Source organism: Pseudomassariella vexata (assembly GCF_002105095.1).
Source record: "Pseudomassariella vexata strain CBS 129021 chromosome Unknown BCR38scaffold_5, whole genome shotgun sequence".
Classification (NCBI taxonomy): domain Eukaryota; kingdom Fungi; phylum Ascomycota; class Sordariomycetes; order Amphisphaeriales; family Pseudomassariaceae; genus Pseudomassariella; species Pseudomassariella vexata.
In genome coordinates this window covers 189114-658630 of record NW_024467960.1, presented here as the reverse complement: position 1 = coordinate 658630, position 469517 = coordinate 189114, and the positions used below count along the sequence as shown (strand labels likewise).

At 51.5% G+C, this 469517-nt stretch overlaps 134 protein-coding genes and 2 non-coding genes across 136 annotated transcripts; 64 read left to right on the top strand and 72 right to left on the bottom strand.

Moving 5' to 3' along the window:
- Window positions 1-4265: 4265 nt before the first annotated feature.
- Window positions 4266-5891, top strand: BCR38DRAFT_456617 (ammonium transporter; the record flags this gene model as incomplete). The annotated part of the gene is made up of 3 exons (XM_040861939.1): window positions 4266-4450; window positions 4509-5269; window positions 5326-5891. 3 exons carry the CDS (start codon window positions 4266-4268, stop codon window positions 5889-5891), a joined length of 1512 nt encoding a protein of 503 aa, XP_040716906.1.
- A 4003-nt stretch (window positions 5892-9894) lies between these two features.
- Window positions 9895-11823, bottom strand: BCR38DRAFT_340427 (uncharacterized protein; the record flags this gene model as incomplete). The annotated part of the gene is made up of 1 exon (XM_040855790.1): window positions 9895-11823. The coding sequence occupies one exon, from the start codon at window positions 11821-11823 to the stop codon at window positions 9895-9897; it is 1929 nt and encodes a 642-aa protein (XP_040716905.1).
- A 1156-nt stretch (window positions 11824-12979) lies between these two features.
- BCR38DRAFT_407931 (riboflavin synthase) lies at window positions 12980-13772 on the top strand (the record flags this gene model as incomplete). The annotated part of the gene is made up of 2 exons (XM_040858217.1): window positions 12980-13010; window positions 13096-13772. The coding sequence occupies 2 exons, from the start codon at window positions 12980-12982 to the stop codon at window positions 13770-13772; spliced, it is 708 nt and encodes a 235-aa protein (XP_040716904.1).
- A 120-nt stretch (window positions 13773-13892) lies between these two features.
- On the bottom strand, window positions 13893-15799 carry BCR38DRAFT_456614 (uncharacterized protein; the record flags this gene model as incomplete). Its single annotated transcript, XM_040861938.1, has 2 exons — window positions 13893-15137; window positions 15287-15799. 2 exons carry the CDS (start codon window positions 15797-15799, stop codon window positions 13893-13895), a joined length of 1758 nt encoding a protein of 585 aa, XP_040716903.1.
- An 840-nt stretch (window positions 15800-16639) lies between these two features.
- On the top strand, window positions 16640-18271 carry BCR38DRAFT_483605 (N-acetylglucosamine-phosphate mutase-like protein; the record flags this gene model as incomplete). Its single annotated transcript, XM_040863643.1, has 1 exon — window positions 16640-18271. The coding sequence occupies one exon, from the start codon at window positions 16640-16642 to the stop codon at window positions 18269-18271; it is 1632 nt and encodes a 543-aa protein (XP_040716902.1).
- A 4433-nt stretch (window positions 18272-22704) lies between these two features.
- On the bottom strand, window positions 22705-24093 carry BCR38DRAFT_340003 (HNRNP arginine N-methyltransferase; the record flags this gene model as incomplete). The annotated part of the gene is made up of 6 exons (XM_040855744.1): window positions 22705-23183; window positions 23253-23584; window positions 23656-23765; window positions 23840-23859; window positions 23930-23943; window positions 24011-24093. The coding sequence occupies 6 exons, from the start codon at window positions 24091-24093 to the stop codon at window positions 22705-22707; spliced, it is 1038 nt and encodes a 345-aa protein (XP_040716901.1).
- A 606-nt stretch (window positions 24094-24699) lies between these two features.
- BCR38DRAFT_169452 (PER1 protein) lies at window positions 24700-26445 on the bottom strand. Its single transcript, XM_040853842.1, has 4 exons — window positions 26215-26445; window positions 26077-26125; window positions 25243-26002; window positions 24700-25182 (listed from the first exon to the last, which is right to left on the bottom strand). The coding sequence occupies exons 1-4, from the start codon at window positions 26338-26340 to the stop codon at window positions 25125-25127; spliced, it is 993 nt and encodes a 330-aa protein (XP_040716900.1). The 5' UTR covers window positions 26341-26445; the 3' UTR covers window positions 24700-25124.
- An 894-nt stretch (window positions 26446-27339) lies between these two features.
- On the top strand, window positions 27340-28528 carry BCR38DRAFT_456627 (glycoside hydrolase superfamily; the record flags this gene model as incomplete). Its single annotated transcript, XM_040861943.1, has 2 exons — window positions 27340-28290; window positions 28349-28528. The coding sequence occupies 2 exons, from the start codon at window positions 27340-27342 to the stop codon at window positions 28526-28528; spliced, it is 1131 nt and encodes a 376-aa protein (XP_040716899.1).
- Window positions 28529-30825: 2297 nt separating this feature from the next.
- BCR38DRAFT_339676 (uncharacterized protein) lies at window positions 30826-33248 on the bottom strand (the record flags this gene model as incomplete). The annotated part of the gene is made up of 2 exons (XM_040855717.1): window positions 30826-32167; window positions 32230-33248. The coding sequence occupies 2 exons, from the start codon at window positions 33246-33248 to the stop codon at window positions 30826-30828; spliced, it is 2361 nt and encodes a 786-aa protein (XP_040716898.1).
- Window positions 33249-37141: 3893 nt separating this feature from the next.
- On the bottom strand, window positions 37142-39037 carry BCR38DRAFT_339953 (major facilitator superfamily transporter; the record flags this gene model as incomplete). Its single annotated transcript, XM_040855736.1, has 4 exons — window positions 37142-38167; window positions 38220-38489; window positions 38578-38747; window positions 38800-39037. The coding sequence occupies 4 exons, from the start codon at window positions 39035-39037 to the stop codon at window positions 37142-37144; spliced, it is 1704 nt and encodes a 567-aa protein (XP_040716897.1).
- A 1745-nt stretch (window positions 39038-40782) lies between these two features.
- Window positions 40783-42812, bottom strand: BCR38DRAFT_169368 (uncharacterized protein). Its single transcript, XM_040853841.1, has 2 exons — window positions 41352-42812; window positions 40783-41301 (listed from the first exon to the last, which is right to left on the bottom strand). Exons 1-2 carry the CDS (start codon window positions 42594-42596, stop codon window positions 41248-41250), a joined length of 1299 nt encoding a protein of 432 aa, XP_040716896.1. The 5' UTR covers window positions 42597-42812; the 3' UTR covers window positions 40783-41247.
- A 5716-nt stretch (window positions 42813-48528) lies between these two features.
- On the bottom strand, window positions 48529-49324 carry BCR38DRAFT_169282 (uncharacterized protein). The gene has a single exon (XM_040853839.1). The coding sequence runs from the start codon at window positions 49067-49069 to the stop codon at window positions 48614-48616; it is 456 nt and encodes a 151-aa protein (XP_040716895.1). The 5' UTR covers window positions 49070-49324; the 3' UTR covers window positions 48529-48613.
- Window positions 49325-51104: 1780 nt separating this feature from the next.
- On the top strand, window positions 51105-53051 carry BCR38DRAFT_338963 (uncharacterized protein; the record flags this gene model as incomplete). The annotated part of the gene is made up of 2 exons (XM_040855662.1): window positions 51105-52604; window positions 52731-53051. The coding sequence occupies 2 exons, from the start codon at window positions 51105-51107 to the stop codon at window positions 53049-53051; spliced, it is 1821 nt and encodes a 606-aa protein (XP_040716894.1).
- A 1167-nt stretch (window positions 53052-54218) lies between these two features.
- On the top strand, window positions 54219-55161 carry BCR38DRAFT_428785 (ribosomal protein S19-domain-containing protein). The gene is made up of 3 exons (XM_040859919.1): window positions 54219-54356; window positions 54420-54496; window positions 54644-55161. The coding sequence occupies exons 1-3, from the start codon at window positions 54336-54338 to the stop codon at window positions 54939-54941; spliced, it is 396 nt and encodes a 131-aa protein (XP_040716893.1). The 5' UTR covers window positions 54219-54335; the 3' UTR covers window positions 54942-55161.
- Window positions 55162-55800: 639 nt separating this feature from the next.
- Window positions 55801-56511, bottom strand: BCR38DRAFT_317382 (uncharacterized protein; the record flags this gene model as incomplete). The annotated part of the gene is made up of 3 exons (XM_040854725.1): window positions 55801-55933; window positions 56013-56254; window positions 56362-56511. Coding segments are annotated over 3 exons (525 nt in total), but the record flags the coding sequence as incomplete, so codon positions are not given.
- Window positions 56512-57161: 650 nt separating this feature from the next.
- On the top strand, window positions 57162-58448 carry BCR38DRAFT_339901 (nucleotide exchange factor SIL1; the record flags this gene model as incomplete). Its single annotated transcript, XM_040855733.1, has 1 exon — window positions 57162-58448. One exon carries the CDS (start codon window positions 57162-57164, stop codon window positions 58446-58448), a length of 1287 nt encoding a protein of 428 aa, XP_040716891.1.
- A 1417-nt stretch (window positions 58449-59865) lies between these two features.
- BCR38DRAFT_340551 (uncharacterized protein) lies at window positions 59866-62760 on the bottom strand (the record flags this gene model as incomplete). The annotated part of the gene is made up of 1 exon (XM_040855798.1): window positions 59866-62760. One exon carries the CDS (start codon window positions 62758-62760, stop codon window positions 59866-59868), a length of 2895 nt encoding a protein of 964 aa, XP_040716890.1.
- Window positions 62761-63909: 1149 nt separating this feature from the next.
- BCR38DRAFT_428779 (3-hydroxyanthranilate 3,4-dioxygenase) lies at window positions 63910-65131 on the bottom strand. Its single transcript, XM_040859918.1, has 3 exons — window positions 64745-65131; window positions 64613-64688; window positions 63910-64558 (listed from the first exon to the last, which is right to left on the bottom strand). The coding sequence occupies exons 1-3, from the start codon at window positions 64774-64776 to the stop codon at window positions 64121-64123; spliced, it is 546 nt and encodes a 181-aa protein (XP_040716889.1). The 5' UTR covers window positions 64777-65131; the 3' UTR covers window positions 63910-64120.
- Window positions 65132-65400: 269 nt separating this feature from the next.
- On the top strand, window positions 65401-66335 carry BCR38DRAFT_340039 (ctr copper transporter; the record flags this gene model as incomplete). The annotated part of the gene is made up of 4 exons (XM_040855746.1): window positions 65401-65505; window positions 65661-65841; window positions 66071-66161; window positions 66218-66335. The coding sequence occupies 4 exons, from the start codon at window positions 65401-65403 to the stop codon at window positions 66333-66335; spliced, it is 495 nt and encodes a 164-aa protein (XP_040716888.1).
- A 222-nt stretch (window positions 66336-66557) lies between these two features.
- BCR38DRAFT_456599 (uncharacterized protein) lies at window positions 66558-67859 on the bottom strand (the record flags this gene model as incomplete). Its single annotated transcript, XM_040861937.1, has 3 exons — window positions 66558-67237; window positions 67329-67545; window positions 67659-67859. The coding sequence occupies 3 exons, from the start codon at window positions 67857-67859 to the stop codon at window positions 66558-66560; spliced, it is 1098 nt and encodes a 365-aa protein (XP_040716887.1).
- A 1855-nt stretch (window positions 67860-69714) lies between these two features.
- On the top strand, window positions 69715-71905 carry BCR38DRAFT_407914 (kinase-like domain-containing protein; the record flags this gene model as incomplete). The annotated part of the gene is made up of 3 exons (XM_040858216.1): window positions 69715-69753; window positions 69828-70997; window positions 71054-71905. 3 exons carry the CDS (start codon window positions 69715-69717, stop codon window positions 71903-71905), a joined length of 2061 nt encoding a protein of 686 aa, XP_040716886.1.
- A 1820-nt stretch (window positions 71906-73725) lies between these two features.
- BCR38DRAFT_407913 (uncharacterized protein) lies at window positions 73726-77383 on the bottom strand (the record flags this gene model as incomplete). The annotated part of the gene is made up of 6 exons (XM_040858215.1): window positions 73726-75067; window positions 75121-76495; window positions 76566-76632; window positions 76685-77029; window positions 77085-77218; window positions 77320-77383. 6 exons carry the CDS (start codon window positions 77381-77383, stop codon window positions 73726-73728), a joined length of 3327 nt encoding a protein of 1108 aa, XP_040716885.1.
- Window positions 77384-79658: 2275 nt separating this feature from the next.
- Window positions 79659-83901, top strand: BCR38DRAFT_456596 (uncharacterized protein; the record flags this gene model as incomplete). The annotated part of the gene is made up of 3 exons (XM_040861936.1): window positions 79659-82289; window positions 82343-82924; window positions 82984-83901. 3 exons carry the CDS (start codon window positions 79659-79661, stop codon window positions 83899-83901), a joined length of 4131 nt encoding a protein of 1376 aa, XP_040716884.1.
- Window positions 83902-90502: 6601 nt separating this feature from the next.
- Window positions 90503-94653, top strand: BCR38DRAFT_456595 (histidine kinase; the record flags this gene model as incomplete). Its single annotated transcript, XM_040861935.1, has 5 exons — window positions 90503-91352; window positions 91404-91436; window positions 91490-92583; window positions 92655-94148; window positions 94207-94653. The coding sequence occupies 5 exons, from the start codon at window positions 90503-90505 to the stop codon at window positions 94651-94653; spliced, it is 3918 nt and encodes a 1305-aa protein (XP_040716883.1).
- Window positions 94654-97289: 2636 nt separating this feature from the next.
- On the top strand, window positions 97290-98302 carry BCR38DRAFT_168878 (uncharacterized protein). Its single transcript, XM_040853838.1, has 2 exons — window positions 97290-97520; window positions 97581-98302. The coding sequence occupies exons 1-2, from the start codon at window positions 97447-97449 to the stop codon at window positions 98203-98205; spliced, it is 699 nt and encodes a 232-aa protein (XP_040716882.1). The 5' UTR covers window positions 97290-97446; the 3' UTR covers window positions 98206-98302.
- A 3235-nt stretch (window positions 98303-101537) lies between these two features.
- On the top strand, window positions 101538-102404 carry BCR38DRAFT_338714 (high mobility group box domain-containing protein; the record flags this gene model as incomplete). The annotated part of the gene is made up of 5 exons (XM_040855638.1): window positions 101538-101653; window positions 101721-101754; window positions 101808-101987; window positions 102062-102116; window positions 102169-102404. Coding segments are annotated over 5 exons (621 nt in total), but the record flags the coding sequence as incomplete, so codon positions are not given.
- Window positions 102405-104962: 2558 nt separating this feature from the next.
- Window positions 104963-107714, bottom strand: BCR38DRAFT_339508 (barren protein; the record flags this gene model as incomplete). Its single annotated transcript, XM_040855704.1, has 4 exons — window positions 104963-105232; window positions 105293-106870; window positions 106941-107529; window positions 107623-107714. 4 exons carry the CDS (start codon window positions 107712-107714, stop codon window positions 104963-104965), a joined length of 2529 nt encoding a protein of 842 aa, XP_040716880.1.
- A 621-nt stretch (window positions 107715-108335) lies between these two features.
- BCR38DRAFT_168746 (Sodium/calcium exchanger protein-domain-containing protein) lies at window positions 108336-111803 on the top strand. Its single transcript, XM_040853837.1, has 3 exons — window positions 108336-111086; window positions 111140-111495; window positions 111591-111803. The coding sequence occupies exons 1-2, from the start codon at window positions 108454-108456 to the stop codon at window positions 111468-111470; spliced, it is 2964 nt and encodes a 987-aa protein (XP_040716879.1). The 5' UTR covers window positions 108336-108453; the 3' UTR covers window positions 111471-111495; window positions 111591-111803.
- Window positions 111804-112037: 234 nt separating this feature from the next.
- On the top strand, window positions 112038-112589 carry BCR38DRAFT_483581 (uncharacterized protein; the record flags this gene model as incomplete). The annotated part of the gene is made up of 1 exon (XM_040863642.1): window positions 112038-112589. One exon carries the CDS (start codon window positions 112038-112040, stop codon window positions 112587-112589), a length of 552 nt encoding a protein of 183 aa, XP_040716878.1.
- A 1328-nt stretch (window positions 112590-113917) lies between these two features.
- Window positions 113918-114902, top strand: BCR38DRAFT_338933 (phosphomannomutase; the record flags this gene model as incomplete). Its single annotated transcript, XM_040855661.1, has 3 exons — window positions 113918-114031; window positions 114104-114561; window positions 114650-114902. The coding sequence occupies 3 exons, from the start codon at window positions 113918-113920 to the stop codon at window positions 114900-114902; spliced, it is 825 nt and encodes a 274-aa protein (XP_040716877.1).
- A 453-nt stretch (window positions 114903-115355) lies between these two features.
- Window positions 115356-119129, bottom strand: BCR38DRAFT_456589 (uncharacterized protein; the record flags this gene model as incomplete). The annotated part of the gene is made up of 4 exons (XM_040861934.1): window positions 115356-115825; window positions 115890-116578; window positions 116633-118138; window positions 118168-119129. The coding sequence occupies 4 exons, from the start codon at window positions 119127-119129 to the stop codon at window positions 115356-115358; spliced, it is 3627 nt and encodes a 1208-aa protein (XP_040716876.1).
- Window positions 119130-121817: 2688 nt separating this feature from the next.
- On the top strand, window positions 121818-122279 carry BCR38DRAFT_338728 (HSP20-like chaperone; the record flags this gene model as incomplete). The annotated part of the gene is made up of 1 exon (XM_040855640.1): window positions 121818-122279. The coding sequence occupies one exon, from the start codon at window positions 121818-121820 to the stop codon at window positions 122277-122279; it is 462 nt and encodes a 153-aa protein (XP_040716875.1).
- Window positions 122280-122638: 359 nt separating this feature from the next.
- Window positions 122639-123026, bottom strand: BCR38DRAFT_483577 (transcription factor Pcc1-domain-containing protein; the record flags this gene model as incomplete). The annotated part of the gene is made up of 2 exons (XM_040863641.1): window positions 122639-122924; window positions 122986-123026. 2 exons carry the CDS (start codon window positions 123024-123026, stop codon window positions 122639-122641), a joined length of 327 nt encoding a protein of 108 aa, XP_040716874.1.
- A 682-nt stretch (window positions 123027-123708) lies between these two features.
- Window positions 123709-125905, top strand: BCR38DRAFT_340270 (tyrosine-protein phosphatase CDC14; the record flags this gene model as incomplete). Its single annotated transcript, XM_040855772.1, has 3 exons — window positions 123709-123760; window positions 123975-124298; window positions 124359-125905. The coding sequence occupies 3 exons, from the start codon at window positions 123709-123711 to the stop codon at window positions 125903-125905; spliced, it is 1923 nt and encodes a 640-aa protein (XP_040716873.1).
- Window positions 125906-131273: 5368 nt separating this feature from the next.
- BCR38DRAFT_340371 (Alpha/Beta hydrolase protein) lies at window positions 131274-133291 on the top strand (the record flags this gene model as incomplete). Its single annotated transcript, XM_040855785.1, has 4 exons — window positions 131274-131699; window positions 131765-132112; window positions 132175-132598; window positions 132651-133291. The coding sequence occupies 4 exons, from the start codon at window positions 131274-131276 to the stop codon at window positions 133289-133291; spliced, it is 1839 nt and encodes a 612-aa protein (XP_040716872.1).
- Window positions 133292-133685: 394 nt separating this feature from the next.
- Window positions 133686-136253, bottom strand: BCR38DRAFT_340583 (uncharacterized protein; the record flags this gene model as incomplete). The annotated part of the gene is made up of 1 exon (XM_040855801.1): window positions 133686-136253. The coding sequence occupies one exon, from the start codon at window positions 136251-136253 to the stop codon at window positions 133686-133688; it is 2568 nt and encodes an 855-aa protein (XP_040716871.1).
- Window positions 136254-137457: 1204 nt separating this feature from the next.
- BCR38DRAFT_168661 (uncharacterized protein) lies at window positions 137458-139746 on the bottom strand. Its single transcript, XM_040853836.1, has 3 exons — window positions 139563-139746; window positions 138975-139470; window positions 137458-138771 (listed from the first exon to the last, which is right to left on the bottom strand). Exons 2-3 carry the CDS (start codon window positions 139465-139467, stop codon window positions 137615-137617), a joined length of 1650 nt encoding a protein of 549 aa, XP_040716870.1. The 5' UTR covers window positions 139468-139470; window positions 139563-139746; the 3' UTR covers window positions 137458-137614.
- Window positions 139747-143376: 3630 nt separating this feature from the next.
- On the bottom strand, window positions 143377-144180 carry BCR38DRAFT_428686 (uncharacterized protein). The gene has a single exon (XM_040859917.1). It carries the CDS (start codon window positions 143804-143806, stop codon window positions 143495-143497), a length of 312 nt encoding a protein of 103 aa, XP_040716869.1. The 5' UTR covers window positions 143807-144180; the 3' UTR covers window positions 143377-143494.
- Window positions 144181-145099: 919 nt separating this feature from the next.
- Window positions 145100-145778, top strand: BCR38DRAFT_168605 (uncharacterized protein). The gene has a single exon (XM_040853835.1). It carries the CDS (start codon window positions 145227-145229, stop codon window positions 145680-145682), a length of 456 nt encoding a protein of 151 aa, XP_040716868.1. The 5' UTR covers window positions 145100-145226; the 3' UTR covers window positions 145683-145778.
- Window positions 145779-147155: 1377 nt separating this feature from the next.
- Window positions 147156-148120, top strand: BCR38DRAFT_168587 (uncharacterized protein). The gene is made up of 2 exons (XM_040853834.1): window positions 147156-147466; window positions 147537-148120. Exons 1-2 carry the CDS (start codon window positions 147393-147395, stop codon window positions 147967-147969), a joined length of 507 nt encoding a protein of 168 aa, XP_040716867.1. The 5' UTR covers window positions 147156-147392; the 3' UTR covers window positions 147970-148120.
- Window positions 148099-148763, bottom strand: BCR38DRAFT_407899 (uncharacterized protein; the record flags this gene model as incomplete). The annotated part of the gene is made up of 2 exons (XM_040858214.1): window positions 148099-148212; window positions 148344-148763. The coding sequence occupies 2 exons, from the start codon at window positions 148761-148763 to the stop codon at window positions 148099-148101; spliced, it is 534 nt and encodes a 177-aa protein (XP_040716866.1).
- A 3336-nt stretch (window positions 148764-152099) lies between these two features.
- Window positions 152100-153560, bottom strand: BCR38DRAFT_407898 (putative zinc metalloprotease; the record flags this gene model as incomplete). The annotated part of the gene is made up of 1 exon (XM_040858213.1): window positions 152100-153560. One exon carries the CDS (start codon window positions 153558-153560, stop codon window positions 152100-152102), a length of 1461 nt encoding a protein of 486 aa, XP_040716865.1.
- Window positions 153561-154299: 739 nt separating this feature from the next.
- BCR38DRAFT_168566 (uncharacterized protein) lies at window positions 154300-156773 on the bottom strand. The gene is made up of 3 exons (XM_040853833.1): window positions 155984-156773; window positions 154714-155910; window positions 154300-154662 (listed from the first exon to the last, which is right to left on the bottom strand). Exons 1-3 carry the CDS (start codon window positions 156548-156550, stop codon window positions 154471-154473), a joined length of 1956 nt encoding a protein of 651 aa, XP_040716864.1. The 5' UTR covers window positions 156551-156773; the 3' UTR covers window positions 154300-154470.
- Window positions 156774-159154: 2381 nt separating this feature from the next.
- On the bottom strand, window positions 159155-159973 carry BCR38DRAFT_428675 (uncharacterized protein). Its single transcript, XM_040859916.1, has 2 exons — window positions 159678-159973; window positions 159155-159609 (listed from the first exon to the last, which is right to left on the bottom strand). The coding sequence occupies exons 1-2, from the start codon at window positions 159889-159891 to the stop codon at window positions 159263-159265; spliced, it is 561 nt and encodes a 186-aa protein (XP_040716863.1). The 5' UTR covers window positions 159892-159973; the 3' UTR covers window positions 159155-159262.
- Window positions 159974-161249: 1276 nt separating this feature from the next.
- On the bottom strand, window positions 161250-163603 carry BCR38DRAFT_168484 (DNA helicase). Its single transcript, XM_040853832.1, has 2 exons — window positions 161653-163603; window positions 161250-161575 (listed from the first exon to the last, which is right to left on the bottom strand). Exons 1-2 carry the CDS (start codon window positions 163405-163407, stop codon window positions 161285-161287), a joined length of 2046 nt encoding a protein of 681 aa, XP_040716862.1. The 5' UTR covers window positions 163408-163603; the 3' UTR covers window positions 161250-161284.
- BCR38DRAFT_428669 (uncharacterized protein) lies at window positions 163578-165176 on the bottom strand. Its single transcript, XM_040859915.1, has 3 exons — window positions 164764-165176; window positions 164214-164565; window positions 163578-164147 (listed from the first exon to the last, which is right to left on the bottom strand). The coding sequence occupies exons 1-3, from the start codon at window positions 164932-164934 to the stop codon at window positions 163792-163794; spliced, it is 879 nt and encodes a 292-aa protein (XP_040716861.1). The 5' UTR covers window positions 164935-165176; the 3' UTR covers window positions 163578-163791.
- Window positions 165177-167621: 2445 nt separating this feature from the next.
- BCR38DRAFT_428667 (uncharacterized protein) lies at window positions 167622-168364 on the bottom strand. Its single transcript, XM_040859914.1, has 2 exons — window positions 168040-168364; window positions 167622-167990 (listed from the first exon to the last, which is right to left on the bottom strand). Exon 2 carries the CDS (start codon window positions 167919-167921, stop codon window positions 167691-167693), a length of 231 nt encoding a protein of 76 aa, XP_040716860.1. The 5' UTR covers window positions 167922-167990; window positions 168040-168364; the 3' UTR covers window positions 167622-167690.
- Window positions 168365-169161: 797 nt separating this feature from the next.
- On the top strand, window positions 169162-170784 carry BCR38DRAFT_456579 (glycoside hydrolase; the record flags this gene model as incomplete). The annotated part of the gene is made up of 1 exon (XM_040861933.1): window positions 169162-170784. The coding sequence occupies one exon, from the start codon at window positions 169162-169164 to the stop codon at window positions 170782-170784; it is 1623 nt and encodes a 540-aa protein (XP_040716859.1).
- A 672-nt stretch (window positions 170785-171456) lies between these two features.
- On the top strand, window positions 171457-172467 carry BCR38DRAFT_428665 (Shr3 amino acid permease chaperone). The gene has a single exon (XM_040859913.1). It carries the CDS (start codon window positions 171713-171715, stop codon window positions 172181-172183), a length of 471 nt encoding a protein of 156 aa, XP_040716858.1. The 5' UTR covers window positions 171457-171712; the 3' UTR covers window positions 172184-172467.
- A 368-nt stretch (window positions 172468-172835) lies between these two features.
- On the bottom strand, window positions 172836-173954 carry BCR38DRAFT_483564 (uncharacterized protein; the record flags this gene model as incomplete). The annotated part of the gene is made up of 1 exon (XM_040863640.1): window positions 172836-173954. One exon carries the CDS (start codon window positions 173952-173954, stop codon window positions 172836-172838), a length of 1119 nt encoding a protein of 372 aa, XP_040716857.1.
- A 1575-nt stretch (window positions 173955-175529) lies between these two features.
- Window positions 175530-176462, bottom strand: BCR38DRAFT_168466 (uncharacterized protein). The gene is made up of 2 exons (XM_040853831.1): window positions 175837-176462; window positions 175530-175779 (listed from the first exon to the last, which is right to left on the bottom strand). Exons 1-2 carry the CDS (start codon window positions 176179-176181, stop codon window positions 175597-175599), a joined length of 528 nt encoding a protein of 175 aa, XP_040716856.1. The 5' UTR covers window positions 176182-176462; the 3' UTR covers window positions 175530-175596.
- Window positions 176463-176738: 276 nt separating this feature from the next.
- BCR38DRAFT_339214 (transcriptional regulatory protein Pro-1) lies at window positions 176739-178821 on the bottom strand (the record flags this gene model as incomplete). Its single annotated transcript, XM_040855687.1, has 2 exons — window positions 176739-178615; window positions 178722-178821. The coding sequence occupies 2 exons, from the start codon at window positions 178819-178821 to the stop codon at window positions 176739-176741; spliced, it is 1977 nt and encodes a 658-aa protein (XP_040716855.1).
- Window positions 178822-184904: 6083 nt separating this feature from the next.
- BCR38DRAFT_168374 (uncharacterized protein) lies at window positions 184905-188051 on the top strand. The gene is made up of 3 exons (XM_040853830.1): window positions 184905-185365; window positions 185427-185642; window positions 185711-188051. The coding sequence occupies exons 1-3, from the start codon at window positions 185363-185365 to the stop codon at window positions 187982-187984; spliced, it is 2493 nt and encodes an 830-aa protein (XP_040716854.1). The 5' UTR covers window positions 184905-185362; the 3' UTR covers window positions 187985-188051.
- Window positions 188052-192460: 4409 nt separating this feature from the next.
- Window positions 192461-193364, bottom strand: BCR38DRAFT_456574 (Manganese/iron superoxide dismutase; the record flags this gene model as incomplete). The annotated part of the gene is made up of 2 exons (XM_040861932.1): window positions 192461-193137; window positions 193220-193364. 2 exons carry the CDS (start codon window positions 193362-193364, stop codon window positions 192461-192463), a joined length of 822 nt encoding a protein of 273 aa, XP_040716853.1.
- Window positions 193365-193712: 348 nt separating this feature from the next.
- On the bottom strand, window positions 193713-195288 carry BCR38DRAFT_522791 (tRNA synthetases class I-domain-containing protein). The gene is made up of 2 exons (XM_040865243.1): window positions 194248-195288; window positions 193713-194193 (listed from the first exon to the last, which is right to left on the bottom strand). Exons 1-2 carry the CDS (start codon window positions 195172-195174, stop codon window positions 193903-193905), a joined length of 1218 nt encoding a protein of 405 aa, XP_040716852.1. The 5' UTR covers window positions 195175-195288; the 3' UTR covers window positions 193713-193902.
- Window positions 195289-195354: 66 nt separating this feature from the next.
- BCR38DRAFT_168341 (uncharacterized protein) lies at window positions 195355-197431 on the bottom strand. The gene has a single exon (XM_040853829.1). The coding sequence runs from the start codon at window positions 196986-196988 to the stop codon at window positions 195843-195845; it is 1146 nt and encodes a 381-aa protein (XP_040716851.1). The 5' UTR covers window positions 196989-197431; the 3' UTR covers window positions 195355-195842.
- Window positions 197432-198152: 721 nt separating this feature from the next.
- On the top strand, window positions 198153-199346 carry BCR38DRAFT_428648 (mitochondrial carrier domain-containing protein). The gene has a single exon (XM_040859912.1). It carries the CDS (start codon window positions 198504-198506, stop codon window positions 199191-199193), a length of 690 nt encoding a protein of 229 aa, XP_040716850.1. The 5' UTR covers window positions 198153-198503; the 3' UTR covers window positions 199194-199346.
- A 320-nt stretch (window positions 199347-199666) lies between these two features.
- On the bottom strand, window positions 199667-200761 carry BCR38DRAFT_428647 (apolipo protein O-domain-containing protein). Its single transcript, XM_040859911.1, has 3 exons — window positions 200646-200761; window positions 200500-200586; window positions 199667-200419 (listed from the first exon to the last, which is right to left on the bottom strand). The coding sequence occupies exons 1-3, from the start codon at window positions 200670-200672 to the stop codon at window positions 199787-199789; spliced, it is 747 nt and encodes a 248-aa protein (XP_040716849.1). The 5' UTR covers window positions 200673-200761; the 3' UTR covers window positions 199667-199786.
- A 76-nt stretch (window positions 200762-200837) lies between these two features.
- BCR38DRAFT_428643 (mitochondrial intermediate peptidase) lies at window positions 200838-203534 on the top strand. The gene has a single exon (XM_040859910.1). It carries the CDS (start codon window positions 200978-200980, stop codon window positions 203351-203353), a length of 2376 nt encoding a protein of 791 aa, XP_040716848.1. The 5' UTR covers window positions 200838-200977; the 3' UTR covers window positions 203354-203534.
- An 860-nt stretch (window positions 203535-204394) lies between these two features.
- On the top strand, window positions 204395-204793 carry BCR38DRAFT_320667 (WSC domain-containing protein; the record flags this gene model as incomplete). Its single annotated transcript, XM_040854769.1, has 1 exon — window positions 204395-204793. A coding segment is annotated over one exon (399 nt), but the record flags the coding sequence as incomplete, so codon positions are not given.
- A 306-nt stretch (window positions 204794-205099) lies between these two features.
- BCR38DRAFT_456568 (uncharacterized protein) lies at window positions 205100-208543 on the bottom strand (the record flags this gene model as incomplete). Its single annotated transcript, XM_040861931.1, has 1 exon — window positions 205100-208543. One exon carries the CDS (start codon window positions 208541-208543, stop codon window positions 205100-205102), a length of 3444 nt encoding a protein of 1147 aa, XP_040716846.1.
- A 375-nt stretch (window positions 208544-208918) lies between these two features.
- Window positions 208919-210906, top strand: BCR38DRAFT_428640 (uncharacterized protein). The gene is made up of 2 exons (XM_040859909.1): window positions 208919-209199; window positions 209259-210906. Exons 1-2 carry the CDS (start codon window positions 209060-209062, stop codon window positions 210703-210705), a joined length of 1587 nt encoding a protein of 528 aa, XP_040716845.1. The 5' UTR covers window positions 208919-209059; the 3' UTR covers window positions 210706-210906.
- A 506-nt stretch (window positions 210907-211412) lies between these two features.
- BCR38DRAFT_168297 (Inosine/uridine-preferring nucleoside hydrolase domain-containing protein) lies at window positions 211413-212716 on the top strand. The gene is made up of 2 exons (XM_040853828.1): window positions 211413-212155; window positions 212218-212716. The coding sequence occupies exons 1-2, from the start codon at window positions 211602-211604 to the stop codon at window positions 212534-212536; spliced, it is 873 nt and encodes a 290-aa protein (XP_040716844.1). The 5' UTR covers window positions 211413-211601; the 3' UTR covers window positions 212537-212716.
- A 40-nt stretch (window positions 212717-212756) lies between these two features.
- On the bottom strand, window positions 212757-214624 carry BCR38DRAFT_483551 (benzoate 4-monooxygenase cytochrome P450; the record flags this gene model as incomplete). Its single annotated transcript, XM_040863639.1, has 6 exons — window positions 212757-212852; window positions 212927-213685; window positions 213743-213861; window positions 213940-214104; window positions 214179-214269; window positions 214328-214624. The coding sequence occupies 6 exons, from the start codon at window positions 214622-214624 to the stop codon at window positions 212757-212759; spliced, it is 1527 nt and encodes a 508-aa protein (XP_040716843.1).
- A 4705-nt stretch (window positions 214625-219329) lies between these two features.
- Window positions 219330-219926, bottom strand: BCR38DRAFT_319517 (putative RNA binding protein Pym; the record flags this gene model as incomplete). The annotated part of the gene is made up of 1 exon (XM_040854753.1): window positions 219330-219926. A coding segment is annotated over one exon (597 nt), but the record flags the coding sequence as incomplete, so codon positions are not given.
- A 297-nt stretch (window positions 219927-220223) lies between these two features.
- BCR38DRAFT_428629 (cytochrome b-c1 complex subunit 9) lies at window positions 220224-221114 on the top strand. Its single transcript, XM_040859908.1, has 5 exons — window positions 220224-220348; window positions 220409-220425; window positions 220480-220545; window positions 220598-220646; window positions 220699-221114. Exons 1-5 carry the CDS (start codon window positions 220346-220348, stop codon window positions 220750-220752), a joined length of 189 nt encoding a protein of 62 aa, XP_040716841.1. The 5' UTR covers window positions 220224-220345; the 3' UTR covers window positions 220753-221114.
- Window positions 221115-221650: 536 nt separating this feature from the next.
- On the top strand, window positions 221651-228239 carry BCR38DRAFT_340296 (uncharacterized protein; the record flags this gene model as incomplete). The annotated part of the gene is made up of 2 exons (XM_040855775.1): window positions 221651-227901; window positions 227972-228239. The coding sequence occupies 2 exons, from the start codon at window positions 221651-221653 to the stop codon at window positions 228237-228239; spliced, it is 6519 nt and encodes a 2172-aa protein (XP_040716840.1).
- Window positions 228240-228717: 478 nt separating this feature from the next.
- Window positions 228718-230623, bottom strand: BCR38DRAFT_428625 (WD40-repeat-containing domain protein). The gene is made up of 2 exons (XM_040859907.1): window positions 229418-230623; window positions 228718-229342 (listed from the first exon to the last, which is right to left on the bottom strand). Exons 1-2 carry the CDS (start codon window positions 230332-230334, stop codon window positions 228808-228810), a joined length of 1452 nt encoding a protein of 483 aa, XP_040716839.1. The 5' UTR covers window positions 230335-230623; the 3' UTR covers window positions 228718-228807.
- Window positions 230624-231527: 904 nt separating this feature from the next.
- BCR38DRAFT_312231 (DNase I-like protein) lies at window positions 231528-233151 on the top strand (the record flags this gene model as incomplete). Its single annotated transcript, XM_040854663.1, has 2 exons — window positions 231528-231941; window positions 232015-233151. Coding segments are annotated over 2 exons (1551 nt in total), but the record flags the coding sequence as incomplete, so codon positions are not given.
- A 1380-nt stretch (window positions 233152-234531) lies between these two features.
- Window positions 234532-235675, bottom strand: BCR38DRAFT_428621 (kinase-like domain-containing protein). Its single transcript, XM_040859906.1, has one exon. It carries the CDS (start codon window positions 235197-235199, stop codon window positions 234588-234590), a length of 612 nt encoding a protein of 203 aa, XP_040716837.1. The 5' UTR covers window positions 235200-235675; the 3' UTR covers window positions 234532-234587.
- Window positions 235676-237594: 1919 nt separating this feature from the next.
- BCR38DRAFT_339975 (uncharacterized protein) lies at window positions 237595-239264 on the bottom strand (the record flags this gene model as incomplete). The annotated part of the gene is made up of 4 exons (XM_040855740.1): window positions 237595-237800; window positions 237856-238507; window positions 238563-239033; window positions 239175-239264. The coding sequence occupies 4 exons, from the start codon at window positions 239262-239264 to the stop codon at window positions 237595-237597; spliced, it is 1419 nt and encodes a 472-aa protein (XP_040716836.1).
- Window positions 239265-240387: 1123 nt separating this feature from the next.
- BCR38DRAFT_456559 (ThiJ/PfpI family protein) lies at window positions 240388-241198 on the bottom strand (the record flags this gene model as incomplete). Its single annotated transcript, XM_040861930.1, has 2 exons — window positions 240388-240581; window positions 240652-241198. The coding sequence occupies 2 exons, from the start codon at window positions 241196-241198 to the stop codon at window positions 240388-240390; spliced, it is 741 nt and encodes a 246-aa protein (XP_040716835.1).
- Window positions 241199-243786: 2588 nt separating this feature from the next.
- Window positions 243787-244590, bottom strand: BCR38DRAFT_168033 (uncharacterized protein). Its single transcript, XM_040853827.1, has one exon. The coding sequence runs from the start codon at window positions 244331-244333 to the stop codon at window positions 243866-243868; it is 468 nt and encodes a 155-aa protein (XP_040716834.1). The 5' UTR covers window positions 244334-244590; the 3' UTR covers window positions 243787-243865.
- BCR38DRAFT_338574 (glycosyl transferase family group 2-domain-containing protein) lies at window positions 244348-246678 on the bottom strand (the record flags this gene model as incomplete). The annotated part of the gene is made up of 3 exons (XM_040855627.1): window positions 244348-245489; window positions 245647-245872; window positions 246100-246678. 3 exons carry the CDS (start codon window positions 246676-246678, stop codon window positions 244348-244350), a joined length of 1947 nt encoding a protein of 648 aa, XP_040716833.1.
- Window positions 246679-252089: 5411 nt separating this feature from the next.
- Window positions 252090-252922, bottom strand: BCR38DRAFT_407868 (uncharacterized protein; the record flags this gene model as incomplete). Its single annotated transcript, XM_040858212.1, has 2 exons — window positions 252090-252140; window positions 252197-252922. 2 exons carry the CDS (start codon window positions 252920-252922, stop codon window positions 252090-252092), a joined length of 777 nt encoding a protein of 258 aa, XP_040716832.1.
- A 1197-nt stretch (window positions 252923-254119) lies between these two features.
- BCR38DRAFT_339692 (hemolysin-III related-domain-containing protein) lies at window positions 254120-255604 on the top strand (the record flags this gene model as incomplete). The annotated part of the gene is made up of 1 exon (XM_040855721.1): window positions 254120-255604. The coding sequence occupies one exon, from the start codon at window positions 254120-254122 to the stop codon at window positions 255602-255604; it is 1485 nt and encodes a 494-aa protein (XP_040716831.1).
- Window positions 255605-257434: 1830 nt separating this feature from the next.
- On the bottom strand, window positions 257435-258853 carry BCR38DRAFT_483539 (putative mitotic check point protein; the record flags this gene model as incomplete). The annotated part of the gene is made up of 2 exons (XM_040863638.1): window positions 257435-257558; window positions 257610-258853. The coding sequence occupies 2 exons, from the start codon at window positions 258851-258853 to the stop codon at window positions 257435-257437; spliced, it is 1368 nt and encodes a 455-aa protein (XP_040716830.1).
- Window positions 258854-260965: 2112 nt separating this feature from the next.
- On the top strand, window positions 260966-264392 carry BCR38DRAFT_167894 (sulfate permease). The gene is made up of 3 exons (XM_040853826.1): window positions 260966-261705; window positions 261757-261902; window positions 261953-264392. Exons 1-3 carry the CDS (start codon window positions 261426-261428, stop codon window positions 264026-264028), a joined length of 2502 nt encoding a protein of 833 aa, XP_040716829.1. The 5' UTR covers window positions 260966-261425; the 3' UTR covers window positions 264029-264392.
- Window positions 264393-265264: 872 nt separating this feature from the next.
- BCR38DRAFT_340316 (uncharacterized protein) lies at window positions 265265-266569 on the bottom strand (the record flags this gene model as incomplete). Its single annotated transcript, XM_040855778.1, has 1 exon — window positions 265265-266569. The coding sequence occupies one exon, from the start codon at window positions 266567-266569 to the stop codon at window positions 265265-265267; it is 1305 nt and encodes a 434-aa protein (XP_040716828.1).
- A 3759-nt stretch (window positions 266570-270328) lies between these two features.
- On the bottom strand, window positions 270329-272035 carry BCR38DRAFT_338772 (uncharacterized protein; the record flags this gene model as incomplete). The annotated part of the gene is made up of 1 exon (XM_040855646.1): window positions 270329-272035. The coding sequence occupies one exon, from the start codon at window positions 272033-272035 to the stop codon at window positions 270329-270331; it is 1707 nt and encodes a 568-aa protein (XP_040716827.1).
- A 2612-nt stretch (window positions 272036-274647) lies between these two features.
- On the top strand, window positions 274648-275129 carry BCR38DRAFT_167797 (uncharacterized protein). Its single transcript, XM_040853825.1, has one exon. The coding sequence runs from the start codon at window positions 274691-274693 to the stop codon at window positions 275024-275026; it is 336 nt and encodes a 111-aa protein (XP_040716826.1). The 5' UTR covers window positions 274648-274690; the 3' UTR covers window positions 275027-275129.
- A 2793-nt stretch (window positions 275130-277922) lies between these two features.
- On the top strand, window positions 277923-280390 carry BCR38DRAFT_483535 (uncharacterized protein; the record flags this gene model as incomplete). Its single annotated transcript, XM_040863637.1, has 7 exons — window positions 277923-278091; window positions 278146-278726; window positions 278812-279678; window positions 279840-279882; window positions 279972-280013; window positions 280095-280208; window positions 280287-280390. The coding sequence occupies 7 exons, from the start codon at window positions 277923-277925 to the stop codon at window positions 280388-280390; spliced, it is 1920 nt and encodes a 639-aa protein (XP_040716825.1).
- Window positions 280391-282592: 2202 nt separating this feature from the next.
- Window positions 282593-283981, top strand: BCR38DRAFT_456546 (uncharacterized protein; the record flags this gene model as incomplete). The annotated part of the gene is made up of 5 exons (XM_040861928.1): window positions 282593-282836; window positions 282893-283123; window positions 283186-283253; window positions 283309-283478; window positions 283534-283981. The coding sequence occupies 5 exons, from the start codon at window positions 282593-282595 to the stop codon at window positions 283979-283981; spliced, it is 1161 nt and encodes a 386-aa protein (XP_040716824.1).
- A 386-nt stretch (window positions 283982-284367) lies between these two features.
- On the top strand, window positions 284368-284593 carry BCR38DRAFT_428576 (uncharacterized protein). Its single transcript, XM_040859905.1, has one exon. It carries the CDS (start codon window positions 284395-284397, stop codon window positions 284560-284562), a length of 168 nt encoding a protein of 55 aa, XP_040716823.1. The 5' UTR covers window positions 284368-284394; the 3' UTR covers window positions 284563-284593.
- A 3924-nt stretch (window positions 284594-288517) lies between these two features.
- BCR38DRAFT_388964 (uncharacterized protein) lies at window positions 288518-291440 on the top strand. The gene is made up of 3 exons (XM_040857538.1): window positions 288518-288712; window positions 288775-289970; window positions 290142-291440. The coding sequence occupies exons 1-3, from the start codon at window positions 288653-288655 to the stop codon at window positions 291037-291039; spliced, it is 2154 nt and encodes a 717-aa protein (XP_040716822.1). The 5' UTR covers window positions 288518-288652; the 3' UTR covers window positions 291040-291440.
- Window positions 291441-291830: 390 nt separating this feature from the next.
- On the top strand, window positions 291831-292846 carry BCR38DRAFT_428570 (uncharacterized protein). Its single transcript, XM_040859904.1, has 2 exons — window positions 291831-292124; window positions 292173-292846. The coding sequence occupies exons 1-2, from the start codon at window positions 292059-292061 to the stop codon at window positions 292452-292454; spliced, it is 348 nt and encodes a 115-aa protein (XP_040716821.1). The 5' UTR covers window positions 291831-292058; the 3' UTR covers window positions 292455-292846.
- A 5700-nt stretch (window positions 292847-298546) lies between these two features.
- Window positions 298547-300257, top strand: BCR38DRAFT_338884 (ammonium transporter MEP1; the record flags this gene model as incomplete). The annotated part of the gene is made up of 4 exons (XM_040855652.1): window positions 298547-298616; window positions 298678-299009; window positions 299088-299679; window positions 299737-300257. The coding sequence occupies 4 exons, from the start codon at window positions 298547-298549 to the stop codon at window positions 300255-300257; spliced, it is 1515 nt and encodes a 504-aa protein (XP_040716820.1).
- Window positions 300258-301257: 1000 nt separating this feature from the next.
- BCR38DRAFT_t147 lies at window positions 301258-301360 on the bottom strand. The gene has a single exon. It is a non-coding gene; the product is annotated as a tRNA-Thr (tRNA).
- A 2455-nt stretch (window positions 301361-303815) lies between these two features.
- BCR38DRAFT_167568 (tRNA synthetases class I-domain-containing protein) lies at window positions 303816-307824 on the bottom strand. The gene is made up of 3 exons (XM_040853824.1): window positions 307533-307824; window positions 304441-307471; window positions 303816-304394 (listed from the first exon to the last, which is right to left on the bottom strand). The coding sequence occupies exons 2-3, from the start codon at window positions 307337-307339 to the stop codon at window positions 303988-303990; spliced, it is 3306 nt and encodes a 1101-aa protein (XP_040716819.1). The 5' UTR covers window positions 307340-307471; window positions 307533-307824; the 3' UTR covers window positions 303816-303987.
- A 74-nt stretch (window positions 307825-307898) lies between these two features.
- On the bottom strand, window positions 307899-309871 carry BCR38DRAFT_428555 (uncharacterized protein). Its single transcript, XM_040859903.1, has one exon. It carries the CDS (start codon window positions 309495-309497, stop codon window positions 308373-308375), a length of 1125 nt encoding a protein of 374 aa, XP_040716818.1. The 5' UTR covers window positions 309498-309871; the 3' UTR covers window positions 307899-308372.
- Window positions 309872-310118: 247 nt separating this feature from the next.
- BCR38DRAFT_456552 (eburicol 14a-demethylase) lies at window positions 310119-311731 on the bottom strand (the record flags this gene model as incomplete). The annotated part of the gene is made up of 2 exons (XM_040861929.1): window positions 310119-311261; window positions 311321-311731. 2 exons carry the CDS (start codon window positions 311729-311731, stop codon window positions 310119-310121), a joined length of 1554 nt encoding a protein of 517 aa, XP_040716817.1.
- Window positions 311732-315174: 3443 nt separating this feature from the next.
- On the bottom strand, window positions 315175-316986 carry BCR38DRAFT_483528 (uncharacterized protein; the record flags this gene model as incomplete). The annotated part of the gene is made up of 1 exon (XM_040863636.1): window positions 315175-316986. One exon carries the CDS (start codon window positions 316984-316986, stop codon window positions 315175-315177), a length of 1812 nt encoding a protein of 603 aa, XP_040716816.1.
- Window positions 316987-318990: 2004 nt separating this feature from the next.
- BCR38DRAFT_428550 (uncharacterized protein) lies at window positions 318991-319613 on the top strand (the record flags this gene model as incomplete). Its single annotated transcript, XM_040859902.1, has 1 exon — window positions 318991-319613. A coding segment is annotated over exon 1 (272 nt), but the record flags the coding sequence as incomplete, so codon positions are not given.
- An 839-nt stretch (window positions 319614-320452) lies between these two features.
- Window positions 320453-323414, bottom strand: BCR38DRAFT_407854 (kinesin motor domain-containing protein; the record flags this gene model as incomplete). Its single annotated transcript, XM_040858211.1, has 2 exons — window positions 320453-322590; window positions 322649-323414. The coding sequence occupies 2 exons, from the start codon at window positions 323412-323414 to the stop codon at window positions 320453-320455; spliced, it is 2904 nt and encodes a 967-aa protein (XP_040716814.1).
- A 690-nt stretch (window positions 323415-324104) lies between these two features.
- On the bottom strand, window positions 324105-324927 carry BCR38DRAFT_167513 (uncharacterized protein). The gene has a single exon (XM_040853823.1). It carries the CDS (start codon window positions 324894-324896, stop codon window positions 324333-324335), a length of 564 nt encoding a protein of 187 aa, XP_040716813.1. The 5' UTR covers window positions 324897-324927; the 3' UTR covers window positions 324105-324332.
- Window positions 324928-327309: 2382 nt separating this feature from the next.
- Window positions 327310-328533, bottom strand: BCR38DRAFT_314878 (serine-threonine protein kinase 19-domain-containing protein; the record flags this gene model as incomplete). The annotated part of the gene is made up of 1 exon (XM_040854691.1): window positions 327310-328533. A coding segment is annotated over one exon (1224 nt), but the record flags the coding sequence as incomplete, so codon positions are not given.
- A 6562-nt stretch (window positions 328534-335095) lies between these two features.
- On the top strand, window positions 335096-336422 carry BCR38DRAFT_428524 (histidine phosphatase superfamily). The gene is made up of 4 exons (XM_040859901.1): window positions 335096-335564; window positions 335620-335628; window positions 335679-335890; window positions 335942-336422. The coding sequence occupies exons 1-4, from the start codon at window positions 335519-335521 to the stop codon at window positions 336311-336313; spliced, it is 639 nt and encodes a 212-aa protein (XP_040716811.1). The 5' UTR covers window positions 335096-335518; the 3' UTR covers window positions 336314-336422.
- A 2127-nt stretch (window positions 336423-338549) lies between these two features.
- On the top strand, window positions 338550-340916 carry BCR38DRAFT_428521 (uncharacterized protein; the record flags this gene model as incomplete). The annotated part of the gene is made up of 1 exon (XM_040859900.1): window positions 338550-340916. A coding segment is annotated over exon 1 (1621 nt), but the record flags the coding sequence as incomplete, so codon positions are not given.
- Window positions 340917-340967: 51 nt separating this feature from the next.
- Window positions 340968-342992, bottom strand: BCR38DRAFT_407850 (2-oxoglutarate and Fe(II) dioxygenase domain-containing protein 1; the record flags this gene model as incomplete). Its single annotated transcript, XM_040858210.1, has 2 exons — window positions 340968-342868; window positions 342926-342992. The coding sequence occupies 2 exons, from the start codon at window positions 342990-342992 to the stop codon at window positions 340968-340970; spliced, it is 1968 nt and encodes a 655-aa protein (XP_040716809.1).
- Window positions 342993-344063: 1071 nt separating this feature from the next.
- On the top strand, window positions 344064-345393 carry BCR38DRAFT_407849 (aminotransferase class-V; the record flags this gene model as incomplete). The annotated part of the gene is made up of 3 exons (XM_040858209.1): window positions 344064-344182; window positions 344240-345273; window positions 345329-345393. The coding sequence occupies 3 exons, from the start codon at window positions 344064-344066 to the stop codon at window positions 345391-345393; spliced, it is 1218 nt and encodes a 405-aa protein (XP_040716808.1).
- A 97-nt stretch (window positions 345394-345490) lies between these two features.
- BCR38DRAFT_428517 (ribulose-phosphate 3-epimerase) lies at window positions 345491-347088 on the bottom strand. The gene is made up of 4 exons (XM_040859899.1): window positions 346795-347088; window positions 346568-346694; window positions 346265-346510; window positions 345491-346198 (listed from the first exon to the last, which is right to left on the bottom strand). The coding sequence occupies exons 1-4, from the start codon at window positions 346908-346910 to the stop codon at window positions 345932-345934; spliced, it is 756 nt and encodes a 251-aa protein (XP_040716807.1). The 5' UTR covers window positions 346911-347088; the 3' UTR covers window positions 345491-345931.
- A 463-nt stretch (window positions 347089-347551) lies between these two features.
- Window positions 347552-351519, bottom strand: BCR38DRAFT_456534 (eukaryotic translation initiation factor 3 subunit 7-domain-containing protein; the record flags this gene model as incomplete). The annotated part of the gene is made up of 8 exons (XM_040861927.1): window positions 347552-347837; window positions 347897-349124; window positions 349377-349653; window positions 350208-350286; window positions 350340-350775; window positions 350830-350849; window positions 350908-351321; window positions 351383-351519. 8 exons carry the CDS (start codon window positions 351517-351519, stop codon window positions 347552-347554), a joined length of 2877 nt encoding a protein of 958 aa, XP_040716806.1.
- A 2123-nt stretch (window positions 351520-353642) lies between these two features.
- Window positions 353643-354603, top strand: BCR38DRAFT_338696 (acyltransferase; the record flags this gene model as incomplete). The annotated part of the gene is made up of 2 exons (XM_040855636.1): window positions 353643-354135; window positions 354188-354603. The coding sequence occupies 2 exons, from the start codon at window positions 353643-353645 to the stop codon at window positions 354601-354603; spliced, it is 909 nt and encodes a 302-aa protein (XP_040716805.1).
- Window positions 354604-358167: 3564 nt separating this feature from the next.
- BCR38DRAFT_339324 (uncharacterized protein) lies at window positions 358168-363963 on the top strand (the record flags this gene model as incomplete). Its single annotated transcript, XM_040855694.1, has 2 exons — window positions 358168-358653; window positions 358708-363963. The coding sequence occupies 2 exons, from the start codon at window positions 358168-358170 to the stop codon at window positions 363961-363963; spliced, it is 5742 nt and encodes a 1913-aa protein (XP_040716804.1).
- Window positions 363964-364892: 929 nt separating this feature from the next.
- Window positions 364893-365747, top strand: BCR38DRAFT_456531 (formyl transferase; the record flags this gene model as incomplete). The annotated part of the gene is made up of 1 exon (XM_040861926.1): window positions 364893-365747. The coding sequence occupies one exon, from the start codon at window positions 364893-364895 to the stop codon at window positions 365745-365747; it is 855 nt and encodes a 284-aa protein (XP_040716803.1).
- A 1306-nt stretch (window positions 365748-367053) lies between these two features.
- On the bottom strand, window positions 367054-368218 carry BCR38DRAFT_167214 (uncharacterized protein). Its single transcript, XM_040853822.1, has one exon. It carries the CDS (start codon window positions 368084-368086, stop codon window positions 367457-367459), a length of 630 nt encoding a protein of 209 aa, XP_040716802.1. The 5' UTR covers window positions 368087-368218; the 3' UTR covers window positions 367054-367456.
- Window positions 368219-369481: 1263 nt separating this feature from the next.
- On the bottom strand, window positions 369482-370273 carry BCR38DRAFT_428496 (uncharacterized protein; the record flags this gene model as incomplete). Its single annotated transcript, XM_040859898.1, has 2 exons — window positions 369482-369505; window positions 369677-370273. The coding sequence occupies one exon, from the start codon at window positions 370271-370273 to the stop codon at window positions 369677-369679; it is 597 nt and encodes a 198-aa protein (XP_040716801.1). The 3' UTR covers window positions 369482-369505.
- Window positions 370274-375381: 5108 nt separating this feature from the next.
- BCR38DRAFT_456530 (uncharacterized protein) lies at window positions 375382-377190 on the top strand (the record flags this gene model as incomplete). The annotated part of the gene is made up of 5 exons (XM_040861925.1): window positions 375382-375460; window positions 375511-375752; window positions 375818-376588; window positions 376642-377044; window positions 377144-377190. The coding sequence occupies 5 exons, from the start codon at window positions 375382-375384 to the stop codon at window positions 377188-377190; spliced, it is 1542 nt and encodes a 513-aa protein (XP_040716800.1).
- Window positions 377191-378112: 922 nt separating this feature from the next.
- BCR38DRAFT_428486 (endoglucanase E1) lies at window positions 378113-379969 on the top strand. The gene has a single exon (XM_040859897.1). The coding sequence runs from the start codon at window positions 378436-378438 to the stop codon at window positions 379714-379716; it is 1281 nt and encodes a 426-aa protein (XP_040716799.1). The 5' UTR covers window positions 378113-378435; the 3' UTR covers window positions 379717-379969.
- A 6272-nt stretch (window positions 379970-386241) lies between these two features.
- On the top strand, window positions 386242-387103 carry BCR38DRAFT_167096 (uncharacterized protein). The gene is made up of 4 exons (XM_040853821.1): window positions 386242-386560; window positions 386610-386739; window positions 386796-386889; window positions 386949-387103. The coding sequence occupies exons 1-4, from the start codon at window positions 386355-386357 to the stop codon at window positions 387035-387037; spliced, it is 519 nt and encodes a 172-aa protein (XP_040716798.1). The 5' UTR covers window positions 386242-386354; the 3' UTR covers window positions 387038-387103.
- Window positions 387104-387808: 705 nt separating this feature from the next.
- Window positions 387809-389086, bottom strand: BCR38DRAFT_473207 (uncharacterized protein). Its single transcript, XM_040862936.1, has 5 exons — window positions 388768-389086; window positions 388518-388721; window positions 388222-388457; window positions 388056-388177; window positions 387809-388000 (listed from the first exon to the last, which is right to left on the bottom strand). The coding sequence occupies exons 1-4, from the start codon at window positions 388918-388920 to the stop codon at window positions 388102-388104; spliced, it is 669 nt and encodes a 222-aa protein (XP_040716797.1). The 5' UTR covers window positions 388921-389086; the 3' UTR covers window positions 387809-388000; window positions 388056-388101.
- Window positions 389087-390346: 1260 nt separating this feature from the next.
- Window positions 390347-394025, top strand: BCR38DRAFT_339167 (uncharacterized protein; the record flags this gene model as incomplete). The annotated part of the gene is made up of 2 exons (XM_040855682.1): window positions 390347-390426; window positions 390503-394025. The coding sequence occupies 2 exons, from the start codon at window positions 390347-390349 to the stop codon at window positions 394023-394025; spliced, it is 3603 nt and encodes a 1200-aa protein (XP_040716796.1).
- A 936-nt stretch (window positions 394026-394961) lies between these two features.
- Window positions 394962-396044, bottom strand: BCR38DRAFT_167046 (uncharacterized protein). The gene is made up of 2 exons (XM_040853820.1): window positions 395460-396044; window positions 394962-395396 (listed from the first exon to the last, which is right to left on the bottom strand). Exons 1-2 carry the CDS (start codon window positions 395902-395904, stop codon window positions 395152-395154), a joined length of 690 nt encoding a protein of 229 aa, XP_040716795.1. The 5' UTR covers window positions 395905-396044; the 3' UTR covers window positions 394962-395151.
- Window positions 396045-396920: 876 nt separating this feature from the next.
- Window positions 396921-398474, top strand: BCR38DRAFT_340530 (TAFII55 protein conserved region-domain-containing protein; the record flags this gene model as incomplete). Its single annotated transcript, XM_040855797.1, has 1 exon — window positions 396921-398474. The coding sequence occupies one exon, from the start codon at window positions 396921-396923 to the stop codon at window positions 398472-398474; it is 1554 nt and encodes a 517-aa protein (XP_040716794.1).
- A 207-nt stretch (window positions 398475-398681) lies between these two features.
- BCR38DRAFT_167013 (mitochondrial ribosomal protein L37-domain-containing protein) lies at window positions 398682-399966 on the bottom strand. Its single transcript, XM_040853819.1, has 2 exons — window positions 399239-399966; window positions 398682-399146 (listed from the first exon to the last, which is right to left on the bottom strand). The coding sequence occupies exons 1-2, from the start codon at window positions 399639-399641 to the stop codon at window positions 398890-398892; spliced, it is 660 nt and encodes a 219-aa protein (XP_040716793.1). The 5' UTR covers window positions 399642-399966; the 3' UTR covers window positions 398682-398889.
- A 107-nt stretch (window positions 399967-400073) lies between these two features.
- BCR38DRAFT_339117 (NADH-ubiquinone oxidoreductase) lies at window positions 400074-400511 on the bottom strand (the record flags this gene model as incomplete). The annotated part of the gene is made up of 2 exons (XM_040855678.1): window positions 400074-400186; window positions 400286-400511. 2 exons carry the CDS (start codon window positions 400509-400511, stop codon window positions 400074-400076), a joined length of 339 nt encoding a protein of 112 aa, XP_040716792.1.
- A 518-nt stretch (window positions 400512-401029) lies between these two features.
- Window positions 401030-402602, top strand: BCR38DRAFT_456524 (uncharacterized protein; the record flags this gene model as incomplete). Its single annotated transcript, XM_040861923.1, has 3 exons — window positions 401030-401518; window positions 401591-402201; window positions 402254-402602. The coding sequence occupies 3 exons, from the start codon at window positions 401030-401032 to the stop codon at window positions 402600-402602; spliced, it is 1449 nt and encodes a 482-aa protein (XP_040716791.1).
- Window positions 402603-403725: 1123 nt separating this feature from the next.
- BCR38DRAFT_t146 lies at window positions 403726-403830 on the bottom strand. Its single transcript has one exon. It is a non-coding gene; the product is annotated as a tRNA-Met (tRNA).
- Window positions 403831-405119: 1289 nt separating this feature from the next.
- Window positions 405120-407076, top strand: BCR38DRAFT_464903 (uncharacterized protein). Its single transcript, XM_040862683.1, has 2 exons — window positions 405120-405423; window positions 405478-407076. Exons 1-2 carry the CDS (start codon window positions 405336-405338, stop codon window positions 406683-406685), a joined length of 1296 nt encoding a protein of 431 aa, XP_040716790.1. The 5' UTR covers window positions 405120-405335; the 3' UTR covers window positions 406686-407076.
- A 1627-nt stretch (window positions 407077-408703) lies between these two features.
- On the top strand, window positions 408704-409201 carry BCR38DRAFT_483503 (uncharacterized protein; the record flags this gene model as incomplete). Its single annotated transcript, XM_040863635.1, has 1 exon — window positions 408704-409201. One exon carries the CDS (start codon window positions 408704-408706, stop codon window positions 409199-409201), a length of 498 nt encoding a protein of 165 aa, XP_040716789.1.
- Window positions 409202-411271: 2070 nt separating this feature from the next.
- On the bottom strand, window positions 411272-414927 carry BCR38DRAFT_388888 (uncharacterized protein). The gene is made up of 2 exons (XM_040857537.1): window positions 414686-414927; window positions 411272-414549 (listed from the first exon to the last, which is right to left on the bottom strand). The coding sequence occupies exons 1-2, from the start codon at window positions 414863-414865 to the stop codon at window positions 411343-411345; spliced, it is 3387 nt and encodes a 1128-aa protein (XP_040716788.1). The 5' UTR covers window positions 414866-414927; the 3' UTR covers window positions 411272-411342.
- A 784-nt stretch (window positions 414928-415711) lies between these two features.
- On the top strand, window positions 415712-417766 carry BCR38DRAFT_327713 (TAP domain-containing protein; the record flags this gene model as incomplete). The annotated part of the gene is made up of 2 exons (XM_040854830.1): window positions 415712-416167; window positions 416357-417766. Coding segments are annotated over 2 exons (1866 nt in total), but the record flags the coding sequence as incomplete, so codon positions are not given.
- On the top strand, window positions 417676-418512 carry BCR38DRAFT_166937 (uncharacterized protein). The gene is made up of 2 exons (XM_040853818.1): window positions 417676-417775; window positions 417830-418512. The coding sequence occupies exon 2, from the start codon at window positions 417846-417848 to the stop codon at window positions 418356-418358; it is 513 nt and encodes a 170-aa protein (XP_040716786.1). The 5' UTR covers window positions 417676-417775; window positions 417830-417845; the 3' UTR covers window positions 418359-418512.
- A 1857-nt stretch (window positions 418513-420369) lies between these two features.
- BCR38DRAFT_511355 (uncharacterized protein) lies at window positions 420370-421253 on the top strand. The gene has a single exon (XM_040865033.1). It carries the CDS (start codon window positions 420389-420391, stop codon window positions 420920-420922), a length of 534 nt encoding a protein of 177 aa, XP_040716785.1. The 5' UTR covers window positions 420370-420388; the 3' UTR covers window positions 420923-421253.
- A 364-nt stretch (window positions 421254-421617) lies between these two features.
- BCR38DRAFT_340359 (uncharacterized protein) lies at window positions 421618-423801 on the top strand (the record flags this gene model as incomplete). Its single annotated transcript, XM_040855782.1, has 2 exons — window positions 421618-423003; window positions 423040-423801. The coding sequence occupies 2 exons, from the start codon at window positions 421618-421620 to the stop codon at window positions 423799-423801; spliced, it is 2148 nt and encodes a 715-aa protein (XP_040716784.1).
- A 2232-nt stretch (window positions 423802-426033) lies between these two features.
- Window positions 426034-426525, top strand: BCR38DRAFT_407827 (uncharacterized protein; the record flags this gene model as incomplete). The annotated part of the gene is made up of 1 exon (XM_040858208.1): window positions 426034-426525. One exon carries the CDS (start codon window positions 426034-426036, stop codon window positions 426523-426525), a length of 492 nt encoding a protein of 163 aa, XP_040716783.1.
- A 1692-nt stretch (window positions 426526-428217) lies between these two features.
- BCR38DRAFT_428445 (uncharacterized protein) lies at window positions 428218-431344 on the bottom strand. Its single transcript, XM_040859896.1, has 5 exons — window positions 430680-431344; window positions 430020-430610; window positions 428715-429968; window positions 428312-428659; window positions 428218-428258 (listed from the first exon to the last, which is right to left on the bottom strand). Exons 1-4 carry the CDS (start codon window positions 431172-431174, stop codon window positions 428555-428557), a joined length of 2445 nt encoding a protein of 814 aa, XP_040716782.1. The 5' UTR covers window positions 431175-431344; the 3' UTR covers window positions 428218-428258; window positions 428312-428554.
- Window positions 431345-432616: 1272 nt separating this feature from the next.
- Window positions 432617-432913, bottom strand: BCR38DRAFT_339689 (uncharacterized protein; the record flags this gene model as incomplete). Its single annotated transcript, XM_040855720.1, has 1 exon — window positions 432617-432913. A coding segment is annotated over one exon (297 nt), but the record flags the coding sequence as incomplete, so codon positions are not given.
- A 2150-nt stretch (window positions 432914-435063) lies between these two features.
- BCR38DRAFT_166832 (Uroporphyrinogen decarboxylase) lies at window positions 435064-436902 on the top strand. The gene is made up of 5 exons (XM_040853817.1): window positions 435064-435302; window positions 435359-435400; window positions 435456-435991; window positions 436044-436437; window positions 436492-436902. Exons 1-5 carry the CDS (start codon window positions 435242-435244, stop codon window positions 436563-436565), a joined length of 1107 nt encoding a protein of 368 aa, XP_040716780.1. The 5' UTR covers window positions 435064-435241; the 3' UTR covers window positions 436566-436902.
- Window positions 436903-437190: 288 nt separating this feature from the next.
- Window positions 437191-437669, bottom strand: BCR38DRAFT_338766 (uncharacterized protein; the record flags this gene model as incomplete). The annotated part of the gene is made up of 2 exons (XM_040855644.1): window positions 437191-437380; window positions 437470-437669. 2 exons carry the CDS (start codon window positions 437667-437669, stop codon window positions 437191-437193), a joined length of 390 nt encoding a protein of 129 aa, XP_040716779.1.
- Window positions 437670-439954: 2285 nt separating this feature from the next.
- BCR38DRAFT_339323 (velvet factor-domain-containing protein) lies at window positions 439955-441309 on the bottom strand (the record flags this gene model as incomplete). Its single annotated transcript, XM_040855693.1, has 3 exons — window positions 439955-440240; window positions 440321-440896; window positions 440984-441309. 3 exons carry the CDS (start codon window positions 441307-441309, stop codon window positions 439955-439957), a joined length of 1188 nt encoding a protein of 395 aa, XP_040716778.1.
- Window positions 441310-446468: 5159 nt separating this feature from the next.
- On the bottom strand, window positions 446469-452848 carry BCR38DRAFT_483492 (uncharacterized protein; the record flags this gene model as incomplete). The annotated part of the gene is made up of 3 exons (XM_040863634.1): window positions 446469-446585; window positions 446646-447776; window positions 447833-452848. The coding sequence occupies 3 exons, from the start codon at window positions 452846-452848 to the stop codon at window positions 446469-446471; spliced, it is 6264 nt and encodes a 2087-aa protein (XP_040716777.1).
- Window positions 452849-454976: 2128 nt separating this feature from the next.
- Window positions 454977-456209, top strand: BCR38DRAFT_166695 (uncharacterized protein). The gene is made up of 2 exons (XM_040853816.1): window positions 454977-455709; window positions 455761-456209. Exons 1-2 carry the CDS (start codon window positions 455272-455274, stop codon window positions 456151-456153), a joined length of 831 nt encoding a protein of 276 aa, XP_040716776.1. The 5' UTR covers window positions 454977-455271; the 3' UTR covers window positions 456154-456209.
- A 2559-nt stretch (window positions 456210-458768) lies between these two features.
- Window positions 458769-459032, top strand: BCR38DRAFT_339190 (uncharacterized protein; the record flags this gene model as incomplete). Its single annotated transcript, XM_040855683.1, has 1 exon — window positions 458769-459032. One exon carries the CDS (start codon window positions 458769-458771, stop codon window positions 459030-459032), a length of 264 nt encoding a protein of 87 aa, XP_040716775.1.
- A 115-nt stretch (window positions 459033-459147) lies between these two features.
- On the bottom strand, window positions 459148-461306 carry BCR38DRAFT_166690 (membrane bound O-acyl transferase family-domain-containing protein). The gene is made up of 2 exons (XM_040853815.1): window positions 460291-461306; window positions 459148-460234 (listed from the first exon to the last, which is right to left on the bottom strand). Exons 1-2 carry the CDS (start codon window positions 461174-461176, stop codon window positions 459264-459266), a joined length of 1857 nt encoding a protein of 618 aa, XP_040716774.1. The 5' UTR covers window positions 461177-461306; the 3' UTR covers window positions 459148-459263.
- A 1046-nt stretch (window positions 461307-462352) lies between these two features.
- On the bottom strand, window positions 462353-464454 carry BCR38DRAFT_483489 (uncharacterized protein; the record flags this gene model as incomplete). Its single annotated transcript, XM_040863633.1, has 2 exons — window positions 462353-463810; window positions 463864-464454. The coding sequence occupies 2 exons, from the start codon at window positions 464452-464454 to the stop codon at window positions 462353-462355; spliced, it is 2049 nt and encodes a 682-aa protein (XP_040716773.1).
- Between the last annotated feature and the right edge of the window lie 5063 nt (window positions 464455-469517).

The following is a 469517-nucleotide window of genomic DNA, read 5'->3' as shown; positions in this document are numbered from 1 at the left end:
AGAACACGTGAATGGTGGCCTGTGTATTGTATCAGAAATCCGCAGATCGCACCGCAGCAAGCATTTGGATAGTCGTAGATACCCCAGTTTCGTCATACTGAAATAGACCCTATTGATGGATGGGAATGCTTAGACCACTGAACCCAAGTACCGCATGGAGCAACCCTGATCTCTTCGCGAAGAACGAGGGCCGAGTGCAGCCATTTTTTATGATCTGATGTATTCGTGTTCGGTGGATTGATGTGGATGGAGGATGAAGATGGGCGTGCGCTATTATCAACTCAACGTACGAGAACACAGTGGGGTGCTATTGAAGCCGTGGCGGCTTGCTAGCAATTCTTGGAGATATTTAGGGCAGTTTTCCCGCAATGTTCAGATTCTTCTAGAGAAGAAAGACATTATGGGAAGTTTAAAATCCGAAGCTGTCACTGAAGGCTGCGTACTACCGTATGATAGAAAACAGAGGGCTGAGAGATTATTTTTAAATGTGTTCTCAGTTAGAGGGCAGGTTTGGGAACATCCTAAGATGTTTACTCCCGGGACGAAGCCAAGATACATAGTGTACTCCTTGATTATACGATACGCGCGAAAAGAGAACCTAGTCGTCTTGATAAAATTGATCAAGGGGGCGGCGGGCTGGTCTTTCACAGCAGACTTGTTCAAAGCAAGGAAGAAGATTCTCTGGATAACGATGAAATTAACTCTGTAAATAGCTCAAGAGCCTCGTATTTCAATTACCATTGAAACGCGGTTAGCTGGACAAGCTATATAATACTTGGCCGCTTCATATGACAGGAATTACCGAACGCCACCCTGAGCTCGGGTCTGTTTGGACACAGACAACTTCCTGCATTTAAGGATTCAAATGGGGCAATGCATTTGAAATCGAAGAATCGTTACGAGTTTCGTGGTTCCGAGTCTGATGATTTCGGTGTTGCCAATCGATAGTAAGCCAAAACACTCACTCATACATACTTGCCAAGGGGGGGATTAAGCGTGTGGAGCTTTGGATTAGCACGGTCATCTAGAGACTACGAAGAAACATGAAGAGGAAGTTGAGAGAACAGAATCTCAAGATGGAATAGGATTCGCAGTTCTTGCTTCTGATATAAGTCCGATGGGTTTCGGCTTGGAGGAATGGGTGTGATGGTGCGGTGTAGGACACTCGTGCAAGTGACCCTTTACGATGCGACGTTGCGAGGTCGATTGTGACTGGATGGTTCGAGATCTGCACCCGCTTGTGATTATTGTTGGAGAAAGTGGCGCCATGATAGGAGTTTTGTTGTCGTTGTTGTCTCGATTAGCCAGGTCACATTTTGGCATGCGTGCAACGGTCGTCTATCGGTTCTCCTAACACAGAAGGTCGCCTCGTATCGGCCGTCTGTTTCGGCAATGCCTAGTTGATCTGCCCGTAGTGCCGTCAATCTAATGGCGTCCCTGTATATCGATAGATGGCCGGATAGAGTTGTTGATGGTTTGACTGGCGCCGAAGCCAAGACTGCCTGCCCGTCGCCAAGTATTATTCCCCAAAGTCCAACCTGACCTTCGCCTCACAAAATAGGCATGAGCGGCACGACGTGTGGTTACACTTGCCCCACGATGGATGTGTCAACAGAGCTTTTGTATCGCGCTATCTATCCATACGAGTCTTAACGGGCAGCCGTTGACTCTGATCGTGTAAGACAGAAAACGGAGCCGGTTGACAGAAGCTCGGCTAGTATTTGACCGAAGTAGGAAAAGCTTGCATGGGACTAGCTACCCGAATGCAGGTCAGAAGTTGTGTCTCCAAAGCCTCGTGGAAGCTGTAAGACAACCCCATAGCGCTGACGATCTCAAACCTAATAGTTCCCCAGTTCCCCATCTGTAAGAGCCGCAGTACTAGTACGTGCATGCTACAAATTTGGAATAAAATGTTGCTATGTGATGGATATCTAGATACAAATATTGTACGTTGCAACTGTCGAACGGATAAGTTTGGCTGCAATGAGTCTTCAAAGAAAACCAGTATCTGCACAGCTGAGGCGCAGCATCGAGGATTCGGCATAATGAATCCTAATGTATCTCGCTTGCCGTAAATCAAGATCAACAGCGAGACTTCAATTGAGTTTGCGACTGCCGTCACGCTATTGAAACTTGAGATGACTAGGGTGGGAGATCAGCGCTAGGCGCGAGAACCAGCCGAAGAAGAATTTTCGATCAGCCTGTCAGAAGAAAAGCCCACGAAATGGTCTACGAGTGGACTGACAAATCTCTTCATTTGCAGCTTGCTCGTTAACTGCCACTGCGATAGGAGGAAAGGTTGGTAGGTCACATACTACCTTGACAGTAGCCTGCAATCTCTATGCAGGGGCAGACATGATACAACTTTCCCAACCGTAATATGTAGTGCATGCTCAACCACAGCATCCTCTTTTTCTCCTCCTCCCCGAATGGGATGCGGGCAACCGTGCAGCATATCGTGGCTTGGGCTAGGGCGCCGGGGGATCGGTACGGTGGGCGGAGGGGTTGAGGAGCAGAGCACGTTACGGATGGTTGCGATTACCTGCAGAGGCTCCCCCTCCTTGTCCGCTTCAGTTGAAACGTTCTTACATAGCGACGTGTATAGGCGGCGCTGCACTATTCTCCCCGGAAAAACACCCACACATGGCTGCTACGTAAGATACGATGCGTACCCGTGGCTCTTCCAGGCAGTTTTAGTCACATTGCGTACCACGAAACCTCAGTGGACGTTTCACAGCCATGAGTTGCCGTCCCTTAAGGTTGTGGCACGCGGGGAGATCGTCTAAGGTATCCCAGAAGGCCTCCCCCGTCATGGACAATGGGCGCCCCCCTGTAAGATACCGATCATCGTCGAAGGCCGCCCAGAATGAAACGGATGTCGGATGCCCTGCAGCTCTGCTTCCGAGGGTTGCCCAATCCTGCTGCGAAGCCGAGATACCGTCACCTGATTGCCTCACAGACTGCCGGCAATCCCGTATTGAGGCCCACCTTGACCAAAGTCAATGTCAGATTTTTCCTTTTGCTGGAGGGCCTAGAGCCTCTAATTGGAAGCAAAGTAAAGTTAAGCTGTAGTGGTGAGTTTCGGTTGCAATTGCTGTTCTGTCATGCCAATTTATGGTCTTTCTGCAACGGCCACCCAAGAAGGCAGCTCCATCCAATCAGAGGGGGGGAGATTCTTATCTTTACACAAACAAATTGCTGGTGCTGCGCCCCGGTTCTTTCGCGGTGGGAGCCAGCAGTACCCCTGTGACGATATTGACCTTCTTGCAGCTTCCATTCTCGATTGGGACTCTTGCCCAAAGCCAGCCAAGCATGACAAGGCTGCCCATCTCCGAGCAACCCCAGCAGTCTCTAGCATGACTTCAGCTGTTGGCTTTCATCCCCTGCAGTGTTTAAAAGCTTGCTACTAATTCAATCTTATCGCAACTCTGTTTCGTTCGCTGACGATAGACGATGACGAATGAACTGCCCTACACTCGGCCGGTCGCATTATGCATTGTTAATGACGACTGGACGTTTTTTTGGCTCTGCGAATTAAGATGCAGCTGTACAACCTCGGGTGCGGTGTACCATGTCGGGTCCCTGCCTGCGGCCATGCAACTTGAGGGACCGCAGAGTCAAGAACCATACAAGACGCCAACAACGATATAATCTCCTACCCAAAAGGTAAGCACGTGTGGAAGAAGACGCGGTTGCGATGTGCGCATCTGTCAGATGCTGCATCGTAAGCTACGTATTTTGCATATCGAACCCCCGACGAAGGGGGACGATCTCACTCTCTCTCAAGGTCAAGGTCTGGCTACGCCACGAGCATATCTGAATGTCCTTGGGCGCGCCCATCTGTCGTCGCTCTTTTTTTGGTCTTGAATTCTCATTGCAAGGCCAGTTTAGCAGTAGTTGCTGCTGCGTCAGTCGACAAGTCCTTCTGCTCGGCGACTAATGTGGTTGCTTCTTCTCGTAGTTGAGGAAACTCTGCCAAACTTGGGTACCCCCCCAGGGTCTATCGCCACGCGCATTAGCGCAATTTTAGCCACGCCCTGTCCCACGCTGGCCCTCTCGTCTCAAAGACCGTACTTCATGTAAGGCCATCCCACTGCAAACAGCCCTTCCCCGGCTTTGTTTCTTCTGGACGCTCTCCTGGACACCACTACCTAGTTGTTGGCTCAGACGTCCGTCGAGGCCGTACCGTCACTACCACTCGACGCTTATTCCTTGATCTTCTCTGACTTGTCGGCCCCGATTGCTGAGTCTTTTGTTCGTTCAAGATGGTTGTCATCGAAGGCGTCGACCTCGACGCTTTGCCGTATGTACAGCTGTACCCATATAATGGCACGGGAGCTAGCGGCGGGGATTCCGTCACGACGAACTTGAACATTTGGTATGAGAGTGGTGATATCGCGTGGATGATCACATCAACAGCCCTCGTGCTGCTTATGATTCCCGGTGTTGGGTCAGTACTGCCCATCCAGCTCATCCTGCGCTGAACCTTTCCACTCACATCAGTACAGCTTCTTCTACTCCGGACTCGCTCGAAGAAAATCGGCTTTATCACTCATTTGGCTCTCCGTCATGGCCACGGCCGTGACCACCTTTCAATGGTTCTTTTGGGGTTATTCTTTAACCTTTTCGCACACCGCCGGCCCCTTCATTGGTGACCTGGCCAACTTCGGCTTCAAGGGTGTTCTCGCCCAGCCCTCCGTGGGTTCATCCCGACTTCCCGATCTGCTATTTGCCGTCTACCAAGGCATGTTCTCGGCTATCACGGTGGCCCTGGCAACCGGTGCCGTTGCCGAGCGTGGTCGGATGCTCCCCTGTGTCATCTTCATGTTCGTCTGGGCCACGGTTATTTACGATCCCATTGCATGCTGGACATGGAACCCGAGCGGGTGGTCCAACAGGATGGGAGGCCTCGATTTCGCTGGAGGTACTCCCGTGCACATTTCGTCTGGCACCGCGGCACTGGCGTACTCGATGATGCTGGGAAAGAGACGTGGTCACGGAACTCACGAGCTGAACTACCGACCCCACAATGTCACGCATATTGTTATCGGTACCGTGTTCCTCTGGGTCGGCTGGTTCGGTTTCAACGCCGGTTCTGCGCTCTCGGCCAACATGCGTGCTGTCATTGCGGCGACTGTGACCAACCTGGCGGCTTGCGTTGGTGGCATCACCTGGTGTATCCTTGACTACAGATTGGAGCGCAAGTGGTCGACGGTCGGTTTCTGCTCTGGTGTCGTGGCTGGTCTGGTTGCCATCACACCCGGTTCAGGTGAGAATACGAATCTCCCGTTTTGGTTTGCTCATTATGCTTACTTGATTGTGAAGGTTACGTACCTGTTTGGGCTGCCGTCCCCTATGGGATTTTAGGAGCAGCCTTCTCCAATTATGCGACGAAGCTCAAGTTCCTTGTGCGCATTGATGATGCCCTAGATATTTTTGCCGTCCACGGAATGGGCGGACTCGTGGGAAACATCTGCACCGCTTTCTTCGCCCGGGCCGACATTGCCCACTTGGACAACATCCAAGTCATTAACGGAGGCTGGCTGAACCAGAACTGGATCCAGCTGGGTTACCAATTGGCCGACTCTTTCGCCGGGGGCTCTTACTCCTTCGTCGGTACTTGCTTCATTCTCTTCATCATGAACATGATTCCTGGCCTTCAAATACGTGCGACCGAGGACGCCGAAATTCTCGGTATCGACGACGCCGAGATTGGCGAGTTCGCATACGACTACGTCGAGTTGACCCGAGAAGTGCTCAATGACATGGATGGCGACGGACAAAGCCGTTACTCGGGTGACGCGAACCCCTTCGATCCGAGGGAAAAGAATAGCATCCCTCTGATGGATACGAGGATCTACGCTGGGCCGTCGCAATTACATGCGCAGTAGCTCTTTGTTTGATTGGATGATTGCTAGGGAGGCATCTTGCCGTTTGCTACAAATTTATAAGTTCAAGAAACTCAGCGACACCCCCGTGGGACCTCGGGGCCTTGCATATACTTCGTCGCTGGGGTTTTTATTAATCAGGTCCTGCTCGACAAGGTCAAACGGAAGGAAGTCTGCCTTGCCTTGCATTGTGTTATGCATTGGATGATTGATGGGTTGGGGTACCTTTTGGGGGTTTGCCCCATAGATGAGCGATATGTACTGGAGCTGCAGAGAGATGTGGGGGAGGAGGGGAGGGGGAAGACTGTCTCCCTCTGGGCATATATCGTACCATATCTCGATGCTGTCGAATCAGCTATGTCTGTGTCCCACAACACCACATGCGAAATCCCATGCTTGGTTTGTGTATAGTTACCCGAGCCCGCGAGTATGAATGATGTGTCGCCGAAGTACACGACCAATAGTGAAGTCTCGGAATGAGGTGGAACGAGGTTGAGATTCTCAATTTAGTCAAAATTAAACCCGACCTCCGCCGCAGGTAGTTGTCACACCCACAGCACTTGACATTTGTCACTTCAGGTCTGTCCAGAGATGAACAAAGTCGTAGACCAACTCTGACAAGCGCAAGCGTTTTGTCGGTGTACGACATATAAGCTGATGTCTGAAATCCAATGCGGCGGTAAACCAGCACTTAATTGCTAATATGGTAGGAATATTGCTAGGTCGCAAGTACATCTGTCCTTAAAGAACTAGGACGTCCCGTAAAGGGCTCTGTGTAGTGTTCTTTACCATTGTAGCTGTTTTCGGAAATATACTTTTCTTTGCTACCCAAGAGCGCAAGTGCTATTTACCATGTCTTGACGGCCTGCCCGGGCTGCCTTTGGCTCTCTCGTGTCGCCGTATTTCGTTGCGGCGCCAAATTTAAGTAAAGACATTTTATTCCCATGCCTACTATTCTTTGCCCGCGCAATGAGGGTTAACATGTATTGTGACGAAGCTGAACGGCTTTTCTCCCAGTTTCTCTCGAGTCTCAATGAATCACAGCTTTACATCTAGAAAGTCTGACCTAACTCATGGCCCCAAATCAAGAATTCGCAGCTCGAGTCATCCGAGCATGGCCAGGTGTACAGGTAAAAAAGCCACGAGAAGGCGACCGCAAAATCAACAACGCCGAGCTCGAGTCATCGTACCCGTAGAAAAGCCACGGGAAGGCGAATGCGAAACCAACGATTCGCAGCCAGCTCGAGCCATCGTCCGCCTCGCAACAGCGCCCACCCTAGCAAGCCAACGTACCTCATAGCGTGCTGGGATGAAGTCTTACACTGTTTGTGGGGTGTCTGCTTAGTCTTTCTACCAAGGAACTGCCTCCAAATTGACGAGACAGGAATGCCAGATCCATACCTTCTCCTTCAGTTATTGGATATTCTCCAACCCCCTTTCTTGCATTGGCTTCTTGATCTAGGCCTACACTCTCAGTTCCGTTCACCCAGTCAATCTCGTGCCTCTGGTTTTCATTCCTTCGAGTCGAAATGGGCGTGTGCACGGTGGACGCTGGATTCAACATATGGGGCTGTGGATATCAGCCTTAATTACGTACTTACATCTGAGCTAACAGCCGGCTGTAAGTGGACGAGTTCGATAGTGCTTCTGTAGGGTATTCCCCCGCAGCCTGACTGTAGTCTATCTCTAGCTCTCCCTCCCAGCAGTAACATTGTTTAAGTGATTTTCGGTGTGACTTTGGTCTCGACGGATTTTAACCACACCCAGAGGTAAGTAAACTATCCGCTCCTCTCGGATCCGAACCAAGCTAATGCCTAAACTAGACGTTTAAGGGCCTCGCTTCTCATGTCCCTCACTTTATACCTATTAATCGTGATATGCAGCCGATCGAGCCTAACAGAGTCTTCGGGCACCATCCCTATTACTATTCACATCGCTTTAACTCTGATATAGGAGCGGGATCGAGACAAATCCTAGGCGCGGCACGAGTTATTATGTATCCTTCTAGAGTAGAGGTAGACTATGTCCGATGAAAAGCCCTGTACATAGATGATATGAAATTCCCGCGTGCGTAATTACAGGATCACCCGCTCTATTCACAACCATTTAGAGTACCCACGACCACTAAGAGTAAGGGAGTGAACAAACCACTACTTAGGCTACGGTCTTCAGGATTATATGACTAGGAAGGAGAAAGACAAGGATGATCAAAAGATACAACATAGACACCATTCTATCGACATTCTATTTAGAAAGCGGCTCGCTTTCTATATCAGAGTTGACTAACTATAGTTTACTTGCCCAAAACGACGGAATCCCCTTAAAAGGCAGCCTGGACTGCCCCGTACGAGCCGAGGGTAGCTTGCTAATAAAGGCAAGGGATCTACACTTGCCCCGTTGTCGTGGAATTCAAGTACACTAAGGTCGGTGATACCCGAGGCTCACGGAAAGTCACAAACTTGAATACCGATTTCTCTTTGCTATTGAGAAACTAGATAGTGTATAGGCACTATCATTTCTTTCCGCTATTATAACCCTCTTCCGTGAGATTTGCTCTACGGCGTTCAACTTCCAAGTAAACCATACTAGCTGAACGTAGCTGAAAATGCGGCGACATAGTATTTAGGTCTTCCTGGAATTACTTGGTTATCGGACACCGCTTAGTTTGGCAGTTTCATGCGGGTTTCCTGTGGCTAGCGTCTTACAGGATGGGACTTCGATGCGAGCTAGAGACTATCATCTATGGTTTTGGATTGAATGTTGGGAGACTTGGTTTGATACAGGTTGGTATTTTGTTGCTTGATCTTGCCCCCAATCAGCCTTGCTCCTTCCCCTCGTTTCCACATCTCATGACATTGACGGCCTTCTGTATACCATTGGCTTCGAGCTTCGTGGCTACTTTCTAGGCAGGTAGTCTAGCGATTAGAGAAAACGCTATTCTGACTATCTGGAGGATCCTTGCGCGGCCAGGTGCTCTTCAGCAGCTGTTCTATACACCAAGTCCCGCCGTTCGTGTCCTGATACCATTTGACCGTGGACAGGCACTACCTTACCGTTTCTAGCTGCGGCGCTTTTCCCTTTTATGGCAAAGAGGATAACGTGGTTCTGAAAGAGCCTTGTCCACAGCGCAGCAATGGGGACCCAGCCCAGGAGCCAGCTAGAAACTGGCATTGAATAAAAAAATGCTTCAATGGTTACATATGGCAAGGCATTGCACAGATTCGCAGATCTAAACATCTTGTCATACTTTCACGTGGCTCTCGTGCTTTCATGTACCACCGGAATGGCTATGCATACGAGAACTTCCTAGGATAATCCAGTTCGCTTACCCTTCAGCGCCCGTCATAACGTGGCTATCATAGTATGCACATCACCGAATTCCCCCGGCCAGAGAAGGAGCCGCCATGTCCATTCCCCGAAGACTTTGCTATGATGGGCCCAGCGCCGTAACAAGCATACTTCCCAATCGGCTGGGTTCGAAATAACGAAACAGAAGGAGGAACGAAGTACCTCGACGTCGCAGCGGGTTCTTTAGCTGAGGCACTGGCCCGCTAGACACGAATCATGGTTGGTCTACGTCACACTCCACCAACTCAGTGTGCTGCCGCCCGCCATTTGAGAAGGATATTGATCGCTCGTACAGACGGAGGAGGTTTGAAACCCAACCGAGTCTATCGAGCAAGAATAGGAAATTGTCACTCATATTGTCTTGAGAAAGCGCATCCAGCGCATAAGCACGTCTGGCTATTCGGGTCTTCTTATTGCATCATACAGTACTAAGCATTGCCATTACCATGGCTAGCTACCATCTCATGATCCTCTCCCATGTAATCAACCAGCTATGGCTCCATTCATGAGCCTCTCCTACCTTGCTTCTATATAGATGCTTATAACCGTAAGTCTAACCGGGACACGGCACAATTGTTCCTCAACTGCTCGCCACCTGATACCAGAATCGTCGCAGTCACTCTCGCTCTGCAGTCGTCGAGCCGAGCCACAATCCGGCTTAGCACCATCTCTCATGCGGCTCTCGCCACGTGACGCCCAAGATCTCGAAGATCTTCTCTTCGTCTTTTCCTTCAATCAGCTGGCCCTCTGAAAGCTTGACTCGGTCGAAGCCTCTCATCACGTCCTTGTACAACCCCCTCTGGTTAAGCCGCATTCCTTTCTTGGATGCCAGCAACCGCATGGACCGGTTGAAAATATCGTTGCCGGTAAAGTAGATTACGGCAGCGCCGAATTCCGTCTCTGGGACCAAGAGGAGGTCGATTCGTCGCCAGATAGGGCGGTGCTCGTCGGTTTTGCCAGGGAAGTCACTTTGGGGCAACACACAACAACCATGCCATTTACTACCCTGACTCTTAGTCTCGCTGTGGCGAAGAGCGGCAAGGGTGCACGTAAGGAAACCATCGTCGCCCAGCTTGCGGACTAGCTTGTCGAGAAACGGGACAAGCTCGTCAGTAGAAGTTGTACCTGTCTTGGTGATGATGAAGTCAATGTCACCCGAGCTTTCCGACCCCCTTCGATAGCTACCTCCAATCAGCAACTCCACGGCTGGATCGATGGCTGCGGCTGCTCTTTTGACGCAATCGCCCAAGGCTTGTACCTCTTGGCGGGGTATTCTCGTGTTCAGATCCTCGTAGTGCTCAATCCCTACCCGCTGATTTATGGTCAAATTTGCCTGCTTTTTGAGATCCTCGATGGTCCGAAATCCCTGAGAAATCCACTTGTTTGCTTGACTCAGGCCCACGCCATAGATCTTCAAAAACTGGTCCAGGACCTCGGCCACGGAATCTTGTTGAGCATACTCTAATCTTAGCAGTCGATTCGTTGTAGCGATCTCTTCAATTTTCTGTGCCAGTCGGTGGCCAATATCGGGAAGGGGGAATGCCTCTTCGTATGTAGTGACTTTCCAATTCAGCCGACGAAGGGTCGCGATGCCTTTGCGATAAGCATTGACGCGCCAGTGGTCATTAACACGACTGTAGTAGTCGCACATGCTTTGCAGAACCTCAATGGTTCTTGCGTTGGGACTGTCAGAGTCCTTGGAACCTTCCGTGCCGCCTTTCATACACGCAAATTTGTCTTGCCATGACACGTCATTATCTGCATACTTAACCGGCTTTTTCGTGGATCGCTGCTTCTTATTTTGGCGTTCCTCGTCGGAACTGCCTGTTTCTGCCCCTCCATCGACGGTTGCCAATACCTCCTCTTCATCGTCTAGAATAAAGTCACTGAAATGATCACGAGCCAGCTTCATGTACTTGGTGAGCTCATCTTCTGGACCCGGTGGTGATGAGTTGCTGGACTGATGCTTAGCGGAGGCAGCTCGGTCATCTGGTTCAGGACTTGCCGGATTGTGCCGTTTACCCTGAAGGGATGAAGGTATGACTTGAGTTGCTCTGGGCTCTGGGCTTCTCTGTGAACCACAATTCCGCTCCGGTGTAGCGCGTGGCGGCACGTAGGCCCGTGTCAAGGGGGCGTTACGACGTGGCTTCAACTCCAGCGACTGTTCTGACGTTTGAGACTGACCAGGTAGATCAGCTGGTGTTTCTGACGTGGAAGCTTGAGGCGTGTCAGCTAAGGGGAAACCAGGCACCTTGTAGTGTGGTTGGTCTGGATTGACGAGAGCGTGGTACCCCTGACAATCGAGCGGATAGGTCTCGTTGACAATGATCTTGTCAGTAGTGCAAGCCGCCTTGGCTAAGGTGCTCTCAATGTCGGCGTACGTAAATTGTTTATCCACAATGACATGGGTGGCAGTCTCCAGGCCCCTAGTCCACGTCGCGCCATGTTCTTTAGCTTTCTTGATGCGAGCTTTTCGTACGGGATTGACATCATCGTTGGGAATATAGTAGAAATGCAAGCCCGTGAAACACCTTTGTGCTTCAGGGACTAGTTGGAACGCAGGTCCTCCCCTCTTGCGCTTTATCATCTTGTTCGCCGATGGCGAACTCTCGTTTTCACTTGAAGATCGTGGTGCTGATTGCTTTTTGCGTAGCAGAGGGTGTGTGATTTTACGCGCTGCCGCTTTGCGCGGCTGAGCGGTTTCAGGCACCGGCGTGTCTGATGCGTTATTTAGCTTCGCGGAAGCCACTTTCGACTTCGACGCCTTGGAAGCGCGTTTAGTGGGCTGAGGGGTATCGGGGATAATAACGACCTCGGTGCTCTGCGGCGTAGGCTCTAATGCAACCCTTCTGGTGTCCGCACGCGACGCCTGTATGTTGCCCGAGGAACGCGCGTTGACCGAGGCCTTTAGAAAAGACTTGCTTCTCTGTCTGCGAATCTCCTCTTCCGGATCAATACCATCATCTCCGTCGTCCTGGAGAGATTCGAGGCGTTGGAAGAAGGCGATCTTGTCCTTCAGAGGTGGCTCCATCACACCGGCACCATGATCATTGGTGCTTGCTGTTTTGAGACGAAAAGACGATGAGTCTGGGGGTGGGTCTTCCAAAAGGAACCACGGCTAGGTATCCAAATGGGACCGCGAGTTGAAGTTGCCAAAGAGTTCGGGCGTGGTTGGAGTTAGTCAAAACGATGGCGTTTGCGCGCAGAGCAATTTTGGTACAGTACACTTGAGCAGGTAATCGTGAGGAATCCACCTTCTGCTTTTGGTCGTCCTTTGGTCCTGCCCAATCACAAGGCATCTAGAACGTGGTAATTGCCTAAAATGTACTATCGCCATAAAACAATCGGGTTTCATGCCTGGCGAGGTTCGTCGTTGTTGAGACTAAGTACCTAGCTGCTTCAAGTATGACCAGTGCATGGTCCCTTGCATTAAAACATCAGATGTATATGTGCCGACCATGGACATCAGATTTTTGTTAATTCCAGTACTGCCACAATGAGCATACAAGCATCCATCCATAGTATTCAGAAAAGCCAGGATTAAGCTACATTTACAGAGTACTTAGACACGAGCCGATACCGCTGCGAATTGAGAGCTCAAGGTCCAAAGTTTCAAGATCGCGGGGCGACGCGAGCTTGGTGGCGGGACTAGGTGCGGTGTTTTTTAAATCTCAACATCATCATTGCAACATCACAACTCGATATCCCCTTCGAAAGGATCTTGTCACCGGTCCACCGTCAACATGTTCACCGGCCTGGTAGAGGAGATAGGCGGTTAGTACCTTCCTCGATCCTCCTGATTACAATGCCCCACGTTCTGCACGTCCACCATCTCTTACTAATCACCAAACCACCACAGTGGTCGCCGAGCTCAACCCTCGCGACGAAACTGGCGGCACCTCCCTAACCGTCACCCTCCCCACTTCGTCGACCCTCCTCTCCGACGCCAAGCTAGGCGACAGCATTGCCATCAACGGCGTGTGCCTAACCGCGACCTCCATCACCCCCTCCCCACCATCCTTCACCGTCGGCATCGCGCCCGAAACCCAGCGCCTAACGAACCTCGGCGTGTTGACGCAAGGCTCCAAGGTGAACCTCGAACGCGCGGTGCGGGCCGACACACGCATGGGCGGACACTTCGTGCAGGGACACGTTGACACCGTCGCCGAGATCAGCAAGATTGAGCAGGACGGCAATGCGGTGACACTGCGGTTCACGCCGCGGTCGCAGGACGTCATGCGCTATGTCGTATTCAAGGGCTTCATTGCGCTGGACGGGACGAGCTTGACGATTACGAAAGTAAACGATGAGGTGGGGTGGTGGGAGGTCATGCTGATTGCGTATACGCAGGAGAAGGTCGTGTTGGCGCAGAAGAAGATTGGGGATACGGTTAACGTCGAAGTGGACGTGCTGGCCAAATACGCTGAGAAGAGCATGGCAGGCTACATGGGCGCGCAAGGCGATGATGGGCTGAAGCCAATCGTGGAGAAGATGGTGCAGAATCTCATTGCGCAGGCGATGGGCGCACATGCTTAGGTTATCTCGTCGAAGTTTGGGTATCTATGTTGTCGTAATTTGATGTATACTCTACATATAGACCGACAGTTGTGCTGAAAGCCGACTGATGATATGGACATGTACAACTCTAGTAAGTGTTCATGCATCTCCCCATATCTCTGCAATCTTGTGGCTGAGGGCTTTTGCAACCTTTCTCCTTCCGTACAAGTTCCCCATCTCGCCAAACACTATCTCCCGCTTCTGTTTGTTGCCCTCTGCACCAGGCCCCAGCCGGTCGAAGGCCTTAACGAATTCATTCGGGGTTTTCCAGCGCTTTTGTATCTCGATGGCTGTCTCGCCAGTGACTTGTTTTGTGCACATGAGCATTTTCAGGAAGACGTCTCGGAGCGTCATCATATCAGACTTGGACGCCAGCGAAGCAAACGCGTCGTAGCTGATGTAGTGCCCAGTTTCCGGCTTCTTTTGGCGCAGATCCTCCAGCAGGGGCAGATAGTTTCGTGCCGTCAGGACTTCGGTCGGTATTACCAGCAAAGACTTGCTCTCATATTGTTTGTTCAGGAGCAACGTCATGCGGGTGAGATAACGGATGGTGTCGTCCATTTTTTGGGTTTGCTTCAGGAAATAGCCATTAACCACCTGAGTAGACGCCATGGCAGACCGCACCATCTCATCGTATCTCTCTTTGTTGGATGGATCAATTGCCATCTCTTCCACAATGTAGATGACATTCTTGACCCCGGACCTCTTGAGGCGAAACTTTTGCTCATGGAATCGCCCGTCCTTGATACTACCGATCAAGTCATCAAGCCTCTTTCTTTCGACAATCCAATCAAGGACGAGTTCATCTCCTTCGGCTCCTATTCTTCGGAGAAAATTGGGATCATGACACTTGGCCACCCACAATGCATCGCCGACCTCGAGTGGACGCACGATGGGCGTGACCCCCTTCTTTGCGAGTTCGATTTGCATGTAGTCACGGTCCGTCTTGGCTCGAACTTCTCGATTATCCAGTACCAGGTGAACCGTGAAGCTCCCGGGTGGTAGGCTCTGGGGCCGGAAACTTGGGATGGCCAGCTCGGTAGATGCTGTATTCCCATCAGGCACTACATCAGCGTATGCGAATGCCGGCGGCAGCGATGGCTCAACTTCTATGGAATGCGATCTCTCGGCTGGCATTAAATCGGATACAGCGCTCTGAGCCACCTGAGCTGCGGACCCCGACCTTCCAAGAGGGGCAAGGGGGGCAGCATCTGGGTTAAGGGTTTGCTGGATCCTGCTGGCGACTTCCCATCCCTCATCCGTCAGAGAGTACTTTCTTGTAGGCCGTCCTCGTTCATCGACCACATCTTTCTGTAGCAGAGTTTTCATGGAATTCCAGGCAGTCTGCTCATGGTCCGGTGTTAGTAAATGCTCTTCATATCCCAGCTTCGGAGGATCATGTCACGTCTCGGGACGGTAAGTGGTCGCTTTCTACGGATCGCTGAGACAGAACAAGGAAAGAAGAAGAAAGCAAAACTGCGAGAAACGCTCACGTAGAAACTGGTTGGGTCGCTAGGTGCAGTATAAGAGGCGTCGCAATGAGGCTGGGCTGCCTCAATTAGTTTATCCTTGGTCAGTCCTCCCGAGCTTCCAGCTCTAGCCAACCCCATGACCAAACCATACGCCCCTGACCGGTAAGCCGGAACATAGGGCTTGGTCTTTCGCGGTTTTTTGGCGGGCCTCGCTTCGGCATCGCCATTATCGTCGTCGTCAGGCTGGCCAGGCAATTTCAGCTTTCTTTTCAGGGGCATGGGCAAGCCATTCTCCTCGCAATGCTTCTCAAGGTTGTGGGTGAGCCGCTTGCACAAGGTCTCCCCGAAGCCCTTGAGTTGCTGCAACTGATGTGGATGCGTAAAGGTAATAGGGCAAGCCTTGAGGGCATGATAGGCACGTCTGTAAACAGTCACGCCTTTGCTATTGTGTTGCCGAGCCTGGTCCTCCCATTCCTTGAGCCATTGCAGATAGAGGGCGTTTCGGATGTGCTCCTCGGAACCCTGTGAAGGCATGATGCCGAAACTCTGCGATGCGTGACAGAGCCTCTGAAGGCAAGCCAGAAGCAATGGCAATAAAAGAACGCCAGTTTTCGAGCAAAAGGATGGAGTTTTGCCCCGTCACATACTTCGTACGGCCAAACCAAAGGCTGCAGTTGTTGTCATGACGCCGACACGCGTTCCGCGTCAAGAACAAAGCGCCAGAGCACATGACTCTGATCGGCATTCGAGCTTAAAGTACCATCCATCCCCGCTGTTGCAAGGACCAGCTGACAGGGGTCTCAATGCAAGTGGCATAACTAGGTATAGTTACTTCATATACTTCACAGCCCATGATGGAATTAATTATAATGTTCCTATATGTTGGAACAGTAGTTGAGATTAGTAAGGAATTTGGAGATGGATATGAGGATGGCATTCATCCGATCATCGGATGAACACTTGGTCGCAGGTGTCCATTGTTTTATTGCCATCACTTAAATATTCCCGTTGAATCGAGTTGGATCTATTTTTGTCGCAACGTAATAGCGGGGCAGCAGCGCTGAACAAGGAGGGGGAGGGGCATTGCAGCTGACTTCAAAGCTCAATTCTTCCCCGAGTGTACTCAGCTTCTCTCATCAACCTGCTCAGCACTGCCTTAGTATCTCAGCTTCTTCGTAATTTCTGGACGGCCGACAATTGCTGGCATTCTTTCTGCATCTCGCCTTTGGATCTCCTCCTGTTTTCCAACTTTGGTCCTTTGGTCATCTGCCACATTTTCTTTCCCACCGCTCGTCTGATCTACCTTAAGGTACACACATAAGTAAAAAGCTTACTTGCCCAATCATTCCTAGACCTTGCAGAACGTTCGACACGATGGATCGAGAGACTATCGTTGCTGCCTCGCGCAAGCACGACGTTGTGCCTCTCGAGGGAGGCAAGTACTACACGTATGGTACTGCCGGCTTCCGCATGAACTCGGATCTCCTCGACGGCATCACCTTCCGAGTCGGTCTTCTCTCTGCCCTCAGGAGCCGAAAGCTCAACGGCCAGGCCATCGGTGTCATGATAACGGCCAGCCACAACCCTGCCAAGGACAATGGTGTTAAGATTGTCGACCCCATGGGCGACATGCTGGAGCAGGAGTGGGAGGTCTTTGCAACAGGGCTCGTCAACTGCCCTTCTCACGAGGTGCTCGCCGACACCTTCTTCAAGATCGCTGAGAAGCTTAAGATAGACCTCAAGTCACCTGGAAAGATTGTGGCCGGGAGGGACACCCGTCCCTCGGGCATCACCCTTATGCAGTCGCTGATCGATGCCTCCAACGCCACCAACACCTCCATTGTCGACTTCAAGGTCCTGACCACACCCCAGCTGCACTATCTGACTCGATGCATCAACACCGAGGGAACTCCCTCCTCGTATGGCGAAGTTAGCGAAGTTGGATACTACAAGAAGCTCAACGATGCTTTCCAGCGTTGCCTGCGTGGGAAGAGGGTAACTGGATCTCTGACTGTTGACTGTGCCAATGGCGTTGGTGGTCCGAAGCTGAAGGAGTTGCTCAAGCACGTTGACTCTTCAAAGACTGGACTCGACTGCAAGGTGGTCAATGACGACGTACTCAGGCCCGAGGTCTTGAATCTCGACTGCGGTGCCGACTACGTCAAGACCAGACAAAGAGCGCCGCCCAATCCCAAGCCGCAACCTGGTGACAGATGGTGCTCTCTGGATGGTGATGCTGACCGTTTAATGTACTACTGGATCGATCCCGAGTCTGGCTTTTTCATGTTTGACGGTGACCGCATTGCCACCCTGGCAGCTTCATTCATCGCAGATCTCTTCCGCACCGCCGGTCTCGACGAGGATCTGCGCATCGGCGTTGTCCAGACGGCTTATGCCAATGGTGCAAGCACCAAGTACATCGAGAAGCACCTCCAGCTTCCCGTTGTCTGCACACCCACTGGCGTCAAGCATTTGCACCATGCAGCCTGCGCGTTCGACATCGGCGTGTACTTTGAGGCCAACGGCCACGGCACCGTTCTCTTCTCGACGGAAGCTATGCAAACCTTTGCCAAGAAGGAACCCCAGTCCCCCGCCCAGAAGGATGCTCTGGACACCCTCCGAGCTCTCGGCGATCTCATCAACCAGACCGTCGGCGATGCCATCTCCGACATGCTCATGGTGGAAGTCATCCTGGCGCATAAGGGATGGTCGCTCCGCGACTGGGCGGTGACGTACTCGGACCTGCCCAACCGACTGGTGCGCGTCGAAGTGGGCAACAAGGACCTGTTCCAGACGACTGACGCCGAGCGTAAGCTATCGCACCCGGTGGGCATCCAGGACGAAATCGACCAGTGCGTCAAGAAATACACTAATGCTCGATCGTTTGCGCGGGCCAGCGGCACTGAGAACGCCTGCCGGGTCTATGCCGAGGCGCAGTCGCGTTCCGAGGCCGACGAGCTCGCCAACAAGGTCGCTGCTATCGTCAAGAACTACGGCGGGGCGTAGGAGGCCGCGGCGCAGCACCGGGTTAATCCGTACGACATTGTCATGATGTCGCTTGGTTTTGCGACGATGCGATGACCGATTATTTGGTCGGCTAAAATTAGTTGACGTATGTGGGTAGGAGAGGGGAAAGAGTGCAGAGGCTACGAGACGACGAGGGATGGGGTGTCGGGCTCTACGAACTGAATGCGATGCATGAGGAACTACCACAAAATTCCACGGCGTTTTGATTATTTGCTTTCTTTCGCCAGGTTAAGAATCAAGAAATAAAACATGATAGATATCATCAGGTCTATTCCATATTCATCTCTACTGGAATTAATTGCATATCGATCAGTGTAACCAAGGATTACCTCCCTGTTGCACCACAGTTTGGTAACGGGTTAGACGGTCCCTTTCACCTGAAGATACATAGAAACGATGAGCGGTACCTGACTAGAGCAGTGAAGTATGGACAACTAAATGAAGTAAAAAACACAAGTCACAGTGAATGTTTTCATCCCCAGAGGCAGCACCCCCAGAGGCAGCACACCCTGGAGTAACAATACATTGCGGAAACTATCTACACGTCAAGCCTAAATAATTGAAGTATATTTACAACCTAACAACCATTTTATCTATGTCTTTTTTTACTCAAAGGCTTTTTGCCTTTTTAATACGATTATCAATATATAGTCATTTATCTGTCTATATTAGCCGTAATCACTTCTAGCGCTTATTTCTGCGTAAGAAATACTTTAAAAGTTAACACGCACCTCATGAAGATTATTCTATACCGCCTAACGGATGACTAGCTTAGATCCATTAAGTTTAGCTTGTAACTAGGCGTTAGGTTAACGTAGATCACTAGCTTAGCCGTGTTACTATCAAGTCCCTTATCTACGTTCTACGTCAAGGTCCGTAAGTAATAAGAAACGCTACTGCCTTTATTTTCAACGTCCCACAGCTTACATGTAGTATAGAATAGGATCTGATCGAGTTAATTATTATCTAACAGGTTATCTAGTGTAACGGATGCAGTACAATGTAACGAGCCTGTTGTACTACCCTGATGTATATATCATACTATGCAGAGGGAAGGAGGAAGGAGGAAGGGAAGGAATGGCGGTGAGGTAGGGTAGCGCTGATTTGTATGCTCTTAGGTAGTGGGGCGTTTGATCTGTGCTCCCCAGAGCCAGATTCCTGCGCACAGGCCAAGCCTGTCACATCTAGAACTCTAATAGTAGAGTGATTTAGAAATTATACGCTATTATAACGCTAGCTAGACTTGGTATTCTTATATTTACGGAGGGGACTTTGTTGGTAGGTTGAGAACCAACGTAGTATGGTAGTGAACGCAACGCAGTCGCCAATAGGGCGAACCGACGACGCGGCGTGATGCGAGTGCATATGGGGTGTGAATTGTTGTATTGGAAAAGGATGGCCAGGTCAGCTATTCTGGCCTGGCAGAGCTCTTTTATAGCTCTTATCTTATCTTATCTGTCTTATCTGTAGCTATAGGGTAACCCCCCATGGGGTCACGTATCACAGCGTATGTATTTAGTCCAGCCATTAGGGCACGGTTTGACATACGGGAGTACTAGTAGAGGTACCGGGGGCTTCGAGCCTACGGCGTATTTAATAATAATAATAATATATTTACGGCTCACTGTTATTCCTTAAGTATGTGCTTGAAGTTATACTTCGGTATATTAACCGCTATTTTAGTTTATCCCTGAAGTTCTGTGTTAGGCAACCTTGGTGGGCTTTGCCAAGACCACCAAGGTTACCACGTGACTTAGCCCTTCGGGACTAAGCCCAACCTTCGTGCTCCATAGGACTAGATAGAATGTCATGCTTTTACAACCTCACAAATCTTTGACCACCTTTGCGTGTAACATTCTGCCTAATACGCCACGTTAAGATATATTTATATGATTATAACCTACTGTGGGATTGAGCGCCATATGTGTGCCTGAGGTGGTGCCTGAGGTGGTGCCTAAGGCAGTGAAATCGCTTGTGTAGATAAAAAGGTCGGCACCTGCCTACCTACCTTAGATGTAACTTCTTACATAGCACTCCGAGCAGTCAATACACACATCACACTGCGCATCGAGCATCGTAACCAATACAGGATCTGTATAGAGTCATCATCTGAGGGTTGAATCCCTCACCTTGTCACGCCGTGCTAGGGGTTGCAATCCTTGCCACTACGCCACCGTACCAGATGTCTTCACCAAAAGAGACCAATACCAAAGTCAGGGACTTTGATATCTGCAACCACTTATCAATCTGTTCAAACCAGTGTAGGTCAATCACGTGACAACCGTCACAACTCCGCAGCAGGACTTAATTACTCGCACAAACCCTTACAGACTCTGTAGTGGTTTACGCAGCTAGACTATTAGAGGTTTCGTTACACCGTGCCAGCTCGGTTTTTAGAAAGTGAAGTTAGCGTAGCAATGGTAATGTTGCTCTTGCTAGAGGAGGTCGCCATAAACTCGGCCTCGGTAACACTATGCGGAAACTGTGGGATTGAGCGCCACGGTTATGCTCTAGGCCGAAGGCGGTGTAGCGGCAATTGCACTAGTGGGGTCAAAACCCTTCCTCATAGATAAAATAGCTACACAGAAGACACAACAGAGCAGATAGATAGATCAATCAACAGAGGATCTACACAGAGTCATCAATAGAGGATTGAATCCCTCAGAAACCACTATTGCACTGTTTTTCTTAAATACAAAGCTGAGAGTAATCTGTCCGCCAACGAGGCGAATACACTCGGGAATTAGCACCTAGATTGTCACAAGCCATAAAAACTTGGAGGGCCAAGTTTCTTTCTTTGTATCTAATTGTTACTGGCGTTAGGAATTGACAATTGTGCCTGGCCTCCCCTTACACAGTACCTACTGTTACATAGATAGTTGCTTCTGACTTAGCTACGCCTACCCTATATGACTAAAAACGGCTAATAACCATCTCCTTCTCTGTTTCACCCTTCTTAAGTCTAGTTTGTCTATATTATACTCGTTAAGCGGCTACATGTAGTATTGTGTTAGAAAGTTTGTTCATAGTGTGAAGTCTCTTGGAAGGTACAGGGCGGCCGCTATTGGTAGGGATTGCCTTAATGCGCTTGATAAAGCCGTTAATCCAATGTAAGGGCCAGTGGCTATCCGCGTCCTTGAGCATCTCTTGCGCAAATACGACAGTAAATCGCTCCGAGGGTGCACGCCCGTAAGCTTCCTTCTATAGTGAGGTAATCGGCCCTCTGGTGATGATTCTGAATGAATATCGTATTGACCGCTATGCCTGCTTGCGCGTTGTGCTACGTAGTACGGAGTTGAGTGGCTCTGTAAGGTGAGCTCCCGCTCTCTAAGAAAGGAAGGATGGAAGGAAGGGTCTGACTTACTATCTACACTAGCAAATATACTGCGTTCGGCCTAGGGCATAACGGTGGCGCTGAATCCCACATGTAGCATCTAATATAACAGGAAGTCTTCTAAGTTACCAGATAACCGTTGATTAACCTTCTGGGCTTGCTGTCACGAAACGCCTCTATCAGTGCGTGTGAAGAGAGTTGATGACTACAGGCCGAATTTCTTCGCGGCTGACCTAGTACTATAGCCCAATGATACAAGTTTTCGGGCTTGTTCGATGCGCCTTTTTACGTTGACCATGATAATTTCATACAGAATAGTGCTTTACCATGTGGATGTTATCAGATTCCGAGTATTGGGGGCTGTATTGGTACTACGAAGGTGCGTGAGGGACCAATCCCAAGTTGGCCCCGAGCGATCCTTAAATACTACAACCCGTGCCTGCCTGCCTCGTACCCCTCCACACCTTAGGTCACAGCTTCCCACAGTTGTCGAGAAAAGAAGCGTTGAAGGGAAAGGGGAGGAGGGCGCACCGCGTTGTTAGCAAAATCAGTGTTACGATGGGGCCCCGGGGGGTGGTCCAAACGGTTAGTCATTAGGCATATCCATATCAACAATCATAGCAGATGGAAAACAAGTCCATTCGCAGCAGCCAGCTCATAAACGCCACTGCCGACTGACCCATCAACCTCTGGATGCGAAAATGTGGTATCTCGAGGGACGTATAAGAGCTACAGTGTATCGTTTCTCGTCAGTCATCAGATCTCCTGCCCCTTTCGTCTCTAGAACCCTAAATTCCAAGTCTTCCTGACATTTAAGTCACGACTTGTCGGATCCCTCTATCAATGTGTCAAAGGCTTGACAACGAGCCCATTCCTCAGTCGTCCGTCCTCTGCCGGACCAAAACGCCACCAGTGCCCAGAATGTACTCATGTACAATAGTGTTGTGTAATGCAATCAGGACTGGCTATCCTCGAGTAACTCGGGGTCTTCCTTTCGAAAGACGAAAGCCAGGTCACTGAGATAATCCACCCCCCAGTGAATGGTCTGGAGCATGCATTGGGTCAAGACGATGGACTTCTAGCACATTTTGTAGTCCAATCGACCCTCAGCGTATCTCGTGCTGTCCTGAGTGTCGAGTAGGTATTTGATGCTGATGTCCAAGTCTCTGCGGTTCTTGTCGTTCGGACGAACCTCAAGGTTGCATTCCACCTCCTCGCCTTGCTGCACCGTCAACACATCCTTCAAGTAGAATACAGTCTGCTTCCAATGTGTATACTTGGTATGTGGCCCTGTCGAGAAGCGGATTGGCTTATGGCAGGCTGTGAAATCAATATCGAACCAGGCAACCAACGCATGTACGAAGTCATCGCGGCGGCAGGACAGCTTGAAGGGAACCGAGAAGGCGAGGTCGGCTACAGTGCACTTGTAAAGGTCGAGCGTCAGGACAGAGGCGGGGTCGGTGACAGCGGCCTTAACCTCAACTGTGTCAACCAGCGGTTCTGTCAGAGCAGTCTCCTTCAGCGGCGAGTAGTCAAAACCATAGACGTTGTCCCAAACTATTCACGTGTTGTCAGCTAAGAAGCGAGTGTGGAGATTGGCATCCATGTCCAAGACCAGCGACTTACACCCTATTTTCTCGTCCTTGTACTCGCCATCCTCAATACCGCACACGAAAATCGTTGCCTTGTCGGGGAAGATCAAACCGTCCTTGTTCAGGTACTTGTCACGGGCATACAAGACGGTGTCGAGCATGCTCTCGTACAACAAGAAGTAGCCCATCCACTCAGAGATAATGATGTCGACTTTTGGGAACGGCAGCTCAATCTCCTCCATCTTGCCCTGGATCAGAGTGATCTTGTCGCTCATGCCATTGGTTGCGACGATCTCCTTGGCCTTGAAGATGATGGTCGACATATCAACACCAATGACATGCTTAGCACCAGCCTTGACAGCAAACCTAGGTGGCGCAGGGGGCATGAGTATCCGCGAAGATGAGCAGCCTCAAGTGAGGAGAGTGTGAAAACTCACATGGAGAGGATAGCAGTTCCACATCCGACATCAAGAACAATCTTGTCCTTGAATAAGTGCTTGTTCTGAACAATGGCGTTCATGTAAGAACGCGTGCGGACTTCATCTTTCTGACAAAGGGATATGGTGTTAGCTGTGATACACGAGTTCAATCGGGGCAATTTTTTTATAGATATGTACGTACCAGCATTTCCTCGTGGATTCCTGAGTAATGAGAATTTCACGTTAGTAGAGCCATTCATCCATCATTGCAATCAGTCAATTGCGTGCTTACCATGGTGGTTGTAACTGTTTGAACCCGATAGTTAGCAAGAACGTTCCACGATCAACGCCGTGTTTACTAGGCTCAACTCACCTATTGAAGTAGTGCTGCTCGGAATGGGCCATGCTCTTGAGCGCCTGCTCGGCCTGCTCGACGTCCATCTTTTCACCAGCCATGATCGCAGATTATAGTACAATCTGCTGAGAAAATAATAGTTTCAAGTGACCGTCGAGACGTGAGGTGAACAATTAAATGGCCCGTTGTTCTCTCTTGTCGGGCATGGATTTTTTTCGTCCATTTTCGATTGAAGGGTCCAACCTTGAAATGCGCCTTCCGTGACCGCCTGGTTCCACCGATAATCGGAAAAGATTTATTCCGTGAAGTCCTGGTTCTCTGCAGCTAGGCGTGGAGGTGCTTGGTGAAACTCGCCTGAAAAAGAATACAAATTTGTTTCCAGGGGGGTACCTTGGCTCCGAAGCTCAGCTCGGGTAGCCCTTTTCGGACTGACCGGCCGAATGAACCTTGCTGTGATGACATTGGCGGGAGGATAGCTGTTTAGTACCTCCAGCTAACATGGCTATACACATTCTGACTGGTTTATAATATTACTCATGTTTTCAAATCGCTAGAGACAGCTATTTAAAGGGAAAGGAGCATAGACTGGGTATCCCAGGGGTGGGGTGCGGGGGAAGGGATAAGGCTGGACGGTCTAAAGTACGCCGGCATGAGAAGGCTCTGTAAATCACAAGTAAAATAAACTTCAGGACGGTTTTCACTAAAAGGGAACATGTATCAATCGTCAACACAACAGAAATGTTAGTAGGCCAGTTCGAAGGCAATACTCCGCGCTTTCAACTATCCATAACAAAGGTCGCTAGTAGCAAACCACACCATTTCAAGTCCAGCTCGTGTAAAGAAAAACATGAATAAAAGTGTCATTGATAGGGTATGGTAACGAAGAATATGTTGTGCTATAGGTATAGGTCATATGATCATTAGACCACTCCTAGCAACTAGCGTTTCGCCAAACCGCAACTCCCAGAGGTGCAACCTAAGAGCCATTTGTAACATGCAACCCGGGACACAAAAGGTCCTCCAAAACTGACCCGCGTCGAGGCAAACCGCAGAGCGTACTTGGAACCTGGGTCCAGTACGCCTCATAATCACTGTTGTGCCGGGCAATGATGTTTGTTTGGGATCCTATCTCTCATGATTTTAATCGAGCACTTCCAGCAATGTCATCCTGAGCATCCTTGACCAGGAAACTAAACAAAAGGGGTTAGTAGGGGGTGAGTATGTGAACGGCGAAATGTAGATGAACTCACTTGTACCACACAATAGTTGGCACAATGGTACCAAGGTGCCATAGGCTATGTGCATCCAGCGCTCCCCATATCGGGGGGAAGTCTAGCAGTTCCAGACTCATGATCATCATAAGCCAGGCCACGACGCACCCGGGCCAGATGGCCCAAGACCGGTGCGTCTCAGTGTACTTCCTCCAGCTGAAGTACGTCCATAACGCATTCTGCACCAGCCCAACGACAACATTTGCCACCATGTTGTACGAGTAGTCCCACTTCCACATCTTCAGGTATATGACGTGCATAGCGTACAAGCCACAGCAGAGCCCCGTCCACATCCTGACGATGCTCCTTCTGAGCGGCGTGGGCCGGTCGAGCCGAAACACCATAATGGGGGTGTAGTAGGTGCCGTAGAGGACGCTTGCGCCGGCGGCGAAGTAGTCGAGCTGCTCGGTGAAGATGAAGTCGCGGGTGTGGAAGATGGCGCTCGAGATCCAGGTGACAACACCGAAGTAGGCGAACAGGCAGTAGTACCGGCGCAACGGGTAGTCGGCGGGGATCTGGGCGCGCAGCTTGGCGAGCCCGTGTTGGTGCGCGACCATGTTGCCCAGGCTGAAGAGCACGCTGAAGGGCTCCTGTATGCCTAGGACCCGAGTGAAGGGCCATTTGCCGTGGAATTGGGCGATGGGTTCGTCACGGGCGAGGCGGCGCGATGTGATGATGTGTTGGCAGGTGTAGTCGCATTCTTGCGGGCAGGTCCAGAGGAGGAGGCGGTGGTGGAGAGCTGCGCACAACAGGTCGGTTAGCTCATGTTGATACAGAGAGGACTCGGTCAGCAAGAAGGCAGGTCGTGCTTACGGATACGCGTGGGATTGTTATTGGGGTCGCAATTCTCTCTGGCGCAAACCTGCAAGGGTCTCAGATCAGTCTTGGTAACCTCTCGGGCGGGCATTACAGCTCAGAACAGAGGCGCAGTTCGGCTGTTCTATATCGTACCTGGACGCATTCCCGAAACTCAGGCAGGCGGTCCCCCAGCGAGGCTTCGGCCGTTGTCAGCAAGAAGCAGAGGATGAGGATCGCAGCCAATGAAGGCGATATCCTCGTGTAGATTCGTCCTAGCATTGTGTCGGCATTAGGGGCTCGAAAGAATGAAGCTCTCGTCTGGGCAAGGTAAGAAGCTGTGAAGGGAGAGCTGGCGTCTCGGAGCTCATGGCTCGTTTCTTTGGTGCTTAGCCAACCCACGCCGTCCGGGTGTTGCAGGCTTGTAACTTTTGTCACGAACGCTGGTAAAAATAGGCTCTGATTGGTCAAGACCACTTTTCAACGGCCTGTTCATCCATCATTAGACCGTGAATACCCCGGATTTTCAACCGAAAACCGTTGCATAAACAACATAAAATGACGGCTTGCGCCACATGAGGGTCGTATGCTCATCGCAATCCCAATACTTCTATATTTGGCAGAGGTCAGTTCTGACCAGATGGCCATTGCCCATGTCACCCAGACCTTGAGTGAACCACAACTGTGAGTTGCATCTCGAACCAAACTGTAAGACGTACTTCTCCAAAGGTTACGGCCAACTCTCCGCCACGTACTAGATCCCCAAATGAGGTACTGTATGACTATGTAAAGTAGATTGCCAAGAAAGCCAAGGCGACAACCCCTGCAGCCTCGATCGATATCGGATCTATTCCAGAAAAGGACACGGACAGCTTCACTCCACGGCCTTGCAGACAATATCCTTCACAAATCTACCGAGCCTCAATGTCTCAAGCCGAACATTCAGAGATCATCCCATGGTTGAGCCAGCACAGGCAAGTTCTTGCATTTTGCGGAGATGATGGTGACATTGACCTTCATGATGGGGGCTCTCCGGTACCAGATGGGCTTGGTCTGAACGCCGGCTGCGCTCTGGCAAGTTTAACCAGCCATGATAGCGATGCTGGTCTGCAAAGTATTAATATAGCGACGAGCTATCTCTTCTACTCTCATTCCTCCTTTTTAGAGCTGTAGACTTCCCTCGTATAGTTCTTCAACATGCAGCTTTTCCTATTCTTAATGCTCGCGTCGAGTGCGCTGGCAAGAGTTGCTCAGTTCACGAACGGTACACTGGCGCCAGTGATGCGCAAAGGCTCTCTGTTGTTAGCTAATGACAGGCCGTGGAAAGCGGTCGGCCCCAATGTCTACTGGCTCGGCCTCGACGAGAACGTGGTGCCTCCCGCAGGAGAACCATATGACGCTGCGACCAAGTCGAGTTATCCCACCAAGGGCCGAATTACCGACGTAATGGCGACAGTTCAAGCTCTTGGTGGCACCATGATCAGGACACACACGCTTGGCGTCAGCGTTGGGAACCCACTCAGTGTGATGCCGAAACTGGGAGTCATCAACGAGGCTGCTTTCGAGGCCATCGATTGGGCCGTCTACCAAGCAGGCCTATTCGGCATCCGGCTGATGGTGCCCTTGGTGGATAACTACGACTACTACCACGGAGGGAAGTACACCTTCCTTCGTTGGGCCGGTCTCAGCCTGACGCAAAACCAGGACAGCAACAACCCGGCAATTCAGCAGTTCTATACCAATGCCACTATTGTAGCTTCCTTCAAGGACTATATCCAGAAGCTAGTCACGCATAAGAATCAATACAACGGGCTGACGTACGCCGAGGATCCTACCATCTTCGCCTACGAGACTGGAAACGAATTGTCAGGCCCGGTCTGGGGAGACATGAACTGCCCGGGTTCGTGGGTTGAGGACATCGTTAAGTTCGTAAAAGGTCTTGCGCCAGCAAAGCTGTTTGTCGACGGCACATATGGTATCAATAAGACACACCTGGGTATCGAGGAGGCTGACATCTTCTCGGACCACTTCTACCCTGTCGACACGACAAAGCTGCGGCAGGGCATTGCAGCCGTAGGAGGCGCGAGCAAGGCGTATTTTGCTGGCGAGTACGACTGGATAGGCGGACAAGCCGAGAATCTCGCATCCTTCTTTGATATCATCGAAAAGAGCAGTATGGCCTGTGGCGATACTTTCTGGAGCCTATTTGGTCGGAATTTGCCCAATTGCAGTGTGAGTATAGCAGCACTTTAGGATTTGGAGTCCTGCCAACATCACTTACTCTGCACAGGCCTTCGTTAACCACAATGACGGGTTGACAATGCAATATGGCAACCCAGCAAACTCGGCCCAAGTCAACAGCCGCATCCAGTTGATCCGGAAGCATGGTACAGCCATGAGCGTAGGAACCGACATTGGTGCGAACGCCACTTTACCCAGCGTTCCCTGTCCAGCTCCTTCGCCACGGTGAAGGCAGCTTTAGTTAGGCAGGCATGCGATCGACGCCATATTCGAGGGAATTGTGTGAACGTATCCCTTGGGTTATCAATCTGACTGTGTGGACCTGTCAATAAAATGTCACCCTATGTGGAATCCGCAACGTCAACTCTCCAGAACCCACTTGACCACCCAGACCTCCTTATCACCATAGATCCAATCCTCCACCCGTACCTTCAAGCAGCCATCCTGGCCAACATCCTACGTCGCATCTGCGTGCACCTTTAAATCATAAGCATCCCCCTTCAGCGTAAGCCGACCATCCGTCTCCGGATCCTTGGGTTCCATACAGGCAAAAGAAACCGGAAATTTCTCGTCCAAAACTTCCATGGCCCAAATACTGGCACCCGCGACGCTCACAGCCACACGGACAAGCTCGAGTCCAATCATCGTGTCTTTGTTATCTTGGCCTGTACCATTGTTTTAGGACAATGAAGACGTGCTGCGGCAGGCGGGATTTGAGGCGGGGATCGATGGTATGGGGGCTATGCGTCAGATTGGCAGTGACGACCCAGAGGAGCGGGCTGCGCATGTAGTTGAACTCTTAACGTTGAGCGGCGAATATGCGCACAGCCCTTTGATACCTGGTTCGTCTAGCTGGGTCATGTTGTGATAGTGTTCGTTATCATAGTGCATACAGTTTAGCCTCAGGAGGAGACAGGTTGAAGCGAAACTGAATCTATACCACGTTTACGAGTCGAAGGAACCGGCATCTTTAATGTTGATATATATATGATAGTCTTGATCAGACGTGACGCAAAACGAATAGTGCTAGGCACAAGACTTGGACCGAACGGCCAGGACCACAGATGCTTGTATATATATGGTTTATATTGTTGATTGAGTGGCAATGAACCGGGTGGTTAAAACTTCCTAGCAGGTCGAGAAGCAAAACTGGCTGCATCGTTTCGAAATCGCTACATCAATGCAGTTGAGCAGAGATATAACCGGCCATTCAGCATGTTAGTGTTAGCAGATGTCCATCCGAAACGTATGTTCATCCATCCATCCACCCACCTCGCAACCCTCCGCGATATGTCCGCACGTAGTAAATCCTGTAGAAACAATGTCAGCGAATCGTTCCTCTCTGATTAATGCATCATATCCCAACAAATTCAACCCAATAGAACAATATCAGAAACCAAAGATCTAAGCACCACACATCCCCACCTCCCCACTGCGCACGCCCATCCACCACGCGACACCGAGAGAGCGTGGCGGCATATGACGATATCACACACGCCTCCCATACGGCCGGGGCGAGCTGGATGCGCGACAATGGTTCAGCTGGAAAGGGTTTTCGAGGCCCGAGGACGGTCTCATACGGCTCTTCCTATATGTGAATATGGTTTTGAGTGACACCAGAGGTGTCGAAGGTCATCATGTGAAAATTGGGTTGGGCGGAGGATAAAATAGATTCGCACTGCCTGATACGAGAAACAAGAGACAATGAACTTACGAGGTGATTTGAAGCTAGTGATCTTCGAAATGATTATTAGCAATGACGATGGTAAACACATCCCACAGGAAGTAGGGGCCTCGAGGCCTCGAGGAGGTGTTCGACACCTTGACGACAAAATCGTGATGATCTTGGGGGAAGAAATTGCCCTAGGACTCAATTGAGGAAAAAAAACTGGAAGTGAGAGCCGGCAAGATCTGTCGGACCGACGCCAGCTGGAAATACCTCAACACCCTCCACTGAAATTCCCTTGCATGTGGTCAACTTGCAATTTTCAATCCATGGCGATAATGAGACTTCAGCAGCATCCTTGCGCTACAATCATGGTTATTCGAAGCAGCCAAAGGGTCATGGTGGCCTGTTGTTATTTGCTGGGTTGTAGTGCGAGACTGCTGACGTGGTAAAACAACTTTGACAGGCGGTGGGCAACTTCACAGAATAAAGGACGAGTTTGTTGTTCTTCAATTTTGTCATTGAGAGAGAGAGAAGTCTGCATCTCGGATCCGAAGACGTGACTATAGCCATACCCAATCCTCGAAAGTCCATTCCAGTTTGCAGCCGTGAAATTAACGTTTCAAATCATCACCTCCAGAGCGAGATTAGGAAACCATCCCATCCCCAAACTCCACAAGAGTGTATACATAAGCAGCAGCTAAAATCAGAGTTGCCATAAAAGTAGGATTGCCCTTCCAAAATTTCATTCTGAATTTGCTCTACCCCTTTCTTCCTTTTTATTTTATTATCATCGCGTCGTGAAGCATGGCAGGCTATGGAATACTTCACGCCAGTGCCTGAACCGGTTGACGAGCATCTTATGGCTGGTGTTGGTATGTGTTGTAATCACTTGTCCAATCCATGGCCTGGTTGAAGTCCATGTTGAAGTCTTGCGACGAAGGTTGAGTGAAGCCAGCCGCCGCGCTAGGTGTGACAAATAAGGGATTCTCGAATTCCGACGGCTTGTTGCCCATATCAGGAGGGAATAATAAAAAGTCATTGCCAAGTGGCTCATTGGCAGGGAATTCATCAAAGCCCTCATCAACATCTGCCATCGAAGATGGAGTGAAAAGCATCGTGTTGCCCTGGCCCACTGGGGAAATATGAGAAGCACAAGAAGCTTGGCAGACATTGGAAGTAGCGAAGTCGGTGAAAACTGGAGCTGGACACTTGCTGTAGTCAGAATTGGCGGGCGACAATTGCATGTGTGTAAGAGGCAGCTGCACATGTGCACCATAGATGTCTTCCTCAAACTGGCCGGAGACGTCGGAGAGATCTTGATACGCATTGAACTGGTGTTCCGCATCAGTGGAAGGCGTGCCATTATCCACTGGGGAATAGTCAAGGTCAAGCTGGATGTCTCCCAAAGAGGTGGGGTCAAACAGACCCGGATTGAATGGGTCGGCCGGAACGTAAGCTGGAAAATCCAGATTGTTCTCATATTCATATGTGAAAGGGGTTTCCTCCGGAGGTGTCATCATAACGTGGTTGCTGTTTTGGTCGTTGCTGTTTTGGTCGTTACTGTTCGGCGTGGGCATGTTGGGAATCATTGGAGTAGGTTTGGTCGAGCTGCCAGTTGTGCTCTCCGCCGTGGTGGGAAGCTTCCCGCTGCTCTTGTTGGTCTTCGTCCGAACGTACGTCCAACCGTGGGCCTTCTCCATGTGCTGTTTACGGTTTGAATCCCGCTTAGACTTGTACGGGCACGGTTTATAGAGACACTCAAACATTGGCGGCGCAGCCGAATGTTTGTCGTTGACGTGGCGATCCATCTCTTTCTCAGTGGGCCAACCATAATCGTGGTATTTACAGGTCGAGATGGGGCACTTCCAAGGACGAGAATGGGTCTTCTCATGCTTCGTCAGGTCGCAAGGCCGCTTGAACTCCTTGTTGCAGCCGGGTTCTTTGCACTTTTTGGGAGCAAGCTCTTCGGGTGAGGCATTCTTCTTTCGACGCGCCATCGAGCGCACGATTTCTTCTTCGTCCTCAAGCTGCTCGCTCATAGAGCGCTTGAATCGCACAGGAACACTAGTGTCTTCTTCAAGGCTCTCAACTACTTGACCAGTAGCGATGGAGATGGCCTTTCCATTCTTCTTGACGCGGACCAGCTCAGCAGGACGGCCCGTGGATGAAAGGCCGCCCATGAGTTTCACCTCGTCAGTTCTAGATATAGAGTTAACACGTAGAAGTGAGAATAGGGACGGTGGGGGGCTGGGGGGTCATACGGATCGACATCCATCTCGCCGGGTTCTTCTCCTGCAGCCTGTCTCTCCCGGGAGGCCTGAATTTGCTGGGCGTGTTGGCGGATCTGTTCGACGAGGTCAATAAAATAGCCTTGGGTGTACGGTCGATCGTGAGGTCGAGTTTGTTCCCGGTCGCTCAAGTATTCGACGGTCGCTTGAATGCAGCGGATCGATGTGAGGCAGAAGTCGAGGTACAATTCGGCGGATTTAGCCCTCTCCTTCAAGCACAACATCCGATAAGTATCTCCCCAAACACAATCATCTTTCAGAAGCTCACTTACTGGTGCCATAAAGATGAGGGTTTTCTCGAGGTCCCTGAGACAAACGATCTGGTTCTCCTGGATCCTTCTGGGACAATCAAGGACGATGGGATGGAATTCATTCAACGAAGGTTTGGCCAATAATGGTTTCAGGGTATGCTCATGGATGCGATTGACGGCGCGCTGACTGAGGCGACGTGGAGTATTCTCTGACCCGGTAACAGCAGCAGATCGAGTAATGCCAGCTGCGGCCCCAGAAGACTTGGAGGCTCTGGATGCCTTGGACGCAATCGAGGTTCCAAGTCCCGAGTCTGAATCATGGTGCCTTGAGGAGCGAGTGGGCCGCTGGCGCAGAACCCGTCTCTCCGTCGTATCCATGACTGGCGGTTCCTGGGTCATGTTGTCGTTCATCACCACCTGCTCGAGGAAGCTTTGAGGGACAGGCAAACTGTTGTCGCGGAATGGACGAGACGACGAGGTCTCGGCCTTGGTAGCGTTCAAAATGGGTTGGAGCGTCAATTCCATTCGTCGTCTACTGGCATCCACCACATCATCCAGAGTCGTCTGAGACCGTCTAGGTAGTGAGGGCACCCGGAATCCAGCAGCCTGTGGTGGACTGGAGGGTGGTGTAGTAGGAGAGTGAAAGGTAGCACCCTTCCGGAGGGTGAAGTTGGTCTTAAGGCTCAGGCCAGTGGTGCCCTCAGATCTGCCAGTCACCGGGGTTCTTCTAGGGTTGGACATCTTGGCTCCGTGTGAGTTGAGAACAGATGTGTGTGTATGGGTGTGCGCGGGTATATATGTTATATGTAGGATACTGTGTCAAGAGCCCGTACGGTTAGCACCGTCGTGCACTTGGTATCGGCCAATATGAGTCACCCTTCGAACACACCGAACCCTAAGATGGTCAAGATGACCTGAGGACTTTCGGGAATGATATCACGATTTGCCAAGCTGGCATCGGTCAATCGGCGGATCGCGGGGTAGGAAATAGAAGTATTTAGATATATGAATGGATTCTTCCTTACTTTGAGGGCAAAGGCCGGAAGAGAAGGATTCAACGTTGCCGGATGTAGCGGGTTTGCTGAAGACTCGGCTGTCCGGTTTGCTGGACGAGACTGTCGAGGTGGCCCTCGTGGATAATCAGAGGACCGGATGAGAGAAACAGTCAGACACTGGCCCGCATCGAAAACCACGGGCACGTAAGCGCGTTCCTGAGTGCAAATCGAAAGGGTGATGAGAGGGGTGAAATGTGCAAGATTGGGGGTAAGACGGGTTGGTATAGAGCCGGGGGCGACAAACAAATATCAGAAATACGGCGGGCGGTTTGGGGAGTGGTTCGCGGCGCCTTTTCACGGGGTCACGAGGGCGGGAACTCGACGAAATGGTGGCCTCAAATATTTGGCAAAATACAAAGGACTGGGGAACACCAAGGTGCAAGTTGAGGAGGATGGATGAGAGCTATGGGACGAGAGGTCGTCTTTCGCTTGTCTTTCGCTGGAGTCTTGAGCGTTGGAAATCAACTCCAGGCAGCAGCGCCAAGAAGTGCTCTTGATCCTTGCAAGCGCAGCTGAGGCTGTGCCGGGATCCTCGACAGTAGCAACACCATAGACACTGTTAGGCGGCATTACGCAGCCGTAACAGCGATTGAGTCTCACAGCATTGAAGGCCGGTCCTCTCTGAATTGCTAGTAGCAACTTCTCCCAATCACAGAGCCGCAGAAAAGAGGACCAGAGAATCAATAGTTTGCGCAAACGACGCTTCTCAACCCGAACAATTATCTTTCCTTGCCAACTTTAGAGTTCCTCCACAACAGGCTGTATCTTCACAGTGGTGGTTTGACCCCCAAATGTGGGTTCATTACGGCACAGCATAACAGGAATACCTGAGCACTACATCCGGCGCATTTCGCCGCCATTAGCTTGGGTTGGTGCCCCCAAATTGGAGGCAACGACATTTCTCACCTAGCTCACCAAAGCCAAGGTCGTCAGGGAAACACACTAAAATAGGACTTCGTATCCCAACACGTTATCATTTCCATTATTTTGCCATTTTCATTACGACAACATGGTGGTCCATTCTGTTCTTCCCGCGATGTTTCATTGTCCTGACGGAAAGAAACGCGTGGAAGGACACAGGGATATCTGGTGTTTTGAGCAGGCAGTCAGATCGGCAAGGCGTTGGGCCGAGCGCTCACCAATTCATCAGCCCATCGCAGCATAGTTTGGACCTGGCTCCGCTCCAAGGCTCCGTCCCGGGCAATCTGGAAGAACTCCGTTGGCAAGCTGGCAAGCTGGCAGTGCCGTGCCATCGAAGCATTGCGGAATGCAGCTTCAATCTTGAATTGATCACAGGGACCACCTGCATGAGGACCCGATGTCACTCAACCAGAAGCTCCTGTGCCTCTTTCCTTCACCGCCAGCCTCGATCCTTCAGAGCTTTTGCTGCAAACTATTGGGCTGAGCCACCCCAACATGATCGGAGTCGTCCTATCAGAAGAGAGCCAGTTGGAGTCATAATATGCAGGAGCACATTGTGTACTACAAAATTTCAGGTCTTTTCCCTCGTTTTGAGGTCAAATGCATTCTTTCCCATGACGTCGAGACAAAAGGCCTTGTCAGTGAGAAAGTCAGGACTCTCCTCTTCCTTGCCAGAATTATATGTATAGTCCATGTCCAGTGGCCTTCTTTTCCTGGGGACATTTCGTCAACTGCAAACGTAGTTGGCTTGGCATGGGATAACGACGGTGAAGCGCCCTCTTGCCATCTCAGAGAACACTCGCTATTTGATGGTCCTGCAGCTGTTGGCTGCAAGGATTTGCCCAACCTCAGTCACCGGCCGAGTTGTCAAATCTTGGCTACTGTAATCTAATCGCATCGCATTCGCACCCACAAATAGGGCAGAGTGGTGGATGCACGTCATGAGTCAGCGAATCGGCTGGGCACTAGAAACTCCATTGAGGCAACTCCTAGGTCTCAGATGTTGTTTGTAGCCGAGCATCCATCCAGGAATCCAATCGTTTCGTCGTCATCCCTGGACACGTGCATATTATTAGCTGTCACAACGTCCAGATCTCGAGAAGGACTGGGGAGGGAATTCTTCATCTGGACACGTATACATAACGTTGATGTCGCGTCAAGCAGCGAGCGACTGGTTGGTTGCCAATATTGTTCAGCCCTATCGGACGATCAAGCTTTCTCGACATAATCCTACCAATTGAGAAACCAAGGAACGTCGGTGCCTCTTGTCCAGACCAACGGATTTCCCGCTTTCCCACTCCTTCCCTCTTGAGTTTGACTTCTGATCTTCAAACAGTGCTTGAACTTAAAATGGATCCTGTCTACTGTTAGTCCTATCATGACAAGCCAAGTCCCTTTACTGTTACTTGGAGCATGCGTGTTTTCCCCATATCTCCTCGGGGTGACTCGTGAGGGAGTCATCGCGAGTTTCTGAGCTGCTAGCCTCTTGTCCTCGGGACGAATGTGGTTGGCCTGTTCTTGTCATGCTGTGACCTTTGGGGCGGATCATTATTGCATTGTCGATAACTGGAGAAGTGAGAAGTGGTATTTCTAACGTAGAAACCCAGACACACGGGCAACTATCTACTGAATGTCAATTTGTTCTGACCTCGTAGGTATCTGTCGTAATTGTGGAATTGGTGGCCTGAGGTCATGGTGAGGTACACCTGCGATACTTCAGTGCCCTTGTGCGGCTTGGACCCCCCCGTCCTCCCCCCACCACCCCCACCTCACCTTCGTATGTGGCCGGAGTGCCAGTATTAGTGCAATGCCACCATAATCATGTGTTTTCTAGCTTCAGTTTGCCTTTGTCCTACTCGAAATTTGAAACTCATGCACGCTCAGCGAATGCCACTTGACTCACACGGTATTCCACAGGTACATTACTGGCTAACAGATGACATCCTAGCACAGACTATCATATACTTCGGAATGTAACTAGGTTTCCAGCTGTCGGGCATTGCCACAAGTGCTCAACTGCTAAGCTCCCTCGGGATATATCATCCACGATCAAGGCGGCAACGAGCCCGACTTCTTCCCAAGGAGGGTGAACATGCATGTTGTCCCTGTCGCTCGAAGACGTTCGAATATGAACTTTTTCAGGCTCAGTAGTCGAGCTCCCCTAGGTGGGTACTTCCAAAAGTCATAGGTAGATGCAACAAGATGAACACCACAACGTGGACATCATCAGTGAGTTTGAAAGGCCATGCTCCGAATGGAAACATGAAGACGGCAGGCTTTACAATAATGTACATATCCCCGAAGACAGAGGCTGGTTTAGTCCTAGACAAGACAGGCATGATATTATGGTCGTACACAACAATACACAAAACTGTCTCTTAACACAATGTGGAACCGTGAACATGCCCGTGTGTAAAGACAACCAAGTTGAGAGTCGTCTCCATCTCTCGCATGGGAAACAATCCAACTACGCCAGATACATTCATTATACTGAGTGACGTCACCAATGCCTATAAACCGACCCTTCTGTATGACCTATATCCGCTACCCTGAGAATGCCTTGGAAATGTCAAATACCCAAGATGCCCAAACTTAGAAGACAACCTAGCTCAAGCACATTACAACAACCACCTAGCGAAAAAGGCATTAGCGAACCGATCAAGACGTCCCAAGTTCCGCTTCCCTAGCCAATGTCTTCTTCTGCGTCTTCCTCACATTCCACCCCACGTACGAGACCAAAGCCACACCTATCGACAAGCCTAGCGACAGCAGTATCAAATTGACCGGCACCGGATCTCCCCGGAACACCACATGGAACAAGAAGTCCAGCCCGCTCTGGCTGAAGTTGAACAGCCCAGATAGACATATAATCGTACCATACACGGTGCCAAAGGTGCGGAACCCAAACACCTTTGCGCTGTAGTCGCTTACCGCCGTGTAGTAGAACGGGCGGTATAGGCAGAACAGACACACGTTGAGATACGCAGCCCACATGTACGGCAGAACGCCCAAAATCCCTATAGCCGTGGCGACCGAAACCAACGTCGTGAGCACGGTGACGGTGGTGAAGTGGTCCAAAATATGTCCGATGAAGGGAATCGATATTAGTCCCCCCAATGGAAGAGCCAGGTCGAAGAAGTTGTTGACCTCGACGGCCTTGTCCCCAGAGTGGAAGATAGCTTCGTATTGGGGGCGGACAGTCGCAACAAAATAGTTGATGCGTGTCATCTGCACGACAGTGAAGAGGCAGATGAGCCAAAACCACCAGGACTTGATCTGCTGCCATGCGTTGTAATTGTGCATCACTCCCCATACGCCGCTCCTTTCGTTTTTCTTCTCCTCCCGTTGTGCCTGTTTGTCTGCCTTGGTCGATCCAATCAGCTCCTCGATCTCCTGGACGACAACTTCCCGATGTTCTTGCTGCTCTTCGCGTAGTAGTGCGGTCTGCTCGTCTAGCTGGTCATCGACAGCGTTTTCAGACGGTGCGTACGGATTGCCAAATTCGGGATCCTGGATATCCTCGATCATCTCTCCAACCGTTTTATATGACTGCGCGGGAAGAATCGTAAACTGCAGGATAAGTATCACGGCCGGGACGAGTAAATACACCAGAAAGAACTTTTGATGTCCAAAGGCGCCACCCGTGCTCTCGAAAACAACACGATATACTAAAAAAAGAGCACTCTTGTCGCCAAATTAGTATTCGTCTTGAGGGAGGATAGCAGTTCAAACATACCGAAGCGTCAAAAGCACCTGTGAGCAGGGCAAGGATAAGGCCCGAGTTCTGGGGGAAGGCATTGGAAAGCTGGAAGGAGCTGATGTAGGTAAACGGACCACCCAGCGCGAGAAAGAGGTATCCAACTAGGAAGCCGTCAAAGGGCACACGCTGCGCAAAAGACATCAACAGTGCGCCGATGGCTAAAAATATAGCGCCTAAAGACCCACACAGGCGTGGCCCGAAGTTGTCTAGAATAGCACCGATGGGTAAAGCTGCGACATTGGTAGACTACGAGGCTCGGGATGTTAGTGGGTATCCCTCAAGGGGGATGACAAGTGCTCGCTGCGCGTTTCGAAGGAAAGAAATGTCTACCTACCACAGCAGCCACAGTGAACATGAGATTCAGGTGGATTTCCACACAAGTATCCTCTCCATCACAAACATCATGATACGCCCCTTCCTTTTTGAGCACTGGCTTCAGAGCTGCATATCCAAATACCACTCCCGCAGCGAAGAAACAGTATATCACAGTCACCACCACCTGAACTAACAGATACCGTCAGTCGAAATATCATGAGTGGTGTTCAAGTAGACTTACGTATTCTCTTCCACTTGGGCACCTCAAACGCTCCCACCGATTGTCCCAGATGTGGCTGGGCATCATCTCTCGCAAAAATAGGGTCCCATGACTCGGGCAGAGGGTTGAAGCTCAACTTGCGCGCTCTGTCAGATGCCGACACCAGCGACGATAGGGAATCCCGACGGGACAGACGGCCGCCATCTTCGGAACGAATGCTCAAAAAAGTCTCCAGAGACCCGACACGATGGAGAGACATTGCCACTGATTATGATAATCATACCACTTGACTAGCAGTACGGGTGGAAGGACAGCAAGGGCGACAAACAACGGCTTCGATTCCCCAGATACTTGGCACCAAAACCCCGCCACGAACTCGACGGATGCTCCCCACGCTGTAGCCGTCAATAGATCCTAAGTCCGCCGAAACGTAATGCTGAACATCCACGACTGTGATTCGCCAATGAACGCCAGAGGATGCTCGTCCCAGTGATCTCAGATCGACGGTAGTGATGTAGCACTTGACATGCAGAAAGAGGCGTAGACCGCTGAATGTGACAGCAGCCGAGGAAGCAACCAAAAATGGGGAGTAGCTAGGACGGTGGAGTGGCTTGCTTGAGTATCAAAATTTGGGAACAAGAAGATGGGATGGTCCGAGTTGGTTCATCGTCCGTCACAACCTTCAAAAAGAGAGCAAGATTCATAAGACAAGAAGAGCTGGGAACCGAGAGCCTACCACAACAACTTCAACCCCAAACCTAATGCATCGTTACTGGCCAGATCAGCAAATTTTCACTCTGCCGACACCTGATCGATGCAATACAGGAGGAAAGAATCCGTTGACAGAAATTTTCTGACGGAAATCTGACAGAAATTTTCTGATGCTTTAAACTCGCCTGAAGCTAGTGGCCCCATGATCGTTCATATGCGGGTGTTCCGCCTGGTATTACCCCGCCTTGTTAGGTTGGTGGGATCAAGGACCTATTTGACAAATTTAGAATGAAGTAGCCGGAAAAGGCGCAATTGGCGATGCTCACTGGTCGCTTTCATGTAAGTGATGCAGCCGCTTTCGAACCAGCTGATTGACGAATTGCCTAATAGGTACTGAAGATGACGAGCTATTGCACAAACGATCCAATTGCGTTACACAGTGTTTAGGCCCTAAGAAATGATTGAACGGCGCAACGAAGAGGGAGTAGGGTAACATGGGATCAACATTCTACTGTAGTAAACCGACCCACCGTAGTTATTCCGCCTGGGTGCGCTGTTTATTCTGACGTTCGCCGCCTGTCCGGAGCACCTCTCCATTCGTACGACCTCGAGCTACCCGGAGCTCTCCGCGAACGAACGATGGTGCAGAGCAATTCGACAGACCTGACAACCTTGCATGGGTACTTGAGTACGTTCCTGGGCTGCAGTATACCCTACGAGAATTGACAAGGCTGCACACCCCTTGCCTCAAGAGAAGTTTACTACCCACGACCCAGGTGTCAGCCCTAGTTGCTGTGTGCCGGTTGGGTTGTGAACAGTGCCTGGTCATATACCTCCTTAGTTACTATAAAGTGCCAACATCACGACCGCTACTTTTACATGCATGAGATTACTAAACAGTGCACTTTTAGTGCAGCAAATCAGTGCCTCCCTCTAGCCTCCGCAGTATAGGATCGACAACCTTAAAGGATAGGAAATTCCAAAGTAGCAGCTAAGAATGTCAACACCTTACAGCAACTGTGGTTGTTCACAATCCTTATCACACGCGACCGATGTTCAGGAAACAAGCAATTGCGGCGTTCTCAGAGGACTGTGTACATTGCTATCATGGTCTGGGAGGCTAGATGGACCATGAGCAGTCCACCATTGACACTCAGCTTCGGCAACACATCATACGGCCAAAATACAAAGGAAACATGACTTTTAATTGCAGGGCATTGTATTATCATCGTATGTGGCCCCTAAACTAGCCTCCTGCTCGACTTCATCCACTCCTGGCATGGCACGTTCGGCCAGACTGGTATACGCCAACTGGTTGGTCTGCGAGTATACAAGTGCGTGCCTCTTCACTAAACGACCCGACCAAGGTATTATTTGCAAGCATCGCTCCAGGAAGCATGCTTAGGCCCGTCGAGTGGAGACTCGACCAGTCTCCGTTCTCGCCCACCCCGAACCAAGAACGGATAGAATCCAACTAGGGAACCACTGCCCTGCAACTGTCGAAAAAGAACACCACTGGTATAACAACATCGGCTTGGAATCCCAACAACCCCGGGCGACTCCACTCCTTCCACTACCGAGAGCTACTCGTTAGCGACGCCCAAATTATGCACAATAAATATTAGATTCGCTATGCCATCTCCGTGACAAGTGACCTCGTGATATGGCGTTGCAAAGAGGCAGATGGTAAGAGGTATCCACTAGAAAGCAATATAAAACCAAGACGCAATGGGAAATCAATCGTTCTCATGTAGATCTTTACGAGCTGTCCACAAATGTGAGCACAGCGTTGCCGCCCTCCGGAATGCCAATCTAGAAAAAGTTAGCTGCTGGCTGCCAAGGGATTCGTTATGGGGACCTACCGTGCAACCGGAGTCTGAGCCTTCGTACGTCCCTGACTTGAGCGAGCACGAGCCAGAGAAGTCACCGCTGATCTCGATGTCGAAATCCAAAGTGGCGACACTGGTGGGCGAGTTGGGGAAGATAGAGAGGTAAGTCGTGCCGGTTGAGTCTCTGCCGACGCCAATGATGGTCGGGGCCCAATTACCGGCCGCAAGAGGCTTGACGGGGCTAGTCCACACGCAGGCATCCTCGACCGAGATACCCTGGGGGTTGACGTAGTACTGGAAAGTGGTGGCCATGCCTTCCCATTCGTAGTAGGTTGACGAGTCGACATTGGCCAGGGTGTACGTGTTACCGGGCTGGGTGTCCAATGGAATGACCATGTTCTCGAGACCAGGGTAATCGGTACGGCAGACGGCAGCGCCCTTAGAAAGTTTGTTGACGATAGTCACGCCTCCAACACCCTCAATGCACAGCTGCTTGACCTTGGGGCGCGTAAGCTCGAGCTTGCCGTCGGCGTTGCAGTAAAGGCCTCCAATGGACTGGCCAGTAAGGCCCTGGGAGTCCTCGGGCCACTGCGACTTCATGTAGCCAGGAGGGCAAGCGTAAGAGCAGAAGCCCTTCTTCTTGCACTTGTCGCCAGTAACGCCAGAAACAATGTAGCTGATTGCGGCGTCGCCAATGGAGTAGTTGGGCGTGTACTGAAGACTAGCCCAGCCAGCAGTATCCAGCCAGTCGAGAGCATACGCGCCGTAGTCAGATGGGAAGGTGTCGCAATCAATCTCTCCGCTGGGGAATTCGGCGTCGATGCCGGTCGTGCCAGAAGAGCCGCCACTGCTCGCTTGGCTGGTGGTGGCAGGAGCAACACTGGAGGTGGTGGATGTGGTGCTGGGGACCGGGGTGGAGGATGTAGTCGACGAGGAGGTAGTAGTGGAAGTCTTCTCAATGAACTGAGCTGCATATTCGGGGGAGCTGGTGGGCGTGATCGAGGGCGCACTGGGAGCAGAGTAGGTCGGGGTGGTCTCGCCAACAACAATGTAGAGACCGTTATCCAAGCCGGCCTTTGCCTCTTCGGGAGTGACTTCCTCGTCTCCAATCTTGTAGACAGTGGCGTACGCGGGAACGTAGTCCACGACTACGTCGCCGCGCTTGTCAACGGCTGAATCTCCACGCTTCTTCTGGTGGAAGTGCCCATGGCCGTGGTTGTGCGGTTGGGCAACAGCCAGGGACGCCGCGAAGGCGAGGTTAAGGATCGTAATCTTCATCGTAATCAGATTTGACTATCAATTCGATCTAGCAGGTGAAACGTTAGCGAGCTCATTGAAAACGACGATGGCATCTTGAAGTGCGACTAGGCACGGGTGTGCAACAGTGCTACGCCCAAGATGATGCGCCAAACATTGAAATTGAAAAACCCCCCGTCTCTCATAAAAAGAATCCCTTCCCCCGAAAACCTTCCCAATATAAGTAAACAGTGAAGCCCAGTCGAATAAACGATCCTATGTCTTGGAATTGAAGAAGGCATTGTTGGTGACGACAAACATGCAAGGTGGCAACGGGAACTATCCAACATCCTGGGGGTTGTGTAGCCTTTCTTCCTTACCTTGGGTGTAGCGTACGTATTGGTCAAGTCTTGTGCTGCGTAGGATGGACGCTTAGTATGGTATGTGAGATGTTGTTTTCGTTTTGCGTGCTGGATCAAACGAGTGACTGCGCGGTTCCAAAAGAATGTGGTAGAGGTCCAATGACTCTCAGAGTTGGGTGGAAGACGACGCGATGTACGCTGTAAAGGTAGGTGAAGAAAAGGGAAGGGCAGTGCCACCGGGGGAGGAAGCGCCTCCTTTCATGAACTTTGGACCGGCAGAAGAGTGGCCGGCCAGGCCAAGTGGGCACCCCTGCAAGCCTTTCTGCAAGGTACGGGTGGGCGTCTTGCCTCTTTGGGCGCAGGGAAATTGGTATAGGACAAGAGTGGGGTCCGTCTTCCTCGCTGGCGCTTGCCTCAATGTCATTGTTCACACACCACCCTGCTCTGTTGGACTGGCCAATGTGGCCAATTGAAGCTTTACTCACGGTATTGTTGCATAGATCATTTCAATCAAGTGGCTCTCCAAGCGTTCGTGCCACGAATGGAACAAAAGTTTCCAAACATCAATGTAAATACAGCCGCAGTGATTGTCTCGGTAATGATGGCATCGCAACTGATAAACTCGAGGATTCCTCTCCAAGTCAACGGAGTCAATATCACCTAGAAGATGTCAGGGTTCTTTGAGCCTATGCGGCTCCAAGCAACAAACAAACAAGCGGCCACAGCCTGCATCGATCAAGATCGCTTTGTAACCTTTGTTCCATCTAGCTGGGAACATCAATAGCATGTCAGATCCGCCCTTTGTTGAGGAACGTCGGCTCACTCACACCATCTTGACAGGGCCATGTGCGGGCTCTTTTTGCTGGCCCCTTTCTGTTGCTATGCGCACTTGCTATTATCATAGTAACCATACAAACTGCCGCAACGCACTAACTGGAGCAAATCTTATGCCCCATTGCCCCGTCCCTGGAGATGCTGCACTGCCCTATTGTAGGCTCCACTAAACCAACTGCATCAGCTAGTATCGCATCCATGGCAAACATGGTTATCCATGGGCTAACTACAATTGCGCCGGGTGTTGAATGGTTGCCCCTTGATCAGACCGTTCACTCAACAGGTCCTAGGCTGATGGACTAGCACGGCAGACACCAAGCCGACGAACGTAGTGCGCTGTGGTCATAGTCGCAACGTTTTCTGTCAGTTTTTGAGTTAGCAACTAGATGAGAGGCGTCATGCAAGGAACACAACTTAACTCGGGCAAGGCCCGAAGGCCTGGGATGAACCGCTGCCAAAGCAAGGAACGCCAGCCATCCGGCAAATTGGCTTTTCAATGTCTTGGCGTCGGAATACAGCACAACCAGGCCGGCTGGCCGAATGCCCAAGATCTTCACTGCGGCATGCCCATTATTTAATTTGAACCCTCAGTGGCCGTCTTTGACTGGTTGGAACTTGGAATTGACAGCTTCATTTTATCAATACTAATTCCTCTCTCCTGTTACCCGAAATACTCAAGAGGGGCTGTTCGAACTTGGCTTTGTTCCTGAGATTGGTCCACCTGTCGCACGGGCGCGTATCCCCATTTGCCCAGACGCGTATTGCATCCACCCACTAAAATGCGATTCTCACGATGTTTCAAGATAATCAACGTCACCCTCATTTAAGAAGGACATTGGGTACCAAACTACGGATGGCTGAGTATGATGAAGTACAATTCAGTAGGTCTTTCCCCAAGAGCACGACTTCAGTTTGATCACTCGTGCGTGAATCATTCATCTCTACAACTGCAGCTCAATCTCATTACCCCTTCATCCAAAATGAGTCCAACGTCGTCAAGTTCGGATCAATTTGAACTGTTCGAGTTGATAGCTTCCAACTTTCACATAACTGCCTAATTCATCTCTCCAATTTTGAGTTCAATTATTGTTCAAGAATGCATCTAGCTCGCTGAATATAGATGATATTGTTGAGCCTTTACTACTCTGAGCAGTTCAGTATAAGTATTTGGATGAGAGCATGCATGCGTTGCTGTAAGCGCTTCATGGATTCCATCTTTCTACAATTTCTTACAGCCATTACTCCCGAGATCATGCCAGACATCCCAGCTACAGCGGGTAAAAGCTCTGTGGAACTCTTCTAGCGACGAACGCCCTACAGACTACAAGCTACATGCCACTTTGGCATCTTGTCTAATAGGTCAGCCGATGTGCCAGTCTGATGCAATTCGCCCACAAATACCTTGTTTTATTTTAATGACTTGGAATCTCAGCCTAAAACTAGACGAGATTCCCGTACGGTCCAGCTTGCTTTTGTGATGAGGTGAAATGTCTTCTTTCTTACCAGGGGACTGGATTCTCGTCATCGGCAATTATGTTCAGTGACTTCGAAGTCTTCCCAGCGGCCTTTGAGTTCGGCATTGAGTTTGAGATGAAACCTCAGCTTAATATGCTGGCAGAGATTGATGGCAGCGTTCGATTCGCAAGTTGCATCTACTTGAACCGGGAAATACGGCAAATGCAGGTATCATTGTCTTATGTCGAGAGCCGCTTGGCTATCCATGATTAGCATGCGTCGAAGGTGGGTGCTCCATCCAAGTTCTACTTGAATCTGTACATCACTTAGATTGTACTAGATTGCATTCGGTCACTGGCGCAACCTGCCTCTTAGAGGTGGCATATAGTCATTTCAGGTTTGTAAGCCTGATGACAATTGGAAACCACAGGCACAAGAAGAAAAGACGTTCGGCGCGAGGTTTTATGAACTCCTGTTCAGTAATGACCATTGTCCCGGACTTTGGATCGACATAACCACTCTCATGGCGATATATTTTAGTGGGAGTTTATGCACAATATCTCGATAGAATAAAAGCTTTCTTAGGGGTATCTTTATGTTATACCGTGATCATGCTCTTAACCTAGTAAGAGACCCCACCGCCACATATGCATCTTGAATTGCCCAGAAGACATGGTTATCTGTAGAAAATAAAATCCTGAGTGGTCGCCAAAGCCATCCAGAGATACATGATGTCACACACTGGGGCTGATCTGATCTCAGCTGATATAAAGCACCCAAGACAAGTATGATGACGTCTTCGTTCTCCCTCATAATTTCAGGATAGACTGTACAGAGTTACGTCTATGCCGATGTGAACCGGGGGAACAATTCCTAAATAACGCAGAGGGAGCATAGATCATTAATCTGGGCGGCAGGGGCAGTAACAGAGGCAGTCGAGCCCAGATGGCAGTGCAGCAACCCCGAATCCAGGCCGAATACACCGATTTGCACCATATTCGACTTTTGGTACCTCTCTGGGGGAAGCGGAAGGAGCGTCCTGCAGCTGCGCTAGGAAGTGGTTTTGCTAGTAACTCTGGTAGCGCCTTTTTTGACTATAACATCACCTAACGACTGGTTGTTTGAAATTATGTCTAGTGAACTAACCTACAGCACGAAATATGTATCAAAGTTATTAGGTACACTTGTGATGATCGATGCAATTGAGGTAATATTGCAACTTCTATATTTGTGTTTTCCGCCAGATGCTTAGCGGGAACGTAGGGAACATCTCTTAGCGACGTAGAATGACCTATGAGAGGTTGTGTGTCCTCTGAATCTGCTCTTTTCTTTATCTGGTTTCAATCGGCGTTGCTACCTTCGAGTTGGATGATTTATTACTATACACCTCTGAAAGGTAACAGGTCTGAGCCGCTACTCGGTTGAAATCTATGTTTCATACTTACTACATATTGTATGTATATCTTCACAAAACCTATTTCTCTCTACTCTAACTTATACTGACTTAGGAACAGGGTTTTTGAGTCTTGCTTTTCGGGTTTCGGATGATTTAGGCAATAAGAAGGACCTGGATTATGTAGGTAGTCACTCTCTGGAAAAAGAAAAGAGTAAGCGGCCAGCTGTAGTAATGAATTGTGTTCCCTTCGCCTGTTGAGACTCCAGCTATCTTTGATGACCTGCTGAGGTCTTATTCCGTTCATCGAACTTGTTGAGGTACTTTTGTTATCCAATTCGATCTGTTCAAGCCTGCTGAGGCTTTGTCCTGTTGTTCACCTGCTGCGGTTGTTCCATTCCAGAACCTGTTGAGGCCCTATTCTGTTCAAGCCTGCTGAGGCTAAGTCAACTCGTCGTATCTACTGAGGTACTTTATTAATCTGATCAGGTCAAGAAGGCTCTTGAGCTGTTATTTTTTAACCCTCTCGGATAGTAAGATCTTGTTGAGGGCTTTGTTGTCCGTTGCCATCGTCTTCACCTTAAACCTGCGGGCATACACTGCCCGTCGTCAATACAAAGATGGGAGATATATCTAGGCACGATACCTACCTAATAGTGGGAGGAAACTATAATAAGTTGGAAGTCACTCGAATCGCGTGAGTATTATATTAGTAGGGTATTCAAAACGCTCCAGATCTGTAATGTGGAAGCTGTCTGATTGAAATTCAGCGTTTGAGAGACTTGATGGAGAGTCCAGGAAAAAGCTTAACTGCAATCGCGATAGACCGTCTAGCATATAGATTAAGCCCTAACTCTTATAATAGTAAGGAATAGTCGATACAACGCCTGATCGTATTAGTACGTCCCAAGATTAGTATGTACTCATCAGTGATACTTGAGTTTTTAAGTAAGGGGTTTTTCCAGATTCAGAGGTTGCTATATTAGTAGAAGTTCATGAGATTTGCTCAATCATATATGTTGGTTTCATAACAAGGGCTTTAAGGAACCTATACTTCTATTATTGTTGACATGTCTTAGTTTGAACAAACACTGCTACTCGGATGGGTGTCTAACAGGTATCTACAGGCCGAGGCCCCTGATGATTTACCTTTCTGCGTGTTGCTATTGAATTTGCCCATGATCTCAGCAGAATATGCCGAAGGGCAAGCGCTTTCCATTAAATAAAGAGAATAGGTCCATTCGGTCGTCACTACATATTTTACGTAAACGCAAGATCGAGAAACAGAACCATTACAATACGCTCAGCAAGCTTCCAGTTGAAGTGTAAAAACGAAAAATCGTTTGATCGGCGTACGCAAGCAGCTGTCATAGGCCATTGCATTGCCGCAGCACATGCGGCCACGGAGATTCACACTGTGTGTGACATTAATCTCAAGCCACACATGAACATATCGCATTACCCAATGTCCATGAAAGAAGAGTTGAAATTGACCAAGCCTATAGATATTAGAGCATGGTTGGCTTGCCTACAACTGTGCTCATGCTGCAGAGGACCCACGTCTTCGTCTTTCACTGAAATAGAACGACGAATCCAATTAACCCTCCACAGGCTCGCCATCTACCGTAAATAAACAACAAATCCAACAGCCAACATGGCAGCCGAAGATGAATATTGGAAACCAATGGTTGCCGGCATCTGCTTCGTTCGAGGTGAACACCGCAAAGACCAGGCGGCTATTGCGTGTTTGTCACTTCAAATGCAATCGGATGGGTTCCTTCGTATCAAACCATGGCTACTAGGTTCAGTACAAGGATCTCTACACCTCCAGGATCCCGTGGGGTGAGGCTGGAGGCTGGCATTGCCCTGTTGTCAGGCCACGACAAGTACTTCTCAGTAGACTGCTAGTTTTCTAGCATGCAGGGTAGGATGCCTCAGAGCAGCGCGTTCTGTGCTGAATTATCATCCCTATAGGCCGGCTCGAAGCGGTGGCTCAGCTAATCGGGTATTCTCAGCTAGTTGGGATATAGAGTGGTGTCCCCTCGCATGGCCGAACACATAAGGCTGAGATGCCGATTCATCGGTGATTTTGCGCATGAGTGCATCGGTAACGTCTGGTAGCCCAAGGAGAGCATCCCCAGCAGGTCTCCAAAATCCCCACAGCGATCCCAGAGAAAGTCCACAATGGAGCAGGATAGATGCAGGCGACGAGAACCGTTTCGATGCCCGATCCAGACTATCCCGGCAATATTTCTGCTGATTCGGGACATGATTGACCGGGACTTGAGTTGACATGGCGGTGACAAATACATTTTGGGAAGAGTGCATCCGGATGGACAGCGGATAACTCCCCAGATAATAGGTGACGCCACTGCTATCATGCATCCAATCCCGTCAGCTAGCAAAACGCAGACGGGAGGAGCGCAACAACGCTTGTATCGAGTTAGATCCACAGGACGACCCAAAGGCATTCGTGATGGCGGGATCGAACGATGTAACGCCCTATTGGGGCTGTTCGCTTCCACGTTTCAACAGGAGAGATTCTGTCCCGAGGAACGCTTATTGATTAATCGTAGGAGCTTTACCTCCCAAGTGTGATACGGCACCTAGAGGCAACATTGGAGCAACGTCAGGTCAGAGGGCAGGGGATTGTACCCTGGTCGACCTATACCTGTCGAGGTGCTCATTGGTTGAAATCTGGTGGCTGTAACTTTGATGTCGTAGGAAGCGGTACCTCGGTAGGATGTACCCCATCTACCCTGCTCGTCCAGTCGCTCATCGAAGGCTCGTGCAGCCCATAAAGATCACCTCCAGGCTCATAAAGTCGAGTCGCGGTACCGATGGATGAAGTGACTGTTCTTGTTATTGGGGCCCCTTCTCATAAACGGGTAGATCGTTCAAGTAGAGCTCTCACATCAAGAGTGTAAGCTCATCCAGTGACGCAAGTCCCAAGATGTACGTAGTTTAATTTGTCTCCAGAATCAATAGATAGCTTGTGGATGATCAATAATACCGGATGATCGTCGTCTCGATGGCGATTTTGGTAATCCGCCAAGACCAATGCTCGAACGAAGAAACAAGCGAACTTGAGGACGTTTTGCTACAGCTGTTAGAACACTTGAAGAAGCTATACCGGGTACACGCAATGGAGGGCGTCGCTCCGTTCTCAGATTTGATCCCACGGCTTCCCCAGTTATTGTCCAGCGCATTCTGTCGATAGCAGATTCCAGCAGGAACGGCCTCTGGCCGCCAAAGGTACGAGCAGCCGAGGGCGAGATACTGGTAGAGGCGTGTGGTGATTGGCAGTTTGACACGAGGTGGCCTCCATTACAATTAGCAGTGCAGACCACGGAGCAACCAACCAGTCAAGCATTCTCTTGTCTGCCACCGCCGTCGGTGTTGTCGCATCCGAGCATTCAAGAAGCACAGCCACTATTTCAGCTCTTTGCTATCTTGTCGAACTTGTTCTGCTTCTCATAATCCATGGCGCCGTATTTCGCGGGCAACCCGGGATCCTTGAAGCCTGCGTCAATTTGGCACCAATCTTTCTCCTCTTCATAATAACTCTGCCAAGTACGTCGGCTCATATTGATATTGATGAGACACTGACTACGTCGAGACCTGATTGTCCTGACACTGCATTCACCTCTTCAGTTGGCTGCGTGTGGAGATTCCATTGCTTACATTTCACATACAGCAACTGCTGCGCCTTCCAATCCCAAGCCCGGATCGGACAATCGGCCACAGCGCGACGCCCCAACATAGTACCTAGGTACTTTGACTGCCAGCTTGAATGGGGCTGGTGACGAACCTCCAACAACACCTCGACTTCTACTTTTATCCACAGCTTCACGCAACAAGCTTTTGGCGAACCATCAAATAATAGTGGAGGACTTCCTCGATCGAGTGGCGGGTGCTACCCAGACCAAGGAAGCAAAACATCCCTTCGCCAAAGAGAACCAAAGCCCAGCTTTGGAGCCGTAACCAGTACAGGCGGTCCCTGCCACAGGGTTGTCACACTTCGCCTCCACACCTCTTCGGCCCACCCAGGGTGCCACATCTTCGACTGCACTTTTTCCTGCAACTGCGGCATTGTGCTCATCCACATTCTCATCTTCCAAGTCATTGCGGCTCAGTCGATTTCCCCATTGTCACTCACAACTTCTGCCTCATCAACCAAAATCCACCCACTTCAGCTTACTACACTTCTCTTAAGTGGATTTCTTTTTTTGTCGTCACTGTGTCACACTCCTTTCGCTGCGATTTGCACCTCGTCGGGGAAAAAAAGAATCATTGAAGCGGACTGTCGCGACACCCAATTCTATTGTTGAAAGCATCAACTCGACCAAAGCCACTCGCGGTCTGCGCCACACAGCCTCGGCGGCCTGACCTTAGCATCGTGACGATGAGCTGAGAGCTCATCATTCAGGTGTTTCTTGGGCGATATCTGGCGTTTTTATTATAGGGCCTCAATCGCGTGCCTGATTTGTGTCACGTCCCTAACTCATGGCGTCGGAACAAGGACCGGTCGCCGCCCCTCAATCATCCACCATCTCTCAAGCCTCGATCCCATCCGTCGAGTCTCTACAAGCCGACGCGACTCGCGCCACAGCTTCACTGAAGCGAGCGCGAGAGACCACTCCGACCTCGCCCACCTCTGCTATCGCAGCGCAGTTCGACCTGTCGCCGTCCAAGGCTGCGAGGCTCATTGGGGCAGCTTCACGGCACTCTCCCGCTCCCTTGACCGGCGCTGCAGCACTCGAAGACCTGCGCCGCGAAGAACAGCAATACAGGGAACAAGCATCTGCTACCACCGAGAACCCGGCGTATAAGGCGCGAGCAGAACTGATGTCTGCTGGTGCGCTCGCCATGAGCCGGCCACAAGACGCTCCAATGGGTGCCGACCCAGCAATCCTCGGTCCCCCGATTGTCTCGATTCCAACATCCACCGGAGGTGACGCCGAGGGCAAGGCAAATGTCAGTCCTCAAAGCGCAACGAGCATGGCCAGTTTAGGAAGTGGTCCTCCTCCTGTCACCAGTAGTCCCGGACCGATGGATATTGATCGCGCCGGCTATGGTCCTCAACCACCGGCGCAAATGGAGGAAAAGGGGAACGGGACCTCGCTTTCGTTTCCAGGCACCATCTTGCCTCCGAATGCAGCCTCCACGATGCCCGCCCCACCAGCTCGCGGCATGAGCCTGCCAATGACGCCGAATCAAACCACTCCCAGGTCGCCCAATTCGAAGAAGCACAAGTGCCCTTATTGCGAGACAGAATTCACTCGACACCACAATTTGAAGAGCCACTTGTTGACCCATAGTCAAGAGAAGCCATACGTCTGCCAGACATGCAATATGCGCTTCCGACGACTCCACGATCTCAAGCGACATAGCAAGCTGCACACTGGCGAGAAGCCCCATGTTTGTCCGAAGTGCGACCGCAAGTTCGCGCGGGGTGATGCCTTAGCGCGTCACAGTAAAGGACCTGGTGGATGTGTAAGCCGCCGAGGTAGTCTCGGTTTTGGTGAAGAAGACGTGGAAGGAGCCAGTCAACTCGAGGGTGACGATTCGAGTATGTCCGGTGTCGTCTACGATGGAATGAATGAGGCGGACATGACTGACGAAGACCGCCGGCGCTTGAGTCTGCCAAGCATCAAGGCTCAACACGTCCAGGGCAATCAAGCTGCGCCGGAGGGGTTTGCACAACATTCACGATCGTATCCGCCTCCGGGCGCTACTGGCCGTCTTTATCCACCAAATTCTGAACGCGGTTCAGTCAGCTCGAATGCGCCCAATGCCAGTTCCTCTATGTACTCCCAGAGTGCCATGACGGAAAGTCCAAAGCCACTGAGTCCATCTGGCCTGCAAGGTCATGACGGCAGCATTGCGCGTCAGCGCTCACCAAGCCTCACGACGCAGTTTCAGCAGCAGCATTTCGGTCGTCACCAGACAGACCGACAAACACCTCCAGGTTTGTCTCCTACCTCATCCTACCCTGAAGCGCTTGTGGCTCAACTCCTCTCAGTGCCTGGATTTGCCGCAGGCGATGCTCGCTACGCAGCCTCGGGTCAGGGAGGTTCTGCAGGGACTGCACCACCGCCACCACAGAGCACTTCTAGTGCTGCAGGTCAGCCACCCATCGTAGCAAGTTCCGGGGGTGGCCACTCGCGTACCTCCAGTGGACTTGGTCAAAATGGTGGAAGCGGTGACAGCACGAGCAACAACATATTTGCGACGGACCAGGGTATCTGGGCGTACATTCACAGCCTCGAGGAGAGCATCAGGGACCTTGGTGGACGTGTTCAAATCCTTGAGCAAACAGAAAGAAGCCAAGAAGACAAGATCACAGTCCTGGCCGCCGAAGCTGCGCATTTACGAGAACAGCTCGAGGCGAAGACAAACCCGGCCGAAGCCACCCCCACCAAGGCAGCTGATCTCGACCAGTTGCAATAGGTACGCAGCTATCTTGAGGAGTTGCCTCGAGCGCAACGGAACGCAGTAACGACTGATTGTTGAGCGAGCATCTCTAACGGTAGAGATGTGGGACGAAAGGAGGGATTACGCAAATGGTCTTACGTCATGCACGATGGTAATGGTCTTTGTGCATGTTCTTAGTGGACTGGGATTGCATCTGTTTCTTCGCTATCGTTACCTAATTTTTCTGGTGCGATTCCATTCACAGATTCCGGAAGGAAAGAGGCGTTTCGGGCGGCGGTGCTGGTGGTGTTATTCCCCACAAAAGTTGTGTTTCCAGAGATCCCCCACGCCGGCTTGCATCTCCGAGGTCTTTTGTTCTTCGGCTTTTGACAGGACGTTTTGCCCCTGGTCGTTTGAGAAAATAGAGGTCAAGGGGAAAGTGGTTGCATTAGTTGCTTTCATACCAATCGCTCTGAGTCGTCTATGTATAGTAGGCGCAGATAGAATGCCGCCTGGAAGGGCAAACGGATGCTGCTACGTGTTCGCTCTGAATGCTCAACAGAATTCCAGAATTACCACGGAAATTCTCTGTATAGTTGCATGGCCAGGGTTTAAGTTACTTGACTGCAGCTTGGACGGCTAGACGTCCAAACCGAGCTGCATGTTCCAATATTTGAGCACTTATATTATTCCAAACCAATATGAAGGCGTCGCAATGCATCGTATGATGCTAGACTGTATCAAGTATACGCATGTTGCGTACTTGAAAGTAGGTCACTTGTCCAACGGGGAGGACACATGATTCATACAGATGACAAGACAACTTTACAAGCTCATGGGTACCAGACAGCCGATACCGTCTTCGATCATATTTTTGGTTGTAACGAAGCAATGAAGTTTTCGTAGTCCAGTAAGCTGGACATTTGAATTCTCAACGCACAATCCCTTGGTGCCACATACCAAATCAAACAAACAAGTATCAAATCTGTGTAGAAAATACGGGGAAAAACGAAGTCTGAAGCAACTTTAGAATTAAAAGTACCTTAATCCTGGCCCCATAATTACCTTGCAACTTTAGAGCTTGCAGATAGAAGTCGAACTTCCCAGCTGCTCTAGTCACGTGTGGGCCACTAACGCACGGACCATAAGATGTCCCCGAATCTCTAATTTGCACGCACAACGCAGTTTTTTGCCGAGACGAAATCAGCCCCCTCCTCCGCTGAAATTCAACACCTGGAAATCAATCACCTCCCTTGAGTAATCGCCTTTCGATTCCACGCATCGAAACGCGAATTCCTTGACGAGCACTCAACCGTAACCATGGCTGACGATCCCGATTACGTACGTCCCGACTCGCCAGGGAAATGAAAGAAAGGGAGACTGGGCTGACCATTTCTATGACAGAACGCCGAGGAGGCCGCCGAGCTCAAGAAGAAGCGCCAGTTCCGCAAGTTTTCCTACCGAGGCATCGACCTTGATGCGTACGTGATATCCGGTTCATTATTCTCTGGGGGAAGCAACGTATCGCCGCCACACCAATGCGATAGGCAATGCCATGGTGTACAGCGCAAACCGGACGGCACAATTCCATGACACGGAAAATGAGGCTAACATGCGATATCCCACAGTCTTTTGGACCTTGACTCGGAGCAGCTCCGCGATGTCGTCCACGCCCGTGCCCGCCGCAGAATCAACCGTGGTCTCAAGCGCAAGCCCATGGGCCTGATCAAGAAGCTGCGAAAGGCGAAGCAGGAGGCCAAGCCAAACGAGAAGCCAGACCTTGTCAAGACACACCTGCGTGACATGATCGTTGTCCCCGAGATGATTGGCAGCGTTATCGGTATCTATTCTGGCAAGGAATTCAACCAAGTCGAAATCCGACCTGAGATGGTTGGTCACTACCTGGGAGAGTTCTCTATCTCATAGTACGTTCTTGCCCCACACGGAGCACGATCTTTCGCCAGTCCCGTACGTCATTTGCTAACAACCTCACAGCAAGCCTGTCAAGCACGGACGTCCCGGTATTGGTGCCACTCACTCTTCGCGATTCATTCCTCTCAAGTAAGCTGTGGAATAAGGCTGGGGACTTGCATTCATGGATTTGGCGAACGGAATGGATTCTGCTCGGTAGCAAGGCAAAAAAAAAAGGCCGCTATCGTGTGTCACTTGTGCTATGATATACGAATGAGATCAATGCGCACTTGCAACATAACTGCAATCACCATGGGTCCATGCCGATTTGCTGTGTGACTGTGAATTAAGGATTCTTGCAATAAGTCGAACATTGAACTTGGACTACGGTACCCCAGACTACATGCGTGGAGAATCAGACTATGTTACCAGCACTGCGGTGCTATGCTGTCTCAAACTCCAACTCGAAAATGTGTAGAAGTAATTATTGGGTTCAGATCATATATAAGCATGGCTGTGTGTCCATGTTCGACAAACATACTTTTGCATGGCTTGATCTTTGCAACGCTGAGCAACACATCTAATCAATCATGGCAACTTCTGCTGGGAAACATCTGACTGCCGTGGACATGGAGACTGATCCAGAAACCTCACCGGAAAGTTGACGCCTGAATGCGAGACGTCAGAGCCTACATTACGTCCTGCACATAAATCACAAAATCAGCATACATGCCCAAGCCAAGTAGACAAAGTGAATGTCTTCAGTCACACCCCAAAAATCCCCGTTCTATGTACTCGAATGCCCTGGTTTGATGGTATACACTCCTCACGATGATGACTCCTTCACATCAACGGCCGCCTTGGCTGCCTCGGCTGCCTTCGCCGCAAGTTTCTTCATCTTCCGTTCCTCCTCGGCGTGGAACTGTTTTCTATAGTGCTCGGTAACGTGGTCGAGGTTAGGCACGTGGCCGGCAGGCACAGCCCATGGGGAACCTTGTCCGATCAATCTGCAATCACAGAAACCCCTTTGTCAGAAATCATGTCACGTACTGCTTCCGTTCGGGGGGGGGGGAGAGTAAAACGCACTCAGGAGTTTTGAGATCAATGTAGGCGGAGTTCTGCCCGGCGTAGTTGAACAGGTGCTTGTCGTGGGCGGCCTGCTCCAGCATCTGGGTTCGTATCGTGTTGCGCGCCTCGTCCTCGGCGAAGTAGTCGAAGCCGCGCATAAAGTTCGCCAGGCTTGATGGCTCGCCATTCGCACCCGGACGGGAGATGGAGTAGCCGAGTATGGCTGCTGGGACGGCACCGGCGAAGACATAGAATGCGGTCTATGGCCAGAGCTGGGTCAGCACGCTTCTCTCCTAAGCAGCCCACTGGCTTGTTTTCAATGCCTCCTCCTAATTGGGATGGCGAGACAGCGCTGGTTAGTACTCACGCCCAATTTCTCCTCGACCTTGGGAGCTTCGTGGTGGTGATGGTCGTGGCTCTCGGATACGTATGTTCGCACGGTTCGGGGGTTCTTGACGGAGGTGGTTGGCCGCACTCGTCGCGCGGCGCAAGCCGCTCGCTGTCGGAGGGCCTGCATCCTGATTGAGGTCGGCTTGTGCTGGCAATGGGCGTTTAAGGGCTTGCGGAAGAGCTTCAAAGAGCCGCCGGGAATCTTGGACGTGGTGTTGGAATTGATGAGGCCTGAGCTTCAGCAGGCAGAAAGGCCCAATCAGAGAGGGGTTGATTACCCACTGCCGTGCTGGTAATGGGTGTTCATTCCACACTTCGAGGATATTGACTTTACGGCACTTTCACCTGCATTCAGTAACTTCTATTTCCAACAATACTTGAATCGATCTTCAATGTTGATTGTCTAATTCAGCGGTGTTCTCAGCTCATGATTTTGCCTCATCTTTCCGGTATAAGTTGAAAGCGCGGAACATCGAAAAAGTTCATGGTCTTTCCTTGGTTGCCAGGTGGTCAATGGTAAATTGGACGTGCAGAGATATAAATGTTTCGCAGTCAACTGAAGTAGTCAACAACTACCAAGTGTGCCCGATTTAACTCGCCAGATATCAACAGTCTTCATCATAGGATTGCAGCTGTGTTGTTCTTTGCAACTGGTTTCGTGGCCTGTTCATCTTTGCGAGCTGTCCTTCGCCACAGCCCCAATACAAAAATCCCACGGGGCCCGTTCTTCGAATTTCGGATTCTATACCGACCAATATCTACTTTGACACTTCCACCATGCCACATCAAAACTCCCGCGGTTTGTTGCGGGTTTTTCTTTCCGTCATTTCCTTCACTTTCGTTTTTGCATCTGTTGCGGCGGCATCGTCACCGTCCATAGCGGCAGCATCACCAGCTGCTGAAGTCGAACTCATTTGCCATACCGACAACCAAGCAGAATGCTATCCCAAGGTATTCTCTCCAACCGAGGAGTTTCAGATCATCCATCATGATCAAGACATACCCCCTGGTTTGCATGTTAGGATGAACATCTGGACAGGAGAGAAGGAAGCACGATTAAATATTCCAGGCGACGACGACCCCTCCTTAGAAGGTCTACCCGTAGAGCAGTCAGTCATGGTGGTGGAAGCAGAAGGGGTCAAAAATGAACCGTTGATGCCATCTGGCGCTCCAGCATACGAACCCGTCGGGGTGGTAAAAGAGCCCCCGCAAAAGGACCCAGGTTTTGCTGGGTCGCTCGCAAGTCTGAAGGAATTTGCGGAAACAGCACCATCAACACAGAACCACCAGCTGGACGAAGCTTTGATGGATCTGGAGGACATCTCGCACGACATATATTACGGGCAGAAGATCACCGAAGATTTAGAAGCGCTGCGGGCGCTCTTCTGCCTTCTCACCCAGCGTGACGTGGAACAGATCCAGACTCGCGGTCTGACCCAGCGCCGGGACTTTCTGGCCTCGTCGGTTCTGGCATCGGCAGCTCAGAACAACCCACCGGCACTGCGAAATATTGAGGCCGGGTGGGATTCGCTCATGAACAAACAGTGCGCTTTTCATCAACAGCCGCTGAAAGATGTCTTCTTTGATAGCTTCAAGACCATGGCGAAGCCCGGAACAGAAGAATATGCCAATGAGGCAAGCTGGGTGCGCACAACTCTCCCCGTCGTGGGTAGATTGCTGAAAAGTGACGTGTTCCGGACCCAATTCTTGGCCAATGGCGGAACGAAAAACTTTCTGCGGGTTCTCCTCAACGACGGGGCGGTGTGGGATGCGGCGCGGTCCAAGGTGGCCATGATTGTGTCAGACACCTTCTTGGACGGGGACGTGGGCGCAGAGTTGGGTGTGTGGCCCGTGGGTGCGGCCAGCGATGGCAATATTTGTGAAAACGAGGCCACCAGGCTGGATGATGGGTGCTGGGAGTATCACCTTGAGCAACTGGCCATCAAGAACGTGTGGGGAAAGGCATCAGGAAATGGTTGGAGCCAGGACCTGTTGGCCAGGTTGAAGCAAAGTAGACCGAGAGTTGCTGGCTCGGAGCCCATTCCAGAGCGGAATGAGTTATGAGGTTTGGCAAGATATTTAACCACTGCGTTTGCTCCATATACCCAATCAATTATTGTGTTTTATAGAAACATCTAGGTTGGCGGTGTCTATCGGAATCGCATCACCAGGAAAGTTCTCACGGTGGTCTTTCGATGGAACACCTCCGGGACTTGCTCTGGTCCGAACCCTAAGTACCCCTGAAGGTCGGACAAAAAAGGGAAAGAACTATCTCAAACCGAAGTACGCCGAGAAAGTAGTTCAACCCAAGAACCTACACTCCTAATCGCATGACCCTGCAGCTTGGCCGGCTCATGATCCCCGACGCTTCTTCGCCGAAGAGGAAGGTCTGTTTGCAGAAGTGGGAGGGGGAGAGGTTGCGACCAAGTTCGTTGTATATAGTTCAGGTCAGGGAAAGCAAAGGTTCCATACCCGCCAGCAGCCGCAGAACTTGGAGTGAATATACCCACCATGTCGCAGACGACGTCGGAGTGGAATGGCTGTAACGGGCATGAATAGTCAGTAGATATTCTCAGGGGTACTATGATAACATCAGCCGCCTAGCTAAAACGTAGCATATCCTGACCCCGAAAAGATTTTTCCACCTCAGTGACCGTTGAGATGAAGCGATTTTCATCTCCAATGTCTTTAGCAGGTCACGCGAGGGGTCCTTCCCACGATTGGGACCATCCTCGGGGAACCTCTTGGATTGATTGTCCCGCTGGAAGTGATGCAGCGCATCTGGCAAGGTAGTAAGGAGTAGGCTTGGTTTGGATGATAGCTGATATTCGCCTATTCCTTAGTTCACCTAGGAGCGGTGTTTCGCTCTGATCCCCCGAGAGTAGTACGACTCGACGTAGATGGGAAGCCGGTCCGTATTGATCGAAAGTGCCATCTTGGTTTGTTCTAGCTGGGTTAGAGGGGAAACGAATTGTGGAGGGAAGTGGATGCCGACGGATCTCTCAACATGCCAGATACAAATCAATACGGTCGACACCATCGAGCTTCACCCTTGTCTTCTGTATTAACCGAACCACCTTGCCCAATCGATCGGCCTTATGACGGGTTCCATGCTGCGTTCTGATTCATGTTTCTTTGACTCGGGTTTTTTTTTTGAACCGTCGAGGTAGATACTAACTCGCTCGGTCTCGGATATACAGGAGTGTTGCTACCGGTTGAACAATATATTGTTGTGTTTCACTATTAGCGAGGAGGTTGACTACATATTCAGGCACGTACTTAATAAGATACCTCGTGAATGTTGATATTAAAGCTGGTCAAACCATGCCCAACGGTGCGAAATATATACAAAAGTACGACTGGCCCTTAGCAGCCTCATAACCCTCGTAATATACGAAGATTCTGTATGTCCGTCCCGTTATAGTCATAATCCATTCTTCCTACGCTTTTATTTCCTACTCAGGCCAAGCCGACCCGTTCGTTACTCCAAAGTACCAACCGTCCTCCCCTGAAAGTTGACCCACTCGCACTTACACCCGCCGGTCCCTCCATCAATGCCCCCCAGCGACAAATCCGAGTTTGAATCCAGCCTATTGATCAACGTCCCCGCAAACCCCTTATCAACCACGATAAGCTTCACGTCCGTCCGGTCAATCTGCTGCTTCTCATCGACGCCGTAGTACCACTGCGCCTTATCATTGCGATTACCCCCGTGGAGATCCTCAGCTATGGTAACGGGGTACGGCATAGTCCCCGGCTGGTCATCGACAGTGGTCCCGTCGGTGCCGGGAATGGTTCCGTTGCCTAGGAGCTGCGTGGTGTTCTCCTTGCGGGTCCAGATCTTAACGAGGAAACGCGTCTGCGACATGGTGATGAGGAACTTGGCGTCCTTGATGGGAGAGCCGCCGTCTTCGTCAGCGGCGACCGACTTGGACTTGTCGTGCAGGTAGACGGTCTTGTCGAAGAAGGTGTAGAAACCGTAGTGCTCGGTGGGCAGGCCGCGGTCGAATAGGCGGACGGGCTGCTGCAATGGGAGCGGGTACAGCTTGGCCGGTGCGCCGGTACCATCGGGGTTGAGCGCGGGTGCGGGCAGGATGTCGGTCAGGTTCCAGTCGGATGTGCCGTTGTCCGGGGCGGAGTCGATACCATTGCCGAGACCGCGGCGGGTGACCGTGTCAGATCCGACAGTAGCGTTGTTCGAGGAGAGGAGGCTGATATAGAAGGGTGTGGGCTCGCCGGCTTTGTTGTCGGAGACGATGCCGTCGGTTGTGTTACCCAGGAAGTTCATCTCAGCAAGAGACGGCGGCGCAGGCTTGGGCGAGAAACCCGCGTCGTAGATAACTCCACGGCGAAAAATGGTTATAGCACGAGCGATTACGCGGCTTACAGCGAGACGGGCGTTCCCCACCGTCGCTGTTTGGTTACTGACGTCTGGCTGCTCGCCAGTATTGCTGACATTCCATAAAGCTCGCGTGTTGTTGTCATACTGGATTTGGAAGATGAACTCGGGCTGGTCCGCATCGTAAGGGGAATCTGGGTTCTGCTGGTCCTTAGGAAGCTTGCAGCTCCACGAGGTTTGCGCTGTGACGGTAAGACAGCCAGAGACTGACTGAGAATTATCTGGTCCAGCAACTGTCAAAACACCCGTCGGCATAGGGGGGAAATCTGTCAAGTTGAGCCAGATGGAGTGTTCTGGGCCTTGTGGCGGTGCTGATGTGCGTGTCAGAGTCACCGCCAGAACGACGGCGAGGACGATGGCGGCAACGACGCCGCAAAATACTCCCAAGTAGACTCGTCTTCTTTTTCTCCCCTCTCGACCTGAACGTCCGAAGCAGCCATTTTCTGGCATGCAGCCGCGTCCTCTCCAGAAGCCACCGACCCTCCTCGCCACGGCTTCTTCCTTCTCGTGACGTCGGCGTTGGCGTTCAACCCGGTGCCTTGTCCCAAGCGCCCCATAGAAATGGTCTCCGATGACGTGAGATCCAGCTGGGCGGTCAGAGAGTACGGCCCCTGGCACACGTCGAGGAGTCAGCGGGATCTCGGCTAGATTGATGGCCATGTTCCCCTGTGAGCTCATGGTGCCTGGCAGACCAGGCGACACTGGTCCAGGCGACGGGATCGGTCGCAGATTGGCCGCATGAGAAGGGGGGAAGACAGCAGCATACTTGACCTCGTTGACCGTCTTGGGGGGCGAGTAAGGGGGGGGCTCATCGGCTGGGACCTGGCTCTCCTCGAGCAGAATCCGTGCCTTTTCCGAGTGTGTTTCAGGCCGATCAGATTGGGAATTATGCGATGAAGAGGCATTCGCCTGCGCCATTGAAGACTGATCAGTGTTCTGTTGTCGCAAAGTGGGAGGAGTGACCACCGAAAGCCCTTGTGCTTTTGACGCTTGGTGCTTCTTCTCGTCCATTCCTTGCCACCACTCTTTGGGAGCCGATGATGAGCTCTCTCCAGTCTGTTGTTGCTTGAATGGGTTCGTCTCTCGTGTGGTTACATCTGTGACATAGATCCATTTGCCATTAGGGAGGGTTCCTTCACTCTGTGGGCCCGTGACTGCCGCAGCTTTCTGCCTGAAGGACTTGCGATTGGCCATGGGGCTACCATCCTCTTCGAAGAGCGTGCAGGGTGTTCCAACATCGTCATCGTCTGGGTCTTGGAATGCGCTTGGTTGTGACTGCTTAAACTTGAAGGTGGAGGGCAGGGCAGGGACTGGTGGCACATGACCTGACGCCACAGGAGCTCCGTACATGCTAGGCTGCGAGTATATGCTGGATGCCGGACGGCCACTTTGGTATGGAGACTCGGTTGCTTCTGTATCTGGGGACCACACCGACTGCTGTTGTGGCGGTGCCTTGTTGGCCGCCGACCGCTGTATGTAGTTTCGCATGTCGATGGGAGTTTCGACACCAGCCGTTTGGGGGCTGGATTGATGCTCTGATATATTGTCCGAAGGCAGAGCAATGCCAATGACTATTTTGCGACCTTCCGGCGAAAGATCCGATTCACGACCTCGGGTAGTCCCGTTGAATGCGCCAGTCCTTTCCTTCGTCGATTTGCCGGACGTCGACGAGCCCTCCAATGCCTTCAAGGTATCGTTGTGAACGTTGTGTGCTGTAGATTGAGGCGCTGCCCGTCGGAACTTGGACACATCCGTGTCTAACTTGATTCCAGCTTGGGCATTTTGTACCTTCTGTCGAAATCTCGATTTTGGCCGCTTGGAGGTTTGTGCGCCATCCACGTCTATCAGCAAGTCATTGTCATCTGCCGGTGCTCCTAGGGTTCCGTCTTCCTCCCAGTATTCCCAGTCCTCATGCTGAGTTGGACCATCGAAGACAGGGTCGAAAGAGTCCCCCGTGTTGGGCTTCGTCGGGTTCATCCTGAGGGTGTTTTTGTGCGCACCGCCTTGACCAGTGTGCTTGATTTGGATTATCAAAAGAAATGTAGAGTCTGCGAAGCCAGCTTCGGGTTCCTAATTACAATAGACAGGTGGACGGTTTCGAGGCGAGTTCGCCAAGCCTGCAAATGAAAGCTTTTGAGGAATGATGTTAAGGCAGCGGGAATTGTAGAAAACCCAAGGTTTTTCTACGCAAATGAATGTCGAGGAATTAAGAGTAAATTGACTCGGTATGGCCAAAGAAAGCAATTTCCATTCACGATTTCGGGTGTCAGTACCTTATGTGACAGGAGAAGAAAGAAGACTCGACAAACAATGACCAAAAGAAGTCATAGTCAACCGAACAAAACTGGGTGTGACCAACATTAAAGGCAACCGCACAATGACTGGTAGTTACAGCGTCGTTCCTCTTCGCCCACCTGAAAGACGCGAAGGCTAGGATCACGCCCACAGAGGTGTTCTCGCGTCTACCAACTCGTCGCTTAGAGGTGACAAAAAGGCTCATGAGTGGTCAAGAGCTGTGGGACACTCATGTTGTTACTGCAGTCAACAGGGCGACGCGAGGCTCTAGTTCAAGGAAATCTCGTGCGAGGAGTCGTGAAAGGTTGCAACCTAGCTTCTGGCTGGTGAGTTGTGTGTGAAATAGGCGCCGTATATGTCGGATGGACCATGACGATTGGTTGGCCCATTCATTGCCAAGCATCAACGAGGGCATGATTGGTGGTTGAGGTTCCCGTCGCGGCTGCAGAATCGGCCACTTTCGTCCGCTACTGTTTAATCGCCAGGTCCATCCTGCGGGCATCTTGTGTTCCGATGATGAATTTTACTAAGGTGATTGTGCGTACACCTCTCCAGGCACGCAGAAGGCATGCAGATTCTTAGCGGATGAGACGTCGCATTTTAAGCACTGATCAACGCATACAAGTTGTGTGTGAGAGGTCAAGTACCCATGTACTTGGACAAGGGGATTATTGCTCTTCGTAGCACTGAACGCGAGTAGAAGACCAAGTACTGTGGGGGTTGGAACACGCCGACAATCTGAATCTGCATGCCTGGAGAGGTGTGCAAGCAAGGTACCTTCGTTGACGAGGATACAGGAATGTACGGTATTTCACGATGGGGACATTGCGGTAATAGATGTAGTGATTTCATAGCGATCCGTGCACGGGGTTCCACAGAGCTAAGCCCGAGCTTCCAGACCCCTCGAGCCCTACAGCAAGGCTCCACGACTATTGAACGTATAGAGGTGCTTGGATGTTGTCATGACTTAAATGTCCAGACCAGGCCGTTACATACCTTGGAAATCACACAAGAGAGGCTCATCTCGCATTCATGCTTTTCCTCACTCCAGATTCGGATCTTTGATGGTCCCTGGCTTCGGCCTCGAATCCGCAACCTCACCGCATTTGCCACACTTCCTGTGCTCCTCACTACTCATAAACGTCTCAATAGCGGCCTTGATCTGCGTCCCCAGATCGGTGCAGTGAAACGCGGCCTCGTGGACAATTTCGTTGCAGTTCTGGCAGTACCACCGCATCTTGTCCACGCTGCCCTCGGGGCGGCGTTGCTCCAGCACGATTCCCACGGTGTCAGCAAAGCGGACGGGGTTGTGCGGCGTGTTGGCCGGGAGAAGGAACATGTCACCCTCGCGGATTACGATGTCCTTGAAGACGTTGCCTTCGTCGACTACCTTGAGCATCATGGCGCCCTGATACTGGTAGAACCACTCGGGGGTGGTGTTGATGTGGTAGTCGGTGCGGGCGTTGGGGCCGCCTACTATCTGGAGGGGACGTTAGAGACTCAGAGTGAGCAAGGCGACAGGGCAGGTAGATGCCATGGTGGTGAAGCCATCGTTGTACACGCAGTAGTTGTTCACCGGTGGCTTCAGCAGATGTTTGTTTTCTTCAAGCCTTGAGAACCGTTAGTATAATGATGTGTTTGCCAGAGTTTGTTAATCTGGTCATACCACTTCGGCAAGTTCACCGCAGGCGCCAGCATTGCGCTTGTAGTTCAGCTCCAGATGTGTCTAGTTATAGTATCTCGGCTTGACTCCCAATGAGCGGCGGCGTTGACGAGCTTGGCGCAGGCTGAGTGTAACTGACGCTGTCACGCAGGTAACTGGGGGCTGAAGTCACAGATAGACCTGAGTGTATTCGATCTCTGTGGAGACCACTTGTGGATATTAAGATAAAGGTTGGCATTAGTAATTCAGCCGATGTGTGACGAAGCATCCGCAACTATCCGCATTTCCCGCCAGCCCACTTTCAGATTGAGATAAGGGCGATAAGCAAAACCCCTGACGTATCCAAATGGGAGCTTGCAACGGTTTCCCTGGTGTTGGATCAGAACCAAGGTCTGACCGCCACCGGTTGCGAAAGCTCCAATCAGTCAGGCTCGAACGACCGTCAGCTCGGGACAAGTCACCTTCTTTCTACCACACTTTAGTACTACAATTGAGCACATTTGAGCTGATTAACAGCAAACTAAACATAGTCAGGTGGTGCATGGTGCAATTCCATTCGGAGACCTGTATACATACTTAAAGTCTTCACAGCACTTCACACCTCAAAGCCAATCATTCTGAATCGACTCTCTTTCCTAGCCAACGTACGAAGATACACAATGGATCACTCGCTCATGGATCACGGTGAAATGGGCCACGGCGACATGGGCCACGGCGATATGGGCCACGGCGGAGGCGGAATGGGCGACATGTGCAGCATGAACGTGAGTTGACATCCATCGCCTTGGTGCCATCCCATCTGAGCGCCATCAACCACCCAACGTCAAACCTTGTGCATGATTCAACGAATTCGCCCCAGCGCCTCCGAACAAGCGCCACCCCCAAACTCAACCAAACTAACGCGCCTCTGGCACGGCAGATGCTCTTTACCTGGGACTCGACGAATCTCTGCATCATTTTCCAACAATGGCACGTCCGGGGCCCCGCCTCGCTCGTCTTCTCACTGCTGGCCATCGTAGCCATCTGCGCGGGCTACGAAGCGTTGCGCGAGGCGACACGGCGGTACGAGAGCTGGAGCAGCAGACAGAACGAACTACCGAGTGAGTTCCCCTCCCTTTCCAGCGTCTTGCCACCCCCTTCCTGCTCTCCAACTTCCCCGCGCGGAGTCTGTACACAAAGCCACTTTGCCTGCCACCTACAACAGTAGCAAACAAATGAGCTCTTGGCTAAGATTGGGGGTTTGTGCGGGCTGTTGCGGTGGCGCTGAAGAAGAACAACGCGACGGCCGTCAAGTGCAAGTTACTGAGAACACGCCGCTCTTCTGGCCAGCAGGAAGTAACCAGGTCGAGGTCAGCAAGCGGGCGCATGTCGTCAAGGCGGCTTTGTATGCGGCACAGACGTTTTATGCGTTTATGATTATGTAAGTGCTGGTGTTGCTGCTACCCAGGAGTTGTAACCCCCCTGACACTGTGCAAGGCTGTTGTTTATGACGTATAACGGATGGGTTATGGTTTCTGTGGCCATTGGCACTTTTGTGGGTTATGTCATGTTTGGAACCAGGACGGGTACCGTCCGGGAGACTGCTTGTCATTGATGGTCCGGCGGCATGCGATCCGTACGATGAGTGGAAAACGAAGCGAGCGAGAAAGCAAGGTGTATTTGCAAGGTGCCAACGACATAGCCTGGCATTGAGGCGTTGGTTGGAGTTTGGCATAGATCGGAGTCGTCGGTCTGCCTACAGTATAGGTCTAAGAGCACCATAATCTAGGGCATTTGAATGCTACACCCATCTAGCTGTGCGGATGCGTCTATCCATCTACATCTTGGCATCCTTGACGTCTTCTTTAATCGCATCGAGTCCAACCTCTCGTTTCTTCTTCTCTGGTAGACGTCCTTCCTCTTCTAACCGGGCTATGATCTCCTCATCGCCGTAGTGAGAATTATGCTCGAACTCGGGCTCTTCTCCGTACGCGATCCTTGCAGTATCAACCAGCATCCTGCCTGTCAACCCCCATACTAGGAAGCGTTGCGGCACACCGTCTTCCTCCAACTCCTCCGCTAACGCCGCCTGGCCCCCTTCCCTCACCCTCGGCTTCACCACCCGCTGGTTATTCACCGGCACATGGAAATTATGCACCCGCCACGGAGAATCGTGCCAATTCGTCCACCGCCCATCGTACCAGTGTCCCTCGGCTACCGTCTCATCTTCCGTGCGCTCATCCGTTGACTTCAAAAAGTTGTGTAGTGGCGCCGAGAAAACAGCCGCCACTTCCTTTGCGTCTAACCGGGGTATCATAGCTTCGTCGACCAGTAACTCCGGCTTCCCGGGCATATTGTCGGCATGGAGAAAAGCGACACAGGGCCGAACGGAAAGCTCGGTCTTCGCTAGACTGCAGGGTAAGCTGCAGAGCGGTTCGATCCGGAAGGGCTTAGGGATCTTGGTGTCGTCCATCGGTAGCCCGATTTCTTCCCAGGCTTCGCGGCGGGCGATTTGGTCTGGCCACATTTTTCCATTAGCGATTATCTTTTGTCTTCCGTACTGGCTTGCCACATAGCGCAGATATTATAGTGCACTCAGACGACTCACAAGGACTTTCCGCCAACGAGTCCGCCTTACCGCCCGGAAACGCGGCATGGCCCGAGAAGTTCCGCAGGCTCGCCGCGCGCATGGTAATTACGACGCGCAGGTCGCCCATCCGATCCGCAAAGAGCAGGATTAGCACCGCTGCTCGCCGGCTCACGGGTAGACGGTCCCAGGTTGGGAAGGCAGGAGGGTGGTAGGCGCGCAAGCGAGCGAGGCCGGCCTTTGAGGGTATGAGTAGTCTGGTCTGGACATAGTTTCTACATGCTATTGTCTCAAGACATGTATAAAAGTGTGGTATGCAAGAACGACCGATTAGATTGTGACTATACTGACCGCCGAGACTGCATTGAGCGGGGCCATGGTCGACGCATCCCAGAAGTGAGACGCCGGGTACGAGGCGAGATCGAGGGCGAGCTCGAGGTTGTGGTCCGCGGTCAAGTCAGGTACGCTATCCGAGTGAACGAGTGCTGTTTCGGGCTCGGTGATGGGGACGTCGCTGGCAGAGATTGCAGAGGACTCGGTGGTGGAGTTCATATTTGGCGACGACGGATCCGCGCGTGTGGTAACAGCGTCAGTGCCAGTTGAGGATGAGGTAGGCTATCAGCACATTGATGTAGACTGACGTAGTATTCTAAGGATTAATAAGAGGGGACGCGGGGTACGTGCAGGGCAGATCGGCTTGTTGCGGGTATCTTAGTTCAGACTAGTATCATGTTATTATCACTAGTAGCTCGGGAGAGTATAATGCGCCCCCTACTGGTTGAACTTGGCGACAGAACATCTAGCAAGTAACATGCATATGGATTTCCTACTAGTAGCCTCGGAGGTTGAATCACTCTGTGTGCTTGGACTTGCACCTATATTATATGAAGAGTCGATATCCCAGCTCCCTCGTCGTGTATTGTCCTTACCGCTTGCTGACCATTACATATTATATAGCGCGTGGTAGTGGGTTGGTAGATTTACAGGACCTTTGTCGGGGGACACCATAGATTGCCACTATAACTGTATCTAAAGCATGCACATGATGACAGTTGCCGATCGGTTCTAATCATTATGTTAGAGAAGCAGCATCCACCACAAGCTGAATCGTTAGTGGCCATGCTGATGATCGGCATGAATTCGACAACTGGAGAAACGCTTTCTTCCAACATGAAGGCTGGAAAACCTTGGGCGTGGCTCATTTTCCACATAGAATTGACGCCCATGGCAGCTCAACTGGTCCGATGGAGGCACATATGGGGTTGTAGGGACGCCCGAGACTGGCAGCAACTATGTGCAAGGCGCAGTTGAGAAATCGAATAGGTTCAGCTTAACTGGGGTTGATCGAGAGCTGCTGCCAAGCTTGCAAGTTTCTGATTGAGGATGAGATGGACCTCGAATGATTCCTTCTTGCAACGGAGTTTGGGCATTGATTTAGGCAACCAATCAGCCGACCTCGTCTCATTCCACGATGTGGCTGGCCACAAGCCTCAGATGGCGTGTCATGAGCTGCAACTTGGTTGTTGTGAAGTTGATAATTGAGAGGCAAAGAACAGCCTCCAAAATTGTTAACGTGTGCAAGATCCAATGACTTCCCTACCCTTATGGTGAGCCGCGTCGTGACGAACAGTCGAACGCGTGATGAGTGGTTCGGTCAGACTCTGGAGTCATCGGATTCCGCACTTACATCAGCTGGCTAGCCTGCCAGGGACAGCCGCTGGGCTCAGCAGTGCACTAAGTGTACTATCATATCAGCGCAAGCGCTCACTGCCTCCACGAACAACACTTGACGATTGCTACATTGAACACGAGTTTGTCGATTGGACTCAATTGTCTTCAGACTTGAGAGAGACAAGTTTCTGGGTTCAATCAACCGTACCATCGGTGACAACCAGCCGACAGGGATGATCCCCCGACTCGCCCGCCAACGTCAACGTCATTTTCGATCGAGTTGACGGCAGTGGAGAGTCGAGCTAGGTCGAGATCTTGTGCATCTGGATTGCATTTGCTATCCATCAATTGTGGCTGTAGCTGTTGCAGTGTGCATGGGGGTTCGAGAAACCCGACAAGGTCGCCCGCCCTTGCCCACCACCAATGTTGCACGACCAGCTTTTGACTCAGCCAATCGCCTCAGACCTGCACGAGGACCGGACCAGGCCCTTTAACTTGCCTATTTCGAAGCTTTCTCACAACGGCGCCTTCACACCCCCGTTTCTGTTCCCATTCATTCAGGCACCTACCTACTACCCACATTCTACTGTTTTTGTAATCTGTTGCCGACGGCATCTGTTCGCCAATACCTTCGTATCCTGTCATTGCCGCGCCTGTAATACTGCCTTTCACAGCAGCAGTCTACTAGGCTACAACATACGACTACATTCATCTGTACCTGGTTCAGTCACGAGCCATGGCTCCTCGGGAGAAGAGCCAATTGAAGCGAGGCCGGGTATGCGCTCCCTGCTGGATTTACGGTCTAGCGAGTCAAAACCAACAATCACAACTAACCCAACCTTCCCACAGGTCTCTCCGACTACGTCCGAGGCGCTGAAGAAGCCCCGTCGATCCGAAAGACTGTCTAGGGACAGTAACGGCGACGCCCCCGAGCACCTCAAGACGCCTGTCACCAAAAACCAGCAGAAGCTTCCTTCACCAGTCACACATCTCACTGAAGACGACAGCAACGAACTCTACAAGGAAAGCACCGCTACACCCCCAGCAGGCAGACCGAGCCAGATTGCGCATCGAACACCCGAGGATACCATTTCGTCGCAAGGCCAGGGCCTATCTTCACCCCCACAAGACACACAGGCGTTCCCTTCCCAGTACGTCGACCCGAACGCTGCTCTTTCCGATGAAGTCGAAGACGAGGTCAAGGAAGGGGTTTGGGGCTACCTTTTTCCACTTGACACCAAATATGGAAGGTGCGTCGTACTGAAGCGACGGCACACTTGCCCTCTTCCCGACGCTGTCAGCGGTTCTGCTACTGTGAAACAAAAGAAGAAAGGCCGAGCTTTGGAACAGGAGGAAAGCTTCGAAGAGTCAAAGATCAAGGGCATTCCGTCCGGCGGCTATTTAATAGGTCGCCATCCGGAATGCGATGTCGTGATAGACGACCCTGTCATTTCCAATCGGCACTGTATTCTATTCATTGAAAACAAGGGCCAAGACACCGTTGCAATACTTGAAGATCTTTCCAGCAACGGCACCTTTGTCAACGAGGCCATGGTTGGACGGAACCAACGGCGAGAGCTCCGAGAGCAAGACGAGATTGCAGTCATGGATAAAGCTCGCTTCATCTTCAGATACCCGCGAAGTCGAACATCAAGTGCCTTCCTTCAACAATACACACTGCTCGAACGATTAGGCAAGGGCCATTTCGCCGAGGTGTTTCTCTGCGTGGAGAAAGCGACCGGCTCTAGGTACGCCGTCAAAATATTCACTAAACACCCTGGAATGGAAGAAAAGTCCAAAACCGATGGTTTGCAGCAGGAAATTGCCGTGTTGATGGGTGTCAGCCACCCTAATGTTCTGTGCCTGAAAGATACATTCAACGAGAAGAACGCCGTTTACCTTGTCCTTGAGCTTGCGCCCGAAGGCGAGCTATTCAACCACATCGTCATGAAGCAGAAGTTGACCGAGGAGGAATCGCGAACGCTTTTCATCCAGCTATTCCAAGGCATCAAATATTTGGTTAGTCTCCCTTCATGAACTGGGTTCACGTCGAAACGTTGCTAACTAGTGTAAAGCATGACCGGAATATTGTTCATCGAGATATCAAGCCAGAGAACATATTGGTCGTGGATAAGGAGATCCACGTGAAACTTGCCGACTTTGGTCTTGCCAAGATCATCGGGGAGGAGTCTTTCACCACCACGCTGTGTGGAACACCAAGCTACGTTGCCCCTGAAATACTGGCTGAAGGCAGGCACCGAAAATATACGAAGGCGGTCGACGTCTGGTCGCTCGGCGTTGTTCTCTATATATGCCTTTGCGGGTTTCCTCCGTTTTCTGACGAACTGTACTCTCGCGACTTCCCGTACACGCTGTCTCAACAAATCAAGAGCGGCCGATTCGACTATCCATCGCCGTACTGGGACTCCGTTGGTGATCCTGCGCTCGACTTGATCGATTCGATGCTTGTGGTCGACCCCGAGAAGAGATTCGCTATCGATCAGTGTCTCGAGCATCCCTGGATAACCCAAAAGCTCCCCGGAGTCAATGACAGCACCGACGGGCTTGTTGCTGGAATTGGAGGACTAGATGTGCACCGACGCGGTATCACGCGTGAGCGCACATTACTCTCGTCTGTCAATGAGGTACACCTAGCACGCCAATTGCCTCTGGGTCCACAGCAGGATGGCAAAGGCCCCCTCAAAGTGTACGCAAAGAACCCGAGTGTGGAAAGTGGTACAAATGTCACACGTATAGAGGCGCGGCCAGCTGATCAAAGAGATGCTCGCGAATTCATGGAGATGGGTGGTAAGGGGGATCAAGAACTCTTCGGTAACGATGGGTCGAGCTTCTACTCGAAAGCTGAAGCCGCAGCTGCCAAGGGCAAGGCAAAAGTGAAGACAAAGGGGAAGACAAGTGGAAAGTGAGAAGACTAGCTCGAGCTATCACGGTGTTTGATACGGACAAGCGGGAATGAATTGGTGGCGACGGCTCAGTCGTCAATTCAGACGGACGCAACTCGGCACGACCAACAACGAACAAACATCGATAATCATCTAGGTTTGACGCTCATTTCGATGTGGGGATACGGTTTCCCACTTAACCGGTGTTTGGGACACCACACACACTGGTTGGGGACATATTACTTAGTGGAAGCTGATTTATCTTCCATGCTTGTTTGGAACAGAGACCTTGCGAGTTCAGGCGCATTATGTGGTTCGGAAAAATAGTGTTCAGTTACGTTTGGTACGATACTGGTATATACCATATCATAATCATGAGTCTGTGCTTACAATACTCCCTTAGCCGCGTAGAACCTCGTAACCATTTAGGAGCTAGGCCTCGAGGTGTGTTGCTTACCGACGAGAATAATTCAATCGACACGACAAGCCGATAAGGTCGTGGAGAGGTCTATTGTAGTTGCATACATTCAATGATGTTCGTGCTATATTCTTCCGCACACCAAAGCGCAACGTGGTCTCTTGTAATGATGCATGCTATACGAAGCATCATGAGGCGTAAATTAGCATACCAATGTTCGGGAGGAGACGAGGGGCCACGGTCGACAAGCTCAAAATACCCTAGAATATATACACAGGGGGCTGTCTGCCTGTTTCTCCAGCCCCAAGTATGGCAGTGCATGGTGAGCCGTAAGTTTGGATCACAGATGATCATGAATTGCTTGGGTAAATGAATGATGTCATCTAGTTCCACCTCTTGACGCATCCATATGAGTTAGAGATATTCTGGCACCGATGAATTAAATATATCTGTACGTTGCTCTTACAAAGAACCAAGCACTCATTCAGAATCTTTGACTGCGTGTGCTGGCCACTTCACTTATTGAGTTGAAATGCGGCATGCTTTGTTATGTCTGAACGACTGTTGGGATTCGTTACTAATCCAACAACTGCTTATCCTCGCATCATACAATGATTACGATTACTATCCTATTTCATACACTTGTTCAATCCTTCCTTCTTTCCTTTCTCCTTGCTCTTATGGCATGCCCCAATTGCGAGCTACTAAAACCCTGGTATCAATGACCAAGACGCAAGCTTGTCCCACGCCCTGCAGTGACGGAGCAACAATATAGCTTAAAGCCAGCCAGCCCCCACCGTGTCAATATAATCCTGAAGCCTAACAGTCTCTTGTACAAATCGATCGCCGCCAACTGTTTGATGCGCATCCCGAATGCCATATATGGACGCATCGCTCGCTCTTGCTAGTCGACACCGGTCCGCCCAAAACCAGCAATATCAAAATACCCCTTAATCCAGATAGTGCACACCGGAAAGCAAGGATAATGTCAACCATAGCCGCCCGCCTCTTCAATCAGAAACTCGCTTTCTCATCATGTCATGGGTCGAATGTCATCAGATAAATCCTCAATCATGCACGGGGACACAGGAGCTGATACAATGCCATCCTTCGAACAGGGGATACGCAGGCAGAAGGCGGCACTAAATGTTGACGAACAAGACTGGTAGGGTATCGAGAAAGATGAGAATTGCAACCGTCGTCTCTATCGCTCGGAAGGAGATGAAGAACGTGAACACGTGGTGGTTGACCTGTGTCGCCGAGGAATAGGCCATCTGCCCAGTGATGATGAAACTTCGGATGGCGTGCCACCAATGCTGGACTTTCGCCGGCGCACCAGCCAACTTTTCGACGGGGGTGATAGTTCAGACGACGATGCCGGTGAAATTGAGTATGGTGAAGGTAAAGTAGTCGTATACCGTCGTCTCTATCGTTCAGGTATCGGCGACTTGGCCAATCGACCCCCGGCGCTGATGCGTTTCTGTAAACGGTCCTTATCACGTTGCAGCCGCTCGCTCGGGCTGGGGCTCAAGTTTGCTGGTAATGATGAGCCGATCGCTTCTATCGCGGCAGTGCGGCCCCTTTTGTGGTCAATATACTGCTGAGCACTGAGGCTCAGCGGAAAGGCTGGCATGGACATAGGCACTTCTGCACCATTCTGTATCAACATCTCCGCGATGGGGAACGGTATTGACCGAACATCAGACTCAGGGCGTCCGCTTGATGGTGTCGCTGTTGGCGACGGCGGTGCAGGGTCTGCAGCCGCTAGGGCGAGAAAGACCGGGTGAGTGCCTCTAGATCTATCGGGTACATTGGGGTTGGCTTTCAGGGCCAAGGCATATATAACTTGCTGGATCTCATTGCGTTTGATGGCCGCAAGAAGTGTATCATCCGCAGTGGGATACCTCGACAGTGTCGCGGATATTGGCTCCACGTAGGCCCTGTCCACATACTTGGCCGTGATGAATCTTAGCCGTTGTTCTCGAGTGGCTTGCGGGCTTGGCTTCAGATTTGTATCCAGCCTTGCCTCCCAGACCATATTGGAGACACGGTTTCCAACAAGTAGCAACAGCTCGATAATATCGGGAGTGAAGGATGTGATGTCTAGGGTGAGAGATCGGACCTTGCTGATGTGCGTTCCCAGCGAACGATGGATTCCGCTGCATTCGATGCAAAGAATGATGGCTAGGTTGATCGAGACCCACTCGACCTTGGAACCCGATCCGCAGTCGGCACACCAGCAATTGCCCTGGTCGTTTTCGCGAAGCATCTGCAATAGCTTGTCCGGGCTATCATCGTACGTACCGCTCGGTGTCCGCTGAGAAGCGACAGGCCGCGCCCCGACCGTCGTGCGGCGGGATGGAACGGCAGCAGTGGAACCGCTGTGCGGCACGTGAGAAAGACCGTGGCCGTGGTTCAGCGAACTGCTCTTGCCCGTCAACACGGACCCAATATCTCGCTTGAAACCTGATGAATCGCCCGTTGAGGATGACGCTGTCGACGGCGCGTCCTTGAGACCACGCCCCTCAACAGCACTCTGTAGGGCGTTGTTGATGGAGATAATCCAACTGTTCATATCTTCATCCGAGGTCGCCTGATATACACGCTTGTAATATGGCGTGATGACTTCGAAGCAGAATCGTCGTTCGGCGTTTCGAGCTTCACGGACGGAAGCCATACGCAGATCAATAGGATCCATGTGAAGGTCAAGCTTCTGCTTCCAATTGCTGTACTCGGACAACTTTCCTTGGTCAAGTACAACCCAGAACCTGAATCGGTCAATATGTTTGTCCTTGGTTCATGATACCACAGCGAAACTCACTTGTGCCAGCCCTGCTGCTTGGTCAGCGCCCGAGGATCAACGTGGCTGCCAGGCCGGTTGAGAGCCCAGAGAAGTCCTTCCTTGCGGTGCGTCGAGGTCTTCTCTGCGATGGTCATTTGAGTCAAGTCCCTTTCCTCCAGATCTCTTATTCCTCTGAATTTGTTGTTTTGAGCTGGGCTAGTGGCCGCCGACAGACTACCGGGTGACCGCGACAGATCGGTAGCCCCCGGAGCCACTGGTCCCGAGTTGCCCGTGTTTGTGACTTTCAGCTGCGAGCCGGTGCTGTCAGCACGACCAAGCTCCGAGTCCGAGTTCATCGGATTCCCGTTCGTCGTGGTGGTGGTGGTGGGCACGGCGCTGACGTTGGTCGTCGTCGAGGTCGCCGTCTCTGGCTCATTATACTGCAAATTGCTCTTCTCTAATACACGCCTCTTCTCCTCTCGTTCGCGTCGTTGATATTGGAAGTCCTTGTCGGCTTCCTGCACCTCGTTGGAGAGAGCCTCGAGTTGCGGTAGCAACCCGTCAATCTTCTTGGCTGTTGTCAAGAAGCTCCGGGCCTGGGCATCGGCATATTTTGTCAGGTGTGACAGAACCTCTTGTTCCTTGCGACCCCCATGCAGGTCCTGCATAAAGGACGAATAATCGAAGCGTTTCAGCTCAAAATTTCGGCGCTTCGTCTGGTATTTGGTGTCACTGTCGGCAAGTTTCTTCGTCTTGACCGAGTCCTGCCGTTGGCCTAAATAGCGTGAAACATAGGCGTAGTAGTCCTTGCTCTCCTCCTCAAAGTCCCTCCTTTTGCTCTCAGCTTGCTTTATGTCATATGTGTATAACTTGCTGATAGGATCGATGATTATCTTTTGCAGGTTTGTCGTGTTCTGCCTCTCGTACGTGAGTATTTCCCGCGCAATTCTATCGAAATAGTGCTCCAACGCAGGCCGAACCGCATTCGCGTTGGTGGAAGATGCGTCTCGTAGCGAGTCTATGAAACCCACAAAAGCATCATTTGATTCGATTTGAGCAGCATGGGCCTGCTCAGCCTTTTTCAAAACCCTTTTCATCTGCGACCTCAAGTTGCCCGTCTTTTGTTCTAGTGCTTTGATTGTGGCTCTGAAAACGGGCCCGTCGTCGCTGACCGTCATGTCGTCCCCCGGCCGTGGGCAAGCGATATCAACTTTGACAGCGTCACGCGAGGCGTTGGATTGGGCAGGCCCACCCCATGTTGGATCTTGTTGAAGGTTGAGGGGAGAGCCAGGCTCGTCTTGTTCACTGATACGGGAATCTACCGATTGAGAGGAGGCGACGCGAATCTTAGGCGGTACAGCCAGCTGAAAAACGGGAGAAGGCGAACTCGGATGGCTTGGAAAATAAGAGGTGTCTTTCCATGCAGTCAGTGCCTTATCCAAGCCGGGCTTCTAGAGCTCCAGTCATCAAGAGGGAATACTTACTTGCAACCCAGAATGAGAAGCTGGCGAGCGTGTCCAGCCTGTGGGCCCTCTGGTCGTACTCGACAAACTATGTCAACGTCAGTCGCGGTGTCGCGCCTTGTACTTCCCGATTGACCTACGCTGCATGCATTCCTCCAGCCGCCCCCTCGATCCTCCAAGCCCTTCGGTGGTTTCCATTTCCATGACCATTCGAAAGACACCGATGAGCTTCCTCCTGTGGTATAGTCGCCTACTAGCTGCACGTTGGCGTTCTTGTGTAGATTCGGATCCGCATGAAATTCCCGAGTAACTAGGTTCTCAACTTCCCTGCTTGTCGAAGCGTAGACATATGTGAGGCCATTGATGCTGGTATCGGATGCACCGCCGGTATTCTCGTGACGAATGACAAAAGTAAAAGTAAATACGATCTCGTCCTCGTTGTTTAATTTGAGGAGGAAGTTGGGTGTGGCAGAAGGCTCATTGTCCTGAGAAGCGGTTCTCGTCAGCCAAAGGCATTACAACGCAACGGATCCTACAAACCTGAATGAAGTCTACGGGGCCAGTGTCGCCTAAGGTTCGCGTCGCAATAGCTCGAGTAGCAGGGAACGAGTTCGGGACGACGGTAATAGATGAGCGCTTGCGAGGATTGGATATGATGACGGAGGATATGGACACTGAGAAGATGGGTCAGCCTGGTTGCGCGCATTTCCCTTGTTGTCGCATTCCCTTGCGACAAAACATCCGGGCGACAGAAAGAATGGAGGGAAACACCAACATCGATTCTGGTCCCTCAGATAGATGGGGGCGCCATCCTCTGGTCTGCTGCTCACGATGCCCATGGTTACAGCGGCTGCTGGGCCAGGGAGACGGCCGGGGGCAGAAGTGCAGTTTCGCAGTCGTGGTCGCGATTAAGCTGAGGCCGACTGGCCGATGCTATGGATAGAATGTGATGTGATATGAGAAGTTGTGACGTTGCGTTAGAGATGTTGACATCTAATCTAGATGTTATGCAGTCCGTGGAGTCGCCAGCCAATCTACCTGGCGATGGGGAGTGGATGCGTTTTTGGCGGGGTACCCTACGAAGTGTCCAATCCTAATGCAGCGCGGGACACGTAAAGGTATTATGAGGTAAGAAGCGACGTTAGAGGACTGACAATGGAGCTGCCACATGCAAGTTTTGCAAGTACTTTTTGGCTGGCTGATGTCTCGCACGCGAGCCGCACAGTCAGAGCCACGCTGGTTGACGCAGCGAGGAACGCGCCTCGAGTTGGAGGTGAATTTTTTTTGGTCCTTCTCCATGTACTGACGCCAACGGTTGTGCGCAACGGGCGCCGAGCGCAAGGCTGAGCCAACTGGTGATTAGTGGATAAGATTATGTACACAAAGTTGAGTTGATCTGATCTAGCAGGTAAAGGTACTTATGATGGGGGCAAAAGAAGTTGCGGTAGCGGACGGTTGTCTCTGAGTCTGTTCCAATGCAAGGGTCCACTTGGACCATTTATAGCTTCGATTTGAGTGCCTAGGCTGTAAAGCACCAGATACGTTGACAATGCGACATGGGAGACGCAATGTCCAGGCTGAAGAATATCAGAGACGACGAGCCTGGCTGACGCGCAAATCATGGTCACGCTGCATGCTGGACGTTTGCCAACTGACTACAAGGCCGACGCAGATGACTTCTGCCAGTTACAACATGGGTACCTTCAACAACTGCGGGAGCACAGCACTGACGCACTTTTGTTTTCAGAGGTCGGCATGGATGCCACGGGGAGCTTAGACATTTCCAGCCGAGCCGTCTCGACTGGAATGGACAACCGATGAGGCGTATTGACTGACGCATGAGGTAGCACAGGTACCTCTTTACTTGGAATCGGATCCCATCTCGCCTGACTGCATTAGGAGCTTGTCTGTCTCATTATCTAGATACGAATACTGTCTCAAAAGCGAAGGACAGCTGGTTCCTTGCCAACTGAACGAAGAAATAAACGGCGCACTCAGTTAGGATCATCTAGATTAGAATAAGAACTACCCCATATCATTACGCCCTTGCTATACTGGAATATCGAGTTATCCTATTTTCTTACACCTCTAGTGCGCCGTTTATTCTGTCGCCTCCTTGCTTGCGGAGCCCAGGGCCGTATCAAACTACTCGTACCTACAACACTTCGTACCAGTAAGAAAGCAGCGAACTCCCGGGGTCATGGGTATGCGATCCCTCATCTTCGAAGGCCGCAAATAGATCACTGTGGTCCCTGGCTCGTTCCAGCATGCGCTGAAAATACCCACTTCCGGCACATTGATAAGGGAGGGGTAACAGGAAGCAGCAGCCATGGCAGCTGTACCACAAATAGAGAGCGGCCAACGACTTTGTTCCAACCGAATTCGACGGAGCATGCATCGCAGCGGCTCTGTGCCCTCGTGCACTCGTAAGGTTGTGTCTCTGTAAATCGATTTTGTATTAATGGACTCGGGGGGTAATATGTGATTACATTACCATGGTGATTGCGCCGCATATTGTGTCGATTAGTCGCCAGAGTTTCCTCACTAGCCTTGCACATGAAGCCGATTTGTCGGTGATGCAGATTCTACTAGTTCCGTACACGGGTGCATTAGTTGTAATAGACTTGTGTCAGTGCGAGCAGCATTGAATCTCGTAATCGACGACTACGTTGAAATTCTTACTATCTCTCTTTTCACCCTGATAAAAAAAATGTCTAACCTGGAGACTTGACTTGCTGTAGCACAACCAGCGCAACCTCGAAATCTTTCCAAGTGGTGAGGTGCACTCAAAATCCACGTCGCTCGTGTCTGTCCCTACCCGACAAGGATAGTTATTTAACACAGGCACATTGGGCAACAACCGTCGCACGCCCCTCCGTTCCACTTGGTGTCTGATGACGTCTCGTTAAAATCAACCTCTAGCCTCACACTTGCAGCAGCAGCAACTGTAGAACCCCTGACGGGCCAAAACACAGGAATTCGAATCTTTTGCGACGTCAGCCACACCAGCCTTCTTCTCTTGACTTCCCTTGAGCTTGCAATGCTGCACATTTGAGGCGACAGTTGCAAGAGTTGCTGCCAACCGAGCCAGCGTCGTTTGACCCTTTCGGCACCATGTCGTCGGCTTCGAGGAAGTCGCTATTGCAACAACCACTCAACCGCCGTCTCGACAGCGTCCAAAAAGTCGAACGACGAGGACGCGCCAGCTCCAGCGCACGCCAGCTCAATGTGAGCCATGACGATGCTTACACGTACGCCCTACGGGTTGCCTACTTGCACTACCTACTCCAGCCCAAAGCGAAGAGAAAACAGTTCGTCCCCGCGCCGAAGCCTCCCACCAGAGCCTACACCTCCCGGGCTGTGGTTCTGTTCAACGAGTTCATCCCTGGAAACTCCACGGGGAATGTCAAACTTCCTCATGGATTCCGTGGTCCTCTTGAGAAGCGCATGACGGGCGTTCTCATGGGCACGGAGAGACTGCCCGGCTATACCGACTCAGCAGTCAGGCGCACCTTTGGCGAAGCGTACACCGCTTTCACCTCTGCCGCGTTTCGAAAAAGCATAGACAAGGATCGGAAGATTGAGCCGCTACTCATGATCTTCTTTTCGGCTGCAGAGAAAGCATGCAAGGCCACCGCCGCCGACCGCCCGGGCGATGAATCATGGAGACTCCTCATTGACAGACACGTTGCCATGTTTGTGAGGCTCTTGAGCAATATCTTGCAAGGCATGGGCAGCGATAGAGACAAACCTGAGCTCATGAGCCGACTTAGGACCCTGGAAAACAAACTTCTAACCAACGACCAAAATCTATTCGTCGACACAGGCCAGAGCGACGGCACGCACATTGAAGTTGTGGTGCCGCTAAGTTACGATGTCAAAGACATGCACATGGTTCAAGTCGTTGCGAGGATTTTTGGCTTGTCCAATTCCGACGTCCAAAGCCACATCGACGCCCAACGTCCCAACTGGACTGAGGAAGCTGCTCTGAAGGATCTCAAGTCTTACCAACATCGGTTGAACTCCAACTTGAGTGGCGCACTGCGCAGCCAAGACTTCGACATCGAAGAGGCATACCAAGATTGGAAAAAAGCTGAAGGTCCCTACCTTTCACAGATGATATTGGATATCCTGACAGCCAAACCGGAGCTGGCTAAAACGTCATCAGGCTCCCAACCAGGTTTGGACAAACCGTTGCCAACTAGTCCAACCAGCGGATATGGAGAAGACCAAGCATACTCCGACTTGAGCAGGGCGCTTGCAAGTCCCGATTCCGGCCTTGGTCTTGATCATTCCCTGAGCTTCGGGTCAATGTCACTTGATGATACGAGCAGTATCAGAAGCGTGGATGAGGCGCATTACACCTTCATTCCGCCGGACCCCAGAGCATTCTTGAAGACTATAGTGAAATATGCTATGGAATTCGATGCAATGCACGGGGACGTCACCGAAGAAGTTGGCCCATTCTCCAAATCAACGAATGAGTTGTTGACGGAGCTTTGCGTCTATTGGCGCATCCCCCAGTTCACGCGCCTTGTCATTTGCCTAGAAGTAGCTTCTGGCAGGTTTCTTGACACGCTTTTCACCGTCCTCGACCTTGATACCGTCTTCGATTTAGTCAAAATACCCCCGCCAGAGAACAAGAAGCCGCCGCGCATCTATTTGTACAACGAAAGTCTGGGTACGATAGACCGAAGTCAGTGGACGGTCCATGATTTTGCCGTGTACCAGCAAACACTCAATGCTCTGCACGATGCCTTATTGCGGGAGTTGTACGATACGTTCATGCATTGTTACGAGCCCAAGCCACCCTCGGTTGGTCCAGTACTCCATGTGCTCCAAAATCAAATCTACGCCGATCCCAACTTTGCGAGGAAAGAGCAAGACATGGAGAGTTACAAGGCAGCTATGCGCGATGGCCTCAAAGCCCAGGCTGAAATTGCTTACCGTGGCTACTTGAAAGCCGAGATTCCCGAAAGCCAGGAGGACTGGGATTTCAACCACGTTGTACAGCTGGGTAAATCGGTCGTCAAGCTGTGTGAAAGGATCAAGAAACGTTACAGGTCTAACCCAGAAGTCATGGGTGTAAACCCGCTTACAATTCTTGTGGAAACCATGTTCCCCAGCTTCGAGGACGATGCCCATGTAATTGTGAAGAGAATTATTGAAGTTGCGAAAGAGCGAGGTGAGGAGTTCGGTTCTCAGGATGGATTCGATCTGTACAAAGAGCTCGTGGAGATCCGACGTATTCACAGATCTTCACTGCCTGACACGCCGTTCACATTCGACATTGAAGAGTTGCTTATAAACTTTGTGTGGCGATGGATTGAGAATGCGGAAGCTTTCACGGACAATCTTGTCGAAAACGCCATCAAACAAGATCAGTTCCAAGTCCGTTCTCTTGGGGAAGGTCATATCACGTTGGATTCTGAGCGTCACAGTTTCTCCATCATCGACATTTTCAAAAGCTTCAACCAGACTGCAGACCAGATCTTTCAACTTGAGTGGGACAACGACGTGCACCATGCGCGCTTCATGACTACCCTGGCCAAGGTCTTTGCAAACGGTATTGCTAAATATTGCGAGATCGTGGATACCAGGTTCGTTAAGGAAATGGACACTCCTCGAATGAATCAAGAGGAGGCAGTCACTACCACTCAGACGACCCAGGGCAAGTTCATGAAATATGCGAAGGACGCTTGGAACACCAAAGAGAAAGTGGAGCCATTTCAGTTCTACTCCGAGGTAAGTCGCCGCAGTTCTTCCACATTGTCAACGGTCTGCTAACAATCCTGCAGTCTTTAGTCAAGCTGAACAATATCGAATACGCTATGCAAGAACTAGATAAACTTGAGAGATCAATGAATGTGGATGCGTGCGCCGCTGTTCTGGACAAGGCGGAGGGTCCCAAGAAGCAACTCAAGCGACCTACGAAGTATGTCTTCACCATCAAAATCGTCGAAGCTGAAGACTTGAAGGCGTGCGATCCCAATGGTACCAGCGATCCATATGTTGTGCTGGGCGACGAATATCAGAAGCGTCTAGCGAAGACGAGGGTGATTATGAGAAATCTCAACCCCAGATGGGACGAGTCGGTGGATATTACTGTAACTAGTCCTATCAACGTTGTCGCAACGATTTGGGACTATGACACTTTTGGTGATCATGACTTCGTGGGGAGGACCTCGCTGAAACTTGATCCTAAACACTTCAGCGACTACCTCCCAAGGGAATTCTGGTTGGACCTTGATACTCAGGGAACGCTTCTACTGCGAGTCAGCATGGAGGGTGAGCGAGACGACATCCAATTCTTCTTCGGCAAGGCCTTCAGGCACCTTAAAAGGACGGAGCGCGACATGGTCCGTAAGATTACTGACAAGGTAAGTCATAGCCCCGGGATACGGGTGAATTGTATGCAGTCGGCTAACACCAATCCAAGCTCACATCGCACATCAACGCATCACTGTCCCAGGAAGCCCTACGAAGCTTGCTTGGCCGTGGGATCTTGCAATCGGCCCAAATCCTTTGGAAGCGTCAATCCAAGGTGCCGGCGCTTACAGACGTTGAAATTGAGAACGCCTTGCATTCGCTCTTCGCTTATTTTAATGACAACTTTGCCATTATGAAGCAGACGCTAACAGAAGCCACCATGCAAGCTGTTATGACGCGTCTGTGGAAGGAAGTCCTCATGGCCATTGAATCCCTCGTTGTGCCTCCTCTTTCCGACAAACCATCTAGTCAAAAGCCTCTTACCGAGCGTGAACTCGAAGTCGTCTACAAGTGGCTCGGAATGCTCTTTGATTTCTTCAACGCAAGGGATGAAGATGGTGAAGTTTTGGGTGTGCCAGCCGAAGTTCTCAAGTCGCCTAAGTATCACGAGCTCGCATCACTCAACTTCTTCTACTTCGAGTCTACCGAACAGCTGATCCACACATCGGAGCGCATGGCAGCCGCGACAGCTCAGCGCGCTCAGCAGGCCATGACTACCCAGCTCTCCTCGGGCCAGAACCGCCTGTCGGCGCCGGCCTCTTTTGGCGGTTTCAGTGGTGCCGCTGCCGGGCCGTCGTTTGCCAGCATGGGTACCATCCGCCGCGGCAAGAGCATCATGATGAGTCGCAATCTGGGCACGATGCGCCGCGCAAAAGAAGAAAAGCGCAAGGAGGCCCAGGCCGACCCCAACGACGATATGATATTGCGAATCCTGCGCATGCGGTCTGATGCCGCCGACTACCTGAAGTTCAGGCACCGTCAAAAGGAACGCCAGGCTGCTCATGCCGCTGCTGCTATGATAGTAAAGCAGAGTGCCAGTCAGGGCTGGAACGGTGGCGTTGGTCGTGGCGGCGTGCCAAGGAGGTGAACAGGGCAGAAGTCGTCTGATGAGCCCAGTGCTTGTTTTGGGAGCTTGACAAGCCAACGGTGCGGCCAGCCGTGAGTAAAGCGTGCGACGCCCCTGGATGTGTGTTTGAGCGAAAGCGGGAAGGGAACATCAGCGATACTGTTCACTCTGTCCACATGTGGAGTTGCAACGTGAAAGTCTTTTTTTTTTTACGATTTTGGTACATAGGAGGCGGGCGTTGGATCGTTGTTTACGACTGTCGATACCCTCACCGAGTAAGTTGTGGAGGTTTCCTTCGGGAACAATACGTCTCGACTGAGAACGCTAGAGATTCTAGGGCCAGCGACTTTATGAACTACTTGAACACCAAGAGAATGTTAGGGATGGTGTCTTCTACTTAACAGGGCGGACTTGAGGTTTAGCTCCTGATACTGCTGCTGGAGTTCACGTGGGGGTGGGCTGATGGTGTGTACTCGCAAGGAGAGACCTGGTTGAGACCTGGTTAAGCACGAGTCAACTCGCAGACAGCGGATGAAGCCTGTTCGGCGCCTAGGTGATGTAGAGTGTGTGCCTGGAGTCAGGGGACGGGCCCGCAATACAGGTGTGCTTGGTCATCAATATGTGCTGTACAATACATGAAGAAAAACCTCACGCGATTGACATTTCGGTAACTAGTTGAGCTTCCAGGGACTCTTATTCACATCTTACCTTTTAATCACGTGGCTATGCCATGGACTACAGACCAGACCGGCACTAGCGCAGCTTGAAGGCCATACTTTAACACCTATTCCAGTCCAAGCCATGCCATGTGGATGGATGGTGACTATGTCCCACTTTTGAGCTTGACAGCAACCTAAAACTTCGTAGGGCAGACGTACATTGGAAGAAGTTAGGCCTCGGGGAATGATCGACTTCGTTAGTGATGTCATTATCGCCAGACAGATACGTAGTGCGAATGTTGCTAGTCATGAGGATAGACCGACACCATCCCGTGCCCCTTCAGTTGAGTTCGTGATAGGGCAGAATGGAGACACGTCAAACTTTGTCATACAGGGGTTGCCTGCCAACCGGTGTCTTCAATACACAGCAGTCGGTATTGCTGTATCGCTAGTTGTTTAATTAAGCCCTTCCGACCGGCAGGGTACACTATGGAGAAGGAGGCCCGGGGCTCCGAGTGGATGAGTGAGGAAAAGGAGGTCCCGGCTGCCCTCCTCGACCACTGGAGGAAGAGATGGCTCACCGGAGCAGAGCATCACGATCGCCAGCGACGCGCTATCGCTGAGGAACCGGAGGGCCCTTCGATGCAGATACCGAAAGGGGGCAAGTATTTCGGCCTGAACCGACTGGAGGCGTCTACGCTGTGCCAGATCAGGACGGAAAAAATAGGACTAGCAGCCTTCTTATTCAAGACAGGGGCTTTTGGCGTGTACTCGCCGCTATGCCGCTGTGGCGATGCCCCTGAGACGGCAGAGCACGTAATCCTCTTTTGCGGGCTGTTGGAAGGACCGAGGGAACGATTACGGGCCGCTATCGCACCACGACCACTATACTCTCGCAGAGACCTCGCAACGGCAACAGGAGAACCAGTAGTTAGTGGGACTATTGTAAGATGGCTGCTAGGGACGGGTCGGACAGCTTCAAGGCCCAGATAGCATCGATCTTCTCAGGGGGGACTTTGTTGGTAGGTTGAGAACCAACGTAGTATGGTAGTGAACGCAACGCAGTCGCCAATAGGGCGAACCGACGACGCAGCGTATGTATTTAGTCCAGCCATTAGGGCACGGTTTGACATACGGGAGTACTAGTAGAGGTACCGGGGGCTTCGAGCCTACGGCGTATTTAATAATAATAATTAAGCCCTAGGTTTTCTGGGAGTAGTTCACCGCAGTTCAGACGCTACAGCGATATACAGTTTCGAGGTTGAACTTCAGGCCTGCCAGTTTGGGTTGGCCTGTCGAGGGTGGTCTACTTCAATTGCCCGCATATGCACCGACGAATACTATGTAACTGTCGGTACTCTCGGAGTAGACACAGCCCCCCATGATGGTATTGGCATAAATCAGCCTTATGCTAAGTTCTTGCCAAGTTCAGTTCTGCAAAATCTTTTGATGACTCTTGAGTAACATCATACGAGGTGGTCAACACATGGTAATGTTCAAATTCGGCCAGAACCACTCGCGAAGACGCAGCGGAAATTTTTCACCAATCAAACTAACCAGATCTTTCTTCAGTGACTTGCGTGATAGCCGCGGGGGGTAGCCTAGACAATCCGCGGTGTGAAGGCCGGTATGGAAACGCAAGTCGTGATTGGCTGGCGCCCCCGAAGACCATCCTGGTATATCAAGTTGATCACATGAATATCCCGCCGATTACTCACTACATGCGGCATGGCACAATGTCGATTCCCTGGCTGATGGGTGGACCATTACAGCCTGAAACAAACAAGGCGAGGGAGGACTGGCTAGCTGCGTGCGGCGTGCTATGAGAGGCCGGATCGATTTGGCCACACGTTACTGCCCGCCGACGGTAGTATTCGTAAAACGTACATCACGTCGTATCAACTGACAAGGTGGGTGCAAAGAATCTGGGCCACTCACTCGTTACGTGGTTGCGGGCGGCGAGCTTGTATGGTCTTCCGAGTCCGCTCCGAGCGGATAGCGGGTCCTGTGCTGCGGGAGTGCGGAGCCATGGGAGGCTTGGCGAGATGATGGACTAGTGGGCGGTCTGTTGTGCTGACCGTCCACCGGTCTTCTCGTGGCGAGCCAGATTGTAAAATGAGCAGAAGTGGGCCCAGAGTCGAGGCCTCCCTTCACCGCGATTCAGCTTCGTGGTTTGAAGCAGAGCCTCCTCATTTTCCTAAACAGCCTAGGATGACGGGCCATGATTTCATAGTGGTTAGAATGAACCGTGGGGCCTTCGAGGAAGCTATGGCAGGCCGTTGAATTTTACTTCGTGGAGAACTTGTTCCGTTTCGAGCCATGACCTTGAAAGATTCCGAGTCGACGGTGCCCAGACTCGAAACGCTAGCGCGTAGGCTGTTCATTTCAGTCGAAGATCTGCACGTACGTGAGTATTAGAGTTTGTCATCCATCTCCCTAAGTCCTATATGGATTCAGTGGCTTCGATCCGCGGCATTGGAGGCCTGCGGGAGCATTGATACTCTGCTCGGCAGGTGCCGCACGAGATGACTAGTAAGGAGAATATCTGGATTAAAGGGTCGAGATTTGCAGATCCAGCGGGTAGCATGTATTACCAGCCAGCGGACGGTGCGTGCTGCCCCGCCAAAAGGTTGGACAACTTTTTAGACTTTTAGGGGTCCAATGGGGCCTCTGGGTATTAACGATTGTGGGCATGCTGTGTGGGCTAGGCCGTCAGGCGATAACACGACAAAATCGGAGATGACTCCTATACGACAACAAGACGAGCCAAGCAGACTTTGTGGGCCCTTGATAGACATAGAGAGCGGGCGTAGAGATACGTCCAAAGCCTTCGATCTTTGGGCTTTCGAGGGCAGTCGATAGGACTGTCCACCGGAGCATTCTCCTTCAGTTTGCTCTGACGTAGTTTCTGACAGATCTGGCAATGCTGGAAGCCAAGGAACCAAGACACCTTAGTAGTTTGATAACATATTATGAAACGCAACGATATACTTGATGGCGGTTGGCCGCCGAAGACTGTTTCCAAACCCCTATAGCATGACGTTATAAATAGAGCAGCTCTGACGTCAGAGGCGCGCTGCGGGGCGGAGACTATTTAAAAGTAGACTGCCTTATTGAATGAAGATGGCCTGGCGCGCCAGAACCATCCCGAGGAGGAGCCTGAGAGTTGGTGTGGAATGACACGATGTACCGAGATGAAGCTGACGATGGCCGCATCTGATTACGCGCCAAAATGAGTCGTTGATCCTGTCGATCTGTGTTGGTTTACGACATTCGATATTGGTGTAGGATCATAGTTTGAAAGCAATGGGAGTTTGCCACTTGAGAGATTTGGTCCTCTCTAGCCTGTTCCCCCTTATGGTCCATCCATCCACACCATATTTGGGAGCGTTGGGTTTTGCAATCCGCTAACATGACTTCCGGCAAAGCGGCAAGCTCGTCGTTTGAGGCGCCATTCTATTCAATTGTGCGATTGCGGTGGACCAAGTCTCGTGAGATCCCGCAAGTTCACTGCCATATTCTCTTTGGTACTATTTTCAAGTTGCTATGTCCCATCTTGCCCATGATTTAAACCCCTTTTCGGCAATGCAACGGGCGCAGGATTGAAATGATCAAGACCTGTGCTTCTGACAACTGACCTGAATCTGTTCTTCCCAGGATGCCGATCGTACCGGGGGGGACGGGGGGAGGGGGGAGCTCTGCAGTACTTTCATCCTGCAAATCATTTCCCTTACCGCAGATGGCGGCAGGGATCCGAACAGGCCAACTCTAGAACCTGCATCAGATTGACAATAATTAGGTAGAACAATGTCATATCTGGTGAATGAATGGGCGACATGTTCGAGTCAGCAGTACACAAACATGTACGGCAATTGTTGTTCGGGTGCCTGATGATATTGCAGGATGGTATTGATAACTACACACAGCAGCAGTAAGTTTTGAATACCGCAAGTCATCCAAAGTTCAGGCCAGAAACGCAGAGTTGCGCCGAGTCGCTCGTCATTCGTCGTAGAAATTACACACCAACGTCACGTTTGACAAGAACATACATGTAAGGCATGATTTCGAGAAGACGAGGTACGAGACAATAGCTGAAGTGGCACTGGCTAGAGTTGAGAAAAGATAATGAATTGCCATTCTTTTGGGCATGACCATAATGGTCATATCACATCCAATGTGCGGGTGACACTCGCGATCGTCTTTCACGTTTCCCAAGCACAAAGCACGCACACACCAGCAAGATGCATGGGAACATGGTGCTTAACAACCATACGACGAGTATCGGGTTCTGACTACTACGGTACGGTCGTGCAGGGCCCGCAGAGCTTTCGTCAGCTGGGACTGAATAGCGTAGCAACCGATACGCTATGTGCTAGGCGTTCGTGAGGACAGGCAGTGTCCTTGCAGCCACTGGTGGACGTTGGAGCAACCTGAGTAATGGTGCCTCAGCCAAACTATGTCGTCCGATCTGATGCTCAGCAGCGTATAATCTTCTGTTACGCCGCGAGTCACTGCGAGTTACGACGAAGGATAGTGAAGCGCTTGCCATTTCAGACAGGACTACTTTTCAGAAGGCCGCTCAACCGCCTTGCAAATTCAGCTTCGCACGCATCCAGATCTACACTGCATCGGACACGAGTCGTCTGAGGAAAAAGTTACCTACTCGAATGCAGTTGTGGAGGTGTGCCTGGTAATGAAGTACTCAGCTGATCCTTTTCATTACACAACGGTGGGAAATGTCTGCGAACGGTGGCATTGCATTCAATTGATGGCCAAATACAGCGTTAGATGTTAACAGAGGACCAATACCATCAATTTCTGATAGCTCAGTTGCTTGCACCGTGACAAAGCAGGCAGGGCCCGCACTTCAAATCCGACTTGTTAGGACCCGTCTCGTCGACTCTTCAGATGTCGTCTGTTCTTTTCATTCCGCAGCACAGCATTTACTAACAATCAGAAGAACCCAGTTGCGACTTCCAAAATTGTCCACTATGACTGATGTCGGAGCGACCAGACCCCAACTGCACCTGCATACTTTGACGGTCCTGAACTAAACGCATCAGCTAATTGACTTTTTGGCTCATAGCGCAATATCGAATTGGATGCCAGCTCCCTCGCTTTGGGGCTGCTGCACCTAGGAAACGACATTAATTAAAATAAATAACCACAACGCTCGACTGGGAGAAAAAAGTCCAGGTGCCACTGGATTTCTAGCGTGCGTGCTTTCAAAGTGGACGTGGAGGGGTTATCCCAGCATCCTAGTGGCCCGAATCTAACCCCCTGGGCTTGACGATCCCGCGACAGCCCAATCTCGACCTCTCAGCATTGCCCATCCAGGCTCTGCGTCCCCTACCGTACTGTCTTGCCTTATCTTCGCCCACCCTCGGTGTTCACTGGTTGTCGCTTTGGTCAGAGTAGTTACCAGGAGCTTTCACAAGGGTTCCGCTAGCAACACGACGGCCGCCCAAAGTGAATCCTACGCCCTCAGGCTGGCTCTAGCCTCCACTTTCCCTTACCACTATCACTCCTGAGAAGGCTTGATAATTTTCAACTATCATCTTCATCGCTTTTCGCGCCTCGAACACTCCTCCCCTCATTCGCCCTCGTTCACCCTCGTTCGAGCATCGAATTCTGACATCTCGCGCGGCATCAACTCCATCCGGTGCCGGCGAGTCCTCGTCTCGTTCTCGGCCAAGTTTTGCTGGTCTGTACACCACACGACGTCGTCTTCTGCGAAGCGGATATGAACCGACGTCCCGCAATACAGGCCAACCACCTTGGACAGCTAGTACTGCACGACAATATCGAAGTCCTCTTTTACTCAATGAGACGATAACTATACCGAGCCCGACAAAAGTCTTTACTGGCTTCATTCACTCCTTTTTTCAATTACAACCACAAATCGTCACCCAATCACAGCCTCGCAGTCCTGCGATCATACCCGACCTCGTGACATGAGAGGTATGGCCGACGAATCGGCGGCTTTTGCCGCCGCTGCTGCTATAGTCAAGTCTATAGGCACCGAACCAAAGACTGCGAGCCCCAGTCCCCCCGGCGTTGGGTCCCCCTTCAAGCTCCCAGGTCGAGATAGCGCAGCCAAGGAATCACTGGAACGAGAACTATCGGCACTCGCCGCCCGAGTCCAACGTCTCGAGGCGAAAGCTAGCATAGCGAATGGCCCCATATTTCCGGATACGCCGAACGAGACCGTCGAGTCTTTGTTTGGCGATGAGTCCGCGTCCCCCACTATGAATGGCAGGTCAGGCCTCCGATCGAAGCTCGCGCCCATTACCAGCGTTCGGAACGCTTGCGTCGACGATCGTACCATCAAGACTATTCCCTTGACAGACGAGGCGTTGGAAGGCCTCCGTGAACATATCGACGACCAGTCCAAATTGCTCGACAACCAACGCCAGGAGCTTTCCAACGTCAACGAACAACTCGTGCAGCAGAAGAACCTGCAGGAGAAGGCTCTCCGATTACTGGAAGAGGAACGTGTTGCGGCTCTGGAGAGGGAACTATGGAAACATCAGAAGGCCAACGAGGCCTTCCAGAAGGCTCTGCGCGAGATCGGAGCAATCGTCACTGCAGTGGCTCGCGGCGACCTGAGCAAGAGAGTGCGGTTGAACGAAGTCGAAATGGATCCGGAAATCACTACTTTCAAGCGGACTATCAACACCATGATGGATCAGCTGATGGTCTTCTCAAGCGAAGTGTCTCGTGTGGCTCGCGAGGTCGGCACCGACGGCATACTTGGTGGCCAAGCTACAATCGACGGAGTTGACGGCACATGGAAAGAACTGACTGACAATGGCAAGTTGGCCCCTTTCGTTTTCCCATGCTGTGTTACTAATACTCCCATAGTGAACGTGATGGCGCAGAACCTCACTGATCAAGGTAAGTGGTATAATCTGGCCCCCGCCTACAACCAAGGGACTAAAACGTTGTAGTCCGCGAAATTGCATCGGTTACCACTGCCGTCGCTCATGGCGACCTGACCCAGAAGATCGAACGACCTGCCAATGGAGAAATTTTACAACTTCAACAAACTATCAATACCATGGTGGACCAATTACGAACCTTTGCAGCTGAAGTTACTCGCGTCGCTCGTGATGTAGGGACGGAAGGTATGCTCGGCGGGCAAGCCGATGTCATGGGTGTGCAGGGCATGTGGAACGAGCTGACTATCAACGTCAACGCTATGGCCAACAATCTCACGACTCAAGTGCGAGACATAGCTAAGGTCACAACGGCTGTCGCCAAAGGCGACCTTACACAGAAAGTTCAAGCCGAATGTAGGGGCGAGATCTTCGAACTGAAGTCGACCATCAACTCCATGGTGGGCCAACTCCAGCAATTTGCATCCGAGGTCACCAAGATTGCCAGAGAAGTCGGCACAGAAGGGCGCCTAGGTGGCCAAGCTACTGTTAATGACGTGCAAGGCACCTGGCGCGATCTCACCGACAACGTCAACGGCATGGCCATGAACTTGACGACCCAAGTCCGTGAAATCTCCAAGGTGACGACGGCTGTAGCCCGCGGCGACCTCAGTAAGAAAATCGCCGTCGAGGTCAAGGGCGAAATCTTGGAACTTAAAAACACCATCAATTCCATGGTTGACCGACTTAGCACCTTCGCATTCGAAGTTAGTAAAGTCGCCAGAGAAGTTGGGACCGACGGAACCCTCGGCGGCCAAGCTCGAGTGGACGACGTGGAAGGGAAATGGAAGGACCTCACCGAAAACGTCAATACGATGGCGTCAAATTTGACGTCCCAAGTTCGGGGGATCTCAACCGTCACACAAGCAATCGCCGACGGAGATATGAGCCAAAAGATCGGAGTTGTAGCCAAGGGCGAAGTGGCGGTGCTCAAAGAAACCATAAACAACATGGTTGATCGTCTGTCAGTTTTCTGTAATGAAGTGCAACGAGTAGCCAGGGATGTGGGCGTCGACGGCAAGATGGGTGGCCAAGCTGATGTTGGGGGCCTCAAGGGCAGGTGGAAGGAGATTACAGCGGATGTGAACACCATGGCGACAAACTTGGTAAGCTTACAACATCTCCAGATGTTCGATACCCATCAGTTGAGCAATGAGCTAATCTCCTGCCTGCCAAGACCACTCAAGTGCGAGCATTCGGCGATATCACTAATGCTGCTACCGACGGAAACTTCACCAAAGTGGTCGACGTTGAAGCCTCGGGCGAAATGGACGAACTTAAACGCAAGATCAATCAAATGGTGTATAACCTACGGGACAGTATCCAGCGAAACACGCAAGCACGAGAGGCTGCCGAACAAGCAAACAAGACGAAGTCCGAATTCTTGGCCAACATGTCCCACGAGATTCGAACCCCCATGAACGGTATCATCGGAATGACACAGCTGACACTGGATACCGATCTCACTCAATACCAGCGAGAAATGCTAAATATCGTGAACAACTTGGCCAACAGTCTGTTGATTATTATCGACGATATATTGGATTTGTCCAAGATTGAGGCCAAGAGGATGGTCATTGAAGAGATTCCGTACACATTGCGTGGAACTGTTTTCAATGCCCTCAAAACCCTAGCTGTCAAGGCTAACGAGAAGTTCCTCGATCTTACATACCGTGTTGACAGCTCGGTTCCCGATTACGTTGTGGGAGACTCCTTCCGACTTCGACAGATTATCCTGAATCTGGTTGGAAATGCTATAAAGTTCACCGAACTCGGCGAAGTGAACGTGACGATCCGCAAAGCCTCGAATGTCCAGACCAAGGCCTGGAACGAGTATGCACTCGAGTTTATCGTGTCCGATACGGGCATAGGAATCCCGCAGGACAAGCTGGACCTCATCTTCGACACATTCCAGCAAGCCGACGGATCGATGACACGCAAGTTCGGAGGAACTGGTCTAGGATTGTCGATTTCGAAACGACTCGTCAGCCTCATGGGCGGAGACGTTTGGGTTAAGAGCCAGTTCGGCAAAGGCAGCTCGTTCTTCTTCACCTGCGTGGTCAAACTGGCGCAAGGGGAGTTGTCTTACGTCGAGAAACAGCTCAAGCCGTACAAGGGCCATCAGATCCTCTTCGTCGACAGAGGTAAGACCAAGTACGGCAAAGAGATTGTGTCCATGTTGGCAGGCCTTGGACTGGTCCCTGTCGTGGCAACCCAAGAAAGCTACCCGGCTCTGCATTCTGGATCTGAAGAGCCGCCATACGACGTTATTATTGTCGACTCTATTGACACCGCCCGACGTCTTCGTGCAATTGACCACTTCAAGTATCTGCCGATTGTTCTGCTTGCTCCGGTAGTCCATGTTAGTCTGAAGTCGTGCTTAGATCTTGGCATCACGTCTTACATGACTACACCATGTGAGCCCATCGATCTTGGAAATGGCATGGTCCCGGCACTTGAGAACCGCGCCACACCCTCGTTAGCGGACAACACAAGGTCATTCGAAATCCTGCTCGCCGAAGACAACACTGTCAATCAACGTCTTGCTGTGAAGATCCTAGAGAAGTACCACCATGTCGTCACGGTCGTCGGCAATGGCCTGGAAGCAGTCGAGGCCGTCAAAGACAGGAAGTTCGACGTCATTCTCATGGACGTGCAAATGCCCATAATGGTTTGATCCCTCATCTAATACCGACTCAGTTGGTGTCACGGCGCTAACAAGTTTGCAGGGTGGATTCGAAGCAACGGGTAAGATCCGCGAGTACGAGCGAAGTCTTGGCACGTACAAGACTCCCATCATTGCGCTGACGGCACATGCCATGATGGGCGACCGAGAGAAGTGCATTCAGGCGCAGATGGACGAGTACCTATCGAAACCTCTTCAACAAAACCACCTCATCCAGACGATACTCAAGTGTGCCACGCTTGGCGGAGCACTGCTAGAAAAGAATAGAGAGCGGGAGTTGACGCGAGGATCGGGCCAGGCTGCTGCAGTCAACCCTGACCAGGCGAGGGCACCGGCTGTGTTGCGGCCGAGTCTTGAAGCTCGTGCGTTAACGTCGGCCGAGCCACTGACAGGAAACGCTGAAAGTCCAGCGTTGGTATCGGTGAATCATGGCGATCCGCTCCAAAGGGCATGTTCAAGTCTACCCGATGTTAACAGAACAACCGACTAACGTCGCGTTGCGACCGTTCAGCTCCTACTGCGAGCACACAGCACTTAAAAATTATATCACTTAGCTACGGATCAGCTCGGCAACTCTCTTGCGAAGGACAGAGGAAAGATTCCTCAGCCGATGAAGCACGATAGCCGAAGCTCCTCCCATCATTCCCAGATTCGTGCAGCTTATTCGACTCGATACCCCTGCGTTTCCAGCAGCTGCTCTCGCTCCAGATTTGAGTGCACCTAGTGGAGCTATTTCGTGCCACCGCAACTATCCCTCACATGGGTTTGCGTCAGTGTGCCATGGGAAACGCCGTGTAGCTAGGGATTACGACGGGTGGTTCTGAGGAGATGTCGAAACAACGAGGCAATTTCATACGGCGTTAACCGGATTTGGGTCGTGGGCTGGGTTGCTGGGTTTTCCCATCGGTTCGACGAGCATTTTAGTATCGCATTTATGAGGAATCACGGGCCACTGCGGTACGAACAAGTCCCCGGACTGGAAAGTTCGAGTTTCCGGCTAAGGAAAACTTGGCCGACTTGGATTATAAATTCAAATGTCTACAACCTTTTCCCAAGGCCACCTCAAGGACTCATTACATCCTAATGATGAGGAATATATTATACATGTCAATGACAAGGGCAGGACAGGCTTCTTGATTTTCACCATGAGAGAGCCGATCTAAGATAACAGCGTACAGGTGAAGAACAGCCTGGCGTTATAATAATCTCTGTATATATAGTGTGCTGTTCAAGTGCAACATGTTCCAACTTCCGAGAACAGGGTCCAAACCGAGTACTAGCAGCCATGACTGTGGAATGGCATGCGAGCTTCCATCCAGTTTACACTACACAATGAACTCTCCTCGCTAGAATTTGTGCCTGCCTTTTCTCTAAGCCCATCCTTCTCTTTATACTCTAGGCTTGAAGGTATCCGATGTGTCAGTAATGATATTGTGCCTGGCACTGTGGTGTGTTTAGATACCAATTTTCCTTCAAGTGCCGTAGGACACAGACAGAGAGTTGGAGAGGTACGAAAGAGTGTATAGCTTTGGCACCAACTTGGGTAGCAGAATACAAACGAAGTCTTTGGTCTGGTTGCGGTGACAGCCAATCCTTTGGCCCCGGCGACGTCTCCGAGTCCTCGACAATTTGACCCTACGAACACGCCGGGCAAAGTGGTTATAGAATACGGTCTACTTGATGTGAAGTGTCAAAGCACACTCGACTAGGATTGGGCGCGTACACTTTCATGGTCCGCGGTCTCTGCCACTCTCATCTAGAAAACTTCTCGGAGAGGAGGGCTCGCGGTCCGATAGAGAGAGGGGAGAGGCTTACCCTGACCCGGAGCCTTTGATCCGCTTGGTCAGTCAATTTTACCTAGATGTTGTTCAAACCAACGACGGATATTGGGGAACATCGACACGAAGGTAGGACGGCTGGACGGTCAACTGGAAACCACAGGTCAACAAGTTCAGATCTTGCACAACAAGGGGTAGCAGATGGGAAATTAGAAGGCCCATGCCACATTTCCGTGTACCACCCGTCGGGCAGAATGGACAAGTGAACCGCAATTTAGTTCGGGAGCCATGGGAAAGTCGTATGGTCGACATCCGCCTATCCATCAACGTTGAACACGGCTGGCGGGGTCTTTGTAGGTCTAGACTAGACACGCAATAGTGCTGTGGTGCTTCCCCCTTTGAGATTGGTGGTGGCTATCAGCCGCTGGCAATGGTAATTTATGACAGACGGTACCCCAGCTGTTACCATCGGGGAGCTGGATATCCAAAAGATGCCTAGCCTTGATATCTCATCACTCTGAATGGAGAGATTCCGATGTCATGAGTGGCCTGCGTCCTTGCTAATGCGACTGGCAGCTTGTTTGATTGAACCCAAGATTGGGACTTGCAATTGGCTCATTGAAGCGGGCTGTCAGTCTTAACTGGAAGAAATTGGCCAATATGGCAACGAGGCTTGGGCTGCCAAATCATTGCACGAGCGTGGAAAAGTCCAGATGAAACTTGGGAAATTAGAACAAGGCAAGTAATGCAATACAACCAACGGTGAACATATGAATGTATGTACGCGTACTTTGAGAGCTAGTGTTTCCCAAGTTCTAGGCCTCGTTAATTTGGAGTCGATAACCATCTAGACTTCCCGCTCATACGATTTAGGGAATAGTAACGGGAATCCCCTTCCAAGCTTCTAAATTCCTCGGTTGACAATAACGTGCAATACGGTGTAGCTGGGCCCTGCAGCCTGATTCCCATCATCACACTTTGTGCATATGCCACAGACAGGTCCCGTTATCACAGCGTGTCCCACTTGACACCTCGTACGTTGGTTTTGCCAGCATTTCAGATACGATACCGAACTCGTGGTTGATGTTTCTAGAAGCCTTTCTATTCAACTGATCTTGCGCGCTGCGCGATTCAAGCTGACGCACACCTGGCAAGTTAGGGTTCCTGCACTTATTGGCAAGCCAAATCATTGATGATTGCCAATGGCTTCGGAGATCAGGTTGTGTTTTTGAGATGCGCCGATTGCGGCACGTGGCAACCACGAGATGCTCAAAACCGTAAACCCGTCCACCGTGCTTGGTAAGAATTGTCAGTGAGACTCAGTCAATGCATATCATACTTTACTTCGCTACTCCAGACAAGTACCATACATTACAGCAACCAAGCAGCCACCACCACCTTTCCATGTTCTCGGCATCTCGATCCCCATCCAGGCGTTGCGAGCATCAAGCATGCATGCAACCGCAACGTGATCCATATTGGGATTTCGCCCCTAGCATGGAGAAATGGCATGCCTCGACAACAAATTCGGCATCTCGATGTCCCGATCTGTCCCGCTAAATCGCGATGGCAATCTGCTGTATGAGACGGGATTCCTTGCATTGTTCACCTTGTACGGTCATAATAACGAGTCTTCCAGCGCTGTTTGGCTGTTGATCTTTTTTCGCCTGTCAAGTTTGCCAAGCGTACTATGTGGTGGGGCCGCAGCCCAACGCGGAGTTTGGACTGCATGTGTCAACTTCTCGATCTCTCACTCTTGCCTCGATTTCAGCAACACCAAACACCATGCAACTGACAGCCCGTGTCTTGGCATAGCCGCCTCCCACGGCATTGGCTGCCATAGGAGAAATCATCCGCCTCCCCAAGACCCAATTAGCCCAGCAATTTACATTCTTCGGCTGGCCCAATGGCAACAGCGTACCTACCACTTTCGTCTGAGCTGCGTCGACCAACGGTACGGTAGTTTGGCTCTCTCTCGTCCCCCATCTCACGATATTGCAGCAACGGCCGCGCAAAATGATAAGGCTACCGGCTCGAATGACTTTACTTTCACAGTTATCCTTGCAAGCCTCGTGAACGCCTGGGAGTCAGGCCATGCTCAGATGTTCGTGCCCATGTTCGAGACAGTTGATTTGAACGGGACGAATGAGGTCCAATTCCCAGCCCCATTCTTATTGTCGGCACAAGCTTCAACCGCAGATCTCGATCTCTTCAACACCAGGCCCGTTTTCGACTCCCACACCACGTATTATTGCATCTGCTAACATTAATCACCCGTTCAAAGAATATCCACGGAGCCAGGGCCGCGGCCAATCGCTGCGTGTAATTGTGGGTACTGCTCAGCGCTATTACATCACTGGCCCTCGTATGAACTCGGTACTTGCAGCTGCTGCATCGTTGACACAACCCTTCACCCACACCAGCCGCTGCGTGTTGTAGCTAGTACCTAGTGGGGTCATGCTCCTTCTACCCATCGTTGGAGCAACCGATAGCGAGAAGGTTCTGTGTTCCTGCGCTCACCAAGCAAGGTGGCCGCCGCTCACTTGCAATATCAGCTCAGAAACGCCGTTGGATCAGCGTCTGGAGCACATTGCTGGCAATGACGACACATCTCGTACACTCAAACATAGTCAACCAGTCGACCCGTGGGGTGGGGATTCCCCGGTCCTCATCCTTGCTGTGCCACCGTTTCGAGCCTCTGTTATAAGCATATCGAGCAGTTTGGTACTTGGTCGCCGGTCGTGAGAGGAAAGGGCTGGGTGCTGCAGTAGCATATCGATCGACACACATTACTCGCTCGCCGACCTACAAACATACAAAGGTGAGGAAGTATCGAGTAAGCGATCTGGTTAGATGGACCAGCCAGTGATATAAACTAACCGCATTGACCACCTTTTTGCATGCACCCCCATTTTGCAGGGTTTAACTGAATCAACCTAAATACTTCGTCCATATTATTTATATACAGAACATACTTAATTTAAGTGTCCGAAGACTTAGATATATTCTTTCGAGCCCTCTTTTTAGGAGGGACCCTTCCTTCGAGAAAAGTATCAATTTCTAACTGCTTATCCGGTAAAATAGGCCGTATTCGCTTATTTCGCTTGTCCTGGGCTGTTCGGATCGCTGATAAGTTAACGAATACTTTATTCGGGTCTGGCTCGACGGGCTGGCGTATATCTGGAGCGTATTTATCGAGTTCTTTATATAGTTGCTCGTTTTCGATACGTAATTTGGCATTCTCGGCGGCCTGGAGTGTAAGGGCCTTGCCCGCCTTGCCTACTAGGGTACGAATCTTACGAGATACCCCGCCCTCGGCTTTCTCTATCGACTGTAGTTGGCTAGATAGTTGCTGCGCTTTCTGAGGAGTAAAAGCAACTAAAGGTGGTGATATATGAGGCGGAGGATCTGGTGTATGAGGCTCCGGAGGATCACAAGATACGTCGACTAGTCCTTCGGAGCCTAGGGGTCATATACCAGTCTTCCGCCAGCCAGATTTAATATTTTCCGTAGTAAAGGCTCTCTCCGAGGCACGTAGATATGCTTCTAGCATACGTTGCTTGTAAATTAGGGCTGTAGCCTTGTAGGAAGCGTAAGCCCTGAGCTCTTGGCGGTAGTAGGTCTTCAAAGGTGAGAACGGCCCGACATCGCACGGCTGGAGATCGTCACTGCAGTGTGAGGGTAAATACAGCACGGCGACTCTATTCGAGTAGGCTTTCCACATAAATTCGGCATGAATATGTGTTTGGTGGCCGTCGAGGATAAGGAGTCGCCATTCGGTACCCCTAGGCTTCGTCTCGGGGAAAAAAACCTGATCTAACCACCTATTTGCGATAACTTTATTACTCCAGCCCTTACTCGTCGCGGTGTATTCCCACTCAGGGATATTTTGGTCTGGGAACCACTGTGCTTGGACTCTCTTGCCGGAAAATACGCAGACAGGTGTACCCCGTTGGGTATGCGAAATGTACTCTAACCAGAAGCACCACGACGAAGCGTCCGACTTTGATACGCGTACCCGGCGTGAATTAGACGTCCCAATAACCGTAACATTCCCCCTCTTGGACACCTGTCTCGTCCATATTATACTCGTTGTCGGGTTTGATACGATACTTCGTACGTAAGCGTTCAAGGAGGGTGTAGAAGTCTCGGATCTTGTTCGAATCGGACTGATACGAAAAGGTAGGGGGACCCACTGGTTAGGTGAATCCCATTCAATTAGATACTATAACGTTGCGCACTACTGCATTATAGCATCCTCCCCCCTAGGTGCACGCATCACGGACGCTCTAACTACGACGCGCCCAATTTTGGTACGTATCTGTGGATGGCGGCTAACGAAGTGATCCACCCAGTGTTGGCCGAGTGTATTGTTATCCCCTTGAGCAAGGAGGATTTCGGCAGCGAAGTCGGCCACATAACGCTTGCTAGGAGCCCGTCCAGACACTTCTTCGTGTAGGATCCAGTTCACGATAACCTCCTCTTGCTCTGGAGTCAACTTTTGTTGCCTGGAGGCCGCGTCGCGATGCGAATTACCGTGACGAATACGGTAGGACAGTGTAGTCCCCTTGATACCGTACCGATGAGCTGCTACGGCCTGGGAAGAACCCTGATGGATAAGCTCTTTAGCGCGTTCGATTCGCTGCTCAAAATCGTCCAGGCTAGTCTCCACTGGATTAGCCATTTTGGACGTAGATAGGGAGCAATTGCGAGGTAAATGGAGAGACGTCGTGTTGTTGAGGCGTAGAAATTCCCTGCAAAATGGGGGTGCATGCAAAAAGGTGGTCAATGCGGTTAGTAAGTGTGTGGATGTGCCCTTTGTCTAATAGTGTTTCTGTTTTCCGGGCCGCTAGCTGGGGCCCGCCGTAACGTTCTCCGATTTCCTGTCACACTCTGATCTTGTGTCGGTGCACCGTTCATCGAGATCTGGAAAACATGAACCGATCGTATAACTGCACCACTGTTCAGGGCCCATAATGCTAATTCTCTGAATTCCCCTAAAACATTACCATCGACCCTTGTGGCAACGAACATTCCCATCGCTACTCTTCAACGCCGCAGCCTAGCCATCTCAGACGTTGACGACGCATCGCAGTTGTGATTATTGGATCGGCAGCCCCACGACGACCCCAGCAACGCCTTCACGAACCCAAGTCCTCGATCGCGTCACGCCCGAAAAGTGTTACGAAAAGCAGTGCCAGGAGCTTCGTCTTTGGACAAACTGGAGGTCCAAGCTACCAACGAAATTTCAACCAGGCTCTGGAAGCCAAGCCGACCGTGCTGTCTGGCCTCCACCGCAAGACCGTTTTCTTACACCCTGAAGCCGAGACGTTGCCGAAAGAAATCCCTTCGATACTGGTTACTAGACCGGTCTTGCCCCTCGTGGAGACTTTCGCGAAGGAGCTTCAGCCGGTTAGTGCAGGATCAATTCAGGGTGCAAGCAGGCGGACCCAAATCTTCCGTTTCAGTGTACGAAGCCGTTATCATACCAACGAGACCCGTGAACATCTTTCCGGCCCGAATAAAACTTCCCGAGTTCGATGCCCAAGGACGAACACTCTACAACGATCCGTGGTAACGCGGCCAATCCGGCTATATGAATCAACTAGAGACGATCTTCGAAGAGCTGGGCATCTCTCAATACCTCGATGCGTTTATTGATCAGGGATTCGACTCGTGGGATACCATTTTAGACATAACTGAGTCAGATCTGTTAGTTGCACATTGACGGGGTTGGAGGGACGGTGGTAACAGACACATGTGGCTAACACGTCGAAAGGGATGCACTTGGTGTCAAACTCGGGCATCGCAGGGTAAGGGCTTTTTCACTCACGAGAACGTCGTTCTTGACTAACCTTGGGTGCAGAAACTGCAGCGTCGCATCGCTAATCATCGCGGCCTGGCTCCCATGTTGTCGCTCGTATCGCCTACACGAAGTATCGAAGAAGGTGGATCTCATGTGCCACCCAACAAACTGACACAGCCGACAGCAGAGAGCAAGGAGGCAACGACAGTGGCGAAGCGCAAATACAGACGGCACCCAAAGGTTCGTGGATCCTCTCGTGTGGGACCACATAGCCAAAATTGTGTTTGCCGTTCGCTAACTAATTGTGGCTACAGCCCGATGACAAAGCTCCCGAGCGCCCACCGTCTGCATATGTTCTATTCTCCAATAGTAAGTCATGTGACACACGTGACAATGAAATCTATAACTAACGACATACCAGAGATGCGAGAGGACCTCAAGGACCAGAACCTCAGTTTCACCGAGATTGCCAAGCTCGTGGGTGAGAACTGGCAGAACCTGAATCGAGCCGAAAAGGCCCCTTACGAGACACAGGCTCAAGAGGCCAAGGAGAAGTACAACCGGGACATGGCCGCATACAAGCAAACAGATGATTACAAAAACTATTGTGACTACTTGCAGGAGTTCCGCAACCGGCAAGCTGCTCAAGGTATTTTGCGGCCGTCGACCAGAGGTTTAAAACGACGGACTAACTCCGACGCTGTAGACGAAGATGCTACCAAGAGAATCAAGCTGTTCGACACTTATAGAGGCAGCAGCAGTAGCAACGGCAATGGCGGCATGTCGACCGGAGCGAGCCGCACAACCAGTGGGACCGGCAGTAGCACCGACAGCCAAGCCGGCAGTGAACCACCGCCTACTCGCCAGCAGCGACTGAGTTCGGTAACATCGCAACCAGAATCGCATTTATCACCAACAACATCACTTGCCTTCCAGCCGCTGTTGGACGAAATACGGTCGCCCCGACCCCAGGCTTTTGACGAGATCATGGGAAGGGATCGAAGCTTCTCGAATGCCAGCACTGTTGATGACCCATCTCGTCCGTCACGTCGCCTTTCCATGATGCACTCGGGAGAAATGTCTAGTTTTGGCATCCCCTGGTTGTCTGGCTCAAATGATGTGCGAGGCGTGCCTCCAGCAACCTCCAAATCTCCTGAAGCGAGCATGAACAGCATCCCACCGAGTCTCACGCCGCACAGCAATAGGTCAAGTAGGGCAGGGTCTGCCTCGATGAAATTGGGCTGGTCAGGTCCTCCGTCGTTGAAAACTGAACAGTCATCGACGGGCAGCATTTCGTCGCTCAACTCCTTTCCAGGACCCAGGACGCCAAGCGAGTCGTCGTTGCCAATCCATGCTTTACTTTCTTCTAAGCCAGACGGTTCATATAGAGCGCACACGGCGACTACACCAACACAAGAAGCTACACCCCAGTCGGCCATACCCATCCATCAGCATCCCGGACGCCCGCCAAGTGACCAGTCAGCAGCCACTGGGCGGCCTCCTTTTAGCAACAGTACGCGCGCCGTCTATATGTCGTCAAATTTGTGGCTGACCAACCGCTTTGCAGGCTACCCCGGATCATCGGCCAGCTATCTGCAGCCAGTGCTGTCCACAGACCTTACACCCATGGGAGAGTTTAGAGATCAAAGAACTCCCACCATGGGGCAATCCCACGTCAAGGCCACTCCCGCCTCCCCTGATCTTGGGCTTGATGGCATGAGTGCTTTGCTACGAGCCAGCGACATCGTTGGGCGCCCGGACAACTCATGATTACCACGATGAATGACGTCATGCTTGAATCATTTGACAAGAATCAATTGACAGAAGACTTCAAATTTATATTTTTCACTTATAGTTGACTCGTTCCTTCATAAGGAAAACGGCTCGGAAAATGTCAGAAAGGCCAGCAGGTGTCTTGAGTGTTTTTTTGCATGTTACGCGGTTTGATGTATACCAAGACACTCGGGCAAAGTATTGGAGTTCAGCATTTCTAGCAAGGCCATTATGTCGGGCTGCGAGCACAGGAGTTTCTGGCGCTTTGGGAAACTGGACAGAAGAGACATTTGCTGGAGACTGATGTGTGCCGTCTGACTTGTGTGCTCGTCGGACGGTCGGAACGTGTACATGTTTTAACCTATGGGTTGATCACGATGACGTATGGTGGAGTCTGCTCCAAAGCAAAGATCGTAGGAAACGGTTGCTTAATCGCAGAAAGACCTGGCCTACCAGACCTAAGGCAGATGGGGTGGAAATAATGGCGTTACTCGTAACACAGCAACGTGGTTAAATGCGACAATTTGTCCGTGACCGCGATCGCGATCTCGATTACAACTATTCCCGATTTTGTCAAGTGCATATATGTCCATGAATCATTGAAACGACGTGCCCGCCACAACAATCAATGGGAATCTGTAACTGAGAGGGTCATCGATGAATGATCACAATGAAATTGGGGAAATGTAACGGCCCTACTACGTGGAAATCATCGTCGAAGATGTGAAGGGGGGACCTGGTTGCCCCAATTTAGAGTTCAATAATGCGTGGCTGCAAAATCCTGCTTTGCAGCCGCATGGCAGCCCTCCATGACAGTGCTGCGTGTCACGCCATTATATTCTTCCGGAGGGGTGCGTGAGCCTTACTTTAATGTGCGCGTGTGTAGTTGTGGGTTTGAACGGGTAGGCAATAGGTGACCGTCTACGGGAGTAACTCATAAATTGTGTAGAAACGTCTTGGTTAACTTGCGTCTCGCATTCGCGTCTCAACGCCGTATGATATGGAGTTTTTACTGACAGGCAGACAAAAGTCATCACCTCCGTTTATCTCTTTTCCTAACCTAACCGTCAGTGATGTATGCATAGATACTGACAAGCAAGGATTTGGAATTGGGCGTCGCAATGGAATCCCACCTGAACATATCATGTACGCTGCTTGAAGCACCCAAATTACACAGAATCCCAACGTGTTCGTGTCGTGTCACAAGGTACTCCATAGGAATGACAGCAGCGGGCCACTAATCGACCATGGATTGTACTCGCTCTCCACGCATCCCCTATTGAAAACTGACACCAATGGCTGAGTACCCAACAACGCCTGCCTCCACCTTCTCTAGCCTTGCTCGAGGCTGGTTCCAAAGCGGACATATCTAATCATCAAGTCATACATGTATACGTAAACATGCTCGCAGCTACATGCGCCGCCTACCGAGCCTTGCCTGATCAAACCTCGCCCGTCACCACGGCCGTCGGGTCTCTGCGGATGTCCAGCTCCATCAGTTCCGGCGTGTTCTCGATTGAGAGTCCCTTCTCGTTGGCCAGATGTAACAGGCAGATGAAACAGAAGCTCGTTGAGATATCGTCCATGACGGCCTTGGGATAGACTGTTTGCAGGCTATTCATGACCTGTGTAAACTTGAGCGTTGGCTCGGCCGGCGGTTCTGATGTAGACTCCTGGTTTGTGTGTGGTGTAGGCACTCTAGCACTGTCAAGCTGTTCCTGATATGGTTGTTAGCAAGAAATTTGCGCCGTGCAAAAAGCAAGCAGACTTACGTCGAGCTGCTCAAGCCCAATGCCTTTCCAGAGCTCCTCCTTCAACCGTCGGACATCCACCTTTTTGGCTACGCGAGCATACTGTACATACTCGGGCCGCAATCTGCGTGTTGACGTGACCAGCTGTGTTCCAAACCCGCCAGTCGTCATGCCGAGCTCGCCCATAGCCGTGAGGCCTACGTTCTCTGTGGCAGGGACTTCGGCGCCTGGAGAGAAATGATCTCTGGCATCGGCAAACTCGAGATCGTCATCATCGTCAAGCATGCCGCATTTATTCAACGGCAGCTCGTCATCAAAGAAGTTTGCATCGTAGTCACCCTGGGGCATGGCCGCTTCGTCATCATGCGCGTTCTGGGGCTCCTTTTGGGCCCAGAATGCCTCGTCCATCTCGCCTTCGGGGAGGTTGTCTTGTTGACCAGCATTGCCGAATGTGCCAATTTTACTGGCAAAACGACGCCGGTTGCTCATGCGCGCCTTGGGCTTGAGGAAGAGACTGAGGAGCTGTTTGGAGTTGAAGTGCTTATCATCGGGCAGTAGATTCCTGGTTTTCGATTTCCAATCCTTCTTGGGCAAACAGATGGCAGAATGGCTCGAAGCCTGCGTATAGATCTGCTCGGCCAGCTTCGGATCCAATGGCGAGACAAAGTCGATCTCGAAAGGCTCCTTCTCCTTTCGTTGCTTCGTGCCGGTGTCGGGCTTGTTGATGTCTTTGATTTTCCGTATTCTCCAGTGCTCTGGTCCGGCCCAATTCTTTTGGAGGGCTTGGTCAAAGTACCCCAGAATATCTTCGTGCATCTTGTCGCCATTTTTGTCCAGGTTCATACGAACGACGTAATTGCCGTTCTCGTCATCCATGCCATCAATTGCATCGCCACCTCCCATGCCGTCCTCGGTACCGATATTGTAGGGACGCATCTGAGGTTCTAACGCAGCTTCACGAGCCCAGGCTTCGCCACCCTCACCGAAAGCCACATCAACCACGTCGAAGCCACCCATGGCCGTCATATCGTCAAAGCCCATTGGATTGTCATCGTCGATAAACATGCCGGATTTGTCACCGGCAGCATTGGGTACACCACCGTCTTCATCTTCTTGCTTCCAATCTTCCGGGGCCCGCAGGAATGGAATGTCCAGAGAGCCGGAGGGATTCCCGAGGTCAAAGCTCTTCAGGGAGGGACACACATCTTGACCGTCGAGTATAGTGAGGTCGGGGAAGAATTTGGCACCCAAAGCACCAATATCAATTTCCACATCCTCCTCGTCCTCGGGCTCCGGTGCATCCTCAATCGCCGTAGCTTCTTGTTCTTCGGACTCTTCACCTTCATCAGCGACGACATCTTCTCGCCGTCTCGGCTTGATGCCTGAGGCTGACGCATCGTTGGTATCGTCACTGCTGTCAAAGACGATGCGGCCTTGTCCATCAATCATCAAGTGGTTTAGGAGGAGACCCTTGGCGCCGCCTTCATCAAAGTCTGCCGATGCTTTCTTGAACAGAGGATCCACTGAGAACTCGAGTTCGAACTTCTTCAGCTGAAGAGAGGCAAAGGACGGCGCTAATGTTACCTCAGAGGAGCGTTGCTGCCAAGGCGTGTTAGTTTTATGTATGCTCCCCCCCTATCAGATGATGCGGATGCCGCTGTAGACCTACCCGCTTCTGCTTCTTTCGCTTGATGACGTTTCCGTTCTCGTCCACTTCCTCCTCGTCGCTCTCCTCGCCCTCTCCTTCTCTTTCCTTCTTCTTGTTGTTGCTATCGGCAAGACCGCTCAGCAGCTTGCCCGTCTCGGTGGCCACACTGTCGACTCTGCTGGTGTAGATCTTGACACAGCCGTCCAGGGTGCAACTGGCTCGCTGGAAGTTGACACTATCGCCTTCTTTGAGGAGGGACATGTCGTGGAAGTAGTCGATGAGCGCAAAGTTCCACGAGTTGGTGGCGTTGATCTTATTGTCCGTCGCCATCTTCATCCATTCCTCAAAGTTGGCGAGGATGGGTACACGCTTCATAGGCGTGACGCCGCTCCCGCCCACCACGAAGAGATCATCGTCGTCCCCTTGGCCTTTCCGCGGCGTCCTCGGGTTGGAGCCCGGCGACGCACTCTCGAGGTTATCCAGTCTGATGGCGCCTTTCCGCGCCGGGGTGGCGGCAGCGGCTTTGAGCTCGTTGATCTGTCGCTCGTGGAGCGCTTGTCGGGCGTGCGATCGCCCCTTCTTCTCTTGTTTGTCGTCGTTCAGAGGGATTCTGGAGGACGGTGAGCTGCCGAGCCTTCATGTTTGCGCAAGTAGCCCCGGCCCTGGAAAGACGATAAACAATTTTTGGGAACACTGAACGTACTTGAGCGGGGATTGGAAAGGCGACGCTGTCATGGAGCCAGATGCGTTCCTGCTGCCAGCACTTGCGCGTGGAACCTGAGCTACACGAGGCATGGTGTCGTTTGCTGCGTATCGTCGGCGATGTTTGAGATTGGCTTCACGGGGTTCATGATGAAAGGGCTCGGTGGCCGGGTTTGCTGCGGGCGCCCGTTGTCGCGGTCGCGACGGAAATGGCCCTCCGACAATCTTGTTTACAAAGCTCGGACCAGCCAAAAAATGCATTTGCTGTGCTCCGTTGCCGACCGACCGACCACAAACCAACGTGGCGCTGACGAGGGCACTAGCTCAAGCTGTCCAATCAGTGTCGCTCTACACTGGCCACTTCCACCTAGGGCATTGCTTGCGTGGCAACATAGCAGAATTAAGTAGAGGACGCCACACTTGGCGAACTTGGCGATAAGATAAGCCGACGCTTGTCAGGAACCGGGGGCAGTTCCAAGGCTTGCGAGACGTCGCCTCCGTCCAGGCCCAGCAGGCGAGCAGTCGAAAAGGTGGATTGGGACCGAAAGAGGGCGCCCATGTTGCCATTCGCCGTGCCCAGGTCCCAGCTATCTTGAAGCTATTTCACTTCCCGTTGTCGTCTCGACATCAGACTTTTATTATTGGACCTGTGTCATGCTTCCACTAGAGCCTGTTGCTTGAAACATATATTTCTCACGAGTAATGTAGCGGCTCTCTACTGTGCTACTTCTTTGCCCGCGGATCCCAAACTTCGCTTTCTTGGTTGACGTACACCCTCCCGGCTCTCAACCACTCTAATTTCAGCACATGGCGTCCACGGAATGCTGATGTGATGACATCGAGCACCATGCCTTCTGCTGCCGTCGCCCGAGGCAGGAGATTCAGTTCTCGCCCATTCTTTGCGACAGTATTCTGCATAACACTGCTGGCTGTTTACAGCATCTTCATACGGGACCATGCTGCTAATCGCGACGATGCGCCACTGCTCCACACACGGTCCGGGGAGGACTGCCGTCTTGTTCACCAAGCTGCCGACCAATGCGCCTTTGTGAAGCGCAATTGTCACGACGATGAGGCCGGCCTTATCGAGTACCTGGCATTCTATTACTGCACCCTCGGCAACGCGCAGCCGCTTGGTTTCATCATCCTCGTAATGTGGCTTGGCCTGCTCTTCACTACCATCGGCATTGCAGCTAGCGACTTCTTTTCCGTGAACCTGAGCACTATCGCTACCATACTAGGGCTCAGCGAAAGCCTGGCTGGCGTGACCTTCCTAGCCTTCGGCAATGGATCACCCGATGTGTTCAGCACCTTCGCTGCTATGAGCTCCAATAGCGGCAGCATGGCTGTGGGCGAGCTCATTGGCGCAGCTGGATTCATTACGTCGGTCGTTGCCGGTTCCATGGCCCTCGTACGGGAGTTCAAAGTCAGCAGGAAGACTTTCGTGCGCGACATCTGCTTCTTCATTGTTGCAGTTGCCTTTTCGGTGGGCTTCCTATCTGATGGCCACATTCACTTATGGGAATGCTGCGTCATGATTGGGTTTTACGTCTTCTACGTGATCGTGGTCGTGGGCTGGCACGCATACGCAAAGCGGAAACAAGCACGGAGGGCAAGAGAAGTTGCGGCTAGAGGCCATTTTCATGCCTCGGGCAGCAGTCAGGGTCAGGACGAGCTGGAGCCGTACAGAGACGAGCCTGGCGACGAGGATACCACGCCTGGTGCGTCGCGGGGCGCTGCACGGGCAGGCCCTGCGACGGTCGACATTGGCATCCTGGACCGTGCGCCTCGAATCGAGATTGGGCAAGCTAACGACGATAACGAAGACGACGACGAGGCTCATGGTCAGCACGTCGCAGCAGAAGTGACGAGCAGTATGCGAGTGAACCGACCACGTGGCAGACGAAGCACCACGACTATCACGCCCATCCGGCCCAGTCTCATCGGCGCGCTCGAGTTCAGGTCCGTCCTATCTTCTTTGCAACAAGAGCGAAACATGTGTATGGCTCCAATCCATACTCGGAGCCACTCCGCGGATAGGCTTTCCGTTGGCTTAGACGACACCAGGCGGACGATGCGAGGGTCTACAAGTTGGCAGACTATTCCGGGGGCTGCGAGCACGACTAGGAATCGCACACAGTCATCAGCGGCTGTGCTTACTCTCACCGGCGTTGGTTTGAAACATCCCCCCAGCGCCTCTGCCGATGAGAGAGGGCGGGCTCGCAGTCCATCCACGCACACCGTAGGCGGAAGGTTAGCACCCCCTCGGTTGACCTCCGGTGGTACTCGTCTTGTAGAGGGCTATGGTGAGGATTCTGCGTCGCGTTCCAAACCATCTGGAGGACTGCGTGTGCGCATCCCCAGTCCAAGCCCTCAAAGCAGTGCACAATCCTCGCCTGCGATGTCCCCGTTTCCTCGCTACACAGATTCGCCTCTACCTCTTGCGGCGAATCCTCACGATCCTTCGCAGTTGATGCTACCCACGTCGGGTCTAGAGCAGCGTCACTCTTTTCCGACCCTACCGCAACAGGAGGATCCCAAACCTGTAAGATGGTGGCCATATGAAGTGTTGCCCGCGCCACACGTTTTGATAAGCACCTTATTTCCCACGCTTCAAGACTGGAAAAATAAACTGTTCTGGGACAAACTGGTTCGTTTGGTTTCTGTGCCGAGCATTTTCCTTTTAGCCATCACTGTGCCTGTGGTGGAGAGTGACACGACGGATGACGACTCGGATATGAACGTTGAGGAGCAACCAGCCTCTGGCCACCTTGGCAACACAGCGGCCGCCGTGTCACATGAGTCCAACGGATCGATCGAGTCTGAAACGGAATGGCAAAGGTACCGACGAAGGACGAGATCTCGTGGCTCGTCTGTCATCAGAACATCCAGTGTGCTCTCATTGGCTGCCCCTGACGAGACTCCTGGCTCGGGCTCAGGCTCAGGCTCTGCCGAGACGGTACGACCTGCTCGTGTGGCCTTGGACGCGCAACCTGTAAAACCTTCGTCGGAACTTGGACAAGACAGCTCTGCTCAAGGGGGCGAGGAGCAAGGATGGAACCGGTGGTTGCTGATCCTGCAGATCTTTACAGGCCCGTTGTTCTCTGTATTCATCGTTTGGGCAAACATGGCCGATGATCTAGAGCAGCCCGGACTGGTGCTCATCAGGGCCTTGCTCATCTCTCTCGTTTTCTCTCTTGTGTTACTCGGAATCCTCCTGCTTACCACAAGCCCCGATCGCCGCCCGAAATTCCATTTTATGTTCTGCTTCCTTGGATTTATCATTGCGATTGCCTGGATCTCTACGATCGCAGGCGAAGTTGTTGGAGTACTGAAAACAATCGGTGTAATTTTGAATATTTCGGAAGCGATCCTGGGTCTCACCGTCTTCGCGGTTGGCAACTCCGTCGGTGACCTGGTTGCCGATATTACCGTAGCCCGCCTTGGATATCCCGTCATGGCACTGTGAGTCGGGTTCTCTCAGTGGAAAAAGATGGCACGAAACTGACGGTCTACAGATCTGCTTGCTTCGGCGGGCCAATGCTGAACATCCTCCTCGGGATAGGGCTTGGCGGGGCCTACCAGACAATTCACGCAGCAGACAAGAAACATCGAAAGCACCCCGACAGACCTATCCAGTACAAGCCCTACCACATCCAAGTCGGTGGCACCTTGCTGGTTTCGGCAGTGGTATTACTGGTCACTCTGCTGGTCCTGCTGATCGCCGTTCCGATGAACAAGTGGGTGATGAGCAGGAAGATAGGATGGGGGTTGGTTGCCTTGTGGTTGACTGGCACGATTATAAACTTGGTTATCGAATCAACGGGTCTTTGGCTCGAAATTGCGTAGGCGTCGAGCGATGACAAATTATTGTGTATAGTACATATTCGTTTTCGAAGCCAAATAAGCTCAGATACCCAATACACGGCAGCTGATGTGACAACGCATTACTTATACAAGGCGGCACAGGTTTCCGAGGGTAGGACATGCCACGATGAGAAGCGTGCGTCATCAACCTAGGCTTGCGGCCCTGCAATTTCAAACTGAGGGCCCCAAAGTGCCGGTCTCATACGATGCTTCTAGATGTTCCGAGGATGCGATTCATGATGTGGCAGTGGCACGATACAGTGGCAGCCTCAGAACCGAGGCCATCTGCTTGTGTGTGGTTTCCCATGACATCCCATCACGGAAGCTGAAGAAACATGGCAAAGTTGAATCTCGCTACGCGTCATGTTCAGCTCTGTCCTGAGGAACTGGATCACAGGGCTGTCTCCGAAGTATAAAAGCGCCGCCCTCAGCCTTTGTTGATGGACTTGTTCCCGGGCATCGCAATTCGCACATACCCATTCAGAACAACAAGCTCAACTTACTTACCAATAAGCACTACTTCTACATCATCACCCATCAACCACCAAGATGTCATCCTTCCTCAACAAGCTCACCAAGCCGGAGCAGCAGCAGCAACACCAGCAAGCTGCCAACACCACCCCCACCCCGACCAACAGCACGGCCGGAGACTCGAGCGTCGTCCAGAACGTCGCCGACCTTGCGGCCCAACTCCAGAAGGGCGACAAGGGCCAGGGCCTGACCGAGGAGGAGCTCCGCACCAAGGGCGCCGAGATCGGCCAGAAGCTGTACGAGGAGCACCAGAAGAACACCAACAAGACGTTTGCTCAGACGGTCGAGGAAGTCGCTGGCCAGCTCTATGATAACAACGATAACAAAGCCAACACCGAAACCAACAAGAAAGACCTGAAGACTGGTGCTATTGGTGTCGAGGACGACAAGAACAAGGTCGCCAGTAGTGGCGAGAAGAAGGATGGCCTGGAACAGGAGGATGTCGATGATGAGTTTGGCACTGACCAGCTGGGGACTGGAAAGACAGGCGAGGAGAAGCTCGATGCCGGGGGTAGTAAGCGATACACGCGCAGCAGCGGAAACAAGCAGGCTGAGGACGTTGAGTTCTAGGTCAAGAAGGGGGCTAGTAAGTTGGACCAGCAGGGGTCTGTTGATGCGGCTAGTCATCATCACTAGTTGATAGTTTCGTTGCGAGACGAGAACTGACAGGTTGAGAAGTTCTAACTGCGTTCTGACTGGATGCCTTACGGCTAAGCTGGCTTTCTAGACGGACAGCGTCGCTTGGGGCGATATGCCACTCGCTTCATCTACTTCTGGTGTGGTGTATTGTCAAGTTGTTAGATATCTCTGTCGTCATTATCAATGGACTCGAGGTTCGACCAGAGCACAAACAAAACATCGACGTGTATCTACACTGATACCGAAGAGGCAAAGAAAGGCTAGAACGTCAAAGCACTAACGACACTGAGCCACGGTGCTCTTCGACATGGTTTTGTCAGCCACAGCAATGTAGCAGATATCTTTACTACAACATATGGGTTACCTCTTGATAGACTCCATGCGCATCAGGGTTAGTGACAGGAACAAAGAGCCAATTTAGCGTCGAGTCATAGGGTGCGTAGCAGGGTCCCTTGTGAGCTCCGACTGGGACATACCACAAGGCTGCTCTGTTGACGATGATCAAAGGAGGTGAGCCGTTGACAGAATAAACGGCGCATCCAGATAGAACAAGCAGAATATGCCTGATCTACTACACTGGAACACCAAGTGATCCCACCTCATCACGCTGTCTACCTAAGTATTCTGTCACGAACCTGAGAGGGTTGTCTTCAAAATCTACCAAAGGCTGGTGTTGGTCATATCCAATTTCTAAATCCATGTTGACTTGGGCTTACTAGCAGTATGGCGTATGCAAACTCTGGGTATACGGTGCATTTCTGGGGAAGATCACTGGCGAAACACCAAGTAAGATGGATCACCGGCTCAACTTAAGCTGGATAGTATAATGCAGAAAAGATGCACCGTCAACCAAGTTAGCCGGTCCAAGTCGTACATTCTTAGTAGTTGATTGAGAATTGCCGAAGCCTACGATCCAGATGGCCAAAGTTAGTAAGCAGCCAGGAACCATGCAGTGCACCCCTGTCCCTTGACTGCTGCCCCTCAATTACGGGACAGGGATGATAAGCGAGCGCATTGAGGGGTGGGTGGTAGCTGGCTGGCGGAGCAAAGAGCGGCGAGCAACATTTCTTATTTCTTAATCTCTAATAAATAAGAAAAGCGACACGAAGCCTTTTTCGCGATATTGTTACTCAATTGCCGTTCCTGCCCTTCCGCAATTCCCTGAACGCATTCGCACACCCCTTCCGTCCACTTCTTCGGCCACATCCACCCGTCGATCAACACGATCCCCGCTTCGCAGCTAATACACAGTCGCAAAGATGGCTTCTCTCGGTACTACGGCCACCGACTACTTTCCTCCCCTCGAGGAGCGTCCCCTCAAGAACACCATCTGCCTCTTCGATGTCGATGGACCTCTCACGCCCGCTCGTCTGGTAACATAGCCCTCCCGACTCCACCCCAAGTCAGCAGAAACTACCAGCTAACTCTCCTCCCCCCCCTCCCAGGGCGCCTCCCCCGAAACGCTCAACATGCTCACCTCGCTCCGCCAAAAATGCGCCATCGGCTACGTAGGCGGCAGCAACCTCGCCAAGCAACAAGAGCAACTGGGTGTCCCCGCGGGCCGCCCCGTGACGTCCATGTTCGACTTCTGCTTCTCGGAGAACGGGCTGACGGCGTACAAGCTCGGGGCAGAGCTGGCGTCGAGCAGTTTCATCCAGTGGATCGGCGAGGACCAGTACAAGGAGCTGGCGTCGTTTATCCTGCACTACATCGCCGACCTGGACATCCCCATCAAGCGGGGGACCTTCATCGAGTTCCGCAACGGCATGATCAACGTCAGCCCCATTGGCCGCAACGCGAGCAACCAGGAGCGCAACGAGTACGAGGTCTACGACAAGCAGCACAAGATTCGCGAGACGTTTGTTGAGAAGCTCAAGGAGCGTTTTGGACACTTGGGATTGACGTGAGTATTTACCTTTTCCCCTGGCCTTTCATGCTTTGCGGGGTGCAATTGGGAGCATTGTTGTCTAATGCCAATGATGAACCAACAGCTTCTCCATCGGTGGCCAAATCTCCTTCGACGTCTTCCCTACCGGCTGGGACAAGACCTACTGCCTACAGCACCTCGAGAACGACGCCAAGAAGCCCGGCGGCATCGAGTACACGACGATCCACTTCTTCGGCGACAAGACCTTCAAGGGTGGCAACGACTACGAGATCTACGAGGACCCCCGCACCATCGGCCACACCGTTGACTGTCCCGAGGACACTATCAGGGCCATCAACGCGTTGTTCGGCGTTTGAGAACAGGATGGCACGAGCACGGAGTTATGACGGCGCAAATCTGTAGCGACAGCGGCAATGCCATCTGTGGTAAAGCTCTAGATGGAGGGGGGATATTAAACAGATTCTCTACACTACAGTGTTCTTGTGCGATTTGAGTAAGGTACTAAAGCTAGCATCTGCTTTTGTGTGATGATTCGAACGATAGATACCAAGCGGGCACCAAAAGAGAAAAACACGCTCTGCTTTCAAATCTTTTTCTTGAACTGGCCCATCAACCTGATCGATCTACAAAAAGGGGGTGTATATCCTAAAAAGTGAAAATGCTGCTTGCCTGCCTGCCTGCTTGCTTGCTTTCGTAATTTCAGGTCTTCGTCCACCATATAACCCTTATATCTTGTATGTAGAACCTCATCTCGTGCTCGTACCGACACCACCAGACCGACACCATTCAGCCACCCAGCGCTTCCTAAACTACCGTCCAAACTCAAGATGTGGCACAATCACCGGTCCGTATTTTGTCGGCGTCGTAAACGCCCCATCGCCCTGGACCACGAAATCGACAGCCAAACTCAGCTTGCTCAATCCCTGTTGCTGCCCATTCGCAATGCTGGCACTATACTGCGTACCCGGGATAGCCTCAGGGTCGTAGGCTAAAAACGCAACATAATTGCGGCGACCCATGAGCTTCTTGAGCTCGCGGGGCTGGCCCGAGGCGTCGGTATGGAAGATCTCCATCATGTCCTCCTTGGTGTCCGAAACCTCGTGGTTACTCTTCTGGCCGTTGGCCGGCACATAGTACGACTTGTTGTTGTGCAGCATCTTGAGGATGTAGTTGGAGGCGGGCGCCGCCACAATGGGTGACGTGATGATTTGGTACATGGTCTTGTGGTCGCTAGGGTGCGCAGGGTCGTGGACGAGGCCCGCGCCGGAGCAGTTGACGTCTGATGAGTAGTGTTAGTTTCGGATACAAGAGATGAACAGGCGCGGGATTGAGGAGAAACTTACCTCCTGATAGGAAGGTCATCCGGATGCCCTTTTGGTGGGCGATGCCCTGTAGCGTGCGGATCAGGTACGTCCGCTCCAGATCCTTGGTGTCATGTGTCCACATATCCTTCAGAATCTCTCCTATGTCCAGGTCGCCGAATTGGTTGACCACATTTCCCATGAGTCCCGACTTTCCAACGGCCCGCTTGACTTGGTTGAAGCCTTGCGCTACGACTTCTTTGCCGCCCACGATGCCAGCCACGGAGCTGGTCACTTTTCCGAGCACGTTGTAAGTCGTGTTGACCGCCTTCTTGCCCGTTGCGAACGTGTTGGCCAGGCTCTCGACCGTGTCTAGTCGTGGGTAGATCAACGGTACTGATAGCATCCATATGCAGTGCTGCACGCTTGGAGGCAGCATGGCCACCTTGGGAAAGAGGCCTTGGTACGTCGGGCCAGCCAGCACGCGGCTTTGAGTCCGTTCCGACCGCAAGTCTGCTCCCACGGCCACGACTGCCGGTCCTAGGAACTTGACAAAATGCCACCCTTGACCAGTAATAGTGAACAGATCTAGGTCGTGATTCACGTTGCGAAGAATTTCTAGGGTGGTGTGATGCTGGAACAGCAGATAAACGTCGATGGCTATCCGGCCAATGTTCTTGAACATCTGCGAGTTCTGCATGTAGTCAGGATAGGAGCCGAAGCCATCAAAGCTATAGTTGGTTAGTCATGATTCAGAAAATCCTTAAGGGGCACCAAAAACGTACATATCGTGGTCGTCAATCTGGCAGACGTGAGGAATCTGCGCAAATGCCTCCCGCAAGAATGGTTGATCAAAGTGGCTGGTGTAGAAGTGGAAGTACGCGTGCGTGACGTCCTCCTCATGTCGCGCCGTCCACGAAGCGTTCTTCCGATGTTCCTTGCCCTGCATAGCCAGCCACTGCTTTAGCAGCGGAACTTCTTTCCACAGCCGGTCTCCGTAGATCTGATCACCAAGACCGAGTTGGACGTGGAACCCGCCGCAGTCAACGTTCTTCTGGAGCACGTCTTTCCACATGAAGCCGACGCCACCGAGCTTGGTGCGTTCATTCTGTGAAGTACTGGCGGCGAAGTCGTTGCCGGAATGGGCCACGAAGCGCCAGTTGGTCTCATGCCTACCAGCAACGACAAATTCATATCTAGTGCATCCCAGATGCGAAGTGACGGCGTATGTCCACCTTTCGGTGGCGCCTTCGCCCATCTGCAAATCGATGTCGTACTTGAAGAACTGCCACCTCTGATGGGTGTAGATGGAATGCGGTACAAGCTGACGTGGGTTGGGTGACAGGTCAACACTCTGGTGGATGTGAATAGTCGGGGCCTGGGGCGCATCCGTGACAATGAGTATACTACCTAGCCAGAGTCCTTTCTCAACGTCCATATTGACGTATCTCAGATACGGCCCAAAGTAGACGCCATTCGTCGGCTGCACCTTATACATGTCGATACCCGCGCTTGGCGGCGGGCCGGTGAAGCCCGCTGTGGGCGCCGCCGACGCCGCCACGCTCATAATGCTTTCAGCATAGCCGGGGGTCTGCGGAGGGAACATGGGTGACGCCATTGCAGATTGCTTGCCAAACATGGGCGATGCCAACGGGTTGCCGTATGTCGACGCCGTGGGAGATAATGGAGCAGCTTCATGGTTGATGGGGTTTGGCCCCTTAGGGAATTCCCATTGAGTAGACTGAGTGGCCAGGTGGATATAGTAGTACTGGCCAGAGTTCTGATCCAGGTGGGCGATCCAGCCTTCGGGAAGAGGAGGTGGGGAGCTGGGTCCTGCGCCCTGGAATGGTGAAGGAGTTTGCGCCGGCTTGCCATTGGCCTGCGAACTTTCCGGTCTGGGGTCGTTGGCGAATGCGGGATGAGTTCCAGGGTCATTGGCAAATGCTGGATGGCCCGGGTGTTGCAACGCAGGAGAGGCTAATGGTACAGAATAGGGTTCCTGCTTTTTGGACACAGACGAAACAGCTGCTTGCGCTTGAGGTTGAGCTTGAGATTGAGGTTGAGCAGCCGACGCCGATCCTGAACTCGAACTGGCCTGTGCCCCAGGTCGTTGCTTTTCTGAGGGATATGATGAAGAGCCTCCGCTTGGGTTGATACTAGAATACGCAGGTGGCGGACTCGGGGACATCTGGACCCGTTGGAAGTCCTGTTCCAGCACACTCACTTGCAGCTGGCCATTTGACGACGAGGTCGAAGGTCGCGGCGGCGCGTTGAAGCTTGTTTGTACAGGACTGGCCACAGGCTCGGCACCCTGGTACACGGTGGGGGGCCATGCGGTTGTTGATCTGGAGTCTCAGTCGGCGTCCAGGGACGAGCCGGAGCGGGCGTAGCTTGTGTTGCCGGGTGTTGCCCATATTGCGCCAACCGTTGCTGAGCGGCCGAGCTTTGCAGACTGGTCAAAGTGGCGGTGCCCGATATTCCTGCCGCGGCATACCTTGCCTCGATGCCACCTCCAGGGATGTTGCCTGGTTCGACGATAGGGGTCTCTGGCGGAGGAGGAGACCCTCGGCTGGCACGTGTCGTCGAGGTGGAGGCCGTTGAGGCGAACCGGTTGACACTACTTGCCCCAGGCATCTTCAACAAGTCATTATCCGGAGGTTGTGGTCGAGCACTGCTGTTCTGGCTAGAGCTCGACCCTGCCGAATTTCCTCTTGGAGGAGGATAGTACGGCTTTTTCTGATAGTCGGGAAAGTTGTTACTCGCAGCGGCAGGCTTCTGCGGGTTCGCAAGGGGTTTCGCAAAGAGACCCCCAGTGCCGTCGGAATCTGGGCCGGGACTCGAGGTGGACGGACTAAGCGCTCCTGGTAGGGGTTTGGGCGCAGTCCCGCGTCTCTCAGCCAAGCCAGGTCCCCTCTTCTCGATGGGACTCGTGTCTAACCGCGGTGTTGTATCGTTGAGCCTGTCCGACTTGACCGAGGTCGTCGGACTGTACGTCCTACCGCTACCGCCGGATGGACGGCGACTGTCGTCTGAGTAAGGGGGCCGAGTTGACGTGGACGGCTGGCTGGGCCGGAGGTCCTCATCCTCGGGATATGGGAGAGGCTGCGCCGAACTGGAAGCGCCAGGGGGGAGAGGGAAGGTCGGCTTCGACGACGATGGGGCGGGATATCTGAAGCGATCTTGGGGCCGTTCGGCTGCAGGAACTGGGCTCTGGGGCTTGAAGATCTTCAGAGGCTCGATGGTAGGGCTGTCGCAGTCGTCGTAGGGCTTGTTGAGGAACATCTCCTCCTCGGGTCTGCCGTGGCGATCCATCTTGCTTCACGCGGGCACGCAGGCAAACACACCAAAACACACGAAACGGCTCTCAGGTACCCGGTTCTAGTTGCCACGCGGGATGACGCACGGGGGAGGGGGAGAAAAAAAAAGAAAAGTTATTTATAGGAGCTGTCGACAGATGCTCTCTACGAGCGTTGGAGTCGGGTCGCCCTTATCGAGGCCAGGTGGGGTTGAAGGCTGACAGCTTCTAGTATTCCGGCTAATAAGCTGCGTTGTGTGTAAAGCTGCGAACTTCCCGGCGCAAACACTCAGGACAAACGGTAGCAACAAGGCGCAAAGAAGGCGGTTTGAAGACAGACGAGACGGATGAAACAAACCCAAGAAGAACAAGAGGACTTGCGACTGCGGGATAGGTATGCGGCCTGACGGCCAACCTAATGGTATTGTCTAGTCCTGTGCGATGCGCCAGACTTGCGACAGGGTTGTGGCGGGGAGCCTAGCTCCTTGCTGTTTGCCCATGGTTTGACCAACTTGGCCAAGAGCCAAGGACGACAGTAGGCCCGCTGATTGGTCCGTAGACAAGGGCGCTTAGGAGAATGGGAAGAGAGAGGAAGCAAATCGCATTTGCAAGCGCCCAATGCTGGTAGGAGATTTGATGGGCACGGCAATCGGCCCAGATTACTGAGTTGGGCCCGCTGAGAGTCTGGGGGCATCACTCTTTCCAACTCGTCCCTTGTTTTGCCTAGCATTGGCTATTGCCCGTTGCCATCTCAAGCGCCATTACCGCACATGGTGCAACTGTAACAGGCGATGATATCGGTGAAAGGCTGCAACAATGAGACGACGAAAGCCTGTTCGAGACAGCTTTGCCTCGGCTGGCACCCATTATTCTTGCATAGGAGGGCGCTCATCTTCATCGAGACAAGCCCCATGGATACTCTGGTGTGGAACCCATTCTAGCAGCTGCGGCGGTTAAGGTCAGCAACAGATCTGTCAGGTACTAGGATACTCCCGCCCCTAAGGATAGAAGGTTGAGAATCTGCATGAAACAAATCCTGCCGCTGCAGTTGATCCTTTGAAGGCAGGGTAAGGTTCGTAAATGCAAACCACCTCGTTCTGCAGTGATGGTTAGAAAGCCTGTCAAACCGGATATTCTTAGAAGCTTCAATCCTAGCGTAACGGCCCGCGCATCTGTTAAGCTCATCGATCAACCGCTTGGTGGCCCGTGTATTCTGATGTGTCGGAAACTCCCGAGCACTGACAGCGTTCAGAGTTCAGCCAGTTCCCGTCAGTGCGCAGCCAACTCTTGCCCTGGCCAGACAAGTGCCCATATTGGGAAAGCCAGGAGATGATTGCAACAAGCGCGACGGCTACCGAGGAGAGTGCGGCGTTCAGATGTTCGATGATGGTGAGTGGTTTGCGTCGAGCACTCGCACGAAAACATTGGTCCCGCTGTCCGCCCAAGGGCACCGTCCGGGGCCTTGACAGAGGCGACAATTTGACGCGGCCCCGAGCAAGGCAGCCATGGGCCATGGCTCACGATGAGCCCATGAAATTGTTGCCTTCACCAGCTCGGAACCGAGTTTGAATCCGACACCCGAGCATTTTAAGTGGCAAAACATCGACGCTCACGCCTAGACTCCCCCAAAAGGTGTGTCAAGCCACACTAAAGACGGTTCGGTGATCGGAGCTTAGAGCCCTATGAACCAATCACAATGTCCCATCTGACTCGAACTGGTGTATGTACGCGTGGCAACGCCTCAACGTCTTCAGTGCCCCGGGTGGCATCAATGCCGGACTAGCAACTCATTCCAATAGTTTCTGAAATGTTCGAGATGAGGTTGACCAGATTGCGTATGCTTTTATGACTGTTTGGCGTGTCGTACGTCTTGTGTGCAGTGCATTGATCATTTGCCTTTCAATGTTGCCTTGCCGTGACGCACTCTAGAGTGCCTAACGAGCCGAGTCTGCCGTGTGTATAAATACTTGGACAGCACCTCCCGTTTCACTATTTTTCACCATCTTCTACTTCATCAAGTACATCACAACATATCATTGTATATCATTATGGCAAACAACAATAACAATCAAGGTTCCTTCTGGGACTTCATTCAGTCCTTCGACCCTAACGAAGCACACGGAGCCGGGGCTGGGGCTGGGGTTGATCACACTGGACCTCAGTTTGGGCCAGGATTCCCATTCGACGCCCAATCGTTTCAACCTTGGGGAGCTTGGGGCTGGGGAGGTCGCCGGGGAGGTGGTCCATTTGGCGGACCTGGTCCCTGGGGTGGCCGCGGGCATGGCGGGCATGGCGGTCATGGCGGTCATGGCGGTCATGGCATGTACGGTCGCGGACATCGTCGAGACGAAAACGATTCTGGCCGAGAGGAAAATGAAGAGCACAACTACCCAGATATGGAGCACTCTCCGGAGACCATGAGAGATGCACCGGACGGGCCAGCAGGATCGAATGAGAGTCATCCACCACCTGGAGGTCTGCGCCACCCGCCTCCCCCATTCCCTGGCTTTGGTCCACCACCCGATCACGACCACCACGGGCCCCATGCCACTCATCATGCGGGTGGCCCACGGGCCAATAGACGCCGCGGCGGTCCCTGCGGTGGTCGTGGCCGTAGAGGCTCCCGTGAGCGTGGCCCTCCTGAATACCGCGGACCTTTCGACTTCCGACCTCTGATGCAAGCTTTTGCTTCCCACCCGTTCGCTCAGGGTCTTCGTGACTATTACGAACAACAGTACCGATCAGGTGCCCCAGCACCTGTAGGCGAACACAACGACACTTTCGTCCCTCCTGTGGACGTCTTCAACACCGAGAAAGCATATGTCCTCCACGTTGCCCTCCCAGGCTGTGTGAAGGAAGACGTTGACGTGAAGTGGATTTCAGAGAAGGGCGAACTCAACGTGGCCGGTGTTGTCCACCGACCTGGCCACGAGGAATTCCTCCAGACGCTCTCTTCAAGCGAGAGGAAGGTTGGCATGTTTGAAAGAGGCATCAAGCTCCCGCCTCCTGGATCTGACGAGAAGGAAGATATCGACGCTTTCAGCATTAACGCTAAATTGGAGAACGGTATTCTCATCATCACCGTTCCCAAAGCTGAGAAGGAGTGGACTGAGGTCCACAATATTGATGTTGATTGAGCTATTTGCCCAATAAATAAGAGAGTATGGATCGGGTTTGATGGGTTGGTTTGGGGCGTTTCTAGTCGGCAATCTTGGTTTGGGAGGATAGTATAAATTTTGGCTTCGACATAGCATAATACACACCAAAAAAAAAGACGTGCCAATTGGCACAAACTCTTGAAGCTCCCATGTTAATAACCCGGTGATTCATGACGGTCTCTTTCCAAATGTGACACAGCATCATACGCCTCAAAAGTGATACTCGCAAGGTGCAAACGCATTCCAGTTGCCGCCTTCATGGAGTAACTGGCCTCGGCCGCCGGGTGAGCACCATGATGTCAGGTCAATAACCATTCAATAGTGGCAAAAGGACCGTCTCATGCCGCAATGGGCGTGGATAGTACGTCCGCGTCCAACTCTTCCATCACTTCAACGACTAGGTTCAAGCTTTCCATGAATGAATTGAAGGCCACGCGGAGCATCCTGTTGGTGGTAGCCTTATATTCCACCTTGAGTATCTTGTCTGAGTCGCCGCGCGCACCCTCTATTGAGGAGGAAATGGAAAATGTTCTTCGAACGAGGGCCGAAAGTTCCTTGTCGACTTGCAAAGACTGCAAGGCAATCGATGCTAGACGTGCAGTGGGGAATGGGACATCCAGTGTTCTGGGGAAGGGTAAACTGTCAGCAGGGCATGCTACTATAGCTCGAGCTATACGGAACTCACAAGACACAGGGAAAATCCTGCGATCCCGTGGAAGCAGTCATTGTTATGATTTTCCTGAATTGCCTTAGTATCGAACCCGCAAAAGGACGTCAAGTCTGAAATGTGGATTGCGACCAAGACGCGGGGCTGCAGATGTGGCTTTGCGGCTTTGGTTGCGCCGCCAATGAAAAGTGGGCCCTTGACTTGTGTTCAACTTGTTCTCGTTCCAGGATTGACGTTTCACAAAGAGGGTCGTTGCCCATAACAACGATTGCTGTGAGCTACCGGAAAGCAGAGACCAGGGGTCCGCACTTGCTGGCAATACACACCGACCGCCCATAATTAAAAACATCCCCATCGTCACCTTCGGAAGCTGCTCACACGATCTTCGTTTCTCTCATCAACCTTTACACTGGTCGCATTTCATCGATCGCGCTCGCCTCTTGAGCTTCGCCGTCGCAACTGTTGCTTGCTCGACTTTGGACATTGCATTGCATCGATCCATGCCCTTTGCGCTTGTTACAAATATCCTTCCCTGTCCTAGCTACCGCCGTTTCGATATCGATAGTCGTCATTCCTCATCTGCAGCTGTCCGGTTACTCGATAAACTTTACATACACAGCACACTACTGAAATAGCCTGTGCCTGCATCCGCTGCAGCATCGAGGTTTCCTGAAGCTCGGCAACGGTGAAATCGGAGGTAAATAACAAACATACGGTGCAAATTGGGAGTCACCAAGGCCGATGGCTCCTTCATCCCGACACAACCTGGGACAGGTTGTGGAATATATTCCAGGTATGTCGGATACAGTGGCAATACCCATTCAGTCGCATTTCCTCCATTGCGGTCTCATCATATTCTTACCTTGTCCTGCTTCGCTTCGTTCCCCATACCATGGAGCGACCCAGCGGCAAGGAGGGCCAGACTCAGTCCTCGAAGCCAAACTCATTTATCCCGCCATCATCGACTGTTTTTCTTGGCTATCCTATTACATTACTGACTTTTACAGATCGCTTGTATCTGGCATCTTACATTCAGCCTCCGACACCCGACACCCTCTTCCCGTACCCCGAGACTTCCACCCGAAGCTCTCCGAGCAAGCGGTCATCCAGAGCAATTGAAGGGCCGTCTGCGGTCTCGTCAAAGTCTAGCCGCGAGCCTCCTTGCTATTTCACCGTCGAAGACCAGCTCTTCTACAATGCCTTCCATCACGACTTCGGTCCGTTCCACGTCGGCCATCTGTACCGCTTCGCTCTCCTATTCCACGATGTCTTGGGCGCGAAGGAGAACCAACACAGACCTATCGTATTCTGGAGTCGCGCTGACCCGAGAAGTATGCTGCCCAAATCTGCCCTCTCCTTGCCAGCATTTCTAACCGTTATTCACTATCTAGGTCGGGCAAACGCTGCTTGCCTGCTCGCCTGCTACATGGTTCTGATTCAGTCCTGGCCGCCCCATCTCGCCCTGGCCCCCATCGCCCAGGTCGACCCCCCTCTGATGCCCTTCCGTGATGCTGGCTACAGTCAGGCAGATTACGGCATTACTGTGCAAGACGTCGTGTATGGTGTTTGGAAGGCTAAGGAAGAGGGTTGCTGCGCGTTGGATAATTTTGACCTGGATGAGTACGAGCGATATGAAAGAGTTGAACATGGAGACTTCAACTGGGTTACTCCGGACTTCCTGGCTTTTGCATCCCCCCAGCACAGTCCCGTTGCGCCCCTCGCTCCTGGTTCTGATGCATATGCCATGCTACCGAAGACTCTGGACGCAGTCGAAGCACATCCCACTCTCCCCCAACCATTCAAGAATGTGCTTAGCCACTTTTCGGAGCGAAACATTGGTCTCGTTGTCAGACTCAACTCCCCCTTATACTCACCATCCCACTTCGAGGCACTGGGAATTCAACATCTGGATATGATTTTCGAAGACGGCACCTGCCCGCCGCTGACTACCGTTCGCAAGTTCATCCGACTTGCGCACGAGACCATCACGATCAAGAAGAAGGGTATCGCTGTTCACTGTAAGGCCGGCCTTGGTCGAACAGGATGCCTCATTGGAGCTTACTTGATTTACCGCCACGGCTTTACCGCCAACGAGGTTATCGCTTTCATGAGATTCATGCGTCCCGGCATGGTGGTTGGTCCCCAGCAGCACTGGCTGCACCTCAATCAGGGCATTTTCCGGGAATGGTGGATCGAGGAGCGAATCGAGCGCAAGTTGAGAAAGGAGATGGTTGCCAATGCAGCGGCCCCAAGCACACCCATCCGGGCCATGCAGAAGGCATCCTTAACCCGAACAAACTCCACGCCTCCTCCCAAAGCCGCATCGAGCCGCACGCCGCTGAGCGAGGTAGAACAGGAGCGCAATAATATTGGTGTTCAAGATGAATATCTCCCTGCACCGACACCTGGGCAGCCACGGAAGGCTAGCCGGATGGATCGTCATCATCCCTACCAACGCAATACCATCAACCAGACAGTCGAGGAAGAACAAGGGCCAGAGCAGGAGACCGAAGTGATCTCCGTCCGTCGACAGTCCAACGGCGCAGAGTCTGAGGAGGAGATCCACCTCCGCATGCGCAGCCACCGCAAGCCGTCGCAGTCGCCAGGTCGAAGTGAAAAATCTAGGTCGATTAGCCACACCACTACGACTACGACGGTCTACGAAGTGATCAACAACGACGCCTCCAATGATGCCGAGAATATCGGCAGCAGACGGCCCAAGAACATTATGGACCACCTCAGCTCGTCGCCCGTCCGTAGTGCGAGCGCTTCCGGTGTTCTGACCAAGGTGCGTGGCAGCAAACGGTCTCCGGACTCGAGTCGATCCTCGGGATCCAATCCGCCAGCCGGCGTCCGCAAGACATCTGGTCGTGTGGGCAGTGTGACTGCCACGCCTAGCGCCACGTCGTCCACGGCACGCAAGGTGTCAGCGATATAGGAACCCCGAACCTTGCTGCCCACCGCAACCAGGTAATCTTACCTGGTGGCTACATTTTTATTCACGTACCGATTCGATAATCCGTATGCGGATACGTTTGGCGATGTTGCTTCACGATGATGACTATCATGACCGGCTCATGTCTCTGCATGCGATGGCGTTTCTGGGGAAACGATGAAATGGACACGGAGACATGCATCTCCTGTCATACTGAAGAAGAAATCCAACCCTCCTCAAGCCAGTCGTGGATATCCTGGCTGCGAGTATACTCCGGATTATTTTTTGGGCGTTTTGCGGCTATAAAGGGTTTTGTTAGGAACGGGTGCGGCTGCATTTGTTTCGGTTTGACTCGTGTGTATGTATTAGTGGAGGTGTGTAGAATTGGTAGACTTCGTGCTGGAGAGCCAAGAGAGCATAAGGCAAACAAGTCGAACAAATAGCTGCTCGTTAGGAAATACGGCCATATGACGAATAGGGTTCTACTGGGTTTCTGGTTTGGTGCATTAATACATCAGTACGAATATCGCAGTCTCGCTGTTTGTGACGGTACCGATGAGTTATCATGAGACGGACAGAGACAACCTTCACAAGCTTTGTTCAGAACAACTTTGCGAGTCCGTCGGGCCGCAGGATTACCTGACGTCGAGTCTTTGTAAGCGTGGCATCAACCATGCAACGATTTTTAGATGAGACGAAAGGCATCCATCCAATGACGGCGGCAGGTATGTCTTAGTCAGAAAGTTGTAGCTGGGCGCATGGTAGAGGGTCGGGGAGTCGGGGCATTTTGAAAAGTAAGTACGGATCTCGGTCGAATAAAGCAGTGTGGTATTCTCTATTTACTCGGAATACTCGAGATCGTCTTCATCATTTCTACACTGCTATACACAGCACTTAGAGGTACAAATTCACAATATTATAACTGAGTTTCGTCCCTTAGTGTATAATTCCCTATATAAGCTAATCAGGCGGAAATAACCTAGATTCTATTTTTTAACACGCCTTTGCCTCCGTCGCTACCTTAGGTCTCTTAGACGTCGCGTAACCTAATAGAAGCTATTTCCTAGTTAACTCTTATTAAAATTCGAATCTCCTAGCTCTGATTCTTTAAGCTATAGACTAGCTTACGAAGGGTACTGTGACGGGCTCACTGCGAAACTATACAGCTCAACATGGCCCAATACTGTTAATTATCTCCTGTCACAGGTACTTAGGCTTTAGCTTACTCTATTACGCTTTTAACGGAATAGGTACGGACCCTTTAAGACATTAACGAAACACTCTCGAAGCGCCGGCGTACTAAAAACTAACAGATATAACTTAGAGGAGCACTTACAATAGAGCATTCTTAGACTCTACTAGCCGATAAGTAATAGAGGAAGCGTGTAGCGACTAATTTAGTTGAACCAGTTGCTTTTTAAAGCGGGCCGCGACAATATCACAGCGGTGTAGCAACTGTCACGGTCTATGACCGGTATGTGGCCTCTGCGACGCCTTCGGCCAGAAAGACCCACAGAAGATTCTCGACAGCACTTGGACTCAGAGAAATCTCCGAATAGCTATCTCCGAATAGCTTCACTTCTCGAAGATCCCTGAAATGACGAGACGGGAGGACAGAAGGATAAAAGGGAGAAGGGTTCACCACACTGAATGTATCTAATGTTTTTCTCTTCATAGATGGATGGTACTCGTAGAGTAGGCTAGGCTAATTGCATCGACATTACCCTTGACCCTTACAGCAACTACGGCTAAACCGGCTATAATACGCGGACTTATTAAAGGATGCAGAATTGACTAACCTAGTAAATCAGAATCTGATTCATTTTAGTCAATTTAAGCTATTATAGTTAAACCTATGTAGAACTTGAATTTGTGGAAAAAGTACGTGGCTTCATAGTGAACCAGGTGAAGTATGCTGTAAGGAAAGAGCCGTTGTGGTGGGCCGGTCTCAGCTGACAAGCTGAGTCGGGAGGGATTCGCCCCCGATCTGGTAGAACCCCGGAACCGCCCAGCTTCAGAGGAGAACTCGAGACGCTCGCACTGTCACGTGATTGACCTACACTGGTCTCTTTTGGTGAAGACATCTGGTACGGTGGCGTAGTGGCAAGGATTGCAACCCCTAGCACGGCGTGACACGCACCTAGTTTAGATTCTTCAAGAATCAGTCTTGCAATATACGCACCCATACACTGGCCTACTTCTAGCTACCCTTTGCACTACCTGACTATTATATTGTGAGACGTGTGGTATCCTCGTTACATATGCATGTTAATCTTACCAAAGACTTATACTTATTTCACTTGTCTTGTCATAGACTACTTCATAATATTATTATTATTAAATACGCCGTAGGCTCGAAGCCCCCGGTACCTCTACAAGTGCTCCCGTATGTCAAACCGTGCCCTAATGGCTGGACTAAATACATACGCTGCGACGTAGGTTCGCTCTATTAGCGACTGCGTTACGTCCACCACAATACTATGTTAGTTCTCACCCTACTAACAAAGTCCCCCTGAGAAGATCGATATTATCCGGGCCTAAGCGCTATCCGGCCAGTTCTGAGTAGCCACCTTGTGATAGTCCCGCTGACTACTGGTTTCCCCGTCGCCGTTGCCAGGTCTCTACGTGTATGCAGCGGCCATGGTGCGATAGTGGCCCGTAGGCGCTCTCTCGATTCTTCCAGCAGGCCGCAAAAGAGGATTACGTGCTCTGCCGTCTCGGGGGCCTCTCCACAGCGGCATAACGGCGAGTACACACCGAAGGCTCCTATCTTAAATAAGAAAGCTGATAGTCCTATTTTTCCGGTCCTGATCTGGCATAGGGTAGACGCCTCCGGTCGGTTTAGGTCTGAGTACTTGCCCTGTTTCGGCATTCGCATCTAGGGGCCCTCCTGCTCCTCGGCGATAGCGCGTCGCTGGCGACTTCATAATATAAGCATAAGATTGGAAATATATATCGACGCTGTATAAATATATAGTTTGTTTATTAACGTAGAAACTGGAGATTTCTGTGACGGTCAACCCTCGCAGACTCACTACAACCAGGTGACTTACAGCTGGAACACCTGCCGTGGCAGTGTGAGATGGGAAGCCAATCATAACCCTTGTAGGAGCCCCGCCAAGCGTGAATGACTTAGTCGCGCTCCCTCAAACCTAAGTTGTCATCTTCTTTCCTTCGCTCCTTAGAGTAGAATCTTCGTCGATAGCACCTAATCGAGGTCTATACCAATGCGATGCAACCCAGGTCGTGACAATTTCAACGAGTATTTCCGGATAAGATATGTAATAAGTTTGGAAGACGACCAGAGAGGTAAATAGTTCTCCTATTCTTGAGTTGTTCAGGATGATTCGTGCCTGTTAAGGTGCTTATGTTGTTCAAGTCTATCAATTCAAGCCTGTTAAAGCTTTAATCTGTTGTTCACCTGTTGAGGTGATTCCGTTCGAGGACCTGCTAAGGCCCTATTCTATTGTTTGTGCCTGTTGGGACCTAGTCGATTATTCGTGCCTTCTAAGGTCTTTCTCTTTCACAGCGCTGACGATTACAGAGCCACAGAGTGCTGTATATAGCAGTTAGTGCAACCAAGTGTCAGTGATCCACTGGCATTCTAGATCTTTTTGTCTATTGGCCTAGGGATACGGTCCTCCCTTGTGACATTCTCTCAATCTTCATCTAGTTATCCGCCAGGCAGCAGGTCTTCTTGAGGATCCTGTTGTCCGTCTCCATCTTCATCGCCTTGACCTGCGGGCATTCCTATCCGTCTCATTATATACCATAACTTCGCAGTTAATATATCATTTAAAACAGGCTTATCATAGTTACTTTATATTTAAGCCTCCTGTGCATAGGTATAATGAGCCTTTTATTATATAATAACTATACTAGCCTTTCGCTTCATTAACTAACTTTCGTCTTACTCGTATTTGTAAGGGTCAAGGGTATTAAACTTATAAACTTATCACTAACCTTGAATAACAACTTGTAAACACTTGTATGTTAAGTAGTTTTAATAGTTTCAATTTCCTGAAGTATTTTTAATATTAAATCTGTACCTATGATTATAGTAGGACGTTACTTGTTTTAAAATGAACTATAAGGATATAGTATTACAGCGGATACATCTAGCCTCTAATAACCCTACTTCATGCGTGCAGGAACTAACGACTCGATGACATGACTAATGATAAGCTAACATACACCCACATGCAATAGCCATCGCCAAGCTCGCGAGGATCTGCGATCAACCACCAACGGTCAATGCAAAGTTCCTGACGGCACACGTTTCGTTTCAGGGATTGGACGGACATACTTGACTTCATCGACGCAAAGTTGGCGAGTATAGGACTTGATGTAAGGACCTTTTGATTTTCGGCAGCTGATGGACTCGAGACACAATCCCCTGCACGCACATAGACTGGACGGATCTGCATGGCGTGTATTGACACCGAAATCACGCGTCATATCTGCAAGTACGAGTAGCAGTCCGTAAGTTGAGTCTCGTTCCCGGTCAGCACTTAGTCTTTTGCCGCCCTGCCTCCCTCCCTGGTTTCTCTCATTACGTCTGTACCTGCAGCTGCGACAAAACTTGAGATTCAGCACAGCATTACAGTTTTGCGGTCCTGCAGTAGTTCTGGCCTCGCCTCGGCTCGGCCCCCATACAAGATTTAGATTCGAGGGTGTGTGAAACGGGTTGTGCGGGAAACGTTTGGTCGGCGCAGGTTGATAATAAAAAATCTGGTCACAAGAGATCAGAGACAGCCGGATCAGTGCTGACTTATCTTAAAATCGTTCCTCGCGACATCAGTCTAGCGTTTGGTCGTTTGGTCAATCACTTGACGACGGTGGGCTGCGCTGGACTCGTCTGGGCTGTCAAACCTCTTGTCGCCCTCTTGGCATCTCTTACACTCATTCTGTTCAATATCCATAGAGACATATTTGCTTACCAATTTAGTTGAACAGGATCTTCACTTCGCCACTTAGACGCGTGAGCGGCCGCTATTGCGGTTTGCAAGCAGGCATCTGCTGGGTTTTGACTTGCTGCGTTGGGTTGCATATGGCGGCAGACAGGTGTCGTGGAAGAGAATAGGGTGCGGTATCACAAAGCACCATGGAGGAGGGAGTGACGACAGGGATGTCGTTGGTGACAGAGCAGACGACGCCAGAGATTACAAGCAGTGTTTCTAACCCGAATCCGCCAATAACAGAAGCCGTCGGAACTACAACTAATCATACGGCGCTACCGGTCAAGAAGGCATTGTCACCCCTCGCCTCCGTTCTCGACAGACTCCGCCTCCAGCCCAATGGAAAAGAAGTAAGGCGCCGCTTCCGGCCGTGGCCTGTTGCTGTTGCCATTGTCAGCGCGGGCGTACTCGCCATGGTGCTGGCCATCGTGTTGGTGCACGTCAGAGACAAGAAGAGACAGGTGGCAATAAACAGTTTTCCGGTTGCAAATGTACACGTGCCACACCCCAAACCCCAGTATTGCTGCCCCTTCTTGTTTTGCCATCCACCATCCCTCCTGGCACGACTGCTTCAGTTCATCACCACCCGTCTCCTTCCGCTGTTTTTCCTCCCCTGGACCAAACCCGTGCTGACCGGGTGTACTAATCCCAAGACATCTTCGACCGATATAAACATCGCCCGCGTCAATCTAGGCTATATCAGGTATCAGGGCGTGCCATTGGAGAATGGAATTAATCAGTACTTGGGCATGCGGTACGCTCAGCCGCCTATCGGAGACCTGCGTTGGCGTGCTCCTGTCCAGCCTGATCAGGTTTTGGAGGACCAGCCTGCCACTTCTGTGAGTAAATGCCCTTTAAGGACAGACTGATAAAGGAGCGATGAATAAAAACTAACAGCATGCAGTTCGGCAAGATATGCCTCGGCATCTCGGCAATGCTCCCTAACGACATCCAGGATGAAGACTGTCTGTTTGTAAATGTTTGGGCGCCGCGAAACGCAACAGTTGATTCAAAGTTGCCCGTTTGGTTGTTCATTCAAGGCGGAGGTTATACCGTCAATAGTAATGCTAATTGGAACGGTTCTGAAGTGGTTGAGCGATCGGGGCTCAACATGATTCTCGTCAACTTCAACTACCGCGTCGGGGCGTGGGGATTTCTCGCCAGTGAGCGTCTGAGGGCAAACGGCAACTTGAACGTCGGTTTACTGGACCAACGCATGATGATGATGTGGGTACAGAAGTATATTGCACAGGTATGCGTACTCCTGCATGGAATATCATAGGCGACGGGAATATAGCTAACACCATATCTTAGTTCGGAGGCGACCCGAACCATGTCATCATTCACGGTGCCTCTGCGGGAGCAGGTTCTGTTGCTCTTCATCTTGTGGCCAATGGTGGGCAAAACCAGAACTTGTTTCAGGGCGCCATAGCCGAATCTGTCTTCTTCCCGCAACAGCCTCCCGTTGCCGAGCTAGAGTGGCAATTCGACAGATTCTTAAGTTCTACCGGCTGTATAGATTCGGGTGATCCTATGGACTGCCTACGAGGTCTGGATGCCGCGAAACTGCAAGCGGCCAATTTTCCATCCCCCTTTCCGAGCCGGACGGAAAGCCCCTTACCCCTATTCTACTGGACCCCATGCGTCGACGGCGACTTTCTGCCAGATTTGCCTTATACTATGTTCGACGATGGGACTTTCATCGACGTACCCGTCATCTTAGGCAGTTCCAACGATGGTAAGTGATACCATTTTAAACACGATTTCCATGTATTCTGACCTCTGAACAGAAGGCTCCTACTTCGCCATCAATGCTGCAACCCCCGATGACGTCCGCAACTTCTTCGCCAACAACTACCCACGACTCACTGACAGCGACACCTCCAATATTATACAACTATATCCCCAGCTACCCTCCCTCCCATTTCACGAAGCCTGGTACCCCTCGGCCTCCATGGCCTACGGCGAAGCCACCTTCATATGTCCCGGCCTCAACATCCTCAACTCACAGCTCGCCACCAAGAAAACCCAGCCCGCCTGGGCCTACCGGTACAACGTCATCGACGGCAACAACACGGCCATCGGCCTGGGCGTGCCGCACCTCTGGGAGTCGTGGGCTATCTTCGGCCCAGATAGCATCAGTGGGCCTGGTCTAGGGCCCGCTAGCTATTATACTTATAATGCGCCTATTGTCCCTATCGTCATGGACTACTGGATTTCTTTTGTCAAGACGCTCAACCCCAACTCGCTCAAGAACCCGGCTGCTCCTATGTGGGAGCCCTGGACCGCATCCACGACGAGGTTGCGCTTCGAGACAGATAATAGCGCCATGGAGCTTGCGGGGCCGGAGTTGCTGCAGAGGTGTGCGTCTTGGAGGGGTCTAGCTCCGGTGACGGAACAGAGGAAGAGGGCGGATCTGGGCGAGTTTTGATTATGAGAGAGGGAAAGGGAGGATGAAAATGGCTGTATATACCGATGTTATCAAAGTATATTTAGCATAGGCATAGCGCTGCATTGGTTTAGAGACAGAAAGAGAGGCTGCATGGATGCTATAGACACCATGTGCAATGAATACACGGGAAGATGATCAGTTATTAACCATTCAATTAACTTACCTTATACACCTGTCGCAATTATTATGAACGAGTGATTATCTCCGTCATATAGTATAAATGACTGCTTTATACTGGGGCCCAGATGGGGAGTATTGCTAAATCACTGCCAAACGAACATCACCATAACCCTACCCGTTTTTCAATGGGATCAAAGCCTTTTTGCTCTTTTATTTGATAATTTTATTATTTTTTCAGTAAATATCTCACTTACTATTTTCTCGCAATACGATGTTCAAACAGCAAAACGCTTGAGAGCCGTCCTCCTTGGGCATCCCAGAGAGAATGGCAAGGTATGACAGCTTCCGGACTGCGACCATCTGTTCCAGCAGTCATGGCAGCCACGTACGATATCTTCGCGGAATCCACATATGAAAAATATGGCCACGTGGTACACTCCGAGAATGACCTTGTCCGCGAACCTCCTGATCCAGTGATAGACTCGAGCGACTTTGCAACCTCGCTGGACATGGTGCGGGCCAATGCGTCGAAGTCCAGAGACGGTGTTGCCGTATCTCCCTCGCCACTGAGGTGGACGGCAGCAACAGTGTGAATAAACACTCCAGGATCAGACACCACGATAACATGATGCAGCTCAAAGCTCGTTGGCTGGATGCCCCTTACAGTAGAGACGTGGATAGACCCGCTCCCCACCTTAGCTAGCCCCATATGCGCGTGCCACTCGACGCCCGCGGCCCTAGGCAGCTCCTCGACCTCGGCGGCAAAGGCAAAGGGCAGGTACCGCAGCTTTTCGTTTACTTGTAGGTCATCGAGATCGAGCCCCGGGAGGGTATCCCAGGCGGGAAGATTGATGGCGGCTGCGGTGTCACCAGCGCCGCCTGCTAGCGACATGTACAGCGGGTTGTATTTCCTGTCCCAGAGGTCTGGGCCGTCTTCATCTGGATCTTTGTTAGACCAGATGTGGGCGCTTCTCCAAGCGCGGGCGGCGAGGAGGGCGCGTTGTTTCATAACGGAGGCCGAAGGCATTTGGGGGAAGTAAGCTACGGCACTGGTCCACCATTGGACTTGCATTTCGACGCCGATGCGCCAGAGATGTTGCAAGGCCAGTGTGACTTGTAATGCGGCAGAGTCGGGCGATTCGGCCGGCAAGGCCATGGTCGCAGGTATAAGAGGTATTTGGCCCGCTATTGTCACCATGGTGGACGTGTCTGTGCGATGATGCTGAGGTTGGTCAGAACCGGTGGATGATGAATCCATAAGGGGAAACGCGATGGCCTGGCTGTAGGGACCAATATTTGCCGGTGCCCAATATGACCGAGACTGGACGTGAAGGCCCTGCCTCTCATCGGGAGTCAAGCCAGAGTGGCTCGTGAGATACACGGCGATGCCAGACCCCTGGGGCAGGCTTTCTCCACAGGAAATGGTGACCCGAGCGGGCGGGTTTGGCTCCTGGAACAAAGCCCCATAAAGTTTATTGATGGTTGGGAAGTCTGACATGTGTCTCAAAACAATGACGGCGCCAGTGATGGCGTTGACTGGGAGCGACTGTGCGCCGAGCCGCTGTTGGATGTCGGCTACAACCTGTGCGGTCTGGTCTTCAATGTCGACCTGCTGACTGTTGCCAACGAAACACCACTGTCGACCACATGGTGACGACCAAGTTTGCTCTAAGCCTGATAGATGCGGGCTCGAGCGTGAGGACACTTCAACGACGATACCCGAATGATGGGCGTCGTGCAACGCCTCCAAGGCGGCTTCAAACCTTGTTTCGAGAAGCTCGGGGACTCGCACAGCAGGGTTCCCCAGATCCCCTCCTTGAGACGACGCCGTTTTCATCTCTACTGTAGCCCCACGGACATTGAGCCAAGAGCTGCCGCCGCCTTCACGCACAATTATACTCTGCTCCTTGCTCACCACGATCCTCCCCATGAACAGGGTAGCTGGACCGTCCACAACGAGGGTTTCGAACTCGCCGCCTTCGCCAAGCACAGACCCGCGCCCTCCGCCTCCAAAACGCTTCAACGCCCTTTCGATGCGTGATATCGTGGCCTCGCTCGCCACATTCTCCCAGAGGAAGTCCTCGCCAAGCCCGGCGCTTGCAACTTTGACGATGCGTGCCTCAAGCCCTAGGGCGGCCATGTCGCGAAGGAGCTGCGCGTCCCCATCGAGTCCGTGACCTGAAGCCGGCGCGGCAGAGATGGGCAGCACCGGGAACTGCCATAGATAGGCGAGCGGGACGAGACCGAGACGCAGTGCGACAGACTCGACGCGGGTTCGCTGGTACGTGCTCAAGATGGCTCCGGTGCAGAGGGCATTGGCCTCTGGATGGGCCTCCACAACGGCTCGCAGTAGCGGAACTAGTGACTCGGTTTCATCCTCTTCTTGACCAGCAGTTTGGGGCCCAACCTGGGCCGCAGCAGTAGTGCCTATATCAGGCACCTGTCGTGGGAGGTCACTGTAGCTCTTGCCATGGCATACTGCAGTCCCAACGATGGCTTGTCGAAATAGAGGCAAGCCGGTGGCGGCAGCGTACAGGGGTATGACTTGGTGACCAACAGTCTGGTACATAAAACTATTCAAGTCGGCTTCTTGGTCATCATCGGTGTGGTGTGGGCTGCCACTTGCTGACGCAACTGCACCGTGCTGTTGCTGACACGGCCCATCGGATGATTCCCGCGTAGTGCTGTGGTCTTCTGGCGGGTGCAAATTGGCGAGCGCCACCACGCGATGGCCATTTGCCTGGCAGTGTAGAATTGAGAAGAAACTGTCCTTGCCTCCCGACACCAGCGCGATGACGTTCAGGGGTGCATCCGTTGCCATGATGAGACGGGTCAGTTGGGGTTCATGACCCTGAAAGCCAGTCCAACGACTCCTCACCAACACTTTAAGGCCACGTTTGGGTACGTGCACCCGTCGTCTGAAGTATGTGAGTTCGGAGACTGGCAATATTTGTGCTGATGTCCATCACCATCCGTGCTGGATCCTGTAGTCTGGAACCTAATTCAGCTCGTTGGGATGCGTCCTCTTTGGTGGCGCCTTAGCAGTGACAATGGGCAGCAGAGTTTGGCGAAATACGCAGTCTCGCTAAGTTTCAATATTTGCGAGAGGGTCGGAAATGAAGATCCAAGTTCCTGAGAATATGGTCTTCATTCATGCTGGTGCGTACCTAGGTGAAGGTAGCCTAGAGTAGAGCATCTATTTGTTTTATGAAGTTCGCGGGACCCAAATTTGTGCTGTTGATGTTGTGGAAGCCACGGGTCCGCTATCGAAGCTAAAGGTTAACCAACGGCTCGCAAACAGCTGGCCGACATGGTCAACGAAAGGCAGGGTCTTCATGCCAATCGGTCTTTCGTCGAATGCTAGCAGCACGAACCATACAATTGAGATCCAACATGAGACTTTTGCCTGTCGTCCGTTGTGGTATGTCATTGGCGCATAGGGTACAGCATGTGGCATAATGTTTTATCAACCATGCCAGATAAAATCTGTATTGAAGGTTCCACCATAATCACGTTCGAACAAGAAGGCCAAGCATTGTTTTTGATGGCATGGAAATCAATTTCCTATCTGTACAGGTTTGCTGAGCTATCCCATTTGTGACCGGCACACTTGCTTGAGAATAATCACAGTAAATAGAGAGTGTGAAACAGAAAAATAAACACAAGAAGGGCGAGAGACTGTCCTTGCGGATGCCTCTCCCACTGAACATGTCCATAGCGAGTAGCGGCCGTCCTGCTCCGCCTGCCGTGGAGATTACAACGAGCATACCGAACAATAAAGCCGCGTAGGGGCCAAACAAAAATCGAGGTGTAAAAAGCAAATGTGTATTCTCATATCTCCGGATCACGCCTTTTCCCTGGTTCCCCATTCCCTCCGCAGGTTGCCGAACCTCCCCCAGGATCGTCTGATCGTTTAGTTGCAAAGTCTTAGTAGTGTGAAATTTAGTACAGGAAGAGCGAATGCTCAAAAATCAGGTGCAACTTTTCAATCCTCTAGGTTGGTGCCGCTCTTGTCCGTCTGTAGGCAACCTCTGATCCGTTTTGTGACCCTAAAGACCGATCCGCGTAAAGCTAGCGGGGTAGGTGGGATATTTGTGAAGAATTCGTCAATGTCGTGTCGGGCGTATGCCAAAGAAGTCTATCGTTCTTGACATGTACATCTCAGGTACCAGCTGATGTCATTCATTCGGTGCGCTTGCGCTTCTTCTTGCCGAAGTTCTCATTCGGGGACTCCTCAGAAGAGAGTTCACTGGCGCTGCCGGGGATCTCAGCGGCAACTTGGAAGAGGACCTTGCCAAAATTGTGATAGTCGGCGGCATCGCCTTGATGAGACATCATATCAAGACTCCCCTCGCCATCATCAATGAGGTTCATGACTATGGCACCACTTCCGTGGGTGCGGGCATGCTGGGAGAGGTTGTCGCTTCGAGAGAACTTCTTGCCGCACTCGTTGCACTCAAAGGGCTTCTCACCAGTGTGGAGTGAGCGGTAGTGACGCTTCAGGTGCTCTTGTCGGCGGAAGCGGCGGTGGCAGAGCTCGCAGACGAATGTCTTGGACGGGTCTTCAGTTAGAGATTGCTTGCGGCCCCGGCGATTGGGTGGCGCAGGAAGGGGGGTAGAGGCCGAGTCAGAGTTTGTCGATGCAGCATTGCTCTTTCCCTCACTTGCTTCACTCTGGTCAGGAATTTGCTGCTCTTCGCTGCCATGCTCGGTGGAATCGGCAGCGACATCCATGGTGGGTCCAGATTTGCGTGAATCCTTCTTTGACTTCTTGACCTTCTTGTCTGCGTGCGCGTCGGAGTCAGATGAATTACAACAGCTGGGAAGTCCAGTGACGGAACACGAGGTGGTGTCTTCGTAGTTAATCTCGGTTTCACCACCAAGGAAAGACTCGTGGCCCAGGGACAGGGTGGTTGAGCAGGTGGCAGACCGCGAGCGTTTGATGTCAATAACAGAGTGGTCGCCAAGGTTGACAAGGCCGTTGACGAAGTCGTCCTCAGATTCAAGATCAGAGATATCGTCAAATGTAGGCAGACCGTGGTGCAATTCGGGATTGAACTCGAAGGTGTTATTGGACAAGGATGCTGGCTTCACGAGGCCATCACCCCTGAACTCGTCGAGGCTGGCAGGTGCAGCAAACTCTGGTGCCAAGGTAGTGGGGGCGCCACCAACGGTCAAATTGCGTGGGTCGCAAAAGTCAATGTCCTGTTCAGATGCGACTGATCTTGCGTACGGTGAGGGTGAAGGTGAGAGGGATGGACACGATGTGGTGGAAACGAGGTCGCTGGCAAAGCTCGAGCTAAGCGAAATGTTCTTGCCGGGTTGGGATTGCAGGTAGACTGCCAAAAAAAAACCAGGTTAGCCCCAATTTCCCACGATAGCCCCGCCGACAATTGGCAAGGACAGTGACAGGTGTAAGTGCGCAAACGATATGAAAATTGACCCATTCCATTTACAAGAGAAAAAAAAAAACGCAACTCGTGAAGCCTAATTTGCTGTGTTTGGAATTTTATGAGACGCAAGCAAAATTGTGGGTACTCACGAGGTGTCAATGGAGGCGATCCGCAGCTAGACCAGTCCAGCACATCCAATTGCTCGGGCACTACTTCGACTTCGAGCTTGACCGTCTCACATCCATCCAGGCCGGAGAACATGGGGTTCAATGGGGTTGCCAAAACATCGTTGCTGTGAGGGCTTCCCATGCTACTTCCAGTTGTGGACAGTGGCGGCGTGGCCGGGTAATAGAAACCGTCGTCGTAGATTTCAGTTTGGAGCAGGATGCCGGCCTTGTGAGAAGTGGGCTGAGGCGATGCCCTCGGCGTCATGTGGGACGACATAGAGTTGAAGACCTTGGCTGGCATTGGCGGTTGCGAGCAAGATGAGTTGGGTCTGGAGTAGATTGGGGTCGAGGGGAGCGTAGGCACGATTGGAAACATGTGCATCTGCTGCAGAGCAGGATGTTGGCTGAAGTGGCCATGCTGTCGGTGCTCCGGGTTTGGTTCTGGGTTGTAGTAGAAGAATGGAGCTGGTCCCATCACCTGTGATGCCATCATGTTGGGATCCATTATTCTGAAGACAGTCTGGTTAGCTCGTCCGTCATGTTGGCTTATGCACACTCATGACCACGAACCTGCTGAGCCAAGCGTGGGCGTCAAAACTTGATGTTGTCGTAGACGATATGGTTGGTGTCTTCTTCCTTCGTTTATATATTAAGTATAATGTATATACTGTACAATGCGCGTAGGTTTGCGGGCAGTTGGCCTAAAGACGGTGGTTCGGTTCCCAATGTTGGAAGGAATGGACGTTAGCCTCGATGGATATCAAGGACTATCTCTTAGTTGTTGGTGACTGCTGTGGTCGTGTTATACATGTGTCTGTCGTAAACTTGGTTGAAGTTTCGTGGTCTTGAAGAGAGGACTTCGTGGAGTGATCAACCGAGGGGATGAGGCAGCTTGTATACTAAATGAAGGTAAGGGAATTCGTTATGAATCCAAAAGTCGAGTCACAGAACAAACAAGAACCGACGGTTTATGAAGAGGAAAAGAGAAACTACTCTAATATGTCGATCACGAACTGGGCAGTAGAAGGAGCGTGGTTGAAGGGGACCTTGAAGGGTAATGTAAAAGAGTGGTCGAAGCCAGATCAACGGATTAAACCCGTCGATAGGCACTGACTGGCCTGTGGATGGAATGGCGGGCCCGGAAAAAGGCACCACCAAACCCATGCATGTCTCACTTGGGAAAAGCTGACAAGGGTCTAAAGATGGGACCTGGTCTACAGTGGATGAGAGAATGGCACCCCTGCTGCGTGTCTGGAGAAACATCAGATGGGTGGGTATGCTCGAGGCCAATGGCGCAGCCACTTAAGGCAATGCTATTTTGGACAAGTACCGCGGTATCAACGATACTTTTGCCTGCCAGAACCTTGTCCACTCGCTAAGTACAGTCCGCACATACGACACCTTGCATAGAACCCACATTGCCAACGTGCTAGATACGGACTCTCGTGCATACATCGTACTCGTCGTGGAAGCGTGGCTCAGACGAGTTGCATAAGAGCCCGACGGGGTGCTTCTGGGCCTTTGGTCCCCGTCCCAGGTTACCAGGCACAATATTATCCACCTCTTCTCTGGACAGGTGGGTGTTCATCGCAATACCCAGCGTCATGTCACTCTCTGAGTTTATGTGGTGGGGGCCGTCGAGTGTGGCAGGATAGCAATAGCTCTCGGTGGGCATGAGGAATTTGACCCGCCAGACTCGTGAAGACTGACGAGTGAACGCAAGACAACGTCGTCATTGCACAAGTCGCCCGGTTGTTGGATGATAGGTCCTTGTGCAGCCGACAGGGGCTGTTGCTGACCACGCGAAACTATTAGCAGAAAATTAGTAGCCACACAATTTGCACAATTGCCCTTTAGCCAAAGCACTTGCATTGGTGTTGTGGCCGGTTGACTGCACACTGCGACGCTGCACACCAGTCGCTGATGGCTGTCTGGCCATCCAGTTATTGTGCACCCACCCATAGAGCGGAATGCAAGGCACACTGTGTGCCAACCAGGCGTTGCGCCGACTCATCACATTGTCTTTCACAAAGTTCCCCACAGCCACCTTCGTGATATCTGCCATTGGTCCCAAAACATCTCGTCTTGCCTCAGAGAAGCCAGACACTTGCTAGGTCACTGATGGTTTGTCTGGATTGGTGGTCCAACGATGCGAATTCTGACTCGAGATAGATCTGGCTTTGCAGAAAGCAGCTTGATGTATGTACGAAACGCCGACGATACCGCCTATAATAGCATTGACGGCGTATGCCGGGTTCGGCACGGGCAACATCATGCGTTTTCCAGTTGCAAAAGATAGAACAAGGCAGTTTGAAATTGATATTGCTTGTGTATTCCGACGCATAATATTCCAACAATAACTGCTAAGAATAACAGACGGAAAGAGCAGATCCCACGGTTGGCTTCATCATGGGTATAGGATGCGATGTGCGTATACAGCCAATAGAGCCGACAGCAACTGGCATGTTGAGTGAGATATGCATGGTCTTCCAAAAATTGCGTTCGGAGTGTTGACTGCACGTTGGTGGAAAAGAAATCCAGCCAATATGGCAGTCTCCTGGTGCCGACGCGTTTGTATTTTGGCCTTTAGCGTACTCGTACTACGCACTCAGTACCTTGCATTGGCTAATTCTGTGTGGTGGTGGCGTCGAGAATAGAAGGCGAATGGGAGGGTGGTATTCGCTCACTAGCATGAGGTATTTCATAATTCAAGCCGAAACACAGAGAAAGTTGGGATTCTCTTGTAAGTGGACAATAGCGTCGTCAGCACCTCCACAGTCGTACCTCGCGTCCTTCTTGGGAAGGCATTTGATCGACGAGATGCACCCACTCGGACAAGCGCTCGTAACGACGTCGATATCGTCTAGAGCGAGCAAAGAGCGCGCGCTTGGAAGCCTGATTGTGTATCGCTCCCCTTATGCGGATGCGAGAGGTCATGGAGGTGTGGTGGTGGCTCTAACCCAGAATCAGTGATCACAGTAGCGGGGCAATCCTTTTGATTGCTCTGCCCCTCATCCCTCATCCATCCCGTCTGCCCGTCTAACTCAACAGCATATGATGGATGCACGCTTTGGCTCCTGCAGTTCGTGCGGCTTGCAAAGTCCAGACATTGGTGCTGATAGATGTGATAGATGGCGTATCTGATGCGCTGCAGCGCGCGGTTGAAATATGAAGCATGGAGCCTAGGCGGCCCATGTTGTACGCTAGAACTGCTAGCATCTCAATAGATGACGTGGTAAAGCGAACCACCGAAGCAGCGACGCATCATTGAACATTGATTTCTTTCGATGGATCTTGTGTCTTCTCAAGCTGTCACGAAGATGAAATGGAGATGTCCTGCAGCGAGGGCGCGGGCCAAAATCAATCATTATCAGCCCGATCACGGCCAAGTAGAGTCTGAACTGTGGAAAGCACGACCTACCAGCTGGAAGGAAAGTAACTACTAACAGTTCACGTTACTTGAAGTTGTAGACACGAGAATTGCCTCCTGTGGCACGATGCTAAATCGCGACCACCTACTGCCATGTCATTTTCCTATAAAAATGATTTTCTTTACAGCTTCAACCATTTTCTTCCGACGAATGGTCTCTCGAAAAAAGACATCTTCACAAGCTCTCTATTTCCCGCCTCGGGACGTTCCTGGTCTCTCATTGGTACTTCGTTGCCGACTTTAGCATTCTGCCAATTTCCTTCTCGGGGCCATTTTCAAGAAACGATCATTTGTGGCTGATCAGTGGAACATATCGACAAGACTCTCCCGCGAGTGTCACTTCGATGTTCCGAGAAGCAACCAAATGTACATCGTCATCCGAGGTGACAGAGATGACACAAGGCCGGCACCCGCAGAAGTGCACCATCTATCGGGTTGATCGTGTAGCCCAGCAGACCGCACGCAGTAAGTAGCATGTGCTCGCCCTTCTGCACAATCGTCTTCGGCAGGAAAGGCAGATCATTGTTGACAACTCAATCAATAACGTTCTGGTCCCAGATGGGGTGCCACGACTTCTTCTCCAGGCATTGGTCGATACCCTGTAGTGTTGGCGAGTCGACGCAAGCAGGAAGACCGAGCCGTATACTTGACACGCTCTAGAAGAGTATACTCGGCGTCATACACGAAACGACTGCATCCATGCGAGTGCATAAGGCCATTACAGTACAGGACGATTGTTCGGGACGACTGGACGTGAATAATTATGCATACACGCATAATTTGTACTATGCACAGTATATCTACGGTTATGTCCACCCGACTGATTTCATTTTCATTAATAACAAATTGTTTCCAAGATTGGAATCGTTACGTTCGGAGCTACTTATGGCTGGTTTTTCATTATTCTGCCGTGCCTCGTGCAGCCGGCCTTGCATTACGAGTCGAGTCCGATCCATTTCTTCGGCCCCACTCTCCAGAAAGAGCCAGCTTGTTCATGGTACTATCGTCACGGCCTCGTTGGAAGCTTTCCGTCTTACTAAACCATGTCTCTCCAACCCCAGCAGCCCATGATTTAACCAATCATCAATTTGCCTCTATCATGCAAGCTACTCCGGCTCCCACCCCGTTGGAAAACCCTCCAGGTTGCCCTGGATTGTATCCTCCCAGCGAAGGTACCGCGGCCGGATTCCTTGCCTTTTTCGCGTCGACCGTACCTTGCGTACCTTGCATACCACCAAGTACTGCAGTAGTGTGCAGAAAACTCTGCACTATTGTTGCCAGATGCAGAAACGGTTTCACGATTTTTCATCATGGGGATTCTGGGGGTAGGAATGGCAAGAAAAACGAAACACAGAAACCTAAATCGATTCCTCCACAACAGCATACTGAAGACTGGCTGGCTGCAGTGCGTGGCAGATCGTCTTCGATAGATGACTTGCCGGATTATGGCCAAGGTTCAAACCTCTCTTTGCAACATTATGCAAAACGGCTCCGCAGCCCCCGTCAGAACTGCATGCCAAGAAATGGGAAACCCGAGATTTACATATCTGGTGAAACTGATACGTGCCGCAAGGACGATCGCTGCACAGTTTCTTCCGAAACCGTTATCGCAGAAACACCACATCCCCAAAAGCCGGCCACGAGACAGCGATCAATCACAATGTGGACTCGGGCGGCTCTTCCGCTAGAACATGCGGTTGTCTGCGCGCATGTGGTCGGAGACCGCGACAGTGCGCAGATACGACTCTTGACCCAGTCTGCACCAGCGAGTGAGTGCCAGATTCCTGGAACTGTCGTCTCAACTACGTGCAGAGTCGTAGCGGACGGTGACAATAGAGCGACTGACTCTATTGGACGGCGTGGTCATGTTGTGACTGCTCACTGCGAGTCGTGTGTTGCAGTTCCATTCACTCGGGATCCAGTTTCCTTGCTCACCTAACATGTCACGTTGGGTCCTTCGACCGATTTCCCACGAAAACTACTTCACTGTGGATTTTGGCAATTTTGACATGCCGACCACTCATTACAATTCACCTGTCTTTTGTTCCATTACTGTTCCATATGGTCACCGACAATCTTGTCATATCTTTGATAACGAGTCAGTCAGGCCCTGAAGCAGACCGCATCTTAGACGGGCCGCAGATAGGTTAGCCGTAGCCCAGCAGACAACGCCGCAGACAAGGGCCAAGCTGTTCTAGAGTCAGGCCCTGCCCCGGATTTGCAAGCTCTGGAAGGGACTCCCCGGCAACGAGGAGCTGATTGGCAGCGATTGGTCCCGATAGAGGATTGACAGGCACCAGGTTGGTTTAAATGAGCGACGCAGCTACTTTAGCCCCGACATGGATCACTTGTGCTCTAAACACATTGAGGCAGGATTCTGGAAGATCACAACAGTCTTTTGCCGGCAAATGATGGGCCAACCAGATTCGCTATCAGCTGCACATTTCGAGGGCTCTGCTTTGATGCCAGGGACGCTAGGAAACTCGGCCCTTCGATAACTTCGTAACAGCAAACAAACGAAAGTGGCGAAATGTTGAGGACACAACCCATGACTCTAAAAAGAAGGTCGTCGCGTGATGAACCTCATGTCAATGCCGTCGAGGAGATAACTAGCACTAGCATCTAATAGGCCGAGTACGAAGTAAGAAACCTTGCAAGAGATCCCTTGTGTCACGATAGTCGGAGGGCCGAATTCGATAGTCCCTCCCGTCAAACCTCCCGGCCCTCACCCGTAGGTTCCGGGCTGAAGCGTGTGTCATCGGAACTGGCGAGTGATAGCAGCCACTTTCTGCTAGCACAGAAACATGCTAGACTCCGGAGCCTGGACGGAGCGATGGGGCCTCTTTTCCTCATCACGGTCTTTTCTGCGGAGTACTTTGTATCAATATTCCAGACCTCGTCAGCGGGCAGGGTGGGCAAGTTGGCGAACGGCCCGCAAGATGGGCTTAATGGGGTCGTTAATTCCACTAACGCAGGTCCGTGGTCCGCGGAGAGGCCTATTGGTTCTACAATCCCTGTTGATGGGCTTCGAGAAGGTTTCAAGAACCCGCTGCTTGGAGCTAGAGAGACGCCAAGTCTTGCCCGATGTTCCATCTATGGCGACCTGCTCCATCTTTCCCACGTTCCATAATTATTTTGCATTTGCATATCAACTGTCACTGCTAATTTGGCCTCGTAGGTCCATTTATTGCCATATGCAACCTTCCCCCACTTTATGGTTCCATCTATGGAACGTCCGGGACCTTCGAAGGTCGGAATGAAGCCCGTTCGAACGACTAACGAGCATCTGGCCAGGTGATTCTCGGCACGAGTTCGGCCGGCCCCAGGGAACCCTGTTTCCCAGTTGACATGATCGGTCAGAGAAAACACCAAGACACGTGGGACGTTGAATGCCCCCGCGAGGTCTGGAGGTACATGTGTCATCGCATTCACTCTGCTTCTGATACAGTCACATGCAATACGGCTCTATCTTATCGACCATGGTAGTGTCAACGAGTATCAGTATCTACGGCAGACTAGCAACTAGGCAAGACTTAAGAGCCAATTGCTATCCAGATCCACGGGGTACTTGGGTATCGACGTATGCACACAATATTTCCTCGGATCTCACTACTACTACTACTCCATACCCACACCATCACCATGGCCAGCAAGCATGCGTGAAAACTCGAGGTGTCAGGCCACTCAAGCCACCTCATAATCGGGGACCCCGTTGAACAACCAAACACAACGTCCCATGAAAACGCTGGACACGCTGGACAGATCCGCTTGCGGATCTCTGGTGGGCGAACCGTTCACGATATGAGATATGCGGCTCATTTGGTCTCACTGCCGGTGGTGGACCCCGAGGACGATCCTCATATAGATCCAGCAATTTTGGCTTTTCTTCCAAGGTTTGGCAACCTGTCTTGCTAGCGGCGGGGAACACCGAATGATCTCGTGGGGTTATTTCTCATTTGGCATGTTCATCAGGGTCTAGGTTTGACAGTCTAGAAGCTTTCCTTGACTCAACGAGCGTCATAACGTGCACTAATACGTAAGATCAGAGTTGAGTAATAGTAGATAGGAATCATATGTATCAAGACGTAACGGGGTAGTGTCAATCGGCTAGCCACGTCAAACGGTGTGCTCCCCATTTGATGATACTCCCCTTCCTCCTCATCCCACTTGCCGGGTCCCGGTGTCAAGGAGCACGCCATCGCTTGACCGGGGCTTGGATGAGGGTTTGTTTCTTTTGTTGTCAAATACTACCTGCCGAGCACTGGAGGGCCATCGATACCACGCTGATCTTCCCTCTTTGAGATGACAGGCACGCTTTGTTGCTGATAAGATAGGGTATATACCTCTGGATGGGGCAGTCCAGTATTGCTTCTGGCGGTGGTGCGACACTGATATGTGCAAGCGAGGCTGTCGTCTTGTCAATAGTTCTACTTCTTGGGGTTTTCATCCCCCTACACCGCATTTTCAGGCCTGTGGTAAATGAAAAAAATGAAAAATAGAGGTCGGTGAGGCTAGGCTAAAGTCATGCCGGCTAGAGGATTGCAGACTGACAAGATTACGCTGCGCATGTCCAATGTTGATTCTTCGATATCGAGGCTAAGTACTATCATAGGCAAAAGAACCGGGCTATCCACTGCAGTATGGGTTGATTGGTGCAATTTTGCACTGCCGGAGCAGAGCGAGGTTCACTGGAAGCTTCTATGCACGGGGGTGGCCGCCTCCCCAGAGATTGTGCATGCGGCAAGCAGATAGCACCTAATGACTTCTCGTCACTCTCTTGACCCAATCGCGACTCTGGATAGTGTTTCTAGTTTTTTTGGTTGGAGTTTCAAATCCCCCCATCACATCCAGCCAAATATGTTCGCCCCTCTGATGCGGCCACCGCTAGCGATACGCACCTGCCGATTTTAGTCGATCTGTCGAACTGTCCTGTCTCATGCGGCATCCATTAGTTATAGTGAAGCCCCGATATGGGAAGGCAAAGAGAGCAGCATCTGAGGGACCGAACGTCGTTATCACCGATGCTGTCACAGCATATGCATTTGTATGTCCGTATGCAGTCGCAGCGACTGTACAGTAGTTCATGTTAGTAATGACGTTGCTGACCCAGCTAGCGAAGTCGCCGTCTGGCAGCAACATACCTATTTGCTCTTGGGTCTGCACCAGAACCTGCTGCTTGGGGTGGATGGGATGATGCTATTTGCCTTTGTTGCAATTTCGGAGTCTTTCCGGACGGACGCTGATCCATGGATCGCCAGCAGTACGGTTCCCAACGCCTTTTCCTTTGCCCTCATTGTGCGTCAGCAGCTACTTCGAGGTATTGATCGTGCTGCGTGTTCGCTGCAAAAGTCCCCCTCCCCCCTACCTATCCAGGTTCAAAGCAAGCCAGTCTGCGGTGCGCCCGATTCCATCCCGCACTCGCACAAATCCGTTCTGCCGTGCCTGTCCCCCAAAACTATGGGCATATGTTTGTTTAATGGAAAGGCCATGCATGGACCCCTCTCTCGCTTGCGCAGAGCCATTGGAGATACACACGATGCAAGATGAACATGCAAGGGCGAAAAATCCGCTGAGCCCGTCAACCCCCTACGTAATGGGCGTCATTGGATACCTCCCAACGTCCGAGCAGAACGCATCACTTGAGACCCCCAACTCAGCTCGACATGCCATCGTCAATCAAATGCGGCATGTCTGGCCTATGCGAGTCGGCGGGGAACTCCATCTCGGTGTCCCGTTTTTCTCCTGATGCTCTCGTACAGCTTCAGCGCTGGCTATTCGTTCATACTGCAGCTATTATGGCATTGGTCATGTCGCGATGAGTCGCCCCCAGCCTCCTGGCATCCGCCCAATCAGGCCAACTGCTGCTGTCCAGTATACGTCGACAAGGCACATTCAATCAAAGAAACTGGGGACCAACTCACGTCTTCCCACTGGTTCGTCCTTCTACAACAGTACGTCACATGTATGTTATGCTGCGCCCAATCGGCGTCCTGCAACCGCAGCTCCTCCAAGTTGTTGCGCACTGCCACAGATGCCACATGCTGCACCTGCTTGAACGACTTGGTCAAAGACTGGTCCGACTGGTCCGCTCTCGCGGGCAGGGTGATGTCTAAAGACCTCACCTGACCATCGAGGCTGTGTGTGGTCGCATGAGAGCAGGCCATCCCCAGGCTCCAGTATTGCCGTGCTGGAAGTATCGCTCTTCCAGATGTACAGCTTGGATCGCAGCCCGGTAGGACGGTAAAGTATCTTTTTGAATGCTGAGTGAATATTCCAGGATCCACAAGACGAACACAGATCGGCTGGGTATAGCCTTGGTTATAGAAGCCCAACCCAAGCATAGTATATAGCCCCAAATGTCACATGTGGGACGCTCTTTTGAGTCTCCCTCGGACGCCTTCGTGATTATCTTGGACGTTCTGTCGAATCGTATACGGCCGTCCTACTTGCATTCCCTTGTTTACTCACCTTCCTGTAGTTGACCCTTGCTGCACTTCATTCAAAGACTGAGCTGAGCAGGCACATACGAAATATTGGCGCATTAACGGTGGAATGGTACGAGATAGCCCAATCTACTAGAGTAGTACACCGTTGTAACCTGACTATGCCGCCCGTGTGCGCAGTTTATTCTGTCATCCGTATGCTGAGCAACTGAAGTCCCTTTGCGTACGCCGACAAAATTGCCCGAAGAGAGGGATCATTTCTACGGCGTCAGACTGCCTCCTGGAGGCTTGAAATCGACATAGTAGCTTAGAACAGAGCCTATTGGTTATGCTGAAGGCGTGGAAGTGCCGGCTTTCTGAGGGTGGCGCACCCTCTGAGATGCGAAGCATTCTTCAAAATACCTTCATTGATGATTCGTGGCTTGTAGTCGTCGGCTTTAACTCTTTGGGCCGCATAATGATACGTGTTTCGATTCCTAACATAACGGGGGTTTTATGCAGATCAGACTCCCGCTTTGACGTGGCATTCCCGATAATGAAGCAACAAGGGCTTTGGCAAAAGCAAACATCTTGGACGTGTCAGAGTCGACAATCCTGGTTGGCGATCTGACGTGGGCAGGTATTTTCTTCTTCCCCCCGAACAAAGTGACTGAATAAGCGGGATACCGATTTGGAATAGCATGGAGAGTATGGCTATTCATATCTGATTGCTCCACGAATATATAATTATAGAAAAGTCGGGTTTCTCGATACACCTGTAGTTGGCCAATAACACAGTCAATTATGCTGAGATACCATCTACTTACCACTTGAAACAACTCGAGTTGTGTTCCAATCGAGACTTATACATGCGAACACGTATGCTTGCATTCGAAGCCAACTTTGCTATATTTGGTTGGCCATTGTGACTGCAGTAAATAAAGCTTGAATCTGGTTGGTGGAGGTATATTTACAACACAAAGCAGTATGTGACACTAATAGCTTGATATTACATATGAGACTCCGCGGTAGGCATCTGAATTATTATGTCTTTGGTATCTAGGTTATCACTTATCAACCTCTGGGAGGGGTAACCTTGAGCAAGACGACATGCGTCACCCTTCGCGGAGGGTTACATACCGAGAAAGAGGATGGGATTATCATCCATGATGCTTTGATCTCACGGCAGCCCTGGGAGCCTACGAAACTATTTTTCATTCTCGCAAAGGTGCTGGATTCCGGTAATACCACAGGATCTAATCATCTCGGATAGCTGGCAGTGTGATCTTTGGACCATGCGTTACCGATATCAGGTAAATAGGGGTATTCACCCGTTCCAACCCTATGGAAGTAGCCTCATGGATCACTGATACGAAATTGACGGTCTTAACTAATCGCCATGCAATACCTCTATGCATATCTGCTGACCAGGTGAAGATCCAACCGACATGACTAATTATGCCCATGACTTGTGCCGTATAATTGGCTCTCTCGAATGGATGTCGCAGAGAGGTTGGCTAAACAGTGATCAGTGGTAGCCATAGCTACACGAGAATAAAAGTGTTTACAAGACAGGTAGGACTTGAATGATATACTATTTAGAAAGCCTTGTATTACTGGATGTGGGCAATACAGCATGTATTGGTGGTGATGATAGGACCAACTTCCAAAGCCTGCAGCTACGTGAGTACGCAAGGGCTATCTTGGGCAGTTGGCCCGAGCGTTCTCCCCAGCCAACAGGCGGTGTGCCTGGGCTATGCAAAGTTTAAAAAAAAGTTGAAGAAAAAAATGTCAGCAATATTTGGTATCTAGTACTGCACTCGCTTAGAGATCTACAGGTGTCCAAATTGCGCCTAAAACAGCACTAGAGGCGGGGTAAACTCTGCTTATATATATAGTTCAGATTATCTAGATAAATAGTATATAGAGAATTAACCTCTCTTTCTACCTAAAATTATATATAGGCAGGATAGGCCGGCGAAGAGGAAGCAGGCGTCGCAGCTACTCCGACCGGCAGGGTACACTATGGAGAAGGAGGCCCGGGGCTCCGAGTGGATGAGTGAGGAAAAGGAGGTCCCGGCTGCCCTCCTCGGCCACTGGAGGAAGAGATGGCTCACCGGAGCAGAGCATCACGATCGCCAGCGACGCGCTATCGCTGAGGAACCGGAGGGCCCTTCGATGCAGATACCGAAAGGGGGCAAGTATTTCGGCCTGAACCGACTGGAGGCGTCTACGCTGTGCCAGATCAGGACGGAAAAAATAGGACTAGCAGCCTTCTTATTCAAGACAGGGGCTTTTGGCGTGTACTCGCCGCTATGCCGCTGTGGCGACGCCCCTGAGGCGGCAGAGCACGTAATCCTCTTTTGCGGGCTGTTGGAAGGACCGAGGGAACGATTACGGGCCGCTATCGCACCACGACCACTATACTCTCGCAGAGACCTCGCAACGGCAACAGGAGAACCAGTAGTTAGTGGGACTATTGTAAGATGGCTGCTAGGGACGGGTCGGACAGCTTCAAGGCCCAGATAGCATCGATCTTCTCAGGGGGGACTTTGTTGGTAGGTTGAGAACCAACGTAGTATGGTAGTGAACGCAACGCAGTCGCCAATAGGGCGAACCGACGACGCAGCGTATGTATTTAGTCCAGCCATTAGGGCACGGTTTGACATACGGGAGTACTAGTAGAGGTACCGGGGGCTTCGAGCCTACGGCGTATTTAATAATAATAATAATGATAATAACAAATTACCTTAGTTACCTTGGAATAAGGAAGTAATAGTTAATATGCTATACGATAGTATCTTTGTAGTTATAGAGCGACTTACGAAGCATATATATATTTCCTACTGTTCCCACGCTGCTCTCGCGCTCATGTCTAAGTTAGTGATCTGTCTTAGCAGACTTGACAGTTGTGGCTTCGTATTCCATGAAGTAAGGGCTGCGTATATAACGGTCCTAGACAGTTCTAAGGTTTTATGACTTGCCAACAGCATTACCTGTCATGTTGCGCATGTTGGAAAACATATCTCGAAGTTATATTTCTACCATCTTTGAGTTGTGAGATGGTACCTAATGTTTTGATCTGGGGGTAGGTTACAGATAATTGAGCTGCCATCAATATTTTGCTCTGCCGTGTATTATAGGGGCCTTGATGGAGTCTATAACAGTTATACCACCGCTCACTCTACGAGCGACAGCCCGTGAAATACACACACTCACATCGGCCCCTGAACTCCCAAGTCAAACCCTCTTCACTCACGATACCGGAAACGGCAAAACGGCCACTCCCCTCGACCCGTCCGCACTCTTAGCCCTAATACCAAAGACAACATTATCCTTACTCAAATCGACCGTGATCTCATTAACCAACCCAACATCCATAACGTCCGTCCAAAACGGCGCATCCGTCGCCCTCCAAACGACCTCATAACCTCCCACGCCAGCCCCTTCCTCCCCCGCCGCCGGCGGGTCCCAATAAAAGATGCTATCATTACTCAACTCCGTTGAATTAACCCTCACATTCCTCGGAATGCCAGGCGAATTCGCCAAACTCCACAGCGCCGCGCCATTCACCCTCGCGACACGGGCAATGAAATTAAAGTCGCAGAACTCAGGCAAGTCACCATACTGCTTCCCGCTCTCCTCTTCCACCCGAACATCCTGGTGCTGGTGCGCAAAATCCTCATTCGGCTCCGTGAACCGGTTCGCCGGATACCCCGCCTCAAGAAATGGCCGATGATCGCCGCCACGCAGGTAGCGGTCCAGCCGGTAGACAACCGAGACGTTCATCCCTGTGGCGTCGTTGTCGGCAACTTCTTTGACGAACCGGGCCAGGTTGCGAGCGGGGGTGTCGTTTTCCCCTCCGATGGTAAGGCGCCTCTCTCGCGCCGTGGAGTTCTCGACCGTCAGGGGCGGGAGACCCTGCGCGAAGAGGCGGATGGTGAAGGGATCGGCGGTGCCGTCGTCGGCGGTGGAGGAGCCCACGATGTCGTTGGTGAACATGCCCTCTACGTTGACCTTAGGCGTGGCGTTGGCGTACGTTTGCGCTAGGTACGTGGACCCAAACAGGCCCTGTTCCTCCCCTGCCACGGCCGCGAAGGCGATGCTGGCTTTCGGACGGGGGTAGTTTGGCTGGGACATGATGCGTGCAAGTTCGAGGGAGATGGCCACGCCGGAGGCGTCGTCGTCGGCGCCAGGGGCAAAGGATGTGTAGTCTAGCACGTCTGTCACTCGGCTGTCGTAGTGCCCCGACACGACATATAGACGCTCTGGTGTCTCTGTGCCGTGGAGTGTTGCTACCACATCGCTGATACGCACTGGAAACAGAATGCGGTTGCCATCGGACGGCTGCTCGTACCCGATAGTCTCAACGGTCAGTCGTCCATCGCTTGCGTTGGCATAGCGCTGGAACTCAAACGCGATCCAGTCTCGAGCTGCCCCTATTCCCCGGGTCGTACTGTTCTGAACTGAAAGCGTGTGTCGCGTGCCGAAAGAGACGAGCTTCAAGATGGTTGCCTCGATATTTGAGCGGTCAACTTCTGCCAAGATGGACTCGAGATCGGGGGACGGTTGTTGAGGCACATTTATCTCCCCGATGGTCTTGCGCGGCCAGTTTGTGGCAGCACAGCTGAACAACGCTGTACCAGCCTCTTGTGGATTCATAAGTCCCCATGCCGGATTTGGAGACAAGATCGACCCAGCTGCTACCACTGTCATGAAGGCGGAAACGACCTGAAGCCTCATATTGGGAGGATGCGACTTCATTAATAATTCTTACGGTGTAATTCATTGCGTAGGAACAAAACTATGATTGAGACTGCCATTATAGACCCCATCATGCCGAGAGCCGCAGCGGCCGTATTCGCTGAGCTCAAAGACGGGGTCTTGGAGCCCATCATTATTTACTTCTCATTGCAACAGCTGCGGATAAACTTATCTCAGAAAGGCAGGTCATAAGGAGGTGGCCAATGAGGTGTGAGCGGGCACCATCTACCGGTAGTGCCTTGAGGGGTTTAGAACAACGTCGTCATGACTTATTCGGTTGATACCGCGCCTATAATTGAATATGATAGAGCGCACCACAACACGGCCCCGGTCTGGCCATATCAGACCTGTGGACAATTGCCTCATCTCGAACAATAAGAAATCGGTTGGTAACTGGATCAATTATGTGAATTACCAATATGTCGGTCTCGCCACGCCGCTCCATTACAATGAACTCACTCTGTCCTGTCAACCTCGGTCTCAAGACGATGCTGTCCAACATCGCCCAAATATAGGATAAATCAAAATGGCCGAATTTTTCGAGCAAGACAACTATACAGGAAAAGAAATAATATAGGGGGTAACCCAGCAAGAAAGGAGAACTAGAGCCGCCGGCCCGCTCCTAGTGCTGGAACAAAAGAGATGGTAAAACGAAAGATATATCCGTCATATCGACATGCGAGAGTAAATTTCATCGTACATTCGTCCGAATCAACGCCATGCTGTGCTCTCTAAACACCGGGTCGAGTAAATCCAGCTGAGAATTAGGGTAGGGATATATAAGTGTGTAAGTGAGATGCGATAAGCCAGCGCAAGCAGGGCCGGCTCAATCTGCCAGACTTTCGGACTGAAGTCCATATAGTCATAAGTTCACTCCGACTTCCGTCTTCGTCTTGGACTTGGGCTTGCCGAGTGTGAGTTGACTCAACGACAACGTTCGGGCCGCCTTCTTGCGCTTGCCGTCCGAATCGTCATCTACGAGTTCTTCGCCAAATGCACCGAAACCGTGCTGCGGCTGTTCCTCCCTTGGGGTTTTGAATGCTTCCGACTCGTACTCTTCGTCGTCAGCCCCTGTCGTATCATCCTCGTCGTCGTGTTCGAATACCGAGTATGTGCCACTGACATGGCTTGTGTGGCCCTCGTATTTCTGCAGAGCGCGGGACATCAGGCTGAGCCTGTGGCTAAGCTTTGTGACTTGCGCTTCTAATGACTGGCGCGCTACGCGCTCCGTTTCAATGAGGGCGAGAAGTGCCGTGTAGTGGTCCGCACTAAACGGACCTGAAGCTTCTCTTGATAACGTGGGAAGACTGGTTGCGGCACGAACGGTGGTGTTGGATTTAGGGCGGTTGGCACGCGCTGTGGAAGGGGCGACGGAGTCGATGAAGGTGTGCCCATCGCCAAAAGATTCGTTGGAGTGTCGAGAACTACTACCGTGGCGCGACGTCGAGCGCATATCGTTCGTTATCGTCTGATATGACGTCAGATTTGGAGCAGCAGAGCCCGCAGCATACGTAGCAGACAGGCCTTCTGGCTCTGGTCGAGCTTCCCGCTCCGGCGTCCCTGAGTAGGCGCTGACCCCGGGAATAACTTGGAAAAGCTGCGCAAGTAATCTTTCCAGTTTCTCGTTGCGAGTCTCTAGCGTCACTATTCGTTCTTCTAGGCTCGCGGCCTGCGTAATTTTCATCCCCATCATGGTTCCGAAGTTGAACGGCTGGGGCGGCGTCTTGGGTGACAGTCCCGCTGGCGAATCAGCTACGAACTCTGGAGCATCGGCGTTCACAAACGCGGTGTCATCGGGGACATTTGACGATGTGGGCGATACGAAGGCCGGGTCATAGCTCTCCCTCCAGTATCGTATTTCATCGCTGCGATTCCGGGCCTCAGGCACGTCTAGTGCGAGATTTTGCAGCTGCGACAAACTCCTGGATCTGCGACGCAGTGCTCGTTGGTCACTGGTAATGGCGCGGCCTATGTCTTCCGGATCCTCGTCGCCGGGGACCTCACTGCCTCGAGCATGAGAGCTCGCAGGCCTCGGAGAGAGCCCACAGACTATATCCCCCAAGTCTCTACTTCTGGTGCTGTTTATCCTGCTGGCTGTGGCTGTTGCTGTTGCGGCCCTCCGCCTGGCACTATGAATCGGGTGTTCACCCTGCAGGGAGTTGCGCGCACTCTCTATAGCCATCAAGTCATCCGGACCAATGGAATTGGACCTCAGGGCTCTGTCGTACTCGGTGATTGGCAAGGAAGCTGATCGCTTCGGCTCGGCGTCCTTAGTCATATTTCGGCTCAGAGCAGACGGATCCTAAGTCATCATGTAATTAGTAACAAAGCCCGTTATGCGGTTTCCGTGGGGTGTTTCCGTGGGGCTGTCTTACACTCCTATGTTGTGCAGCGGTAGAACTAATCGGAGCCTCAACACGCAATGCCGAGCCATATCCACCATTGCTTGTGCGCTTCTTCTTGCGGCCAAAGAGCTTGGTGAGAGCACCGCGAAGAGTCGACTTTTTGCGTTGTGGGCCGGTGCGGCTTCTGTCCGTTTCGGTCCCAGCACTCACCGTCGAGTACCGCAAAGCGCTGGTGAGATCGTTGCATCGCGGCAGGCTGGCCGAGGTCTGGGAAGCTTGACTCGGCCCTTCAGCTCGTTGCTCCTGTTGTGGTTGTGTTACGGCCGATACTGGCCTCTCCTCGGGCACAGCACTAGGCGGAGGTGAACTGTTATTTTGCACATTGATGCTGGAGGAGCTATCTGGCGGAACCTGCGGCCTGCTGCTCTCACTGCCTAGAGGCATGGCGAGTCCCGTCCCGGGCTGTCGCATGGGAAATTCGTCGTCGTCGACGGGGTCTGGTATTGGGATTGGCCCTGATATTCTTCCCCGGATGCTGGACTCACCCGTTGGAGGGCGACCGGCGCTCGCGGTGGGCTTCAAACGGCCTACTCTCATGATGTGGTCTCACAAAAAATGGGTAATATGCCTACAGAGGGGACGGGTGAAAGAGTGAGAGCGACCGGGCACGGTAGCCAGTAAGGTCGTGGATATGGGTGGTATAGACGATGACCAGCACGATCCATCATCTGGTCGATGTCGAGTAAAGCTTGAGCTGGCAGCTCCCTGTTTGTTACTGTTGGCTAGAGGCTGGAGCAGTCGGACTGTTCTCTTGAAGCTGCGTCCCACATGGCCAGCAATTCGGCTCGGTTCGAGTTGGTCGAATGCATCAAACTGCGAATCAAACACGCACGACGACTACTTTCGTTCTTCACAGGCCACTCGATGCCAGTAGTGGCGAAGGAGGAGCTAGGGAAGCGCGAGGTTTAATGGTTGAGCGAGCATGGAGGACCCTGGCCACTGCATCACGTATCATAGTGAGCGTCTGCGACTCGCATCAACCCTCACGCATGCATCGAAGCCCATGAAACATGCGACTTGCGTCTTTGAAGGTAATAACGTCCCCAGGACGGGCATAATACGCCGAATTTTGGGGATATGGAAGCCAGGATAGGTCGGATGATGAGGGGCCAGGGGCAGGGGTCCTCTCGAAATAATATGGGGGCGCCAGGATCGGCAGGGTTGGCGCAGGGTAGAGAGGCCCGGGCTAGAACGGCTACTGGCACCCATAAGCTGTCCAAGCCATGGACTGGTGGGGGAAAAGGTTGCATTTGAGGGCCCAGCAGCTGCAACTTGTCACTTGAGTGGCTCGAGAGGCGTGAGCCCTGTCAGTAGCTGCATATTCGCGTCTGTGTTGGCCGACATTGCCTGTCAAGCTGTAACAGCGATTGAGCATTTGCGAGCAATTCCGCGCTGCCGCGCTGCCATTGCGGAAGAGGACCATATGAGTAGACAGCTGCAAGCAGCGAACTAAGCGTGGATGACTGCGACTGGACACATCGTACTATGACGAGAAAAGAAGACAAACAGAGAAAAAGTAAGTAACGACACTGTTGTCCACGCGAGCAAGCGTAATTTTGTTTTTCTTTCTGTACCCACAAATCAAGAGCACTTCTGACTTGTCTAGATCAGAACTTGTAGCAGCAGCGGCGGCACTTTTAGATAGATGTCAAATGTGGCAAGACCATAAGCACCTTCCACAAATCCCAGCCGCCACGCCACGCTACAGCTGTTTAAGAAGCCACAATCTGGAGGAGCAGCCAAATATGGCAATAGCAGCATTCTGAAGAAGCGTAATTTCACTGGTCACCGAGTTGGCCGTCTGGGCGCCCATGAGATAATATTAGTAGATCGGACTTTCTAGCTCGACGTGGTCGTTGGTGTTTTAGTCGAGGTGTAGAGCAAGGTGTACCTGGGCGTCAAAAGTGGTATCCTCAGCAATAGTCCTCTCATTAATGGCTCCAAGGTAACCTTGGTAACTTTGCTCCGCAAATCCACAGCGGGCGGAGTGACGCTTCCCGGCTTGTTGGATTCCCTGCCTCGTCATCGCCTTGCATACTCAATTCGACTCAAATCACCGGACTGTACTGCAACTTGACGCGAACAAAGCGGGTTTTGTTGAACAGTTTTGAAAGCACGCTCCGAGTCAATTGATAGAGCAACGGAGGGCCGAATATGGCAATGGCCCGATTGGCGCTAGGGTTACATTGATGCACTCCACGACCAGGGAACCCCTCGATCAACGGACGTCGGGTCGTCGTAATTATCAGTCGGCGCCCAGTAGACCCCACGGGTTCAGATATCATCTCCCTAACCATGCTTACCCCCATTTGCAACAAAATCCAGCCTCTTATAATAACCTTATAACTTGAATTCACAATATCTCACGAACTATACCTTGCTGGACTCAAATTAGAAGAAGACATCGAAAATTTTAATTAGCGTATTACGAGTGTAATATAAACAGTAGCTTATGAAAAAGCCGTTCAAAAGGCCTTTAGTAGCAAAAATACATACTTTAACTAGCGGCGTGGTAGCTTACAGCTAATAAATCCTGAGATAGTTACTAGTAAGCCTAACCGTATTCCGGAGCTTATTCTAAGACTTATAAAGCCGGAGTACCTCTATATAAGCTACAGTTAGTTATATATATACTTGTAAAAAGACCTAGGAGCTTATTAATTAGTTACGGGTACTTGGAATCCGCTATAGAGCTGTTTCTGCGGATCTTCAGACTCTTATTATAAAGGTAAGCCGGACTATCTTACTATCTTCCGCTAATATAGTCAAATTATATAGACAAAAAGAATAATTACTAGTAAAGTTAGATGAATACGCGCTAGGCGTTTAATACGCTATAGAACTTAATCATAATATCGTCTTTTATATAGCCTTATAGGTATAGATAATACGTAAAAGAATCGTAAGAAGTAAATATAGCTTATACTATTCAATAAGTAGTTAGAAATTAATACTTTTCTAATAAGTTGGCCGCTCCTACAAAGGCTCGGAGAAAATAAGTCAAAAACTAATCAAGATAACAAAAATAAGTGGGTTACACTAAAGATGAAGTATCTTTTAGTTGTTCGCTACTGCAAATGGGAGTAGCATGGGTGCCTCGTGCTACGTACATTTCTCGAATATGGCGCTAAAAGGAAAGTACTTGAAAATCAAAGGCCAGCACCACTCACTGTAGAGTATATCCACCTTGTAAGATTACCCACGTCGTGTGCGACTCAGCTGTCGACCCAGAAGCTAGATGCTGCAAGGTCAAACATCCCGCGAGTTAGAAACTAACTCATCGTCGACTCTATCGATATGCCCGTTAAGCCCATCAACCCGGTGACAATATCCAGACAAACCCGTCAACGCTTGTGGCAGTAACCGAGTCAATAACAGAACGGCGAGCGCCATACGACTAAAGTTTTTTCCCAACTTCCAGCATCGAACGTCAAAGCGTATCTCACTCATCTCACTCATAGTGTCATGATGGAATGTGGGGAATCGTTGGCAAAGGGACACCTGATTCATCTTGTCGCGGGGAGTCCACCTTGGCATCTGAAGTTCGGTGCCATTCGAAACCTGCCGTGACTCATTCCAAAAGGCTTCGTCCTGAGCTGCTCACCAAGCGAGAGGCGTAAGATGTTTGATCTGCGGATACTGGGGACCGAGTGAATCCTATTACCGGCATCGCGCTTCGTAAGATCTCCCATCAGACTTGACTTCATCGCATTCTGATACGGCGGTGCTCCTCGGTGGCTGCAAGACGTAATTCCGCCCTCGTCATCGGTGATCTCGAGAGAGCCCACGGTACCCTTTCCAATGATCTCTTCAGACACATGCTCATACACATTGTCTTTGTGTGTTCTTGTGAGCCCTTCTTCAACATGTATCTGCATGAACAAAGACGACTGGCTGAGACCAGAGTACTATAGTATGTGGGATCTTGAAGCCTAACGAAACGCATACCGCACATAGCATCTGCAAGGAGCTTCCAGCAGAAGCGCTGCTTTAGCATTTGACCACTCGCTACCGCTAGAACAGCATCGCGCCCAATGCACCAGAGGTTGCATTTCGGAGAAAAGCAATCTGGATGGGCAACGCACTAGTGTGTGTGATTCGCAGGCTCTGCAGCTAACCTGCGTTTCGCCTTGTTTACAGTTGCAACAGTAGAGGGGTGTGAGGTAAGCCGCCCAAATGCGACTGGATCATGGTTGTATCGGGGCAATTGGAGACGACAGGAATGCTATCGCCCTCAACAGTCACACCGAGCCGCGCTCTCTTGATTTTCTTTGGTTTTGGTGCTTCTAGCGCTACAGCCTCCTCCGCCTCTAACCCTAATTGCGAGTTGCTCATATCGGTAAGCCTCAAGCTGGGAATAGAGAGAGACGCCACCGAATACGGACTCGATAACCTTGCTCTCACCTGCCAATGGTGCCTGTAAATGAATCTGAGGTTCAACGAGAGGCCCGTCCGTCGCCGAATCGAGATAGAAGTGCGTGGCCCCAGTGTGATTGATATCTTTTTAATTATTCCCGTGCCCGAAAACATACTCGCCAACGCCCTTTCGGTGAACTAAGTTTGGCCGGCTCGCCCCAGGCCGCTCCACACAACGGGCGACCTGAAACAACAGGGATGGTGATATCGTCATTCGCCTAATCTACTATGGTCATATCTATGAGGCCTTTTTCCCTCTCCCGTCCGCCGATGCCAGAGCTTCGGGTGGTCAAGCAAACCTTTTTTCGGCCTTGTTGCAGGGACCAGCGTTTTTATGTATCTATGCGAGGGGCGTAAATCCTACGACACGCATGATATCCCAACACGCCGGATAATATCAGGCACAATAACGATGCAGGGCAAACCAGGTTGTGAATACCTACTGGCGGCATGAAGAAAATCGGACCCGTCCATCTTCGATTTTTAGCGCCGCGCGCCGCGGCTTGCGCTCGAGTCTATTTTGGATTGGACTCTGGATGAACATGATCCGTAAAGTCAATGCGACGCTGTGCCTCGAGGTGCATGATGAATGCAGACGACCGCGGGGCGCGTCTCTTCACCACGCATCCCACTTTACAGAATTATGCCCTCAAGAGATGCAGGATCCGGATAGCGAAGGTCGGCGTTCTCCTCGAGCCATTCGATCCAGGCCTTGAGGAATTGGCTGCCTCTGCAGCCGAACACGGACGCAGGTTAGAGACAAGTTGGCAGTCAAACGTGTTTTAGGGGGTAAGGGAAAACATCCGTGAGTTGCGAATGGGGGTGATTCAAGATGGGCAGGGCCGGTGTGACAACTCACTTTCTGACGGTGTCCGAATCACCAATAATGGTCAATGAGCGTTTCGGACGAGTCATCGCGACTGTTTGGACCTGCATCAACATCACAGCAACACTGGGGGGTTTCCAAGCATATGGTAATGACTTACCATTGAGACGGCGCTTCTCGCCCAGAAACCCAACCTCACCTTCAGAGTTGCTTCTCACAAGAGTAACAATAACGGCTTCTTTCTCGCGACCTTGGAAGCCGTCCACGCTTCCAAGTTCAATCCCTGGAAAGGATTCCTTAAGAGGTGCCAATAATGCGAGCTTGTGCCTATTGTTAACAAACAAACTTCCTGAACTATTCAAACTTGAACGCATAGCAGACCATTGGATGGACTTACTTGGGCATTGTATGGTGTGACAACGGCTATATCCTCTGGCTTGACGCCGGCGTCGACTAGCTTCCGGACATATTGTTTGACGAGGGCAGCCTCCATCTCGTTGCTCTTACTATCATCGAGCAGTGATCTCTTGCTGGTCTTCTTGCTCGTATTGTCATCTTCGCTTTTCTCTGGATAGTCTCCACCCTGTGTATCAATGAAGATGACTGGCTCATTGGTATCTTCAGTATTCTCAACTTGATATGGAAGATCGATGAGCAGCCGTTGTTTGACGTGATCGGCCGCCACCAGCTTGCTCTCGTACAACTCATCCGACGGGAATCTCATGATTTTCTCATGCATGCGATATTGTGTCGTGAGCATCCTCTTGATAGACGGTCCGTGTAGTGATAACAGCCTGTCGAACAATGTCGTTTCGAGCGTCATACCTTTGATAATGGCGCCACCGTCCTTGGCTATTGGCTTGACCTTGGATTTGGTAGACTTGATAGTAGGCGGCAACTGCAGATGGTCACCAGCGCATACAGTCTTCTTCGCCGCAAGGAGGGGAACCCAGCACTGGGCTTCCAATGCTTGGCTGGCTTCGTCGATGATGACCACATCAAACGCTGCGTCCTTCAGCTGATAACCACCAGCGCCGTGGAGAGTGGCGAGAACAACTTTGCTTCCAGCCACGAGATTGCTCACACACCGTTTCTCCCTCTCTCTGTACTCCTTGCGCAACACCTTGAGGTCCGTGTAGATGGCCTTGCGTTCTTTCCCACTCCTCGTCTTCTTGATGGAAGCTTGTTTGGCATCCATTTCGGAACGTACGTCCTTCACAATTAATCCGGCCTCCGAGGTTTGGGTCACCACATCTAGTGAATGCCCGACTACGGAAGGTAGCAGTCTTGCCGGATGGCCCAAACGAAGGATCGGGATCTTGTGAGGCGATAGCCGCTCGACGATGTTGTCGACGGAGATGTTGGAAGGCCCACAAACCAGTACACGAAGGTCTCTCTTGACCATTTGCAAGATGAGCTCTATCAATGTGTGAGTCTTGCCGGTCCCCGGTGGCCCGTGAATCAGAGCTATCTCCTTCGAAGCCAAAGCAAAGCGTATGGCATCTTTCTGGGATTCGTTAAGGCTGGGGTCAATCCATTCCATCTTGCCGTATTCGGGATGAGAGCTCAGGTCCTTCTGGACAAGTGACGGCGTCGACAGCCCAAAGAGCACTCGGGTGAACATTGAGTAGTCGGACTCGGTCATATTCTGCAGTTTCTCCATCTGACGACTCATCCGCCGATGAGTGACATCGTCGGCCAACTTGACGAGCCAAACTCTTCCGGTGATAGAAACATCCTCCTTTTCCTCATCGACGGCAACGAGCACAGCATCCTTCTTGACCTTAATGACAACGCCCCGGGCTCCCTTCTTCTCGACGTCTTTGATCTCCCGCTTCTTAGCACTGCCCGCGGGCTGCTCAGACACCAGCACGATATCTCCCGTCCTGATGCCGTGCTCCGGCAGTTCGCCGCTTGCATTGGCGGTCGCGCTGTCTGGGCTTAGCTCCAACACCGTCCTGCCGCCAAGACCAGTTCGCTGTGCCGAGATGGTGAGGTTGGTGATGGCGAGGCCAGCACGTTGGAGAGTCGTGGGGCTGGGATTGGCAATCAGGCCGCTGGTCTCTTGAAGCTCGCTCTGCAACTCAGCGTCGAGGAGTGCGAGTTGAGTGCGCGCAAACGTCTCGACGTCTACTGGTTCCGAGGGTGCCATAATCTCAGCTGCGCGTTGCTGTATGCCGTTCGCTTCTGCCGAACACAGAAATATTTGAGATAACGCTGTCTGTCGGTCTTAATCGGCGCGGCCGTGTGTGGTCTTACTCGTGAATATCGGTTCTCAGAGGCTTACGGTCCGCTTTAGATTTCAATCTTTCTTGCGTTTCTGGGGTTCTGCCGGTCTTATTTGCATTTCCAGTTTTCCACATTCAATTGGAGCGAGTTTCGCCACTATGAACGAAAAGACTGCAGTCAAGCCAAAATGCATCATCACACGTTCTTACAGAAGCCACAATGCCACTGAGATGCTGTTGATATTTATTGTATTCTCATCATTCGTTTTCATTTTAGTCTTAGCAAATTTAAAGGCTCGTCATGCAAGTCATGGCGAGTCTTGAGAGCCAGCAGGTTGTTCAACCACCACAACCACCAACAACACGGCCATCAAAGCGAAAGCTATCAAACTCATTACGACGATTGTCCCTCGCGCTGATGGAAACTTGCCCTTCAATATCCACTGTTGACTTTCAAAGTACCTATGATAGCCCAGGAACAGCACCAATATGCTAATTCCTAGAAAAGTCGCACCCAGAGGTTTACCCAAGTGTCTAATTGTCCGGAAGTTGGGGTCCTCAGGGCTGTCGGTCAAGGACACGTTCAAGCGAAACAACTGCGTAATCGCTATGCCGATCGAGGCAAAGGCAAGAGAGGTCCTCAGCCAGGCCAGAAATGTTCTCTCTAGATGCGTATGCAAGTCAGTCATACCTTGCACAGCGCCACACAGGCTCAATAAGGAGGACATACCCAATGCTAGATGATCTCTCGCAACAGAGCCCTTGTTCTCCAACTCTATAGTCCATATACTGGAGAAGTATTCCGTCCACCAATATGTTTCCTTCTTGTCCGCCCCACTGGTCCCATCAACGCCATTGGCATGCTGGCTATCTCCTTGTGCGCGTGTCGGCGACGGTTGTGACCGCGAATTCGAAGTCCTATGGGTACTTTGATAATTCCTCGAGCTCCCTCTCATAACAAGGCCGGTCGTCTCGTCGGGGCTGTCGTCTTGCTCCGGTGCCTGGGAAAGCGGCTGGAAGCTGTGGCTGCGCCCAGATGACCACGGTGATGCAGGCATGGCGTCGGCGCGTTCTCTTCCAGTCTGTTGGGGAGAGCAGATCTCAGTCAATGACGGCCAATTTAAGCTTTGGAACCATTTTCAGGCTATCCTCCTCTCGATTCTCAGTTGGACTACAATGTCGGAATTGAGCTTTGCCGCACTCCGGTGGATTCATTGTCTGGTGGTCCTCGCCGAACTACCACGTTGGTGACGGTGAATTCGAATTTGGGACGGACGAACCTCTAGTATGTCATTTATCCTCTCTTGGGCTGACTGTGACGACAACTGACGCCTCGGGAGCCCAGCGAAGCTCGGCGGCCTGGTATTCGGCTGGGACTGCGATGACGGGCGTCGCAGTATGAGAGTAGGCACTTCCGGCGACGTCGGGTGGGACGAAGTATCGGTAGCCATTGCGAACGGCGCAATTTATCGTCTTGATCGTGGATGGTATTGATGCAGCAGCTTTCCGATCACACCATTGACGTGCAGGAGTTCCTTGTGGCTCAATCTGCAGATCGACAGATTCCTGGTCAACTCAAGATAAGCATAAAATGTAAAATGTCAGTTGTACCCTAAGGATGGCAGGTCGAATGTGCCGAGCGACACCATTGTCACGGGAATGGTTTTAGAGCTTGCTAGCATTGAAGCTTCTTTTGCAACTCCCGAGGTGGTCATCGCGGGGAATGGGTCTGCCTTCCCCGGGGCCAACTAGATTGCGGGGGTTTGCAATTCACGATAGGGGGTCACTTCTCTCCAGGAGCGCAACCAAATTCAGATGAAATCGGCCAATTTACAACTTAAATAAAACTGTGACTTCGAACAGAACATAGACAAGATAGGGTCTATATGTGACAGTATTGAATTACAGACGAACACTCTAACGATTGGATTCAAGGCTCCGTTAATGGCTGACAGAACTGCGTTAAGATGGCATATCAAACAATACTGACAGGAATTGTGACGGAGTATACAGGTGAGTAGTATCCCAAGCTTGCATTCGACGACTGAAGAAGCTTGACTCCGGGTTTGCTTGTCGTAAGCACGCCACATATGAATCATTTCAAATACTCAAGCACTTCCCCATCAATAGTAGCACGAAGCCTCTTATGACATCTCATGCTATTATCCTTGGGGGTTTCAAAGCACTATCTAGACATCATACTTACTTTATCAATGTATCAGAGACCAGTAGGAGGGGAATTTATCAGCACAGGTTGCGATTCCTCCTAACGAGGCACAACTGTTCGAGGACATTCATCAAGTACAGAGGCCCAATCGGACGACAAAATAATTGGCCTACCCAGGTGGACGGACAAACTACGTTGTGTCGGTTTATTGCATTGGAATACCGGGCTGCATCTTTGATTGCACCGTTAATTTTGTTATCCACAGGGCTACCTGACTCTAGAAATAATACAATCACAAAGAGGTAGCGATTCTTGTGATAGCTTCCACAACTTTCGTCAGTTAACTCAGGGATGCCCGCATTCCCAAAATGTGCGACAATGCACTCCATATACTAGACGAGCTGGATGAGGACACCTTGTATAGGCAGCCAGCTACGAAATATCCGAGTCTTGGCCTAGTCCCTGTTACTTATATATTAGCTCCGGGACAAGACTCGAAAGGAACCAATTCTTCCAATGCGCACATAGGTGAGTGGTAGTCCCAGCTAGTCTCGAATATAAGAAGATACTTCTTCAGCGGTTTCCGCCCATTGCCGCCTAGGTAATACACGAAGGTGATGAATTCATCAACCATTATTAATAAAGTTCTATTTTAAGCTCGAGATGGAGACTTTCTTAATGCTCACGCTGTTGTGTAATTTTATGCTAAATTTGAAACATACTGCGTTATGGACGAGTCTATACATCATTGTCCAGCTCACCAGCATACCCGGGCTAATGAGGATGATCAATATGAATATTTGACTGTTGAGTACAAAGGTTGCAAATACATGTGAAGCTACTTGGTAGACACGACCGAGACCTAGTCAGAGTAGTGTGATGACTGTGAGTGCTACGGGTTGATATGCAGGCATCTCGTCACAGCTTCGTCTTAATGAGTACACATGCATTCGGATACCGTCGAGCATCTGTAGCAGAGTCCAATAGGGGCGCCAGAATACCCAAAACATCCCCTGGAAGAGATCGCCCCCTTCGATATCGTGGTAAATACCCCAAGTTGGAGGAAGTCGTTTTCCAATTATACATTAGGGACGTTGGCTTGCTTGATTGTCATAATTGACTTTTGATAGTCATTCTCGTCTCTGTTGTGATCGAGATAGCATTCTCTAAATTCAATATAGCATGAGTAGAAGATGCAAAACCTGGGTACGTGAATTACATTTGGGTGAACTCATGCGTCGGAGGAAAACGGGAGAAACCCACTTGTATCGTGGATCACGGAGTCCATAGATCGTTATAAGTACAATCCAGAGGGTTTGGTTGCAATTCGGATTGAATTTATCTTTAGCATTGACCTGTGAGCACTATCGTCGCACTGCAACCGGGACCTGCATTAACTTTCGTGGTTCATTATTCACTAGTATAGCTACGAGATATTGGTTTCTACTGCTTATATGTGAATAGCGGAGTAGTTCGGAACGTCTAGTAACATCATAATCTGAAAAAAAAGAATACATCATTAGGGTTTGTGCATCTTTACATGCGCATATTCAAGCACACAAGACGATTCTATCTCACTTGATTAAATTTATTTTCTCGGGAGGTACGGTGATAATAAGAACTCAAAGTACTACAAACTCAAGAGTTAGAATGGCCGTGAAAGCTCACATCGGGCCATTGGGACATGACTAGGAGCTTGCAGTAAATAAAGTCACAAACTACGACTCGGGTTCGTATGGGGAGAGACTGGGTCAAGCTTTTGGGAGAGATGGAGACCACATTTATGGGGCTTGGAAAAGGGAGATGCCCTCAACGCCCACAGGCAAGATAGGATATTTGAGTTGTATAGCAGTGCAAGACCGACGAAGGTGATAAGTTTACGGCAAGGAATATTAAGGAATAGATCGCACCATTAGATCTTGGAATGGTCATAGGCTGAACGTGACGAGTGGAGGTGTCCTAGTAAAGTAATGTTGATGATGTAGACTACCCCCAACCTAGAATACAATTCCATATTTCCAGGGACCAACTGGTGAAGGTTTAAATTTTCCAATAAGCGTACCTTCCGACTTTGACACCAAGTTGGTTCAACCAAACAAAGGGCGAGGTAACACGCGTGCGAGACTTTACAGTTACGATCCTGGTTCCTTGCGTATCGTCGTGACATGACGAGCTGTCCGAGCAGAAGTAGCAGCAAGTCGGTGAAAGGGAAATTGCTATTCCCTCAGAGGAAGTATCTGGTATGGACAGCTCCCATAACAGCGCAGACATCTCGATTGTGGTATCAACTGTGGATGACGATCCGGCGTTGGGATGAGAAGTGGTGATTGCTCCAGTAGACTGTCCAGTAGATTAGGATTGCACCGAGTTTGCCAGCCGAAGAAGTCACCTTGGCCAACTCAAGGCAAAGCACATTGAACGTTGCAGTATATCCTAGATCTTAGAACATTGTGCTTCTTGTTATCTCACTCGCGTGTATCAGTAGAGTGCCACCATCGTCGCCATCCCACGAGTTGCTACAGGGCTGTTTAAGAAACAGCAGATGGCGGCCGCCGGAGAGAAGAGATGACGGGAAAAGTAGACACAAAACGGCAGCTCTTGTTGGTTTCTTGACATGATACCCCTCCACTTCGGTGTGAGAAGTGGCAATATGGATCAGAGACGGTGGTCATTGGGAACTGGAGCTGTCGAACATGGCTAAGGTGGGCTTGAACGTTAGCGGAGTGGCAAGGGATGGATTACGCCACGGCCCTAATGCTCCAAATTGGCTGCTTGTCGCGGCCTGATGTTCTCATTAGGCTAACAGGGAGTGCCCATGCTTCGAAGACTATGGTACTGTTTGTCAACTTTTAATTGGGTAGCCCCTATCCACCTTAGTGTCATCCAACCCAGAGTTGGGACTTGAGATGAACGCATGTTGCAAGCATCTGTGGTGATTACCATCATGGTCAAAAGTTAATGGATGGATTTTATTTGGATTTTGGAATGGGTATTTGGAACTAGCTACTTGCTTGGTGAGTCTAGACCGTCTCTGAGTATTTAGAAGACTGAGGGGGAAGGAGCTTTCAGGTCCGATGCACAGCTCGCCAACCAATAACAGCACAGTGGTAAGCGAGTGGATCTGCAGGCATCTTTTGTGGTTGGGGTGAACAGGACCACTGCAGAAGCGACGGCTTAAGCGAATAGCGCGCGAGTGACATTCTGACAAGCTTCGAAGTGCACATCGTCTTCGTCTGGAGCCGATCCGCCTTTGTCGTTTTCATCTTCCGCCGCTTTCGCAAAACAATTGCGCACCCGCTGCGACAAAATGCTTATTCGACGCAGGTTTGGGGTGCCACTGGGGCTGGGATTCCTCATTTTCTTTCTCGGCTATGCATGGACAATCCGTACCACAAGTTCGGATTACTGGCCTAGCAGCTTTGATTCCTCAAGGCATGGCGGCGATCCCAAGCAAGCACAGCCAGCCGAGGCCAAAGTATATGTCGAAGATGCGAATTACTTCTGGGCGAAGATGCCGACCCATTTCCCGGTACAGTCTATGAGACCAATGCCCACCGGGAAGCCCTTGACGCTGCCCAAGATTCAGGCTTCATTTGGCAAGGAGGGCGGCAAAGATCGCGAGATCCGCCTGAAGAGACAGCAAGCTGTCAAGTCGTCGTTGAAGCGCTGCTGGAAAGCGTATGGGAAACACGCCTGGCTGGAAGACGAGCTCACTCCCGTTAGCGGCTCATCGAGGAACACCTTTGGGGGGTGGGGAGCAACATTGGTGGACAGCTTGGACACGTTGTGGATTATGGGACTCCAGGAAGAGTTCGAGCAAGCTGCGACTGCCGCCGTCGCCATCAATTTTGAGACGAGCACGTTTGAGGAAGTCAACGCATTTGAGACGACGATCCGGTACCTGGGGGGGTTCCTGGCGGCGTATGACCTCAGTGGGGATACGAGGTTGTTGCGCAAGGCTCGCGAGGTTGGCGACATGCTGTATAAGGCCTTCGACACCCCAAATAGAATGCCGATGCCACGTTGGAACTTCGCGAAGGCCTTGGCGAACACGGCTGGGGAAGCACCGCTGCGAGCCTTGGTGGCCGAAATTGGGTCGCTTTGCATGGAGTTCACGCGACTTTCTCTCGTGACGGGGAATCCGAAATGGTTCGATGCAACTGAGAGAATCACAGACGCCCTCAAAAGCCAACAGAACGAGACCCAGCTCCCGGGCATGTGGCCGATCACCGTGAATCCTTTCAAGATGAAGTTCACCGACGACAACACCTTTTCTCTAGGGGCCCGGGCGGATTCGACCTTTGAGTACTTACCCAAGATGGTAGCCTTGACCGGAGGGCTCTTGCCCGACTATGCGGGGATGTACGAAGATGCTATGAAAACGGCGATCAAGTACAACCTCTACCGTCCCATGGTTCCTGACGAGGCCGACATACTCATCGCCGGCAGTGTCCATACTTCGGAGCAGGACGGTGAGATTGTCACTGCGCTGGAGAGCGAAGGGCAGCATCTGGTGTGCTATGCTGGAGGCATGCTCGCCATTGGCAGCAAACTGCTCAACATACCCGACCATCTCGAAACGGCGCGCAAGCTGGTCGATGGTTGCATCTGGACGTACAAGTCCATGCCGCTCGGCATAATGCCCGAGACTTTCTTTATGGACCCATGCGAATCACAATCGAAGTGTCCCTGGGACGAAGTCCGGTGGAAAACGGCTGTCTTGCTTCATCATAAAAAGTCCGGTGATCTTACTCAAGCCGACGAGCTCATTTCCAAGAACCGTCTGCCCAAGGGATTCACGAGCATCCCCGACACTCGTTACATTTTACGACCGGAAGCTATCGAGAGTATATTTGTGCTCTACCGGGTGACAGGCAAGAAGGACTTACTCGAATCGGCGTGGGCCATCTTCCAGTCGATCCAGAAATACACCGAAACGGACCTGGCCAATTCTGCCTTGAAAGATGTCACCATCGCGAACGGCGATCCACTCAAGATGGATTCGATGGAAAGCTTCTGGATGGGCGAAACGTTGAAGTATTTCTATTTGATATTCAGCGAGCCTGATCTCATCAGTCTCGACGAGTTCGTGTTCAACACGGAGGCCCATCCGCTGAGAAGGCTGGGTGCATGAGACGAGAGACGCTAATGGAATGAATTACTTGTACGAACATATGGGCACTGAAAGATACGGGACATTACGGAAATACTTTGAAGGATAGATCATGACTCGGTTGGCTGGGTTATTAATATAGGTGGTATATGTACTTAGCTAAAATGCGCTGTGGTTTTCATGTCTAATAATCAAGACGGGGGTTTTTCACTTTAATCGCGCCTGTCAGCGGCTGATATGACCTCACTAAACCGCAACTGGGTTTCGACCCCACTGCGACTATGCAGCTTCAGGCAGGACCCTCGACGTCGTACTTGCGACCGCCCAGCGTTGGAGTGGATGAGTGCGGAGATTGCCTGAACACGGCGATGCTGGGGAAAACCGTGTCTTGACATCGTTATATCCTTCGCATTTCTTTCCTTTTGAAAGTTTTGGTTGAGAGAAGCGCAGCGGTCAATCCCAAGTTTCTTCCCGATTCCGTGCCGCGAATCGATCAATCGCACAAATACCAAGCAAACAAGCAAAGCAAGCTTCAGGCGATCAGCACTTTCGGCAGCACAGAGACGATCTCACACCACACACCCAGCTGCACTCAGTTGCAAAATTTCGACGGACACCAGACACCATGCCGGACAAGTGGATAGACTGGTCCAAGACGACCAAGTCGCAGAACTATCGCGGTTCCAGCTCGTTTGCGACCTTTATGATCATCGGCCGTATGCTATGCCCTCCCCTCCATTGCTCTACCTGAATGTTCCGCGCCGCAGTGATGTATACACACACCCAGGCATAGATAGACACAGCCAGGCTAACCTCTCTACTCTTGACAGCAACATGCTTCTTCCTCGGCATCCTCTTCGCCCAATTCCCCTATGACTTCCCTCTCCTGTGGACCTCGGACCCCGTCTCCCCAGCCTACTTCGACCAGCTGGAGCTACACCTCCAATTCATGCACCAGTCGCCGCCGCTAATCGCGCGCATCCTGCACATCATGATCGGGACTGGATTTCTAGGCTTCTTCATCAAGCTCTTCCAGCCCTCGGAGAGCAACATGCTCTTCGACGGTGCCTCGCTCGTGCTCTACCTCATCGGCGTCGGCATCTGGATCGCCAACATCGTCAAGGGCTTGCGCACCGTCAGCGCGGGGATCTGGGACGACGAGTTGTTCACGGGGACACCGGTTGACGGGCCGCTCACGGGAGAGGTTATCCTAGGACGCGAGGATAGCTTGAAGGTTTTGGCGGCGAGCAATACGATTTTGGCGCTGGTGTTGGTGGGCGTGCTGGTGTTGCAGGCGGGCCAATGGTATGCGGAGCGCAAGGATAATGAGGAGAGGGAGAAGATGGACCAGGTGGATGCGGATAAGAAGGCGGTGACGGGGGCTGCAAGTGGCGGCTCGCACTCCAAGAAGAAGCAGTGAGCTGAAGAGGGGACAGGGGAGTGGGGCGGGAGAGGGCGAAGCTTGAGGGTCCCATGGCTGGCTCGGCTGGTTGACATGTTTGAAGGGGAAGTTGGTTTGCGGATGGTGGGATTTCGTGTCATACTTCTGGATTGCATTGTAGACTCGCCATATTACGGCGTGCGCTTAGCGCGAGTGTTCTGGGGAAGGAAATGTATGTATGGTATGCCTTGGATTGTCACGCTTTTGATTCCACACCGAGTTCGGTCGCTTGACGCATCGGATACAACACAACACTTCGATAGATAAAGTCGAGTTGATCCAGTAGTCAGTCCGTCTATGAACAATGATCGTGCGTTATGCTACCCGACGACGTATCTACAGCCAAAGCATACCCTGCCAGAGGACATCCAAACCTGCTTGTCCAGCAGAGTGCAAAACTCGCTTCCGTCATCCATGAACAAAACGCCCTAACTCCCAAACGCTGAAAAGTTCCAATCCCGTGGTATCAATGCCATGCCATGCTGTTGTAAACCCTTGCACCCGTCCCGATGTCCCATTCTTGTATTCATTCCAGAAACGCCGGCCTAACGGTGTGAAGATGCCATAATGCTCATCACGATAAAACGAAATAACAACAAAAAATCTCAATGCTCTATGGCTGCTGGTCTTGTCATCGTTTACCTCCCGCATAACCCATCATGTTAGTCCACGTAGTCGCCGTGGTATCCCGCCGCGTGGCACGTGCATTTGGGTCCCCTACCGTCAACCTCGGATCGGCAAAGATGTCAATCATTCCCTGGCTCACCTGCCTATCCCACGAGTTGGCGCGACTATCCCTCAGACCCCGGATGGGCGGGATCATGGCCGAGTAGTGATAACTACTGCGGCCGTCCTCGGTGTACTCGTCGTCGTCGCGGTTTGACAGGTCGATCGAGTCGAAGTGTTCCTGGGCGGTCGTGGTGCTGGATCCAGGCTGCTTCATGACGAAGTCGGTGCGCTCGATGGTGTTTTGTAGGGGTTTGCTGATCTTGGCGTTCTTTACGTCGGGCCGGGATTTGAAGCTGGATGAGTCGAGGTTGCCGAACGAGGTGGTGGTGTCGCGGCGCGCTTCCTTTCGTTTCTGGTTGCGGCGCCGGAGGAGTAGGAAGCCGGCCACGACGACGATGAGACCGACGATACTGCCGACTGCGGCACCTACTATGACGGGTGATGGGGGGCTGCCGCCACCGCCGGCGCCATGGCCACTGGCAGGTTTGGGGGTACCGGACGTTGCTGGTGCGGCTGTGGCTCCTGCGCCGGTTGATGCCGTTGATGAGGCGTGAGCGGATATTTGGGCCGGAGAAGAGGTGGGCGAGGCAGCATTTGTGGAAGAGGGTTTCGTTGTTGCACCACCACCGGCCGCAGACGTGGCCGACGAAGAGCCGTCTCCGGGCTTCTTGCTCTGGTCCTGATCTACAGTACAGTTCCCGTCGTCATTGCACGTGTATCCATACGGACAGCAGTTGTCCCCGCACGTTGGCAGCTTGCCACTGAGTACCGTCGTCTTAACATCTGCCTTGGGATTTGAGGCGGCGTTCTGCAGGTTTAGGTCGCACGATATGGGAGCTATCTCAGCGCAGTCCTGGCCGTCTGGGCAGCACAGTACGGTTGTCAAGCCCGCCAACACCACGCACGACGTCTCCGGTTTGCAGCAAAAGTTGTCGGGTAGTCCGGTCTGCGGACATCTGGTGAAGCTGGGCTCGCCGCAAGTATCGTCTCTTTCGAAGAGCCGACTCGGCGGCACCGACATGGCGGATGAGATCTGTGTTGTTGTTGCGAGCAGTGCCGCCGCCCACAGCCATAGCCGCAGCGCACCGCGAGGTACTGTCATATCTTGGGGTTTGGTGCACATGTTAAACTGGGATAATAAACCTCGACGTATCCAATATCGAGAGGGGGTTTCAGGAGCTCGTGGAAGTAGTAGTAGAGTCGAGGCGGAAAAGAGTGGTTAAAGGTAGGATTATGCGTCGTGGCAAACCAGTTTCGTTCAATGGAAGACAAGAGACAAAAATTGAGAGTAGAGAACAAGGGGGAATGTCTTTTAGAAATACTGGTAAATCAAGTCACGAAGAGGCAATCAATGAAGGCGGTTTGCCGATTGAGTCGGCGCGGTGTCTAAGAGAACGACACGACGTGGAAACAAAGGTGAATATGGCCCCATCTGACAACACAAGACTGAATGGCCATCAGGACTTGCAGCAGACCACCACCACCACCACCTTACCTATGTCATCATACCTCGGAGCTCTTTGTCGTTTTTCTCTCTTTTTCTTCGTTTCCACTTTGTTCCATTCGGATCATATGGCTACGCCTTGAACCTGGAAACATAGAGTCATGCTATCGGGCAACCACTGCAGTCGTACTCTCTGGTCCAACAAAATGGCCAGCGGATAGGGTAACGCAATACGGCCCCGGACAAGTGCAGCGACATCTGCGCATCATCAACAGGATTGACTGGACAATGTCTACTTCCGAACTTCTGGGAGAATAGATTGGGCGTTGAAGCAACCAACCCTGGGCCCCCTGCCCGTCCTTTCGACGGGTGGACTCGGAGGACCGCTGGACCACGAAGTAGGAGTGTGTTTCTATGGTGAGGCAGTGCAGGTCTTGATTGAACCCAAAGTCCACAGAATGAGAGGCCGTCGTCAACCGCTGGGCTTTGTGGGCGGCTACAGGGTTGAGAGAAAGTTGGGGCGACACTCAAAAGCAGTAGAGAGGGTAGGAGAAACAAGAGACGAGGTTGGTCCGAAAAGGCTGGCTGCAACTTCAAATTAGGCGCGCCCAGGTCGGGTTCACGCGTCTGATTGGGCTGCTGGCTTAGGCAAGCTTCTGGTCTGAAATGTTTCCAATTCGGGACGTTTCCTTACGACCCCAAAACCCCGGGCAGCTCCGACGGGCCACCACTGGGCCAGACCAGACAGCCGCTTAGTAGGACGACTTGTAATATTCATCCATGACCAAGCGAGCACAAAAACCGGGAAGCAAAGACTGCATGGCAAATCTTTGTCCCCAAACTGCTCGACATGGTCTGAGAGCGCAATTCGAGGCCTCCATTGGGTGGGTCTCTGATAGCTCCGAGTCCAGAACCAACTTGCAAATCCCACTAGATGGATTTTGGCGTTGTCGGTTGACCAGCCGAGCTTGCGGTCCTGAACGTCCAGAGACAGACCCCCAAAGCAGCATCTTCTCAGCGCAACAAGGGCTTTCCAAGGGGTCCTGCACACGTCACTCAATGTTTCGTCATCTGGACCACGCTTGAACGCTTGGATCTGATGTTGTCCGAGCCAATATATGATCGCCGCCTAACGTAGCAGCAAAGCCACATTTTAGTATAAGGCCGGGCTCGGTTCCAATCGCGGGTGCCACGATCTGCAGATGCGCCGATGTGGTGTTCATGGTAGGCATGGAAAAGGCCGTTCGGCGTCCTGGCTGTGCTGGCTGTGACGGTTAATGCGGGAAATTGGATCGACGCCAGCACACATAGCAGTCCGAGTTCGCCTCATACATCCCCCGGTATTGAACCGGGTTAAAACTGTACCCAGGCCTGCTGAGACACGGGTGAGTTGTAAACTACCCTAATTGACGAGTGAACAAACGGTCAGGCCTGGAAGTGGACTTAGGGTTCACAATACGTGTTTGGGGCCCTCAATTCCTTGGACTGGGTATTTGGGAGTCACCCAAGTGGGGGCACATGATCGGAGGTTCGTGAGGTGTTCATGGCCCAAACAGCAATCTCGACAGGTGATTCGTTTGGCGCTTGAAATGAGCAAATAAGTCGGTGAACGAGCATTGTGAGTTTGAGACGAGGCGTGGATTAATGTACGGATCATGGAGTCACACAAGCGGCCATGGTGAAATTTGCGTTGGTACCTGATCGTGGAAATAGTACTGTGGCAATTGGTCTGACAACTCGTATTTTCACCGTGCGTGCAATCTGAAGACGAGGAGAGTGGATTGATTTTGAATGATTTGTTCATTTGGGTATATGGTATTATACGAAATGCTCTCGGAGTTGGTCTGCTCGACGAGAGTAGGAGCTATCAAATCGGAGCTCCCTCCTAGCAAATCCCAAAGGGCTGTCGCCTGCATCATCATGCCCCTTGTTGCCTCCCCCAAAAACTCCTGCCCAAATGCATGCAATTGGTATATAAAGAGAAACGAACGATTATGATGATGTCGAGTGCAGATCAAAGGAAAAGGAAATGAGGAAATCGGAATCAAGTAGGAAAATCGTCGCCCTCTCATAAAGCCATTGTCATCAAATGTGTGCCTCTGTCCCATCCATCCATCCATCCATAACATGTCGTGGTGTTTTCCTCCCATCGTTGCGGCCCAGCCCGGCTGCCAACGGAAAAGGTTTTCAAGTGTCGTCCTGAAAATTTGATTCCTCTGTAGTTTTGCCTCGCGGCGACCTCTCTCTAGAAGGGGTATTATGTGTGTAGAAAACTGATGAAAAACAAAAAGGGGAGGGGGGCGGCGGGGAGGACTAGTGCTGCTGTTCCCACGCATCCACCCCGTCAAGGGGCAAATTTGTTCAGATCAGCAGGTAGTCCCAGCCCCGCATGTGCATGGTATCTCGCCAGGAGATGTAGGGCACGTCGGTGCTGCCATTGGCGCTGGGGCTCGCCTGGTAGCTGTCAGTCTGCTGCCAGACTTCGTGAAGCAGCGAGTTGACGCCGCCGAAGCTGCCGTGGGTTGCGGCGTCGCCGAGCTGGGCGATGCGGTCGTTGAAGAAGGCGCGGAAGGGGGAAGAAGCAACGCTGACGGATCCGCCGATCAAGTAGACCCAGGATAAGCTCCGGTCGAAACCGCCAGGTCCCGAGGGGATGTGCTGAAGCACGTTGGTAAGCTTCTCAACGAGCCCGACCGTGCTGGCCTGGCTGGGAGAGAAGCCAGGCACGAGGCTGCAGAGGTAGATGCGGGCGGCCAGGCGGAACGCGCTGGTAATGTTCTTGCTCAGCTGCTTGGGGCTCAGCGAGCCGTTGGCGTTGAAGGGCATCTTGGGGCCCTGCTCGCCCATCTCGGTCAGGCCAATCTGGTCGCCCAGGGCGTGAACGTGCTGGCAGAGCATGATGTCATCCATGCCGTCCTGCTTGAGAGCCTCGAGGCAGGCAATCTCCGAGATGAGGTACATGACGCGGTCGTCGCAGCCCATCAGCTCGCGAAGCCCGAGGGAAGGGTTGGTGGTGGAAAGGTGCTTCTCGCGGTAGGTGTGAGCGAAATTGGGTGCGCGCCCTTGCATTGTCGCCCCTAGGATGTCGATCCAGGCGGTCATGGTCATGTTGAAGGGCGTCTGCGCCAGGGGCTCAGATGGGTCGGAAACCAAGCGAGGCAGGTCCAGCTTGGTGACGAGCGAGTTGACCGCCTGGAAGTGCTGGTGCCAGGCGATGTCGGGAAGCGCATCGTCGTAGCGACCGACGCAGCTCTGGAAGAAGATCAGACCGAGGGCGGCCTCGAGGATCTGCTGGTGGTTCTCGTCGCGGTTCAATGCGTCGCACAGAGCCTGGATTGTGAGGTGGCGGTGTCGCATGATGTCGTTGTCAATCTCCTCCGACTGCAGGTTCATTGTCGCCTTCAGGTGCTGGGCAGCAATCATCAAGCAGCAATGAAGGTAGCCCTTGTTGCTCTGCAGAGCAGGCAGGATCAAGTCTGAGCCGACCGAGCCGTGCTGGTTCGTCTCGAGAATCGGGAAGATTATGGGCAGAACGTATTGGATGAAGTGGTCCAGCAGGCGCTGGTCGTTCTCGTCCAGTTCAATGTCCACTTGTCGCGTGTTCATGGCCGGGCCGTGAGAGAAGTCGAAGAAGTTGCAGTTCAGATTCTCCTCAGTGAGCGACTCGCGCCTCTCCTGGTAGACTTGCTCCGTCCACTCGCCGCCAAAAGGATAAGAAGGTAAAACCGTCCCCGGCGGCGGCGGTGTGTGGAAAGTGCTGAAAGTAGAAATAGTCGACTCTCGGATTGTAGGCACATCGTCCACAAACATTTGCCTCTCCGTCTTGACGTCAATTTCATATGGTGACATGGTAAACATGTAGTCCGGGTGAGTGTGGTAGGCGCTGTAATCTTGAACATTGGACACTGGGGTGTTGAAATTGAAAGAAAAAGACGAGTCAATTGAAGCGGACCGCGTGCGATCCAATCCATCTGAAAAGCTGGCAGAGGTGGGCAGTGAGTGCGAAAGTCCTGGTGGTGAAGGGACCGACGTTTGGATTGTGGCATGCGAAGCCTTCTCCGAGAGCTTCTTGCGCTTGATGATCATCTTGATGTCGTCCTTGTGCTGCCGCCTCGCATCGTTGTTGGACCACCAATGGGGACGCTTGTATTCGCATTGCAATCCAAGGTGTCTGCATGCTGTGCACATTGGGGTGCCCTCGTCGCACTTCTTTCGTCTCAATCGACAGGTATAGCAACCTGTTGTGTGGTGTTAGTGGGTGGGTGTGTAAGCGTATAAGTGGGCGTAAGTAGCAAGTGAATGACAAATGTGTGTAAGTCGGAAACCGAGAGGAAAAACACAAACCTGTTCTTGAGCGGCGGTGCATCTGTGTCTTTGCTTTTGCATTTGCATCTTTGGAGGGCTTCGAAGCAGCCTTCGACTTTGTGGGTTGAGCGACAGCCATGGTAACGGTGCTAGGTCTCATGAGATCTTCCTGGGTGCTGGGTAGTGTTGACATTATATGTCTCGAGGTACCTGCGTTGGTGGTGGTGGTGTGTGGAGTGGGGGGGAGAGGAGAAAGGCGTGCTAGTCTCCAAGCCGAGCTAAAGCGACGGAACCGGGGTCCAAAGGCCAGGCAGGGTCGAGGCCGCACAGCGATTTGAGATTTCCCGTCCCTTCTGCAAAGTCCGGGGAGTGTTGCAAATCTTGCCTGGGTGGAAATGACTAGCCCAGCAGTACTATCGTTTCCGTAAATATGAAATTATCTCGTTGTCGAATGAGTGGTGAGATCCGAGCAAGTCCAGCCTGCCTTTCACGTTGATAGTCGAGGTCTGTAGAATGAAGGAGGGCGTGGGGGGGGAGGGGGAAGGGTTGAAAAAGAGAGAGGTTGTTCGGAGTAAAGGACGACACTTGAATCTTCTGCTCTTCAAAACCTCAGAAATATCTTGGTGTCTGTTGGAGGTGCAAAGGCTTATATCGTGGCCGCCATCTCACGACCACCTGTGCGACCTGCATCGCGAACTGGTTCTGCGTCGATGGGCTGTTCTATTCTTGGACACAGCAGCAGCAATTTGGGGTAATTCCTTTTTTAACCCACATGTATTGTTGGCTAATTAGCCTGCATTTGCATATGTATTGACTGCCAAAGTAGGATGGAGGAGTGACTGGAGCCGGCTTGCGCTTAGGGACAGCCAATCACGACAACGGCCCCAACGTTGCCAACCACCCACGGCCGGGGTACAACTGCCTTTGTACCGACTCGGTGACACTCGCGGAAGCACAATGGGACAGGGATGAGCTAACTAAAGAGGAAGCTCTCGAGTATGTGGCTGGCCGGTCATTGGGACCACCAGTGTCTGCCCGCTACGTGAGTACACACGAGGATGCATCATGCACGAAACAAGGGCCATTTCCCACCCCATGTACTGGCAGGGGATCCAAAAGCTGCTAGCTCGTCACCCTAGCCGTGCCGGCCGGGGTTATTCAGTTTATTGATGAAAGCTCCAGGGATCAATGCTGATCGCAGTATATGACCCATCATGTAAGTCGGCCGGCCGTAGGCTTGACATAGTCTTTCGCGAAACTCGCTATGCAAAGAAACAATACGTAGGGCTGGCTGGCTTCTCGAACCCCAAGTCTGCGTCTTTGTCTCACTCCTCTTGCGCCCACATTCGGCAAGTGGCACACAGGTTGTGGGAGCTTGAAATGCAGTGCGAGGAGAACCACGAGTTAAGTCGATTATGGTGTGCGCCATATCGTGAAGGTCCGAGGTGAGCACATTGTGCTGCCGGCCTGATACCCTTGTAACTGATCACAACCTTTTTCTGCATGGACACTGCAAAGTTGCTGGTTGGCCTGCATGTCGACTTTCGTGGTCCCAATTTTCCACCATCACCTCACATGTTTGCTTGCTTTTTTCGGCTATCATGTCGTCGTCGTACCCCACGGCGGAGAAGGGTAAAAGGCAGCCGAACAGCCGTCAATTTCTTTTGTCGTGGGCTCCCTTGGCTGGTTCTGAGCCGGGCATGGCGATTTCGGACAACTGTGGACTGCTCAGGCTCATCTGGCTGGAAAAATGACTCTTTCAAATATGAGCGTTTCCACCAATGACTCCGTGACTAAGGAAAACGACGACAGGATTGGGCCGTGTTGGACCAGTCGGTTTCTCGTGCTCAGGGCTACATACCCGGTCGACTCGCTCCCTGGACAATGGTCAAATTCGCAAGATTTGATATGGTGATCCAAAATGGGAACTGCATGGTGCTGCCAGGTTCTTTTCGGATCGCGACAGAACTCGGCGGGCCAAGTGGTGTGCAGTGATAGGAGGAAGTATCCTCCAGGCCCGTCCAGTGCAAGCCGATGCTGCCAGATATCACACTGCGGGTACAGCGCTCTAGTGGTACGGCGAGAAACATGGGAATCAACCAAAGCAGCGGCAGACGGGCAGAGGATTGGCTGGTTCCTGGTGATGATTTCTGCAAGTTTGGCCTTGTTGTCGCGCTGATTCGACAGTGACGAGATGACCTAGCGCCTGAAGCGGGACCTAGGAAGCAGCTAAAGTAGCGCCAATGTGACGAGCTGTGCAGTTTGACTTGGGGATTGGCTTGTGCTCGGCAACGTCGAACTGGGGTACACTCGCGCAGTGGCCAATCTGGATGCACACAAGGGAGCCATGAGCTAGCGGGATATGTGGAACCCTTAGCCGTCCCCACTGTATCCCTGCCTATCCTTACATACGCTTGCAGCCAGCCAAGCAGCGGATGGTCCCACCAGTCATTTCTGCATCTGCTCTTTCCGTCGACATCAAGCAAGCAAAGCAGGCCAGCACACTGCTGCCCCTCGCAACCTCGAGTCCTCAGCAGCCTCGGGTGGCATGGTGCGGGTGGCATGGTGGAGGTGGACAATGCGCTCTGCAAGACAAAAACATCCCGTTGGCCCAAGCTCTCTTCTGCAGGCCTTGATGACCATGGTAGACCAGGCCAGGAGCTGACCCGGCTGATGGGCAGCGATCCTACTTTACGATGACGACTTAATTAGCCCTCGTTTTCTATAATTAACCCAGTCAACCCAAGTGACAGGGCAAAGTGGCTGATCGAGCGGGCAAAAAGTTGGCTTGCTGTCGAGGCCACATGCAATGGCAGTGTTGGCTAATTTTTACCCTATTTTCGAGTTATCCCTCGTGCATGGTCACCCAACTGGGCTAAATGGCGTCAGCTGGGCTAATTATGGTATCGGGAGAGCTTGAGTCCTTAATAACATTCTCACATACATCGTTGCTCCCCGAGCTATCCTTGCCGGCCTTGAAGGCATACGTTACCTCAACCGCTCCCCGTATACTCCGTACCCATGCATATGGTCCGCAAATCTAAGGTTCATCAACGATTGCTGGCCGCCTTACGATACGATCCCAAGGTACGGTGAAGAACACCTCGTTCGGTCCACTTCCACACAGCTCCGTCGTCATTACCGAGTTATCTGTCATGAACTCCCCACAGCTTAGCCATGCACACTACGAAATAAGTTTGCTCACAGCCTGTAGACCTGCATGGAAAAAGATGGATGGAAGATTTTTGATGCTGCCATGTTAGAGCGGGGTCTTGACTCATATGCCACGATTGTTGACTAAGTCTCTCATGTGAGCCCAAAGCAGGTCCAAGACATCACGACGCAGACTAAAAGTGAGTGCAGGGATACAATTAGGAAGGTCGTCCCTATTACGTTGCGGTTGCTTCCCGACGGGTCAAGCTTGCTTAATTGACAATTAATCAGTGTGGCATGGCAGCTCCACAGCTTTATTACGAAAGTCCGCACTCCAGACTTCCAGAGTCGAAAATTGCGACGGGTAGTATTGGCCCCCAAGAAGCCCCTTGGCCCTACTAGCGGATATAGCCACAAAGTCCAGGGAGCGGACGGGGGCCCAAATTTGATCAAAGCGAGTTGATGCAAAGATTATACACCGGCTAGCCAGTTTGGCCCCCCGTTCTGGTCCGTGATCCCCCCCTTCCCCTCCGAGTGACAGATTCCACGCATCAAGCATCCTCGTCCATCACAAATGACAAGTGGAGATTGGGGACAATGTGATAATTGGCATCTCAATCTCATCTGCGAACGTGCCCATTCGAAGTAACGACAATCAACGGATGCAGCAACGGCCCTGGCCTGCTCGATATTAAGCATGTTTGTGAAATCCTTCCCTATCCAATCTTGGTGGGGAACTGGTGAGGCCGAGAGATATCCCCCCTCGGACCAATCTTGACCTGGAATGTCCAAGGTGGTGATGTGTCATGCAAACGCTTCCCCTTCACCCACAAGAGGGACACATCGTGTTAGAGATATTTACTTCATCAAGGTGCGGAATGTTGAGAGGCCGTTCGCAGAGCCTCATTGGTGAAGACGTAAGGTTCGGTTAACTCAGTCCTAGAGCCATGGTAAGGGCTCGGTGGCATTGACTTTTTAGACTCTGGGGAAGCCGTTCATAAGCTAGCCTTCCCGAGACAAGAGGGTCTTTGCTCCTCGCCGCAATAAGCTCCGAGACTCTCTCAGACCTTGTCCGACGGTGATATGGCTGAGTTGGGAAATTACAAAAGTCGGGGGACCACGTCACATTGGTGATACTCCTGGTTGAGCCTATTTGTTTCCCTGCAACTTTGATGTTCACCTATCGAGTCTGAACAAGTCAACGTTGCGACTCGGATACAATCGGGGACTGCCTGAGCCAATGCCCTGGCTGAAAGGCCTCCCAAGCCTGAGTGGGACACGAGAGAGTTCGGAGTCTTGAGACAGCCGACGATGGCCACTGGAGTCCACAGATGGGGAATGACGAAGTGAAGACTCATTTTGTCAATTTCAAACTGTCGGTGTGTTCCAATCTTGGTGTTCACCGTTTCGACATATCATCGGCGCAAGTCGATCGTTCGAGCAGTATAACCAGTGGGGCCATGTGCGGGAGCCAGTGAGGAGCTGCAGAAGCGGGAAGCTGCTGCCACTTGCAAACTTACTTCGAACAACATGATCAAGGTCCTTACCCGGAGCGCTTTTCAGCCTGACGAACAGGGACTTTTTGCACTAATGAGCTTCGGGTGGCTTGATGGACACGGAACCGATCGCAAAACATTGACCAGGTTCCAGGGAAGGGAAAAAAATTGTAATATTGAGACTTTCGACCCCACCGGGCGGAGACGGCACGTTTTGGCCTGATGAGGGGTTTCCTCGACTCAAATCGAACAGGAGCATCTCCGCCGTCCAAGCAAGAACCGCCTCAAGGAGAGAGAGATCGTCGCCATTTCGACCCAAGTCCCTTGGTCTCCGTTATCAGTTCACGATGTCAACAGCTAGATTCAGCTCATTGAGTTTGCCGCTATCGACAACCTAGTCACCTTAGGCCCGTGACCGCAAAAGCCTCAATCTAACGGCCAGCTACAATCTGCAATTGTACCTTTCACCTGTCGTCTTCAATTCATCAGCAAGAAGGTTGATCCTGGTACCAATTCGTATCATATATTCTTGTTGGACCGTGCCATAGTCCGCTAGCTTTAGCTGCTTACTTCTCGAACGTGACAGTTTCCCAAGGAGGGTCTCCAACCACAACAATTGGTTCGATACAGTCCCAGCGAAAAGAGGCTGGGATTCTAGAAAGCTACTGGTTTCACAGCATCTTGTGATACTGTCGGATGCACCACTCATCGCGCTGGCGACATCGCACAAGAGAGGGGTAAATCTGGCTCGCGGGATGCGGTCGGCAACTTGGCGACGATGGAGGTAGTGTACGAAGATGCATAGTACAGATGGAACTGGGCAAGTGGGGTACGTACGGCAGTATAGCCCCTGGGCCAATGGTGGGAATTGCGCTCTTCTTTGCCAGTTTGCCAGCCCGTCAACTCCGTCCACCCGACTCTGTCCGCAACGGGCCCGTCCTTACAGATCCTTGCAGGATCCAACCACAATCCTGACCAATCCTCGACAACCGCCTTCCTGTACTAGTTGACGGTCGATCAATTCTATGCCTCCCCGAATCACCGAAGAGAGTCGTTCGCTGTGTGAGAGAGCTCTCCAGTTTTACTGCCTGGATCCAACTTGACTCAGCGTCCGGGACCAACGCGCGCTCTATTCTCGGCATAACGGCGTGAAGCATCTTGCAGCTAGATTTGAGTGTCGTTTATGGGAAACTGCCAACAGTTTGGGCAGTTTGGGGGGGGCAACATTCCATGGAACCCATGGAGCTCAATCCAACCACATCCATCATACGGTGCTAATGAGGGGGTCGTTGGACCGGTCGCTCGAGTTTTTCGAGTTTTTCTTTGCAGCGGACCATCAGGTCGTAGCCATCTACGTTAGCTTGCATCCAGACTTACGTGGAGTGAAGCCTGCAAGTCTACAAGGTGCGACAGGCACCCTGGTCTCAAGAAACAAAGGCGCTTAACCTGCTATTTCTGGGGTGGTAGAGAAACAAGTCGCCAATCAGGGCTCTCTTGGTAGTAGGATTATGTCCAACCAGCCTTTGCCTTCCACTCCCATTAACGCTCCGTCTGGCGTGCTCATGCTGGCAACGTGCGCTCCTCACGCCGAGCACAATGCTATTATTAGTGAATCGAAGTCGCTGTAGACGGTAGATGGTAGGTGCTGGTGCAGACGCAGTGACCACTGCGGTGGTGTGAAAGCGGCCCAAGGAAACAAATCACATCGTGACATTAGCCACTCAGTGCCTGCACCATCACAGCATTTTTCCCTGCATGTCCCATTGCTGCTGCAAACCGTCCATTCCTACCATATCTCATACATATACCTGCAGCAGGTGCCCGCGTATGGTTGCTCAAAGCTCCTCTTTCTTCTTTTCGCGACGTCGATTCAATTCTGCGACTATACCAAACTTTCCTTCCTGTTGTTCCTCATCGTTCGCATATATCATCGGTTGTAGAAAGCAGCAAGCCGGCAACGGCCTGGTACCCAGATACCAAACACCAAGAGCCGCACTTAATTGCGACACACTTTTCTAATAAGTCATCAAAATGGTAAGCTGAAACATAATAACTTGACAACTCGTGGGCACGTAGCTAAGATAGGTGTGCTCAGAACACCACCCGTTCGCTTCGAGTGAGCGAGCGGTCGCATGAGATGTCACAAAAGACGCATATGCACGATTCGTTCTTTGGATTGAAGTGTACAGGACTGCGGCCAAGCTCAGTGGCCACGGAGATCGTGGATACAGATTGGGATCAAGACGAAGACGATATCATCAGTGACATCGAGGACGATGAGAGCAACTCACCCCGAATCAGCTTGAACTCAGTAAGTAGCAATTTGCGGTGCCCAAGATAAAATTACCCAGCAGTCTGCTCACACTGCTCTGCGCATAGTCATCAGGTGGGCAGCGAAGTGTAACGACACTGTCGTCGTACGAGGAGGCACACACGCCCAGGTCGAGCAGGACTCGCGCGGCGTATCCGTTTGATTATGACCCGTCCAAGCCGGTCGAGGGCCCCAGAGGTCCTCACCTTTTCCGAACATCTTCACATTCAGCCGAATTCGAGCAAGCACTCAGTCTTTCGCCCATCACGCCCAAGGCGCCAGCGCTGTCCGAGGGTGATTTCCGTTTCTACATCTCACATGAGCCGCTACCGACACACTACGAGCCACTGCCGACACGGAGAGGAAGACAAAGAGACAGCGGGCCGTTCCAGTTTAGCAATGCAGAGTTGGAATCGAGGGAACTGGTTTCGTGGTCTCCCGAGATGGTGGCGCAGTGGATGCTCAACGCTGGCGTCGAGGTCCAGGTGGCCGAGAAGTTCGTCGAGAACGACATCAATGGAGCCATCATAATCACGCTCAAGTCGGAGGATCTAAAAGAACTGCACATTCAGTCGTTTGGCGTGAGGATGCAGGTTTGGTCACACATCTGCAACCTACGAGACATCCGACCCGAATCGCCGCGGCCTGAGACGCCCATCGAGGATGAGGAGGACAAGGAGGTGCGACGGGAACGCAGACGGATGGAGGAGCAAGAGGAGCAAGACCACAAGCCCAAGCGGTGTCAAAGCAAGAGGAAGCCCTGCCACGAGGACATTATCTCGCCCCTAGAATCTGTCTCAATTGTGGGCATCGAGCAGGTCATGCCCAAGCCACACCACTGCTCCAAGGGCGAGAACTGTTCCAAGTGGAGGAGGCAACAGCGCATGATCGAGGCGTTCAAGAAGGACCACCCCTTCGTTGACGAGGGCGGCGTAATCATGGTGGCAGGAGACCCAGGCAACGCGGCGTCGGCCCCAGCACTCAACCGCCCGTCATCGACCGAAGTGCTGAGGCCTTTCTCGGATGCTGTGCCATCAGTCGTTGCATCTTCGGATGTGCTTGGTCCTGGTCCTGGCATTAGCCCCTTCCAGTATCTGCAAGAAGCCACCCTACGCAGCGTCCAGCAAAGAGATCCCCAGGACAATGTCAAGCAGTTCCTAGATTTCCAACATCAGCATGTAGCGGCCGGCTCGAGCGACGTGCCGCCCACACCACCCTTTGAGATGCACCCCTCAGCCGCGCCCGCGCATGAGGGTCTTCGAGCTCTGCCGAAACTGTCGATACCCGGAAAGCAAGCGGCCAAGAAAACATCCATGCACGCACCTTCCAAGTCGTCCAACCTGTCGCGTGAGTTCACTCCTTACCGCATGTCCAAAGCCGAGCCTTTGGCTGATGACTTGGCAACACCCGTGGGCCCTTATCGCTTTGGTACTCCCTTCTCCGAGATGGATGTCCCTGTGACCGCCATCGACCTCGGCCCTGTAGCTCGCGATGCGTCGCAATCCGTTCCTCCCGACATGGGATACCGGGCGCCAGCAGTGCCCGTCCGATCTTTGTCGCGAGCCTCCAAGCGGCCATCCTTCCAGGTCATGGCCCCCTTGGACGAGAACGCCGCAACCCCTCTCGTCCACAAGAAGCCCCAGCCCCTGAACCTCTCTCACCTATCTACCCCCAAATCACCACCCCGCGTCCCCAGCCGCGCCGGCCAACAGCCCCTCCAGGCCCCTCCCAGGGCCCAATACCCCTGGTCCGCGCAACCCCAACGCACCGCCTTCGAGCGCACCCTCCCCGTGGGCGAGCCCTTGGACGGCACCATCAAGGACGCCGAGGGCATCGCATACCAAGGCCCTGTCCGCAAGCGCAAGACCAGGATGCTGCGACATGAGTGGCACGACCATTACGCCACCCTGAAAGGCACCCGCCTCGCCATCCACAAGGACGCCGCCTCGCGCGAGGAGCGCACCCTCGAGTACATCGACGTCGATGACTATGCCATCGCCTGCTCGTCGCTCGCCTCCTCTAAGCTCAACGCCGCCTTCAAGGCCATGAGCATCTCTCGCGGCAACAAGGACAACAAGGACGTCGCAGCCTTCAGCTTCCAGCTCATTCCCCAGGGTAAGGAAGGACTTCTCGGCGCGCGTCTGCGCAAGCGCGAGAGCAGCTTGGGGTCAGCACTTCTGACTGCTGGTCCTGAGGGTGTCAATGGCACGGGCAAGACGCACCATTTTGCTGTGCGCAGCCGTGATGAGCGCATTGATTGGATGAGGGAGCTCATGCTCGCCAAGGCCCTCAAGCAGAAGGGCGAGGGGTTCGAGGTCTCGGTTAACGGAAACATGATTTAGGACGACTGTGCCTATCTATCTATATCCATTCACTGGTATTCTTGCTGCTTTTTTTCCCCTCTCCCCGCTTCGTCATTTTATATACCACGTGCCCCGACTCGCGTCTGCGTGGCCTCCGTCTGTCCGGGCCTCTTTTAGCTATTGTTCTTCTCTTTCCTCTCCGCCATTCTGTTGGCGTCAATGCCTTTTACACATTCGGAGTTGACCAGAAGGCAATTTGATACCACTCTTGTTGTTTGCTTGTTTGCTGTTTGTTTTATTTTCTGCGGAGTGAGGATTATGATGACCGAGAAATTGCTTCTGAAAATGGAAAGCAAAACCACACGAGCATTTAATTCTGGCAAGTTCATTCTGTCGTTTTTCCCATCAAGGAAAGCGCGCATTATGTTTTGTTTTTGGCTGTGCCTTGAGGAATGAAATGAAAGGATTGATATGAGAAGAGGAAGATGAGATGAAAAATGGAACACATCACCACACACTCCTTACGAGACATAAAGCTAGTGTTACTTACCAAGATGAAAATGAATAACCAAGTATCCTCTCTATTTTGGAGTAGTTTTGAGGGTGATGCGATTATGATCATCGGACTGAGTCTGGAATATTAAAGAAGTAAACTGACACGACGACGGATACGTTCTCATTGGGATGCTCGACTTGATTTATGTCGCAGCAGCGGCGAACCAGATGGAGAACTTACTCTCCTGAAATTGCTATTTTTGCAACTACGACACACGGAACTTGGGGTTTGTCTCAGGTAACCGCCCTGCTGCGTGCCGGAGGATCATCACTTCCCCACGGCGTTTCCGGTAGCTTCACTTCGAGAGGTTAATCCAGGGTTTCAAACTCAGAGGCGCTTATTGTGTATTTAATTTCACTTTCAGGTGTAGCAGCTATCTTGATCTCTGTGTTTCATCACAAGCAATACACAAGGTGCAAATGCATTTGTTCCCATGACAGTTTGGCTGCGCCAGAGTATGACACGAGATGGCAATGAGGACTCTAGATTCGGGGATATGCGGATTAGACTTGTAGAGGTTGCTCCATTCCCCGGTTTTTACCACTCTTGTGCATGGGTACTGTCTATATTGTTTCTGTGTTCTCGGGTATGAGGATAATGTGTTTGTGATCTGAACCTGATTATGTGACCTGTTACCTGAGGAGGCATCCACCACAAGACCACAGTGATGTATAGTCAGTCTCAGGCACATTTGTTGAGATGACAAGTCCGCATGAGGACCCTGCAGCCAACCGGAGTGAACGTTTCGAATAAGCAGGCTGCAAACCACTTGGTCGACGTAAAACAGATCGACGTGCTATAGAACGCCGCAATTGAGGAGAATAGGAAGCGGTCGACAAATCAGGACAGGTTTGGAGTTACAACATCTGGCTCTGGACTATGCTAACGACGGTGGGTTGTACGAATCACTTTTAAGGAAACATTCTTAGTTTTTTTCGCCCAGCCGTTTCTAGACTGTGTATGATGTATTTAGATTTCTTAAGAGTCCCTTACAGAGACTCAGATGAGTACATTGATCGCTCAACTTTGACAGGTAGGTGCTAAGTCACTTCTTCCCAAATAATTCCCAAGCTAACTTTGTCAATCAGCATACCTGAATCACATCGATGCCCGAGTTTCCAACTGATGCTTGCATCATTTTGTTATGGATCAACGCTAACTACCCAGAAGAGACGAGAGTGTGAATATAGGGTAGCATCTGCAACAATGCCGTAAATACCCTGCCTTTCCCCTTTTCCCCCAATCCGTAGCGCGCATCTGGAGAAGATACAATCCAATTCTTGCATAGGCACCGCTCCACTCACGACCGTGTTTCCACCAGCATCACTAGACAGACCTGGCGAACCCGTTAACCCGCCTACTATCCAAGTCGACAACCCTGAGCTGCCACCGAACCCTGCCGGAAAAGCCCAAGAGTCTAAAAGCTTATAAAGAAGTGGACACTAAAAAATGCTCGGAAGGGGGCCTTCATGTTGGCAGGGCTAGCCTATTGGCGAGAAGATAGTCAGATATGCGCGATGTATTTTGACTAAGGGCATATCGCCATCGTCGTCTAGGTGTGGATGGATCACACTCCACTCGCCGCGACATATGTATCGGTAGGCTGTTGTACAGCCAATGCCTCAACAACCCCAAAAGAACGCCGGAGAATGAAGAATCAGTGCGCCTTGACCCAATACACATCTCAACTGTTCTACTGTACGCGGAAAAGTTTCGTTTCTGGCGTACCGTGAACAACAACGATATAGTACATAATTATGCAGAAAATCATCCACTCGGAGTTATAGTTCCTTCCATATAGGACCCAGAATTGGTTAGCTATGCTGTTTGTTTGCCCTGTTTGCTTCCCGTGGCCAGGCCAGGCGTTGCTAACCTTCTTGAGCTTTTAAAAGCGGTGATCATCCGTCACAGCTGATGAATTGCGTTAGGTATACGACTATCGTTTGGTCGAGTTGGGGCTATTGCGTAGACTAAGTATCAACGGGATCATCCTGGCGCCTTCTCCATTTATTGGATATCGCCTGGCAGGGACACTGCATCCCATGCGTGAGAGACGAGATCGTCGCGTTTGGATGTAATATCCAGTGCGTGTTATAATTGTACTATATAACTTTTCTACTTTGCAATCATCTCGATGTTTGTCTACCCATCTGAATTACACAAGTTCGTTGAGTTGGTTGGAGCACAAATCATAAACACACACTTTTCCCTAGTATCAAAAAAAAACAATAGCCTTCAAGCCCGATATTGTTCTCGTCGCAAGTGGCGTGCATGCTCCCGAATGTTTCGATGTAGCAAAAGCTCGTCTCGCGGCCGAGAGGTTCCAGCCCGTCCTCGTCCCGGAGCATGCGTCACTTTGGAAACAAACCCTTTGCGACCTGGAAAGACGATGTTGTAAGTATCCACGCGTAACACGTATCCTTATTTTAAATTTATTCATCGAGTCATCCGTTGTTAACTTGCAATCCACAACATGTGCGATGATGCCATACATGGACGACGACAAGAGATTCGTCATCACGGGTCACTCCTATGACCATAAACAGCGGAAAACCGCCAAACGATCCGATAGCGCTTACGCCATTCTTAACGACGGCTGACGACGATGGTCCTGATACCTTATTTCTTGCCAGTCGTGGCGTGTACTCTGACCGTCTGGCCTTCGGTGGCGGCCGATCTCTCTCTGTGGACCTAACAAACTCTCCAAAGCAGCCTTCCGCAACGACATGTCCGACGAGGAAGCCGAGAAGTGGGCCAAGAAACTGCAGTGGCAATCGCAGGATGCTCTTCACACACGGCGGTGACGTTCACTCCTAAATTTCACTCGACTCCTGCTTACTACCTCATCTATGAGAGGCACCAGGCTATACCGGCGCCGTCTAAGGAGCAAATCGCAGCTGCGGTGCTGAATGTGAGCATAGGAGGATCGATTCTGGGCACTGTCCTTTCATTACCAGGACTGAAGAGTCTGTGGAGCTGACTGCAGGTATAGCGGAAGTTGGCTCTAGTTTGTCTATCACGAGACAGAGTCCAAATCATGCACAATCAATCCAGACCTGCTACAGGGCTCCACTACATGCGTTGTTAGTGGCGTTAGTTGATGAAGTGAAAAACACATAACACACTAAAGGCATTTGGTAAAGCCATCATGTCGTCCCCAACTCTCCACTGACGGCCCCTTTTCGAATAGTTGTCAAAATTGGGTTGAAAACTACGGTAGCTGGCTGCCACGGCCCGAATTTGAATCAAAGTAGACACTACGCAAGCTTAAAGATGGATTGGTGGTAGCCTAGCCTATACAAATCACTATCTTGGGGCCATGGCTCTGTGGGAAGCGAGAAGAGAAAGCCCGCAATGTTTATGGACAGTTGACGAGTATTTGTGCCATAGAACTGATATGTGGTGATCAGACAAAGATAGTGTCTTGCTGCTACCAAGCCTGCCGAGGGGAGACGAGGTTCAACGATTCGGGTCCTTGGATATGCATTTGGATATGTATGGTAATTTCGCAGCTCCATCTAGCACAGGGTTTTGCGTATCTTTGGAAGCAACCCTGGCCCGGCAGATACAGTCGTTCAGTGTACGAATCTGTTTGCCTCTTTGTCCCCCACTTTCTAGACCTTGGATATACATTGTATGCATGCATTGTGAACTACTAGTTGAGCTGTGTCCTCAACTTAGATATGATAACGACCCACGGTGGACGTCTCAAAGACGCGGCCGTTCTCGTCTCCTGGCATGGTGACGATTGCGCAATTGATGTCGACGTACCGGTTATGTCGAAGCTCAATCATATACAGTAAGTACAGCATGGTACATGTATGCATATAACACGGGGCTCTCATCGCCCGGGAGAGCATCCACCTTGCACGCTATCTTACAACGCAGCATTGCTTGCTTGCCCCAGGTATCCCATCTGTCCCGCGACTCGACCAAAAGCCCTGCCTGTTTTCCCCTCATTACAGCTTCAGAGACTTGCCGTGGACCTGCGCAGCATCGGCCACCTTGTTCCAGTCGATCGAGTTCCACCAGTTTTCCAGGTATAGACGCTTGCCACCACGCCCTCCGGTACCCACGCCGTAGTCACGTAGCCATACGTGCTCCCACGTGTTGACGCACAGCAGCGGGATGACGGTGATGCCACCGGGCGCCTCGTCCTTGCTCCACTTTGAGCCGTGGGACGCTCCCGAGCCCAGCTTCTGGCGTTCGAGGTACTCCCCTGTCGTGGCGTTGTCGTCGGCGCTCGTCGGCCCCGGCGCCGTGTTCATGTCGATCCCCTGGCGTCTCCAATGGGCCTCACTGTAGGGCGACCCGGCGAGGTACGTTGTGAGGATGCGGTACTGGGAGCTCTTATGGTTCTTGACGAGCCAGACGAAGCCCGGGCCGAACATGGTCGAGGCGGTGAGGATCATCTCGCGGCGTAGCGTCTCCATGGAGCTGAACTGGGCCTCGAGCTGCAGCTTGAGTTTCGAAGGCACCTCCATCGGCTTGTTCTCTTCGGAGTCCGGGTTGAGGGTGTTAACGAAGAAGTGGTTGTTATGTGCCATGGAGGCGTAGTTGAAGACGGGGGCCAGCGACGGCTCGCGCGCAGTCTGCTTAAGGATTCGTAACGGTTCCATATGCTCGTATTGGGTGCCTGTATCCCGCCTTTCGTCAGTCGACCCATTTCCGCATGCTAGAAGCGTCTTTCCCGAAGGAACACACGCAACGCGACTCACCAACTATCAGCTGGTTGAGCCGCTCTATCACAAACGTCTGGTACTCGGTCCACAGGAGGTGGAAGCTTTCGCGCGAGAACAAGCCCGGAATACCGTTTGCTGCTCCTGTAAGCCCTGATACAGGAACGGGAATGGCGTGTGGCATTGAGTGCTGCCACCGGCGCATCACGGCTGCTGGCCTAGGCCGCGGCAGACATACGCGCGGCACTCTTAATCTAGGCTTGAACATGGTGTGTGATGCGGAATCTGGTTGCAAACTACGACCAGATCAACTAAGCCGTGAAGGTGCGGCCGGTTCGAGCTCACTTTTTTTCTGGACCCTGCGCCAATTGAGTTAGGTGGTGATGATTGGTCAGTGCGGCTGCCTGGCCCATACATCTTTAACCCCTGGATTGGGTCCCGGGTACCTTCTCTCAACTTCAGACAAGGACAAAGACTACTTGAGGACATACCAATCTAGGCCTGGACGAAGCAATTTCTTCAGAGAGCTCGATTTTCAGACTGCCGAATATTTCCTCATTTTGTAATCTCATGCGTCTATGAATGTTCATCATGTCATCTATGGCCATCTATTGGACTCCCTCACACAATCCGCTGCATCGGACGACCGAAATTCAGCAGAGGCGGCTAAGCCTGCGTGGTCTATACCACGGAGCGTATATCTCGGGATCTTCAAGTGAGATTCACACGTTTAGCTTGTCTACACCATCTTTGACACCCTCTACCCCGCCCTGCTGTGCTTTCGCAGCTTCCTTCGCCGCCTTCGCTTCTGCCTTCTTCCTCTCCGCTTCTGCTTTCTTCGCAGGATCGCCGAGGCTCTTTACTTTCTTCTCTTTGACTACCTTCTTCTCTGGTGGGTAGGCTGCCTCTGAAACCTTCTGCCATGCCTCAGAAGCAAGATACTCTGTCCGAATCGGAGCCAGGAGATCATTGAGCGCCTTGGTCAGCGCCGCCTTGAGTAGTTGAGGTGTCAACTGAAAGTAGGTTAGCATGTTTCTACGATACCATGGACTAGACCTGCCACTTACAATGTCCTTCTCGAAATCATCCTTCAGCTTAGCGATATCGTCGTAAACCAAGGCTTCAAGGCCGTCTCGTTCCCTCTCAACGACAAATCTGGGCTTGCCTCCGGTCTTGATTGCCTGTACGCGGAAAATGACATGCTCGACGAACGCCACGACACCGTTGCCCTCGAGTGTCTTGGGCGCGCAATGCGCCTTCTTGAGCTTCTTACCCACGTCCTCGGGAGTATCTAGCAGGTCAATTTTCGAATCCGGTTCGCTCGAGCTCATCTTCGCTGCCGCCCCCAGACCCGGAACCATGGCGTTCATCAGATGCGCCCGCACCTTGTACCCGATTCTGGGCAGGTTCTCCAGGGCAAACGTGAAAATTTTCCTCTGATCGACTCCGCCCGCCTGGCAGTCGACATCTAGATATTGCTCATCCAGTGCCTGCATCAGAGGGTAGATTAGACCGCCTAGACAAGGGTCGTCCATCTGCTTTACGACTTCGGCGCCTGCCTTCTGAGCGACCGAGATCCTCGTGACACCTTCCAGCTTGTAGCGATCCATTGTGTAGTCCTTTTCGAGCTGGTACGAGCTGCCGCGGACGAACTCGAGCTTCGCAATATCAACGCCAATGGCCGTGAGCAAGCTCTTGATGAGGAATTCGTAGTACTGGGCTCGGTACTCGACGAGCTCCAGCGGCGCCTTCATGTTGTCAAGGTAGGCGTGGATGTCGGCGATTAGGATCTTTACATGGCACCCTGCGTGGAGAAGTTCGGCGACCTTGACCATAGGCACGAAGTAGCCACAGTGAGGCTTTCCGGTCGGTGCTGTTCCCCAGTATACCTTGAGGGGTCGTTTCTGGTTGAGGATAACATCGTCGATGATCTCGGGGTTGAGCACCTCGGCCAAATTGGCCTTGATCAAAGCGATCGACGCTTCGGGAGTCATGGTTAGGGTCGTCGTGAAAGTCGAAGGATCCAATGGGCGCAGAATTTAATTGTGTTCGTTATCTTTGCATCTCGAGCTCGAACTTTTGGTCGACGGTGTTTCTCTGAGTCAGAAGGGTAATAGTTGGTCAATTGGGGCGAAATGGAGGGGCACGAACGACGATACCTGGAAACGTGGGGTAAGGTCGCCACGGGCTGGCAAAGCATTGGTTGAGAACAACATGACATCAAATGAAAATCCCATACTGATTCCAGATTTCGCGCAAAAATAGTTTCTTATTTTATTTGTATTGCAACTTTCGGAGAACTTCCTTCGCATGATGATGTCTAAGAGGCGTTTACACGAATGTTCGTCGGGTGGTATAGTATCCATCTTAAAGAAGATATCCGTTGTGACAACGTGGCACTCCGTATAAAACTAGCATGTCTCCCCTGTGGGTAGAATGCAGGGTGAGAAGGCCTAGAAAATAACACAGTTATCACAAATTTGAAGGTAGCTGGTTTGACCTGTTCACAAGTTCAAATTCTGCGATTACTTTCCGTGAATGTCGTCATATAAACTCCAAACGACATGCTCTCGAATGCCTTATTTGATGAATTCCCTTACGCCTTAACGTGATGCAATAATGTAGCTGTAGACCCAAGACGTCCCAACCCAAATCCTCTCACTCAATATTCCATCAGGCCCAACATATCAAGCTCTGTCTTGACGATACGCTCAAAATCGGCACGCTCGATTCCCGACGCGCGCGACAGCATGAAGAGGCTCTTAATGCTCCTTGATATGTGCTGTTGGACGCCAAAGTTTTCTGCGGCGGCCTCGAGTTTCTCGACCGATGCATTGGAGCTGGCACTCGATGACGGGCGAGGGTGAGCAATGCTAGGATCACTCTCACGTTTCGGGCTTGCAGACGGCGATCGTGCAGAGTCCGCAAGAGTCCAAGCACCATTAGTTTCGTTCAACTCGACCTCCTCGTCGCTCCGCTGATCGTGAGCGGGATGCGTTGATCTCGAGGAGAGACCCAGAGGCGGTGCAATATCTGGCATGTTAACCTCCTCGTCTGGATCGTGGTTATCCATGGCAGGCTGTACCGAATCGTATTGGGCATAGTAATCTTCCTCCTCGTTTCCTGTGTTGCGACCATTTGTCGAACCCGGCGCAGGTGATCGTTGCGCAGCGGGCGTTCGCGCAGGGGTTGCATCGTACCGAGCCCAGTAGTCATCGTCATCGTCATTGTCTTCTGCTGTTGCGGTGGCGTTCTTGGAGCCCCCGGTCGCCGATGCTGCATTCTTTGTCTTGGACTCGTTGAATTGACGTTCTGCCTCCTCGATGGTCGAAACTCCCCCAAAAGACGAGAAAGCAGAGGGTGTATCGACAACACTGACTTCACCAACTCTCCATCCATCCCCGCCCATAGGATCCCCCGCGCAATAGACGAGGCGAAATGACAATCCAAAACCTTGTAGCGCCACGAGGGCTTGAAGAGTTTCTTCGTCAACCCTGCGATAGCGAGTCTCGGCGTCATAATCCCAATCGACCTCGACCTCACCACTGACAGGATGAGGCTCTAGACAATTGCTCTGGGCAATCTCCGAGAGCTTTGGTACCTTTGCAGGATCGTAACATAACAGCCCGATCCATGGTTCTGTGCTAGACGCAGATAAGAGCTGTACCCGCTGGCGTAATATCGGTGAGAGAAATGGGAGGATGGTATCTGAAACCTCTACTGAGAGTGCAGCGGGTGGCAAAGAAGGCAAGACGGGCCCTAGACGGTCTCGTAGATCTGGGACCTTGATATTGGAAGACAACGCCATGTTGACCAACGGAGTTCAACCCAAGAACAAAGGGACGCGTTGCGCAGAGTAGGTAGTGGTCGGAATGTTCCCAAGTCTGGGGGCCGCAAGGATAGAGGCGATATCACATGCAAGTCGAACTACCACAGCTATCCCCCACACAACACGGGGTGAAGGAGCTGATAGTGTCGGACCTTTATGGAATTCAAGGTGAATAGAAATATAAAACAAGAGTATTGTATGGATTATACACGCGTCACCAAGGATGCCAGAAGAGAGTAAGGATGCGGTAGGAGCCGCGATGCACGAGCAGAGGTTGAGAGTTCGTTCACCTTAAGAAGAGGTACCCCAGCTTGCATCCTGCAGGTTGGAGAAATGGAGAAACTGAGAGATGACCGCTACGTCGCCCTTGTTGGCTAGCTGCCGGTCAGACTGCAGGAGCGGGCGTCTTCAGCCAATCCCAGTGCGGTCCTGAATTGTTTCGGACAGAAGGAAATGCCAGTCTGCGGATCATGAAGGTCTGGCTTGGTGGGGTCACGGGCATCGGGAACTTCGAGCTAGGGTAGGTAGCATCAGCCGTGTTCCATGGAATTATTGAAGAAGGCCCCGGGCGCCAAAATAGTACCGATGCAGGTGATGACAATTCTTTATCAAGATGTGGTTGACGGGCCTGACATCCAATGCTGTTCATCTTCTCCAAAGCATTTTTGACAGTAACAATACCAAGCTGGAGATCAGCAAGCTCTCCGCAGATAGCAATGGATACAGTAGGCAACTCGTGCTTACCTAAAGTCACTAGCAGGAACATGCTTCCCCAATCCGATGGAAAGCGTAAAATGGTCGAGAATGACCCAGGAACGATATGAGGCTCGCGCACAAAGCAAATCACGTCGTCATCCCAGAGACTCATCATTACTGCTAATTACACAGGCCTCATGTAAGGTTAGAGTTCAACGTATGCACGTGTCTGCTTTGTTCCAGAAGCCGGTCCCTTACAGCTTGGTACGCGCTATTTCGGAACCGTCGAGTCTAGAAACTGGCAGCTCTGCGCACGGGATCATCCGAACAACTTTTGGAACTATCGAATTTAGTGCTTCTTGAGGGCGCGTCTAGATCAGCAACCATTGCAGAAACAGAACCCTTGGTCCGGGTAGGGCTCCACGGATGCATGTCGAAGAGCGCCCATAGCCAGCGCCTTCAAGATGAGGTATGGATTTGGGAGGTCTTCATTCCCACAGATGTCACAGAAGGCCAAGCTGACGTTATTGCGCGCAATTCCAGGGCTCCAGACTCCAAGTGGTTACCGCCGGCGCAACGGCAGGTCTGATATCGCGCTTCATCATCGCACCACTCGACGTTGTCAAGATTCGCCTGCAGCTGCAATCGCATTCCCTCTTCGACCCGCTCAACCATCAAGAGCCATCATCCCTGCGCGGCCCATCTCCTCGCTTCAAGGGCACCATCGCGACGGCCCGCCACATCCTGCGGCATGAGGGCATAACCGGGTTCTGGAAGGGCAATGTCACCGCCGAGCTGATGTACATCTCGTACGCCGCCATCCAGTTCACCACCTACCGGTCTATCACGCTTCTCCTGCACCGCATCTTTGGCGACCGTACCATCCCTAAGTCAGTCGAGAGCTTCGTCGCGGGAGCCGGGGCCGGCGCAACTGCTACCGCGTCTACGTACCCGCTCGACCTTCTGCGCACCCGCTTCGCCGCCCAGGGCACCAATCGCGTCTACAGCTCGCTACGCCAGGCCGTGAGCAACATCCGCCGCGATGAGGGGGCCAAGGGCTTCTTCCGCGGTCTGGGACCCGGTCTCGCGCAGATCGTACCCTTCATGGGACTGTTCTTCGCTATCTACGAGCAGCTGCGGCTACCGCTGGGAAAACTGGATTTGCCATTCGGCAGTGGGGATGCTACGGCTGGGGTCGTCGCTAGTGTCGTGGCCAAGACAGGCGTCTTCCCGCTTGATCTGGTGCGCAAGCGGATTCAGGTGCAGGGCCCAACGAGGGAGAGTTATGTGTATAAGGATATTCCGCGGTACGATTTGGGGGCTACCAAAGCTATCAGGATGATTGTCGAGAGGGAGGGCGTGAGGGGGCTCTATAGGGGGTTGACAGTGAGCTTGTTCAAGGCGGCGCCGGCGAGCGCGGTCACTATATGGACTTATGAGCGGGTTTTGGGACTGCTGGTTGGGTCCACAGAAACAAAGGAAGCGTAGCAGGCATAAGAGTCATCGTGGAACAGATGTATCTAGGTAATGATGGTTGCGTTGGTGGGCTGGATCGCGTGATGCATTTTCATATACCCAGATAGACTCGTAGATACTTAGCCCCATACCTATACAGATGTTCTCGTATATTTTGAACGAGCGTGTAATTACATCAAATGCCGAAGTCTGTTTCCAGAGTGCTCTACATCACAATCACTATGAACTGGAATTTTGGTATGAGCAATTATGGGGTCGTCAGCTTATCAAGGCGGCGTATCGTATACGATACGAGTGACCGATCTGTTCAAGTAAAGTAGGTAGGGAGACTGTTACTTGTATGAAAGATACGACTACCAGGTCAAAACTCAGAGTATCAAGGGACATTATCAATACTCGCATTCCAATTGGAGATTTCTTGTCAACTTTCTTACAGAAATTGCGAAATTGAACATTTCGGCAGACAATATGATACACAAATTGTGCAATGTTACTGCCAAAGTTTTATTACAAAGCCATCAATACGAGCACTCAATGTAGACATAAGAGACGTAGGTCTATTCTTCTAGGTATAGTACACAGCCTCAAGCTTTTAGTGGGGGCTTTTATTTGCCCTTCTTGACCCAATTCTCCACCACGTCTCTCGCCTCGGTGACCTTCTCATCGACGTACTGCTTCGACATGCCCGAGCGCGCTTTGGCTATCTGCCAGCCCCTCTGGAAGCTCTCACGCGTCTTAATATGCGCCTCTGCCACGGCCGGGAATTTCTGCTCGTATCTCCACGCCAAGCTCGAAATGTTGTTCATCGTCACTGGGATCACGAGCCATCCGGCGCCAATTCCCAGTGCCAAGGGTACTGATGCACGTAAGAAGATGTTCCGGTTGCGCGTCACAATGCTGCCCGCCATGCCAGCCACTAAGACGTAGACCAGCCCCGGCATCAGCTTCTCACCGCTCTCGCGTGGCGGAGCCAGGGAGGCTACGGTCTGGGTGAAGGACTTCTCCAGGTCAAAGGCTTTGTCCATGGTTGAGTTGACGGCATCCTCGGCAGCAGTCGCTTGCTGATACAGGAACATGCGCGCTTTCCCTATCTGCACGGCCAAGCGATCCGTTGGTGTTGGGCCTCGTTTCTGGTTCGGAGACTCTGTTGTTGGGATTGTGCCGGAGAATGGAGAGGGAGCCGGGGTTGTGGGTTTGGGGAGCGGCGCCTCGTAGTCGTCGTAGATCGGCTTTTTACTCTGAATTTCACTTGTCAGCGTGGCCTCAAGGAGATGCCTCAAGGATCTTTCTGGGGCATGCTGGACTCCCAAAATCGTACCAGATCTTCCGGCGCCTCTGCATATGCATTCGAGGGAATTAAAGCTGCCCCGACGAGGGTTGCGGCCATGAAAGGCGTGACGGCACGCTTCGTCATCAATGTCAGTATTCGAGAAGCTCCTTTTGTGAGTACGTATTGAGCCTTACCCGTCGTAGCAACAATCTCGCTGCCATGTTGCCCTCAATTGCAGGTTGGATTGGGTGGTCGTCAGATGGTAGGACGGACGTTGAAGCTACTATCAAGCACGGAGTATCTTTTCGGCTAGTTCCGGGGAACTGGAAATTTCTGGCTCAGCGACCCGCCCAGCCTTGCCAGCATTTCGTCACCGCTTGCCCGCGCTTTCCCACGGCGCGAATCGGACCTTCAACTATCTGCACCATGTCGCAATAGCGAGCTTCAATGATATTTGTTCCTTTTGTACGTACATTTTCGAATAATTTCTCTTTACGGACTCAGTTATGTACTTTTACCCCTTATTATGATCAGATCCGTTCGTTCGGGTCTATGGACCTCTTTTAGGTGCCTGCGTCAAACGTCTCGATACCCTCAACGCCGCTTGCTGTCTGCGGCTGCCGGTGTTGCCCACCATGACTCCTCGAGAACGCCCGTAGACCATTCTCCGCTAGGCGCGAAACACGACGACTCGCTCCTACGTCAGCTATTCGACTCCCCCCAGACCTTCAAAGCATTTGCGCAACAGTCGAGCAAGGTGGTGAGCGGCGACAATGTGGGACTCTTCAGAAACAAGTACCTTACTTCGCCTGAAGGTTTCCTCATGTTCGCCCAAATCACATTAATGCGAGCCCAGAAAGTGGTCGATAAGGTTCTCAATGCGTCTACACTGGAGGAGTACAAGGCCACGGTTCGAGACTTGGACAGGCTCAGTGACCTGCTCTGTAGGGTGCTCGATGTCACCGACTTCGTGCGCGTTACGCACCCGGACGAGTCGATTCAATCCGCCGCCTCTCAGGCATGGTCGCTCGTGTATCAGTACATGAACCAGTTGAATACCACGACTGGTTTAAAAGATCAACTTGGCAAGGCACTCGACAATCCAGAAGTGCTAGCAAGCTGGACTGAAGAGGAGCAGGCTGTCGCCAACATTCTCATGCAAGATTTCATGAAGTCGGCCATTCACCTACCCAAAAAGTCGCGGGATCGATTTGTGGATCTATCACAGAAACTTAGCGAGGTCGGGTCGAGTTTTGTCGAAGACATGGCCCCAGAGGACTACAAGGTGGTTTTGCCAAGTAGCAAATTCCACGGCATGGACCCTCGCCTTGCTCAAAAATACAAAAGCGCCCTGGGAAAGTTGCATTTGCCGACTATGTCACCAGAGGCGACCGTCGCATTAAGAAGCGTCCACGACGAGGAGACAAGAAAGATCTTGTATTTTGCTACTCGAAAAGCATCAACACGGTCTATTAAAGTACTAGAAGCCATGCTCCGGTTGCGAGCCGAGCTTGCCAATTTGTCGGGCTTTGAAAGTTACGGTCAGATGGCGTTGCGGGATAGGATGATGGCCAAGTCCCCAGAATCCGTCAAACAGTTTTTGCTTTCTCTGACAAAACATAATCGCCCTCGAGTTGAGCAGGAGGTTGCAGACTTACGGCGGGCCAAAGGACAGAACGCCACCGCATTGCAGCCGTGGGACAAAGATTATTATATGGAAAGCATACGAAGGGGCTTACGGTCACGGACCCGTCACAATGACTTCTTATCTGCCTATTTCTCGTTGGGGACCGTTATGCAGGGACTATCGAGACTCTTCACTCGATTGTACGGCATCCGCTTCGTGCCCCGGGACACTCTGCCTGGAGAAACGTGGCATCCCGACGTTAGACGACTCGATGTTGTTTCTGATACCGACGGGCATGTCGCAGTCCTATACTGCGACCTCTTTTATAGAGAAGACAAGTCGCCAAATCCTGCGCATTTCACCGTACGCTGTTCCAGGGAAATTTCCCAGCAAGAAATTCAAGAGGCAGCTGAACAGCATTCAAATGAGTTATTGCCTTCATTTGATACTGCGGTCGAAGCAGCAAACGATGGAATGCACTTTTCGAATCAGTCAGGAACTGTAAAACAGTTACCTACAATCGCTCTGGTGTGCGACTTTCATCATGCCAGCCCCGGAGGCTGTGAACCAGCGCTCCTGGACTACTATCAGATGGAGACGCTTTTCCACGAAATGGGTCATGCGATCCACTCTGTCTTAGCGCGGACATCTCTTCATAATGTTGCTGGAACAAGGTGTGCTACAGACTTTGCGGAATTACCGTCAACGCTGATGGAGCATTTCTGTGCCAATCCAAGTGTATTAGCCCTTTTTGCACGGCACCATATTACAGACGAACCGCTCCCTTACGAGTTGGTAGCAGATCGACTACACATATCCCAGCGTTTTGAAGCTTCGGATAGGGAAAATCAGATCATTCTCGCCATGCTTGATCAGGAGTATCACTCATCGCAACCTGCAAATCCGGGTTTCAACTCGACCGATATTTACCTCAATCTGCAGCGCACCTATGGCAAACTACCGCCTGATGCCGAGGGCACGAAATGGCAAGGGTTCTTTGGCCATTTGTACGGATATGGCAGCACATACTACAGCTATCTCTTCGACCAAGTCCTCTCGGAACGAACTTGGAATCTCGTCTTTTCTGCAGGTCAAAATGGAGGAGCCCTGGACAGAGCAAACGGCGAACGGCTGAAAGAAAACCTCCTGAAATGGGGAGGCAGTCGGGATCCATGGAGGTGTCTCTCCGACGCGCTTCAGGATGAACGACTGATCAATGGCGACGAAAAGGCTATGGCCTTGGTCGGCAGCTGGGGTATCAAAGATGGTCGGTAGTCCTTTAGATGATCGGCCCTTTGGCCGCGACCTGGACCTGCAATGAACTATATATAGATGCTGTAGACCAATTGTAGAAACTGATACCCATGACATGATAGGAAGTCACGAAATTTCAGCCAACTCCCAGCTTCGCCATCGGTGGCCAACCGTTTCGGGCGTTCGACTTGCAAGGAGCGGCAACATACTCGAATTTCAAGAGTGAGCGATGGCTGACTAATCACCCTGCATGGTCGCTACCAGAAATATGCTCCCATGGCTTTTACTGCAAGGGATGTTCTTGAAAATCTCTAATGCGGAGCAATTATGGGCAAACTGCGAGGGGTAACAACAGCCGGCCCTCATCCAGAACATCATCTTGCATTCCGGTGTTACCAATATCCACCTTCAGATCTCAGCCTCACGTCAAATCTGCGGCCAGGGTTCAATATCGCCTAACAATTCGCCAGGGGCCTAGACACCATCCTGCAGCACCACACTAGCCCAGTTGCGCAAGTGCTTATTGTTTTGACCATCGCAGCTAGCCATCATTGTAGAATCCGTCGAATCACCGCTGGTCGGTCTTGGCTCAGGACAATCGAATTTTGGCAACGCTCTCCTAGACATTGTGGCAGACTTGAACCGACCGTCTCCATTGTTGACTATTTTGGGGCGCTTTTCTTCCTTGCCCGGCTCTTGTGCTTCGCGAATCCTATTTGAATATCATTCAGTTTCCAAGGTCTTTTCCTGCTTGTTGGTATCGTCAGCTGGATGCAGGGCTGAATATCATTGGGGCCGCGACGTAAGCGCGACTAGGACCCTGGATCTCGGGAGAAAGTCGAGATCTAAATGATCTCGAAGCAAATGAGCAAGTCTTATAAACTGTGTCGACACTGAAGCCATATTACACATCTTCCTCGGGGAATACTTGCGTGCTTTTAGCTGGATTTCCACTTCACTACTGTACCTCCCAGCTTAGAATTCTGCGAGTCGGCTGCCGACTCTCCATAAGCAATGGCGGCCTCCAACAATCTTCCCCAGGGTCCCTTCTACCATCTGATCCTCCTCCTCTTTACGTTGCTCCTCCTTACCATCACCCCAACCCAAGCCGCAGACCTCAATATCTTCGACTCCTCTTCCACCTACCACTACGCGGGCTGCTGGAACGAAACGACGGAAATCCCCAACACCGAGGGGCTCCGCGCGCTCGCAGGCGGTAGTTCGGAACAAGTCCCGGTCACTATGACGGTTCCCCTGTGTCTCAACTACTGCGCGGGAAACAACACCGCCAAGACGCAGTACCGGGTCGCTGGGCTCGAGTACTCGCGCGAGTGCTGGTGCGCCGACGAACTGAGCTCGCTGAGTGTTAAGTTGGATGATGCAGACTGCAATACGGCTTGTGATGGGGATAATACGACGGCGTGCGGGGGTGCTTTAAGGTTGAGTTTGTATAATTTGACCGAGGATGGGAAGAATGACGCCAGCAGGGGGGGGAGGGGGTTGGACATGGGGATGTTGGCTACGGGAGTGCTGGTTGGGAGTGTTGCGGCAGTGGTTGGGTTGTTGTAGGTCGTGGAAGAGCAACATTTGGTGTCGTCAAAAGTAGAGTGGATGTCCTTTAATATCAAATACCCGGGTTTCTGCCTATAATCCTCCCAAAGCAGACAGCGGGCCACGTTGTTTCTGAGACATCGCCCTGGATGGATTTTCTTTTGATTCATGGTATCTCTAGTCGTGTGTGTCATTGCCAGTGTAGACCGCCTCATCTTATATATCCAAGGGTCCCAATCCCCTTTGTTGCACCGCTTTCTGTACTTCAGATTTGATGCCTTTCATAACAGCCTGCCAGTTCTCTTTGCCGCGACTTGTCGACTCGTCTTCTTCGACCAGATATTCAAGCCACTTGATCAGTCTGATGACTTTATCCATGTCTTTCTCTTCCAGGACAACCCTGACCAGGTACTTCTCGAACATATCTGCGTCCCTTCGATGTGGACCCTCTACTCCCGTCTCCCTGTGCCACACGTTGAGCATGTCCCGTATTTCTGAGACCGACGTCAATCCCGCACTTGTGAATGCAATCTTTGCTGGCCGCGGCGCAAACTGCAACTTCATTTGCCCCCCTGGAAGGAGTTCTTCCTCGCCGGCGTCCAGATTTCGCTTGCGGTAAATTTTCAGGTTCAGGCCCGAACGCTGGGCTTTCCTTTGCCGGTGGTCAGCGATAACTTCTTTGCGCACCTCTTCCGGCAATTCTGCCAGGATGTTGGGATCGAGTTCTTCAACATCGCTAGTTTCGGTCTCCTCTTGAAGAACCTGTTTCAGCGGTAGGAAGTTTGTCTGTACAACTTTTGCGTTGGCATCGGCCTGTCTCTCTCGGGCTCGAGCAAATAGTCCTGGCGCTCGACGCTTTGTGGGCGTGAGTTTCTTTGTTGGCGGGATGATACGGTCCTTCCGAGGTGTCTGGACAGCCCTTGGTTTGTACGTAGCTAGTATTTCGGCTTTCACATCATCAGGCAATGCTTTGAACACCTCCGGGTCCACGTCAGGAGGTATGTCATCTAGCGATAAAGAACTCTGAGTCCTCGACCTGACAGATGGCGACTCTTGCTGCTTCTCCGGCAGAGCTCTCCCTTGCACAAAAAGTCTTGAGTGTATATCTGGAGGAAGTTCGGCCAAAACACCAGGATCTGGATTAGTCGGCATAACAAATTGAGTCCCTCCAATATTCAACAGTGTTTTCGCCTTGGTGTCCTTCTCATTGGCTTTCGATATGGTGAGTGCTGGATGCATAGGATAGGGCTTGGGCTTCTGTGGCGTTAAAGGTCCATCTATAATTGGATCTTGAGCATCCCTGGGACCTTGCGTTGGGCTCGACTTCTCCGGACTGCCGCCTCCATCTTGGATGGGATCTTGGGCAGTCTTCTTTGCCGCGGCGGGACCCTTGAAAGCAGCAAAATCCAGTTTCTTTTGGCTGCTCTCTGACCCTGAGGGGAATGTCTTAATGGGCTCTAGTTTGGTCAGTTGAACGCCCAGACCGCGGAGATCGCCTGGGCTGAACCTGAAAGAACGCAATATCGATACCGCTTCCTTGCCTAGAACTTCATGATCATGAGTTGAAACACCAAAAATTGTGCTTTTGTTGAAAGTGTCACATTTTCCATGCCCAAGATGCTTCGGAGGATCCAGAGGCGCGTCTGATGATCGTTTCATGATTTTCATGGTGAACTGTTTCCCCTTGACTTGCTCGTTGATCAAACGTTTTTCGAGTTCCTTGCATAGATTGAAAATAAACTCATCTGCCTCTTCCTGAGATATAAATCGTACACCCCAATTGACCTCGGCGGAGACGGATTTCCGTATAGGCTGATCACCGACGTCAGTGCGATCAATACCCCGAGCATATTCCCATAACTTCTCTCCCGTTTTGGGCCCGAGTGTAGAGGTAAGACGCTCTTTCGAGATTTGCCGAATATCGTTAATGTACTTCACTCCAATCTCTTCGAGTTTGCCGGCAATGCTATAGGCGACTCCAGGGAGATCATCGACCTTTAGCTCTCCCAGAATGTTCTGCACATCATCCGGTTTCACTTGAAATTGCCCAGCGGGTTTTGCTTTGCGCAGAGCAACTTTCGCTAGAAGAATATTGGCTCCAATTCCCACTGATACAGCACAGCCTGTCTTCTCCTTGATCCTGGCCCGTAGATCGAGTGCAATTTGATCCACCTTTTCTTGCTCTCTCCATATGCTCCCCTCTTCAACTCCACTGCCACTGGAATTAACAGCGTTGAGTGTAACCGAGGTGACGTCGACAAGGGCCTCGTCGATACTGACACTTTGCACAATACCGCCGACCTCTAGTATGGATTCGTAAAACAGCCGGCTCGCTTCTTCATAACCTGGGAAATCGTACGGAAGGACCTTGAGATCAGGGCATAACTCCTTTGCTTTTTTCATCCACATGCCATTTTTCACGCCGAATTTCCTTGCCGGGTAGTTGCAACTTGCAATCTCCGATCCATTACCACTTCCGTGGGCCACTACTGTGGGTTTGTCGATGTACTCGGGTGAGCTTTTGAGTGATACCGCACAGAAGAAGCTATCAAAGTCGACATGCATGATGTAACGTCGAGTTCCTGTTCTCCTTTTCGGCGCTTTGGCTTGTAGCCCTTTCTGTGCGGCAAGCTTTTGCATCCTCGATTTCAACTCAGCTTTCCAGGTTGAAAGATGATGCAGACGGCTCTCGGAGTAGAACTGCTGAATAAAATCCGGGTTCGCTGTAGACGACTTCCTCATCCGCGGATCCTTGAGTAACAAGGCATTGTGCTCCTCCGAGGTCATGGCCTGCGGCAGGTTTGGGGTTTCTACACTAGTATTGTTTTCCGTTGCTTCCCCAAGAATCAGAGGTGATGACGACTTGCCAACAGGCACAACTTCCTCTAATGCATCGGTCTGTCCGGAATTGTTGACGGTGATATTGTCATTCATCTCAGCTGTCCTAGTGACCGGGTCATCTTCGAATCTCATGATGACATCGTTTCGATCAACATCTTCAGTTATGCCCCTGGCTCTGGTGGCAGTGAATGGACTTGAAGATTGGCTTTGGTTGCCGTCAATGGTCCGTACGACGTTCTTCAGCTGACTGGTGTAGAAACTCTTGTCGGTTTGTTCACGATATCGTGCTAATGGAGATGATTGCGCATGCGACTGGGTACCCATATTGCCTCCGTGGAATTTGATTGTTTTCTGCCTTGGGGTCTCCTCAATAACTCGATAGTCAGTCCATGGTAATAGTTTTCCGGCTTCAATGGAGTCGACCACCCAAGCGGGTTTCACAATCCTGTACTTGTTGAACTCAACCATTTTCTTGGGCGGGAGGCTTGACGCGATGATGTGAGTTGCCATGGTCTTTGAATCTAGATACTGCAAAAATGCGGCGCCATGTTGTACCAAGTCCCGATGGAGATCATGAAGTGACGGTTGCGTATAACCAGAAACATGCGCAACGATCCCTTTAAAAATTTGAGGCTTGTCCGAAGAGGAGTTTCTTAACTCTGAGTCCAGATTCTGTAACTTGATCTTTTTGCGTCGGAAGTAATCTGGGAAGCCTCCGAAGGCGCTAGGTTCGTATTCTTCACCAGGCTCATCTGAGAAGGTGTGTTCTTCGATCCGCTTTCGCACCGCCTGCGAGTTCTTTTCCAGTCGACTTCCCATTTTGAGTCTAAGTAGTTCGATCAGAAGATGATCTTCCTTCGAACAACGGCCAAGACTCGCATTAGCTTAGTATATCCGTTCCAAGGGATGATCATGATGCGCAGTAAAGTTGGTTGAGATGATGAATGCTGACTCTCGACACCGATAGCAGTGACAAGCAGTCAAAATGATATGCTCTGGTCGATTCATCTCATTTCAGACGAGCTGTCGTTGGTATTTCTTGGACCGATTTACTGTTCCAGGATGAAGGCGGTTGCGGAAGGCGCGTTTCAAGTGGGTCCCAGACGCGTTCGCCTCACGTCATCCTGTGATACTAAGTGCAATTGTAACATAAAGAACGCCACAACCCCCAGATAATGCACCAGCCTCGACTATCAACCAACGAGGCTGATGCGATTGTCCTTAAGATCGGAACATCAACATGGGACACGCAAATGTTTAAATGTTCCGGAGCTGCGAATTCTAAGCATAAAATAGCTTCTTTCAATAAACACTCCCAGGGCAGTCTTCTCTAAGATGAATAACGAACAGTTCCGCCGTCTGATAGGCGCAGATACTCCCAAACCCAAGGCCGACAGCAATGGTGCATCGCCAGCCCGTCCACGCGCCGCCGTTGCGCTTGGCTCCAAACAGAAATCAAGTATTCCGATGACGCCGTAAGCAGTGCCTTGTCGCAAGAAGATATCAAAGTCGCTCATATGCTAACAGGTTTCAGACGGTCTATCAGTTTCGGTAGATCCGATTTTCAACGACAGCTAGCCGAGCGAAACCGGGGCCAAAAGCAGCAACAAAAAAAGCCGAGATCCTCCGCACCCAAAGGCATCAAGCTTGCCGAAGGTTATATTGACCGCACCAAGGAGAGGGCAAACGAAGAGGCAGACGAACGTGCTGTGAGAATAAAGGCACTGGAGGAAGCTCTGAAGAAAGAGGAAATCGACCAGGCCGCCTTTGACAAGTTGCAAAGCCAGATTGCTGGTGGCGATCTCTCCAGCACACATCTAATCAAGGGTTTGGACTCCAAGCTACTTGAGCGCATAAGGAAAGGCGAAAATGTTTACGGCGAGAGCAAAGAGCAGGAGGAGGAATCCGAACCCCAGGACGTCGACGATGCGTTCGAGGAGCTGGAGGAAGCCAAGATCGAGGCTGTCGCAAAAGAGAAGGCTCGCAAGAAAGGCCAACTGGCTACGACTACTCTAAAGCCTGGACAGAAGAGGACGAGGGACATGATTTTAGCCGAGATGAAGGCCGCACGAGATGCAGCCAAAGCAAAAGAGGAGTCTGCGTTAGGATCAAAATTCAGAAAGATTGGCGCAAAAGCCCCTGGCACGCGGATAGAACGAGACAGCAAAGGCAGAGAAGTTCTCATCATAGTTGACGAAGACGGTCACGAAAAGCGCAAGGTGCGCAAGGTACAACCGGAGACTGCAGCCGAAGTCGAGGCAAAGGAGAAGGAGCGGGAGATGATGATGCCAGACAAGGACGCCAAACCTCTTGGTATGGAGGTTCCAGATATCTACAAGCCGAAGGATGAAGAGCTGAAAGACGACGAAATCGACATATTTGACGATGTCGGCGATGATTATGATCCCTTGGCAGGTCTAGATGAGGACTCAGATGAAGACGAAGACGGAGATGCGAAGACATCCAAGGCAGAGAAAGCACAGGACGACACGGATGTGATGCCACCACCTTCAAAACTAGCAGCCCCGTCTGAGCCGAGAAATTACTTCAAGGATTCCAAATCCGGATTGGTTTCCTCTGAGATACTCAAGGCGCCGTCAATGTCAGATCCAGCGATACAGGCAGCGTTCAAGAGAGCAGCCGCCATCAACGCCCCGAAGGCCTCTGACGAGGATGATGATGATGAAGAAGCCAAAGCCAGGGCCGAGCGACATCGCAAGATGCTACAAAACGATGATCGCGACGCCGCTGATCTTGATATGGGCTTCGGCACTAGCAGATTTGAGGATGAAGCAGACTTTGATGAAACTGAAATCAAACTATCTCAGTGGGGCAATGACGAAGACGACGGAGGCGACGGCGCCGCCGGAGGCAGGAAAGCGAAGCGAAAGAGAGGCGGGAAGAAGCGCAAAGGTGACGTGAATAATGCTGGTGACGTGATGCGGGTGATGGAGCAGCAGAAGGCTGCGAAAAAGTCCTAGCCCCTTAATAGGGTGTGTGGTGAACTTTATACTGGTCCTAATGCAATAACTGGGATTTGGCGTCATAACCAACCAGAACTCACAATTACGTTACTCAAACAGTATAGCATCAATGCGGTGAAACGAGACATAGCAAATTGACACGATAGAGGCCTTGTTCTCCACCAACCGTAGAAACTTTGATGGAGGAAGGCTCGAAGCAAGGCCGAGTTGCCGACTTTTAGGGCGGATAACCGCTAGTAAGCAGCTACCGACAGCGACCGGCCGGAATTTGGTCTCTACTCTTTCAACTTCAACACCTCTTTGTCTGAAGTGACATTGATCGCATCCCAAGTTGCCACACCTCTATCTCACGTTACTCTCCGCACTCCTAATACTGAGGCATTCTGAGGCATCCCCGAGCACGTAGTTTAAAATGCCAGGCCAAACCCCTCTCTGGTTGGATTGTGATCCTGGACATGATGTAAGTCTATCGAAGCTGAGTCCTTGTAAATGAGATAGTAAGACGCAGCTTTCAATGAGAAAAGGAGCTTGGGCTTCGAGGATCAAGGGCCACATACTGATTTCCCGGCCGTGCCATTTCCTCTCAACTCCCGTCCGGCCCAAACGGTGCCCGGCTCGCTAGAGCCCAGATCGGGCACCGGTGCTCGGAGGCTGACAGGACCCCTCGATTGACCCAACATGGCAACTAATTATTCGTGTGTACATAGGACACATTCGCTATTCTTCTTGCGGCATATCACCCTGGACTCAAGTTGCTAGGGATCAGCACAGTTCATGGCAATGCATCTCTAGACAAGACCACCAACAATGCCCTATCCGTGCTCGCCGCCATCGGCAAGCACGAGGACATCGCTGTCTACCCCGGCGCGACCTGCGCTCTCAAAAGACCGCCAATGCACGCTCCCACAGACATCCACGGCGAGTCCGGACTCGACGGCACGGATCTGCTGCCGAAGCCGCAGTCGTCCGCCGACCGGTCCATCTCCGCCGTCGAGGCCATGGCCAAGGCGTTGAGAGCCACCGAGCCCGGGACTGCGTTTCTGGTCGCCACGGGTGCACTGACCAATGTCGCTGCTCTGTTCAGCAAGTACCCGGAGTTGGCAGAGCACATCCACGGTTTTAGCGTCATGGGTGGTTCCATCGGTGGCGGTTTCACGGCTGCTGTCATGGGTAAGGTCGATAGTGTGGAGCGGATTGGGAACTACACACCCTGGGCCGAGTTCAACATCGTTATCGACCCTGAGGCGGCGGCTTCCTTATTTGAAAACCCTGTTCTGGCTGCTAAGACGACGCTGATTCCGCTTGACTTGACGCACCTGGTGCTCGCGACTGCTGAGGTCCAGCATGCGCTGCTTCATGGCAATGATAGCGAGGCTGGGGGCAGGGGTAAGACTGATCTGCGGGTTATGCTGGTGGAATTGTTGAATTTCTTTGCTACTACGTACCGGTGAGATTACCCTGTATTTCTGCACTCAGGTAATCATCTCGAGATAAGCTAAACAGCAACAGGGAAACTTTCGGCATTGTTGAGGGACCTCCTCTACACGACCCGTTAGCCGTGGCTGTGGCTTTCATCGGCACTGAGCATGAGATTCCCTTCTATGACTTCGACCCCAGGGCGACGGAGGGCGAGAAGCGCCAGGAGCGCTTCCAGGTCACGGTGGTCACTGAGGGCGAGCAGACGGGAAGGACGATTGCCAAGCTTCTGGAGCCTGGGGTGGCTGGGATGCGCATACCGAGGGGTTTGGACATGGAGCACTTCTGGAGGGTCATCGAGGAGTGTTGTCAGCGGGCTGATAAGGCGAACTCAAAGGTCTTGGGCAAATGAGCAAGGAGAAAATTGGCGAGCTGTTGGTTAATGATAGAAAGGGGGCATAGAATGGTATAGACCTAGTGTGCAATGCGATTATCTTAGTCAGGTTTGGCCTTGTTGCATGATCATACATAGATTATTACCAATAAGTACCGTCGTAAAGGAAAGTAAGACGCCATGGTGGCATTGCTCATCCGCATGCACAAAAGCCCAAGGGCTCCGCGCATATCGCTCTTCAGCGTCGGCGAGTGATGATCATCGGCATATCCCACTGATACACAAACCAAGCATTATGATATTTCCACTCGTGTTCTGGATCGACAAGCTTGATCTGTAGAGAAGTGAGTCACTCAGTTCAGGTACAGTTCTCATGCCTCAAAAAGAGATTGAACCGCCAGCACTTACATCGTACAAGCTATACAACGTCGCAAACAACTTGCAAATCTCCAACTGAGCCAGGTACCGCCCCATACATACCCGGTTGCCCCCACCAAATGCGAAATCCGCCGTATCGCGCATTTTGCGAAGTCGGGCATCGTCCTTTGTAATCCAGCGCTCCGGGTTGAACTCATCGACATCGGCCCCAAAAACCTCGGGATCCCTACTCGTGACATGGGGGTTGATCCCAACCTTAGTTCCCGCAGGGATAAACCGGCCATCCGGTAATGTCAACCCGCCTTCAGGAACCACGCGCTCAAGAACCATAGCTAGACCGGGGTTGATGCGGATAGTCTCCCGAATAACCGCCTCGAGATACGGAACCTTGCCGTTGATGTCCCTCCACGGAGCAGGGAGAGACAATTGGGCAGAGTCAAGTTCATCGGTCAGCTTTTTGTATGCTGTTGGCGTCTTGGCTAGATGGTAGACGAGGGCGCGCATGATGGCTGAGGTTGTGTCGCCGCCTGCGAGGACGTTGAGCATCAGCCAGTTCACGATTTGGTTGTCGTCGACCATGTCCGGGTAAGTGTCCTTGAGTTTGATATACTTGTCGAGGTAATGATGGACTCCCCCTGGATTTTCCGTGCGGTCCTTCTGGGCGATTTCTCGTTGGTACTGCGCAACAACCTTGAAGGCGTACATAACCCCAGTGAGCGTAGGCTTGGGCCCAATGCGAACTAGGGGGTTCTTGTCCAGAAGGTAGTCAACCCATGGGATTTGGGAAATCTGCCTCGCGTGTTAAATCTGACTATATAACACCATATTAGATATGCGTGGACTTACTGGGCCAAAATAGTAGAGCCCTTTGGTGGAATCTACAATCAGATTGTCGACGTCTCTTTCTTGCTCGATGAAACCATAGTGTTGTCCGAAACTGATATTGGCCGTTACGTCCCAAGCAACTGAGGCGAGTCATGTAAGTGAAAGTCACCTGGCCCCCCTTTCCACAGATCGGTTGCGATGTTTTGTATCTAACTTACAGTAGCCTAGCCAGTCATTCATCATACAAACCTTGGAGCTATCTCCGGGTTCATTGGCGAACTTGGCATCCAGTTTCTCAGTCAACTTGCTAAGTGTTTCATCGATCAGGCCTTCTACTTCCAATACCTTAGTCATTGTCCAGAACCCCCGGATTGGTTTCATCACTCCAATTCAAAGTCAGTGATTGAATTGATAAGCTCTGGATCCTATGCCCTGACTTCCAAGACGACTGGCTTACCTTTATCATGCCAGACATTGTCCTGGGTGTTGAAGATATTCGAAATGCGCTGGCCCTTAATGAGAACATCGTTGACCCGATACATATGAGACTGCCATCATATCAGCATTCCGCATTGGCCTTTTCGCATGCCGACGCTTCGTACGTACCTTCGTCCACGCATCCTTTGTTGCATAGATCGTCTTGATCAAATTTGGATCACTAATACTGATGGTATTCGGTCCGATCCTCACAGCACTGCTGTTGTACTTGCGGTGCCATAGTGTATGGGTGCTATCGATACGGCCCTGCGCAGTGACGATAGCTCGCCATAAATCGGTGAACCTGGCCAGAAAGGGTCCAGGGAAAGCTCTTAGCGGCGAGAACAGCAGCTCCCAGGTGATTCGAATAATGACGAGCAGGCCAAGTCCCCAGGTGATGTTGCTAATGCCGATGTAGGTTGTCATTGTGAATGAAGAATGAGGTGAGAACACGTGCAAACAGAGCTGCAAACGAAGTCGATGAATGGTGTGAACATACGCCCAATCCGACAATGTTCATTGCGGACTCGGTGTAACCTTGCTGTACAGCTAGCTGCAGCAATACCCATGTCTAACCATGCATTGCTTCAGGGTTTCTACTGGTTAGGTATAGTTAAGTGGCCACCCTCTCGACAGAGAGCTGTTCATAAATAACAGTTGAATGAATCACCAATGATCTTGTCACCACTGCGCAGTTTTCATCGCTAAAATATAGCCTCCAGGTGTCGGTCGCTACAAGCCTTCGATTGATCATGTCACATGTTCATTGACAGCAGTAGAAGAGCGTTTGCAATCTTGTCAACAGTCGGAGTGCTAGTCTATTCTAGCGATCGGGGTAGGCCAGGTGTATAGACCGATCCTCGGGAGCCGCCCGCCTTCCGCGCAAGTCTCATGTAGATTCTATGCATATTCGTATACCCGCCCGTGGTCACAGAGTACTCGTGACGAACTGAGTTTTGTTACATCCTCGGCCACTTGTCGAGTTGTTTTGACATTTCCGTTCTCGAAGCCACTGATAAGTTGATGTCTGGTTTCCACCACCTTAAGCCCATTAGCACCACAAGATGGAACTCGGTCCTCTTCAGTAAGATATATAATCGTCGCATTTTCTTTCGTTCACCCTATGCTGAGATGTAGCCCGCAAAATATTGAGAGCAACTTCAGTCAATGCAGGCCGAGACGATGGCGCCGGGTAGTCACTCGAAGTATTCATCGATACTTGCGGCGGGTTAAAGGGAAACCCCAGCGTTGCTGTTGGCTACTGAAACGACGCTGGAGTATTCGATACATTCGTATGTTAATGTAGGTTGGAGGGCTATTGGAAGAGGCCTTGTGTCATGTGTTGGATCTGGGTAGCATACCGGCCTCACTTCGGTATATATTCGTAGTTCCTAGACTGCTCATGTTCAATGTAATGGCAGTACAGTGGTTCTAGCAAGGCACCCAAGACTAAGATATCGGCTAACCGACATTTTCTCGGAAAGCTACAGGTATCTAAATTGTTCTAGAAACTGCAGGGCCTTGGACAATCGAGCTTCATTGGACACTGCCAATGTGATTTCGTGCTCAACTGGTCAGCCCATAGTCCTCCGGTACTGATGTTCAACAAGCAAGACCTTTAGATGTGACTGTTTGAACTCGCCCAATAATGCTCTAGCTTGGGAGACTCGGTTGGCCCAGTCTTGTGTAAGTCCATCTCCTTTGGCTTTGTTCTGACTCTGGTTGTTAGTATGGCAGTCAAACTCAAGTAAGTGGCACGCCTTGTGCCTCAACCGATTAAAATTGCTTTGACCATAGCCTGGAATGCAGGATCAGATAGAGATGTCGTTAGATGTGTGTCGAGGGTGTTTTCCAATTCGCGAAGCGTTGGAAGATACAGTGCGTTGAACTCTCGGGGCTCAATCTGTTTGGCTTGGGCAGCAAGCTTGGCTGCTAGATCTCGTGATTACTTCTCCAAGTTGCCTGCACGGAGCATCTGGGATAGAAACATAAGAGTATCGCTGGCGATGGGCGGTTGAGGGTATGTGATGTTTCCTCCTACCGAAAGTCTATCAGTGATCCGTATCTTCTTTCTCTCCTACGAGCTCTCGAATGTCTCAGGGCTGAGTATCCCATTCACCCTAAAGGTCTCTACATAGGCACTGAGCGTTGCCAGCAGAGTGTTAGAGACGTCTTCCCTGGACAGTCAAGGTTGTGTGTGGCACCAACAAATGAAGAGGGTTTGACTGAACCCTAAGATCAGAGCCGTGTCTGATTTGCGTCTCTCTCAATCTTCCGTGTCGGGCACTACATCCTTGAAGATAGCTCCTTAGACGATATTATACGGATCCAATGGCAAGCTTGAGACTCTCTTCCCTGGGTTATGGATATGGTAAATGACATCAACTGTAATCTCTCTTTCCAGCGAACGAGGGTCTCGGAGCTCCTTAGGCTGCCTTTGATACCGTGAAAAGTAAGATAGATGCGTTGTACAGAATAAAGTTGTGCATTCCCTATTAGACGACGTAGTAAAACATATCTGTCAATAAGTGGGTGGCAACTTGCAACACTTTATGCAATTGTCTTAGAAACGTCCACTCCATGTTATAGTTAAAAATAGTGCACTGGGTAACCAGGTAGCTCTTTCATTCAACCTAATATACGTTGTATTTGCGCTATGACATGCATTCAAGTGTGTGACAAGTGTTTTGGGTATGGGAACAAGCCACTCTTACAAGGTAATGATAGGATCAAAAATGCGCTCTAGTTACATACACCATTCTTTGTAGATTCGGAGTTATCTAATCGCCCCCCTTTTCTTGTGCGTTTCACCCCCTTCCCTTTTTCTTCCTAGACGACTAAAACAATTTCCAATGTGTACATAACAAGATAATTCAAATTCAAGACGATTATTGATTGCAATAAATCCAAGCTCTCAAAAGAACCTATCTCATTGTCAGCATCGCCGGCTAGGCGGTAACGAATGCTGCCCCTGAGAGACCACTTCGTACGACGGAAGTTATGGGCTTTTGGGATATAGTTGTGGAATCATGATTTCGGGGTGGTTTAGAGTTACGAACAATGAAAACTCTTCAGGGCTGTAATTGTAAACTGTAGGGGAAATCTATAAATGTTGGGCGGGGAGATGATATTGATGTGTCTGTATCGGCGCCATGGGCGCGACTGGACTTTCCAAGGGCTGACCATCGCCAGCAGTATGGTATCAGGGGACGTGTGCGGGGGCTCCATCACTTTGTTGCGGAACCGCGTTTCTCTTAGAACTGGTTGGTTCTAATTGCCCCGAGCGTAGGTATTTGTTTTGCCGGCGCCGGCGCATTGCATATGTGAACAAGCCGACGTCATTTTCTCCATCTAACCTAGTACAATATATGCTTTGGGGCTGTGAGGAAGCCATAAAATCCCACTGCTGTTGTTTGGAACTGGTGAAAACTTTTGTTCGTTTCTGCATAGTGCCTGCAGGTGTACGCGACGGGATTGCGATATAATCTGAGCTTGTATGTGACGCCCTCCGTAATCAATATTCTAACAAGGCGCATAGCACGTCCTTGAATGCCCGTTGGTATAGCGGTATTGATATAGAGGTGAAGACGTATCTGATTCTCGGAGAATTCTCTGCAGAAACGGTAGGTAGAGCGCGTGCAGATCTCTGGATTCAATGCTAGGGACTGGGCGTATGAGTTTTCCTATCAGCAAGTTAAAACGGTTTCGCGCGTTGAGTCGCAGAAGAACAGCGCCGAATTTTGTGAAGCTATCTTGTCTGAGGTGCTGGGAGATTGGGGTTGAGGCTTTCCTACTTGCGCCTCTCTTGTTGTAAGTCATGAAACACGTCTGAATAATGGACGTATTCGACGTCCAAGCTTTGGAAAAAAACGCAGAGCGACACCCTTGTATAGTCGGAAGTAAAATAACTACTCAGTTGATTCTGCGAGCTTAGAGGCATGCTCGTAGAGTTTATGCAGAAGGCCTATTAAGAAGGCAAAGTCATCTATTTGCTCTCGAAGTATCGGCTGCAACGTGGAAGAAAATGAGTAAGGGTCTGTAGAGTATCATGTGGAAAAGGGCGATTGTTACTTATATACAAGCTAGTTGACATCGCATTACTCCAAGTCGTCCTAGCTATTGTAATTCCTTCCTCTCCTGTAAGCTATCGATTTTGACAATCACCGATGACCTTGACTAGAACACGGATCACAAGACTTTTTACATTGGGCGATGCCTCCTCTGCTTTCATCATCTTCGAAATGTGGCTAGATGCTCTGCAAGTGGTTGGCCCCGAAGAGCAGACTTCACAATGCTAAATAAACCTAAGCAACAATTACACACGTGATAGTGTTGAGGAATAGCTCACATAGAGTCTGATTTCTCAAGTGACATGCCATTGCTCGTGCCATAATTCAGTATTTTTTGATCACTTGTGGTGACAGCAATACGATTTTCTTATCGTACATGAGCTCGAGGAGAGCACCGTCTCTGGAAGCTCAATGTCATTATGATGTCTACCTAACTTTGTGACTGATAAGACGCACATGCCCAGCTTCGCAACAAGGGGATATGGATCGATTAAAATTAGGCACCCTTTGTTAAGACCCTCAAAGTACCCGGCGATAATTTGGATCGAATCCACAAGTAGAAGTATCATCTGCAAAGGCAACACCGGCAATGGTATATAATTCTACTGTTTGGGCTCTTGTGCCACCTCTTCACATTGTTCATCAGAACAAGAAACGTGCGAACGATCCCCTCATCAATTTAGCGTGCTGTGCTCTCCGTAAGGCGTGGACACAAGAGTTCCTGACATACCCAACTCCCTGCCCCCCCTGTGACCACATATGCCATGGGGATACGACGCTCCCTCGACCATTGAACTGGAGTGGCTGTGGGATTGCCTTCGTCCAATGTTGACCTGGCGATAGGGACGAACATCAGCGTCGCGGCACGCCTCGTTTCTCGTCTGCCTCGACTATCAAGGCCGTCTAAGATGGTAGCAATGAGCCGGCACTGTCGCACCGTCGCTAGGTGTCCCACCGACGGGGTGCGGCCCCATTAGTAGGAGCGATCGTGAGACCGCGGAAAGTCGTGTAATGACGCCGACTGTTGTAAATAGCCCTCATCCTTCTTGGGTCTCCTTCGTGTCCTTCGTAGCCGCATCCGCATTGGCAGCTTTGGGCTCCCCCTCTGCGTCGAACCCGAGCGCCTCCAATTCTCGTATGAGTTCATTGATCTTGATGACCTTGGCGATCTGCTCGGGCAGCAATGCCTCGCCTCCCTCTTTCTTGCTCTTCAAGTCCTTAGCCTGCTTGAGCTTCTTCTTGAGGTTTCGCGCCTTCTTCTCCTTCTCGGCTTCGGGATCAACCTCCTCGACCGTCTTTACTGCGGCGTCCTGGTCTGTTACTGGTTTCGCGTCATCCTGTGAGCCAACCGTAGTTTTGGCCTTCTTCCTGGCTTCGCGACGCTTTGCGTTCTTGTTGGCGGCCGCAGATGGCAGCTCGACCTTTTGGTCCTTCAGTCCGTCGGCACCGGGAATTCCACCTTTTCCGCGACTGCGGAATGATTCGGCAGTGCGGTTCTTGTAAACCTCGACATCCTCAGGTGGGCGATATCCAGGCTTTATCTTGATCGCTTTTCTCGTTGTACCATCTGGTCGAACAGACTCGGGAATATGACGTTCGCCGCTATTCTCGTCTGTGACAATTCCGGACGTGGAAGGTTTCGATGGCTCTGAAGGCATCGTGGATAGACTGGGATATTTCGATACGTGTTGGTGACGATGATTTTAGACGCAAATAATATGCACAAGTGCCAGGCACCTAGAATGCCCCAATCAAACCTTTCACCGGCAACCTGCTAAACTTTGGTGAAGGTTGAGTCTTTTATTTTATTTTGCGACTTTGGAGGGGTGATCGGAGTTGAGGCCTGACGCAGTGACAACCCACCAAAAGGCTTCGATGGGTCTTTTAGGAAGCTTCGACCAATAGGAAGCCATCAGTTTCGTCTTAGCAGCCGCAAGAGCCTCATTCTTCAATGCAATCGCGAATTTCGTCTTTGGCAACAACTCGAGCAATCCGTCAACAAACGTCTCCCTCCGTCTACCCCAAACGATACTCTGCGTCTACACGCCCAATCGAGAAATTGCATTCATCCTTAATAATGGTAAAATCTCCCACACCGACCGGAAGTTATGTACCTAATGACAGGCTAATCGCGCAATAGGCCAGCGCACTCTACAAGTCAGTCGACCAACCTCGATCGATCGATTACATCAGCTAATCAATGGACCACAGCGCTCTGTTCCGCAAGAACTTCCAAATGCTGGGTGCGGTCTTCGCTGGAGCTTTCGTGTTCGAGCTGTGGGTGGTCCGATGCTGGACTTTCAAGGTACAACCGCTGATAGCTGAGCAGGGGATACAACCAAGGCATGAACAAGCTGTGGGATTACAACAACAGAGGGGTATGAAATAAATCAATTCTTGGGGCAACAGTGATACTGACCGATTCGATAGCGCCAATGGAAGGACATCCGATCCCGATATGTTGAGCAGGAGGATGAGGAATAAATCACTACAAGTCGAGGCTGGGAGGTGATGACACTTCAAGGGGGACACAAAACCCTGCTTCTATAGTTCTGTACTTTATAGACGGATCCGAACAATCCTATTGCAAATATACCCCTTAGCCTGTTGCAATGTGCCAGAAGAGCCTATCGCAGGTGTTTTCTAGCTCATCGCCGTGTTAGACATTGGCATGGCATCAGAGGTTGGAAATGGAAACGGAATGTACATGCTCAAAAACTCCAACACGAGTTACTCACGCGCTTCCTCGTTTCTATGAACTGTGAATGCCTGTTGTAGACCCTGACTTGAATACAGGGCGTAAGAGTCTGAGCTACCAACATTTGCTCTACCTGACAATGACAACCACTACCGGCGTGGGGTTGCTTTCAAGTTTGAGTACTAGTACTTACGCATCCTGCACGTGAGCAGCTTGATATTGTAGGGTGCCGTTGTAGCCCGCTCTCTAGCAGCTATAGAACCCCTGCCCGATGATCCTTATCAGCGATAAGCACTCAGGAAACAGCCTGAGACTCTGGCTACCTGCTTAAGCTCTCCGGTCCAGTGATTCAGCAGCACATTTCATTTGGTCGATTCGTTCCCTGTGGAATTTGAAACTTTCTATTGTTCCGTCGAGGTACATGAGACAGTCTGCATTCAAGTAACTCGCTCCTGCTGAGATCAGCATAAGACGTTTAGCCCACCTACCTACCCCCACTAGGCGTCACTAAAGTCACCGAGTATCTCAATCACGTACTATTTCGCCCCTCCGCAAGGCCGCAGTGCGTAGGTCATCGAGAACACCACCTCAGTACTCAACGCTCGATCCGCCACCTTTTCATCATATCGACCTGCCATTACTATATTCACATGACTTCCTCCTCGGAGCTCATGAAATGCAACCATGGATACATCGATGTCCACGCAAGAGCAGCAGCTCTGCCAACACCTAATCGAGCTCCCCATGCGCCATGGATACCGGTACAATGACGCGGCCAATCGAGACCTTCTCTACAATCTTTTCTGGTCCATTGCTGGAGGAAAGCCTGAATACATGCGCCTGATATTTCCCGATGGCAAGCTCTCCCGACAGGGCACGCTGAAGCTCAGGGAAGCCCAAGGGGCGGTAGAGGGCGCGGAATACACCGAGGCCGCCAGAGGCAAAGCATGCGGGCACATCTTCAGGGCTGGCGAGGCATCATATGCCTGTCGCACTTGCAGTACGGATGACACATGTTGTCTTTGCAGCAAATGTTTCGATGCCACAGACCACACGGGTCATATGGTTAGGATCTCTATATCGCCGGGCAATAGTGGTTGCTGCGATTGCGGGGACCCCGAAGCATGGAAGCACCCTATGTTTTGCACCATACACTCAGAACGCGAACAGGACCAGTCCAAGGGCAAGGGCAAAGAGGTAGCGGGACTACCGGAAGACCTCACGCGCAACATCCGCATGACGATTGCTAGGGTCATCGATTTCATCTGCGATGTCGTGTCCTGCGCCCCTGAACAACTTCGACAGCCCAAGACCAAAGAGTCCATTCAACAAGACGAAGAGATGTCCCGTCTCAACTCAACCTACTGCGGCGGAGACACCGAGTCGCCCGGTGAATGGGCTGTTCTGCTCTGGAACGATGAGAAACACACCGTCGTGGAGGTCCAGACCCAGGTTGCCCGTGCTTGTAGGACTTCGCTGGCAGACGGTTATCAAAGGGCTTTGGAGACGGACAGCATTGGACGGAGCATACTCATGTATGGCGATGATATCGAAAGCCTCCTCTCTGTCGCCAAGATACTCGAGCAGATCAAAGTAACCGTCACAATTCGGTCATCAAGAGACACTTTCCGGGAAGAAATGTGTGGAACCATGATCGCTTGGCTCAATGATATCGCCGGATGCAGCGTCGGCTCAGACTCGACCATACTGCGGCTCATAGTGTGTGAAGAGCTTCTTATACCGTGGCGAAAGGGAAGTGCCGCTGTGCACGCCATTGTAGGCAAGGACGGCATTGAGGACGAAGAGAAACTTGAGCAACTTCATGCTCAGAACCTAGAGACACGCAACTTTTTAAGACAAACTCGACTCCTGGCGCGGGCACGGGCCCAAGTTAATGCTGCAGATGGCCAAGTTACTATCCAAGCTGCTCTAGCCGACATCCTCGACAACGATACTTCAGACGACGAAGACATGGCCAGAAACCAAACCCCGTCAAGCGGAGAGGAAGACGATGACGACGACGACGACGATGATGATGATGTTGACGGCGATGTTATGATGGTGGATGCCGGCACTGGAGCTAGCGCAGATGTCAATATGGCAGATTGGAGACAAGGCTCTATTGGTGAGGCTCTCGAGGAAGAAGAGGCAACGATTGCAGGATACCCTCCGCCGCCTCCCCCTCCACCAGTGCTCCGGCGTGGTACCCGAGACCGAGACCTAACACCATCAGACTCAGATACTGCGGAGCCATTGATAGCACCAACCGTCTACGCAAAGGTCAATCTAGACATCCCCAAGACTCCAGGCTTGGCTAAGTCAGGCGAGACGCCACCACCAAAGCCTGGGAAGTATTGGGTAGAGACCCCAACCCCTTATATGGAACGTGCAAAGGATAAACCCTACGAAGATGTTTTCTCGCGCGTTCGTTTAGACTGGCTGATTCTGTTTGACCTAAGGATGTGGAAGAAAGTGCGGAACGACCTCAGGTCTCTATACATCTCGACCGTAGTCACAATTCCCGAGTTCAAGAGAATACTTGGTCTTCGATTTGCAGCACTATACACCACCCTAGCTCAACTCTATCTCATCGCCGACCGTGAACCCGATCATTCTATTATCAATATCTCCTTGCAGATGCTGACGACACCGTCTATCACCGCTGAGGTGGTGGAAAGGGGCAATTTTTTGACGACCCTCATGGCCATTCTGTACACGTTTCTTACGTCAAGACAGGTTGGACACCCGTGGGAAGTTTCCTCAAGCGCAGTTCTCGGGTTTGACACGGGTTCAGTCACAAACCGGCGTATGTATCACTTCTATGTGGACATGAGATTCCTCTTTGGCTCCCCACATGTGCAGGAGCGTATGCGGACGGAAGAGCGGTACCTCCTCCAGTTTCTTGATCTGGTTAAACTACATCAAGGCATCTGCCCCAACACCAGAGCTGTTGGTGAGCACGTGGAATACGAGACTGACAGCTGGATTGGTGCGTCTTTGATGACTCGCGAGATCAACAAACTGTGCCGGCTCATCGCAGAATCCTTCCGCAAGGCACCTGAGCAAGACTCGCAATACATTTCGAGAGCGATTAGACTGACGGCCAAGAACGCGATTATCAATTCCATTGGTGCTGATCGCACCAGATTCACCCAGGCTGAGATCAGGGATGAAGTACGGTTCAAGACACTCACCGACTTCGAATTCGCAGGGGAGACGAACAAGTTTGATGTCGTTAAATTTGTGGTGGAAGAGCAACCGATCAGTTTTCATCACGCTCTCCACTACACCTTATCTTGGCTCATCGAGTGTGGCAAGAGCATGACGGCGCAACAATTGGGCTCGGTTCTAAGCTTCACGGCGCAGGAGCTGAAGATGAAGCCAAGATCAATGGGCCGGAAGACAATGCCGAGGCGTGACTATACACCAGAAGACTACCTGACGGCATTGTTTGACTATCCCCTCCGGGTGTGTGCATGGCTAGCTCAGATCAAAGCTACCATGTGGGTTCGCAATGGCATCAGTCTTCGGCATCAGGCCGTGACCTACAAGAACATTCTCCATAGAGATGTCACACATCACAGGGATATCTTCCTGTTGCAAACAGCCATGGTTGTCTGCAACCCTAGCCGAGTTCTTGCCTCGATCGTTGACCGCTTCGGTATGGACAAGTGGATCAAAGGTTTCTTTGAACAGACTTCAACTGGCCAGGACGAAGGTCAGCACCTGGACGTCATCGAGGATATGTTGCATCTTCTCATCGTTCTCTTGAGCGACCGTACGTCTCTGATGCCGACGGAAGACGAGCACGAAATGCAGCTGATGACGATGCGCCGGGACATTTCCCATGTGCTCTGCTTCAGACCCCTATCTTTCAATGAGGTGTGCAACAAGCTTCCGGATAAGTTCCACGAACAGGAGGAATTTCATCAAGTCCTCGACGAAATTGCCACCTTTAAACCCCCTGAGGGCGTCTCGGACGTCGGCACGTTTGAATTGAAACCGCAGTTCATCGAGGAAATCGACCCGTACATTGCCCACTATAACAAAAATCAACGTGAAGAATCCGAAGCGGCGTATCGCAAGTGGTTAGCGAAGAAAACGGGCAGGTCTGCTGAGGAAATCGTTTATGAACCCAAACTGCGGGTGATTCCGTCGGGGCCTTTCGTGGGTCTTTCAGATTTCACTGGCACTGGCATGTTTGCGCAGATCATCTACTACAGCTTGCTATACCCCCTTGTGGCGACTAAGCTGACACCTACCGTGCCATTTACTCGCGTGGAGGCCCTGCTACATGTTGTCCTGCATTTGACACTGATCGCTGTCACAGAGGACAAGGCTGATGAGCGAAGCCTGGCTTCCGAGAACTCGTTCATTTACATTGCGCTTACGAAACATGCTCGCAGCAATTTTATGCAGGAAGCTCCGGCTGCGAAGACTATCGTCTCCCTTCTGGAGATGATGTCCGCTCGAGAAGAGCTCAAATCTTGCCACCCCAAGGTCGCGTTGATCCTTAAGCGGATGCGGCAAAGGATGCCGCAACATTTCGACACGGCCTACGCACGCCTAGGTGTGCCAATTGATCGGGTTGATACGGCTTCACCTGCTGACATCCAAAATGCGGAGGAGGAACGCGAGAAGAAGAAGAAGGCAGCTCTTGATCGCCAGGCGAAAGTCATGGCACAGTTCCAGCAGCAACAGAAGAGCTTTCTGGAGAATCAAGGGGATATTGACTGGGGCGATGAAGACCTGGAAGAACTGGACGAGGCCAAACCCATCGAGGAACGTAAGAATTTCTGGAAGTACCCCAGGGGCACTTGCATCCTTTGCCAGGAGGACACTGACGATGGACGGCTCTACGGCACGTTTGGACTTTTCACCGAGAGTCAAATTTTACGACAAACCGATCTCCAAGATGCAGACTTCGTACGCGAGGCCGCCAACACACCCGTCAACCTCGATCGATCCGCTGACGAAATTCGACCATTCGGTTTAGCCCACGAAAATCGAAAGACGGTCGAGAAGGTGAATGCCGCCGGCGAGACTTTTCTGGCTGAGAGGCAAGGGATTGGAAGAGGCTTCCCCTCGAAGCTCTGCCGTCCAGGACCCGTGGCTGTAAGCTGTGGCCACATCATGCACTTCAGCTGTTTCGAGATGTACATCGAGGCAACGTCGCGGCGTCATGTCCACCAAATTGCCCGCCACCATCCCGAGACGTTGGAACGCAGGGAATTTGTATGCCCCTTATGCAAAGCTCTCGGAAATGCCTTCTTGCCCATCACGTGGGACGGTAAAGAAGAATCATACCCTGGCGTTCTTTCAAGCCCGGCGGATCTGGACAGTTTCGTACAAACGCATGCTAGGCCCGATACCTATGTCCCTAGTCTCTCTAGAATGTTTAGCCCGCCGACGCACCAGCAAGCATTTGCGGCTTATGTTCGGTCTAAGATGCCACACAGCCTCATTGAAGGATCAACTCAACTGGTCATGGACACGTGGGATGGCAGTGGTACACGATCCGTCTCCACCGGAACCCCTTTTAGTGACTCTTTCTCGGCTATGGCGACGCCTGACTCCAGTGTACGATCGCGAAGCCCTTCGGATGCTCAGCAAAGTGACAAGGGCCTCCTGTCCGTCTATCGCAGACTGCGCGACACGCTTCTCAAGAACAAGCTGTACACCAGGATTGATGGCGAGGAGAAGGATGACGAGCTGTGTGGCAGTGGCGCTCTAGCTCGTGCTGTAGGTTACTCGGTTTCCGCAACAGAGATCCAGCAGCGAGGCATTGAAGCTGAGTACGGCATGACTTTGATTGAAAAAATTCCAGAGCAAACATTGATTCAACTACGCATTCTGTCGGAAACAACTTCATCATATATCGCAATCGGCGGTCTTCGTTTTGGGGGAGAGAACAACATTGACATGGAGTTCCGTAAGGACAGCGAACGCCAACACTGCCAACTATTCATCTCCGAGTACTTTGGGCGGGAGACCAACAACAGCCGGCGGCCTGCTGATGCGTACCCGCCGCTTCTCAGTCAAGATCCCTTCATCTTCATGTGCGAGAGCATCTTCGGCATGGCCATGTCACAGAATATGAACATCACCAGCCTTGTTCGACTATGCTATCTTGCCGAAATTGTCAAGGTGGTCTACCACATCTCTCGCAACGTTCCCATCAGCAAGTGGCTTGAGCACATGGTCAGTCGGGACACTGAAGATGCCGCCATGAACAACTTTGCCACTTTCTGCCATTCCATAACCCTGGCTGGCATCAACTACAGCGAGGAACTCAACGAACTGCCAGATAGCGACCTGCCCAACGTTGGCTTCGACCAACCTTGCATGGACAGTCTTGCAAAGTTCCACGCCTTCGTCCAGAAGTACGCACTGGTGTTCCTGCGCAAAACGGCAATTCTCCTCCATGTCCACTACGGCGTCGACTTCAACAGCCACGTCTTCACTTCACCAGAAGCCGATGAACTTTCCCGGCTTACCGCCGCCCTACGCGTCCCTGCGTTCGACGAAATGTGCACTGCCCTCACACCCTTTGGGCCCACTTTCGGCTGGCCGTCGCGCATCGAAGCCATCGCCCACGGTTGGGTGCGGCACCAAATCATGTGGCCTGGTTCCAATACTCCGGCAGTTATCGCCGACGTCTCGCGTGATTCTCGCCTCCTGCCCAGCTCCGCTATGATCAGCCACCCAGGCATCTTCGAGCTAGTCGGCTTACCTAAGAATTACGACATGCTGATCGAGGAGTGCGCACGGCGACGGTGCCCCAAGACGGACAAAGATCTTGCCGACCCCATCGTGTGTCTGATGTGCGGTGACATATTCTGCGGCCAGACCATGTGCTGTCTGATGGACTACGAACTGCCAGGAAGCACGAGTACCATGAAGATTGGGGGTGCGCAGCAGCATATGTTATTCAAGTGAGTTTAACATTTCCGTTGCCCTATCTGTCTTACCAAAATTTTATACTAATATGCATGTCTGCAACAGATGCCAAGGTAACATCGGCCTCTTCATCAATATCCGCAAGTGTGCCATATTCTACCTGCACCGCGTCTCGGGCAGCTTCAGCAACGCCCCCTACATCGACAAGTATGGCGAGGTGGACGTGGGCCTGCGCCACGGACGCCAGCTGTTCCTTAACCAGCGGCGGTACGACTCCATGGTGCGCAGCATGTGGCTCAGTCATGGCGTGCCGAGCTTCATCAGCAGGAAGCTCGAGGCGGACATTAATAATGGCGGGTGGGAGACTATATAGTTGCCTTCTGTCGTACATACATAGGCAGCTTTTTATGCTTTCTCTCTTACATACATAAGTACTGATACTTGGATGGGTGGGTCTACTTTGCCAGCTGGCTGGGGACACACAGGACGGCCAGATGACGTTACAAGGTTGGTTGTCTTTGTAGGTTTGTGGTTAGTAATTGTGAATACACCAAACAGCACTTTACGCTTCGCAGCTCCGGGACTGAAGTTCATGATGTAGTGAGGGTAGTGAGGTTATTATCTCTCGCTCACCCCTGATGTATATGGCATGGCTCAAATACCCGGAATTAACTTAGGCACCCTTGGCAGTGTATTATTACTTTATTGTACTTTATTGATTCACTGCATCATATGAGGGCACTATTAGCTTAAGGTGAAAGAGCACGTTAGACATGCCCATAGGAGGACGTAAGGCACATCTGGTTCGGGCCAATCGTACTTGAAAGTCACGTTACCAGCTACATTGACACGCCAATGTCACGTTGCAAAAACTGAGAGAAATGCAGCTTCTGTTTTGTATCTGCTCATCTCAACAAAATGCCAGGTCGCCCCAGACTCTCTCATTCTTCTTTTTTTATCTCAACTGGAGATGTAGCCGGCTCCACCACAGGCATCACACCCTCGTCCTCCGATGCGGCGACTTCCGGCGCGATCCCCGTAACTGGCAGCTCCTCCGTCTTGGGCCCACGATGTTTGTACAGCTTGATCTTCCCGTCCTTCCCGCAGCTCACCATAGTGTCCCCCTTGGCATCGACCCAGAAACAGACGCCATCATGCGCCTTCTTGATACGCTGCACAATCTCCTTGCTCTTGACATCCCAAAGCACGATATCGCCGTTTTCGCTGGCAGCGGCGACGAAAGCCTCGCCGTCGACGACAACAAAGCAGCCGCCTATGCTGAAGGCGGAATTTTCGTGTCCTTGGTATGTCTTCTTGACACTTCCCGAGACGTAGTCCCACAGGCGGAGGCAGGAGTCCATGCTGAAGGTGAGGATGTAGCGGCCATTGGGCGCGAAGCAGACGGAGGTCACGGCGGGGTTGTCTTCGTGGACCATGGTGCGGAGACATTGGCCGGTTGAAGTGTCCCATATGCGCCTAGAAACATGTAGCGTTAGAGACGAACTGTTTGGGGAGTCTGTATGGTACAGGATGTGTAAAGGGGATCCTCACGTCAAACCATCAGTGCTAGAACTGACCACCAAGGTCCCGTCGCTTGAGAAGTCGATGCCGCTGACGGGATCACTATGCGCCGGCAGACTCCTCATCAGTCTCCCCGCTCTTACATCCCAGAGGAATACAGCCTCATCGTAGCTTCCGCTTGCCAATATGTTGCCTTTCGGGGAGAAGGCAAGAGAGTAGACGTAATTGTGATGCCCCCATAATGGTTTTTTTGTAGCTGGTTTCCCAGTCACCCGATTCCAAAGTCGGATCGCCTTATCATCGGAGCCAGACGCCAGAGTCGTTGAGTCCGGCGACCATGCGACAGCCGACACACCGGCCATGTGCCCAACTAATGTCTCCAAATTCCGTCCTGTTGATGCCTCCCAAAGCTTTATGGTACCGTCTGCAGATGCCGAGGCTATCCACCTTCCGTCGGGAGATATGCGCACTTGAGCGATTGCTTTCTGGTGGCCACCCATCACAAGTCGCGTCTGATAGTCGGGCCGTGTCGGCTCCCTTGGTGGGGGCAGAGAGGGCTCATGCTGGTGGGGTGTGTGAAAAGATGCTGGCTCAGCGGACCTGGGAGAACGGGAGCGGGAGGAAGACCGCGAATGTGATCGAGATCTTGACCGGGACCTCGAGTCTAAACGTGACCTTGAACTCGTCCGAGACCGACTCCGACTGCGCAACGACGAGTGGTCGGTGGAGGAGTAATCGGTCTTGCGGCGATCGGGACTACGACTCACGCTGGCGGAGCGGCTTTCTAGGGGCTTCTCGCGGATGGATACCCGCAGATGTTGCTTTTTGTCTGGCTCCTCTGGTGTGTCGTAGCGGGGCGTCGAATCGGCGCTGTCGTCGAGGAGCTTGCGGCGCTTGGCAGGCGGGTCGGGGACAGCCGCGATATCTGACGATTCCAGGGCTGACATGATGCCGATACTGAGGTGAAGTCTGGGGCGATTGCCTGCTTTCGGTACTGCATTGGCTCCGAACTGACGACTAGGTGAACGAAAACGGGGAGGGGCGGCCGGTTGTTGACTGGGCCAAGATGGGAAAGGGGCAAGGATTCGTCTCTAGCCACGCAAATCAATATGAAACGAGATGGTCTCAATCGATACGAGCTTGGGTTCTGGGTAATGGTCTGTTGATCGCTATTGCGTTGTTTGCTCGTCTTGCTCGTCGCGATCGCAAAACCCGAGGTTCGAGGCGTAGCCTTGGTGTGGAGTAGTCAAGTTGCGACGAGGCTGAGAGCTTCAGGGGACCAGGATAGGCTGAAATCCTGGAGTGGGGCAACGTGGGTAGCGGGGCACCCAAATTCGGCAGCTCCCCGTCGCTTCGACAGATGCGGGTAAAGATCAGCTCCGCCAAGACTTAAAGCCAACGTCGGAGATGAAGCTGCTTGAAAATGCTGCACTTCATCACGTCTCGTGGTCAAATTTCGAAATGCAGCACGACTGTCCCAATGTCTCACCGTAACCACAACCGTCTTTGTTCTCGTAGCATCGGTGCAACGGTTTTCGCTGGATAACAAAATCTTCTCGTCACCTTCGAGTGCCTCCACAGACCACTGTATTCGCGGGACTATCAGAATCCGGCAATCCGGCTGAGGCTGGCTGGCTCATCACGAGTATCTGCTCTTAGCTCGCTGTGCGATCTACGCCGTCACGCCCTTCGCAATCTTATGACAAGCAATGCTCCTGGAAGAAAGGACCCAGCGAGGCTCAAACTTGGCTCGAATCTGACCGAATTGGTCAAGAACTCATCTAGAGCTGCATGCACATCCAGGCATGCTGCGTTATCGAAAGTTAAAGCCAGGGGATAAAGTCCATTTTGAGTAACCGGGTCATAATGAAGCTGCTATGACCCCTTCCTTGCCGTTTATGATATATTACCAGGTTGCAACGTAGTTCATTTGACTGTTGAGGGCATGCTTGATATCCCGCGTTTTCTCAAACTTGATTCTTTGAAGCTGGAAACACATCGTCATCGCATGTTTCGGAAGCAACCTCCTAGTACTGCTCACTAACCATCACAAATCACTACCAGCTCAAGTTGCCTGCACTCGAGCTATAAACAGCTCGGGCAAGCCGCGATGGTAGACTCGCTCCCCGAAGAACTGAAAGAGATCAACGTCATCACGCTCAACTGCTGGGGCCTACTCCACATTTCAGCGCAACGGTCAGCACGGCTCACGGCCATCGGGCGCGCCCTAGCGGCAACCTCATTCAGCAATGGCGAGTCGCCGCATATCGTAGCGCTACAGGAATGCTGGACGCAGGAGGACTACCAGTCAATCCGGCGGGAGACGCGGTTCGTGTTGCCGTACGGCAAGTTCTATCACAGCGGGGCATTCGGCGGCGGGCTGGCGATCCTGTCGCGATGGCCCATCGAGGAGAGCAGCATGCACAGGTATCCGCTTAATGGGCGTCCTACAGCGTTCTGGAGAGGCGATTGGTTTGTGGGCAAGGGCATTGGATGCGCGCGGGTTCGTTATGGAAATCGGCCGAGGGATGTGGTGGAGGTGTTCAACACTCACGTAAGTCAAATATTGGACATGACTTATGGAAGTACACCAAGCTTGCACTTCAACTGACATCCTCCCTTCCTAGACCCACGCCATCTACGAGCACGCACCCCGAACCGACTCGTACCACGTCCACCGCCTGTCGCAAGCCTGGGAACTATCCAAACTCCTCCGCGGCGCCGCCGCCCGCGGCCACCTCGTGCTCGCCCTGGGCGACTTCAACGACGTGCCGCTCTCCCTCACCTACCGCGTCTTAACCGCTCACGCGCCCATTCGCGACGTCTGGCGCGTACTGCACCCCGACTCGTCCCTCGGTGCCGCAGAAGACGACCTAGAGCGGGCGCGGCGCCGCCCCATCCCCACGGCCGAGTTCAACGTCGTCGAAAACGGTGTGACGAGCAACAGCGTCTATAATACGTGGCGCTGGCCCAAGAAGCAGCAGAAGCAGCTGGGCCGCCCGGGACGTGACCCCATCGAGATCCCGCCTGACTCGCTCGACAAGCGCGGCAAGCGGCTCGACTACATCTTCGCTTCGTCTGGGGCTTTCGAGGGCGAGGAAGACGTCAAGGCCGGGTGGGTCGTCAAGGACGCCCGCGTTGCCATGCTGCATCGCCACCCGGAACTGCAGTGTAGCCTCAGTGACCACTTCTCCGTCGAGGCGACGCTGGTGCTGCACCGTGTTGCCCCGACCGCTTCGCCGAACCACTTGGATCGGGATGGCCGGTCTGCTTCCCGCCCCGATTCGCCATCGATTCAACAGGCTGAGCTCAACAGCGGTGCTTTTCTTGACGTGCAATCGCACCCTTCGTCTGTGGACCTTTTCGAGTCGGGACCCAAGAAGCCGCACCGCCGCGGCAGCGCCGACGAAGCACTCAGTTTCTCCGCCCAACTGGAAGCCTTCCGGTCTCCAGTTCCTTGCCTCCCCGCAGCCACCTACGACGAGATCCTGACCCTGATTCAAAAGTACGAGGTCCGCGAGAAGTTCCAGCGCCGATGGCGGGGCGTTCATTTCTTCACCTGGGTCGTTGTGACCATTGTCTGCTGGGTCGGCGTCTGGTTCACGCCGCCCTACGTTTCGTTTATCCTCATGCTCTTGAGCAGTTTGGGTCTCGTGGCGGGGGTTATTGATGGCTTGGTCTCGTTGCTGTTCATAGGGACTGAGTTGAGGGCGCTCAAGGAGTTTGAGTGGGAAATGATGAATGCCAAGGCAATTGCGAGCGGTATGGGTGGGGCCGGTGGCATGAGGGCGGACGAGGAGAAGAGCTGGTAAAAGTGGTGAGATACACTGTTATGGCCGCTCACTAATGGGAATACTGAGCCAAGAAGGAATGAAACGAGATAATGCGTCGAAGAATGAGATCGAAGTTAATGTGTAGAGTTGACGGGTGTCGTGTTGGAAACAGTACGAACTTTTGTAAATCAGACGAGTTCGGGTTCGCGTATTAATGATGGTGTATAGGTCTGCGAGACAATGAATACCCCCTAATGATATTTACTCTTCTCCCTCCATGATTATTGGACCATCTTCGGGTCCAGAATACACCCATCCATTCTGTCTCTTGCAACCCGACTTCGCCCCACCCCCGCCCCCTCTCATACCCCTTTGAGCTTTGAGCGTCCTTTTACGATAACCCCTACCAACTACCCACTCCCCCTTCCCTCATACCAAGCCCTATAAGCGGTAATGCTCGTCCTCTCCCCAACACCCCTTATCCCCCCGTCAATTCCCCCCTCCTGCAACGCCGCAGCTCCGTCCCACAGCTTAATCCTTTTATACGTGTACCCCAAGAACGCGCTCTGCTTCCTCACCTCAAGCACCACCCCTTTAGTCGAGCGATCCCTTAACAGCCTGTCCCTTGGCCTCTTCTTCTCCCTGCGGCCAAAGGTGCGGACAAAGTTCTTCATTCGCTCCGTCTCTTGCGGCGATGCCGACAGCTGTTCGATCTCACGGTTGATGCGCTTCAGCCTATTACTGTCGTAAGGCGTGGCCACGAACTGCGAGAGCAGCGCTCGCGTCTGGGACGGGTACGTGCGGAGCTCTGCCCTTGCGGCGGCTAGTCGCGCCGCATTGCGCCTGCTGGGTTGCAAGGGAGTAGTTCGGGTTGCACTTGTCGATGATGGTAAGGTGGGGATATGCAGAGGGTTGGGGACGGGGACGGGGCCGTCGTTTGTGCCGTCTGAAGGAGCTTCTTCGGAGCTGGTGTCGGGCAATGATTCGGACCAGTCGGAGATAGGCTCGTCTTCTTCAAAGTAGTGTGTGTCTTCGAGACTCGAGATCTGGGGTACGAAAGGGGGATTGATCAGGTGCAGGTGGTCCCAAGCCATATCGCGGAACCACTTGTGCGCCTTTATATCCTCGGCGTCGTGGGGGTAGACGGAGCGTCCAGCCCAGTCGCGATGATGAGCGTGTCTTGAAGGTCCAGACTGTGACATCGAGTCCCGCACTTGGTAACGCTTGGAGCAGAGTCGGGTTTCCTTGTCTTGGACCAGCTGGGATATGAGGTCCATACAGCGACGTGTGATGAGCGGTCTCGCGGGGAAGCCGAATGTCGACCTATGATTCACAATGTTCCGCTTGGTCTCCTGACGGCCACCATCCTCCGACAGAAAGGGCGTATGTCCGTATAGGCACTCGTACAGGATGATGCCCAGACTCCACTAGTCGCATCGGGCATCATAGTCACCCTCACGGATGACTTCGGGTGCCATGTACTGGCTTGTGCCTACGACGGATCGGGCGGCAGCACGGTTGCCGCAACGATTGCGCCAATTGAGCAGGGGTTCCTGCTGCCGCACATCGCTCAGGTGTCCGTCTTGAGGGAGTCTGCGTTCGTGCTTCCGCATCGCTTCGGCCACGTTCTGAATCCACTTGAGTGTCCCCTCGGAACCCTCTTGACGGTCTTGGGTGTCGCCATCTATCGACAGGCCCAGCTTGTGGACAAGGCTGTATCGGTGAGTATGGTAATAACTTGTGTCATGGGACCAATGGCCGTCAAAAGCCAAGCCGAAATCCGAGATCTTCAGGTGGCCTGTTGCTGACACGAGAAAGTTGTCTGGCTTGATGTCACGGTGGATGCAGCGTAGCGAGTGGGCTTCCTCGATGCAAAGTATCATCTCGGCGATATAGAACTTGGCGACGGGCTCGTTGAGAATATTCTCGCGGATGAGGAACCCCAGAAAGTCGCCACCGGGCATATACTCCATGACAAGATAGAGATTAGCCGCGTCTTGGAAACTGGCGATGAGTGGTACAATCCTGTTCGCCTCCATTATTAGTACCACACACCATGGCCCGGTCGTACAACTTGGATGCTTGGATGGGGAGGACGTACCATCTCGAGTTCTCGGAAGAAACCAGAAAGTCCCTCTCAGCTCGCAAATGACCCTCCTGGCTTGTCTTCAACATGGTAGATTTGCGGATTACCTTCATGGCGTATACAGGCTTTTTCTGTGTCGGCGTCTTTGCGTTGTCGCTAACCACCTCGGATGATTTCTCGCGTACAAGTCTGACAACCCCGAAACTCCCCTTGCCCAGGATCTTCAGGACTTCGTAGTTGTCAGCAAGCTTGTTGTCCGCGCCGTTCATAGAGCTAATGCTCTTGGCTTTCAACGCCCGTGTCTCACGCAGGTGATCAGACTCCTGTCTGTAAAACATGCGTCGCCGGAGGTCTTTCTCGACTGGCGTCAAACCATCGCTATAATACAGTTCCCCTTCTAAGTACTGAAGGCGCATGGCCCGCGGGCTGGGCTTGGACAGGAGATTGTTATAATAAGCCTCAAGATAGATCTTGGCTGCAGCAGCTTTTTCCACTGTCAGGATAGTTGGCAGCAGCTGATCTAAAGCCGTCTCCTCGATGGGTGCTAAGCTCGAATCGGGGCTGGAGGAAACTACAGGCTCGTGGGCCCTGCGGATGACGCTGGTTTGCTTCAACTTTCTCTCCCCGGAGTACGTTTCCTTGCTTGAAGATAGCTTGGAGAATTTGGAGTCCAACGATGTCTTTGCCGTGGTGTTTGTCTCATTGGTAGGTCCAGACGACTTACCACTCGAGTTTGTGGCGCTATTACTATTGCTGTTGCTATTAGAATCTGGCGACGGTGTGTATTGAGAGTCTGGGCTGGTGGTGGGTGACGCATTGTTAGTTGCCTTTTCTAAGGAACGTAGAGAGGGCCTTGACTTGGTCGGTTGGCGGTGCACAACGGTGACAGAGGGGTTGAACGCTGAGCGAAGGGCTGGGAACGAGAACCGCTTGAGGAGTCGTTGACGGTCAGCCCCCTTTTCAGCTTTTTCAACCTTCTCCGTTTTCTCATATGGTGTCGGTGATGATAGCCTCAGACTGCTTCGCTCAACCATCGAATGGCCCGATGCTGTAAACTGTTAGAAATTGGCCTTTGGAAATTTGATGGCCACACTGGGGGCGATCAAAACTGACTGTTGGTCAACGAGCGCAGAGCTGACATGATTCTCGAACCTTGCCGCCGGACCTTTTGGGGAGGTTCCGCAAAGACAGGCAACGATGTTGAAGATAGTGTCTGGCCCAAGTTGACAGCAGTCCCATTGACCTGCTGCAGAGCTGCAGAATGGCCTGATCCCGAGATCTTCCGCTTCATGACGGCAGTGGATTATGTAACTGTAGCTGAAAAGACTAGTGCAGTATTGTCGTTGAGACGTATGAGAAATGCAACGAAAGAGTAAAGTAAGCGATGGCAGCTTTGCATTTCTCTGAACGAATCGAGTATATGGATAACTTCGTGCGGTAGTCAGATATCGCTTCCACAGCTACAGCCTCTATTCAGCCTCTGTGCCCTTGTAAGGGTTGCGAAAGAGGATAAAAGTAGGCTCGTGTCATGCTGGAAAGACGAAGTTGAGCCTAGCCCAACTTCGAGATGATGACGAGCCAGAACCATGCAGGACTTGCAATGGACTTGCCAGGAGGTGAAAATCCTGTTATCGAGAAGCGACAGGCTCGTCCTTTTCTAGCATACTTGTACTTGCCAAACTGCCCAAGTGAGTTGCTGCTTCCCGGGTGTGAAGAAGGTACGAGGCTGCATTCACACTGAAGGTGAAGACCCTGAAGTAGTCCTACGGGCTGTTGTAGCTTCCAAAAACGACATCCCTACGCAGCTTGTTACTCCAGCGTACTTGGTCCCTTGCATAAGTTTGGTCCCTTATGTGTCGGTAGCGACCTCAGAGTCGTCGATTTAGAAGAACGCAATGGTTAGGCCATCACAGGTATCGGCCAGGAGTAACGACTGCGTTAACGCGCTTTATTGATCACGATTTATCTGAATTACCTAAACATAGCAATAAAAAGGAATCCATTCGCAAGAAAACCAAGCCCAAGCACTATGAAATCAACTTTTTCGTACGCCTATGATGCAATGCAGACCTCGTCATCCCATGAGACAGCGTCTGCTTCCCGTTCCAAGGGTGAGACGGATCCTCGCAGACTTGCGCAGGTCGGAGACCTCACAGCGCAAGAGGTATCTATGAAAAAACAATGGACATCCTTCAGATTATGTCCAGAGAGTCGGGGACGGCGTGACAATGAAACCGATAAATTACAGCCGGAGTGGTATCTGCAGGAAAGAGTAGAGGGAGAGTTGAGGGAAATCAGGTCGTTGGCCCATTGGGTCGGGCAGTCATACAAGGTGGGGGGTTGGTTTATTACTTAATTTCCAACAACTTGATGTCGAACGTCAGCGTCGAATTGGCCGGGATGCCAGGTTGGCTCTTGCTGCCATAGGCAAGCTTGGCGGGAATCGTCAAGCGACGCTCGCCGCCAACGGCCATGCCCTGGATACCGATGTCCCAGCCCTTGATGACTTGGCCAGTACCAGCAGAGAAGCTGAACGGCTTGCCCTTCTTGTTGGCTGTTTAAATATTAGTGCCTAGCAATTAAGTTAGGACGAGGAATTGAGAACTCACAGTCAAAGACCTTGCCATCCTGTAGCTTGCCAATGTATCGAACGCCGACCTTGTCGCCCTTCTTCACAGTTCGGCCGCTACCAAGCTTGCGGTCGTCGATGGTGACATCTTGCACAACCTTGACACCGAGCGATGCCCCCTTGGCGGCGGGACCAGTAGGACCTTGCTCCAGGTTCTTGGCGAACTGGACCTTCTTGTCGGCCTTGGGGCTCTTCTCATCGACAACAACAGGCTCGCCCTTGTTGTTCTTCAGCTTCTTCTGCTGTTTCTTGGTGAGCTTAGTCTCGCCAGCAGCGTCAGCCTTGGCAATCATGGCGTCGAGACCCTCGGTCGCATCCTCGGCCGGCCGCTTGTTCTTGCCCTTTTTGCCTTCCACCAGCTTCGGGACCTCCTCATCGGACTCAATTTCCTTGATCCGGGGGTCCTCCAGGCCGTCGAGATCATCCTCGGACTCTGAGCCTTGACCGTACATCTCCTCGAGAGCCTCAGGGAAGTCGTTTTCCGAGTCATACTCAGAGTCCTTGTCCGAATCGGGCGCCTCATCGGCATCGATAACATAGTTACCCGTAAGGTGGATGGTATGGGTACCAATCACAACGAAGAAGACCTTCTCGTTGGGGCCGATGGTGATGTCAAGCGTTTGTTGGTAGTTCTACGCGCTTTATATTAGGACTTTGTGCTAATGCAATAGGACTTGGAAAACTTACACGCTCGGTGTCAAGAGTGCACACGACGAAGTCTTCCATGTCGAGTTCCTCGGAGTCTTCACTCTCGTCATCATCATCATCATCGCTCGAGGTGGCGGGCTCCTTGCCCTTCTTCTTGGGCTTGCCGTTGGTCTCTGCGCCGTCAGCCATCTCCTCGTCCGAATCCTCAGCCTTGGCGGCTGCAATGAGCTTCTTGAGAGCAGCTGCCTGCTTGGCCTTCTTGGATTTAGAAGGGTCGCTGGGGCCGCCATTGGCTTCCTCTTCCTCTTCTTCGTCCTCATCATCGTCGTCAGACGAGTCAGAGCCGCCGCCCATGAGCTGCTGGAGGTACTCGTCATCGAGCTCATCGTCAAGATCGGGAGATCTCTGGCGCACGAGCTTTAGAGTGGCACGGGGGACGGCGGGGATGTTTCCCTCCTCATCGGCTTCCGGTGTAGCCGTGGGGTCGAGAGCAGCCATGGTGATGCGGAACTGCGCATTGCATTAGCTACCTGGTCTCAATGCTGCAGTGAAGTCATGACATCACAACGCTCTTGCAAGGCGAGGCGTGCATGGACGAGCAGAAATGAATTCCCATGGGTAGGAATATGGAGACTGGGCATGATTACTTACAGCAGCATCGGGGAAGCTGTCCTCCTGCATGGCAGGAATCAAGATTCCGCCTGGAGGCACCTCCAGGCCATACAGGGCAACAGGCAGCATCGACATTGTGAATGTGGTGAGACGATAACGAGGGGAATTACGAATAGAATCAAGGATGCGGGATGAGAGTATTAAAAGTTGACGTGAAGATCCTTTGCTCTGCGATGAGTTTGCGATTGACTCTGGACAATGGGAAAAAGACAGTGGAAAGGTGCTGTCCTGTAAGTCTGAAATTTTCTGCAGCCTCTCGTCGAGACAGGGAAAAAAAGTTGGAGCTAGGCCAGTTGATCTCGAAATTTTTGTATTCTGCCCGCCGAGACACCCCACACCGCTGCAGATAAGGTGGTACTAGCACTAAACCGGGCTTATCGGGCTCCCGGAAGACCCTTGTAACTAGCAACGGCTAGCCAACTGCATCAACTATTAAGAGCTGTTACCTTGCAAGAATGAACAAGTCGGTGTGAGCAGATTCACTCCAGCTCGGAAGTTTTAATATATTATTGTACTTTGGAATTGTCACTCCTGTCAGCATACCACTTGCTCTTCTCTCTTGTTCTCAACCTGCATATTGCTTGTGGTCGAGTGTTGTCGTTTTGTTTACTCTTATGGCTTTTCATGCAGAACTGGTGGATCAGTCAGTGGAGCCCTTGATATGACGACACATGAGACAGATTTAACAGTGAGGCTCTATAACGCAAGAGTGTCTTAAACACAACGGATCCTTTTAACTTTGTCAAAGAATCAGGAGACCATGTCTGGTGAAATGCAGGCTCTTGACAAAACTATTTCTACTCCAGCTATCTCTATCCATTGTACTTGGTATAAACAATCTACGTAACTACGGGTGAGTTTTCTGGTCTGGGATGCGAGTCAAGACAATTATAACACAGTGAATCTACATGGAGAATACCATTTCATATCAAATACTAAGTGCTTAATGTGGTTACTTAAGATGCTTGGACCGCACTTCAGTTTGTAAGTACCATCAATGCAGCTTCCTAGACATCGACAACAGCAATTTGGCAAATTTCTCCTATACTATCTTCAAAACTTCCACCACGCAGCATCAAAATCTCTTTGGCAAAGCACTCCACCTTGTAATGACTGGAAATATCTCAATCCCATCCTCAAGCCGCCTGGCTTACAATCTCAGCAATCAACTCAGGGGCTCTCAACTCTTTGATCACAAAATAGTCAGCCAAGCCCGAAACAAATTAAATCCCGTGGTAAACAGGAACGCTGACTGACCTTTTCCGTACTGCTGAGGGCGATCCTCAACATCGAACATCTCGAGGACGAGCTCGACCAGCGGCTTGGGGAAGTACTTGGACTGGCGCGCATAGGCGGACACAAGATCATTGCCATTGGTCACGCCACCTAAGTAGTCAAACATCAATATCAGCATGCCACGGGCATGAGTCAGCTAGCTGAGGACGTAAGTACTCACCACTGGACCAAAAATTGCCGTCCTGCACCCATCGCAGCTCCTCCCCCTTCTGCACAATGTGCTTGCCATACCTGGCCACTATCATATCTTGCATGCCCCTAGGCCCACAGACCATTTTCCCATTGAGGAGTTCGGCCTCGCCACAGAGCATAATGCCAGTGCAGACGCTCAAGATGTCAGTGGTCTGGGTCTCGCCCTGCTCGCGCAGCCACTTGAGGCATCCCTGCTCGAACTCCGCTGTGGGGTCTGGGCCGGGGACAATCACAATGTCGAGCTTGCCAGGAGCGACCTCGGGGTCGTTGTAGTGGTTGGTGGCGAGGATGCGCTGGCTTGAGGTGAGCGGAATGGGCTCTCCTGCTTTGACGGACCCGATATAATGGATCTTGACCGAAGGCGCTAAGTCTATGACGGCTTGCGGCATCATGCCGGCCAGCAGGGATAGGTATTCGTGCGACATGCCGCCGAATATGTCGACACAAGCTTGGTCCAGCAGTTGGCATTCGCCGGGGATGAAGACACCGATGCGGACGACGCTTTCTTTACCCATCTTGATGATCTGAGTTGGGTTGTGGGAAATGATTGGGCTGAGTCAAAATGCCTGGAGTCTATAGTTCGGAAGTGACCAGATCGGTTCTAAACACCTGATTTCTGTGTTGATGAGAGTGGATAGGGATGAATCCAAATGATATGGCTGGCTTTTATATTCGACAGCCTCAGCCCTCAGCCTGGTATCCTCTAGCCAGCTAACGACGTGATTCTAGGTTTGCCGAATGCCCAGGGAACTAGCTGCCTGTACTTCCATGTCTCCTCGGACCTAACATAGGTGGTCATCATAATACTCGAGGTCGGCAATAGGCGAGAAAGGCGCCTAGATGGTTCAGCAAGCTTGTAATGCGATTGGCTAGAAGTGGCTTAGAACCCCGAGGTGTCTCGGAGCACTAGATCATGTACAGTCATACCAGACGTGTTGTGTCCATCCTTTCAACCAAAACTTACGAGGAGCACGGTCCGTCGAATTAATATTTATGCCGTCTCCGAGATCCTTCATCCGATCCGTACGTGTGGCGCAAGGGTGGAAATTCAGCTACGAACCCAAAACAAATAGCCTCAAATGTGTTCTCCATTTCCTGCTTAGTCGAGTAGATACAGTGACCCTTCAGTAAGTCCCCGTACTACCCCTCTTTCCCAACCCTAGTTTACGAATACGTTATTAAACGAGATCGGATAATTACACAAAGAGACTCTACACATAGCGTTTAGCTAATTATACGTTATAAACCTAATCTACGCATGCTTTACTAGAATCCTAAACTTGCATTACTTTAGAGTCATAGGTAACCTAGCTTATAAGAAATGGTTTATATTAATAGCCTTAGCTTCTAACCTAGATAAAAAAGATATAATATATAAAATTACTAAACTAGGTAATAAATCAGAATAATACCATATAAGAAGAGTGTAACGAGGATACCACACGTCTCACAATATAATAGTCAGGTAGTGAGTGCAAAGGGTAGCTAGAAGTAGGCCAGTGTATGGGTGCGTATATTGCAAGACTGATTCTTGAAGAATCTAAACTAGGTGCGAGCGTCACGAGTTCTCCTCTTAAGCTGGGCGGTTCCGGGGTTCTACCGGATCGGGGCGAATCCCTCCCGACTAAGCTTGTCAGCTGAGACCGGCCCGCCACAACGGCTCTTTCCTTGCAAATTCCGTTAAGAATTCTGCCTATCTGATTTGTCGTTTATTTAGGTCTTTCATAGTCATAAATGCCGTAAGGTTCTTGTGGTCGGTGTAGACTTGGACTTGATAAGTCGTACCGCTGAGGTAGTGTTTCTATTCTTTGAATACTTCGATAATAGCTATTAATTCTTTATCGTGGATTTTGTGACGGCTGGTGTCACGATGCCACGAAACCCACTGGAGCACTGGCCATCTGAAGGCGGGATTGAAGATCCTCAGATATGAGCCAGCCTGTTTTAGTTTCTCTTTCTTTCCTTGTCGAGAATCGTTAAGTCAATACAGTGCATTAGAGTGTTTTGACTCTTCAATTGTGCTCACCGTGACAGATTTGATACCGTGGAGTTTCTTCGAGAAGAATACTATAGGGTGTAGCTTGCTGTTTTTATCTCGTTGTCCTAATTGTCCGCCGATAGTGTAGTCTGAGGCGTCTGTTTCGATTTCGAATTGCTTATCGGGGTCTGCTATAGCTATGTTACGAACCATTAAACCTGGACCAACAAAGAAGGCCTGTTGGCAGGCCAGAGTGGACACGCTCGCTAGGATCACGAGACCAGGTATCGGAAGAACGACGGAACGAAGGTCACGTGACTAAGTACCTCGGTACCTGGATATATTGGATCGAGATAGATCCAGTTCGAGCCAGGCTCGAGAGGATCATGGATCGATCCAAATGATCCAACAGGATCAGTGAAGGAGAGATGGATATATAAGGGACAGGAATCCCAGGCATTTCATAGATAGGCAGTCTCTACTTCAGTGATCAATCTAAGCATCAATCTAACCCATTGGTGAGGCAAACTGCCTTGACGACTCTATTCCCAGTTACCCTACTTGAATACTTCAGTTACCCAGAGCCCTATACTCCATACGTCAGACCCCGATATTATTGCTAAGGACTCCGCAGCAGGACTTACTAGCACAAACCCGTACAGACTCTTTAGTGGTTTACGCAGCTAGACTATTATAGGTTTCGTTACACTTCATAGTAAACCACGTTAAGTATAACATCGCTAAACTAGGTAATAAATCAACATAAAACCTTTTAACTATGATTTAGAATTTTATACAATTAATAAGAGCATCTGGAAGTAGGTGGGTTTTGGTGGGAAATAAGAAGAGGGGGCGCTCTGTACGAAGAGCTATTAAGGGTCACTCACTACTACAACACCTTGTGAACGTTTCACAATCAAAGCCACATAGCAGAAAATTGGGATGCATCATTAATACCTCACAGCATTTAATTCATGGTATCAAACACGTTCCTCAGGTACACAAGGGCTACCCTCGGATCGAATATCGGAGCAATACAAGATAGAATTTATCTTGGTAAGCTGGCCGCTACTGCCTGTCCACCACTCCCCTACCACTCCCTCCCTCGACTCCAAGCTGTCAATACTTCATCTCCAGCCCCATCTCGAGTGTCTCTCATCGTCTCTATGTACAGTATTAGATATTATCGGGCTAGGTTGCGTTATTAGCTGGGTTTTGTCGTTTCGATCGTAAACCCGCCTCTCTGTCCCCGCCGGGCTAGCCCTTGCCCCCAGCCGGACAAACAGGTCTTTCGAATTCTGTTCGTCAAAGCCGACGTTGCTCTGCCCCCTCTGGCCCCCTCTGGCCCATTTCGCGTCGACCCTGCCCCATCTTTGCCGCTTAAACGAGTGCCGGCAGGAAAGAAGTCATCATGTCTTTTCCTGCAATTGCTCCGAGAACTCCGTTGGGCCCAGACAAGTTTACCCCGGTATCTAGAATGCCAATGCCGATGCCATGCCATGCATATCAACGTCAAGTCCTCTATGTACAAACGCTTCTCGGAGCTGTTCTCAAAAAAGTCGAATAGAGTTGCCTGTCGGTCTTCAAACGGTTTGCGGAGAATCGAACAAAAGGAGTCGGATCCGGCCTTCTGCCAGAAGTCGGTCCATACGAAGGATACACAAAATTTCATACAACTGCAGGCTTCTATGCCATCGTATCTGCTGATAATGACTTCGCTCTTTGCCTCGTCACCTTTTTGCTGACGGTATATACCAAATCTAACGTCCAGAAATGGGAGATCTGAGCATGTGCGCCGGGGAACGATCCATACAACGGCGCGACCAGCGGAACCATGACGTAGTCGATGAAGTTCTTCTTGACGTTGCGATGGGAGAAACACATGCCCTTGGCCAGGCCGGCATCATTCATCTCTCGCTCGCGGTTGGCAGCGTTGATACGATGGAAGCTTTCGTATAAGAAGAGGTAAAATGCAATTTGCATGAAACCAGCCGTTCGCAGGATGTTGCAGATACCGAAGATCCAGTGTACATTGTGCGGGTCAGCTGTACCTTCGGTGACCCAGACGTAGAGGGTCGATGCAACAACCAAAATGGTAGTCTGCACGGGTAAAAAGTGGGCTTCGAAAAGACGGTGTCCAAGGTAGAAAAGTCGTTCCCAATTTGGCTCCTTCAGGGTGTCGGTCGTTACGTCGGAGAATATGCCACTCTCAAGAGTTTCCTCGGGGTTCAATCCATCCACCTGGGGAATGTAAGTATCGGAGGGCTGGTTCAAGGTGACGTGCAGAGGTCGGAAAGCTCTCGATGTGTGTTTTCTCTCTTGCCACAATTCGGCCGTCTTTCGCATGGCAAATCCGGAATCTAGAGCACCCCACATATGCCGGAGAGCCTGCTTGTACCGAGCGTGCATATCGTTGTAGATCCCATGGATGCCGTTGCCGCCATTACCCTTGACGTTGCTTTGACTGACCGGGCTAAGTACGGTCCTCACAGTTAGGTTGCCATTGAGCGCGAAGAAACACTTCAGATACATGTGCAGATCCTCGCCAATGGCTTCGGAGTCACAGTCCCAACCCCCAACTCTGTCGACTAGTTGGAGAGGCAACGAGTAGACAGAAGTAGGAGGAGCGATGGTCGAGCCACTGTATAAGCCAGACATACCAGCCGCACACCATAGGATATCGGCAACTCGGACGATGGCCGGGACATTGTGGGCATTGCGGTCAAAAATAATCGGGGCGGAGTATAGGGTCGTGGTAGCAGTCTCGGGGTAGGCCAGGTGCATGCTGGTAAGCAGCGCGAAGTAGTTGGACGACAGATGACTATCGGCTATATGAGTTGCAGCAAATGTCAGCAATACGTTCATGTCGACCCGTCAAACCATGGAATAGTGCAGGCATTGGAAATGTTGATGGCAACAGATCCGACGCTTCATCAGGGAGAAAGCCGCAATGCGATTATGACGCTGCAGATCAAGAGCACGTACCATCGATTCCTGTAATAATCACATCCTTCCTCATTCCAATGGAATACCTCTCGCTGAGCTTGCGCGCTGCCCAAGCGGCATTGCTGCCCTTGCCAGGAGACTCGCCGGGGATGTCGGAGGGGTGGAGAGTGAAGTCAATTGAGCGGAACTTCTTAACGAATTCCTGAATGAGATTCATGGCCTTCAGCTCGACATTGTGCTCGCGCTGTTCCATAGCGAGATAAATCTAATGTTGTCTGTGGTCAGCAAGAATTTTTTTACCATCTCAGAGATGCACTCGTCGAAGCGAACATGTCATCCAGTTTCGCCTGTTCTTCGCAGCACTCATGCATTGAGTTTTGTCGCGGAATAGCTTCCTGCCGTCACGCGACTAGCCGACAAGCGCAAGAGCAGAAAGTTTTGCGTGTGACGGTCGATCTGCTAAGTACCGTCGAAGAAATCGTTGCAACTCACATCGTAAGTGGACCGCGCCTGAGGATGCGAGGCCAGAACCTCAAGAGTCTCCCTTAGCGTATCAACCTCCTCCTTGTAGTTGGGGATGACGATAGCGTGGATCAGGCGGCTGTCGAGATCGATGTCGCCGTCAGTGTAGAATTCGGGTTCTAAGTCACCGGCTTCGCTGCCAGAGATTGACGAAGGTGTCGATGCATCGCGGGACGACGTCAAAGTCTCAGAGCTGGAAAGCGAAGTCGAAGAGCCACGACGACGATGAGATAGCTTGATGTCCCGGAGAGCTTTGTTTCGCGCAGTCTTCTTCAAGCTCCGCGTGATGTCAAAGATTGACCAGCAGGCACGCAGAGGGAATATGGCGACCAATACGTGGATTAGTAGGCAGTAATAGGCGAAGAAGACGGTCCATAGCCCAGCACCCGCTGAAGACGCGGAGACAGCACTCAGCGTGTCCTGCTGCATATACTTGTAGCCAAACCGCGACGCAGCTGCTTCCTTGGAAATGACCCAGTAACTCAAGCTGATGGTAGCTATCATGGCCAGCCCTCCCGAGCGCCGTGTACACCAAGTGAAGATGGACATGATAACGTCGAGCCGATTGATGCGGGTGGGAGACCAGAGGCGACAGGCGGAGAAATTGGTATGGGAGGAAAGGAGCGTGCAAGACGGAGAGGCGGCGGCGTCTTGATAGTCGTGAAGGTGATGAAGGAGGTGGAATGTAGAAGAGGGAAAGGATAGAAAGATTGATTGTGGGTATTGCTAGGTGAACAGTGCGGCTAGGATAGAGGCGCGGTCCCGGTTCTTCTCTGTCTGCATTCACACTCTCTGCTGGCTGCAACCTGGGAGCGGCAACAGCTCTCACTTGTTCCTCGACGCCCCGTCACTGGAATGATGGGTAACCGGGGGGCTGGCGAGCTTGCAACTGGGACCGTGGGGAAAAATTCTGCCGCTGTCTTGACTATGTCCAGGCGACGAACAACGTAATACCAAGAGGAGAGGAAATTTCAACAAGGCGAGGGCGGAACGAATTCAAAGGGGGAAAATTACGGGAGAGATGATGTTCGCGAGATAGGTAATAGAAAAAGGGGAGATTGAAGGGCGGGCTCATTCTGCGACTTGGGAGCCGACTGGGATGTGGGATTTGATGATGGATCCCAATGGGTTTTGGGTTGGCTCTGGCTCATCAAGATGCACCATTACTAGGTTAGCTCTGGGCCGCTCTGGGGCTGGCTTGGACAAATTTGGGGGCTGTTAACAATTTTGGAGGGACAACAGCGGGCGCATGTGGCTCCCGTCCCCTCCAACCCCATTATCCAGTCTTCTGGTCCTCGTTAAAGGCAAGATACTTATTCAATATGACCATCTTGCCAAGAAGTCCAACATTTGTTGCGATGGAAACCCTTGCTGGCTTTTTCGAATTTTACGAGGATATGATCCATCGGCTGCCAAACTGCCCCGTTCGGTTCCAATGATGAGTATGAATGTCTACTTATGGACGTGAGCTCTGTCAATCTGCCAACCGCAGCTACTAGGCAGACGTTTATCGCAACTTCTGGCGGGATGTGATGCCAGTCCCGAGCGGCACATTGACGACATGCACGAGGCGGTGTTGCGACGCCCAAGGCGCTTGTCCTGCTTGTTCTTCAGCAGAGCGAGCCGCATTCCCTTTCCAACCGCTTCTCCATAACAAGGATGCGACAATGCGCATTGCTAGACTCCAATCAACACTAGCAGCAGCGTCCGGCGCCACAGTCTACGCGTGTTTTGACGACTTTTATTATGGCCCCAGGAGCTGACCTCCGACTTCAACTCCCGAGGTTGCCTTTGACAAATCCGCGAACTCTTCAAACCAAGGATGTATATACTCTTCTGTCAGCTTCTCAAATTTAAGATTATATGACAGCGTCTTTGGCTGCATAAATACCATCTCGAGGTGAACCAATGGCCAACGACTGGAATTGCTCTACAGTGTATCTTGTCTGGTACGTCATCCATCCCAAACCGTCTGGTTTCAATCAAGAGGCTATGCGGTAGGATCGCAGACGCTTCCGGATAATGCACTTGCATCAATCAGCATGCAACCATAGCCTGGACATGGGTGGACACTAACAACCCATCACTATTTTACATCCTACCACTCGACCTGAGCATGGTCGTGTTTCCCATCCCATTTTAGTCGTCCCATATTTCCTCACTTCTAATGTTTCTAGTTGTTTGCTTCCGCGGTTTGGCCACATTATAGGCTCAATCCAATTTACTTGTCCGTTGACGAGCACAGAAAGCCCGCGCAACAAAGACAACAAAAGCCGCACTTAGTGACTTAGTGTGAAGTCGCACCCTATGAAGCTATCCCGTGCTTATGATCAGTTCCAAGGTTGCTCTGAGGTATTAGATGATGACACCAGTACTATCTCAGTACCTGCTGCAAATAGAAACGTCAATGTACTTGTTGGTACTTTTGTTTTTCCAATCATCTGCAACAACAGGCCACTACTGCAGCTCGACATCACCGCAGATGCAGGCAATTCAGACCACGCATTAGTCGCATACTCCAAGACGAGGCCATGGTGGCTTGCCTCACTGAGCCACCCACTTTCTACCCAATCTTTCGAGGTTTTCGACGTGTACATTGTCACAAGCTACATGGCCATCATTGCTTCGAGCATGAAAAATCGTCAAGTGCGGCTACTGGCAACATGGTTGCATGCGTCATTATTCTCCCCCGAGTCATATCGGTGGTGTGGCAGACTTGCGCTGGGTGAGACCAGACTTTAATTTACTGTTTCTATCCAAGCCGTTGGAAAGCAACTATCGTCGGATAAGTGCATCACCAAGGGGAAGGTTCCTTGATACCTGATATGAGAATCCCACACCAGGTTGTCTACTAGAAGTCAACCTCGAAAGACCCAAAGCGACTGGAGGAAGTCAGTCAAGCTCCGCAGAAGTATTTACTGCTTGCAAAGGACGACAGCATAGTACTGCATTCAGTGCAGTGACACGCATGTTACAGACGACGCAAGAGTTGTCAATACATGGTCACTTGCATCGCGTTCAAAATGGTTGCTAGGTGGAGTTAACTCGCCTTTACTCGCCTTTACTCGGGACAAGGTACGAATGCGAGAGCCTCTTTGTAAGCATCGTGACATTGACATCAAGAGGGTGGCCCACGACCCGAATCCCTGTGTCCCCACGAGATTGAGAAATATCATGTGTCGCCTGTGCCGGCACATTTCGAAAAGAAAATGCTTCTGCAACCCGGGTAACTTTTGTCGAGAATTGCTAACCATCCTAAACGCTTCCCAAGTGCCGTCGCACAGTGATGTTCTGCGAGGCCGCCTACAGGCCACTAATAAGCACCCTCGTTGTTAGAGAGGCTACGACGCGCTGTTTGAGACTAGAAAAAAACTCAATAAACCCGGTTATTCTGTACGACTAATTTCATCCTGCTAAGCTCGCAGCCGCTATGATTGGTCACAACCATGGCCGTCAGCATAGAATCCTGATTTGTCAACTCGGCTGCGAAATTTGATTGTCAATGTTCCTGTGGATTAAGCGTGATCAAACCCACTCCTTCCATACGCGCACTTCGAAACACGCGTAACAGTTGCAAGTTTGCGTGCATACTAAACGAGGAGAAAAATATGCCTGTTACCGATAGAGATTGACAAGAGTCATGAGACCTTCCAAACTTTCCCCCCAATTACTGAACGGACACTGCGGGAAGCTTAATAAGAATGGCCTGCCTGCTTGCCAATAACTATCATCAAACTCTCATGAACCGCTTGTTCAGTAGATGTGATGCAGTGATTTTAGCCGAGGTAAGTACAGTTAGAAGGAGAAGGCTCTACTAATTAGGTGTTACAAGATGAAACGCTCATTAAAAATTAGCAATATTTTAAGTGTCTGTTGATAAGTATAATATTAGTAATTATTTAACTAGAAACACTAGTTTTACTTTTATTATTATTATTATTATTATTACATATGTGCAAGTGTAAATTAAGCCCAAATTTATCCTGAAGCCTTTTCTCATATACATAAAATAGTGATAAATTAACGATTTATTTCCATGAGATAATCTCCAAGTTTCAAATATAGTATACAGTTTACTAAATGCTACTGAACTTGGTACAGAGACAAATATAACGCTAACGGATATTCTATTCTTTTTAAATGTTCTCCCATTTTGTTTAGAATTTTGGTTATCTCTTATATTATAAGAGAGTTAATCCTGTAATACTATACACTGTAGCCTACAATCATATATATTATCAATATTATTAATCTTTAACTAGAGCAACTCCAGAGTTACCTCTACCTAATAAAATGTTATTGAAAAATTTGACGGATTATAAGTATATTCAATCCGCTAACTTATAAAAATAGAGACTTTGTTTTCTTACTTCTTTACATATATGATACTTATTAGTATAGTAGTTAATTAAACCTGAATTTAACATATTTCTTGTGAAGGTCAACCCTCGCAGACTCACTACAACCAGGTGACGTACAGCTGGAACACCTGCCATGGCAGTGTCAGATGGGAAGCCAATCATAACCCTTGTAGGAGCCCCGCCAAGCGTGGATGACTTAGTCGCGCTCCCTCAAACCTAAGTTGTCATCTTCTTTCCTTCGCTCCTTAGAGTAGAATCTTCGTCGATAGCACCTAATCGAGGTCTCTACCAATGCGATGCAACCCAGGTCGTGACATTTCTTTTATGTAAGGCTTAGGAAGCTAATGTTCAGGCTATCCTATTTACATAGTGATAAACGAGCGAGCAGAACCGGGGTTAGAGTAGTTAATTCCTACTTCCTAACAGTATTAGAGTGGACGCAATTTAACATTCCTAGTTTCTCCATACTTAGTATATACTTAGCATTATTCTAAAATTGCAACTACTCTAAGTGAAATGCTATAATAGATATGAAATGTATACATAAATTTCTGTGCAGATATGGCCATTTTGGTTAAACCTTGACCTCACTTTTGTCATTACTATGCTTCTCAATTCTGTTGCGAAGTCATCTCAAGCACCGGGAATCAGGTTTCACATTTATGAACATACGGCAGTGAGGTTGACAAGGTATTTTTGTATGCAAGGTCCCACGCAGGCAAAGAGCAATGCATGAAAACAGCCTAGGATCCTCAAACCCAAACCAAGTCATTGCCGTTGTACCACCACTAGTCACAGCTGAGCTCAGCAAGGTATCACAAGGCTGACTGCTCTGCTGACGTGATACACTACTACATTCTTGCAGGGGACAGAATGTGCTCAGCCTCACAGATTTTGAACCTGCCCCATCACGGCAGAAGTGGCAGCTTCACAAGGTGGCTGTTCAACAATCTCATGCGGGATTCGGGATTGTGGATAGTTCCTATTTTTTGTTGACTAACTCGGCTCAATTTTGCACTCGGGTGCCTAAATGGAAATGACAAGTCCATACCAGATAGACTCCACGAAAGGGAGAAGGATGAAGGCCAATTCTTTGCACATTAACAAGTCGGTGTAAAACCCACACGCAAGAGATGTACAGAACCGGACCTCAGGAATAATGCTTGCATGGCGGACTCAATGCCCTGTGTATTGTCCCGTGGCTCATTGAAATTCTCCCTCAATAGGTCACTGTTTGGGGGGGGGGATCTGCTGTATAACCGTTGCTACAATTTTGCGAAGGTGGCCCTTATGTGCCATTGGAGATTACTAGGTCTAGCACATGGCTGCATCCAAATGAGTTGTTCACAGATGGCCAGAATACTTTCAGAGCTTATCCTGTAGAGTTTAGCCCGCAAATTCACCTTCGAATCCACAGGGGGGCGAACAGTCGAGTCAATACTATTATAGGGTCAGCAAGCGTTATACTACATGATGCACACAGAACCTTACCACCTTGACCTTTTTACACAGCCATGTGGGCCAATGGCCGACAAATATCGGATGTCTTCGTCGGTTATTCGTGCGGAATGTGCAGTCAATCCCGTCTCATCAATCTGTTCAAACTGCGGGTACATTCTTCTCAAACAACTTCTGGATCGGTTTCGCAGCCTAATTGGCAGTGAGTAGATGTCACAAAGTAGTAGTAGATGGCAAATTATACGCACATCAATGAACTTCTCCAGCTCCTTGTCAAGATTTGCCAGGTCGTCCTTCCTCTTCTTGTTGTCAGCGATGAGCTTCTGCTTGCGCTTCAGCAATTCCATCCGCTTCTGCTCCAAAGCTTCTCGTTCGCTTCGTTCGTGCTCTATACGCGCAATCATAAGGGCGTTCTCGTCATCGTTGGTATGATCAGGATTGAGTGCGAGGAACTCCTCGACGGGAATTAGAGGCAGTTGTTGATAGGTGTGGCTGATTTTGATTTCAATTAGCTCGCGTGCAAGCTGATTGGCTGTCAAGTCGTATTTAAATTCGCCAGGAGTGGGAATGTCGCTTGACATCTCAGCTTGTGCAGTTGAATCTGAAGTAATGGCAGATACTAACTTGTAGGACTCGCATGCTGCGATTTCCCCTTGCAAGTGCCGTTGCTCGTAGTACAGATTCTGTAGCTGTAGGTGAAGGCGGTCGACCTCTTGGCGCGCATCGGCTGTCTCGTGCTTGGTTTGGCGTGCGCCGATGTGTGCCGCACGGTGAAGACCTCGTAGCTGCGCAAGGTTCGTGATGAGAAGTTTTTGTTGCTTCGAAATCTCGAGCTGAACGTCGACGGAGGCTTTATCGATAGGGCCTGTGGCCGCGATCTGGTCGACCAGGATAAGGGCTTGCCGGCGCGTGTCGTGTGATGCGCCCAGCACGGTCGCCAGATTTGGGTCCGTAATGATTCCGTCGATTGCCATTGCAACAAGAAGGCCGTCGAAGTTGTGGACGAGTGGCACTCAGTGGTATCTGGGAAGCCGTACTAACAGGTTATCTAGGCATGTGCGTTTGACGTAGAAGTCTGGAAGTGAATATTGGTCTTGGCTGAGGTATGAAGTGTCGAACGTGACTATCCAGTCGATCGTCCCTAGACCACTTGAGCCTAACCTATCAGACGGTTGGGTCTTCACGGAACGGACTTTCTTGTAGCCGCGAAGCCCAGTGTGGTTGGCGCCGGTTCTTCGGGGTCTCAGTTGCTAAAATGAGAGGGAGTTGGCAAGTGCAACGATGATCGGTGGGAGGGATGGACCGTAACCTAGAAAAGGCTAAGTTCAAGAGGTGGGGTCTGAGACAATTGTGAGTTTATGGCAAGTTTTGGCTTCATGACGCGCCGAAGCCGCCCGGTCAACGTCCTCAAAGTAGGAAAGTGACGGGTTCGAAAGAGGCAAAAGGGCTACATTTAGTCTTGTGCCGTTACTCATGTCAGCTCTCCCCAAAATACAAGGTTTGAGGAAAGCTGAATGGACAGCTGTTAGAGAAATAGTAGCTTGCTGTTGTCAATTGCTTCAATGGTTCATCTGTTCTCACTTTAGGTCTACTTAGTTCTTCGTATGGATGTCCGAATAAATGGTTTAAGTTAAGGTTTACAGGTTGCCATGTGATACTACCGTTCCTGCGGACATCAAATAATAGTATGAAACCAACGGCGCCCTGTTGTTTAATTTGCCATAAAGCGCTGCGGCATGCCTGTGGATTTACTCTGCATGTTTGGAGACGTTTTGTTGAGTTTTGGGCCCATGACGACGCCAATTCAGGCCAATCCCGACAGTCCGAGCCCGAGCATCCACCAAACCCAAGACTAGAAAGTCGACTCCACAGGGCCTATTGGTCGCTTCTACCCCAGCTCGGGTCTGCATGTGAAAGCCTGAGACTCCCACTTTGATTCGCACAACACACACATCCATTCCTTGCTCGGGATGCTCAAGACTCATGGACACCCACTAGTCACAGCTTTGATCTATTCCACCTACTTCTGATTAGATCAACTCGACGTCCAGATACCCAACTGACCTCCTGCAGGGTTTCGGCTCACAAGTCGTACGTCCTTCTCCCCGCCTACGTTACACCTGTTATTCGTGATATTCGCCCAAGCCATCATGGACATGACTTCATCCAAGATGTCTTGCACCTCGCCTTTTGCTCTGGGATCCCATGAGGATCTCCACGATGCCACAAGCTCCGGAGCGGACGCTCGAGATGGTCAACCTGTGCAACGCAGACGCCATTCATTCTTCATCCCCAGGAGGAAGTCCATCGTGAATCACCTTGTCGAGGGCGAGGAGGGGCTTCTGCTCAAGGTCGATCTGTTTCTTTCGGAGCTGGAGAGGCGACTGGAGTATCTGGAAACCTACGGAGAACTCAGCTTCGACTCAAGCATTTCAAGGGCTTACTCGACATTGCAAGCAGTGCGTTCAAAATGTTCCCAAGCGTCGGAAGGGGTTATCGGCGCTGGCCGCAGGAGACTTCATGTCATGGTCGAGACCTTGGACGCCCGCTACCACGACGCTCTCATTGCGGCCGAGTCGATGAACGAGAAGGCTAGGGTCGGTATCGAGTTGATGGACAACATGCTTACTGACTACGAGTCCCGAGCCCTGAAGCTCCGGGATCAAGGATTTGCCGGCGCTACTGGTGCGGCCAATAGTCTCATGGGCGAAGGACGCCGGGTCGTGGATGAGGGTATTGAGAGAGCCAAACGCGCTGCTGAGACTTTGGAAGAGCACATCCAGCACGCCATCACCCGAGCCAAAGCAGGAGCACTGCTGAAGTACGAAGAACTGCCCGTACCATGGAGAGTCAACCCCCATATCCTCTCGGGATACCGCTTCAGTGAAACGAAGCTGGGCTGTGTAAGGTCCATGTTCAACATCTCGAACGAAACTGTCAACATCTGGACCCACGCTCTCGGCTTGCTACTAGTGCTGTCCATTGCATTTTATTTTTACCCGACCTCGACAAACTTCTCTCTTAGTACCAAGACCGATGTCTTCATTGCTGCTGTCTTCTTCTTCGCAGCTTGCAAGTGTCTGGCCTGCAGCACAATCTGGCACACCATGAACTGTGTCGCTGACCAAACACTCCTCGAGCGCTTTGCATGTGTCGATTATACTGGTATTGCCCTGTTAATCGCCGCATCCATTATGACGACCGAATACGCAGCATTTTATTGCGAACCCATAAGTCGCTGGATCTACATGACCACAACGGCTTTGCTGGGAGTCGGAGGTGTCATCATGCCCTGGCACCCTTACTTCAATCGTGCAGATAAGGCATGGCTACGAGTCGGCTTTTTCATCGGCCTTGGTGCCACTGGCTTTCTGCCCATCTTTCAGATCATGTACACCAGGGGCCCCTCATGGGCTTTCGAGTTCTACACCGGATCAAACCTCGTCAAGTCCCTTAGCGTTTATGTTCTTGGTGCCTGCATATATGCCAGCAAAGTCCCCGAGCGATGGCTTCCCGGCACTTTCGATTATTTTGGGAATGCCCACAACCTTTGGCATGTTGCCGTTCTGGGTGGGATTCTCTATCACTACGTCGCTATGCAAGAGTTCTTTTCCGGTGCCTTCAGGCGAGCTGAACAAGGCTGTCCTATGTACTGATCCCGGTCGTCTGCTCATGGGTTTTGGATAATTTATATCATCGACACAACCCACGGTGATGCGCGGCATCCAGTCATTCGTTGCTGTATCCATTCGACATTTCATATCTTGACGTGACTGTCACTGTCACTTTCATTCTTACATATCTTCACACCCTCGCTTATGCTAAATTCAGACGCCCAGCATATTTGCCTCAAAAGACGACAACAGCGATTACATGAACCTCACAACAACAGTTGAGTCGAGGCGCCTTCGATCTCCTTTTTGTTGCGCGGAGCCTGCACGAAAGATGGTACCGCGTTGTACGAGGGAAGATCAGGTGGGTGCGGCGACGTCACTCGCATCGGTCGAAGAGTCTGGAAAAATCGTATCGTATCCGCCGGGTTGCTTTATGCCGTTCGCATGCTCGATACCGACGGCACATTTACCGCGGAGGGGCATATAGTCCATTGGGAGGATATTGAGGAACAAACTGACTGCAGAGTCTCCAACGTGTTAGTCACCGCGGCATCAGTCGAGCTTGCCAGACTCGTCAACTGCCAAAACCCTGCATCTCGAATACACCAAGCTTTCGTCCTCAAAGCAACGAGGAGGCGGCAATATGAGGCTCAGATCGCATGAACCAGCCCTACCTCGATGCTGCAACACGCCGTTACGGGGGTAAACAATCGCACCTACAGCAGTACCTCTACTCGCGCCCACGCAGCTAGTAAAAGTGCGAACTAAAACACTCCGCCCATGAAATCTCCTCAACAAGCCTGGTCAAGGAGGTGACTGTAACAGAATACACTGCCGTCTCCATCACGTAGGACAATTTTGCTCCATACCTTTTGCTCGCATGTCATCAGCTGTCTTTGGCCTCTTGGACGACAACTACCGGGGTATGGTTCCGTCGGGCAATGGCTCAGAGCCCGAAGTACAAATTACTAGACGCAATAAACATGGTGATTTACCAGAGGGCAAAATCCCGGAGAAGCTAGCAGTACTGTGCGTTTTGGAAAATACAATGAGGCTCTAGAAGTCGGGAAATTGGTCGGAACGAGCGTGGTAGAATTCATAGATGGGGCAACTGCGACATAGAAGATGGGTGAATAGAGGATAAAGAGCAAAAGACGTTTCACGCCCCTACTATAAACCATCGGACAGCAGCTACTTTAACACTATCAGTACCACACTTAATCCTAGAACTACCATTTCGCATCTTTGCACCTGGTTGAAGTATTTACACCGTAAACTAGTATATCGTCACAACCTTCATCGTAGTGTTCATTGTAGTGTTAAGAAACATATTACTACCCCACATGTTGTTACCTCCGCTAGGGTTCACTTTATGGCACCTGTCTATTTCTTTTTGAAGGGCCTCACCTTTGCCACGCCGCATGAGGGCTTCGCCCCTGCGTGCTATATCGCTGAGCACGCGCCTGAGGACACTACTTTTTGCATTCCAAGTTTCAGATTCGATCTGCTCATTAATGCCTATATCGAACCGCCTGCCATTTTCTCGTGATATTTTACAATTTTTACACAAGTTATCATTACGTCGTCGATTTTTGAGTTGCGCTTGACTCTCATTTCCCGACATCATTTATCATATGCAATTCGCCATCGTTTCCATCGTGTCATTAAATTCCGTGAGGTTGTAGTTGGTAGGGCGGGGGTGTGGGTTCTCTCTCGGTCATCATCATTCCTCCATTCGTTTCCATGATGTCGTTAAGTGCTATGAGGTGGTGCAACTTCGTTTTTCGTTTTTCTCTGTTTGCAACTCCCTTCTATGCTGCTGCTGCAGCCTTCCTCCAGGAAAAGAGTGCAAATAGTCTAGTCGGACTCTTATCAGTAGGCATGCGTGACTATCTCCGCGTAGACGTCATCGGGTATCATCTTAATAATAGCCAGGGCCGACTTCTTGATCTGCTCTGCTTGCAGAGCAGGGAAGGATCTCAGCAGCTTGTTAGGACTACCGAATATTAGTATTACCATCAGCTACGTTCTCTGAGTTTGGGCTCACCTGTCAGAACTAAGCAGATCATTTCGCATTATGATCAGCTGGGCTACAATGCATAGAATGTTCAAGTGGGGCCCGTAGGCGAATAGGAAGTCCCAAAGTCGCAACACCTCCGGCAAGGGCGGCGTACAAGCGCATAGCGTCAGTACAGACGGAAAAGCGTAAATCTCAGCTGACAGGCTTTTGGACATGAGGTGCAGATGCAGCTTTGGGTCGACGATTGCTAAAACTTTGTCGACAAGAGCTAGACCACGATGAACGCCGTCCATAGCTCCTCTGATGTAGCCCGGGCACTCCTTGGTAAGCAGTCGATGAAATGCAACGAAGGCCTCTGCTTCGCTACGAGCTGCATATAAGAAGGGTGCCACCAAAACATTCATTCCTTGGACGTAGGTTCCCGACTCTGAAGCATTGGCGTCTGACCCTTCTGTTGTCAAGGTCAAGGCCCTGGCGCGGTTTCTCGCCGCCGGGGATGATGAGACGGTGCTGGAACTGCTGGGACGTTCATTCGAGAGAGAGTGTCTGCTGCTCGTCGGTCTTCGCTCCTCTTTTGCATCGTGCAGTTTCCAGGCAATCGCGTTGAGCAGGCGGATGAGGCTTGCTTCGCTGACCCGGCGGCGGAAAAGCGGATCGGTAGTGAGGGTTCGGAAGGTGTCGTTGCGGATCTTGGAGTATGCAGGCGATGCGCCGCGGTGGATGAGTGCGAGGTAGGCGTCTGTTTCGAGAACAGGCGCATCGAGAAGAATGAGCCAGGCATAGATTCGAACCGAGGACATGCCATCACCATCCGACTTGATGCCCGAGTCCAGAACCTTGAGGCGCGTGCTCTCCAAGGCACCCTTCACGTCGCCGTCAGGCGGACCATCGCGGATCAACCGCTCCAGTGACATGCTGTCTGCAGCAGCCGAGGTTCGACTCAGTGCATTTCTTTGTCTGTTCAGCGACATGGTGCTGCTTGTTGCAACATTTATCGGGGAAGGCGTATCGCTGTTTGCGCGGTGTCTTTGTGGTGGTGATCGGTTCGAGACATGCCTGCGCGTGGGGGAGATATTGACTTCTTGAAGGTCTCGGATGCGCTGTTGCGAGATCAACGAAGGCTGATTCTGGCTTCTTGCAGCAGCACCGAGGTTGTGGGCGGATTGCAGCTTGCGCAGACGATGGGTTCGTGGCGATGGCGGGGCATGGAGTTCTGTCATGGTGAAGGGCGGCGCAAGGGTCGGGATCGAATCCCTCATTGGACTCGGCATTTTGAAAGCTGAAGACGGGTTTACTCTTCACTTCTTAAGTCCTGTTCTGTGCTAATATTGAGAATTGTCGCCGTTATTTTTCAACGACCCGGCGGCATGGGCATTGAACTGCCGACGATGTTTTGGTCCGGAATGTAGCGAGGTTGGCTAGGCGAGGCGTTGGCTGGTCCCGTGTCACACGGACCTCCCACGCGACTTTTCGCGTCAGCCCTAAAAGCTCCCAGCTACTCCCCCGCATCATCATTGGTTTGAGCCGGAACCTGCATTGGAGCGTTCAAGATATCCAGAAACGAGTCCGTTTTTGATACTGTTGTAGCATCACAATAGCTGCAGAATGAAACACTGCTTTGGGCTAGCATTCATCCGGGAGAAAGCAGCTAGGGTTCACTCGAGTTAACGCCAGCCTTGCGAGGCTGCCATCACCACGGCCAATCCATCTTGATACTTGAGACTCAACGAATACCTAACGCTGAGGTACTGTACCCACAACGTACAAGACGCCTGGAGCTTTGAAGGTGGCAATAAGGCAATGGGCCTCCGCCGAGCGAAGGTGGACCAGCATCAAATCTCGATGGCAAGTACGGACGAGACACCAAAGGAATGGTCGAGGGTTGGTTTAGATACAGGGGCGAGTCATTCCTTTTCACTTGACACTGAAAAATGCTTCTCTTCGGTCATGATACAAACAAGATCACAACGATGCCACACACCGATGTACAATACGAGCATGCACCATCAGCATTTCCGTGGACGCGAATTATCTGGTTGGTATGGATGACTATGTTACGAGACATCAGCTGAGTTATGGTTCGGGCTCGGCTGACACGAGCTTTGGAATTTCAGTTGACCGCCATCTTCATGGATGACTATTCAGCTTGCGAATCTGAAACTGTGATGCCATATCTTGAGCATCAAGAGAGATTCACGACATTAATAAGTGTCATTGTGAACTCTAGGACGCTCTCGCTTTAAACGGCCGTCAGGGAACAAACAGTGCTGCACGATGCATTAAATGGAGGTCTTTGCGGACGCGGCCGCTAATGCTGACTACCAACATGGTTGCTTGTGGCCGCTCACAATTGTCAAAGTTGTGGTAAGATACAACTCAAAAATCACAAATCGCAAGCTGACAACCTGAAGCTCTCGATCACCTCATCGTATCCTCGTTTTGCACCATCCGAGCTTGGATCATTCCCTGCTCCCGTCCAGCTCGTTGACTGGCTCTCTTAGGTAAACCCCCTGCTCGGCGCTGCAGGCGGCTGCTTGCATCAGAGCTCCAAGTTGGCGATATATCAAATTGGGCGCATATTTCTTGCCTTCGAACCAAGCTCCAAACGAACGCGAGTGTGTGCTTCACCAATTTCACACTGAAAGACGTCGTCTCCGAAAGTGGCTCGGCGGCTCCGGCGGCAGTCCAACTCCCACAACGGATGCCAAGCATACTGAGATGTGGATTCAAGACCGCTCTTCAACGTCACCAGTTGACGAACCGGCCCCGTGGCTCCGCAGGGATCCACGACTCTGCCAGGTCTGCCAGATTGTGGTCTCTCGGTTGTGTTCAACGTACTAGTCTTTGCATGGCATAGACCCGATTGCGCCATCGCAACTTGAAGGATTGGAACCAGTCCCAGCTCCCATCTCACGTCAACCATCCACACCAAAGGTGGGTAGCGTGCGAATCTCAGTATGAAGACCTAGGTGAGTTACCCAATTTTGTATCCGCTTAAGGCAATTTATTCTCTTCATCGGCATAAGAACTATGTACCTGATTGACCTGCCGACGCGCCTGTGGACTTGCTGATGTCTCTGTTAATAATGCCTTTGTCTTTGAACTTTTTACCTCCTGGAAGCAGCGCAGACCTGCAGCCACGTGCCAGCTGAAGTGCATTCAACTGAAGAGCCTCAACATTGTCTGATTCTATACCGCCACTCCGGCTCAGTCGGTGTCATACTCAAGTACCCAAGCCTGGTTGACACGCCCGGACCACCACCAACTTTCAGGACCAAATACGCACCGGAGTCCCGCCATCGACAACCTCAGAAGGTCGGAGCAAACGCCTTATTTGACTATACAGTCAGTTGGGATCTCGACCGGATAGCACGTGCTATTACGCCTTTTGGACTATTCTTCTCTCATCCCCCGAGTGTGGCGGCTTTCTTGTCTCAATTGGTTGTCCTCTAGCACTTGCGCCAGCCTTGTCGGAGTGGTTGCAGAAAGAAGCAACTTGTGTTGGGCACTTTAAGCGAACTGCCATTGAATCTTGCAGTGAATGCAGAGTGGCGCTGCCTAAGTTGTTGTTTCAATCAAGCTTCCTTGTCGCCAGACAAGCTTCCTTGGGTCCTGGGCTGTTGTCGCTAGCAACACATATTGCCAGAGACTTGATTCGTTCAGGCGCCGCGCCCAGGAAACGTGTGGCCCCGGTCAGTTGAGTTGCCCCCAAGGTCGTATTTCCGAGGGTGTCGTTACATAAGTTGTGTGTTACTGCCCGTAAGATCACTCAGGCTTGGTTCTCCTTCACTCCCGTCTTCTCGGCTTGAAGTATCCGAAATTTAACCTTTGGAATACGCCAAGATGCCTACAAGGACAGAGATTGGCCATGGCCTAGCCAACTTCCTTGGTATCAAACTTGACGAACCCGAAACTTCTCGGGAAGAAGTTACCAGGGGCGAGTCTATCCTCTCCATGCAGACAACCGACTCTTTCTTCGAAGAACAACCTACCACGGCGGAATGGATATCAGATTTTACACCATCTGGCGAGGAAATCGTGAACTATGTGAAATCCCTTTTCCCATTCCTGTCATGGATAGGCTTTTACAACCTTCAGTGGCTGGCCGGAGATCTCGTTGCGGGTCAGTACAGCTTTTCCTGACCTTCCGAATTTATCACTTACAAAATTTAAGGCATCACGATCGGCGCCGTTGTAGTACCCCAAGGAATGGCATACGCAAAGCTGGCAAATCTACCTGTCCAGTTTGGTCTCTATTCCTCGTTCATGGGCGTTCTGATTTACTGGTTCTTCGCAACGTCTAAGGATATTACGATTGGTGTAAGTGTTCAGTACGAAGAGAATCCATGCAGTAAGCTGACTTTATCAAGCCTGTTGCTGTTATGTCCACTGTCACAGGAACGGTGGTTGCCAACGTCATTGATCAGTATCCCGAGTACGAGGATACGCCCTGGGTGATTGCCTCGGCCTTGGCCATCATTACTGGTGCCATCGTTCTCTTCATTGGCTTGATTCGTTGTGGGCGGATTGTCGAAATCATACCCCTTGTCTCACTCGCAGCCTTCATGACGGGTTCGGCCATCAGCATTGCTGCTGGTCAGGTTCCGACGATGATGGGCATCAGCGGATTTTCGACAAGAGACGAGACTTATAAGGTGATTATTAACACGTTGAAAAACCTGGGAAAGACGGACATGAATGCGGCCATGGGGCTAACGGCACTCACATTGCTCTACGTCATTCGCATCACTTGTAGCCAATTGGCGAAGCGTTACCCGAGCCACCAAAAGCTCTATTTCTTCATTTCTACGCTGAGGACCTCGTTCGTCATCCTGCTGTACACCATGATTAGCTGGCTCGTCAACATGTGGCGCAACGACGATCCCGCCTTTGCCATCCTTGGCCATGTGCCTCGAGGGTTCCAACATGCTGCCGTACCGGTAGTCAACGCGAAAATCATCAACGGTTTCATTAGTGACCTGCCAGCCTCCGTCATTGTGCTCCTGATTGAGCATATCGCCATTTCCAAGTCGTTCGGCCGAGTCAACAACTATATCATCAACCCGTCGCAAGAGATGGTTGCTATTGGCGTAACTAATCTCCTCGGACCTTTCTTAGGTGGTTATCCGTCGACAGGTTCTTTCAGCCGGACTGCCATTAAGTCTAAGGCTGGAGTCCGTACCCCCTTTGCAGGTGTCATCACGGCGGTTGTGGTTCTTCTCGCCATCTACGCCCTACCAGCAGTCTTCTTTTACATCCCAGGGGCATCCCTGGCAGCTGTCATCATTCACGCTGTCGGCGATCTAATCACGCCTCCCAACACGCTGTACAAGTTCTGGCGGGTATCACCGATCGAGGTTTTTATCTACTTCGTGGGTGTCTTCGTCACCGTATTCTCGTCCATCGAAAACGGAATCTACTGTACGATCGCTATCTCATTTGGCGTCTTCCTTATCCGACTTCTGACAACCAAGGGGCGATTCCTTGGAAGGGTCCAAGTCCACTCGATTTTGGGTGACACTGTCATTGGTAACGATAACAAACCCGCCGATAATTATGGCACATTCAACAGTTCGCAAACAAACTCGCAACCAAACTTGGACACAAACAGCGCCGATATGGCCTTATACCCTTCGACACGAAATGTCTTTATTCCCATCAGCCACGACGATGGCTCGAACCCGGAAGTCCGCATTGCGAACCCGTATCCGGGTATCTTCATCTACCGATTCTCCGAAGGGTTCAACTACCCAAACGCAAACCATACGCTCGAATTTCTAACCGGCCACATCTTCGCAAACACGCGGCGTACCAAACTGGATTCCTACCCGCGACCCGGCGATCGGCCCTGGAACGACCCAGGCCCCAAGAAGGGCCAGGAACTGCGCGATGACCTGCCTCCCCTCAAGGCCATCATCCTCGACTTCAGTTCCGTCAACAACGTTGATATCACATCCGTGCAGCAGCTGATCGACGTGCGCAACCAGCTTGATCGCTACACGTTCCCTGAGGTAGTGGACTGGCACTTCGCCTGCATCAGCAATCGCTGGACTAAGCGCGCCCTCGTCTCCGCCGGCTTCGGCTACCCGACTGCACGCGCCGACGGCCTGCAACACCGCTGGCGATCCATCTTCAGCGTCGCCGAAATCGGTGGGAGCAGCTCCGCGGCGGCGGCCGCGGAGCAGGAGGCAAACGAGAAGGAGTTGCACATCAGCACGGGCGGCGCCGTCGATGTCAATGCCATGGAGCGGGGCAATGCATCGTCGAGCGGATCGGCTTCGATCAGGCGGGATAAGACCACTGAAGAAAACGAGATCAGCCGGAGCCGGACTGTCAGGAAGGTTGCCGTCCATGGGTTGAACAGGCCGCTGTTCCATATCGACCTTACGAGTGCGCTGCAGAGCGCTATAGCAAATGTGCAGGCGCGGGCCGAGGCCGAGGTCTGAAGGGGCGTGGTATAAATACCGAGCGGGAGTGAGGTCGTTATTCAAGTATATATATTTCGGGGTTATGGAAGCCGGGTCGCACTTGGGTGTCTCTCCAGACTTTGAGGCACGGGTGTAGAAGTCGCTTTACATACCCTTGCAGGAGCTGTGTACCATTAACATGAGCAGCAATTTTATGTCATGGGGAATCCATCGTGATATGATTTGTGACGCGAATGTTACTCAACTAAAGTGCTTAAAGTAACTTGAGCATTGGCACAGATCGCCTCAATTGATTCAGTAAGGTCAACCTGAGAACCATTTCTCCTCAGTCGTCAGTTTTTAATGAACTGCACGAATTAATATTACACTAACTTATATGCAAACAAGTTTTAGCGTAATCAACCTGCGCCTTCAGCACGATGAAATTGCATTTTCTCGATCACAATGTGTATGTCATGATATGATATACTTGGGAAGAACTCTACTGTAACCGAGGAACCTCGTGGTAGCTGTACTGAAATGCCTTCGACTCTAGTTGATTTCAATTTCTGGCGACTAGTAGTGATCTCTGGTGCCAACAGAAGCGGTTGCGTGTGTGTCTACAAAGCCTCCGCCGCATGTAGTCGAGCCCTAGAGACACGTGGTACTCATGGCTCGTGCCTATTTGGGAAGCGATCGAGGTATTATAACTGAGGCTTAGCTTCTAGTGGGACTTGGCTTTTTTGAGCCCGCGGTTGGGTCATCGTTGCTAAATATCGTTGCAGCTGGCTTATGTTCTTGTTCTTGAGCTGAGTAGGGCTTGCTGGTACTCATACATCTGTGTGTAGGGGTGGATGCTGGTGTCAGTACGAACCGGCATAGAGAAGATGCAAGAATGGGCGAAAGCTAGATCCCCATATTGCACAATCTTCACCGCAAGGAGATAAACACATCGAAGTTGATGTCCTTATGGTAGACAAAAAAAAGGTTGTGTAATCTGTTCTGTGAAAGTAGTGTCCTAATCCCATTTCCCCCCAATTACGGTATCATTTTCTAGGTGCTGTTCTGTGTGGTTGACAGGTGGGCCTGATAATCTCGGGATAAGAAAGGTAGTCAAACGAGTGACAACAAGAAGAGAAAATTCTCGGGAAATTGTCATAAGGAGAGAATATCGACAACAGAAGTAAACCATGTCCTAACCCTCCACCCTACACGGCGAATACCAGCTTCTGTGGATAGGGCATTTCCCGATTAAGACCATCATGTCCAAGCTCCTTACTTCATCCGTTTCGCGCTCCTATCTTGGCCTCCGCCTTGGCGCTTCGAACCAGAGGTATTGGCACCCGAACTCCGCGACCGTTTGATGTGATTGGCTAGCTTGTCGACATAGGTGACGGGAGGGCCATGCTTGCTGATTTCGCCTAGAACCTGTTCTAGGTTTCCAATAAGCTGACTGAATGCGTTGGGTGGCATATCTTTGAAAACGTTGAGCACGAAGTCCCTATCCTTGTCGCCGATCAATCTGAAGAACAGGTTTCGCTGTGCCTTGGCTTGACTTTGCGGACCGACATCTCTGTTGCGCACAGCAACTCCCTCGAGAATATGGACTAGAACGCGAGCAGCTCCTCGATACTTCCAGTCAGCCAATGCCCGGATCGCATGTGCGACAATGGTGTGCACCTGGTTCATGATGAGCACCAGGTGGTTCGAACACCACACGGCATTCTTGGGCTTGGCTGACGCCCACTGTGATTCGTCTTGGGCGTACGCGTCGAAGCACTTAAAGGCAGCGTCTGCTCGTTGCTGGAGTCTCCTGAAGGGATTGTTCACAAGCTCGTCGGTTCTCATGGAGGAGAGGAAATAGTGGAAGAATTCGTTGTTGCGCAGCAGCATTCGAAAAATGGTGCCTTCGAGGTCCCGCCTCTTGATGACCTTCTGGTTCATCCGGGGATTGTGGAAGAGATCAGGGCGGTATTCGTCAATGGGAGTTGAGTTGAGGGAAGCCAGGATCTCGCGGACTTCCTGTACTCGTCGAGGATTGGGACGTGTACGGCCCGTCATTGAGGATACCTGGGAGTGAAGAGATTCGGCCAGGACGTCGAGGTGGAAGTCAGAAATCGCATCGTAAGGTCTGCCGAGTTCCGCCGCATACCCGCCGGTGGTCAGTGTCAGGGGCTCGCCATCATCATCCAAGACTTGCTTCGACACCTGGTCGAATAGCCACAGGATGTGCCTGCACGTGGGTTTTTCATCACAGGAGCAATCCGGAGTGGGAAACTGGCTCTTCTCCGTGCCCGTCCTGATGGTGTAGTCGACTAATTCAGTAACTTCGAAGATCATCATGGCCTGGTCTCCGCCTCTTGACACGCAGTCCTGTAGCACCAGTTGCGTTGGCGAGTCCAGGGCGTCCTTGACTTCCTGTCTAGCATGTGCGTCAAGCCGCTCAAGAGAATAAGTAAGCTTCGAAGGGAATACCAAGCGTCCTGTGCGCTCGTCATAGACGGATTCGCTGGAGTCACTGTCCGACTCAGCGCTCGAGTCCTGCTCGACGCGGCTTTGGAGCCGAGTGGTTGGAGGCATGCTTCCGAGAGAAAGTCTGCTGAAATGTTCGGTAGGGGGTGGTGGAGGAGGCATTAGGGAATAAGTGAATGTAACGAAACGGCACAGATGAAGAAGGATTCTTCAGCATCTTGGAGGATTCAACCCGAGGGGTTATATAGACCAATGTGAAGATGCAGGCAGGCATATAAAAAAGACAACACGGTATTCTCGAGGCGAGGAAAGGGGCCCACCAGGATGACCGCTTGGTATGCTGTTGGCGCAGAGAGCTACCTACATTGGTTCTGTTGGGGGAACATACAGGTCACGTCGCATGACGGCACAAGTCGACGGCGAGGAAAGGGTTGCAGTCTTTTGGACTGCATCTTACCAACTCCTTAACACGTAGGGAGCAAACAGAAACACGCTGTTTCGGAAATGCCTGAGAACTCCCAAGACAGCCTGACGAATCCCAGGCCCAGAATCGGGGGGGGTGATGAGGGAGAGGAGCACCAACACTCATCATCCAACGGGTACCCGTTGCCTGCCCGCAACGAGGTACCCAATTTCCAGCACTGTTAAACGATTGTTAGCCAGCTTGTAGTGCCGACAGATGGATAGGGATTTCGGACGTAGACGACGACCATGAAGCACGATGAAGCCGGCAGCCTTGGTGGAGCTCTGGATAATGGAAAGTGACGACGGACGAGGTCAAATTGCACAGGAAAAGGCTAGCGTTGCAGACAAGTCAGGTTGGCAGCGACCCTCAGCCACGTTGGCAGGGGTTCTATGATTCGTCAATAAGCGGTGACGGCCATTCCATCGCGGCAAACCGACTTTGGGAACGGACCAACACCCATATTTTGTTCCGTTTCTGCCTTAACAGGCGAGCATATAAAAGTCGGTGGACCGGCCCCCGATGCGACCGTTGGTCATTTAAACCCATTTCCCTTGTATGGCCGCCAGATATGGCCCCCAAGCCTACCAAAGCCCCAACCGGCCACTTAACGCGACCGCCTGCCCCGGTCAGAGCGGCCTGTTATCGCGGCCCGCAAGGCTTTCATATCTACATCGGGTCGTCGGCCATTTCGAGAGGGCTCCCATATCGGACAATATCCACCAAGACCTCCATGGCTAAGGCATTCGAGGTCGCTCCATAGCTGACCCGGGCTTTTGCATTGAGTCAGTGTCAAGTGACTTGGCCAGCTGTTGGCCCAAAGGGACATTTTGCAGGCGGGTTTCTCTTCCATTAGCCCGCGGGCGCAAGCGCAATCCAGCTACAAATCTCCAGTTTAGTCTACAGGCAGGTAAGTGGGCAAACAGTATCAATCGACCGCAGACTGGATACCACTCACGTCCAACAGATTAGCTCGTGCAAGGACAGAAAAGAAAAGACTCACTTCGGCTTGAGCACTGCCGCAAGGTAGTAGTGTCATTGTTCGATGGCACCCGGGGTCGTCAGGCAACAGCTATGAAACCGCACGGTTTTCTCCATGTGAAATGGTCGTTGCCTCACCCGGAATAGCCTGCAGCATCGACCTAGGCGAAGTTCGGCCCGGTGTCGTCATTTCCCTACTCTTGGGTGATCGGCGGCATAGGGGTTGTGTCACGCTGTCGGCTGTGCCGTTGCGGGACTGCTTTACCTACTACTTCATCGCGGAACCTGTCCCCACCTAGTGGATATTCTAGAAGGTTATCGAACCCTGCGGCTGGAGTCAAGTATAGCCTCCTATCATAGGTGCTGCCTGGCACATCTGCAGAGCATGGTGGGGCCTGCTCGCAGTCTCTTCTGTTCGATCTCTATGGCTCCTTGACCGAGGAAGCCCCTGGACCACCGACCTCCTCAAGGGTCGACTTTTCTGTCATCTTTCATAGAGTCCAACCATACCTTCTGGTTGCATTCTAGGCAGCCGAGCTTGTCGGATCATCAGATAATGTCGCCGTGCGTCAAGTCCAGTGTGACAATGAAGCAACAATGCCAGCAGATCCTGATCCATTCTTAACGTGACGGTCCTTCCAGAAGCACACTTGCGTAAAGCATATGCACGGGAGCAGGGCAGACGAAACGGTGAGTCTTTTATGGCATGGGCAGGGACATACATGGGCTAGGTTGAAGGTCATCTGACCTTGACGGGGAGCAACTAAAGCACAGCCCCAGATTGGGTGACTGGAGGAAGGCAGTCGTAGTCCTCGCCGTACGGTGGCCTCTTCGCGGTATGCCTGTACCATTTTCTACATTTGAGAGCTCTGGCAACGTATTGGGCACAAGTTCCTCTTCTTCCACGTATGGATTGTAGAGGGGACTATGACTCTGCATCTCCCTTTTGCTTGAGGTGTTGTCGCGCAACTCCTTAGTGACGAATGGCATTGGTGAACATGAAAGATGTGGGTATCGACGAAAGGTTTGCCTGTCGAGCTCGGGTCAGGACTTCATCTGGCTGTGTACTACCATTGGTGTGGTTGTGCGGCAGGTCTGACGGCCGGCGGCCTTGGGTTGAAAGACCACGGAGAGCGACCTGGGCTTGCTCTCCCTTGACAGTTCCTTTGATATTTACCGAAAAAGACAAATACAAGCAAATGGAAAATGAAGTCGTGTCACTGCTGTGGCAGTGGTACTCACGTCTGTTGGGAAGCTCGTCGTCGTCGGCCATAAGGAGCATGATATAAGGAAACTGGCAAGTGGCTCAGACTGGGAAGTGCGGGAGAAAACAACGCTGTTGGGCGATGTGGCGTGATGGGAATTGCGAGGAACTTGCAGTTGCGTACTGAGTATTTCTGGAGGATGAGTTGGGCTATACTGGATGCTGGGGGTGGCAATATCGTGAGATGTTGCAAGTAAAGGCAGACGGGCAGACTAGCGGGTACTATTTGTTATCGTAACCTGCCATTTCTCTGCATGCTACAAACCCATCATGGTGCCTCGCCGCCTTCCAACCTTCCGCTTTGGCTATGATGGCCAGGGCAGACCTGTAGCATTTTCGAATATTCCTGCTGCTTCCCCCTCCTCACTCCTCCTTCGGCCAGGGTGATCATACCTCGTACGCAGTGGACATAGGAAATTGGATTACCGGTATCGCCTATTCCACACTCTCTTTCTTTATGCCGTTGATTTCACCATCCACTTGCCTCGGCTTCGCTCAAGTCTCCACAGCCTCCATTTTTATAGTTTATGGTCAATGTCAAACTTGCCTAGAACCTCTTGGTCTATTCCTGTCGAGGCTTAAAGACCCGAGACTCAAAAAGCGGGTGTACTGCTTGCCAGCATCTTTCTCGATGACGTCCTCAACAAAGAGTTGCCTTTAGCTCTTCTTGGTCAGGACGAGGCACTAGGGAGGGAGGATATGGCTTTCCAAAACTTCTCAAGCCAACGCGGATCTAGCGGAGGGGCCATTTCTTATTCTTCCCTATCTTAAGGGTTAGCGACGGAACAATATGTGACGAGTGCAAGTGTTAGGTGAAAGGAGATCTGGATGAAGCGGATGGATGCTGGTTTTGCCTCAATCCTCCTTGCATATGTAGAATATCTCGGTCGGCTTCGAAAGCAATCATGTCCTGCCGTTCAACAGCACCCATAGGCATGGTATTCGGGCAGCACCCCGGCTTTTTCAGTGTCTCCTCCGGTATTGGACATATATTGATTGGTATTGCTCGACATCTACATAGCATTGGGTCACACATAAGTCCTTCACTTTGAGGGAAAAAGAGCTTGCCAGCTGTCTTGATCGAGGATATATGCATTACCGAAACCAAATGAATTAGTTCCCAAACGCATCCTGCCTGATTTTCACCATGGTTGTTGGCCTATTGATGTTGGGATTGCAGCGTCTTCAACGCCGCTAATGCTTCCCTTATAGATGGGCGAGAGTAGAAGTTCTCGTCCCATTCTCCTTTGGCCTTGCGCTCTTCTCGCATCGCCAAAAAGTCCTCGGCCACCTGCAACTCTGACACCCAGAATCTCCTTGCAGCATTCTTCACATCCTCAGGTCCTTGGTCCTGGAGATCTCTGTCCCGTAGTACCAGACGACTACCCTGTCTCGTAATGATACCGCTGAGTGTGTCCCTTCTTCCTCGAGTACAGCGATCGATCAATAATCTCAGCGCAGGCGGCGTCCTCTGGAATTCCGGAAATTCGAGGTCAGACTCCCACCGGTACGACTGCCACACTGCTGCCTTTTGCGGACCGCTGACTCCTTCGAACAGGCACCAGAGCACCCTGCCCAGCATGTAAACCTCGGCGGCCTCCTGTTCGCGAGCACTGAGAGCCAACCATGTCACATTGTAGCCGTTCGTGGCATTGGTGTATTTCTCTGTCAGCAATTCCTCGAAATGGGGATTCAGGCGTCTGAGTATCCCATTGTACTTCTCGTGTATCTCGTCTGACATATCTTCGTCTGTAGCTATGAGACGGATATACTCGATAGCATTGACTTCGGGTGCTGCGAACTCGCACCATACCCCTCTTTGCTCGAAATCCACCATCACGATATCCGAGTTTTCGGATAGGACAATGTTGTCGAGGCGGAGGTCGGGGTAATAAGTCTGGCTGGTGACTCGAAGGTGGTCCAGGGCAGTAGCGAGCTGAACCGACCACTTGAACTGGTCCGAGGACTTGAGCTGGCCGTGGATCCGAAGTTGAGGCAGATGGTCACGTAGACTGCCTTTCGAATGGAAGAAAGTGGTGAAGCCGACAATGGCCTTCTTGCCTCCAAACTTGCATGTCTTCATCACAACATGGACGGGACGGGCGATGACATGGGAATGCGGTGTTAACGTGCAGAGTACCTTTAACTCGTGGTAGAGGTACTTGGGCCCGCTTGTTAGAGCCTTGAAAATAAATAACTCTCCACGAATACGGACCAAGCAGACGCTGTCGTGGAGGATGCCAATGACCTGAATCTCATAGAAGTCGATGACGTCAGGAAACACGAAGTCTGGCCCCCAAAGATGCTTGAGCCCAGAGACTGACGTCAATTGACGTTCCAAGTTGTGATTCAGTCCAACCCTGACCTGTATGTTCCGGATGTCAAGTGAGAGATTCTCGAAGACCAGGCGTGTTCCAAAGGGCACGTCTTGGTAGAAGTCCTTGAACGCTGCAAGGTCCTTGAATTCCGTGGCGACCCATAAATGTAGCGTTCGGATTATGTGACGAGTGATTGCCAGCCTAGATAGCCTTACAGCATCTTTAACATGGAAGGCGACGTCGAGATCCAGCTGTTGTTGGATGACTCGCGGTTGATCTGCTGGGATGAACACGTCCATCCGCGTTGGAGGAACGGCGGAGAGGAAGAGCGGTAGAGCATAGTACTGGGTCCCCAAGCCAGTGCTACCATCGATCCGCCACAGAGGCATCTGGGGAAGATCGAGACTGTCGATCCTGTTCTTTGGGTTCAACAATGAATCGTCCCATGACGGGGCATGGTCTGCCCCTAGGTCCTGTGGGTCATGCTGCGGTGTAAAGGCTGCGGTGGGATGAACGACCTCCTGAATGGCCTCGGTGCACAAGTCCATCTCAGCGCTGCGCGGAAATGAGTCCTCCAAGTTGAGATTGGCTTGCAAAAAGAAATGGAAGCCTTATGAAAACGTCTTGGGAGTGTTGGCGACGCTGTCACGAAGCTGCCATGAAGAGGGTCGTTCCTGCCAATCTTGGTACCATCACGATATCCTCACGGGACCGCCACCCCCAAACGCCTCTGGTGGGTAAAGCTGCCTTTCCACTAGGCGACCGACGGGCGGCTGCAGATGAGGTATTCCAAAGGCTCACCGGCCACGGGCATCGACTGGTAGGACACTCGTAAATCCCCTCCCCGAGGTCGCTTGCAACAGCAGATTTTTGAAGTGGACCCGGTGAGAAAGGTCAGAAACAACTTCAGAACACAGGCAACTGCGCAAGTTCCACCCAAAATACCTTAACCTGCCAAGTTTCTGGAGCCCGACTTGTCGATTCCCATTTTTCAAGACTGCCTTCTGCCTTCTTTTGCGAGCAGCCGCGCTGCGGGCTTCAGACCGATCGGGTTGGAATTGCAGCCGGTGGTGGTTTAAAGCCGATAATTGACCACTGAGACGTGGCTTTGTGGAGCATTTTAGCTGACCGATATGCAGGCACCTGCAGCGGAACCCCGTCCGGAGCTAGATCTAGTAGCCGTTGATTGGCGGATCCAAAAACAGCAAGGGATAGTGGAAGCAATATTCGCTGTCATTGCAAGCCGCCAATTCTGTGCCGAGACTATTCCAGAGGCAGTTTGTCACTGAGACTGGTCACTCATCCGAGTCAAGCGCCACCAGTCCCGTGGGACGGTGTCAGTAGACGACACCGGCCGCACCCCGACATCAGGAACGCCATGGCATCATGACACCATGACACCATTTCGTCGTTAACGATGAGCAGGTCAACTTGATGAATCAACGTGGCCGGCGCCGTAGTCCTCACTTACTCGGACAATCAGCACAACCCATGCCGTCTTCATTCTGGTTCTGACGTTCATCCCGAAGCGGTCGGTGGGAAACCCCATCCACTGTAGGATGATGGATCGTCCATCAACGAGGGATTCTTGACTATGAGCGCGAAAGTAAGTCTTCGGTACGATTTCTGTCAGCCAACGGAACTTACTCGTTCAGGGTGAGGCATCGCAACCCTGGGGGGGATGGCTAAATTCAACGAGCACAGGTCAGGAAGTGGAGGCTTCTCCCCCCGTCGTCCTGGAAGGAAACCCTGAATCACTGACAGCTGGTATTCGGATTCAGTGTTCGGTAGCATCGGCCGTTGTTCCATGGTCGACTGGGGACGGAAACAGTTGTCCCAAAGATGGGCCGCCATTGGTAGCGCGAGGCTCTCCAAATAGTCAACTGGAGATCGCATGGTTGCAATGTACTTCAAAGCGTATTGCGCAGGTGATGTGCTCAGGAGCTGTTACTTGGATCGTTTGCCGGGCTCAAGCACATTTGCTAGTGTTCGTTAGAATCGGACTTCAAGAAGCTATTGGGGTGTGGAAGTATATGAGGCTCACCTTGCTCATTTCAAGGGCTTGAACGACGTCAGTGCCGCGAGCTTCTTGATATGTACTCCTGGCTCCGAATGGCAATGAATTACAGACCAGGATGTTACGGCGATTCATCCGTCGGTCCAGGTCCAAATTTTGGAGACGTCAAACGATCGGGCAGACTCGCGGAAGCAGAAGCACCTAAGGCCTCAACAAGAGATGGTCGAGGTTGTCTTGCATCATAAGTCGTCGGCGGGAAGTACTAGTAGCTTTCGGCCGAGTAAGAAGGTACGTACGCCCACGTGGCCGCTCTTCAGTAATGTTCGGGTCGTGCCGCGCGGAATTTATGACATATCATCTCTCGAAGACGGCTGCAAGGCGTGAGACCAAGTTGTCCTCGATTTGGGATATCCATCCATCATAACCATATGTATTGTCCTCACGCCGCCCTCCAGGAGACGCAACGTGGGGGCGCGCAGTAGACCTTCTGCCTTGACCGCGCCTTGTCCCCGAAAACAATGGAGGTCGAGGTTCGCGACCTGGCATGACGACTGCATCTGCAGGTTAGAAATGACGACGTCCGTTGCACTTTAGCATTCATTCGCATATCCGTAAACATCGCTCAAGTGAATGATGGTTTTGAGACGCACGCATGCAAAGTCCACTCGTGTTGAAGACTGGGCGTAAGAAGGCCCAATCATCAATTCGACGTTAGGAGGTAAGCTGGCAAGTCGCGTCTGGCGTGTACCTAAAGTCGGCGGATTCCAAACTAACTTAATGCGCCTTAGTTGCTCCACATTGAGGCCAACAGAAAAGGTACCACCATCACGAGATCCAACATACCCCCCCCCCCAAAGACAAACCATTATCACACGGGTAGGTTGGCTGTATTCGCATGCAAGTTTTCCTTTGGCCGCTGATTGGAAGCCACCCGATTCGAGAATTTGGTACGGAGTCAAGGTCCGAACGAGAGGTTGGACCAGAGTATGGGCCAGAGTTCACGAAAGCGCGCCCTGAAGGGCCCTCTCTCCGCTTCCCCATCACTTGTCGCGAATACATGTCGTTCCACAGTACGTGGGGTGCTCGCTAGTTGAAGCACACTTACTGGTATCAGATCATGAAAATTGCTGCCAAGGTATGACTTCTTACTCATTAACCTAGGTAGCTTGCATACCATCAGTGGCTGATGTCGCTCACCGGCTGCAACAGGGCTATTAAAGGTTGCTGGGAGCTTGATGTTTCATTACTTTTCAAACTTTTGGTTGGAAGACTAGCCGTGATACGGGGTTCGGTGAGACAGGGACCCCGCAAGGTACCATGTCCTGTCCTGGATAGCGGTCGAATACAGCTTCAATATCTGACTCGGGCGACCGGTCAACGCTGGCGAATACAGTGCGTTTTCATGGTTGGCTGGTCGCACGGCCGTGAAACTATGAGGTTGGAGAGGCCCAATCGCGGAGTACCGTTTAGAGCAAGAGCATTTGATCGTCACCATAAACAGAAAGCATCACAGATTAGGTAGCTCGGTGGCAGTAGTAAGGTACCGTTTTGTGTCAGTCGCCAAGTTCACAAAGGCGAGGTATAATAAACCTGCTAGAAGCTGATATATGGTGATCTCTAGCCTGCATTCGAATCAGAACTCTTCCTGCCCGAAGAATGGTTTTGTATTTGCTGTTATTATATTCACCTACCATATACATATATAGTCAGCTGGTGCCCTCTAATTCAGCGGGAGCTAAAATAAGTGGTTCGAACACTAGGTTTCAAAAGTTACGGTACCTGGTACTCCTAGCTACAATTATATAGTGGTATGCGTCGAGGCTCCCGCTTTCAGATATGGCCTGCCTCCAGGCAGCTCTTTCTACTTTTCAGGTTAAGCCCATCAAACAGGGGTGAATTGCGTAACATGTCGCGATTTCCGTAAAAACCTGTAACTTCCTCTGGTCATTTTCGATTGTTTCCGAGTCTATTTCAACGTCCAACAAGCAAGCACGCAGCAACACCGGGAACAGCGCTGACCTGGCCTGGCAATCAACGGGCCGTGAAATTCTCTTGGACTTGGGCACGGCTATCACAAAGCAAGAAATCTGCACGATCAGTCCCGAGTCCCACCGTCGATTCCTGGTCCTGCATTGTCCACGCCAGCAACCCTGTCGCCATGCGCCCCCCAAAGACACAAAACACTTCCGCCAGATTCGTAGACCCATGCGTCAGAATTGGTATGCCAAACATGCCTCGAACACATGTAATGCTGATAGCATGCCGTCGTTTTCTCATGTGATGTCATCGGTTGCTGAAAATCTGGGGGCCTGCGCGCAAACAACAATATTGTGTTATCACCGTCACCGCCCCCCCACCGTCATGCATCAATTGGCAATTGCTTACGCTGATTGTGCTCTGCGGCTTGTGGCGTTTCATTCTGCACCTCGAGCCTGGTACAACGGGGGAACGGTTGAATGTAAAGAGGGTGTATAAGGTGGGCTGGCATGCCATCCACCAACCAGGGGAGGGCAAGGGCACAGTGTGTGCCCAACGGACCAACGACGCTTACCTCAGAGCACTCAACGTTGGTTTGTCGTTGATCACTTATGCAGTCGAGTTTTGACCAGTCGCAACAGCATGATGACAGATAACACGTACCAGGCTACCGTATTGAACAAGTGAATCAGTCGAAACGAAAAGAACGCCAAACAGGCGAGAATTCACTTGACAACCTGATATCGAGCCCGAGCCCGGTCCACCGGCCGCAAGAGCGTCCAGCACTTAGCTTGGCGGGTTACTCTGGACGTAATGGTCGAATACAGGGAAGCTCCTTGATCAGATCGTCCGTCGCCTTGTCGCCTTGTCGCCGTGCCGGCCCGATCTGGTACAAAGAACGAAAAATACGAGTACTTGGGCGGACTGCATTCTATCATGTGGCAGGAGATAGCGGGCAAATAGCTCCCGATCGGCCATCTAGGCCAGCGAATGTCAAACCGGGGATGGGAATTCTGATGCCATCAATTGGCCTTGAAAGCGCACTGTGAGGTGTGCGCATGGGCTCCAAAAATTCCATGTCGGACCAGGACAACATGACGGACAACCGGGAGCCATGTCCGCAACATATGGTTCCAGTGCCGCGGGATGCCCAGTCGTAAGAGCTGCGGCACGGTACAGCTCAGGCCTCGGCTCCAAGTTTCAAAGTCGCAGGAGGTCAGTTGACCGCCTGCAAGCGTTGTGATTTGCTCGAGGCGCGGGCAGAGGTCGCCCAGGGAGCAGACCCAACTTTACCGACGCAGCCTGGTTGCAAGGATGGAAAACGCCCGTACCTCGCCTTTTAAGCGGATGCTGCAGGGCCTGTTCGCAATCTTGCTGCAAAGGCTGTGACGTGGGCAATTGATAACTGGTGAATTATAGGCCTAAGAACAACGTTGGAATCGCCGGCATAATAGTCTCAGCCAATTTGGCCCGTGTTCTTTTTCTCCCCCTTCTTTTTGTCGCACAAGCGGAGGCAAAACTCGTCTCCCCCATCCTGACCTCTTGAACCGGTGAAGCGATTTCCTCAGCGGCCTTGCGACGGACTTCTCTCACCGAACCACATCCATACCCTTCTCCAATCACACCGTGGCAGCACAAGCGTTCGTTTCTTTTTGACATCTCCCCTCGTTGGGCTTCCCGCTTTCTTCCTAGCCCGGCCTGGCCGCGATTCAGCCCCTTCTCTCAACATTGATTTCTACCCAGACTCCCTCCTCGCACATATTACTTCTGCGCGAACCCCCCCAGCAAGGGATCTCAATTGCGGCAATGACACTCGTGAGACGCTGAAGTGCGAGGCTCCAGTCAGACCGAGTGTCTTCATTCTGACCCCACCCCCTCCCCGAGGCGGGTGAGGCGCAACAATTGCTGCCGCGCTGCTCGTGCCTGCTGCTGCCGCTGCTGCTGCTTGTTCATAACCTTTGTACAAGTCGAGGCACGCCTAAGTACATGCCCTGCTTCGCGCTGTCCAACACACCCTTTATGTGGCAAGCAAAATGGTAAGATCTTCTGCCATTTTCCTGTTAGTCTTTGCGCTTGACGGCGGCTTATTGCATATTCAATGCTTGATGTACCGTGGATTGATTTGCATCTAGAATACACAACGTAGTCATGTCGAGGGTCTCAAAAGGCGCCGGCCCTATGGCCACGAAGACGCCCCTGCGGTGCCAGTGCCCCAGGGACATTCTATTTCCTCTGCATCTACCTCTTTTTGTCGTTCAGTAGGCTTCTCCGACCACGAGTTACAAATACTTGACAAGGCCGCCTCTATTCTTGGATGCTCGCCCTCCCAGCTTCTGGTCCTCGACCAAAACCCTAGCCGTCATCAGGTCTCGTCGTCGCCTGCTACTACTACATCGGATCCAGCTCCCAAGAGGCCGCGACTGAGCACAGATATTCCTCACATGTCGACGCAGGAAAAGTCGTCTCCTCCTGGCTCGTCCAGTCAGGAACGTCTCCGTCACGACCAAGACAGCGGCTTCTCTCTTGGGATCGACAGCTCGCGTCTAGCCAGTTGTTTTGCCAACTTTTCGTTCTGCCCTCCCTGTTCATCCTGTGATACCCAACCTCGAGGTTCGTGTCGAGTTACGCGGTCACTCATCTGAGACATACTAAACCACCGTATAGGATATACTGGCGTATCATCCGCCGCGACACCACTTGATTACGCTACGCGGCCACCAACATACTTCAACGATAAATCTCCGCCAGTTCAGAGCCAGCCCTGGACCGTGTCTCCAGAACAAGTCGATGTGTTTTCTTATGATGACTCTCCTGTTGCCTCGCAATTTGTGTCCGGCTTCCCGGTGCTCCAACCCGGCCAGCCCATGACAGTTCAGCCCAGCACGAGGAACGAGGGTATGGTCTATCCAGACACCTCGCCGCGACATAAATACGTAGGCCAGGCTGATGTACAGGACTACTCAGTCGCAAATCACGTGAGAAATTCATACGATGCTGGACATCCCCAATATGAAGGCCCTCCCCGGCATGTGCCAGGCTACAGGGCAAATTCCGGTGTCCTATCTCCAGGCGGTGACCGAGCACGCATGATGGCACAGTCTCGTAACCTAGACATGGTGCAATCGCACCAGCGAAACCAGCCTCCATCCAAGCGCGGCCCATTCAAGAGTAATGTTGAGCGGGAGCAGACGGCAGAAACGAGAAAAATTGGCTCGTGCATCCGCTGCCGAATGCAGCGAATTCGTGTAAGTGCGGTTGATGTTGATGTGGTTGTGGAATTGCCGAGACGTGGGGGATCCGATTCGAGAACTCACTGACTCTGCGATGCAGTGTGCCACCAACCCCGATGATAAGCTGGGCACATGTTTGACGTGCTCCAAGGTCTCCAACGGGAAAATTTGGCGTTTACCTTGTCTTCGGTACAAGATCACCGATGTGAAGCTTTTCAAGCCCGGCCAAGTCAAGGGCCATGAGTGGACGCGGAGGTGGACGGAGGGGATCGCGGATGACATATCACAATGGGCTTCGCCTCTGACGAAAAACGTTAGTGTAACGGAGGGGTGGACTCAGCCAGTGCTGCTTCGCGTCCGTCAATTTATCCCACAGGATGGCGATTCGCTCGAGAGGACATGGGTATACAATGGCACGAGAAGAAGCGTCACCATTCCTGCGTATGCAATCGTCAATATTGAGGAAGCCAAGACGACATACATACAGCACATCAACCAAGGGGTAAAGGAATGCTTGACCAAGATTCTGCAAAGCAAGGAAAAACTCATCGCATGGACGTATGGACTGGCGTTGAAGGCGGTGGCGGATGAGACGCTCGAGGGCAAGGAACGAGACCTCATCCGAAAAGTTTTGCAGCTGTGGGTGGCCATCCGGATGACAACAAAGTCGACCGTCATCGTGGGAGACGAGACGCTGGGCATGTCGAGGGACATCATGGACGACACCAGCCCGCTCAAGGGAGAGATCCCGCTGCCGCCGGTGATGGGTGCTCAGATCGAGCTCGTCCTGATCCATCAGATCCAAGCGAAACTGCGGAGGGAGGTGCTGGAGCACCTGCAGGTCATGATACAAGCTAACAATCATGCGACGTGGCTGACGACGTACCTCGTAATATTCATCCTCTTGCACAATGTGTCGCTGCTGTGTCAACACGACGCCGGCTATGCTCGAAAGCATGGGATCAAGGTGGGTTCAAGTACTCTTTTTTTCTTCTTCTCTTCCCTGCACTGTGTATTCGTAGACCCCATTTAGGTCTATTGAACATGTGCCCCATAAACGATGCGGGGCACATGCAGCTGGTTGCCGGGATGAGAGATTGAGCTGATCTGACTTTGACGGGCCAACAGGCACGTTTTGCGAGAGAAGACATGGTGCGCGAATACCAAATGGGTAAGACACAACTTTCCACTGTCCCGCCTGGGTGTGCTCAAGTGGAGCGATCTTGTGAGACGACTGAAGCACTAATCCGCCTCGGACAGGTGCCAACATCTTCCTGGCATACTTCCACTACGTCAACAAAGGTGAGGACGACGCAGATCCCAAGAATGGTCGCTGGTAGGGGATTGAGTATTAAGCGGCACGCACTAACATTAGACGAATAGGCATACATCCATTTTCTGCCGAGTGCAAGGAACAAGATTTGAAAACCCTTGCCAACTTGGACCAGAAGAAGGTGCAGGTTGTGCACACCACAAGGAGGGTAGTCCAAGAACAGAGTATGAGATTTGTTCCCTGCATCCGACCTTGCCGTTCAAGTCATGAGGACCCGCTACTAATACGCAATGAACCAACAGAGAAGCTGTGGGAGAAGGTCCGCCAGAGCAACGCTTACGAAAACGATTTCTATTTTATAAGTCAGATGTACGAGGAGAACTGGCTCCCCCAACCACTGATATAATCGGAACCAGAACGACCGGGGTGATTGGACGGATAGCGAAACGAGGTGAAATGGTACCTTGTGTGTAGTCGTATGTAGTTTTTTAGAGTTGATGTATGCAGATGCAGATGCATGCTGCGCTCCAGACAAGCTCCAAAGGACGGGCGGATAGCAGGACGCACATGCGGCACCACATTTCAACTTTTCGGAGCCTGTTTTTTTGGTGGTGAATTGTGCTATGGACAGAGTGGGTGCGATGGGCAGTCCATCGGATCGGCGGAGGCTGCACCCAAACCCCTGTTCCCGGTGCGACAAGGTTAGAGAGGAATCGATCAATCTTAGCCAAATGCACGTCTCCCGAACGAGACATAACGAATGGAGCTATTGGGGCCCAAGAAGCCAGAATTTGCTAGTGCCTGTCATGGCTGCTTGTCCACCCATCCCCCCTCTTCCACCCGCCTGTCCACCATCCTGGCAACCATTTCAGATGGTTGCGCGTCGTTAAAATTTGGTTGACATATTCCAGCACGCACATTTTTTCTTTTTTTGTGTTGCCATGTAAGTTGTGTAACGACGCATTGCGGGCCGGGCCTTCTAAATTGAAAAGGTCAAATGGCATCGACACGATTTGTTCGTCCCTCGGAGGACGGGACTACTCTGTCCGCCCGGCGCTGAGCACATTTCTCCTTGTCGATGCGTCTTTGAATTGGGCCAATATCGGGAGTCTGCGTATCGAGGGCCGGAGTTGTCTCCGGTGCCTCCGTTGCCCTCTCGTGTCTACGAGTACTGTGCTACGATGGGTGAACCATGATTGATGTACTTGTATCGGCCTGCCCAGGTGCACCATGCACGCAGCCTAGCTACATGATCTCTCTCAACTATCTCCCGGGGCCCCCAAGCAGGTAGCAGGTCGGTCAAGTTTGATCAAAGTCCACTGACAAGTAATAAGCCAAACAAACTGGACCCCTCGACCACTCGACCACTCGTGCGCACCCCCCCACCATCTCCGTTTCAATCGTCGTGCAGTCGGTGAGATCTCTATTTGGAGCCCATCGACGGACCTCGTTGCTGATCTCGACCCGACTGCAGCATCGTCACTACCTAGCCTATCCAAACGCTTGTTGTGTGGACTTGGGCTTTGCCTAGCTTGTGATCTCAAAACATCAGACATCAGACATCGCCAACACCCACACCCACACCCACACCCACATCCACACCCCCCCCCCCCGACGACCCAGTTCCCTGCCCTGTCCCGCTCGATGCGGCTCACGCTTTCAGATGGCCAAGGTAGGCAAGGCCCGGCCTTGTGCCGGGTAGGGAGCAGCTCGTAGGGATCTGTGTGTGCTAATAACGTTTGTTCCACAATATTCTTCACCCGGCCATTCTAGGACCGGGCTAGTCACAGGAAACAACGTCTCGCCGGATGTGACCAGCAATCGATCAAATATGACCATCTCGCCGCCAAAATGTCGTCGTCGTGTCACATCAATGCTTGAGCATTGCTTGATGCACAACAGCGGTTTTTCTCTACGACGTGGATGGCTTTCTCGGGACCTTGCGGGCAGTTAATCCTTTCTCCTTACCTATATTCCGACGCCCTTCATTATCTCGCCTAGTCGCACACGCTCCAGACTGGCTGGCTGCTCCGCAGTCGCCTCTGGCTCTGGTTGCCCAACGCTCTTGACTGCAACTACTCCATGCAACTACCCAGACCTGAAATATTCTTCATCTTCTGTCCTTCCCTCTGCACTTCGGCTGCTGCCCTCAGGCTTGTGCTACGTAGCCCTGCGGTACGGGGAGGCGAGAAGGCCAGGTACTCGCTTGAAACCTGGCCCTCTGCCCTCACGCATCGTATAAGTCGGGGGTGTATGGCGGAAACTGTTGACCGGAGCGTAGTCCCTCCCACCAGGTCTACTTTGCGTATTTATGAGACGAGCGTGGCTGCTGCCCTGGACTGTCTCAGGTCCTAGTCAACCGCCTCGCTCGACTTGATATTAAAGAAGCAGTCCTGGCACCCGTTTTGATTCACTCGTGTCTTCCCTCTGCACCACGTCTTACAACTCCCTCCAGTTTGCGCCGACAAACTCGGGAAGCTCGCTCTCTTGGTGCTACGTCCTGAGCCTCATCTGTCAGGTCTTTAACCCACCCATTCATAATCCAGGTGTGATATTTTCCCAACTTGTGTAAACGGTTCGCAACTGACATGTGATCATAGTCATTGCCATGGACTACATCGATGCTGGCCCAGTCGCCACTGTTTCTCTGAATACGGTTGTCCAGTCCCAGTTTCGGGAGGGATGCTTTAGCTCCCCTGATGATCCTTGCAGTCTGCCTACTGGCTTCCCCGTACATTTGGACAGCCAACTCGCATGGTCTGGGGCCCAGTTCAAGCACCACGCTGAATACGTTCTCCAATTGACCGGTGCGGAGCTGTCCGAGGTCTCGTCTGCCCTCCATAAGTTCAAGGGTTCGTTGTCAACTCGTCTTCCGGTAGATCTAAGCCTCCTGCTGACAAAATCCAAGGTCTCGAGTTGGATGGTGACCTTGTCACTCGTGACAATTTTCCCCTCCCTACGCTGGAATCCAAGCTCGCCGCCATCAGCCACGATTTGCATGACGGCAAGGGATTTTCCGTCATTCGAGGAATTAACCCCAACGACTACTCAGTTGAGGACCTCACTACTATCTGGCTTGGGCTCCAAGCCCACATCGCCGATGAACCGGGTCGTCAGGACCACAAGGGGAACATGCTGGGTTAGTGCTATCTGATGCTACTTGTTTACGCTGGAACCATACATGCTCACCTGTGGGCGTAGTTCACATTGTTGCCGACAGTTCATCAAAGATGAAAGCGGGTCACCACCGTCACTCCACTGCCGCCATCGTACGCTAGCTCTCCATCCATGCCTGTAATACCAAAGACTGACCTGGGATCACAGACTTTCCACAATGAAGAGGCAGGCGACGTCGTCAGTTGGTTGACGAGAAGCACAGCAGCCGCTGGGGGGAAATGCATTATTGCGTCTGCTTACACGATTTACAACGTTCTTGCTGCCCACCGGCCTGATATCATTCGTACACTGGCCAAGTCCGACTGGCCATTTGCCATGTACGTTCAAATCCCGTATCCCCCCGTCGTAACCAATGCTAATATATCACTTAAGGCCGCGTTTCCAGTGCCGGCCTGTCATCTACAACCATGAATCAAGACTGATCATGAATCTCAGCGGCCGCTCTCATCTCATCGGGAGTGACATCCACCCACGGCCAGACCATCTGCCCAAGGTGACGGATCGGCAGCGCGAGGCACTTGATGCAATCGAGGCTATTGCACAGGCAACTCAACTTGAGATTCAAACCCAGGCCGGTGACATGCACTTCATCAACAACCTTGCTGTACTCCACCGACGGGAGGGGTTTGTCGATGGCTCCACCGGCCAAGAGAAGAGACACCTGGTGCGCATGAGACTACGCAACTCACAGTTGGGATGGGCCATACCCGACGCTCTCCAACGTGGGTGGCACGATGCCTTCGATAAAAAGGCCATCAAGACATGGCACTTGGCGCCGATGCCGGGCGACGAATTTCCGCTGCGCAAGTACACAAACTAGGCGAGAAATAGCCAAGCGTTTGGATGTGCACCATACATATTATCTACTGCAGGTCCCTGAATTGACCCGAGCAGGCAAAATCGGCGTTGGGGTGCATACTTCGGTCGAAGGCTACGGCAAAAACTAAAATTCAGGTTGGTTAGATTGACGGCGTGTCGTGATTTTCTGTTGCTTTGGAGGGCAATGGCTCAAAGCGGTCATAGATTAGGAACTTTGGTGGGCATATTTGGTGAGCATATAGTCAGCATTGGCGGAAAGGGGGGCGTGTGTCTAATATCGCAAGTGTGGATGTGTCACGAGGTACGAGCCTCCAATAAGAATGACTCCAGCAAACACCTCATTTGAGATCCCCAACGTCTTTGAATGCAATAGAATTATCCCTGCGACGTCTGCAATTTCGCCTTCAATCTAAGATGGGGCATCCGAAGTCACAAGTCGGAGCTACGTGTCACTTGTACCGGCGGCTTCGGGGGGGCATCTGCCTCAGTATTGCGATTCTTTCATTCATCGACCGTTCTCCCCATCGACGGCTTTCCGCATTAGAAATTCTCGACCACGACAGCGTTCCGGTAAAGAGATGAAGAAAAGCAGATGGCAGGTCGTGTGCGTTAGGCGTGCCGCATGCAGATTCTACCCTCAAAAGGTTTTCTCGGGGTGCTACAGTTGCTTTTGCGCTGGCGCTCTGCAGCTCCGAATATCACGCCTTATGCAGCCGGTGAACCGGGATTTTAACTCGAGGTGCATTGGGGAAAAAAACGGCTTCCCAACTGCTGCATCCATGGCGCACGCCACTTGTCGTCTTGTTACTTTTTCTTTTGTGTCCCATTCGTCAAATGTCATTTTTTCTTTACCCCAAACCATGTGGCGCTCGAATTGGGCAGACATGGAACGAATATCGATCTATAGTGTGAAACATTATGGCTTGTGACTGATGAAGCTATTCGGCATGCGGAGTGCGCTCCATTTTTGTCCACTTGCCGAGTATAACTGGTTCGATGCTGGGGATGCATGAGTTTCTCGTCAACCTTCCAGTTGACAACCTCTGCGTCCGAGGCGTACATGCATGGGATTAATTTGAGCCACTACGTAGTATACGACATAATAGTCGAGTGGCATAAGGGATAGGGTGTTTGTGGTAAGAGTTAGGAATAAGCGCAATGATACCCCGGCCGTTTTTTAGCAAGCGGAATCAAAGCCGGTTCTGGTCAACCCGGTCAGAGGATTAGCAGCGTGTGACAGGGTCGGCTTCCTGACCCGAATCCGCGGCACCAAATTTGCAAAGTCCAGGGGGGAAGGGGTTGAGGTAGTCGTTGGCGTTCTTTAGTAAGAACCTTCTTGTCTATATGGACAAGGTGGTCCCTACAATAGGCTAGCTCACGTGGCATTGCTAGTCTCAACGTCTCGACCATAACGGTGAGTCCAGGGAAGAAACAACGAGTCAAATATCAGCCGCAGTCCGCTAATAGGCCGACTAGAGAACTGGAAGGACGGTTGTGATTCCCACCAATCATCGGCACTTGCGAGAGACTTGCGGTGTGCCTACCATGACATATTCGTCTGACCGAGCATTCTTCAAAACCACACCTTGTCAAGAACGGTCAAGAACACGTCATTTCTTCGTCACTTATTCATTATTCATTATCCATCTTACAGCAACTCAACTATAGCATGAACATCTCATCAAATTTGTGCAAGTGGCATAAAGCACATCGTGATGGTATTTTTGATTTTGATGGTGGAATATTGACGTGGAAGCATACGCGGGGCCAGGACGAGGCATTCAGATGAGGTATTCAGATCATCAAGCGAGCACACCGGTAAGTGACTTCTGCATACAACTGGTACCAAGTGTCTGTACCATGCTGCTGTAAGAACTAAAGGTGTACATTGGGTTCCCTTCTCCATGTCCGTAGCCGTTTCTTACGCGCCTGTCTGTCCACCCGGCCCCTAGCTTCTTCACGTACCGACGGTCCTACCGCCTAGTATCTGATACTAGCTCATGCATCTCTTGCCGTCCAACGACCCAAGATCTCTAGTGGGTTGTTCGTCCAATCCTTGGTTAGCGTGCAGCCCACCGCTCTGGTTCCTGGGACGTGACGGGTTTCTCCGTCTTCCCGTCCGGTACGCGTGGAGCATACTATGAGTGTGGCTCTTTTGACTGTTGAACGCGTAATTTTCTTTGCTTTATCTGCCGATGTAACTCTGTGGCTGCAGCAGTGCACGTAAAACAAAAACAGAAACACCTGAAAGCAGTATGGTTGTATGGGTCTTTCAGCGGCATTGTCAATGCCTGACGGCAATTTAAAAGCTTGTCTACTTACTCACTTCAGCTGAGTCGAGGTCGGGTATTGACGTCTTCGACGCGGTGTGGTCTTATTAGTATATGAACGAGGAATCGTGGGTGAATGCAATGGTGGCGATCGCAGATGCTGATAGAATTTGGGTCTCTATGGTTGATAGTGCATGACTAGCTTCATTATACCCTCGGGTTCATCGACTATTCTTGTTTCAAGTCGAGGGCACAGAACGGGTATGATATCGTTGCATTGGGCAGCATTCCGCACAGTGCTTCATCGAGCTGTTTATGTCCTAGCAACTATTATAACGTGGATGAACACTATGATTTGTGGACTATGTCGTCCATTTTGGTGGTGCTAGTAGCACGAGGACTTTCCACCCCGGTAACCCTCATGACATGAATTACACAAGAGTTAATCAACTATAGCCACATGAGAGCTACAAACCTTCCTTTCATGGTTGCTTATGAGACGTCACCATAGCGGAATCATACTTGAGTACTTATTTGTGTGCTAGTGACTTAAACTGCTCTAATTACGCCAAGATTCATTTCCTACGTACCTGATACGAAAAGGTAGGGGACCCACTGGTTAGGTGAATCCCATTCAATTAGATACTATAACGTTGCGCACTGCTGCATTATAGCATCCTCCCCCCTAGGTGCACGCATCAAGTGCCGGGTTCTGGTCAATTGAAACCATTGTCCTCAATGGGCTTATCGCTCACAGGTCTTATTGCCAGAGTAGGTCCGTAATCCTCCCCAAGTGGTTTGGTGCTTCCGCCGGGAATTGAACCCGGTACTACCCCTATAGTGGTCTGTTCGTCAGGGCGCGACAGCCATTCGCCGGATGCGGTGCGGACTTGGTGGCCATGAGTCCTAAACCCTACCAAATCGACCATGCGGCCGTTTGACCAAACAACGGAAGAGATGCTAGACTCGAATTTGTGAAGAAGAACCCGGGGCGTTTGGGTAATCCACGATGCCTCTGAACGCTTTCTGCAGGACCTTATAGACATATAATTGTGGAAGGACCCTGATTCATATCATGATGTTTGATCGTAACGTACCTTCATATGATGGATACAATATCGAGTGTTCTCTGTTCCTCTCGTATGGTTACTCTGTGTTCCTCCAAGCTCTGTAGGAAGAGTTTGGAACTAAGTGTCCAAGTGGCTAGTTATTCCAGTCACCCCACACTAATTGGAAGAATAACATGCCCCACGAAGCGTGGGCCAGAGAGGCAATCCACATAGTGTGGGCAGAGTTGGATCCAGACCTAGTATTGAAGTTGATACGGTCTACAAATATTAAGATAGCCGCAGTGCTTAGGGGCCGTGGTTAGTGCACCCATTATTGAATTGTATGCTTTAAGGAAACTCTTACAGCAACCCCCAGGTTATTTGAGTCTGGATTAGCCGAGAGATAGCTTATTGAAGTCTGAAGGTTGTTGTGTGAAGTGGGACCAAATAGCTGGGGAAATTTATCCACAGATTGTAATAAAAGAATCTGGAGATATAGGAAGAATCCGCACTATACTGTAATGAATCTATATATTTTTCGATGTGAACCATCAGAACCAAAGTTACATATTTCGAGCTCATTTGACGATCTATTACGTACTCATGGGTACGAGGACGAACCGCTATCATTATACGCTAGTGTGAAGTAGATTTTATCTGGGGCTTCTCTTTTCTTGACTTCATCCTGTTCTTACATTAAGAACTTGATCTCGTCTGCCGTGCTTGGAAATGGTAATTTCGAATATTGCTCGGTATCAAATCAATCCTAATATACAGTGGTCGCACCTTTAGCCAGCCTGTTTTTAATGGTCAGCCATATGGTCTTGTTTGACTTGACAATCCACAGAGTATTTAATGCACACACATACAAGACGTTGCAGTGGATAGTATAGCCAGTGTAGGAACAGTAATCCTGTGGCTTCCTTCGGCTGCGGGCCGGATCGCCCTCGGTATCCTTGCTCGGCTGCGGGAAGGGATCCAAGAATACTTCACCATACATTTACTTATAGAAATCATGAAAGATTCCATCCTTCAACTGCGATAAATGATTCATTGGCTTGGAATGCTCGAGAATGCATCGACGCAGTAGTCATGACTGTGAGTCATCGAAATTGCATAGGGTTCCTTAGGTCAGATCAGGGCCATCTTCAAGAGTATTTTTGCAAGTCAAGTCGCTCCTGCATGTGGAAGCGCCTTGTGCCCACCCTGCCTGCGGTAGCTTTATCGATAAAGTTGCGTCACTACCGGCGCAGACGTGGGGGAACTGCCGACTCCAGCAACAGTTCAATCATCACACGCAAATGCATATATCGATACTTCAGTTTTCGCGGATGGTGGAAATGACGCGATAACATGGCCTCTTCTCGAGAGTTGAATGTGAGCAGGTGCTTCTGCGAAACAGCTCGCCAAAGGGTAATGTAGCTCCCACGAGGGAGTGTTCTCGACACCCACCCCACTGACTTCTATCGTTATAGTACCGCGTACCCAAGCACAAGCGAGTGCCTTACGAGTATCCTCCGCATGCCGATTTAGAAGAAGATGCGGAAGCAGAAGCTGAAGCAGAAGCAGAAGCAGAAGAGGACGATGACCAAAGCACTGCAGGAGATGCCGGTCTTGACAACGACGAACAAACCTTGCAGCTTCAAGGCCCGCCGGTGCCGCCGTCGCCGGGTTCCTTCCCAGTTTCCGAATCGGACTTATCCGATTCACTCGAATCTGATTCCGATGATTCCGTTGCAGATGGGCTGCTCGAAGCCCTCGAAATTGAGGTTGACGAGTCGGACGATGAAGGCAGCCCGTTCCCCAAGATTTCAAAATGGCGACTGAACCTTACCGCATTGTCACAGCTTTACAATCTATACTTCGTCGCATACCGTGAGGGCATTCATGTCTCGAGACCCCGGAGCTGTGTTACCCATAGCGTGTCGCCAGTTCCCGACCTGATATTAGCCCCGAACCCTACTGCGGCCGGGCGGCGAGTCACAGGTATTATCGATGCACAGATTCCATACCAGCCTAACCACCTTATCGTTGGTGATTTGGGCGCCGAAGAGTGTATCATTTTGGCGTATGATAATGGCGATGTGATAGGTTATTATACCAGACATATTGAAAATGAGGTTTTGAGGCGCGAGCATGGTACGGGCGATTTGGATCTCCTCAGCAACCTCACACCCTTTTTCCACGAAAACGTCGAGATCTCTGCTTGGGGTCTGGCCGTCCACAAGAAGTCACGGCTCATCGCTGTTGGTTCGAACCGCCACGAGGCTACTGTCTTCATTCCAGCACTTTCAGGGCGAGGAACGTGGCCGGATGCTCCCCTAAACGAAAAGTTCTACAGAAGAATCCGCAAAGGGCAGAGCGGAAACCCCTACTATTATGAATGGGAAGGGGAGGAAGGTGGACACGTAGAAAACATTGAGGATAAGGTTCGAAAGAGGGATAGCAATTGGAAACTAAACCTGGAGACGGGCATAGCAGGCGACAACATACCGAATCTATGCTTCAGCGAAGACGAACACGGCAATGCTGAAAAGGTCGTGGCCATTGACATCAACGGCAACCTCTGGCTCATGGATATATGGAGTAACGCACCTTTCGTCAAGATTCCTAGTATTCTTCGCGAAAGGGCGCTCGCGAGACCTGGCGGCTTCGCCGCCGAGTTCAGTAGGTGAGTGTGAGCACTTTTCTTTTTCTGTGAATCTATTGTGCAATGCTGCCGTGGAGGAAATCCAAAGGTGGCGCAGTTTCATTGTTCGCTGATATCTGCGCTTGCATTGCTTCCCACAGACCATTTGATCATACGATGAACCTCTTACCATGATGCTGATCTGATCTGCAGACCCAGGGGCTGGGGAATTTTAGTTCTACCTGAGAGCAGCTTTTTGCCAGCGGAGGGGTATGAAGATTTGCTTGGCCTAAACAAGCAGGATGCGAGGTTTCTTGACGTGAAAGCCGGCCGCTGGATTGACGTCAGCAGAGCAATATCGAACGTGCCGAATAATTCGGTCTTGCATCCATGGATAAGAGACCGCGACAACTCAAATATTCCGTTGCACGAAAGCGATCGGCGTGCGATTGACCAACATATGCGCTTCGTTGAAAACAGACCTTGGTTCGACTTGAAACCTACTAGTTCGGCACTATTTAAATCATGGGCGTCTGAGCTCAAGGATGGCAGTTCTGGCGAGGCAAACGTCGCTGAAGCCAGACGCTTGTCAAAACAGAATCTTATCTTGAACGATGGGAGAAGTATCCTACGATTGTACGAGACAGACATCGAGCTGCAAAGCGCTGAGCAGGACGGCGTGGGTATCTGGTTCCAACATGCGACGAAACAGCACCGTCCTTTCACAAGGACAACGGCGCCTGCCGAGCTTCAATGGTCATTCCCACGACTGGCCAACATTATCCATGTACCCAACTTGTCTCTTGTCGTCGGAGGGTCGAATTGCGGTCGGGTGGCATTGATCACGTTGACGCGACCAAAAGGCAACAACCTCCCGTTCAAGCGAGGCTTCAAAATTGAGGCCATACTGCCAACCAAGGAAGAAGAGGATAAACACCTCCGTCCCATATTTCCCCTCTACGGGGTCGCGGTGGCGCCCCTGCCGCAGACTGGAAAGCCTCCCACGACTGGCCCACGTCGCTATCGCCTCATGATACAGTATTGGGACCTCAGGGTCCTCAGCTATGAGATTAGTCGAGACGCGTTGACGGATGAGTTGACCATTGTCTGAGAATTTGCAATTTGCATGCAGTATGGAGTTCAGGAAGGAGTCGGCATTACATATACCCTGGGGCCTGCATGGGATAGCGGTGTTCTTTCACTGGCTAACAGATTTCGTTCTTGGGTGATTCGCATTCTCTTCGAACATACGGCAACTGTATGTAGTATTCCTATTGGCTTAGTCTAATCATGTAGAAACGTCTCGAACTTCCTGTAGGCCTTTGAGATATGCCATGGGGTGAGAGCATGTATCTTCATATGGGAATGGTACAGTATCATCATGTAGGCATTGAGTGAGGGCTCGCGGTAGGCTTATGGTATTCATCTCGTCGTTTTGATCTAACCTGTAAGTATGTTGATGTAGATGCACCCATAGCATGGCCTCCTCAAACATGTAGAGACCGCCCGCACTTGATTAGCGTCTTAAATGGTAGCATTGGAGGCGGACTAATCGAAACATGTTGGGCTGGTCTCCGTAAGTACTGGAGACTGAGTAGCTGGACACCAGGTGAGGCATTGGAAGGTATCAGCATGAACAATGACGTTTCATCACATGAGTACGACAGAAAGAAGTGAAAGCGCAGGGATGGCTTATGAGGTTTTCCATCAACAGACCCGGGACCTGGACTTCATGATCGATCGACCGGATTTGACGATGACCCGAAGTGGCTGTGGCTGGATATCTGTCGCGAATACTAAAGAGCCTAGAGTCCAACGCGCGTTCTTTATCTACGAAGCTCCTGGCCGTGGAAGCAATCAGCAGCGGCGTTAACACAATCTTCATCACGACTCCTGATAAGGGGTTCCTTGATGCTTTTGGGACGTTGCCTACCTCCCTCAGTGGACGAAGACGGGATCAAATCGTACACGTGAGTCGAAACAAGAGGTTGAATCGCTACTTTATAAAACTACCTGGCGAGATATCACTTCGCAAAGCTCGAGGCCACTTCCAGACGCACTCTTGAACGCCACCAGTTCTGTAGTCTTTAATATACGATCTACAATCGCCCGATACCGGTCTTTCAAGGAATGACTCCGCTAGACTCCCTTGGCGGAGGGATTTTGGCGTATGAGCTGGCTGTTGTATCAAGTATACTTTATACTGTTAATATTGTACCCTTGCATGGTGACGAACTTACTTACTGGTCATCACTCTACCCAAAGATTTCACCACTACATCCATCACAGCCTAGCCGCGAGAGGGAGAGAGCGAGCATAGGTCTTGTTGAAAGCTATGAACAGGGGGATGAGGACGTTGTCATTGGCAATCCACGTCGCGGGTGTTCAGGCAGCCTCGGCTGCATTGCTCGTACATCCAAGACGAAACGGCGATGCATGCATGTGTCATTTTATGAAACAGCGTATGAAGCTGCTCTAGCACTCTCCAACGCTCGAACGAGATATGGCTACCGTGTTGAAAAGTAATGATCAAATGACGCCATTCGGGCAGGACGAATCCATTACACAAACAGTCCGTCTAGAAAATGTCCAGTCGTGGGGTTCGCTTGCAGCCAAGCCCCAGTCTGTACCCAGAAAAAGGATTCTGGTCCTGGTATAGGATTCTCGAGAAAAAGAGCCCGTCAAGAGGCCCAGAAACTTTGCGCCGTTGCTATCGTGGAGTCTTGTATAGCATCGAGGGATTGTGAAAGCGGTGACGGGAACACGGATTTACACACTCCTAACTGCAGGAATAGAGCAAGTCTCACCGTAAAAGAAGAAACGAACTCGATAACGGTCCTGTTAATGCTAACTGTCACGACCTGGGTTGCATCGCATTGGTAGAGACCTCGATTAGGTGCTATCGACGAAGATTCTACTCTAAGGAGCGAAGGAAAGAAGATGACAACTTAGGTTTGAGGGAGCGCGACTAAGTCATCCACGCTTGGCGGGGCTCCTACAAGGGTTATGATTGGCTTCCCATCTGACACTGCCATGGCAGGTGTTCCAGCTGTAAGTCACCTGGTTGTAGTGAGTCTGCGAGGGTTGACCTTCACACTAACCAAGGCTTCGAAAGATCCGCCTTAGGCTAATATCAAACCTGTGGGAATATCATCAATAGAGTACGGTGCTAATGCGAATATACCTCAATCTGGAGCAATACTGCCACGCTATAGGAAAGGGGCTATATACCAGAGACTAGACATGTATGTACGAGGCATCCTAGTATATGAGAGTACATATCTTTTGCGAGAGAAAATACAAGTAGAGAGAGCGAGCATATGTGAAAGAGCTTGCGAATGAGAGTGTGGGTCTGAGAGAGCGTGTAAGTGAGTGTAGGCATGAGTGCGGGTGAGAGGTTGTGTTGAGGGAAAGATGATGGATATGCCCAATACATCAGCCCTATTTTATCTGCTTGTCCTTATCTCGAGAGAAAGAAGAAGCAGGACCTGAACACTATTCCATTGTAAGCCAAGAGAACCAGCAAGCAGACAGATAGCAGTAAATTAACTAACTATCTGCGGCTACCCTAGTCGATTCTATATCCTTTATAAGCTAGTCTATAGTTTGAAGAATTAGAGTCTAAGAGCTTCCTTAGTAACCGGAGATTCGACTTTTAATAAAAGTTAACTAAGAAATAGCTTCTATTAGGTTACGTGCTTGATACGTGACCCCATGGGGGGTTGCCCTATAGCTAGAGATAAGATAGATAAGAGCTATAAAAGAGCTTTGCCAGGCCAGAATAGCTGACCTGGCCATCCTTTCCCAATACAACAATTCACACCCCATATGCACTCGCATCAGTGCTGTCTGAAAGACCTAAGGTTCGGGTACCCCGGGTAATAGCGACGGAGGTAAAGGCGTCTGTAAATAAAGATATAGCTTTAAAATAATAGAATATAGCCTAATATATAATAGCTAGAGCACGGTAATAGTAGAGTTATCCTGTCAGAGCCACAAGTGTCATCCGAGGCGGGCCGGCTTCCACCAGGAAGGAAGTCGTTTGTGGCGGCTAGAGAGCCGCTTGTGGCGAATGAGAGCTGTTGAAGCCGTTTGCAGCGGATAGGGAATCGCTTGGTTGCAGATAAGGAGCCGCTATCCAAGATATTGGCCGAAGTCGGAGGAACACAGACATGCGGAAGCAAACATCCAGAATCCAACAGAGAACCTCGGCTGGCTATAAGTAAGGAGTCGAGACGGAGGAAGATAGAGAGGGCAGAGATCAATGAACTACTGTGGACACCCCTACCTGCCATCATCAAGTGACCACCAGTGATCACCAGGTGACCACCAGGGGAACACGTCTATTTCTCCCCTTCACTCTGTACTATCGCCTTCGGTCCAGGCCGTAACCTGACATATCCTTATTGTATTACTTAAATTTGGCTAATATTAACGACGGGCGGTAAAAGCCCGAAGGTTCAAGGTGTGATGATGATAGCAACGGACAAGACCCTCAACAAGGCCTTACTGCCCAGGAGATGGAAAGAATAACAAGATCGAGGCTTTCTTACTCCGATCAGAACAACAGGTACCTTAACAGGTACTAATAACTAGAGCCTCAGCAGGCTGGAGAAGATAAGGGCTTCAACAGAGGAACGATAGGAATAATAGCTTTGATAGGCACAAGCAGATCTATAAGGGGCAACAAAAGTGCCTTAATGTTACGAACCACGTTCCTAACCAACACAGAATAGGCCCGTTGGCAGGCCTTAGGTGGATACCTGCAGGAAAGGACCGGAAACCAGGATAGGAGCTAGGAACGGAAAAAGGATGGACCGACTAGGAGGTCACGTGACGGATCACTGGATCACTCGGTGAGCCAGTGAGCCACCCCAGCAGGATCACAACGGATAAGAGTGATCCAACGAGACCAGTGAAGGAGAGATGGATATATAAGGGACAGGACTCCCAGGCATTTCATAGATAGACAGTCTCTACTTCAGTGATCAATCTAAGCATCAATCTAACCCATTGGTGAGGCAAACTGCCTTGACGACTCTATTCCCAGTTACCCTACTTGAATACTTCAGTTACCCAGAGCCCTATACTCCATACGTCAGACCCCGATATTATTGCTAAAGGACTCCGCAGCAGGACTTACTTACTAGCACAAACCCTTACAGACTCTTTAGTGGTTTACGCAGCTAGACTATTAGAGGTTTCGTTACACTATTTCCCTGATGTCCGGCCTTACCCCGTTACAACATAAAGACTAAATGCTTTAAATTATTATAGTTTTGCGATTCATATTCGATTGATTATCGACTTTTAACATATCGGGTTTTTAGTGGGAAATGGGTAGCCGGAGCCTAGGGTGGCCGTAGATAGGTTAGTTAACTGAACAGTACACGACTTGTCAAGCACAATGTTCTTCTGTTCTCCAACTACAGTACTAGACCCGGCGAAGCCAACTCCAAGCTCCAGCGATACCTAATAACACTCCGGACAGATTCGGCGAGGCCACAGCCCATGTCTTGATAAGTACCAGCGAAGGCGAAACCAAATGCTACCAACGCCACCGTATGGCCTGGGCCGAGCAAGTGAGAATGTGGGGTATCCTGCTGTCACGCAAGAGGATAGCCGAGCAAAGAGCACACCAAGAGTGTGATGGCTCAACATTTCCAGTCTAGTTCGTAGACAAGCATGATTTACTTTCTTGTTCGACCGGAGTGTGCTGTTTCGCCAGTCACATTGTTTGGTGTTGACCTATCCTCTGATAGGAGGGGCCGATCCGGGGTCGCTTCGAGTGGGGGGACAGCTGCGTGGAATGCTTCTAGAAGCCATTGCGGCGTCCGGGGTGTCAATGCAAGGCACGCACTGGGCGCATCCTCTGCCTTTCCAATGGGTCGGGGAAAACTGTTACGTGATGGAAAACGGACACGTTTCGGAGCTAAGCCCTGCGTGTGATAGAGAATGAGCTTATCTTCACGTCCTCTGAACAACGAGGAGGGACGATGGGCACATGTCGGTTTGGATTATCGCGATGGAAAACCCAGAGTTTGCGACGGTGCATCCGAGGACAAGCATCGCCGTCTTCGAAGATTTGATGGCAACTACAATGGAGTTCTGACCTCGAAGAACGACAAATGCGGCGAGCTCTCATTGGCCAGTCGTCTTATCTCGCGCTAGCAAAATGCCAAGAGATAAGGCGTCCCTGCGATTCCCATCGCGCTGCCTCATTGGGGCCGGCTCTGTTGATGGGTTTTCAAACGCACAGCGGCGGAAAAGGAGTTTTAAATCTCTCACTGTTGGGGCAAGTCAGGGCCCAAACCGGGGCGAAGCTGATCTGGTTTGCTGGTTCAGCCCAACTACGGTGACGGGGCTGACAGCCTCATCTTACAGTCGTATGCGCTCGGCAGCTCATTACTGGACTGCCTGGCGTGGGGGACGGGAAATTCGATGTTGCGTGAGACCCGTCTGAGGGGAAAGTGCTACTACTGCAGCATGGTCCTGGTGATGTGGGCAGCCATGGAGGGTATCATGGAGGGCTCATGGAGGGCATCTTGGCGTGTTAACTGACTGTTTCGGGACATGTTAGACATGTAAATCTTTGGAACTATTGCGCCTCTGGTTTCAATAGACGTAGATATAAGGAGTGATGACTGCTTGGGATCGAGGTGCGGCGCCGGACTTGACATCATGGCATGACGGCGTGCCCTGGTCTCTGGGAGATCCATCCGTGGAAAACAGCTGAGTAGCCGGGTTGAACTCCGAGATTGCTGAATATTGTTAAGGAGGTACTTGCTGGGCTTGGGTGAGTTTCAACCAAGCAGTCGAGCTCACGTCGAACCCGGCACATGTAATGGGTGCCCATTTGCCCGTAATGCCGAACATAGAATGTGAACCAATTATGATGTTGTCATTACAGACTCCTGGGTTGTGCTGGTCTGTTTGTCTTTCACGGTGCAACTTTCATAGTTGTGTTACCAACTCTGCGACTTTGGACAGCAGTCCAGGCACAAACTCTCTTACACAATGACGGAAATTGATAGATAAGACCATGAACCTTGCAATCCGATGCCCGCCGTTTCGTAGTGAGGTTTCCGGGACCCATTCCAATATCCGACGATTCCAATTCGCGGCGCGAAGTTGTTGGTAAGAGGACGCATGTGAGATTGAAAATGATTTCGTAATACATACACCTCTTCCCCACGTTTCGAGGGAACGTGCTCCAGGCACATTGGAAACCTTGCCTGCGTGCAGTTGAACTGCAGCCATTTCTATGCCAATCCCCAAGAATTGCAGAGCAAACAACCCGCCATCATGAGGTTGCCAGAAGGCATGCGGCCACGAGATACGCCACGGGCCTGGTCCGGTGTACGCGGGAGACGACAGGCACATTTTGTCCCCATACCAGCCGTGATGCGAAATGCTGTGCGGCTGCAGCAGCCAGGGTCCCCCCATCCACCTTGCTGGAACCACATGGAGTCGAGAACGGGGGGTATGGGCGCAAGTTTTGAACGACAGCAATAACCTCGGTAGAGGTAACTCGTGGCGTTCCGCAAGATCCAGATGCACGGAAACCACTGACCCAGCACGGCAAGTCAGCTTTTGCAGCCACAAAGTATCCACGTGCCACTTCTACTCAATGGCGAATTCACTTTGAGTTAGACAGAAGCTCCGCCAAGCAGTTTCCTCTGCGGCGCACGAAACATTAGCACTGCTGTTACTTTCGACTCTGTAGTTGGCTCCAGGGGTCCGTGTTTGGAGACAGTTTCTGGTTACATCCGCCGTTAAGCCTTACGACGGTTGCTTCTTATTCCAGGTTGGGCACCGTGCTTGGGTTTGCATGCCGTGTTACTGTGTTCGTCCAGTTACATATATAAGTGAGTTTTGACAGGGTGGTGCGCTTGTCCGCAGAACGAAACAGTGACTTCTCCTCATCAGGGGACGACTTACGAAGCGAAAGTTACTTTGGTAGGCAGCCCTGAAATAGAACGTCGAGCGGCATTGTCACTAGTATGACAAAAGCCGTGACGATAAAAAAGTAAATGCAGCATTGGCCAGCGGTATCGCTGCTTGGGCTGCTGCAATGTGACCGAAAGTGCGCAACTATCAGATGGTGGCTTCTTATCCCGGTCCCATGCATTCCCTTGTCGTGGGGGACCCATCAGCCCCGGCAAGCCCCCAAGCCCCCAACATGATACTCGTCAAGCAGCTTGTACCGGTCCTAACAAGCCCTTGGCACGTCGTAGCAGAAGTCCAGCTTTTCTGCAGCTCATCCACCGCCCCATGGCAGCGTTCACAGCCTCTTATTGGTTCGATGGCTGATTCTCGTCCAATTTGGCCTACTCTCGTCCTAAGTCGCGCCCGTCGATCCAAGAGCTAGCTTATAGCGCGAGTGGATTCGTCCCTTCATATACTACCTCCCATCCCGCTCTAGAGGAGTAAATCTTTCAGGGGTTTTTCTTTTTTCTCTATGTTCATTTGACCCTTTCTGACGAAATAGAAGAGTTCGCACCCCGCCCGTGCTTGCCTCTCAACCCTCGACGACAGAGGCCCTTCTTCCTCCTACAGGAAAACTTCACGCGTATCGTAGATTCTCGGGTCCTCGCGACCAAGCAACCTTCGGCAATATGTCGTATTCCTGGGTTGGATCTCCTGCGCCCTTCAATGGCACCAACCAGGAGACGGGCGGTGACTCCAGTACGTCCAATGGCACGGAAAGGCGGATCCGCGCACGATACTAACCGCAGACCCCCAACAGGTACCGAGAATTTGAACCAATGGTTCCAGTCGGGCGACCAGGCCTTCATCCTCGTCTCGTCATGTATGGTCTTGCTCATGGTACCCGGCATCGCCTTCCTGTACTCCGGCCTGTCTCGAAGAAAATCGGCGCTTTCTTTGATTTGGGTTGTTATGATGTCCTTCAGTGTTGTCATCTTTCAGTGGTATTTTTGGGGATACTCTTTGGCCTTCAGCACAACAGCGACCAATGGCTTCATCGGTGACCTGCACCACTTTGGTCTCATGAACACTCTCGCCGTGCCTTCGCCCGGATCGCCCCTCGTTCCAGAGCTGTTGTACTCGTTCTACCAGGTAAGCCGCATGGGAACACAAAGCTAACCCCTTCGTCGGAAATTCACTAGACCCCATGACTGACCCAAACCCCGCCAGATGCAATTTGCCGGAGTAACTGGAGCACTTGTGGTCGGTGCCACGGCCGAACGCGGCCGTGTCCTACCCGCCATGGTCTTCACCTTTTTCTGGGCCACGCTCGTCTACTGCCCCCTCGCTTGCTGGGTTTGGAACATTAACGGATGGGCGTTCAAATACGGTGTCCTCGACTACGCCGGAGGAGGCCCGGTCGAGATTGGTTCCGGAATGTCTGCCTTCGCCTACTCATGGGTTCTCGGGCGTCGTCACGAGAAGATGATGCTCAACTTCCGCCCCCACAACGTTTCCCTTATTACCCTCGGGACTATCCTGCTGTGGTTTGGATGGCTCGGTTTCAACGGCGGTTCTGCTTTCGGCGCCAACCTGCGTGCCGTCATAGCGTGCTGGAACTCGTGCTTGACGGCCGTGTTCGCCGCCATGACTTGGTGCCTGCTTGATTTCCGTCTGGCCAAGAAGTGGTCTATGGTCGGCTTGTGTTCCGGTATCATTTCTGGACTTGTTGCCGCGACACCTGCGTCTGGTTTCATCCCTCTATGGGCTAGTGTCATCTTGGGTGTTGTGACTGGCGTCTGCTGTAACTTTGCTACCAAGAGTAGGTTCTTCGCCCCATTCTCACCAAGGCATGCAACTTGCTAATCACCGTGTGTAGTCAAGTTCCTTGTGAAGATTGACGATTCTCTTGATGTTCTCGCTGAACACGGCGTCGGTGGAATTGTTGGCCTCCTCTTCAACGCCCTCTTCGGTGCCAACTACGTCATTGGCCTGGACGGTGTGAACAACGGCGTTTACCCCGGTGGCTGGTTGGACCACAACTACAAGCAACTCTACATTCAGATCGCCTACATCGTTGCCTGCAGCGCGTACGCTTTCGTCGTATCCGCCATTATCGCTAAGCTCATCGATATCATTCCTGGCTTACACCTCCGAGCGAGTGAGGAAGCTGAGCTCCTCGGTATGGACGATGACCAGCTGGGCGAGTTCGCTTATGACTATGTTGAAGTACGCCGTGACTTCCTCGCATGGACACCGGCCAACCAGGAGCCCTATGGTGATGGTCACAAGATTGTACCCCAGCATGGCATTGAACAACATGCCAACATGGCCAGCACGAACGGCCAATCCCTCGAATCCGAAGAGGAGAAGGTTGGCACATCTGTAAGGTCCCCATAAGAGAGCGAGGCAACGGGGGCTGGTAGGCACATGTAACACTATACTGTCAAACCATATCAGGTATCAGGATTTTGAGCGCATCGACGCTTACACTTCTGTGCGACGTTTGCCGTTACTTAGCATCTGGAGACTAATGGGGGGAAAATACCCAAACGTTGTTATACTTAATTAGACAAATGTTATTGTAGGTTTTCATCAGCTCTAACTATTAGGCGGTCACACACTAGTCGTGTGCATAGATCGAATACTAGGCTATTTCTGCCCAGCCGCTCTTAAATGGCTATACGTGACTATATGTGAGACTAAGGAATGCTAATACGAGATTTTTTTTTGAAAAAAAAAATCTCGTATTAAAAATATTAAATACGCCGTAGGTGTTAACCCTCGGTACCTCTACAAGTACTCCCTTAAGGGGCTATAGATGATATAGCGGGCCCTTAAGCCGCGTCGGGCGGTTATACAGGTAAACTTGTAGCCAAATGACTACTAAACCTCCTGTCCCTCCCTAAGTCTGTGCTACAACCCCTGCCTGAACTACCGATAAGTGTGGTAATGTGGCACTTAAATTCGTCCTCAGGGGTGGGATGCTGCTGATGTGCAGAAGATGCTCGACTATTTTTTGTCGCGACAAGTCGTAGTATCTGCTAATTGGGGTTCTCGTCGAGCGTATACATCTCAACCATACGCTCAAGTGGATAGACCGTAACGTGGTCTAGACGCTCGCAAGAATCGCGGCGAGAGGGCGTGCTGCGCGCCTTCTATCGTGAGGGGACGGGTTCGCCGACGAGCGTTATCGGAAAGGCGAGGTCCGATAAGGGGTCGGATTAACGATTCGAATTCTGGACCGGCTGTCGAGTTATATTCCGCCGACGTAGTGCTTGACGGTCGACTGGCTAGGATGCTCGTAATCCTAAACTGCACCAATCTCCCTATTATCGCTAGGTAGGCGAAGTCAACAAGGTGGGCAGCGCGCCGTAAGGGTTGACTAAACCCCCTTGTGTGTCAGCTGCGGGATTCGAACCCGCGACTCGTCACCGACCCAAGTGGGCGAGGCTCAAATCGGGACTTATCTACCAGCGAAGTGACCAACTACACCAGCCGACTCTCGTATTATATTGTTCTTTGGAAGCGTATGGCTTATGAAAGCAGTAGGTTCAAAGACCCGCTGCATATAAGTATAAGCCTGTATTACGAGTGTGTATCGTCCGTAACTATTGTTTTCCCTCGCATTATCAGCTCCCTGAGCGTAATGCAGAGGTCAAGTTTAATATCGGCGTAGGACTATGGATTCTTAGTAGGACGCCCAACTCTACTAGATTCGTTCTCTATTACTTTCGTAGTGGGCATGCGTGGTCTCTATAACCTGCCGCCGGATTTAACCGACTGTGCTCATTGTCGACCTAGACATCAGTCTGTGTTACAGCGGTTTATGCACCAGCCAAGCTCAGATAGCTACAGGGTAACCCCCCATGGGCTTACGTATCAAAATGCCGGGCTCAAAGCCTTCGGGAGTCGATTGATAGGCCAAATACTGTTGCATTAATGTTGATAGCTGCTGTATGTCTGACCTTAACGGCCGAAGTAAATGCTGTGACGGGACTACGGATACTGATACCTTTGGCTGTGGCCGGGGCAGTGCTCTTGATGTGTTCGCTCTAGTGCGTTCAGTGTAGGTAATTATATGATCGGAAGGCGACGGCGGTGGGCTCGATGAAAGGGAACGAGGTCGAAGGGATCTTGACGGCCGGCGGCTGCGGGCACTTGATGTTGTAGTTCGACTGCGGCAGTGGGTGCTACTTGATCGAAAGTGATCAAATAGTTGATTTCTTAACTCGAAGGATTCTTGATAGCAGCGGTAGTGGCTTGGCTTGGGTCGAGTCGGTGTATCTTGGCGGGCGGAAGTGTCAGATAGGGCACCTGGTTCCTAGGTTCAGAAATAATATGGTACTAGAGAAGACTAGTGTCACTTAAAGTTCAGACGGCGAAATGAACCCCTCTTCCCGAAAGTAACTCCATAGTTACGGTCCACTTAGGGGTCAGACACCTGAACAATGTACCTCCGACATTTTCTAAAGAATCTATAAAATGCAGAGCAACGGGAGTTCGCGAGAACAGAAGACAGAACAATACACCTCATTCATATACAATCTTACGCACTTCTGACTACTCGATTGGACACACGTGATATTCGACAGGAAGTGGTTTGGTTACGCGGCTTGGGGGCTCGCTGGCTCGATTGTGAGCTTGAGGCTTTTCGTAATGGCTTGTCTGATGTGACTAGGCGCCAACTGGGGCGTTGAGGAAGTCTGGCGCGGCGGTGGCGGCGGCTGTGGGCTTGACTCTGAACATGAAGCTATTCCTAACTGTTTCTCTGGTGTAGTTGACGACGGCAGCGGACTTGTTGGAGCTAACTGCGGCGGTGACGTGGTTGATAAGGTCAGCGGTGTTATATATGGGGGCGTCGGGCTTGTTGATCGAAGTGACCTCACTTTAACTTGTAGAGTGGCTACCTGCTGGCGTAGTTGTTCAATTTCACGCTTAGCCACTTGGAGCTGATGGTCTCCCGGCTCTTCACTATATTGTTGTGGACTCTGGCGTTAATAGTAGTTAGCTAACCGTAGCTTATACAGCTGTTGCGTGATGTGAAGATATAATGATACTTCTGGTAAGTACGCTGTTGTTGGTGATGCTGTTTATCTTCAGGCTTCTAGGGCTCAGCTTGATTTTGATAGCGGCTCTGGGGTGGCTATTAAGGCCTGTCTTGTATGTGACGGCGGCTCTGAGGCTCGCGCTGTTCCTTCTCTAGTAACGAAGTCCGTGCTTCTAGTGTTAAAGCTGACGCTTATCTTCATTCTTCTAGCACTAAATCTCACGGTCGGCTTGTAGGCGTTGCTTCTCGGTATCAGTTGTATCGGGGTGAAACCTCTTGCAAATGTAATAAAGTACGAATATTTCCCTTTAAGTCTAATACGGTCCTGTAGGCCGATCTCTATAGTCTATTAAACACTAGTGGCGCCTATAAGTCAAGTTAGCTATTAGCTTATAATGTATCGGGCTTTATTGTTGCTGCTAAGTAGCTCGTATTTAGTAAGCAGATTGATATGCTTCTGAAATGTTAGGCAACTTTGGTGGGCTTTGCCAAGACCACCAAGGTTACCACGTGACTTAGCCCTTCGGGACTAAGTCCAACCTTCGTACTCCATAGGACTAGATAGAATGTCATGCTTTTACAACCTCACAAATCTTTGACCACCTTTGCGTGTAACAGTGTGTCCACCTTACGAAGCTAATCCTATAAGGTGCAATATTGGATAACCTGTGTCTATGTGGCATACCTGAATAAGCTGGACTTGCCGGAATAATCAAACCCATATTTTGAAACGACATCCCTAGAAGTGTATGTAAGATACAAGCATAATGGTCAGACCAGATGTTTGTATTATAGGGCTGTATGAATGGGTTGAGGTCGCTGGTACGTAATCGCTTGTCGATACTTCTCCTGCATGTTCACATACGTAGACTTGATTCGTTTATCGGCCTTCGAAGGCAAGGTGGAAAACCCGAGGCTCGGAGATCTAATTTTGGGTTCTCCTGCGTTTCTGCATAAATTACATGAAATCGACTCTTCCAACATCAAAAGTCCAGTCGACAGAATGCATTTCTCGTCATGTGCCCCATGGTCAGTAACAGCTCTATTAGCCATGGCGAATTCGTGTTTAATAAGAATACTCTACTCGAGCTTCAAAGCTTCAAATTGCTCGATCGTTCCCTCAAAGCCCTTTGCCTCTGACTCCAAGTCGCCAAGCTTCTTACGATCGGCCTCCTGGAGTACGGCGTTCGCCTTGGCTTGGTATGCAGGGTCGGCAAGGAGCTTCTGTTGCTTGCTAATAGCTGCTTGCGTCTTTTCGAGCTTCTTGCTCGCTTTGGTGATCTCACTGTCAATATCGACACGGCCCTTGACAAGCAAGAAAACTGCCGCCGAGCTAGACACAGGGAAAGCGACACAGCCGGCCGGTCGGGCTTCGGACCCCGATAGCACCCCAATGCTGGTGATGCCTTTGCCGCTGAGCGACTTGATGGACTGAACCTGCTCGATGGCAGTCTTGTGTGCGGTCTCGTCGTAGGTTTGCACGTATGCTGTGGCACATTAGTATTGGCGTCCTGAGGAAGTGGCAATGCTTACCCTTGGCCTCATCCTTGAGCGCATATTCGGCCATCATTGATCGGACACCCTTTGAGCATCCCATGACCATCTCATAAGCTGCCTCAGCGGCCGGATTGTCCAACTCGGGATCGTAAACCGGGTACTTGGCGAGCATGATGGAAGGCGTGTCGTCATCCGGACGACGAGGAAGTCGTTGCCATAGCTCTTCGGTTAAGAACGGCATGAAGGGGTGGATCAGTTTCAGCGCATGTTCAAGCGCAGTGTATAAAGTGTTTACGGCCGAGAGCTTCTCATCCTCTGCACCATCCTGGATAAGTGCTTTTGAGTTCTCAATGAATACATCGCAGAGTTGATTATACCAATACGTGTAGAGCGCAGTGGTAGCCTTGAAGAACTCCCGCTCAGGAATGGCCTCGTTGATCTCCTTGGTCGCGGCATTCATCTTGTGCAGAATCCACTGTTCTGCAAGCGACTCTGTCCCAGTCAGCTTACTAGTCTTCTGGGGGACAAAGTCCTTCTCCAGCTTGCCCAGGACAAACTTGGTGGCTTGGTAGATCTTGTTACAGAACTTTCTGTAACCGTGCATAACCTTGATATCAAAGTTGACATCACCACCGCCTGTGGTGTAGTTGACCATGCAGAACCGTAGGGCATCAGCTCCGCATTGCGGGATACCATCTGGGAAGGCCGTCTTTTGGTATTTCTTGGCTTTCTCGACCTCATCGGGGTGCAAGTTCCCCAAAGCCAGCTTTTCGTGAAGCTTCTCCAAAGAAATGCCACTAATGACATCAAGGGGGTCAATGACGTTGCCCAGGGATTTGGACATCTTGCGACCCTCTGAGTCTCGGACCAAGGAATGGCAGTAAACCTCCTTGAAAGGAATCTCCCCAACCAATTTGATACCGAACATGATCATCCTGGCAATCCAGAAGAAGAGAATGTCCCATCCCGTTTCTAGGACCGAGGTAGGGTATAATCTCTCGAGATCGGTGGTCTGATTAGGCCAGCCCAGCGTAGAAAAAGGCCACAATCCTGACGAGAACCATGTGTCAAGCACATCTTCGTCTCTCTCGAGGGTGAATTTCTTGCCCGGCAGAGCCTTTTCTGCCTTGGCCTGAGCTTCTTCTTCGGTTCGACCAGAAAACCATAGCGTGTTTTCGGCTGGATTACAGACCTCGCCCTCAATCTTGGCAAAGTAAACGGGACATTGGTGTCCCCACCAGAGTTGTCTGGATAGACACCAATCGTGGACGTCCTCCATCCACCTATAGTAGCTCTTCTCGGCCGTTTCCGGTTTGATCTTGATCTTGCCCTCCTTGACAACCTCAAGGGCATCCTTGGCCATATCTTTCATCTTCATCCACCATTGTGGCTTCATGAGCGGTTCAATGACATCCTTTGACTTTTCGCACAGGGGCACCTTCATGGGGTTGTCCTTCTTCTCCACATAGAGCCCAGCTTTCTTCAGGTCGTCTTGAATGGTGTAGCGGACATCGAAACGCTTCTGTCCCTTGTACGGACCAGCATTCTCATTCATGAAACCATCATCTGTCAGGATGTTGATGAACTTGAGGTTGTGTCTTTGACCGAGCGCAAAATCGTTGGGGTCGTGCGCCGGGGTGATCTTGACAGCTCCAGTACCGAACTCTTTGTCGACGTAATCGTCCGCAACGATAGGCATGACCCGGCCCTCAATAAAGGGGTGGACGGCATTCTTGCCAACGAGGTGTTTGTAGCGCTCGTCTTCGGGGTGAACCGCAATACCAGTATCTCCAATCATGGTTTCAGGACGGGTAGTGGCGACCTCGATGGTCTCGTCGGAGCCTTCGATTTGGTACTTGAAATGCACAATGATACCAAATTCAACCTTCTTGTCATAGCCGGGAACATCGATCAAAGTGCGCCCGGTCAGCTCCTTGTTCACGACCTCGAGGTTGGACAGAGCTGTGTTCAGCTGGGTACACCAGTTGACCAGGCGGTTCGCTCTGTAAATGACGCCTTCTTCGTGGAGCTTGACAAACGTCTCAGTGACGGCTGCTGATAGATTGGCATCCATGGTGAATGCCTCTCGGCTCCAGTCGGTGGAACCTCCCATTTTCCTTTGGGCGTTGTTGATGCGCTTGTGATAGTCTTCCTTCCACTCCCAGACGGTGTCGATAAACTTCTTCCGGCCCAGGTCATGCCTCGTCTTGCCTTGCTTTCTCCATAACATGTTCTCGACAACGCTCTGTGTGGAGATACCGGCGTGATCACAGCCCGGCAGCCACAGTGTGGTCTTTCCGTGCATGCGATTCCACCTGCTCATGACATCTTGCAGGGAGTTGCCAAGGGCGTGGCCCATGTGTAGGGCTCCTGTCACGTTTGGTGGAGGAATAACGATTACGAAGGAGCCCTCATCCTTGACGGAGCCGTCCGCTTTGAACTGAGGCTTGAAGAAACCCTCCTTCTCCCACCACTCGTACCAAGCCGATTCGACGGCGATGGGGTTGTATGCCTTGAACTGGGGATCGTCGAGGGGCTTGAGTCGCTTCTTCTCGCCGTGCGGGGTGTCTTCGACGTATTCGGGCAGGGGGTCCTCCTCAACCTTCTGCGGCTTGACCTTCTTGGGCTTGCTAGCAGCGGCTGCCGAGGCTGCTTGCGCTGCGTCTTGCTTGGCCTTCTGCTTCTCGAGGAACTTTGCGTTCTTCTCAGCTTTCTTCCTCTCCCTCTCTAGCTCCTTCTCCGTCTTGACCTTGGTCTCGGCTGGTGCCGTGGTTGAATCCTGGCCGGCGCTATGTACACCGGGACCATCCGCCTGGCCAGCAACTTTCACGGCGCCCTTGACTTCGGTGGAAACCGGGGGTGGCGTGCCTTCGCCGACCTTGCTTGGGCCCTCGGGGGCGCCAATGGGGTTGCCACGGGCACTGTTTGTAGCCATTGTAGCGCGTGAGACGTGGAGGCTTAATCTGAAAGGCGACCTGCGCACACAGAGTGCACGGAGAAGTTGTTTAGACAATTTGACGGTGTTGCGATAGAATTGTGGGAGAGGTTGCGAGTCATTGGTCGTAGGCTTGGTTACATATGCGCTGGTAAGCCGCCCGCACCAAATTTCGATTCACTCATTGACTCACCAAAACGAGGGGCAGGCGGGGATCGGAGGGGAAAAGGCGCCGCCGCCCGAGCCGCTTTGCACAGTCGACAATAACGCTCCTGGGAGGCCAGCTCAGCCCCGTACTTGAAGGTTGAGCAAAAATGGTCTACCTGGAGAACTGATTTCTTTTGCTCAAAGATAGAAATTAAGATTGATGTCTGTCTAATTCAGTTATGGCCCTATTCCCGGAAGTTGCTGGATTATGAATAGTTAGTTATCCATATATCTACATTCCTCTGATTAGATGAGTCAGTCCGATGAGTAGATTTGGGACACTGCCAGTAAGAGCTCGAGGTCTCTCTGGCGAAAGCTGTTGCACAAATAGTCCCTCTCCGCATGTGAATTAAGCGAGTTTGTTCTCCCAGGTGTGGCTCGACGCATACAATGAAAAGACTCTTTTTTGTCTAGCCCGCCACAAGGTGGTAGCACAAGATGAGTAAAAGACATCCAGAACTCCTAGTTGCAACATCACGAGCTTTAATGAGTCAGACTCTGTTGAGGGTCTGGGGCTGTAGTCATCTGTCATCCCACAATGTTAACGTGTTCTATTAGCACTACAACTCCTTTTCTCCGGAGTCATATATATGTATCTTCCCAGCCGAGACGGACACTAATAGCCATGATAACCCTTGAGCATCACTGCCCAGAAAACTATACAATGGCAACCTTCAAGTGGCAACTCAATGTGCCCATGAGCTCGACCAAGAGGCTCCGACTCTGCCGCCTGCTTAGGTAAAGAAAGTGGCATTCCTATAGCCCCTGTTCCTCCCAGAATTCAACCTTCCCTTCACAGCATACAATCAACATATTGCGTCCATTATTACTGGTCAGCAGTTGTGGTTGCACCATTCTGCTTCGCCCCATCGCCTAGGACAGCCTCGGCATGCCCTCCATGCCAATAATCAACATCGCGACCTGAACCCTCGGGTGCCGTGGCCGTCTGAGAAGCACCAGCCGTAGCGCCATTCCCAGCATCCCTAGCCGTTCCCGTCGAAACCTCCGGCACTATACTACCCTTCGAAGCCCCAGACTCCTTTCTAGTACCCCCATCCCCTCTTTCCTTCGCAATCCACCTCAAGAACAGCGGTACATCCTTCCAAACCACCCCAGGCATTGCTTTGTTCTGCACCCACATAGGCAACACCCCACCAGCATCACTCGCCGTAGCCATAAGCCACTCAATCTTCCCGTCCGCCATCTTCCGTATGAGTTCCACACTAACATACCTAGCGACCTGAGCCCCTTTCTCCCTCGCTAGCCGGCTGGCCTCCGACTCCGTCCCAAAGTCAGGCACGGGAATGCTAACCACGACGAACTCTTGCTTCCCTTGAGTAGTCGCCACCATCTGCAACACCGGGAATGTCCGATCCTTGAGCACCGGCCTGCCGACCTTATGCCGCATCTCCTCGACTTTCAACGAGAACTCTCCCCACGTCTCACCCCCGAGATCAAAGGGGGAAACACCGCCGCAGTCCCACACCAAGGCCTCATGCGTTGCCAGCACATTCGGCGTAAACGCGTCCTCGGACTTGGCGTGCTCAAACCGAAAGCTGTGCTCGAACTCGGCCCACGAAGCCGTCCCGCGCTCGGCGGCATCCTGGTGCACCGACCGCCGGCACGCCCACATTTCGGGGGCTAACTTCCCCTTGCCCTTTGTCGTCGGCGTGGCGACGGCTTCCAGTTCCGCGGCGGGAACGGTACGCTCCGAGACCTCGACCTTGGCCGTCGAGTCCGAGCTCGACTTGACGCCCTTGGGCTTCCAGACCTTAGATCGCTGTGCTTCTGCGGGCGAAGACTTGGGTGCCGCACTATCAATAAAAGGAACCGCCTCCTGGAGGATAGCTGTGAGGAAGGGGGCCAGCTCGTCCGCAGTCGCGGTGGAGGACGGGAGTTGCGACGTAGGGATTCCCCAGAGTCGGACCAGCGGACCGGCCGGGGTTGCCATCTTGTTTGATTCGTCGAGGATGAATATATGAAACCAAAAGCTATCGCCGTGTTCTACATAAATATAATTGCACTTCCCATCTGAAGGAGTAGCTGGATTCGAATTGACAAGTTGAGATGATCTGGATGCGTTGAATGTTGTAATGTGGACTTTGCTTTCAGCGCTCCGACCAAGACTTCCAGTTGGCCGATTGAAACTGGATCGTCAAATCGTCAGATGATCTGAGATTCATCCATGCAGACGGGAGGCTCTTCACTAGGACTAAGTGCTTATGGTCGTTCGGGGTCGAAGTGAAGATGCTAATCAGTCACCTGCGTCACCCATGCATGTCAAAACGCCGAGGTCTTCGTTAGGGCCGGCTGCAATCAGACGTTTCTAACAGGGGGGAGGGGGCCTAAGCCTCAGGTCCGCCCTGTGTCAAGCATGTCAGATCCACGATCCATGTCTAAGCTTCGACTGGGTATTGTTTAGTGCTAGGTGTATTATTATGATTATGTTCTGATTTCGACTCATCTCTCTATCCTTCATCTCCACAGGCCCGTCGCGACCCCGATGGTAGACGCATACGGCTGTGGCCTGATCAATATCTCTATATACATGACGGTTCCCTTGCCACGACATCTACGCAATCTTCTCTCGCTTCTCCCAGTAGACGTTGGCAGGCTCCAGCGGTCGCGAAAACAGCGAAACATAATCTGTACCGATGACTTTGTTGCTGCCATCGGGGTTTCGGAACTTGAACATGCGCACAATCATGGCCGTGATGGTCTGCAACTGTGCGTTGGCGAAATGCTCGCCGATGCAGCGATGCCTACCCGCACCAAAGGGAAGATATGGCGACATGGATCCCTTGCTGACCAGACCGTAGCCATAGTCAATCGTCTCATCCTTCTCAGGGTCGCTGCGCGGGATTCTAGGTGCGATCGGCGATTCTTTGTCCCATCGGTGCGGTTCCCAGAGATCTGGCTCGGGAAAGTACTGCGGATCCGATGCCGAAACACCCGCTGCGGCGAGGAGCGTTTGGTTCGCCGGCACGACGTATTTGGTACCCGGCACGGGCATAGGCTGCTTCACCTTGCGCATGATGGAATGGATCGGGGCGTTGAGTCTAAGGGTCTCTTTGATGACGGCCTGGTTCAGGGGCAGTTTTGCAAGATCCTCATAGGTGAGCGGTGGGAGATCAGCGCCGAGGGCCTCAACCTGTTCACGGTACAGTTCCTCCATGATGTCTGGTCGCGCCGCGAGATAGAGCATGATCCATGAGCTTGTAGAAGACGATGAGTGTTGACCGGCCATCAGCAGAGCAATCATCATGTGCGCGACCTCGTGGTCAGGGACTGGCGTGCCATTCTTGTACGTCGAGTTCATCAAATGCCACATCATATCCTGCGAGTTGGTCTGGCCAGCGGCTCGGCGCTCCTTGATTGTATCCATATAGATCTTGGCAATGGTTCTTTGAGCATGATCACGCTTGTTGTTCCACGGGAGCGGGGCCCAGTGCAGCACGAAGTTGACTGCGCTGAAGCCCATGTCGAGGTCGTGATACAAATCGGCCAAGGACTCGTCGAACTTATTCCGGACCTCCTTTCCCTGCAATGAGTGTGACGCGGTGAAGATGGTGAGTTGGGCCATGATGGGCCCAATATTGACGATGCCGGATTGGCTCTTGAAAAGGGGGTTCTTCTTGAAGTACGAGGAAACTTCGTCGGCGATGATGGGTACGTACGACTGGAAAGCTTGCGTGGTGAGGGCGACCTTCATGAACTAGTGGGCTACGCGTCAGTTCCATTCCCGCCCGAGATTCACGGGGACGCGAGACTAACCTTCTTCTGTTCCATGAGTTTGGAGTTGGGGCAATCGTAGACAACATCCTTGCCGAAGACGGGCGTGGTCAAGACGGAGTAGATCTCCTCAGCGTTGACGTCCTTGATCTTGCCGTTCAAGATGAAATCGTTGCCCTTGGGTCCGACATAGACGGTGGTCTTCTTGCCAAGGAGGATAAAGGTGAAGATATCGCCGTACTTTGCTCTGTTGGCGTGGAAGAAAGCGGGCGGGTCCATGCCGTAGATAACGGTGCTTCCGAAGAAGGGGAACCAGGAGAAGACCACGGGCGGCTCGTTGGGATTCTTGAACAAGATCTGTTTGGCGACATGGGCAAAAACTGACAACAGGAGCAGGAAGCCGACGACGATGACCACCTGCGTAACGGTGGTCTGCTGGGACAGAAGTCCCATGGCGTCCTCGAATAAACCCATAGTGACAATAGGCTTTGAGAAGTCGTTACGCGCTGTCGATCGTCCAGCGTCGGGACCCTCGAGAGAAGGAGGGGGGTCGAGGGAGCTTTAATATGGATGGTGGTGAGAGGAGCGGTATGACAACAACGGGCATTGGAAATTTGTCGATGGATTGGTGGTTTGATGGGTGGACGATTTTGGATAGTTCTGGTTCTGATTGACCAATGCGATACCCATGCTCGTGCTAGCGCCAGGGCCGACGCGCCGTTACTAGAGGGTACGCAGGTACTTCGTATTCGGGTTTGGTACGTACCTCACAGTGCCCCCACTTTCAAGGAACCATCGTCGAACGTTTCGTCGCCCAATTCGCATGACATGCTGCCTTCTCGTTCGACTTTACTCATTTTATCTAATGACTTCACCGGAGAAACCATTGGACAGAAAATTACAAGGTGAGCTAAAGAACAGGCCAAGTAGCGCCGCCAGAAGTCGAACAGTACGGCCAAGCTCGACCCGAGTACGACAGGCAGGAAACGCCAGCGAACCAATCACAGAGCTTGCATTTCAAACCACATGTACCAATGTTGGTAAGTATACTGCAGCAGCACCGCCCAACCTCAGTCGGTGGAAGATTGCTCATTGCTGTACCAACTCACAGCTGGCTTCTAATGGTGATACATATGCGATGATATCATTTTACGACGCCGAATGCATAGTAAATGTGTACCTGAGTAGCTAATTGCAGCTACCATGGACGGCTAAACGACAAGCATCACACGTGTGCGTTTCCGGTTTCGGTCATGGATCATCGAGATAGCCGAGCATTTTGAAAAGAGATGCCCCTTTTCTTTTCCTTCCTACACCTGCTGATTGTCTCAGTTTGAGTGAGTACGGTGCCATCTACCTACTTCTTATTTGGCCTGGGCAGAGGCAAATATACCAGAACATGGACAAGCCAGCCGTTGTGCATGCGCGATCTTTATCATCGTGACTGGACTTACAGGAAGTTCGCCCATAATAAGCCACGAGGGGGTTTGGCTGGTTGCGAAGAAGTTGCCATTCACAATAAGGCAACAAGAACAACAGCAACAACCACGTATTCGCAGCGATGCCCTGTGGTTATTGTTAGAAGGTTACGAGTATACAGCGGATATTTGTGGATTCGCTAAGCAGAAGAGTAATAGAGTGGAGAACGTTATGGTTGTGTATTGTGGCAGTGTGTATAGAAGTATGTGTAAGGATATGGTATCCAAATCTATCTAGAGCGAAACTAGGCCGTTGTTTACAGGTGTATGTTCATCGTTAGCTAGATTTCTTCAGTAGAAATCCAATTTTCCTTTCTTAAGGCCGAGTTCGATACTTTCTTTTATCTTCTGGAGTTCTTTATTTATCGTAAAGCGCTTTCTTCAGTATTCGGGAGGAGTCCTTTATTGCACAATAGTCATGCGGCGAAGGGCAGACACACGACGGCTTACAAAGGTCTTTTGTACCTTGCTGGTGTCGTTGGGTATTACGTTGTATTGACCGAGTGCATGCCAAAGGGGGAGTATATATCATTTCTCGTATTCGGATTACTAAACCACCATACAACTACTGCAAGTTAGCAAAGGCCAAGTAATGAGTGACGAAGGACTCAGACAAGCTCCATGCAGGTTTGCTCTTAGAGAGGAAATGGTGATCTCGTCAATGACTTCGCCCCCCTTATCATGTCCGGGATTATAAACGCCATCTGCGATGATCTTAGGTGAGTTGTTTCGCAAGTCAGATGGATCTCGAGGAGGGCCTCCTTTATCGGATAGGATAGTAAAGCCAGTTGTGGCTAGTAAAGGGATCGGCTGTATCCTTCACAAAAGCTTATGCGTTGACACCGTGGAAGTACGTTAGGGTAGTGTTCCGGCTCCCACGTGTCATCGAGCTGGATGGTTTGGCGTCGATAGGAAAGTACAATATTCCGAGCAGCGTAGTGGCAACAACTGGTCAACGATAAACTTGCCTTGTTGGCGATAATCGCACGAGATATGTGAAGCAATGGGCTGGGATATTAGTACTCGAGGAATCATTGAATAGCACAGAGAGTTGGCGGGAAATTGCGGACAACCTTCATCCCATCCAGACTCCCTAGCCCCGTCATGGGCATGTTGAAAAAGCACGACGGGAACAAGATATCATTCAGTGTCTTTCTTTGCCCTCTCATTTCGTGTATAGCAGAATCGTATGGGTGCCCCATGACGCACCGCTGTATTCATGTTCGGTTGTGGACGGCGGTTACTAATGCGGACCGGCAATTCTCCAGGCAGATGCAGGAAGAGAGTGTGATCGTTTCAAAGCTGGAATCAGCCATGGCCGAAGTTCGCAGCCCCAGCATACGTCCCAATCTACGGTCTGAAGTCCAACTCAACGCCCACAGGGACACGCGCTCGTTGTATAGGTCAAAGTAATAAGATGGCAGCATCATCTGCATGATTCGAACGTACATATACCATTGCCATGGGCTTCGGCCGCGTGGTACCCATACACGATATATGGTCAGGACTTGGGGAAGACTTGCTTGCTTCGAAGTAGTAGACACAAATACTCTGCGCAACCCTTGCAATACTGTGCTGAGGGTGACTAAAAGTTGGAATGACAAGGATAAGCAACGGACCGCTTTATCGGCACTCTTCGTAATAAAACCATTGTTACCAGCTCATTTTCACTACACCGTTCTTTGCCACACAAACTTCTCAGTAGGACGTTTGGCGAAACAATCCCCTATTTCCTACTGTCCATTCGTCATTTGTAAATACTCAAGATGTACCCGACTGTGGTATTATTCATTACCGATTTCGTCCATGTGCATCTAGAGAGCTCAGAGATTGGTGCCTGCCATCTACGCGAGACCGCAAAGATGCCCAAGAAAGTAATGATCAAGCTCGTGTGCCAATCGAGTGCGTTCCATGGGCGTCGAGGTACTGTAGACATCCTTTCCAATCCAGATTAAGTAACTAGAGAGTACTCTACCACGTTTGATCGCGGGATTCTATCTCATCCGAACTTCGAGTGGTGACGCCTTTTCATGATCAATACCAGACATATAAGTCTCCTAGTTGTCAGTCTTCACCTTTCCCGCATTAAGGTGCAGCTATATTCGAACTCAGCAAGGTCCATATTACTTTGGATACGCGGGAAGCGGTGGGGAATGAACTACGATGAAATAATGAAATGTATTGTGAGCCAAACCGGCTTGTGATGTAGATTCTTACCTCCCAAATGGGAGCCTACTCAATGCAAAGTCCCTGTTACGCCGTGGATGTGAGTATGGTATCTTGGGTCCAAAAAATATCAAACATCCCCTTCCCCTGAACGCCTTGACCAGACGCTTAATGCAGTGCCTTTTTGGTCTTCCCTTGTTTTTCTGCGCCTTGAACCATGCTTCGAACTGACGTCGTCCCCCATAAGAAGAATCAAAGAGATATGCCGGTCCAGTGATAGTTCCCATCAATGTTGACCCATTTTTCGGATTCAATAGCCTTCTCCCAGCCCATGATCACCGCCATCAGACGACAACCCATTGCGCTGACAGTGCAGATCACCACGTCGCTTCCCTGGCCGAGCACTGCCAAGTCCATCATGTACGCGCGCCCAATAAGATTGCGAAGGCGGATTGTCTCAGCTGGCGGGCCCAGTGCTGTAGCTGGCATGTCTGCGGCGTTGGCAGTGTTGAGAGTTGACCGGCCAAGATTCCAGAACATGCTGGCGAAAAAACCACCCTCCCAGCCAAATGTTTCGTCGACGAACTTATGCATGACATGTTTGTCCGGGTTCACTTGCTTTATTGCCGCCACACTCGCAAGCTTGATCAACTCTTGGGCACGAAGTGATCCGGCAAATTCTTCCGACTCGTACACGTCTGGGTCGTCAGAGGCGAGAACTGTCAACGAACGCTGTTTCGCCACAACATCTTCACCTCCGTCGGGGTTACTGGTGTTATGATAATCTTCCAGTATCTCCCGCAACTTGTCCGCGTAGAGGTTATTCGGGAGGTAAGCACTGCTATACTGATAGTCATAGGGGTGGAGATCCCCATGTCGAACATGGACCCCGATTATGGTGCCGTCGTTGTTTCCTGCGGGAACCCTGACTTTGGCCTTCAATTCTTGAATACGACCCTGGACGTACGTGTGATCGTTGTCGTTGAGATGGAACAGAGCCTCATGACCGACACGGGCCAGGTCATACATCGGTCGCTCCCTGTCAACGTCGCTCTTCCTGTGATGCTCGTACTCAGAGGTAAAGCTGTTGCCGAATGTATCGCGTGCTGTCGCCACGGATACAACCAAGTGCCGAGCATGATGGGGACATGGCAGCATCTCGTGCCGAGGAGGAGGACTGCACCCCTGTGCAGGAGGCGCCTGAAAGATGTCGGTGTACTCCCCATACGCCCAACGTGAGTCGTCGATGAAGAAGGCACGCTTCTCCTTTTGGGCCAAACCGTATGCCATCCACAGCATCATCAAGGTTGGGCCAATTCCAGCATCGGGTGATTCAAGTACAAAGGTTAGAGAAGTCTTGCAGCTGCCTTGCTGCACCAGCCCGTCCTTATTCTCTCCAACAACGTGGCCGTCCTGGGCCTTGGCCGTCACTTGCCAGGACTTGTTCTCGATACCTGGAAGCAGGCCACGCTTCTCGGCCTCTTTCACATCCAGAAAGTAGGGGTCTTCGTAGTAATAATCGAACTGGGCCTTCTGGGAGGGGTAGCTGCGGCTGTCGAGTTCTCTGACGTGTGCTGCTACCTCTTGGCATTTGGCGCAGATCTCGGAATACTCCTTCACCGTCAAGGGGAAGTCATACGTTGGGGGAATAGAAATCGTCCACTTCGATCTGCCACGGCGATCCGTTATGGCAATCGGCGTTGGAAATTCTGGTAGGTCGTATTGTCCCACCATCTCATACTCTTCCCCCGCGGTCAAAGCCCACTCAATCATAGGCACGTCGACAGACTTCCTCACAATGCTTCTTGCAAGATAAAGGAAAATCAACAGGCCAGCAGCATAAGTAACGAGTCGAACCACCCGGCTTGGCCGTGGTTTCAAGGTTGGGGATTTTCTGGGCCGGGGTACCAGAGCGGGCAAGCCCGGAGAGGGAGGAGGTGAAAAGAGGAGATGGTTGAAATCGAAGCATGACGATGTTGCCGAAAGCGGTATTTTGTCGTGAGATTGAGAGCCTTGATACGATGCGGCTCTGCGCAGATTGAGTCGGGGTGGCGAGACAATCATCTTGGCGCGTTTGTTATTAGGAAATTCCAAAGTAGGAGGCATCTCCGTGGAGTCATAAATGTATAAAATCAAGTAAACGTAGAAATGTCCGGCCAGATTGAAGAGAAGGATGATACCGCGGTGCTGTCCGGGCTTGTTTCAGGGAGTGACGATGTGTTGTTGGTTGATCCGCGGGCACGATTTAACGAGTGCGGGAACCAAATCTGAATAACAGGAAACCCGAAATGGGAGGAATATGAAGATGCTAGTTTCGACACTTGATGACACACTCTCAGGTTTCCATCAGGGTACACGAGGAGAGAGCGGCTGTTCGCCTCACTGCCGATGCGCAACCGGTCGAGCTACATAAGTGAGAGAACGCAGGGTAGTCGCCGGATTATGGAACGCCGTACTTGTATCGCGCGTAGTGTAGAAAATCTTGGCCGGTTGAGGTTAGCGACGGGTCCGCAAGGAGAGGGAAGATCCTTAAAAGCAGCAGTCCCTTTTTTGGCAGCGAGCTGTCATGAACCCAGAAGTCAACGTTGGATAATTGTGGAGAGTCCCAGGGGTGCAGCGAGTTGGCTGAGATGACGATCGCAAATACTTAGTCAAGACGATCTCGCGGTTTTGGTTATGGCGAATGGGGACGGTGGAATGAGCTCAGTTCGGGGTGTCTCCTGGCAGTGAAAGTGAAAAGAACCAGAAACAGACCGAAGCCCAGGGTCGAAAGATTGGAGGTCAGCGTGGGACAGGAAGTGGTCTGTCAAACGAGACGAAGTTGGAAATTTCTGGTTAAGTTCCGTATAAGTGCGGGTTGTTCAATGTTCTAGACACCGAACCAGACGAGGAAAGGCCAACGAATCCTTGGGAACGATACGAAGTGAAGGTGTCGTCGATATCAAACCAACTTCCAGAGGAGCTTTGGAGACCAACCCAGCCTAATGTTTGCGCTGGCGTTGGAGTGTCAGATATCTCCTGTTTTCTTCCTTCAATATTGCACAAGGAGAGCCATTTGGTCGAAAAGACCCCTCGAGATGTTAATGAACCTTCAAGTTCCCTGGTGGGGAAGAAGATGACGAGGACGGCATGAATAGGACGGTAGCATCAATAAGGGCCCAGCTCGATGATGTCACAGAAGGCAAAACAGCATTCCAGAAAGAAAATGAGGATGGACAAGAATCATCTCACGACGGTTAGATATGCTCGCCGGATCTGGAAGCGAAAAGGGAAGCGAAAACTGTCGATCTGGGGATCTGCTTCGGCCCCTGTCATGCGCTTGCTAGGGTGTGTGGGCAACTTGGGATGTGATCAAATTGATAGGTAGGGGTGTTACTTTTTGCAATCCACCTGTACTATGGGAATTCCTCCTTCGGGAACGGGCAAAGCGGTCCTATTTGTGACCTCGAAGAGAGAAACCCAATTATCATCTGGTGAGACTAGGAGCAAAGCGTGTGAGGAATTCTGACAAACGGAGAGGGGGTGAAAAGACGAAGGGTTGGAATATGGACGGCCTGAGGCGGGTAAGGCGTCGTCGATCGTACTTTAGGACGGTTGCTGGTGGGATTAGATGGACTCTTTTGGAGTAGATTGGAAAGTATTCCAAGGGTAACTACTTGTGGGGGGAGTCACCTGCCGTTCCATGACAACGAAACTGGCCACCCCCGGAGTTCCCGAGTCGTTCTCAAACAAGTCTCTTTCTGCAGAGTCGGAAACATCGGGAAGGTCGGTCTTGTTTTTAGGCTGTGGGGACAGAGGTGATCGTCATCCTGTCCTCCCCGGCTCATTCTGAAACCAGCCTAAGAACGGATAGAGGAAGGAAGGACGCAGCCCACCAATCTGAAGCTGCGAGGGCGCTGACGTCCCTTCATCTTTTTTGACAGGATCGCCCTCATCGGGCCAATGATTGCACGGTAAGCTCGACAAAAGGAGCTTCACGACGTACGGTCATCCTATGCTTGATGGAAGATCTCATCGGAGGCTTGGGGAGGGAGACGTCAACCAACGCTTTCTATTGGAAGATATGTACACCGTAATACCGTACGTAGGAGACAGTGATGCAGCAATGTTAGCTGACCTGGTTGGTTGGTCGTAATGGAGGCCAACAAGAATACAAGAAGAACACAGGCACGACCAGTCCCTCAAAGAGTTTCTGACGATCCAAGACCGGCCAACGTAAGTTCCCACTGGACCAGACGGCTGTGGTCACCCAAGTGGCAAGCTGTCTCTTCATACCGCATCTCATGGAATGCGCGAACAGATTCTGCGCACTAGCTCACACAACAACCGCGAGTTTGTAAACCTACACAGGTCCCCCCTTCTTAGTTAGCTTGTCTGTAGTGTGACGTCCTTCTGGCGGGCCGATATCGTGGATGACGGTCGTATCGCACGACGCAAGCGTAACCGCGATCCGTGCAATAAAAATCTCGGAGCATCCAGATATTGTTGGTTGCACGAGAAGCCTCACTGGGGGAATGGCGTGGCCAAATGAACCGGTGTACGGAGCACCAGGGCGGTTCTGTGACAAAATTACGGCTACCTCCCTAACGACGGTGATTGAGCGGGAGTTCGTTTGCGAGTCAGTACTTTTCTCGCTTCATCGCACAATGGGACTATGTAAGCAGCTGCGGCGCAGCAACCGTGAGTGATCCTTTTGTAAGAATTGCCTACTCTATTGTGGTCATTCATGGTATTCAGCCCACCCCTGCAGCGTAGCATTGCGTTCAGCGTCACCCCCAATTGCGCAGGCACTATGGTATCGAATATAAAGGCGTCTAAATGCGACCCCACGCGTTCTTGAATATTCCCAAAATAGGCGTCAGCTACGAACGGGCCTGCAAACGGCATTCTGCTGCTATCTGAGCCATGAACGTAGAATACGTGCTGCTCCGGATATTGCCAGTCGCCAACCGAGGATTTTGCATGACGCACCGCTGCGAAAATGCATTTCACCCACACGGGGGCGAGGCACAACAACAACAATGGGCGTTGATTGGCAACTTCGAGCTTGTGTGCATGAATATCATATTGACATTCGTTCCCATGCCTTCCCATGCCTTCCCATTTCCCTCGAGCGCTTCAGCTCAGTGCAGGATTCGCTTCAAATAATATACAAGACACAGCCTTCTCCCCCTTGGCCTTTCTCTCTACTGGTGATGATGCACGGTTGACCCTCTCTCCCGCATCATCCTCATTACAGAGCGCTGTGCCACTCTGATCCTCCCATAATAAAACATGGACACGTCTCGGGAGAGGCATGCCAACCTATTCGTCTGACATGTCGGAAGCAATGAAGTGACCCGTCAAGCTCTTACCTTCATCAAGGCGTTCGCGCGTTCGCGTTCCACAGCCCCTAGATGCAAACAATAAAACGTAAAAGGGTATAAGACAAACAGGCTTCTAAGAAGCAAAACCAACCGAAACGCCATGCCCCAAACCCAGTCCCTCACAAACCCCAAGCTGACAATACAGTCTCATAGGAGGAAAACATCTAGGCCTCTAGAGCAACCTGTTTCGGCTCATGCAGTACCGGCGGGCTTTCCCTCAGCACCTCCAGGTCGGCCGGCTGCGCGGGCGCCTGTGCCTGTGCCTTGCGAGAGTCACTGACTACACGGACGCTGCCACGCTGGCCTCTAACCATGTGGCCCGACTCGACTTGTTGAGATATCATCTCATCTAAAATCATCGACATCTCATCCACGCTCTTCCGCCCTCGCATCGGCGAGATGCTCTTCCGTCGTGTTACTGGAGGGTCAGGTAACGCGCCCTGGGGAGGGGGGCTCGCCGCATGGTCGTACAATAAAGATGACCGCATCTCACGAGTTTCACGCCGGGAGCTATCCATGCCCTCAGCTGCGTCCCGTGAACGAGCTGCGCTGCGGAGTGCCGATAGCATGCGGTCTTTGTCGTCTAATTTTGCCCTAAGCTCTGCGATCTCCGCATCTTTCTCCTTCATCAGCACAGAGACACTGTGGTCCTCGCCAACCATGATCCCCTTGTTGGGTGAGGAGAAACCAACAGACGTCCGACTGGAGCTTGCGCGCCTAGCTTGCAATAGTCTCTTTTCGAGGGTGGCGATATATCGATTCTTGTCAGCAAGGTCGGCCTGCAACGCCTGATTTTGTGCTGCAAGAGAGGCGGTGCCGTCGCCAAACTCGCCAAACTCGCCAAGACTGTCATCCTCCTCGGCCTCGCCTCCACTCGAATGCCTCTGCCCGCTCGATCTCCGTCCAATAGTGGATGATGAAGACGCCATTGAGGCTGTCCTTTCCAAGAGTGGCCGGCTGCCAGTCGACATGGCCATGGACGACCGGACAGACGCCTGCAGCGACGCCTGCGAGAACCGAGCATGCATTCCCAATGAGCTGAATGTTCCATTGGTGTTAACGCCGATGGATTTCGAGCTGAGGATCAGCTTGTTCAAATGGTCAATACGCTCCTTCAGTGCTGTACGTGCAAGTTGCATTTCCAACATCTGTTCTTCGTGTCGTGCCTCTGCTTCCTTCTCACGCAAGCGCTCTTCCTCCTCGTCTTTTGCCCTGTCTTCGTCTTCGGCATTGGTCGTTTCATTTTTGGCTTGCTGGTCGAGCTGGCCTCGTAGTTCCAAAATTTCCATCCGGTATCGTTCTAGAAGGACCCTAGCACCACCTTCGCCACCAGCACCAAGAGCTTCTTCAGCTCGCTTGGCGTGGCTTACGATGCTGTTCTTCGCTCGTGACGCGAACTTGAGGGTGTTGATCGTCTCCGTTGTGTGGCTGTTTGCAGAGGCGGCACTCCCAGCTGCGCCGATCTGAATTGTGCACAAGATGCTGACAAGCGAGTTTCCTGACAGCGCTCCTTGCAGCAACCTAGTCAATTTGCTGTCTCGGTAAGGCAAATGCTTCCCATCTTTATCTTTCCCGTCCTTGTCCTTGGCGTCGGAGAGTTTCGATATCACAGTACCTAGTGTCAGTAAACTCTTGTTGATATGAGATCCTTCTATCCGACGATCCTTGGTCTCGGCCGCTTTTTCGGAACCAGCAAGATCGATCAAACTCAACGTGGACACGCGAACTCCCCCAGGAGGTAGACCTGACCGCTTGCTATCGCCTCCCGTATTTCCCGGTATGCGTTCTCTACTCTCCACGACGATCTGAACCACAGCATGACTTCGAGAACTCCTTGCGTTGAACTGTGTACTTGCCGTCCTACGAGCCTGGTCACCACGGGCAATGACGCGCAGGAGTTGGGTGGGACTCTGCACAATCTCCTCCTTCAGTGGCGTTGCGTAGACACCGCGCTTGCTGTCTTCTCGCAACTTGATTTCGTCCTGCGTACCCGTTCCTCCAACCCCGCTAGTGGACATGTTGAGGAGATCATGGATCTTCTCGTTGTAAATCTCCAAATAGCTGACCCGCAATAAAAACTCGCGGGATGGCGTCTCGCGGATATAGGAGAAGATGTCGGTAATGGCCAGCGGTATTACACCCGGGGATGAAGCTGTACCCTGCATTGAGAATGTCTTACCAGTACCTGTCATGCCGTAGGCGAAGACAGTTCCATGGTAGCCTTCCATGACTCGGCGGACGAGTCGTTTGGCGCAGTGATCATACACTCTGCTATTGTCGTCGTGCGTGGCAAACACATTATCTGCAGCTTGGTTAGTAGGCATTCAAGTAACTTTGGGAATGTTTTGCTCTGAGCTTACCGTAGAAGTAATCACCCCCTTCCTTGCCACGGTATGATACAAGTGACCTCCTCCCATCCACCATCCATTCCCCCTCAACTTGGTTGTTATTGCTTCCCGAGTCAGGCCGCACTCTTACGCTGACAAGAACGTTGCCCTTGCCATCTATTCCTTTCGAAACGCGCTTATCGCTGATAGAGCTTGCATTCATGTCTACGGGGTCATCATAGGTCGTAGCAGACGTAGAATAGGAGTCTTGGGCCGAAGAGCTCCGGCTTTGCGGCGGGGAAGAAATGCTCATCAGCCCATCTGAATTCCTCACGCTGGCCCCGCTAAGCGTTTTACCCTCGCCACTGCCGTTCAGCAAACTCGGAGTCATGTTGGACAGATGACCCATCCTAGGTGTGGCACTCGGTGTTCGCGACTTTCGTGCTGGGGTGGTAGTTGATAAACCGCTAGACAACGGACTTGGTGGCAGACTGGTGGTTCTCGAGTCCCCCTTGGGAGGTTGAGGGAACGAATTGATGCTAACCGTTTTGCGGATGGTTCTTCCATTGGGAGTGGCTGCGCCTTTGGGGGTTGGCAAAGCTGTGGTGGGTGCTGGGGTTGGCGGCGGGAGATGTGTAGCCGATGGCGCTCGTAGACCGCTTCTCGGCGTGTTCGGGGGCTTCGAGGGAGCTGCAATCCCGCCGGCGCTCTTCCGTGTCTTGGAGACTGGCAAAGCAGGGAGGGCGGAGTTCGGGGGTCCGTTCGAAGGACGCCCGTGCCGAGGCAAGGTGGTAGCCATCGTGCCGAAGGTTGAGGTTGTCTTATGATCAGACAGTCAAGTCAGATGGTGATCTTGAAGATTTGGACTCTGTGTCGCAATTAAGACTCCATAAAGTTATGTTCGTGAGCCCAATACCCGTTGGCCTAATCGAGCAGTTCGGGAGAAGGACCGCACAAGGTCAGGTATCAACGGGACACAGATGATGGTGGTCGCTAGGTCATTCGAATGTAGGTGGGCTAAACTCGTGTGGCTAGAAACAATGCGGCGGGTTTCGTCCCAAGTTGCGTTTGGAGATTTACAGTTCAGGGCAGAGTTCTGGCTCTCTGAAGGTTCGCGGTCGGGGATGGGCGCATGAAACTCCGGGTGCATGAACCGCAGTCCCGGTCAACTTCAGCAAAACTTGATAATTCGGGTGACTGCGAACATTTGTCAATGCAAGGATCCACCAAAGTGAACGCGACAAACAGAGTGCTGCGCCCCTTCCACGCCAGCCGGAGTATGGACATGCTCAAAAGACTTGATGACAAGTTATAGCACTAACCTACTATAGAACCCCCCACAGTTCGTGTTTCTGGGTTATTGGACTTGTAGATTTGCGTAGCGGCAGATCCAAACACAAGTCGGAAGAGAGATTAGTCTTGCGGCTTTGGTGCCCGACGGCTAACGTCGAGCTTGGGCGTGTGAAGCGACAGCGAGGTCAGCTGATAAGTCAATAGCAAGACATTCGAGGTCTCAAGAAGTGATGTCTTGTATCGGCGGAGGATCTGGGGTCGGTTTGGGTCGGCGGTTAAGTCGTTGCTTTTTGTGTTTTTCCTCCTAGCGAACAGACCGATAGACAACGTGGTTTGAGCGTCCCAAGATATGACATGCATCAAATGAGGAACGGTCCCAAAAAATCAATTGTTGCGAGAGAGCGACGGAAGACGATTGGGTGGCTCAAGAAAAGTAATGCGATATCAACTGTATCAAGTTCGTTGGGCCAGCGGTGGATGTTTCTTCCCTTGCGTTTTGAGTCGAAATGCGAAATTCGGGTGATGAGCAGACGCAGAGCAAGATGTACACAGTCCTCCGCGTTGGCTGGTGTGAGATTACAGGGAAGTGTCTTGCGGGGGGCACCTGTAGAATTGGTGGTTCGCCGGTGATGGACAGGGCTCCGAGCAGTTGTCCAATCTCATGCGCTAATTCGCAGAGCGATAGAAGAGAAAAAAAATCCCGTTCGGCCAGGAGTTTGGCACGAAACGGCCTCTGCGCAATGAAGCAGGAGAGCGAAAGTAAAAAAGTAGAACAAAAACAGAAGAAAAAAAGAGAGACAATGTCAGGCATGGAAACAGAGTAGACGTTCGTCACAACATAATGGACATTGGCATGGAAAGAGGAGAGTTGAACCGAGATGGAGTCCAAGTCAAGACTTCCTGCTCCTCTGTGCAGCTCTGCGGTTTCCTCATCGTTGGCTCTCTGATCAGTTCGCGTCCAACGCTTCTCCTGATGGTCACTGCCCATTTCCTATCAAAGCCCCCGCCGGCGACTCTATTCCCCTTCTGTGCACTCAATTTCGAGGCGGCCAAGCTATCCAAGGCTATCCTGTACAATAATGGTCGACCCCTGGAGCCTTTTGCTGCACCCTGCAAGGTCCAACATGGGGTGTGGCGACAGGGTTCACAACTAAGCTGACAACGACAAGTCCAGATCTTCAGTGGGGGAAAGGTACTTGTCCTGCAAAGCGTCGGCTTCGTTGTACTTTTAATTATAATTATCAAGGTACTCACGATCAAACGGTACTTTATCTGAAGAGAACAACTTGAATTGTGTTACTCTCTCTTCTTTATCGAACCAGCCCGCTTGTTTGTCTGGTTGTATGAACGAACCTTCCTTGCAATTATCACTTGCTGTGTGCAGCGTAGATTACGGAATCGAGCTTGCGGTCGCAATTGCAACCATCCAAGTGACATTGTAACGGGTCTTGACGAGCCGGCCGAATGTCAAGATATCACCAATACCGAGCTCCTCGACATAGACGCAGATATCCCATCCCTAACACGCCGCTTCGAGCTGCTCTACAGGGGATAACACCTTAGGCCTCGGAAATCCTTCTACAAAAATCCAGTTCATCATCATTCAGTCGAACTGCTTTCCCAGCTTCAGCGGCTCTCAACATATAAACTTGAGCCCAGTCATGTGGCTATCAAGTCTACAACCCATTGGACCTGCAGATTTCCTGAGACGAGCTTTGACGAGGACCTCAGTTGCGTACAATGAGGTTTCCCAGCGAATAAGCCATTGACGTCTCGTCGTCGCCATGACCCATTCGCTACAATTTCCCCGGCACAGATATCAACCGCATCACTGCCGCATCCAGTCGATAGCCGTGCGTTCCTGCACTTGATCACATCACGCTATCGCGCAAGCGGTTTAGACATCAACATTAGACCCCTGCTCTGCCCTGCAGTCTGTCGTGCTCACGGTGCTACACACCAAGATGCTGCAGCAGTTGGGTTGAGCTGCTCTACTACCCATGGCCGACGCATAGGATTGGTCTATCAAGGACTACCAGGAATCCCCTCGCTGTGGGCTCGAGAGACCCATGTGATTTTTGCGGACGCGACGCGCAGTCGGTTGTCCCGATGGGCCCTGTCAGGCTTACCACACTTTCTAAAGTTTAAGGCGCACGCGCCTACGTGTGAGTAGCGTTCTTCGCAATCCAATAACGGCCCTGACCTACATCGGTATATTGCAAGGTTGCATTCTTGCACAATTTTTTAAAGCAAGGCAACTTTCAGCGTACAAATCGATTGGTAAGAACCAGGACCATGGATCGCTTAAATCATCTCTAGTAAGCATTCGAAGCTGAGTTCCTCATACCCTTAACTATGACTCGCGTATCCAACCACGGTTTTCAGGCCGAACAGACAACTATACGGATGAACACTCGACCGCCCTGGCTCCGTGTTTCGATGACTAACACAACTTTAAGCCACTAGTAGCAAACTTCGGTCCCTGTGCTCGGAAGACTTGAGTACTAGGTGAGAAGACGGGGTTATCTTCAGGGTGGTCCGAAAACTTGGTCTAGGTGGGGATTGTATGAACAAACATACTCCTTGAGCTCTTATTTCGCTGGTCAGAGTCGATTATTGCTAGTTTGCTTGACATACGCAATAGGTATAATTCACATTGTTAATGATCCTACAACTTTTTTGATGACCCGATGACGAACCCATTCCCTGACCCCACGACAGAGGTAGAACAGTAAAGATAATGACTCAGATAAGTTTATTTTTGGTATCTCATGCGTCCCTTACCTGGCTTAACACACGAAAATGCATGTTCGCGAACAGTAATCCTCTCCCTGGCACTCGGGTTGAGCAAACACAGGGCCGCCAGACACGAGGCACCAGGTGCTTCCCTGATCGCATCCGTGGCGATCAAACATGATTTTCCTTACTTATCAGACGGTCATGACGTTGCACATCTCGAGGTTGGCACTCTCATCACACATCATCGTCTTTGCACAGACGACATCTGAAGCTGTGAAGTTGCTTTCCCCGGCGAAAACTGTTTGAGCGTGCATGTTCTGCACGGCTCTTCTTCATCCCAAGAGTCAGTCAGGATCACGACCATTGACTGAAGTTCGGTCATGCCAGGGCTAAATTGACGGGACGACGCCTGTCAATAGTCCTACCAATAAGCAGTCAACTTGAACATATCACCGAGGACTCTGCGCTTCACAGACACTTGGAGCTTCCGCGCCCAAGCCTATCAGATAGCACCAACGACAAACTGTCAAGGAACATAGCTCTTGGGAGGTCAGATATTTGTCACGATCAAGAGTTTGGACGGAAACACTCGCTAGCATGTGGTTTAGGATATGCAACTCGGTATTGGATCTCGCTGTCAACTGAGCAACACATCATGTCGCTCGGACTCCACGACCGACGCTTCTAGTTTCAAAAACCTCAACTAAGCCTGACCCGAGGGCTTGTTGCAAGACGAAGTGAAATGCAAGCCCACGAAACTGTTTCCACTTTCTCGTCTGGCCAGCAAGTTTTCCCGTGAACTCGCCACGCGATCGCTTGGCTGCGTCCCTCGCGTCATCTTTCGGAACAACCCCATTCCATCGGTCCCGAAGTACGCCTTCGGTCGCTTCCCGAAATCGCGACTTGCTTAGCAGAGAGACGAAATGCTCTAGTGCGGACGATAGTAGCTTAAGAAATGCGCTGTTGCCCGGTATTGCTAGCCGAAGTTCAGTCACGCCGTCCGGCAGTGACCACTGCGTGCGCTGCCCACTGCCGCCGGCGTTGTGCACGGCTCCCACTCCGCCGACAGTGCCTAGCGAGCCCGTTGGCTGTTTCGAGACTGTCTCTAGAGATACAAGCGTCGTTTTGTCTTCTGGGCGCGAATAAAGATTCACGGTGTTGGATACAGACGAGTGGGTAACGGACCCTGAGTGGTGAGCTGTCAAGAACCCTGTTTTAAAGAGTTGATCGAGTTCAGACCAAGACAGCGCTGTCTTTGGCACCATCTGTGTGGCCGGATTTTCCTTCAAGAAGGTCTTGAAATGCTCTTTTGTTGCTTCTGACAGTTGTGGACACTCGTCGATCATCTTATCGAGGTCTGTAGTCAGTAATAGTGTCTCCCCAATCTCACCACGCCTTGCGACGACTATTTTCCGGACAATTCCCGATTGCGCCATCTCTGCGATCTCTCGCTCCACCGCGCTCGGGGACGACAGCAGGGCTTGTATATGCGACATCGTCACGATCGGCGGTAACTGCTTCCGGTAGTTCAACACCTCCGATATGCGCGTAGAAGTCATACCGGCAGCCTGATCTGGAATCGGCGAGAACATGTGCGATCGTATGTAAAGAATGGCTTGCGCTGTGTCGCGCAGTTGCAAATCGGTCGCAAGCGCTCGAACCAGCCCGTAGTCGTCCAATTTGTCTTCAAATAAGTCTTCATATTCATCTTCATCATCCACACGCGCGGCTGCTACCTTGCCCTTCGGTGTGCCTATGGGCTTGCTTCGTGGTAAGGACGAGGTCCATGATGAGGACGATGAAGTCGACGAGGCAGAGGGTCGCTTTGCGCCGGAACTCTTCTTCTTGACCCGGCCAGAGCGGCCCAGAATTGATCTCAAGCTCATTTTCAGTTACAAAAGACATGAGAGTATGACCACAACCCCAACTACAAAATCCTGAAGGCTAGAAGTGACGGCAAAGGTGTACAGGCAGTCTTGTCAAAGGGAAGGCGCAAGGCTGCTTGGGTGTGATTCAAGGTCGCATTGCGCCGGGCAAGTGCAGCTTACAGGGCGGAATTATGGGGGCCCGTCCGCATCGGGCAACCGGCATTCCAGACAGCCCCGTACGAATGGACGCCGTGCTTGGGGCTAATCAACGCAGAACGTCTAAAGTATGGGCTTTGGATAGCAACGATGGGTGGCTAATTTGTAAACGAAGCTCGATGCTTTGTCCATTGTATTATTTATTATAGGGTTTAGTCAACCCTTACGGCGCGCTGCCCACCTTGTTGACTTCGCCTACCTAGCGATAATAGGGAGATTGGTGCAGTTTAGGATTACGAGCATCCTAGCCAGTCGACCGTCAAGCACTACGTCGGCGGAATATAACTCGACAGCCGGTCCAGAATTCGAATCGTTAATCCGACCCCTTATCGGACCTCGCCTTTCCGATAACGCTCGTCGGCGAACCCGTCCCCTCACGATAGAAGGCGCGCAGCACGCCCTCTCGCCGCGATTCTTGCGAGCGTCTAGACCACGTTACGGTCTATCCACTTGAGCGTATGGTTGAGATGTATACGCTCGACGAGAACCCCAATTAGCAGATACTACGACTTGTCGCGACAAAAAATAGTCGAGCATCTTCTGCACATCAGCAGCATCCCACCCCTGAGGACGAATTTAAGTGCCACATTACCACACTTATCGGTAGTTCAGGCAGGGGTTTTAGCACAGACTTAGGGAGGGATAGGAGGTTTAGTAGTCGTTTGGCTACAAGTTTACCTGTATAACCGCCCGACGCGGCTTAAGGGCCCGCTATATCATCTATAGCCCCTTAAGGGAGTACTTGTAGAGGTACCGAGGGTTAACACCTACGGCGTATTTAATAAAAAAATATTATTTTATTTATTATTTGTTTTCCAAGTCGGTATGCTCGCCAGCAAAGTACAAGATTGTCACTAAGTGTCAAACGGCTCCGGCATCCCTTGGAGCCGAATCGTGGCCTCGACCAGCTATATCCGCCGTGAATTGAAATAGCAACTGCTGTTAGATTGGGTAAATATGTAAGCTTGGCAAGCTTCGAAGCAGCTTCGCCAATTGCCAGTCCCCCATAACAATTATCAGAACGCTTTCCATCATCAGAAGATGAGTGAGAATACCAAATACGACTAACTATATTAGAGTCTGTTGACCATCATGCGAGGGCGTTGTGAACGACCACTGATATGTCAGAATCATGAAGTATTGGATTTCGCATACCACAAGGGATGCTTGGTAACCGGCTCTAGCCCAGTGAATGGGTATGTTGTTCCAATAATCCACGATTCTATATTTTAGGAGTCTTAGCCTACAAACCTCTGTGATATACTCCCCAGGAGTGAATGCTCAACCCAGCTAACGCCGCATAGAGGTTCCCTGTTCCATCTCATGCTAATGCCTTGTTCATTCCCATCCTCGCAAAGGGACTTGCCTCTATTCTCAGCTTCTGCGCACTCAGGCAAGTAAACGAGCTGAAAGTCTCCATTATGTCAAGTTATTCCGACACCGAAGAAGCTAGGGACGACAATTTGTTCCAGATAGCGGTCTGTCATTTAGGAAATGAGACATTTTAGCAAAAGCCCCTGTATGAGATTGATAGATTTATCGAATTCGATTGTATATTGGCAATATTGACACCATTGGAAGAGGCCCAGGCACATGGACAGACAATTTGACTCAGTATGCCATACGCCAGTTGCAATTCCGTACTGTCTAATTTCGTCCCTTGTCCTTTCTCAACGAATGCATAAAAATGCAGTGTACTATTTCCAAATAGGAGGAAGCAGACAGTCCTTCTCGGTAGTATGCGTTTTTCTTCCATGGTTTCTCAAGTCATGAGCACAACGCCAACGAGGCGTATGCAGGCGAGTTCGATTCAACGAGACATGAGTACAGGTATTATACTTGCCACATGTTGCACTTTATCTACCGGAAGGTGTTATTGAAGCTGGCCTAGAGCGGAAGGTGTAATAAATATTTCACCCACCGGCCAGACGGAGCGTCATAGCTAAGTGGGGCAATCACTAGTCTTTTTGATTGGCACAGGAAGAGAATACGGACCTCGATATACTCGCGTCTATTCAAATATGCCCGTACATGGTCATTTTTCTATGCCCGTAATGATTTGATTTTGTATGGGACTAAAGGTTTTCATTGGCATGATGAAGTCGGACGGAATCGCCGCTGCTCAAAATCGGTTTTATGCCAGACAGCAAAGCCGCAGCAACGCCGCATGCGCATCATCTAGCGGCACTCGGAAGCCGAGACCGAAATTCTGGGGTAGCATGGTGAAGACAGAATCTCGGCAACTCCATAAGTGTGGGGACGACTTTATGCTAACATAAAAATCTGCGCAATCCTCTGCGATCACCATGTAAGTATATCCTCCCCCAGAGGTAATAGAATCAACGCGAATTGGGCCAAAATTTTCGCAGAGCTGATATCAGGCTTTTAAAGAGGCACTAAGCTCAATGCTGTGTAACGCGTAACGCGTGGCGCTCTGGTTACTCTTTTTATCAAGTTCTATTCTCATGCGAGTGTATATGGAGGGTAAAGTGTGTGATATGGGAAAGCTAGGCTAGCTAGCTACTGTGACGGTCAACCCTCGCAGACTCACTACAACCAGGTGACTTACAGCTGGAACACCTGCCGTGGCAGTGTCAGATGGGAAGCCAATCATAACCCTTGTAGGAGCCCCGCCAAGCGTGGATGACTTAGTCGCGATCCCTCAAACCTAAGTTGTCATCTTCTTTCCTTCGCTCCTTAGAGTAGAATCTTCGTCGATAGCACCTAATCGAGGTCTATACCAATGCGATGCAACCCAGGTCGTGACAGCTACTATGGTAGCTGGCTGGCCTCGGGCCTTTTTGGGCTAGCAAAGCCTTCACGAGGTTCTGTCGAATATCACGTGTGTCCAATCGAGTAGTCAGCAGTGCGTAAGATTGTATATAAATGAGGTGTGTTCTTGTCTGTCTGTCTTCTTGTCAGGGTACGGCCTGGACCGAAGGCGATAGTACAGAGTGAAGGGGAGAAATAGGCGTGTCCCCCTGGTGGTCACCTGGTGTTCACTGGTGGTCACTTGGTGATGGCAGGTAGGGGTATCCACAGTAGTTCATTGATCTCTCCCATCTCTATCTTCCTCCGTCTCGACTCCTTACTTATAGCCAGCCGAGGTTCTCTGTTGGATTCTGGATGTTTGCTTCCGCATGTCTGTGTTCCTTCGACTTCGGCCAACATCTTGGATAGCGGCTCTTTATCTGCAACCAAGCGATTCCCTATCCGCTGCAAACGGCTTCAACAGCTCTCATTCGCCACAAGCGGCTCTCTAGCCGCCACAAACGACTTCCTTCCTGGTGGAAGCCGGCCCGCCTCGGATGACACTTGTGGCTCTGACACTTCTGTTCTCGCGAACTCCCGTTGCTCTGCCTTTTATAGATGCTTTAGAACATGTCGGTAACTTTGGTGTTACTTTTGAGAAGAGGGGTTCCTTTCGCCTTCTGAACTTCAAGTGACAATAGTCTTCTCTAGTGCCATATTATTTCTGAACCTAGGAACCAGGTGCCCTATCTGACAGGTTCAGCCGGAGTGCTACATAGTACTCGTCTTATCTATAGCTACAGGGTAAACCCTCTTGAGGAAACATACCAGATTCGTATTATTAATGCCGCCTTGATGAGCTAGTTGAGGGATTCACTCCTCTGTTGATGACTCTGTGGATCTCGTATCGAGTGCTGCGTCTGCTCCACGCCCGCGTTGTGCTGTGTTTTTGGCTAGAAGCGCTATTACTGTCTATCTAGAAAAAGGTAAGGTCGGACCCACTAGCTACACGATGTACTATGGTATCATGGGTAAGTTTTCAATTGTGTGTTTGTACCGTGCTCCACCTAGGCACGAGCCAACTCTTAGCTACCTGGCTTGAAGCGACCTTAACAGCTGTCTTAATCAGATTAAAAGAAAACGTTGTAGTAGTGTGAATTTCGGCTTTCGATTTACCACCGTCGAAATGGAGGGTTCGAATTCGTTAGCGATCTGCTTCTGTAAGGTGTTTAGTCCCTATTGTAGTTGCTACATACGCGATAATTAGGACGCGTTAACAGCAAGTTGGAATGGGAGGTGGAAGTACCTTTTCGTTAGTATGAATAGGCTAGGTAAGAATCGGTAAGAATCAGTATAGCGTTACCTTGGCAGTGGTCCACTGGGACTTGTCAAGGGGGTGAAAACTTTGGCCTGATACCGTAGTACTGCTAGTCGTAGTAACTAACCGCATTGACCACCTTTTTGCATGCACCCCCATTTTGCAGGGTCTAACTGAATCAACCTAAATACTATATTATTTATATACAGAACATACTTAATTTAAGTGTCCGAAGACTTAGATATATTCTTTCGAGCCCTCTTTTTAGGAGGGACCCTTCCTTCGAGAAAAGTATCAATTTCTAACTGCTTATCCGGTAAAATAGGCCGTATTCGCTTATTTCGCTTGTCCGGAGCTGTTCGGATCGCTGATAAGTTAACGAATACTTTATTTGGGTCTGGCTCGACGGGCTGGCGTATATCTGGAGCGTATTTATTGAGTTCTTTATATAGTTGCTCGTTTTCGATACGTAATTTGGCATTCTCGGCGGCCTGGAGTGTAAGGGCCTTGCTCGCCTTGCCTACTAGGGTACGAATCTTACGAGATACCCCGCCCTCGGCTTTCTCTATCGACTGTAGTTGGCTAGATAGTTGCTGCGCTTTCTGAGGAGTAAAAGCAACTAAAGGTGGTGATATATGAGGCGGAGGATCTGGTGTATGAGGCTCCGGAGGATCACAAGATACGTCGACTAGTCCTTCGGAGCCTAGGGGACATATACCAGTCTTCCGCCAGCCAGATTTAATATTTTCCGTAGTAAAGGCTCTCTCCGAGGCACGTAGATATGCTTCTAGCATACGTTGCTTGTAAATTGGGGCTGTAGCCTTGTAGGAAGCGTAAGCCCTGAGCTCTTGGCGGTAGTAGATCTTCAAAGGTGAGAACGGCCCGACATCGCACGGCTGGAGATCGTCACTGCAGTGTGAGGGTAAATACAGCACGGCGACTCTATTCGAGTAGGCTTTCCACATAAATTCGGCATGAATATGTGTCTGGTGGCCGTCGAGGATAAGGAGTCGCCATTCGGTACCCCTAAGCTTCGTCTCGGGGAGAAAAACCTGATCTAACCACCTATTTGCGATAACTTTATTACTTCAGCCCTTACTCGTCGCAGTGTATTCCCACTCAGGGATATTTTGGTCTGGGAACCACTGTGCTTGGACTCTCTTGCCGGAAAATACGCAGACAGGTGTACCCCGTTGGGTATGCGAAATGTACTCTAACCAGGAGCACCACGACGAAACGTCCGACTTTGATACGCGTACCTGACGTGAATTAGACGCCCCAATAACCGTACCATGCCCAGATTCCCCCTCTTGGACACCTGTCTCATCCATATTATACTCGTTGTCGGGTTTGATACGATACTTCGTACGTAAGCGTTCGAGGAGGGTGTAGAAGTCTCGGATCTTGTTCGAATCGGACGCTCTAACTCGGCTAGCATCTACGACGCGCCCAATTTTGGTACGTATCTGTGGATGGCGGCTAATGAAGTGATCCACCCAGTGTTGGCCGAGTGTATTGTTATCCCCTTGAGCAAGGAGGATTTCGGCAGCGAAGTCGGCCACATAACGCTTGCTAGGAGCCCTTCCACACATTTCTTCGTGTAGGATCCAGTTTACGATAACCTCCTCTTGCTCTGGAGTCAACTTTTGTTGCCTGGAGGCCGTGTCGCGATGCGAATTACCGTGACGAATACGGTAGGACAGTGTAGTCCCCTTGATACTGTACCGATGAGCTGCTACGGCCTGGGAAGAGCCCTGACAGAAAAGCTCTTTAGCGCGTTCGATTCGCTGCTCAAAATCGTCCAGACTATTCTCCACTGGATTAGCCATTTTGTACGTAGATAGGGAGCAATTGCGAGGTAAATTGAGAGACGTCGTGTTGTTGAGGCGTAGAAATTCCCTGCAAAATGGGGGTGCATGCAAAAAGGTGGTCAATGCGGTTAGACCATTAGCTCCACTCGGCTAACGATAAATAAGCTATATTGCAATAGGCGCGGATAACGTGGGATCAAGCGCCACCGTTACGCCCTAGGCCGAAGGCTGTGTAGCGGCAAGTGTGGCTAGGTAGCACAATGCGTAGAAAAGATAACAATCAATACAACATTCACAGAGTCATTAACAGAGGGCTGAGTCCCTCAGATAATAGTATCAGGTAATTCAATTAAGCGGCTAATTACTACACTAGAACGTCGGCTTTGCGTGGTTGAAACGGTCCGCGATTAGTATCGGATTTCGAGTATTAGGGTTATATTGGCACAGGTGCGTAGGGCACTAATACCAAATTGGCCCCCAAGGGGTCTCTAAATACTAGAAGCCATGTCTGTCTTCTTCGTATCCCTCTATACCCGAGACCACAACTTCCAACATTTCGTATATAACATAATAGTCTCTACACAACAAGCTATATTTGGACTTTATTTTGTGTGCAAAATCGCTTATATTCTTCGAGAAATAGCCAAGTGGCAGTTATAGTGTCTGTAGCGATTAATATTCTAGCGGGGTGGTCCCCAGACTTTTGGATCATAGCTCATAGGCTTTGAATCGCTCAAAAGTCACGCTGCATCATGCGTCTCAATCCTCGTGCGATCATTTGTTGGCTTGAAAAAGACGTATTAGGCCCAAGTTCTTATCCACAACAAAGACTTACTAGTATGGCTATTCGCTCCGGATTTGCTCAGAAATATCATCTTTGACAACAACCGCCACCTCACCTCTCAAAATGCCACCCACAGTCATATTAATCCGCCATGGAGAGGCGCTACACAGTTAAGTTGGACCTCCTAGTTGCATATCGGAGTGCACTTTGCTGACCTTGCCTAGACATTGATGATAAGTTCTCTTTCTTATCATTTCTTGGATAATTGCTGATGGTGACACACATGACTGGCAACTCCGCGATCCTGTATTGACAGATGAAGGTGTCGCGCAGTGCAAACGTCTCGCGCAGGAATTGAAGAGCAAATACTCTTTTACGACGGAGGATACTCTCATTGTGGTCAGCCCGTTCCAGCGGACATTACAGACGTTCAGACATGGGTTGGGATGGCTTCAAGAACAAGGGGTTCCTGTGAAGGTCCGCGCGGAATGGCAGGTACGGTATTGACGACCTTTGGTGATTAATCACGTGCTGATGAGAGTTTAGGAAGTCACAGCACATCCATGCGACGTAGGCCTCGAGTTTGCCGAGATCGCGCCGCAGTGGCCGGATCTAGACTTCTCTGAGCTCGATCCTGTGTATCCAGCCAAGACAGGAATCTATCAGTACTCCGAGGAGGTATTGCTTCAGAGAGCTCATTTGGCAAGGTCGTGGCTCTTCGAAAGAAAGGAGAAGTTGGTTATTGTTGTGACGCATTCAGGTTTCCTGAAGAGGACCGTCAAAGGCACCAAGTACGCGAACACTGAGTTCAGAACGTACGAATTCAAGGACAAAAAAAGCGCAAGTCAAGATTACGAGCTGGTCCAAGTCGATGCGAAGCAGCCGACTGAACAGGAAGTTGCAACGCCAGCATTGTAATTAGCTTCTACCGCGGTATCACCTCTGGACGTAGTGCGAGTATGGATCAGACAGGCTTAGACGGTAGAGACGATAGAGACATAATAGTAGCAGGCACCAGATTACACCATTGGATCCGGAGTGCATGGCTGGCTCTGTTGCGTGCTTGGTCGACGTGCCATGTTAAGACCCGTCAGATTTTTCAGAAGATACGTTGCGCGGCGTGGCAATGACGAGTGACCAAAGATGATAGCATGTGGCCGAGATAAACCATGGGAATTCCAATATCTGGGAAATTGGATTCCCTCAAACGAACGGCAAACGATAATCTCGCACATAGATCTAGCTGTGTAGACATGAGGATAGTGTCTGGGAGCCAATACCTTGCGGTAATGATCTGATGTGCTTCGAATGTGAAGAAAAAAGTCATACTCTGCAAAATCGAAACGAAATTTTATGCTGCGGTTGGGTCAGCCACAGGTGGCTGGAGGAATCCATCAGCGCAGTTGCTCACTCAACCCTCTTTGCCTGGCGGCTGCTGAGTAGAAACTACGTCACCAACATTAAACACAATCACGCCGCAAAATTTCTACGGATACCCCTAATATCAATAGAAGCAGTTGGTGTTTGGTGTCCGAAGAGTTACAGCATTGTAAAACTGCGTGAGTCCCGTGATAGGCAAATAGCAGCATGCCGGCGACAACGGCTCTAGCAACCCTGTGGGAAAACAAATCATTTGCTCATGCGACCATCTTAAGCACCTTGATGGCCTGCAGGGTTCATCGCGACATCTATAACAAGGTTCGGTCATTCGGGAGCAACCGCATTGCCTCGACTCTGCTGGTGTACTACGGTATCAGGCCAAAGTTTTCACCTACCAGTGGACCACTGTCAAGGTAACGCTATACTGATTCTTGCCTAGCCTACTCATGGTAACGAAAAGGTACTTCCACCTCTGATTCCAACTTGCTGTTAACGCGTCCTAATTATCGCGTATTCAGCAACTACAATGGGGACTAAACACCTTACAGAAGCGGATCGCCAACGAATTCGAACCCTATATTTCGACGGTGGTAAATCGAAAGCCGAAATTCACACTACTACAACGTTTTCTCTTAATCATATTCAGACAGCTATGAAGGTCCCTTCAAGCCAGGTAGCGAAGAGTTGGCGCGTGCTAGGTGGGGCACGGTACAAACACGCAATAGAAAACTTACCCATGATACCATAGTAGACTTGGATCGTCTCATCGTTGTATACCTGCTGACCTTGGCAACCAAGGCGGTGTAACGAAGAATCCAAGCCCGATGACTTGCAAGTATGCTGGCGCCTAATGGATCACACTAGTATCTAGTCACTCAAAGAATTAGGCAGGTGAAGAGGCTGTGTGCTGCACTGGTTTCCAGCTAGTCATCGGCATCACCACGGGTGAGTCGTGGAAAAGATTTTCCAAGTGTGGACTTATGTCTCAGCAGCATCACGAACGTTTCTCAATGCCTTCTACACGTGTAGAATCTCTTCGCCCTTATTCGTTGAACAACAGCTCGATTTTAGCACTCTGGGGTTGTGCAACCCCACGATTTTGACCATGCGCTGGGCCATGGGCATGCAGTGATCCCGATGGATCCAGACATGCCACTGGTCGGAGAACGTGCCCATCAACCATGCAAATGCTCTAGGTCGGTACCTTTGAACGACAATGATATTTATGTCCTTTGACCAGGCCAAGTCAAAAGGTCTCGTCTTGTCCCATAGCCATCTAGACGCTCGGTTGCTGCAAAATCAACTAGGAAAGGACCCAACGGAACGGTGAAGGGTCTTGCCTGCTGTGGTGCCACATGTCCATTCCCCTATTTTCTTGGTCGATCAAATCGTCAAACTCGCCGAAAATCCGCCTGGATAACAAGTCCTGCAAGAATCGTCATTTCTCAACTCACCGAATCCAACGACGTTGAACTTCCTCCCTAATCCTCTTTCGAACCCCTGAAACCCCCGACTACGCCCTGGCCTCAAATTGTCAATATTTCCATCCTATGCATCCTGTGTAGATTCAATACGTTACGCGTGTTATGACGTGCGACATGAGCAGATTCTTGTTACTGGCTAGCCTCCTTCTGTCAGCTGTCGTCACTGCTGCCCCAGCTGAAGCGCAAGTCGTGCTAGCGCTGCAGGACGATGGAAGCCAGCAGCGCATTGCACAGACGTCACAGCAGAAGCTTCACGGAAGGTTCCTGCATATCACAGGTACGCCCACTACACCATGATCCCAATTCTTATCTGCCATTCTACCGAGCTGGAAAGCAAGAAACTGATATATCACGGCTCACATAGATTTCCACCCTGATGAATTCTACAAAGTGCATACTTCGACCGAAGAGAATTTGGCATGTCACAGAGGCCATGGCTTGGCAGGAGCCTATGGCGCAGAAACGTCGGATTGCGACTCTCCGATATCCCTGCTGAATTCAACCTTTGACTGGATCGGTGCGAATTTGAAAGACTCGATTGATTTTGTCATCTGGACGGGCGACTCGGCGCGGCACGACAGTGACGAGACGATTCCCCGGACCGAAGAGCAGGTGGTGCGCACCAACCGTCTGTTAGCAGAAAAGTTTGTTAGCACTCTGTCAGATGACGAGGGCATGACAATTCCTGTCGTACCGACATTCGGTAACAATGACATTCTCCCGCATAATGTCATGGAGGCGGGGCCTAACAGATGGCTTAAGATGTACTCCGATATCTGGAAGGCTTTCATCCCCCAGCAGCAATTGCATTCGTTTGAGTTTGGTGGATGGTTCTACACCGAAGTCGTCCCAAACAAGCTGGCTGTTTTCAGCCTAAACACACTTTACTTCTTCGAACGCAATGGCGCCATTGACGATTGCGTCCGGCCCTCTGAACCTGGGTTCAAGCAAATGGAATGGCTGCGTGTCCAGCTCCAGTTCCTCCGCTCCCGACGCATGAAGGCCATATTGATGGGACACGTTCCGCCTGCTAGAACATCCAGCAAGCACAACTGGGATGAGACGTGCTGGCAAAAATACACATTGTGGCTACAGCAATACAGAGATGTGGTTGTAGGCTCGCTGTACGGCCATATGAACATTGACCACTTCTTCATCCAGGACACGGAGGATATCGACGTCACTATGCTTGAGAGGAGACCCAAGAAGCCCAAAAAACATAAAAAGAAGCAATCAAAAGGGAGGAAAAAACAGGATGACCAACTTTTCCACATCGATTCAGCCGCGGATTACCTCACGGAGCTACGCGAGCACTGGGCAAAGCTGCCAAAGGCTGCTGTACAAACTCTAGATGAGGTAGACCCCAAAAAGAAGGGGAAAAAGGGCCACGATAAGATCGGTGGCAAATTTGCTGAGCGTTACCAGCTGTCTCTTGTTTCACCGAGCATCGTACCCAATTTCTTCCCAACTCTCAGAGTCTTCGAGTATAATATCACTGGCATTGAAGATACGCCTACTTGGGTAGATGTACAACGGAATGGTGGCAAGCACAAGTATACGCTTCCCACATCAGTGATTGAGGAGATTGGGGTGGACCCTCTCGATGTGGACGAGGAGGATGAGCAAGAGCTTCTGGGGAAAGATGGATCAGAGTTCTTGATCGACAAGAAAAAGAAGGGCAAGAAGCCTAAGAAGCCCAATGATCCTTACTTGGTCATTCCCGATCCGCCCTCAGCGACCGAACCTCCTGGCCCTGCGTACTCGCTTCAGCCACTGACCCTGATTGGTTACACTCAGTACTTTGCTAATTTGACGCACCTCAATAATGACGTGGGCAAGCGCGACATTAAAACGCACGACCTGCAAGCTGAGGATGACGGGCTATCAACGGAACGTTGGCAACCGGGCATGCACAAGGGCAAGAAGCCAGGTCACAAGCCAAAGCCCCTCAACTTTACCTTCGACGTCGAGTACAGCACTTTTGAGGATAAGATTTACAAGATGAAGGACCTTACGGTTCGCAGCTGGATCAACTTAGCGTACCGCATTGGACAAGTTTCCGCCAAGTCGAAAGCGCTTGCAGAAGATTTCGAAGATGTTGAGGACGAGGTCGAGGAGCACATCAACGAGTCTGATACAGACGAAGAGGAAAATGATAACGAACTTGGAGCCGAAAAGAAGAAAAATAAGAAAAAGAAGAGTAAGAAGAAGAAGAAGAAGCACAATAAAGTCTGGCTTCATTTCCTGGAGCACGCCTTTGTCAGCACACAGAAGAAGAAAAATCTAAAGAAGCTAGACTAGGTGCCAAAGAGCTTTAGAGATTCGTTGCTTTACTTCTTGGCCTGGTTTTGAGATCCAACCCCGTCTTGGGGAATCAACTGCACACGTCGGCGTTTTGGAATTGGGCATTTGCATATAGGGAAGCAAGAGGGCAGGGAAATGAAAGATACCTCGGCGTTGTTGCTTCGGTGGGCAGACCGGCACTCTTGCCGCTGGAGGGACGGAGGGATTAGGTTCTTTGCGGTTGTATTGAGTAAGATAGAATAGCATCGTCATCATTGCCATGCGTTGTCATTATTATTAGCATTCATAGGGCGTTTTGCGAGACTGTCGAAATCGAAGGAGCATTTCTAGCATATGCGAGATATCTAGACGTTCATGATATGTCATGTATTTATAACTAGCTATGAAACTAGTGTCATATTCACTCAATCCGAGTCGCTCTCCGGTGCTGACGAAAAGCCATTCCACTCCTCCTCCGTGTCCTCCGCCAACAGCCGCGCACTGGCCGCTGCAGCGTCTTCCTCCTCTTCCCCCTCATCATCCTGCTCCTCAATCTCAAAGGTACCGCAGATATCCCACCGATCGCCAGGCGCTTTCCGGCTCACGTACTTAACAAACTTGAGCGCACCACTATCCCTCAGGACAATGGTGAGCTTGTTCCAGGACGCCGCCTGAAAGAACAGGATGTTATCGTCGTCACTGCTCGACTTGTAGATGGCGGCGTCCTCGGTGGCGTCGTCGTCGCCTGCCATATAGACTTCGTGACCGCCGACTTCTTCAAACTCCGCGGGCTCGGCGGCTTTGCCTTTGCCTCGGCCCTTTCCCTTTTTCGTCTTGCCGTTGGTCTTGGCCTTTGGTTCTTCCTCCTCCTCCTCTTCTTCCGCTGCCTCGTCGGCGTCATCGCCCCAGCCGGATGTAGGCGTGATGCCCAGGTTCAGCTCGAGGCGCGGCTTGCCCTCGTGGCCCGTGGCGAGAGTGTAGTCCTTGCCGCGGCGGAAACGTCGCGCGATGAGGTCATGGCTCTCAACGGTGCTGCTCGTTGCCATCTGCAACCAGCGGCGGAATTGGGGGCTCGGGAGGAACACATTGAGGAGTTCCTTGATGGGCGAGTCATCCGTTTCTTTCAATGCGCCTTTGCCGTCGGCGGACGCTTGGGTTGACTGCATGTAAACGAAGCGGTGCTTGTGTGGTGGCCTGGCAACCTTCCAGGAGCCCTTCTCGATCTCGTCGCTATCTTCTGGTAGCGCTTTGCCGTCAAGTTCTGCGACATAATCCCGCAGCTTGCTGCCAAACTTCTTGCCGAGAAGGTCGGGCAGGGTGATACTTGACTCCTCATCAAATTGCTCTTGGATCTGCTCCAGGGTGTCGGGCGTCAAATAGGTCGGGGCCATGTACTTGAGCAGGAATTCTAAATCGGCTTCGCTGAAGTCCTCTTGCGATCCAGACTGCCGGCTTCGGACGGCCACAGGCTTTGCCTGGGGCATATCGTACTGATCTGGGTTTCCTTGCAGTTGCATCAAACTGCTGTTCTTGGCCGCCTTTTCTTCAGCACCCTCGACGTAGCCATCCTCGCCAATTTGCGGGATATGGAACCAGCCGCTGATGGCCATGCGAACCCTGCCTCCTTGCTTCTTGAGTTGCTTGGGGCTGTCAGCATGGTATACCTCCTCGACGTCGTGGAAGCTCTCCCCGGGCTGAACGGCAAAGAAGCTGAGTTGGTTCCAGGCTGGTGGGATGATTTTTGTTACATCTGGCGCTGGGGTTTTGGCAACCTCTTCTCCTTTCTTCCCTTCCCTAGTATGTACGGGAAACAGGCGCAATGCGCCGCCCCATTCTGGCTTCCACGGGATTTCGGGATCCGTCAGATACAAGATGAAGCTGACCTTCCTGCTCCCGATGACGTCGTCGTGGCAGAGCAAAAAGGATCCGGGTGTGTATATGTTGATAGCCAGGTCTGTTTTCCTCCCACTCAGCGGGCCGCATCCGGTAATGTGGGCAACGTAGTCTCGAAATGCCTGCGAGTACATGGCATCCCGGAGGGCGAGTAGAGAGGGCAGCTTTGCGAGAGCTTCATCTTCGAGCCCATCGAGGTTGGCCAGATCTCCCGACTGGTGGATCTTGTAGATGTCCGTCTCTTTCTGTGTGAAGGAGACATTCTCCTTGACTTCGTCGCGCACGGCGCGCAGCAGCTTGTCGTCGATCAGTCCGTGGATAACGCTGTGTTTGTATGGTGTCGACTCGGCGTAATCTTTTGTGTAGGCATCAAGGACGTTCTTGTCGAAGAGACCTTTTCTGAATCTCTTCTTCGCTTCTTCTTCGCTCAAGGCTGTTGTCCGTACAAGTTAGCTAGCTGTTGTCATTTTGGATGCTGCGGCTGACTTACAAGTCTTGAACTTCTTCTTACTGGGCTTCCGGTTCGCAGCTTGCGAATCCGCCGCCTTGCGCTTCATTTTGGGCAGTCAACGGAATATCTCGAGGAATTAAAGTACAATTACGACAGTGGAAAAGTCAGTTGGCTCCTAAAGTTGGTCACAAAGCCATCGCCAACAGGATCTGCTGATGGGGCGGTCCATCACTTTTCAAATATTTTCCCCATCGAACGATGGCAGAATCGCCCGTTGGCCGCCGCTTTGGAGCTTCGGCTCTTGGGCCACCACACCGCCCGAAACTACCCCTCTAGCCCCCTATCATCCCAACTTTGGAGCATTCACAGCGGCTTCGAACCAGGAGTTGCATGACTGAGGAAGCGCCCAAGATTCCAATAATGGTTGCCGTCACTGCTGACTGGACACAAGCGGCTGCGTCAAGCCATATAACATCATGCGCTATGCACTCTTGACGCCCGTAACTGCTTTTTGACGTCGGCTCTCGAGGTTGGCATATTCGAATGGAACCAACACATTTTGACGGGCGGTTGTGCATCGTGCATTCTATCCAAAGCCTCGTCGTCATTTCATCGTGCACCGGTGTACCAATAAACGGCCGTCTTCCGATACTATTCTCGGCTCGAGGGGCATATTGTTTGGTGACAGACACTGCGGGAGACCAACAACAGGTGCTCTTCCCCCCGCCGGCGAAATGACCATTCGGAGCTCTCGAATCTATCCTTTTGCGCACCTCAGCAGCTAGTAGTTAGGCACAGTTTCTCGGTGTCTATTTCTAGTGTCTTGGCGTGAGGTAACATGCTTCTTCAAAGCCGTGTCTAGCCCGTGACAAGGAGAGCAACAACGTGCCGAATAGCGGAGCACATTTCCAGTGTTGACATCAGGCGGGGAACGTGAATAAAACGGGTGTCGAACTACGTAATTCATATCGGAAGAGGCAAGTTGATATCTAGCTCTAGTTTTTCAAGCTGCAGATTGGTTTCCCTTGTAGGGTGGCACATGAACAGAGTCTCTGCACAGTCGCCTTGCCGGAAATATCTAACGGTTCTCCCGTCGTTGAGTTGTGTTGGCGTACTGGGTTAAATAAGTGCTTACTCAAATACTCAAGTACCTATCAACAGTTGTTGAGTGACCATCATGACTTCAAGCCCAATGGATATCTCCAACACGAGGTCCAAGTTCCCTGCACTGCAACAAGATCAGGTCTTCTTTGACAATGCCGGCGGTAGCCAAATCTTGGGGACTGTCATCGAGTCGTAAGTAAAGCAGGACCCTGTTATCATATCAACATCCAACTCTAACCGGGAATCCAGGATAGCCAACTATTTATCCAGCACCAACGTACAACTAGGAGCCTCATACAAGGTAGGCAAAGCTTCGACGGCCCGGTATGCTGCCGGCGTAGTCGCTGGGGCCAAGTACATCAACGCGCAAGAATCGGAGATTGTCTACGGCTCCTCCACCACGCAACTGTTCCGCAACCTAGCCCACTCGCTGCAGTTCAACCAAGGCGACGAGATCATCGTCTCCCTTGTCGACCACGAAGCCAACATTGCACCCTGGGTCGATTTGGCCGAACGCCAGAAGCTCGTCCTCAAGTGGTGGGCCCCATCAAAGACATCCACCAACCCCAAGCTGGAACCGGCGGATCTTGAGGCTCTCATGACTCCCCAGACGAGGTTGGTCACTTGCACTCACTGCAGCAATATCCTGGGCAGCATCACCAACGTAAAAGCCATCGCTACGTCCGTTCACAAGATCCCAGGAGCACTGCTGTGTGTCGATGCCGTGGCCTATGCACCGCATCGACGCATCGACGTCAAGGATCTAGGAGTGGACTTTTATGCCTTCTCGTGGTACAAGGTGTACGGGCCGCACATCTCGATGCTGTATGCCAGTCGGGCGGCGCAGAGACACATGAGGTCGCTGAATCACTTCTTCAAGTCCGGAGACTCGCTCGAGGATAAGATTGGGTTGGCGGGGGCGAGCTACGAGCTTATGCAGGCTATTACGGCTGTGGTAGATTACTTGTCCCCTGTGGATGAAGGTGTTTGGGATGCTGTCAAGGTACAGGAGCGTTCGCTTCAGGAGACTTTGCTCCAGTATCTTAACTCGAGGCCCGACATCACTGTGTACGGGGAGACGAGTGCGGACGGTGTGGTCAGGGTCCCCACGGTGGCTTTCCGTGTCAAGGGATGGAACTCGAAGGAGCTAGTTGAGATGGTTGAGAAGGATACCAATTTCGGGTTCCGCTGGGGGGCTTTCTACTCGAATAGGTTGGTTCATGAGCTTCTGGGCCTGGACGAGGATGGGGTTGTGAGGATTAGTATGGTGCATTACAACACTGGTGAGTCAACATGATGCCCCTCGGCGGCCTCTCGAGTATACTGACATTGGACTAGTTGACGAAGTGAAGGGCATCATTGCGGCTATTGACAAGGTGCTTTCCCAGAAGAGTTCGACTTGATGATGTCGCTATAGGGTCGATGTCAGGGTTGCATATAATCCATCAAGCGTCATTTTTGGCCATACAAAATAGTTCTCATCTTAATAGTCCGAGTATAGAGAACTCAGAGGTTACCGTGTAAGTGGTGTAAGCTCTCAATGATGATGATGCATCGTAGCCAGCCACATTAGGGACTAACCTCCCGGATACAAGGTATGCTCTTGGTATCTTTCTTTGTAAGTCTTACCTGAGGATAACAAACCTAGAGATACCCTGCTTTAGTCTTCATCTAGCGACGAGTTGAGGCAACCGATGAGATGCTCCGAGGAGACGAATATCTCGTTTGAGACAAATGCCTCTATCTGGGGTTATAACTGGCTACCAGCTGCAATCCGTCGAAGTCATTACTTTTGAGTCGTGGCCAAACACAGCTACCAAGCCGCATCTCAATATCAGGGGTCATCATAAGCCAGAAGTTTTCACTAATTCACTTAGAGCCCGCATTCTCTTTCATAATCGTCCCAAATAATTAGCAAGACCGCTTCTCCTCGTAACATAGCTACAGGTTCCCCGATATTGAGTTGACCGAACTCCTCAACACCGAGATGACCGCTGCCGGGTCCTTAGCGCCAAACACCGCACTCCCAGCCACAATGACATTGGCACCCGCATCCGCCGCCTGGTCAATCGTACCAGGGCCCAACCCGCCATCCACCTCGATGTTCAGCTCCGGATACTTCTTCCGTAGCTCCTGGACCTTGGGTAGCTCCGAGGCCATGAACTTTTGTCCGCCGAAGCCGGGCTCGACCGTCATGATGAGGACCATCTGCTTAGTGTCAGCATCTCCGTTTCCCTATTTATTTTGCCCATATGAGCCAATGTCTCAACGTACATCAGGCCGCTCCATTTCGTCCTCGCTCTCGAGCAACTCCGTCAACACCTCCACCCCCGTCATGGGCTTCAACGCGATGCCGGCCAGCAAACCTAAGCTGTGGATATATCGGATCAGGTCCTTGGGGTTGGTCTTTTCGTCCGACTTGCCCTCGGGGCTCTCGGCGTTACTCGAGAAGGCGGCCTCGTAGTGGAAGCAGTAGAGATCGCAGCCGGCATTCTTGAACTCCTTGACCCATTTCTTGGGCTGTCCTGGATATTAGCCTAATTTCCGATAATAAGCGATTGTGATAATTCACCATACCTCTGCAATCATCATATGACAGTCAAACGTGCCCCGGCCGTGGCTCTCGGTCGGTCGGTCGACGTGTTTCCGGATCTTGGCGACGACGGGCGCGCCAAAGGTGATGTTGGGTACGAAGTGGCCGTCCCTGGCTCGAAAATCGAGTCAGCTACAGTTCTTACTGCCGATCCGCGTTTGTTTCATGATCCCTCTCCAAGCGGGCTTCAAAATTAGAAAATCGATCGTACATAATATCGACATGGAGCCAGTCGGCGCCCTGCTCCATCGTCCTTCTGCAGTCCGCCCCCAGCTGCGCGAAGTCAGCCGAGAGGATGGACGGTGCGATGATTGCCTTAGGTGCCATGGTCGCCGGTTTCAAGAGTGTAGGGTGTCCAGGAATCAGACTGGTAGGATGCGTAGGTAGATAGCTCTTGATCAACAGCTTGCACTTTGCTACAAAAAAAAAGCGCTGCCGCGGGGGCGCTCAGAACGTTGAGCAATCGTCATGCTATAGTGGGGGTGGGGCAACCGTTGCACATTTGATACGACAGGGGTACAACTCAACTCATACTAGTCACTCTCAAATTGTCAAATTTTATATGTCGATCAGTTGATGATTTATTCCTCTTGAGGCCTCCACTTGGTAGTGATTATTTCCGACGAAAAACAACTCAGGACTTATCAGGCATATTGGCCTGTTGCTCAACGGCATCTTTGGCTACAAAAGTACTTTGGGTGGTACAAACCTTGAGGTCAAACGGACACGGCTTCAAGTGAAGGTCAAAGGTGAGGTGATGGGTAGCATTTGCCGCCCCCTTTCTGAAAGAAGATCACCCATCCAAGCAGGCAGTTCAACAGTCAAACGCGTAAGATAACCTGGTCGTCCGAACCTCGTCATGTCTATTGTCCGAATGCATAGCTTTCATCTTTATTCCCGACAAGTATACACTTTTCGTAACCCCAAGTAAGTTCAGGGGCCGATTGAATCACGAACCTCCCCTGACCTTAATCCTCGGCCAGCTCTGGCTCGGCCATAGTTTCTTCCTCTCCATCGTCATCGAAGCTGCCGGCGGGGACCTCATACAGCCGCAGGATGGACTTGTTCGGGTCCTTGACGAGGATGAACTTGCCCTCCTCACGCTTAAGACACATGTCGGCAATCGTGCGGACGATACCCCAACCGTTGGAGAGAGACAGGTTCATTTGGTTTGCGAAGTCGCGCGGCTTCCAGCCGACAACACCCAGGATGACGTGCTTGTCATTGGTCTTGGGGGTAGCTCGAGAAACGAAACTGTTAATCTTTTTGTTAGTGTACTTCGTATGAGGGTGGAGAGGAGCAATGCCACATACCCAACCTTCATGACGTCGGCCTTGGACAGGATGCTCTGCACGGTCCATCGGGCAAGCTTGACGCTGTTGTTCTTCATCTCGGTGGCCACGACGGCACCACGTTGACTGACGAGCTTGGTCCTCCAGTCCAAGGCGCCACCACTTCCTTGGGCCTTGTTGTCGAACTCATTGAGCGCCTTGACAGTCATATACTGGTCTTCACCGCTAATTACATTCTTCTGCACAGCGTCGAGCTCAGTTCGGACCACCAGATATATCGGCTCCTCGTCACTAGTAGAGAGGTCAAACTTCCGGTACTTGTATGCCTTGCTCGCAGGGGGCTCCGATTCCTCGGCGGCGTTGTAAAAGGGGTTTTCGTTGGCCATATCGACCTTTTGGTTTTCCACCACGACTTGGTTGGCAAAGTTGTGGTTAATGTAGGTCGCCTCTTCGGCGAGGGCACCGGGGTGGTTGAGCATGTCCTTGTTGCCTTCCGATGTCTCGAGAGGGGCGTCGGCAGCGTTTTCGTTAACAGTCACCATATCAAGCGCGGCGTTCTCACGCTTGTCCAGGAAGATCTTGTTGCCCTGGCGAACAATGACAATATCCCAGGGGTAGACAGATCGGGGTGCACACATGAGCATAGAGAGGATGCTGTCGGTGGCAAAGATGGTTGCCTCGCCCCTGTCTGCCATCTCTTGGATGACGGGGTCCGAGGAAGTTGTGACATTGTACGTGGCGCGGTCCAGGGCAGTAAGTCTTCGCTCGGCGGCCTTGACGGGCTGCTTGTCGAACGAGCGGTCGTAGTAGTAGAGGAAACCGTAGCTCTCAATGTCCTCTCCTTCATCAGCGTCCAGGTTGAGCTTAAGCAGCCTGTTAAAGTCAATCTCCTCCAGCAGTTTCCAGTCGGCCTTGATGTTGATACTAGCATCGCGGTTTCGAGAAGGCTTGTCGTAGTCCTTCCAGCCAAAGCGACGACCGCCTCGGGCGTTGTTTCTACCGCCGCGGCTGTCGTAGCCGTAGTTTTGTTGACCACCTCGTCCACCACCTCGCTGAAGCGTGCCTCTACCGCCTCTTGTATCCTGGCCTCGACCGCCGCGTTGCCCACGACCACCTCGGGTGAAGACTGCGCCACGGCCGTATCTAGTCTTGACCTGTTCTCTGCTGACGACGGAAAAGGATGCTTCGTCGGCCTCGGCTACAGGGGCAGCGAAAATGGCAGCGGTTCCAGCGCCGTATATTTGCTGATCTGTTGCGGTATTCCTGTTAGCTTTCCGTTGTATTTGGGCTCCTTCCCTCAGACACTGCTTGTCATCGGCCAAGGTATTGGCCACGCTCGTGTATTGGTGATTTTGCCTTCTTTGACCAACAGGGGTTGCCTCATCTCGTCCATCCAACTACAAATCTAGCGGTTTGCAGCTTGTCTTTGGAGAGCAGATGGGGTGTTGGTCCCGAAGCTTCCTGCGGCGCATGATCTTCGACATGAGAAAAGGCTCCTTACCTCGGTAGTTGCGGTTGTACTGCTGTCTTCCACCTCGTCCATCCCTACCGTCCTTGCTGTCCGACGTCCAGTCTGCCATGCGACCGAGCTTATCGCCTTTGGAGAACGGGGCGTAGGGCACGCCATTCAGTGTGGTTTCGGAAACGTTCGCTGGTCCCCATCCATCCTCAGCCGGCAAGGCCGAGATGAGATCGGCCAAAGAAGCCGGCGCCATGATTAAAGAATCGATATCGATGCAGGAGGGTGTGTATTCCTGAAAGTTCGGGAATGATATCCACTCGTGCAAGAAGTGATGGCGTGGTTGCGCTTTGAGGTTGGGTGCCGCGTCGAAATTCTTTTACAATTTCGACTTTGGTGGGGTCGGTGTTTCGTGGGGTTCTAGTTTTGAGTTAGGGAAACGAGAAGCACTGTATACGCACTGTGTCTACCGCATTCTAGATCTGCTCCGCAGGTGTATCACACAGTGTTTCTACGGTATAAAGCATTTGGTCAATGAAATACGTTGCTATAATAGTCTCACATTTGTTCTGGTCTCAAAATATTAGACCAGATGTCCGTTGTCAGCATCGGATAACTGATTCATGCCGTCGAATCGATTGCTGCTTCGTGACTTCCAGATCTTGGGCGTAACGTATTTCATTATCAGAGGTTAAGGAAGTCAATATCATTCTTCGATGTTCTATGATGTGATTTCATCCATATTGTGGAATGTATGAGATAGGAATATGAACAATAGTCTAGATACCATGCTGAAACAACTCACATACACCCCAACCATACAGGGCTCCCGTCGACTTCCAAGTACAATCAACAGTCAAACCATCAGTACACCATCGTGGCCTCTGGTTTTATACAGAATATGGCATTCAATGCGTCTCGAACCTCGAATTCCTCCATTACAGCGCCGAATCTATAATGCAGTCAGCACACGGCAGGCCACGAGATACCCGACACTTCACTTACCCGTAACACCGAACCTTGCCTTGAAGCTCATCCATCAACTTCTGCAAGTCATGTCCAGCCAGTTCTAGCAGCCTTGGGTGGCTCAGGACCATGCCCCAGGCCATGACTGGCGTAATCTCTCCATCCAAGTCCAGCCTCTTGCTGAGATCGAGAAGCGTGTTCAAATCGCCTTTCGACAGCTCCCACGTCTTCAGCCCGTGGCCAGGGGGCTTGGCTGCCTCTTGATTTGAGGATTGCGCATGCGAATGTGAGTGAGACTGGAAACCAAAGGGAACATCGTCGCCCAACTCGGAAAAGGGCTCGGGCGGGCACGAGGCCATTAGTGCATGTCCACAAGGCTCGCCGCCCTGCTCGTTGGCCGATCTTTTGAGTAGCCAAGGCATATGGTCCATGCAGGGTTTCTCGAGACTATATATCGCCGGAATGTTGCGATTAGCTAAACTAACTCGACACGATTTTTCTTTCCATTATCAACATCTCCCCGTTTTACTGTGCACTGGCAGCGGTCTTCTTTCATTGTGGGGGAGGTGACATATAGGCCTTCGAAGGGTCATCGGGGTTCTCGTACGTTAGAACGAAATCTATTCCTGCTTGATCGTAGTCCACGCGACTAGATTGCTGTTGGCTTGCGTTCCGCATATGTTGATGTTGTTGCCCACCCATCGTTTGAGACGACGCCGACATGGTCGGCGCGGTCGATTGTGAGATCAGGGGAGGTGTGTATGCGACTTGTGAGCCAGGGGCAAAGCTGCCTGCGACGCTACTGCTTGAGGTATACCCGAGACTCGGGTTGCTCAATACATCTTCCATGGGACCCGCAGACGCGGGAGATATCCCATTCTGGTGCAGCAGGCTTTTGAGATGCTTGTTCTCTTCGGCCAGCTTGTCTTTGTCCCCCGAGACATTGCTGTACACCTCTTTTAAGCGTAGCACTTCATCTTCAAGAGCCTTGATGTACAGCTCTTTACGCTCGCGATGCGTTCTGCAGGTGTCTGTCAATATATGATCTCGTCACAGGGTAATGGTGACGAGGGTATCCAGACCTTTGCGCCTGCCTATTCAACTCCTGGCGGCGGGTCAGAGCTGGTTTGCTATCCGGCTTTGGCCCTCGCCGCTTGGCAGGTTGGCCATCTCTTGTCGTCTTCTTCTCAGTCAGGGTCTTGAGAATGCCCAGGTTCATGGACGGGTCCTGCCCATTCCCTATTGCGTAACCCCCTTGAATGTTGGGTGGCGAGGAAGACGACGACATCGATTGCGTTTGCTCATACAGGGACCCTAATGAGGGTTTACGGCCAGTCGTCGGCGAATAAAAGTTGGGCGGCGACGGGTAGCTCGCTGCGACTCCATTGTTAGTCATCATGGCCATGTTATGCTAGGGCACGGCCGACGAGAATAACCCTGATCGCAGCGCCCTCAAAATCTGCAACGATCTAACGGGGCCCTTCGTGGGAGATACGACGACTTCAAATAGGCGGGGCTCGGGCAGCACAAACATGGAAGAAATAGGATGGTAGGTTACGCACCACCTGCACCGTAAATCACACGCGATACGCTTGGAAGGTCCCCTGCGCTCCCCTGGCTCTTTCCAAATCGGGTTCCCTGTATTGACGTGCGACGAAGCTCTTTCCAGCCCAGGACACGAGATATAGCTTAGGTTACGGCGTGGGAGATCGGCAGAAGCGGATAAAGCATCAGCCCTACCCTATATTTCATGCAATGATTGCGACTTTGAGCGGGTCGATCACGGTATTTGATAAAGTGATATGAAACGATGTCCTTCGTCGGTATCCGAGGCCCGTGACGAAGCAAACGAGGGGCGATGGCCAAGATAAGGCAGTGTGCACTGGTGTGAGTTTCATAGGTGCTTGACAAGCATGCAGGGAATTTGGACCTGCCGCGTTGGTACGACTCCGGTGAAAAAATACGATACAGATCCGAGGGAAAAAAAAAGGTTGCTCGGTAGACGTTCGCGGGGGGTCCAACGATATTTCAATGTGGATTTTCATGTAAGAAATAGGAAGAATCCACGGTGAGATCTTAGTCTTCTATCAAATCGTTCGTGATCTATAACTTCCTCTTGGCATCGGGATATTTCCGTCTGATAGTGTCAAACTAGATTCGGTATACTCGTAAACCAAATTGTCAGCACAGCGCAAAAATGCTGATGCAAGGGGGTTTCCGAGAGGGCCGGCGTTGTTCGAGTGAGTCGCACGCAGTCCGCCGATCATCCACATAAGACGTCCATTTCATTCGAGCCGCTGTAGTCGTTAGGGAACGAGCGACTGGAATGAAACACCAATTCTCAAGGGAGATGGTGAGGCGCGGATCCAAATTACGCTAGTACTCTAGATAAGTACTTATTGAGCGCTCACATTGGTGCACAGAGCCAAAATGGCAAATCGTTAATCACACAGCAAAACGGCGAATCGTCAGACGTTCCCAGTTATAGAAGAAACATTGGATGAGGTGTTTGGAAGCCGTTCCACCTACCTCTACAAGTGCCTGGACCGACCTGCTTCATAAGAGTGTTAAAGACTGTATGAGATTCGAAAGCTGCAGAGCTTGGCATAATGATGGGAAGTTGTATTGATTACTTAGGTATTCATGCTGATCCAGCATAAGCCCTTCAGCTGGTCAAAATGAAACTTTCGGGACGTCTTATTAGTCTGAACTCTGACACTGTAAAGACACCCACACCTTCAATAGTCCCACTTTGACTTCGTCCGCTCCCATTCCCTAAGTTTTACAACTGTGCGTGACCCGTAGAATCAAAATCACATTTCCAGCAGTAGAGCTCCATGACTTCGTGTCACTTCCAGGACCCATTCTGACCTGGAAAGTTTGACTAGATTTCTTCAGTATCGGGAAGTGGTTTTCCATGACAGCAAGCACTGCAAAGCTCAAATTGTTGTTTGCAGAACTTCGACCCTGCAACCAGTGAAGCTTCATCCACAACGACAAAATCAGAAACCCACTGAGACCTCAGGATCCCCGAAGATTACAAATTGTCAACTGCTCAGTGCGTAATATTTCCGTGAGTTCATGGAGACCTCCTGTTGGGATCACCATGTTAACAAGCTGCAGGCATAAGACTGGGCTGGTTGACTGCATTCAACCCTTTGAAACGCGTGGGGTCCTCACGCACAGCCCGCCATTGGCACAACTGCTCGGACGGGCTGGCCTGCATAACTCAAATCCCGTAGCATCACGAGCGTTCTTCAGAAAGTCAGGGTCTGCCCAGGAGCTTTGCTCGGCACTTCGCCCGATTCTAGAAAGCCCGCAGTATACTCTTAGTCATCAACCATGCCAAAGTCGTTGAGTATCATCCACAACGTACGAGGCGCTGCCATTGTCGCGCCCTGGCTGGCGTACCTAGGAGTGGCCGACTTAGCACTTTCTCTCCTCCTACTCGTGAAGCTGTTCGCGCCGGATCTCGTGTACAAGCTCTCTTCCTACATCGCGTTTTCCGTGTGGAAGTGGATCCAGGTTATATTCGAAAAGTTCAATGGTGCCGAGATCACCATCTCCGGGGATGTTTTGCCCAAGGGTGGGTCGGCCATCGTGATCGCCAACCATGTCAGCTGGGCCGACTTCTACATGATCCAGGCCCTGGCCCTGCGATCTGATATGCTTGGCCGGTGCCGTTGGTTCGCCAAGATTCAGTTGCGCATGGTGCCATTTCTGGGCTGGGGGTTGTGGGCCATGGGGATGCCCATGGTCAGTAGGAACTGGATGAAAGATCAACGTGAGTTGGATCGGGTGTTCAAAGGCATCGTTAGGAGAAAGTGGCCGACTTGTGAGTGCCGGCAGACGTCGATCATCCTCTGAGGCTAACCAAAGCTGTGTAGGGCTTATAAGCTTCAGTGAAGCCACAAGATTTACACCCAAGAAACATGAGGAGGCGAAGGTCTGGTGCATGCAGAATGATCGCCCGCTCCCTAAGCACCTCCTATATCCTCGGACCAAGGGTTTCATTACGACCGTACAACATCTGCGGAAGGCTCCCCACGTCAAGGCCGTCTACGATCTCACCATTGCGTATCAGCATCAGGGTAAGTTCCATGTCGCCCCAGACATGTGGCAGACGTTGAAGCTGCCGAGCATAAGTGCTGCGTGTGGCTACAAGTTTCACATTCATGCGCGGCGGTTTCCTCTAGATGAGCTACCGCAGACCGACGAAGAGCTCGCCAAGTGGCTCGAGCAGAGATGGGTGGAGAAAGGGGAGTGGTTAGACGGCAAAAAGGCTGAATGGTCCACCAGTTGATCCGTCTTCTACTACCGACTGAGAACATAGAAGCTCTGGGGACCGCTCGCGGTGTCGTGGTTATGTAAGCACCGAGAGCCACACTAAGTGATAACGATGCGGCACTCTGAACGAAGAAACAATCAAATCGTCCCCACCGGTGTGTGGCGTCAATTCCTCGAGAGTCTAGACCCGTTTGCCTAAACCGGGTGTTTGTGTAATACACCATCATGGTTAGTTCATTGAAGTCATAATAGATGTCAGGTCGTAGGAGCAACCAGTCTAGGGGAGTTTAGAGTAGGGCTAGTTCCTGGTGAGTGACACGGCGTCTGTGCCCACATTCACCAGGACAACAGTAACCAATAGGTCCTCCTCTCCACACGATGTGCCCTGAAGGCGAACGCCGAGGAGGACAAGAAGTAGCAAGCCGGGATAGATCACCAGAGGTCATAAGAGCGCAGTGTTTCAGTCCAACGGCGGGAGTTGCTATGCTGATAATATGTATGGCCTTTTGCATGTTACTCTCCGAGCCTCTTCAGAAGCTGGTTGGCGTTGTTTAATCAAGTGGATCAAACCTAGACGCCTCAAAGATGTAAAGAAACGAAAAAATAACATAAACACCATCTCGGGGATATTGAGTATCCTTGACATCTCTCGAAATTCGGATGGCGTATATTCGGCATCACTTCACCTTGAAGTACGGCATTGCGAATCTCCAACTCGTCCAACATACTTTCAGCCTGAGCCGTGACGCAGAGCCATTTCGAAACGGCCGCCGCAGGACAAGTGACGTAAAGACAATATAATTATACCGCCAGAGTGGGATGATTCCATCGATCCATCGGTACGCAAGGTGAGGATCGGGACAAAGAATTAAAGATTGTCGTGCTAGAGGTCGGTCGGTCGGAACATGGAAACAATAGACTGGACGTGGCAGCTAGGGATGTGACTTGGGAAAGGCACATGCAGGCATTCTATATCCTGCAGGTAGGCTTCAGCCGTTGCATTGGCGAGTTAAGCTACTCAAGGTAAGTGACCAGAGGAGATAGCAGTACAACAGACGTTGGTGGGGTCCGTCGTTTTGGCAACGGTTGTGGCATGGTCGATGTCATGCCGTCAAGTTCACCGCGATATCTGGGGATGCAAGAGGTTGAATCCAGATTGGGTGAAGGTAGTTACAAGGACCCGTGTATCACTGCTTGTGGATCGTACTCGTAATGCTGAACATCGTTGCAATTGTAGGTCGCCTCGCCCCCCAAGACTCTCGTTGCGGTGTGTGTCTGTGATGGTGGGAGAGTCTTGTTGGAGGTGGCGCAGGACGATAGAGTTTCCGACCTGACCGACTGCTAAAACCCACTATAAACTGCACTTGCTATTGGATGATTGACGACAGTGTTGTATGGGCCGAGTGCAGGATTTCCAAGAAGGAATTGGAGATGCTCGTCTGATGAAGACGAAACAACGAAAACTCTATGTATGGCAACGTAGCCTAGTTTAGTAACCACTCAAAACGATGCCGCTGGATGTCAATCCGATCAAATGCTGTCAGAATTGCTGCTTTGCCAACGAGACTATGCAGTAGACTTTGTATGATTTCCCGTAAGTCTGGTGTACATACGTTGCTGTGCTGACCCATCAGAACTAGTGATGATCAAGACGTCGATTGGCATCATAGATGTGAAGATGGGTTATGTAGAAAGGAAGAACAAAAAAGAAGATACTACGCCCGACAAACTTGAGATGGAGGGCAGACTCAATGGAGAGGGTGTGAAGTATATTTGCGCAATGCTCCAAGCTGTTTGGGGAAACATCTGCAAGTGCTGACCACAGCAACAGCCAGGCCAAACCAAGCTTGCATCAACAACAGTACTACTGCGGCTTCACAGTAGCAGGGTGACGTGGAAAACAGATGAGCTAGATCACAGGGTTGCCCTGGTCGACCATTAATGGTCGACACAGTAATGTCCTTACATGGCATTGTGAGGGATGAGGGATCTGCTCAATTCTTCGGTTGTGAAGATCTCATAACCAACCCCACCTACTGCGGCTTGCTGCCCGCTGTCATAATCATGGAGCAGATATTGCCGCTTGGGTGCTCTTCGAAGCAGAAAGGAACAGTGATGGAAGGATAGAAGAAGAAGGATATGAAGAACATAATGCAAGGACAGCATGAGACTTGCCTCTCTGCTTGTTGTTGTCCCAAGGGCATAGGGTTCCATCCCAAATGCCTGGCCTTGGGTTTGCGGCAGGGAGATCGCTGAGGTGAAATATCATCCGCATGACAACTCGCAGCAAGGTACTTCCGACCTAAGCCCAACTGGACGATAGCGCAGCATCACAGCATCTCAGCTTGCCTTCTCATTGGCTGAAACTTGCAGCTTCCCCTCATTGAACGTTTGGCGATGTACTCCCGGCGGGCCCACTAGGCGCCAAGTCACGTGTAAAACTGCTGTGGCTGCAAACCAACTTGCCCATTGTTGCGTGGAGGATCCATACATTTCGTCGAGGGCTGCACGACGCGCAGGCGGACCAGCAGTGAGCGGTATCGAATGTTGTGGCATCTTGCGTGAGTACAAAGCAAGTGTGATTGTGCTGCCAAGCTAGCCAAACTAATGACCGGCTCGGATCTGATTACCAAAAAAATGAATAAAAATAAAAAGTCTGCCAAAATAAGCACAAATTATACGGAAACCGCTGCATCCCATTGCACTGCATTTGGTTTACAGAGGTGAACTTGTCGGTAGTGGGTCCCGCCTTGGCTCTTCTTTGACCTAAATCTAGGTAGTTTCCCAGTACAGTAATCATCAACAGACGCCAACCAAGGGCGAGCCTACCACTGCCAGGAAACAGCAAGATTGGAGGCCACGCCAACGCGCGCGGAACAACCCAAAGTTTCCTACTACTTTTTTGTTTTATTTTTTTTAAACTTTTGCGTCGACTCAACGATCAGACCCTGCGAGGTCAATCACGATACCCCCCTCGGACAAAGTCAAGCTAGTCACCCTGCTAAAACGACATCCTCATCTCCACCGTTACTCATACTGCCGGGTTTTCTTCCGCCACAAACAAGAGTGCTTTGTTCGTCACCACAGCCCGGTTCACCGTTTGATAGTGTCGCTCTTTCTGCTCGTGAGGTGGCATCCCGCCGTCCCTGAGCTGCAGCTCCGATGCGCGTGTAGGGGCCGCCGCCTCATCTGTCCGTCTGTTCAATCGCTCGCTCAGCTCGATCGCCAAACGACCGGCCAGTCACTCAGCCAGATAGCGTCGACGATTCAACAAGCACCATACTCGACTTGGTGACCGGTTGGACCCTGACTTGACTTTTACTGTCAACTACCGTCATGTATGGGGGCCTCGCAAGCTTCTAGCTCTGGCTCCGAGCCAGAACACAACTGGCTTGGGCTTTTAACACACAGTTAAACCACCGAGTTGGGAAACCGAATTTCACTTTACGCCAACTTCGCTCACAAAATCCAACGCGTTTGCCACGCCTGCACACAAACACCCTGATTCTCGAAATCGATACAACCCATCTCCGATGCCATCGATACAACAATTGGGTGCTGTGTCTGCCTTTCTGCAACCATGGACCAATATCCCACTAGACTGGTACCGCCAGCAGTCAGTTCGCTCCGGGCACAGGCTGCTGGCAGTGCGATGGAGCGAACATTGACCCAGGACATCAGAGAAGAGCGGGAGGAGCTCAGGGAAGCCGCGGAGCAGACTCTGAACGTCATTGTCGACCTGAACCTCGATGGCACCATACGATGGGTCAGCCCATCCTGGGTTGATGTTATAGGCACCCAGCCAGGTGCCGTGGCAGCCACGCCCATTGCTGACTTGATCATCAGTGATGACAAAGCTATATTTTCTGAGGCCGTTGGCTCGATGAAGAAAGATGACTCGCGAAGCCAGTTTATCAGATTCACCGTCTATCTCGGGCCACTATCCAAGTTGTTGCCCCCCGAGACGGTCAAGGAGCCCGAGCCTACCGAAGCCGATCCCGTCACTGTGGAGCTCGAAGCCCAGGGTATCATGGTATACGATCGTACCACCGGGGGAGAGAGCCACGTTAGTTCTGACAAATGATCAACTTCCGGTGACACTTGCTAATCATTATCCTAGACCATGTGGATGATCCGGCCGTGGATAGCACCTCGCGAAATTAAGATTGATCTACCGTCCCTCATAGTAGATTCTCTTGGGTCTGGCGCCGAGGTTCTGGCAAGCTATCTAACTCAACTGGCCGAGTCTGGAAGCGAAGACCCTGCAAGTCAACCCCCACCCTTACCAGCGTTGTGCCGTATTTGTGAACGTCAAATCCCGCCATGGTGGTTTGAGAAGCACACCGACCTGTGTCTGCAGGAACATCGCGCAGAGATGGACGTTCAAATGACTCAAGAGACCTTGGCGGAGCATCGACACTCGCTCGTCAAAGTGCTAGACGCTCTGGAGGCCCGGAAGACTCGTCCTCTTGCGGGAGAACAGGTCATCCTGCCAATGGCCGAATACAAGGGATTCACCATAGGCCCGACTTCGAGTTCGTCCTCTCCTGGGACATCTTCGCCAGCTGGGTCATCGAGGGATCGATCGACTGGCTTTGGCCACTGTCGCTCTCGATCATTTGCTGTCCGTCGACCTCAGTATCGTATCGTGGAACTTCTCCTGGATCTATGCGATACGTCAATGGAAATCAGCACGCCTGCCATTAAAGAGACCGGCTCTCAGGGTTCCGGGGAGTTCAGAACACAATCTCCACAGTCAGAATCTCGTATTTCCCAAGTGCTTCAGTGGCAATCTCCTGGCGCGAACACATTGGAGCAAGAACAAGGTCTAGCGCTACTGTGCTCTGACACGGAGAAAGTAGCAAAGGACAAGGTTGAGGCCGTCTTTCGGTACCGTCGGATTCTCGAGTACTCGGAGAGGATTCGATGCGAATTCACCGTGATCGTTCAGGACTGTATTGACCAGGCTATGCACAAAGCTGCCCGAATTGCGGCCGGTCGCTTGAGTGACTCGACTGAAGACGAAGAGGAGCTTCAAGCTGATGAGCATGATCAAAATGAGGAAGAAGAAGAAGAGGAGGAGGAGGAGGAGGAGGAGGAGGAAATCACCCCTGCAGCTCAGGAGGAACCCATGTTTGCTGGGTCCTTTGACGTGCCTTCCTCTCTGGCCATGGCACTCAAGAATGTGAAATTGGGAGAAACCCCAAATAAACGGCGGCCATCATCGGTGATTGGATCAACCAGATCAAGTAGTCCCAGAGAATGTTTAACCCCACGGTCTCACCGTGGGGCTCTCAGCGTCACAGGACAGACTCGGGAGTCTCGCAGGGAATCTCTGATGTTTGAGAGTGATGCTGGAGATAGCGATGGTAGCCAGAGATCTTCCTCTGTAACATCACGCCAGCCACCCCGAACCGAATCCCCGATATCTGAGTTTGGTGGTCTGCGGCGTGCCACCAGCTCTCGGCAGCATCAAAGACGCAGCCTCATTCTCCCAGGCAACTCATCCCCCCATCGGCAAGAGTCACCCAACCGAGGAAACCCACCGTCTTCTCCCCTATGTATACTTAAGCCGAGGAACCTCCATTTCTCACAGGACGGCGTTGTGTCCCCGGAAGCTTCGCCTATGCTACCACATAGTGAATTCAGCTCACCTGCCCCTGTTTCCCACCATCGCCGACAGTCATCAACGGCCACGTCAGATTTGCCCATTCGGCATCCCCCATCTCCACGGATGAATCCCGTTAATGCCGCACCCATGGCCCGTGCTGTGCCGCCATCTATCAAAGACTTTGAGATCATCAAGCCCATCAGCAAAGGCGCTTTTGGCAGCGTATACTTGTCCAAGAAGAAGTCCACGGGCGAATATTTTGCCATCAAGGTTTTGAAAAAGGCTGACATGGTTGCGAAGAACCAAGTCACCAACGTCAAGGCGGAAAGGGCTATCATGATGTGGCAAGGAGAGAGCGAGTTCGTGGCCAAGCTATATTGGACATTTTCTAGCAAGGACTATCTCTATCTTGTCATGGAGTACCTCAATGGTGGGGACTGTGCTTCGCTTATCAAAGTGCTTGGTGGTCTTCCCGAGGACTGGGTAAGGAAGTATCTCGGTGAGGTCATCCTTGGTGTCGAGCATTTACATGATCGAGGCATTATCCACCGGGATCTGAAGCCGGACAATCTGCTCATCGACCAAAAGGGCCATCTGAAATTGACAGATTTCGGTCTGTCACGGATGGGTTTGATAGGACGTCAAAAGCGAGCTTTGAACAGTGGCAACTCGGATCAGACACCCGACCTCCTGAAAACCGGGCCTTTCGCTCGTTCCACCTCCATTGCATCATCTCGATCGACATCCATTGATTTACATGGAGGGCATCACTCGCCTGGAGCAACACCCCAAATGACACCCAGCGACACGGGGCATAGCCTTGGCCAGCCATCATACTTCAATTTGTCCAACGTCCAACAAGAGCCTCGCCGCATCTCGGGACAACGGAGCGATAGTGGAGGGAGCGAGACGTTGACACACATGATGGGCAACTTCTCTCTCAATGACACTCATTCGAGACAGTCCCATACGTGCATCAAGTCGCCGCAAGATGATGGCAGCGAAACCAACAGCATTTTATCCCCTGATTTCCCATCGCTGCATCACTCAAGTACCCAGGGAAGCGATATGCATAGGATTACGCCCTCTCAGCCGTCGATGATGCCACCCCCAATGGCTCTGTTTGATCCTGAGGATACAGACCGTCGGTTCGTCGGTACTCCTGATTACCTTGCTCCGGAAACAATCAAGGGGGAAAGGCAGGACGAGACGAGCGATTGGTGGTCGGTTGGTTGCATTTTGTTTGAGTTCCTCTACGGCGTCCCTCCATTCAATGCTGCAGACGCGCAACTCGTGTTCGAAAATATTCTGGCTCGGAGATTCCAATGGACCGAGGATGCTGACGATGGTATCTCGGCTGAGGCCAAGGACCTTATCAACAAGCTACTTTGTGTGGACCCGCAGCAAAGACTGGGCTCCAACCGTGACGAGAAATACGCTTCAGGCGGGGAGGAGATCAGAAATCACCCGTGGTTCGAGGGTATGAACTGGGACTCTCTGCTCCAAGACGAAGCACAGTTCGTCCCTCAACCGGATAATCCGGAAGACACGGAGTACTTTGATGCGCGCGGTGCTACTTTGCAGGCGTTCACAGAGGAGATGGAAGATCAGCTTTCGCCTCCGTCTGCTCCAACCCCAGACTATCCGGATCGCCCTCATGACGCGCTTTCCCGTGTTCGATCCCAAGTTCAAGTCAACCAAATCAAGCGCGGGTTGATGCCACTACACATACCCCCGCATATCAGAGACCTCAAGAGTCGAAGACTCAGCGAACCTGTCGCATCTGACGATTTTGGGACCTTTGCCTTCAAGAATCTTACGGTGCTCGAAAAAGCAAATAAGGATGTCATACAACAGCTCAAAGCTCAGGCGATGGCGGCCTCGCAGAACAGGTCAGGTATGAGTCCAGGTGGCCCCAACAGCGCTACCTCTCCGGCACCTGTGCTCGAGGGTAGTCCTCCTGTGCTATCTATGCCTGTGCAACGAACACTTTCCAATGCCAAAGCTTCCCAGCGACCCGCGTCGCCATCTGCTGTGAGCCATGCGAACTCCTCTCCTAGCCGGGCTTCTCAGCCATCGTCTCCACTTCTCGTGTCCTTTGTTGCTGGCCAAGGATCCGAAGGCCGTCGGAAGCCATCGAGCAATTCGTCGAGTCTGTCCAAGGAGTCAGCCAGCTCCTTACAGCCTGGTAACTTCTTTGAGGTGCCTAGGGTCATACCAAATTTTCAGAAGTCTGCTACTGTTGCACCATCTCCAGTCAAGGGGCGAGGTGTACCGCCCCCTTTGTCTTTATCACCGCAGAAGCATATCGGAACCCCGCGACAATCGAGCAATTCCTCTGCCCGGTCAAGATCGTTGACTGTGGGCTCTCAAGATGGTAGTCCAGTAGCATCGGATCTTTTGGCACACCATCGCAATCGCCGTAGCCAAGTCTTCGACATGTCTCCATCCTCGTCGGACAATGAGGGTGAGAAGGCCAATGCCTTGCTACGCGTCCAGAGGCGACGCCAGAGTTCGCGGCGTATGTCTGCCATCAATCTTGATAGTCCATCCTTCCGTTCACTCGACGTGTTGATTTGTGAGGATCATCCAGTATCGCGCATGGTTATGGAGAAACTTCTTGAAAAACTACGTTGTCGAACCATTTCTGCGTCGACTGGCTCGGAAGCTGTGCGGTACGCGCTGAGTGAGATCAAATTTGACATCATCTTCACCGAGTTCAAGCTTCCCGAGGTGAGCGGAACCGATATCGCCCGCATGGTCCGCGAGTTAAAGAACGTTAATGCGCACACGCCCATTGTCGCCATTACAGCGTATCTGAAAGAACTACAAGCACCTCACTACTTTGATTCGCTTGTCGAGAAGCCCATCAGTTCATCAAAACTGATTGAGGTCTTGTCCAACCTATGCCAATGGAAACCTCCCTCATCAAGCCAAAGCACGTCCATTTCGCTGACTAATCCCGTGGCCTCTATTCCCTCGTCCTTGAGGCAGAGCACTCGGACAGACGATAGTCCGACATCTGGGTCCTCCGGCTACGCTCACCACCCGGAAAGCAGCAGTTTCAGGGCATCAAGTCGAGAAGATTCTATCAGTTCAAGCCTTTTTGGTGACTCGGAATCCGTCACGACCGATGAGATTCCGGTAGTCATAAGTCGGAAAGCTACGGGCGATTGGGACGAATTTAGTATCAACCACGATGAAATTCTGCTCAACGCCGGCGGCTCGCCCAAACTGCCTGCTGAAGTAGTAACTCAGCAATCAGCCCCAGCGCAAACGGAGCAACAGACGAGAATGCCAGTTCCTCGGCGTTCGCTGGAAAAGCTAAGATCAAGGCGTGAGCACCTGGAGAAACGCAGGAACGAAAGTACCGATTCTGCCGACGACGAAGATGAGGAGTTAGGCGCGTCAAAGGATCGCGACCGCAGCATGCGTGGCAAATCGATGGCATTGCCGAGCTCCAGATTGGGAATCGAAATGATGAGAGCGAACAGTCACGATAGCGTTGCTGTCGCATCCGACTCTACCGTCGAGCCCATCACCCAGGTTGTCACGCCATCGAAGCCCATGCGCGCCTGTTCACCGTTGAGGTCGCTGCAGACGCCATCGGAGGCACCGCCAAGTCAAAGGAGTGGTATAGTCGAGGACGATGACCCCGACGAAACACCTCGTCCACCGGCAGACTCAAAACTTGAGGCTGACACTGACGAACCCACACCTCGGCCGACTGTGAAACAATCGGACTCGGTATTGCAAGTGTTGTAGAGTCGGCATGCTAAAGATGTCACAGAAGGTTGTCGCAAATAAAGACGTGTTCGTTGCGATCGAAATTGCAATTTTTTTCTATGTTTTTCAGCGTGGCGTTGACAGGAAAGGGCCTGCCGAAACTGCATCTATTTTCCTATGTCATGATTCAGAGTTGAGGGAGTTCAGGATTTGCCACGGAATGCGGGTAAGGTGGTTCTGCTAGGAGGGGGGGCCGCTGCCACATTTACATGACCGGGTCTTGCGTCGTTGCGATGGATCTGCCTCTCCTGGGGATCTATGGGTGTTTTGGCCCAGCGCACCCACTCCCGAATTTCAGCTTCGTTCCTTTATCAGAAATGGTGTGTATCTATAGTTATAACGGGTTGTTACCTGTCACAGGTGATTTATCGGAAAACGGATAGTTTCCTACTCAACCACAGAACTGTGGGCACATATACTGGTGGCCGTCAAGACAAATCATTAAGTGGACGCCACGAATATAAAAATTACAGATTGGAATTGGGGTACCTCATATCGAACGCCGTGTGAAGTAACAGTCGACCAGACCAGGAAAGCAATAATAATTGGTTACTATCACGGTCAGAAATGTGGTCAGTCTAAAGCAAGTGGTGCTAAGTTGAGGCGGCGGCTAGTATACCGATTGCCGAAAACGGGTGTGCTGTGTCCGCTGTGGGGTATGGAAACTTTTCTTTAAGACAAGTTTGGGTTCGAGTGACCGATTCTGGCGCGCTGGACACACAACCAAGGGAAATATTGCAAGGTACGAGCAAATGATCCCTTTACTGGCCAGATTCAGCTGCCAAACTGCCAGGGGTAGGTTCGTGCGATCATCCAGCTTCTCATCAAAAACTACCACCAGATTTTTCAATAAGCCTGCCCCGCGCTCGGCCCCAAGACTATACAATACCAAAAATTGGGACTTGAACATGGCCAACAACAATGACCACTATCTCACTCTTTCGTGCCCGGACAAACCGGGCATTGTCCATGCCGTGACGGGACTGTTGGCCAAACACAGCTTGAACATTTTGGACCTTCAACAATTCTCAGACCGGACATCGGAGAAGTTCTTCATGAGAGTACACTTTGGCCATGCGGAATCGACGGCGCACATCCAGGGGCCTATGGCCGAGCTCAAGTCGGAGCTCAAGATGGACTACTACGAGCTGCGGCCGGCAAGCGAGAAGCCCAAGGTGCTCATCATGGTGTCCAAGATCGGGCACTGCCTCAACGATCTGCTCTTCCGGACCAAGAACAACAAACTCGGCATCGACGTGCCCCTGATCGTATCCAACCACCCGGACTTCAAGCCCCTGGCCGAGAGCTACAATATCCCCTTCCACCACCTGCCGGTAAACAAGGACACCAAGCTCGAGCAGGAACGCGCCATCCTCGACCTCATCAAGCAACACGACATTGACTTGGTCGTGCTGGCTCGCTACATGCAAGTCCTGACCCCCGGGCTGTGCGAGGCCATGAGTGGCAAGATTATCAATATTCACCACAGCTTCTTACCCAGCTTCAAGGGCGCGAAACCTTACCACCAGGCCCACGAGCGCGGCGTTAAGATTATTGGGGCTACGGCGCATTTCGTTACGGCTGATCTGGATGAGGGCCCTATTATTGAGCAGCGCGTTGCGAGGGTCGATCATGCCATGAGCCCCAAGGAGCTGGTCGAGGAGGGCAGCAATGTTGAGAGTCAGGTTTTGGCGGCCGCGGTGAAGTGGTGGAGCGAGAAGAGGGTTTTCTTGAACGGGACCAAGACCGTGGTGTTTAACTAAAAGGGGGTAGATAGAGGTTGGAGGGGGAAAAGTACTGGTGCCTCTACAGCGAGAGGGGCTTGCTGAAAAATGCTGACTAGATTCTGGAAAATGAAAAGTTTGGAAATGAAATGATGGAATTTCGCTACATTATAGTGAGCTGAGTGTGTCAACTGTTCTGCATTGCAGGCCTGAACCGTATTGACAGGCTTGCTGACAGCAACACGAGGATTTGGCTTTACAAGTCCCACGTCAATCGTCGGCTTCTTTATGAAATCAAAAGGTACGTAGTATGATAGTCCAGGTCCGCGCTCGATATTGTGTGATGCTCCGGCTAGGCTATGTTGCCCCTTCCTTACTCCCATGTTCAGATGGATTTGAGTGTTTTTACTCGCGCTAGGTTCCCAAGGAACATTTACGCACAGAATACCTCACCCATACTCTTGATACAATCTATACCTATACATTTCGTCCGCTACGCATGCTATGAGAAGATGATTATATAGTGTATGTTCAGGGTTAATTATTGTGCATCTAGGGGCTATCCACGTAAAGAGCAGGGGACTGCCTCCTTAGACGACAATGAAAAATAACTTTGAAGCTCACGTGGCATGAGCCCGGTTGTCTGTTCCAAAAACTCAATAATAGCTTATTATCGAACTCCAAGAACTGTATGTAGATCGATCGCCCTTTCTATCGACTCCGTCCAGAATGGCATTCTACACTCACTTGACACTGACAAAAATCCATGCTTATCCATTGTCAGTCGGGTTATATTGCTGTAGTTGGAAACATTTCGTAGAACATTTGACCATGTCCATCGGGGCAAGGTCTATAGACGGCAACATTGAAGAAGTTATGTCATGGTTTTGTGGTGGAGCGATCTTTACTGTTTTATGTCGTCCAGCCAACGTGAGGGATTAGTATCGCTAGACATTATTTAGGCATGAAGAAGCTGTAATAGTTGTCCGTAAAACTGGAGTGCTGTGCTACCCTGTGTCTTAGACTCACGACAAGTTGCAATGCTAAGAGAGCCTCAATGATGACAGGCTGCAGTTCTGTGTAGCTCATCTTCCGATCTCGAGGGGATTCAGTCCTATAGGCTCGTTCAGTCTCTCGTGCGAATCGCTTCCCATAGTTGTAACTCCATGTTCGCGGGTGATGGCTTGTATGTTACCTGATCAGCCACGCCGGGCTACGTTGTCGACTGGCCATACATCGACTGGTTCAGAGGTCCTCCGCAGACATGTGAACTAGCGTCTCGATATCACTCCGATCCAGCTTGTACTTCCGGGGAAGGTAATTGTCACTGTGGCTGGCTACATAGCAAGCCGAACGTTGTTGATCACCAGCCAGTCGTCAATGATTTGCGACAAGAAACTAATATTGTCGTATGACCAAAAGTGTTCGCAGCCCGAGCTAAGCAGCAAGTATCGTGTCTTCGGCCATCGAATACGCATAAGGCCGGGAGCTTGCTTGCCTGAATGAACGTTCCTCAACTATGTTTGATGGGCTCTCCTGTATCAACTGTGATGGTGTACAAATTCGCGATTCCCAACAATCTAACACTCCTGACTATGCGTGGGATGTTTGAGACGAGGTATCGTGCAGTACCGTCTCATGGTATGTGTATCGTGTTGTTGGATCACATGAGGTCGACGCAACGCAATCCTATGTCCTTCTGCAATTGCCTGCCCCCAACAACTTGCATGGCTGGTTTTGATGTAATTTTATGCAAATACAACCCGGCTTCCACGAAACTCCACGGTCGAATTCGGTAACACATAATCCATGCAGGGGGTTCCGGTAGCTCCGTTGCCACCGACCTTCCAGCTTCCTATTCGATCCGGTTTTCCTGCCTTTACAGGGCCGTCATTCTCGCCAACGCACACACACTCACACCCACACATCCTCCACCCCCGGGCAACTTGACATTGCGCAACATTTGGGGAGAAGGGTCTGCAGTGTTGCCCGCTCCTTCTCGGAACTAAGCTGGCGGGCTCCCTTGTTTCCCAGCCAGTATCCTGGGAACCAATCGGACGGTCGGGAACCGACGAATTCGTGGTCACAGGCTCGTGCGACGAAGAGCCTATTGCACTCATGAAAGCGCCGTCTGGTTGATCAACCGAATCACTGTACGCACGTAATGGGCAGCCGGAACATTGAAAGTTTTCAATTCGTCGTCTGATACTGGGCAGTTCGACTTCCAAAGCACAGCTGCTGGGCATGCGCATCACCGGTGATAGGCTGTGACAGGAGAACGAACTACTTCTATCGTAGGCCCCACAGCAGTTGTGATCTGTCGTCGGACAATTCCTGGCCAGCACGAATTTGTGAAGCACAACTCTCAGGGTAAGCATCTATTATTACTCTACCCGGCACGCTGGAATCCAATCTAGAACAGTGAATAGAGTTGAATTACCCCTGGCCCAGACTGTCCTTGGCAGGTAGAATCAATCCAATCTCGAACCCTGGATAGAGTTGACTTGCCCCTGCCCAGACGATTCCTGACAATTGCAACGCGTGGAGCTAGGTTTGCGTCTCCATTGATCGTTAGGACGGGGGAGGAGAACGACATGAAACGTTTGCAGGGGCGAAATTCGAGCGGATCTAGACAACATTCTTCAGTATGACTCGAGGCACCGTGTGTGTGTATCATGGATGAATGATTTCCCCACGAAGGCTTCCGTGTGCGGAAGAGAGTCGGGTTCGTTAATGGTATGAAAAGCCCAACATATTAAGCTCATGGAGACTGGATTTGCTCCGGCCCATGCGCGCCCCCCCTCCCCTGAATTCCACCACCTCGTTCCAGGAAGGATGTCATCGCGATCGCACGCTACTGACTTCGTTGGCACTAGAGATGTGATGATCGTCGTCCGATGCCGGGAGTCTCCCACGTTTGTTTGCTGTGTGGCTTGTTGAGAAATATCCTCGTTCACATCATCATCATCAGCATCGTACTTCTTTTTATTCATGTTCCAGGCAGGACGGCGTGCCGTAGCTCGCTTCATGCATTTGCGCAGGGGGTTCTCGACAAAACCCTGGTCGTGGCTTGACGTACCCGGCGCACCATTCCGAGCTGCCGGGTGCCAATTCATTGTTCATTATTCGTGTACCATGTCGGAGGCCCAAGACTTCTATGGCTCGTACTCCGGGAGTCACCGAGTGCCTTGAAAGTGTCATATTATTTGTACGTGACCCACAACGGTTGGCAGGTGCAGTGGAAGGTTGCAACGAGAGCAATTCTGGTGACTTTTGGAACACTTGTGCCAAAATCGGAGTACGAATGCTTGACCAGACTCTTTCGGGTGGGCATCCCGGACACACCTCTGCAATGCTACTCGGATCACCTTCTAATTCCTTGTCAATGCCTTTGATGCCAGTTGAATGGCTAATCGATGGCTTTGCGCAGGGCTGGCAACAGTATGAAGTACACAACTGCCTTATTCGCCGTGACTAACATGAGCAAATACCATGTAAATGCAACATTATTCCCAGCATCTCGTGTTGCTGGGGCCGAAACGACTTCCCCTATATTGAACGATATTAGGACAATATCGACATCTCCTTGGCCTCAAAACTTTGCGCTGCTAGTTATCTCTTGGCTACTAAAAGTCAGGTCGCGCCGGCACGCTATCCTCAGGCCGGATCCAAGATACTGTGTGCAGGAAGCTTCGTACTGTGAAAAACTCGGATTTTGGCCGTTTGGCTGCCAGCATCTGAGGCAGTGAACTGGGCTAGTTGCAAGGCCAGTAATTTGGCATATGTTCCCTAAAGCCGTTAGCACTTCCGCCCCGCTCATGTGGTCAGCGACGGCCTAACCTTTCTCGGAGCCTAGCCAGCGTCTTTCTTTTTTTGGGCCGCGATCGAGCCGTGGATGAACTAGGTATACCTAGCCCAGAGCGCTGATTTCCATTTTAAACTTTAAAATAGCTTCCAACGGGATGGACTTACCAATTTGCGGAGCAATCTTCAACAGAGTTGCTACTGTTGAGAGGAAGATCGACAGAGAAGAAATTTTCAGAGCTGAAAACTAGACTGTTCTCGCCAAGCGCAATTCGCTGTATTCGGCGTCTCTGCTTGATAAAATCACTGTTTGGATCCCTGGTCGTGGTACCCCGACCAGCCCAATAACCAGAAAGATGACGGGGTGTGGAAATATCGGTTACTATGCGATATGTAAAGGTAGAGAGCCCTGTTTTTGCATGATGGCGGCGCAAGAGGTGAAATGAGTCGGAATATCTTCCAATTGGCGACGAAGGCGTCCCTCCTAACAGCAAGAAGGCATCTGGGGTACAGTGTGATAACTGCCGCGGGTCTGTGAGGAGACGTTCATCACAGTCTAGCCATCCATCGAGATCAACCACGATTTTGCCATCAATGGCTAGTCCAATGTCTACCGAGTTTGGGCGTCGGTTTGTTCGGTCCTCAAATCCTTCCTGAGGGCTAAGAGCTGTGAGGGACTGCTGCCTTGGTCCACGAGTGCGTCTACGGGACAATGATTCCTGGGGGAGTAATCGTCCAAGGCTCATGGGAGTATTTGACATTGTGTAATCCATACACAATGCTCCCAGTTGTGAACAGGCCTGACAGTGAGCTTGTCTCTCCCATGTACTGTCACCTCGCCAAGTGAGTATATTAAGGGACATGATGCAGATGTATATCCCTACAAGAGGTCAAGTCGCCTGGTACGAATATTTTCATTGACACCGTTCTCGCTCATTGGTGCTTCGAGCAAGAGTTGGGGCTACTATCCACGGAGTCGATGGTGGTGACGACAACTTGTGATGCTTACTGCGGGACTGCGGGGTAGTGAGTGAACCACTAGGAACACAGTAGTTTCGACGTCGATTCTTGAGGTGGGAGGTGTTATGTGTTCCACCTCAGTGCAGATATGAGTGTTCAACAATGTTGTCAAATGCGAGGTTTCGCAATTCAAGACCGAGGTAGTGTCCCCTCGAGTTCAAGAGGCCTACCACATGAAACTGTCGAGGTCCTTCGTCGTGTAGCATCGTCATCCCGATCAGGAAAGACTGATAGAACAGGTCGCCAACCGATTGGATTTTCTACAATGTTTCGACGCACGTTCTTCGCACGCACAACGCCACCCAGCTCCATTCACCACACAGCCTAGCCTGTAGTTGTTAAGTGTCCTGCCTGTCTTGAAGATGAATCGGCAACATTAGTGCTGCCAGTTAAGCTGATTCCGGGGTTCGAAACGAAGTGGACGGCACCACTGCAAGCCGAAGCGGACCTGGATTGCCGGCTACGGTACATATTCAGTCCGAGATGAGTCGAGTGTAAGGACATATCTATAGTGGTATTGTGATGAAGTTAACAAGTTCAACTATAATAATTCCCAAGGACTGCTGAAACTCGACTGTTTCATGTGAGCTGGCACGTCGGTACGCTTTCAGGCCTTGGATGTAACCGGATCGAGGGCCTTAGCTTTTACAGCCGTGGGAAGGAAACCATCAGCAGGGGAAGAAAATCAAGGGAAATTCTGATGAAGAATGAAGATCTCTGGTGCCGTCGCCGGCCCGAATTGAGTTGCACCGGCGAGCCATCATATTCGTCCGGTGTTATTGTGCTCGAAACTGCCTCGAAGACAAGACGGTGGTGCTATTCGTCTGGTACCGATGTGCGGCACCGGGGACGATGTTGCGTGCAGCGGCATAAGCAACCAAAAGAAGGCCCCGCCCGACGCCACGCCCACCTTCAACCAGTTGACAAGAACATCAAACCTGACGATAGATGAGTGGTTCTGGCGTGTTGCCAAGTGGACCCGAGATGAGCGAATGCAAAAGAGATTCAAGCAAAAAAGTAAGTTAAAGGGCCTGCCTAGGCGCTTGAAGAGAAATGAGGTGTCGATGTCACTGCCCAATGTGAGAGCTCGTCACATTGAGCCACCTTCAGCGCTGATGTCGTAAGCAGTTCGCAGCGCGACGTGATGGGCGCCGTATCCCTACATGTCTTGCGACTTGTAATGAACAAAAAACTCTCAGGTATAGGAGTATCTGGGGGGAAAGGCCCACGACGCCAAAATCTGAAATTAGTATAAGGAAGTGCAGTGCATTAGTGCTGTTTATTATCTGGGTCGTGGTTGGGACGTCAAGTTGTTGATTGTGTTTGGTCTGTGCCTTTTTCGCTGCTCCTGGAGGGGCAGGAAGTGGGAAACATGCAGGAACCCATGAAATGGAGGGGCAGTTGACGATGAGGGGTAAGCTAAAAGGTAGGTGCAGGTCCGCGGATGGCTGCCGCTTTGTCCGATACCAAACCTCCAGCTTGGAAACACTGTGCCATTATATAATTTTCTGCGCTCCCCGAGTAAACTTATCCTGTACGGCGCCTGCATCATGCAAGCTGTCATTCATATCTTCTTGGTTTTTATTATTTTCGTTTCCAGTACTAGACGCGTGCAAATCCAGTCAGAGTCAAGATTTGTCGCGGCGCTGGCTGGAATCTAGAACCAACAGATAGAGAAGTGCTCTTCAAGCTCGTGCTTATGACACCAGCGGCGCAAATCTGATCGCGAGGGGATGTGATGACTGAGTTAACATCCGTGATAGGACGAGAAGAGTCGAAGTGACGAGCTAGAGTTGTGGCTATTAGACAGATCTCAGACTTACAGGGTGAAGTTGGTGACTTAAGTCGGAGTAACCGACCAATGATATCGCAAGCACTGAGGTTTGCACGCTGAGAGGCTCCCATGTGGGCGCCCCCATCCTAGGTTTCGCTGCTATTGAGCTCGTGACTGGCTGAAAATTCGAGGCTTTTCCCCATAGATTTCATTTCCTTTTATCAGTCGAGGGATCTTGCACGCGGATTCAGACTTTGACCAACAGACCCTTCTTCTTTTTGTTGCCACTGGTTCCTATTTTTCTGCAAGGGATCAATGACTGACGCGTGAAGCGGCAAGTAGGAGCCAGAAACACAATGCGATTCATCAATCGGTTGCCAACTTTTGGACGTTACTATACTCCGTCAGGTTTTCTGCGCTGGTTGTTCCGGGCAGTCAACGTCGCCCCAAGCTATACCAATATGGATATGAGCCATGTTGCCATGGTTCGACAGGGCTGACATTGCTATCGATTCTGTAAAATGCAGCTTTCCAGGCTCGTATCCTACTTGGCAGACTGTCCTTCCACAGAGTCTGAGACATGTATCGGCACTTCCGTACGGCACATACGCCTTCAAGGTGCAAAGACTGGTCTTGATGCTGCAACGGCGCGGTGGCGTTGGGGGGTGGGGGAGGGGGGGGGGGTCAACTGTTGACTATAGACCGACTATGAGCACCTGTGTTTCGTTCAGCCGCTTCTCCCGCAAGCACACCTAGGAATTGTGACTGTGCCTCACAGTTTATTTTCCACAAAAATGGGATACCCGGGATCCTGACATCTCCAGACTTATCGGAGGCGGCGATGTGGCTGCCGGAAACACTTCAACGAGATTGGACTGCCTGAAGTCACAGTAGTTTCGATGTAACTACTTGCTGCTGTTACGCAAAGCGCGGTTGTTCGTGTTTCGAAGATCATGGTCTTGTACGCCTGGATTCGGCGTTACCCGACCATACGAGAGTAGCACTGCATCTTTAGGCTGCTTCACGCGTTCTACGCTACCATGGTATGCGTGGTAGCCGCCTATTCTCCAGCCTCGGCGTCAGACGAAACTACTAAGTGGTACCGGAGAAGACGCCTACATCCACGCAAGACCATGATGAATACCATTTGATTCTATGGAACGACCCTGGGACGACCAGTCTTCTTGGCACTTTTGAGTTTGAGGCGTGGAAGTAGCAACGGTGACGACCGCCCGCGGAACTGCCGGACGAGGCTAGGGCGGATTTTCGCCAAGGCACGCCTGGTTCTATAGTCTTCTCGAATAGGAGTCTCGGGATCCTACTGGATCGAACGCGACGGTGCGTCGCTTGCATGCAGCTGGTTTAATCTGCATCGCCAAACCGTCCCTATAGTAGGTAAGCTTCGAGCTGGCCAACGATAACGCTTGCAAGTATGCAAAGCGTCAGACGCGGCCAAAGTATGCCGAACTCTGCAGTGAATGTACATCTGCGATTGGCGCAGCTCTCCCCAGGTTGCGACCATTGCGAGCCACCTGTTCGGCGTTTTTAACGGCTGAAAGAACTGCCTTTCGGGACAATCGAGAAACCGTTGCTCGAAGACGTAATTACCCGCATTCGCCGCACGTCGCCCAGCATTGGAGTCGGTTGCACCAATTTGAGGTGAAGATGGGCATACTCTCGCGTCACTAGCCCAGGGTCCCGAAATTCGCTTGCTGGGCTGGCTACCTTGTCAACTAGTGGGCCTGACAGGATTATCGGGACTTCGTACCGCTAGAGCCTTTGCGCAACTGTCCTACATTTCTGCTGGCCCTGACCAGGGCGATCCCACCAAGTCTAGGAAGCACCTGCCAATCGAATGAATCCCTGCCCGTACGCCCAGTACTTGCCTAGTGTAGTAGCCCGATGGCTTTGCAAGGGAAGCCTTTCGACAAGCAATTCTCACTGGCTGCTCGTCCAGACTCGAAAAGTCAATATGCTGCACCCTCTCTTTTGGCCTCGTCGGGCTCCCCATATTTACATTGAAAGTAGGTACATACCTGGCCCATCTTCAGCGCAGCCTGCATTGTTATCGGCATCGCCCGCATTAGCCAATGGCCACCTCCATCACGTCCCAAAGCAGGCCAAGCCTACCTGGTAATACAATAAACTCTGGAATACAGGTTGACAGGCCTCGCAGGGAGGAGTAATATAACCCGCAATTTTAACGCGTAAGGCGTGTCCATGGTTCCCACAAGGCACTCTTACCCACATGCCAGAACATACGCGAGACTGGCTGCTGTCCTCATTCACACTAGCGTTATCTGCCATTCAGCGCCCAGCACTCCCATGAGACCACTGCTATCTTTTGCAGTTCTCCAGCCTGGTTGGAGTTGTGGACCCTCCTCCACACCCCAGTAGAAAATGTGCAGGGTGGGACAAGGGCGCCACTGCGTCTTCCACGGCCCTCCGGGTGTTAACGTACCATTACTAGGTCAAAGAGGGCAATAGGAAAAAACGTCAAACTCCACACCAGAATCGGGACCTGGCCATCCCCAAATACATGGTCTTTATATGACCGCCTACCCTCCAACTTCAATCTCCATGTACTACTTGGACGTTTTCGGTTTCTTGGTGTAGTCTTTTTGTATACTTCATGTTTTGGCCTTGGTTGTGCATGGGAAGTGCTCCATCAGCATAAACAGCAGAGCCATGAACGGTACCTCACTTACACGCCGGCACTTTATCTACTACGGTTCTTGGGTTTTCACGTCTTGACTGTTCCTGCACATTGTCCGATCTTGAATATTGAATTGTTGAGATTGACGGAGTTATAAAACCCATTGAGGGCGAATTACACCTCTAACTACTCGGCCCATCTCGACATCGCCCTTTCGACAGACCTTACGCGGCGTCTGAGCCCGAGCTACAACTGGACGACTCACAGCACATCGACTCGTTTCGGTACAACTTCTGGGTGGGAACGCGCAGGTTGCATACAATTTATATATATATATATATATACGGAGCAGTGTCGAAAGCGCACTGGACCTCTAGGCACTCTATTTTGGGTCGGAGACTAAATACATACACGCCAAAATGGCTAATACAACGACAACCCTTCGGGGCCTCTGCCCTGCGCCCTTCTTTCAAGAGTCCAAGTTTGGGGACGGTGGTTGTGAGTGTCCATCTGCGATGCTGAAGTGAATATGACTAACGCCTCCAAAGTTGTCGACGGGCGAATGTGTCAGACCCTATCGCCTACACTGGTATGCTGCTTACCATGTCCCTTGACCGATTGGGCATACCCCGACAGCTTTGCCGAGGTGACTTCCATAGCAAGCTGGTTCACCGTTGTGGGCATGATATGTTGCATTTTCCTACTGGTATCATGGGCCTTCCTCCCGGTGGAAAAGACGCACCGCCATTATTTGAGCATCAGTCTCACATGTGCCATCTTCTTGATGAATGTAAGCCAACCCTTGCAGCAAACAAATCACAGGTGGACCAAGTGTGACTGATCAACCTTTCCCAGCTTGGCTTCATTATCCCACTGGCAGCAAAGCCGGACGAATGCTACAACGAGATCACACCCAACAGCATGGGCACCAGCGGCGTCTGCGCCGCCTCGGGTGCTTTCTTGCTCGGTGGTGGCTGGGCCGGCGTCATGTGGATTTTCTTGAGATCCATGTCATTGCACCTCCAGATCTGCTGGCAAGTGGTTGTTGGTCGAACTTTTATGTGGATTTCCCAAATCCTTGGCTGGGGCATTCCCGTCATTGGGCTTATCGTCCTCCTTGTGTTCAGCGGAGTCTCGTTCCGGTTCGGCCAAACCTGCCACATTAACCACACGAACAGCTTGGGCGACTTCTGGATACCGCTGCTGGTGTTCACGGGGCTGACGGTCATTATCCAATTCGCAACTTTTGGTTACTGTATCAAGGTGTACCTTGCATCTCTGGCGGACAGCAGCGCTTCCACCGAAGGCTCGGATCTTCCCGCCTACTCCAACAGCATCCGAACCATGACGCCGCGGCAAGCATATCGCCGAGTTCGACGAGTCATTCAGCTACAATGGCGTGGAATCGTCATCGTCATGATCATCATGTGTGATGTCGTATTTTTTGCGGTCGTGTTTGTCTTCCAGGACAACACACTCGAGGTGGTCAAGAAATCGCCAACCAAGGCACTTCCCTGGACTATCTGTCTCATCGCGGCCAACGGCGACAAAAATCAGTGCTTAGACGAAGCTAGCGATCTCACCGTGAACCTGCCCACTATTGTGGCAGTGCTCATTCTCTTGGCTGTGCGCAGCTCTCCCCGTGATTGATACGATCTCCTCAGCTGACATGTGTATAGTGCAACGGCATGTGGCTAGTTCTGCTTCTCGGCCGCTGGACCATGGTGACGGGCTGGGGCGAGTACTTCGCCACGTGCGGCGGCATCCATGCCAAGAAGGAATTCGTGTCGGTCGATGCCAGAATCGACTTGAAGAAAGATCAGCGATCTTATGAAATGTTGTCTCGCGATTCCGGAAAAACGGAACATAACTCAACACTAACGCCGATTAGCCCTGCAAAATCTCCCGCGAGCGCGCAAAGTGGGCGCATGACGCCTGACTACTTTGGGCAAACCCCTCGATACCAGCCGCATACTCGCTCCTTCTCGGCGCCCCGTCCGCCGCAGCAATCCGTGGCCTGGGATCCGCAACTGTCTCAATCTCCTTCGTACAAAAGTCCGAATCCGTCGGCGATGGGTGATCGTACCTCTTCGTCCTTAGCGTACAACCACCATCGGAGCCCAAGTCCCATGGCTCAAAACTCTCCTTCACACAACGATGACCCAAGCCCGAACTCGATAGACTACGAAGAAATGAACCCGCTCGGCATGAATCGGTTAGGATCATGATTGGGGCAAAAGCTACAAAAACTTTGCAAAGGGCACCAAGACCTTAGATGGCACCCACGTGCCCCCTCGACTCCATTTCTATGTCATATAACTTCTGTCTCTGGCTGCTCTGATGAAAGCGAGCCATGTATACCCCCTATATCCGGTCGCATTGGCACGGATAGTACTATGGAAGAAGGCGAATGTAAGGTCAGTACGGCGTATAGGGAATCCTTTTATGTTGATACTCGAGGATGAACCGAGGGGCGAGCGAGTATTGGATTGGAATCCAGTCGCTTTCAGGTTGGACAGGACATCGGAATAGGATCCTAAACATAATGCCTTAGGTCACAGGACGAAAGGGGGCAGGAGAATGGGCCAGGATGAGCCCACTGGGTCGCGGATGTGTTGATGTGCGAGGGATGATTTAGACTCGACAAAAAGGCTTTGTATGTACCGTGGCCGCGGAAATGTACAGGATGGACGGAGTCATGGTCGACGGCATTGTCTTATTGTGCAGCGCCTGCAAATATCGGACCTGTATCGAAAGTACTTGACAATTTCATTGCCCAACGATGGTGACTTGCTGGTTTGGTGACGCCTAGATGAACAGATAGGCACTTGAGCAAACAGGGATAAGTGTCTTGACAAATTGTCGCCCACAGGGCGAATGTGTGATATAGCGAAAGGTGCCCATCACCTTCCAAAGGTACTCAGGCTACTGTACTTATCGAGCACCTAAGCAACAGGTATATGTTAGAGGCGATGGTTAAAATTGGTTTCTCGCTTATCTCAATCAATTGAGAACAATTGATCGAAGGACGGTAAATAATGTTGAAGTGGCTGCCATGTACGCTCAAGATAATGAGTCTTGCCCGCTTCTTGGGGGCCAACTTGGAGCATTTCCATGTTGGTAATGACCGTACGCTGCCTCGGTTTGGGGATCCGCCGGCATTCGGTGATGGCCCGACCTCAAGGTCTCAACGTCACTGCTGCCGGTATATCCATCCACCTGCTCCGACTTCCCACGTCTCGCCCTGCCAAGACATCCATCCCACTCTCAACTCAACCTACCATACCACACGACATAAATCGAGACACACCGTGTAGAGGCGACAATGGGCTCGATGCCTATGCACCTTCTCGACAAAGCACTTTTTGAACCCCAAGCGAGCGCAAGCAGTAGCAGCAGTAGCAAATTCGCATTCGCTTAGAAGAGGAATAAGCACAGGCACAGGCACAGGCACAGGCACAGGCACAGGTACAATGCTCATCCTCGTGTCTCTTCTCGCCTTCTTCCTGGGAGGTTATGTGCACTACTTTCGGAAGGCCGAGGCAGCGCTCGGCGTGCACTGGCAGCCCGATGCCGGCGCCCGACTCTTCAGCCAGCGACCGTTACCGCCCCCGATCCCCGACACTAGCATCGCCACCTACGCACTGCCGCTGTCGACCAAAGGCCGCGATGTCGTCGACACGAAGGGGAGGCGGTACAAGTTGTCAAGCGTGAACTGGTACGGCGCCAGCGATGAGCTCTTCGTACCCGGCGGCCTCGATGTGCAGCACCGATCCGTCATCGCCGAGACGATCCGCATGCTCGGCTTCAACAGCGTGCGTCTCCCGTACGCCGACGAGATGGTCATGGCGAACCCGCAAATCCTGCCGCACCTGTTGACGGCAAACCCAGACCTAGTGGGAATGCGCGCCCTTGATGTCTACGAGGCCTGCGTCACCGCCTTGACCGATGCTGGCATCGCCGTCATCATCAACAACCACATCACCACGGCCACCTGGTGTTGCGGCGCCGACCCCTGTGACGCCGGCTGGGCCAACGATCACCTGGGTCCCATATGCCGCGTGAAACAGAGTGAGGAGGAGTGGATCCAGCACTGGGAGACGATTATGGAGCGCTTTGTCGACAACCCGCGTGTCATCGGCGCCGACCTGCGCAACGAGGTCCGTGGCGTCTGGGGGACCATGCCCTGGAACCGCTGGGCCACCGCCGCCGAGAAATGCGGCAACCGTCTGCTCAAAATGAACAGCGACTGGCTCATCATCGTGGGCGGCACGGAATCGGGTAATGACCTGTTCGGCGCGGCGGCCCGGCCCGTCAAGCTCGACGTCGATAACCGCGTCGTGTACTCGGCACACGTGTACGCCTGGTCCGGCTGGGGCAGCTCCGAGGGCCGCTACTCCAAGCGCAACTACGCCTCCTTCATTCGCGCCATGCGGCGCAACTGGGCCTACCTGGTCGAGCAGGATATTGCGCCTGTATGGGTTGGCGAGTTCGGGGCCCCGCAGCAGCCCGGGGCGGGAGACATAAACTACTGGCAAAACCTTCTGCGGTTCCTCAAGATGCTCGACGCCGACTTTGGGTACTGGGCTGTCAACCCGCGCAAACCCAAGGACAACAAGAAGGAGACGTACTCTTTGGTCGAGGATGATTGGATCACACCCATACTAGACTACAGGATGAAGGACATGACAGAGCTGATTGCCGGGCATCATGGCGGCGGCAGTGATGAGAAAGATGATGTAGACGATCTGTGAACTATGCCGCTGCGCGCGCGTATTTGACTATATGACAATTATGGTTGGAGTTGTTGGTTCCAAAAAGCATTGCTTTTCGGGCTGTATATACATACACTATTTAAAGTGGTCATCACTGACGGCATTATCCGCTGTCATGAACAAATGTCAGGCGTTGATGCCATCTTGACGCACGAACTCGGAAGTTGAAGTTTCAAACTCGAAGTTAGGTAAATACGTACGCACAAATCTACTGCAATTTAGTCTAGTTGTCCGTAAGGTGACGATCCCTCCAATTCAACATGGAGGGCCCACATACCACAGCTCATGATGAAAAGCAACGTCGCTTACGAGTGCCATACTAACCATTGTCTGCTGGCAAGCACATCATCAGGGGCTTAGGTTACTTCTGGGGCCATTTTTTATTGTTTATTATGCTGTCCTATATAAGCCGACGGCTTATTAAGATGGTAGTCCAAAACAGACCAAGTAACGTACCCACGGGCAGGGCGATAAGAAGAGACGAGTCGAGCATCTTGTTTTTTTTTCATAGCTTTGGGCATTGCATCCCAGCTCCTTATTGTATCCTGCTGCGATTAGATGCCAACCCAGTTCCGCATTCTGTAAGCATGCCATACATACCTTTCTCCAAAATATCCTCATGTCTGGCGTCTCGAGCTGCTAGCCACTTGGTGCGGTTCGGACAAGGAAGGCAACACTTGTCGGCGGGACGCAAGCTGTGATCGAATGCTACCCAAATCATGATCTTTGAGTACACGAAGTGCTGCTTGTTTTTTCTGGAATTCTCATATTGACGTGTATGGCACTGAGCTGACGTTATTTGTGAGAGGATGGGAAGGGAGACTCAGTATAGTGCTCAAAGTCAACTATAGTGAGACGGTTGTCTGAGAAAGTCTGTCAAAGTTACAGTTGGCGAACATGGAAACGGATTGACCGATCATCTTCTGCACCGAAACCCACGTATCCCATGAAATAGGTTTGCCTGTGTTTGCCGAATTTGTTGCTAGTACACGATAAGACTTAGTACCTGATGAGTCTCTAACATTTCACCATCAATAACACATCACAGACTTCGTGTCATGGACGTTAAACTCATCACTTATTGGAGATAGATAGCACCTATCAACTCGCCGTAAATGCCAAACTGTTGGCGGAAGGTTGCATGAGTTTGCTACCTGCGTAGCCATCCAGGTGTTCGAGCTCCTGTTTTGGAATGTTCGTCTCGCCTCGGATTGTAAATATGATGGGAAGCCCGTTCTCCTTGGTAGCAGACTTTTCGATACTCGTTGATGAACTCCATATAGGCACCTGCCTCCTTGGTGAAGCCCAGATGCAGAATGATGTAGGTAGTGAAGCTGCTGTCTCACGCCCAAGAGAAACGATAGTCACAGTTCCTGTGAAGAGTCAGCACTTGCTTTCCCAGTCTTAAATGAGGGTGAATTAAAACTTAGACATACCGTACACCACCCACGACCTCAGGGACGAAGAAGGTTGGAGTAGCAGCGATAGCCCCCGTTGGCTCATAGATCAGCATGTTCAGAACCATCGGACTTCTGGTGACCACTTCATACCATGCGCCCTTGTTTTTGGACTTGGATAGCTAGTTGAACTAAAAGGACTGCGTATCATTCTGCCGAGAGGCCAAGATCGAAGTGGTGATGTTCCGCGCAATGTGGGATTCCACATCGTCAAAAAGGAAAAATGACACGGCCTGGGAAGTTGATTCTGACTTTGATCCCCTGCTCCAGCATACCTTCCCGCGTCTCCTTCTGGAAGGCTACGCAGGGGCAAACATGGGGTTCTCCCTGGTCATGATCAATGGTAACGTCCAGTTGGAGCTTAGTGCCCTTGCGGTGAAATGTGATAGCCTTACTCAGTGCCGTATCTGAATCATGTACTAGCTGTAGGGTAATTATCGCGGGTAGCTTCTTAGCATAGCCGAACGCTGAAAATATCTCCACGTCTGTAGGACATGGGTAGCAGCGCTGGATCAAGCTAAGAATAGGTAGCAAGTTGACCAACCGAGCTCAACCTGACCACGGATGCGTTCGACCCCGCGAACTAGCTATTTCTTGAGCCCCTCTGGAACACTCTTGATTTCAGGGTATGCATTATGTTTGTAGCCAGGCGCAAGAATATTAGAGGCCTTTGGACGTGGAAAGAAGTCCGCCAGATCCCCGACCCCATCCTCGTGTATAATGAGTTTGCAAGGTTGCTGATGACAGAAGGTATTGCCACTTCGTAGTCCATAACCCAGCTGGGGCTGGGGGCGAGATGCTGAAGTGGCCGCCCTTGTCCTTTGTCGCAGAGACGACAAAAGACTGACAGGGAGCCCTAGAGTTTCCCGGCGGAGAGCCGATCCTTACTCAATTGGCGTGTTCGAGGTATCAGACACACTTGTCTGTGTCTGTTGAGGGTCTTGAGAGGTCCAGTGATATGTAAATGTACCAGCACATGAAATGTGAAGAAATCAAGTCAAACTTCAAGGATCAGAGTGCGGTATTACAAACCATGCATCAATACAAGAGCACAGATTCTCATGTTCCCGATCATTCCATATATCTGAACTGGCAGATATCTTGTGGCATCTCGCATTGCTGTCACTGACGTCGTGGTGTAACGAAAAGTTGCGCAAACTATGTGATGCTAAGAGTCATGATAATTGAGAATGACCGGGGTGTGATTGTAGGTGTATATTTTACGGGTATCGGCGTCGAAATCCAATCTCTTGCGGCCGCGGCCGTTGCTGTCAACTGACCGCCAAACATGCCTCAAGAGCTTAGGAGGGCATCCTTATTCAAGTTCTTACAACGACACTGGTGATTCGAAATCGAAGGTTTGATTGTTGGTTGCTACGCTACGTGGATAAACCCTGTACCCGTGCCACGCCCCACTTATTTCGGATTCGCTTGAGCTCACCAACTTGGCCAGTTTTTCGATACTTTTAACTTCAACCTATCCTATCGTTATCAATTTATCAGCTTTTTCTTCTAATCGTAATGGACTCATAGCTATAGGAAGCCGTCCTCTACATGTAAGAGTATCCTTAAGCTAAAATTGCTAAGATTGCGCGAGAAAGCGGCGTAAAACGCGAGACCCTCCGATACCGCGTTAAGCAAGCTGTAACGAAACCTCTAATAGTCTAGCTGCGTAAACCACTAAAGGGTCTGTAAGGGTTTGTGCTAGTAAGTAAGTCCTGCTGCGGAGTCCTTTAGCAATAATATCGGGGTCTGACGTATGGAGTATCGGGCTCTGGGTAACTGAAGTATTCGAGTAGGGTAACTGGGAATAGAGTCGTCAAGGCAGTTTGCCTCACCAATGGGTTAGATTGATGCTTAGATTGATCACTGAAGTAGAGACTGTCTATCTATGAAATGCCTGGGAGTCCTGTCCCTTATATGCCCATCTCTCCTTCACTGATCCCCACTTGGATATGTTGGTTGTCCAACATATCCAACATATCCACCCCTGTAGATCACGTGACCTATCGGTCCTTTCCTTCCTCCGATGTGGGGTCCCGTGATCCTAGCGTCTGTATCCACCTGTCACGACCTGGGTTGCATCGCATTGGTAGAGACCTCGATTAGGTGCTATCGACGAAGATTCTACTCTAAGGAGCGAAGGAAAGAAGATGACAACTTAGGTTTGAGGGGGCGCGACTAAGTCGTCCACGCTTGGCGGGGCTCCTGCAGGGGTTATGATTGGCTTCCCACCTGGCACTGCCATGGCAGGTGTTCCAGCTGTACGTCACCTGGTTGTAGTGAGTCTGCGAGGGTTGACCTTCACACCACCTAGCCTGCCGACGGGCCTGTAATGTTGGTTCAGGGCCAACGGTTCGTAACACAAGCTAGGAAGACTAAAAACCACGGAGGACTTAATAAACTACTATCTGAAGCCGAAGAAAGGGCCCTCTATAATTATATCGACCGCCTTGATAGGATTAATCTTAAGGTTCGCGTAGAATTTATTACCGACGCTATAAATACGATATTACGTGAGAGAGTTAAGGTTTTACTAGATCAGCTACTACTAATAGTCGGATTAAGCTAGACTATACGTTTCCTTAAACGTTATAGCTACTTCTACGCTTCCTAGCGGAAGCTCTATTTATACTACTAGACTACTGAAAACCTCGACACTATACGAGAGTATTTTATACGGCTTGAGAGAGTCCTCCGGGAAGAAGGAATGGATCCCTCTGATCTCTAGAATATAGACGAGACTAGCTTCCGGATTAGTAATAGTAAGGATTAACTTATCATTATTAAGCATAAGAGGGCCTATTACTTCGGCCTACTAGAAAATAGAGAGACGGCGACAGCTATTAAAGCTATCTCTGCTGCTAGCGACGTAATACCAGCTTTCCTTATACTCACGGGGACTATCTACTCGGCTGTTAGAGAACTGAATGCTACAGGCACCGGTGGGACACCGGTGGGGCCCCGGTGTAGGGACGTGCGAGTCATGACCTAATATAGAAGTCTTGGTATACTGAACAATCAGAGGAACTAGTGCTCTACGGCTCCGACTCCGGGCTCTAGCTATCTATGTAAGGGGCAGGTGTCCGGGAAGGAGATAGGGAGTGTTACGAACCGTTGGTTCTAACCTGGCCAAAACCAACCCGACAGGCCCTACAATAGGCCATGACGGAACCCCGCAGGAACAAAGCCCCATAAGGACGGAAAGGAACAACTAGGCCCCCGACTAAAGGAAGAGGTCACGTGATAGGGATCACCAGGAGCGACGTGATCCAAGTGATCCAACGAGATCAGTGAAGGAGAGATAGATATATAAGGGACAGGACTCCCAGGCATTTCATAGATAGACAGTCTCTGCTTCAGTGATCAATCTAAGCATCAATCTAACCCATTGGTGAGGCAAACTGCCTTAACGACTCTATTCCCGATTACCCTACTTGAATACTTCAGTTACCCAAAGCACTATACTCCATACGTCAGACCCCGATATTATTGCTAAAGGACTCCGCAGCAGGACTTACTAACACAAACCCTTACAGACTCTTTAGTGGTTTACGCAGCTAGACTATTAGAGGTTTCGTTACATAATAGTCTAGCTGCGTAAACCACTAAAGAGTCTGTAAGGGTTTGTGCTAGTAAGTATTTAATAATAATAATAATAATAATAAATTAATAAAATAGGTATTAAGATTACGAACTACTTTACTAATCTAGAGCTTAGTATTAGTCTAGATCTAGCCTATCGACTTAGTCGCTTTATTAAAGGATCCCTCGTTAATACGACCGAACTTATATAGACTAAGCGCGATCCTAGTCGTACTAAGTACGCCGAACGTATATTAAAATAATAGCGCGCTACGAAGAACTATTACCTTTAATCTAGTAGTAATACCGCAAAAGAAGCTAGAAGACGTCGATTAATAAGCTAATTAAAGCCTACAGATGTCTTCGAGATAGGCCTTGGTTAGCGGTTATTACGTAGGTTCTAATTGAAAGTTGAAATCCAGCGAAAAACTGGCTAAGTTGGTGAGCTCAAGCAAATCCGAAATAAGTGGGGCGTGGCATGGGTAGTGCACCGAAGCCATTGGGCTTCTATTATTTGCCAGCTCCCCAGCTATACCTGGGGATTGCCAATCTTCAATGGCCACTCCTAAAAACTGGATCTTACTTCAAAGTCGCCAGTTGCGCCAAACGTTATGATCGGAAATTGGCACTACTTAAGTAGCCGGATGACCTGGCCAATCTGCGCTGCAAAAAGAATTTGCTCTCGCCTTGTGTGTGGCACCGAGACTCAACGTATTGAATCGAGAGCTGTTTCTTCCTGCAATGCGCAATGACAAGTTCCCACGACCCACCCCGCCTTGAGAGGCGATTCGCCTTTTCCAAAAATAGTTTTAAGGTGATGCTGGGGGCGGCCGTAAACTGCGACTGGCTGAGAGTGCACACACGAGCTACACTCCCCCCTGTTGCCAAGATGACATATGGGTCGTTTAGTGGAGCATAGAGTAGCGTGTGCGTAATAAGTTGAAGATCGATCAGTGATCAATTGACAGTTTGGGTGTACCCACTTTTCCAAATCCAGACTAGTGGCCTCTGGCAGAATTAGCCCCACATCTCTAGCAACCTATCAAAACTTTCGTCAGCCCACAATCTTTCCTCTATTTCATACGTATCTCACACCCTATCACCAACTGGATTACCAACTAGCGCCCATCCATCAGCTATTTATCTACCATCGGTTATAGCCATGGACGTGTACAAGCAATCCGTAAACTACTCGACGCGATTAATCAAGGGTGTTTTGCTAACTAATCATATAGGCCGCGTACCAGACGTACAAGAGCTGGGCCATTCGTCCTGCTGGGTTCCCGGCCTTCCCTGAAGTGACTGCCAAAGATGACCAGGGCAAGGTACGGTTGCTAATCAATGACTGATCAGTTGTTAATCGATTGATAGGAAATTCCTGGCGCGTTAACTGTGGAGATACCACCTGGTTCTCTTTTCTGCGGCTGCAAACTTGGCAGCAAGCTCTGCCCGAAAAACGTACAGTTGATTGATTGCTAATCGGTTAAAGACTCATCGGTAATCGATTACTGATTTGTCTCTTAGACGCCGTTTACTCCGACTAACCTTCGTCACCACGTCCGCAAGGTTCACAAGATGGAGCTTAAGAGTCCACTCCAGGTCCTATTGGGATGCATATGTCGGTTACGGTTGAAAGTAGGCTATATCGGAGTGCTTAATAGTAGATCGATTGCTAATCGATCTAATGTAGCTTACTACACCGACATGGTTGATCGTATTACTCAGTACCGCGAGGAGAACAACCTGACGGAGGAGACCGACGCCCTTGAGGGTAGGGATGGGTAAGTATCGATAGTTAATCGATGCTTGATTAGTTACTAATCGATTCAGCTCTCCTACAGGCCGTCCTTCCCCGCCTCCAGCTCCTTCTACCACGCCCATGAAGCCGCGCTCGAAGCGACCTAGCGAGGTCAATTCAAAGGACGATGCTAGCCCTAACAAGATACCGATCCGCCTTAAGGTATGTGGACTGATCTTTGATCGATAGTAGATCGATTACTAATTAACCTACTATAGACTGGCAAGCTTGATACTATCTCAATGCGAAAGATTGCTGGCTTTTTCGGGACCGCTTGCCCTACCTGCAAGGCTGCTGGTAAAAAGGCTAATCGTAAGTAATTAATTATTTATATATCGATATAAGACCGATTGCTAATCGATTGGCTCTAGAATGCCCCCCTGAGAAGAAGGACAACGCTAAGGGCTGCCTAGTCTGGCAGTGTGAAGGTGTCAGGGTACGGCTAGGCCGAAGGCAATAGTACAGAGTGATGGGGAGTAACGGGCGTCCCTCCTACGTAGCACCGGGTGGTCACTGGCGGTCTCAGGTAGGGGTGCCCACGATGATGCATTGATCTCTGCCCTCTCTATCTTCCTCCGTCTCGACTCCTTACTTATAGCCAGCCGAGGTTCTCTCTTGGATTCTGGATGTTTGCTTCCGTATGTCTGTGTTCCTCCGACTTCGGCCAATATCTTGGACAGCGGCTCCTTATCTGCAACCAAGCGATTCCCTATCCGCTGCAAACGGCTTCAACGGCTCTCATTCGCCACAAGCGGCTCTCTAGCCGCCACAAACGGCTTCCTACCTGGTGGAAGCCGGCCCGCCTCGGATGACACTTGTGGCTCTGACAACTCCTTCCCTATCCTACTTCGAGATGGTCCTTATATAGATAGCTAGGCCGCCGCTTGGACCCGGCATAACAGCAGGGTCGGCGATGCCAAGGATCTTGACTCTCGTCATCCCAAAGCTTCACATAGATTGTAATCATGACTCGGGAGTCTTTTGTCCGAAACACCCCTCCGGCAGCCCACCGGTGTCCTGCATTCAGTGTCCTGACACCCACTGGTGCCTATGGCATTCTGTTCTCTGACAGAAGGTCAACCCTCGCAGACTCACTACAACCAGGTGACTTACAGCTGGAACACCTGCCGTGGCAGTGCCAGATGGGAAGCCAATCATAACCCCTGTAGGAGCCCCGCCAAGCGTGGACGACTTAGTCGCGCTCCCTCAAACCTAAGTTGTCATCTTCTTTCCTTCGCTCCTTAGAGTAGAATCTTCGTCGATAGCACCTAATCGAGGTCTCTACCAATGCGATGCAACCCAGGTCGTGACAGTTCCAGCGCCGCGGGACTTGTTCGTACATATGGCTAATATGCTGATCGTCCTTAACTGTGGGGTTCTTGTTAACGCACTGTAAGTGCCACTGAGGCACACTAGAAACCGTCTAAACGATTAGCAACCTATCACAAACCGATTCAAGATAAGGATAAGTAACTTACTCCGTTATACTGCGTAAAGTATATTTTGCAGGTCTCTAAGACGCTCTTATGGTTTATAGTGAGTAGCAGTCTTCCCAGGCTTTAAATGGCCTTCAAGTAGTCCTAATCTACCGTATAGCCAGCTAAATCGATTAGTAATCGATCTAGAATTATCAGTTTAACTTACTCTAATGCATCCATCCATGGCTGGTCTGCTCGTGCTTGCTCAACCTGTGCCTGAACCTGTTCCTGGAGGTTAAACTCTTTTGTCGAAACAGCGAAGAATGATCGATTAATAATCGATCCGTCTAAGTATTCACACCCTTTATACCCAGTACAGTAGTAAAAACGACGTTCAACTTCAACGTTATCCAAGAATGCACAGGTGGACTTAGTAGTACGACCAGCCTGGCAGAACTGGATCTAAAATATAATCGATTAGCAACTAATTACTACTAATCGGTCGTGGACCGATTAACTTACATTCTTCCAGAACTTCCTCGCTTTCTCCTCATTTTTACTATCGACCAGGATCACGTATGCAGTTCCGTTAAGGGAAGATTGAGGCCACTCTGGCAATTTGGGTGTATAAATAATCGTATCAGCGAAAATCGACGTTGCTAAATCATTGTTTTTTGATGCCGAAATAAGGGTAAGGTTCTCGGTTTGATCGGTAATATATTGGGGCTAATCGATTAGTAACCGATCGACTATCGATCTCTGATGGTATTACCTGTTCCTCTGCAATTCGTGCACTTTCGATATTAAGCACTTCAGGGTAGACCAATTGGAATTCGTCGATAGCTTCGTCGACAATAGCTTGGCTAGAGCGATTGTCTGGGTATAATAGTGTTTGCCATTCAGGATCTAGTTGAAGGGTAGGCATTACTAATCGATCACTTGGCGGCAGATTGAATAACGGATTTGGATAGTCCAAAGAAAAACAAAGCGAAGATGCATCTCTGATCGATCAGTGATCGACTATTGCTAGATCTTTCAATTGGAAGTTGTAAAGTTGTAAGAGTTCAAATTCAAATTACGAAAGGGTCAAGTGGTGAGATTCCAAGATGACTGACATGTGGGTCACATCGGAAAGACATATATGTGGGGAATACAGACCCACATGTCATCTTGGCAACAGGGGGGATTGTAGCTCGTCAAACTCCTCACTGGGGGAGAGGGAATCACATTGTTGCTCATGTGGACTCTTGTGCCCACCAAGCAGGATCGATTACCCGAGATGCCCACTATGTACGGAGCACGGTTGCCGTATTCATCGGGATCTCCAACAGCTAGGGCAGAAAACATCAAACGAAGTTGGATAGTTGTAGCTACCTGGCTCAATAAGAAAATTCACAACAGATAAATCAATTCTGGCTCCACATGTCAAAAATTGTTGATGAAATAGCAAGGGTTGCCCAAGTATGACAGATCCAAATATAGAGAGTAGCGGGGATTGCCCTCCACACCGCGAGGCGCCATCCGGTTTATAGCGGACCCCTGCAGCCGATCAAAGTGCAGAGAAAAAAACGGTCCATTCGCTTCGAAACTCGATGATTGATGCTGCAAAAGTTGTCTAATTGCGAAAAGAAGGTCTTCAGTACAAGCGCCTCGTTGTCCAGCACCGATGTTCTAAGTTTCTGTATCATTCCACTAATGCCAACTGCATTGCAGGTGCATCCCAGCAGCCGCCTCGGGTACAGAAGTACGCCGAGATCCACTTCGACCCGCTAGAGTGACTAAAGACGTAAACCTGGAAAGAAGAGTCCAAAAAGGACGCCGCCCGGCATTCTTCAAAGCTGTTTGATGGCTTTGTACGTCAATCCGCCTGGTGCCTAGCATATCCATACACTAGCGCACTCCAATGGCTTGAGGGCAAGAGCTGACCAAAACATTGGCCAACTACGAAGCACTCCGCCTCCCAATTCTCCCTGACGCTGGTTGGTCTTGTAATTGCCCTGGGTGTGCTGCCGCGTCAGTCCATTTGTCGCTTGTCACCATACTCTGTCACGTCTCAGTGGGTCGAGACCAGCAGAAATAAAGTGCCATACAGAAGGCAAACAGAAAGGGGCCATCCTAACGAGGGAAAGTACCCGAACAACCAAGCAACGTAACAATACCGACGCAGCGGAGCGCACTTCATCAATCGGGGCAATAGTCGGCACCATGGCGCACATGGAGTCCTCTTGACTAAGTCCACATCCTTGCTCACACCTGCCATCACAATTCTCGACAGTTTGATATCGACTTCAAACTGCTCGCGACGGATTTGCGATACTTTGCCGACAACAGGCCGCCGCCCTCTGTCGGCCATGGATGAAAAACCCACCAAGACGGCGACGGCAAGGGCGCTGTCCGCCTTCGTCAGACTGCCGGACGAGATCATTCAGCAGTGCGTATTCCCAAGCATAGTGTAATCAGTTGCAACATTGGAGCTAGAGTGTTTCTAACTTGCGCCCGTCATTCAGAATACTTCAACTTGTTGACCCGAATTCCTTTGCATCTCTGGTTCTCCTCAATTCGAAATGGAGGTGCGTCTCTCAACAGGCGCATCTCTACGCGCTCCACCTCTCGCGATGTCCCTCATATTCAGCCACTCACAATGCCGTGCCCATGGCTTCGGTGAACAACGACAGCTTGCCGAAACTGCGTCGATTCTTTGCCCGCGAGGTCAAGAGGAATCTGTTCGAGGCCTACCTCCGGCCCAAAACGATGACCGTCAAGCTCATCTCCAACTCGATCAGCTCCTCCTCGGTGCCCGGCGGCGAAGGCATGCAGTTCAGCCCCTCGCCGCGCGGCCACCATTTGCTTGCCTACAACTCGTCACGCATTTATGTTATCGACCTGAGGGGCGCAGAGCTGGACGTGAAAAGGGAGTTGAAGATTCTCCGCCGGCCAGTATCTACATGCATTCTCGATGACGGCAGCGTGCTTGCCGTCTTGTCAACCGATACGCAAGTCGACTTGTATGACCTGCGCCAAAAGCCCCCCAAGCGGACTCAATCCTTGATTCTCGACCATACCCCTCGCACCATTGCTATGTCGCCGTGCGGCAGTGTGCTGGCAGCTGCCTACGAAGGCGGGATAGAAGTGTCTTCACTTAGTCCCGGAGCCTTGCCGACAGAACGAAGAGCGGTCAAATGCGACGGTGTCGACTCACTGGCCTTCTCCTTCGACGGCACTCAATTACTTGGAACAACCACCCACACACAGCCGCCAAACACGGTCATTCTGACTGCGCCGTACTACGACCCTGGAAGTCACATGGGCGACGATAACATCAGTGCGCTGTGGACTGCCTCGATTCTGTTCCCGAATACGAGCCGGGACTGCAGCCATGCTGTTCTTCTCCAGGAGTCGAGCTCGCAAGAAGCCAGTTGGACTTTCACGTACGACAGGAGCTTCGAGACGTTCCGTGCGGTGCGAATAGACGACCTCCGCAATGGAACTACATATTTCACAGGGCCAATTCCCAACACCCAACCGCCGCTACTCCCGTGTACTTTACCTGCGGCTTCGTACTGTGGGGAGCTAGTGTCGGCTGGCTTTGAGGGCCAGGATGTTTGGCTTTATGGTATACCTGAAGACTTGGAGGCCGTTTCCGACTCAACTTCAGCTCCCTCAGATTCTGGGCCGTCAGGCACGAGCAGTCGGGGTAATTTGCCAGCTAATCGTCCGCCTTCTGTCCGCACTTCTTCGCGGGCGCAAGAAACAAACGGTGGCAGAGTTCCCCAGTGGCAGGTTCTCTGTGACAAGTATCGAAATACTTTCGTCAGCGGTCGCAAGCTGGCTGAGTTGAGAGGCGTGAGTACCGTGAAATGGGTGGCCGAGTACGGCAACAGTCTACTCCAAGAACGCCTGATCATTGCCGCTTGTGGAATACAACCGCCCAAGCCTATCACCGAAGAAGACGAGATTGATTTTGTGGACGGCGGGAGGGTCACGATTTTCGATTTTGACTTTGGGATAGAGAATGGGGAGGTGATAGATCTCACGATCGAGGTGGGCACTAAAGAACCCGAGGTTCTGGAAGAAGAGCATCGGGATATGGCGACTGAAGTGGCCATAGTTCGAAGAAGAACAGTGGCACAGCGAGGTGGGAATCGATCGAGCATTATGCGCTCCGCACCGACTGCAGTTTCCCAGTCGGAGTCTCTGTTACGGCCACATGTGTCCCCACTTCCTGACAGAGATGATGAGGACGACCCTTTGATTCCCCGCCGCATGATCGGACCTAGAATGGAAGCTCGTGCACCTTCTAACGAAGCAGCCGAAGGGCCCGAAGAGGCCACGCTCGAGGAGGCCCAGGAAGCTCTTGATGCGCCCTACGCACATGCAAGTCCTCGCTCAGGCACGACATTGCGCCGTGCCGCAACTGCCGCGGCAGTCAACCGTCGTCTGCATCCTTCAGCAGCGACGGCAGGGCGCGTAGAGTATAGACGGGCAGACGGGCGAGCAGAGCACCCTCACGAGAGTGATGCTGACAATTGGGTTCCTCCACCCCCGCCGTATGCTAAGGAAGACCCAGGGGACTTGCCCGCCTTCCTTCGCCATGCTGCGATTCCCGGTGTCCGCCTCGACGCTAGAGACACGCAGGTGCCACCTCCACCTGCGACGCAGCTCCCGCCCCAGGAGCCATCAAGGGCCCCATCTGCACGACCGGAGTTGCCCCGCATTCAGACGTCTCCCGCACGACAGCGGAACTCTGGGACACCTTGGGTGCAGCGAGCCCCTGGTCACCAGAGGGTTCCAAGCGATTCTGCAGACAACATTGCATCTCAGGGGCTAGATTTGCGCAGGGGAGTTTCTCGTTCCGTGACACCACTTGACAATACCCAGAGTCAAGGAAGCAACGAAGGGGACATTTCCGACGTGTCACCAGTAGAATCACTTCGAGGTGCGGCTCAATACCCGGTCCAGGGAGCCTCGCAGAATGGCACCCAAGAAAGACGTGTGCATTCTAACGCCCCGTCTTGGGGTACCATTCCGTCGGCGTCAGATGGCACGTCAGTGGCATCGGCATCGCATCTGGTCATGGCTGGGACCTCTCGCCCTTCAGCTGTCCCGTACGCTCTCGATGTTTTCATACCCTCGGCCACTATTGGTAATGCATGGGTCGAAGATGAGGCTGTCTCGAACCACGCGGTTGGAAGACTTTCCAATACGCAGACTTGGCCACTGGCCTCAGAGCAGCCTGAAGCTGCACAGGCAGCCGTGACAGCAAATTATCCCCATTCGGCTCCTCCAACAGGCGCAAACAACACCGATATCATAGCTGCGGCTCTACCTCCGCTGCCAAGGCCAGATCAGCTGTCAAGCTTGCACAATCGACGGGATTCGTCGGCTCCGCGTAGGGCTTCGGGTAGTTTCCAGTTTCCTCGCGTGCCGGTTGGACGCGACGCCCAAGATCCCTTCCCCCCGACATCCACGCGGCATAGTCAAGTTCTGAACATCCAACCTCCTGCTCCTGAACCAGAACAGCCGCTCATCATCAGCACGCCTACTGGTGTCTCTGGGGCCTTCGATCCTCCAGGTCGTCGAACATCTCAGAGAAGCCGGCCCGAGCCCATTTTGCATGCACCAGTGCCCCTACATCCCCGGGCAACGCTGGGCTCTACCACCTCACTACGGCCTACAGCTGAGTGCCTCGAGACCATGTACAGCGTCGCGAGCTTTGGTGACCATACTCATGGAGTTGATGTTCGCCATTACCATAGCAACCAAATTCCCGTGCCAGCGGTGCCCTCATCCCAATTGACCTCATCGTCCTTGCGCCATCACACGAGCTTGACCCGGACGCAAAGCCGGGCAAGAAGGAGCGCTGCGAAGAACGTGCAGGATGCCAAAGGACGAGGGTGGACTGGCCGGCGTAAGAACAAGAAAAGGAAAGACACAGATACTGCCAGCAGCGCGGCATGGACTGACGTTACGTGGGCTTCGAATGCACCGAGGGGCGGTCAGGTCAAGGAGCGGAGGTGTGTAGTCATGTGAGGCCAATATATCTCATTACATATCTTGGGATTAGGCAGGCGTTTTCTCAGCATTTATTTCTATTTCGATGGCAAAACGGACAATCACTGGCATATGGACAGATTGTTTTCGAAGCAAAAAGATGATGCTGCGTACAGATAGACGTAGCTTGGAAAGTATGTTGGTCTCGTTTGTCTCAACTATTAGCATCAGCATATGCATACACTCGCTAGAATATCTTCGATAGCAGGCAGTATGGACGGTCTTGAGGCACAGGGAGAGATGTATTTGCGACACCAAACTCCCAAACTTCACTTTTCACCTTATCTTTATCATCTCAGACGTACACAAACCTCGAGGAAGTTAGAAGGCGGTGTGTGGCATTCGCAGTTATCAGTGCTTGTCATTCCTCGGGGTTAGTTACCCAAGCTGTAACGCATCACTTCGCATTAAAACTATAATCAAATATCCTGAATTACAGCTAAAGACTCCTACTTGGTAATACGTCTGAATGGTTGCTCCTCTCTGTATTGCATCCTCACGCAAGAAATCGCGGTTCCGGCAAGCTTTGGATAATTAACCGCCCCTGCCCATTTTAACAAGGTGGACTTCTCACCGCATGTACTATGACAAGGGTGATCATGTAGTAGGGTATGTTGGCATTTGGCCAGTATATTCATAGTTGTGTGCAGTATACTCAGACAATGGTATCTGAAAACATGCTGGAAGTACGCATGAGGGAGACGTTGCTTTAGTCCCCATGTCATCTTGACTATCTTGAGATATCCATACCAAAGCCAGGTGACTTTTGTGCTTTGCAATGCCACGGCCCGAGGAACGTGTCAACAGACAGTCTCCGCGGCAAGCTGAGGCACCCTTCTCGACGCGTCTGTCAGCCTCTGCGGCATCAAAAACACGCTTGAGGTAGCCATGCCGAAAACCCTACCCAGGAATCTAGGCCTTTTAGCAGCCTGCCACCACACTTGCCACGTTTCATACCATAATTCCAAAAGCACAGCGGTAAGATGTGTACCGATCCATGACAACAAGCATCCAAGCCGGATATCTCAGAACGCCAAACGCCTTCGCCAACCATCAAACCATGCGATGCCCTTTCCACCTTGTACGCATACGAACGCAGCGGTGTTTATGACATGTCCATCATGTCAATCTCGCCATCCGTCAGCGAGCTCAAGCCGGAACTCGGAGGTCTTGAGTCGGAGTCAGGCTCAGGAGGCCGCTGTTGTCGCTCCCGCATCATCTTGGCCCATTCCTGGATACTCGCCGCCTCGCCGCCTTCGACCATGATCTCGCCGTAGTCTAGCCCCTTGCCAAGAACTGTGCCGGCGTACTTGGAGTCCTGATCAGTCTTGTTGTGCTTCTTCTTGAGTGCTATGACCATATTACGTTAGCCTGCTGGCTATTTGGGAGGGGGACGAAGGGGAAGCTACATACCAGCGAGGTAGTCAGTCATTGGCTCATCCACGGCTTCAAGCGATCCAGTTTGCTGCAGCGCATTCGCGGTCTTGCGGATCTTGGCATTCTTCTTGCCCTTAGCCCAGCGGATAAAGCTCTCGATGGCCTTGGTGTCTTCCTCTCTTCGCCACTCCTCGGCCACGCTATCGGCGGCTGGCCCAAACACACCACAACTCTCCAGCGCCATGCGTACGTCTACGAGGGTCGGTTCGTTGGGGTTCTCGTTATTCTGCTCTGCAAAGAAGACGGTCGATTGCGACAGTTTCGTCAAATAGCGGCCGGCGAGCTCGGTGATGGTGTCGAGGACGGTGGGAGAGCAGCTGTAATAGCCTTGAGCGCGCAGGATCTGAAGGACCGTCGGGCGCAAAAGTGCGTGGTAGAAAGTGGAGGGAGACGTGGCCCGGGTTTGCTCCTTTGACGCCATGATGCTGATAGTTGCAAATGTCGAGAAAAGAGGGGATGAAGGAGTCGGCGCAGGTGCGTAGCAGCTATAGCTCGTGGGTCGTGATGGACAAGCGCTCGAGGCCCGAGAATTGGCAGAGGGTCGTCCTGGCGCTCAGATGTGCTCCGCCGCATTCAAGCAGGGGCGAAGGCGCGTCATTCGTTCTCTTTTTACGAGGCGCAGGAGTTTTACGTGGGATAACTGTTACGATGGTTGAATCGACGAACAAAGCAAGAAGTTTTGAGGTTTTCTCAATTGCCTTATGCTTGCTTTCTCTCGATGCGATGTGGAACTCAGAATCAGACTACCAAGCCTCCGGCCATCTGCAGGCCACGCTACGACTCTCTTTCCACTAGGGTATCGAAAGGTGGTCCAGAGTGAGGCTATAGCGTCTCAATTACGACCAGTCTCTACACCCTATCCTTATTCTTGCAAACTGTTGAGACTGCCAAGGGGAAGAGTGCCGGGGGCTTGTTTTCGGCAGGGATAGCGCCCAGGTTCGATCAAGAAGATGAGCGCGACTAACGAAGATGTAACAATGTTAATGAAAAAGATGAGACTTGAAGATGGGGATTCGGGGATTCCAGATTGAAGCTACCAGAATTGGAAAGAGTGGCGGTGGGCAAGGCGGTGAGAAATATTGTCGGCAGTATGTGCAGTGGGCAGTTTTGGTACTCTCGCACTTCAGTAAGTACTACGTACCGACGGGGCCAAAACTTAGAGTTGGCCCCACATCAGATACCCCTACATTCGCGACCTGACCTCACTGGAAAGTCGCCTACGAACTTCGCCAGGCAACTCCGAAAACGCGCGACACAACAATTATAAGCGCAGCCCGAGGTCAAACATTTATCATTGTGCATCCATAAAGCTTCTGCTTGTTAGCCGGGTGTCTAATTTGCTACAAATTATACGACACTCGGTAACTGCAGTGCTCCACGGTCAAAATGCCGACCGATGGCACCAAACCAACGCTGAAGCTGAATACTGGCTCTGGTATGCCTCCTCCTCCAACTGCTGATACAGTCCATGCCGCTGCTTCTACGGCCTTTACCGAGAAAACAAAGCCAACTCTGAAGCTGAATACAGCTGCGAGACAAGAGTCCTTTGGTAGCGAAACGGCGACAGGTTCTGCCGAGAGAAAGACGATCAAGATCAAAGTTAGCAACAGCCAACCCAGCACACCAGGCGCGACTCCAGTGGTCACCAAAACCAAGGTCGGCAGAACTACCAAGCCCACCGCCAAACTCGTCGAGTCTAAGAAGCGCGGCTATGAGAGCGATGAAGATATGCCTATGGCTGCGTCACGCGGCCAGGGCTCTAGCTCGCGCCCAGCAAAGATCCAGAAGATCAAGATGAAAACAGGATCGGGCAAGACACCCACCTCAGCATATACTCCGACAGCTCCCATCAGCAGTATCAAGTTCAGACCAAAAGGCGAACCCGTTAAACACAAAGCCGGCGAGGCGTACGATTCAGAAGCCAGCGACCGGGAGGAGGACCCCGTACGAGAATCTGTGATGATCCTCCGAGCCGTACCTGGTCCATCGACCGAATATCTGCACAAAGTGTTGGAAGAAGGCCTTATTGGTGTCCCCAAAGCTAGCGGCGGTGCGGATGTAGGAATTCAATTTATTGATGGTAAAGAACGTCGGGCGATGGTAACTGTTAATGGCATCTACTACGCCGCGGTCCTTGTGGACCTACCTACCATCACAGAAGCTATGAAATCGTGGGATCGCAAGTCGATGATGAAGAACTCCGATGTTACCCAGATGCTTCTCTGTTTTGCCGAGGTCAAGAACGAGATGGAGGCCAAGGCCATTGCGCTTCCTGCCATGGCCCAGAAGACGGAACTTAAGTGGCCGCACGGTTTGACACCTCCTATGCATGATGCTATTCATCGTAGATTCAGGAAGGTTTTGTCGGAGAAACAGCTCCAAAGTACGTCGGCCACGGTTAAGAAACTCCTTGCGGACGACACTGCTGCCTTGGAAACAAAGGCCGAGTATCTATACACCGAAGATGAGGACGACGGCGGTTCCGATATGGGCGACGAAGACGCCGAGGGTGAAGATGAACTGGACGACTATTTCGGCCGCCAAAACAGCGTGGACAACGAAGAAATGGCCATAGACGAACTCGATCTCGAGGCTGAATTCGAGGCAGCAGACGAAGATATGGCAGAGAGTGAGACGCCGGCTACTCAACTAGAGACACCAACACCGATGACGGTAGAAGCCATTACTCCTGCGGCGCCGCTCAATGAGCCAAGCGACGATGAAGGAGAAGAGGAAGAAGAAGACGTGTCCGATGACGACGAAGATGACGACGAGGACGAGCTCGACGAAGAGGAGTTGGCAAAGGAGGCCGAACGCAGAGAAATGCACGAAGAACTCGTGGCGCTGCAGAGCAAGCTGGCGGATCAGGAGAAAGAGCTTCAAACCATGACTAATCCGATACTAAAGCAGCGAATCCTGAACAACATGAAGAGCGTCAAACAGGAAATTTCCCTGAAGAGGGCTGCGCTCGGCATCACGGACGACGACTAGCAGGTCTGACTGCGAGGAAATCGCAACGATTGAATCAGAAGTTGTGAAACTGGAGCCGCAAAAGAGACATTTTGGTCAATAACGCAACCATAGGTGTTGCGATCAGTGGCAGATGAAGCCATTCAGGTTGCTGCTAAGATGACTGATCTAGCGTATATTATCACTCCACGTGATGGGAAATGTTGTGAAGAACTCGATGACGGTACTTGGGGCCGTATATTTATGAGCGGAAAGGCAATTATGATACCCTAAGATTTAGCACATTAGAGAGGTCTGTAGCATGTGTTGCTTACTTGTTATGAAACCCTCTGAGCCCATCCTTTCATACAGCTTTTACATCTTCTACTATGACACGGACCTGCTTTCGTGTAGCTACATGACATATGCGAGGTCCGGATAATACTCTATACAATTATCACATGCTCTTCAAGTAGTTGCTCTCCTTGATCTTGGCCTTCCGCTCCTTGCGCATTGCCTTGCGCAGTTCCTCCCGTGCCTCCGCTGCCGCAATGGCTCCCTCCGTTGTGCCCTCCTCGTTGGCCGGCATGTTGATGCTCTGCTGCTGAAGCGGGATCTTAGGCGCAAGCACCTCCAGGTTGCCCTCGGCCAGGAGCTTGACCTCGAGGGCACGTTGACGTTTTGCGGCAAGACGACGTTGTTTCTTGGATTTGGCTGTACGAGTGCGGTGTTAGTTTCTTCATGCAGTGTAGGCCAAAAAGTTATATATAGGAAGGGAAGATGGGAGGAACATGGATTCGACGTACAGAACTCCGCCTCGGCATCGGTATTGCCATCTTCCACATGCTTCTCCGTCACCTTCAGACAGCGCCATAGCCATTCCGGGTATGCATCGTCGGCAAGCGCGACGGGGTCAGCCTTGTTCTTGAAATAGTTTAGACCCTGCAGGACGGTGCCTTCTGGGCAGGCAGAGAGAGCCGGCTTTGATTCCGAAGGATCATCAGCTAGTGGTGTGCTGAATATTGGCGTCGCTAATTCGGGGGATGCGCTGTCGGGTGCTGGTGTTGCGGCTGCTGCAGAAGTGGCGGCGTTGCGCTTTGCGAGGGTTGTGGAAAGGGTTCGGAAGAGAGATGGCGATTGCCTTGTGAGCTGGCGACCGGCTTGTGCAGCTTGCGACGGGGCGCGTAATATACACCGTCGGCAGATCATTGTGGGTTGTGACTTGGGGAGCTGTGTGAAGGCAGGCTCCTGTCCACTAGGCTGATGGTTGAGGTACTAAGCTGTGTAAAGCTCTACGGAAATTTTGGTTAGGCGGGCCGGAACAAGCCGAGATGCCTTAAGCCGGCCGATATATCGAACGCCTTCAACGGTCACAGCGCAACATTTGAGAGTTCAACATTCATGGAATATAGAGATTGAGAACTCTCACGTTCCAATTGATGGAGTTGCATTGATGTGTATATACCGTTGCTACATATGAGCTTCATGTCATGTAGCCGGCCAGCAATTTGACCCAAATCCTTGGTTATAAGACCGGCCACTGCGATGAGCCCGCATCATCGCAGGTTCCTGCATGCATGTACTGATTGCTCATTTGCCCATCAACCCTCAATCAGCGCTTCGAAAAAATGGTTGAACCCATCATTGCTTCTTCGGCTCGACCGGCTGGTGCAGCTGTCGCGCGTCAAGGTAGTTCTGTTGCTCAAAGAGGTATCCACGCACTCGGTGAGTCCCGAGCATCGAGAGATACTTTTCTGTAAAATTGTCAGATTCTGATTTTCTTGGTAGCTAAGTTGCATTTGCAGCTGCCTGCCGCCACCGAAACGGGGCGGATGCCCTCAATAGCCACTGACCTCTGAGATGACCGCACTTCTCGAGATGGTTGACTCCCTCCCGGTAGTAGCATTTGCTGAGCTCCTCCCGCACCAGTCGTCCCATCATGACCTGCACCCATTGTTCGCGGACAATAGCGTCCTGTGCAGCCTTCAATGCTTTGTTGTCATCGTAGTCGACGCCGTCAAAGGTAGGAGGGACCTTGGGTTTCTTGGCCAGGAAGGCCGCGGACTCGGGGGTGGGCATGTTGGCGGAGGCTCCGATGTTGAAATTGAAACGAAGCTGAGTACGTACTTCGTAAATGTGAGTTGGCCTTCGTCTGGAGCTCTTCGTCTTCACTTCCGTTAGCTCTCAAGAGCTCAATTTCACCTGGCTTGAGCTCGGAACGCCCTGAAGTCTACGTCACGTGGATTTGACATCAATGCATTATTTCGACCCGTTATACTCATATCCTAAAAGCGAGTCTATCAGGTTTGTTCTCAGTTACGATAACCTTATCGCTAATCCGTGCTTCCAGAGGGGCGCTACTGAAAAAAAACCGAGCATTCACCGCCCACACTGGATAGCCCACTTGCCCACTTGCCTTGCTAGCAGATTCAGGGTCCTGCTCCATTGAAATTTTCTGCAAGCGCCAACCATTTTTTTTCTGCCCGCCACGTTAAATAGCAGCTCCCTGCACAATTTTCTCCTAGGAACTGACTTTCATTCTGCAACTTCCCAGCTTTCATCCCAATTCCCAAAATCACATCTTAAACGAAGTCAACATGGGTAAATCCAAGTCATCCGGCACTAAGGCCGCAAAGGTCGCTGACCCTCTCACATCCGTCAAGAGCGCCGGTGTTTCCAAGGCATCCAGCACCCCTGTCGTCAAGTCTAAGAAGCTTGCTAAGGATGTTGCATCCAAGGCATCCAGCAAGGACAAGAAGAACAAGAAGAAGGTCGAGTCGTCTTCCGAGTCTGACAGCGACGACAGCGAGGATGACTCCGACGATGCTGAGTCTTCAGACTCTGACGCCGACTCCGACTCTGAGTCCGAGAAGCCCGCACCTAAGGCCAACGGCAAGATCGCTGCCGCCACCAATGGCAAGGCTAAGGCCAAGGCTGCCGTTGCTACCGAGTCTTCAGACTCTTCCGACTCCTCGGATGCCGAGGAGGAGGGCAGCGATGACAGTAGCGACAGCGACGAGGATGAAGACGCCACCAAGAAGGCCAAGCCTGCTGCCGCCGCCGGTAAGAAGGTTGCCGCCAAGGAGGTACGTTATCCTGACATTCTGTCTCATTCATCTCACCCTAGACAAGACATGTACTGACCCTGGCTTCACTAGTCTACTGACGATTCGGAAGACTCTGAGGATTCCGATGACTCCGACGCGGACAGCGACGACAGCGATGACTCGGACAAGTCTGAGGCAGAGGAGAAGAAGTCTGAACCTTCCAAGAAGCGCAAGGCTGAGGAGGAGGTCGCCGCACCAGTGAAGAAGGCCAAGGCCGAGGCTAACTCAGATGCTCCTACAACCCTGTTTGTTGGAAACCTTGGCTGGGGTGTCACCGATGAGTCTCTTCACGAGGCTTTCTCTGAGTGCGCTGACCTTGTCAGCGCCCGGGTCGTCACTGACAAGGCCATGCAACGGTCCCGCGGTTTCGGATATGTTGACTTCTCTTCCGCTGAGGCTTGCCAGGCCGCATTGGACAAAATGCAAGGTTACGAGCTCGAAGGCCGTGGATTGAGACTTGATCCTTCCACTGCGCGTCCTGCCGATGATGCCACCCCTAATGCCCGCGCCAACGACCGTGCCAAGCAACATGGTGACAGCGTCAGCCCTGAGAGTGATACTCTCTTCGTTGGCAACCTTCCATTCGAAGCTGATGAGGATGTCATCTCCGCATTCTTCAATGAGGCAGCCGAAGTCAAGAGTCTTCGATTGCCCACTGACCAGTATGTCTCCTGCCCCTGCTTTCATTATGGCCACGCATTAACATCAGATTAGGGAGTCGGGTAACCGCAAGGGTTTTGGCTACGTGACCTTCAACAGCGTTGAGGATGCCAAGACTGCATTCACCAACCTGAACGGTAGTTACATTGGCGAGGGCCGTGGTGCGCGTGCCATCCGCCTTGACTATGCCGCTCAAAGACAACCCGGTGAGGGTGGTCGCGGTGGCCGTGGTGGTGGTGGCTTCGGTGGGGGTCGCGGTGGTGGCCGTGGTGGAGGCCGTGGCGGTTTCGGTGGACGTGGTGGAGGCCGTGGTGACTTTGGTGGCCGTGGTGGTCGTGGCGGTGGTCGCGGTGGATTCTCGCGAGGTGGCGGAGGATTCCAAGGCAAGAAGACCACCTTTTAAAGCCGCACTGGAGGGTTCTGAGGGCTCATTGACACACACATGGTTGGCTAAGTGGGTTGTCGGCTTCTAAGACTTTCACTCCTTCGGGAGTCGTGGGCTTTGAGGGATATGCTTCTTTACGGAAGCTTCGATACCTGTGGGCTTGATCGGAGGGCAACCTTCTGGGATCTGAGGGCTGATGACTGAAAGCGAAGGCATTCTAGGTCGGACTTGATGGTCCTCATGCTTTCTTTCTTGAGATACATTGTCGGCATTTTCTAAGGGCTTTGTTGGCTTCCTAATTGTTGATGATGTTGGAACGAAGTTCCTGACGCTCTCGGAGAGCGCTTTGGAGTGGACCAAGCTTCAATACTACGAGGGCTTATGACGGCGTCTGAGGGCTCCCTAAAACTTGCTGATTTCGATGTTTTCACCATGACGAGAAGCGGTTGGGCTTCCTTTACGCGAACACGCACACAAGTTGAGGGTCGGAGGTAACTATAATACTGATCTCGGTGAGTGTCATACCACACCCTGTGTTATTCTGCAGTCCCATAGATATACCAAGCTTCGTGATGCATTTTTCGCCTTGATTTGGATCAAGGTGATCGCAGTAGTTGCATCACTAGTCATCATAATTGCAAATTCGTCTATCATCCATCATCCACCTTCTGAAAGGTTCTCATGTTTGTCAGACTACGCCACTATGTCAATGCTACGATATTGCGCGAGTTCAACACTGGAGGTGATATGTGCGACTCAATACTTCCAGAGTTCCTGCCGCATGGTTGAAGCAACGATGTGCCCCTTAAGAATAAATTGGGTAGACCTGATGACCCCGGCGCTAACTGGCGCTATTTCATTTACATGTGTACAGATACTGAAGTATGGTGCTGGTTGAGAGTGTTATGATATTTGAGACTAAGAGTTGCGGTGTATGGATATGATGGGCAGAATACCCCATAAAATAATAGGTGCAAGAGAATGCGACTTACGAGGGAACACTCAAGCCGTCTGATTCAACAAAAAGCTCTTTCGTTATGGTCATTGTGCATTTCCACGAGGCAGTAGAAGTTCGCAACCAGGAAAAAGTTGGATGCCGGAAATGAGGGAAATGAGCAGAAATTCAACAAAAAAACCGGATTGTCCTGGGAGAGACTCGAACTCACGACCTTTGGATATCTCGAACCTGGAGGACCGAGTCATAGACATATGAGACCAACGCTCTAACCAACTGAGCCACCAAGACCGATGTCGATGATAAAATTGAATTTATTACTAATTACCTTGGGCCATGTGGGAGACCACTTTGGGGCCCGTTTATCATGCATGTCAATTGCAATTTTAGTAGTCACATAGCCAATAGTACGAGCCGGGAAGGAACCTAAGTAGGAGCGGCGAGAGCTGAGGCCGATAGGCCGTGCGCTGGAGCCAAGCTAAACGTGTACCCAGAGTGTAACAAGCTAAGCACGAAGTACAGAGGTATTTTCAAGTCTCGTTGTTATAGCCAACGGGTTATAATCAAGATCGAAATACCATGGAAGGAAGTTCCGTGGACTGATCAGATCAATATGCCCGTCAGCATGGCATCAGATCATCGGCTGTTCAGCTCCACTAGCAAGCAATATCCGCGTATATCGGAAGCAGACTAGGGTGAAGTTGTTCGAGCTGGGGTATCCATCACCCGTCTCAAGTGGCTGGGGCGCACGAGCACATCGGTATCACTTGGTAGGTGAGACAATCGGGACAGAACAGGTCATCTCATACGGTCCCACACCCATTCAGATACGTGTGTGCCAGAAGAGTTCACGCGGGTAATGTAATAGGTAGTAAAAAGGTGAAGCTGAAGTTGCTTGACATCTGTGGTGGAAGCAAATGATAATTCCAGCGCTGCAATAAGCCAAACCTTTTCAACCTTTTGACTTCGACACGATGGCACATATAGGCCCTTGAGAGATAGTTTCAAGTCACTTACAACCCCACGAAGCCGTTATCAGCGCGACGCAAGCTACATCCTAAAACATAATCCCTGGCAGCCATAAACGCCGGTTGCATATCGTCATAGGAGTCGAACGTTGAACCGTCGAACCACTCTGCGTCGCCAAAGTCGCTTGCTTGCGCACGCAAAACGACGTAGTTCTACCATTCCCGGGCCGAATCAAGGAAGGTGGGGGTGTTCGATCTTCGCCCTTAGCATCAGCTCTGCCCTTCAATCACGACCAGTAATGCAACGATAGAACAAGAACAAAGACAAACAAAGCCAGGCGCCGGACCCCTCCACCCACGCGCAATCAGCTCTAGCCAGTGACCCGATCTTGCAATTACTCTGTTGGGAAACTGGCCGTCTATTGTGCCCAGTCCCTGCGTCCTTGCAAAGTCCTCTGGATTATTACAACGATCGAACGTTCACTTTCTCGAGTTCGACAGGTAATTAGTTTGAGTTTGAACACCAACGAAACATCGACTCTAATTCGTACGGCTACTGCATTCATCACGACGGACAGGTACCTAGCGGAACCCCCCCCTTCCCCCCCCCCCCCCCGCCTCTCGCTCTGTGGATCAGCGGATCCTGGTCAGATCGCCGTGGGGTGTCGCAGCCGCTGTCGGTGAGCCTAGCTTACCACCGCCGGCTTCCCATTCTGCGCCAACAATCGCAATATCTTTATCTTTATCCACGAAGCCTTCCCCTTTTTCTATTCCTCTATTTCACTTTCTTTTGTATCGCGCTCCTCGAATATAGCGCCTTCGACCGAAATGTACAACCATCTTTCGCAGCGCGCTACTCGCGCAACCTCGTCTGCGACATCGGGCGCCATGCCCCAGCAACGGCACCGCAATGATGGTCAGTCGGCCTACACTGTAGGGGATAATGACGGTCAGCTCACAGCAGCAGTAGAATCTTGGGTCGAGGTTTCGTCCCATCCATCATCGTCGTCCGTATCGTCCGTTGGTGACGAAATCGTCACGACTGGTCTGCGAGTCGGCTCGTCTGCTTACGCTGCCCGCAGACGACGCTTACACCCACAGTCGTACAACCACCTACAGCAGAACGCCAACAACCACCTACAGCAGAACGCCAACAACCACCTACAGCAGAACGCCAACACGTCAAATCAAACCGGGCGAACTCTAACCGGAAGCCAGGAGGAATACGAAGAAAGCGAGACTGATTCCGATCACCTTCTGACCTCGTCCACCGAAAACATTACTTCAGTGCCGAGCCCAATTCCCACCCCTCTGCGCAACGTCTACCCAGCCGATAATGATACAAGTGACGAGGAAGAAGACGATGACGAGAACGCGACTGCCCTCGGTGCACGCGGCCCATCCGACTCGTTCCGTCCCCAGCCAAATGCTTTCTCGCACCCGCCCTCGCATCTCCAGCATCGTCACTCCACTAGTTCCAGCATCCCTCAACATCATCCAAGGCCTTCTTTTCGCCAGCGCAGTAGCACACGTATCGATCGGCGTGCTCCTAATTTGGTCTCCCCAAACTACCAGGCCGACAACGATGAAGCCCTGCGTGCCAGCCTCACAACCCTTCTGAGCTGTGCTGCAGCGGCACGGGCACGCAAGGATGGCGAGAAGGAGCTGGGAGAGCGTACAGGTCCCAGTGGCGGTCAGCCGATGAACTTGCGACTCGTCCCAGAGAGTGAGTTGATGGATCCGACCTCACGCCCGACAGCGCAAGGTAGAGTTTTGAGAGCCGACGCCCCATCGACGACTGCAACCTCGCGCGAGGCTGTTGCTGGCGGCCACAAGACAAAGCGCGCGGCTACTCCCACTCCAACTGGAAAGTCACCACGCGCAACCAAGAAAAAGAAGACGGCAGGCTCAGATGACGCTTTGATAAGTCCCACGTTACTCACCTGGGTTGTGAGCGCCGGGGTTGTGGTGCTCGTGAGTGTCGTCGGATTCGGAGCCGGCTATGTCATTGGGCGCGAGGTTGGGCGACAGGATGCTCTGGCTAGCCTGGGATCCGGGAATGCAAGCTCACTTGCTACTGAGGGTGGCAGCTGTGGCAGGGAGGCTATCAGGAGTGGTGGGGGTACTCTAAGAAGATTCCGCTGGGGCAGCGGCATGGGGAAGAGTATCGCTGCGTAGTGTGGTGATAGGTTGAGCAACTTGGTGTTCGAGATGTTTACGCTTGCTAGATTTCGAGTTTAATACCTCGAAAGGCATCGCAGGAAAGAGGATCATCATCGCATAAGACGCCAAGAGATGGTCGCGGGTCACGAACAACAGCATGTGCATTCGCCCATATCATGTTTGGGAGTTACAGGGTTTGCAACAGCCGTTTGGCTGCTTTTTTTAATTTTTACAGAGCGAGGATGGGCGTGCGAGGATTGAGGATTGGAGGATTTCGAAGACCTTAGTGAACTGGATGAATACGATGATTCTGTTGAAGATTAGTTCCACGGATACTTTAGGTTAGCTGGCTGGCGTTGGCTAGCGTGTAGCTGTAGCTATTAAATAATGAGTCAGTTAAGCGCCCTAAAGATGAGAAGACTCGAAGTGATGGTAAGGAAATACCATTTTAGCTTAGTGGTCCAAATTTGGCTTTAGGGATGCTGCTCTACAAGGTCCTCAGACTGTACACGGACACAGAAACCTTCCGTTTCAAGACTTTGGCAAGTAGATCATAGGTGAAGAGGTCCTAGGTTACCCTTAATGTCGCATTTTGCTCCTGGTCAGCCATGATTGTCGTCGCGGAATAACCGCCTGGTTCTGCTTTTCTGCAATCTCTCTCAGTGACGGGGTCGTGACAAAGGGGCATGCTGTTATATGACGTCTGAGGGCATTTCTAAGTCAAGGGTTAGCAGTTGGTGATTTGCCTTCCTCATCTTGATTATGCAATTATGTCACCCGCATGTCTACTGAAGGCCAGTTTCGAGAATTGAGACCTGTCAGTCCACTGGCGTCATTCATCCACGTCAAAGATTGGCTTCTCACTTTCCAGACTACTTCGTATGTGGAGTGAAAACGAAGATGTTGATCAGGCTTGCTGTGAACATGGACAAGATGGCTGGACCAGTGTTCGCTGTGAGGTAAGATGTTATTCACCTTCTGATACTTTGACGGCGATTCTTGCTCACTTTGGTTCCCCTCAGGAGCCAGTCCCCGAAGCTCACCCGTGCGCACCATGCATGAAGATTGAGACACACCGTTTAACAAGGATGATTCTATTGACGTTATTATTTGGGAGCAGGGTACTTGCAGGTTCTTCGGCATCAGGTTGGAAAACACGGACAGGTCGAACCCGGCTCATTGTCATAAGCTGCCAGGTGTAAAGGTCCGGGCCAAGCCTCATCAGCTTAGTTGCATATACTGGATCACGTTGGCGAAGCTCTTAAAGGAGACGGCCTTTGCCTTATTATCGGACGATATGGGGTTAGGAAAGACGCATCAAACTCTGCGCCTATGACTCTCCGGGTCGTCATACATGTTGTAGCAGGGCACGTTACGACAGACAGGCGGGAAGGAAACGGTCTTCATCTATCAGGTTCTACACCAGAGAACCCTCAAGCGCCAGACGCAGAATTCCCCTCGGGCATATGCAGGCTAGGCATCGCGTGTCCGTATGTCTAGAGACTGCCTACGCTCAAGCTCTTGGATTTCGAATCGTTGCCGGACCGTCCAGGTATCGTGATCGTTCCCTCTGGTCTTCGCGAACAGTGGCTGGAGAAGCTCGCCAACTAGATCGAAGACGTGTGTCTGCCTGGAAGTCATCGCAAGCTGCGGATCTTATCGCTCCATTCTAAATCAGAACAAATTAAGAAGACAGCATAAGCCAGACACCCACGCGTTGAATTCAGACGGCCGACCGGTTTGATCGACGAGGATTCGAGCATCGCAGCTGAGCAAGGGACTTGGAATTGTGTTGTGGACCCGCCGACTGTGAGACTTGAGGGCAACAGACGACGTCGGCGCAACGATAACAATATCATCGTGGTATTGTCGACATCTTTGGCGTTGAAAAGCATCAGGGAGGACTCAACGTTGGAACTACTTATGCGAGGCGAGGACCACGCCAAACATGTACCAATTCCCATTAGTCCTGGCTTCTTCGTACACGAATGCCACGGCCAGACTGGAGAGGCCACCATAAGTTCTAGTGGCTTATGAAGCACCAAATCGACTGGACTTCTGACGATAAGGACGCACGCGAGAACTACAAGAAGACCTTCAGGGAATGTAAGGACTACGGGAACAAGATTCTGAAAGATTACATCATCCAACGACAAGGCAGCGACCATTTCTTCAAACACAACATCGTCAAATTGCCAGACGTTAACATACAGTATGAGGACTTTCTCCAATTCCCTAAGGTCCATGTTAAAGCGATTGGGGAACTCATGCGTAAGTCCAAGGCGGATTTGAGTGTATGTCTTAAAGGGCTTGTTGGACGCTGGGAAAACCAGCAAGCCGACAGGCGTGGGGAACGGCCGAATATGGGAGATGCTATCAGTGGCGTTTCTGGGGACATCGGCAGCAACGAGGGCTTTTACAATCTGGGCTTATGCGCACGTTACCGGCCTTGCGCCATTGGTAAAAAGGGCCATGCCTCAACGGTTTCGCGGTTCAGATTGCAAGTACAACCTGAATTGCAAGACAGATGACATGTGACGTCTGGCCGTATCTCGATAATACTCGAAAGAACAGTGCGAAGATTGTGAAAATGTTGCAGGATACTGAGCGGCACGCGAAGTTGCCAGAGGAAGCAGCTTCCTTTCTAAAGAAGATGCTTATATTCACTATGATGCGTTATACCGCCCAACTGCTCGGCCTATCGTCCCGCTAGAAATTCCCATGAGTGAGCCAGGCGGTGAAATTTCTCGGAAAGCGTGGCACGCTGTGTAAGCCGTTCTGTCGACGCATAGACGAGATGATTTACAAGGGTGAGGACGATATAGACCCGCGGAAAGTGATCTCGACAGCTCGTATTAGTGAAGAGGCCTTAACATGATACAGGCGAACCTTTCCATCATGATTAAGCAGCCATGGACGAAGTCGGTGGAGGCGCAGGCATTTTGTCGCATTTTTAGGATCGGCCAGGAAGTAATATAGCCCCCCTATTTCTCTTCCGTCTACCACACCTAACATCCGAGTCGGGCACGCAACACGAAAGCAGCACGTCATCAACTGACATCGAAAGGGGTTACACATTTGAAGAAGACGAGTAACTACATTCGAATTTGCAGCCTATGCGTCGACATTCCGGTCTGTAAGTGCAGTACCGTGCTAGTAGTCAACTCATAGTGTACTTTCAATGTGCATAATAGAGTGATCCACCTGAACGAGGAAAAGCATAAGGCATTTAGGCGAGCCGGTCGAGACGTAGATAGCTACGCCTAAGATATGTTAAGTAGAAGATAGTAGAGCTCTTGAGTCCAGACTTAGGTTTCCGCTCTACTACATATTACCTCTTATATCCTACTAATATCTCTACTTGTTCCCGGGAATCCTTAGAAAACCTAACGCGTCAAACCGTCAATTACCATAAAGATACTGAACAGACTTTAGTTGCAAAAGAACTGGGAAAATACAACTATGATAATATGTATCGGCTAACATATTCGAAATTTTCCAAGCTTCGTGAATGATATTTCTTATCGAGCTAGCTCCCTCCTTGACAATTAGTTTAACTACTTAAGTACGATATTGAGAAGTTAATCAAAGCAACGTCTTTCTATCCACATATCTTCTCGAGGAGCCACTAGAAGCCCTTCTCGTGACCTTTAGACTATCTCCCCTGTTATGTCATCATATTCTCTGCCTTATACGTGAACGTCTACAACTTTCTAGAAGTAGCTGGACGATCTCCTCGTAGCCTTTTTAAGATACCACGTATGACGCCGTACCACGTATGACGCCGCCCCATTACTTCTACCTCATATATCTGAAAAGACAACTTTAAATAAAAAAAGAACTAGGAAGTGATAATGTGTTAAGCCCCCAAAAACAATGTAAAGAGGGCCTTGTTGAGCAGAGCATGTAGGGTTGAATAAGAAAGGGGCGTCCACTGATAGTATTCTAGAGCCAGAACGAGATAGTATAATTATCCAGGCATACCCCGAGACGTACCAGGGTTCGCGAGAATAAAGATGGTCTGATAGTGCGAAGCCCTCACACAGTCGGACATCAGGTTATTGAATACCTCGCGCTGCTGATAATCGGGCACACTCTTGGACGCCACACCACGAGTTCGTCTGTTGATCAGCACGACCTGGATTCGCGGGTACTGAATAGAGCAGCATGAAGGTGACGTAGCTGGAGACAGGAGAATCGGAGAAAAAACCATAGCCGGATGTCAATGGGTCCTTGTAGCGTCGCTCCAGCCGCAGGGCTCAAGCCTTATAAGCCGAATCAGGACCTATCGCACACGCCAGGATCTCACAAGCTCCCATGCTGGACCATGTCATACCGATGCACTCTGGCGGGTGTCTGCGCCTTATCGGCGGCGTCCCTAGGCGCTTCGAGCATCATGAACCAGCTCGCTGCCTGTGCTCACTCTGACCGCAAGTTTACTATATTGCATTATGGCTGCTGTAATAGTTATCCGGGCTGGACTTGTAGACACTGGCCCGAGACGATCATCCACAATCCTGATTAATTTCACTCAGGTACGCAAAGAATTGTGCGAGAGAGCGAGTCAGTTTCTAGTGATTGGGTGACAATGGTTTACATGTATTTTAATCCTGTCTATACAAATCCTGTTTATACTACAGCAGAGTTATAAATATCAGGGCTATGCGTGGCTTCATTCATCACTTTCGTCATCTTCGTTGAGAACAAGCCGTCTCTTCGTCTGACGTCCCGCCCTCTGCACAACTTCATCATCAGAATCTTCTGATTCTCCGGCTGTCGTCTTATCCCTTGCCTGCGGCCTTTTCTTGCCAGCGAGCTGACTCATCGACGGCATATCATCACTCTCCTGAGTGGCCGACAGCACTATGGGCTCGTAAAAGGGTTTGCGCCGTGCAGGGAGCACAGATGACGCTGAAAGTGATGTAGGGGATGTGGAGCGCTGCCGCAAGCTCGACGTGGGCTGCATGCTAGAGGTAGCCATGTCATCATCTACCACGAAGTCAACGAGATCTGAACCATCATCTGAATCAACCGACAGTTCAAGGTCGCTTGTGCGCCTGCAGTCGTCTCCTTCGTCCGCACTCTCGTCGTATGCGTGCGCCTGTCGTTTGCTTAATGCTCGGCTGCCTTTGCCTTTTGTTGTTTTCGCTGATAATTTCTTTGGCGGCGCCTTTTGACGTTGCCGGGGTCTCGGCGAATCATATTCGGTTGCATTTTCGTCTTCCGCCTCTAAGAGGGTATCTGAGAAGGGGGGTTGAACCTGCTTTCTTTGTTGAGGTCCCTTCCTAGGTTTAGGGGCTGGTTGCGGCCTTTGTTTGCAGCTTTTGGCTTGGCTCGTGTCAATGATGATACCTTCTAACTCGTCATTGTCGGGAAACAAAGATGCCCTGATTTTCTTCCGGGGCGGCGGCGGTGGTGGTGATTCCAGTTCCGAATCAGATACATCATTTGGAAGCGGGAGCTTGTCGTATTGGCTCTGGTCCGTTTCTCCATATGGCTTGCTGTATTGATCGAGGTTCGATTGGGATTTGCCCAAAGTTCGGAAGAGCTTTACCCAACGCTTGGTATGCTCACCGTGTTCTAAGTGCGCAGATTTACGGAGCACTCTTTGCGCAAGAGGGTTGGCCGTCATATCTACTGTCTCGATTACTTCCGGCTTGTCCTGGTAGAAGGGCAAATTTTGATAGATGCGACGCAATTCGTTGGTTTGTTCGTCGTTTAGTAGCACTTTTGTGAGTTCAGGGATGTCAGTTACATCCATCTCCTCGACAGACTGTTTGGGTTTGGCTGGCTTGCTGGGCCGTTTCCCGAGCATTGATGCCACACTGATAAAGCCAGTATCGACACCGTCGGGCATATTGAATTTTTTCCGGGGCATCTTCTTTCTAGCTCTGCCCTTTCTCGGCTCTGGGAGCGAGTCGTTCTGTGTATTCTCAATGGGAATCTCTATAAGTTGTTTGTCGACTTCGGGTTTAATGTCCCGTGGGACGAATCGTGTAGACAGGTCATGGCGGAAGGCGAAGCGACTCCCCTCACAAATCATGAGCTGCATCTTCTCGTAGCCATCCTTAGATTTTGCGTAGTTATCCTCCTCTTTGCCACGCATGAGCAGGAGAACGACCCGGCCAGCTCTTTTCCTTCCCGTTCGTCCCATTCGTTGCAGCATCCTGATGGGCGAGGCAGAAGCATCGTAACATATGATGAGATCAACCTGACCTATGTCTAGACCTTCTTCACCAATCGAAGTGGCGACCAACACATTGAACGTTCCGTCCTTGAACTTCTTGATTCGGTCGATTTGTTCCGATTGCTTCATGCCCTCGGAGTTCTTCGTATCTGCTTGTCCAACAAACACCGCAGCCTGAATCATGGGTTTGTGGCGGTTGAGTACTCGCACGATTTCTTCTGCACTGTCTCGGTACTCACTGAAGACGATGATTCTCGTATTAGAAGACCGAATGCCTTCTCGACCTTCATCCGCATCCATGAAGTGGTTCAGAACAGTATCACACAAACTTATCAGCTTTGGGTGGCCAACGAAACTATCCTTGCTCACCCAATTTCTTAAGGTGCTCATCATCTTCTGGAATTCAGGTGACTCAATAACCTGGCGCTTATTCTTGGACCCCTTCTCGCCCTTCCCCTCGGTTTCGTCCCTGAACTGAATCATATTGTCATAGAATGGCTTGATGCCATGGAAGTTCAGCAACTTTATGGAATGAGCCAGACTTTGTAGGATGGTGAAAATGGCCACCATCATAAATTTGACGCCTTGATTGACATGTTGTCCCCCGTGGCTTAACCAGTCCTTCCTGGCCTGCATTAAGCCGTAGGTTGTAAGAGACATAGGGTCGCGACCGTAGTAGATGTTTTGCTGACTCAGTTTATCCACAAGGGGTTTCAAGGCTTTTGAAAACAGGTCCTTAACCCGATTCATCTCCTCCGAGGGATCGAGAGCAATGATATTTTCATCTCTTCGGTGAACATATGGCCTGAGGTCAAGTGATTCCTCCGTACGGATCTCCACATGGGAAATTCCCAGACTGTCGATTACTTCTTGAACAGCTTCCACTTTGGAACCCGGGGTAGCAGTCAGTGCGAGGATGCGAAAACTTTTTGAGAACCGCCGGATGAAATTCACCACTTTGACGTATGCATAATTCCCAGTAGCTCTGTGAGCTTCGTCAACCACAAGCAGACATATTGATTTCGGGTCTGCGATGCCGCGTGAAAGATCGTTCTCCAGTGTTTGAGGGGTCATGAAGAAGACTCGTTTGGTGGCCCATTCTTCAGCCCGTAGAGCAGGCGGAACCTCGCCCGTCAGCAGAGTAGTTTGCGACCTGGGGATTCCCACGATTTTGAAGCAGGCATCAACTTGCTGAGAAACAAGAGGCTTGGTCGGTGCCACGAAGATGATTTTGGCTGTCTTGGTCCAGCGGAAGAAGTTCAGCATAACGGTGGCCGCGATAAAAGTCTTCCCCAGCCCAGTCGGAAGAGCAACAAGGGTATTGTGGAAAAGACCGTTCTTGACAATGCTGTACTGATAGTCTCGGATAGGGCCAAGATTTGTGGGATAAACCCAGGTTTTCATGGCCTGAAGATCGATTTCATGGTGTGTGGGAGCTTCGGGTGGCATGTCAGCACGGAAAACTCTGTTGCTATTGAGCCGTTGGCTCGATCCAGAGTCCCCATTACCCTGTATGGGTGTGCCGAAGAGAGTAGTCTGCCTGTAGTTTTGCACAGGGCCCGCCACTTGTGGTCCCGGACGAGCATCTCGAGGAGTCACATTGCCGATGGGAGAGCTTGAGAATGCATCTGAGGGAAAGTCGTCTAGGTCGATGAATTGAGCTGCTTGAGTATTCGCTGAGCTCTCATTTGACTGATGACACGTTAGTATATATGATGCATATGCCAGCCAAGAGGCAATAGTAGTCATTGACGGGTATTGATGAAATGATTAAGACTCGTTGATGAGAGTTTTGGAAATCGCGACAAGTCTTCGTTTATTTACATACCATCTGGCGTGAAGTGAAGCCATCTTGAGCTGCTGCCACAGAGGGCCATGATACAGGTGGTTGGAAGGGTCCTGTATGGGGCTTTGAAAGCTCACTTCGACCAGGCGCCTGACTAACGGCAAGGATCAGGTCCTCGTAGGCGATATCATCGTCGAATTCATCAAATTCATCCGAATCCATGGTTGAGTTTCATTGTTGGGCTGCGTTGGACTTGGCATCAAAACTGGCAACCTAGGGAGATGTTGACGAATGGTGAGACGCGACTAGTGCTGCCCTCAACGCGACTACCAGGGTCTCTGCTTTCCCAGCTCTCATCGCCAGATCAGGTGATGCTACCTACTTTGACACTAAACTACTTCGGGAAAATTGATGCCTGCCATCTACATGTGTTTGGACCAGCTTATGGCTGGTGCCACTAAATGGTGGGGCAGCCCCATATCTGCTTGGTCTCAGTCTGGGCAGGGTTTTCGCAACCGGTCGTTGATCTCCAGCCTTTGTTCCGACGTCACTTTGCAGTTTCACCACCGTCCACTCATTCTGCAACCATCACCGTCTCCCACTGACCGACTCACTGCCCTTCTCTTTTCATGCCTCGCCCGCGGAAAAACTGTAGCCGGTGTTCCTCCTCCTAATACACACTCTCCGCATTATTACATCCCCATCCGTCTTTACATGCAGGAACCTCTCTGCGACGCATCCAGCTAAATTTATCTGAACGCTCCCAACCGTCTCCGAAATCACGCCCGACGCGCTTTACGGTTGTACTTAAGATCAATCAGCTCAGTACGTCGCAACACGCGTCAAAGTGCGGTTGTCTCCGACAAGGAGCGATTTGACTCCTTGGAAATACGTGGGCGATCGCATCGCGTGACTGCAAGGCTTGCGACATCCCCCACCTCGCATTCTACTGCCAACTCGACACTCTTACCCCAACAACCTTAATTTGCATTCCCGATGGCTCCCCGTGGCCCACGAAGCGGAAACCCGCCCAAGCGCGGTTCCAACACCGGTGGAAAGCCGATCAGTCGCGGAGGCATCAGCAAACGTCGCGGTGGCGGTGCCACCAGGATCGATAGAGATGGCGACCTCGACATGGACGCACCCGTTGTGAATGGTGCTGCCCGTGGCACGAAAGACAGTCCCGCGCCAACTGAGCCTGGCCGGAGATCTACACGGTCCACCACGACGTCATGCCGCCCGCCCAAGCCGACGACAAGAGCACAACAAGCGGTCGCAAGAGTTATCAGCAGTGGCACTGGTAGTCTGGCTTCTCGTATTTCCAGCGGAATTGATACATCATCAAGAGCTGGTCGCGCTTCTCGCCCGATAAATGCTGCCGATACGATGACACTTAAGGTCGACGGACTCAAGACCAGCAGGGCCGTTACTAATTCTGACGGCGGTCTCAAGGCTCTCTTGACGTTCCTTGAGCGCAAGGCAGCAACCGTTGGAAAGCTCAGCCGCACCGTTAGGATCAAGAAGGTATGTGTTTGTATCCGATCTGAGGGTCTGGGGTGTCTGGGAGGTTACGAAGCAACGCCAAATCTCCACATTCGTTACAATGCCGTTTAACTCGCAAAACGAGGAGAAAAACAAGGACGACCGAGCCACGTATACCTATCCCGGAATCCTAGATTGTCAAGGTTTCAACGCCTTGCTAACATCTAGCAGTCACAATTGAAGGGTGACTCTGTCTACATCACAACAAGTAAAGACGACGGAGAGGAAATTTTGAAGATCAATGGCTTCGAGTTTGCTGCAACCAAGCTGGCCATTTCTGACGCCACTGAAGAAGCTCCCGCGACTTCGGCAGGCACACAAGAGGTTAAGGAGCTGTTGACCAACGTTCTCAGCCTGCGATACGATCAAGGCACGAAGCTGTTGAATCTCGCCAATCTGGGCCAAGATGCACGACTGAACGAGATGGGAGTCTTCAATGAGAGCAACCCATTAAAGGTGTTCCGAGCCTTGATGGCCATCTGCGACGAAAAGTTCAAGACTGCCCAGGCAAAGCGCGAGGCCATTGTCAGTGTCAGTCTGGCAGGCAACAACATCGACGATGTGACTCAAATATCGTCCTTGACCGACACGTTTCCGGATCTCACCAACCTGGACCTCAGCTACAATCAGTTCAAGGAGCTGAAGTCCTTGCGGAAATGGAGCCGCCGCCTCCGCAACATGGAAACACTCCTTCTCAATGGCAATCCCATCGAACAGCACGAACCACTTTACCAGAACGAGTTGAAAGCGTGGTTTCCCAAGCTCCAGAATCTTAGCGGCAGTCAGGTACGCACCGCCGAAGAGGTTGCTGCGGCAGACAGTGTGTCTAAGCCCACTCCGATCCCAAACATTGGACCCGACTTCCGCGACATCAACCGCGTGGGTGAAACTTTCATCACAGAGTTCATGCAAATGTATGATGTCGATCGGCAAAATTTGGTAGCCAAGTATTATGACGACAAAAGCACTTTCTCTCTCACCGTCAATACTCGTGCCCCATACGCACCCGATGTGCCGCTCTCTCCTTGGACGTCTTACATCAAGCTCTCCCGTAACCACACCAAGATCACTACCCAGCATGGGAGACAGCAACGCCTCTTTGTCGGTACGAGTCTCATCCAGAGCGCTTGGCAGAACTTACCACCTACTAGGCATCCAGATCTCACTACCCAATTCGACAAGTATACCATAGATTGCCACCCAGTTGGCGGATTTATCGATCCATCTGGCCAGAATGCCGCTGGGGTTGACGGCATGATCATGACACTCCACGGGGAATTTGAGGACCAAGACCCGGACACTAAGAAAACGGCGAAGCGAACTTTCTCCCGCACATTTCTACTCGGCCCTGGGGCTCCTGGTAGACATCCCATTCGCGTCGTCAGCGATATGCTGTCCTTGAAGGCCTATAACCCGCTCCCCCCTGTCACGCCGGTTGCAGCGTCGGCTTCGTCGGAAGATGCCCAGAAGCAGCAGATGGTGCTTGAACTGTGCCAGCAGAGTGGCATGACGCCCGAGTATTCCAAGTTCTGCCTCGAGGCAGCCAACTGGAATTTTGATCAAGCCATGGTCACGTTCAACGCGAAAAGGGTAAGAAACAACCTCTCCAATTCCCCCAATTACGGATTACTGATAGATCCTTAGGGAGAACTGCCACCAGATGCGTTCGCTTTGGTCGGACCTTAGGAAGGGAGAGAAGCACCTAGATCCGTACTTGATTGTCTCGAGTAATGGATACGGAGCATACATTTGCATTGCGGGGGAGTTCGTGAAAACTGTAGTGGCGATAACCTACAACACCGAATCAGAGAAATCCACACCGAAATTTCCGAATTTGGCTCAGGGTAGTTTGCATTATATACTACTTAAGAACCTAAGCATATCTCAAGGGCGGAATCAAGAAAAGGGAACGAGGATGGCGTCTCACTCAAGAGAGATGCTTTGCAAGCCAGTGGTTGGGGCCCGGTCCGACCGCCGTTGCCTCTACAGGGATAGGCTCACAGCGAACAATCACATAAAGTACCATGCATTTTTCTTGCATACCCAGCGTATTCGAACTGCCTCGATTTGGAATGTAACAGCCCTCCGATGGTTACCAGTGCCTTACATTTGGGCACCTACTGTTGATGTTGAGAGGTGGTTGGTCACAGACAAGGTCGAGCCCAGTAGATAACAAATGGCTCCCAAAAATTGCCGCCAACAAATATGGAGATCGGGAAATGACTTGACTTTCATAGGCACGGACGCCAACAACTGCAACGCTCTGTGCATTTGCTCACGGAAAAGTAGCTCGGGCGTGAAATTGAGATGAGCAGCGTTCTGGCTGTTTCTTCTCATGGAGTTGTCGCTGCAAGTGGAGGTCAAAGCCCTAAACAGTAAACGATGCCAAATGCAGCAAACCCAACCCAATATACAAGCTTAATCCGCAACGGGCCATGCAACCGCCTCCTCTAAACATGTATAATACCGAATAGTAGCCAATGGGGAAGCTGCCAAGCTCTCCTGGGCAACGGTTGGATGCGCGTGGTCTTTCTACATCACACAAACTAGCACCCAAAAGCGTAGGTGAGACTGCGAGCGAGCCGGCGACAATCGATTCGCACCAGTCGCTCACTGTTGGGACGAACGCCAGGCGCGATCATCAAGGGTCAGCAACGGCACTCAAATCTACGAATGGACCAATTGACTGCCAGATTTCTTGCGGCTGGCAAGTTGGCCGCAGAACTGCTGGCGGCTTTACCCTTCTTCCTTCATCTTGCATTTTCTTCCATCGTCTTCGGCCTCGGCAGCGATGCAGAAATGCAGATTCGGTAGCGCCGCTCGAGAGACATGACGACACAACTGACACACACCTTATTTTACCCCAGGATAAATTGAGTCGGTCTGTATCTCTGGTCTTCGAGAAGCGCGGGAAATGCTTGCCAAGGGGTTTTTGATGCCGATAATATCGACGGTAAAAATAGAACTGCGACATTCCACCACATCAAAACCTCGTGGAATGACGAAGCACCATCCAACGTGTTGATCCAAGGGGGGCGGTGCTTCCTAGCACGATGTTTGCGCGCCGCCAGACAAGACGCTTCCACCTGGACGCCCGCCACGACACTGGCCTGACTGGATGCTTCTTCTGCTTTGATTGCGTGGCCGAGGGAGGTCCATGCTTCTCGGCAAGGGCAGACCGGAACATCGTGGCCTTCGCTTGGCTACGCTCTGTCGCTTTGGTTGGAGAAATTCTTAAGATCCTTTTTTTTTTTTGACACTTAGACGCCAGCTTCTGGCGAAAGCGCTCCTTGCCGCCAAGATATGATGGTGGGTTCATCCGGCAAGCCTCGATGCTATCTTTACCATTGCAGGACCACAATTGCAACGAGTGCAACTCTGGGGCCGTATGCGGTTCAATAGTCAGCGAGATCCAAGCCAAGCACTATCCGTATGGGATGTTCATCAATCCTACCATTTCTTCATACACGCCATGACTCCATCCATCGGCGTTCACCTGCTTGCCGGCCAGCACTGCCCGTCTGCCAATAACGAAGCTGCCGGTTTCTGTGCTCGATCCACGGCATTGTCCCCGTTTGGGCAATATGATAAATGATCGCCCGAGGCATTGACAGTGGTGACCCCAGCTCCATGTCGTATTCCAGGTGCTACTCAGGGGCTTTTGCGGTTTCGAATTTACGGGCTTGAAGACTTGTGGAATGCTCAGAGGCGTCCCTGCCCGATACTGCCTAGTGGCCGCGTGAGCACGCCAGTGGGCCCCCAGAAACGGCTGCGAAGAAGCGGGGCCCACAGACCACACCAGAGATTGGTCGACCCAGCACTGTGATATCGTCCGAGTCGCTCTCTGGCCAAACTGATGCGCCCGTTCGCTCCAAAATCAGTGGCGTGTTGCCCGTATAATACTGTCCTACGCCAAAGATGCCATCTTAGGTTCCCGAACCTTCACCGCAGCACAGCCCGACCGCGTGGATTAAGCGAATTATTACACCACCCACACTGCGCGTTCATGGAAATGTCATTTGTTGGAGTGGGAGCGAGCCTTCATTGTCACGGTTGACGTATCTCTGCAGCAAGTAAGCAAGCAAGCAAGAAGCTCACACAAGCTCATCCACCATCTCGCTGGCCCCCTTCTGCTAACCCTTTCTGCCTTTTGATGCGACCTCGAGGCACGCCGCTCAGTTACCCAAGCCACAGGGTAGCTGCATGTACTCCGCTACTTCAATAGGGCTAGTGTGTCTCACCCTGCTGCGCGTACTGATGGGTCCGATGATACATTATCCTACTATGTATTTCGTCTGCGCCGTCCCTGGACGTGCTCCGTTGTTTTCATTCGTCCAAGCCCCAGTGCTTCCCAGGTACGGATCTAGGGACCCTAGTCGTGATCCCAGCATATCCTCGTCTCTTTCCACAGTTGTGGATATTGGGAGCACGGGTGCTTGTCCTCGCCCGCCGACGGTCCATTCATTCAATCTGTTTCTCTTGACCGAGACATTGCTCGCCTTTCTCTCAGCGTCCTTGCTGCTTGTGCCTTTCCTGCCTATTGTAGTCACCAACGAGGGTGCTCTTGTATTGTCATCGCGGGCCGTTTCGACGACGAGGATTCTCTCTTTTGCAGGCTGTGTCTGTCTTCAATGTATTGACTTGATCGTGATCACTGTGTCACACCTACTACTTATTGCGGGCGCATTAAGACACCCATCAGGGGCATACGCAGCGCGGAGGCGGCCGACTCTTTAGGCAAAGCAACCAGACCTGCATCCGAACTCCCACCTCCGCTTTTCCCCCAAACCTGCGACACGAAGCCCTTCAGGAGAAGGAAAAGGGCTCGACTGTTATCAACGTCGACGTTCTCGGGCCTGGCATTGAGCTCAACACGGAAACACCACGCCTCAGAAACTTTGTTCTGTAGATCTTCCATCCAGTCCAATCGGGGCTGGGCCCAAAACTTCTGAAGATTTTGCGCCTCTGGTCCCCGGCAGCAATCACGGCAAAAACCATCGCCAGAACGGTGCTCGTCACATCGCATTGCAGGAATCTCTAACCTATCGACATTCGTCTGATAAGTCATCTCTGCTTGACGCACCGAGGAATCAACTCTCGACGATATCTCGTTTCAGTCCGACTCGACGCAGAAAAAACCGATAGGCTGGGTGTCCTGCAACTTTATTTCACGTTGGCAAGGAAGAGGCAGCTTGTCAAGTCACCGTCTGCTCTCGCTCGTCTCAACCCAATAGGGACATAATAGGCAAGCTTGCTGCGCTTCGGCTTGGACACGTTGACCGCAACGGTTGCTCGACCAAATCGACAAGTAGCTCAATTTTCTATGTGGTTAACAATGTCGCTGTGATCGACAAGCGACATCGTTGAGGCTCTTTCCTCGGGCGCTGTTATTATCGAACTACTGTAGCCTTCGTTTGGTTCCGAGGCTCATCATGACGCTCCCTCAACCGGAAGTCTCCCTCACTGGGGCCTGCTCAGTAATTTACAACAACACGCTCTACGAGTACTCGCAATCGGCTTTTCAATCGTTGGCACTGGAGGAAGGTGCAGAATGGGAAACGCTCGCCAACGGACACAGCGTTGAAGGGGGGGTATGCGTAGGGTCGACGCCGACGAATACCTCGGAAGCAGGACTGTATGTGGTTGGTGGAACCTCGTCCGACTCCGAGTACAAAGGCCTCCAAAAGTTCACGTACGCGACGGGAAAGTGGCAGTCTATCGAACCGCAGGTTGCAGTGACTCAGAGCCGCGTCTGGCATAGCGCGACATACCTCAACAACTCGGATACGATTCTGATATACGCCGGGTCCCAAGACGGTGAACAGCATATTTCTTCGCAAACCTTCACCGTCGGGGCAAAGGAGCCGTATACCGTCTTGGCTTATCAATCGTCAGCACCGCCTGCCATTGCGCCTATTCTCCTGCCTTGGTCCGATACACAGGCCGTTATGCTCGGAGGTGATGCGACCAACAGCAAGGTCATGCTGTTCGAGTCTGGGACGGGATGGACTGATTCTGGCTGCACTCTGGCGGATCCGATAACCAAGAACACGACAGAAGTGAAGGCAGTCATGATGACTGGAGACGATGGCAGCAAACATCTATACACATTTGACCTTAGTGTATCGCCAAATACGGTCAACCGGACGGTTCTCAAGGACGGTAGCGGAGCCGCCATCGTGGGCGCCGCCCCGGTCAGTAAGAGAGACCTGGACGCGAACAACTGGCCACAATACAACTCGACCTTGGCGCCAAAAGATACGAGAAGCCAGTATTCGTTGGCGGTCGACTCGGCTGGTCTCGTGGTCATGTCAGGGGGCAATGACGACGACGTCTTGTGCCTCTTCGACGGGAAACAGAACCGTTGGAACAACGCCACGGCCCTGTTAGGAAGCAAGCAAGTGAGCATCCAGTCGTTGCCGACATCATCGCCAACATCCACCGCCACTGCGTCGTTAACATCAACTGCAAGTGCTACGGAAAGTGCTACGGAAAGCCCCACAACGGTCGCCGCAGCAGCTACAAGCACCTCGAGTGGGTTGCCGCCGACCACTATTCTGGGCATCGCCCTCGGTATTATCTTTGGAGTCGCCATCCTTCTCATCGGACTGCTGTTCCTCATCAAGCGAAAGCGCCAACGACAGTCTTTTGTCGAGGCAGGTCACAGCAGAAGAGACAGCGGCATTCCGAATGAGAAAGGCTTTGTAAGGGATATGGCACAAGCCACTGGACCTCAATTCCGGGGTCACGCCCCACAGGACTCGGCAGGGTCCTTCTCATCCGTGGCCATCTTAATGGGCAAGGTGCACAACAAGCCTGTAGTACAGCCTGCATTACAGCGCAAGACCAGCAAGGAGACGAAGCGTAGTTCGGGAAGCAGCATGTCGAACAAGGCATTCAAGAGCAGTATTGGACGACCGCAACAGCTTCCCGCCACCGAGCCGGACTACACCCCAGAAGATGAAAAGGCTGTCGCCTTTGCGGCCGACGCGAACCCGGTCAAACCGAGGAATGGGCCAGTCCTAAACCGCGACGGGGAAAGGAGGAGCTCGGGCTGGAATCGCTATTGGTCTGGCGGAAGCACTTTGAACATGCTCGGATTCGGCAGTGCTGGTGCTGGTAGTGGTAGCAGGAGGGAAACAGGCGTGTCGGAACAGTCGTCGCACTACAGCGACCCTCACCGTATGACTCAAGATTCGGCAACCGTACCTCCTTTGCAACTCGACCTGGCATTCCCCGTACCTCCATTGGAGGGGAGACCTGAATTCAACCGCGTCAATTCGGGCAGCCCCACCGTGTCTCACTACACGGACAACCTTAAAGAGGGCATGTCGGGCCAGATCGAGCGACCAATATCATCTGTATCATCGTCGGGCTACTCAAGTGGCATTCCCCCCAGTGTCCACGAAACTTGGGACCCCACCATCGCCAAAGAGCCGTGGGGCTCAAATCGGGCACCGAGTAGCATATATAGCGCATACCCTACTGCTCTAGGCGCTCCAGGAACGAGTAGGCCCCCGAATGGCATCTCTCGCCAGCCACCACTGGCGAAGGCCTCGGTTTCGTCCGACATGAGCTGGTTGAACCTTGGCGAACAGAATCGCCAGTTCGGCTGAGCAGACTTTCCCTTAACGTCTGCTGTATCGCATACGCTTATGAATTCTTGACGAGACCACCTGCATCTTTTCATGTCCATCGCTTATACCCACCCATGTTTACGGTTACATCTAGACGCATTTACCTTGGCCGGCGGGAGGAAATGGGCGGATCCCAAAAGTTGCAGTCGCTTGAAATACTTCCCTTTGCCTCGTTGTACACACACCTACTACTACTACTACTCCTACTACTGCTACTACTACTACTACTACTGCTGCTACTACTACTACTACTACTACTACTGCCACTACTACTATCTACCGTTCTTGAGGAAGCACGGCCTGCCTGGGGTTTGCAGTTATGGCTCGAGAGACATCTGCCGCCCGTCAACATGACCGCGTGTAATTCACTTACGCCCACATTCACATTCACTCACTCTCTCGCATTCAGCCGGCCCAAACCCTTTTGATTTTCAACTTTTTTTTCTGATTGAACATAATACCTTGAAGGGCATCATCATTCGCTTTCTTGTACATTGTATGTCTAGACACCACTGGACGGGCGCGCCTCGAGCACGGGCTGCATATCTTCTCCTTTTTATATCTTATTTTTATTCTTGTGCCTTTCCTTGTTCACATACAGCCTCTTACCGCCTCTCAGTCTCGGTTCAAATTCTAGAGACACGATATTCATCTGGCCCCCGAATTCTGTTCTCTATTCTAGCACGGTCTTTTGTATGATACCAGACGTTTTGTTGTTGTGGAAGTATGGATGAAGTGCTTCGCTGAAAGAGGGACGAGATTTGAAGTCCGAGATTACTGTGGATGTTGTAATTGATGTGAAGGGGGGAGGAGATGATATCCTGACGTTGAGAAGAAGGGAGGAAGAAAGTCAGTGAAGATGAAGAGCTGAAAGTCATGTCTATCTACCCAGGGGGCTAGCTCCCTGTGCTGTTCATAGTGTTGGCATTGAATAATAAAGAGAAATTACTACAAATCGTGGTTTCACTCGTTTGATACAAGGTCACGTCTAACCCGATCAACAGCTACCTGACTACGTATACCGGGCGAGGCTTGCACATAGCACGGCCTTGCGTAAAGAGCTGATGGGTACAATAAAGACCGCAAGCAGGCATAAAGTGAATGAAGTCCTAGAACAAAGTCATACATCTAGGCATTTTCTCTGGCCTACTGCCAATTTGCGTCCCAATCTCCTGTCCTCAATACCCCGTCCACCTTACCGGACAATCTTCCGGCTCTTCAGTCAATTATGGATTCGGCTCTGTAGTGCGACTTAACATACTTCTGACATTATCATAGGACTTATGGAGACGGTTCCAGCGCGGGAAATACATGAGGATCCACTCAGTTTGACATCGCTTGCGTTGGCCTTCGTTAGTCCGTTCGGCCTCAATACTTTATTTGGACCGCAAAGAACTGAACATTACTTGCTCAGACACCTCTATACCTGCAACAAATATCTTGGCAATGCCGAAAGCTGTGAAAGAAAAATGGCCGGCCGGCTCTGGCGTGAGCAGTGATAGAAAGAAGCTCAAGACCGAGACTGCAAATGTAAGAATGAATCCTTCTCCTCATCGACCTCTGTTCTCTTCCTTCTCTTTCCATAAAACTATCTACTCAGCAACTAACCATTACACATGTAACATAGACCCCTAAGGCTACCCCTAGTAGCAGTTCAGCTATGTGTAAATGAACATGTAGTATTCTGGTGGAAAAGGTGTTCATTGGGGCTATTACTAGCGTTACGCCATGGCAGCGGCGGCAAACGAGCGCGCCATGGTGTTCTTTTCACGTGATCACAGGGACTACTCCTTTAACCCGGGCAACGAGACGGAGTTTCTGCGCGGTCTGAACCGAGCGAGTGTGGATTTTCGGTGCCGGTTGGCCTGGAAATTAAGAGGGAAAGGGGTAAGGTGTTCGGGGTTGTCAAGGACTACGGGGAGAGCGGGGCGGAGGTGGCGAGGGAGGCGATAACGACGCTGCCACCAATGCCTGGGGGAGTGGTGAGGAGTCTGTGGAGGAACAGGCTGAGTATAATAGCGGTTACTAGGTTTTATTATGCTGAAAGGGTGGAGGGGTGTTGAGAACATGGACGCTGCGTGGAAGTACAGCTCTTGATTTTTACTGGAAAGAATGGGAGGCCGTGACTACAAATGGGGGATTCCATGTTTGGTAAATAAAGGCTCGGTTCTCACAACCTTATCGACATGAGCTACTTCAATACTTACTAACATGCACATGCTCGAGACACCTGGTGCATGCGCCTTCAAACAAAGAACTATGTGTGCCTCGCCCTGGGCGAGTATACTGACAAATACCATTTGCCAAAAGCCCATTGTTATCGAAATCGCCTTTGTCACAACGAGGCACTTAACCAGAGCAGCCACAGAGCCTCCTATAAGAGGGAGTAATCAACCTAGTTATGCATGGCCACTATTTTACTCCTCTCTAAGAAAGGAAACCATGGGCATGTGCTACTCGGAGAGAATAGCCAGCATCTGCAAAGAGTGTGATGAGGTCCTCTGGCGCGGACATCCCAAATACAACAAATGCTTACAGGTGCTGAGGGACAAGAGACGCTTTGGTTCTTGCGGGAGCGCGAACCAAATCACTAACACTACACCGACAGCACTCTGCCGGAAGTGCAGAAAAGCAAGTGTAGACCATGAATCAAGGGTATCATGGGATAAATGTTATAGAAGTAGACTGTGGTGCTTTGGCTAGTCGGTGTTGATTGGGATCGGCTGTGGGAAGGCGTAAGTTGCCTCTTGTCTTATGTTGATTTCTCGACCCTGAGTCTAATGGTGTGCAATATAGAATAATATCATCGGATCGTCAGTACTGATGGGTTTTAATACCGTCTGTGGAATTTCCGGCCGCCATTTGTTGGTCTTTTGACCACTCCAGGAGGCCACTTAGACGTTTAAGGTGTGCGGTGGACAAGGACTACAACGAGAACTCCCTTCGATTTCTCAGCCAACGAGAAGCTGATAGCGGCGCCATTAGAAGCTCTAGATAAACATTGCAGGTAAAGTCTACTTTCATGTCAAAGGTTCACGCGTTTCGTAAAGTGCTCGAGTCAAATGGGCACGACCTGCTAGCCTGTGGCTTCATACATGAATATCTTTGAACTCCCCCACCACCTCTATTTGATTTATCTTTGTCATGTTCTGACCACACTTGGTGACTTTGCTTAATTACTGAGATATCAAATCCCTCGAGTAACTGGCACACAAGCGGTGCAACCGTTTTCTCTTGAGCAGCTACCGGCAGTGTGAAGAAGATGCAAATGCCTTGCTGCGAAGGCATGCGACTACCAATCACAGGCCAGGAAGACCAGAAAAACTGCACCGGTTGATCCAATTACCAAGATGCCAGTCCCACCAGCGTCTCAGCGACCCAAGCGAAAGGCACGGAAGCTGGCCGAGCAGGCAGAGCAGTCTCAAGCTAAACCCATTAACTTGCCGTTGACCGACTGTATCAAGACGTCCAGACTGGTTTGAAAATACCAAGCCAGATGCCACCGACTTTTATCCATGGGGACACCGCCAGTTTACCAAAATCCTCCAAGATGTCCTCACGAGACTCGGTCCAGACGCTGTCGAGACGGAGACAGCGACCGAGACTTCCAAACTCAAGGACATCGAGTTGGAGTGAGTATTTCATTGTGACATAAGCGGCAAAGCCAAGTGGCCGCCAGCGCAACTCGGCAGACGTGTTTGCGCTTGTAGTATCAGAGGGCTTTGATGGCGTCTTTGCCCTTTTCTGCTTCTACGAAGACCTCCAATTCGTCTGGCTGAAGCTCAAAGGGATATGGGAGGAATAGAACCAGGTCTTTGAACGTGTTGTTTCCTTGGAGTAACTCTACCTGCTGCTCAACTTGGGATTGCCGACAGACACGACCCGCGCGGTTGGTCGTGGTCTCAAGCAACATCAGCATGGTGGCCACGGCGAAATCGGCGTTACCAGTCGGTTCCTTCGGAAAAAGGCTTGAGCACATCTCTTGTTTACATCGGTGAATCACGTAGATAGCCGTCTGCGGCATGGCAGCGTGGCAAAATTAATCTAGTAGTCGCCACCGCCGCAACTGTTCGACGTGCTGTCCACTGACTACATCCGCCTGAACAAGCGGTGTATCTGCCTTCCCGCTAGCTTCCGTAAGCTCTGGAGACGCCGAGATGGAGTCGCAAGGTCTCCCATAGGAATCAAGGCCATGCCAAATCAGTGTCTCACCTTCTCAGAACCATCCTCTGTGACCTCAAATCAACTTGAAGTCAATGCTTTTGAAAAGTGATGTTATCCATGTACCATGACGCGATTGTACGGCCACCAGCTCGCTTGCGTCGGGTTGGAAAGTATTACTTTTCTCCATTCTCAACAGTGCAATTCATCGACGAGTCCATCGGCGTCTGCACTGTACCGATGCACCGAATAGACCTTTTCGTCTTAATTTAACGCTGTAAAACTGTTCAGCAACGGCATCATATGGTAGGGATTTGGATATACTAACACGCTCGATTGGCCGTCTGATCTCGACCCCACGGCAAATGCACTGGTTCACTACAGCAGGTATGTTACAGATCTTCAATATATGAAAAGCCGTCTCGGATCCAATTCTTGGGTCCTTATAAACATACTAGATACATAGACCCCGAATTGCTTCGGCAACCCTTCTTTATATGACAATAATAAACAAGAGAAACAACGGCGCTGGGAAGACATATCAAGTGACGAAGCTCAAAGCAATTCCCTTTCATGCACCCCAATCCAGAACTCCGAAATTCGTTGGATCGTGATATCCCTGTATGCTAAGCCCGCCCGTCTGGGGGTCATTGGGGAATAGGGCGTTGATGGTATCCTTAGTAGACAATATTAACAACCAGCATTTACAAGAAGCAGAGACATTTACTCACCCAGTCAATCGTATCCATAATATTTCCAACCTGAGCCGCCATCGCGCCGCCCATGGTACCACCGGTCAACGACTGACTATGCTCTATACTCGACGTGTCGCTGCTCCCGGGGCTTTCGTGCTGGTTGGGCGGGAAACTCCATAATGCCTGGCCATCCGATACACCCGCAAACACCATGGCAGGGGGTGGAATCACGGGGATGCCGGGCTGAACGGGGGAAGTGTGTTCATTAGCAGCGTGCATGCCTCCCGGCGGCGGTGGCAGGGGAGGGTGTGGGGGTTGTGACGCCCCCCTACTACTGCTACCACCGCCCGTACCCGCCACTGCGTTTTGCGCCGGCTGGGCTCTCGAGATGTTAGTCGGCCCGCGCATCTTGCGCATGCGCATGTACACAGCCGTCTTGCCCTGGATCTCGGAGAGGAGATGCATCGCCTTGGCTTCAGGAGGGAGCCTGCGGTCGAGGCCAAAGACATAATCCAGACAAGCCCATATGCGGTCCGCGTCGCGGGACTGAGGACGGAAGTAGACCTCGGTGGCCAGGAGAAGCGCAATCTGGTACTGGAAGTAAGCCCCCAAATACCAAGCCCAGTTCTGAAAAACGGGGTTCGTCTCGAGTTGGATGGCGAGCTCGACAATCATGATGCCCGAGGTGATGAGAAGGGAGCTGAGACGGGGCGGCATCGGGGTCGCGGCGTTCGAGTGGTAAGGGTGCAGTACCATGACGTGCAGGCGATAGGTGAGTAGGTACATGACGCACTTTGCGTAGCGCTGGAGCGGCTGCGACACGTCGAGGAGGTGGTCATATTTCTCCGACATGCGGCGGCGGAAGTGCTCGATCTTGGTCAGCACCGCCGTCAGCGACGTCTTGTGGCTTTCGAGCCGCCGCCGGTCCAGCCAGATGGTCCGCATCATCTCGTTGATCTCGAACCGGATCAGAGGTAGCGTGCTCGTGGTCCAATACTCGGCCGCTTCGGGAGGTACGATGGCATGTGTGAGGTCTTCCTCGTTGCAGTTGAGCGGGAGCTTGGTGTCGTAGTCGTCTCTCCGGATCACGGGCTTGGGACCCTGGGCTTCGCAAGTGCGAATGTCCAAGAAGCACAGCTGGTGCCATATCAGCCGGCGCACGTGGGTTTCTAGCGGAGTCAAGCCGTAGGCCTCGCCATCGCGATGCAAACCCATGCATTCGGCCATCCTCACCGCCGCCCCAACGAGGACTGAATGGGCTCTGGAAACTTCAGCTCTGCATAAAGGGAGCTTTCGGTTGTTAGCCGTGCTAAATGCAAAGAAACAAAGCAAAACACTTACCATGTACATAATAAATGCTTGCATCGTCTCTACTTTGGTAGTCCTCAGGAAATTTGCTTTGCCCAAGGCCGTTTCGGTACCCAATTTGAGACAGGCCAACCAGTTGGCCTTCGCATAACCTCCCGTTTCGCGGAAGATGTCGCCGTCATCCATGGCTAAGGCCCCGCTGAACATGGCAGCGAAGATAATGGCCTGAGACGATGGTCGCGGTTCGTAATTTGCGTTGATGTCTTCCCAAAATGAAGCGTACGTCGACTCCAGAGACGAGCGATGAGTGCATGGGGCTATCGGATGGACCGACACGAAGTATTGTCTCATGAATCGATCGGCGGCCGCTCTATGCGGCAGGAAGCCAAGAATGGAAGGCTGATCTACGACTTGACCAAAGAAGAAGCCGCTCGTGGGAGCGATATACTGCACGCTCGGTTTTAGAAAGTCGGGGATGGACATATCCGACGCCCCTCCATCTGACATGTTGTCGAGTCCGGGCGGAAGTCCCATGCCCGGAGATGGCCCACGCGGGGGCGGGCCCCCATACCCCGGATTTGCGGGGCCTGGCGGACGGCCTGGCCCTGAAAGACCAGCTGATAACTTTGATTTAGACGTGTTAGAGTTAGGCGCCATGTGAACCTGTGTCTATTGCAGAGCGATCAAACATACCTCTTCCGAGATGCGCGGTCGGCTGAGCCCGCCTATCCTTTCGGTGATGCGCATCTTCCCAATCTGGATGCCCAAATCAATCATTTCATCCGCGCCGTCAGCATCATCCTCATAGGTCAAATCCAAGGCCACAAGGGGCGTCGTTTCCAGATCCCGCTCATCGTCTTCATCATACTCGACCTCGTCGGCCAAGATGCGCTGCTGCATGGAGCCCTTGATCGTGGTGGACTTGGCGACATCGCGCTCGAGCTGGCGCTCTAATGACCCCTGTTTCTCCTTGATCTCGGCAAGTCGCAGTTGGCTAGCCTCGTCGAGCCGGGGCCCGATGTAGAGGCAGTCTCGGGCGGCCTTGAGGCAATTCACACACGAGGGCGACGTTTTGCTGCATTTAAGCTTGCGCTTCCGGCACTCGAGGCATGAGTTGATCATGCGATTGCGACGCCGAATGGGCTTCAATCCGGCTGCCGCACCGGCCCCTGGATCCGGTTGGCTCATGGTGGTGATGGTGGAGGTGGCGGCGGCGTCGACGCCGGCGGCGGCGGAATACCGTTGCCGTGCCTGGTAGAAATCGTCGGGGATCGCGGTCGCAGTCGCAGTCGCAGTCGCAGTGGAAATGGTAGCCGCCTGGAAGCCTGCTAGAATCTGCACCGACGACGCCTGGCCGAGGTCCATGGATTTTCATAGGCCCATTTGCTCACATTTCATGCCAGATCCCACGCCCAGTTACCAGGTTGCTGGAGATAGGCGACGTGGGCCCCAATTTATTTGCACGTCCCAGGCCGCTGGCTGCTGGCTGCTAAAACAAGAGATACGCACGTAAAATTGTGGAAGGTGTGGCGGACGGGCTGCAAGATTCGGCGGGCATGTTTGTGTCCGGCTTCTCAGTCTTATATACCTGCCTGTCTTTGGCAACCGACACCAAAAAGCCATGCACCTCTGGAACCTGTCGACGTCAGACATCGACCCGTTGCATGTTGGATCGATCCATTTATATATCCATCATACGTCTGTCGGATCAGAGCAATACGCTCTAAAATTATCCTCTGGCCTGTGGGATGGGGGAGAGGAGAGGGGCCGAGGTGAGAGGTGACCACAGCGCGGTGCACTACACTGCGGTGCAGCATCTGCGCGGGGTACTGGGGCAACTGGGGGCCCAGCTTCCATTTTGCGTACCCTGAGTATTAATGCAGCAAGTGACATCTCGCATGTCGGGCACACAGCCAGTGTCGCCCCTTATCGAGAGACCCCAAGGGCCTCTCGTTCTCTCTGTCTCTCACCAACTGCAACGGCAGCCCGCTCTGCTTTTCCATGTCGTCTCCAAAAAATGAACCTCAACGGCGTCCTACTGCTTCATGCTTCCTCGGCCTTATTTGCGGAAAACACGAGCGACGTCGGTTATGCCGTCGCCACGGCTTGCGAGCCGGCGTATTTTACGGGTGCAATTGTTCTTTTAGATGCAGCATGCGGCAGAACAGAGACCTAGGTGGCGCGGAACTTTGTCGGGGTTGGCTGGAAGAACCGAGCATCCTCAACATGCCGTATCGAGATAAGGCAAGGCACAGATCGAGGCTTTTGAGAGGTGGATGGTCGACGTAGGGGGAGGGGGTTCGAGTGTCGAGAGATCCGACTGCTGTCCCCCGTAGCACGACGCAATGTGGTCCCCTTCTTGCCCATGCATGTAAGCTGCCTTACCAATCACACGCCGGCCAGCCTTCTCCCTAGCGAAGCCGCTTGTGCGCTAGCCAACCACGGCACAACCTAGCATGCTCCTAGTCTGCCGTGCACGAATGCTTGCATTCTTTGGTAAGTATTTTTAAGTGCTTATGTACAGGAACAGCTTCGCTATCCTGCTACGCGTCTACACTTGGGCCCTGAAATTCTCATCTCGACAGCCGTGGATCATCCCACTTGCATCCGAACGCACGGTTGGGTAGCGGTTACCTTTGGTTCTTTAGTCTTGTAAATACAGCAGCCCTCCACTTCTTCAAGGCCAGACCAACTTTCAAAGTCGTCGCAGGGCCCGCTTCTTTGAGTAGTAGGCTCATGAACCATCGCAACCGACTGGTTCGTCCTGGCCTCCCTGCTTCGAGGTCCCTTGTAATGATCCATAAAAGTGAACGAAGAACCTGCGGTGGAACTGCCACCTGATGGCTTTGGTAGAATTTTACACAATGCTCCAGTCGTGCGAGCGCCGTCCTGTTGGAGATGTATGGCGCCTGTGCAAATGCTATCGCAGCTTTCTTCGTCTTGATCAGTTCTTCATGCAGCCTTTTCGATCGGATGGCATGTGATCTTGGCTTTTTGTGAAAGACCCTCAGCGCGTGGAGTAGCTTCTGAGACGCGAGCGTTTTCGTGCTTGTCAATGCCTTCAAGGAATGCTTGGCTGTTGCCGAGTCCCAGAAGCTTTTTGTAATAGTATTGTCGCGTCTATACCAGAGTTGAATGTTCAGAGCCAATTCCGGATGCCCAAGACCAACGGCAAGGTTGGCCAACGGAGAAGCTTCATGCTTCACGATCCTTCGTAGGACTCGAAGCACTTGTACTATGTCCTGATCGCGACGCAGGCTGTGCAAGAATTGGCAAAGATGCTTGATTTGGTTGGCTTGGCCAGTCTTCCAAAGCACCGAGGTGAGCCGCGTATAGACTTGACTTTCGAGCGCCCAGCGCAGATTTTGATATACTCTGCCCACGTCCTGCAGCAAGCCACGGTTATTCAGTCTTGCCACAAATATCTGGCAAATTTCACCTGTAGTGAAAGAACCAGATTCCCAGTCCTTTTCCACTTGAAGAATGGTGTCCTTCAAGAAATCGTAATTGACTTCGGGCAATCTCGCAAGTACCTGCAGCCAAGAGAACCGCATAAGCCTGGCGTGCGGGTTGGGGGGCGCGTCAAGTTTTATCAACCGCCGAGCAGCACCTTCAAAGATGGCTGCGTGCTTATTCGGACTGAATTTTTGCAATATACCAGCCATTTTATTAACCTGTCGAATCAAACTGCCATGTCGCTTGCGATGCTGGCCCAATGCCAGAAAAAAGGCGTCCAGGTTGACCAGGATCTCCGGGGCCAGAGAATTGATGTGTTCATTGGGAATAGATACCACGATCCTACGGAATATGCGCAGATTATTGAGACCAAGCGCTGCCGTACTGCGAAGCAGTGTCGACCGCAGTAGATGATTGAAGGCTGAGGCGTCGCTGGCTTCAAATGTGGAGACACCATTCAGGGCGGCGACGTACATCTCGAGCTTCAACTTGACTGCAAGTTCAGCGGCGAGGTCTACCTCCTGATTCGATGCGCGATGCAACTCTGGCACAAAGCGCGTCAAGCCGTCAGCAAGGCCTTCAATAATGACACAGACTGCACGGTCAACGAACTGCCCCCGGGCAAATAATCCTTCCAAGCTGTTGCAAAAACTGAGGAAGTGGGTTGGTTCTGCTAATGTCACATCGAGTGAAGCATCGCGGAGCAATGCATCCAGACCATCCTCAATAACACGGGCCACGCCATTCTCGATATCCAGTTTCCTCTCAGGCATTGAACGGGCTGAGGCGAGGCTTGCTTCTTTTGCAACGCTGACCATTGAGGGGTTTCCTAAATCCAGCGAAGGTGTATGTGCAACCCCGTTGTTCGGCTGTGATTCTTTATCTTGACTGTTCGTCCCAGAGGCCAGCCAATCCAGAACAGTTTCCCAAAGACCTTGTTTCCCGGCGGCGGTTCGGCTTGCTAGGCGCGTGCTAGGTTTTGTTGGAGGCTGCCATTGCCATTTGGACAGGTCTACAGCATTGCAAAGCTCCCATATCGGCGCTGAAGAATGTGTCTGGCCAAAATTGAGCTCCCCCATATGCCGTTTCCCTAGCCGTCTCCGATTCTCCATGGGCCCCGGGAGGGACGAGCCATTGCGGCAGGCCACTCGTGAGATGGAGCAGTAGTGCTCAAGAACGGCAGATAGGGCGCTTTCAGGTATCCAAACAGCGTCACACTGTGGACGTAGTCGACGATTGAGGACTCTAGCGCATTGTGAGGACTGCGGAATAGACATGGGCGTGAGGCGCGAGCGAGCGGCGGCTTTGGGGGATAGGACAGGCCGTCCTCCTCAATCAAGTGCGAAACGACTTGCTGAGCTATATCATCACAATTGGACGAATGAAAGGCTGGTACAGATCGAAAGGCCTCGCAAGCAGTTGGGCAAGGTGGTGGTTAGTTATCTGACCGAAAAGAATTGACTTTCATCAGACTAGACCTTGCACAAATTGGAAGCTGTTGATTCGGTAACTGGTGGCGAGCTGCCACTGCGGCCGGTGCTCTCCGTGGTCCTTGCACGCGAGCTTCAGCAACACAGAACGCTGCCATTTACCTAAGACAGCAATAGTTAGTTACCGGAAGTATCTGTATCCATCCCACCTTGGTGGGACCTTCTGCTCAAAGTGCTGTCGTCAATCAAATCGAGCTTGGAGGGGTCAATGGCAACTTTAAGTGTTTGCTGTCAAGACTCAACAATCTGACCTTGCGCAATTATTTTCCTTTTGCGCGTATTTGGTCTGCGACTCGCCTGAACGTCATCATGACCCAGCTTGAGGAATTCGAGCCATTGAAAAATGATCTCATCCTGAGAACAGCTTGGGGTGAATAAGTCTCGGGCTCTCCAATGCCCGGAAATGATGCTGACTTACTGGGTCAGGCCAAGATGTGGAACGAACTCCAATATGGATCATGCGACAGGGTGAGTGCGATATATTTGCGCCATGTCCATTATAAACAAAGCTGAAGTCAAAAAGCTGGTCGTTACCTTCCTGAGTACCACGAAGCCAAAGGCAAGCGAGACTTCTTCGAATGTTGCCGTGACCCCGAGGTCTCCTCGACTCTCACTCTCCAACCTATTGAGCGTTTCGAAGGGCTCCTCGACGCCGCCATCATCTTTTCCGATATCCTCGTTATACCGCAGGCAATGGGAATGATCGTAGAGATGGTGGACAAGCTGGGTCCGCACTTCCCGAACCCATTGAAATCCCCCGATGACGGCCAATACGAACAGGTCATGCAGAAGAGAGTCGACGTCGCTGCGGAGCTCGACTACGTATACAAGGCCATTACCATGACGAGGAAGAAGCTGAAGGGTCGTGTCCCCCTGATTGGCTTTTGCGGCGCACCATGGACATTGTTGTGCTACATGGTTGAGGGCGGCGGCACCAAGATTTTCAAGGAGAGCAAGAAGTGGATATACCTCTACCCAGATGCCGCAAAGGCCCTGCTGCAAAAGATATCCGAGGTCTGTGTCGAGCATTTGGCTTTGCAGGTTAAAGCTGGTGCTCAGGTAAGCAAAGCAGATGTACAAGTCGCTGCATATGCTGACCACTTTTCCCAAGATGATACAAGTATTTGATTCCTGGGCGGGAGAGTTGTCCCCGTCGACATACAAGTATTTCAGCGAGCCCTATCTTGCTTACATCTCCAAGCACCTTCCCCCGAAGCTCAAGGAAATGGGACTGGATCCCGTACCCATGATCGTCTTCGCCAAGGGTGCTAACCAGTCCCTGGACTCCATCTGCAACCTAGGCTATGAAGTTGTTGGTCTGGACTGGCTGGTGGACCCCGCAGAAGCCGTCAAAATCCGAGGAGACCGGCCTATTGTGTTCCAGGGTAACGCAGATCCGGGTATCCTGTACGGCTCGCATGCTTCCATAACGGAGACAGTCGAGCATATGGTGAAGGGCTTCCATGGAGACGGGAAGAAGGGTTGGATCGGAAATCTCGGCCACGGTATGTGTTTTGTTCCCTTTGGATGTATCATTGTTACTGAAATGCCCCTTTTAGGAGTTACGCCATTTATGAAGCCCGACGATCTCAAGTTTTACTTGTCAGAGGTGAAGCGATTGTCTGAAGCGTGAAGTTTCAAAGAGGTAGCCCGTCGAATATCTAGGTCTATAACGCATAGATTCCCCTACCTGTAGCCCTGCCAATAGGAGATTCACAGCACCTCGCCAACGTGATCTTGCCCTGCTAGGCTCTTGTAGAGACTGTGAATATCGACCTGTCTAGAAACGAAGTGACATTAGCAATCCCGTCACTCGGAGTTATTTCAAGGCTCGGACGAACGCAATACTACAGGACTCGGTTGCCCTGTCATATTTGGCTCCCAGCCAATGATATCCTAGCTCCCCACGGAAATAGCGATTTTGGTCAACACCGGAAAGCAAAGATGTCGGCCCATTGAATTATCACTTTGCGCCAGAGCCAATCACAATGTCGCCTGTCGTACTTTTGCTTCTGGAATTGACATGCCATTCGTTCCTGAGCTGCTATCGTGAGAAAGCTCGTCCTAATCCGGCGAGAATCCTGACCCTGGCCCCCCGACCTGAACTCCAAGCTCTCATGAGCAAGTGGAATGGTATATAAACATAGAAAACCTTTGAATACCTCCAACCCCCTTTAGACAGACCGCTCTCGAGCCGCCATGTTAGCTAACCATTTTCTTTTTTGCCAAAAAGAGTGCGGCTTGGCGACAAGGGCATCCTATGCCTTCTTGCCAAAGAGCCACCCCTTCCCCTTGGCGGCCAGACTATGGTCCGCGCTCTTCTTGGGCTCTTCGTCGACCGAGTGTTCGCCCGTATTTCTGGCCTTCTCCGAGTCCTCGGGACTGAGGACGTTGCCGGCTCCTCCCCGGCCAACGTGGGTCACATTTTCACTTGTTCTGCGAGTGACACTGGCATTATGAGGTCAGCCGTGCTAGTTGTAGGGGGGGATATTGTATTGGAAGTGATGAAGGGGAAGAAGGAAATGGCGACGACGCACGGAGTTACGTCCTGGCGCGCTCTCGTCTCGACCGGGTCGGTGTTCTTGGCCATGTTGCCTGAGCCGCCGCGGCCAGTGGTGACGACTGAGGTCTTGAGAGTGGGTGTGACAAGGTCCTGGGGCTGGATGCGTGGTGAGTTGGAGATATCACTGATGTTGCCAGCGCCTCCGCGGCCGGTCGAGGTCAAGTTTCCTGTCATAATGATGGGCGGCTAATAAGGATGGATAAATTGGACGGAGTTCAGTCGCAAGTTTTTGGATACTGCGTGGACCTTTCGCAAGTAGATGCGACGATCGTGGGGCTTCGCAGCTCGAGATGGATTGTGCTCGACTTCCAGCCTATGACGATTTGGCAGGATACAAGTAGCAGGTACGAGTCCCGCGTGAAACTTGAAATATTGGACAATTGGCAAACTGGTAACCCAGAAAATAGCAAGAGAAACTTGGAACAATACCAAACAACCCGAAAACAGATTAAATAGTGTTTCTCCCCGTACAATTTCTATAGAGTCAAACCTCCCGGGCGACTACTCGGATTTGATTGCGCACGAGGAAAGAAAAACCGGGCGACAACGCCAAGCAGTGTCACAACACCAATACAACAACTTAGATCGATCACACGGTGAATAGAAATTTCCTGCCCAGACCAACAGCCTTGGGAAGAAAATCTTGAACACATGGATTTGTGCATTTCACTGTCTTTCCGACCCTCGCGACATGCGCTCCACAAATGTCGAAAACCCCAGAACGCACCAACCCCATATCGCATTCTGGAACAAATTTAGTAACGAAGACGTAATGAAAACACTGGTAGCACTGCATCGCAGCGCTAGGGCTTTAGCTAGCATCGCGATCTGATTGATTGATGGTATCATTCTTGGCGCCTGGCCTGACCGACCCTATGAGAGGGCCGTTATTGTTTTGTTCGAGACAGTGTTCAAGCTTACCGTCTTGTTGGGCTCTCGACGAACCGGTACTGACTACAACGTGTCTACGAATCTGCTGCGACTGGCAGTAAAACTTGGATAACCACGTAACAAGCCAACTCGGACATTTGATTCTGGCTGAGCGACATTGACAACAGCCTACACGAGAAGCTGGTGACCGTCCGATGAGGTCACCTCATGTCGTTCAGCATTACAAGAAGCATTCGCAAAACGAGCATGTTAAAGACTATACTCGAAACTGGAGGGCAGCCATGTCAAATACCACCACCTTCAAACTATACCTACTTCAGCAGGTGGTTTCATATTTGGTACCACGCACTCGAGCTGTCCATATCCAGCGACAATAATTGCCCTGTCTGTAGTCGACGTCTAGTGTCACAACCGACCCGAATCCGGAGCCCTGGGACGTACTGGCCAAACCGTCACGTTGCGATCAAACCTCTCCACGTCTCTCCATCCATCCTCACTCTTGGGGAGACTCACCCGAGCCTCGCAACAACAGCCAGAGCTCCAAGGCCGGAAGCCAAGCCCCGAATTTGTCATGCTTTGCTCATCGGCCCCGACATTCCCATGATCACATTACCAGGCAGCTATCCTGCCAAATAAATCTTCGCATATATTGCTGGAACTCAGTTTCCTCGGCGCCGACGCCGGCCTTCAACGCTACGCCACGGATCAGAGTTCATGAGAATTAAAACTCTATTTTGTTGACAGCAGTTCATGGTGCGGCGAGTCAGACGCCACAGAGCTCGTCGTCACCAGAAGCTTGGCCATGCTTATCCACATATATTAGTAAAGCGCTTCTGGATGTCTTCCTGGGCAGATCGATTTGGTTGGTGGGGTTAGCAACCGTACGGTACGACTTGGCACGCCTCACCGCTTGGAGACGACGGGCACGTTCTTTGCGTTGACACTGAGCTGGCATAGTTTGTTCAAAGCAAGACAAGCAATGATGCGTGCTGCGTCTCGGTGTCTCGGTCCAGGTGACGTGCATCTGAATCCCTGTCTGAGGTCTGTGATATCCCACTAGTTTCATACGAGAACCGGAGGGACCCGAGCTGTCGCAGAGCCGCACGCCTCCCCTACTTTTGACCTATAACGATCAAGCAGATGCACAATAGTGCAGGTCTGCACCATCGCGAATTTATAATGTCCCCATATTTGATGGAAATCGAACATCTTGGTCCAAGAGCCCTATTAGTTTCGATTGATTATGATGTTCCATATGTTGGATCACTGTTCATAGTTGATACAAATACTTATTCCCGCTATTGGATCCTGGATTTGAGTCTCAGCAGCTGGTCTAAGAAAAAAAAAAGTCCTAAGACTGTTGCCAGATGGCCCGCCCTGATTTATGTTCTTGCCATATAGTGCAATCAATGTTGCCTGAGCCATACTTTAAAGTAATGAAAGCCGTCGTCTACCAGTGACGCACAGTCGCCAGCCAATGCGTTCAAGTCCACAGGCCTCCGGCAACCTCCGCACAACAAGGCTGTAGGAATGCGAAAACAACTCGTGCGTCCAATGCGGGCCATATATTATTCTTCCTCGTCCTCTCCATCGTCGTCATCCTGGCCTCTTCTCCCTCTAGCAGGATCGCCTTCTTTCCTAATCGGTATCTTGATTCCTTGGTTTGCGAACGTCTTGCTTAATGCCGTGCTCTCACACACTCCGGGGAATTTCTTCGCCGAGTAGACCTGGAAGACATCGCTGAAACACTGCGCAAGGATCTTGGCCTTGGTCTTATTCATCTTGAGGTTGTCGCTGGTCTGTCCGTTGGTCGAGGTCCCCGGAATTCCGAGAGCCGTATAAGAGAATCGCAGTCTGCCATGTCGAGTTAGACCAACAACACACGCACACACATACACCCACTTCCACGAACGCGGGATGACACGGCAGCTTACCTGAAGAAGCCTTCGGTTCTCACACTTAGATCCTGCAAAATAAACCAAATACCAATCTTCTCGTTGTCGTCTGTAAGTCTCGAGGCACTGGTGGCCAGGTTTCCGATGAGATTGCGCGTGTACATGCCGTTCGCCTGTTGCGCCTGGAGGTTTCCCAAACGCGAAGGTCCAACTTCCTGCGGGTAGCGGCCTCCAAACTGACCCATGGACTGGCCCATTGGCTGATATGCTGGCTGGTACGATCCCATGGAATGATAGCTTCCGTTGTATCCGTCTAATGAGTGTGTGGGATTAGGCAATGGATCTTCGGCTACTACGTGGCTTCTTGACTTACTCTGGCCGTGGAAATCATGAGAATAACCAGGCATTTGTTGCTGGTAGGGTGTACCTGGCGGTGGGGCACGGCCCATTTGGCTCTGGGGGTTGTACGGTGCTTGCTCCAGCTCCCGGAACGACTGGTGTTGTGAGGCGGATATCGAGGGCGAGTTTGATGAGTGCTTGACGAGGTTCACCTCTTTGGTCCCATCGTACGACCACAGATCCACCGTCAGAACATAGAGTTGATGGTCGACAGAGCTAAGATCTAGTCAGCACAAATTCCCTTTTTTTTTCTTTTTTTTCTTTTTTTGGGAAGGCGAGGCTACGGGGAAGGCGGTGACATACTTGAAGTCGATTTCGTTTCCAGTCTCCTTGTCGACCACGGCGAGCCGAACACAAGGCGGCGGTGTGATGGGACGTCGGTCCTTGTCACCAAACCCACACATCCTCGCGCGCACAGGCTGCTGGGTGACTTCTAGCTTGTACACCCTGTTGCCGTCGGAGCCTGTGACTTCCTTGGGAGGGTCATGGGGCGGCAGTTCGGTAATATCCTTGATCTCCTTGCCACTTGGGGGTAGGGAACTCGCGGATGGCGTGGTCACACCATTCTCTGGCGGTATGTCTGTTCTGAGAGTGCCAATCGGTGGAAGCGGATTTTGGCTAGAAGCCATGGACGGTACTGCGGCGCGGGCGTCTGAGTAGTAAGACACCGACTGTGAGTGCGGAGGACCAGGGTGAGCATGTGGATGAGGATATTGACCTCCCATATGCGGCGGAGGCCCGACCATTTCCGATGCCATAGGATGATGGTTGGGATGGGTAGGAGGAAGATGACCAGGTGGCCCAGGATATGGGAGTGGTTGATTCATGCTTGTCTCGAAACTGATGTAGCCTTGACCAGGTAATCTCCGCTCTTCCTGTTGGTGATGGCAAAGCAACGGCTCTTGGTGTAAGTAGGCGCCTGTTACCACGGCTCTCGTCTACAAGTCGCGATGGCTTACGGTTTCAGACGTTTTTCTTTCCGTGGCGCTGGAAATGTGTGTACCTTGAAAAGCGATTGATAGTACGGATGCCGAGGGAGCAATGGCGTCTAACCCTGCGAAAGAAAGGGAGGGCTTTGTTTGTCTAAGATGTCTTAGAATGGTAGTCTCCAGTTTTTGGGCGAGTTCCGCAAAAGTCAGACCTCGCAGCCACGTGCTGGATGCAAGACAATGACTTGGCGGCCACTGCCTATTGGCGAGGGGGGGTTTTGACAGCCGTGAGAGATTCGCGATGGCGTCTTCACGTAGAAATCCAGTGGTAGCGGAGGCAGCTGGACCATTAAATTTGTTCAGATTCAGGGACAGATGGCGTGGTGACGGTCCACGCGATGCGATGGGGCTGGTTGTGCTTCCTGCTTTCCTGGGTCGAGGGCCTAGAGGGTCACCTTACGTGAGGGCTTGGAGGCAGTTGAGGTCGAAGTTGGGAGTGGCGCAACTTTATTTAGAAGGCACCGACCATCCGTCGAACTCTGGGTAGCTTCTGGTACAGGGTGCTGGGGTTATCAGTGTGGTGGGGTGGAGACCACGACTGGCGTGACCGTGAAAGGGTACATGTGGGGCCGCCTTCTCCTGGAACTGGGGGGTACCCTTGCCGCTCTAGGTCGAATTCGAGCTTGAGACGGGGTTGGAGACGGCCGAGATGGGAATCCCAAAAGTACGGCACAGCCTCTGGATCTTCTTGGGTCTCTGGCTTGTGTGTGGTGTTGGCAAATCATGAAGCTACGAGCACATTTGTACATCAGCGCTGGAGATCAACTCGTGCATAATGATATTCGTCAGCCACTGAACTCTCTGGCCCAGGGACAATGCGCTAAACAAGTTGACATGTAACGCGCTGGACTAGCTTCATCTTGTGTTAACGTCGAATTGATCTTCCATCACTATCTAAGTATCCTCTGCTCGAGCTACACTGTACGTACAACACACGGCGGTCGGGCATAACTCGATTACATCCTTGCCCCTCTGCCACCTGCAAAGCCTTCTCTGGCCTTCTCTGTGTTGCTTACAGAGTTGGGTCGGTGTAGACGGGAAATGCCTAAGCCAAGCTGCATGAAAACGGTCGATGATGGACCGTTGGCCCGTTGGCGGAAACTCTTCACGTTAGACAAACCAGTGACGAAATTGGCCCTGATGTGCGCATTTCTATTCTACAAGCAATGGTCAAGATGCACGGAAAGCATGGCTTCTTCCTGGGTAGAGTGAAAACAAGCATGACTGAATTACTAATGGTCGCGTAAAACGGCCTAGTAAAATCGGTACATGAAATGCAACATCTGAGGTGACCATGGGCTCATCGATGATACATAACCGGCCTTACTTACTCAACAACAACCAACGACTTTACTTCAAACCTTGCTTGGACACTGGAATCATGCCAAGATTGGTTTGCTCGTATGCAAGATGAACACCATGTACAGAAAACTCTTAATTGTTACACCTGCTGAGTTAGTGAGCATGTCATGGTGATGTGGTCGAGCATCTTGTCGCTGCCAGTGTTGTCAATGCCCGAAGGCATTTTTATCTCCATGTAACCATGGGTCTGGATCTGACCGGCCGGAACGAAGTACGGTAGGCATTATGCACGGTGCAGGGGATGGATTTTACCACCCGGCGCAAAGGTCGGCGGCCAACAACAAAGCATACCGCGTGGAGGCAATGAACTCACTCGGCTTTGGGGTTCTGTTACCTCGATGTCCTCATTCGTCTCAAGCTGTCCCGTAGTCGTCTAACTGCCATCACTGTCGTCAGGCGCCCCCAAGTTGTAGATCGGGTTCGGCACCGCTGCACGGCTGGACGGCTGAACGAGAAGCTGTTCCCAGCTAATCCCTGGACGAACCCATGGATGCTTGGACCTTGTCGGTGCCACCTGCACCGCGATCGATCTTCCTTTTTCGCATAATTCTACAACTAGACAGGCGCAAGGGTCCAAGGAATAGAGGCAGCCACGGCCGTATCAAGCTTGCTCGTTCGCCGATTACGAGGTAAGTACAACCGATCACAGGATGTACCTGACACCTTCACTACCATACCATTCTGTCCGGCTATGCTAGTACATGTGCAGCTTCTAGAGCCAGACAACTGAAGCATTGTTCGACGGCGGGAGTGGGTTTCCCGGCAACCCTAGACTAGGGCCGTCGTAGCGTACCATAACAGTGGGGACCGGCCCCCTTCCTCCACTTTTTCCAGGGCCCAGGGTTGAGGCGCTTGTCCTTAGCGCTAAGATCAATATCAACGACCTGAGTTCTACTTGATTCATGAGGCAAACCAAGTCTGTGAAGTTATCCTCGGCAGTCGCTTCAGATAAGTACTTGGGTAACCCATCGCAGGGCTCTGCAGGTTCGTAGTTAGAGCGTAGGGGTTGTATTGTTCCGTACTCATATTACCAGGGACGAGACTGCAGCCACGACAGAAAATGCCTATGTCTATGCCGACAGCAACAAACTTGCCACGGAGTGATGATAAGCCCCCGAACATCTCAAGCCTGTAGCAGATGTTTGGATATAGCAACAGCTTACTCTAATTCATGTGGTGGCAACTTGAGCGATTGGACGTATCGGCCGAGCTTGTATAGATGGCAATACTTGCGGGGCGGAGTGGAGCTAACAAACAAAATCTATACTGCCAATCGGGCACTTTACACACCCCGTGTAATGTGTCGATTTATTTATATCGATATTAAATGCCACCCGTCTCCCCTTCATCCCACAATGCTGACCGGTTTTTCTACCGCTATGCCAACCTCTGCACCGGGAAACACGCCCGTACCAGGTCGGACCCGTTGGTCGTTCTTTCTGACTTCTCGTGCCAGGTCACATGGTCGTTGCAAACCGCTGCAGGTAGGGATTTGGCCGTAATTGCTTCATAAATAGGCGGCACATCCCGCTGGAACCATCAATAGGCCCTGGCCACTTGGTTGAACCAACCGACGTCGACTGTTGAGTGGGAGCTTTTCACAGGCTGCCCGACTGGCGGATGATGCATCCATCTATTCACCCCAGCCCAAGACAGGTGCATAGCATATGCAACTATTCCTCCGACGAAGAAGGGGAATTCATGCGAAATATTGTCCTCTGCCTTGTACTACATCGAAATTGCCACGATGCCCGAATTTGACGTCTCATTTCAAACATCAGATCATTCATCCGATGAATCCTATCTCCGGAGATGCAGGGCCGTTAGCGGTGCAACAGAGCTAATCTAAGCATGTCACATTGCACCCAACTATTAATCAATCTAGGGCGGATTCTGGGCTTTTCCAGAACTGAATCTAAAAGACGCCACTGACGAAAAACAGCTGCCATAAAGACATTATTCCCTTATGTTGTGCAATGGCACACTAGGAAAGTCGCCGCCGGGAGACGACGGTCTACTCATTATCCCGGAAGAGTTAGGCAAACACTCGGCACCATTACTCACTTCGGCCTCCGACACGCGTGGACGGTGTCTGCAAGGGGAAAATCCATCCCACTGCAGGAACGAGGCCTGTCCAAACCGGACGGGAGAGTGCTATCTTCGTCTCCCCCTTGCCAGACATGCCATAGTATACTTCTACATTTGAGGACTCGAAATCTCGTCCATCACCGAACTAAACTAGGTTCTCTTGGCAACATAGTCGCCAAAACCTTATAGAAGCGCCAACTAGAAACATCCATGCAGGGATCAAATGCTAGCATTGAAATAGCCTGTACGACACTCAGGAATACAAGATAGGGAGCCAACCAAGGAGCTCCAAGACGGAGATAGTCGAATGCCTTTGTCATACAGCACTTCAACATGGTGTATATTGCTTACTTTGACCCACTGCCACACACCCGTAGACAGTTATCGTATTGTAGCCTACCAAGTCTCGAGGCTGGATTTGCCGCCTGGACCAGCTATAACGCAGAAGCTCCTCAGGGTCAACATGATTCGATCCCTGGTCGACTAAGCAGTTCAGGGTTGCCTACTTGCCTACCGGCGGTCGAACGCATCGTCCCCCTAGGTCCACATCGAACCATGATGAAAAGCAGGCCCCTTCCAAGTTGAGCAACGAATAAATACGTGTGCTAGTCATGTTTGAACAACCATGAAAAATCACAAACCGAGAAAAACCAATCATACGTTATAATATGTATTATAACACCAGCATCACTCTCCTCACGATAGGAAGTGTTCCGCAGCTCGCACCTGGATCCCAAGCCTCCCTGCGTCCCCTCAGCCGTCTCAACAACGTCGAATAGAAGAAGACCAGAAAAAGCAAAATACACACAGCTGTCCATTACAGCATCGACATGATGTCGGGCCCTAGTAAAAGTTCCAAATACCCCTTATACCGCCTTATTGTCGAAGGGGAGGTGTCTCAGGACAAAAACAGCAGATGTGACGAACGTTAAAACCCCTTTCCACCACATTCTTCCACAACAAGTTGTGACGACTTTTTAATCATTGCCGAGATCCCTTTCTTTGCTGCATATTCCCGCCCTGTCCTGCCCTGCCTGTATTGTTGGTAATATCATGATCCCGTCAGAGCGTTCGTCGTACATTATGTGCCCGCCCAAATGTAGTTTAAAACGCCTCGCTGCGCCCACGCCTCGCCACGCAAACAAATAGAAGTTGCCATTGGCCGAATGGCCCCTGGTCTTTTCACGCGCATGGGGATATCTTGAAAAGCATCTCCCGCCAACACATGCCAGTGACCAAATGCCAGAATATGAAGGTTGTGGTTTGACCACGAAAACTAATGGGAGAAGGTAGTATCACAGAGTCAAAGGAAAAATTGTGCAGAGGTGCACACCGAGTGAGGCAGGCGTCTAGTCGTCGGCCAATTTGGCAAAATGTTTGGACCAAAGCCAACCAACGAGATTACTGGGATCATCCTGGTTCTTGGCAAGCCACAGTTCGCCCTTTTCGCCGATGACATCGAATATCTAGACACAATTAGACATGGACATTGATTGAGTGGCACTGAACTGAGAATAAAACCCTACCTCTCCAGCTTGGTATGTGAGATAAGGATACCCGGCCTCATGCTTGGTCGTCTCGATGTTAAATTCGAAAAGAGACGCAGCAAGCCAGAGGACATTGTAGCCGTTGATCGGTTGTCGCTCCCGAGACGAAGCACGGGACGAAGTCCGAGATTGGCGCGTGCTCTTCTCTGGTCCATCCGGCAAAGGAAGTGCAGACTGGAACAAGCCCGAGTACCGCTGGTTGTCGGGCATCTGGTAGCCTGAGGAGGGGTAAATGGAATTTGAGTACCGCCTTGCTTGTGCACCAGAGTCGGAGCTCTGTCTTGGAGCTCCATTTGAGTCATAACTCTGGCCTGTACCGGGCCGCATAGAGCCCGCAGCTAGGGACCGGGAGCTTGCGGACAGATCGGGGGTCATAGGAGAGGCCGAGCCACGGGACTGGCCATTGATACCAGAGTAATAGTCTCTGTAGGTAGAATAATAGAACTGGTGGGCTGGACTTGGCATCGAAGCCGAAGCGACCGTGGGAGACACGGTGAACTGCCCGCTGTGTCGCTTGCCGAAGTCGGGTGTTGGCAAGCTCGGTGCCACGTCACTGTTGATTGACAGGCCTCGTCCGCGCGTTGACGAGGCAGAGGAGAGCTCCGAAGGTCGAGGCCGTACTCTTGAGACGCCTGGATTAACGTCGTCGGCGCCAGTTGAATGAGAAGCACGTCCCTTGTATGCAGGGTTCACAATCGAGATTGCATTGACCTGTTCATCCTGGAATTTGTAATCCCGTTGGAAGGTTGAGACGATGTCTGCGATCTCTGGAACTTGGGGATTGTCTAGGACAATTTTCACTTTTTCCTTCCAGATCGAATACCATTGAGCCTGGATGTTAACGAAATTGCCGAGACAAATGTTACCAACCCTCTCTGTCAACGCCGAGAGCTTCGGCAGTTCCTTTTTGAGCGCCTCGTTGAGGGCGTCGTATTGTTCTACGCACTCGGACAGCTGCTTGTCGAGCTTCTTTCCGGCTTTCTTGAGTTGAATAGACTTCTCGTAGTCGAGGCGGCGTTTGGCCCGTTTCTTCATAGCGAGGGAGGGATTACCATATGATTTGATTACCAACTCGAAAGGCTCGATAACGTGCTTTCGAACTTGAGAAAGCTGTTGGATTGTTAGTATGTTCGAAGGAGAAAACGCCTCAAGGAGATTCTACTGACATGTTGCTCTAGGGCTACTTTCTCAACATCTCTCATAGACACATTGAAGCGCACCCACTTGCTTTCGATTTCGGGATGCGGCGAAGGCTGAAGTCGCATAACCAACTCCATCGATGACAGGTACTGGAGGAACTCATGAACATAAGTGGCGATTGTCCTCGTATAGAATTCAACGTCTCTTAGGACTACTTGGAGTCGCAGGTAATCGTCGCCGAACTTTTCGTGCAGCTTCTGATAATCGCTGTCCTCAGGTGGTCGATTGTTCGCTGGCTGAAGTTTGTCGACGCGCTTGCCGAAAGCTCTAGCGAATCCGGCTCGAACGTCGGACTCTTTCCGTTTCCTTCCGACGATCTGACCGACTAACTCGAAATTCTTCTTGGTCTTATTGATCTCCTCGATTGCTTCTTCAAGACAGGCTTTAGCGGACTCGAGGGCATGCCGATCCGGGTGGTCTGCGGGCGTCTCATGAAGCACTTGGATCAAGAGATTAGGGTATTTAGTGATCCGTTGCATGGGCTTGATGAGCAGCGAATCCAAGTTCCAGGCTTTCGTGAGGTCCCTGGCAACTTCGTTGCATTCGTTCAACCAAACCTTGACCGTTGGGTCCTCTTGAATCTGAATAAGGCGCTTGGCCGCATGATCACTATTTTTGAGGAATGTCTCGTGAGCGATTTTCATTTGTTCCATGTTTCGTGAGAATATTGGGCCGAGAGATGTTTCCCGATCTCTCGCGTCACTCAATTCGCCTGTAGCAGTCGGTGATCCATTTGAGATGGACGCACTGCCGTCTGCCACGGAAGATCCATCCTTCGCTACAGAGCGCGCGCCCTTCGGGATGTACACGCTGGACACCCCTTCCTTCAGTTCGGACAGAAAAGAGGAATGGAAAGCAATGATCTGATCAGTGTTGCGAAAGATGAGCTTGATAGTCTTATCGTCAAGCTGTGGGCAAGCCTCAGCCGTGCCTTTGTAAATCTCTTCCACAATATTCATATCTCGAATGAAGAACGCCTCTGTGTCGATCAATTCTTTGATTGTTTCAAGGCGGGTGAATAGCCTCTTCCGCTCCTTCGGTGGCAGGCCTGACGAGTTTTCATTCTGATCAATGCTATCAGCAAGGGTTTGCTGACTGTCCAATCGCGGCCGGCTGGATTGGACACCCTCCGAGGTTTCGAAAGAGCCTTGGTCGATCGAATGCAGAGCTGAGTCGGTATGATCAAAGGTCTCACTTTGTGGTCTCGACACGGAGATCGAACTCTGGTCACCAAGAAAGTAGCTACTCGGTCTGGTATCGTTGTAGTACTCGCTTGGTGGTGCAGAACTCAGAACATCCGGGAATGTAGCCTCTTCAGGCGGCGCTGGGGGAGAGTGATCTGGCAGGACAGGCACTGTCGAAAGCACCGTGCTATTCTTACGAGGCATGTAATCTACGACAAAGCCACCCCCTGTGTCAAGTTCGGGTAGTTGATGTTGTTTATTGGTGTCCGACAACATTGTACTTCGGTAGCTGCCATGTGGGGAGCTTCCAGGGCTGGACGTAAACATCTTGGAATCTCGATCATACTGTATTGACTGAGATCTCGAGGCTGTTTCTGAAACAGAGCCTCTTTGGCGATACACCACATCGTCATGTGGCAACTTTGGTGGCATGTCGGAATAGCCATCCTTGCTGTCGATGGAAAAGTCCGTCCAGACAGTGTTCTGGCTAGTTCGATTTGGGGGGGTAAGAGTTCGGGGAACATTGAGACCCGGTTGCGTTTCTGCAGTCCTTGGAGTTTCTGTCGAAAATCGAGTCGCTTCTGGTGCAAGTTCCGGTGGCCATGTCCTACTATGACCAACCTCGGTGTGTCCTGGAGGAATGCTACTCGACGAATCGCGAAGTCGTGCTGCTGAGTCAGCCACGTTAGGACCAACATAAAACTCCTCGAGCTTCTCGAGGCCAGAATCCTGGTCGCTATGCTCATTGCTTGAGTGGACCACCTCGCCAAGGGAGGATCTCCGGCTTGACCGACTGTGGTCATTTCGATCGTCTGCTTCTGCAAGTTCATCGTGTGCAGATGGAACCGCCAAGGTGTCCGATGCGCCGTCTGGACCCAGACTTGTTGGCGAGAAGCCAGATTCTCGATGGATAATCGTCACCGTTGTTTCGTAAGACGGCGCAACAAACGGCTGAGGCACATATTCATCGTCATCTTGATAAGATCCAGGAAGATTGGGATCTATGCTGAAGTCACTGCGGGTTGGGGTAGGTTGCACAGCATCCTGTGATGAGGGATCTAAGGAAATCTTGATAGATACGCTGTCGTTTACTGATTCTTCCTCAAACGGTGACTTGTACTCGGATATCGCTCGGGACACATCGGATTCTGCCCTTTCCTCGACCTGCGCTTCGGGTTCTGCGATTTCGTAGGGAATTTCATCATGTGTGCTGTGGTCAGCTAGCGGTGAAGACTCCTCCACTCCCCCCTGCTGCTGCTGCTGCTGCTGCTGAGGCGGCTCTGTCTGAGGTTCGACGTCGAATTCAGTTGTATTTGAAACAGCGGAGAGCGGTGTCTCTTCATGGATCTGGGGAGATGCCAGGCTGGGAAAGCTTCCAGGGATACCGAGGGTGGGTGAGTCGAAAGGTTGGCGCGCAGCTTCGGCTGTATTGGAATTTTCAGGCGACTCTGTAAAGTCTGTGGTGATTGTCAGGGGTAGCTGTTCAGGCACATCACTTTCTGGATTTTGTGCCCAGATCTCGGATTGGGTTTCCGGTTGATCCCTGAACGGTATCTCTGATCCAAACCCGAGGGCTGCGATGGCGAGGTCGTGTTGCCTCTGCTCTTCCTCTGCGTGCTGAATAGCAGCCAGCTCGAACTGGGCGGCCCTTTCCGCCTCCGCCCTTTCCGCCTCCGCCTTTTCCAGTGCCTCCCTTTTCCGCCTCTCTTTCTCTTTCTCTTTCTCTGCCGCCGCCAGCTTCCTTGCCGCCGCCTTGGCTTCTGTCTCCCGTATGCTCTTGGTATACGAAAGTTTGATCTGCTCTCGGCGCGATTCAAAGTCGATCGGTCCCATGGAAATCTTCCTCCGCCGTGTCGAGAGCTCGCTTGGCGGCTTGAGACCCGTTTTGTCCAGCTTATTGGGAGATCTTCCCCGCTCCACAGCCCTCATCCTCGAGCTCGCCGTCGTGGCACTGGATACGGGTTGGCGGGGCCTCGAGCTTCGCAAGGGCGGGGATAGTTTTGGCAGCGGCGCAGAAATGTAGGCATTTAACCGTTTGTTGCCACTTGGAGTAGTTGCGCCTAGCCTTGGCGGGTTCGCTCGCTTGCTCGGGGTGTTGAGGGTGGGTGTTTTCGCCCTCACAGCTGACGTTCCTCTGACCGCTGAGGTGCTCCTGGAAGCTGACGTACCGGCCGGGTTCGTCGTCTTCAACTTACCCGGCGTTCGTGTTGGTGGATGTTTGAGGGTAGAGGGGGAATTCGACCGTGAGTTGTCGGAGGAAGCGGGACTGCTCTGTTTTCGAATAGACAGGGGCAGCTTGGAGGACGCTGATGGCGGCGCCACGCCGGGGGTGGGATGTCTTCGTGAATGCAACGGCGTCTTGGTATTGAGGGGGCTCGGCTTGGACCTAGCAACATCACTCTGGGCCCTACCGTGACCTTTGTGTAGTTTCCCTGGTGGCTTCCCCTGGTTGCTTCTGTCATGCGCGGTGGCGGTTCCGTTGACGACACGATACCAATCGGTCGGTGAGGCAAGCTCGGCGTCAGCATGAGACAAACTTCGTTGGTGTAAACTGGTAGGGCTATGGAGATTGGACTCTGAAGTGCGCCTTGGCCGCACACCGTCGATCCCATAACCAACTGTGTCTGGATTACCTTCACCTGGCAATATCTCACCAAAGAGCAGGCTCCTACCACCGCTAGTGCTGCTGCTGCTGCTTTTGTTCAATCGAGGAACCGGCGGGGTTGAAAATGTCGGACTGGTCGGGGAAAGATTGTTCATGGACTTGGAGGTTAATCCTTGGGCACTGCTCGAGGCTCGAGGTTTCGAGATGCGGCTTGCGAACGACTGTGCGTTGTTAGACAGCTGGTCCTCGGGCACAAACTTGTTCCTCTGGGTCGATCGCGAGGCAGACGCGGGCGACGACGGCCCGCTGCCCGGAGGAATATCACGCGTCACAGATGACGGCAAGTTCGAGTATGGTGATTGCCCATTTGCATTGGACGGCCCCCCGACTCCGCGATAATTTGTCGAAGATGATGATGCTGATGATGTCTCTCGCGTGGGGATGCGTGGCACCGTCTTACGTGTGGTAACGGTGGTTCCGCTGTTAGTCGACTGCGCCGCGGCATTCTGATCGAACCGCCTCTTTAAATCCTTGACGCTGGGCTGACCTGCACCACCACCACCACCACCGCCACCATCGCCTTTGCTGCTACTGCTACCGTAAGCAGCTCCGGCTGCAGGTCTCGGCTTGCCTGCATCGCCGAGGGGCGCCGATGCTGACCGTGAGGCTGGTCTCAGACCAGTGCGGGTGGGTTGTGCCGGGGGAATCACAGGATGCTTTGGGGTCGTGCCGTTGCCGTTGGGTCGCAGGCCTTGGTTGTTTTGCCTTTGCGTGGGGAGCGTGGTGGACGCCATCAAGTCGCCGTGTTCGGCACTGCCACTGCTTGCGTGCGGGCGGTAGGTTCTGTAGAAGTCGTCGGGGTCTACGACCTCGATGCTCGAAGTAGAGTTCGCATCGGCGGCCTGGGAATTGTTTGCAGCATACGCAGCAAGGGCTGAATCAAAGTGCACCTGCTCGGGACTGTCCGCCAACTGGAACGGTAGGTGATTGAGTGCAGCAGAGGAGGGATAATTATGAAGAGAGTCGCCCACTACCAGATGGCTCGGATAAGAGTCTTGCGGGTCGTTGTGATGGTGTTCGATTTGGTCGTAGTGATAGCGAAGCGGCCGTGGCGGCGACTGGGGTTGTTGGACGAAGTCGAAATGATGGGCTGCCAATGGTCGATCCTCATCGTCGCGATTGCCGGCCTCCATTCTGGTGGCCTGCGCATCACCCTGAACATTCAGGCTTAAAAAAAAAAACAGACGGCGAAACAAGTACCTTGGCTGCCGACGACACACGCCTCAAAAGTTTCAAGGCAGAGTTCGATTGGGATTGCCTGTGGTTGCCCTGATCTTTTGGGTCCCTTTGCGCTTGATGTGTCGGCCTGCTGGAACGAGTGAGAGCTCAGACACTTTGCCCACTCAAACACCCAAACACATCCAGTGCTCTGGCAAGCTGCAGCTCTCGGGCAGGTGCAAGGTGCTGGCTGGCGCTGGAGGGTGCGGTTGGCGGGCTGCGTTGGAGAGTGGGGGAACTGTAGACGTGGACGGCCAGGACGGCGGGAACATGGAAGGATTTTCCAGGCCCTTGCAATTTGTTTGGATGACGAGCCATGTAAGATGCAAAAGACGTCGGGCCTCAGAAGCAATGATACGCTGGCATGCAGCGATGACTTGGAGTATCAAAATTGGCAATGGGTATGCAGGATGGGTCGCACAGCTGAATGCTGAATGGACCTTTGCACAACAAAAATATGTCAGTCCTCAAGTGAGCTTGAATAAGAACCTTTACTACCATGTTCCCGACTGCATGGGATAGGGTTGCATAGGAGTTGGTTTTCAGGGAATCAGGGAAAAGAGCGAGGTGCTTGTTACGGGTACGTCTCCGCTCTGAAGCCGACGTCCTGTGCTGCCAGTGTACCTACCTCGTACTACGACAGCAGCTAAATTGGAAGCCTTCTTGCATTTTTGCGGTGCTAAGGCGGGCTGAAGGGGCAGGCTGGCTTGTGGTAACCGATTTCGAGCCGGTCTCGTTCCTGATCTAAGCCCCCCCGGCTAGCTTGGCTAATATCGTGGCTACCCATTCGCTACGTTCCAGAACATGGGATCCCATCAAGGGTTCAATCAAGGCTTCGATCGGTTGCAAAAAGCATTCCTGAGTAAGTGCCATAGGTCAATTAAACAAAGCTCACAGCAGGATGATGTTTATTGATCCTGTGCAAGTCTGTTCTAGGACCTCGAGGCCCCTGGAGCAAACAGTGTCGCATGAGCAGAACTGCCGTGCCGTGGCTGAAGTAACCCCAAGCTGCAAGAAGATCTTTGCGTTCCTCACTCCTCGTAGGCAGTTCGACTTTTGCCTTTTTCATGACCCATTGGTACCTGCGTTCGTTGCCCAAGGCTCAAGTTTGAGAACCTGTCAAGTGGGCAACTCAAAGCCCATCCCGGCCAAGATTCAGGTGGACCCAATGCTGCTCGCTACCGGGTAATCCTAGCTTGTTGTATAGTTACTCATCAGAGTCCGCTCGACGTGACGCTGTTTGTCATGAAGCTGAGAAATGCCTTGATTCGCAAGACGGCACGACGAGACCTTTGTCAGCTTTACCCTTTAGACCATCCCATACCCTACTATCAAGACATCCTGTCATAGTCAATTGACGATGCCACGGCGCATCTGATGCATCCAAATTCCTGCCCGTTTTCCGTCCATAATTTTTAGGATGAAGTGACTGGGCATTGTCGATTTGAGGCTCGCCGCTAGCCTCCGTCCTCCTGCGCGCCGCTTCGCCTCGGTTGCATCTTGGAACTTGTCGCAGTGCATCTCTAGCCACTTTGATGACCAATCAGAGCCCTAATGGCATCCAGGCAAGATGCCCGGTCGTCGGCAGGAGCTTCGTAACCTGCCGGCAGCGAAGGAGAGGTTGACACCAGAGGCAACTTTAAATCGAGCAATAATACTCCGGTTCATGGTCGTTGAGTGTATTGACTCGTGGCTTAAAATACAGAAGCCGTGGTCGGCTGGGAGTCCCCAGGAGTTGAACGCATGAGATAGATTGGTCTAAAGCATGTGAGTACCCGCATAGTCAAACTCAGCTGGTCAGAGACAGCGCCCCCAACGCGCCACATAGCACATTGAATTCTGAAATGCCTCGGTCATACATGAGTAAACGTCACAGACACTTCACATATATTCCACTACCCATGAGCCATACCCAGTTCCGCTATAACCGGAACAACTCCCAATCAAATACTTGGTGAAGTACGGAGTGACGAAAACACTGGATGAAACCACTCCTACGGCGCTTTAGCAACATTGGAACTTTACGCCAGTGACGCACGTGGATCGACCTTTCAACTAATTAGACGCGCACGTTCAACGCGTCTTGGTTCTTTCAAACCTTCGCCGTAGCAACGGCGTCGGCAATGATTCTGTCATGAAACAACCCAACATCCTTTCAACGTACCGCCATCATTGATTGGCCAATCAGTTCATCCGGAGAGGAGTAATGTAGTCAGACGGGACTTTTTGTAACCTGACAAGGCTGCGTTGCGTTGAATTAGGCCGACATTACCACGGAGTCAATCCATCTAACTCACCCGCGCGAACTTCGGCCCATCCTGCATAGTGTAGCGTGGATATGGGCTCATCCAAGAAGCGCAGGAGCGGTTCAGCCGGTCCAACTGCATATGGCGAGCCACCAAGAAAGAAAGCACACCTATCACCAGAACACACCAAGACAAGTAGAGTCAAGCACGCCATCCTCAGCCTTTACTACCCTGAGATATTGACGTTGCGCCAGTATGTACTGCTCAAGCTGCCCGAGTCCTCAAGAATCAGGAGAAGGAAGATCTGCGCCCTGGGAACACAGTCTTCATCCTCTGCTGGCGCTGAAATATCAGACGTGGAGCGCTGCGTGGGTCAGCTATTGGACACCACCCTTGTCGGACTCGTCGAAGAGATCAAGAGCGTTTTGGACAGTCGCTGGGAGGAGTGGACCAGTTTCCCACGAAGGGGCGACGAATCCTACGTGACGCTGTCTGATGGCCTTGTCGGCGCTACCTTCTCGCAGTCTGAGGTGGGTTGGAGGAATGGTTTATACCACAACACGGTGGCTGACACCGAGTAGATAGTTGACTTTGTTATCTGGCTGCTCTTCTCAAGAACCAAAACGCCAGGGTCGTTTCCTAGACACCTGCTTAGTGATGGATTCCGTCGAGGCGCGCCCTCCAGACCACAAGGGCAAACTGGCGGTTTGGCACACAATGTCCCAGGCGTATACTCGTTATACCCAAATCCTCATGTCGAAAGACTGAAAGAAGCGCCATGGCCTCAATTTCTGAAGCTCTTGGGCAGCTGTGGCGATCGTATCATGATGGACCTGCTACTTGACTGCTCTGTCTTTCTGCGTCTCAGCTCCGGTCAGGATAACTATCAACAAATAAGCGGTGAGAACCAAGCACGGGTGGAAAGATCAAGTCGTGATATTAACCGGTTTGGACACAGGTCTACCTTTGAGTGACGCCCGACCTCTTCACCAAGGTAATGATCAGGTCATATCGAACAGTGGTTTTGAACGATCGCCATCCGATATTAGTTTCATGCGAAACCGGATGCTCTACGCACGAGCGGCTCTAAATGCCAAAGGCCTGGTCCATTTCGGCTTTAGGCACATTCGTAAGCAACCCTAGCCGTGCTCGATGACGAATTCCGCTTAACGTCCACAGATGTGCTCAATAGAGCGCCGCACCAGCAGCTCTGCGACCATGAGAGCGACGGCCAGGACCGTGTGGCAGCTCAGAACAGAATCAACACCACGAAAGTCATGATGTACATGTTCCCTCGACAATTCGGGCTTCACAATGCCTTCACTTCTACGGTCAACTTTGCAGAGACTTCTCAGAAACTCAAAGACTATACCCTCCGCGAAGAGGAGATTTCGGAAAAGTTCGGCCACCCTGGCCAGCCCAAATACAAAATCTCGATACCCAAGAGACTCAGGGGTCGGGTGAGGGATTTGGTGCAGAAACTGCAAGTGTTGCACCATCGGTGTTCCTATTCCAAGCTATTAGAGCACTTCTGTCCGGTACGGGCTGCCTTGACGTGGTGATTCCATGTTCCGCTGACGTATCTAGATCAAGACAACGACCGAAGGAGTCAAGTCCTCACAGTCAAGTCGGATTCAACGCCAGAAGACGACAAATATGTCAGGTGGCAGGGGAAAAGCAGCCACCCACCAATCCCAACCTACTGCCAAAGCCCCAGAAACATCTCATCCCTCATCTCTCATGGGCCTAGCGACCCCAGCCGCGCACGTATCGGCATTCTGCCAAGCGGTAGTATCAAAAATGATTCCGAATGACTTTTGGGGCACCAACTCGATTCAAAATCACAACAAAGACATACTTCTCAAAAATATCGACCGGTTCATCCGTCTGAGACGTTTCGAGAGTATGTCGCTCCACGAAGTGATGCAAGGAATGAAGGTGAGTATTAGCGCAGACTCTCGACACGAATTCTGCTCACAGTTTTTGTCAGATCACCGACATAGAATGGCTCGCCCCGGACCGTCTCACGGCCCACAAGACATCTCGTACAGACATCCGAAAGCGAGCTGAGCTGTTCCATGAATTTATGTACTATGTGTTTGATTCTATCGTGATACCCCTGCTTCGTAGTAACTTCTATGTTACCGAGTCGAGCGCACACAAGTATCGACTCTGTTTCTTCCGACATGACGTTTGGCGCTACGTGACCGAACCTGCGATGGCTGCTCTGAAAACTAAAATGTTTGAGGAAGTCAACCTGGATGTTGCCCGTCGAATCCTTGACTCTCGACGGTTTGGATTTAGTCAATTGAGGCTGCTACCGAAGGAGACTGGCGTGCGACCAATCATGAACTTGCGCAGGAGGACGATGATGAGAAATAACAAGAAGCTGCTTGGCCCGAGTATAAACTCCACTCTTGGTCCTATCCATACGATGCTTCAGCTGGAAAAGGCACGTACTTCCATGGTCTATAATTTGTCCCCATGCTGACGGTTGCAGTCGGCAAATCCGGCCAAGTTGGGCGCGGCCATGTTCTCTGTTGGAGACGTATACAAACGTCTCAAGACTTTCAAGTCTAATAGAAGCTCCTCGTCCCAACCCTTGTACTTTGCTAAAGTGGATGTACAGTCCGCTTTTGACACCATCCCACAGTCATCCATTCTTGCGCTACTAGACTCGATTCCGCAGCAGCGAGAATACAGCATCTCGAAATATGTTGAGATCACGAACAACACAATGGATTTAGCAGTAAACAGCAATGCGGTCAAGTCAAAACCTGTTCGTAAATGGCACTCTATGGCGACGAAGAGCCGTAACGCATCTGCTCTGCTTCAATCTCCAGACTTCAACAAAGCGGCAAAGAAGAAAAACACAGTCTTCATCGAAAGTGTGGTAAAGAGACAGTACGAAACGAGCGGTTTACTTAGGCTGCTCGCCTCTCATATACAGCAAAATCTCGTCAAGATTGGTAAGAAGTTTCACCGACAGAAGGAGGGCATTCCACAAGGATCTGTCCTGTCTTCGATTTTATCCAACTATTTCTACGCCGACCTCGAACGGCGCGTTTTGAAGTTCCTCGACTCGGACGACTGCTTACTGCTCCGCCTCATCGACGACTTTCTTCTCATTACGACAGACAGGGAGAAAGCCGCTTCATTCGTGACGACCATGCACAAAGGCGTACCTGAGTACGGCGTCACGGTCAGTCTCGGCAAGAGCCTCGTAAACTTCGACCTAACGCTCGACGAAGAAGCTGTCCCCAAAGTACTTGACGGCCGCGGCTTTCCGTACTGCGGGACTCTGATCGACTGCAAGACGCTGGATATCACGAAGGACCGCGACCGCGGTGGCAGGGACACGGCCATCTACAACTCACTAACAGTCGAATTCACTCGGTTCCCGGGCCAGACGTTCCAGCGCAAGGTCCTGAATGCTTTCAAAATCCAGAGCCACATCATGTTCTTCGATACGACGCTTAACTCGGCGCACACGATGCTGGGCAACATCTTTAGCGCCTTCGCGGAAACCGCATCCAAGATGTGGGCATATGCGCGGTGCCTGCCGCGGGGGAAGCAGCCCGCGGCAGGAATGATCAACAAGACCATCGCCAAGCTCGTCGATCTAGCTTATCTACTCTTGGTCAGTAAGGCTAGGAAGTTGAATTACCCTGGATACCAGTGCGATGTCAAGAAGCCCGAGGTAGCGTGGCTGGCATTCACGGCTTTTCAGAAGGTGTTAAGGGCGAAGCAGTCGGGGTATGGCGATGTATTGGCTTGGCTTGAGATGGAGATTGGGAAGTTGGCTCTAACCAAAGAGATTCGCAAGGGGCGAGTGAGTAGCTTACATTTGTAGACCTTTTTCGTCTCACGATAGCAACGGAGGCAGAGTAGTAAGCTGGATAATAGCGTCTGAAAAATGCCGCAGGTCACGAAACCCAGCAAGTGTTCTTAAAACAAAGCTTCATTAGACTCCGGTGTATGGTCTATCAACGGTATTGCGCGCTCTATTCTTACATGCCAAATGTCACGCTCTCTATCCATACACCACCCACATGCTACATAGATCTATCTATCTGTTCATTTATCAGATGCCAACCCCACACTGCCACCAATGCTTCCCCGTGTACCAGTGCGGAAACGTATCCCTATCGTACCTCCACCACCTATCCCCTGGCGTCCCCAACCCCATCCACCGCATGACCGAAAACGGCACCGGCTCATACAAAAATAACGCACTCCTCCCAAAGTCGTCAAACAAGAACCCACAGCTGAAATGCAACCACACCGCCGTGAACGCAAAATTTCCCGCTCTCCTAGCCCACCGTGGCAAGCCTTCGATCTGACGCTTCAACATCCTGCTGCACATGGCCTGGACCTGCGCGCCCACACCCGAGAGCAGGAAGAAAATGCACGGCTCCCAGGGTCTAGTCTTAGGCACTGTGCTATAGCTCCCCGAAGCGTGGACGAACCCGGACAGAGCGAAAGCGACTAGAGCCCCCACGGCAGCGTGGCCCGACGACCCCTTCTTGACGTACCCGCGGTTGACCAACCACTGCGTCGGAGCTGAGAAGCCGACCCGGAACGACTGGTGCCACCACGTTCCCCAGAATCCCTTGAGTCCGTAATCGAGGACGGCGGTGAAAGAGCCCTGAAAGCTTGGCAGATGCCAGGGGTGGGCGCGGAAGCCGAGGATGGGCGGGAAGAGGAGGGCCAGGCAGAGGACGCCGAAGTTCCAGGATAATTGCAGCGCGCTGAGAATGCTGATGAAGCCAAGGGTGGTGCGCTCGATGGAGAGGAGGGCTGGGGGGAGGGAGGCTAGGTAAGGGGGGAGGGGATAGTTGTGGTTGGGGCCGAGGATGAAGTAGGGATCTTGCGTTATTAGGGTGGCGCAGAAGTCGATGATGAGGTAGGAGGGGATTATGTTGAAGATGAGGCGCTCTGTGACGAGATCCCGCCGGTTTGTGTGGCGGGTGTAGCCAAATCGGCTGTGGTTGCTCATCCGGGAAAGGGGCATAGGCTTGTATGGTGGTAGTACGGGGATGGCCCAATTCCAGCCTGCGTAGTCGTTGAATCAGTATAAAACCTGGAAATAATAGGTTTGAAGAACCTACCAGTCATGCGAAGTGTGCTAACGATATCGAAAGCCCAGTCGAGGCGCGTGAGGAACGGTGCATCCTCTGGATATTCCTGCCAATCATAGACGAACTCCTGACTGGCGCCCAACTCTAGCTCGGTGCGTTCCTGGCAAAGGTAGTCGCATCTACAGTCGGACCGTTCCAGGACTCTCTCCATGTTCGCTCGCATGGCGTTCTCCGTTTCCCCAAACTCATCACCAGCTTTGGCATTGATGGACCCATTAGCATGCAGCGTGTGGCCATTTGCCTCATGCAAAGAAGTGACGGGTTTCTGCCTCTGTTGCCTTTCCCTCAAGCCTCCATTTGCATGTCCATTAGACGCATGGCCGTTGGGTGCTTGCCCGTTTGCTTTCGGCGTCAAAGAAGTCGAAGTAGCCGAAGATTCGCCATCCGCATTCGCCCCCAGCATCTTGTCCGTAACATGTCTATTGGCATGAACAGTGCGGGACCGATCAGAAACCCCCCCCGCAATTCCGCTGTAGAACTTGTTCCTCACAAGCTCTACCCTCTTCGCATCCCACTGTGGCCGCGTCCACACCAAGACGGTAAAATTCCAAATAAGTCCCCAAGCCCCGATCAGCCCAGCTCCGTAGGAACACGCAAAGTTGAGGCTGCTGACCTCCAATATCATCTTGATATTGAACGCCGTGGTGAAAGCGAGAATCAGCCACCGTGCGCGATACAGCCAGGGGCGCTTCTTGTGCGGGATGGCCAGGTACAGCGTGGGTATGACTTGATAGGCGAGAAAACATAGGGGCACCAGAAATGGCCTCTTGTTTCCCGAGAGGATGTCTTCCTTGGCTTGTGTGCGATATATGTGGCGATACGTCGTGGCCAAGCCCACAGGTCCTGTCATGGTCATTTCTTTGTTTGCTGTCACCTGGGAAGCGCCGGGCGTGGAACAAGTTGCGCTATGAGGCTTTGCGAGCGAAATCCAACTAGGAGCAGAAGTTGGTGAGGACAATCAGAAGTGCGAGGCCGTGCTCAAAGATGCGAGGAAGCGGAGAACAAGTGCCACCGACCAAACGAAAAGATGCAATACAGTACAAGGATCTAAAAGTCAAGAATCTCACATTGGGGGCCGGGTGAGGTATCGAGTCGTGTCCTGTTGAAGAACTGATGTCTAGGGATTTTTCTCCAAGCCTCTGCCTCTCACTAACCTAGGAGCAGGTGGCGTGATCGTTTTGCCGCTACCCAAGTCGACGAACACGACATTCATGGCATGTTCCACAGTGGCCAGACACAGCCGAGGGATGATGAATGACGGACAATTTAGCAGCGTCAGGGTATATTCATCGTCTGATGTTTCCGCATGTGCCATAATGCTGGATGTAGACCCACTTTAACCAATGTTCGACATCATGACGACGTCGAGGTCAAAACTGCAGGTGACAGAGCTGAAGTCCGGATTACTTTGCGGGTCCGGATGGTTGAGAAGCAACCGGGGTTTGACGGCTTCGTTCGGCATGTTGCATGCTCACCATCTGGACATACGGCCTCCCCGCTGCATGAACGAGTCATATCCGATTCGAGTCATTTGACAATTATCATACGCGGAACAAATAATGATTTGGTCTCTCGAAACCCAACATCAGACTGTCCACGGCTTTGAGGGGGGTCAGCATAATGGCCGGCACTACCCCCGAACCGATCTGTAAAGCTGTACCGGCCGTGGATCTGACTTCAGTCAACTCTTATTGCTACAACAAGCAAACGAAGGGAGGGTTTCATATTATAGCCAACAGCCCTGCTTCCCTGTTCCGCCGCTCAGGCGATAGATGTACGTATGCAGTCAAACGCTGCTCATAAAGCTACTACGTCAGGCACCCAGTAGCAGCGACCGGAATGCAAATGGCCACACATTAGATTACTAGCTTTTATGTTATGTACTCAATCCAGGGATAGCTACCTAGGCAGATTGTCCCAGTAGCTGGCTTTCAAGACAATAACGCATTACTGAACGTGCCATCCAAGCGAGGCCCGAATGGTCGTATTATATGTGTTCCAGAACGCCATGGGCCCTCTGCCCCCTTAGGTCCTACGTAGCTGCTGCACTCAGCTTTTTCTCAGCCTCCTCCGCTCTCTTGTTTGCTTCCATCACCTCCTGTTGCAGTTGCTTGATGTAGACAATGGCCATCTCAACGGTACTGGCCTTGCTGTTGGGGCCACTCGATGACTTCCCGTCCTTCTTGTCGCCTCCTGGGCTCTCGGCTTCATCCTCTTTCATGTCCTTGGTTACACTTATGGGAAGCAATGTGGCGATTTCCTGAAGGGCCATGTTGATACGGTTCCGTCTGCCCTGCTCAGCAATCTTATGCGATGTTCGTTTCGATGTCAAGTTTGTTGACAGCTCGCTTGGATATGACACGCCGGGGACCTTGTTACCTTCAAGTATGTTCTGGTAATTGGATTTTGAGGCTAGAAGACGAGACGCAGAATCCCCGGCTGATATGTCTTGCATGCCTGGCGTCCCCGGGAGTAGAGGTTTGATGTTTGGAGATATCCTTGGCAATAAAGCTGGAGAAATTTGTACAGAGCTCACGCTTCCCCTTTTCTTGCTACCACGTGGGGCAATAACGGGCGTTTTTCTCAAAATCGGAGTTGCCGGTTTGGGGCCAATTTGGGGGCTTTTACTTGAAGACGTTGGCCGCATAGGCTTCGGAAATGAGGGCGACAGTAGTGACGGTAAAGCCGAAGCCTGGGATGTCTCTACCTCGAGCGGTAACTGTTCTTCGACCCGTGTGTTTAGCTGTGGCAGTGCGAGCCTTGGGAAACTGGCCGACTCGGGCAGCTCAAAGTTTTCGATTTGTTCGGATGCAATTTGACCTGGATAGCTACCGTCGGCAGACTTGCCCTTTGGAGATATCCTGAAGAGAGACGCAGGCGTGGCTGGGGATGGCATCCCATTCAACGACTCCAGGAGCGTATGCGAGACCACACCACTGCTGTGGTTCTGAGGTGATATGTACGGCGATTGTCTTGCTGACGGTGGTTGAGGTATTGGTGGAGGGGGCATCTCTGATAGGGCTTCCGGCGATACAGACGTGTTTTCAGAGTCATCTGTAGATGCGGCTGATGCTGTGGTTGATTGCGCAGGTCGTTCTGATTTCCTACTACCCGCTGCCGTTTCTGCCAACTCGCTCAACGCCTGTGCGTTCATGATGGGTGTCGAGCCCTTGGTTTTCCTTTGAGGCTTCGCAATCGGTGACTGCCGTACGCTTGACTTTCTAGCTTTGGTAACGTTGTTCTTCCGCACCTTTTTGGATAAATCTACCGAAGTCGCCGGTATGGCGCTTGTTTCGAGGTCCATCTCTCCCGGCGAATTGGCGTTGGAGCCCAGTTGTCGTTCAAAACTCGACATTGGCTCATTCTGAGCATGTAAAGCTGGAGAGCTAAGGGGGCTGAAATACGCCCCTGGAATGGTGTATTGTGTTTCAACCGAAAATTGTTTGTCGAGAGGGGTTACGGCAGGAGAAACCAAAGGGGTGAAGGACATCTATTTCCACATTGTTAGTAACGACCCTGGTGCTTCTCCGGTGGAAACCGTACATCTTGCTGCTCTTTCAGGCGGTGAAAGCGATCGAACATGCCGGTCGAATGCGAGTGTTGGGGTGTTTGGTCGCCTGGTGTGTAGTAGTGACTCGCAGCCTGCAACTTGAGGCTTTGAGGCGTTGGTGGGACCATGTTCCGCTGTTGCTGGGCGAAGAATGCCGCCTGCTGTTCTTCAAACCGGCGCTGCTGCTCTTCAAGTTGCCGATGCTGTTGTTGGAGCCTCTGGTGTTGAAGGAATTGGATTTGCGCATCGATCTCCAAGATGGCATCAGCATGCGTGTGAAGCGCAGGCACCACTGTACCTGATGATATCGGTGTCATTTGATTCTGGATACCCAGGTGGTTTCCCGAGACAATAGTCGGCGCATTCGTACCACTCATGGGAGTGTCCAAGTCATCTCGGTGGCCCGCGGAAGGGTGTAGTGTTGGGCCACCATTTGCGGCGTTAAAATCCGGAAAGTCGAACTGCAGCCCGTCCCCGAGATTCGACATGCCTCCCATATCCAGGAACTGCTGGAAGTCATCCTCGGCCGCTGAGGGCAGAGTGTCGTCCTGCCCATTCCAAGTATTCGGGTCCATCATGGCCATGGCCCCGCTATTCTTTGACCAGAGGTTCTTGCTCCCCTCCAATTTTCAATTCTGGGTCGTCGTATTACACGCTAAGGATACCGGACGTTATTCGCATATGGCGTATGCGCAACTATTCTTAGTTGTCTGAGCCTTATGTCCGCGGGGCCGGTTATGGCTCGCTGCCGAACTCGCCCGATCGACAATGAGAAATTGGACAGACGAGGGTTGCCTGTCGCAAACCGACATGAGACGAAATGAGGGCGACGCAGATCGAGTCCAACGAGCGACCTACGAAAGTTGTCCAGTATGGAGAGAACAGCGAAAGTGCAAAGTAGTAGAAGGAGTCCAGTGGAAGACGAGAAAGAACTTGACCAATTGATTAGATTATTGCGCAGCTGCTCCTGCCTCAGCTGCAGTGGTAGCGAGCGGAGCGCGAGTCGAGTGTCGAGAGGCGGTGGAACTACGTCTAAATGGGGACGAGAGGCTAGAGCGATGGACTCGTCCATGGCACGTTGGAATACCAGGGTTGGGTTTTTGCAGTGGGCAGATGAGGGGCACAGCGCCAGCCTGGGGGTGCACCTAATCATGCGGGACTCTCTACCCTTGTCCAAGTAAACCGGTACTTGACCTCTCACACAAGTTGTATACGTTGATCGGTCGCCACAATTGGGGTTTCTCATCCGCTAACAATCTGCTCGCCTGGAGAGGTGTACCTCTAGGGCTCCCTGCAGCATTGGTACAACAAAAATCAAGTTACCTATCCGGGCTTCAACGCCACGAACATAAAAGATTCAGTTCGAGGCGCAGTTATTTGACACACTTGCTGATCAATCGACATCCTTCCATATAATTTTGCAGATGTTCTCGGGGATGGTCGTTGACAAGACCTGACTTATTGGTCGCTACACAGCTCTTCAAGATCTGAGCCGGTCCAGAAGCCCCGGGGCGCAATATGACCGAAATAGTGCCCATGGGTTGCTTGAGGTACTCAGATTAAGTCGGCGATACGTTGACAGGGTTCCCTGTGCAGACTTTATACGTTGTAAAAGATTTCAAGCCTGCCAAGACTTTTCGGGTGCTGTATGTCGAAGCTCAAAGAAGCTAGTTTAGCGGGTTATCGTGTGGGGATCTTTTTCTTCAGGGCCAGCATTTCCAACTTGTGCTCATTTTGTTGCAGGACTCGAGATGTAAAAGCAGCGGACTCTGTTGGTCGAAGCTATCTACAAACTAGCCGATGGTGGGTAGGGTCATCCCAGTTGAGAACCAAAAATGGGTTGTTTAGGAGGAGATGGCCGATTCGATTTTCAAGCGACGTGAGTCTATTTTCTCAACTGAAAGGGACCTGTCCTGTTGTACAATAGGCGCAGGTCTTTCTCCCGAGTAATCAGGGGCTTTACGTCAACCGTGAGTGTGGATAGCAAAGCACCTTGCGTTGCGTGAGCAATCATGTAGTGGAGAAATACACTAAGTTAGTTAATGGCTCTCACAGACTCAAGTGTTAAAATCAATAATTGCAAAGCATTCGATACGGTTAAATATAGACGACTAATTTCCATATTAGCCCGGAAAGGCTACTTGGAGTGAGTTTAGGAGCAGGTACGCAGCTTCGTGGAGGATGGGATGGTCCGCCTCCGGTTCGACAGCAAGGAGTTAGAGCTAATTCCTCTACGGGCTGGCGTTCCCTAGGGGTCGCTGCTATCCCCAATACTATTTATCTTATACATATTAACGCTATACGAGGAGCTAGCGGAGTAGTACCTACTACTTTTAGTAGTCGGGTTCGCGGATAATACGAACCTACTAAATGTTAGTACCAATATAGACACGACCTACCGTTAGTTGAGGACACTTCGGCTCCGTCTTGTCACGTCGTGCTAGGGGTTGCAATCCTTGCCACTACCCCACCGTACCAGATGTCTTCACCAAAAGAGACCAATACCAAAGTCCCTGACTTTGATATCTGCAACCACTTATCAATTTGTTCAGACCAGTGTAGGTCAATCACGTGACAACCGTCACACGTCTTTCCTTTTCTTTTCTTCAACAGGCGCAGACATATCTTCTTTTCTCATCATATCTTTTATCATCTTCTTTTCGACATCTTCTTCACCTTCGTTTCTAGTCATGACAGCTTTATTTCAACTCCCAGAGTCAAGCGTATCCCGTCGCTAATATAGAGGTGACATCCGACCAACTTGCGCATAATACCTGTAGAAGCTTCGCTCCTGCAACCAGCACTATGATATTCCTCTGATCAGACCTCAGATGGAGTTAATTGATGCTGGAGCTGTCTTGTCAGTGTGTTCGGTGATGGGTATATCCTACTGACCGCCTGTTACGAACCGTTGGCCCTGAACCAACATTACAGGCCCGTCGGCAGGCCAGGTGGATATGTTGAATATGTTGGACAACCAACATATCCAAGTGGGGATCAGTGGAGAGACGGATATATACGGGACAGGACTCCCAGGCATTTCATAGATAGACAGTCTCTACTTCAGTGATCAATCTAAGCATCAATCTAACCCATTGGTGAGGCAAACTGCCTTGACGACTCTATTCCCAGTTACCCTACTTGAATACTTCAGTTACCCAGAGCCCTATTGATGCGAGTGCATATGGGGTGTGAATTGTTGTATTGGAAAAGGATGGCCAGGTCAGCTATTCTGGCCTGGCAGAGCTCTTTTATAGCTCTTATCTTATCTTATCTGTCTTATCTGTAGCTATAGGGTAACCCCCCATGGGGTCACGTATCACCTATACTCCATACGTCAAACCCCGATATTGTTGCCTGAGGACTCCGCAGCAGGACTTACTTACTAGCACAAACCCTTACAGACTCTTTAGTGGTTTACGCAGCTAGACTATTAGAGGTTTCGTTACACCGCCTGACCCCGTTTCAACAGGCGAGGGCTACGAGGCTACGGCGTATTTAATATTGTAAGGAAAGAGCCGTTGTGGCGGGCTGGTCTCAGCTGACAAGCTGAGTCGGGAGGGATTCGCCCCGATCCGGTAAAACCCCGGAACCGCCCAGCTTGTTTAGATTCTTCAAGAATCAGTCTTGCAATATACGCACCCATACACTGGCCTACTTCTAGCTACCCTTTGCACTACCTGACTATTATATTGTGAGACGTGTGGTATCCTCGTTACAAAATAGATGGTTGTCTGTAGCTTACCTCTCTGACGCCTCCTCTCTGTTTGCACTTAGTTGTTTTTGAAGCTTGTGAACTAGAAACAGGATACGGTAGTTATGAAGCTGAGGTGTCTAGGGTACTCACTTCACTAACCGGATATAGGATACGACAGGGGTGTAAAGAAGTCACAAAGGCTCTATACTATTAAGAGCAATATGATAATCCATAGAGAAAATGATTTCTACTTTGTTCCAACAGGGGCACACAATATACCTTAGGTATCCTATCCACTCACTCACTCACTAAATATTATGACGACAGGAGGCATCTAATCACATTGAAACATTTGCTTTGTTGAAAGGGGAGAGCGAAGAGGGAGGGGGCATGCATTACAACAGTGCTAAAACTGAACACTACTTCGCTAGTGTTAGGCAACCTTGGTGGGCTTTGCCAAGACCACCAAGGTTACCACGTGACTTAGCCCTTCGGGACTAAGTCCAACCTTCGTGCTCCATAGGACTAGATAGAATGTCATGCTTTTACAACCTCACAAATCTTTGACCACCTTTGCGTGTAACAGCTAGGTTAAAAAATAAGACTGTGCTTGAAAATTTCAGCTCATCTGACACTACTTGCTACCAAACACTTACCACAACAAAGCAGGCTCATACGTGTAAACCAACATCATAAGCCACATCAGTTATACATACCTACATACCAACCGCCCAGTACTGGAAGAATCCCAAAGGGTATATAAAGATGCACCCGACCAGGCCCTTAAAACGAAAAATGCTGAACCGAGAAATTACCCCAACACCTTACTACCGGCTTCATCAGCTTCCTCCGTTATTCATTATCCATCAATGCTCATTACGAAGTTACTCATGTGTTCGTCCTGTTTCACATGCATCAGCCGCGCCCAGCTAGTTTCTGCCACCAACTGCTCCGGGGTGTGGTATCCATGCCGAAGACGGATTCGCGATGCTTCTCACCACTGCCATCCGACCCGATCCGGCGTCGCTCGCGCTCCTCGCGGCGCGCACGGCGGCGTCTCTGATCATCGTCCTCCACGTCGGCCTCCGCATACTTGGATCGTCGACGAGCTCTACGAGCAGCGCGGCGAGCCTCGTCTTCATCCGTTACAGCCGGGGCATCAGTGGCAGGCCCATCGTCAGGCGGAGGACCAGCGTCCGAGGTTTCTTTCACCCAAGAGGAAGTACCAGAATGAGGCCACGCCGGCCGCTTCTGCTTCCGGCCGTCGTCATCGGCGTGTCTGCGCCTAGATCCGTAGATATACTCCTCAGGAGGCGTAGATCGGTGGCGGGTAGCCTTATCGTCGGGGGCAATAGTCTCAGCACGAACGGCACGGCGGGCCTCACGACGTCTTCTGCGTTCCTCATCATCTCCATCAACAGCCCGCGATCGCCGGCGCGAAGGCTCAGCATCTGTTTCTGCAGTAGCAGCCTCCTTCTCAAGCTTTCGCAGACGGCGGCGTTCGGCTCGCTCGGCTTCCCTTGCCTCACTGGCCTCAGCTTGGCGGCGCTCCTCTTCGCGAGCAGCGCGTCGTTCAGCCCTTTTAGCCTCCTTCTCTGCTTGTCTGCGGGCTTCAGGATCCTCTTCATGCCGTTTCCGTCTCTCCCGTCTGGCCTCATCCTTGACGTGGCATCCTTCTCCAGCGGCAGCCTTGTCCCCGGCTCTCTTAGCGCGACGTGCTGCGCGACGAGCTTCGGCGTCGGCATCTCCGTCCAAGTTGTCGTCATCTCGCGAACGTTTGGCTCTCCTTTCCGGTCTAACTTCGTCCTCGGTGACCGGGTAGGTGCTACGACGTCGGTTTTCGGGTCGCACGTCTGAACTGCGGGGGGTGGACGACGACATCAGACCGCCAAATAGACCACTAATGCCCTTCTTTGCGCTTGAGTTGGCACGCTTAAATGACGGGACATC

What these genes read in the sequence shown, in the direction of transcription:
- BCR38DRAFT_169452 (XM_040853842.1), bottom strand. Translation starts at nt 26,340, where the DNA reads ATGCTAGGACGAATCTACACGAGGATATCGCCTTCATTGGCTGCGATC. An exon ending in AGTTTCGGGAATGCGTCCAG is followed by an intron (nt 26,126 to 26,214) that starts GTACGATATAGA and finishes AGACCCTTGCAG; the next exon opens with GTTTGCGCCAGAGAGAATTG. An exon ending in TAACAATCCCACGCGTATCC is followed by an intron (nt 26,003 to 26,076) that starts GTAAGCACGACC and finishes TGTTGTGCGCAG; the next exon opens with CTCTCCACCACCGCCTCCTC.
- BCR38DRAFT_169368 (XM_040853841.1), bottom strand. Translation starts at nt 42,596, where the DNA reads ATGAAGATTACGATCCTTAACCTCGCCTTCGCGGCGTCCCTGGCTGTT. An exon ending in GCTCAGACTCCGGTTGCACG is followed by an intron (nt 41,302 to 41,351) that starts GTAGGTCCCCAT and finishes AACTTTTTCTAG; the next exon opens with ATTGGCATTCCGGAGGGCGG.
- BCR38DRAFT_169282 (XM_040853839.1), bottom strand. Translation starts at nt 49,069, where the DNA reads ATGCCTTTGGGTCGTCCTGTGGATCTAACTCGATACAAGCGTTGTTGC.
- BCR38DRAFT_428785 (XM_040859919.1), top strand. Translation starts at nt 54,336, where the DNA reads ATGGCTGACGATCCCGATTAC. An exon ending in TGGCTGACGATCCCGATTAC is followed by an intron (nt 54,357 to 54,419) that starts GTACGTCCCGAC and finishes TTTCTATGACAG; the next exon opens with AACGCCGAGGAGGCCGCCGA. An exon ending in CGAGGCATCGACCTTGATGC is followed by an intron (nt 54,497 to 54,643) that starts GTACGTGATATC and finishes GATATCCCACAG; the next exon opens with TCTTTTGGACCTTGACTCGG.
- BCR38DRAFT_428779 (XM_040859918.1), bottom strand. Translation starts at nt 64,776, where the DNA reads ATGCTGGCGCCTGCGGTGAACTTGCCGAAGTG. An exon ending in GCGGTGAACTTGCCGAAGTG is followed by an intron (nt 64,689 to 64,744) that starts GTATGACCAGAT and finishes ACGGTTCTCAAG; the next exon opens with GCTTGAAGAAAACAAACATC. An exon ending in ACGATGGCTTCACCACCATG is followed by an intron (nt 64,559 to 64,612) that starts GCATCTACCTGC and finishes CGTCCCCTCCAG; the next exon opens with ATAGTAGGCGGCCCCAACGC.
- BCR38DRAFT_168878 (XM_040853838.1), top strand. Translation starts at nt 97,447, where the DNA reads ATGGCATGCCTCGACAACAAATTCGGCATCTCGATGTCCCGATCTGTC. An exon ending in AATCGCGATGGCAATCTGCT is followed by an intron (nt 97,521 to 97,580) that starts GTATGAGACGGG and finishes CGAGTCTTCCAG; the next exon opens with CGCTGTTTGGCTGTTGATCT.
- BCR38DRAFT_168746 (XM_040853837.1), top strand. Translation starts at nt 108,454, where the DNA reads ATGACATCGAGCACCATGCCTTCTGCTGCCGTCGCCCGAGGCAGGAGA. An exon ending in GGATATCCCGTCATGGCACT is followed by an intron (nt 111,087 to 111,139) that starts GTGAGTCGGGTT and finishes GACGGTCTACAG; the next exon opens with ATCTGCTTGCTTCGGCGGGC.
- BCR38DRAFT_168661 (XM_040853836.1), bottom strand. Translation starts at nt 139,467, where the DNA reads ATGGGACCAGCTCCATTCTTCTACTACAACCCAGAACCAAACCCGGAG. An exon ending in ATCGCCTCCATTGACACCTC is followed by an intron (nt 138,772 to 138,974) that starts GTGAGTACCCAC and finishes TTTTTTTGGCAG; the next exon opens with TCTACCTGCAATCCCAACCC.
- BCR38DRAFT_428686 (XM_040859917.1), bottom strand. Translation starts at nt 143,806, where the DNA reads ATGCTGTTGTGGAGGAATCGATTTAGGTTTCTGTGTTTCGTTTTTCTT.
- BCR38DRAFT_168605 (XM_040853835.1), top strand. Translation starts at nt 145,227, where the DNA reads ATGCTAGACTCCGGAGCCTGGACGGAGCGATGGGGCCTCTTTTCCTCA.
- BCR38DRAFT_168587 (XM_040853834.1), top strand. Translation starts at nt 147,393, where the DNA reads ATGGGAAGGCAAAGAGAGCAGCATCTGAGGGACCGAACGTCGTTATCA. An exon ending in CTGTCACAGCATATGCATTT is followed by an intron (nt 147,467 to 147,536) that starts GTATGTCCGTAT and finishes TGACCCAGCTAG; the next exon opens with CGAAGTCGCCGTCTGGCAGC.
- BCR38DRAFT_168566 (XM_040853833.1), bottom strand. Translation starts at nt 156,550, where the DNA reads ATGAGAGTAGGCCGTTTGAAGCCCACCGCGAGCGCCGGTCGCCCTCCA. An exon ending in CCGCTGCACAACATAGGAGT is followed by an intron (nt 155,911 to 155,983) that starts GTAAGACAGCCC and finishes ATGATGACTTAG; the next exon opens with GATCCGTCTGCTCTGAGCCG. An exon ending in ATGTCAGTGGCACATACTCG is followed by an intron (nt 154,663 to 154,713) that starts GTATTCGAACAC and finishes GACGACGAAGAG; the next exon opens with TACGAGTCGGAAGCATTCAA.
- BCR38DRAFT_428675 (XM_040859916.1), bottom strand. Translation starts at nt 159,891, where the DNA reads ATGCAGATACATGTTGAAGAAGGGCTCACAAGAACACACAAAGACAAT. An exon ending in TCTTACGAAGCGCGATGCCG is followed by an intron (nt 159,610 to 159,677) that starts GTAATAGGATTC and finishes CTTGGTGAGCAG; the next exon opens with CTCAGGACGAAGCCTTTTGG.
- BCR38DRAFT_168484 (XM_040853832.1), bottom strand. Translation starts at nt 163,407, where the DNA reads ATGGCACCCTCGGAACCAGTAGACGTCGAGACGTTTGCGCGCACTCAA. An exon ending in TCACACCATACAATGCCCAA is followed by an intron (nt 161,576 to 161,652) that starts GTAAGTCCATCC and finishes AATAGGCACAAG; the next exon opens with CTCGCATTATTGGCACCTCT.
- BCR38DRAFT_428669 (XM_040859915.1), bottom strand. Translation starts at nt 164,934, where the DNA reads ATGGCTACCGATACTTCGTCCCACCCGACGTCGCCGGAAGTGCCTACT. An exon ending in GGATAAATGACATACTAGAG is followed by an intron (nt 164,566 to 164,763) that starts GTTCGTCCGTCC and finishes TCTCCCCAACAG; the next exon opens with ACTGGAAGAGAACGCGCCGA. An exon ending in GAGAGATCATCTAGCATTGG is followed by an intron (nt 164,148 to 164,213) that starts GTATGTCCTCCT and finishes ATACGCATCTAG; the next exon opens with AGAGAACATTTCTGGCCTGG.
- BCR38DRAFT_428667 (XM_040859914.1), bottom strand. Translation starts at nt 167,921, where the DNA reads ATGTCTGCGCTGTTATGGGAGCTGTCCATACCAGATACTTCCTCTGAG.
- BCR38DRAFT_428665 (XM_040859913.1), top strand. Translation starts at nt 171,713, where the DNA reads ATGCACCAGTCGCCGCCGCTAATCGCGCGCATCCTGCACATCATGATC.
- BCR38DRAFT_168466 (XM_040853831.1), bottom strand. Translation starts at nt 176,181, where the DNA reads ATGAACAAATCATTCAAAATCAATCCACTCTCCTCGTCTTCAGATTGC. An exon ending in GAATTGAGGGCCCCAAACAC is followed by an intron (nt 175,780 to 175,836) that starts GTATTGTGAACC and finishes CTCGTCAATTAG; the next exon opens with GGTAGTTTACAACTCACCCG.
- BCR38DRAFT_168374 (XM_040853830.1), top strand. An exon ending in CCCGAATCAGCTTGAACTCA is followed by an intron (nt 185,643 to 185,710) that starts GTAAGTAGCAAT and finishes CTCTGCGCATAG; the next exon opens with TCATCAGGTGGGCAGCGAAG.
- BCR38DRAFT_522791 (XM_040865243.1), bottom strand. Translation starts at nt 195,174, where the DNA reads ATGACTCCCGAAGCGTCGATCGCTTTGATCAAGGCCAATTTGGCCGAG. An exon ending in ATGATTTCGAGAAGGACATT is followed by an intron (nt 194,194 to 194,247) that starts GTAAGTGGCAGG and finishes ACCTACTTTCAG; the next exon opens with TTGACACCTCAACTACTCAA.
- BCR38DRAFT_168341 (XM_040853829.1), bottom strand. Translation starts at nt 196,988, where the DNA reads ATGGCGTTGTCTTCCAATATCAAGGTCCCAGATCTACGAGACCGTCTA.
- BCR38DRAFT_428648 (XM_040859912.1), top strand. Translation starts at nt 198,504, where the DNA reads ATGTACATCTCGTACGCCGCCATCCAGTTCACCACCTACCGGTCTATC.
- BCR38DRAFT_428647 (XM_040859911.1), bottom strand. Translation starts at nt 200,672, where the DNA reads ATGGCAGCGAGATTGTTGCTACGACGG. An exon ending in CGAGATTGTTGCTACGACGG is followed by an intron (nt 200,587 to 200,645) that starts GTAAGGCTCAAT and finishes TTGATGACGAAG; the next exon opens with CGTGCCGTCACGCCTTTCAT. An exon ending in CAGAGGCGCCGGAAGATCTG is followed by an intron (nt 200,420 to 200,499) that starts GTACGATTTTGG and finishes AGTGAAATTCAG; the next exon opens with AGTAAAAAGCCGATCTACGA.
- BCR38DRAFT_428643 (XM_040859910.1), top strand. Translation starts at nt 200,978, where the DNA reads ATGATCAGATCCGTTCGTTCGGGTCTATGGACCTCTTTTAGGTGCCTG.
- BCR38DRAFT_428640 (XM_040859909.1), top strand. Translation starts at nt 209,060, where the DNA reads ATGAATAACGAACAGTTCCGCCGTCTGATAGGCGCAGATACTCCCAAA. An exon ending in TCAAGTATTCCGATGACGCC is followed by an intron (nt 209,200 to 209,258) that starts GTAAGCAGTGCC and finishes AACAGGTTTCAG; the next exon opens with ACGGTCTATCAGTTTCGGTA.
- BCR38DRAFT_168297 (XM_040853828.1), top strand. Translation starts at nt 211,602, where the DNA reads ATGCACGCTCCCACAGACATCCACGGCGAGTCCGGACTCGACGGCACG. An exon ending in TTCTTTGCTACTACGTACCG is followed by an intron (nt 212,156 to 212,217) that starts GTGAGATTACCC and finishes AAACAGCAACAG; the next exon opens with GGAAACTTTCGGCATTGTTG.
- BCR38DRAFT_428629 (XM_040859908.1), top strand. An exon ending in GGAGCTTTCGTGTTCGAGCT is followed by an intron (nt 220,546 to 220,597) that starts GTGGGTGGTCCG and finishes ATAGCTGAGCAG; the next exon opens with GGGATACAACCAAGGCATGA. An exon ending in GGGATTACAACAACAGAGGG is followed by an intron (nt 220,647 to 220,698) that starts GTATGAAATAAA and finishes CCGATTCGATAG; the next exon opens with CGCCAATGGAAGGACATCCG.
- BCR38DRAFT_428625 (XM_040859907.1), bottom strand. Translation starts at nt 230,334, where the DNA reads ATGTCAGCCCTGGAATCGTCAGATATCGCGGCTGTCCCCGACCCGCCT. An exon ending in TCTAGCACTGATGGTTTGAC is followed by an intron (nt 229,343 to 229,417) that starts GTGAGGATCCCC and finishes ACATGTTTCTAG; the next exon opens with GCGCATATGGGACACTTCAA.
- BCR38DRAFT_428621 (XM_040859906.1), bottom strand. Translation starts at nt 235,199, where the DNA reads ATGGAGGCGAACAGGATTGTACCACTCATCGCCAGTTTCCAAGACGCG.
- BCR38DRAFT_168033 (XM_040853827.1), bottom strand. Translation starts at nt 244,333, where the DNA reads ATGAAATTTTGTGTATCCTTCGTATGGACCGACTTCTGGCAGAAGGCC.
- BCR38DRAFT_167894 (XM_040853826.1), top strand. Translation starts at nt 261,426, where the DNA reads ATGCCTACAAGGACAGAGATTGGCCATGGCCTAGCCAACTTCCTTGGT. An exon ending in GGCCGGAGATCTCGTTGCGG is followed by an intron (nt 261,706 to 261,756) that starts GTCAGTACAGCT and finishes ACAAAATTTAAG; the next exon opens with GCATCACGATCGGCGCCGTT. An exon ending in CTAAGGATATTACGATTGGT is followed by an intron (nt 261,903 to 261,952) that starts GTAAGTGTTCAG and finishes GACTTTATCAAG; the next exon opens with CCTGTTGCTGTTATGTCCAC.
- BCR38DRAFT_167797 (XM_040853825.1), top strand. Translation starts at nt 274,691, where the DNA reads ATGTCGCTCACCGGCTGCAACAGGGCTATTAAAGGTTGCTGGGAGCTT.
- BCR38DRAFT_428576 (XM_040859905.1), top strand. Translation starts at nt 284,395, where the DNA reads ATGGGGCATCCGAAGTCACAAGTCGGAGCTACGTGTCACTTGTACCGG.
- BCR38DRAFT_388964 (XM_040857538.1), top strand. Translation starts at nt 288,653, where the DNA reads ATGGCCTCTTCTCGAGAGTTGAATGTGAGCAGGTGCTTCTGCGAAACA. An exon ending in GCGAAACAGCTCGCCAAAGG is followed by an intron (nt 288,713 to 288,774) that starts GTAATGTAGCTC and finishes CTATCGTTATAG; the next exon opens with TACCGCGTACCCAAGCACAA. An exon ending in TTCGCCGCCGAGTTCAGTAG is followed by an intron (nt 289,971 to 290,141) that starts GTGAGTGTGAGC and finishes TCTGATCTGCAG; the next exon opens with ACCCAGGGGCTGGGGAATTT.
- BCR38DRAFT_428570 (XM_040859904.1), top strand. Translation starts at nt 292,059, where the DNA reads ATGACTCCGCTAGACTCCCTTGGCGGAGGGATTTTGGCGTATGAGCTG. An exon ending in TGGCTGTTGTATCAAGTATA is followed by an intron (nt 292,125 to 292,172) that starts CTTTATACTGTT and finishes GAACTTACTTAC; the next exon opens with TGGTCATCACTCTACCCAAA.
- BCR38DRAFT_167568 (XM_040853824.1), bottom strand. Translation starts at nt 307,339, where the DNA reads ATGGCTACAAACAGTGCCCGTGGCAACCCCATTGGCGCCCCCGAGGGC. An exon ending in GCTCAAGGATGAGGCCAAGG is followed by an intron (nt 304,395 to 304,440) that starts GTAAGCATTGCC and finishes AATGTGCCACAG; the next exon opens with CATACGTGCAAACCTACGAC.
- BCR38DRAFT_428555 (XM_040859903.1), bottom strand. Translation starts at nt 309,497, where the DNA reads ATGGCAACCCCGGCCGGTCCGCTGGTCCGACTCTGGGGAATCCCTACG.
- BCR38DRAFT_167513 (XM_040853823.1), bottom strand. Translation starts at nt 324,896, where the DNA reads ATGGGCAGTGACCATCAGGAGAAGCGTTGGACGCGAACTGATCAGAGA.
- BCR38DRAFT_428524 (XM_040859901.1), top strand. Translation starts at nt 335,519, where the DNA reads ATGCCACCCACAGTCATATTAATCCGCCATGGAGAGGCGCTACACA. An exon ending in AGGTCCGCGCGGAATGGCAG is followed by an intron (nt 335,891 to 335,941) that starts GTACGGTATTGA and finishes ATGAGAGTTTAG; the next exon opens with GAAGTCACAGCACATCCATG.
- BCR38DRAFT_428517 (XM_040859899.1), bottom strand. Translation starts at nt 346,910, where the DNA reads ATGGCACCTAAGGCAATCATCGCACCGTCCATCCTCTCGGCTGACTTC. An exon ending in TGGCTCCATGTCGATATTAT is followed by an intron (nt 346,695 to 346,794) that starts GTACGATCGATT and finishes TTTTCGAGCCAG; the next exon opens with GGACGGCCACTTCGTACCCA. An exon ending in ACGAAATGGAGCGGCCTGAT is followed by an intron (nt 346,199 to 346,264) that starts GTACGTTGAGAC and finishes GACACTAAGCAG; the next exon opens with ATGGTCCTCATCATGACGGT.
- BCR38DRAFT_167214 (XM_040853822.1), bottom strand. Translation starts at nt 368,086, where the DNA reads ATGCTTACCCTGAGAGTTGTGCTTCACAAATTCGTGCTGGCCAGGAAT.
- BCR38DRAFT_428486 (XM_040859897.1), top strand. Translation starts at nt 378,436, where the DNA reads ATGCTCATCCTCGTGTCTCTTCTCGCCTTCTTCCTGGGAGGTTATGTG.
- BCR38DRAFT_167096 (XM_040853821.1), top strand. Translation starts at nt 386,355, where the DNA reads ATGGAGCTTAAGAGTCCACTCCAGGTCCTATTGGGATGCATATGTCGG. An exon ending in AGATACCGATCCGCCTTAAG is followed by an intron (nt 386,740 to 386,795) that starts GTATGTGGACTG and finishes AACCTACTATAG; the next exon opens with ACTGGCAAGCTTGATACTAT. An exon ending in TGCTGGTAAAAAGGCTAATC is followed by an intron (nt 386,890 to 386,948) that starts GTAAGTAATTAA and finishes GATTGGCTCTAG; the next exon opens with AATGCCCCCCTGAGAAGAAG.
- BCR38DRAFT_473207 (XM_040862936.1), bottom strand. Translation starts at nt 388,920, where the DNA reads ATGCCTACCCTTCAACTAGATCCTGAATGGCAAACACTATTATACCCA. An exon ending in CGAGGAAGTTCTGGAAGAAT is followed by an intron (nt 388,458 to 388,517) that starts GTAAGTTAATCG and finishes ATTATATTTTAG; the next exon opens with ATCCAGTTCTGCCAGGCTGG. An exon ending in CCATGGATGGATGCATTAGA is followed by an intron (nt 388,178 to 388,221) that starts GTAAGTTAAACT and finishes TAATCGATTTAG; the next exon opens with CTGGCTATACGGTAGATTAG.
- BCR38DRAFT_167046 (XM_040853820.1), bottom strand. Translation starts at nt 395,904, where the DNA reads ATGGCGTCAAAGGAGCAAACCCGGGCCACGTCTCCCTCCACTTTCTAC. An exon ending in AATGACTGACTACCTCGCTG is followed by an intron (nt 395,397 to 395,459) that starts GTATGTAGCTTC and finishes ATATGGTCATAG; the next exon opens with CACTCAAGAAGAAGCACAAC.
- BCR38DRAFT_167013 (XM_040853819.1), bottom strand. Translation starts at nt 399,641, where the DNA reads ATGATCTGCCGACGGTGTATATTACGCGCCCCGTCGCAAGCTGCACAA. An exon ending in CGATGCCGAGGCGGAGTTCT is followed by an intron (nt 399,147 to 399,238) that starts GTACGTCGAATC and finishes GCACTCGTACAG; the next exon opens with CCAAATCCAAGAAACAACGT.
- BCR38DRAFT_464903 (XM_040862683.1), top strand. Translation starts at nt 405,336, where the DNA reads ATGTACAACCATCTTTCGCAGCGCGCTACTCGCGCAACCTCGTCTGCG. An exon ending in GCAACGGCACCGCAATGATG is followed by an intron (nt 405,424 to 405,477) that starts GTCAGTCGGCCT and finishes CAGCAGCAGTAG; the next exon opens with AATCTTGGGTCGAGGTTTCG.
- BCR38DRAFT_388888 (XM_040857537.1), bottom strand. Translation starts at nt 414,865, where the DNA reads ATGGATTCGGATGAATTTGATGAATTCGACGATGATATCGCCTACGAG. An exon ending in GCTTCACTTCACGCCAGATG is followed by an intron (nt 414,550 to 414,685) that starts GTATGTAAATAA and finishes ACGTGTCATCAG; the next exon opens with TCAAATGAGAGCTCAGCGAA.
- BCR38DRAFT_166937 (XM_040853818.1), top strand. Translation starts at nt 417,846, where the DNA reads ATGCGTTCGCTTTGGTCGGACCTTAGGAAGGGAGAGAAGCACCTAGAT.
- BCR38DRAFT_511355 (XM_040865033.1), top strand. Translation starts at nt 420,389, where the DNA reads ATGTACTCCGCTACTTCAATAGGGCTAGTGTGTCTCACCCTGCTGCGC.
- BCR38DRAFT_428445 (XM_040859896.1), bottom strand. Translation starts at nt 431,174, where the DNA reads ATGAGCCAACCGGATCCAGGGGCCGGTGCGGCAGCCGGATTGAAGCCC. An exon ending in GACCGCGCATCTCGGAAGAG is followed by an intron (nt 430,611 to 430,679) that starts GTATGTTTGATC and finishes TCTAAATCAAAG; the next exon opens with TTATCAGCTGGTCTTTCAGG. An exon ending in AAGCATTTATTATGTACATG is followed by an intron (nt 429,969 to 430,019) that starts GTAAGTGTTTTG and finishes AACAACCGAAAG; the next exon opens with CTCCCTTTATGCAGAGCTGA.
- BCR38DRAFT_166832 (XM_040853817.1), top strand. Translation starts at nt 435,242, where the DNA reads ATGACCCAGCTTGAGGAATTCGAGCCATTGAAAAATGATCTCATCCTG. An exon ending in AGGTTAAAGCTGGTGCTCAG is followed by an intron (nt 435,992 to 436,043) that starts GTAAGCAAAGCA and finishes ACTTTTCCCAAG; the next exon opens with ATGATACAAGTATTTGATTC. An exon ending in GATCGGAAATCTCGGCCACG is followed by an intron (nt 436,438 to 436,491) that starts GTATGTGTTTTG and finishes TGCCCCTTTTAG; the next exon opens with GAGTTACGCCATTTATGAAG.
- BCR38DRAFT_166695 (XM_040853816.1), top strand. Translation starts at nt 455,272, where the DNA reads ATGGGCTCATCCAAGAAGCGCAGGAGCGGTTCAGCCGGTCCAACTGCA. An exon ending in CTACCTTCTCGCAGTCTGAG is followed by an intron (nt 455,710 to 455,760) that starts GTGGGTTGGAGG and finishes GACACCGAGTAG; the next exon opens with ATAGTTGACTTTGTTATCTG.
- BCR38DRAFT_166690 (XM_040853815.1), bottom strand. Translation starts at nt 461,176, where the DNA reads ATGACCATGACAGGACCTGTGGGCTTGGCCACGACGTATCGCCACATA. An exon ending in TAGCACACTTCGCATGACTG is followed by an intron (nt 460,235 to 460,290) that starts GTAGGTTCTTCA and finishes ACGACTACGCAG; the next exon opens with GCTGGAATTGGGCCATCCCC.